Consider the following 548,945-nt stretch of genomic DNA (forward strand, 5'->3'; position numbering starts at 1 on the left):
ACCCTATATGTTTCATTTCTTCCGTACTATTATTTCTTATAGTTTTGATCCACTGAGTACAGTTTATTTAGCACTAAAAGCAATATTCCAGTAAATCAAAGCAAGTGTAACAAGAAATGACTTCATATGAGACAATTCAAGGAGAACAAGTGTTTGCCACTGATACGGCAATGTCCCCCGCTAAAGAATGGAATATTTATAACATATTTACTACTTTTATTATCATATATAAATCAAAGCGGGGGGTTGCAATACCATGTTTCACACTCTGTGAGGAGCCAAACTTGGTTTTCAGTGATATGAGCAGTCCACATACTACCGTTACTTGGCTACCAAGCAACCTCTTCTCTACATACTGGTAGACTATACATAGTGTATATCATCAAGGCTACAGCTAGATAAGGGATTAAGTGATATAAAAGTACACTTTAGTACTGTCGGAAATAGAAAAAAAACTGTATTTTCTCATTTATCTCTACAATTTATGTAGTTGATATGTGAAAGTGTGATATATCTGTTAAACTAAGTTCGGCCTAACTACAGTTTCAGTGGTAGAGAGATAGGAAACGGAGAAAAAGAGCTTTACTGATATTAGTGCAGAAATGAGCAATGCGGTTTCATTCTAAGTCCAAAAAGACCTTTTTGGAACAGACCATGGCTTTATGCAAATTAAATGCCTAATTTTAAATTAGACATAGATGCATTACAAACGATAGCCGACTTAAAAAATAATAACTTTTATGCTGAAACTATTAAGGATGTAGCTACCATGGAGTCTCACTGTCACTATAAAAAGAAACAGATAGGAGGGGTCGTCTCAAAAGTAAAACCTGGGATCGGGCTGGGGATAGAGATTTCAGCTAAGATAAGATAATCCTTTAGGGTAATTATACTGGGGAGGTACACGGCACGTCATAACAATTTACAAATAATATCCAGTCCTGTCGATCTTCGGGTGGTGACCTATATACTATGATGTGTTCGGGTGGTGACCTATATACTATGATGTGTTTCGGGTATCATACTCTTTTACATATCTCAACATAAACTTTATGAAAGAAAAACACGTAGGATGCATGTTTATTACTAGATGAGACATAGTCAACACACATGAAAAAGCACAAAATATCTTTAAGATGACCCCTTGTGCCTGTAGGTAGCACATGCATTTCATGCCAGATGAGTCGACGTTCCGTCATCATACCTGGCTGAGCGACCTAATTGCCATCTATAACTTGATCTATTGTTTTCAGTAGCTATTCATATTTTTTCTAAGTTTTGCCCGATTTTACGAGTAAACATGCTTTTCTGGATATCATATTACGCTTCCCACTGAACGCCCAGTTAGGCCCAAGTGGGTTATTTTGACATATGCTTTTTGCAATTGTGTAAATTTTAGGGATACAGAGTAACAGCCTAAAAACAGTTTTATTCTATTTCCAATAGTACTTTAGCTCCAATTCCAGGATATTATGTATATGAAGTTTTCATTTTATTGTGGTGTCTGTCCACTATTTCAATGAAAATAACTTAGATGTCAATTCAGTATAATTACCTGAAAAGGTATTTGATAAGATTCAATAGTAGAAACTGAAATCTGATATGTATTTTTGATTATACAACTTACCTAAATATACTACCTTGATTCTATTATGATAATATATACCTCGACCCATTCGCGCCAAAGCTTGGTTTCACAGGTGTTATCACCCTCTTAATATTTTATTCAATCTTACCATTTATATTATTAGTAGTAGCACTCATGAGAATGAAATGAACAACAACTTCTAAAAAGTGTTCAGTATAAATTTAAGCGTCAAGATAGAGACTGACTGAGTTTAGTTTTACGCCGCTTTTAGCAATATTCCAGCAATATCACGGCGGGGGACACCAGAAATGGGCTTAACACATTGTGCCCATCTGGGGAGTCGAACCCGGGTCTTAGGCGTGATGAGCCAACGCTTTAACCACTAGGCTACCCCACCACCCCTCAAGATAGAGAAGAAAACTCAAGCGTATTACAAGATGGGCAGTGAAGGAACTAGCCACCAGGTGTCTGCAGTCATAGATGGTGTCAACTATCAAGTACTAATGTCTGCTGTGATCAGTTCCACCTGGAACAAGTATTCCCAACTAGAGGTGAGGTAAAATTGGATTTAGCGTCATGCTTGAGAATATTTCGCTCATACTGACTGACTGACTGACTGACTGACTGAGTTTGGTTTTACGCCGCTTTTAGCAATATTCCAGCATTATTACGGAGGGGGACACCAGAAATGGGCTTCACATATTGTGCCCATGTGGGGAATCGAACCCCGGATCTTCAGTGTGACGAGCCAACGCTTTAACCACTAGGCTACCCCACCGCCCCATTTCCCCTTATGACGACGTACATGCGTGTGTATGTGTATGTGTATGTGTGGCTGCTTGTACTAGCCCAGACTTAAGCTCGTTTTATAGTGCTAGCCCACTGAGATACCATTCCGCAGTGAAGCATGAATACCCCACTCAGACACATTATACTGACTCCGAGCCGACCAGTCCTTGTACACATTAATGCCGGGCGCCAGGCAGGGACCAACAAGTACCATATTTTAGCGTCTTTTGGTATGACACGGTCGGGGATCGAACCCCGCGACCTTCCGCTCTCTGGGCGGATGCTTTAACCACTACACTAGGGAGGCACTCTTTGCAAACTAGATGTGTAACAATACAATTACACATACCCCAATAATACGGGTGAGATACTATTCGTAACCTGATACAGTAACCATTACTAGAGAATACCATGGTTTTTGAAGAGTTTCTGTTAATTTTAACATGTTTTCACACAAGTATTGAAATGTCAGTGAAACATAACATGCAATGTATGATTTTGATAAATTCAAATGCAGTCAAATCCCGATGAGACAAATCGATGGGGACCAAGTAATAAATTCGACTTATTGATGTATTCGAGACATAGGTATGTCTAGGGGCACCCTATCAGTTCCAGTCTGATTAGCACAGACAGTGATTTCCGTAAAATCACTAATCTGGTTTTTGAACTCACCTGTCAATGGCGGAAAGGTGTGAGCCGGGCTTTTTTGTTAACTGGATCAGTTTGCTACACCAATCAACTTCTCATTGACTGACTTCGGCTTATGTATACAAGATTGCTGTTGTTTGAATGTCATGGGACCAAATTTCCTTCTCGAGTCATCGTGTGTATTTATGAGACGAATTTGTGTAACCGGAAATCAAATGATGACAACTATAACAGGGAATGGTCGGGACCAACCAGTACTTCGAGTTATGCATAATATTCAAGACACCGGCATTCGACTCATCGGGATTTGACTGTATTGAAATAGCCATATTTTTGCATCCAACAGGACTTCCTATGAAAATTATTTGCAATACATGCATCAATCTTAAAGAACAAATAAACTTTGTTTTTTGGTACTCTTTTAACTATTACATATGAAAGATTTGTGGTTAAACTTATGCGGAACACCAAATTCATTCTTAAAAAACTTGTGTTTAATTAATACCGAGCGATTAAAAGTTGCCAAAAAGTCGCCTGCTTCACTCTCACCCGCCAACGAAACCACAGACAGGTTACGTAACTCTGTCGCCAGAGCACTGCAGTAACATCATATGAGGAACGATTTTCAGTTAGTTGTATAGAAAGTGTGTAGCACGCTCATCATTTTGATGACTTCTCGACATCAACGACATGCAGAACTGTTGCTGTGTCCTCAACTGCTCCTAGGGGTCGGGCGATGGTGTCACCATGCACAGATTTCCACAGGACCCTGCAGTTTGTGCTAAATGGGTTATGTTTGTGAGTGCTTGGCGAAGCGAGCGTTGTGGAAGCCTGAAACGATATCTTACTTGTGTTCAGATCGCTTCACGGAAGTTAAAGAATGAAAACTACTTACTAGCTGTAGTAAAATATGTATATGATTGATGACCATAAAGATTTTCCATGACACAACTTGTAACATAACAATTTCTTCCTCGGAAGCGAGGTTGTGGTCGAAGTAACAATAATATTGTAAATAGTATTATATTGACACCCACCTCGTTGCCACGAGAGAAATTGTTATGTTATAAGCTATGTCATGCAAAATCCTATTGGCCATCAATCAAATACTTATTTTACTTCCAGTAGAAAGTAGTTTTGATTTTGTAACTCGGTGAAAACAAACCTAAATAGCATTTATCCTCAGACTGGCGGATGTTTGCGACAGAGCGCCGCCATTTTTGAAAATCGTAAAGTGACGGGCTAAAGTCTGTTAGAATTAATGAGATTATGGTTTGTTTTCATCAAGTTAGAAAATCAAAACTACTTTCTACTCATAGTTAAATATGTATTGGAATCATAACCAAAAGGACTTTGCATGACACAACTTGTAACATAACGATTTCTTCCATGGTGGGGGCGAAGTCACAATACTGCACGATACATTTCTTGCTACATTCACGTGGTTAATGTCCACTCACCAGTATGAGATATTAGTCAATGTGCGTCTTTATATTTGGTCTTATAATCCTAATTAGTTTATTATCATACTTGTATGCATTTTGAAACTTTATAACAAGCAGACGATCTGCTGATACTTATAGTGAATTTATAACAAAACTGTAATATCTAGACATTTTATAGTTTTCCAGTGTGAATCATAATTCGCACACACACCCTAGTTGTCTTTCTCATTACACTTCAAGGCGAAAACAATGATTCTGTTGAATGCTACGACAAATGAATAAAAACAAAATGCAAATATTAGAATTAAAACAGATTAAAGTTATAGGAACAATGTCAGGCTATTACCTTGTTCGAGGAATGTATCCATCAATATCCAAAAAATCTGCAGCTTTTCCAAGTGATGTGTCTTTTAACAGTTTCATATACGAAAAAGTGATAAATCTTTTCAGGTATTTCACATTGGTGTATAGTCTCATTGGTCACCCGAGATAAGCACACCTGGCAACTAATTGCATTAGGTCTGCATTTCTATAAAAACAGTAATTTAGTTAACCAATAATGGGCAATCAATCAATGTATTGAATAAATGTAAAGAAGGACGTTGTTTTTACGCAGACACCGACACAACAGAGTGTATTCAGTATAGATTAGTAAATCTACATACATAAACACTATCTTTTGACAAATCCGCTGTGTAAGATAAAAGTAATTAATCAATCAGCGTGTTATCGGTTAATCCTTTGATCGATGTTTATAATGTTCAATATTTACTCCAGACACAAGAAATGCCAAATGGGAACCTTTGTCGGGTAATCTAAGTCTGTTACCACTAATTATCCCTGTCATAAATTCATTAACTGATCATCAAGTGAATGATGACAAATAACGTGTAGGTTTATACCACCTAACACGGGTTACAACAAGGGAGTAGTAATTGCTGTATTGCATGTGAAAACTTATGGGCCGACACTGTTTTGAGAATACAAACAGATTTTTACATGACAGGATTAAATATCGAGGTAAAAAAACACAGAAATGGGATCAATTTGGATCAGTCATTATACAAATAAGGCCAAAGACACCAAGCGATTTGACAGAATCGTCTATGAAAACAAGTTGTAACTCAGAAACTAGGCAAAGCAGGAGACAAAATTAAATGACAATAGATTGTGAGAACATTTAGCTTTTATTTTTCACAACAGTTGTCACGATTTCAGGTTTATACAAACCTGTAAACAAGATAATTTACCCCCTGAAATGTAGATGAATTCTGCATCAGCCCTCATGTCTATTCCTCATATGACGTCACAGAGACGCCCCGTTCTGATTGGTTCAAATTTCGTTCGCAGGTGAGAATTTAGCACTGTTGTCAAAAAGGTCGATTTAAGTTAATTAAACACTGAAGTGAGTAGTTTTAACGACGGGGTTTCATTTATAGCGATGCCAGTTAGAGATTTATGTACCCCCCTAGAGAATATGTGATCTTTAAGCAAATGACTTTACATTGACAAAGCCCTGTTTTGCCCCTTCTTGCCCTGTATTACAGAGGATTTGCATGCTAAAACACAAACAGAACAAGCACCACAATACAACAACTAATACTAGGAACAGTCAAACCATGTGATCATACCGTGAGTACCAGCAGCCTGAAAATGTAATAGGTAATATAGAATAGATGTAATAGAGTCAAACATCATCAACACGCACCATTTTATCTTCCATTGTTGATGCGCTGCAATATTGCCCAGAATTCATCTGTGATTATAGATTTACATTGCTTTTAACAATATTCCAGCAATATCACGGTGGGGGACACCAGAAATGGGTTTCACACATTGTACCAATGTGGGGAATTGAACCTGGATCTTCGGCTTGACAAGAAAAAGCTTTAACCACTCCCCTACCCTACCTCGCCTTTGCTGAAAGAGAAACACTAGTTATGCAATCAGAAGGAAAATAGTGATTGGTTTAATGACTCTTGAACAGTATTCTAGTTATATCACGGCGTGTCAGCATAATGTTGGCGGAATGCCCAAAGTGACGCAGGCCTTAGATGTTTATCACTGTTGTCAGACCCACAAGCAAGGGTATGGTGGTGACAAACGTAGAAACATATCTGAGATGATCAGAAATTTAAACCAATGATTAGATGTTCTCCAGTATGTAGGGCTCTAACAATGCATCAAACTATCGATGGCTTGCAATTGTTGAGTCTTCGATAGCAATTAATCGATGGTAGAAACAAAACTATCGATGCATCGATAGTATGTGTGACTTCATATGAGACAATTCAAGGAGAACAAGTGTTTGCCACTGATACGGCAATGTCCCCCGCTAAAGAATTGAATATTTATAACATATTTACTACTTTTAAGAAATGACTGGTGTCTGCATAATCACCCAATGTAGGCTGTTGACATAATTGATGACATTGGGTGCAATGTTTTATGAGATATCGCCTTTTCATCAGTTTGAAAAGTGGTAAAAGTGTTGTGGTGACTTTCAATATAAGGTCAAGGTCACCCAAATCGACTGGTGTCATAGTCCCTCATTCTGCGTTGCGGCGGTGGACAAAAAGGCTATTGCAATAGCTGGTCGCAACAGTTGTTTCCCCACCAATATTCACCCCTACCGGTATGTCCAGAGGAGGCAACTTTGCATGGTCAATTGTGGCACTTAGGACGACTGGGTCCCCCACAGCAACATTGAAGCAGATACACACTTCATACACATCAAACATTAGGGTAAATAAATGTTTGTTTGTTTGGTTAGTTATCATTTAAAGCTACACTCAGCGATATTCCAGTTATATGGCAGCGGTCTGTAGAAATTGAGTCAGGACCAGACAATCCAGTGACCAACAGTAAGAGCATCAATCTACGCAATTGGGATAAAATGACATGTGTCAATCAAGTCAGTGAGCCTGACCATCGATCCCGTTAGTTGTCTCTAACGACAAGCATGGGTTACAGAAGACCAATTCTAACCTGGATCTCCATGGGTGTATATACATGAAAATGGAGTATAATGTAAATGTTTACAACATGTAAGAAAGTTGTAAATTTTACAATACATTGTATATTTAAGTAGTAGACAGAATGAGAATTCTGGATCAGGGTAATCTAAAGCTTCATTTAATAAATGAAGCCTTAGTTGGACCCTTCCCATTACCATCTACTACCCCTCTACAAAGCTTTATTTCACAAATAAGACTTTAGTTGGGGACCCTTACCATTACCTCTATATCGTGTTGACAGGAGGTAATACTGTGTCATACGGTATCCTCTGCTTTTATTTTCACTTTATCTATGACACTATGTCACGTTGACCTCAACGAAACAGTTTAACGTGAATCGCCTAGGATCTCTTTGGTGTTGGTAATGAAAGCTTGCTGGGCTTTTCGTACCCCCTGTTCTATGTACTTTTTTTTCTTCTCGTCTTCGCTGATAGTAGTACTTTTACGAGACTTGGACCGGGATTTCTTGTTTCATTCTATGATATTTTGCGAGTTCAGAGAGGACTAAACGAAACTCCTCCTCCGAGATTTTGTTATCAGTGAGTGCCGTGGAAATATGATCATCTATTGTGTTAAGCTTTGCTTCAGCCAGAACTCTGATCTCATCATGCTTCAATGCCTTACGTTGCAGTCTGCGAGAAACAAACTTAAATACCAATCCAGCCAACCCTGACACCCCAGCCGTTATTTCGAGTCCCAGCACTATGGGTGCGGCCACGATGGTTGTCAGCAACCCAACACCTGCCACCCCTAGTCCCATGCTAGTTGCCATCAGGGTAGTATCGGCCCCATCCACGATGTTGAAAGCTCTATGGTACTTCTTACACAGTGCTTTCCGCTTATCACGATCTTGTTCTAGTTGGCGTCTTACATCACATAATTGTCTCAAAGCGAAACCGTCTCACGGTTTCAGGGTCTTTGCTACTTCATCTATGCCTGGATACAGTCCCATCCTATAATATATATTACAAAAGATATTTTAATTGGGTTTCATTTAATAGTTGGCCAGCGTACCTGAGGCTTATAAAACTTAGATTCTCATATGTGTAGATACGGGGAAGGGTCAATAGGTAACTTTTGGTCTATCTCAACATCATTGCAGTTTATTATGGGGGTAGTAATCCCTGTTGGGAGTCCCCAATCGTATCACATGAATATGCAAGATAAAAAACCTGATGTTAAGGGGTCGTTACCCCAGCGTATTGTTACACCAGGTAAAAGTTCCAAGTTTGGGGATGGGTCAAGGTCATCCAAATCAAACTTATCCTTGTAACCGACTTCTACGATGAGTGTGGAGTTTGTTTCCATACCCTAACCCCTATTATGGAATGATGGTGGTGGGTGGCTATTAACTGAGACTTCCTGGCTGAAATTAACAGGGTGTCCCTAGGCCAATATTCAGAGTTAGAAACTATCATCCTTTCAGTTGGAATGAAAGGCGTGAGCAAGGTACCGTTGTTCCTAATTTCAGAGACATAACCATCTTTGTCTAGTGAGATATAAGGTGCGGTGGTGGTCACGTTGATCACCCATTTAGGTTCTTTAAAGACTGCCAGGTCCTGCCGTATGTACACACCGTTGTTAAATAATAGGACGTATGAGGTGTTTTATGACCAGGCTTATCAAATCCCTCCGTGTCCCCTAGATCGTTAAAGCGTAGTGTTGGGGTGAAGCCAAGACATTTCTATAATACTATTACGATATAATTTCCAACTAGTGTTCTGGTACTAATTCAGGGATATAGCTCAATCCCATAATATATTTTAATTGGGTTTCATTTAACCTTCGATTAATGTACTTAAAGCCGATAATACTTAGATTAGCGTCGTGTAAAAGCGGGGTCTTAGCTCTCACGTCCATTAAAGAGGCGAACCCCATCAAGGGTTGGTACAGGGTCGTTTCCTGATACCTTAATAATACAACAACGTTGGTTATTACACCTGGCTTCCCAACCTATCACCATATCATCTATAATGCTAATATAACTACTAGTCAAACTTATATCTCGAGATAGGCGTCTATGATGAATGTGAAGTTTTCCGCAACATTTCTAAAACCTCTTGGTAATCGAGTAATTTGATCTCTATCTTTACCCTCCCACTGTCTGAAGCTAACATGTTGCCCGAGTGGTCTGGTATTGGTATGACTTGTACACTAGATTTCGAACGAGCGATCCTATAATCATACCGTTGTTCCTAATCTCGAGGAGATAGTATTCTTTGTTTCAGGGAGATATAAGGTGAGGTGAGGGTTAAGTTGACTAACCATTCAGGCTCTTTAAAATCTGATAGCGACACCCGCCTATACGTTGTCTTTCAAGTGCAGGATGTATAAGGTGTCTTCCTCACCAGGCTGATCGAATCCCTCCGTGTCCCCTAAGTCGTTAATCGTAGTGTTGGGTGAATCAAGACATTGCTATATTATTACGAGATAATTTCCAACTGGTTTTCTGATAATAGTTCAGGGGTGCACTTCACCCCATGAAGTGTATGTTGTCGGGTAGGAATATCTTGGTTAGTGATATAGTGTCTTCCACGACCACGGTGACACCCTGCAGACTGGTTTTGGAGTCGACACCCACCCATGCGTAAGCGTTGCAAGCGTGATACTGTTGTTGTTTCCCCACGGAGTTTGACCCCCTTCACAATCTCTACATCATTCCGCGATGGTTCCCCTAGGTAGACTTGGATGATAAGTGTTGAGTTAAGCCGGTAGACTCTCCAGGATCCTGACCACACCTTCGAATTCAGACACCAACTGTAATACCACGTTTTGCATCCCCGCTTTACTTTCGATAGCATGTGGGCTGCCATACTGGCGAGTGGGCTGATGACTCACGCTTCGTCTCTGAGTTAGGGATGTAAGCCACGAGCAGGGTTCCGTTGTTCACGACTTTGTTTAGGTGGTTGTCTTTATTATCCGTGAACACGAGGGGAGCCGAGCCTAATATTGAGAAACCAGTCGACTTTACCCGGTAATAACACCCACTTGTCATCATCGGTGAAAACGAAGCGTATATGGTTTGTTTCGGTGACGGTAGTGCTCTCAACATCGGTTAAGTCGAACAGTTTGCCCCCGTATGGGTATATCATCCAGTTATCATCCCGGTGGTGACAAGGGTGTACTTAGTGTTGACTGCGGCTCTTGAGGTATCTACTATATCGCTTAGGTTGCTAGTACCACGGAAACTTCAGCGTTTATAAATGCTGTTTTAAGTTGCAAAGTACACTTTACCATCTACTCGAGTCGTCGAATCGGCGTGTGTCCCGAGGTCGGAGATCCCCACATTGGTGCATTTTTTCAACTTCATTCCGGGACCTTGTGCGCTGGTCATTTTATGTGCAGCGTTACGCTGAGGTATCCTATATTCACGAGATTATGATTTATATCTAACACCGATATTATCAATTCAGGGATATTACCCTGGGTTAACCTCTTATATTGCCACGTTGAAAGCGACTTCGGTTCTGCCGTCGTTGTATTTCTCCGTTTTAACCGGCACTGCTCTAAGTATAGTGGAAGGGTGGCCTCCTTGAATATTGTCCGTTATGTGCTAACCTGGTTGAGATGAATGCACAGCTCGATGCGGTACTAAGTCGGGTAACTTCGCACCTGTGACTGTAGTCGTTGGTTTTACCTCGTCAGGCTGCATACCGAGTGTTCTAGCCAATGGCGGCCTAGCATAAAGGAGTTTCTTCCGTTGTTGATTAACACCACTGTGCCGTTTGAGTCGTTCATCTTGAGTTCGGCTCCCAATGGTTTGAATACCTGCATTAAGCTTAGAGAGCACTGCGCTGTAGTAACCATCAATTATCTTGTTGCTAAGCCACCTACGAACAGTTTATTGTTGCTAGCGTTGATGTTAGTCCATCGCGGTAGGTAGGTTATATCGCACAGTGCTATTTCGAGTTGACCCGGCGTGTTATCGATGGCGTCGTCAGCTGAGCGGCCCTCGCCGCTCGTTATTCCTGGAAGTGTTATGTACATGTTATATAAACTCATTATATAATAGTTTTAAAACATGAAGATCGTTAATGGTCGCTGATGGATTGTATTTCGACGCCCAGTTCATAGATGTGTTCGATAAGTATAAGTTTTCGGTGACTAACGTTAAGACAGTGCACGCTTGGTTCAACAACCCGATGCAGTTCTGGCAGAATCAACTCAACCGCGCGTGTGAAGTGCGCTACAGCGGGGTGTGGTGTATCCGACACTTTCGGCGTGGACCGCTGAGTCAATCTGTGTTCACGTTTCCGTGTACTACCAGGTCAGGCGTATCCTCAAAGAGATCAGCCCCGCTCTCACAAGAAAAGCGTGGAATGCAGTAAACAACCAATACGATAGAGCGGGCCTCTGAGCGTATTTGCAGCGAATTCGGAATCGACACTAAAAGCGGATTGGCGTTTGCGGGACGAACCCGGTTGGGTATTCCTATCGTTCACAACATGCCTCGTGGAAGCCAGCGAGAAGTTGAAAGAATGGGGTGGTGAAGCATTATCGCGAATGCTTACGTCACAACCAAGCGAAGTGGGATGACCGTTACATGGCATTCGGCGACAGCAAAGGATTACCGAGTTTGGAGGTTCGAGCAGGGTGGTGATTGGAAAAATTCATGTTGGAATCGAAGGGTATACTTCGTGCGGCACCGAGCGCTTGAATGACTTCGATTGAGCGCATGCGTGTGGGCACTATTGGATTAGCCACGCATAAGCGCGTCCAATATACTAGGTAAGGGGACTGCTACGGCGGCTCAGAAACAGTTAAGTTGTCAATGTTGAGGATGCTATCAATGCTCCAGTTGATCTCCGAGTGCCATCAAAGCGCTACCAAGGCGTGTTGGAATCGCCAGGTCGAAAGTCGACTACGTGTTCGACGTGGGACTGTACATGGCTCCGAGCGATATGCAACTGAGAGTAAAAAAAGTAGTGGGCTACAACAACGAAATAATTGTAGCCACGGCGGGTCAAAAGTTGGGCGTCAACCTCGATGTCAACGTCCCCCACGTCCCACCACCCACGACCGGTGAAACGGGTATAGTGGCGTCACCACCGGAGCCTAGGGTTCAACCAACAGCCCCTGCGGGGGTGGCTCCACACGTTCTGGAGCAGCACATAGATAGTAAAACAGCCCTGGTGGTTGGTGGGGTGGCTTTGGGTCTTATTTGGTTAAAAATTCCTTAGCCGCTACGTACACCAGACCCGCTACTGCGACGATAGCTGCCCACAAGTTTTGACTGAGCCACGTAGCAGTTTTAGCTAAAACACTCAGCAACCACGAGACGATGCTACCCAAGATGCCGGGTAGGGCTTCGCCGGCCTTACCAGCCAGTTTAGCTAGAGTTTCCCCTAGTTTTTTAATCCACTCTTTAACACCACCTGTGCCACCACCGCCACCACTTGGGGGTGTGGGGGTACCCCCACTCAGTGACACCACCAGGGTTGATATGATGAAGCCCAGTGCAGTCAAAATGCTGGCGATGGTGATGCCTTGTTCACGGAACAGGATTCGGATCCTATCAGCTAACGTGGTGTCTTCATTTAGGACTCGATCGATGGTTTCGCACCACGACTGATCTGAGATCGTGAGGGCTTCCCCGGTTCGAGGCGGATTCAACCGAGTCCGTCTCGTCTTCCAAGTTTTTATTCTCTCCTCGATCGACGTTTCATATCATCGTCTTCAGTTTCGGTGAGTTTTATTTTTCATGGCGATCGGCTCGTCGACTTCGTTCAGTTTACCCATGTTGTTAGCGAGTTCTCCGCGTACATGTTTCAAGGCTTCGTCTAAGCCTCGCCAGTTCTCTCAGAGGAAATTGAGACCGGCAAGGGTTTATCATGATCGTAGCCAATATTTTTTCGATACTGTCTGGCGTTTCTTTAAGCGTTCCTAGTATTGACTCTGGCTGCTTGCAGATCTTGGGCGGTCTTAGGAGGAAGTTTAGGTCGTAGCGCCGCCGTAATCTCTGAAGCCTAGTTCATCACGGATAAAGTTACTACCATGGCGACTGGTGAGTGTTGATAAGGCAAGCGGTTCTCTCGATGCGCTTATTCATGAGATCGATCTCGGGTAAGCCTTCAATGCATAGCGTGCCCTTATTATCGACTGTAAACTTGGAATAGTCCCTCCCCAGCGGTTTGATGTCTTCTCTATTTTCAACTGCGTTGTAATAATCGTTGACAGTTGGCTGTACGAGTTCACCACTTAATGAGGATGAAACATCATCCAGGGCACTATTATCCCACATATCCTCCATAGGGATATACTCGGCCATTATTTAGTATTAAAACTTATATATTTCATTTATATAACAATGTACGGTAGAAAACTAGATCCTTTCAGAAGATCGAGAGAGCCACTAGGTGTCAAAGCCGTCGTCAGTCGGTGACCATCACCAACAATCCCAGCAAGATAGACCAGAATCAAAGCGCTGCTGGTTAGATTTCCAAACCTTGGCCTTGAATGACCTCATTGTACCAGGCACTGTTAGACTGGCGTTCAACATCACGTTGACCTCCGACAGCGACAAGCGTGAGCTAGTGCGGAGCGTAGGTCGAGCTATTATCAAGAAAGCGACCATCAAGATCACCGGTAGCGAGGTGCTTAGCATCGGCGACAGCGATGTGTTTCACTGCTACAAGGACCTCTGGAAGCGAGGGAGAACGGCGTCAATGGCGTGTACCAAGGTATCAGTAAATCGACCAGGTCGGCGCGTGGGTATGCCTTCACGGCAGACCAGTTAGACAAGCTATCAGGCGGTGAAAAGGCCATCGGCTCAAAGCGTCACGGGGAACCGGTTCTGCGTGCCGCTTCGACTTGAGTTGCTCACGGAACAGCGCCGTTTTACCAAGCGGCGCTGGGTGATAGGCTTGAATCTGAGCTCACGTTTAATGACTACAGTAAAGTAGTGCGTGCGCCCGAGCGGTGATGAGGCCAGTTACGCCATAGACAACATCTCTCTCGAGTTCGACATGGTCACTAACCGGAGCTGGCAAGGCAGGTTGAAACCAGTACTCGGGTAATGTAGCCATCCTGTACGATCGTATACTGAGGCATAGATCTATCGTGCGGGATAAGAGCGACACTGTGTGGAATATCAACCTGAGCGTGCGGTAGCGATCGATGAAAGGCATCCTGGTAGTTCCTGTGGAGGATTACGAGCCGTTCGGAGGGACAGCGAGAAGTTTTCAACCCAGAGATCGAAAAGGTGGAAGTGACCATCGAGGGCGTGCCCAACCAGCTGTTTAGTCATGGTATGCGTCGCGTACCAGCAGTGGGATGAGATAAAAAGCTGCCGAGCAAACATCCATATATAGCCAAAGACCTGGACCTATCCTCCGTGCAAATCGGTGAATACTTAACTAACAAGTACGCGCTGTGGTTGGACATGCGATCCACGGATGACGATAAACTACACGGTAGCGGCCGTAGAATAGACAATGGCAGCGAAGGAATTACTATCCAGATTACCAAGAAGGCTCAACCCGCTGGCAAGTTGAAATTATATCTGTACGTAATTATGGATGCGCAACTTAATATAGACAATGGGAGATTCGTGCAAGCCATTTATTGATGGCGGCAAGCCATCTACTGATTTGCCCCGCGACCCACACTGCGCCATAGTGTGCGGGCAGACTGGCTGTGGGAAGACCGTTTTCGTGTTGGATATGTTGGAGGGGTACTACAGGGATGTGTTCGATCACATCGTTATCATGTGTCCTACTCTGAGCATGAATAAAAGCATTACGGAAAGACCTTGGGTTATAGCCGGACCCTGGCGTACACAGAGTCGATCCGGGCCACGTCTACAGGACTGGTTGAAAGCTTACCATATGAAATTTAAAAAGTCGGCGTTGTTTATACTGGGCGACTGCAGCTATCGCGAGATAACAAAAAGAGATATGCTATCATTACCTGGCATTTTCAGGCCGACCGCCAAAGCACAGCGTCTGGGTGCTAACGCAGAAGTTCAACTTCGGTGTTGAAAGACCTCAGGGAGCAGGCAGCGATGGGTTGCCTTATTTCACTGCAAGGACAGGGATTCGTTCGAAGAGTGTTTGAGAGAGAACGATGTGATGAGCAAATTAGAGCGGGAGCGGGTGAAGAAACAGCTAGCTGAAACTAAACACGCTAAGCTCGTGCTTAAGACAGACCAACCAGTAGCCTATAGTGTGTTTTAGCTTAGCAATGCTTAGCAATGCTTAGTAAATTTTAACAATGCTTAGCAAAGCTTAGCAATGCTTAGTATAAATACTTAGCATTTAGTTATAGTTATGGTATTTGAAGTGCTCGTCGTGTGCAACTTAACCTTTATTTCTCTGTGTTTCGCTTATATCGTATATTATATTGTTAAAACTAAAACTTACTTATCATATTATAGGATGGAGTGTGAGGAGTTGCTAGAGCAACTGTTGGTACCCCAATCACCACAGGTGGACGATGATAAGCGAGAGAAACTGGTGGCGTTGGCTGTTGGTGGCAAAGCCAAACATTACTTTGGGGAGTACACTCCGGATAAAATTCACAAAATGTCAGCCCGAAGAAATCGATAAACTGTACGCTAAATACGAGACTAGACTAGGTGCAGAAATGACAAAAACAATAGGATCGGCTATGACCCAGATATACACTGGTATTGCGTCATACTTCCTTCCCATCCCCCCGGAGCGCCGACTTTACTTGTGGGAAGACTTAGAGAAAGACCCTTTTATCGAACACGCCTTGAGCTCTATTAGCTGCGAGCTGTACCACAAATACGGTATGTTGTTAGCCCCGGTGACGGCGGCGATTATCACGGCAAAGCATTGTCAATTTGAGAGGAAAAATAATAATAATAGTATAGATGGATGCTGCACAGGAGACCCCCAAGGAGGAGACCCCACCCCAACTGAAGGAGACCCCCTCACAGGTGACTGTGAACCCTCCCACAGTCACCAGGCAGAAGAATCCTAAGAGAGTAGCTGCCGGTAAAAAACGGTGGTGTAACCAACATAAAATTATCAGGGTGACTCACCCGGAGCGACTCTTGTTGGTTGTATGCGCAACTGCTGCGTGGCTATCTCGGTGGTTATATACGGCGCAGTGAGGAACCCCCGGAATTAAAGGTCAACCCGCATATCATGCAATAAAATATATATTTTTATATCATATACATAATGTCTGAGGGGAAAAGCGTTAAGTCAGCGGCGCATACCACGCCACCGTGGTCGCCAGTCTAGCCGTAGGATCATTTCGGTTGACCAAAATGGTGCTTAAACAACCAACTATCAAGCTAGATTTCAACCTTCAGGATATGGGTATGCTAATAATGAACCTTGGTATGGCGATGGCCACAAAAGACATCCTAGTAAAACAAGGAATAATTCCTGAAGATATTATGAAATAAATATAAGGATGGCTACGATTGCTATGATGGTCGGTGGTGCGTTAGTGAATGCCCTGGCATTTTCGGGAGTAATTTCCTCTTTTGAAACTCGAGAGTCAGTCGCGGCTGAAATACAGCGCGAGAGGAAGCGCACGATCTCGCTATTGAGAACTTACAAATAGCACAGGCGAGTATGCTAAACAACGCCTCCAGAGGATCGATTACATTAACGAACAACTCAGGCGTGAAAACCATGCCGTTCAAACATTCCACGATGTCGACGACGCATGGCGAGACAATACTACTTATTAACTGGTAAGCGATTGGAGCCACTACAGAAGCCAACACTCGCTCAGTACTACACACCATCAAGGGACAAATGGACCGTGAACTGACTTTCATAGCTGGGTGTAGCGGCGACTGCTTTGGTTGTGAAGCAATTAGACTAATACACATATAAGTATGCTAAACATGTATAGATGCGAATACATACTTATGGGGAAGACCGAGACCTGTGGTAGGGTATGCGGTACTCATGGGTACTGTTATTTCCACATGGGAAGTCCCAACTACTTCGTGTTCTGTGTGTGGTATAGGAGTCAAAGGACACTATTGTTTATGTAAAGCTCACGGGGCTAACGTAGTCAGACATCACCTCATCTCACGAGAATAAAAGGCCTACATAAAAGAGCGTGGCGATTTCTCAAGATAGACCCCAATTAGAGATTATTACACACTTACATTATAGATATGTTTGTGGAACTTGATCCCAGTGAAGACATAGAATCTCAGGTAAAAACATACTCAAAGATAAACTAAACTTCAGATTTCAGGTAATATTGAAAATGGTATGGATTAAAGATGGTGTTAAGTATACTCGTCCCTTAGGTATGTGTGGGGACCATCGCGACTCAACACCAGATAGATTGTTTTACAAGTATATCGGAATACCTGCTAAACTTCAAGAAATACTATATCAAACAGTGTGAGCACTGGATCGAAACAACCCATCTAAAAATAGTTCATTGGGGTAGCGGAGAGGATATATAATTTTTACATTTCACGGTGCCCAATTAGACATTAATTCCTTAGGTGTGTGCGCAATTATGAATACTATACAGTTAAATGCGCACTGGTAGCTGTAGGTAAGTATTTAAGAGGCTGAAGCATCGGCGTTGATAGGAATATAGATGTCTCAGATATTAAGCCCTGATAGATGATAAAATAAAACAGGAACTAGCCAGTCTTGGAAGTATCAAATTTCAAATCACAATTAAAATGACACTCGAAAAGAGCGTAGGGGATGTTACCGAATGCGTTCAGCCTTACTTCGAGGTGTACAAGAGGTCGTTACCCAGATAGAGACTATAAACACATCGATCGATACTAGTTTTCAGCAGATACAGGAATACCTAGAGCGCTACACACACTTGGGGTCGGGTGGGCTGTAGATAAAATCGATATTGTCTATCTAGACATAGCTAACTTCGTGCCGTTCAGAAGGCGGGTCATACCTAGACTTGCCTCCATACTATAAGAAAAAAAGGCCATAGTCAATGTTAAGAATAGAGGAAGCGATTGCTTGAGATTAGCTATCAGATCAGCCTTGTTTCCAGCTGACACTAATTCGAACAGGCCTTCTAGTTATCCCCAAGGCGATGGACTCAACTGGGATGGTATAGATGAACCAACCACCATATCTCAGATCACTAAAGTAGAAAAACAGAATAATCTAGCTATAAATGTCTTTGGACCGCGAAGGCGACACAACAATAATACACAGGCTCAGCTCGTTGGTGGGAAAGGGGGAACGCGTTATCAATATATTCATGATCCAACGAGGTGAAAAGTATCACTACTGCGTGGATAAAACATTTCAATCGGTTGTTGCACGACCAGTCGAAAACACAATGGGAAAAACACTTTTGTATGCGATGTCTGCGGTTTCAGCCGAGCTGATTTATTAGAATCCCACCAGGAGTATTGTCAAGGTGTGGGACAGACGGCTATCGCATCGACATGCCGAGGAAGGTGACAATATCCTAAAATTCTACAACCACAAGCACCAAATGTCTGTTCCTTATATCATATACGCCGACTTTGAAGCATTGGTCAAACCAATTACCGGCGGGGGGACTCCCACAGGCGGGGTTGTTGGGGATACCCCAACCACATACAAAACACAAGAGCATGAAGCATGTGGATTTGGATACATAGTCGTCCGTTGTGACGGGGAAACGAAATCTCCCGTAGTATACAGGGGTTCCGACGCGGTTGAAAGGTTTCTAAAGTGTTTGAAGGAGGAAGAAGAAATTATTAGGGAAAAGTTGCATAGAATCGGCTCCCATGCGTATGACCCAAGCCGACAGGCTAGCTCACTCCCGTAGCATTAACTGTCCGTGTGTGACTCACCACTGAAGCGGTGATTCGGTGAGAGATCACTGTCACATAACCGGTAAGTATAGCGCCGCTCATAGCGAGTGTAACCTCAAGCTTAGAATCAACCCTAAAACAATAAACATTCCGTTGTCTTTCACAACTTGAGAGGTCACGACTCTCACTTAATCATGCAGGCCATCGCGAAAATCGATGGTAATATAGCGTCATCCCCAACAACATGGAGAAATATCTCTCTTTCAGCTTAGGCGGACTTAGGTTCATTGACTCGTGTCAATTTCTATTGTCGTCATTAGCCAGCCTGATCAAAAGCCAACGATACCTTCCCTATCACCGATCGATACACAGGCGCCGAGACTAGATCTCTGCTTATGAGGAAGGGTGTGTATCCCTATGAGTACATGGATAGTTGGACTAAGTTAGCCGAGACCAGACTACCTCCCATCAGAGAATTTTACAGCAATCTGACAGACTTCGGAAATATCCGAAGACGATTACTAATGCGCTATTAATGTATGGAATAAACTTGGTTGTAAAACCTGGGTGACTATCACGATCTGTACTTGAAGATGGATGTACTACTATTAGCCGGCGTGTTTGAGACATTTAGGAGGACATGTATCAAGCAGTATAAACTAGATCCAGCATGGTATTACACCAGCCCAGGCCTGTAGGTGGGATGCCTTGCTTAAAAGACCGGAGTTAAGTTGGAATTGCTTACAGATTATGACATGCACCTATTCATTGAGAAAGGTTTGCGAGGTGGGATCTCCATGGCAACCAAGCGATACGCTAAAGCAAATAATCAATACGTGAATGGCTACGACCCTAGCAAACCAACCAATCACATTCTCTATCTCGGACGCAAATAATAACCTGTGCGGATGGGCCATGAGTCAGTATCTACCAACAGGGGATTCAAATGGGTATCATCCGATTTCGATATTATGAGCATCGCGCCCGGATTGAACAAAGGTTATATCCTCGAAGTAGACTTGGAGTATCCCAAAGGCATTACACGCCATCACACAACAGCTATCCGCTAGCTCGAGCGTATGAGGGTTAAGCAGACTGGATGTCTGAATACCAACATAACTTATTAGATAGGCGGTGGCGGGTGTTGAAAAACTTCGTACCTAATTTAATGAATAAGACCAAATACATAGTTCACTATCGCAACCTGCAGCTGTACCTGTCGTTGGGTATGAAACTGACCAAAATACACAGAGTGCTGAAGTTCAACCAGAGCCCATGGATGGAGCCTTACATCAGAATGAACCACGGACCTCCAGCTGGCCACCAGTGACTTTGAGAAAAACTTATATAAGCTCATGAACAACTCGGTGTTTGGTAAGACTATGGAGAACCTGAGGAAACGCGTGGACGTGAAGCTGGTTCGGTCGAATGAGGAGGAAAAACTCAGGAAGCTGATCGCTAACCCTGCATTCAACCGTAGTAAGATATTCGATAGCGACCTGGCTGCCATACACATGAAGAAAAGTCACATAATATTAAACCGGCCTGTTTACGTTGGGATGAGCATCCTCGATTTATCCAAACACTTGATGTATGACTTTTACTACAACGAGCTCAAGAAACAGTACGACGACAGGTGTGAAGTTCTGTACACTGACACAGATTCCCTGCTGATGGAGATTGAACTGAGGGCGTAATGCGAGGACATGAAAAAACACCTCGATTTATGCGACACCAGCGACTATCCCAAGGACCATACCATACACAGTACGGTGAATAAAAAGGTCCTAGGTAAGATGAAGGACGAGTGTGCTGGCACACCCATAGCCGAGTACATAGGGTTGAGGCCTAAGATGTACTCCATACTGAAGGCTGACAATGGTGAGATCCGGAAAGCTAAGGGTGTAAAAAAATACGTGGTGAAACAACACATCAAACACGCCAGATTCAAGGAAGCTCTGTTCAAGACCCGTACATTTAAACATAAAATGAACACACTTAGAAGTGATGGGCATAGGATATACGGGCTGACTATAAATAAAACATCATTATCCCTATGGATACCAAAGCGTTGGATAGCTATTGATGGGATAAATACGTGCTGTGTCACGGGCATGAAAAATTGAACCAAGAACATAGGTATAAATAAATAGTGACATGTCACGGAACCAGAAAAAGTTTGAGGCTATTTACTACAGCCCGCGTGGGTACTGGAAAGGAGCTAGCGCTGTAGATAAGCTATCTAAAATAACCCGAATATCCCCGGAGGAAGCCAAAGCGTGGCTTGAAAAACAAGCACTTTGGCAGATATATTTGCCACCACCACGATACGTACCTAGAAGGAGGTTCGGTATTAACATACCTAATAGCGTTCACCAGGCAGACTTACTGTTCCTACCCCACGACAAGAGGTACAAGTATGCCTTAACCGTAGTGGACAGCCAGTCGCTACAAGGAAGCCGAACCATTAACCGCAAAAGATTCTGCCCAGGTAGCCAGAGGATTCGAACGCATATACAAACGCAGCCCGCTGACGTGGCCAACAGAGCTGCAAGTTGATCCCGGACGTGAGTTTATGGGAGTTGTGTCGCAGTTGCTGGCTAAGCACAAAGTACGAGTGAGACGTGGCACGGTTGGAGCCCATCGCAGCCAAGCTATAGTTGAAAGATTTAATAGGACTTTGGCCGAGCGTTTATTTGGGTACCAGTACGCTAGAGAGATGACCACCCCTGGAAAACGATCGACTGAATGGGTTGAACGGCTCCCTAAGGTGGTGTCTGCCATAAACCATGAAGTCACCCGCCTCACTGGTAAGAAGCCGACAGATGCTATCAAATTAAAATCGATAGCAGCAGAGCCGGCCGCTCCTTTGCGTGGGAAGGAGAAACAGATACCAGATAGGGCGCTCGTGAGGTACCTATACCAGCCGGGGGAACACGAAGGGGATAGCCGTAAAGCGAGCCACAGATCCGATATGGTCAATCAAAACTTACAACATAGATAAAGTTGATATGAAAGCAGACGAACCTACCTTGTATTTCTTGAGGGATGGGCCAGGGAGGGGATTTGTAAAAGAAGAATTATTAATCATACCGTATGACACAGTATTACCTCCTGTCAACACGACATAGAGGTAAGATACCACTATAGTAGAGGTAATGGTAAGGGTCCCCAACTAAAGTCTTATTTGTGAAATAAAGCTTTGTAGAGGGGTAGTAGATGGTAATGGGAAGGGTCCAACTAAGGCTTCATTTATTAAATGAAGCTTTAGATTACCCTGATCCAGAATTCTCATTCTGTCTACTACTATTTATATACTTATCCTATCTCACAGTATGCACCTTCTTCCTCTTCTAGGACCATGTGTGTAAACGTGCTGTCAGCTGAATTGAATCAAATCTTCCTGGCCTCTGACCCCCTTCCGACCTCAGCCCCCACCCCAATATCAAGACCTGTCATCATCTCCTTAAGCATGCAGATTGCCCAGATGATCACATGACCACCTCTGCCTGTCATTCTTGTCTTGAAGCTTCCAGTAATCTGTGATGTGGGGCAGGTTGGGTGTGTATCCATCGCCTGAGATAGGATAAGTATATAAATATACAATTTATTGTAAAATTTACAAATTTTAAAACTTATCCTATCTCAGGGTATGCATAATCCCACAGTTGGTAGGCGGGTCGCAGATTACCCCGTTACTACTACAACCGAGAAAACGCATAACCCAAGGAGGCCAGGAGAAAGCACCAACTCCCAATATGCAAATTCCAAACTTGGAATGGGTTGCTTCACAAACCCCTTGGCTTACACAGCACAAAAACTCTAGGGAGTGGGCATTCCCAAATTAATGTGGTTTTCAGCTGCAATTTTTTATAAACAAAAAGACGCAGATTGGCAAGTAGGCAACACCGACCCACGATTTATCAGGTGACTCCAGCCATTAATGTCAAAGACCTTAACCTGGCCAGTCCCTGCTTCGAAACTACCACCCACAGACACATGCTGGAAAGTGGTGAAAGAAGGAATAGCCCGGTTGATCAACTACTTTAACCAGTTCAGTACCAATCTCCCCATACATACCAACACTTCACTGACATAAATTGCTCAAAGAGCAGAGGTCAGTAAGCAGAATGTTGACAATCTCTGCATGTTGCATAAGACTTGCCTCACAGTCTAACTAGTCATGGGTATGACAGTACAAACACGCCCTAGTTCTCTAGGTGAGAAGGGTCTAAGCCCAAGTAAAAAAGTACTAAGATATGGATAACATCGATATCTTTTATTATGTACAGAGCAACACTGACTGAAGAAGGATTGCTTATCTGCGAGCACGGGACGAAGACAGTCGCTGTGCCAGGACCAAAGGACCAAACTGATGTAGGCCTTCTACGTCTGTCACCAAGAGGTCCCGTAGGTAGTGTGAAGCGAACACCGTGTCAGATCTCCAAAAGCAGCTCTCCATAATGGACTGATGCAGGGCCATGGTAGGCGCAAGAGCTCGAGTCTCATGAGGTTTCGCAGTTGATGGTGGAGGCAGGTCAGCAAAAGCATAGGCACGAAGGATCGTAGTTCGCATCCAATATGCCAAGGTAGTATGGGAGACTTCCAAGGTAGAGGCAGTTGCTATTGGAATGAACAGTCTCTTACATATTAGTCTGCGTCGATCCTGCGAGGCAGCTAGATAAATCCTCAATGCTCGCACCGGGCATAAGGAAAGATCTTCAGTGTCTTGTGGGCCCAAGAGAGTAGACAACGGTGGAATCGTGAAAGTGCAATCCGGCTGTCCTGGTAACTGATTCTTGGCAAGAAAATCCCACCGCAAACCAAGGAAAACCTTCGCATGTCTAGACCTTGCAAACCGTACCCGACATCAAGCCATGCAACTCGGAGATACTGGCAGCTGTAGCCAAGGCCAAGAGAAAGAAGGTCTTGAAGGGCACATGCTCGAAATCTTTCTCCTCCAGAGGTTCTTATTCAGCTGGCGTGAGAAGAGCAAGTACATCAGAGAGATCCCAAGCTGGAGGCCGGAACTTCCAGGATTGGTCAGCCAATTTAAAAGACCTTAGGAGAGACTGGAGTTCAGGGACAGTGAAAATCTTCACACCCGAGGCCGTTACAATAACCGTGTTAAGAGCAGCCAGGTAGGTAGACAGTGTAGAACTTTTAAGTTTCCTGGAAGTTTGGAGATGCTGAAGATATTCTGCCACTATCTGTAGGGATGCCGTATGCTTCAAAACTTTTCCACTTGTCATTGTAGAGTGACCTTGTAGAAGTACGATGTGCTGTTGTAATGGCAGCAGCAACCCGCTTCGAATAACCTTTAGCCTTTCGATCGATGTAAATGCGCCAGCGGAGACCAGTGTAGTTGATCAGACTGCGGATGAACCAGTAGATAGAATCGATCAGGAAGCGGCACGGGATCTGGTTTGGCTAGGTCTTAAAGATTTACGAACCAACTCCTGGCTGGCCAGTAGGGCACGATCAAAAGCAGTCTTCCCACGGATTGTGCGCAGTTTCACTAGAATGCGAGGAAGAAGGGCCACTGACAGAAATGCGTAAGAGTTCAGGTCTTCCCACGGGATGGCTAGAGCATCGAGATCCCAAGCCAGAGGGTCCGGAATCGGTGACAAACCGAGGCAGCTGATGGTTCAACCTTGTGGCGAATAGATCAACTGTCAGAGACATCATTGGAAGGCAGAGGGTCTGAAACACTTGAGGATGTAATTTCCATTCCGTTGGAGAGGGACAACTCCAACTGGACAGGGCATGTGCGATGACATTCTTCACCCCCGGAATTTGGTTGGTTCGAACCACGATGTTGAGAGAGTCCACCAGATCGAAGAACTGTTGAATCCACTGTAGAAGCTGTGGAGACCCCATTGATCCCATTCTGTTGATATGCCAAACCACTGCTGCGTTGTCCGATCTTACCATGAGGGAAGTTGCTCGTAGGACATCCTGCCAGTGACTGATTGCCAGAATCACCGCCCTGAACTCCAGAATGTTGATGTGACAGGCGCGATCTACAATAGACCACAGCCCTGCCACTTGTTGCTTGAGAAAATGAACTCCCCGCCTGTGTTGAGATGCATCCACATACAGGTGGTGAGACGGAACAAACGGCTCTAAACAAACTCTGTCGCAAATGTTCACTTCTTCAATCCACCAGCACTATTCCCAAGCCGGGCTCCTACTGGGGAAGTCCGAATGGGCACGACTGGAGGTGGAAGTTCCCAGTCGTCTTCTAATGTCATCAAGTCATTGCTTATTAGGTCTATGCGTGGTCCACCTGCAACCGTTGAAACTTTAATAATTCCACTGAGAATTGTAGATGAGCATCTTGCCCAACTTTGTTGGAGACCTTTCTAATTGCCTCATTGAAAAGAGAATTGCCAGACCATGGTTGACGAAACAGATCCATACGGAATATGTCTTTCCATGAGGATAACTGTAAAGGTCCTCTGACATACGAGAAAAAGTGAGCAAGCTGGTCCAGGATGGCTTGAAATTGTTTTGCAATAAAACCATAGCCACTCGAATGCCGCTTGCTGATGGGACGTAGCTGACATAGCCACCGCTTAAGTGATGTCAGCACCATTTTGAGTGGAGCCATAATCATTCTGATGGCACCATCTAAATGTAGAAGTTCACGATCTTTAACCAGAAAGGGCGAGTAGGCTCTCTGTTTAGATCTTAACAATGTGGTATCATCCACCGGAGGTGGGACGACCACCAATGAAAAGTCGCCCCATCAGTTCTCACCTTCGATACCGTTGTAGAAGGGACAGATGAACCAGTAGTAGACACTGGGGAATGACAAGACACCTCACACAGAGAGGATTAATGTCCAGTCGATAGAGACACGCCCCCATGAGGTAACGCTGAAGACATAGGGTCCCGTGCGTTGAAGCCAAAGTTGAACTGCGTAGACCTAGCGCCATGAGGATAACTGTAAAGGTCCTGGAGGAAGGGCCAAACCGGAAACACCTGGGAGGAACCGCCAAACCAGACGGAAGCACCGAACCGAGAGGAAGCGTCGAACCGGGAGGAAGCGTCGAACCAGGAGTAAACGCCGAACCGGGCGTAAGCTCCGAACCAGGAAGACCGGTAGGAAACGCCGAACCCGTGACAACGAGAGGAGGCGCCAAACCGGTAACACTGAGGGGAAGCGCCGAACCAGGTATAAGTGTTAAACAGGAACCAATCAGAAGCGCCGAACTGGCAGCAAGCGGCGCTCTGAGTAAACATATGGGATCAGTAACAAGCGGTGCTCTGCCCGTTGGTGATTGTCCTGATGTAAGCACCTCTTCAGTAGTAGTACTGGTAGCAAACTGCGCACTGCCAGTAATCGTCGCTTGTAATGTAAGAAAGAGTTGACGCAGATTCTCACTGAGGTAGGAGTCAGACCCCTCATCAAGGAAATCTTCGTTAGGAGACTTGGACTTCGAGCGTCATGTTGCAGATTTTAAAAGCTGGTCTAAATTGGGACGTTTCGATTCCGATGGGCCCTCAGATGGATTTCTACGATCAGACTTCCTTCTGCATGCTACCCGATGATATTCGGAGAAGGCATCGTCATCAAGATTAGCACACAAAGTACAACGTCTGTCGTAGTGTCATAGTCATAGACATTAGCTACCTTGTTGACAGTTTTGCGAGGTTTCAGTCGTGATTTTGTTAAGGGATTCCTTAACCGAAACCTCTACGTCACGTATGTGGTCATGTGGGTCTGCCGCTGAAAAGTTACTTTTGCAGTTGTCACAATATTTGCGTTTCTTATTGGCATAACGATTAGATTTCCCCATTGTGGAAACACAATCAAACTCTCTTATAGACAACACACATCCACACAAGGTAGCAACAAGAAAGAGAATGACAGGCAGAGGTGGTCATGTCATCATATGAGCGAGCTGCAGGCTTAAGGAGATGTTTGACAGGTGTTGATATCGGGGTGGGGGCAGAGGTCGGGAGGGGGTCAAAGGCCAGGAAGATTTGATTCAACTCAGCTGACAGCACGTTTACACACATGGTCCTAGAAGAGGAAGAAGGTGCATACTGTGAGATAGGATAAGTTTAAAAATTTAGTTATTAGGGTTCTGTGAATGTCAAGACATATCACAAATATTTTGAGGCAATACTAGCAATGCACACCACTCAAGGAAAGCTGAACCAAGTTTGCATTTGATGAAGATACGAGTACATCATCAGGCAGTTAATTTTTTAGATTAGATGGGTCATTTCAATTCTATTCTTCATTCCAAACCATTCAGCACTAAAACTATATGAAAAATTGAAATAATTCCAGAGGGGACTTCCAGGTTATAAGAGGCCTCTGCTTGTAAGAGTGCGGTAGTGAGTATGGATTTTCTGTCGCTTTAAGCAATATTCCAGCATTCTGGTGGGGACACCAGAAATGTGCTTCACATATTGTACCCATGTGGAGAATCGAACCTGGGTCTGCAGAGTGATGAGCGGATGCTTAAACCACTAGGCTACCCCACCGTAAGAGACAACTTTTAAGATAGGGCTGACCCAGTGAGTTGGTTGATAGCATAACATTGTAGCCTGCTGACATGTGCTTCTGCTCACAAATCAAAAACTATTAGTCCTGGTCCAGACCAGGGTGCCGTTGTATGGCTGAAATAGTATGGCATTTATAAATACTATGACAAAAAAATTTAAGAACTATCACAATAATAATATAATAGAAAAGCAGATTGGACGTTTAAATGAGTGATATTTATTGATAAATTATATTAGGCATGTTTAAGTGTTTGCATGTCCAGACTGTGACAGTTTACTAATTAGTGTTTAAACTTGCATTTGTGAATACCAAAGAGACGATTATGTAAAACATTAAATTGATAGTACCTTCCTAACACAATTAAAAGCAGATATCTTTGCAATCCATTAAAAGAAAAATATACTTACCAAAAGTGTAAATAATTGCTAAAAGCAGCAGACACAGCTTCATCCTGATTTTTATTCCCGGAGTGGCCCTTCTCACAGTGGCCCCTAAGGTTTCACGCCTTGTTAACGACGACTAATTAAGGAGGTGTGATGCTTTGAAACAGCTCTGATGAAAAAGAAACAACAAACCAAGAGTGTTTTACGATACATTTACATCCTTCATAACTAAGGAACAAAGGAGATCATTATATTAAACATATACACCACTATGCCACGTATGTGGTATATACACGCGTTCAAAATTAGAGTCCAAATCTGTAATTTAGCACAGGCCCTTCCAAACACTGTATAAATGCAAAATGCAAGCAGAGTGCGTTACTAATACTGCTAATACTGACCATTTGTAACAAACAACAAATAAAAGTTATAGATTGAACGATGTCCCTGATGATGACATAAACAATAATTCATCATGATGACAGAGCTGTAAAATTATGATGTCAAAAGTGTACAGATCCAGGTAAATATTCAAAAATGATCATGATGGTGATGAATGGAGTGGAATCCCATCCTATGACAATCAATTCCTTGTCGATAAATCTGTAAGACGATCCATTCTGAGGTGATACATCCTTGACAGCAGGGATGGCAACAGGAAAATAAATTTTCAGCTAAAAACTTAATATTCTGTCATCAAATTGGGGGTTGAGGGGGATTCAACAGATTTAGACAATTCACAGAATTGATCAATTTGAAATAAAATCGGCAGAACTCCGCAGATCCGCAGAAAATTGCCATTTCTGTGAGAGTGTGACAACTAATTCCAAGTTAATATAGGCTTGAAACAGTACATTCCAAGCTGATACAACAATGAGATACATTGTAATCTATTCTGAGGTGATACATACAAGTGACAATCCATTACATTGCCATGTGACACATCCTCAAGACAATTATTCCAGGATGATTCCTGTATAGACAATTTGATTGTCTTGAGGAAAGTTCATTCCTAAACACATTCTGAGTAGATAGATTGATCATCTTGTGGACGGAATGATCATCTTGTCCATGTATACACCACCCATTGTTATATTGAAAACAATTTCAACAATTTCTAACAGAATATTTGACAATAGTTAAAACTGTGCGCAACACCTCTGTGATATTCACTATCGAACTATAGTCCCTTAAGTTCTCGTTTGTATATTTACTGATTACTCAATTTATTTTCTCATCTTTAAGAAAATCCCTGATGCAAGCCTTGATAGTTTCAGAAAATACAAGCATTCCACAGTCATCAAGCAGGACTTCTAAGGAACAGTTGCACTATGTAGACTATAACCTTGCTCCAAGGCTGTACTAAATGCTGAGTCCAAGGATAAATAGTAATGCTATCCTTCTAATAAGACTGATGAGCGAGTCATTCTTCTAAGGCAGACAGTACAGCTAGGACCCCGGTCTGTTATTTATCATTTTTTAAAATTATCATTTAAACTATTCACTTTCACCTTAGAGACTTGCGCAAGTCTAAACCATGTTTTGTTGCTCTAATTTCTAGACTGATTAATATCACAAAAATACAAATTTATGAAAACGAAAATCCTGTTGAATATTCTATATAAATACACAAGGTCTTGTTAGTTCCTAAGTTATTAAAGTTACAAAAACCCATTCAGTGGAGCCTAATATCATCTAGCCGAGAACCGCAATCATCATCATCACCACCATTAAATTCACAATATGTTTGTTGTTTCTCGATATAGTTGGCCTATTTACTCTAGCTATATCCATCCGCAGGAGGTAACTCTTGTCGCCCTAAATCTCGACCTGAAAACTTGTCTCAAAAAACCTCGCAAAACAGTGGGTCATTTCTACGCTTTTTTTGTAACGAAACGAATGATTGGTCAGTTATTTTTAGCTAACCAATAACAAGAAGGAACATAAGGTAAGACGTGCGCAATTTTATATCTGAGAACCTTAAGATGAAAAAGTTGACTTTGAAGCAATACAATGTTCCGATGTGTGTCGTTTATTTACTGCTTGCCGCACCTGCTTGAATTTTTTATAATAATAGCGCATTACTCCCTCTACAAACACGTAGCAAAAAATACACAATAAGTGCACGTGTTGTAGATGAAAAAAATTGTTAAAAAATACCACTCTACCATTCCAGAAGTGAGAATGACATCATCATCTGGGCATTTTCTCTCTGCCATCAACAGCGATTTCGGGAGTAAGCATCGTCAACAAGTCAACAAGCTTGTGAAAACAGCGATTTTACACCAAAATGGTGAGTGACAGCTGATCTTATGAATGGAATAACATTAAGTAAGACACTTTTAGACAGGGGATAATGCATAATAAGCCCTGTCATCTTCTAAAGAAAGAATGCCTGCAGAATCGTTCTCTATTTCATCATTGAATTTTTGCAATTCAGCATTGCTCTGCAGGCGTGACAAAACAGTCATTGAACATAATTAATGATAAAGTTAATTCTTTGTGTGAAATATTTTCAAAATCACTACAGAATGATGACAACGAAATTATTTATATTACATAATGTAGACTATAAGTTCATTAATTCATAATTGCAATTGCAGGCTAGAAAGTCTTGAGTTGAAAATTCATCATGTCTGACTCATCAACAAATGAAGAATATGAAGTCGATATAATTCCAGGAACTGACTTTGATGCTACTCAAGCTCCGGACAATACCTATAGTCAAGTACAAACTTTTGAGGTAATTCTATTTTGATAAATATGTAATTTTCTGAATAAAATTTATAATTTATACTTATCCTGAAGCTCCCTTCAATAAAAACGTGCGTAAAATCACTAATCACTACTCACCAAGAGTTGTCCCTCCTTCCGTTTACGTGGGAAACTGGCACCACTGTTTCCCACATACTTCACTCTCTCCTGAATACGAGCCCGACACTTGAATTTACAGGGAAATCCAAAGTGTCTTGTGGGGAGGTTGGGAGGGCTTACCTCATGAGTCAGGATAAGTATAAAATATCAATTTTATTCAGAAAATTACATATTTTTCCTTATCCTGACTCATGCTTATTTGCTTGTAGAATCCGATGGAACCAGGAGGTGGGAAAAAGGCACTTAGGATTTAATTAGTGAATTTACGTCAAAATAAACCCCCTTACTGGAACTTCATAATGGCACTGTAATTATGCTTAATTCTGCTGCTGTACACAAACGAGTTCTTTCAGCTGCCAATTAATGGGGGGACCACAATAGTTAACTTTTGGTCCTATTTAGGTAAACATTTAAATGTGGATTGAGCGACTCCAAAGTGGAGAAGCGACCCATAGTACTAGTAACTACAAGTACTGGGTTTAACACTTTATGCTAGTTCTGAAATGTGCATAGATACTGAAGCAAACTCTGTAGAGTGTAGGCTTGATCAGTCATGTGAAACACAGCGAGACAACGTCTCACCTTCTGTGGGGAACTGTCAACTGCTGTGCGACAACCAGAGGGCCGAAATGGTGAATGCCTGAGACGTCCTCGGTGACGATATCTCTCAGGTAGTGGTTAGCAAACACCATGTCCGATTTCTAGAAACAGCCCTCCATGATCGTATTCAGCGAGCAATTCCCATGTAGAGCGAGTGTTGATGCCAGTGCTCTAATTTCGTGAGGGTTAGAGGCTCTTGGAGGATCGAGTCCTGCAGCCTTGTAGGCTCGTAGTATGACAGTTCTTATCCAGATTGATATTGTAGTACGGGAGACTTCCGTCTGTGTCGCTGTTGATATCGGGACGAACAGTCGTTTGAATTTTCGTCTCATCAATCTGGATCTTCGTAGATAAATTCTTAGTGCTCTCACTGGACACAAGGATAGGTCAAGCGTATCGTGTGGTCCGAGTATGGAGGATAGTGCAGGGACGTGGAATTGTCTGTCCGGTTGACCTGGCAGTCGATTCTTGGCGATGAAATCCCATCGTAGTCCCATGTGCACTATGTTTTGATTTTCATCAAATCTTGATCTCTCTTATATAGAGCATGAATTTCCAACATCCTGGCTGCTGTTGCTAGGGCTAACAGGAACAGTGTTTTCTGTGTCAGAAATTCAATTGATGTCGTTTCCAGTGGTTCGTAAACGTCACTAGTGAGATGTTTGAGAACAATGTTGAGGTCCTATGCCGGAGCGTGAAATCTCTGTTTCTGATCCTCCAATTTATAAGAGCGTAACAAGGCCAGTAACACTGGTACCTTGGTTAACTTTGCACCCGTCCTCATGGTTATCACTGAACTCAATGCCACTAGGTATGTTGAGAGTGTAGACCCTTTCAGACGTCTGGTTTGTCGTAGGTGACAAAGATAGTCTGCCACTTGAGGATGTGTAGCATTTCTAGCTGTAAATCCTTTTTTAGCAGCGTAGGTCTCAAAACTGCGCCACTTGTCGTCGTACAAGTTGAGTGTCGAATTGCGTAAAGCAAGCGTGACTGCTTTCGCCGCTCTGGCTGAGTAAGTTGGAATGCCTCTGGGTATCTGTGCGTTTGTTTTGTGTGAGGATGTACTAGTAGATTCGATCGCTGTGGTAGTTGCAGATTTGGTGGTCCGAGTTCTTTTATGAGAATGGGAAACCACGTTCTCGCTGGCCAGTAAGGCGCGACCAAAATCAGTTGGAGGTTCTTTGTCTGACTGATTTTCTGTAATACCCTCGGTAGTAGCGCTGGCAGAGGTAACGCGTACGCGTTTAGGCCTTCCCAGGATATGCTGAGAGCGTCCGTTGCCCACACTCGTGGATCTGGGACTGGAGAGACGAATGTTGTTAACTGATTGTTGAAGCGTGTGGCGAATAGGTCTATTAACGGAGCTCCTATTTCCTTGATGATCTGTGTGAATATCTCTGGATGGAGCATCCACTCTGTTTGTGATGGTAGAGCTGGACGGGATAGTGCGTCTGCTAGGACATTCTTGGCTCCTGGAATGTGACATGCTTTTACATGGATGTTCAGATCGTCGATTAGGTCGAACAGTTGAAAGCAGAGATGTAGTAGGTTCAATGATCTTGTTGAGCCTTACTTGTTTATATAAAACGCCACTGTCGAGTTGTCTGAGTGTACCATGAGATGCGCATTCTGTAGAATGGTGCTCCAATGGAGTATGGCGTTGATGGCTGCTTTCATCTCCAGCATGTTGATATGTAGACATTTCTCCTCCTGACTCCATATTCCGGATGCCACATGGTTGTCGAGATGTGCTCCCCAACTTTGGAGTGACGCGTCTACATATAGATGGGTCTTGAATTCCGGTTCTGCTAAATAGGTGCCTTCGCAAACATTCGACCTTCGGGTCCACCATAGTAGATGAGGTCTGAGGTGATTCGGTAGACCGAAGGGTTGTAGGTTGTCAAGATGAGATTGATGAGGACCTGTTATGGGCGTACCTGTAGTCTGCCTCTGGCTGTCAAGTCTTGTGCGGACGTGAGGAGACCCAACAGGCTTTTGTCGTAGTGGCCACGGAGAGAGTAAGGCTTGAAGGATGGTCTGTTGAATCTTGAGCCATCGGTCCTCTGGTACGATGACACGATTCTGCGTCGTGAGAAATCTGATGCCCAGAAACTGTAGGTCCTGCGTAGGTTGTAGGTCCGACTTGAGTAGATTCACTAACCATCCTAGCTGAGTGAGCAGATTGATGGTGAAATTCAGTTGTAGTTTGAGACGGTCTGGATCTTGATCTACTTGAATCCCATCGTCGAGGTAGAATGCATTGCGTAGCCCTCGATATGTAGATATGTGACTACGGGTTTCGTTACTCTTGTAAACAACCAGGGGGCTGATGATATTCCAAATGGCAGGACCCGCCATTGGTAATGTAGACCGTCTAGTGTAAATCTGAGGTATTTTCTCGAGTCGGGATGTATCGGGATATGCAGGTAGGCATCCTGTAGATCTATGCTTGCCATGTAGTCCATCGGACGGACGAGACGGATTAGTTGAGATAGATGTATCATGTGGAACTTGGGAGGTCTGCTTAGATAATCCCTGTTGAACTTGCTCATATTGTAGATGAGTCAGAACTTTTCCTTGGAATTTTTCTTTGGCACTAGGAAAACTGGGGAGTAGAAACCTGGTTCAATGTTGACTTGATCCACTATTTCTATGGCCTGCTTGGTTAGAAGAGATGAGACAGCCTCTCGTAACCTCTCTATCTGTTGTATGTAGCAGTCGAACTTGTGTGGGTTGACTGTCAACGGTGGTTCGGCCTGTAGTTGGATGCGATATCTGTGTCTTAGGATGTTGGATACGTAAGGATCTTGTACTATTTCCCAGTTTTTCCAGTGGCGTTGTAGACGTCCACCCACTTGTGAAGGTAGTACAGGAACGGCTGGGGTGGAAGACTCCAGTCGTTCCGAACCCGTCTTTCAACGTCGATAATTCCGGGAGCCTGTGGGTGCCCTGCCTCGTCCGGATCCTCCCCTGTAGTTGCCGAATGGGAGGCGAAAAGAGTCCTTCCCGCCTCTGGAGCTGGCCACTTTCTTGTCACTTGCCCTCTGTAATCCCGGAAACTTGGATCTTCCCGAGGACCGTTGAGTTATCTGCTTGAATACGCTGGCCAGAGTGTCAATGGACTTTATCATTAAGACTTCCCTTAAATCTTTAGTGACTTCCTTGGCAACTCTGTCGATTTCTCCAGCGAAGATGGAAGGAGTTGACCACGGGGCTGTGTATAGAGGCGCTGTAAATTGTTCACTCCAACTGCAGGAGGCAAGGAGACCTCGATGACGAGCCAAACTTAACGCTGCGGCGATGGATGAAAGGTGATCTGTCATGAACTGTTGGTCCTTCTTTTGCATGAGGAGGGCCGAGTACATCATTCTGTCTTCTTCCGCCGTGGAGTCTTGAAACTTGGCGATGAGCGTTTCGTTGACTGTGCGAGATCTGTTGAGGCCGAAGAACATTCTTCTGGTCATAGATTCTACTTGAGCCAGCTTGCGGTCCTCAGTCTTGTAAGATTTGGCCTTGGCATGGTTGATTACTTTAAAGTTGTCGTCAATATCCTGAGCTTTAAGGAAGGGATCCATATTATGAGTGGAGAACTTCCTGGCGTTGAACTGTGGTAAATGTGGCACCTGGGCTTTAGTAGCTGTCTTGAAAGCTGCGTCCAAGTTCTATGAAACCATTGCGATGGGATCGATCGGAGGTAGAGTGAGCGTGTCAACGTCGTCATCTCTCATAAGATAGGTGTGAGACGGATTATCGTCTTTAGATGTAGAAGCCAAGTCCAACCCGTTAGCCATCCAGTAGCGTATATAGCAGAGTGCTGAGAACGGGATGTTGATATTCCTCCGATGGTGAACGAGGTGGAGTCCTGCGTGCCTGTGGCGATCTACGTGGAGACCTGCGCGGAAGACTTGTAGGGCGAACATCGTGGTGACCTGTGTGGAGACCTGTGTGGAGACCTTCGTGGAGACCTGCGCGAAGACCTGTGTGGGGATCTGCGAGGAGATCGGCGAGGGGAACGGCGTGGTGAGTGGCCCGACGAACTGTGCCTGTAGGGAGACCTGTGGGTTCGCGAAGGACCTGGTGAGTCCCTTGATGATCTATGGGACGAAGATGTCTTGTATACTGTAGTTGATGTCCTGCGCGAAGGCCTTCACGAAGCTTCATCTGAGTCCGCACTTGGGGAGTGATGGCTGGTCCTTCGCGAAGGCTGGTCCGAGTCATATTCCGGGGATGAACAATTCCTCCTCCGTGAACGCTTTTGTGACCGTTTGTGTAGTAGGTGAAGATCGTGTAGCCCTTCGCGAAGGCTGATCGTCTGGGTCCTCCACAGGGGTTGACTGGGTCGATCTTTGAGGAGGCTGGTCCATTGAAGTTCTGACGTCCTTCGCGAAGGTCCTCGTGATGTTGGTAGACGGAAGGAGGGACAACTCTTGGTCAGTAGTGATTAGTGATTTTACGCACGTTTTTATTGAAGGGAGCTTCAATAAGGAGATACAAGTGTTCCACTAAGTTCGTAAGAAGAAGAAGACAAGCAAATAAGCATGAGTCAGGATAAGGAAAAATAATGATATTCATAATGTAAAGAGTTAATATAAATTAATCATGGTCAAATGATATAACTTTCATTAAATCACTTTTGTGAATGCCATTGTCACAAAAATATACAATACTTAGCAAGTACTTAGTTTTCATGCCTTTGCACTTTGTCGATTTTCAGGACTCACAAGTCTTATCTTCCGATTCACCTCCTCGAATCAACATTGAGCAATTAGAATTACAGGCAGTAAGTTATCAATAGTCTATAAAAAAAATTCTGAATCAATTAAGTTACAGAGACATTTTATGATTTATTTCATCAATATTTTATAGTTATTATTTTGTATTTAACTTTATGTATTGATAATGTTTTCAGACATATTGCTTATTTCTCTTTGTAGTTAAAGTTGAACATTTTTGTACACAGTTCTACTCTGAGCAGACATTTGCTGAAGAACAAGAATCAAGTACCAATGTATGTGTTTTTGAAATGCATAAATTCAATCAATCACTTTATTATTCAGTTTACTTTTAAAACTGCTTAAACCACAACTTATTAACAGTCTGATATCTCTGACCGACCACATCAGGGCACTTCGTCTAACAAAATTCAGTTAGGAATTGTGTTTGTCAGTCAAAGTAATCACTATGAACATAATGAACATATGCTATTGTTGCTCTGTAAAATTATTAGCTTCTTATGTGACATCTTTGAAATGTTTGATATACTTCATTAGACAGGCTTATAAGACCGTAACTAAAATCTTTTCAGCTTCAACCTGATGTCAGTCACCAGCCCCCTCAAGGCACTTCAGTATGTAAACTTGTCATGTAGTAATTGATGTAATATTCCAATGTTTTCCTATTGCTGAAATCTTCAGTGGTTTATTGAAATGCCGCACGAGCAAACCTGCTTAGTCACGCTCATTTTAAAAGACATCTAAGGATTTTTACATCTGCAAACATCTGAATTTAACAATTGTGCTTGTCAGTAATTGCAATGGACGTAAAGTGCATATGCTACGTTAGCTATTAAAAATTATCAGCTTCACAACTAACTAACATCACTGAATTGTTGAATTGTTTTTCATAAATAATGATTTTGACAGCATTTGAACTTCAGCTAATTTTTGAAAAATTTGACTTGGAGGGTGGGTGTCGTTTTATCCGCAACTCCATTAACTATCTGTCCGAATTGATTGAGCTTGCACATGTGCATTGTAGAGGCATTGCAGATGATGTGCACCTCATATTTTCGTATTTTAAATTTAACATGAATAATGACTTTGACAGTGTTCGAACTTAGGCTAATGTTTCTAAAGATTTGAATCGGAATGTCGGTGAGCCTTGATGTTTTGTTTGACAGTTGGAGGTTATGGGCATCAGTGTCTCACAGACACAATTTATTTTCTTCTTAGAGTGTGTAGAGTTGAATTGTTGGCCTACCTTTAGAATACAGCACCACAAACTTTAAAAATACGTCATAATACCCTTTTACGTAATGTAATGTGATTTTGTTCGAAAGCACGTTCTCGAAACAATGCCTTATGACGCCTGCATGGCAACATGGTTGTCTGGCTCAGCGAGTGCGTATAAGCTCCGCTCACTGGTGTTTCATCTCTACGAGCTATGTCATTGCATAAGCCCAACGATGTTGAGAGTTTCCAGTAGTTGTATACCGGCGGATGCGTAATATTTTGTAAGCACCAGTTTGAAATATTTTTCTTTTTTCACTAATACCATATTTATTTGTATTATGGGCTGCTGAGGTGTTATGTTTTGTGTATTTTGTATTTTTTAATTTTTAATTTACATATATATATTTGTCATTCAGTAATTTGCACCATTACATAGAAAAGTGTTTTATTAGTATTTTATTTTTCGAGCGGTAATAATGCATTACACTAGACACGTCAGTCGTGTTTATACCGGTTCGGTCAATGCATTCTATTTATTAGGATTAATTCAAGGGATTGGGGTTAGGGCTAGGGCTAGGGCTAGGACTAGGACTAGGACTAGGACTAGGACTAGGACTAGGACTAGGGTTAGGGTTAGGGTTAGGGTTAGGGTTAGGGTTTAGGGTTTAGGGTTAGGGTTGGGGTTGGGGTTGGGGACCTAATGCAATATATAGTAGGTACATGTCCGGTGGTTCGGTCAATGCATTCTATTTATTAGGATTATTTCAAGGGTTAGGGTTAGGTTAGGGCTGAGGGTTTAGGGTTTAGGGTTAGGGTTAGGGTTAGGGTTAGGGACCTAATCCAATATAGCAGGTACATGACCGTGTAATAATGCGAGTACCATTTGTTGTTTTTCCTTTTGCATTTTAATACTTTTATTTCACACATAAAAACGGAAACCAAAACGCCGAAAGTACATTATGAAATGGGTTAATGTAGACATTTTGGGCTAATGGAAATTGGTCTGGAATTTGCACTCAAGCCTCTTTCACACGCAACATAAATTTTGTAAAGTAATGATTCAAGGCTAACTCACCCGAAAGTGCCGCCACTACACATGCTCATGTCTCCCTCGCTCCTTAGTGCGATCCACATTATCCTTACAGTGTTCCCTACATCACTTTTCTGTCACAAAATCACCGATTTATATAAAAGCGCCATTCATGCATGCACCGTGAAATCTACGCCGCCTGACGTCAACAACCCTTTTCAGTTTGAGGCATATCGGCTCATTCCACGCCACACGCTAATTTGTAGATTACGGAATGGGACGAAAGTGTGCCAAATGGCATCGGATCCATTCGGCAATTGTCCGGAGAATAAAATCACGAGACACCAAGTCTACCCGTAGCATTCGTAATTGTCCGTGACCTATTCGACTCTTTCCGTTCATTTCCGTGACGTCACAGGAATGACTCGATAAATTTGCACATTGTGCAACAGTGTGGACGTAGCTCAGTCGGTTAGCTGTCGAGCTAACAATCCGAAGGTCGCGGGTTCGCGTCCGACGGGTTCTCACAAACTGGTTGCTTGTCTTAATGACACGTGACCTACGGCAGAGATCGCTCCTCACGAGAAGTTGTGGTGCTGTATTCTAAAGGTGCTCCGAATTGTTATTTCTCATTGCTTATTTTTGCTTGTAAACATCCAGAGCTTGCAGTTCGCCTCAGATTCCGAATCTCCTAAGAACATAAGAATACCTCATTTCCTGCAAGGCATCGGTACTGAAGATGACCTCCCCGCACCAGTCATCTCAAGGAAGAGGAAATCATGTGAAATGGTAAGTTCTCGTACACCTTAATTCATTCGTTCACAGTCAAGAGTTCTTCGTGTACTTATCAGTATCATTATTCATCAAAAATGGTATTTGTCACGATACATGTACAATCTATTTTTCAGTCAAATGATGATTGAAAATTTGCAAAAGGTATTCATCCAGTGCAAGTAGATGCCTCTACAGAAACAATCAGCAAAGGCAATATTCTAATTCAAAACATTTGGACAGAGTAGAGCAGGTTAACAATGGAACTCTTTGAATCAATTGTAAGAAAAGGTTCCCTCCCCATATTATCAAATTCCTAACAAATAAGAAGATGTTGGACATTTATGATTATTTGAGTAGGTCAGAAGATATTTCTTTGTCTGTGTTGTGCCACTGGCATTCTGTGGAACCTAACTTTTTTAGATTAAGGATGTCAAAACTGTCCGAAGCTGGAAAGAGATTAAGAGGAAAAGATCTTAAGTTGTTTCAGAATGAAACTTTTTCTATTGAAAGGACCAAACCTTTGCTCTGTCATGAAAGGAAGGAAGGAGTTACAGGCAGCGAGCAGGCATCAAGAAGAAACCAAACACCAGCAAATAATATCTTTGAAGAGGAAACATGAAGAACAAGTTAGGATCCTTAAAAATAAAAACAAAGTTTTGGATCAGAAATGCCAACACTTAGAAAAGACACTTGATACATTTGTGGCAGCAGTAGCAGAATTGGAAGATATTCTGAAAAGTGAAACCATCTTGGAAGACAACCAAAACATGGCCAAGGAAATAAATTGGCTGCAAACAATGATTCAGGATGACAAACAACTGACATTGTATGATGGCAATGTTTTGGACTCCATCATTTCAGCTGTGTGCGATGAACCTAATGAGACATGGTGTTGGGATGTCACATATAAACAGTGTTGTCAAAGAAGTCGCCAAGCTGTGCGGGAAAGAAGTCCCATGGGTACCAGGTTACACCAGTCTGAACAGAATAGGTGATCAGAGAGTAGCCGTCAGTCACATTCAGATCGAGAAAGAACTCGCTAGTGAAAAGGAAACAACTTTGATGTCCGACGAGACAAGAAAACATGGTGACTGTTTTGAAGTGTTTGCCGTGCAAGAAAGGAGGCAAACCATGGGTGTTGGGATTACGAGAAATGGAAAATATAGCATCTCAAACCTGACTGAACACTTTGAAAGCAATAAATTGACTCTAGTGCTGCCACAACAGTTGGCAAAAACTTGATTGTAAACATCAAGAATACCATGTCTGACAGGGCAGCCATGGAGAACTGTACACAGGCAGAGTGATATCGTGTGTACCTGGATTTCCGCGCTGGATGAACATTCTCTACGATGGAGACGACTCTGTCTATGTCTACCCTCTTCTTGATGACTTAGAGAATGGAGACTTAGAAATTATTGAGGTTACTTGCAATGGATGGTTTTCTTCTGAGTTCTTTGACGAATCAACATCAAATGAAATGAACAGATGGCATTGAGAGGTTAACAATGCATGGTGAGATGTTTCAAAATCTTGTCTACTCTCATAGTCATGGGGCAGATTTTTATGCGTGTTGAACATATAATATTGAGATATAAACAGTATGTTATATTACCTTATTATTATTTGTTCATTACGTTCTTGCAAACACTGTTCCCCTGTGATTTGCATGAAAATGAAATTTGAATGATGAAAATAATGTTTTGATCAGTTCTGTTATGTTTGACTAGTGTTAGTGATCTGCATGAAAATAAACGTTAAAACAAAATGATTTTTTGACAGTTCTGTTATGTTTCACTAATCAATTATTATTGACATATGAATTCAGTTTCAGTTTGTTTTCATACTACCTTTGTTATTTACTGATACAAAAAAAACTTGATACATTCACATTAACAAGCATGAGACAATTCTCAGTGTTGTACCTGATCCATGGAAATACGGGGACACTTTGACCAATTTGTGATGATTGGGGCCTGGACATTGTTAAGGGGATAGGGACATGCAAAACATTTTGGGTTTTTGACTTGAACACATATGCAGGACCCGTATCCCCTTCTCAGCACAACACTGAGTCTGATTAAAATAATAACTTTCACATACAAGTGACAATGTTGATATGAAAGTGCATGTTTGGTTGTTTTTGTTTGTTTTAACTAACAATCAAATTCATGAATAAGTAATTAATATGGTAAAAATTAACAAAAATAAAATGTGTCTAAGATGTATAGAGTTTAAGTAACAACCTAATAATAACCTATTTGAAATGGATTATGTCATGACGCGTTGTGGCATCCCATGCATAAGGCATATATTTGATTCCTGTTTTTAAAATGAATTCACACCAGACCTTCCACACATTCCTCTGTATACATATACTGGTATATTCCCAAACTTACATGAAACTCTGTGAAGAAATAAATATTTTTCATTATTTTCAGTGACACTCGCACATTGGTGCATTGGGAGCATGAAATTGGCTGTACATATATTTTTTCAATTTTTGACTCATATTCAGGTAAGTTTTCTAGCTCTTTATGATGTCTTATCATATTATAGAGTTTCTAAGCATAGATATATAATTATTTTGACTCCTATATTTTCAAAAATAATGTTAAATGGATATGTTTGAACTAGGCTCGCTATTGAATTAAATACATAAAATGAATTTAAAGGCATTTAATTATTCATTTTTATATGAATTCACACCAGACCTTCCACACATTCCTCTGTATGTATCCCTATATATTCCCAAACTCACATGAAACTCTGAAAAGAGAACAAATATTTTTCATTATTTTCAGTGGCATTTGCAGATTGGTACACTGGGAGCGTGAAGTTGGCTGTACATATTTTTTTTTACATTTTTTACATATTTTCTGGTAATTTTTCTATCTCTTTATGATTTCTTATCATATTTTAGAGTTTATGAAGCATGGATATGGTGTTATTTTGACTCCTATATTTTTAAAACTAATTTTAAATGGATATGTTTGAACTCAGCTCATTATTGAATTAAATACATAAAATGAATTTAAAGGCATTTAATTGATTCATTTTTATATGAATTCACACCAGACCTTCCTAACATTCCTCTGTATCCATATATATATTCCCAAACTAACATGAAACTCTGAAAAAATAACTATTTTTCTTTAGTTTCAGTGTCATGCGTAAATCGGCCTACGGAAGACATCAAGTTGCTGTACATATTTTTTTATTTCTTACTCATTTTCTTGTAATATTTCTTCTTGTTTATGTAGTCCCATCGTATTGGAAAGTATATAAACCATGCATATATTTTTATTTTGTCTCTGTCATTTTTTAACAATGGTTGACCAAAAACGGGTCAACGAAAAAGTAGGTCATTTTTTTTCGAGCCTACGGTAGATGTCTTTGATGTTCAGTTACACAATGATGGTAACTTCCATGATGAAAAGATTTTCATATTTGCATTATAGAGACATTGGAGAATATATCCTGAATTTTTTGTGAAATAATAACAATTTTTAAAAAATGAGTGGATATACCTACATATAGGCTAGTGCCATCACATTACGCTATTTGTTAATTTAGAACACAGTTGTACTTTGTAGGAGTCAATGTCAACGTCACTTGTCAGAATGATCTTGTTTACCCTTTTCAAGAGTTTTTGAAGTGACCATAACTTTTTGACACTTCCTCGCTCTAAGCGTCCAGTTACAAAAATTAACGATCAGATATGAATTAATCTTACATTGTCCTTCGACAAACTGATCATAATCCCTTGACGCTCGTTATTTATCCATCTTTGGTGAATTAGTGATCAGGGCCGAGCTACGTGTTTCAGTGACGCCCGCCATTTTAACTTTTTCACAAAGTTTGTGACAGCCAGTCTATTTCGCAACAGGGTTACCGCTACTTTTGACTCAGAATAGTGTTTTGCATTATAAAGTTTATGTAATCTTGTGAATTACGTACAGAGGAACCCAGAATTGTATTTGGTGATGTATCAGGTCATGTTTCAAAGCCGATGTTAATTCTGACAACGGGAACTATGTGATTCTCACTGTTGTATTCATACGCAATGTTCAGCATCATTATTTATGAACGTGTTTATCATAAATATGACTTCCAGTGTCACTGTCAAATTGTATAAGGGACTGAGTCATGTTTTTAAACATCTTATGTGTCAGACAAACTCCAATTGCCTCCTGACATTTGTAATCTTCCTCTTTGAATTGTCCATCATAAAACCCAGCCGATGTTGCTTGCTGTTATTACGTCCCCTCAGCAGGCAGCAAGGACGTAGCATGACGTAGAGAGACGCAATTGTTGATCTTATGATATTGGAAGGCATTCAATGAATTAATTAGACATAATTAGACACCTACCTGATTACTTCCTGAGATAATTCGCCTTCCTCTTTATTTCAGTGGTTTTATGTTGTGAAAGTAGATCCCTCCAAAGAATAAGGACGTAACGGGACGTTATATCTTGTAATTTGATTGGTCTAGAATTGACATGTGACCATTTTCTCACACCTATAAATACAGTGAGACCCATGTTGGGTCATTCTGACTTTGGCAGTCTGCAGGTCAGTCTCAACCCAAGGGCAGATAATTCAGCCCAAAGTTCCCCTTGTCCTTACATAATTATAATAGCTGATGCTATAGATAGACTGGACTTTTTGAACACAGACACAAATTATCATCGTAGTAACTATCGAGTTATTCAGATTACCCAGGTAATTAAGCCATCACTATATCTATATAACAGTAAAGCCATAGATCATACTTATATTGCCCTAACACTGGTCCATGCACATAAACCTTAGCTTGAGAGGGATCTACTTATCAAAAAGAGCATTGTGCTGACGTACATTTATACCCATGAATAAAAAGCTATTTATTCATTGAAAAGAAGTGTTTGACTCTTCCTGAAAACAAGACTGACAAGGTTTATTAGAAGTTTGAGTCCCGGCTGCCACAATATTCATGGTATGTTTGTTGTTGCTGTCGATATACTTAGCTTTAATTACAAATTTTGCTTTACCCTTTTCTCTCGGCATACTGTAAAACCTGGGGTGGGGTGGGGGTTGGGGTTTGGGCTGGGGTCTTGGGCTAGGGTGTGAACTAGTCTGGGTTCACGGTATATGTTTCTGTCTGAAGCTGCCCAGGAATAAATACAGTTGACTTACATGCGCATGAAAACACAGCTGTGTAGGGCACAGCTAGATATTTATCACAGGCTGCCAGAGCTGTCATTATAAATGTTGAAGCCAAAGACTTTTTAATGATATATTATCATGGCTTGCTATTAACTTTTGGCAACATCATTTACTACATTACAGACATTGGTGTCAAGGATTAACTTTCATAAAAGGCTTGAACTATGTATCTAGGATGGGTATGTCCTTGTGCATTTGTCTTCATGGTTAGACATTTTCATCACCTACCGAATGGGTGCATAATCTAAATTCCAGTGGGTATTTAGTACTTATGTACCTGACAGGTGAAGTCAAAAGCATTTGTGCGCCCATGTATATCTCTGGGGACAAAGTCTTCAGAATGATGGAAGTGCAGAAAAAAGTAATGAATTTGTATCCATATGAACATTACTAAAATGAAAAATAAATTTAGTTCCGACACGATTATTTGCAAGATTTCAAGAATAAAAGTATATTTGGATAACTGAATCATATGATTGCAGCCTGACACCCCTTTTCCACTCAAACCTCAGTCACGATATAGGTGTATAAAAAGAGATTTTTAAACCAGAAAGAGAGCGAGAGCTACAGTTTTTCTTCATGAAATAGAATGCATGATTGATTTCATTGAAAAAAATATTCAAAATCTGCCTTTGTCTATTTTGTACATTTAAATGAAAGCGTTGTCTGCAAAACAAATGTGGCATCTGTGAGCGCTGCCACTCTCCCTAGATTCCAGATTTCGCTGGAGCTGGGTTGATGTATTTGTGGTAGTTTAGGATATTTTGGGTAAAGTTTTAGTTCTATATGGGGTTGGGTTAAAATAACAAGGGTTATTAGTCTGTAATATGCTGGTGTGCATAGCCACAACACACCCGGCATGTTGGTGTGGTCTGCCTGGCATGTGCAGCACGAAGCACTGCCTGCCTGTAGCCCTATAAAAGGAGTAGCTTCACAGCGCTCCTTGTCTTTAGTCCACTGGTTTACCAGAGGTGAGGACATTTGTTTTCATTTGCTTGAACCCTGGTCACGGCACAAAATCTGTAATAGGCTTCTCTACCTAGAGCCTATTTGAAGTTGGCTGCTTTACCATCACCACATAAAAAAAGAGTTCACAACGCAAGGTCCTAAACCCTACTATAGCCAACTTCAACTGTCATTGGGCAGAGAATTTTAAGCCTATTACATATTCATGACTTGTGACAGATCACGCAACAGGGTTTTCTATTTGTTTACAAATTCCATCTGACAGTACATAAGAGTTTATAAGACCCCAGCCCATGACCCCAGCATCCGCCTCACCGCAGGTTTTACAGTAGTCTGTCTCACAGTCCCTGAACCACATTATTTTCCCTACAGCCTAGCCTTCCCTGTAGTGCTAAAGCCCTAAACGAAGCATTAAGTTTAGATTTCCCCCAGGTTCAGGGTTCTGAATCTCTGGTCTCCTTAGGGCTCCTTTTCAATTTAAATGGGCTTGTTTGTTACTATCAAAATTATGTAATTTTCTAAATAAAATTGATATTTTATACTTATCCTGACTCATGCTTATTTGCTTGTCTTCTTCTTTGCGAACACAGTGGAACACTTGTATCTCCCAACTGAAGTTCCCTTCAATGTAAAATCACTAATTAGTACTCCCGAGTTATCTGTCCCCTCAAGCGCGGGAACGAGGGCACCACCTCCTGCCATAGGCCTCACTCTCTTCTCGTATACTGAGCCCAACACTTGAATTTTCAGGGAAATCCAAAGTGTTATGTGGGGAGTATGGGAGGGCTTACCTCATGAGTCAGGATAAGTATAAAAAATCAATTTTATTCAGAAAATTACATATTTTTCCTTATCCTGACTCATGCTTATTTGCTTGTAGAATGGCGACAGACATGGAGGTGGGAATATATAATACTTTGGATTTTGATAATTAGTGATTTGAACTGTAATTATTGTAATAACCCTATGGGAACTTCATAAAGGCACTGAACTGATGAATTCCTGCTGCTAACTTATCAGCTGCCATATATGGGTTATTACAATATACTTATTATGATAAAAGTATATACAACATTAATACAATGCTTAAGACTAATAATAGACTTAAGCTTGTTAATATGATAGCATAAACTCCTTAGAGTTTGTTAGCTAATATACTTTTATGATATAAACATAGTACTGAGCTTAAGATATGAATAAACTTAAGCTACATATATAATAGCAAAAAACTCCGTAGAGTTTGTTAGCTAATATACTTTTATGATAAAACCATAGTACTGAGCTTAAGATATGATTAAACTTAAGCTAAATATATAATAGCAAAAAATCCTTAGAGTTTATTAGCTAATATACTTTTATGAAGTAAACGTAGTACTAAGCTTAAGATATGAATAAAACTTAAGCTATATATATAATAGCAAAACTTCGTAGAGTTTGTTAGCTAATATATTTTATGATATGAGTATAGTACTGTGCTTAACTCTTTCAACACCAGTCAACCAGAGGCATTTACTGCCATGACACCGAGTTCCCAGAGACTCTGATGTCATAGATGCAGCCTATGTTTATGAAGGAAATTATAAGCTTGTAAAACGTTATTGCTACTACATCCCATACACCATTTAAAAGATCTAATCCTTCTGTTGATAAATATGAAGTTTATTTTTATAATATTACTCAAATAATACAACTACAACTTAAATAAATTTATATTTGAATGAAAATGCAAGCTTACATTTATAACGTCCAGATAAACCCACGAAAGAAGCAAAAACTATGGCGATTTTTTTTTCCATTTGTGACATGTCATAAAATGCCCGTGCCTTGTTCTTTATATTTTCATTTTACGTAATCAGAAAATGATTATAAAAGATTTCTTAAACAATATGTATGGTCGCCTATATCCCCGATATCTGTGGCTTTCTCGCCGGTAAAATGACTTAACAACTGAAAATACCTCCGTTTTGAAGCTTCAGATGAATAACATCTTGTGACAAATCGCTTTGATGTCGGGCATCGCTCAAAGCTCTGAACATCAACAATATCACTGTACCCTTGCCAAGAGTATTTTCACAGTTGTAAAGAAGCGATTTTATTGGATAAAGATTGGTTTCTAATGACGCTTTTTTCGCCACAGTCTGCTATAAAGGTCGTGATTGGTCAAAATCAGACACGTGACCTAAGGCAGCCAATCATATTACGGCAATGGATACCGCCCTCGTGAACGCACAAGTTTTAGATTTGGACACAAGTTTTGGGTGAAATAATGCTATTCTGAACATATTAAGCGAGAAATAGCTACCTATACGTAAATTATGGAACTTATTGGACGTATCGTGCTAGGTTATGACCTGTGACAAAAATGCTTCATGTGTGTATTTTCGCATTAAACATCGTGTCCGAGCGTGAAGATTGAGGCGGCGAGAGCTGAGATGTCACTTGTCAGTGACTCGACTTGCATTACACGATCGCACAAAAAGATGGAAATAGTAATTTTATACGTACGTTTGACAATTTTTATGAATGTTGTTGTTGATTTTATTCATTAGTCTATTCAATTTATTTAATAATTTCCTCGAAACATCGTTACTTGGCTCTTTGACAGTGTTATTGTGGACCCGCTGCCGAAGCATGTGTCCCAGAATCGTTGTTTTCAATAACATTGCGAAAAATAGTTTATAATTTTAATTCTGCTGATAATATATGATAAATTGAAATTTAATAAGTGTTTTCAGACATTGTGAATTGTGATAGATTTGATATATGAATCAAAAGTCAGGTAGGTTCCTAAAATTATGTCTCATTTTGACGTGAATCGTTGTTTTCAATAACATTGCTAAAAATAGTTTATAATTTTAATTCTACTGATAATATATGATAAATTGAAATTTAATAAGTGTTTTCAGACATTGTGAATTGTGATAGATTTGATATATGAATCAAAAGTCAGGTAGGTTCCTAAAATTATGTCTCATTTTGACGTGACTACTGCCTGGCCGATTAATCGGCCTCCGGTGTCTGGGGACTCATAACGTTGTGGCCGATTATTCGGCCTGCGGTGTTGAATGGGTTAAGATATAATTAACTTAAGCTACCTAAATAATAGCAAAAAACTCCGTAGAGTTTGTTAGCTAATACATTTTATAATGTAACCATAATGCTTAGGATATGATGAAACTTAAGCTAAATATATAATAGCAAAAAAACTCCTTAGAGTTTGTTAGCTAATATACTTTTATGATATAAACATAGTACTGAGCTTAAGATATGAATAAACTTAAGCTACATATATAATAGCAAAAACTCTGTAGGGTTTGTTAGCTAATACATTTATAATGTAACCATAGTACTGAGCTTAAGATATGATTAACTTAAGCTAAATATATAATAACAAACTCCTTAGAGCTGTTAGCTTATATATTGTATGATATAATTACCATAGTACTGAACTTAAGATAATAAAAGAACTTAAGCAAAATATATATAGCATGTAGCTATTTAGTACTGTTATAAGATAAGTAGAAATCTGTAAGATTGACTTATCTTCTCCGAGGAACTGTCAACTGTTGTGCGAGGACCATGGGACCGTATTGGTGGATACCTGAGACGTCCTCGGTGGTGATATCTCTCAGATAGTTGTTGGCAAACACCATATCGGATCTCCAGAAATAACCCTCCATTATGGTATTTCAAGAGCACTTGCCGTGTAGAGCAAGTGTAGATGTTAGCGCTCTAATATCATGAGGATTAGAAGCTCTTGGAGGTTCGAGTCCTGCAGTCTTGTAGGCACATAGTATGACAGTTCTGATCCAAATGGAGATAGTAGTACGTGAGACTTCAGTCTGCGTAGCTGCTGATAGAGGAAATAAATCTCTTGAATTTTTCCCTCCTCTGTTTGGATCGGTGGAGATATATTTTCAGTGCTCTTACTGGCCATCGTGATAGATTCATCGTATCATGGGGTCCAAGTATATCATCAAAGCGTGTTCATAAACCTCACTTGTGAGGTGTTGGAGCACTATATTCAGATCCCAAGCTGGAACGTGAAACTTCCCGTTTAATCCTCCAATTGGAAAGCTCGTAGCAAGGCGAGTAACTGGGGTTAGGTTAACTTGACGCCCGTTCTCAGTTATGACAGAGCTTATTGCTGCAAGATAGGTGGACAAGTTGAGCCTTTTAAATTCTTAGTCTGACGTAGATAACATAAGTAGTCAGCCATTTGAGGATGAGTAGCATATCTAGCTGTAAATCCTTTCTTTGCAGCATAATTGACAAAACTGTGCCATTTGTTATCGTATAAGTTGCGAGTTGAGTTACGCAGGGCAAGCTTGACTGCTTTGCCGCTCTGGCTGAATAACCTGTTATTCTGACACGCTTTGATACAATCCATACGTGAAGTTGGAATATTTCTGGCTTTCCGTGCGCTTATTTGGTGTGCGGATGTATTAACAGATTCGAGCACTCTGTAAGATGTAGTATTGGTTGTCCGATTTCTTGAATAAGAGTTGGAAACCACGTTCTCGCTGGTCAGTAGGCCGCGACCAAATTCAGATGGAGGCTCTGCGTTTGACTGATTTTGAGTAAGACTTGCGGGATTAACGCTGGTGGCGGAAAAGCGTACGCGTTGAGTCCTTTCCACGTCCGTTGCCCATGCTAGTGGGTCTGGAACTGGCAATACGAATGTTGTCAGTTGTTTGTTGAATCGAGTGGCAAATAGGTCTATTAGTGGAGTTCTTATTTCCTTGATAATTTGAGTGAATATCTCTGTATGGAGCATCCATTCTGTCGGCAATGGTAGGTGTGGCCGAGTGAGAGCGTCTGCTATTACATTCTTTGCTCCTGGAATGTGATATGTTCTGACATGTATGTTGAGATTGTCGATTAAATCGAACAATTGAAACATAGAGTCGATAGGTTCGGGGACCTGGTTGAGCCCTAGTTTATTCACATAAAAACGCCACTGTCGAATTGTCTGTGTGAATCATCAACTGGGCATTCTGTAGTAAGTTGCTCCAGTGCATTAAGGCGTTTATCACTGCTTGCATCTCTAGCAGATTTATGTGTAATTTGTTCTCTTGATTGCTCCATAGCCCTGATGCCGTCCTGTTGGCAAGATAGGCTCCCCAACCTTGTAGTGACACATCTACGTAGAGAAGTGTTATCGATTCCAGCTCTATTAACGAGACGCCTACGCAAACATTTGATCTCTTGGTCCACCATAGTAGATGAGGTTTGACCTGATCTGGTAAATTGAACGGTAGAGATTCGTCTAGATGCGAATTGATGATGACTTGTAACGGATGTAATTGTAGTCTGCCTCTGCCTGTCATGTCTTGAGCTGAAGTGCGTAACCCCAACAGGCTCTGCCACTGTCGTAGTGGTACCGGAGAGAGTAAGGCATGTGGGATTGACTGTTGGATCTTGATCCATGGTCCTCCGGTACAATTATACGATTCTGCGCGCCGTTACAAATCAAAAACCTAGAAATTGCAAATCTTGCGTAGGTTCTAGGTCCAACTTAAGTAGGTTTACTAACCATCCTAGTTGTGTTAGTAGCTTGATGATGAAATTCAACTGCAGTCTGAGACGCTGTGGATTTGGATCCACTTGTATCCCGTCGTCGAGGGAAACTCGCTGCGAAGTCCTTGACGATGTAGGTGCACAACCAGGGGTGACTGCCATCATTGAACTTTATGTAAAAAAACGCCTGACTGCCGTGCCCTCGTCCTTACTTGACAGGGGAGGTCTCTAACCTCACGAAGGCAGCCCAATCATGAAGGTTCAGATTAGCTGGACTGTAAGGAGGCTTTGCTCGTTCACTGATATATTGTTGTCACTTGCAACCTATATCTTGAACTGTGAACTATGATCGACCTCTGCGTAGGGCGTTGTCCATCGCGGTCCAATCAGAACAAGGCATTTTGATTCTGTAGAATACCTGCGCTGTGATGTCACCGGTGTAGCAGGAAAAGGAACCTTGTATAATATAGTGCCGTCGTTGATATTAGAACAATCGTCGGTCTTAACCGTAGCTTCCCGAAGTTACACGAGTGACCACGTGTTTCGAGGGTTAATGGTAAACGCGCGAATCTTCCGGCGCGAATTACCTTGCTCTGTAATATTAATGCTGGGTAGGTTATTTTCCTGGCTGTTGTGAAAGTAACTTCAGTCTTGAAGATAATGCCGACTTCCTTATATAAAGGCTCAATAAAACTTGCAAGTTGTCAGCTTGTAGACTGTATACATCAATGTAGCGTCATAATTGTAGAATTAAAGCTGAACTTGTTGTACATATTTCTTCTCAGGAAATCGTTGACGATTATGTGTTTTACTCGCTGTAACAAGGCTGCTGCTCAATACCGCTATTGAATTGTCTGCAGATCTGCGTAATGGTCACGCATGTAGAAATCGTACCGAAGTCCGGGATGGCATACCTAGCGATCTATACGGAAATGTTGATTCCTGAGAAGATCTACGAAACGTTGTTGATGCCCTTGATGTAGGTAGTCGGCTTGAAGATCCTTAATTAGGCTCTTCATCTGTTGATAAAATAATACAGGGACATTCTGCGTTGTAAATAGCCTGTGCAAATGTCTTCGCGTAGGCTTGTAGACGGCATGTGGCATACAGTTGATAGACAAGTCATGCGATGTCTTGAACGGACTGACGAGTGGCTTATATAGGGAGACCTTCGTGGAGCTTTCTTGGCGAACGATGGTGGCTTCGTGAAGCTCTCGGTGAATCCCTTATTGATCTTCTGAATGAAGATGACTTGGAGCCACTTAACCTTCATGAAGGTCTTCATGAAGGTAGCGAGTCTGAGTAGGAACTCATTAGATAGGAGTTTGCTTTGCGAACGACCTCTGTGTTCTACAGGGTCTGAGCTCGGTGAAGCACTCCTCCTCCGTGAAGCCTTTTGCGAATGGTGAGGATCTAGGTCCTTCGAGTAGGTGGACTGGGACGTCCTTCGCAAAGGCTTTGCTACGGGCTGGGTTGCCCTTCATGGAGGCGTGTTTGTGGGCTCTGGGGCCCTACGCGAAATCAAGGCGGGCTCTGGGGCCCTGTATGACTTATTATGGGTTGGGCTCTGGGGCCCGTGGCTCTGGGGCCTCTGTAAACCATATCGGTCTTCCATCAATCTCATGATTTGGTTAACCAGGTCGTCTGGGACGGTCTGCGCTGGCGTTGGGGGTGTCCTCTCTGTGATAGTGACGGGACCCTCAGTTATAATCTCAGGCGTCAGCGTAGGCATCTCGACGGTAGCCGATACTGGTCGCTTCTTATGACGTACATCTGGAATAATAATCGGAATGTCATCATCATATAAACATAATTCTGAAACACGTAGAATATCAGAAGCATAGTTTTTAGTAGCCTTCATGGATTTCCCTTTTGACGAAGCTGTAGACCTGGGGGTTCGAGAGCGTACGTTGAGACGACGTGGAAGCTCTTCTAGTATTAGACTGTGATGAAGGAACGTCCTGGGATGCAGGTCGCTTCTTGGATATAGTGGACTGCGTCCCACGCTTCTCCCCAGAAAGTACCTCAGGCGCAACACCAGACGGTAGAGGGTCGTCCGCCAACAGTTGACAGGGTATATCTGACTCTGATCTATCAGCCATGACTGAAGATAGTTTCTGAGATCTATCTGCTGCACGTCTCAAGACGTAATATAAATATTTATCAAAGACAGAATTAGACAATTTAATACATAAATTGCAGCGTGAAACAATAGAGCATGGCGTTGTACAACTAGGGCATATTAAATGCGGATCAGCAGCAGAGAAACGTAATTTACAAACAATTTTTTAACGCAATCTGCTGAGCAAACACGGCGAACCGTGAATAAAGCAGCAGAAACACGAATAAATATCAATGCATGTTAAATAAGGATACTAATTACACCTCTATAGATGAATATAAGAGGTAACAAATTAATATAAATAAAGGATTTAGTGTGTAGGGAGACACAGGCGCTCTCACGTCCTGCTCACTGGGCGAAGAAGGAGAGAGTGAGGCCTATGGCAGGAGGTGGTGCCCTCGTTCCCACGCTTGAGGGGACAGATAACTCGGGAGTACTAATTAGTGATTTTACATTGAAGGGAACTTCAATTGGGAGATACAAGTGTTCCACTGTGTTCGCAAAGAAGAAGTCAGGATAAGGAAAAATACATGTAACAGGATATGATGTCAATTGAGACATATCAGATTTTATTGTTCAGGTGAAGGTGTTTTATGTAATTATAAAATTATGCAAATAAAAAGTATAAACTGTTAAACTCCAAAAATATGTTTAAAGCTTTCATTGGTGAAGGGTTATTTAATAAACCTTGTGGTTGTTTAAAATCAGATTTACAAAACTGATAAAAGGTTTGGTGAGGGTTTGTTCATAAAATTCTATGTGGTTGAGGTGCATCTGAATTATGCCCCTTTGTGGAATACTTACATCACTAAGGAAGTGAGGTGGTTCATTCTGGCCTCAATTTCATATTGTGTGTAATGTGACCAGAGATTAAGCCTCTGATTGGGTACAAGTTTTTTTAGGCATATTAAATACACTGAGTGTCCAAGCACATGGCACTTAGTATCCAGCATTGCACAGCACAGCAGCAGCACTGTTACTTGCCACAGAAGGTGCCAAACGGGTAGAATAGTAAACTCCATTCCATTCCATAGATGGGTAAGGTGTATTTTCCTTAGAACATTGTGTGAATGTTTTGAATGTTTGGAACGTGGTGTGCGTGTGTATTTGTGTAACATGACGATTTTAATTTAATTAATGCAACCAATGAAATGTTACCCTATTTGTGATATACAATATTCTTATAGAATGATTGTTTGTTGTCCATTGAATTATTGTTAAATGTTTCAGGGTGATGTTTTGTGGATTTAACTACCTCACGGAGAATAAAATGTCCTCCCCTATACCAGCGACTTTATTGTTTTGAAGACCTGGTCACATTTGGAGCCCCCAGTGAGGATCCCAATCTCCAAGAGTCGTCCACAGAGGGATTTGGGAAGTTGGCCATGTGGTAGGACTGATATCAAGTTGTGCTTCACATTGTTTGTGATATTCAGATGCTGTGTGTGTCTTCAATTTGCATTGGACACTGCTGACTAATTACAACGCAGTGATAGAGACTGGATACTAAGGTTTTATTTTGAAACCTGATTGTGATTATGTTGATTGGTGATATTGGGTGATTTGTGATATCTTGAATGTACTTTAAATGTATTGTGAATCCAATTTGATTTTTATCATGGAATGAATTGTGAGATGTGATATTGCCATCTGTGATTAGGGAGAGGACATAGGTTGCAACATATTCTTAATCATGTTTTGTTGTGTGAAAGGAGTAAAGTAATTGGTTGGATTGTCTGCGTGTTTGGTGGTTGTTAGTGGCAGTGGGTTCTAAGATACCTTAGTAACTAAATATACTGAAGCTCAGCTGAACAATATTAAAATTTATTACTATATAATTCAGCCAATTTAAATTTCATTTGAGCACTACACCCTGCACAACTAAGACCACTTATGTGTCAGTGATTGTTTACTTTTTTATGTTTAGGGGGTCCCATGTGTTTTATTTTGTACTGTGGCAGAATGGTAACCTACCTTCCTAGTGAGGCAAATGGGTTTCTAGGTCATGTCAGATTCTGATTCTGAATTAGGTTTGCATTCTTTGGGCAAGATGTCACTTAATGAACAGGATCCTGAGCAGGTAGAAGTAGACCCAGAGGTTGTTAGTTTGGGTAATACATTGAAACAACTAGGCATATTTCCAACAATCATAGAAAAGCCTGATGATGTAAGCACATGGATGGTAAACAGTCTAAAGGCTGAGGGTAAGTGGCCCGAGGGGAAACTTGAAGATGATGCCCAGAATCAGCCATCAATAGGTAAGCACAGCACCACTGTTAGTCAGATTCCCAGGCTGTCCATTTTCTATGGAGAACCAGGTAAGGGGGAAGCAAGTTATGATCTCTGGCGTTATGAAACAGATTGTTTGATGAAGGAAAATGCTTACCCGCATCATGTTATCTTCCAAGCCATCAGACGTTCACAGCAGGTCGTGTAGCTATGAGGTTAGGTCCTGAAGCTGACATTCAATCCATCTTGTATAAACTACAGAGTGTATATGGCATTTGCGAGGAACGCGAGTCTCTGATAGCTTGTTTCTACAGTGCCAAACAGGAAACTACTGAAACAGTGACTGCATGGGGATGTAGATTGGAAGATCTTTATGCTAAAGCTACTCGCCATTCTGAAACTTCACCTGTTGACACTAATAATGCCCTTAGAAGTGTTTTCTGGCAAGGCTTGTTACCTACACTGAAGGATTTGTCTGCTCACAAATACGATTCCATTAAGGATTTTGATGAGTTGAGGGTTGCTGTCCGGAGAATTGAGTTTGACTTGGATCACAGAAAGGCTAGGTCAGATGTCAGCAAGAAACCAACTCCTGTTAAGGTAACACAGGTTAATGATTCTTCAGATATGCATGAACTTAAGACCATGGTGAAGTGTTTGTCAACTGAAGTAGGATCATTAAAACAACAGGTTACTCAGCATAGTCAATCCTTCCATCCACATGGTGGTAATGCATCAACAGAATCTAAAATACCTATAAGCGGAGCCCTGAGGTGGATAGTCCCAAATATCAGAGTTCATCTGGACAAACCAAGGAACCCGTTATGTTGGAGATGTGGATATCCAGGACATTTGCAAATAGGATGTAGGGTTATTTTGGATCACTGTCGGTCTTTAAACCGAAGAGGCCCTGGGCGGAGGGGAAGCAGGGGCCACTTCAGTACCAACCCCTCGAAGTCATGGTCGTCACAACCAGAAGGATTAGTTGGTGAAGCCAATGAAGTAGATGTCATACTTGCAGGGTTATCTTGTAAGGCATTGTTAGACACTGGATCCACCGTTTCAACAATTAGTGAAGAATTTTATAGAAAGAACTTAGAACATCTTCCTATTCATCAACTTGACAAAGTACTGGACATAGAATGTGCTGATGGGAATCCACTTCCATACTTAGGATTTATCATAGCAGATTTTGAGGCTAAAGGTTTGGCAAGAGGTGATAAGTTACCATGTATGTTGTTGATAGTTCCATCTAGTAGATATAATCATTCAGTTCCAGTTTTGTTTGGGACAAATGTGTTGTCAACACTGTTGGAAAGTTGTCGGGATAGGCATGGATCAAGATTTCTACAAAAAGCAAACTTGCATACACCTTGGTATTTGTCCTTCCGTAGCATGGTTCTGGCTGAGAAGCAATTGGCTAGGCATAGTTACCGTTTAGGACTTGTGAAGAATGCTGAGTCTCGTAACATTGTAATTCCAGCTAACTCCCAGGTAGTGATACAGGGTTATGTTGACAAAGGTTTGTGTTATCCTCAAGTTACAGCCATGACACAATCATGTGAGAATTCAGCTGTGCCAACTGACTTAGATATCTCGCCCACATTAAGCATTTACCGTTATCAGAATCCAGGTCCAGTTCAGGTACACATTTCCAATGTTACAACTCGCACTGTTGTTATACCTCCAAGGGCAGTTGTTTGTGAATTACAGCCTGTTACTATTGAGGATGTGCCCAAGGTAGATGGTAGTTTGGGAGTTGATTCATTGTTAGAAAAGGTTGAAATAGAACCTAGTGACTTGACTAATGAAGAATTGACAAGAGGTATGGAAGTCATTTCTGAATTTAAAGATGTCTTTTCACAAGGTGATTTGGATTTAGGACATTCTTCAGCAGTTCAGCATAGAATAGATCTAACTGATGATATTCCATTCAAACAACGCCATCGCCGCATACCCCCGTCTATGTTTGAAGAGGTTCGAGGACATCTTAAGCAATTACTTGCCTGTGGAGTTATCAAACCCTCACATAGTCCATGGAAGTCCAATGTTGTGCTTTGTCGTCATAAAAATGGAAAGTTGAGGATGTGTACAGATTTTAGAGAATTGAATGCCAAGACGGTGAAAGATTCATATGCTTTACCCAGGATAGAAGAAATTCTTGATCAATTGGCAGGAAAGAAATTCTACTCAAAGTTGGATCTTAAGTCGGGTTATTACCAAGTGGAAGTGTTGGAGGAACATAAAGAGCGTACAGCATTTACTGTTGGGCCTTTAGGGTTTTACGAGTATAACCGGTTACCATTTGGCTTGTGTAATAGTCCAGCTCCCTTTCAATGATTGATGGAAGAATGCCTTGGTGATCTCCATCTGACCATATGTGTGGTATACATAGACGACCTCATCATATTTGCTGACACTTACGAGGAGTATCTCTCAAGACTAAGCAAAGTGTTGGAAAGGCTGCGTGAATGCAATTTGAAGTTACCTCCAGAGAAATGCAGTTTTTTCAAAAGAAAGGTGTCATATGTGGGTCATATCATATCAGAAGATGGAATTGAACCTGATCCTGAAAAACTAGAAGCAGTTCAGAAATGGCCAAGACCAACCAACCCCTCAGAAGTAAGGCAATTTCTTGGGTTTACAGGTTACTATAGACGTTTTGTAAAGAACTTTGCACAGATTACTAAACCCCTGTCTAAGCTAATGCCATCACCGTTGGACAGTAAGAAGGGTAGTACAAGAATACCTGAAAATTGGGTTTGGGGTGAAGAACAAGAAGATGCATTTGTGGCACTGAAGGATCGATTGTCTTCTCCACCAATACTTGGTTTCTGTGATTACTCCCTTCCGTTTGAACTCCATACAGATGCTAGTCAAGCAGGGTTAGGAGCTGTTCTTTACCAGAGTCAGGATGGTAAACTCAAGGTTATTGCATATGCAAGTCGAGGTTTGACCAAGTCGAAAAGAAATTACACTGCCCATAAACTGGAATTTTAGCTCTGAAATGGTCCATAACAGAAAAATTCCATGATTATCTGTATGGTCATGATTTCACTGTGTTTACTGATAATAATCCGTTGACGTATGTTCTGACAACTGCAAAACTAGATGCGACTGGTCACAGGTGGTTAGCCAATCTCTCTTCTTACAACTTTGATGTCAAATACAGAGCAGGAAAGTCCAACAAGGATGCAGATGGCCTATCACGGATACCAGGTTTAAAGGCTGCAGAGCGGGTCCGAGGAGCAGATTCTTAGAGATTCTGTGAAAGCAATTTGCCAATCCACTACAATATCAACTTACATTGAATGTTTGAGTGCGGTCGGTGAAGTGTCGAATGATCTGAATACAGGTAGCGATTTGACTGCAATGACTCCTGCGTGACTGGAGAGAAGAGCAGGCCAAGGATCCTGTTATCGCAGCCATGGTTAGTTTTGTCCGAACAGGGTCAAACCCAAGAGAGATCAGTTCATCAACAATGACTTTACTACTTTACTGAGAAGTTTTCATCATTTGAAGCTCAAGCGTGGCGTCATGTATAGAGTTATCTCACTTGAGAATGTAACTACAGAACAGTTGATTCTTCCAGTTCATGTTCGTCAGAAAGCTTTTGAGTCTCTTCACAACGATATGGGACACATGGGTCGAGATAGGACATTGTCTTTGCTTAGGGAAAGGTTTTACTGGCCCGGAATGGCGAGTGATATTGAGAACTGGATTAGAAATTGTGAACGGTGTTTACGGAGAAAATCTCAGGCAAATACAAGAGCTCCACTTGTAAGCATCAAGACCATGTACCCGTTAGAGTTGATTGCCATGGATTTTTTAACACTAGAACCGTCTAAAGGTCAATATCAGCATATCTTGGTTATTACGGATCACTTCACCAAGTATTCCCACAAAGAATATGTCGGCTCGTACTACAGCAGAAGCTTTCTTCACCAACTTTGTAGTCCATTACGGGTTGCCATCCAGAATACATTCTGATCAGGGAGCAAACTTTGAGAGTCGCCTCGTTGGTGAGTTATGTACCATAACCGGAATCAAAAAGTCTAGGACAACACCATATCACCCTATGGGTAACGGTCAGTGTGAACGTTTCAACAGGACTTTACTTGATATGTTAGGTACATTGCAACCGGATCAGAAAGTTGATTGGAAATCCCATGTAGCTACTTTAGTCCATGCGTACAATTGCACAAAACATGAAACCACCGGATATTCACCGCATTTTCTCATGTTTGGTCGGCACCCCCGCCTTCCCATTGATCTCGCTTTGGGTGTAAATCATGAGAATGGTGAGAAATCTCTACAGTCTTACACACGGAATCTGAAAGATCGTCTTCAGCAATCATATGAGCTTGCTTCAGCGGCTATGAAAAGGTTCAAGGTAAGCAGAAAGGGGATATGATTATAAGGCAAGAGTATCAAGCTTAGAGATTGGTGACAAAGTGTTAGTTAAGCATTTTGGCATGAAGGAAAGCACAAAATAGCTGATCGATGGGAAAATGAAACTTATGAAGTGATAGATCAACCCAATCCGGAAATTCCAGTATTTGTGGTGAATCCAGAATCAGGAATTGGACGAACTAGAACACTGCACAGAAATCATCTTTTGCCTGTTAGTAGCATATCCAGTAAACCTAAAACGTCTAAGCATTATCCAATTCCAAAGCCGAGGAAAAGACTTGTTCCAGCTAAACTGGTGGAAATGAAGTCATCACCTGAACCAAATCAGGATGATAGTGATTCTGAAATCATTGTGTCAGTTTCTGAAACTCCTGCTATGGATGAAGGTCTTTCAGTAAATGGCACCGAATCGAATGCCAAAGAGGATACTGAAGAAGGGAGTACTTCCCAGCAAGACAGTGACGACTGCCAGGGAGCTGGGGAAGTTTTAGCAGGGGGGGAGGGAGCTGATGATGTAGGTGTAACATGTGAGACTGATTCAAAACCAGAATCAAGTGTCTCCAGGGATGTACATGAAGAAATTTCCACAGTAAGTATTGGTCAAGAGTCGGTTGAGGAATCTGGTACACCGGATACAGATGTTCGACGTTCAGGTCGTCACAGAAATAAACCACAATGGATGACGGGTGGTGAGTTTGTGTTATCTCACACTCACGCCATCTCGGAGTGGCTGGAGAAAGCAGAGTTTCTTCAAGCACTCTGGCGTTGTCAGAGCTTTCCATGATTTGCCTGTTGAGGTGAGGAAAGCCATTATAGCACTGGTTCTTGGTACATAGTGAATGACGAGGATGTCAATTTTCAATGGGGGGAAGTGTGTAACAGGATATGATGTCAATTGAGACATATCAGATTTTATTGTTCAGGTGAAGGTGTTTTATGTAATTATAAAATTATGCAAATAAAAAGTATAAACTGTTAAACTCCAAAAATATGTTTAAAGCTTTCATTGGTGAAGGGTTATTTAATAAACCTTGTGGTTGTTTAAAATCAGATTTACAAAACTGATAAAAGGTTTGGTGAGGGTTTGTTCATAAAATTCTATGTGGTTGAGGTGCATCTGAATTATGCCCCTTTGTGGAATATTTACATCACTAAGGAAGTGAGGTGGTTCATTCTGGCCTCAATTTCATATTGTGTGTAATGTGACCAGAGATTAAGCCTCTGATTGGGTACAAGTTTTTTTTGGCATATTAAATACACTGAGTGTCCAAGCACATGGCACTTAGTATCCAGCATTGCACAGCACAGCAGCAGCACTGTTACTTGCCACAGAAGCTTAGTTGAATACTTGTTTTGTTTAACACATTAACTTTAGAGGTTGTCAGTTATATTATGCTAGAGTAAAACTTTTAAAATATTACAAATAAATAATTAGCAAATTATTTCTAGCATAACATGTAATTGTAGTGTGCACTTTTGTATGCCTTGGCAATTTTGTGAACTTAGCAAATGTTGTTTGCAGGTGCCAAACAGGTAGAATAGTAAACTCCATTCCATTCCATAGATGGGTAAGGTGTATTTTCCTTAGTACATTGTGTGAATGTTTTGAATGTTTGGAACGTGGTGTGCGTGTGTATTTGTGTAACATGACGATTTTAATTTAATTAATGCAACCAATGAAATGTTACCCTATTTGTGATATACAATATTCTTATAGAATGATTGTTTGCTGTCCATTGAATTATTGTTAAATGTTTCAGGGTGATGTTTTGTGGATTTAACTACCTCACGGAGAATAAAATGTCCTCCCCTATACCAGCGACTTTATTGTTTTGAAGACCTGGTCACATACATATATTCAGAGACGAAGTCTTAGTCTAGTTTACAGCCGAGATGCTGTCCGATGCTATAAATAGATCTATATCGTACCTTGTCTGGAAAATTCTCGACCGGTGACAATATGAATATCCCTAGGGCTCTTTTTCAATTTAAATGGGCTTGTTTGTTACTATCAAAATTATATATATTCAGAGACGAAGTCTTAGTCTAGTTTACAGCCGAGAGCTGAGATGCTGTCCGATGCTATAAATAGATCTATATCGTACCTCGTCTGGAAAATTCTCGACCGGTGACAATATGAATATCCCTAGGGTTCCTTTTCAATTTAAATGGGCTTGTTTGTTACTATCAAAATTATATATATTCAGAGACGAAGTCTTAGTCTAGTTTACAGCCGAGAGCCGAGATGCTGCCCGATGCTATAAATATAGCACCTTGTCTGGAAAATTCTCGACAGGTGACAATATATCATGAATATCATATATGACCCTTACATAACAAAACCACCTTTCGGGAGTACTGCTGACAATGATTTTAGCCATACCTCAAGTAACTGTACTTAGTCGCTGTGTCGATCGGTCTGCGCTGTCAACGTGAGTTTTCCAAAATACGTATTTCGCGCACTGCGCAGATGAACAGAGCAGACACACACATGACACTATGCTGGTTTGCCGCATGGAACTCTGGGTAGGAGTGTGCAGAGTAAGCTGGTCCCCGGCTCCTTATGCGCGCGCTAACGTTCGCCAAAGCTATATTGCGATATGCGAGACGGGGCCCAGCTTAAGACGGCGCCCAGCTTAAGTGCAGAGTAGAGCGTAGGCAAACATTATCATCAACACTAACTTTAATCTATACTAAAATCAAATGTAATACGCAAACAAATGTTGATGTTTGTGTTGAATCTTCAATGGAGTTAGTATTTCTTAACGTTAGAATCTACATGATTTCAATTTCTGCTTCTAATGTATTTACTTTTGTTGTCTTTACGCTTGCTTTAACAGATAAATATTGTTCTTTAGGTGACTATTACCATGGGGAAACACCGAGCTATAAATAGACTAGTTTGCACCCGGCATCTTTGATGCGCAGTGCTGACTAAACAATTATGTTGTGTTTACGGCTTGGGTGCCAGTACTGGCAGCAGCAATATTTCTGATAAATGTTCAATTAGTAAATTGATAAGAGCAAAAGTAATACTACTGTATAGACAACACTGTAATATCAATTATTTGCATGTTATTAATGCTTTTGTAAAGAATTACAAGAATAAATGAAATAAATGTTTAGTTTTTGTCAACAAGTATGGTTAAATACTTATCAAAACAGTCTTGAGCTTTTGTTGTCAAAAGGCGAGGATAAACACTGGCCATAAAAAACATGTTCACTAATTGACATTCAATGCTGTGTTATTATCATATATTGCCATTTGTACCTCATATGCTGATGATATCGGCCTGAGTGCGATACAATTCTGTTCTGTTTTGTTATTTATATTTTGGGCCATTCCTATTTCACTAAGAGGTAACAAGCAGGAAATTATTGCTGGACGAGGGCTATGAAAATTGAAAATGAAGGTATTTTCTTTGGAAGTAGTGGCCAACATGTGTGGATGGCTATACAGGGGTGCGAAGAAGCAGCGAGAGCAAATTACATAATCACCTCTCCGCTGTGATGTGAGCGAATAAATTCCACCTACTGAGTAGCAGGCTGGAATTTTGATTATCGGGTTTCCGCTGTGAAAGCGGACAACCAGCAGCATTACGATTGAGAGCTTCCCACTCCCAAAACAGGCCAAACACACCATGGCGTTTTAATTCATGTACAATGAAGAATATATATGCTAAAAACCTAAATAAAGAACTGTGCATAAAGAAACTGTGCATTGTCAAAATATTATCCCAGTTGATAAGTACGATAACAAAGTCAAAGGTATATATAAACTTTAATGGAGGGATCATGAGACCATAACAAGGCTGGAGAATTTCAATTGAAAAGTCAATCACAATGACGTCACGAGTCCACAAGCGGGACAGGGGTCAAACGACCATGTCACAAGCTCAATAACGGGTATGTCAACCATCGGCATTGAGAACAGCAGTGAATCGACGACGCATAGAGCCTATCAAACGTGCAAGGAAGGCTTGTGGGATGTCAGGCCAGATTCTCTCAAGTTCTGTTGCAAGGTCAAGGACGTTATCTCGCTGATGAGGAAGACGGCGTAGACGTCGATCCATCTCGTCCCAAACATGCTCTATCGTGGAGAGATCCGATGCACTTGCAGGCCAAGGCAGTAAGTCAACGTTGTGGTTTTGCAAGAAATCAGCAACCCTAGCCGCATGAGGGCGGGCATTGTCCTGTTGGAATGTTAACCCAGGGTCATGACGTTGCAGAAAAGGAATTGCCACATGTCGAAGATTCTGATCCCTGTAGCCCACACCAGTTAAGTTGCCCTGAACAATCACCAAAGGCGTGCTGTTAAATCCACCCCAAATCATCACGGAACCACCACCAAAGCGATTCCTCTCCAAGACACAGGCCTGTGCATTACGTTCTCCCACGCGTCTATAGGCACGTTGACGTCCATCACTATGGGAAATGTTAAACCTGGACTCGTCTGTAAAAACAACATTTCTCCACCAAAACAAGGGTCTTCCGGTGGCCGTGGAAATGTGCAGCCACTTGTCGTTGAGACATTCCCCCACGGACTATCCCAATGGCCTCATGACGTTGTGCAGACGTGAGCCTTGGCATGCTGTGCGTTTCAATAGCCGTTTAATTTTTTTAACGATCGCAAGGGCAGGGGTTGAGCTTTCCAAAGTGACAGTATTGTGTGGCATTCATTTGCTCTGTTTCTCTTTCCCGGAATGCACGTGCAACAACGTATTGCACGTCTTAAGGACGAATCCACTGACATCACGGAACGTGGCACGTGCATGCATGTTGGATACATGTCACTAATCTCTGAGTTTAAATCCTTATGTGTCTACACAGGTTTGATAAATTTAGATTTTAAATTTGTGTATGCACAGTTTCTTTATGTGCCTAGTATTAAATATCCGAGTCTGCGATGTACACACAATGAGATAACAGGACTGGAATATTCTTTTGCTCTTATCAGTTTACTAATAGAACATTTATCAGAAATATTACTATATAATATTATATGAAGAATATAATATCGAAGTTGACAAAAACTATGCATTTATGGTATATATTTAATTATTTAAATAAACTGGATAATTTTGACTACCCACCTTGGGCAATTTGACCAAAACTCCGGTGCGTTTTGACCAAATTTGCTGGGGCGTTTTGTAGCTGGGGCGATTTGCCTGGCACCCGACTGCTTGACAACTTGAGAGTTTGGTGGACAGCTGTCGAGATAAAGCTGGAACTGTCATTAGTACATTCAGTAATTCACATTTAATGCGTCAAGGAATGTCATTTATCAAGGATAAAGTAGGTGTCAATACACTGTCATCCGTAAAACGTTTATTTGGAGTTACTTCCCTTTAGTCGTCCCTCAGTTACAGATTAGTTTTCATAACTTATATTTTCTAAAGTGTTTACGTTACCCGTATAAAGTGTAAATCGAACCAAAACCTGATGATAAAACCTTTAGCCTCAACGTCCTTAGATCCCCGATCATACAACTAGTACGCTGTCAGAGCCACATCACTTTTCTCACCTTACTGCACGACTCTGACGCCTTAAAGAATCTCAAAATCAGCTGATTGATACATGCCACTGTACCCAGCGGATCGATGCTTGGAATGTCGATTGCTGGATTGTCTGGTCAAGACTCGGTTATCTACAAACCGCTGCCACACTGCTGAGTACGGCGTTAAACAAAACAAATATTATTACTTTTGACTCACACCAACACCGCCTACGAGGATCGTTTTCATCTCATGTATGTTTGATCCATGTGCTCTTTTCTTTTAAATGAATTGCATGGTTTTTAATAAAAGAAATAATCCTTGCAATATTTGGGCTGTAACATCTGCGAAATGTGCGCAGTAAACCATATTTTCAGAAACTATTGTTACTAAATGGTTCATATAGTCAAAATTGTATGATAACATATTATTCATATGAGTCATATGGGTTCATACGAGGCAAAATTGTATAATTGTTGTGTCATGGTTGTGTGTCAAAAAGGCGCAGTTAAGAAGTTTGATGAAAGTGTTTACTAGCCTCGTACTACAAGATATGAGCAAGTCCTCGGTCCTTGGAAGCTGACCTTCGCTGTAGATGAGATGTAGGTAAAGACAAACACATGAAAAACGTATTATTTGCCACGAACTCCAGCAGTTCGGGAAAAGTCGCACCATTGAAATCATAGGCTGAACATTACTTTGACATACCAAGTGGACGTTACACGCTACCTTTATCATACACAGAAACCCGACGTGGATGTTAAGTACATACTGAAATCCAACGTGGACGTTAAATGTTACGTATACAATGAAATCCGTCATGGACATTAAAGATACGACGGACGTTAAGCATTACCTATACAATGAAATTTGTCGTGGACGTTAAATATACGACGGACGTTAAGCATTACCTTTACAATGAAATCCGCCGTGGACGTTAAATATACGACGGACGTTAAGCATTACCTATACAATGAAATTTGTCGTGGACGTTAAATATACGACGGACGTTAAGCATTACCTATACAATGAAATCCACCGTGGACGTTAAATATACGACGAACGTTAAGTATTACCTATACAATGAAATCCGCCGTGGATGTTAAATATACGACAGACGTTAAATATTACCCATACAGTGAAATCAGTCGTGGAAGTAAAATATCACCTATACAAAATTCGTCGTGGACGTTAAATATTACCAAAAACAATTAAATCCGTCGTGGGCGTTAAATATACGACGAACGTTAAATATTACCTATACAGTGAAATCCGTCGTGGACGTTAAATATTGCCTGTACAATGAAATCCTTCCAGTACGTTACGCATAGATTTGAATTCAAATCGACATTTCCCTTATATTGCAATCGTTTGTTGACGTTTAAATGGACGCAACGGCCATATAAAAATACAAGTGAACGTACCACCTAAATTGAAATTCCAAGTACACACGACACATACATGAAAAATCCAAATGGACGTTACGACTGAAATTCCATGGGGATGTTAAGTATACATTGAAATCAAAAGTGGAGTTTTTTCATTCATTATTGGTTCTAAAGTCAACCAGTTCGAGTAAGGTTTAGTTTTGAAGCGTGTATCACCAGGGCGTGGCCTCTCCTGTGAATGCATTCGAAGGATACCACTAACTTGTAACAATCCTGAGACAAGTATGTGTGGCTGTTCTGTCATTCGCGCGTACGTGACGAGTTTGAAATCTGTTTGATGAGCGACTTCTCACGCTGACAGGTTCTAGACAATTGTCTGTCAATACCACCTCAACCTTCTGGCTGATGTTTGTAAATCATTACCCAACTTCCTACTGCTTTTTCGTTTGCACGTTCCTGGCACGGGAACTATTCTGACCCTACTTCTGTAGGGACAGTCTCAAAACAATGATCTGACAATTATTCCTATTTCGGTACCGCCCGTGAGTGAGTAAAAGTGTTTGTTTTTTATCTATTCTTTAGCCTCGTTGCAGTATTGGGCACGACAATCCGACATCGAAAAGTGTGCATTAATAGGGGACTATGCTCGGTGAATTCATAAGCCACGGGGATGACATTCATCTTTTTCATGTTATTCATCATTTTCCTGATGGATTTGATGTCAGGCTCTGACTGATTTTTTCGTACCAGATGCAGTTTCAATTTTGAAAGTGCTGAAAATCACAAAGCTTTGGGAACATCGCAACATATATCTATCATTGTAAGAGAAAAATATGACCTTTGCTTTTTAAATAAATATAAACGCCTTTGTACGCACTTTGGTTAAACGTATCATGTTTTAAAGGTACGGTTTGATTATTATTATTATTATTTAAGGGTCGGTTTCATCTGAGAACCATTTCGACAAACAATATAGCCTATCAAAGTGCCATATCTATTGAAATACATGTTACATTAAAAATCACACTTCTTGGATTAAAACAAGAAACCCATTTTGAGACTCTCCCCAACATTAAAGAGTACTTTCCCCTTGTTAGAAGGATGCGCCCGTATTCAGTGCCTTCTGGGGGAGGACTTGAGATCAGGGTGACCTCATTACTTCCTGTAGCATTGTCAGAAGACCTTTACACCTATTTGACACGTTATGCTGTGAATAGTCCAGGTAAAGGTGGTCAATGTAGAATATCGTTTTCAACGTTCCAACTGCCAACGTAAGAGTGTTCATTCTTGCGGTCGTCAGATATATTAAGATACGTCACACTTACATTTAACGATTTGGTATGGAGATGGAGATTGAGATGGATAATATATGCCAAAACACCACCCAGTGCCGACTGGGCCATCATCACGATTCAGCTCGCATTTGGGTAAGCCCGAGCCCCGGAGATACAGAGGATGCACTTTATGCAGTTACTGATCGTATAAGTCGGTCATTGTCGAAGTGTAAAATACATGGCTGAAAGCAGATTCGAACATGGACCTTATGCAGTTGTCCACCGGAATTAAGAGAGAGGGGTCAGATGTTATCACAATGAACTACGTTAACTCGGGCCCGAACCACATCAGTTCTCTCCAGACTGTGTCCCACATCCTTGCATAGTGTGAAGGAATATGAAATAAACTGCGCTTAACTGATTGATGAAGCCTACTTTTATACTAGTTTTTCTAGTCTACAGCTAAAAAGCGACAGTATACATACTCACTTAGAACACATGGTTGTTGTGAAGTGTAATAAATGGTATGATGGCCAAGTTATATAAAACCTTTGAAATGCAAAGACAGCGATCACCCTGTCTGTGGAAAGTCTCCCACCTGCCACTCCTGATGTGAAATGTGTATATACCGTGTTTCTTCTAATAAGCGATTACTTTTTCAAGAAACTTCCAGACCAGGCGCTTATTAGAGGCCGGCGCTTATTGCGCTTACTGGGTGTAATTAATTATTTCTTAACCGCTACTTTACCCCCGGCGCTTAATAGGACCCAGGCGCTTATTGGAGGAAATACGGTATACATGAATGAAAGGATACTGCATGATATATTTAACATAAGGAACGTATGTGCCACCGGTTCACTCCCAAAAGACAGACCTCCCAAAAGACAGACCTCCCAAAAGACAAACCACCCATAAGACAGACTCAGTGAGTACACTAATTAGCTGAGCCATGCTGTCCACCCCTATTTAATTAATGAGCTGACCCAGAGTCACTACATAGTATAGTAACATATTACTAATCCTTTTACGAAACGGAACAGAACATAACCGAAATTGTATTCTCAAAAATCACATATACTGACACAGAGAACACACAGCGTATTGATACACATTAAAACATTGAACAAAGTCCAGTTTTGATAGATTTGGCAACTTTAGAGTTAACTGGTGAATACTCACATTTCATTAGATAAACAATGTTTTCAATAGGAGGATGTTTACAGAAATATTAGGTAAGAAATTGATTTCTGAGGGCATTTAGTGCTTGACAGTAAAATAAAAAGTGAAGTTCATCACTGACAACTAAATTCACAATATGTTTCAATTCTTTACAATACCACGCCAAAGTTATTGCGCTCCTGTGGCACCTGAATGCTGAACCCATGGATATATAGTAATTCTATTCTTCGAAGAGGCAAGTCTAGATAAGCGGACAGTACGCCGGTCTCTTATTCATTATGTTTTTTTAGAAATTATCATTTAAACTATTTATGTTTACCTTAGAGACTTGTGGAAGTCTAGCCCCATTGCTGCTGAGTTATGTTTCTCGCCAAGAAAAGAATGCAATCGTTATAAAATTGAATGGCGTCAGCATATCCCCCTGCAGCACACAACGCGCTTTAAGCACCAAGCACAGCTGCTGTGTATGAATACTAGTATAATCTTAACTCATAAGCCCAAAAGATCTGTATAGTATCATGTGTACTACTGCTGGCGTTGTGTACATATATAAATACTTATATGTTTGCTCTTGATCCCGGAAACATACTTGTTGGTGGTTTCCTAAATTATTGAATCAAACATGGCACATTCATATCATTGTCTTTATCGTAAGCAGAAGTAGGTGTTAGTACCATTCGTTCGGCAGTGAACTACATTACAGAACATAAGGCTAGATTTTGTCTATTCAAGATTTAGTTTGCTTAGAAAAGACGCTTTCTTTTACATCAGAGAGTACTGTTGCCTTATTGCTTGGTAAACATGGTATTCTGACTTAAACATCGAACTGTAAACCTGAAGGCATTCTGACTTTCTTTCTTTCCTTTATTTTTTCTGTCACTCTGCCTACCATTAGTTCTAAGGACATTAAGTCTCAGAAATATTTGTTGTTGTTTTTTGCAGAGGTGATGCGATCTAAACTTGGCCAGTCATTCTAGACTTCAGTTGGACACCTTTTCAATTTATGTATTTAGTAGGGTCTGGAAGAGCAGACAAATGGTCTGGATCGATTCCCCACATTGGTACGTATCTGTCTGCCTGTCTGTCTGTCTGTATACTTTCACCTATCTTCTCGTACCTGTCTCTCTGTCCACCTGTATGTACACCACCACATATCTTCATATATCTGTCGTTCTCTGTATTCTAGAACACATCTACGTGTATCTATCAGTCTTTCTGTGTGTCTGTCCATCTGTAAGCCTCTACATGTTTTCATGAGTCATGTTTTCTTTCACAACGAACATCGCCTGACATATGTTTGTGTTTGTTGGTTTGGGATTTGGATTGCAAATATTCGTGTTTGTAAATCGCTGATTTGCACAATATTCCAGCGATACGAAGTGGACCCCAAGGCGGGCTGTGAAGGAACGTTAGTGGAAGGAGATTAGCATTACACAACAACCGAAGGGCATCAACGTGTTGGCATATCCGCATAAAACCTTCATCCCTTTAACAATATGTTATGAGCATGTTTGCAAGAACATACTTGTCTTTAGCCATTGGGACAATCCCAACTCTGGGGCAGTTTACTGACATGATGGATGTGTTAATAGTAAGGATACATTTAGAATAATGCCAAACAGGCTATATTAAGAGTCACGTTAAACAGCTTTGGAGCATCAACTGAAAGAGTGACATTTTAACTGACTGTATTTTGATTATTACAGGATGCATAAATGTTTCACTTCCTATTCTAACACAAGCAGGAGGACACTCGAGTGATCCCCAATTTGTTTGAGGCCAGGGTTCAGGGCTCGCTCAAAGTGAAATGTATTTGCTCCCAACGTGACGTCAGAGCATGAGTCGCTCATTGTCGTCCCGACAAGAACAGGGCTCTTTTTATTCACGTTCACCCAGAACACGTTGGAGTATGTTGTACCGTGTCTGCGTGAAATTCATGGATTATTTTGTTGAGTGGTAAGTATCTTATCTTTTAACGCTACCGCAGTATGAAATGTACAGAACAGGGATTGTGTATGGGTGTCACGAGGAGGTGGGCATTGTCAGGTTTAATGTTTATATTGTTGAAGAATAATGTGTAGTAACAATGAATGAAAGTTATTATATATACAATGTACTCATAGAAACGAATAAGGGACCACAAGAAAGTACAAGTGTTCCTTTATTCTTTTCCAGGTTTCTTTACAAATATTGAACGACATCAGAATATCCAGGAACTTGAATATTAAATTATACCTCCTGATACTGTCACAAGCCATACAACAGTGTAGTGAATGGTTATCAATAATCTTAACAATCACTGAGAAACAACAACCAATATCCAGTTCAATAGCCTCTCATGGAGTACTGGGTAGGATATATCCACAGCACACAAAGTCGTAAGAACAAAGCATCGCGTGTTTTTGCAATAACATCGTTTCATCAATATTCATATAGCCATGCACATGATATAGTCGGAGTTGTACAATCGACGCTGCTTTTAGTAGATATGTCTTTTGGATGTAGGAAGGGTTTTGTCGCTTTATATACAGTGTGGCGTAGTGTGTAGCACCTTGACAACGGATATTTGCTCATTGAGTCGATCTCTGGTTTACCAGCAAACAGACGTCGGAGGTACATGGCTGAAATATTGCTGACTGCGGCGTAAAGCAAGATTTACCTTGAAGTAAGGTGTTAATATTACGAACATGCACTGTCGTGTGCCAGACCACGAGTGAGTGAGTGAGTTTAGTTTAGCAATATGTCAGCTATATGACGGCGGTCTGTACATAATCGAGTCTGGACCAGATAATCCAGTGGTCAATATCATGAGCATCGATCTACGCAATTTGGATACAATGACGTGTCAACAAAGTCAGCGAGCCTGACCACCCGATCCCGTTAGTCGTCTCTTACGTCAGACTATGAACGATAGGGGTATGGGTGGAAATTAGGGTATTGAAACAGGGTCATCCATACCCCATTGTCGTTCCAAAATGTTATCGTTCTGGGTTCGAATCCCAGCTTCACCCTGGTTAGGATTCTGGGTTTGTCTGCAACATAATCGAGATCATCTGTGTCAGCACATCATTAGACCTGCGGTAATTTCGGGGTTTCCTACCATGTCAAACAGACAAAACCAGCCTCTTTCAATTATGAAATCTGTAACCTTATGAGCCGTAGGGTAGCTAAGTGGTTAAAGTGTTTGCTCGTCGCACTGAAACCTTGGTCCGATTCCACATGTGGTTACACTGTACATTTGTTGTTTCTCCCGCCATGATATTTATTTAATATTGCTAAAAGCGGCGCAAAACCATACTCACGAACTATTAATCTTTTAGTATGAGGAAGGTTTACAGGAAGACACAAATCTTGAGTGAATTTCTTAAACTGTTGATAAACGAGAAGCTAAGCTATGTTGTCCCACAGCCCCACAGCCTGAGACCAGCTTCTGACGCTAGGCACGACCCTGGGGATTAAGATGGTGTGAAAGGTAAACTTGGAGAGGGTATCAAGGCTTTAGTCTGACCCCATGTTTAAACATCACATGTAGCGGACAGATCTGTCCATCCCATGATGGCTGAGTTACTCACTTTGTACGGTGTATCGGGTACTTCACTTTGACAGCGATCACCCACGGCACTTGAGCAAGGTTACATAGCCATATAGTGATACACCTGGAGTGTGTTGGAACCGTTTTGTTTGACGTTCTTGTTTACAATGATTTCTTGATGGTGTTTTGTAGATTTAGTTCACGATGATCAGATGTGTTGACCAATGGAAAATTAATGTTAGGTGTTTTATGGACGCAGAGGTGAGAACCAAACAATTAGTCAAGTGACATCGACTGCAGAGTATAATATTCAGGATGTGTTGCGTGTCTAGAGCAAGCTGGAGAACTTCATTTTTGAGTGAGTGTAAGCGAGTTTGGATTTAGGTAGTTTAGCATCATGGTGTGCTGGGTTGATATTTGGGACAGCCAACAGGTCGAGTTTCATCCTTTAGTGAGGCCTACACACATGTTACCAACCTCTTAACACGGAGAATCAAGAATTCAAATCCATGATCACAGGTTTCTGGTACAACTAGGGGAGACAACTCTCCTGTCGACATTGACTGCAGAGTATAAAATTCAGAATTCAGTGTTGTGTGTGGAGAGCAAGCTAGAGAACTTCAATTTTGAGTAAGTGTAAAGAGTTTGGATTTCGGCAGTTTGTATAATGGGGTGTCGGGTTAATATTGAGGAGTCAGGTCCAGTTTCATCACCGTAGTGTGATCGACAAACATGTTGCCAACCTCAACATAATCACGATAAATCCAAGGTTCGATTCCACGATCACAGGATTCTGGCACGACTAGGGGACAGAACTCTACACTTAGACGACAGTGTCGTCCGTGCCTCCAATTACAAATACAAATGTTTTTACACTGGTCACGCTGATAACTTTTCACCTGTAGTGACAGTCTACGGGCATTAATAACGCGAGTACCAGCTGGAATGTAAGCCGATTTAAGCCATCAGACATATCAAGACGGTAGCTACACCACTGCTACGTTTATTATAGCATACGAATCGTACCAGATGTACACTAGGTGAATGCTCGTATATAACGATAAGACCTGTGTATGGTTAATAAATCTGAATGACAAAGAGTTAGTTTGTAAGTGTAGACGGGCTTGTGGCTCTATGAATAAAATCAGACCTTTCAAAAATCACTCATTTAAGGCGGGGGTTCAAGTATTAATACTTGGTCACACATAGGATTCATCCTTTTTCAGTAGAGATTGCAGAGTAATATTTGGCTATCAAACACTTCAATGATCAGAGAGTGAGTTGATATTGACACGACAATTGTCACTGTTATAGTACTTCTACTCCACGCCTCGATGTACATTTCACAAGGGTGTGGGAGGACAACTGAAATCGACAAGCTTGGCGAACTTATTCAACCACAGCATGGCTTACCAAAGGCGTTGGTTATCTTGTGATGCTGGAGATGCAAGTTTAAATAATATTTAATTAGTTTTGCAGTTTTGTTATCTCTTACCTCTGTCAAAAGATGTTCTTACGCCTTTTCATCATTGACACACGCATATTCTAACAATATATATATTCGGTATCATTGTAATGGTATAGCTGGAATATTGCTGAGTGCGGCGTAAAACTAAACTCACTCTCTCACTCACTCACTCACTCACTGTAATGTCCACATGTCATGAACCTACTTAACTTTTCATAGGGATAATGAAATAGGTAAAGTACATCATATTTAATTTCCTTTTTGTACAAGTATGGATATCTCTAGGTACTGACGTTTTAATAACCAGCAAAAGGGTTTCTGTCTTGCCGATAGTAGTTTTTCACACCGCACAGAGAAGCGACAAATCATTAATATGATTATAAAACACGTCCTCTAAAAGCAGACTCCAATGTGCCATACCGACTATGCCATAGTGATGATAGAAGGTGCTTTCACCACAAATTTTCACTAAATTGAGCATAATTTTGGTCATTGAATGAATCAAATTTAGAGATGACCTCTGTTTCTTTACCAAAAACCTTCTGAAACAAACACTGAGGGTTTGAATGCTGTAGCCTTGGTTAAACATACCCAGGAGTCTAATGGTCCTCATTGAATCCTCATAGAGTGAGTGGGTGAGTTGGGTTTTACGCCGCGTATGGTTATATTCCAGCAATATCACGGCGGGGACACCAGAAATAGGCCTCACATAGTGTCAGCGAATGACATCATTAGTGGATACGATGACATGTGTCAACAAAGTCAGCGAACCTGACCACCCGATCCCGTTAGTCGCCTCTTACGACAAGCATGGGCTGCTGGAGACCGATTCTAACCTTCTAATCTTCACGGGTTCCTCTCTTTCGCAATCCACTCTTGTTGACATATTTTGTCTCTCTGCTTTTTTATGTATGAATGTAAATATGAAACAGAAAGCCGGGTTAACTAGTGTCCTTTATCTCTATTTCAGGTGGGTAAATCAAGAATTCGCAATTTGACTATAATTGAATGATAAACTTCATCTTAAACGTCTTGGGTAAAATCCTCCTGTATTGCACCTTGTAGCAGAAATCCCGATTCTTGTATTTAAAGAAACAAAAAGGGACCACAATCACAACGCATGAAGTTGTTTTGCTTTATCCTACTTTTGCATCTTACATGTCTGTTTTCCGTTCCACACAACGTGTCGTTTGTTCATTTTGGACGAACATATTCTTTCTATTCAGAGATACGTTTGAAGACATACATGTATTTATATTTGAAACATTAGCTGTAGAGTAGCATTTACATTTTTCGTAAATATCGACCCAGTAATATGTGGGACATTTTCAAAAGTGCTAAAATAACTTCAAACCACAGGTTATAATATTATGGTGAAACTGAAATCTAATACAACGTTATTATGTTGAAAAGAACAATCACCACTGTATCACAATACTCCAAACACAGCACAGGGAAACGTGAACTCCTGGCTCCTTTCTATAAACAGCTTTACTAATATTATCTTTTCGGGGATCAATTCTTTAAACACTATAACACTCACGCAGCTGAGATTAAGGTCTCTTAAAGAGCCCTAGTAGCCTCTCGAAGCGCTATATCAAGCACTGTACAACTAACAGACAACCCATGAGTCAGAACACCTAACGATAACGCGTTACATAGATAGATGTGAACAGAATACATCACCTTGCTGTACCCCACTGTGTACAAACTATGCACAAGCACACGGGTCGCTACTAATGGCCTCCAGCACGCTAACTACGATATTCAACACAACTCTCGTGACCGTTACAGGGATAGCCATGTTTATCTTTCCTTTCAACTCGCTGTAACAACAGAGAATACATACAAAATAGCAATTTAAGGGACGTTCATGTGCCGGGTCGATTTTAATGCATGTAAGGTGTCGGGATGTGTCAGTGTGGTGAAGATAAGAGAACACTTATCAAGATAGTAAAACAGTTACTCATCCAACAGCTTATACTGTAATGCTCTGTTTCCTGGCCAAGAAGGACCACATGTAGACTCTTCTTCGTATGTAAGTATACGTTGTTTGTTTAATAACATGTTCTGAAATCGGTTGATTACAAGGTAGTCACAGTCGTTATACGTCAAAGCTATGATTATGTATGTATATAACAGGTACATTGTACTCGGAGGATTAGTTCATTAGGTCAGGTGTCATATATATATTGATGAATTAGGATTAAAATGGGGTTTCAACCAGGATGAACTATATAGTACATGTTAATGGTAAATAGGTTCGGGGTATTTATCATAACAGAGTGAAGATGCATTATCCTGGATAGTCGATGACGGATCTAAGAATGGAAATAGGAACACACTGCATGATCCTTACTTTAGTAGAGAGTCTAGCATCTCACAGATTTCATGACAGCATCAGTTGACATGACTGACACATACGAATATCTATATCCTGACTCAGTCATGTAAAACAAATGTGTCATGACATTTCGATCATGCTCAAGATCCATCCTGGATGTTATCCGGGATATTAGGTCTCCGTTCTATGAAGTAAATTCTTTGGACCTAATCACCTCCAATAAAGCTTCATTTTAGATGTGACATCGCCGTCTCAACGTCTCTAAAGCAGTATGTGACAGCACTCGCTGAAGTGTTGTTTGCAGTTAAAGCCGCACTGTTCAGGTAATCGTGTATCGACTAGGCAATCCAGTGATTGACAAACAGTTGGGATACAATGCCACCGCATCAACCAAGTCAGCTAGCCTGACCACCCGATACTTCCTACGACAAGCATGGTTGCTGAAGACCATTTTTTTCACGGATCTTCATGGACCCTCAAGAATGTAATGCGACTGGGCGTCTGATTGCACCGTCGTGGTATTTCTCAGTGGTGAATGTAGCGATTGGGTGCAGGGTATTTATAGGTTGAGATATAATACCTTGGACAACAGAAGAAGGTACAAACTGTTAATAGTGCCTGTTGAAGCTAATACCTGTTTCATTGTAATGAATGTATTCATTAAATTCTCGAGTGACAACGTAGAATATGAGTTAGCAAAGTCAATTTAAACTTATTTCAATCAAACTCGCTAGGCTTGGCAATAAACCCTTTACAAGGACAGACATAAAAATGTTGATATTGTGAGAAGTTATAGCTGTAAAATTGTAAACGAATGCGTCACAACGTACGTAAGTTCTTTTGTCAACACGAGTTAAACTACGATTAAAACAGCAAGTTCCGTTCCCATGAAAAATAGCATCAGTGAAAATAAATTGCTGCTTGTTTATCATGCATGAGTTATTCCTTCCGTTCAAAGCAATGACTTCATCAATAATAACAAACTCGAACAAATTTAACCTTATTTTCACCTTACTCTGTGATCTGCCATTGACTCTGGGGATATAGATATATCGATAAATATGCGCTGAATAATAGACTTGGGGTCACTAAGGTAATGGTAAATAATTTAAATAATTATTATAATTTGTATAAGATATGAATAAAATTAGAACATTGCTCCTCTAACAGACTGGTGTTCTGTCTGCTTATCTAGATTTCCCCTATAAAGGATAGAATTACAGTACACCCATGGGCTTAGCATACAGTACAGCCTTGGAGCAAGGCTAGCTGAATAACTATAGTTACCTTTTCCTCATGTGAGAAATTACAATCCCTCTATTATATACATACGAACCAGGATATTTTATTACTCACAGAGCTCACTAGGATTATTTTTTATCGTGTGAAATGCAGTGAGCAATGGACGTAGTATGTCATTATCAGTGTTAGCCTTATTTCACGTTTGATTTGCCGAGCGTGTTAAGTAAGGGGTGACGGGGAAGAGATTAAAATGCTTCCACAGTGAAGTGGAAAGGTCGTCAGATGTAACCTTAGAGTTCGGGAATGACAAATAATGAAATTAGGACTTTGCCTTTTTTCGTAAATCGTTTTGTGTCGACTATGAACTGATGCAAATGTCAAGGGCATTGAAAGAGTCTATTGTAGCGTGGTGTGTAGCATGGAAACACTCGTTGATTCAGATGCTCCCAGTTCGTGCAGAGAGCCAATGCCGCAGATTGCATGACATACGAAATTGAAACCTTCATCGGTATTCAACCAGTGTGGGGACTTGAACCCAGGATTTCGGCATAATGAGGGAACACCTTAACCACTGGATATATCGCAACAGAGGATACGTGAGAGGGGAACATTCTTAAATCCATTTTATCGACACCTGATGGCTTAATAAGACCTACTGTTATTGCCACAGTCAGTTTAATCACTCACTATTTCAGTGAGCTATTTACAGCCTTACTGTTTTCAGTACAGTTTCTATGTGATTTGTGTTTGAATGTACAGTAAGCTACGTTTAAAACGAACTGGTTGGTATAACAAGCTGTTGTATTTGGGTCCTAAACTCTTGCTGCATATTTGTATCGGAAAGCGTATAACGAACTACGGTTATAACGAACTATAGTTAATGGTCCTTGAGTTCGTTATATCCGTAGTTTGTTGTAGCTGAAATTGTCGCCAAGGCTCTTGAATGAGGCGATAGATAGCTTGCCTGCAGCGTCTGTAAATTGGAGCGCTAATTGATTATGAAATTAGGAAAACATTTGAATAAAATACATATCGATCGTTGCTGGAAATTAAGCCCACGTGACGAGTTTGTCTAAGGTGAAAAACTAACTCTGGGAGAGGGCGTCATTAAGTTGAATAACTTATGCCCAATCCTTTTCCTCATTGAATAAAATATGTTTAAATAAAAAAACTAACTCTAGTTACGCCACACAGACTTTGAAGGATCCGCTTGTTACGGGTTCAAATATTTGCTGACCGCGTCCGTGGTGTAGTGGTTAGAGCGTCCGCCCGGGGAGCGGAAGGTCGCGGGTTCGATCCCCGACCGCGTCATACCAAAAGACGTTAAAATATGGTACTTGTTGGTCACTGCCTGGCGCTCGGCATTTATGGGTACAACAAGGACTGGTCGGCTCGGAGTCAGTATAATGTGTCTGAGTGGGGTATTCATGCTTCACTGCGGCATGGTATCTCAGTGGGCTAGCACTATAAAACCAGCTTCAGTCTGGGCTAGTACAAGCAGCCGCACATACACACGCATGCACGTCGTCATATGAGCGAAATATTTTCCAGCACGACGTTAAACCCAATTTCAACTCAACTCAACTTTTCAAATCTTTGCTTCTTATCTTTGACCGCTTCATGTATTTGGTAGTATGGTGAACCTGTATGACATATAACGTTTAAATGTCTCCCACATTGAGCTGACTCGCCGTGTATAGGACAGACACTGTTCAAAGCGGCGGTAAGAATGTACTCACTTACTCCAACAAATCTACTTGAAGCTAATGAAAAAAGTCATAATGACATGACTTCAAGCCCCGTGGGACGTTTCAAGGTCAGATCAATGCAGCTTACAACCAGGACGTGAATAACCGTAACCCTTTCACGCGGGGGAGTAAGACAATGAACGCTGTCAATGTCACTATGACGTCACCAGTCACCTGCGGTGTACAAGACGTGACTGGATTCCGCTGAACTGCATTAGCATGTAGTTGACATTAAGTTGCTTTCCAATGTTTAACCTTGGTTGCCTGTCAATATCCGACCTGTAACATACACTTGTCAATAGCGCTGACACTCTCTGTTGTACATTACACCAGGTAGGTGCCTTACTGAATTTAATGATAAGACTGTCGGTGTTACTTACCTTGTTGGTCATTTCGTTTTTCATCAAAGTGTTACGCAGAGGACACATAATGTTGAAAAAGAGGAAACTTTGGGGTGTTAGGGTTCCTTTGTATGTGTCAGTGTGTACTAAATGCGCAAATAATTCCTAAAGAATAAACCGATTGCAGTTATTTCAAAGGATGCGTACAATTGCTTTCCCCTTGATTCTGGAATTATTTCATATTTACTTTCTCATTGATTGTAAATGGCTCCAGTAATGTCATATTTACTTTCCCCTTAATTGTAAGTGGCTCCAATTATCTCATAGTTACTTTACCTTCATTATAAATGCCTCCAATCATTTTAAAATTCCTTTCTCCTTAAGTGTAAGTGGCTCCAATTATCTCATATTTACTTTCCCCATGATTGCATGTGGCTTCAATTATCTCATTTGCTTTTTCCTTGATTGTAAGTGGCTCCAGTTATCTCATTTGCTTTTTCCTTGATTGTAAGTGGCTCCAGTTATCTCATTTGCCTTCTCCTTGATTGTAAGTGGCTCCAGTTATCTCATTTGCTTTTTCCTTGATTGTAAGTGGCTCCAGTTATCTCACTTGCTTTTTCCTTGATTGTAAGTGGCTCCAGTTATCTCATTTGCCTTCTCCTTGATTGTAAGTGGCTCCAGTTATCTCATTTGCCTTCTCCTTGATTGTAAGTGGCTCCAGTTATCTCATTTGCCTTCTCCTTGATTGTAAGTGGCTCCAGTTATCTCATTTGCCTTCTCCTTGATTGTAAGTGGCTCCAGTTATCTCATTTGCTTTTTCCTTGATTGTAAGTGGCTCCAGTTATCTCATTTGCCTTCTCCTTGATTGTAAGTGGCTCCAGTTATCTCATTTGCTTTTTCCTTGATTGTAAGTGGCTCCAGTTATCTCATTTGCTTTTTCCTTGATTGTAAGAGGCTCCAGTTATCTCATTTGCCTTCTCCTTGATTGTAAGTGGCTCCAGTTATCTCATTTGCTTTTTCCTTGATTGTAAGTGGCTCCAGTTATCTCATTTGCTTTCTCCTTGATTGTAAGTGGCTCCAGTTATCTCATTTGCCTTCTCCTTGATTGTAAGTGGCTCCAGTTATCTCATTTGCCTTCTCCTTGATTGTAAGTGGCTCCAGTTATCTCATTTGCCTTCTCCTTGATTGTAAGTGGCTCCAGTTATCTCATTTGCTTTTTCCTTGATTGTAAGTGGCTCCAGTTATCTCATTTGCCTTTTCCTTGATTGTAAGTGGCTCCAGTTATCTCATTTGCCTTCTCCTTGATTGTAAGTGGCTCCAGTTATCTCATTTGCTTTTTCCTTGATTGTAAGTGGCTCCAGTTATCTCATTTGCTTTTTCCTTGATTGTAAGAGGCTCCAGTTATCTCATTTGCCTTCTCCTTGATTGTAAGTGGCTCCAGTTATCTCATTTGCCTTCTCCTTGATTGTAAGTGGCTCCAGTTATCTCATTTGCTTTTTCCTTGATTGTAAGTGGCTCCAGTTATCTCATTTGCTTTTTCCTTGATTGTAAGTGGCTCCAGTTATCTCATTTGCCTTCTCCTTGATTGTAAGTGGCTCCAGTTATCTCATTTGCTTTTTCCTTGATTGTAAGTGGCTCCAGTTATCTCATTTGCCTTCTCCTTGATTGTAAGTGGCTCCAGTTATCTCATTTGCCTTCTCCTTGATTGTAAGTGGCTCCAGTTATCTCATTTGCATTTTCCATGATTGTAAGTGGCTCCAGTTATCTCATTTGCCTTCTCCTTGATTGTAAGTGGCTCCAGTTATCTCATATTTACATTGCCCATGATTGCAAGTGGCTCCAATTATCTCATAGTTACTTTCACTTGATTGTAAGTGGCTCCAGTTATCTCATTTGCTTTTTCCATGATTGTAAGTGGCTCCAGTTATCTCATTTGCCTTCTCCTTGATTGTAAGTGGCTCCAATTATCTCATATTTACATTGCCCGTGATTGCAAGTGGCTCCAATTATCTCATAGTTACTTTCACTTGATTGTAAGTGGCTCCAGTTATCTCATTTGCTTTTTCCATGATTGTAAGAGGCTCCAGTTATCTCATATTTACATTGCCCGTGATTGCATGTGGCTCCAAGTATCTCATATTTACATTGCCCGTGATTGCAAGTGGCTCCAATTATCTCATAGTTACTTTCACTTGATTGTAAGTGGCTCCTGTTATCTCGAAATGGGTACTATGATATGCGTTGTTGTATGTGGGTGCATCTGCAATTTGTGTTATTATATGTGTTCGTTACATTGTTTATTACAATCAATAGTGAATGTATTTTAGTGTGTTTTGTGTGTTATATATGTGTTTCAGAATGTGCTGCATGTATTTAAGGGAGCATTGTGGTGTGTGTTGCAGGTATTGCACGGTATATTGTAGTGTGTGTTGCCGGGTAACAAGACTCGACAGGATGACATCGCAATACAACGGTGATTAATAGCTCACACCTGTGCAGTTTGAACCTATCTTCTTATCAAAGTCTTTGTTTTTTTAAACACGAGGGTCGAAGTCTTTAAACCACCTGAGTAATGCTCACAGCGTTGCTATCTAGCTCCACAATCACAAGGCCTCAAGTGATACAAGCTTAGAACCATATCATTACTCCCAATGTCATGTACCACGGTGGCGACACCACAGTTTTACTCAAAGGTATTTTCTATGACAGCCTTACTTCGAGATACTTGATCAATTCCCTTGATTGGGTATACTTCCCGAGTCCCAGGTATCATCACTGACAATAACGGTTTGGGTTGTCTCTGACCGTGGGGGGGAGCTATCCATACACTTACCCCTTACGTTACAACTTTATGTGCTCACGGAACTTCAAGGCAACAGATAGGTGACTATATCACAGTTGTATTAAAGCCTTTCTGACATTAATCAGAAGTAGCAATTATATGTTCTTTTTAATTTTAGCCTTAACTGTGTTGGTAATTCGCTTTCACCTAATAGAGATATATCTGAGACAAACCTTCTTTCTTCTTGACCTAACATGCATTCTGCATTTGACAGAGAGGTTTGTATGAACGAGTGAGTTTTAGTTTTACGTCGATATTACAGCAATATCAAGGCGTTGGACACCAAAAATGGGCTCCTCATGTTGTACCCATGTGGGGAATAGAACCCGAGTCTTCGGCTAAATGAACGAACGCTTCAACCATTCGGCTACCCAACCGCCTCACTACATGTATGACTCACTCTTGGCAGTTATATGTAAATCAGTTCCAGTTATCGCGGTCTGGGAGTGCCGTACATACTGTTACCATTTTTGGTACTATAGATTAGTGAGAGAGTTTAGTTTTACGCCGCACTCAGCAATATTCCAGCTATATGGCAGCGGTCTGTAAATAATCGAGTCTGGACCAGACAATCCAGTGATCAACAGCATGAGCATCGATCTGCGCAATTGGGATACAATGACATGTGTCAACCAAGTCAGCGAGCCTGACCACCCGATCCCGTTAGTCGCCTCTTACGACAAGCATGGGTTACTGAAGATCAATTCTAACCCGGATCTTCACGGGTACTATAGATTAGTGATCCTATTGGAGTACTGTAGCCCACCAATACCAACATGTGCAATAGTGGACAATTTATAACTCCGGCCCATATACAGATGATAAAACCAGCAGGTTGGAACATGCAAGTTACAAACTTTGACGTCTCAGACGTAGTGCATAGTGAACATAAAGTTGTAGCTTAATAATAACCTTTGTATCATTAGATGCCATTAGGATGATGAAACTAGTTTTTATATTGTAGGATGTACAGACAAAGGGTAGGTATTTAGATCTTAAGCATTCATAAGCTGGACATATCATAACAAAATAAAATTCATCTTCAATCATATCGAACTTACACACTTTACACAGTCGTAGTGTTCTTAGTACGTTATAATATCGCCAAAGTTCAACTTATAATCTGGCCATGTCATCAAGTCGCGACGATATCAGGAACAGTCACCATGCGTTAAATACAATTCCGGTTGTAAATTCAATTTGAATTAAGAATAAGAGTCATATCTGCCACTACATTTCAAGCTAGATTTTCATTCCCGAGTTAAGATATCAGAATTTATAACTGCTGGAAAGGTTACGCAAATATTGACCCTTCAGGTTTTTCACCCCATTGCAAAGTTAATATTGACTCTTATAAAGCATTAATATTTCTAGGCAATACAGTACACATGTCTACCGACGTTGCAGACTTAACGGTACTCGACACATCTACTTGGCATGTCCGATAATAACGACGTGTGGGAAGAAATGCTTAAGGCAATATTCTATTTTTGAAATTTACCTCACTTGTTCATTGCTGTCATTCATTGATACATATCCTGCCAAGACGGAATACCGCGCCAAAACGACACCCTATAGCACAGCCCCCATAGCCCGACGCTACAAGGAAGGTTTCATTCATAAATGACCCGAACTGTGTTAAGCCGTCATAAATTTCTTTCGCCCAGACGTGTCAATATGTGCGTTATTGACGAGAATAGCCCCGGTAGTATATATACAGCTTATCTCCCAACCGTTGTTCATTTCAATGTATCAGTGAGGTGTGACACTACCAGGACATCGAGAGTGTACCAATGAGGATACTTACATCGCCTGGGGAGCTTACCGTGCAGGTTTGTAATGCGTTCATGTACATTTCACTATCCCAGTGCACCTTATTGATATCCCGTCAAGTGTCAGTCAGAGTTGGTGTTGTACATGTCATCTTATTTAATTTCCTGTCACTTATCACGCGGCTTCTGTCCGGCGTTCAACGCATGTGCTTAATATGTGCTTGTATACGTGTGTGTATGTACACTTGTCTGTATATCAATACATGTGTAAACTGCCACGATGTACATTTCAGATGTCGTACAAATATAGTACAAATATGTACGTTACATGTACATGTACATCTGCACGTTTTATCCTAATATTCAACATTAAACATGTAGTCCCCCCAGCTCCACCCCCACCCGTAGCCCAACTATTTAGGGGTGGTATTAGTTGTTGCACTAAACATATATCAAAATGGTTGATTTTAAGATCTAATCTATAACTGGAAGGCTTGTTTCAGTTTGAAAACGAAACTAGGTCATGCTGCAAATTGCAACGCCAGCCTCGACGCTGAGTTCGTATTATTATTGAACTGAGTATAGATTTCACACAATGGTTATATTTCAGGGGCGTCTCGACTATATGCGCTTGATTAATGATTCTGGGCGTACATCTATATTATGCATGTAAACATTTATCACGAGTTCCATGGGCGATAACTCCTGCAACATCGATAACCTGTTGAGATATCCTGCTACTTAAAGTCAATACAAATGAGGCAAGGCTTATCATCATAGATGCATTTCTGATAATATCATGTTCATACTTGGAATTGACTTGAGATTACATCCACCTCTAGTCCAATGTTCAGGTTAACACACCCATACTGCATTACGCGAGAAGCGTATGGTATTATGCATACCAGTGTGTTAACACAATGCGTTAGTCATACTGAAGAATGTATATGGTACTTTACAACACCTTACAGATTAGACTACTGTCAATACTAGATTGGAATTCAACCCGATGACAACATATTATTATTGTGAAGGACATACATGGCGTGATGTTGTTGTTCCCAGAACACAGGAAGTAAGCGCCAGCATTTAGTACAGTTTCACCACAACAGCCTTCTAAGTAGAAGTCGATAACAGGTGTTCGGAACTCAAGCCTTCAGTGTTCCCCTTTATTCAAATTGAAAGGTATGTTCATGTCGACCCAGTGATAGGTAACTGACGACTATCGTAAGTCCAGTTTTACGTATGAGTGAGTGAGTGAGTTGGATTTTACGCCACTTTTAGCAATATTCCAGCAATATCACGGCGGGGGACACCAGAAATGGGCTTCACACAATGTGCCCATGTGGGGAATCGAACCCGGGCCTTCGGCGTGACGAGCGAACGCTTTAACCACTGGGCTACCTCACCGCCCCTTTACGTATGAGGATTAACGTTACGATCAATTTATAGAACGAGTCCAGTCATCAGACCTTTCTCTCTTGATAAGCTCGTTGAAATTCGCGAGGAATTCTTTTGAAACAACATATCAAATTTATTATGAAATATGCTTTATAACGTGCAAAACGGAAAAAGTGTTCACCCAGCACGTTTCAAAATACATCCATGACAATGATAACTTCTGTTTGCTATTTATGTACGTATCACATCCGTGACAGCCTTCATGGTAACGTGACGCGGTACAAGCCCGTTGCGCCCTTTATAACTGTCAAGTCCGCTCCTTTTCATAACGCGACCTTAAATGCATATATTTCTTTTTCAAAACCAACATTAGATCTCTTGATGTGTATTTGTCTAACACTCGTAGCGAAAAACCATAGACATCCTGGCAATGATTTTTGTTCAGCGATCATTACTAACAAAATATTTGCGTAAGAATATTTACCTGGCATAGCCTGCAAACAATATTTTTCATTTGTTGACAGTTTAGGCCTATTTAATATATATTTAACCTTTTTTTATAATAACGGGTCAATTTCCTTTCATTTACTATTTCCTAGAATCACTTGACAACCCACTATATGTCATTGATCTCAGTGGGTGGTCGAGACATACACAGTCAAAGATTTGAACTTCACATTTTGACAAAGGATCCAGGCACTGAAGTACCATTCTAGTAGTTTTTTTTCAAAGGTTATATCTTCAACGCTTGGTTTGAATTTAATGTAAGGAAAACACTTTACAAAAATATACTTGAGTTCTCTTTCAGACCCCCACCAAACAAACAAAAAAACCCAAAACAAAACAACAATAACATTTGCAGTATTTAGATCGAAGCCGTTCTTGATTTCTTAGTGACTTAAACATTCACTAGATTGACAAGTATAGTTGGTTTCAAGGAGTACACTATTAACGTTGTGGGGTTTTGGTTGGACATGGCAAAAGAGATTAAGTTAGTAACGGAATCTCCATCTTTTGGTTAACAGTGATTTTAGTAAACCGTATAGGTATCTTTTTCGGCTGTAGACAACCGGACTGTATAATGTTGAGGAACGCTAGCATCAATGCGAAATACAAAGAGGCATGTTATTCAAATATTTGACCCTGACCTTTAACATATTTTATGTCCGTAACACACAGGGATCGAAAGGGAAAGAACATATAAAGCTTTTATAAATGAACATAGACGATCGTGTATGCTATGTGCATATTGCCACAACCAATTCATTTAGTGCTAAATATTTAACATAAATGACGACTTCATCACATCCACGAAGGAGCTGTGGGGTAGCCTAGTGGTTAAAGCGTTCGCTGCCTTGATATTGCTGGAATATTGCTAAAAGCGGCGTAAAACCCAACTCACTCACTAACTTGAATGTTAACCTGTCATCATCATCTACAAGGTCAGAACCAGAGAATTACCAAACGCAATTGATTCCATTGGGCCTGACAAAATAGTGTTGAGAACTATATGTACGGGGCACTGAAAGTCAGTGATGAACCGATCCTCCTTTAAAACACACCCTTCTTTAAACAGACTGGTCTCCCCGCCTGTCGGCTACCGTGTCACAGATACCTGGGCATATCATATGTTGCTTCACTACAGAACACCTGTAACATACATCGTCTGGGACGTCTCTCGGTGACATAGTACCTGGTGATCAAACATACACTGAAGTCAATATCTCAGTCAAGAGGCCAAGTCACATAGGGTTCATACTAATTCAGACAGCAGGAAACCAAGTCTAGACACAGTCTGTGCTTAGAGTTAAGGCATTGGTAGAACTGGAACCGTCACATAGGGTTCATACTAATTCAGACAGCAGAAAACCAAGTCCAGATGCAATTTCTGCCTATTGTGAAGACAGTGTTAGGATTGTAACTGTCACATAACGCTCACTACATTTCAGTCATTGTCTTAAGAGTGAGTGAGTTAATATTTAACGTCACATCGGCAATATTTCAGCCATATCGTGACCATTGTCTTAAGAAGGTACAGTAGAAATACATCACCGTTCTCCAATAAGCTAACTATGTATTTATTTCTGAGTTGGCAATTAGAATTGACCTCTAGCCTTTGCTGGACAAGATAGATGGTGGTCAGGTTGGTTATTTGGTTGATTGCGTGTCAATGTACCCAGACAGCGTGGGTTGTTGTTCATAATATCAATCACTGGTTTGTCTGGTCCAAACTCGTTCATTTACAGGCTGCCGACATATGAGTGGAATATTGGTGAGTATGGCTTTAACCACCACACAAATGGGATGTCCATGACATGTGCATGTCTGTTTGTTGTACTGGCGTGGGAACATTTCTACGACGTTAAACGTTTGAGCTTCACGAACACCACGTGTGAGAAATATATTTGTAAGAAGAGATTATCCCGGTCTTATCGGATTACGGAATAATATGATTAATGATAACGGCGTGTGATCTCAATACTTAACTTTGACACAGAAGGACAAAGACCGTTTACCCCCGCCAATGGGGAAAACATACTACGTACAGATTATCTCAATAGGATCAGGGGCATAGGGATATTTTGGTTCAGATTCTTCCAAAAGCACCAAATTTGGCACAGAGGTAGCTTAAGACATACTAAGCTTATTTCTGACGGGCGCCAAGATGGCCGCCCCCTGTGGCGGCCATATTGGACAAAAAACAAAATGGCCGCCACCCCGATTTAAGAAAAAAATTTAGTCATAAATTGTCATAAATTGTACATAATCATGTTGTATATCAAATGAAAGACAATAAAAAGAGCTTTACAGTGATATATAAATAAAATTTGTGTGAATGATATTAAAGAAGTTAGATGAAAAATAAGATCTAGAGGGTGGACCAAAAACATCAAAATGTCAATAAACAAACGAAGAAATACAAAATATATCCTCTTTCTTTTTCTAAGAACATGTTTTTTTATAGTTTCTTATCGATTTATGTAGAAAATGCCATTTTAGAAAAAAAATATAATATGGTTCACTACACATGATGTGGATAATCTTGACAGCAAAGCACAAGGAAATTTCTCACAAGATGAATTTCATGGCTATGCACTCAGTGTGACCAATCATCTATCAAATGAGAATATGGGAGTAAAGCATGCTCCGATAAAACAGGATCCAATGGACACAACCCCTCCAAAGTTGCCGGACTTTTATACGATTCAACAACCAGTAGAACTCTCTGAGACAGATGTCTATGCTCCAAAATCTACTACAAACCAAGTCCGACCAAGTCTCCTTGTAGAAGATTCAATGGATAAGGATCAGGCATGGCTTACACTCGTCTCAGAGGTATTGAACAAGGGTCCAGTAGAAGAGGGTGACATCATCACCTGGGCAGGGTACAACTCGTCTCTTGCAAGTGACAGATCTGTGAAACCTCCAGCAGAGATTGGTATATATTCTTTCTTCCCGGATAAAGCAGCATCTGCATCTTCTATGAAACATGCTATGGATTTGTCTGTGCGGGTTCTTAAACCCGGGCCAGACCACAGTACTTGGAGCAGATCAGCCACTATATGCCATTATAAAACTCCTCCAATGGCAGTTCCCAGATGCTTACGGAGAAGACAAGCTTGTTGCTATGATGGGTGCATTGCACATCGAAGACAAGATGCATCTAATGATAGGGAAGCTGCTACGTGACTCAGGGTGGGCAACGGTACTAACTCAAGCAGAGATCCTCACATCTGGTCGAGCTAAGTCAACCCTCCATGAGCATCACATCAAGCGCACAAGATATGCCCACCAGGTTTCCCTCATATCGCTGAATATCCTCAAGCGGAATGCATACTCTGAATATTGCAAGGGTGTCATGGGTCCACCGGAATCTTTCAACATGTGGGATCAACGTTCTCAAAGTTTTGCACAGTTCAAATACTAGAACTGCTCATGGCTCCTTTTGTGAGGTCCTTGAGGGAAGGAGACTTCCAACTTTATGTACAATCATGTGACAAACTTTGTGATTGGTTTCACGCATTGGACCACACAAGCTATGCACGTTGGCTTCCAGTACATGTACGTGACATGGTTGAACTTAGCAGGAATCAACCTGAGATACTTGATGAATTTATGAAGGGCAGTCTTACGGCCAAGGACCAAGCCCACGAACAGTCCCTCCAGGAACACAGTGGAGCAACTGGTCTTTATGACAATCCTGAAGCACTTACCCTTTATATGCTTGCAGGATCAGACTGTATGCAGATTGTAAAGGAGTTTGAATCAACACATGACCTTTCACCCCAGGCAACAGCTCATCATGAGGAAGGACATCATTTACAAGTCAAATTTAAAAAAGACGCTTGTTGCTCTGGATACCCAAACTGTCATGGAGCCGTCCGTCGTGAACAGTCTGTTACAAATCTCTGAAGCTGGCAAAGCCCTGCATGCAGATTATGTCCAAGAGAGACTGGTGAAGATATCTGTGCCTGTAACAGATCCAATCAAAAGAAATAACATGCTGACCTTTGCAAATCGACCTGACCCAAGGAGAAAAGGACCTAAGGATGTTGGTATTCAGAAACAAAACATGATATTGGTGACACAGCTCTTCCTTTCTTTGCAGTCCCGCCCAGATGCAGACTTGGCCGACTTTTTCATGTATGAAAATCAAAAGGAACCACCAAGCCTAGTTGACAGAGGGTCATTGAGATTTGGAACAAAGTCAGACATACTGGACTGTATCAAAGCACCAACTGGCCGTACAACTGCTCCAAAACTAGCAACAGTCGTGGTTTTGGATATGGCAGCAGTCATCCACATGCTGCGCTCAACAGTAGCAAAACCATTCTCTGACTATGTGTCCCTTCAAGTCATTCCATATCTTGAGGCCCAGATGAAGAATGGAGCCCAACGGATTGATGCGGTATGGGATAACTACCCAGAGAGTAATAATTTTAAAGGCCTGGGATTGGTTCAAGAACAAGAGTTGGTGATGGCAGCACCCTGATACCAAAACATGAATGGAACAGTGGTTTCCTCAAGAATGAGGAGAACAAAAGGGAATTCTTCTCATTCATCAGCAGTCAGATCTCCAAAACGGATATGGATGGAAAGCTCCTCCTGAATACCCACTGTGAAAATGTGCTTTCATACCGACAGTGTGACCTGGGTACACTACAGCCATGCAACCATACCGAGGCTGACACAAGAATCATCCTACATCTCCGACATGCTGCAGAGCATGGCCACACATCAGCCTATGTTCGCACTGTTGACAGCGATGTTGTGATTTTGGCAATAAGGGTCTTTGAGACCTTAGGCCTAACAGAGCTCTGGATCGGATTTGGAACTGGTAAAAAGTGCAAAGACATCCCAACCCATGATATGTACTCTCATCTTGGTACATCAAAGTCCTTGGCATTACCCCTCTTCCACAGTCTTACTGGCTGTGACACAACTTCACATATTCTTGGATGTGGAAAGAAGATCTGCATGGACAACCTGGACAAGTCTACCTGACCTGACAGACACACTAGTGGCTCTCACACAGGATCCTGAACACTTCGTGACTGAGTCGAGACACATTCAACAGATTGAAAGATTTGTTGTACTGATGTGCAGCAGAAGTTGTGGAGTAGGGCGCGTGAATGAAGCAAGGCATCGCCTTTTCACTACTGGAAGCAGGTCATTGGAAAAACTCCTGCCTACTCAAGCTGCGTTGTTTCAACATGTGACACGATCTATTCTGCAGACGAGTTTCTTTTGGGAGCAGGCAACCATTGCTTACCAGGAAATCCCTGACTTCAGTGATTGGGGTTAGCAGAAAGACGACAGCCATAACTGGCAACCTCTATGGACCACCCTCAGTGATGCTTCAGCAGCATGTTCTATCCTCCTACACTGTGGTTGCGAAAAGGGCTGTGTGGGAAGGTGTAAATGCAACAGTGCTGGTGTACGATGTACAGTCCTCTGCCAATGCGAAGGAGGATGCACAAATACTGACAGTAACTAGGTAAAATAGTTACTATATCTATCACTGACAGTCATGTGCAAGTACAATATATACATTCTGTGTATACTATTGTTATTTCTGGTGTACTCTGATTCACTACTGACTGGATATTTTTTATAGGTAAAACATCTTAGGATTAAAACATAAATATTATTTCTACATAATTCCATTTTAAGTCACTTACAATATGATACCTCTTAAAACCGAACACTGAATTGACAATTTCCAAAGTGAAAATATCTTCAAATTCCAAGTATTGTATGAATTTTGATGGGTTTTGTATCATATTTTGAAGTTTTCGGTCAGCTCTTTAAATTTTATATTGGTAATAACTTTTGTCACACTGGTTACAATAAATCAATGTATACATCATTACAAAGCTCTTTTCATTATCTTTCATTTGATATGTGACATGACCATATACAACCGTAGGAAAAAAATATTCTTAAATCGGGGTGGCGGCCATTTTGTTTTTTGTCCAATATGGCCGCCACAGGGGCCGCCATCTTGGCGCCCGTCTGGAATCGAATTAGTATGCCTTAAGCTACCTCTGTGCCAAATTTGGTGCTTTTGGAAGAATCTGAACCAAATGCCCTGAAAATAGCCCTAAGCTCCCTGAAGCTGAGGAAATCTAGACTTGCCACATTTTCTAGACTTGCGTGGGCTTTCTTGGATATATTTGCTTCAGGGTCTGTACGAGAGACTATAATATTCCCTAAACACGAGCTTTACATCAATTATAGTTCTTCAGGGCGCCGGCATTATGAAGTCTACCCAGATGAAGTCCATGATGTGTATCATTATTATTATATCGTATAATAATAACAATAATAATAATGATGTGTATCCATCTCGCATATGCCCCCTTTGGTCAGAAGGACTTCTGAAGGGAAGATGGCATTCGCTATTATCTTTTTGTAAATGTATCCCAATAGTTAAATCGAATTCTGAAGATACAAACATGTACATTGAATCGTAATTTATTGATCTGTGACTAAAAGTGGTAACTAAGCATGCGGTAGATATTGAAATGTTGAAAACTGGATGGAAACCAACCGTGGGATATGTTGCTGTTGTTGTTGCTGTTACTGCTGCTGTTTAAGGTCGCCTTCTGCCTCAGCAGTATTAGCTGACCTGAACTTCCTTGGGTATCACGTGTGTGAGTAGGGTACACATATCTACTAGGAGGTTTAGTATTGATACGAATTCGTATCTAAATTAGTTTCATTTCAGAAATCGATATAATATCTTCAGCTTCTCTGTCTATACGTTCGAGTAGCTGACCAACTTTCAGAAATACAGTTTGACCAACGCATAGTCTGTAAATATTGTAATTTTGATGGAAACAAATACTTTCTTGATTTGTTTGAGTGGCATTCTAGAAGTTGCTGGTATAGAGATGACACAACTTTATGGATGATCAGCTTCTTTATTTTAACAATAGCGACGTTTCGGTATAGATTCTTATACCGTTTTCGTATAAGTTGTGTCATCTAAATACTTCCGTTTATACTGCAAAGGAGCCTCAGTCAGATTAAAGATTCCCCTGGGGAAATCAGGACTTGCTTTAGTTAGCATTGGAGTAAGCACTGGGCGGAAGGGGAATTATTGCGGTTCAGGGACTGAGTCTAAGATACAGATAGTTTGGTCTTTAGCATTACTGGGCATTAGGTGATCCAGGTCTCATAACGGATCTTACTACAGTGCTTGTGGTTTGAGAGATCTCGGGGCTATCCTCGCTTTAAACCGCAAACGTCCTTCAAGGGAGGTAAATCTGACAAAAGCCTGACACATGAACAGTTCAGAAAACCCTTGCCTGTTCATATTTAGTTATTTGGGTGAAAAAGGTATAGGTAGAAGAACTTCATACGGATAGCTGGTCTCTGTGATAAGAGTTCTCTATAATCATCATGATTTAACCATCAGTCTAGTGCGATGTCGATTTCAACGATAAATAGTTATCTAATAACCACAACGCTACCTTCGAGCAATAGACAACAGAATACTTGGACAGTTTGATCAGTCGCTACAGTTTTATTCCTTTCAGCACCAACTACTATATTCAGATCGACCTCCTGTACGTCCAATTCTAAGCTGCAATAAGCATGCCTTCGCGCGGAACAACCACAAGTCTTTAACACCTCGTCATTGAGACACACACTAGAATGTACAACGTTAACGTTTTGTGACCGACCCATAGTACACAATCACTGTTAGGCACAATACTTACACTCCGTTCTCTGCCCTCTCTCTAAGGAAGGGCTGGGGTAGTCACACACAATGTGCTTCTAAGCAGCCAGGTGTGTTTCCTCCTAAAGGACCAATGTAGGATACATTTGCAGGATTGGTCAGGAACATTCACTTTAGTCTCGCTGACACAAGACAGGTACGTGTTGTACGCAAAATGAATGCATATAACATTTTTAATACATGCGTCAATATTTCTACGTATTTTATAATTTTACATATTGATATACATAAAAGGTTCATTATCACATTTGCTGTGTGTCTATGTAATTTTCGTTTTCACTTGAATACTTTGATCCATTTGGTTTGTGTATATATTACTAATATGTTTTCTGTCAAGCTGTATCTGCCTTTTGTATCCTGATACTATCCAATCTCTTTTAGTGTAAATACAATGAAGATTATTGGTGTTTTAAATGTAACACTTCTAGGATGGTAATGTAACTTTTTACAAGGCACCTCAATACCTGTCAAAATGATAGACAGATTCACTTTTCACATATTTTAATCACATTTTCATCAAAGTTAAAAGGAACATCAATCATAACTGCCAAATTGCAGATTAATGCTACTTGCATGTCAACGGCCTCTTTTGAACTAGCACAACCTGGAACGACAATTTTAAATTTGTAGTAATTTATTTTCTAAAATAAGATATAGTTATTTTATAGATTAAATGCTAGTGTTTTGCCTTAGTAGTGCTTCGGAACATAAACAGAGTGAATTTGGTATTCGATCACCGGATCCTGACAGGCCCAAGGGGCCTAAATCTTCGTTCGTCATGATATAGACATCTTATAAAAGGACTAGATCTGTGTGTCACCAACGTATATTTCAAAGAGGTTAGTCGTCGTTAACTCCTCATCAAGTTCCCATCATATTCACTGACATTAAGACACATATCTTTTGAAGCTTTTCATGTTCTACAGATCCTTTGAACTTCTGTAATGTATATACATGCACTTACATTGAAGACCATGTGTGTTAAATCTGTATGTATACTATAGGCAAGAGAATAGAGTGACGGGTCCATATTACTGTGTTAAAGGGCCGGTCCTTCGGTGCGAGCTGTAGGATGACTCATAGACTAACGCTTAATCTCGGACTATATATATTATTGATTGTAACAAATAAACCGATTTAAATTGAAAAGGAGCCCCAAGGAGACCAGATTCAAAACATGGGGAAATCTAGACTTGCTTCATTTAGGGTTTTAGCATTGCAGGGAGGACAAGGCAGCAGGGAACATAATATGGTTCAGGGACTGTGAGACGGACTAACTGACTGCCAACACCAGAACTCGTATTTCAGTACGTAATGTCGTAAATAGACTAGTATATAATGTCCGTTTAATGTCAGAATGACACGCAATCTAGTACTTATCCTTAGTACTGAACCTACCTATTCGTTGCATGCAACAGCTGAAATTTGAGCTGCACACATACGAATAATATCGTTGTCAGGTATTCAATAAGTTGACAGGTACATGCGGGACATAACTTGGATAATAAACACCTTATATTGTAGAGTTTATAATAAAATATGGTATCTACATGAATTCAAACCAGCGACCATGCACACATGATGAATATCCCTGAATATATATAAATACAATAGCGATTACGTAATCATATGGAAATGTTTACATCTATGAATAACAACCAATACGTGAGTGAGGTGTACGCCGCTTTTAGCAATATTCCAGCAACATAACGGCGGGGGACACCAGAAATGGGCTTCACACATTGTACCCATGTGGGGAATCGAACCCGGGTCTTCGGCGTGACGAGCCAACGCTTTAACCATTAGGCTACCCCACCGCCCCCACTGATGTTTAAAGTTCATGTAGGCATTTGGAAGGACGAACATGAATTCACGATACGTTTCAAAGATAACATTCACCTGATCAAGGGGCAAAAATTAGCTCTGAAACGTCGTATAAAGAATAAAAGAAGTTGATATCCATAAAACGTGTCACGTGTTCACAGATGTTTACACACACGACTAATCGTGTCTCATGTCTTCCCCTTTTCATGTATGGAAACTGCGTAGCATGACTCGGTAATAGTTTCTGTGTCAACGGACACATAATATTTTAAAATGATATTAATGTCTCAGTCCTTTTTTTTCTTCCTTTTTTTATCACTTTATTTATTTTTTATCTGGGTACAGCATTTCATACACGTTTAACGGGTCAGCATATTTGTTGTATTATGTAGCAAATCAAGTTACAGTCATTGTCTATGTAAATAGATTGTGGCAAGACGACCAAACTATAACAAAAGTGTCGTATCTGCAGTTAGACTAAGAATTAAATTTATGTAATTGGTATTGTAATTCAATTTTGGTTTCAGATCAGCGAGAGAATGTACAATGTTTGCTACTTTTCAAGAACATATGTATTCTTTAGTTGATATGAACATGACATTCAGTACATCATTTCTTAACTCTTTGAATCCGAGAATAATGATGTATGCGTTTAATTTCAAATGGGTGTCTGTTTCATTTTCCACAGCTTTTTGACATATTTGCATTCAAATAGTAGATGAATGATCGATTCTATTTCAACATCACAAACTGTACAAAGTAGTGATTCTATTACTTTGTACTTATATAAATCTTTATTTGCTGTGAGGATCCTATGGAGAATACGGTATTGAAGCCATCTGTGCCTAGCACTATAAGATGCTCGAAATGGTATAAAATTGTGTTTTTCATAGATTAAGTGTGATATCTGTGTTCAATTCTTTTTCCCACTTACTTTGATAAAGCAGTTTTTGGTTTATAACCTGATGTCTCAGTCGTGATGAGCTGAAGCCCCTATTAAAGCAAGTCCAGATTTCCACAGGATCAGAACCTCACTTGGGCGCCTTTCCAATCTAAATGGAGTTTTTGTTTCTGTCAACATTCTATATTTTCAGAGACTAAGCGTTAGTCTAACAATGGCCCTGCACGTACCGACCATCCTACACAATGTCATGTCGGATGCGCACATAAGGTCAACATGACCTGAGCGGACCCGCTAACTTTTGCCCTGAGTCCTTCATTATCGTCTCCGTGAGATAAGCCAGCTGGGTGGCAGTGTAGCGGGTAGGGGATTATATAGATTAGCTTACACAGTTGAGGGTAGGGGCCGGCTTGAAGTGACACTGGGCACGAGCCCGGCTTGTCATTGTTCACTGTAATAGAGTTGTGGTGAAGAGCGTTGTTCGAGCCGACTTGGGGGACACCTTGCCAGTTGGGATTATTCGTGATGTGAGTATTCTTTGAGAAGGATTGTTCTGTAGTGTAATCTTTGTGACATGGTTTCTAACGAAGGTGACAACTCCAAGGTTGTAACACAGCGGCTGCACCAAGAAAGGTAGATACTGCTTAAAGGCACAGGGAACTTAAAGTACCATCATGGTGGCTGTTGTTTTCACAAATCTGTGTTCCACTGTTTGGCTATTTTGCACGAACAGAGTCAGGAACGATGTAAAAGCTATGTTAACTCCCTCACAGCACTATTTAACTAGCTATAGTTTATACGTATGTTGTGTGTTGTACTATCAACAGAAGCTAACAGTACCGCCATGTGTGAAGCCCATTTCTGGTGTCCTCCGCCGTGATACTGCTGGAATATTGCTAAAAGCGGCGTTAACCCATACTCACTCACTACTGTTATGTACATTTACTGGTTCCCTAGGTATACCGTTAGTTACTAAGTCCTTACCTGTATTTCCCATAATCAACTTTCAGTTCATGTCGGACAATATTGCGTCAGATTTTAGTATAGTTCAAACTTTTGGGGTACAATCGAGCTTGTGCTTAAATTGAAGCTTTCACAGAGGGTCATGCGACTGTTCCTCAAATGGTTGCCCAGGGCTACAGCATACAAGGCACTGGTAAAGCTCTTAAAACTGTTCATGTAGACATGTGGAGTTGACAGGTTCGTAAATACATCGCCAAGATACAGTCACAGTTGTGCAATGTACAGTGATTATCGAAATTATGTTGTCCCTTTTAATTACAGCTGTAGGTTTAACGGTGATTTCTGTATTGTGATGAGATGTCTCATCATGTAAGTCCCGTTACATGTCAATGGGTGTTCATACAGTAAGAATATGATACGCTATGTATTATTGATCGCCTCTATACACAAGGCACGTCATTCACTATACACTGACTGACTGACTGAGTTTGGTTTTACGCCGCTTTTTAGCAATGTTCCAGCAACATCACGGCGGGGGACACCAGAAATGGGCTTCACACAATGTACCCATGTGGGGATTCGAACCCGGGTCTTCGGCGTGACGAGCCAACGCTTTAACCACTAGGCTACCCCACCGCCCCCATTCACTATACAGGTGGCGGGGGTAAACGGATATAGCATTCGCTTGCCATGCCGAATTCTCGGTTTCGATGTCCCATATGGGTATAATGTGTGAAGCCCATTTATGGGGTCCCCGCTGTGATATTGATGAAATATTCTAAAAACAGCGTAAAATCTCACTCACTTTCTCTAAGTAAAGTCCCTGATGCACGTGGATCGTCACAATGAGAGGTTCAATTGAATAAGTTCCCTCACAACACTGGCGACCACCATCAAGTACCTTAATGTATAAGAATACTTACGTACTGCATGTCTAAACATCTACATGTCTGGTTAGTATACTAAAGATTCCCCCTTCTAGGGAAGTTGGCATTATAAGTACAACGTTCAAGACGATAAACCACCCTCGACAGCCTCTTAAATCTTCAGGCGTCCCCACGTTGCATACAGCGTTCGGAACCACAAGTAGGTTTAAATACTATTGTTCAAATAATCAGATTAAATCGGGAGATATCGATTATGACTTATTGTGTAAACTCCGCACGTGAAGTGTGTACTGTGGGTATTTACAGATATGTTATCAATTTCGACAACGTTAAATAAATCACGTCATATTACAACGTTCTTGTGACTGACGTAACGTCCTTTCAGCTGCCAGGATCTTCTAGTCGTGGGTTCGAGCCTCAGATTTAACCGATTATGAGCCTTGCCCTATATCAGCACAGTGCTTGAGCTCGTGGATTTCCCAGAAGGTGTAAACATCTATGACGGGTATCGCGTTGGACTGTCAGCGTAAACTGGCTTGGCATTCTAATAAGAGAAGTGCTGTTCGCAGCATTGGTACTCCTAACTCGCGAATAATTGGGAAATCAACTTTAGAACGTAGACATACACTGACGCTTGCAGATATACTACTCAATAGAAGTGAAGAGCATCCAGGTTTTCCATATGACAAAGGATACTATGTCAGGCTATACATGGCCATGACAGATTGCCTGTACTCGTAAGTGTTATGGTGTCTTTAACATATTTTGAGTAGTATAAATAAGCTGCTTCTACAGGGCAATGAAACCTCGTTGGGACGAACCTTTCCATTGTGGATAGGTGGTGGTGGTGGTGGTGGAATTGGGTTTAATGTCGTGCTTGAGAATATGTCGCTCATATGACAACGTGCATGCGTGTGTATGTGTATGTGCGGCTGCTTGTACTAGCCCAGACTGAAGCTTGTTTTATAGTGCTAGCCCACTGAGATACCATGCCGCAGTGAAGCATGAATACCCCACTCAGACACATTATACCGAGCCGACCAGTCCTTGTTGTACCCATTAATGCCGAGCGCCAGGCAGGGTCCAACAAGTATCATATTTTAACGTCTTTTGGTATGACGCGGTCGGGGATCGAACCCGCGACCTTCCGCACTCCGGGCGGACGCTCTAACCACTACACCACGGAGGCGGTCCCATTGTGGATAGGAGCTGAAGACATATATTGAACATATTTCTGTTTTCAATACGGGTCACATTCGTAAACCGAGTCCGGTTTATCGAGGTTATGTTGTTGCTTTTAGTTCGGTTAGGTCACGATAGGTATTCAGTGAAGTCTACAAATGAACAAACAGCAGTCATTATCATGGTCATGCAAAAACGTGATAAGTGGCGCATTTGGAGAAGAAAAACTGCACTGACGTCATTGATAAAGAAAATTCACTTAAATATTCACAGCCTAAAAATCAGTCGTGTCTCTTGAATTGCGATTTCACGACATGTTAAGTAATTTATTGAATACAAGCATCGAGAAATAACGCTACCGACTTGTTGTTTGTCTGTTACGAACCATACGCGACATCTCGGGTGTCTTCGTTCTGACAACTATATCAGTCTGTGTTGAGATTTGCACGAGCTGCACGTTTTACGAGAGGGCTTATCTCCAAAGATCTCGTTCCCGACAAGAACACACATATCAACAATACTTGTGAAGGCTTTTTATGTGAATCAAATTATTCTGAGAGCTCCCGGCTGTTTTTTGTCACCCCAGCTAATGACTCGAGTGAAGTAATGGGGACGAAAAACGTGCTTGTTTCCCTGGGAAACACGTGATCCCCACGCCCCTCCTTCACCTCCCCAGGGTCAGACAAAGCAGAAAGAAGGAAAAACTTCGGATTTATTTTGTTGTGACTTGGTTTTTTTGGGAGGGGTGGCGGTTGGATGGTTGGGATATTGTGCCACTGGTTTTTTTCATCTTCATGATAAACTTTACTGCAGGGTTCAACTACTAGTAACTGAAACATTATGAAAAACAAATATCTTGAATGCAAGGTACTGCTTATTGAGCGGTGGGGTAGCCTCGTGGTTAAAGCGTTCGTTCGTCGCGCTGAAGACCCGGGTTCGATTCCCTTCATGGGTACAATGTGTGAAGCCCATTTCTGGTGTCCCCTGTCGTGATATTGCTGGAATATTGCTAAAAGTAGCGTAAAACCATACTCACTCACTCACTCACAGATTGTGGTGACGGTCGTAATGATAGTTTTGCGAAATTTGACGCAGATCAGAAACGGGGCCAAGGTTACGCACAAAGCTTTCTAAATTTGTCGTTTAACGCCCCATTCAGCTATATTCCTGGGATATATATGACTAATCGAATCTGAACCAGACAATCCAATGACTGGGTTCTTGAACATCGCTATTACGTTTGGATATGATAACATGCATCAATCAAGTCTGACCATACGATCACGTTCATTGCCCCTCATGATTGAATTGCTGAAGACTGATTCGGTGATAACAAGCATACCAAACATTTTATTGGTGATCAGACATAATAAAAATCAACATATACCAACAATATGACATACTGTTCTGATGATGCATTTTCAACAATATTAAACGAATACCAAACGTTCCAAAATAGACAAATCACAAAATCCGATCATTTGCTAAAGGTTTTAACCGCGTTTGATAATTGCTGTTTTAATTAGTATTTAGAAAAAAAATTGTTTTCTTAAATTTGATACATCTTTGTGGACAATTCATTCTGATCCTTGTGTCGTCGGTTGCAATGGTTGTCATGGAAAATGAGAAAATAGCTTGCGCATCTTTAAAATGTTGTATTTCGTGAGCAAGCTGAAATTACCTATTGTTGGTGTCGAAGGGGTCAAATGGTCAAGTGACGTGGTAATTCTTTACGAGACCATTACATTACAATACGACTTGCAGAAACTTTCATATTTTCTTCCACATAACAGTTTATTGTGAAGGCGCTATTCAAGATCTCACTGAGTAGGCGGGCACCTGCTAGACGAAATGTACATGACCTGGGTCACGAGACCTGTCATGGGAACTCTGGACCTGTCAATCAACCGGCACATCAAAGATATAAAGAGCGATTGTTGTCAGTGTCGCTTCTCACTCTTTTCTCGGGTTGATGTTGCGGAAGTCTCACACATTGCAGGGTTGTAAATTTATTTCTGTGAGCAGTGAAATAACTTGTAGCTAAAAAACGATGATATTCATTTCAGTCTTTTTAAGGAGTTATTTAATTTCAGAAATACAGTACAAATATTAACTAGAGATCTCGTATCGGTATTTGGAACTGAATCCGCTTTATTTGCACGCAGTGAGCCATCGCGCTAAGCTGTCCAATCACTCACGTATGCTTGCACTTCTGGCAGGGCTGTTGGTTTTATCTCCCTCTGAAGCGTCTATCCGATATAGAGCGCAATGCGTACCTGTATCAGCGAATGCCTCGTGGAGGGAAAAGGGGTGACTCTTATATGGGCAAGAAATTCACCTCTAAAGAAGAGTTTTTATTTATTTTAATTTGTTTGGGTGTGTGTGGGTGGGGGGTGGGGGTTTTCTTTCTCTCTCTCCCTTTCTTTTTTTCTAGTGCTGACGTATTTTATTTTATGGGAATGGTGCAAATTAATGATAAAATTTTAACTTTAGTGGTTTCTTTGTGAAAAACGAAATTACCATGCATAAGTGGGCATAGTCCTAGTTAAAAATCATTTGGGGAACAGAATTACCCCCGGTATTGTCTACCATGAAAAAAAATTTCCTTACATTTACAAGAAATTGATAAACACAAAACGAGATCCAGATGAGTTAACTTGCCTCCACAAATACACCATACCGAAGCGTTGGTCATTCACAATGCGGAGACCGCCTCCGTGGTGTAGTGGTTAGAGCGTCCGCACGGAGAGCGGAAGGTCGCGGGTCCGATCCCCGACCGCGTCATACCAAGAGACGTTAAAATATGATACTTGTTGGTCCCTGTCTGGCGATTAATGGGTACAACAAGGACTGGTCGGCTCGGAGTCAGTATAATGTGTCTGAGTGGGGTATTCATGCTTCACTGCGGCATGGTATCTCAGTGGGCTAGCACTATAAAACTAGCTTCAGTTTGGGCTAGTACAAGCAGCCGCACATACACATACACACGCATGCACGTCGTCATATGAGCGAAATATTCTCAAGCACGACATTAAACCCAATTTCACCTTAGCTCACCTCACCTCACAATGCGGACATTGTTGAACGCCAAGACCTCACGGGTTATCTCCCTTAGACCGCGTCTTACCCCCTCATAAACTCATCCGCTGGTTCGCCACTTATCATAAAATCTTGTGTAAAATCTTGGAATTTTCAGTATTATCTACCAATCGAATTATGAGAAATATATTTCATAATATCTGAACGGTACAAAGATTTTATCACCAACTGATAATGAGAGTGCGTCACAATATCCACTTTCAATTTGACACGACTGGCTAATCCATGTGATGATATCACTCTTCAGATATCAACTAATACACGCCTCGGGATGCCCGCGCCTTTAGAGTGTAACGCATCGCAATCGGACATGTTCGAGCTAATGATGTGATTTATCAAACACCACGAGATACATATAAACCATATTTGCTAATGATTGTGACTATTAATATCTTGCACCTTTGGACAGACATGGTCAGTATTGGGCGTGTTTCAGTCATTCCATACAGGTATGGATATCAGTTCTGTCACGTAAGTAACGCATGTGTAACGTGATGTGAATGCATGTCAGTTTCAATATTTTACGTCATGTTTGTTTCAACGAAGAAACGTAGTTCACCCAGGCTCTAGATTTAGATAATTAGTTACATACATCATTATTCATCTTAAACGAAAACAGATTGCTAAGAACGGTACACTGTTTTGAAAAAAAAGATGAAAATGAAACGCCGAAGTTATGATTCATTGCATATTTGTGGGCGTGTCCTCCACGTGTAGTGTTTCATCCAGCATAAACATCAGCCGAATTCACCACAGGAAGTGGGAATATAACAACAAGAGCATTAACGGCGGTAACATGTCTATTTCACACTTCAATCTCCTTGTGTAGTACATGTTATTTCCAACGCTATGTGAAATTTGCACATCAGAAATATCGTTAAACTGAATGTGAGCTATAGCCATTAATAAGCTTCAGAAATCGTAAATCATAAATACCTAATAAATATATTATAAAAGAATATGTGATATACCGTTGATAATGTGAGAGGTTGTGAACCTCTCGACTGACCTTGAACTTGGTGTATAACATGTCTATATCGTCTCACGAAATGTACATTTCATTTATCTTGTTATCACGCCGTTCATCACTTATATTTCTCATCGTGTCAGGTGTCAACAAACTGTGATTTATGTTTCATTGAAATTGTTATGTGGACGAGTATGCTACGCCGAAGGCTATCATTAGTCTCGTCACACAACCGACACCAAACAGTTCCAATTTGCCAGGTAGTTGTGAAAATTCAACCAATCGTGCTTACTCACCTCGACGAAACAGTGAGTCACATTTTGACTTGAAAATTTAGAATTTTTTCATACTGGTATACTTTCCAAACAAACTCAGATACACGTTCAATACAAACAACGTGAGCTTATTGTAATGCGAAGCGAAATGTTCAGGTGCGAGTTATATAAATGAACATTTTGAAGAAAAAAAATGTTTGAAAAAAGGGATGATAGCTTACTTTAATTAAACTTCAAATCTGTCAAGATCATATCTTATCCTCTGAACAGATAATCGGTTTACAGTTACCAAAAATGCAACATTTTGATTTTTCTTTCACATGGTTCGGTGGGAGCTAGTTGACCGTAACTATTACTGAGAACCAAAATGACATCAATTGAATCATCAGATTGACACCAGAAGGGAAAAGGTGACGTACACGTTGTCGATTTCAAGAAATTATTAATCATCACTCATTTCAGTATGTTTCGTGAACGATAACTATCGGTTCACATTTGTTAACGGACATGAATCATGGTTTTCCCACAAAAAAAATTACCTGTACCTTCTACACATTGGCGGGTACGACAAAGCGTACTAACGGGTTTAATCATGCGCACAATAAACAACAGCTCGGTCGGTATTGTACCTTTGATCCCACCGGCAGCGCGTGCACCGGTACGTGGTGACATCACTTCACTGGAATTTCATTGGCTGAGTTGCGAAGACACGAGAATTATTGACCAACAAATGCTGTTCCCACATTCGGTACACCTCCCTCCATTGAGTCGACTCATAAACTACCATATTTGGATTTTATCGATACTTGTGATTAAACAGGACACACAGTTTTGCTGGATATATCTTCCATGAATTATTTAGTTATTGTAAGAAATGTATTTAGTCCTTCGAGGCATTTAATTTCTAAAATATTAAAACAAAATATTCAATATTGGGGAGGAGAAGGGATTTGCAGCTGTTCTTCAAAGGGAAGTAACTGTGTTTGCATAGACAGAATCCTTTGGCTACTCGCGGCCATGTTCTTAGAAAAAGGAATGGTTTTCGACTGGAATAATATTATGGGCCGCCTTAAGTGGTAAGAGATTTGCTGATTTAAAAAGCAGACCTGCTTTTCAAAATATGGTTAGTTGCTGGTCAGGTCGGAAGAGGAGTACGTGGCCAAGCCGGTAATAATATCGCTGTCTGCTAGCCATTTTTGTGCATGTCACATGAACTTAGCTGCCAAAATATGCCGAATGTGTAGGAGTTTATTTTATCTTGCAGATGTGGCATGACTACAGCGAGGTAAACTAGACCAGTCCACACCATGAAGGAATACTAATACAAGAAACATGGATCGATCACCGTACCATTGTAAGGATTTTTACCAATTCCAGGAAGACTACGAGTCTCTTCCTCTGTGTGTATTGCAGCTGGACCCGGCAGACAGAGCTGTGATACGAATAGCAGGTAAGTTTAACAAATTATTAATTTCATAAAAAAATCGTTAGAAACCGATCACAAGTCCCTCCATAATTTCCCCAAACACGAGCACGTGGGTGTGTATATAGCGCAAACACACGTGGAGTTGCATGAGGGAAAAAACATAAACAACAGAAATACGACCCCAAGATGCACAGCAGGTATGAGTTCTAAGCCATTCTAGATTGCTGATCAGCTCTGACTCACTTCTACCTCGGTAGAACAAACACCATTTGCCTGAGAGTAAGGCTTCTTTGTGAGATCGACCACAACAATAGAGGAAAACATCGTCTGCTAGTGACGGAAGTGAATGTGCTTCCCCCTATCTCGATGAGCTCGTCCAACCAGGTATACCTCTTCCCACTCCACTGACTCTCAGACAGGCCACTTGCCAAATGAGTGGCGAGCTATTTATACAGCAGGCTTACCCATTGATGCAGTGCGTCAGCCAACCGACTGCCACACTCTAACCCGTGGCTGTGTCCCGTTCATCGGACATTCATATGACATTCCAATAACAAGCGACTAGAACAGCTGAATGTTTGAGCTTCGAGCAACCTATCAGGCATAATACCCTGTGAACCACATGGTAACTTTTGAAAAGCCTTGCAACAAGAAGATTGGCTGAAAGTGAACGTATCCCTTCATACCTGAGAGTGTCCTCTATATCTATGTACCTGGATTTCGGATTTACCCTAATTGGGACACTTGGATCCTACCTGTCCTCGTTAGGGCAGTGAAAACTTGGAGGGGGGAGTTGACATTGGGAGTTTGAAGTTCCCTCCCTAAGCGTGACATTCAAGCTGCGACTATATGTCTCAAGGGAGCTGATCGGATCTGAGGGAAGTGTAAGGACACATGTGGCACAAATTCCGCCACGATGGCGATGTCAAATGGTTTTGGATACATGTCGGAGGAAGGGGAGAGTTTTGTGTCAGAGTTGAACACATCAAAATCTATGGCCTGGTACGAACAAAATCGGCTCAAGGATACAGGTGAGAGACTATTCGAGAAAATATGCGCAGGAATTTGTCACACAGAAAGAGTATTGTTGCTGTATGTTATAGGAAAAGACTGAGCCTTCTACAAACAAATAACATTTCATATATTCCTCTTATTTTTACCTCAGTACTTTTAGGTAAACATTTTTTTACCGTTTACTATACATGCATTTTTACAATTGAGTTAAACAACATGAAGATGCATAATTGCTTCATCTTGAACAGGATGAGATAAAATGCAGTTTGAGGGTTCATAGTAATTTTCAGTATGTTTCATTCCCAGCATATGGTTTAGTATAAGGTGATCCTTCTTGACTAAAGACAGTCTGAAAAGATAGGCTCATGGCTAAAAGCTCAGGGAGGACATGATATTAAAGGGGGATGGCATCGGGTAGCCCCAAAATATTATTTTATAATTAACACACAATAAGCCTGTAAATTTTTTTTAAAACATCCTATAAATTCATAATTAATTATAAAGATGTCCATATCTGATATGTTAACATCAGTGTATTGGTTCTGTGTTTCTGTGCCTCCTTTAAGTCCAGGATTGAAAGTTTTCAGATCTGAAATTAAAGTTGCATTGTCACTATAGTGTTGACAGATAGTATTTCCATACATTGATGTTATCAGGGGCACTATGCTTTGTCAGCAGTCTTATTGGATTTCTTTTATGTGGGTCACTCCTGGACAAGGAATCATTGTTATGATGACCACAAATACTAATGAACTGTCCATCACACTCTCAAAGCAATGGTCAGTTGAAGGTCAGGAGTGATTGAGGATTACCATAATCTAAATGAATCATTAGAGGCACAATTGACAGTGCATTGAATCACTGCAAGATCTAATGGCAGAAATCCTTGAAAAATAAACCAACTTTTGAAAAATTTATAGTTGGTATTTTAATTATTTGCTCAGGCTTTGCGCAGTTTTGTAAATATCTCAGCATGTTATTGACAAGCAGGGATGTCAATGTCACATAGCTGTCAGTTTGAGAGATGTTGTTGGGGTTGATTACATTCCCGACATTGTAGTTCCTCAAGATCCATGTATTTGTCATTAAATTATGTGGTTTGTAGCAGCACAAATAGCATTACAGGCAGAATAATTAGATTACGGGACTAGGAATAGACAATGATTACTGGAGATTTTGGGCTTTTATTTATGACCTGTGACTGTACAATGATGTATTTCCAGTTTAGTTAAATTAGGGGAGCCGTGTTTGTGTGTGGGTTTTCTTTGCTGCGAAAATATGCATTTTGTTGAATTACTTGCAGATATAGGTGACTGATATGCATGAGTAATTGGTGTCTGTCAGTCTCGCCTGAAATTGTCATGTTATGATGGTATAGGAATAATAATGTGTTTGATAATGTTATTCATCAGCAGATAATGACCCCATGAACTTGATTAATGTAGTTCATCTAATTAAACATAACAGCTTATCCACATCTCAGTAGATCACACCATTTACTACATCCCTTGTTCACAGACAGTGATGTCATTGTACACTGTATGGTCAATTTCCTCATAGTGTAATCAGTTCCTGTCAATCACACATAAGCATGCCAGCTGATCCCTACTAATGCACCAGTTGTCAACAGCCCTCCCCCAGGCCAAACCCCTCATCAACAGCCGCTACCCTCAGCTCTACACATGACATCTCCCAACTACAAGCCTCTCCCCCAAGCCCCCAATCCACATGACATAACATCATTTGCTAACCCCCAACTATCATGACAGGTGTGGTGGTATTAGATAATCATTCTATCTCCATTGGCAGGCAGTCTTTATAGCGATGGCAATTTTCCAGTTACAGTACAGTTGCTATCTCGCTGGAATTCCCAAATTCTTTCTCAGTGTTACTGTTATAAGTACATTGGCATCAGGTGGTGGGGCGAACCATCTCCTGCTGGCCTGTTTGAGCAGTTAAACTTGAAGGTGAAGCGTACGTTTATTGTCATCACGGTCATAAACATTCCGTAGATATTGGCAACCTACTGTTGAAGTTGCACTGCAGTAAAACTGAACCCCTGCAGAGACATGCCTTGTTAATAGGGACAGGCCTTCACTGTGTTTTTGTGATGTAATAAAGTCTAGTAAAGTTAAGTTGCTATTTATAGGATTTGTATGGTTGAGCAGTTGCGTATTGTCCACATTGGATCTATTTCACCGGGAGTGTGTTCAACAGTATATCTAATATGAGAGGTTTTGGATTAGTGAGGTTCTTGAATGTATTATTTATTCCAGGTGAGCAGTTGAATATTTCCATGTCACACCTTGTTAATCAGGATTATTAATAACTTGGCTTATTAACCATGGCCCAATATGAAGACTTGCAACGTAACATGGTCTGGGTAAAAGAGGTTCTTGTTTACATGATTAATCCAGACTTCAAGAAAAACATTGCACATGTCATCCAATGAATAGCCCATGCAGTAGTGTTGGGAATTGGTTAAAATCTCATAACTGATGATTGGTTCATTACAACCGATAATTGGTTAGCGTCATTTATGAAATGTGTTAATGCACAAAAAAATAAGGAAAAAAACATGTAGTTCTTTGGGGGTTTTTGGGGCAAAATTTCACATCTTTAAAGGATGACTAGTATGGAGGAACATAAATTTCTTAGAGTCTTTAAAATAAATTCAATCATGACTTGGAACAAGCTTGTAGTGCTTATGAAATGTAACAGACAAAACCAACCTAGTGAAAAATACTGTTAATGAAAACAAGTGATCTAGAATTGTTTGTGTTCGATTATGAGAAAACATGATCGATTGCTTGGACGTTTAGTCACTGCGACCAATCTTCGATTATTTCAATTAATTGGACCACCACTACCATGCAGTGAAATGACAAAAACAAATTCTACTCTGAAACAAATTCACATACTGTAATAAAATTTATAAGACAATCAATGCTACAAAATCATTACTCCATTGGTAATTTTGGTTGTAGCCACACAAATAAACATTGGCATAAAGCTAAACATTGATAACAAATATTTTATGCAGTGAGGTTTCTAGTATTAGTAGTAATGTATCATATATCTGTCGTTTGTTTTAAAGCTTGATAGGACATGTCGTATGAGTGGCATTTCGTTTACTTTGAAGTGGGACAATAAACTGCCAATGTCATTTATGTACTGTGGAATTAGTTGTGTTTTGATTGGGAGGGTCAGTGTAAGGCTAGTGCTAGTCTAGGCATGATGGTATATACAGTCATTGTGGTGCATACATTACAACTGCTGTAGATATATAAGGGGTTGTGGGGTAGCCTAGTGGTTAAGGCGTTTCGCTCGTCATTGAAGACTTGGGTTCAATTTCCCAAATGGGCACAATGCGTAAAGACCATATTAATGGAATGTTGCTAAAAACAGTGTAACATCCAACACTCACTCACTGTAGATATATGCAATAATAAAAGGGGGCACAGGTGGCACACTTGTGAGATGGCCTGTCTCTTGTGCACACCAGAAACTTATGATCGTGGGTTCGAATCCAGGTATTTGGTATGTCAGCACCATACCGGGTGCAGGGTCAGAGACTGTTGTCTCACATTACACTCACATGCACTGATGTAAGTGGAATACTTTTGAAAGCGATTTTTAACGGAACTGAACCACTCACTCAGCCAGTCCAACCACCATTAGCCTTACTAGTATTTTTACCGGTGGATTAGTGTATTTGTCAAGACATGTAAACATATGGGAAGATCCATAAGCGTGTGTGCTTAGATGTTCTAAATATTTTGTTTTGATTAAAAAGTTAATCTTCATCAAATATTCCTAAAACTAAAATATAGTAATCTAAATTTCATACTGCCCATGATGTCAGATATATTGTAGATGGTTAACTTAAATTTCTATTCATGTATTTGAGCTGATGAATGCAATGGTTATATGCTGGAAATCTACCGATATATTGTTACCTTATGAATGTAACAGATGAAAGAAACCTATTATAGAGTTGTGATTAATCCACTGCGTACGGTTGAGTGTGCAGCTTGTTCACACATCACCTGTATGTGACCTGCATATACTACACAATTAGACTTACAGTAGACCTGTATATGCATAAACTGTCCAACCATTTCTCTTGGTGTATGGTAATCATGTGAAAGAGAAAATGGTTTGTAATTGTAGATCAGGTTATGGATGTTAGCAGAAAGCATAAACAATATGTTTGTTGATATTTACAATTGATTGGAGTTTGGTATTAATAAAATGCAAAGTAACTTTGGATTAGATGCAAAAACATGGCATATTTTTGCTAGCATTATTTAAATACCTCATCCAAGCGGAAATGGATATCAAGTAGTTCATTCAGCTGATTTAGGGTAATCTTTTTACAAATACAACTCATTCTATTCTGGTGCAAATTTCTCATACAACATAAACAATCTTATAGAGTAAAAGCAATTTTATTGTCACCAATATTTCAACATTCTGTGATGATCTGTAAGTAATCAGGCAGAGTCAGACAGAATTTGAAAGCAGGATCATGCTGTGAAGATACATTAGCAGCCAAGGCCGTTTCCTCAAAGCGAGCTTAGCACTAAGATGATGCTTGTGCTTTATGCTAAGATGACAGGGACCTTGTCACATCTGATACTCGATTTGGGTAAAACGTGGGTACTATGAGTGAGTGAGTATGGTTTTACGCCGCTTTTAGCCTTATTCCAGCAATATCACGGCAAGGGACAATGGAAATGGGCTTCACTCATTGTACCCATGTGGGGACTAGAACCTGTGTCTTCGGCGTGACGAGCGAACTCTTTAACAACTAGGCTACCCCACCGCCCCCTGAATACTATGAAGCTATTCCGAGTAGTCCCATATTCCCGATGAGCAGCTCATTGTTCTATCTGTCCTTGGTTTACTGTGTGTCTTAACCTTGTTGTCTTGTCTTGATGCTGTGGAAATATGAGCTCAAGTGCCTTCTGGTCCAGGACACACACCATGAGAGTTTACACTGATCGCATATAAAAGCGACACCGGCATTCTCACCCGGAATGAATAATACATTTGGGATCAATAGCGAAATGAAACAACATAAAAATATACACAATTACGCTTGTTGTTTCTCTGATATTTGTCACTTGATATGTTTGAAAAGTATTGTTATGGTTTCGCTGTAACAACTGCAGCTGTATTGAGGCTGCAGTTGAACTGTGGAGACAGCTGATTGTGGGAAGTCACAGTGCTTCGGTGATGTCACAGAGGAAATGCCATGGCAGGGCGGAAGACAAGTATATGTTACCATAATCATGACAAAGTAATTTGAGTCCATGGCCTGACATTCATGTGCCTGTTCGTAAACACTACATTTCTACGCATGTGGATATTCATTCGATTTTTCTAGAATTTGACACAAGTGTCTTTGGCAGGCATATTGGGACAAATTGTCCTTGACGTCAATTTTTTAAACCTTATATTTTCTTAATTTCAGAGGGATTTTAATGTTATGTTTGGTGAAATGTAAAAGTAATCCTCGGTTTATTGTAGGCATGCTGTCAATGAAATACAAGTCATATCGGCAAAGCTATCCCATTGGTTATGACCATATTGACATGAACTAGTACATTTTTTGCCCTATTTAGGAATATTTATGACCTATGCTGCAGACTTAGATCTGAATATTGGCTTCTGGGCAGTTTCAAGGAATCCAGTAAGATTATGCTGTTTTAAGGTTCTGTTTTCTTTACTTCTCGATTGTGTAAAAAGAAATATCATGAAAGTATTGTCCAAACATCGCAAATCAAGTCGTACAAATACTTCCCTGGCACATTTACAGCTTTTTAAAACATTTCAGGTTTAGTAATATGTCACCCGATAAATAATCCTGGTTCTGAAGTTTTCAAGTATTTTTTTATCAGTAGATCATTCCCCAGAAGGAAAAGTAGGCCACACATGGGATACTTATTGTAACAATCAAGCAGTAAGTTTTCACATTGAGAACAAGCCTATCAAAATATTTCACGCAATACGCTTATCGACTATTTCCCTCCAGCATTCCGCACTAACCTAGAACGAACGAGTATTGTACGTTGTATGAGGACTGTTAATTTTTCACAACAAGGAAATCAATAATATTTGTTTAGTGTGAAGAAACATGCATGTTTGTTTGTTTATTTTGTAAGGGCAAGGTCGCAAGTTGACACGGTTACCTCTAGTGAAGTAGTGTGCACTGTGAGCCACCATGATGACCAACACTTGTGTTCGCTGACACTGGAGGAAATGAGTTGTTTTGTTAGAAACTTGATGGGATGTGACGCAAATTGAAAAATTCCCATGAGAAAAAGGGGTCCTGTTGAAAATTTAGGAGAATCTTAGATACTGCTGTTTTTTGTAGAGTGGCTTAGGATATAGGAGGGTGAGTTGACTTTGGAGTACTGTTATTAGGATGGTAACCTAAAGTGCATTCATTATTCCCTAATACTCCATTGTTGTATGAGTGAGTGAATATTGTTATTACACTTTCAGCAATCTAGTGAGTGAGTGAGTTTAGTTTTACGCCACACTTCGGCAATATTCCAGCTATATGGTGGCGGTCTGTAAATAATTGAGTCTGGACCAGACAATCCAGTGATCAACAACATGAGCTTCGATCTGCGCAATTGGGAACCGATGACATGTGTCAACCAAGTCAGCGAGCCTGACCACCCGATCCCGTTGGTCGCCTCTTACGACAAGCATGGGTTACTGAAGATCAATATTCTAACACGGATCTTCACGGGTCTTCAGCAATCTAATGGAAAGGGACACCAAAGTGAATGAATGAGTATGGTTTAATGCCATTTTTAGCAATATTTCAGCAATATCATGGCAGGGGACACCAGATATGGATTTGCATAATGTACCTAAGTGGAAATTGAAACCAGGCCTTTGTCATGACAATTTTATTATAGTTACAAGCACTTTAACCACTGGAAGACATCAGAAATAGACTTTATCTAAAAGACACCAGAAATAGGTTTTTCACATTATTCCCAAATGGGAATCAAACCCAGACACAACATTAGTTATAAATATGTAACATGGAAATTTTTAGTGACGTACGCTGACTTTAGGCTGAAAACCGACCTCTGAGCAGGTGTTGATAAATTGTGGTTGGTATACAAAAGTACAGACATCAGCAGCATGTAACCCCTTGACATGACTAGGCATATTACAGAGGGAAACATGATGCACTGTATTGTGAGCGTTGCGTGTTGCAGTGTGTGCTGTGCATGCTGCAGTCTTTATGATTATTGATCAGCATGCCTTGTTTGTGTCATACGTTTGACATTAGTTTACGTCAGGCAGTGAAATTAGTTTACGCCTATACAGAGAAAACTTTATGCATTCATGTGATATACATATTTCACATTGGATTGACCAATTTATGGTAGAGTGGATAGGGTGTCTGCCCAGAAAGTTGAAGCTGTGTTGTACCAAAGACTGGGGTGGTGGGGTAGCCTAGTGATTAATATAAAGTGTTCACTTGTGACACAGAAGATCTGGGTTTGATTCTCTACATGGGTACAATGTGTGAAGCCCATTTCTGTGTCCCCTGTTGTGATATTGCTGGAATATTACTCACTCACTCACTCACTCACTCACTCACTCACTCACTCACTCACTCACTCACTCACTCACTCACTCACTCTCTCTCTCTCTCTCTCTCTCTCTCTCTCTCTCTCTCTCTCAAAGACGTTAAAAGATGGAACTTGTTGTTTTCCTGCCTGGTGCTTAAAATTAAAGGAATAAGAGGACTTGTCAGCTTGGATGATAGCATGCTGCCTGATATCACAGTGGGTTAAACTATTAAACGGTATTACTCTGGACTGGTATGTACTGCCACACTCACACATGTTCCTGCATGTCATTGTATAAGAACAATATTCCTGAACGTGACATTAAACCCATCTCAACTCATAGTGGAGCAGGGAACTTGCTGAAGGATAGCACATGTTAGCAATGCTTCACTGGACATATTGTAATCTGGATCTGATAAAGGTTGTCAATTTCAGAATTAATCCTATGCCACAGCCACAATTCTCAACGCATGTGATTGTAGTCTTATCAACCTCATGATCTGTGTAGTAATTGTTGGTATATCTCAGAAATCTTGGTTTATATTTCAAATCATTTTTGTATACATGGTGTAGATTATCATTGGTGATTGTTAGAGACAAGGAGGTCACAGTGACCTTGTGTCTCTGTGGGAGAATGTTAATAGAGCTTGCAGTTGTTAAGAGAAATAATGATTTGCAGTTATGAAGAATAATCATGTAAGAATAATTTGAAAGAAAATTTAGTTATGTTAGCATACGTCCTAACCATTGAACAGTGTGCATGTGGATAAGCATGGTAGACCTAATCTTTAAGAAGTTTTCAAATTCCTCGGAAGATAAAGTGAAGAGGTTCTATTGGCTGGTGTTATTTGGACATAATTCAGTGGGATGTGCAGCAGAATCTAAACTATGCAGGGATTCAGAAGATTATCAAGATGCTACTGGTGGAGGTCAGGGTGAACCAGCAACTAGTGCATGCCTTGTATGCTTTCATGGCTGTGTTGACTTAATATTTATTGAAACCAGTTTTAAACAGTATCGGAGTGACATTGACTAACCTATACCCATCCCACCTCCCACTCTCTTCCCACACAATATGTACACTTACAAAACACACAGTGTATTTCGGTCAGTAAATATTTTATGAGATAAAAATTTAAATCCACCAGACTGAGTGATAAAGTTTAATGGCAGTATAAATACTTGTAGTGAGTTATGTAGATAATTGAGAGTTGATACGTCAATGTCATTGAACAACAAATATTTGATTTATACGGCATATTATCACAATATGGCTGAAATATTGCTTATGTGACTTCAAATGTTAACTCACTCACTATATGTGGATGAGGCACTATAAAAGTACTCTTATTATTATTATTATTATTATTATTATTATTATAAGGCATATTCATCAAAAGCACATTTCAGTCTCACATTAATATCCATAAAATATATGACACAAATGTCTAGAGCCATGAAACAGAATTAAGTGATTTATTGGTAACATCAGATTAAGTATTTGCTAAAAGGTAACCCAAATCTGTTACTGTGATCGAATTACAGTTTCCCATTGATGTACTTGAGACTATTTCAAGATGTAGTTGTCTGTGTTTACTGTCAAGGGGGGGCGGTGGGGTAGCCTAATGGTTAAAGCGTTGGCTCGTCACGCCGAAGACCCGGGTTCTAATCACCACATGGGCACAATGTGTGAAGCCCATTTCTGGTGTCCCCCGCCGTGATGTTGCTGGAATATTGCTAAAAGCGGCGTAAAAACCAAACTCAGTCAGTCAGTACTGTCAAGGGACTGCTAGAATATGTCCAGTAAATTGGGACTGTCATGTACACCGTGAAGTATGTCATGTACACCGTGAAGTATGTCATGTAAACAGAAAAGTATGTCATGGAGATATATACTCATACATACTTATTAGGAAGACTGACATGTAGGTCAGTTGTAACTTGTGAAAACCCCACTCAAGGGAGACAAGGTGTACTTCGTCTGACACATCTTGACCAATGTGTAGATTTGATTTAGAGATATATAAGTATCAGGTTTGTAACACAGGACTAAATTAAGAAGTTGGATAAAGTGCTGTCTGGAGATCTTGCATTGGTTCTGTATTACCAGCTTTAGTTTATGACATATGCTTGTTGTCAAAAGTTATGCAACATCTTAGTTTTATTACTTGACGTGTTACCTAAGCATTTTTCAGTGTTGGAGTAAAGTAAGTGAATGACAAGTGAGTTGGACTTAAGCCTCTTTTAGCAATGTTCCAGCAATATCACGCCAGGGGACACCAGAAATGGGCTTCACATATTGTACCCATGTGGGGAATCTGAACTTGTGTCTTCAGTGTGATGAGCGAACACTTGATCCACTAGGCTACCAAATACCTGTGTTGCAGTGAAAGTTGACAGTATTCCATGCTATTTTACATAGATGAGTTTTCTTTAAATTGGGTGGTTACACTGCTGTGCACAAAATAATGGTTTGGTACTTGTAATATCAACCATTGGTTTATCTGTTCAAGGTTATATCTAATTGTCACTGTTCCCGACAACATTTATTGATGCTTGCAGTATCACCCACTAGTTTGTCTTGTGTACCGGTAGGCTGTTGAAGTGAAGTTACAGCCCAATTATTATAAGATCTGACTTCGGCATCAAACCCCATTTACTCACTCACAGACTGCACATATAGAATTATATCAGTACATCACACTACAGGTAGTTGTGATCCAGTGATGCAAGCTTTGCTTAATCCTGTCAATCCCCTCATCATGTCTGTACAGGAGGATGGTGATAGATGGATCTAATTATGCAATGACAACCAGGTTACGTGACTGTTACAGTGACTGACTCACTCACTAGGTCACCTGTCATGCTTGTGTCATGTGCTATAACAGAGAGGGATCTGGGACAGTGACTAATGTCACGCTGACACAACCTGATGGCTGACATGCAGGACACATGGAGTTGTCAGCCATGCTTGTTTCCTGGCAGTCACATTCTTTAATACTTTCAAACTTGACAACGATACAGGAATCTGTATCGAAACGTCGCATGACCTGAATGAAGGTTGAGTGACTTTAGTTTTACGCCACTTTTAGCAATATTCCGGCAATATCATGGCGGGGGACACCAGAAATGGGCTTCACACATTGTGCCCATGTGGGGAATCGAACCTGGATCAACGCCTTAACCACTAGGCTACCCCACCACCTGAATAAAGAAGTTGTTCATCCATAAGAACTCCAACAACCAGGATGAGAAGAGTTTTGCTGTGTAAACCATAAAGTTACTGTTGATAGACAAAGTAGGATGCAATATTGGGTTGAGTGGAGCTGGCACTGTGCAAGTAGACATCTATCATGCATGGTTTTGTCAGCAGCTGAAGTAGCGTGACTATCTCTCACAAGTCTGGTACTTTTGATGAAAGTATTTTGTTATAGAAGTACAATTTCAATTCTAAGCTTTCAAATACAAATGGTGTGATTCTTGGTTATGGGTGAATGTTTTGACTGTGTGCTTCCTGAGCACAAAGAGCTCATGATGTTTCAAGATTGTAAAGGTGAAGGCTGTTTAGTTTGTTCAAAGTTCCCTGCAGAAGCAAAAAATCACTTTCAAAGTTGCAGATACCATCTGTGCTCCATCTTTTGTGTCCATATTCTTTGAAATAACATTAAACATTTATCTCCACAGTGTGTTTGACTATTTGAAATTGTGTATCTCTACCCAGCTGTGGGAGATCAGAATTTTATAATACGCTTTTGCTCAAGTCTCAATTGGTCTGTTGATTTCTGTTTCAGACCAGCGAGATGCTGTTCAGAAGAAGACATTTACAAAATGGGTCAATAAGCACTTATTAAAGGTGAGTATTACCGACAAGCTGTTACTTTAGCTACTGCACGAGTCTGGTGACATTTTGCAGCTCATCCATAGCACAGAAACATACACAGCGCCCCCTGTTAGCAAGCAGACACACCTTGAAATGGGGACGAAAACAGCTCTGGGGAGCCCTCTGCTATTTACATGAAACCGACGTGCAAACATGTCTGACTGGATGACGTTTTCCGTCGTCCTCATCCTCAACTCCTAGTCAGTTGCGAGCAGAATTTGTAATCCTTTCATGGTGGTATTGCGATTTACTCTGACCAAATATGGCTGAAAGGATTGCAGACCATTAGCCTGGATTTTGACGTTGGAATTGACGCTCATGTTGAAGTTGACATCTGACATTGAAGTCCTTTTTAGAGGACTTGAGTCACAGTAGAAACGGAGATGTACAATTTAAGACGACAAGATCTGAGTTTTGCGTATATATGTTTTTTGTGTGTTCAAATGTCAAACAAATAATCGTCCTGGGTTGTTTTAAGTTGTCTCGACAAGCGAATTATTAAAGTCGGGGGTTATGACGAATGCGGTGGGTTGATCTGCAGATTGCTAGCAACAAAGATGTTTTCATCTAAAGTCACCTGTAGCCTATCTCAGGTGGAATGTTCCTGTGGATGTCTATGTTTGTAACTGGTGTTTGTCAAACTGACGAAGGTGTTTTATCTTGATTTGAATTTGGCCTTTACTAAATCCAGCTAAATTAAATTTAATCCGAAATGTCAGTGCTAGCATTCCTTTTCTTGTTGAAGGATTAGTTTGGAGATTTGCATATTGATGATAATTTATTACATCTTAGTTAAAAGTATGTACATAGATACAGTTTAGTAAATATCATACATTTATGGTTGTTATTTTTTGTGTAAAATCCATAATTCATTAATTATCATATTCATTAATCCTTCCATCCCATCTACTTTTAGATCAGAGTATAATTAAACTGTATAAGAGCTCCTTAGAAAGAGTGAAACAAATATATGACAGTCCATATTTTCTCTGTGTACTTCACAGATTTCTTTCCTGATAATGTATATATTACGTTGTAACTGCTATGAAAAAGTATATAAACTGACCGTGTCTTTTTCCATATGCATATGAAAGGCAGAATACACAAATATGCTAACTAGTCAGTATTTCAAGGATCTGATTTTTGTATCGGCAGTTTTATGCAAGATGAACAGTGTACCAAACCTCCGATAATGAGTTGTATGTAAAACAGTCTAACCACTGCAAGAGGTATTCTCTAGAGGATGACTCACTCAGTACTAGGTGAGAGTGAAGCCCAATTATATCTGATCTACGCTAACTAGTTTGAGTCTGTGCGGGTATTAGCGTCAGAGGTCTGGATGTAGGTCATTCATGGGCACAGGTATATTTCACCTATGTGATAAATCTCTGAATCCGTTTTCTGGGCATTTCTGAATGGATGACGGTGGTTCTGCTGTGCTAATATGTTTCAAGCAGGGATTATTGGGAGTTGTTGCTTTCCTGTGAATCACACTTACTTTAGAATCCTCAATGCATCTTTGATGGTACCCACCTAACAACATACCATCAGTTTTAGGGTGGAACAATGAAACCCTCTTTTTTTAGATGTCCTAAATTGTTAACCCTCAGAAAGTTTTTGAAATATGGGATGTTTGTTTATTGTTTACTGCTGCACTCAGCAATTTTCCAACTGCATGAGGGGCGGTGGGGAAGCCTAGTGGTTAAAGCGTTGGCTCGTCACGCTGAAGACCCGGGTTCGATTCCCCGTATGGGTACAATGTGTGAAGCCCATTTCTGGTGTCCCCCACCGTGATGTTGCTGGAATATTGCTAAAAGCGGCATAAATCCAAACTCAGTCAGTCAGTCAGTCCAACTGCATGACAGCAGCCTATAAATAATGGAGTCAATCCAGTGATTGACATCATGAGCATCAATATACGCAGACGGGATACGATGACATGGATCCACCAAGCCTGGCCACCTTGTTAGTTGCATCTTATGACAATCATGGTTCCTGAGGCCTAAAAAAAAGAAGCTTGTGGTTCCGATTTCCCGACCGACCCTAAATATTCCAGCCGAGACTAACAATTTTACTCACCACATAATAAATTAAATTTATTTTCTGACACATAAGTAATGTAAAAATATTTTGCAAAAAAACCCCAAACCCCTACCTACCTACCCTAGTTCTGAAATGTAGGAAATCGGAACCACAACATCTATTTTTTTGGGCCTGAAGACCGATTCTCACCTTGGTTTTTCTAGGTTGAAATACGTGAGGTGCTCCTGTATCATAGATAAAACTGAAAGGTTTGATGCAACCAATTACAGATGTTATCACTGTGGCAGTGAGGTCAGTTAATTCCTATCAGGAAAACATGATCACAGAACCAGTTTCCTTTCATCTCCCCGCATCAGTCGTTTAGCGGTCCATTATGCTTTGGATTTGAGGAAGACATGTAGTCACCAGATGATAACCCTTGATTGTTTCAGTGAACATCATAAATGTGAGGGGCGGTGGGGTAGCCTAGTGGTTAAGGCGTCCGCTTGTCACACCGAAGACCCGGGTTCGATTCCCCACATGGGTACAATGTGTGAAGCCCATTTCTGGTGTCCCCCGCCATGATATTGCTGGAATATTGCTAAAAGTGGTATGAAACCCAACTCACTCACTCACTCACTCAATGTATCAAGTATTATATATTGATGCTCATGCTCTCACCCCTTGGTTCAGTTGGTTGTGATTGAATATCTACAGTCTGAAATATTGCTGACTGCGGCATAAACGCTGTTCAGTTCCTGGCAGCGCCAGGTCGTGCAGTGTTACCTGTACAGGAATGCTGGAGTCATTAACATGATTCATCATCAACCAAAATCAATATACCTCCAGTTATTACGGAGACAGCGATTGACAAGTAGTTTTGATTGCCATAGATTGTAACATGGTTTGACCTGGCAGCACTTGGGAGAACCATTGGCAGTTACCACACAGCTCCTAAGGCTAAGTGGGTGATGGTGGTCAAGTAGGGCTGGATATTTCACTTTTATTTTTGTGGCGACTGTCAATGCTATTTGAGGCGAAAACAGTTCTGTCAACAACATCGGTCTGGCAAGCATGGCCCTGTAATTGGTCGGTTTAATGGTTTGATTGATGTAGGATTAGCTCAGTGTTTGTTCACAGACCTAGGTATTGTCCTCATCATTAGGTCACTAACTGGTCACCTCATTCTTGGATATTTGCCAAAACGTGATCAGAATCGTTGATCTTGATTCCAGCAAAAGGTTCCGAAACTAGAAATGATTTTAATAACTGAATATGGTTATGGTAAAATTGATAAGATTTATTAAAACAGCTTTTATTTATAAATAGTTGAAATGCATTGGCATAATGACAGCTGTATAGTGACTGTTTCTTTATAAAGATATCATTGTTGACATCAATATATTTTGTAAAATCATATGTATCTATATACTAAAAAATAAATAACTTTATTTTATACCAAAAAACATTAACCGGCTGCGAAATGAATTGCTTGTCAACCTTGACTCCTGGATCAGCGATTTTGGCAACTACGAGGCCAGCAAGCCGACCATGAAAGAATCTTGATTCGCCCCGGGCAACACAATGTGTCTCCTTTGGTATGCTATCCAAAGAAGTGCTTACTGACTAATCGGGCATAAATTAACCACTCTAGGGTACATTTAAGTGAAACTTTGTTATTGTATTATGCTAGGAGGAGAAAAGGTGTTACGAGTGTATGCATATGATGTATTGGCAACACAGAGTTTTATTGAAACAAATTTTGCCGAGTTGTCATGTTGCCTTTATATAGTTTGAGCACAGATTTGCCCCTTAGGCATTGTTCTGTTCCCTGAATTAGAAAAAAAATATATCTGTAGATGAAGGTTTGAGTGGCTGTATTCCCTACTGTGCAAAAAGTTGGGTCATTTTTATAATAGAAAGTTTTCAATGTGTCAAGGATTCATTATTTACACTGCAAAGATTATTGTATTGTATTTTACTGTACAGTTTATGGGTGAGTCATTATGAGAGGGTGTGAAACGAAAGTTATCTTCCAAGAAATGTCGTGTTTTATAGTGGTAAACTGTTCTTAGAAAAGGGTTTTCCTGGTATGATCCAAATTTGGGTGTCCGGGTATAAGCGAACCCAGTCATTCATGCATACATCCCTCCTGACACAGTCAAAGTGTGTATATCCCCGAGTTTGTGTGATTTGGAAGGGCTTACCTAGGTGTAAATATTGGCTATATCTGATACGGCTTATCACAAATACATGGCTTGGTTACCAAGATATGGCGACACGTGGGTCAGGCTTTTTTTATCTGAGTAGGGTATGTATTGTACCTTGAGGTAACCCAAGATTGGTGATCTATGAATCATAAATTTTGATGTGGTAGCTGGTTATAAAATCATCCAAGGGTCATAAAGTCCTTTTAGCATGTTTAATGTCTTAATTCTGTTGGTGGTTGGACGGTGGGGTAGCCTAGTGGTTAATGCGTTCGTTCATCATGGCGAAGACCTGGGTTTGATTATATTCTGTTGGTAAAAGGGTGGTGGGGTAGTCTAGTGGTTAAAGCGTTCGCTCATCACGGCCAAGACCTGGGTTTGATTATATTCTGTTGGTAGAGGGATGGTGGGGTAGCCTAGTGGTTATAGCGTTCGCTCATCACGGCCAAGACCTGGGTTTGATTATATTCTGTTGGTAAAAGGGTGGTGGGGTAGCTTAGTGGTTAAAGCGTTCGCTCATCACGGCCAAGACCTGGGTTTGATTATATTCTGTTGGTAGAGGGATGGTGGGGTAGCCTAGTGGTTATAGCGTTCGCTCATCACGGCCAAGACCTGGGTTTGATTATATTCTGTTGGTAAAAGGGTGGTGGGGTAGTCTAGTGGTTAAAGCGTTCGCTCATCAAGTCAAAGACCTGGGTTCGATTCCCCACATGGGTACAATGTGTGAATCCCATTTCTGGTGTCCCCCGCCGTGATATTGCTGGAATATTGCTAAAAGTGGCATAATAGCATACCCACTCACTCATTCACTCACTGTTGGTGGAAAACCTTTTGGATGGTGGTCATTTTTTAAAATAAAGTTGTAGAAATTGCATGGCTGTTCCAGAAAAATTAAAACTGGTTGAAATGTTTTTGAGAATATATATAAATTTAGGTTCAGAACATTTGTATATATTAAGTTGAGAAGCTCCACTCATGTACTATTGGTGTTATTGACATAGGAGACGTGTATTGATGAAGGTGGATCTTTTTGTTAGTTTTATTTCAAAACATAAATTCAGTCTGAAAGTTATACCAGATAAATATCAACACCCAACACTGACGAAGAACATGAACTTTAGACTATAGAGATATTCCTCAAACTTGTTTCGGATTCTCTGTTGTTTTACTTACGTTGTTCAATTTTGAGACAAATTGGAAGTTAGATAACGTGGTGCTTCCCCCCTTTCGCCATCATTATGATGATAACACGGGGCAAAAAGGTGCATGAAGATAGTTACCATGGTTACTGTTATTTTTCATAATGATACCATCTCACCCCATCCGTGGGAGATTGTCAAGACTGTGTCTTAACATGTAAAGTATGGGTGCCAAACTTTCTTCTTGAGTTTCTTTGTGAAGGTAATGAATAGATGTCAGAAAGTATACGTTTTCTTTTTACAGTAGTGCCAATTTGAAGGTATTTCTGAGGGTGGTCTTAGGTTTTCAATAGACGTGAAGTCTTGTAAGTTATCATACATCGTCAAGTCGTGTTGGTATTGCTCTATTATCAGCATGTGCTAGTGCAAGCCATCAGAGGAAATCAGCCTGTTATGCGGTGAATTGTATCAATACAATCTACCAATATAATTCACCAATACAATAATTGTATACATTCTACCATTTCAATTTACCAAAATGATCCCCAAGTCCAATCCACCAATACAATCGTCCAATTCGATCCCCCAATACAATCCCTAATACAATTCCAATAGAATCCACCATGATTATCCCCAATACAATTTATCAATTCTAACCTCCAATACAAATTGTCAATCCTTCGATAATATCCCCAAAGATGATATGCCAATATAATGCCTCAATACAATCCTCCAATACAACTCACCAGAACAACCCCCTAATACCATCTCCCACTATGATACCCCAATTCTGTCCCCAATACAATCCATCAATTGGATTCTCCAATGCAATCCACCAACTGGATCCTCCAATACAATCCACCAACTGGACCAATCCTCCAATACAATACAATCCACCAATTGATCCTCCAATACAATCCACCAATTGGACCCTACAATCCACCAATTGGATCCTCCAATACAATCCACCAATTTGATCCTCCAATACAATCCACCAATTGGACCCTACAATCCACCAATTGGATCCTCCAATACAATCCACCTACAATTTGGATCCTCCAATACAGTCCATCAATGTCTTATTACACATATAAAGGAGGCTTGGTTTAACATAACAGAAAGCATTGATGTCAGAGGATTGGTTCCTCTTTTTTGAGCTGTGTCTGTTCGAGTGACGCCTTCCAAGACTGACCAACCAGACTGCAGACATGCAGCTTTGAAATACCTGACCACTGCCATGCAGACATTGGTGACGGATCACATGTCATCAGCAAAGGTCACTGTGACCTGCAAACAGTTGTTAATCATTTACAATCTGAACATAAGCTTGTTAGCTGAGGGTGGGATTGTGTTTGTTACACAGGGCATACCACACTGAACACCTACCACTTGTATATAGGGATCTTGGTTACATGGTTGGGTTGTAATGGTGTAGAAAAACTTTGAGCGCACAATGCACTTTTTGACATAGACAAACAATTGTGGGTTTTTGTTACCGATGAGTCACAGCCATTGAAATATTATACTGGTAGTTTGAATGGCCTGGTATTGTACTGGTGTATGTCTCGAGCAAACATTGGATCGGATACATCAACAGATCTAGGGGTTGGGAATGTAGAAAGATATATGGTTACTTTCTGTTTCATTCATTGTTTACAGTAGGTTTGTTGGAAATTCAGGTTGTTGAAATTCTAGTGGTACATACTTACCATAAGTGACTGGCCCTTTTTCTGAAGTCTAGTTGAATACAGTTTCTGCCTCATTCCTTTTCCATAGAGTTAAATCTCCATTCTAATATCAACTCAAAACCCAGGACTCATTTTCCACCTCTGAGGAATGAATTTTGTGATTTGACGTCTTAGGGTCATATATGTTGGGCTGAAAATGAAGCTGTTGTGGTAGGTAATAGTGAGTGCGTGAGTGAGTTTAGTTCTATTCCGCACTCAGCAATATTCCAGCTATATGGTGGCAGTCTGTAAATAATTGGGTCTGGACCAGACAATCCAGTGATCAACAGCATGAGCATCGATCTACGCAACTGGGAACATATGACTGGCAGGTTATAGAAACGTAATATAATAGGATGGATACTCCAGTATACAACAGTTTCTGAAGCTTTGAATAAAGATGTAGAAATAGAATGTGAGTCAAAAAGAAAAAAATCATATTTCAATATATAGAACTGTTTTTTAACTAGCAGGACATAGAATAGTGGGTTGAGTCTTTTCATGTCAGTTCTGGGTTTGTTTCCTCGGGTGAGGAGTAATTTGTCATCCCATTCTTTATTGACCAACCATGAAGAATTGCAGTATATCTAGAAGCATAAAACACAATCAGTCATAGACAACACATGTCCTTGTATTTGAAACACTATATTGCAATTAACGATACCCGAGTCGCAATCAGCAACACTGATACCACCTATGTAACACACACCTACAGGACAGACCTGCTACTGACATGATTTACTCAGTTTACCTTACAGTAGCAGGCACCCCCTCAAAAATAATGGCTTGTGAGGCATATGTGCTGTCAATGTATATATACTTACCTTGTCTATGTCCGAGTTGTTTATATCACCTTGCTGGATATATAGCACATGATGAGATCTGCTACTGGGAGGCTTGTAATATTGACACATGCAATACACACCTGTTGGGGAGTATAAGTAGGATGTTAATAGCATTATCTTCCTGATGGTCTTGAGTGATTGTTACAGTGTATAACAGTCGTAACATTATGAATGGTAGCCTGTACCATCTATTAACCATTGTGAGAGGTCATTGGATGGTCAGTGTTGTGTCTAGCTTATTGTTACTCCATAACATTGGACACTGTTCAAGACTCGAATATTTTTGTTTCCACGTGAAATATTTCTCCTTCAAACACGAAATTGTGACCATGATAAGTGATCTGCTGGGTTTATGTATTTGTCATTAAAATTGTCAATGGAATAAGGAAGTGAGTTAAGTGTCGTTGCCGATACAACTTAAAAGAAATTGAAGTACCCCCGGATTCATATTTTTATCATTAATTTGTCATTTCATGAAAGATTAGTTCATATTGCTACATTAATCTGTCATGGCATCACAGAATAAGTTTAGAAGGTGTTCTCTAATTTTTTATGAGCAGTGTATTTCAGCCATTGATAATGCAAAGGTGTTTCAAATTTGAAATCAATCATAATATTGGCTTTGACTTTTGAGCCTTTGTGGAACTAAAAGCACAGATGCTACCAATATAGTGACTGGGTAATCTTACCAACAGCACATAATTCTCTAAATATTCATTTTGTGTGAAAGAAAACTATCAATTTTAATTGATTATGCAAATCTAAGAAATTCTATCTATTGGGTGTTCGCTAATACCCAGCACCTAATGATTATTCAATCAAATGGAGTGCCAACAATTCCCAAGCTGTGCTTGTGTTGATCCATAGGTGTTACTTTTATGTGGAACAGTTCATTTATTCACGTGATGGGGCTACTTCAGGATGGAAAAATCAATTTTGAAATACACCGAAAGAACATCTATGGAGAGACACAACAGGCTATCCATTTAACGTGCATACGTATAAAGGGTTATGGGGTAATTGGTCACACCTGAGGGGCGGTGGGGTAGCCTAGTGGTTAAAGTGTTGGCTCGTCACGCCGAAGACCCGGGTTCGATTCCCCACATGGGCACAATATGTTAAGCCCATTTCTGGTGTCCCCCGCCGTGATATTGCTGGAATATTGCTAAAAGCGGCGTAAAACTAAACTCAGTCAGTCAGTCAGTGGTCACACCTGAAGTGTATTCCCCTAATATATGAAGACAAATCGTTGTTACCACTTGCTGTGATCTTGCTTAAATATTGCTGGAAGCCATTTTCTCACTCACTCACTCTGGGTGTACATTGGCCTCTGAGCTGATCTAAATTAATCTCCACGTAGCTTGCTTGTTCACTCACTCACTCACTTACTTCTGGAGAATATTGGCCTCTGAGCTGATCTAAATTAATCTCCACGTAGCCCACTCGCTCACTCACTCACTCACTTTGGGTGAACATTGGCCTCTGAGCTGATCTAAATTAATCTCCACGTAGCTCACTCGCTCACTCACTCACTCACTCACTCACTTTGGGTGAACATTGGCCTCTGATCTATATTAATCTCTGTGAAGCTTATTCAAAACCAGCTGGTGACATATGGAGGGGAGATTGCATGCTTCTCACCGATTATAAATTAGGCACCAAACTGTAGAGCATTCTCCGCCTTAAATAGTTAACCCAGTGGTCATTCCAGTTTTTCTAAAGTGCTTCTATCAGCTTGACTCATCCAACGATCCAAAAGGTTTCCAGTCCAAGGTTCAAGTGGTTATCTGACCCAACAACTGACCATTGAGTCTGCAGTAGGAACCCTGCTAAAACCATCAACAGGTGCCCTACCCAGTTGAGGCCTTCAGCTGACCACCAGTTGATGTATTGGTCAGTTGTAGGGGAGTAGTATTCATTCTTTGATCTTGGTAGCTGGGCAGCCTCAATAGGCATTAACCGGCCTTGTCAACACCAACAGCTTCATGTATATCTGGAAGGCACACAAACAAACCAGCCTCTCCTTCTCCGACTACTGGGAAAGATATCAAGATTTTTCCATATTCCAGACTACTTATGAAATATGAACTTTTTGAGGAAAATATAATTTGTTTCAAAGGGGATTGCATGAACTGCGGGGAAATAAGATGATGCAGATTGCTGTTACGCACTTTTCGTCTTCGGTAATGATATGTTGCTGAGGAAGCACGTTTCTTTTGCCACATGTTGCGATAACAGAATGACCTGTTTCTAAATTAGTATATTTAAAGATCTTTCAATGTGCTGCTGCTTTAGTATCTGCTAAGGTTGTAAAACCTAAAACATACTTACCTCCGATTGCTTGAACTTTTAATATCCTGGAAACTAAACAGTCTTTATGGTTACAGAAGTAATCATCCTATCAGCGTGTCATCTTGACTAGTCAATCAAATGATGCTGTAAATGTCAAGTTTCTGATACATTTTAATTATTAATGTTACAGGGTAGGTAGGAAGCCTAATGGTTAAAGCATTTTAGTCTGTCTCGGGGCGGTGGGGTAGCCTAGTGGTTTAAGCGTTCGCTCATCACGCCGAAGACCCGGGTTCAATTCCCACATGGGCACATTGTGTGAAGCCCATTTCTGGTGTCCCCGCCGTGATATTACTGGAATATTGCAAAAGGCAGCGTAAAACCAAACTCACTCACTCTAGTCTGTCTCAGTCCCGGAACCACATTATTTTCCCTACTACCTAGCCCTCCCTCCAATACTAAAGCCCTAAATGAAGCAAGTCTAGATTTCCCTAGGTTCTGAATCTCCCATCTCACTGGGGCTCCTTTTCAATTTAAATGGGTTTATTTGTTACCATCAAAATGATATATATTCAGAGACTACATGTCAGTCTGAAGCCTGAAGGTCATTTCTGGTGTCCTCAGCAATGATATTTCTGGAATATTGCTAAATAAGATGTGAAACTCACTCACTCATGAGACTACTGGGTTTTAAACAGGTTGTAGCTGGGTTTGGGGTAGTCTGTCTCACAGTCCATGAACCACATTATTTTCCCTGCTGCCAAGCCCTCTTCAGTGCTCAAGCCCTAAATAAAGCAAGTCTAGATTTCCTCAGGTTCCTCTGAATGTCTGGTCTCCCTAGGGCTTCTTTTCAATTTATATGGGCTTGTTTGTTCCTATCAAAATTATATATATTCAGAGACTAAGCATTAGTCTATGTTTGGGGTTAAACTGGGTCGTATTAAACATGATGTCATGGCATTGAAGACTTCCTTTCCGATATGAGTGAATCCAACCAGCTAAGCTGTTTTCGTGATCAGGCCTCCCTAATGTCTGGGAGTACGTTATTCATATATTCAAGGCCTTGTTATGCTTAGCTCCCAAATACTATGGCCCGTGTGGATCATTTCCCACCGCTGCACTCTAACAATATGGGGGAGGTCCCAGCACGTTTCCAACCATCAATTTGCAAGACTAAGAGCATACTATAGTAACCCTTGCCATGCTTTTATGCTTACTGTTAACAATGGCACATTGGGCCAGTCTGAACAAGGATAGTAGTTTCTTTCATGTCAGGGGGGCGGTGGGGTAGTCAAGTGGTTAAAGCGTTGGCTCGTCACGCCGAAGACCCGGGTTCGATTCCCCACATGGGTACAATGTGTGAAGCCCATTTCTGGTGTCCCCTGCCGTGATATTGCTGGAATATTGCTAAAAGCGGCGTAAAACCAAACTCACTCACTCACTCTTTCATGTCAGGAACAAGATGGTTTCCCCCAACATACCCCATATGGTACTGCTTGTTGATAAAACAGACAATATTATCAAGATTAAAGTCATTGCAACTCTGTTTTTATGTTCACAGTGTTTATTCAGAAGTCTTATGATTATGATCACGCACCATTAGAGTGAGTGAGCGAGTTTAGTTGTATGCTGCACTCAGCATTATTCCAGCTATATGGCGGCAGTCTGTAAGTAATTGTGTCTGGACCAGACAATCCAGTGATCAACAGCATGAGCATCGATCTACGCAATTGGGATACAATGACATGTGTTAACCAAGTCAGCGAGCCTGACCACCCGATCCCGTTAGTCGCCTCTTACGACAAGCATGGGTTACTGACGATCAATATTCTAACCCGGACCTTCACGGGTCCACCATTAGATTGTAGCATATAACTGCATTGTGGGCTTGTGTCTTTCGGACTTTGACATGTTTTGATAGAAAAGGGTTTTTGTTTGAAATAGACCTATTTATGTTCTTGTCATATTTTTTTATTTAGTATTGATAACATTTGAAAGGTGAGGCACATGTTTTTTCAGGATGTAAATTGGGAGTATATCATGGTTGTTACATTTCTTTTCATGAATTCCCATGCAAGAAATGAATGAATCACCAACTTTGTGTAGAAAAATGAAATGTTAACCCATCTCTTCATCGCAAATACACTGAAGAACCCCTGGTACAAAAACATTCCTCCCTAACCATCCCCCTTAAAGAATAACCCCCAGGGCAGTCAACTGCTGTTTTTCACTAGTCCTTCCCTACCCGATATGGAAAGGGTATGTGGACTATGGCAGGCTCTGTGAATAGTCCTGGGCCAAAATAAACATGAAAGTAGGTTAAGATGTCGATTAACACCCAGGTACTGTAATGTATCACCCAGCTGATGTCACACCTGTGACTTACAGACAGATGTTGTACATTGCACAGGTGTGTCAGATGAAATTTGCATTATATTACCTGTTAATATTTGAACATTGGGTAAAGGACATGGAATTTCTAATCTAAAGTTTAATCCTTAGTAAAATTCAAAAGGTGTGTTGTGAAATTAACAACATAGGAACATGAAATGTTTGAACATTCATGGAAGTATGTTTTACCTGGAATATGTTAACAGGTTTGTCTTTATTAAAATTCATGGGAATCTGTTGGTGAAATTAACAAGGGAGGAAGACATAATATTTGTACGTTGAGGAAATATTTACCCCAAATATGTTAAGAGGTTCAGAGCTATGAACAAACTTGGACATAATAATGCACTTCAGGAAAAGGGAATAGAAATTTTTTGCATGTCCTTATTTACTGTTGATAACTGTATTTTAATCCTTAAGGTAGGATCTTTTGCAACTCGTTTGAAGTGATGGCCTTTTCCAACCCAAATTCATCCTCGATATATCAATTGAATTAAAAATATTTAATTCATATGACTTTTAACCTATCCTGATATATATTCACATCAAAAGAGCACCTGTCAATTAATTAAAGTCAACTATTTTCTGGGAGATGTTTAAGGCTTGATGCATGTCTGTATTCAGTGTTACTTAGGGGTTGACTTGGTTCAGGATGAGATTGGCAGTCCCTGGATTTGAAGTCGCTCAGTCTGCAAAGCCAATTTGTCTGATGTATTTATTTATGATTACCTGAAATTCAAAAAGAATATGTCTCAGTTTTTGTCATGGTTTTCATTTCAATGAATAGGGCAGAAAAAGGTTGTCACCATTTGAGCTAGTCTGTCATACAGACCCTGAAGCAAATATATCCAAGAAATCCCACACAAGTCTAGAAAATGTGGCAAGTCTAGATTTCCACAGCTTCTCGGGGCACCTTTTCATAATATTTTATTTTTTTACTATGAGCTTTTGTTCTGTAGAATATGTTCATTTTAGAGACTAGCTGTTAGTCTACATTTGAGCCTCACCCCTCTTAACATAACAGAGGAGAATATGTATACCATTTACCAGAATAGACAATGTAGTCCTGTTGTGTTAATTATAGGGGGGCGGTAGGGTAGCTAAGTGGTTAAAGCGTTGGCTCGTCACGCCGAAGACCCGGGTTCGAATCCCCACATGGGTACAATGTGTGAAGCCCATTTCTGGTGTCCCCTGCCGTGATGTTGCTGGAATATTGCTAAAAGCGGCGTAAAACCAAACTCAGTCAGTCAGTCAGTCAGTTAATTATAGGGGTCTTTGAGGGTTCTTCAAAGATAGATATGATTTCTATTTGTTTGTGTTCCTTGGAGAAAGTAGGACAAATTTTGAAATATATTTCATGATGTTCAAGGCCATTAAGTTCCTATTCAGTTTCATTGCATCGACACAACAGGGTGCATTGCATTCATGAACATGGCCTGTTCATAGCGTGAATATCTTTATTCATACACTTTTGTATTCACTGAAATAACAAACAGGTTTTACAATCCTCTATGAATCATCTTCCTTAGCCTGCCTTATGGCTTAGCAGAAGCATGTGATATTTACTGCATCTTTAGCTTGCACTGTGCTGAAGCAGTATATGAGATTATCTCCATCCTTTGCTATACTTGATGAGGCAGTATATGACATCCTTACTACCCTAGGATAGAGTAATGGTATAGTCACTATCCCACCGCCTTTGATAGATCAGTATGCCATGTAAACACTATCCTACCCACTATCGTCTATAAAGCAATATATAATATGAACATTTTTTTACCTGCCTTAATGAAATGTTATGTAATATGAATATTATTCCACCCCTCCTTGATGAAGCATTGTGTCTTAATCCCACTATCCTAACCACCTTTGATGAAGCATTATGTAACATGATGAAGCATTATATAATATTAGCACTATCCTCCCCATCCTCTCAATAAGCAGTATGTGATATGACTAGTATCTCTACCCATCCCTCCTGTGATGAAGCAGTATGTGATAGAACTCTCTAACCAGTATCTCCACCTTCCCATTAGACGAGGTATATAATAGAAACAATGTATCACTATATCCTCCCATGCCCCCTTCCTCAGTCATCCAGCATACATCAGTGTTGGGCTCCTGTTTAGCAGGTGATTACCAATGTCCTCACGTCCCAAAGTGGCCAAACCTGTTGACTAGCATTCCCGTCATCGGCACTCCTGACACGTTCATGTAGTGTTTACCTGGATCGGCAACGGTTTAATTGCGTACATCACCTTCACCCCCACTCCCTCGCGGCAGGGAGGAGATGCGGGATTGGCTGATGCTTTTTGATTACTTTCAACTCCGTTTCTAGAACATCCCACAAAGCCGCCAACTTTCTGAAAAACGTTTTAAGATTTAGAACATGGTGGCTGTGCGTGACAGCTCCTTTATTGTAAATCACAGGGTATCTGTGCATGTCCCCAGTCTAACATATTCAACATTGTGGGGCCTTGCAGCACATATTTTTTCAGCATATTTTATGCATTTTGTTCTTGTTTAAACAAGTGGCCTCATCCTTGTGTTCATGTCTTCACCAAGACTTCACCACATTCATGCCTTTACATATCTTCATCATTTCTTCACTATGTCTCAACGCGTTTATACTATGGTTTCACCATGTCCTCATGCTTTCACCATTCCTTTAGTATGTCTTCACCATGCATTCATGCATTCATGTTGTCAGTGCCATCGCCGTGCCATCATGCATTCTCCCTTTCTTAACGTTTATACTATGGTTTCACCATGTCCTCATGCTTTCACCATTCCTTCAGTATGTCTTCACCATGCATTCATGCATTCATGTTGTCAGTGCCATCGCCGTGCCTTCATGCATTCTCCCATTTCTTTTCTCTGTGCTTTCACATGTCTTCACATGTTTCACAGTGTCTTGATTTCTCCCAAGTTCTCCTGATTTCTTCATCAGATATGTGTCCAGGTGTAGAAGGGGAATCGTGGTATCATGTGCCCACCCTTGATGTTCCCAGACACAGGATTCCTGCAGTACAGCTCCACAAGGCATACAACCACATGCTCCCACACCTCAACTAGCCCTGTAGCAGTGTTTTGTGTTGCCTAATAGATATGTGGGTCTTGATTTCTGAGGTTGGGAGATATTGATTGATATTCGGTATGACTAGTTCCATCTCCAGACTTGTTCCAAGACAGATAGGAATCTTGTGGTTTCACGATCTACTGTTTTGCTCTCGGGATGTGTTAAATTCCATGTTTAAACGGAAAATCTTTTCCTCTTATAATAGGAGGCTGATTTAGAGTAGTGAAGTCAAATAAGGATGATTACTTTGAAATCTGCTGAGGAGGAGGACTTGAAGGTGTCAGGTTTTTTTGTTTTGAAACATCTGCCTAAGATTTAGAAAGAAATTTGATATTTCACTGACAGAATTTGTTAATTTCAAGGTTGAGAGGTAGGACTATGGTTAATGTGTTCGCTGATCTTGCTTAGGAGTTCAGTTCCCTGGACATGTAGACAACTGTGTCCTAACCATTGTATTAAGCAGTGTGAAGCATTCTAAGAAAAAAGAATTTTGCACTTCACATTTGGAACATTTAGAAAAGTAAAAATGTCATTGAGTACAACCCACATGCAGCATTGAACGCTACACAGATGAAGCCTTCAGCACTACACACATTCAGTGTTATGTGTGAGTGAGTTTTACGCCACACTCAGCAATATTCCAGCTATATGGCGGCGGTCTGTAAATAATCAAGTCTAGACAAGACAATCCAGTGATCAACAGCATGAGCATCAGTCTACGCAATTGGAATACGATGACATGTCAACGAAGTCAGCGAGCCTGACCACCCGATCCCGTTAGTCGCCTTTTACGAAAAGCATGGGCTACTGAAGATCAATTCTAACCCGGGTCTAGTCTTATGCAATACACACATACAGCATTAGACAACACACATCATAAGTGTGCTGAATTAGATATTGAAAATATGCGGCATTAAGGCAATAAACATGCAGCATTAAACGTTAAATACATGCTGCACTGCACATTGACATACAACATTAATCCCAACATGCAGCAACCCACACCATGGCACTGTATACACAATGCAGCTTGAATATGTAGTTGCAAATATGCCTAGTCTATATCTCCACTGCCGATCAAGTTTAAAGCTCATCGAGCATCAGTCCAAGACAATGTTTCCAGTTTTGCAAGAGCAGCAGTGGCCGTTTGTGCCCGCCCCCGATCTGGACACAATTTGATCAAAATATATGGCGTCTGCACTTGGTCTGGTCCCATACTTGTGACTCGACACACTTTTAGTGGCGATGAATGTAGAGAAGATGGTCTTCCCACCACTACCAACTGTTGGTAAGAATTATATTCATTCATATGTACAGCAGAAATTCAGTAAAAGTTTGTCATAAACATCTCTGAATGTAGAGGTGCCCTGTGATGGGTCTGAGTCATGTCAGTTCAGTAGACTATGCAGCTGATGAAATGATATCAGTTAACGTCTTGGGTGTGTCTTTGTTCGGGACTCCATGGTGCTTTCCTAAAGAGAGATGACATGCAGGTTAAAGTGAATATGTTACATAAAACCTTCCGATTAATAGCTGCAAGCATGGACAGACTTTCTCAATAGCTGGATGAGATGCCAGTTGAATCTGATGCAATTGAAGAATGAATCCATTCAGGTATAGTGTTGGGTGTAGTTTATTTACTGAACGAAAAAATGGTATGTGTTTGATCATTCTTTAAAACATGGACTTCACGTGGTTAATGCAAGTTACTACATCTTTACAAATGGTGTATAATCCACACGGGTTGAAAATTTTGTCCTTCATAATTGAGGAAAATGTGCAATGTTCTCACACAACAGTTGTAAATCTGTCATGACGAAGTCTTATTTTGAAACTTCTTTTGAAATCAGATGTTTCTTATATTCTTTTGAGTAGTATATAAATATCCCCTGAATAAATAGTGTAGCATTAAACCTGCCAATGAAGTGAATTCATGCAATAATTTCATATTCCTTTGAATTAAATAGGTTAACAACTGGTGCAATCCAAAATGATCTCTACTTGGCACTTTATTGATGTCCATTTCGGCTGAGTGGTCATTCAGAATAATTTGATCATTTCAACAAATGTTGATGAATTTCATGTTGGTACGCACAAAGTACTATCCCACGGATCAACATTTCCAGCGGATTTCATTGATAACCTGTGTATTAGGCTGTTCAGAGTTCCCTATTGGGCAGCAATGATCACACAGCGTCTTTCATGCGTTTATCGCGGGAGCTGACATGTGTTGTGCTGTCAATATGCAAGGGCATGTTGCCAATGGCTCTTGTATACACTAGCAAAGTTGAAGGACAAACACTGAACCATTGAGCTGATCGATTTTGATCGTCTGAACAAACCGTATTGGATTTCAGGATACATTGCTGGAGAAAAGATGGGGTTTTATAGTTTGTGTTAGGGGAATTCTATTTAAAAATACGGCTGTGAAAATAAACAGGTTTTTTTTCTTTCATGATATGTATTGGCATTGTTTGCATATTTGTTGTAAAGAAAAATCTGATATTAGGGTTAATACAGTTTAGGGAAACTTGTTTAATAATTGAGGTTGTGATGAAATGAGGTCGTCTGGCTGCTATGGTTTATGGTTATGCTCAGCTGCCAGACTCCATGTTAGATTTTTGTACCCAGTAACTTTGCCTAAACAAGGCCTCCTCAGTAAAGGTGACATTTTGCAAATATGATACCTGGTAAACATTATCAAATTTACCATGTTACAGGACATTTGACTATCCTTGAAGGTCCTTTTTTTGGACAGTGTGTGTTCATTGAGGTGATCATGGGTATCTCGAACCCATCACAGCTTGTGTACCAAGATATCTCATACTGGGGCTCCTTTCACAAAGCAACCTTTACTAAGGTTAACCTTAACTCCCATTCTTTAACATTGCACTAAGGTTACCTTAGTGTCTTACGATCACCTTAGTGTTTCGTGAAAGGAGGTTCTGTTGTACAGTTTTTGAGTTCATGTATTCAACAGCAAATAAAAATAATAATAAATAAACAAACAAAAAACAAACAAAAAAACAAAACATGCTGGGCTTGAGATGTGATCAGACTCAGTGACGTGGTTGATAGCATGACTGGCTTCATAATGAATTTAAACCAAGGACTCCCATACATGCCACCAGGGGGACATTACTCTCAGTAGTTTGACCACAGATTTGCCACCAGGGGGCATCACTCTCAGTGGTTTAATCACAGATTTGCCACCAGGGGGCATCACTCTCAGTGTTTTAATCACTAATTTGCCACCAGGGGGCATCACTCTCAGTGTTTTAATCAGTTTTGCCACCATTGGTCATAGCTTTACAGTGTGTTCAAAACAGGTTGATCTTTAATCCTGGATTGCCAGGATGGTATCATCTTCGCTTCTCAGGGACATTGCTCACAGACCAGGATGGCAGACATCCTTTGCATCAACTAACTTTCACCATTACAGGTTGTCCAACATCAGACAAATCGTCTAACCCTTAAGCCATCATAAATATTCCCACGACATCAAACAGTATAGGGCGTATCTCATAAACCTTGTTATACACCTCACATAAGACATCTCTCATCTCCTTTGGTAGTTCATCCACGGAAGTCTCTTAATAGCTGTTACTTATTGTAAACTGTGAGGCATAATGAATTCCTATATACAGGAATTTGAAAAAAAGTTTGTTTGAAGTACAGGAAGGTTATCTTAGAATTTGTTTATTTTGCTGTTATATTAAGGTTCTCATAAAGTAAACATTTTTATCAGCTTCCTGTATAGGGTTGAATGCGAGTAGAGATTCTGAATGAAGGGTTTGAATCTCTTCCTTTCACAGGGTTAAACACATGATGATGATGATGATGATGATGATGATGATGATGACATTGTCTCGACGTTGTGATCTGTGTCTTAGCGATCAGTTGCCCGGTTTGTCTGACCCAGACTAGCTGGATGTTTCGTTGACAGAGAAGTAAAACAACATTCACTCACTTCAGCTGACATTTGCACACACCCCCACTGCAGGTCAGAAAATCGATAAACTAGGCCCCGGTTTAGTATCAACACCCCCTACTATATAATACATCACAAAATCGATAAACTAGGCCCCGGTTTGGTATCAACACCCCTACTATATAATATATAATAAAGGTTCATCACAGAAATACGGTTACATGATCGAAAACCGGACAATTACGCACATGTCAATGAATATATCCTATTTTAAAGGTCTCACAAGTATCAAAAGCTTTTGTCCATATCTCCGATGTATGTATGAGGCATATACATGGGCTTTCCGTGGGGATGCATTTGATGTTTTTTTTATTAAATCGCCAAAGACTGAGTTGCTGTGCCGGCAACATGTTTCTGTAAAGTTCATCGGAACTAAAATTCGGGATGGGCCATTTGTTTGGCAAGAACCTGTTTGTACATTGCTAAGGATGCCAAAGGTACATTTATACCCATGTATGGCCTTAAATGTTAGAGAGTAAATGAGTCATTACATAATTGGGATACTAGGAGGGCTTAACTTGTGTTTTGTCACTGAGAAATGTTTAACCCTACACGATCAATAAATCATTAGTATCTCGAGTAATGCTCCACTGTCGATTTCTCACAAACTGATATTATTAAAGCAAATATTTGAGACCATGACTCATCATGGAATCACTATAGAAACTATGGTCAAACTGGTGTTGCTTTTCAATTATTTATCAAAGTATGAAAAAATATCGTTTCTTTATTAAGCAAGTCTCAAGAAGTTTGATCGTAAAGATAGAACTTGAACGATCTTATAAGACGGAAGCAGATATTAGGGCTGTTTTCTGAGGAAATAATCAATTCATTCATCGTGCTCGAACAGACACATTCGTAGATTAATTTGGGGTTGGGTGTGAGCTGTGTGTGCAGATGGATAGCAACCAAAGTCTGACAGGACAAATTTGTCTGAGGCCATTTCTAATATATATCAATCCATTATACCGGTATTAAGGGTGACTCATGTAGATGATCCTACCTGGAACCATGGTGTAATGATATCGCCTGGGTGGTGTATATTACAGCATATGGTGTATAAAGCATGCAGGGTTGTCTTGGAGTGGTGTTGCTGATTTCACCTGGTGCTGAAATTGGCGTTTAATGTTAATGTTCCTCACTGTGTGCACCATGGTGTATATATGACTCATGTTAAACAGTGAGATTATTAATACGTTGCACGTTTCACAATGTATTGATATCAGTTGTGTTTGTTTCAGTTTATGACATGCAACCAACATATGCTTATTACTCATCCACTCAGAGTTGATTTACATGCTCAGTTATCCTTCATGGTAATGGTTACCTTGATGACAGTGTTACATCTGCTCAGTTATCCATCATGGTATCTATGGTTACCCTTGATCACTCACTCACTCCACTCACTCACTCACTCACTCACTCACCAACCCACCCACCCAATCACCGCACTCACTCACTCACTCACTCACACCCACCCACCCCTACCTGGTGGGGCAATCACCCAGTGGTTAGCCAAGTGGTTCGCTTGTCACACGTCAGAGACCCGGGTTCAATTCCCCATATGGGTACAATGAGTGAAGCCTATTTCTGGTGTCTCCCGCTGTGATATTGCCGGGAGATTCCTAAAAGCAGCGTAAAACTAAACTCATTCACTCACCTCACTCACATCAGTGACTCACTCACTCACTCATACGGATCGTCATGTCCGAGGATCACTGTGTACATTTCATATCCCTGATATCAACATGCATTTGCACCTGTCTCATAAACAACTCGCTACAACTGAGGGTTGTCTTTTAGTGCATAGTACTGTTTGTGCAAGACTTACAGCACAGGAGAGAGGTTGTATATCACCCACTATGTCAGTCCTTCATGGGATATATCAGCCCCAAAGGTTATATACGATATATATTACCCTATCACAGCATGATCTGGGTGTCATGTGTATTATTTCTTATCAATCCCTGTGTTTACTTAGTATTAGATTGTCAAGTAAAAAAGGTTGTGTGATATTCGTCTTTTATATGTGTGTCGTCTATGTGGAGTTTGTCAGACTTTAGGTAAAGACTTTATAGATGTTATCGTGCTTGTCAAACACAACACAACTTGTTTATCCAGGTTAATGAATTCTCGACTGGTAGAACGTGTTTGTGTTTTCTTTACAAATTTTGTTTTCGTCTAATTTGTTTTGAAGGAGACAGATAGCACAGTAGGCAAGTGTCTGCCTTTTTTCACAGTGATTCATGATTTCATGTGTGTCTACTCTATCACTCTGCAGCTCTGATAGTGTACAACATGACTTGGATGTCTAACTGCATGTATCCAGAGTTATGCCCCTTTATAGTTGCAAATATGGCTGCACTGGTTTTTAATATGTGTAGCTTTTATTGATCAGTTCATTGGCTTTTGCTCAAGGTGGTTGAAGGTTGTTAGAAAATCCTGTTGTTCCCATTACTTCAGAGTATCTGCTTTCCTGTCATCTGTATTATGGTACTCATGCAGGACTAATAACATATCTTTATTTCTTTTCGAAGAAGTTTTTAAATAATTATGACCACATGTTAGTATTGATTGAACTGTGTTATGATCTATAAGCCAGAAGATCAAATACTAGACATCTAACAATAAAAGTCATTTGTTTTGTTATTCCAATATTATAACTATATTCCCTAGTAGGAGTATACTATACTATAATCATATCTGCCACTGCTCTTGTAATTCCAGATGATTTTTTTCAAGGTTTGACTAATTTTAGCATTATCTGTTCTGACAAATGTTATGTTGTTGAATGTTTTGCCAGCAAGTCGGTACAGGAGTTGCCGAACACTAAGCAACAGTTGGCATTGCGTTTCTTCTGTAGGTCTACCTGTTCTACACATGGTACAGTCATCAGTATCATTACACTGACGTACATTCTGAAACAGCGCATGCTGCTACAAGGGGTTAACATGCCTGCGGTTGTCACATTGCAGTGTGCATTACGGTTGATATCATCATACCTACATCTGTCACGTCATTGGCTCTAACGTTTTCATCAGGAACCCGAGTTCCTCAGTACCTTTAGAAAATGTTGATGAATTTTTGTATTTGGGATTTTGACCTGCTTGGGCTTCATTAATATCTGCTCTTGTCCATTATTCAGGTGACAGTTGTTGAGGGCCTTAATGTACATTTAAATATCTACATCTGTAGAAGCTATTTTCAGTGTTTGCTTTTTGTTACAAAAAACTTTCTTGGCTAGCAAAATATTGTTCTCGGATGTTGTTTCTCAAACGTGTCAGCCTCTCAACACTGGATTTGAGATCCGGCAGAAAGTCCATGTTTCCTTCCGATATGATGCATGCAACAAGTCTATGAATACTTGGATAAGAATACACAATAATTGTCAAAATCATTCTTTGATGTTGGGCTGCAAGACAAATATGTGCTGAGAGATTAAGACATTGTTGCAGTTTTCCCGAGGGCTTTTGAAACATTTGTGAGATTCCTGCTAATGTTTAAATTTAGTCCAGATTCTGTTGTGCCACAGTTAGGTCACTTTGATCTTTGGGTAAATGTTGCAGACAAAAACCATCTTCCTGTTGATGTTGTTTGTGAATACTGATTGATGAAACTACACAGAAACCCTGTGGCACTGTGATATTTACATTTAGTATCAGCAATTTTTCATATTGGTCAAATTCCCAGGGTATTAAAAAGTTTAGTCAGAACATCATTGAAACATAAGGTATTTTTACACAATGTAAAGGTAATTTTAGACCAGTTTATTCTGTGTATGGTTTGTCTGATTTCCAATTCTGACATTTCTTGTATAAATGGTATTGACTACAGGGGTATATCATTGGTCATATGCGTTTAGTCCACAGCTGATTTTGAACATGAGCTTAAAATACTGACATGTGAAGATAAAACAACTTGTCCTTCCAAATTTGTACTGCTTATGAATTAGTGGCCGTATCAATCTCTGGTCTGTGAGAGTCATTGTTATATGTTTATGAACATTAACAAAAACATTGTCAGTCATATCTTAGAGACAATGAGCTACCTCCTGATTGGACAGGGTGGCCATTTTGGTTTTATTTTGGTTTTGTTTGTTTATTCCAACTATATGGCGACAGTCTGTAAATAATCAAGTCTGGACCAGACAATCCAGTGGTGAACAGCATGAGCATCGATCTACACAGTTGGGATACAATGACTTAAAATCAGTGAGCCTTACCACCTGAACCCATTAATCACCTTTTGTGACAAGCATTGGTTGCTGAAAACTAATTCTAACCCCAATGATCACGGGTTGCTGTTTTGGTACTACCCATTTGACCTTTAAAAGAAACAAACTAACTTGTATACCGACAATTGTGCAGAAACATTGTATTATCTTCCATTTCCACAAAGGTGAAGTAGTGCCATTCAACCTTATCTTCACTGTTTATTCTATTTAAGCTGTCTTGCCCAACTGATTTGTCAGATTTATTCAATTAATTGGAAAAAGAGTGTTATTCAATTATCTCACAAGATCCTTAAGTTTGAAAGGTTGAGTATGTTATCAATCCTGCCTCTCTGAAGCTATTCATCTAGTTGTCTATTCAATATCAATTCAACTCAGAATGAGAAGCCATCAGTTAAATTGTCTGTCATTGATTGCATTGGATGTTTATTGCTCTCGTAACTCTCTGTAATCCCTGCTTGAGTTTTTGAGTTTTTGTTGGATTTGCCAGATTTGGAAGCTGAAGAAATTGACACTCACATGATCTCTATTGTTAATTGTGCAGTGAGAACAATTAATTGTTGGTTATGAGGTTTGGGGGGTTGGGGGTAGGAACTTGGTTTGATTGGTCAATAGCTATCTGAGGCAGGGATTGTGCAATAAAACTGTTTTACCCCTTAACAAATGCAAAGATCAATTTAGTTTTGTAATTTGGACAGGTTTAAGGGCCTGATGTGCAGGAGTAATTATATTTGAAGCATGTCAGATTTCTTGTGAAAGGTTATTTTCATTTGGCATCAAATGTTTATATGTTGATATGAGGTGTTCTGATCTCAGCCTGGTGAATGTTGGCTGTGTTTTTTTCTGTGTTCAGTTTACTGTAGATTTCAATGCTTGCTGCTACTCTTGTAAACTGGAATTGATCAATTTAAGTTTTGTTGCAATTTCCTTAAGACTTCTTTTCCCAAAGTATTTCGGCAGAAATGCAAAGACTTATAAGGGTTGAGATATTGGTAGACATAAAAATACATGTTAATATTTTTAGTATGTGCTAAGCATATGTGTTTTGTGTTAAAGCTGTGTGTAAGTATGTTGCCAAATGTATTGCTGAACATTTGAAGCTGTGAGGTCATGTAAACTGGCTATTTCTTGTAGTTGCTAAGTAACCAATCATTCCGTGTGATCCATACTGTTTTAAATGTTAAAAACATCTTATATAAACATACAAAAAAGCATCCACCCTCAGTCACGACCTTGAAGGAACAATTGCTCCCCTGGGGTCCTTCGACCTCGCTGACCCTGCTACTTAAGTGTTAGGTACAGAAGAATCACAGTTGGCGGCCATAAGCCCCTTGGATCAAGTGGCAATAAGAAGGTTCTGAATTAGTTTCAACAGACCTTATGTAAATCTAACAAGATGTTTATGTTTGGTTCTACAGGTAGATTGGCCCCTGTAGATTAATAGGTGATAATTGGAGGTGTGCTGCCCTTGTTTACTAGGTAGGAGGTCATCACCTGGAAGTTTAAGTGGGTCATGATGACATTTATTATATGGTGATGGGTTTGTGAGAGTTTTGAGGAATTTCAATCAGAAGGTGTTGGTCTTAAAGGGGTTAAGGAGTGACTGAGTGAGCAGGGGTTAATACCCACAGGCAGTTTATATAGAGGGACTTGGATTATAGGGTTTAGCTGTTAGGAATTAGGGAAGGGACTTCTTAACATAAGGAGATCTGTGTCTTTGTGTGCTATATAGTGATGCAATATTTTGATTTCCAGGGTATTAATTTTCCGATTAGCAGTAGGATTGGACTAATATGTTTAACGTTAAAGGATTACGATGGAAAGGGTTTAGTGGTTTAGATTCACGGTATCATGTTATAATTCCCATGGGACAATCTCATGTTATGTTCTAGATGTGTGTAGGAGTGTGGATGTAAATACTTTGGAACATTTTGCACAATACTTACAAGTGTATGGATAACACCTTCTTATATTTGGTGAATACGATGTTTGGATACAAATTCTTGTACCATTGTCAGTGTGTATTGAAACGTTGCACTCACACAACAAAGATACAAGAGGTTGTTATGCATAACTTTGTCAGTATTTAACTTCCAAACTTTTAGAATGCGACTTAAAGAAGTTAACATGTTTCACCAATTCATAGGGATAGTGATGCCTGCAAATGTCATGTGTTATGAATGAATTCCGACATTTACTATGAACCGAAATGACTAAAGATAATTGCTTCATGCATCAGTGACAAAAGCAATATCAGACCCAATTCTCATATATTTAGGAGATAAACATACTGTGTTGGGAAATCAGAGGTATATAACGATATTATGATATATAATAGGTATATAACAAAATCATAATAGCTCTAAATTGTTTGGGTACAATGTGTGAAGCCCATTTCTGGTGTCCCCCGACCTGATGTTGCTGGAATATTGCTAAAAGCGGCGTAAAGCCAAACGCAGTCAGTCAGTCTAAATTTTTTATTTGAAACCTCGCGCTATGTGTTCGGCTTTAAATCAACTTTAGAGCTATTATGATTTTGTTATATACCTCTGATTTTCCAACGCAGTATGTTTATCTCCATGCTACCATAACCGCGTTATTAAGATTATAAAAAAAATACATACTGTGTTGGAAAATCAGAGGTATATAACGTGATTATATACCTCTGAATGACTTTGATTGACCAATCACAATCCAGTATTTACTGAAGTCATGGTAGAATTGTGTATTTTTTCAGTTGAACAATTGACTTGCCTTTGCATGTGTTTGTTGTGGATGCCATTGAGGGGGCACATCTTTTCTTGAACTTCTTGTATCCTAACTATTTGATAGTGCTTCTGGAACACAAGCTTATGATATAGTCAGAATTGTAAAAAGGACTCTGTCAGATAAATCTCAGGATTATGGTTTTGTCACACTTTTCCATATTAAAGTACTTCTGAATATTTCTTTTTGTTTAAGCATCACAATATAAACATATTGTTGTTAGAGGTTTTCTTTCATACATTTCTTCTTGTATATGGGACGGTGGGGTAGCCTAATGATTTAAGCATTTGCTTGTAATGCCGAAGGCCGGGTTCGATTTCCCCACATGGGTACAATATGTGAAGCCCATTTCAGGTCTCCCCTGCCATGATATTGCTGGAATATTGCTAAAAGTGGCGGAAAAATAAACTCACTCGCTCACTTTTTTTTATACTGAATATCAGTCTGGGTTTGATTTTCCACATGTATAAAATGTGTGATTTCCATTCCTGATACTTCCTCCATGGTGTTATTGCTAGAAGCAGCATAAAACCATTCCCACTCACTCATTTGATTGCTGTGAGTAGGTAGTAACTATGGTGTTATTTCCTTCTTCATTAATTGATAAATGTCTTCTGACAAGGGTGTACACAGTTAAGTGTTTAAGCTCAGGTGCATGGAACATAAAAATAATTCCATTAATAAGACCAAGAGCATATTATTTTGGGAACAGTGAGACCACCATACCATAAAGTTTCCAGGCTATGTCATCATGTCTTCAGACAAATGTATCAGTTAAGAAAAAGACGAAGGAATCATTATCTTGCAGATGTTGGGGATGCAATAGACTAACGATGACATCGGAATTGATTCCTGGATAATGTGCAGTTCCTGCTTTTCTAAAAGCAACAGTTCATTACACATTTAATAGCTTGACATTTGTTGGGATGTAAGATGAATTTGATTGAGCTCGACACATGCTCTGTGGCGAGTGAGGGCAACTGAACTTCATGGCTTTCCTCAGTCTTGTGACAACATTGTGTTGTGTTTTCTTAGGGCCGGATACTTGTTCCATGCTTTGCTGCTCCGCACAAATGTTGATTCTTCTCTGAATCAAAAACCGTGGCCAATTTTTTTAGCGGGAGCCTGAGGGTGAATATTTAGTCACAGCTGAGTAGTTTAATGCTCCACTACAATGCTGTGTTGTGGAGTGTGGGGAGTACGGACTGACAGGCAGAAGCAGCCGGGGACCACTTGTCTGATCAGCACACTCAGTTTCTTATGTCTTTCCTGAAGTTATTCTAGTTCAACATATTTTTTTGAAGACATGAATTAATTTGTCAGTCATGCACTGACTATTTGCTTCAAAACCGGTTTCCAGAACATGTGGCTGAAAACTGTGTAAGATTGGTCCTGTCTTGTTGGAGTTTTATAAAGACTTCTTCTGGTCCGATTGTCATGGTTCCTTTCACTTACCCTCCGAGTTTGTAGCTGGCCCTGCTTGGACAAAATAACAAATATTGATGTTGTTTGCATTTTCTGTTTTATTCTTATGTGTAGCAAAATTGAAGCATGGATAAGTGCTTTCAGTCAGTGAAGACGCCATCATTTAAGTTTTACTTTACATTTAAGAACATCTTGCATGAATTATGGAGGTGAATTATGAATTTTAGTCTGGTGTAAAGATTTGACATTTTCATAAGGGAATGAATCAGTGTCTGAAAGAACAGATTGTGTAATGCAAGGTGGCCATTAAGTGGTTCAACTCTTCTCAGTGACCATTTTGAAAACATCACTTGTACTTCCAGTGCATTTGTCCTTGAAACGAGTAACAAGAAGGTTTGGCCTCAATAGCCAGCTTCACCTGTGCCTGAATTGCTTTAGCGCTTCCGTGAAGCAATTTATTATACCCCCCCTCCAAATGTGTTCAAGGGTTGAGGTTTCTAGATGAACAGTTGCCTAATTCTTATTTCTGCCTGTCTGACTCTATTCTGTGGCTCCTGGGGTCCTGAGTGTCGGAAACTTGATGAGGTCATAATGGTAGGTGGGAACACCTGGTTTAGAGTGACATCTTGATTGACTCTTGCTCAGATGAACTCTTGAGTACTGAAGTTTACAGCCAGGGAACACCTGAATAGGAGGAATAGTGGGTCTATGTCATTGATTGCCATGGTTACAGGACACTTTAGAACCAGCAGTTTTCTGAATTCTGATGCCAGATGCTTTTTATTGACAGGATGTTTTGGACAATTGGCAGAATGAGTGAGTGATGATTCTTTTGGAGTAGCAAGTACATTGCAATTACCAAAATTGATGTAATTATTGTCCTGTCTGTACACTCCATTCCAATTTTAGATGGTGGCCCAGTTGACCTATGATATTGTCAAATGCCAAGGTTCTAATGTTATTATCCCCTTGTGTAGACAGTTTATACTATACAGTAGCCCCGTTTGAAGTCATACATGATATGAGTCATTATCTGTTGTCTATTAGATACAGTTATACATAGTATAATCTAGTATATGTTAACACCTTCCTTCAAGGTGGGGCGGTGGGGTAGCCTAGTGGTTAAAGCGTTTGCTCATCATGCCGAAGACCAGGGTTCAATTCCCCACATGGGTACAATGTGTGAAGCCCATTTCTGTAGTCCCCCCGCCGTGATATTGCTGGAATATTGCTAAAAGCGGCCTAAAACTAAACTCACTCACTCACCCATCTTCCTTCAAGGTGGGGCGGTGGAGTAGCCTAGTGGTTAAAGCGTTTGCTCATCACGCTGAAGACCAGGGTTCAATTCCCCACATGGGTACAATGTGTGAATCCCATTTCTGTAGTCCCCCCGCCGTGATATTGCTGGAATATTGCTAAAAGCGGCCTAAAACTAAACTCACTCACTCACTCCTTCAAGCCGTGTATGGTAATAATATTGGCGTCTCTTCATTTATCCCCCAGCAGCCCAGTGTATAATATGATATGAGGGACATTTTTATTTCACTGTTATCTATATGATATCAGCATGATATTAACACCCGAGTTTCTACACACTGGTGAAATCGACAGTGTTTGGTGATAGACATCTGAGACATTAGGGTGTTGTCAGTAGGATATTAACATGATATTAACACCTTCACACTAGTGACATGAACAGTGAGGCTATTGTTGTCTGTACAACCCCCTATAGAGATTGGACATGTGTCCCCACACTGACCCATGTACATAGCTGCTGGGTCAGCGAGGCGTTGTCAACACTGCTACTGACATCGGCTGAACGCCCATGTCATGGGTGAGTCAGCGTCACCTGATGTGACAGCAACAACAACAACCGTGTAACAGCGCTATACCACATGCATAGCCAGTTATAGTGGCCCTCTGGAAAGAGGAAATGCATCCAGAAAACTGCATCAAAATTGCATCAAAAGTGCATAAAGAACTAAAGAACAGGACTATGCAATAGGAAGTCTGATAGGAAATGCCCTTTGTGTTGTAGACCATGCTCTGTTTTCTGACCATCAGGAAAAATGACTTTACATTAAAATTGATTTTAGAAACTAAAACGCAGACTACCAATATATGTTCAACAGTAACTATACCAGTAGACCTGATACGATGCAGATATTTATTCAACCACCACATTTAAATCAATTCACTTATATTAAATTGTCAGAGTTTTGCTGATTCTGTGTAAAATTCTGTGATGTATCAGCATTTTGTAATGTAGGACAAGATTTATTGATTCCTGTGTCTGCCTATTCGACCATCAATTTTACCATCGTGTGTAAAAACATGATATTGTAAAATTTGAAGATGTGGAAATCTTCTCAGAAGATATCAGTCACCAAGATGACATATCAATGTCGTAGCATCACAAGAAGTGGAAGAATACTCCAAATGAAACTATTAGCTACTAAAAAATAACAGATCAATGATATATATCTGGGGAGTTGCTTACATGACACCTGAATGCATGCCATTGTAAGAGAAAGTAGAGGATGTTGTTTATCATAAATAGCTGGTATTATTGCTGTAGCCTGAAATGAACACAGCTAGAAAGAAGACTTGCTGTTGCATTGACTTGTTGAGAAACAATTGTCTGAAAATGTGAAGAATCTTTTAACTAATATGGCCAACTGGTTGTTCTCATTTCATAAAGTGACAGTAGGACTGCGTCTGGCCTAGGCCAGTGTTTGGTGTTTTAGTGCACAGATGAGGGAGTGAGTTTAGTTTTACGCCACTTTTAGCAATATTCCAGCAATATCATAGCGGGAGACATCAGAAATGGGCTTCACACATTGTACCCATGTGGGGAATCAAACCCTGGGTCTTCGGCGTAACGAGCGAACGATTTAACTACTAGGCTACCCCTACACCCTAGTGCAGAGATACCTCTGCCCCTTTGGTTTCTGGTTGGGACTGGTGATTTGACATAGTGATGTTAATTCCATGTCATCGTACTCTAACATCATGGATACCTGTTCCTTATATGAATCATTGGAGTGTGTGATCCACACTAGATCACTTACAAGCCGTCATCACCTGACTTGAATATTGCTGAGTGGGCATTAAACAACAGACATGTCATGATTGTTCTGTGTATGAAGGATGTAGAACCAGAGCTCCAGATAAGATTTAGCTCATGTGGGTACTGTACCCACTGTATTTTTTTGGAGTGGGTATTATGAATGTTGAGTGGGTATTTCATTTTCCGTTACCCACTGCTTTCAAATATGTGCGTATTTCAGTCATTTTACTCACCTAAGTATTATGTGACTGAGTAAGTTTACTAAGCAGGTATGTTCTGCCTTATGTCATACCTAATCAAAACCAACTTAAATATAATGGAAATGATTTCATAAAAAATCACTCATCCTATACTGACAGTACAACACTTGTCCTATACTAACAGTACAACTTGATAGCAATCGATGTCTTTTTCATTACGCAAGCAATTTTATAAATATATTCCGTACACATTTGTTTTAAACTTTTTGCGTATCTAACATTTTAAATGCGTAACTGGTAAGCAACAATTATTTTTCAATGCGTAATTTGGAAATTTTCTATGCATATTTTACCCGGATACGCAGCTTATCTGGGCCTCTGTGTAGAAACTCCCATCTTAATATCTGTAAGTGCCATTTAGTAGGTGGTTGTGATGAAGAGGAATATTTCGTTAGACCTTCTCAACAGGTCATCAGCGTATGGTCCGTTACTGATATAAACACACCATCGAAGCCTGTCGCTCTCTAGGTGGGAGGTCACTTAGTTTACCAACAGACATCTCACCAATGCTGATTATCTTCATTGTTATCTGATTGTGGGATATATTTGTCTGTCTCAGGAAGTGTTATGATGTGGAGATTTGTACCTCACTTGATACGTGGAGCTGATACATCCATGATTTCATGCTGTAGGAATTTGTCAATAGCCCACACCTTGAGGCTACTGTTTTATGGGGATACTAATCTGTATTATAACACGCCCGGAATGTCTTTTATCACAACAATTGTTCGCTGTATGACGTGCCTTGATGTATTAATTGCGTAGATTGAAAATAACAGGCATATCATGAGGTTCCGTTTTGAGCAAATTTGATCTCAGATCGGTGGAGATAAGACTGATTTCATTATAAACAAAGTTTTTTTAACCATGAACAATTTGGCCTGTGGACAAATTAGTCATGTTTTGAAATCCAGAATCTCAAAATGCTTGTATTTAGAGGCGCCTAACATGATTGGGTGGTATCATGGTATTCCAGTTGCATAGATTGATGCTCATGCTGTTGATCACTTGAGTGTCTGGTCCAGACTTGATTATTTGCAGACCACCACCATATAATTAGAATATTGTTGAGTGCAGCATTAAACAAAAAACTAAAAAAAAACCTAAAAAATCAATATCATCTGTAATCCACTTGGTAATTGGAACTGTACTATTTTTTATGAAAACTAGCAGCTTTGAAATCAGCCAGCAATTACCATTCTTGTTAGAGATGTCAGTCTGTCTGGGAAAGTTTTTGTGTGACATCTATCAGGTTATATATAGAACACAATTCAATAACCTGTCACATGATGGTTAGGGCTGATTGGAGCACATGTATGTTCATTGTTAATGCATGGCTGCAGCGTTTGGGAGGTGGTGGTGACCGGAGACATGTTATCTCATCAATTAAGATATTTCTTTAGAACATACAACAAAATATGAGCTGCTGTCATGACTGGAAGCCTTCATGCAGTCATTCTTTTGTTCATGTTTGAAATCATGATTGAAATGGAGCAAAAGCACAGAGCAATGTCAGACATACGTAATGAGTATTGGCACTGGCCCCAGATTTCCAGGAATGCTGGTTCCATGTTTTTTCTTGGAGTTGGACAAGTGTCTAGTCTGGCAGTGTGGGAAGAAGAAATATAATAGTGGTTGCAAAGACCTCAGAGAGTACAGTGTTGGGCTTCCAATATGTGTATTGATTTGTGACCTGGATAGAAAAAGTGGAAGTGTGGATGTAAGGTCAGCGTGACCTGGCAGCGTTTTTGTGAAAGTGCAGCAGATTTAAGTGATGGTAGGGTTATGTGAGATTTCAATTTTGTCACGATAGTGATATATACGAATTTGTTGGTGGGAAATTTGGCAGCCTTGTACTTGATTGTATTTGCTGTGGAGATTATGGAGCTGGGTATATTAGTGGTAGGGGAAGGGAGATGGGGATGTGGGGCAGTGTGAAATGGAGGGGGAAAGTGACAGCTCAAAAGGTTCTTTTGGTGATGAGATGACAAGAGAAGGAAGCTGTCAAAAGAGGGAACAAAAAGAGGTTGTGGTAGAGGGTGGAGAGGGGGAGGTGAGGTCAAAGAGGGGCAAGAAGGGGAAGGAAAGCTTGTATTGAGGGAGTTTGTAGTAGGGAGTTTTGAAAGGTATATAATAAACTAAGGGGTTTCCATGGAAACTTGAATGTTGAGACTTTGGTCTTCAGGAGTTGTCAGAGAGTGCTTGAGAAAACTAAGTAATATTGGATTTACTTGGTGAGAATGAACATTTGGGAAAAGGGACATTATACGAAGCTAACTTAAAAAAAGGGAATTGGTATGAGAAAATGTTGAACATGCTGAAAGAATTCACAGGATCTCAACAATGGAGAGGAATGACTGGAGATGGATACATTCAAATTTGCATTTAGGGGAGATATTTTTGTCGATTCCACCCAATCCCACTGTCTTGATTGACATGTGTCGTGAAGAAAAGAACAAAGCTTGGTCTTTATTGGGCCGAGGAATTTGCTCAACAACAATCAGTAATGTCTCTACTTCATCAAATCCTCTTATATTGATGAACAATATTGATTTGTCTCAGCTGCCATAACGACTCCAATTGTACCTTCATGAGAAATACCATTCCTTGTATGACATGAAAACAGGAACACAGTCGTTTTGTCTGTGTTGTATTGCTGACAGAGAACTGCTTGTCATTGGCAGCTGTCACATCTCCATGTCCATGTTAATCTCTGCTACAGAAAATAATGATGTAGATTTAATCACATGTGTTATTAATTCGCTGTTATTGACATCTGATCAAAGGTTATTGCATATTTCATGTGAAAGATATTATGTCAGGAATAAATTGTCAAAGGCAGTATAACATTGAAATAAATCTGAATATGATCACAATAATCCATTCTGGTAATCAACCTCTGCCTTCCGAGTTCCAGGTCGCGGTGACCTAGACACTGGTTGTTACCATGAAAATATGGACCATATTACATAGGTCAATATGGTGGAATAATGAAATGCAGAACATTGTTTTCATGCATCTGAAGATGGATTATTGAGGTTTATCAGTGGTTTACAGTTACACGTATAGATGATATCGGATGTAATAAATTCCAGCATGCTTTGAATACTTTGACGTTATTCCATGCATGTTGATAATGGCAATTATTGAGTTACTATGAACACATTGTTATCTGTCAAGGATTTATGTCAAGAGGGTTGTGATGGATTTGAGCTTTCTACTTTAGAGTTATTTTGTTTTTTTGCTGGCATGTGCAGGTGTTCGTTCACATGTGCCGTTTAGATCATAAAATTCTGGACAGGCTAAACTTTGTCTTCTTGTTGCTATACAGAATAGACGCCCATGTCAGTATCAGTCAATCAAATTGGGTTTATCTACATATGGCAGATCTAATTATTGAAACCCTGTGTGTTAATGACAATGATTACCATAACCATACTGTGTTAATAATTATTCTTAATATCTTGTTTACAACTTGTGGAAGTAGGAATGGAATCTTTGTTCCAATTTTCGTTTTCCACATTTTATGACCTGTATTCCAAAATGACATAGAGAAATATATTTCTGTTCCTGGTGTACATTTCCGCCACTTTATTAATTGGACTTGCATATCAAGAACTGATTACTTATGTGTCTTTGGCATGAGAGCATCTATTTCCAGGACTGCTGCCTAAGAAAAAGAATTGAAAGACTTATCATATCTGAGGCTTTTATAACAAGTGTAAAGGAAATGGAAGACTTCCGTGGTATTACATCTTGAAATACCTGTTATTTTAAGGTTTTGGAAGTGTAGTAGCTACCCTTTGTATAGCCCACTTCATTCTTATCAAATAAAAATATATTCCTGAATACATAATCTGTTCTTGCAAACCAGGTGAGTTTTATCATTGTGGTAGTGTAGTGATATACATTTCATATCTACCAAGAAGATGGCAATCATTTCATATCTCCCAGGGGATAAGCATGTATATTTCCCCACCTACATTGTTGTACGTATCAAGTGGAGTAAGGCTGTTGCCAATGTAGCTGGAATGCCGCCTACATGTCCCAGATTCCCTAGCCTCATTCTCCCCCTTTGTACTTGTATATTGCAAACCGCCTAGATAAATAGTGTCACTGACATGTCGATTTAACACAGAAGGTTGCTATTGGCGAGGGATACTTTACAGGGATGGTCCAGGGCCTAGATTTTCGAAGCTCTCTTAGCGCTAGGACAGTCGTAAGTTAATGTTAATGTATGGCACTTACGACTATCGTAGCGCTAAGAGAGCTTCGAAAATCTAGGCCCTGGTGGATTGTAATAGGGAGCATCTTGTGTAACGACGATTAGGAGATTATTGCATATGGAGGTGTTGTTAATTGAACAGACCAGTTGTTAATGCACCCATGTTTTGATACGTCAGATTATTTGAGGTTAAGTGTTACGATGTGCATTATGGGATTACAAAATATCTTTAAAAGGGATAAATGTGGAGAGAATGGGCTTTGAAATTTTAAGAACCTGTTAGCAGGTAATCAGTTGTTGGATGGATATAGGAGATTTAGAGTGAAAAGGTTGGACATACTAATCAATTTTGTAGTCAGTTTATGGTAAAATACCCAAAATAGACTTCAGAGATTTTGTAGGATTGGCACCTTGGCCTACAATGTGATTAGTGAAACTCATTATACTCTGCGCTGCAGGAGGAACACAACACAAGGAACAAATAAGATGTTTTCAAAAACTTTGTCCTTTGCAAAATGGCTGTAATTATGTTATGTCATTAAGTTTACAAAAATGTTACAATTGAGTTAAAATGTGGCAGTCTGAATGCCGAAGGAAATCTTATACAGGTTACATTGACCCTCAAAGTTGTTTCAAGGCTTCTGTCCAAAATTGGAAAGCAGATTGCTATGTGAGCTCATTGTGAAGCACAGGGGAAGAAGGATTGTAATTCCACCAGATGTAATTACATCGTTGAATATTGGTGTCCAAGTAGATGAGAGTTTGTTTCTGCACGAGATACATCATATATAGCATGTTCATTACTGTAAGTGCCACGTCAGTGGAATTGACAACAAATAATGATGATATGAGCTGAATCTGGTTGGTCTATATATAATTTATACACTATCTGTAACTGTCACTTTGTTACATATTGTGAAGGTTAGGACTAATGTTATGTTAAGGGGAGATAACTGACACTTCAAGTAAGATAATGTATGAGGGATTCTAGGGTAAATGTAGAGATGACGTTTGAGATAAACATTTGCAAGTAACATGTTTTTTTACAACTATTCTGATTGTGTTACATACTTGCTCTTTTCAGATTCAGATTCAGACTTTTCAAGTAGCTGGCATCTGTTTTCCAGATAAGACCAAATAGTTTACTTTTGATGTCAAATAATTTTATCAATTTTTACAGAATAAAGACGATAGAATGAAGATCAATAGGATAAAGCATATTTTTGTGGGTTGAAAGTAGTTTCGTTTTAATGTAGATTATTGTCATAACAAATGAAAGCCACTTCTATGTGGATATCACTCAAATCTGAAATTAATATAAGCTGTATTTCTACAATGTGCTTTTTAATTGTGGTACACTTGGATAGTTTACAAAGAAAACAGCTGCAAGGATGAGTTGATTTGAGAATTACAAAGAAACCATGGAGTGTAATTGAGATTTTAATGTTTGTATGGCATCATCCCACATATGTTTTTGATAACAGACATTGTTGTGCCTTTAACACATGCCCCAGTGGGCTCTTATTCAGATTAATTCAAGAGAACAGACATTTTTCTCGGTTTCTATATATACATGCAGTATGTGAGGATCAATGAAGCTGGTATGTGTGTTAGGGGTGACCATTGAGGAGGAAACAACTACTGCGATAGCGATAGTCTAATGTGACCAACTATTGCAATAGTTTTTTTCTCCTTGAATTGTCTTTTTTGAGGTCATTTCCCAAATGAATGAATAGTATCTATGAAATTAAAAACAAGCTGAAGTAGTCTCAGTCTCTTTTAATAGCTGACAAGAAACTTGAAACCCAGATCAAGTTTGTTTAAGAGGTAATAGGGGCGGACAAATCAACTTAATGGATCTGGTACTTCCTGTTTTTGCGCTGCACATTTATCAAGGGAGGTCAATTACTAAACTATCGATAGTCACACATACTATTGATGCATCACTAGTTGTTCGCTTCTACCAACAATTGCAATCCATTGATAGTTTGATGCATCGTTACAGCCCTAGTGTCTGTCCTTGCAGCAGGTGCCCTGCCCTGCTCTGCTCTGTACCTGGTATATATCCGAGTTTGTTGCATGTGGTATCTTTGACAAATGGATGAGTGGATCAGTTGCAGTCTCAAGGTCACTGGTAGTACAGTTATACACAGTAATGTTATGGGAAATTTTAATACCAAAGCTCTACATTCCTACACAAATGGTTATGGGCCAATTTTCTGTCTAATATCTGAAGAACCAATATCATTCAAGCAGTTACAGATAATATTAAGAGAAGGAATTGTGTATGTTTATGGTCATGTTTTCCACCTGTGGGTTAATCGCAAGATGTTTATCATTTTTCCATTATGCAGTCCACAAAACCTGTGGTATAAGACTGCCATCTAAATACAGCCAAAAGTCTGATCGATTACTTTAATAGTTTGTCTGTGAATATTTTTAATCAACATTGCGATCAGACCCATTCCTAATTCTTTTTGTGCAGTAATTTCAAACCTGAAGATGATTCTATTATGGTGCAGTTGTCGCTATAACTAATGGTGGCTATAACGTTTTGTTAGAAAAACTGTGGATATATATTTCGTGATAGTATAAAGCTAACACAAATATATCCATTTGAAAAGGCTATTCACAATTTTGTAAAGCGAGTCAGGAATGCAACATAATAATGTTCCATATACCTGCTTCATTACTGATTGATTGTTGTTCAAGCAGGTATGGAGTTAGAAAGTAGTGAGTGAGTGAGTTAAGTTTTACGCCCCTTTTAGCGACATTCCAGTAATATCACAGCGGGGGACATCTGAAATGGGCTTCACACGTTGTACCCAGTTGGGGATTTGAACCCGGGTCTTCAATGATGATGATCGAACGCTTTAACCTCTTGGCTACCCCACCGCCCTGAGTAAGAAAGTAAGTGCTGTAACCAGGTACCGGTATTTCTGATGACACCATTCAGACATGGACTGGCCAGTCTCTCTGCAGAGTCATAATTGCAATTAATCAAACCCTGTCTAGGTGATGAGAAAATGCAAATCTCTCTTGCTTTTTTTGAGGAGTGTTATATTTTTTAGAGGCAGTGAAATTTATTGTTTGAAGGTTTGGCATTAAGGGTATAAAAACAAGGAATGAGGCATCATATCTCAGGATTAGCATTGACTAGTACATTGACGTCCTTCTTCTCCCTACTTTCTTCTGTTACTCACTTGCGTATTCTTTCACTTACTCATTCACTCACTCACTCACTCATTCATCACATGTCACAATATTAGTTGTGAGTTTCAGTTCATGACATTCAACCTTGATTTAAATTCTTAGCTATCAGTCATGGTATATATAGTTACCTTCATGACCTTGATAGTTGACTCACTCTCACCCGATCACTCTCTCACTCACTCACTCACTCACCAACCCACTCACACACTCGTTCCGCCAAACCCACTCACTCACTCACTCACTCACCCACCCACTCACCAACCCACCCACTCACTCACTCACACACTCGTTCTGCCAAACCCACTCACTCACTCACTCGGGGCGGTGGGGTAGCCTAGTGGTTAAAGCGTTGGCTCATCACGCCGAAGTCCCGGGTTTGATTCCCCACTTTGGGTACCATTGTGTATTAAGCCCATTTCTGGTGTCCCCCCGCCGTGATATTGCAGGAATATTGCAAACAGCAGCGTAAAACGAAATTCACTCACTCACTTGTGTACTTCGTAATGTAACGACAGTAACCATGAACACTATGTTTTATACTAGTTCACCTCAACTCAGCTCAGCTCAGAAATTACCTGTGACTGCAGTTGTAGAAATTCCCCCAAAACTTTGTGTTGAAACTTTAAGATAACAAAGATGTTAGATCTCTGCAATTAACACTTCAGAGAGCTGAGGCCCATTCTTCATGCACGGCAGTCTTCACATCTACGATCACTTCAACCCAACTTTCAAGTCCCATGTTCGTGTCGTTTCTTTCTCAGTACTATGATGTAAAGGTTGTGTCAAGGGCTGTTTGATTTTGAATTTATTAGGTATTTGTTCAACATAAAAATTCAGCTTGGGTTTACTTCCAGTGGTAATTAATGTGAGGGGTTACGACCTGTACACACGGCAAGGGTTTGAAGTCAGATGTCTACAGTAGTAGTGAAACCACAGTGTTAGCTTGTGGCTCCTTTCAAGCCTCACTGGGGATTTCTTTCAAATCTGAAGTCTACTGTTCAAATATGATAAGTAGATTGATAAATAAATAATTTACTTTAACCGAATTTGATTTGTCAATTTGGCCGCGGTGGCCTTATGGTCAGAAACTGAGCAGTGACTTGCAAAGTTGTGTCATTTGTGATGTTTTGCTGTGATTTCTTTAAAGTAGTGGAGTACACACGGGTACAATGTGTGAAGCCCATTTCTGGTGTCCTCCAACGTGATATTGCTGAAATATTGCTAAAAGTGGCGTAAAACCCAACTCAATCACTCACTAAAGTAGTTTTTTTAATTTGTCGTTAATCTAAAAATATTTAACACAGACAATTCTCTTTGGATTGATATCCTTGTAGCAGAGCTTTGATTCATAAGGCAAACCTGTCATTTTGTTTAAGGTTTGTGAAGTAATCTTATGTTACTTACAGAGAGAAAAACAGTTGAACGTTAGATGCTTGTGTTGAGATGGTCTCAGGGTTATAACTGACATTGTTCATCTGTTGCCAACATTTGTGGTCGATATTGGAGATGGAATCCTGAAACGGAGACATTTATTGACTCTCTGGATATTAGTAGTGTGGGAGAAAAAAGTCATTTGTAGGTAATGGCATATCAGTTACACAGAGTGCTCGGTGCCTCTGGAAGTGGGTTGTTTGTAGTTACTGGCTGTCTTTAGGGGTGGGGTTACTCTAGAGTGACAGGTGATTTGTTTGACTTAGCTATCCTGTGTCTCTGTGTGGAATACAGGATGGGGAAACTTGTCTTTGGAAGCCAGTAAAACATACGAGATGTTATACAGTTATATGCTAATTGTGGAATAACTGATGAATTTGCTTAGGTCAGTGGTCACTATTGATACTGGTTAATGCAATATGTATTGAGATTTGTTGGGATCTGATTAGTGTTGTGTGATTGACGATGACTGTACATACAGATCCTTCATTCCATATGTACAGGCTTAAGTAAGTTTTACAATGTCATGGATGGTATGGTCAGTTGCTGCCATCTTGTAGTCATGGATACAGGGGAGGTAACAATTTGAGACAAAAATTACTTCCACATTTTCCCATTTTATCAATTATTTTGAAAGGGCTTATCATTTGTGAATACATTTCCATGGACATTTTTGGTTTAAGAATATGAAGAAATGAATTTCCTCTTTTTTAACCTACCATATCAGAACACAGAATAAAGAATTGCAGTAGTATTTGAGTAAGGTGTTCTGCTGCTGAGATATATTGCAGCAATACTATGGTGAGGGACAAGAAGAATGGGTTTAACACATTGTATGCTTATGGGGAATAGATCCCAGGATTTAAGCATCACAAGCGAACACTTTAACCACTAGACTAGCCTAAAGTTCAGATATTGCAATTTACCTGTACAGAAGTAATATGGTGCTGTCCTGGGTGCCGTTGTACAAAACAACCTTATGAGGCTACCTTAAGTCTATGTTAAAGTATGGGAGTTACAGTCACCTTAGCGCTAAGATCACTTTGTACAACTGCACCCTGATCATAATAGGAACAGTGATGTTCACTCCAACTTCATTGACATTTTAGTTTTATGATTAAAAATGACAAGAAATAATAAGCATGTTACATCATCCAGCCCATCACCCCATCCACGTTGTTCAGATACTCATCACCACAAACCAGATTATCAACTGAGCCTATTTGGTCTGTTGTGAAGCAGATGGCGTTCTATGAAATGAAGCTAATAAATGTGTGGGAAACAAACTCGGGGAGGTTCCCTGAGTGGAGAGCCACAGGCTGCAGGGAATGTGATCCCACATTGATTAGACGAGGCATTCTCATGCAGTGCCAGATATTTGGTAATAGTACTCAGGCTCTTGAAGACTCATACCAGTCATAGCCTTTGGTTTTAATGTTTCTCTTTACTGTTATGTTTTTTATTATATTTGTGGAAAAAAATATTCATTTTGTTACGTTATTAAGGAAGTACGCTTTATAAAACTTTTGGTTATCAGATGTCGTTGATGGGTGATTCTTCATTCCTCTTTGTTGTTTTCTTAAGTTCATATTGTCTCAGGGTGTTCTGCTTAAATATTGGCTGTCAGGAAATTGAAATATGCTTTGGAGAACTCACAGGCTACACCTGTATTTGTGTGCTCATGTTTGAATGTGACAAGGAAATAAAGGTTCTGCATGATCTGCAGGTAAATTATTGATTTTTATGACAAATTCTTCTCTTTATCTAGTGTAGGTGAATCTTCTCTACTATACGGGTGGTGGGGTAGCCTAGTGGTTAAAGCATTCGCTCATCACATGGAAGACCTGGGTTCGATCCCCACATGGGTACAATGTGCAGAGCCCATTTCTGGTGTCCCCTGCTGTGATATTGCTGGAATATTGCTAAAAGCGGCATAAAACCAAACTCACTCACTCACTCCTTACTATACATGAGGTATCTCAGTCCAGAGTGGTGGGGCAGTGGGGTAGCCTTGAAGTATTCGCTCATCACGAAAAAGATCTGGGTTTGATTCCCCACATGGGTAAAGTGTGTGAAGCCTATTTCTTATGTCTCCCACCATGATATTGCTGGTATTTTGCTAAAAGTGGCATAAAACCATACTCACTCACTCAGTCCAGTGTGGTAATTTCATTTCACACTTCATGTCCCAAATTTGCATTCAGTACTATCATCAATGCTGAGACATCTACAGTCCGGACATTAAGTGATCAGAGGATATATACTTCTCAAAAGACTTTCTTTAACATATTTTGAGTAGTAGTGAGTGAGCGAGTTTAGTTTTACGCCGCACTCAGCAATATTCCAGCTATATGGAGGTGGTCTGTAAATAATCGAGTCTGGACCAGACAATCCAGGGATCAACAGCATGAACATCGATCTACGCAATTTAGATACGATGACATGTGTCAACCCAGTCAGCGAGCCTGACCACCCGATCCTGTTAGTCGCCTCTTACGACAAGCATGGGTTACTGAAGTAGTATATACACGGGGCTCGAGATAAGGGTCGTATGGGCATATGTACGGAAAATATGCTTGATACGGACAATTATCTGGAGCCCTGTATACATACAAAGTGCCATTACACCATACTGACGAATATTTAACCTGCTAATGTGTATATACTGATACTGATTCTCCAGGAATTCTATATCTGGGTTAACTGTCACTGTATATATATTCTATTTTACTGACTCATTTATGAGGTCGACCTAGGACTATTGCATGTTAAGTGTTCTCAAAACGAGAATTTATCAGCTGGTGTGATACATGAACCCTGATACATTTTCATTGAAGATCTCGCAATATGGTTATAATGGAGAGTCTTTGTAACAGACAGGATTTTGAGTGATCGATTCATGTATATTTCACTCCATGATATACAGTGTAATCAGGCGTGGCAGCTCTATAATCAAACCACATGTGGCCTATTGCTGTCTATTTTATTGCTGTGGTATGTACATAGTGTACACCGAGAGTCGTATTGAAACTGACACTCCTGGGCTATAAGAGCTGGTTTTGTACTGCATTGTAAAGGCATGTAGGTGATTAAAATGACTTAACCCCAGTTGTCAGTTTTTATACCACGGACACATGGTGATATTGACATGCTTCAGTGAGCGGGGAGGTTGCCGTGGCTATGATGAAGTACAAGGTGGGATGACTTGTGATGATATTGTTGGGTGATTAAATGGCTCACATTATTGATGAAAGAAGTATGCTGAGTCAGCGAAACCAGGTCAATTTCATGACTTTATCAGCCTGTATCACACAAGTGAAAGAAAAAACATTTGAAAACCTGCCGAGAAGTCAATGTGCAATATATATTCAAACTATTCTCTCCATTATTACACATAAACATTGTTTTGTTTTGAAATATTTCTTATTGCTAGATTATTGTTGACAATTACAAAATATTCTGCTTATATATGTTGAGAGGGATTTTTTACAATGGAGAATATTTTACTAATATGAAGTTAATTGTCATGAAATTACCATATCAAGAGTAAAAAAAAGTATTTGCATCCCATGAGTTAATCACACCATGGTGATTTTTTTTAATTGCTTGGTTTCTTCACTTTTTTATCATTTACAATAATATAAATCACTGCATTGTCTGGTTCAGAATTGATTGTTTGGAATATTGCCGAGATTAGCGTTTAACAAGAAACGGTCGGTCAACTACTATGACCAGTTGAAAATTACTTGAAACTGTGTCTTAAGTGTGTAGTGAGAGAGTATGAGTTTACACAACTTTCAGCAATTTCACAGCAAGATCATGGCTTGGGGTACCAGAAATGGTCTTCTCACATTTTATCCATCTGGGGGATTGAACCCGGGTCTTTTACATGATGAGTAAACTCTTTAACCACTAGACTACACAACTGCCCTCAATCTTTGTTGTGACATGGATGAACTGTGTCGTGATGATTGCTAACTGACAGACATGTTGTTCACTTCTTCTCTCATTATCATTGGTTACCATATGTTGGCTGGTATATTTAAATTTTATCTCATCAAACCCACTGGAGATGAGCAGATAGCCACTGGAATTCATAAAAGGAAAACAATTTAATTGATAAACTAAAAGATTTGATATCATCTATGTATGGTAGGTGGCCATTCTTGTACTGATGTTTGCTAGGCAAGTTCAAGACAACTTACCTGGGGCAGGCTGGGAAGTCAATCAAGGGGAGGTAATCCTGTAAACTGGTAAACCGACCAGAATGGGCTGATGCTAAATCCACGCATTTCATCATTGATTTTGCCAGCTTGCAGGATTGAAAAACGAACTGAAACTATTACAGATGTGCCATTATGGATAGTAATTTCACTGTCTTCTCTTGAACTCTTGATATCATCAGAACTGAATCTAATTGAGAAAAAAAAGAAGTCTCAACCATGTTTGAAGGAAACCCAGCTTTCAAAGGTCTTGTTGGGAATATAATGTAGACAAAGCTTCACTGCTCCATAATCATGAACCAAAAAGTGCATAAGTGTGATAATTTGTTAATCCTGACATTTCCACTTGGAACTGTATTCAGCTGTTAAAACAGGTTTCACTTTGCAACCGAGTCTACTGAAGGATGAATATTCATGTTTGTGACTTTGTAATCTGCTGATTGTCAACTTCATATGATGTTATAGTTCATTCAAATACAGAGTTTATGATTCCTTAGTCTGTTTAAGATCTGAAACCAGTTTAAAACATTTTGTGCTAAGCCTTAGTGTTGGACGAGGTCTAAGACGTGTTTCTTTTTCTTGTCGCTGATGACTAAGAGAAGCTGAGGTCATCAGATGGAATTAGCTAATGGAGATGGTGACAAGTTTGAGATGTTTTCAGATGTATGTCACTTCAGGTTGTATAGAGGGAAATAAATTACAGGTATCAGCTCCCAGTGACTAGGACAGATTCCAACCATCATTAATCAAATCTGCTTAGCCAGATAGCAATAGGCTGTAGCCTTCGTTCTCACAGCTCTGTAATAATGATATTCCTGCCAAAATGCATTTGCAATTTGAATCTCTGAGACAAAGCCTGTTGGTTTTGATTATCATCACAGCAAGCTATGTATACCTAACACAGATTCAACCCTGACATTGATAGGTATAGTAGGTGTGTGATGAATCTGTTATGGGCGAGGATATGTGAGATAACAGACTAGATGAAGCCTGTGCATGAGTCACAAGGACACGTACACCTCGTACAATGTATGATAACAGTCTCCCTGCACTGGGGCCAGCAACGTGTGCAACCTCCACCTCAGTATTCCTCCTCGAGATAGTGAGCCATTGTACACCTCGAACTTGTCAGTGCCTGAACATTGATGAGACAAGTTTAAAATTAGAATTGGATTATGAATTTTATTTCATTAAAACATCAATCATAACTAAAAATGATTTTGAAATATTACTTAATGTGTATATCTATTTAATAAGTTTTGTGAAATTAAATAATTTCAGTCTCATTGGTTCTGTTACTTTTAATTGTCCCTGCTAGTGTAATTTTTATTGCAGTTTTAAGTTTCATATTGTTGCTGATTTGTTAAAGAACACTTAGACACAGTTTTATGTCATCATTTTAGACGATGCTGAAATTTTTAAGAATATATTATTTTTTTTTCATCAAAAGTTTTTGTTGTAAGTGGAATAGTTGCAAATCTTTTTTTTTCTGTTCTGTTCATGTTTATTTCTACAGTCGGTGGATATGTAAACAAAATCAAACATGTAAGGGGTAATAGTTCCTGCACCATCTCTCAGCACCAGCAGCAGAGCTCAAGCTGTTGTAGACATGGCTAACGTGTGACATATGGTTGCAGCTTTGTGCTTGGGGCTCTCTCTTCGTATCAGTGGGGAAGATGCAGTGTATATCTGTATATACTACAGTGAAGTGTATGATAAGGGATAGAATCAAAAGACAGTAATATATGGACCAAATTTATAATTTATGATGAGAGATATGGATGTCAAAACATACCACAATAATCTGTTGATAACAAAACCATGTTTCTAGCTGAGGCTGAACTTCAGGAACAATCATATGTAATAGTGTTTCAACACATCTGTGATTTAACTGATACAGGAAGTAATGTAAAATGAGTCAGTACTGGGAATAACAGAACGTCCTGACAGAGTTATCTCCCATTACATAGAGAGAAACCACAGTACTGAGTTACCATTGATACTATCATTTTGTCTTGATCTGATCCTGGTCAATACTTGTATGCTTAAAATTCAAATATGACTTTTACATTATGATGTGCTTAATGTCTTGGATATCACACCCTTTGTTGAATTCCAGTTTGGGAGTAAGGTTTACTTTGGTTTTCCAAACAGCTTTTGGTAATGAAATGAAATGAATATGATATGGAAAAGTTGTTCCGAAAATTATGCCAAAGAATAATTATGGCTTGTAGATTAATTTCTTGTGGACATTTGCACTTTTTTTTTTTCAATTTCTGTCCCCAGTAGGTGTCCATACAAATACTGTGTTCATGTAATTATATTTTACATCATTGACAACTGTAACGTTTGTTTCTGACAGTGGTATCCTCTTCCTGTTGATTACATGCAGCATTGGAGGTTTTCACAGGTAACATGCTTGGAGAATGCTGCAGCTGACACTCTCAGCGTTCATGTCTCTAGCTGTAGTCGTACATTTCGTGTGCATGATCGCATGGAGTTTTCAAACTCTAGCAAATGTGATTTTTCTTTTCATACTTATGTGAAGATTAGTTTCAGAGTTATTGTGTGCATTTTATTTATTTCTAAATGTCTTTTTGTGATAATTATGTGTTGATGTTGACGGATATTGTTATGACTATCCATTGGCTTAAGTGTGTCAAATGGTTTCTATACATGTTTGTTTCAACTTTGTGAGTATATGTTTGGCTTAGTGTAGTATTTTCACGTTGTACACAAGTCTGTTAAGTTTATGGCTTTTTAGTAATATAAATGTATGTATGTTTTAAATATATGACAATAAATTATTAATTACAATATATTTGCTTTAACATGTTCTTTGTAAGAGTGATGTTATCTTTCATGGAAATTGGATCTAAGCTGTTAGAAATATTTTCAATTCAGAACAGTTTTAAGATATCTCACCTTTAAAGAGATGATTTGGGTAGGAATAGGTTTAAGTATATTTGTTTTTCTCTAAATCTCACAGTGTATTGTGTAGTGGCACATCACTATAGACACGATCAATGTTTCAGATGCATGGTGTGAGAACATAGTTCTGTTAGTAGACAAGCATGGACAGAAAATAGCTTTCTCAATGGCATGTGTAGTTAAAAATTGCGTGTGTTGCACAGCATAATTTGAATATACATTGTACTTTGGTTGTAAATTAAGAAAAAAATATTTCATGTAAGGTAGTATTAAATACATTCTATAGATGAAGTATCGTGTTAATTTTTGTGTTGTGTTCATACTTGCACTCAAGATATTATTATCATATCCATCACTGAGTGAAAAAAGGCTATGTTAGTACTCTTGTACGTTCTTGCACAGTGATCATGGTGTGTGTACATGACACTGTATGCATAGACTTTAGGCTGCACCTGGGCTGGTGATAGCAATGATATGGGAAGTCAACTTGTCTTAGTCATCGGATGTCTTAAAGAAGTACTGACAGTTTTATGATGCAAATTATGATGGTGGCCTGTTTGCATCATCAAAACAAGGATATTACTGCTGGTCATGGGTTCAGATCTCATAGTCACAATCATTTTGAACGTTGGTTTGCAAGCACCATATCCGTGCTCGGTTTAACCAAAGTGGTAATGGTCTGTGTAACTTGGTTTAAGCCTAGTGGTTAAAGCGTTGGCTCGTCACGCCGAAGACCCAGGTTCGAATCCCCACATGGGTACAATGTGTGAAGCCCATTTCCGGTGTCCCCCGTCGTGATGTTGCTGGAATATTGCTAAAAGTGGCGTAAAACCAAACTCAGTCAGTCAGTCAGTGTAACTTGGGACTTCCCTCCCATAGTAGGCTGACAGGACTGGAATAATGTTCAAAAAAGGGACTTCCCACAGTGTAATGAAATTTTTCAGTATAAACTGTTTTAAAACCTATTTCATACTTTTGAATGAATGAAGTAATGAATTGGAAATTTACAAAATGAAAAAAAAAAAGAATTAGTATAGTGTTAATGAGTTCATTATTGCAATATATAATGTACAATGTATTTAAGCCCAGTGGGGTAGCCTAGTGGTTAAAGTGTTTGCTCATGTCGCCGAAGACCTTGGTTCGATTCCCTACTTCTGTACAATGTATAAAACGCCCATTTATAGTGTTCCCTGCTATGACACTGCAGGAATGTTGTTAAAGGCGGCGTAAAACTAAACTCACTCACATTGTATTTTTTTCTGCTATAACTCTGTAACCCATTGTCTCGTGCTTACATTTGCCAGTGTTATGGTGTGCATATTAACAGACCAAATCTATTCGAAGACCTAGTTTTCGAGTAGATCTCAAGAACAGGGAGATGGACTTAATCAATCTCTTTGGCTTTTAATATCTGATATCTTGTAATAAGAGAGGGTGGACTTTCTTTTTAGGCTTCTAACAGCTGTTTGCTGTAAATTGTATAGCTGTAGTGCCTGGCACTTTTATCTGCCCAGATTTGTTGCGATGATAGGCTCAAGTGAGAGCCCCACTGATGGGTCCCCCCTCATCTCAAAATCAACCAGCTGTGTGCCTGCCTCGTGCCTCCAGCTGATAGCAGTCGTGTGTGGGGAGTTACCTCCCTTATATCATAAATATTGTTACAACTTATCAGAGGAGAAATTTGAGAAAGGTTATTGGCTTATACAACCTGGATTAATTGGATGAGGGTATATCTGAGTTTCGGGAAGAACCTGTTTACTTGTAACCTAATAAGAAAATTTATCGGCCATTTATGTCGTTTCTTCCTTGCTGTTTGAACAAAGATAAATTTATGAAATGTTCTTAAACTCTGAGAAAGACTCCTTTTTTTCCAGTGACATAAGGCAAAGTATCAAGAACTGTTATGATTTAGTTTGTTTGCACAATTTCCAACTGAAATAATCTTGTTCTATGAAATGTCAATTTTGCAACATTGTACACTGAAATGTTTGTTGTATGGAGTGATTGTTCACAGTAAACAAATATCTTTCCTTCAATTTCAAAACATTACATTACATGTGATTGTCCAATGTTCTGATAATTTCTTCCCTCATGTATGTTAAACACTCCACAGTAACAGTTTACCATGGGCGGATCCAGGAATTTTGAAAGGGGGGGGGATCAGGCGATTCGAACCCCCTGAATCCCCTATTGGCTCTGCCAACTCAAAAAAAATCTTCAATGTAGTCTTAAGTCATTTTCGTGGGGTTGGGGGTGTTTCGAACCCCCTGAACCCCCCCTCTGGATCCGCCAATGGTTTACAGTGACACTGTTCAGTCTTTGATGATAGAAATCTTTGATATTGAAATTGAAAGTACATATACTTTGCAGCCCTGAAATGTTGTTAGAAGAATCTGCCCATGAAAAACCGGGTTAGAATTCTTCTTAGTCTTCAGCACCTATGCATGTCATCGAATCCCAATTATGTAGATCGATGGTCAGGATTACAATCATTGGATTGTCTGGTCAAGACTCAGTTATATATTGACTGCAGGAATATTGCTGAGCGCTAGTGTAAGCAAACACAGAAAGGTCAGGGAGTTGTTGTCCATCCAGAAGTTGCTGTCCATGAAAGTCTCACATCTTTAAGTCACCTCGATCAAAAACACTCATGTTGCCTTCTCTTTTGTTTCCAGGCTGGAAGGAGAATAGTGGACTTGTATGAAGATCTCCGTGATGGACATAACTTGATCTCACTTCTAGAGGTGCTGGCACACGAAATATTGGTAAGTGTAATGAAAGTTATAAAGAAATACATCCTCACAATTTTTGGGTTTACTGATCTGGTAAATCTTTGTGAAAATATGAAGTAAGCATTTCTTTGTATATTTTGTCAAAAGCAAACCTTCCTGAAAATCTTTTAATATTGGGATTAATTTAGCTGTAAAATTATAGCAATTTGTTGCACTGAAGAAGGTAATTATGGAAAGAAATGTAATGGTAAAACTTTTATGAAAAATATGGTCCATGTGTCCATACACCATCTGCTTTACAGTATTCCATGTGAGACCCCCCCGCTACTTAAGGTTTTGGTATATTTCAATGTATAATTCATAGGTGTGATTAAATTAGAATTTCTATTTTCTGTTTCAGCCAAGAGAAAAAGGACACATGAGATTCCACAAAATTCAGAATGTACAGATAAGCTTAGAGTTTCTCAAAATGAAGGGGGTAAGTAGTATTGAAACTGGAAAACAATTTCGGTGTTACAGGCTTTGTCGAAGCTGCATTGTTGATAATTAAAGGGAGACAACTTAGTGTTGCCTAGTACATCCTGTAACTGTTAGAGGAACATTTGTGTATTGATATCAAGGCATATGGTATTTCGCATGCTCTTCCATTTGAATCATGATATCAAGTACTAAAATATCATTTATATGAAAAAGAAAGTTCTGTTGTTGATATTCTGATTCCATGTTATTAAGTTATCTTCTGTAATTGGTAATTGTGATGTTTATTGACTGAAGTGTTATAAAATCTGTTACATTGTGGAAAATAAAGATTTCATGAACACAAAAAGGATAAAATATTCATGATCAATTTACTTTGATTTTAGATACGACTGGTCAATATTAGGTCCGATGAAATTGTGGACGGCAACCCCAAACTGACCCTGGGGTTGATATGGACTGTTATCTTACATTTCCAGGTAGGTTTGATATACATGATATATACAGACTGACCATCACATCTCTGAGACAGAAACGGGCTGTGGGGTAGCCTAGTGGTTAAAGCGTTCACTCGTCACACTGAGGACTTGGGTTCAATTCCCTACATGGGTACAGTGTGTGAAGCCCATTTCTGGTGTCCCCCGCCGTGATATTGCTGGAATATTGCTAAAAGCGGCGTAAAACTCACTCACTCACTCACTCACTCACTGAGACAGAAACATACAGTGAAACCTTTACAAACAAGACCATGTTTGTCTGAAACTCCCCCTATGTGGAATAAGTATATTAATGAAACGATAATATTCTAAACTGTCATTCATCAATAGAGACTGTTGATTATGTAGATTATTTCCTTGGAAATGGTAAATCTGGATATGACAGGTTTTCTCTGGAACACTGAAACATGAAATATACATATGATATTGACTGTTGCAATACTCTCTTTGAAAATCAGTACATCACATTACATGACATTGTATTCATGTTGTTGTGCCTTGATATGAACATGATTCACAATCCTAAGTCCTTGATTGAAATGCATGTCATACTTCAACTATAGCTAAAATGTGATCAGAGACACGTTTCATGTGGTGTAAGATAATTACATTTTCATGTTATTGGTAACATATCAGAATATGTCTATCAAATTTGTTACCTCATATCTGAGGGCTTTAGTTAATGACATGCATTAAGTCAAGGATTTATGGTGTATTTATGTCAGTGTGATGGAACATATATATATACACATTCCATGCTTTTCAGAATCTCTGCCATTGAGATTATTCATGTCTTATATGTTTGTTTTCCTATTGTTGAGTGAAAACTGACACTTCTTGTTTTGTACTGAATGTTTCTATCAAATGAGTTTTGTTGTCTATATGGTATCAATCTGTTGTATGGTTAAAAGAAATGTCATATGGAGAAAAAATAATTGCAATAATGGGATAGAGAGAAAGTGTCAGTTTTCACCCCTGGCTTCTGTATTCAGCAGTCACAGATTATATTTTGTGAAGAAAACAGATGGATTATCTTCAGAAGTCTGGCACCACAGCCTATAGAATACAAGCCCTGTCTGAAACAATGTTGATGTCTATATTTCACACTCTCCTTGCTTCCTGAAAGCCATTTCCAAGATTGTAATGTCAGAACAATGTTGGCCACCATTTCACAGGCTGTTCCACTACATTAGGCTTGAGAGGGTAGAACTCACAAAAAATAGATTCTGACTGTTGGATACAGATTTACCTCCCTTACATACTCTTCGTCATTGAGTAGTTACGTCGTTAGTATGTTACTTACAGTTTCATGGCACCATCACTCTTGTTTACTTCCATGCATTCAGCAGGTTCTTGTAGCCTCATTGGGAGTGTCACAATTCTCCAGACGATACCATGTACGACCCCTGTTTTCATTTTGGCCTAAGGACTATATGAGATGGCAATACTTTACCGCCACTCACAGTTTGTGATTTTAACTATTCTGATGCTTGAGTCTTGGACATTTTCTTTCGACCTAGTAAGCTTTGATGGTATAAGTCTGTACATGAACACAAAGTTCCACTGAAAATGAAGATAATGTCAGGGGACAAGTTCAGACTTGTAAAGTCAAACCAGTATTTAGCATGACTGCTAAATACTGCTAAATATTATTACATGATGCAGACCGCCTCCGTGGTGTACTGGTTAGAACTCTGCCCGGAGAGCGGAAGGTTGCAGGTTCAATCCCCGACCGCGTCATACCAAAAGACGTTAAAATATGGTACTTGTTGGTCCCTGCCTGGTGCTAGTACAAGCAGGCGCACATACACATGCACACGCATGCACGTCGTCATATGAGCAAAATATTCTCAAGCACGATGTTAAAACCAATTTCACCTCACCACCTATTACATGATACTTTGAGAATGAGCTTCAGTAAACCAGTCAAGCAAGTTAAGTGCAAACTGGTTATTTGAAACAGTATCTTGTCGATCACATGGAAAATTTCCTGCAAAAACAGTGAAGACTTAGCATCGTGATATGTATCGATACAAGAGGTATTGTATTTGGACTCAAGCATCGTGATATGTATCGATACAAGAGGTATTGTATTTGGACTCAAGCATCGTCACATGTATTGTCTGTTCAAGTATTGTGACACATTCCCATTGGCTCAGTGATACATGCAGCAGGTGCCGCAGCTCCATCCACCATGGATACAGATTGGCTGCAGTTGTCAAGGCTGCTGATGGATGGGCAATAACACTGATATCTACACATCTCACAGACTCGTATACACCAGGGACCATGCAATGGAGAGGAATAAACCCCAGTTGATATACAGTATAACACACGAATATGTGCCACATGTCACAACGTTGATCAATAGATGATCACTTGCTTACTATAGATGATCACTGGAATATCTGATGGGATATATGGAGACACATGTTCAGTTTACTGGCTGTTGAGAGCCATACATGGTATCAACTCTGTCAATGACGAACTTTATTTGTGAAACATACTGACAGCCATCTCAGTTAGGGCTTGACCATTAGGATTGATGGTTTTATATGTTGATTTTGTGTTGCACAATTAAAAATCTCTGTCATGGTTTGCACATACAATTAAAACTTAAAATTATTAAAGAAAAACTTTATTTTAATTTTGCAAATTTGTTATAATGACAGCATGAAGATACTTGACTGTTGTTTGACATTAATAATATTTGATGCATGTTCATCTAGAATTAATTGTTAGTAACAATATTTGGGATTTGGTTTTGATAGTGTTGTACCAAATTATAACAAAGACTGTCTGGCATGTCACGGTGTCCTTCAAGTATGTCTGCAGTTGATGTGCTGGTATATGTGCTTATGATATATCTAAATACATCCATTCATAAATGCAAGATTTCTCACGATGATACGTCACAAGCTATCAAAAAGATAATTTTTCAATTTTTAATGGCTAAAAAAGCAACCTTTGAACTTATTTATGGATATTCATTTCAGTCACCTGTCTTAAAAATATTAAAAGACACAAAATATTTTTTTGTGGTTCATGCAGAACCTTTAGACTGTATCAGTGATTACTCTTGACAGATGCAGAGTGCAATATACGAACTTAATGTAACACAAAGTAGCTGAAACTCTGGGCAATTATGAGGAACAAATGTTTTTGAAAAAATGTGTTTACTTTGCCATGATGCAAATGTTGCTACTATCATCGTAAATTACTATAACAGACAGGGGTTTATCTCTTGCTAGTAAACATTTGGGGCTCCTCTTATCGGAATGAACAGATGGGGAGAAGTTTTGGCAATTTTCACATTCTTGTCTTCCATGTGACAATCTTTCTCATGCTTTTGAATCTGTGTGCTTGATGTATGCTGAAGTTTATGGGTATAGGGTGGGGACGTCTTCATTATAAAAACAGAAGTTTTCAGAAATACAGATAAATGCTCTTCTTGGCAGACGTTTTATTGTGACTGATGAGATTTGTGATTGCCTGTCCATGTTATTTTATTTTGAGTGTTGGAATTCCAGAAAGTGTGTGCATTTGGTTTTGCACCATTTTGCAGGTTGGAACTGATGCTTGTGTCAGTTTACCTATTTTTCAAAATATTTGTTCATTTGTATTTATTTTTGTTATGCAGTTTTTGAAGAGGTTATTGTCATGGTAACTGCGTGTTCCAAAACTGATGCTGTCATGTTATTTATAGTGTGAACTGGTTTGAAATTGACACTAGTCTTGGTTTTGTTATTTTGTTGGTTTGATATTTGATTTCTTTCATGTAAAGTGGTGACTTTATTGTATATAATCTGCTGTGTGTCAACATGATGTTGAAATAATGTTGGTGTTTTGATGGCATGAAACTGTAGGTTATTAATTTGTAGTTTTTATACACTTGTGTCAAAAGGGATCAGTTGTGTTGAAAATAGTCTGTCATACAGACCTGAAACAAATATATCCAAGAAAGCCCATGCAAGTCCAGATTATGTGGCAAGTCTAGATTTCCACAGTTTGAAGAAAGTCTCAGGGCTCCTTTTATTATATTTTTTGTTTTTATTATGAACTGGGTTTTTTTTCTGTAAAATATGTTCATTTCAGAGACTAGTTATTAGTCTATGTTGAAATCGGGAAATGTAGGTCTGTTGTATTGAAATAGATAAGTTTTGTTAATGTGAGTCTGTTTTATCAAAATGGATCAGTTGTGTTATGACAACACAGAAGAACACTTATCCCTTAATTTCCCAGTCACAAACTCCATTCTCCTCTTGTTAAATGGGTTTTAGGGCTCCTTGTGTTGAGGAAAGGTATCTGAAGTCTAGTCTAAGAGATTTTGTTGCAGCTGGTCTTTAGGAAGCCAACGTTACTGCTATATAGATTACAAGGTTTATACTGGTTTTCCTCCGACACTTTGTTCAGACATAGAGTTTATGACCTACATGCTGGCCAGACAGGCACCAAGGTCTCAATAAAGGAACATGGCTGAGTCTCTGTCTACTGAATGCTTCATGGTGTAATTGCAATACCACTCACTCACTCACTCACTCACTCACTCACTCACTCACTCACTCACTCACTCACTCACTCACTCACTCACTCACTCACTCACTCACTCACTCACTCACTCACTGATGATAAGCTACTTTTTTTTGGTACTTTATATTTTCACAGTGATTTGATATTCTTGTTATTCAGGGTTGGGATTGAATACTTGGACTTGTCATAGAATGTTAAGTTTTTCCTTGGAACTTTTATTTCAAAGAAAATAAAAAACATGAAATAAGATCTTTTTATGAAAGCATGTAAGTGATTGTGATTAATGTATGGTCTCACTGTCATTCACAGAGTTAGTGAAGGAGCGATGGTCTGTTGAACATGGAAGTATGGGGATAAACCAAATATGTAACCATATGAGCAGAAAAGACACTTATGAAAGTAGTTTCTTTCTGATGTTTTCATGCAATGTTGCCCCTAAGATCTAGCTTGTGATTTAGCATGTTTAGCTTGTAAGTCACGAAACCATTCAAATGAAAGTCAGTCTCCAACTGTGAAAACAGACTTCAGAGTAACTGATGGGATGTAACATATTGTTAATCTGTTTTTGTTTGGAATATCCAGTACAGATTTAATATCAGGGGCAGTACAGAATGTTAATCTCAAGTCGGAATATCCACTTATTGCTTCTTATGTTGCCTTTGATCCCATGGAGGCGTTGTAGACCCTACAATTACCAAATCCTATTGCTCATTGATACAGAATGGCATCAGGTCCTATTATCAGATTCAAGTGAGAGGCTCCCAGCTATTTCATTATCTGTCATGATGGGTGACATAAGATGCTTGGATGCGCTCATGGGTACACCCAGGAGGCAGCCATTGAGGAACATGCAGTCATTCTGCCAAGGGTTCTTCACGGTACTTGGTCGCGCCTCTCCAGGGGATACACTGGGACAATTAATGTGGCTATGGATAAGGAACTTTATCTTTATCCACTATCTAAAAATGATAAGAATTGGGTTGGATTTCATTCTCATACTTGCCACTGCTTTCTTCATTACATGTCTGTAGAGCTGAGACTTAGGGCCAGGTCAACCTATGGCTTTAGACTTACGCTTAGTCCCTGAATATATATAATTTTGATAGTAACAAATAAATCCATTTAAACTGAATAGGAGCCCCCGTGAGCAATCTGGTAATATCAAGACTTCCTTCATTTAGAGCTTTAGCATTGCAGGGAGGGCTAGGCATTAGGGAAAATAATGTGGTTCAGGGACTGTGAGACAGACTATCGATGGCTATTAATGTATTTGTGAATGTAGTCACTCTCATATTTACATGGTTTACAAAATTGGCTTTGCAACATGATCCATGCAGTTATATGATGACATTTGTAACTCCATGAGGGCTTTGAGGTTGAAGAATTTGGTACAGGGCGAGGAGGAACAAAGATGTCTTCATCCTGCCCTGTCTATTTCATATCTTGTTTGATGATAAACGTAAGATGTTTTCGGTTAGGGATTCGTTTTCAGAATAGGTCCCCAGCACCATCCAGATCAGAATAGGTCTTCAATATTTGCCAAATCAGAATAGATTGCCAGCACCATCCAGATCAGAATAGGTCTTCAATATTTGCCAAATCAGAATAGATTGCCAGCACCATCCAGATCAGAATAGGTCTTCAATATTTGCCAAATCAGAATAGATCGCCAGCACCATCCAGATCAGAATAGGTCTTCAATATTTGCCAAATCAGAATAGATCGCCAGCACCATCCAGATCAGAATAGATCGCCAGCACCATCCAGATCAGGATATGCCCTCAGAGATATTGGGTCTCTGTACCCAGATGACATTACTGTTGCCATAACCTCTGGTTCTCCTTGTCTTATCCATGCTTTTTGACTGGTGTGGTGAAATAACTTGTATAATGCTGGTTCTGGATTCACTCACTCACTTAAGGTGATGATAGAACACACTTGAAGCCTTTAGATCATCTTGTGTGATAATGTGAGTTATGGCATAGATGGTAACCCAGATATCGCCTTGGTGATACAGTTATAGAATAGCGTTGTGACACTGTTAGTTCTAAGATCACTTTGTGTGTAGCACTTTGGGCCTGTTCCAGAAAGTATTGCTGAAGCATTTGGACTATCACCAGTCATCACACGTCTTAGTTGAAAGGACACATTGCTTGAACAATTTAACTTATCTATTCCTTTCTTCACAAAGTGAAAGGTTTGCTCCTGTTTTTAGGAGATGCTCCTTGGTGTATATGAGTCATGGACGATCTGTTTTATGTAAGTGGGATGATGGAGAGGAGATAACAAGAGGAACATTATATACACACATGATGCTGTGATACTGGGCGTGCAGGGATATATAATATATACTACTGGGACGTACAGGGATATATATTATATACTGGTAGACACTCTTGTTTGTATTGATGCTGTGATACTGGACGTGCAGGGATATATAATATATACTACTGGGACGTGCAGGGATATATATTATATACTGGTAGACACTCTTGTTTGTATTGATGCTGTGATACTGGACGTGCAGGGATATATATTATATACTGGTAGACACTCTTGTTTGTATTGATGCTGTGATACTGGACGTGCAGGGATATATATTATATACTGGTAGACACTCTTGTTTGTATTGATGCTGAGATACTGGACGTGCAGGGATATATAATATATACTACTGGGACGTGCAGGGATATATATTATATACTGGTAGACACTCTTGTTTGTATTGATGCTGTGATACTGGACGTGCAGGGATATATAATATATACTACTGGGACGTACAGGGATATATATTATATACTTGTAGACACTCTTGTTTGTATTGATGCTGTGATACTGGACGTGCAGGGATATATAATATATACTACTGGGACGTACAGGGATATATATTATATACTGGTAGACACTCTTGTTGTATTGATGCTGTGATACTGGACGTGCAGGGATATATAATATATACTACTGGGACGTACAGGGATATATATTATATACTGGTAGACCCTCTTGTTTGTATTGATGCTGTGATACTGGACGTGCAGGGATATATATTATATACTGGTAGACGCTCTTGTTTGTATTGATGCTGTGATACTGGACGTGCAGGGATATATAATATATACTACTGGGACGTGCAGGGATATATATTATATACTGGTAGACACTCTTGTTTGTATTGATGCTGTGATACTGGAGAAGTGCAGGGATATATAATATATACTACTGGGACGTACAGGGATATATATTATATACTGGTAGACCCTCTTGTTTGTATTGATGCTGTGATACTGGACGTGCAGGGATATATAATATATACTACTGGGACGTGCAGGGATATATGATATATACTGGTAGACACTCTTGTTTGTATTGATGCTGTGATACTGGACGTGCAGGGATATATATTATATACTGGTAGACGCTCTTGTTTGTATTGATGCTGTGATACTGGACGTGCAGGGATATATAATATATACTACTGGGACGTGCAGGGATATATATTATATACTGGTAGACACTCTTGTTTGTATTGATGCTGTGATACTGGGCGTGCAGGGATATATAATATATACTACTGGGACGTGCAGGGATATATATTATATACTGGTAGACACTCTTGTTTGTATTGATGCTGTGATACTGGACGTGCAGGGATATATATTATATACTGGTAGACACTCTTGTTTGTATTGATGCTGTGATACTGGACGTGCAGGGGTATATATTATATACTGGTAGACACTCTTGTTTGTAGACAACTAGTCTCTGAAATGAACATATTTTACAGAAAAAAAGCTCATAGTAAAAACATTAATATATAATGAAAAGGAGCCCTGAGACATTCTTCATTTCAGGCTGTGGAAATCTAGACTTGCCACATTTTCTAGACTTGTGTGGGCTTTCTTGGATATATTTGCTTCAGGGTCTGTATGACAGACTATCTTGTTTGTGTCCATGCTGTGATAGAGGAATGTGCAGGCTGTTTGATGCTATTATTCCTGAAACATTATTGGAACAGGAAAACAATATCATAACACTTTGAGCTCTGTCATAGTAAATTATGGGAACAGAAATACAAGTTCAGTGATAGTACAAATTGATGTACAAAAACAAGTTGGTTATCAGCGGTAAATACTGTTTGAATGACATTACTGTCATATTGTCTTACAACAAAGAACAGTTTATTGACACAGCTACAGTGTGAGACCAAGTGAAACATTGCTGTGGCTGGGTGAATTTTCTCCCTAAAGGTATCAAACATATGACTGACTCATTGATTTGTCGCGATCCATCTTCACCACATTATGACATTGCAACCTTTATGTTCTGGGAGCAGTGCTTTTATGTCTTTTTGTCTTTGGCAACCAATAAAGAAAGTGAAAAGAAACATGGCCACATACCAGCAGTAGTGACTTATCCAGCCTGTTTGTTGTTGTTGTAAGAGGCGGATGCCCCTCGGGTAATAAAAAAGATGCTGGGGCAGATTGTATCCATTGGGTGAGGAGGTCTGTGCCAGCAGGGTCATTTTTGGCCGATCTGTGGAGATTAATATGACTGCAGAATGTCCTTCTCCCCAAGATCTCTGGCCATATTGCCATATGTTTACTTAAAAAATATGTTCTTCATAATGGTGGTAATGGAAAGCACAGTATCACATACAAAACTTTGAATAGATCATATTTAAGCATTTGTAAATGACATTACCCCAGAAAGCATATGAGTGAACGAAGTTGAATATGAGTTGTTTCTGATCTTGATTTCTTAATCAGATGGGCATGTAAAATATCTTTTTGTAAGTGTAATTTGAATTTCCTTGGTCCATATGTTTGTCATGAGACGTCTTGCTGTCACAGTTTTTAAGCCTGTGTGTTTTTGTGCACCTATAGCAGTCACTGATGCCATCAATATTCATATCAGAGCATTTGCCAGTAAAAACAGTTTGAATTATGTTCCTGATAGGAAGGACATGGATCATTTCAGGGTTCTAATCTTGACAGACAGGTTCAGGTTTCAGGTTAATTTGCGCGTTAAAATATCATGAATGTCAGCTACTTTTTGCTTCACAAATATTATATGTGTAATACTTCAAATTTTACATATGTAAAACCACATTTTTCATATGTAATCCTTCAAATTTAATATATGTAATGCTTCAAATTTTACATGTGTAACACTTTAAAATTTACATACATAATACTTCAAATTTTATATATGTAATGCTTCAAATTTTACATATGTAATACTTGAACACCAGTCTGTTTCTTTCACCTTGCAGAAAACATAAACTTAACTGAAAGTATTCCTCTTTAAAAAGTTTTCAAATTCCTGTAGAAATGTAAGGCATGTTGTTCATCTTTATTATCTTGTACATGTAACCTTATATACACTGATGCTGTTGTTGAACTCGCCACAACACTACCCTCTTGAGCTTGGGTAATTGGAAACTGGAGATAACAAGATATAGGCTGTAAATGTACTGGTTCTGAGTCATCAAAATAAACCGAAAAGAAACGGTCCCAACCTGTGGAGCCTATTCCACTAACAGTTTGAAAATGTTTGCTTTTTACAATTTGACTTTTTGAGTCCACAAGAGCAAACATTAAAACAGGCGTAATTAGTCTCTGGTATGTTGGTGTTTTGATTTATGAGAGAAATACTTTCTGAATGTTTTCATGAAGGTTGCTTGGTTGTACGTGCAAACAGTGTGGTCTCATCCCAAATGGTTTCAAACCTGTCAAGTAATGTTCCATGATCAAAAACCATTTTAGTTGCAGTTCTCCAGGTTCCATGATATTCTCCCCTAGTTCTTCCAGCATGACTTATCCCTATATGGCTCTAATATTGTCGATGTGATGTAAAATTTTAATTCACTCACTCCAGCATGACTTGTTTCTTGTATATGGCTTTGACTAGTGGTCCTCACACATCGCCATTACTTCCTATTCTTTTCTGTCTCACGGTCCCTGAACCACATTATTTTCCCTTGTGTCTCACCCATGGCCCTTGTGTCTCACCCATGGCCCTTGTGTCTCATCCATTACCCTTGTGTCTCACCCATGGCCATTGTGTCTCACCTATGATCCTTGTGTCTCACCCATAACCTTGTGTCTCACCCATGATCCTTGTATCTCACCTATGGCCCTTGTGTCTCACCCATGGCCCTTTTTTCTCACCCATGACCCTTGTATCTCGCTCTTGATCCTTGTGTCTCACCCATGACCCTTGTGTCTCACCCATGACCCTTGTGTCTCACCTATGGCCCTTGTGTCTCACCCATGACCCTTGTGTCTCACCCATGACCCTTGTGTCTCACCTATGACCCTTGTGTCTCACCCATAACCCTTGTATCTTGCCCTTGATCCTTGTGTCTCACCCATGACCCTTGTGTCTCACCCATGATGCTTCTATCTCACCTATGATGCTTGTGTCTCACCCATGGCCCTTGTGTCTCATCCATGACCCTTGTGTCTCACCCATGGCCCTTGTGTCTCACCTATGGCCCTTGTGTCTCACCTATGGCCCTTGTGTCTCACCCATGACCCTTGTGTCTCACCCATAACCCTTGTGTCTCACCCTTGATAATTGTGTCTCACCCATGACCCTTGTGTCTCACCTATGATCCTTGTGTCTCACCCATGGCCCTTGTGTCTCATCCAGGACTCTTTTGTCTTACCCATGATGCATGTATCTCACCCGTGGCCATTGTGTCTCACCCATGGCTCTTGTGTCTCACCCATGGCCCTTGTGTCTCACCCATGGCCCTTGTGTCTTATCCATGATCCTTGTGTCTCATCCATGACCCTTGTGTCTCACCCATAACCCTTGTATCTTGCCCTTGATCCTTGTGTCTCACCCATGACCCTTGTGTCTCACCCATGATGTGTCTCACCCATTCTTTTGTCTCACCCATATGATGCTTGTGTCTCACCCATGGCCCTTGTGTCTCATCAATGACCCATGGCTCTTGTGTCTCACCCATGGCCCTTGTGTCTCACCCATGGCCCTTGTGTCTTATCCATGCCTATGATCCATTTGTGTCTCATCCATGACTCTTGATTGTGTCTCACCCATCCAGGACCCTTGTGCTTCTATCTCACCCATGATGCTTGTATCTCACCCATGGCCCTTGTGCATCAATGACCCTTGTGTCTCACCCATGGCCCTTGTGTCTCTATGATCTTTGTGTCTCATCCATGATCCTTGTGTCTCACCCATGTCCCTTGTGTCTTATCCATGGCTCTTGATCCCTCATGGCCCATGGCCAGTGTGTTCAATGTCCCTTTGTGTCTTTCAGATTTGGCCAGTTTTAAGATTTGTATGCTTAAAATTAAAAAGTATATCTCAGATCTTTAAGAAGTTTCTTGAGGAAGAGATAGCATTGGTTTCTATGGTTATGGTTGTGAGCTACTTGAGTGTAAACTGTTTGAACGGTAGACGTTGAAACTGTGATGTGTTTGATCTCAGTTGTTTGTGTATATGCAGGTGTGCTGTTACCTGGGGTAGGAGAAACTCTCAAACCTTCAAATCAACATGATTAAATCATCAAAGCAACCCTGTTTCTTTGCCAAAAGTTACTGCTACAGAAGTCTTGAAATAGATGCTTGCAAAATATGCACTGACTGGAGATGTTTTAAAAATATTCTTGTAAGTTTTGGGCTGAAGTAAGAAGTTCCTGCTGAAAATTACTATTTGGGCATTTCTATGAGGAAAGGTTGTTGTGAGGTTATTAAACAGTTATTTATTCTAAGATGAAGTCTAACATTTTTTACCAGAATGGAAAGTCTATAGTCTAGGAACATTCCTAGACAGTTAGCAGTGGTACCTATTGCAGGTAAACAAGCCAAAACATAATATGAATCGGTGAAAAGGAGCAGCTCTGATTCCAAGTATAATGTCATGTCCTTCACCAATGGTGAAAATGTCTGCTGTAAAACGAGTACAAACAGCAAAAAAATATTGGGCTTTTAAGACTAGATATCTATGAGATATTTACATGTTTTGTGTTTGGGAGGCGCTGTGATTTTGAGAAGAATTGCGTCCATCAGGGAATAAAGTGCCGAAATATTGTAACCTAAAAATGATCATGTGATAAAATGTAAGAATTCTTGGCATGTCTGCTGTTCTGTGTTCATACCTCAGTCTCGGTACAACGTAAGGGTGAGTGCTCGTGAGTACAGTCTGTGATTCCTTCCTATTCTATGGCACCCCAGATTCCAGAGAGGAGCACCGTTGGTGCTGGCACATTCAGGTGATGCTTACAGCAGGATGTTTTTGCCAGACCCAGACCATCAACCATGTGTATGGAGCTGTCTGCTAGTATATAAACACTGTATTATCCCAGCACAGGAAATATACCTTTGGTAATTTGTGGGGGATAGAAACACCTTTAGAACCCTGATTATGTTGCACCTGGTAGGGTAGGGGGCTTTTGGAAACCTGGTGCTATGGACCTGTTTCTGTTTGTGTTGGTGTTATGGTCCAATAGTAATATATTTCTCAGAAACTTTGAAATTAACATTACTCTTTTATACATAACTGTTGTAATTATTCATTGAGTAATTGTTCAGTGTTTTGAATGAATAGGTAAAAGAAATTATACAGAACATGAAACGAATATCTAAATTGTTCACCTGTGAAGATACTTTGATGTCAGTATGGAAAGCTGCTTGAAATACTTTGTTGATGAATGTGCCATCTTATGTCATCAAATGTCATTTATTGGCAAGTTTGTTTTAGAGATGTAACTGGTGGTGTTCCGACACATATTTTGACACAGTATTGTTTGAGACAGTTCTTTTTTTCTATCTTCGTGTCACTTTTTTATGCAACTTATGAGTCACAAAGACAACCGCCATATAGCTGGAATATTGCTGAGTGCGGTGTAAAACTAAACTCACTCACAAAGACAATATAGGTAAAACAATCATGTTTAGTGTCTTACTTCTTAGATGCGTAGTTGTCGGCTCTCAAAATACAAACATTTAAGTTTCAGGATCTTTAAAATAATTAATGATACTGATTATACGATGCTATAAAATACCACTATTTTTTTGCAGCCATATACATATAGCATACAAGACTGTATCATCTTAATACAGCACTTGTCCAGTCCCAAACAAAACTTTTAGTTTGTTGTTAGGACATGTTTCTATCTGTACAATTCCCCAAGTCACTATAGTAAAGTAGTTCGGATTGACAAGGTTCTATTGTGTGAAGACTAAAGAGTCATCTGTACTGACATATGTTCCCTACCTTCACCTCAAAGAAATAATAACCTAATCTTTGATGGGAAAAGATTACTTTGAAGTAATGCATTCCATAATAAATATTGTCTCTCTCTGGTAAACGTGATAACATAGGTGAACTTAAGAGATGTGAATGATAATCGGTTATTGCCAAGTGTGTGGGTGGTAGGCTGGGCGAAGGAAGGGGAGGTAACCCACATGTGCAGATTGGAGGTAGTTTACATAAGGATTTCTGTGCCATTATCAGGTAAAGATAACAAGTGTTTGGAAAGTTAGACTTGAAAAAACTACTTATCCTGGTTTGTGTGATCTCATTATAATTTTTTGTCTTGGTGTATTTTTACTGTTTATGCTCATGGGTGGTAAATAGGTAAAGTTGTTGGGATTGTGTGTCATGTTTACCTATCTTGTTCAGTAGTATGGCGATCATTAGTGGGGTTCCAAGTAGGTATTTTTGTATTGTGTTCCCATGGAGAGTTCAATATACTCTACATGATTAGGTTCTCAAGCTTCTTGTTGAAAGTTGAAACTTCCACCAAAAATGGCTGTAGATCAGTTTGTAAGAGTCAGTGAGTGGGTTTTCAGCAGATTCGTCTGTTTTAGTCATTTTGCGGTGGGGTAGCCTAGTGGGTAAAGCGCTCCCTTCTCACTCAGAAGGCCCGGGTTCGATTCCCCACATGGGTAAAATGTGTGAAACCCATCTCTGGTGTACCCCGCCATGATATTTCTGTAATATTGCTAAAAGCGGCGTAAAATCAAACTCACTCACTCACTCACTCATTTTTCAGTGTGTCAGCACACTTTTGGTGGAAAGAGAGTAGGAAGACACAGGCTGTATCATTAGGTGAAAGACAAGGGTATATAAATCATTTTAGAGCATATCCTTGCATAACTAAGGGAAGTAACTCCACATAAGCAATTGTGATTCCTTAGACTACTTTACCACCAATGCCCCACTTAAAGACCGTAATTGATGACAAAATATTAAAGTGTGGAAATAATTTATTTTTTTTTCAGAGAGACCATCTATTGAGTAAATATCTTCATAATTGATGGTGATAGGTCACTGGTTAAACAATAACTTCTCATCCGTAACATTTGGGTTTGATTCCCCCGAGGTAAAAATGTAAAGTCAGATTGTTTTTTTAACCCCATATCACTATTGCTGATGCTGCTTGCAGAAGCATAAAACTAAGTCATATTTGTTAATTCAGTGATGGAAATATCAGATACATCATGGTGAGGTAGTAATGATCAGGTTTAGCCCGAAAGTGCTTCAACATCAGTTGAAATTATTTTCCACACATCCCAGAAGAACTTTGTCAGTGCCAGAGCAATTAAAAATACATATATACACGTTGTTATCATTAGTTTCGTGGGGCAGTTGAGAACACTCCTTGTAGATTTGGCATGAAAACATGTTTTCTAATCTAGACAGGCACCAATTACCTGATACAAAATGAGAAAGTATTCAATGGGGAAACATTTTGAATGCTATTCTGAATGATAGCAGACAACTGTAGGTATCAGTGATTGGTTGACAGTTTCTGAATAATTCCAGGTTATACAATACCGGTGTATAACTGGCATAACCACAGCATCCTGGCCACATGATCAGCTGATGTTCTGGAGAACGGAATCAGTTGTACCCATGCAGGAGGTTTATCTGATGGAGACAAGAGCCCTGGCATTTTCAAGACTCCTTATCTTCTCCCACCTTTGCTTTTATTTAAGAGCCTTGAAGCTCTGACAGAACTTCTTTTTAACATGTCTCGAGCACCTTCAAAGTTATTTTCTTTTTGATTTGGCAATTTGGATCCTGTTTTATCTGTTGTGAGATAGGAGTAAGTTTGGGGAGGCAGGTTTGATCTGCTGTACTGTTGTTTGTAGTAGTTTGATTAAATCTTATAGTTTTCAAATTGCATCCTTGGAGAAATTTACCTGGAACTAATGTAAACTGACTTGAAAGTTCTCTTTTCTGTTGCCCCAATCAATAGTTTTTCAATATATATCTGCAATATTGCTGATACGCTGTTATCAATAACTCAATCACTCTCTTTTTAGCCTACATTCATCTTTTTTGTTGTCAAACATTTATATTTTCTTATTATCTCCGATTGCAACCATTCTGGGCTTACACAGATTTTGTTGTGTTTTAAAAACATTACCAGAAACTAATGACAAGAAATATCAGGAAGTTTTTCAGGAATATTCCTTCCCAGATGACATTGAGAATGTAGTACTAGCCTAATTGGGTAATATGTTATAACCGATCATTTACAAACAAGATAATTATGACCGACAAGCATGCAGCATTGACATAATTGTTTCCTCTGCATGTACTGTGCCAAGCGGCCATAATCACAGAATGGAGGATAGTGCACCCTGGGAGGAATTACAACAAAAATCCAAGTATCTTGCCTCCCTCCCATAGCCAATAAAGCGTGACGAGGGGGCAAGGGGGATCCCTTCCCCTCACCTCACTATCACTGGAGCAACAGAGGGCAGAGAATGGGGAAAGTGCTACAGGATATAAACATTAGGCGACACCTGATCGGCAGAGTCGGAGTCAGTGGGGGATGTGTTGGATAGACCACTGTACTCCAAGATAAGCATTTGCTGTTTTGGAATCGGTTCAAAAAGTAGTTCTTTACTACCTGGTTGTCATGGTGACTGACATTTACCGAAAATGCTTTTATTGACTGTTCTTCATGCGATGCTTGAGAGCTTTTGCACCAGCGTTTTGTTTTGAGTGATGTACATGCAGTTGTTGCTGTGTGGTTTCCATATTGAACTTTTTTTGTTTGACACAGATGAATGTTGGTGATGTGTTCACAGCGGCGGTGATACCCGCGCGCCTTTTCTGTAATATCTGACTCGTTAATGATGATGCTGTATATAGGTTTTGTGCATTACTATAGCGACATGGACTGCAGGAAGTGTGATATATGAAACATTACCAACACCGTGAAAATACAATAGCTGATAACTTGTGGAATTATATTGGATATACCCTGGATATATATCATGAACAGGAGACGAAGATTTCCGGAACACCAGTTTTCCGAAGGGTTGACTGCCCTGCGGTTCTCCGCCAGTCGGAGATTCAACATCTCGTCAATGACAGGTGGCAAGGTGGGTAGTTCCTGCTCCAGGTCGGGCATGTCAGTTATACTAGGTGTATTCTTACCACACAATTCCTACAGCAGACTTCAACAACACAGATACCTGCTCAAGACATTAGTCTCGGCAACATGCTGATAGTTCCTCATAGTTATCCATTTTGAGTAGGTCTCAGTTTTTGTGTTGTTTTCCTGAAGACAACTGTTGGATGCTTTAACTGGAATGTCAAAAAGTGTCCAAAGCAATTTCGTAGGTTGAGGTTTATTAGTATTCTGGCGTTTGGTTATGACAACATTTTGGCATTTTGTACAGCTTAAACTCCATCTCAGACTCAAGTTCTGTTTAATGTTTTGTTTTCAAATAAATTCTGACATTTATGGTTAAAAAAATATATCTGAAACTGGATTTTACTGTGGTTGTTGATGAGAAAACATCCTCTTCAGTTTTCATGCTAAGGATGTGTATTGTACACAGTATTCTCAGTGTGTCTGTCTGTCTGTCTGTCTGTCTGTGTCTGTGTGAACATCAGTACTCATTTTAAGGCTAGTTTTAAATTTCCAGTATTATCTAGTAATTACTTAGAAGTTTGTACGCTTTACATAATATTAGAATGTGAAAATTCTTGCATCTTTTCCACAGTGTCAAAGTGCCTGGAGATTTTAAAGATTGTTTGTTATTGGACTAAAGTGCACATCAGCACCTGTTCATGGCATAATTGCTTAAAGTAGCTACATGTTGTAAATGAGTGCAAAAGAGTTGTGTTATCACCAGTTTTCACTGATAAAAGGCGGAAAATTATGATAACTCAAGTTTTTATCGCATAAGAGAAGGGATGGGTGGGAAAGTGTTGGAACTATTACATGTACAAATTTTGTAAAAATTAATAAATAAACGTTTTGAAGACATTAAGATAATTCATGAAACAAACATATCTATGTTTAATATAGATGAAGTATGTTACCCTATAAGATGTCAATGTTACCATGTTCAGAACAAACTGATGTAACAGAATCTGTGATAAATTTATTAAACATTATTGGCTGGACACTAGTTTAAGGATTGTGAATCAAACATTAAATTTGAAAGAAAAGTATCCTTTTTTACTGCATGTTATTTGCTTTGCTAATTTTCTTTGGGTACAGAATTATTTTCATGCCATTCTGTATTTTGTCAGTTGGCGAGAGACCCACTAACGATTGCTGCCCAAATACCACATCACATCTTTTTTTCCAACTTGCAATCCTGAGAAAGGATGTTTCTCATTGCAAGAAATAATTTCTCTTTTTCCTTTGTGTACACAGGCACGTTAGATCCTCTATCTGCATATGTTCATCTCGTGTATACAAGTAAAGGCCAGGGCGATGTTTGAATGTCATCTCTGTTATCATATATAATATACTGGATATATGTATCATATGTCAGACACAGATAAGTTGGAGGGTCAGGGTACTGTGTGGCTTTTAACAAACCACGCTCTTTGAACATGCAGAGAGCAGAAAAACTGCGTGCTTTGATTTTTCTGCATCTGGTTTGGATGTGATATGGCTGTTTGTGATAAACCATCATTTCTGAAGGTACAAAAGATTTGTCTTTTAAGTTCTTTAAGATACTATAGGCCTTGGAATAAAGTTGTATATAAAGTTTGATAAAGTAATTCTAAAAAGGAACCCTAAGTTGGGTTTCAGAGTTGATGAAGGATGATAATCTGATGGGTTTTTCATGAGATCTTTTGATTAAATATATAAAGGTCTATAAAAGAGGCTAAGGTCTGGCATCAAGATTTCATTTCAAAGTAATTCAAATTTGATTATATGAATGTCGTGTACACCATTTGAAGACAGCTTCAGTTGTGATTCAGATGTATGAACAGCTTGGCATGGTTCCTGCTGATGTTCAAAGATTTCCTGGTATTTTGGTGGATATATGGTTTGAATTTGCCTCACTTAGTATTCAGTTTTGGAATCACACATTTCTGATAAATTGTGCCTAAGGTTCATTTGATGGGTCAGGGTAGAGTGCCCTTGAATTTTATTTTGTTATTGAAAGCATGTTCAATGTTAGGCAAATAAACAAGCTGTGCATTAAAGGTTAAGTCAACTATTAGTGTGGGGGAATACATTTGTCTGCCAACTCCACTAGCAGGTGCCCCCTGTTACCTGCACTACCACATAGAACTCACTGTTTTCTCTACTGTCGCTTGTCTGATGGCCCAGTAGATTCACCTGGTAGCAGATGGAGGAGGCCCAGTAGATTTCTCCCTGTAGTCAGATGGAAGAGGAGAATCCCCACAGTAAATTTGAAGCCCATTTCTGGTGTCCCCCGCCCGGGATGTTGCTGGAATATTGCTAAAAGCCCAGTAGAAAACCAAACTTCAGTCAGTCTCCTGGTGTCAGATGGAGGAGGCCCAGTAGATTTCTCCCTGTGTCAGATGGAGGAGGCCCAGTAGATTTCTCTTGGTGTCAGATGGAGGAGGGATTCTGGAATGGGGTAGTGAGAATGGGATGTTGTGGGGAAGGGTGATTATGAAACAACCATTAGAAAAAGGATGAGCATGACACAGTTTCGATGGGTTTGGATTAGTAGATAGAGGCATGTGGGTAGATGGATGGACAGATGGACTTGTGGGTCATCTTGTGTAGATGGACTTGTGGGTAAATGGGCTTGTGTGTAGATGGGCTTTGTGGATGGACTTGTGGGTAGATGGACTTGTGGTGGCTTGTGGGTAGATGGGCTTGTGGGTAGATGGACTTGTGGGTAGATGGACTTGTGGGTAGATGGACTTGTGGGTAGATGGACTTGTGGATAGATAGGCTTGTGTAGATGGGCTTGTGGGTAGATGGACTTGTGGGTAGATGGACTTGTGGTGTAGATGGGCTGGGCTTGTGGGTAGATGGGCTTGTGGGTAGATGGACTTGTGTGTAGATGGGCTTGTGGGTAGATGGGCTTGTGTGTAGATGAGCTTGTGGGTGGGTAGATGGACTTGTGGGTAGATGAGGCTTGTGTGTAGATGGACTTGTGGGTAGATAGGACTTGTGGTAGATGGGCTTGTGGGTAGATGGACTTGTGGGTAGATGGGCTTGTGGGTAGATGGACTTGTGGGTAGATGGACTTGTGGGTAGATGGACTTGTGGGTAGATGGACTTGTGGGTAGATGGGCTTGTGGGTAGATGGGTAAAGGCTGACTGCTATGTAGATGAGATAAGGAATGGGAACACCAAAGGGACTGTAAAGTGATTTGTGTATTTAAATATTGATGTTGTGTTGAATAACTTGAATAGATTTGGAAGAAAATGTGAAGTTGTTGAAAGGTTGTGGTAAAGGTGAGTGTGTTGCATTCAAGGAGTTTGTAGGGAAGCACCACCGGTGATTTGGAAAGGAGTCTGGTAGTATGAATTGGTTTGGAAGGGAGTGGAATTACTGGATTTGAGTGGGGTGAAATTATTGAAGGAAGTTGATGAACAAGGTTGGTGAAGATGGTTGTAGGGTTACAGAAAAGGGTGGAGTGAAGGTAAGGTAGGGGATTAAGGAAAGGAAAATGGAAGGTGTGTGGATTACTTACAAACTGCTAAGGTATTTGTTGCTGAAAGGTATATGTTGGTAAAATCAGATGGATCCCAAGTTTACATGTCTGTATCTTGGAATACCAGTTGTTGATGGGCAGGTGCAGTGTTCTTGAAGCCTCTGATGAAGGAATCTTCTTTGATATATGTTTACAGTATGAGACGGCGGGAGTGGGGTCAACCATGGTAAGGTCAAGTTTGTTACAGATGCTTCTGATGAGGTTAAGGAAAGATGTTGCCACTGCAGGGGGTTGACGCTGGGGTTCGACTTGATTGTCTTTGTGTCTGAATTCTAGGCAGCCTTGCAGGCATTGTTGTGGAAAGAAAATACCTGGCATGGGCCAGGAGGGTGGTCAGAGCTGAGCTGTAAATTTGGGCAGTTTGCTGTATAGAGGCATTGGCTGGAACATTCAAGTATTAGGTATATACCATTCAAAAAAAGTATGGGATATTCCATTTTTCGAGCATACCACTATGAGAAAAAGTAATATATATCCATGCAGATGAAACATTTCCAAAGGAATGGAATAAATTGTCACATTTTTCTCTTAATTTCTCTTCATCATCTGTTTCCTCCTTGGCTTCATCATTTGCATTTTATCAATCTTGTAAATTGAATATCCCCTACTTTTTTTGAATGGTATAGTTGAGAAGCAGATCTTTGGTTATGGTTAGGGTTGTGATTAACATAGGCGTACATTATTAATTATTTCCCTTCTTTGAGCTAAATAGCTTAGGGTTGTCTAAGGAATACTCAGTTGAGAATTACTGATTATTTGTCCAAGAGATTGAAAGAGTATTATTTCATGATAGTTTTTTTGTTGTTGTCGTGGTTGTACACCCAGCAATATTCGAGCAATGTGACAGTGGACAGTAAATAGTATCCTGGACCAGACAATCTGGTGATTGATATTGTGAAAACAATCCACCAGGGCACTTAGTATAATGACAAACATTCACCCAAGTTTTTGATGGAATCAACATAGTCTTTTCATTATTCTAAAGTTCATGTTCTACCTGGTGTGTCCACCCAGCCATTGTAACGTCACTGTCCGGTGAAGTTGTCAAAAGGAAGAGATGTGTGGGCTGTGTACTGAGAGACCAGTCTGCCCTCCATGCTAGTCAGTCTACCTTCCATGATAGCAGTGTAGAACCAACTTGGCATGGCATCAGCCAGGTTTCAGCCAAGTCATATTCACCTACCGGCTGGTAATACATCATACTTAGGTAGTTTGTTTCTCCATTCTTCGTCGTCATTGTAGTCGTTGTCGCCATCGTCGTCATCATCATCATCATCACCATCATCATCATCAGTTTTTCCTGATCATTTTCAGTTACCATTCTTCATGTCGATTTCTTTTTCTCTAGTTTTCAACATTGCAAAACATCAGTACAGTATAGTGATGTATATTCTGTATTGAATTCAGATTATTTCTCCAGCTTGACCTTCTTAAAGTTTATTTATAGTGTCTTCATAAAATTGCATAATGACCATTCATTGTAACAGTTTGGGGGGAATGAGATTTGTCAGTGAATTCCTAACTCATCATAATGGTTCAACATGGAAAAAATGGTAGGAACAATTTCAGAAAAATTCTTAAGAATTGTAAACTTACACTGACAGCAGATATCTGTGAGGGCTCCCAGATAACATATGCCTCCAGAAACCTTTGCTGGTCATAAGAGACTAGTTATTGGATTGAGTGGACAGCATGTTACTGTACCCCGATGGCATATTTTAATGTTCATAATATCAGTACCTGGTTCTCTGGTCCTGCTTAATTATTACAGGCCAACATCATATAGCTGGAACATTTCTGTGTTTGGCATTCGACAAGAAACATTATTACATCAAGGTGTTCCTTAGATGTAATGTCATTATGTTTTAGACTGAATTTGAGGAATTCCGCCAGAAGAATTGGCTGAGACACAGAGTCTGGCAAAACCCATCACGCATATCCTAAGTTGATGCTGATTAAAGAAAATTGCAACATGTCATTTTTAATGATGGGTAAAAAATTGCACCAACTAAAGGGAACGACACGGCAGTAAAGATGCCCCTCAAATCTTAGGTCTTCTCCTGCGCTGATTAGGTGGGGAATTTCGAGATTGTAGTGGCAAATTGCTGTGGGATGGTGTTTGGGGTATTTTCCATCTCGCCATGTCCTCGCCTTGAAGATACCGATCAGGGTAATTCTTGCCGAGTGCAAATCATGAAGGTTTGTTTAGACTTTCAGCGATCCCTGGTGTGGCACAGTCAGGACATGTGGCCAGCAAATGTCCAGTGGGGTAGTGTTGGGGTCAGGGATTATTTGGGTAGACCGACCAAGAACCATGTTATTCTTACAAGCTGTAATTAGATACTGAAGTTTTAATGGATGAAGGAAATCCAGGCAGGACTTGTTGGATATGTTGTCATCTTGCTTTTTTTTGTTGCTTTTTTTTTTTTCAAGTAAAAATTTTAGAAAAGAGCCTTTTCAAAATTCCCCAAATTATTTTTGTGTTTCAGTCTTGTTTATAATGTAGGACAAGATATTATGTCTTTAAACACACAGATTTCGATCTTCACAAAGAAGAATGTCCTTTAAAACCTGAAGAATAATCTAAAATTTAAAAGGGCAGATGTAGTAAATTCATCATTAAAGGGGCTATTTAACTTTACTGGAAAAAAATAAGTTTTGAAAGTTATAATTTTCGACTGAAAATTACTTTCTTTGGTAACGGTTGCTTACCGTCATATATCCTTAGAATGTGATCTGTTTTCAAAGGTACATACTTCTCAACACCATTTCCCCATTGTGCCAGGACAGTCTTACAACATGCACCAAACTGACAGGAAACAGACTTCTTTTACAGTGTCCACCTTGCACAGAGGGTCAGCCCTATGAACATTCCCGTACATCAGTTGTATAGACAGTTGGTAGGCTGGGAGTACCCTTCAACATGGCAGTGGTTTCATTCATTGTTATCTAGCCTACACCAGCCCAGTTCCTCTCTTCCCTTGGTCTGCACTTGGGCCTGCTGCCCATCACACCTGCCTCAACAGATAGGGGGAGACGTTTAATTGTGGGTAATAGATCTGTCTCTGTAGTTTGTAAGTAGTTGTGCCTCTACTGGCAGTAGGGGTGTTGAGTTGTAAACAGGACAATTTCTGGACAAGACAGATGTTTCAAAATGATCTAATGACCTAAATACGCACATCTCTTGAAATGTAAATGCAAGACCCTCCTCTGTGTTTGATCATATCCCAGTTTCTAGGATTTTTGTTTAGTCGTAAGCCATTGGTTTGCATGTGATGCAGCATTACACACAGCTGACTAACACGACACTCACACAGATGCTCCCTTAGGTAGGAGTGTACCCATCAATAACCTTTACATGACTTCATCAGTATTTGGACTACTGTATTTGCGACTTGACCAAATCATAAGATAGCCATGGCCACTGAAATAATGATGTGATGTATCAGGTATGCATCATCCTTCATCAGCCGTTCACCTGTTTCACACCTGGAGCAGGTTTTATTAGCGTTGTATACCTTGATCTTGGCATGATCATTAGGTGAATCAGGTGTATACATAGTCGTTTCAGCTCTGAAGTGGTTCATCAGCCATATGGATACTCTGGCAGAAACTGTTCAGAAGTTAAAGAGATGCTCCAGTAGCTCCATCTGTTGTCAGATTTGGTAGTCACTACGGAGTTTATACACCAGTTATTGATGCCATCAATTGATTATGTCCATCTTTAGGGTAGTTATCTGAAACTCCACAAACAGAGCAATTGCCAAAACAAATTGTGAACGGTAACTGGATAATGTCAGTCTGATGATTCACGTGTTCTGGCTTAGGTGAAATATCCACCATCATTACCTCCAATCTTATATTCTCTCCACATGAGTGGCGACTCCATCATCAAGCCGAGACAGGTAGACTACTTCTACTAGCTGTACAGAGCTATCCCATCTCAGGATACACTCACCCATCTGGAGCTCTCACCACCATCAGGTTCCATCTGAGATTCTCTCCACACGACTGGTGACTCCGTCATCAGGCTTGGACGGGTAGACTGTATCCGCTTACTCACCAGGTGATCCCAGCTCAGGATACACTCTTCCATCTGGGCTGTGCATGCTCTTCAGTAAGATCAGCACCATCGACCACTGCTGTAACAGAGACATGGGTGTCTCCAATGGCTTCATAATCAACTGCTGATCATAGGTTCAAATCCCATGTCAACCTCAGATCCTTGGGATGTTGGCATCGTAGATGTTGCTGTCATTACTGCCCTTCCTGTTTGTCATGGCCAAATGTGTGTTTTTGGCTATGGGGTGACACACTTCTGTTAGGGTCACAAATAGGGTCACAATTTGCTGTCCTGAGTTGCATCCCAGAGATCTTTGATGGTTGGTTTAAATCCGAGTTTATCCTGATTATGATGGTTTGTCTCTATATTTGTCAGTACCATACCCAATAGTGTTAAATGTCTTAAACCTGTATTTCTTTGAGCTATCTCAGAGGCTTAAAAGTCACATTCATTTACCATGTTTCACTCACTCTCACTCACTCACTCACTCACTCACTCACTCACTCACTCACTCACTCACTCACTCACTCAGACCCACCCACTCACTCACTAACTCATTTCTTATAAGACCCGTGAAGGTCCGTGTTAGAGTTGGCCTTCAGTAACCCATGCTCGTCGTAAGAGGCGACTAACAGGATCGGGTGGTCAGGCTCGCTGGCTTGGTTGACACATCTCATGGGTTCCCAATTGTGTAGATCGATGCTCATGCTGTTGATCACTGGATTGTCTGGTCCAGATTACATTATTTACAGACTGCCGCCATATGGCTGGAATATTGCTTAGTGCGGCATAAAACTAAACTTACTCACTCTTTCCTTATAACCTCCAAGATGTGAAAACTGCAAGTTTAGTGTGCGTCTACAGAGCTCCATTACTCATGCGATTGTAGCTCATATACACTTGTAATTCCCTTGCTTGTAGTGCTATAGTCACAGGACATGTTTTATCGGTTGCATCTGATAATATGTCATACACGGTGGTCTCCTCTTCTGACATCTTCTGTGATATATAGTGTGGGTGGAGCTGGTTTTGTGTTCCAGGTGATGATGAAAGGAACTGAATATGTTGTGATATATCTCATATGGATGATTTTTTCCCCAAAAGTAATGCATTATTTTTTTGCTAACAAATAACAGATGATATTCTTCCTTTGCGCTTTGTCCAAAGATTTCAAAATGTGTTATTTGTAAAGTTTGGCATATCACAGATGTGATCCAGGAAATCAAAACGGCAGTTGTTATGAAGAATAATGATTGTCTTGTCTGAGATTTGCTGAAGTTTGAACATAAATGCCAAAGGAATTGTTCGGGATAACTTCATTGATATCCGCAAATCCTGCAATTTTTGTTGCGAAGGAAACAGATGGTTAGCTGCAGCTTTCAGGTGCAAATAGGTAACACATGTGGATTGTATAAACACGACTCCAATCCGCCAGGTACACGGATTACCATGGCATCGAGATATGTTGATGCAGGAGAAATGTATGTGCAGGATTATAGATAGGAGTTATAGCCAGTTTTGGTTTTGTCTGCACAAGGGTGCTGATTGCTCACCTCCTTTGAGGTACAACCTGATAAAGGTGACCTCTGCCTTGGCCTGAATCCTGATCACTATATTATTTAACGCTCGAAAAGTGTGAGGCGGTGGGGTAGCCTAGTGGTTAAAACATTCGCTCGTCATGTCGAAGACCTGAGGTTGATTCCCCACATGGGTACACTGTGGTGTCCCCGCCATGATAATGCTGGAATATTGCTCACAACCTGACGGAACCACAACTGCCTTGGTCTGAGACCAGTGGGCCTAGATTTTCGAAGCTCTCTTAGTGCTAAGATAGTCGTAAGTTAATGTTAATGTATGGCACTTAAGACTATCTTAGGGCTAAGAGAGCTTCGAAAATCTAGGCCCTGATTACTATATAATTCCACACTCTGAGTCTCAAAGTGAAGGATCTGGACTACCAGCTGCCGCAGTCTGATAGTTTATGCTCAAATTCGACGTGGGACTCAGTTTCCAAAAATTACTTTACTAATAAAGTCCAAGCATAAAATTTGTTATTTTAGTCTCATTGCTTTTTTTAGAATCCTGCCTACTGTTTAACTTTAATTGGATAGAGGTATGAATTAAAAATAAAGTTATCTTTCCCCCATAAAAAGAAAATAGAATGTGTCAAGAAAATTTTCAGTACACCATTTTTCTTTTTAAAATGTTGAATCTGAGTACCAAATAGTATTTTACCCGCACCCACATACCGTACTACTGAGTCCTAAATACCCGCCAAATAGACCCCTGAAACCCATGTACCAAACAGGGGTTGGCAGCCCATACTGCTTGGCTACAAAGTAATGATTTTCTTCATGACAAACAATCTCTTCCATAAGTCTGTAAGAATGTAACATCTGATTAAGTTGCTCCACACAAATGTGAATATGTTCCTGCCAGATCAGATGTTATGTCACTGGCAGGATTTATTCAATGAAAACAGACGGTTTCATTACACTTGCCGAGATAACACGCAACAAGCACCTAGGATAAACACTGCTATCTTAATACAGCTTTGCATTCAACCAATTATCCAGCTCTGCTCATCAGAGGAAACAGGTTTTGGGACTGGAGGCTTCATTTACAAGCCTTGAAGCTCGGGAACATATATGTGGTAGTGAACTACTGATCCGGCTGAATGCAGCATGACAGAAACAAGTTAATAACTACATTGAACAGCCACCATCATTACATGCAGACATAAATCATGAGCAGACGGCAACTTGTAGTTCTATTAAATTATATCGTTTGGTGCATTTTGTTTGAAGTTTTAATGAAGGAAATTTGTTAATTACGGCCATTATGAATTAAACGCTATCAGAGATTATTCAGTTGAAACAAGGGAGGCAACTCTGTGAGTCATGTTGACCCATCTTTTTCAAGAGGACATGGTGTTACACCAGAGACCATATATATAATCTATTATATGGTCTCTGGTTACACACACGTAGCGTATAGATGTTTGCCAGAAATTTTCAACTATTTTAATCACTGAAGTATCTGGTCCTGGTTAGGTTTCTTGTCGGTGAAAGTGTTCATATTCATTTATATATTTCAATACTTTGACAAATTGTTGTATGCAGCATTTAGCAACAAAAGCTTGAAAAACTAAACAAATGACCATCACAAGTTGAATAATAGGATTTAGAATCTGGACTACCCATTTCAGATAAGTTATAGTAATCTCAGGCTGTCTTTAAGTTCTTTGAGTAGCAATAAAGATTATTACCCTCTAAGGAAGCCTAGAGTAAGTGGCCTCAATATTGTTGTTGTAAATACCAGGCTGAAGAATTTTTTTATTTTATATGTGCTTTGGAGCTTCAAACATGAGAAACCAACAATAATCCTGACATGTTCATACTGATATCATGAAGCCCTTTTTTGCCGTGCTGGAATATTGCTAATAGCGCCGTAGAACCCAGCTCACTCACTCACTCACTCATACTGATTCATGTTATTGAAGATTCCAGTCTACAGCCATGTTGAAACAATGTCAGGATCCTTTTTCTTGTTTTCTTTGCCATGATATTGCTGGAATATTCCTCAAAGAGGCGTAAAACCATACTCAAAGTGACCCTCATTTCCCATCCATTTTGAGTTAATTTCACCCAAGTCATGCAGAACCATTTCCTTCACCCTGGAAATATTTGTCTACATCTGCAGAAGGCATGATTCAGAACCGGCACCATGAGGTGGAACACATTCTGCCATTTAGACTGTCCCTACCATGTGTGTGTGTTGTAAAACCTGGTACAGGGGCCATTGTAGGTGTTTAATGGTGTTTATGGACCTCCTTAAGTGTTACCCTAAACTTGAACAAGGTGATAATAGCAGGGAAGTGAAACTTAGTGTATAGAAGAGCTTAGCATCTCAGTCCATATCAAGGATAGTAGCCTTGCTCCAAGGATGTACTGAGTGCTAAACCTATGCATGTATAGTAATTCTGTGCTTTAAAGAGGCAAGTCTAGATAAGTGGACAGTACATCTAAGGACCCCCGTCTGTTATTTATGTTTTGTTTTTTAGAAATGATCATTTAAACTATTAATTATTACCTTAGAGACTTGTGCAAGTCTGCAGGGATAGCTGCTGCAAGTGTTGGTTTCATCAGTTGAGAATGATTATCCTGATAGAATGCTGATAAATGGCAACTCTGGCAGTGACAGAGATAGGTGCAGGCCACAATGATTTGTACCTGTTGTTGTATGGCGTGATGTTGGAACATTTGGAGAGTTCTCATATGAATGATGGCCATCATCTTGAAGATGGTTGTATTATACTTGCCATAAGATTAAAGATTTTATGCCAAGTTATTGAAGCCAGGAGAAAGTTTTATCAGTCTTCAGTTTTGGCCCTGGATGGTGCTGATGTTTGATAGGATTTTGAACATTAGTTTGTAAGCATTTAACTATTGTCATGGGGTTCACAGAAGAGGAGCTGTTCAAAGCGTGACATGATTAAAGATTTAAAAGTTGTACAAATACTGTTCAAAGCATGACACATTCAATTCCAGTGTTGATAGTAAAAATACCTTTCCTAGCATGACATGCAATTCCAGCACTGATCGATCTAAAAATGCTGTTCCAAGCATGACACACAAAAATCTTGCTTGGTGAGATAGTAATGTTTTAAGATTATAGAATTCCACTTAAAATCTAATTACTTTTATTTTCAATACGCTGTTACTCCTTTGAATCCTGTATCTGAGTAACTGCAGTAAGAGGTACCTACGGTCTGCTTTGGTGCGGTCCGCTTCGGTTCGGTATGGTATATGAGAACTTCCTTCCAGGAAAATAGCAGCCGTCTAGCAGAGAAATGCATAGATTTTGACAAAATGTTTCGATTTTAAAAAGATTAATAAAATGATGGTATGAAAACCAAAAGTACCAGATTTTTGGATTGCATTACAGTATACCGAACTGAAAGCTAAATACCGCGTCTCTGCTAATACCGCAGAATACCATTTCACCCCAAACTTCAAAGTACAGGTGAGCTCCAGTCACAAAGATAAAATTAATGAGGCCCTATCTGGTTGTATGCATAGCCACAAAGCACTGATTGATCACACCCATCAATTACTGATAAGCAGTCATTCCTATGTTACTTGCAGGGGCTGTTTAGGTTTAAGGAGCAATCATTCATGGTTGAATATCAGCTGTGATGAAATAGGCATGAAATTAATGACAGAAATCTGTGTCTTTAAATAACTCATTGCTAGATAATGGCAATGATATCACGACTATTGATAAGGTTGAATAAGCAAGTGATTTGTGATCAGTTTCATGCCATACACTGTCATTATCGCTAATCTTATGTATGATCTCATTTAACTTTAAAATGATCGGTAAGTTTGCTAATTAGATTATGTTCATGGGTTTGTCTTCACCACACCTGTGCTTTTGGGCTCACCTGTAGTAAATGTCCTGGAATATACCATTCAAAGTGGTGTGAAACACCCACACAGTAATTAAGAAATATAGATTTACTTTCGTTCTTATTTATTGGAAAGTCAGTAATATAAACTTCTGTCCTGCATTCTAAGTACTTCGACAGAGTGACTTCACTAAATTTTTATTTATCTGGTTGATTAAGTTTGGGTATAATGTGTTTTCAAAGGTTTGTTATTTTTAAACATGACATCACTTATTGTAATGACTGACTGAGTTTGGTTTTACGCCGCTTTTAGCAATATTCCAGCAACATCACGGCAGGGGACACCAGAAATGGGCTTCACACATTGTGCCCATGTGGGGATTCGAACCCGGGTCTTCGGCGTGACGAGCCAACGCTTTAACCATTAGGCTACCCCACCCCCCACTTATTGTAATGAATGAAATGACAAGCAGTGGTTTGGTTTGATTATACAAAAAATAGTTATCTTATTTTTTTCCTGTGCCAAACATTTATTTAGGAATCACGCTTATATGATTAAACATAAGTGAAAATAAGTAGGGAATATATAAAACGTGATAAGAAATCATCAAAGTCGACGGTTTAAAAATATTGTTAATGGTAGTGGAGTGTTTATTCGTGTATTGAATTACCGGTTTATAGGTAAGTAGTATCAAGGTTGGTGTTGTTGATTGAGGTCTGATGTATACGTGCATCACGTGTGATGTAGAGCTGACAGTGTGATTACTGCATGCTGGGATGCACTGAGTGCCTGGAAATCTGATTATCCGCATGCAGAGATGGGTTTAATGGTGACATCATTTATATGTCTTAACTGCCGCTGTGAGCACAGTGGTGATTAGAAAGCATAGCCATTAACATGGATTAAATAATTATATCCAGAAGGTAATCTATGTATACGTTATATTAATTTATGATTTTATCTTTCATATGTGACACGAAATGTAAATGTTATATCTATACATGTATAATTTTCAATAAAATGTTAAAATAATTTGTGATTAATTTCAACATTTTTATATTGCAGTGTCGATTTAGCCTGAATATCAATGACATGTTTATGATTCGGGTTGTGCAAATGAATCCAGATACACCAAATTATTGTCATATCAACTGTAAACATATTGAAATGTATAGGTCAATTCCGCCATGTTAAGCTGATTTGCTTGATATGCATGTAAGCCAAGCCCAAGGATAAAGTATGATTAGCTATGTAACACAAGATGCCCCTAGGCCAGAAGGCTCCAATCTGTCAGCAGAGGTGTACTTTCTTGCTTTTATGCTCGTATATTATGTAACCTGGCCAATCATTGTGATCCGTGGTGAAATATGTTCACAATTACTTGACTTCACAGTCAGTCGTACTCAGGAAAAGGTCTGTACCAGGGTGCTAATTTGTGGTCTTCATTTTTCCTATAAATTGTACTTGTTTTTATAATTCTTTTTTTAATGTGATAGTGTTTTAAATGGGAATTATTTTTTTAAGTATTTATGATTTACTATCAAATATTATTGAAAACAATTTTATTACCCATTGAGAAAATCATTTTGGTAAAATATTGTTTGCTGTTTTATATTACTACAAATCTTGAATTTTCAAGAGGAGAACAACTCATTTGATTTTCAAGAAGATGATTTGAAAATGTTTATGGAAAAGAAATGATGTTTGAAGCTCATATTAAATTATTTTTTGAAATTTAAGGGTTAAATGTATATTATTTGGAATGTATATTTTGTAATAACATAAAGAAATTAGTAAGCCAAGTAGTCCTTTGAGGAAACAGTGAATCCATATGAACCCTCTTACATTTCTCCTGCAGGCCTACATACATGTACACAACTGCCTGGCATCTATAGTAGGATATTTTATTTCCTCTTCTGATCTTTGTCACTGGGACTTGCCCACATCTGGTTTCCCACTTGAACTTTCGATGATGAAGCGCTAGCTTTTCTCACCAAACACATGGTAAAAACGTGGAAAGTGCTACTCCAATGATGTCTGTAGATCATATTGGTCATTATTTTTTACCAGTGATGCAACATGTTTACCAGCGCAGCAGCTCGGCTATATGATCCCCCAGCTTGAATCAGGGTGAACGTGATAAGGGCGGACCAACGGAAGTCTTGCCCAATTGTTGGAAGACATACAGAAGGTAGAAGAGGGGAATCTTTCGAATGTGTTGTTCTTTGGTCGGAGTGTTTGATATGAATATTGGCAAGGTAAATACGAAGTGGACACTGGATATCTTTATTTATCTGTGTGTGGATTGTGGAAGACTTGACAACTAACGTGTTTGAAGGGTAACGATAAACACTGCCTCATTTGTGAATGGAGTATAGTTCATATGAAAGAGATATTTGGAATACAGCTGTGGAATAAGTTGGAAAGCTTCCATGTCATTGTGACCTAATATGTGATTGGTTTGGAATGCCGAGAAAACTGAAACCGCGAGGTAACTATAAGAAACTAGATTGCAATATTACGTAGTCTGTTCTACAGGCGTGAGGCGTTGTGTTGTGGATCGTCTATCTCTGAACGTGTCGTTACTAATGGTCCATAATGGAGGACTTGGAGTCAGGCCCGCCTTGACCTGAGATCAAACGACATAAACCTCTCACGTGTGTGATAATTCCGGTCAAGAAGGAAATACAACAGTTTCCTTATAACAAGCAGAGAAGGTGTTCTGTCGACAGTGAACTGTACCTCAAAATGGCCAAGAACGTTTTCACCCCAGTTCTCAAACATGCTCGATCACTGAGTCCACAGTCTGTTCTGGGAGCCCGGTCCAGTGTCAGTCCACCTAAAGATTGTAAATTGGAGAAAAAAGACAATAAAATCTTTCGGTCAGTGTACCACAGATCAAATAACAACACATCCAAACTGATTGAGGTTTGGCCGAGGGTTGTGTCTCCTGCAAATACATGCTTCAGATGTGGCTGCAGTTTTTGTTGTCTCTGTGAAAACAATGGGAAAACAACACAAAAGTTAATGACTAAGCGTTATTGGGGAAGACCTGATCCCGATTTTCGGTTGAATGTTTCCATTGGCTTTAGTCAAAAAGAGGTAAGAAAACATGACTGTCACTTTCGAAACGTTCTACTCTTTTTTTACTGTTATTTTTGTTGTTTGTTTACTTCTGTGATTTTACTGGAATGTTACTGGAAGTGGCATAAAACCACACTCACTCTTTCTACATTTCACATTCAAATATAAATATACACAGTTTAATATACACTTTTCAGGGCTTGAATTTAATACATAACACGTCCAACCATTGGTTTTGTCAATTTTTGTTTTGATAACTTAGAGGTAACAAATATTTGAGTGCAAGTTCTAAGAGGAAGTAAACATGATATTGGATATATTTATTGTCTAATGGCTGAAGCAGTTCTGCATGGAATGAAATTTACAAGCCGTTTCATATTTTGCTTCCTGATTAGTTGTTGGCACTGAATTGCCCCATTCTGGGGTCAGCTGGGGTCAAGTTATGTGTTCACATGTGTTTGTAATACAAGATGAGAAACTAAGTACTTGGATGCAAATGTTTGTATTCAGTTTTAATAGTCAGTTGTATTCAATAAACCAGAGAATGTATTGAAAACACGTTTATATTAATCATACCCTGTAGTTTTAACAGTTTCAATGGCTGAAATATTGTTGATGTGACCTAAAATATTTAACTTTAACAATTTAATATTTTTTCTAATTGTTCTGACACTATTCTTTATTTAATGCCTTAAGGAATTCCATGCATCATATTTACTTTCTATGTCTGTGTATTTGGGGGTTTCAATCTGTGTTTATCTTTCTGCTTAAATTCTGGATGACAGTTGCAAGGTTAATTAACATTCATTACAAAGTGAAGGTAAATTCCTTCCTAGCTGCTAATAGTAAAGGATGACACCACACCCACCCCTACACCCTCTTTCAGCAGTTATAGTTTCAATAAATGTGTCAGCCCCAAGATCTAAGATGGCTGCCAAGTTTGTGATGTGTATCAGTTCTGCGTCTGTCTGTCTGAATGATCAGCTTCATATGTCACTGAGACAACAAGATGTTACTCAACTCTTCCACAGGCTTTGTGTTTATGCCAGCGCCATAATGGAATCTGTTATCTGGTGTTAGTCACATTTCATCTGTCTCCTCCTGGTGCTTGGGCTGCTCACGTCCACAGGAAGTATCGTTATGTATACCTGCCAGATAATATCGGTAATGGAGGCAGTCTGCTGTATTCTGGACTAAATGGTGTACTTGTTTCGAACTATAATAGCTAGTTTTGCAGATGCAACATAGCCATTTAGCTGAACTTTTATAGCTAGTTTTGCAGATGCAACATAGCCATTTAGCTGAATGCTGTTTTCATTTTCAGGTAGAAGGTTCCCAGATAGCATTAGGCGTTATTTAGCGTTGGCAGTCAATGAAGTCCCAATGCTATCTGGGATAACGTAGTTGTCATGACGTTGCTGTCACATTGTAGGTATGGGTTTGATTCCCCTCATGGTAGCTGTGTGTCAAATCATCATTAATGTCCCACAAGAATACATCAGATAGGAAATGCTAAAAGTACTGTTAAACCATATTCCTCACTCACTAACAGGTGCTTAAGTCTATTTCTATTCCCCAATAGCCTTAGCATAATCGTAGCCATAGATGTCCTTAACCATAATCTTAAACAGGATCAGACTTATACCTCGCCGTTATGTGATGGTGTTAGAATCTTGTTAAGTGTGGCATTGAACCATAAACCTTCACAGACTGACATAGGTGCCAAAGGATTTTAACCTATTTGTGTCCACTACCTAACCATAGCGCCAAACACTTATCACAGTTACGTAACTTCCATTATGCAACTACATTTGCATTTAGGGCAGTGGGGTAGCCTAGTGGCTGAAGTGTTTGCTTGTCACTCCGAAGACCCACATGGGGAACCCCACATCTTTCTGCACCTTGGTGTCACCCGATGTGGCATGTGGGGAATGATACCCACACAGATAGTTATCACCCCATGGCAGGGAGGCAGCAGTGTATACATTGTCACGTTGACCTTCTTATCTCCGGCAGACAACAGGAAGCTGCATTGTTCTGGCACCAGATATATGGCTTAGTTACTGTAGAGGTACCAGTAGTATCTGACACCCTGCTGTGGCATTTCACACATTCTATGCAGGATGCATGTCCTTAAAGGAGTTCTTCAGAGACTTAAGGCTGTTCTGTTTTACATTTACAAACTTCTTGATTAACTGAAGGCTGTCAATTTTCCAAACACTTAACCAAAGCCTCTGATATATATGTACCTTATGGTGAAGCTGTTGTAGTGCAGTGGTTGATGTGTTCCCAGTAGGGAGAAGAGTGAGTTTGATTCCCCACATTGGTACAATGGTACAAATTGCATGTTATGGCTAAAGTCTGTTCTGCTGACATCAATACTCACTCATTAAGTTCCAGTGCCGAAAGATTTCTGCCTATTCTTGCTTTTTAATAAATCGTCCAGTATTATTACAAATCCTATTATACCTTTCTGAACTGCATATATACTACTCAAGACCTGTGAAGGTCCAGGTTAGATTATTGATCTTCAGTAACCCATGTTTGTCGTAAGAGGCGACTAACGGGATCGGGTGGTCAGGCTCACTGACTTGGTTGACACATGTCATCGGTTCCCAATTGCGTAGATTGATGCTCATGCTGTTGATCACTGGATTGTCTTGTCCAGACTCGATTATTTACAGACTGCTGCCATATAGCTTGAATATTGCTGAGTGTGGCATAAAACAAAACTCATATACTACTCAAAACAAGTGAAAGAATCTAGCTAACACAGAGACAGCATGTTAAAAATTTGTTCTTTTTTTGTGTGTAGTATATATCAGTGATCATGCTGAAAGGTCACACAATACATTCAATACACACCATCTCCACTGGTAGGGATCCTATAACAGCTCAGTACTGTTTTGGGATTGTCATGCCGTGAGACTGTATGTGTAATGGCCAAAGCTACATCCATCTCCTGCTGGCTCACCTTCATCAGCTGATACCCATCCCGTGCCCACCCTCATTTCCTCCGGGCAACCTCCGTCCATCTGATTGTCTTGTAATGGAGACAGGATGGTGAACATCACTGTGGGCGGACCACTGTTTATCACGCAGACTTTGCCAATAATAACAGAAAAATGCTGCTGCTTTCACCACAGGCACCTATTAATATCAGGTTTATATTATAACATTACATAATGTCTGTACCTCATTGGTGCACTGCCCTGGTGTATATTACAGTTATTGCCCTGACAGTGATATGTTTCCTGGGGGTTGATATGGCTCGGGTTTTTTTATTTGTTTTTATGGACTTTTTCGGTTATGAAATCTTTATTTCAAGTTTTGTTGATATGAGTCATGTAATGTTTTCCTCTGATAGGTAGCCATTATTAGGCTTCTTTCATATTCATACAGATTGGATTGGATCTCACAATTTGTATAAATGCTGCATTAAGATTGGCTCAGATCTTATATTTACTAAGAACATCAGTGAAACTACTCATTACAAATACACAATACATGTCAAATATGTCTGCTTCTTTTGTCACATGTATACAGAATAATTGAATCGAGGCCCTTGATTTATCCAATAGTTGAATCACTACAATTAATGATATCTGTAAAAGTTCGGGAATTCTTTCACACTTTTACAAGCGAGTTGGACACTCATGGACCACGTTATATTATCTTTCCAACTATAATTTCTACCACTGGAATATACTGGCTTGAAGAATTGACTCATTGATCGTTGTCATGACATCAGTTCCGCTTCTGGTCTGAGTCAGGAGTTTTTGAACAACTGGAACATGGTTTTGAAGAACAGCTGATTGGCTCCGGTCTTCAAGGAACCCGAGAAACCTAACAGCCAAATGTGCAAAGAACATTGTTATTTCTTTCCATACTCGTGTGTCATTATGCTTGGCTGTTAAGACCTCTAGCTGATTGGTTCTAACAGCAAGGAGATGAAAGAACTGGGCTGGTAGTCTCCAGCCGTCAGTGCTACTATCTACAAACTAACATGTGTAGCCAGGTTTGCATAAGAAGCTGACAAGCATGTTCTTCTCATCAGGTGAAGCATCTCTGGGTAGAAACCTTGTCACCTTGGCAAGGCGTCTAGTTGTTGATATCTGGACAGCTGACTTGTAAGGGATAGCCATTAGTGATCAGTCAGTGACAAAAGGCAGCAGAGAAAATAAACATAGAGTGAAGGGAAAGGTTAATAGTAATTACTGTAGTTATGTTTTGTTTGGTTTATAACAAGCTGTTGATGTGAATGCTAGGTATTGTAGGGTGTAGATAGTATGCAGATGCTGATGATTATAAGGCTTTTAAATGTTGTGGATAGTTTTCAGATGCTGTTGATAGTATGTAATTGTTATATGCAAAGTTGTGAATAGTATGTAAATGCTATGGATATAGTATGCAAGTTGCGGACAGCATGTAAATTCTATGAGTATGCAGATTTCAGTGTTGTTGACAATGTACTCACCTGCTGATGATATGTGTGTTCTCGACAATGCAATAAATTTCTAATATCAAATGATGGCTGAAAAACATTATTGCTCCTGAAATCCCCTATAAACATTTGGAAAACATGAAGAAATTCAATTTGGTGATCTTTCTTTGTTCTATAGTGAATTAGTTGTAAATCCAATGGTATTAGTTCCGGTTGTGTTTAACACAATGTGTCTGCTACTGATAGTTAAGACTGTTGTCTTTGTGGTAATTGAGACAACTAATGACAATGATGGAGTAGTCTTGTGTTATAACATGCGCTTGTCATGCCAAGGGGTGGTGGGGTAGCCTAGTGGTTAAAGAGTTCGCTCATCACGCTTAAGACCTTGGTTTGATTCCCCTCATGGGCACAATATGTGAAGCCTATTTCTGGTGTCCCCAAAACTTTCAAAGTAAATTTAGGCTTGCCACGTTTTTAATCGTAGAATATGTGTGCTTTTAATTTATGGCTAGATTTCTCTTCTGTCGCCAATGGCTGAGGGGATCGTGTAAATCCAACTAGGGTCCATGCAGGTAGCAAAAGTAATGTAAGTCCCCATGGTCCCTGGTATGGTGATCTACCTTCAGTTATTGGCGATTTATAGGCCATTTTTATACTGTATTGTTTTTCCCCTATAGTTAAAACGTTTTAGATTTAATTACTAGTTTTACAAATATTTCTGTGATATTCTAGTTGTTTTACTGTCCTTCGTCGGCAGTTTTTTTATAATATACATATATTTCATTTCAATATCAAATGTTCTCATCACGATATGGCTGAAATATTGCTGATGTGACGTTAAATATTAACTCACTCACTCACTGCAAAGATTCAAGTTCAATTCCTTAGTTAGGTACAGCTTAATAACCTTTACATGGTGTCATGTGGTTTGTTATAGCTGGCATATATCCAAACCAGGCTGTAAGCTATAACAAGTTCAGGAACACATCAGTGATATTCTGCTTGGAGATTTCGACAGAGCTTGGAGCATGTAGATTCATTCCACGAATGTCTGTCATGCAACTTATGTCATGAACTGATTTGCTTCGTTACTCTGACTTGGAAGTATGGAGATGACGCAGAATATGGCAACTTGAGATGGAGAATATGTTAGTTGAATATTGTTCAGAGATAGAATTACAGCAGAACTTTGCATTAAAAACAAAATTCATGAAGAAAACTTCTGTTAGGAGACAAAGTTTCAACCAGTTAAGGTTTCCTTCAGACAAGATGGTTTTAAAATGTCTACCACCTGGCAGTCTTTACTTGGAACTGAGTGAAGTCCAACCCTGTCTTTGACAACACATAGCCTCAGAACTTTTAAACATGTTAACACTGATTCTTGTAAGCAAACTGGTTCAAAATAGATCATTTGATCTTTTGAAATGTTTTTGTTGATTTACATTGAAAAAATGAATGTGGGTGTGGCACCTTTAGACTGAGTCATTGGTCATGGCTCAGCCATCAAGAAGTATTTGGACCGTGAAATTTAAGTAAAACTAAACTACTCACCTAACAACCAGAACAGTGAGCCAAGTTACTCCAGCATATACAGATGTAAAAACATTTCTTGGAAGCTGTTTTCCTTTACAAATATGGAAGATGAAAACTTTTATTTTCAAAACACATGTGCTAGAATAAGTTTTAACTTTTTCGAGGTTAAAACATTTGTGATGTTTCTTCTGAAATACACACTTGAAGTTCTGTTGTCCAGATGGTAGGTCTGGGCAGAATCGTAACCAGATTCAGATTTGTTCTGGAATTAAGCTTTGAATCAGAAGCTTCATTGCATGTTAGCCCAGTTGTGAGTCTGGAGAGGTTGATGACTCTGATGTTGGATGAAAACTGGGCCATGTGAACCCAAACTGAACTTTTGAACATGAGTGCCCCATGGGCCTTCAGTGCTAGAAGATACTGTGCAGAGGTTATCTCTAATCATGGAGAGAGTTGGTGGGGTAGCCTAGCGGTTGAAGCTCCTCTAGCTGAAGACCAGGGTTTGGTTCCCCACATGGGTACAATGTGTGAAGCCCATTTCTAGTGTCCCCCGCCAAGATATTACTGGAACAGTGCTAAAAACGATGTAAAACTAAACTCACACATTCTAATCTTGGAGAACCCCTCCTCTGGGTTTGATTCCTGGATGTACTTCTTATAGTTGTTTATGAGAGATCTACATGATTTAACTGAAATACCGGTCAACATGTAGTGATGTAGCTGGTTTGTTGCATAACACAAATTCTCTCTCATCAAAGTGAGCGAATTTTTTATTTATGTCACTTTGAACTTTGTGTCAATTCTTTCCCCTTTGGCAGCTTTATGTGTAAAGACAGACCGAGGTGATGCTTGTTTAGAAACGTCAAGGCAAACTGATGATCATAGGTTTGTTTTAAATCTAAGTGATGAACTCTGGACAGCAAATTGTGGCACAGAGCCCATTGGGCAACCCAAACCTCCCAATCCATCTGAGAATAACTTGACATGGAGTAGAGAATGCATCATCTCCAGATGTAAACTAACTTTTAGCCTTGAATATATATAATTTTGAAAGAAACAAAATAAATCCATTAACTGAAAAAGAGCCCCAGTGAGTTGAGAGAATCCTGAACCTGGAGAGATGTAGACTTGCTTCATTTAGGGCTTTAGCATTGCAGGGAGTGCTAGTCAGTAGGGAAAATAATGTGGTTCCAGGGACTGTGAGATAGACTACTCCAGAAGCTGTGGAACCCTGTGTGGACCTGAAGACCTGCAGCGTTTTAAACTAGTTTCTTGTGTGGCTCATAAGTTCTCTCTCAAATATAACAACATACATGTAGGTGAAACTGCTGATGCAGCAAATTTGTGTTTAATATTGGCTTCCACTAGTCTCTGGGATGCCATTGATGACAGCAGGTAGTAGATCAGCCATCTGGGAATCTCTTACTTCCTGAAAATAATGGTAGCAAATTTCTACAACAGACACTTGCTCAACTCAATTTATTGCCAAGTGACAGGACTGCTATTTATATTTCAGTACTTGCTGTGAATCACAGTGTGTTTTTACTATAATCAAATATATCAAATCAAATATATTTATTGTGCGAACGTTCCATACAGGAACAGTGACAATATCTATAAACTACATGAACAAGATATATAATGAATCACATATATATGATGAACAACAAAGCATATAATAATACAAATGGGTATAATAATAATAATGGCCTAGCACAATCAGATCTTCTATATTTGTTTAAAATTGTACATGTGGTAGCAAATAATTTCTATAGTATTTGGATCATTATTTCTAAAAAGAAGGTTAAATTTTTCAGTGGTAGTAAGTCGAAGAAAGTTATTAATTTTAGAGGAAAGGGAGTTAAATAAGGACTTTCTTGCATCTGAGTATTTAGTGCAACACATGAAATGGTGTTGTTCATCCTCAAGGACAGAGCATTTGTCACACAGACGGTCCTCCAAAGGTGTAGGTGGTCTTGTTCTCCTACCCAGTTCAATTTTTAGTCTGTGATCACTCAGTCTTAGTTTTGTGAAGTGGATACGGTGTTTTTTTATTTTGCATTGTTGCAGGTATGGTTCAAAGTTGATTTCAGATTTAAATTTTCTATATGTTCTAAGTTTGTTCCTTGAATTTAATATGTTTGGATTATCTTGAAGAGATGAGTGGAACATGTCTGTAAATTTCAATTGGAGGTCCTTCAGTATAGAGGAGGAAGTAAGATTACTTTCCTTGATGTTAAACTTATCTAAGAGGCAACCGAGTTTATAGTACCATCCAATTTTGTGTTTGGCAATCTTTATTGATTCATTAAAGGCATGTTTTAAGATGGTATTTGGAGATTGTAAAATATGATTGTAGAATTGAACAATTGATTTAATTACTCTGAATAATAGGGGAAACAATTATGTACTATATATGATGTATAATGAGGCAGAATGACGTGTTACATTTGAGACAATACTTTCTTGAATGTAGAGGATGACCATTGTTCACTGGCAAATTTTGGCCAAGCATAATCTGATCTACTTGGCAGAAAGTCCTGATATTATCATAAGTGAGTGGTCAACAGAAAGGAAATGTTCAGATTGATACCAACTTGTCTCAACTTGGCATTTGAACTTGGAGTAATAGTCTGCAGGACAATCAACAGTAGATGAATGGATGGACTTGCACAAGTCTCTAGGCAATAATTGCATGCTTAATTCATGATTTCTAAATGTAAATAATATGTAATTGATGAAAAACTGATATCATTTTAGTATATTTGCCCTGATATCCTTCTTATACGAATAGAATTAATCATCTTTTGACGTATTATTCAGTACAGCCTAGGAGCAAGGCTAATTATTGGTCAGAAACTTTTCTAAATATAAATGATATGTAAATGGCGAAAATATATTTGTAGAGATGTCTAGACTTAGTCATCTTTGGATGTATCATTCAGTATAGCTTTGGAGCAAGGCTTATGATTGGTCAGAAAATCATTCATGTTGAGCAGTCAGTTTGCTGTCTGAGAAAGTATACTCAGTTTGTATGGACAGAAATGGACTAGATGACCAGCAAACATACATCTGTCAATGTCTGCCTGGTTCCTTGTGATAGCAGCGCTGGATCGGCATTGGTTGAAACACAGCTGTGTTGATATCAGCTGTCTTGTAATGTACATCTGGGGAATATAGGCGCTGGGATGTTGGGAAACATTAGGGGTGAAAAAATAAATGTATTGGTGATTTGTCTTATGGCATAAAAATGAATATTACAAGTGAGTCATAGAGAACACCTCTGTAGGCACACTGTGTGCTATCCAGAAATATATTTGTCTTTGATTCAACATATAGGTTAATTGGAATTCTGTTTATAAAGGAGTTCGTCAATTCATGTGATTCTGCAGTCGATTTGTATGAAAGCACATTTACTTATGATTTGCTCCATATAATAGAAATTATCACACTATATAAACATGCTGTGATTTATAAGTTTGCCATTTTGCCATTTTATTTTAACCTGTGCTCTTTAATACAAGGAAATTAATCTTCAACAGTGGCCTTAACTGGATTAGATTTCTTTGAGGACGCTAGCCAAGGTATGGTAGAAACTTTTGGTATTTGTTCACTTTCTCAAAACAGAGCGTCCGCCCGGAGAGCGGAAGGTCGCGGGTTTGATCCCCGACCGCGTCATACCAAAAGACGTTAAAATATGGTACTTGTTGGTCCCTGCATGGCGCTCGGCTTTAATGGGTACACCAAGGACTGGTCGGCTCGGAGTCAGTATAATGTGTCTGAGTGGGGTATTCATGCTTCACTGCGGCATGGTATCTCGGTATTCATGCTTCCCTGCGGCATGGTATCTCAGTGGGCTAGCACTATAAAACCAGCTTAAGTCTGGGCTAGTACAAGCAGCCGCACATACACATACACAAGCATGCACGTCGTCATATGAGCAAAATATTCTCAAGCACGACGTAAAACCAAATTTCACCTCACCTCATCTCAAAACAGTCTTGTTTTTTCCTGAAATGGAAAATGAAGCATCCAAGTGGTTAAAGTGTTGGCTTGTTACTACACAGACCTGGATTCTAGTTTCTACATGAGAATCATGTGTCTGGTGTTAACAACTGCGATAAACTGAATATTGTTAAGGTTTAGCAATAGTCTTACTTTCCCTCTCTTCCATAACTCGCCATTATATTCATTAATATCCTCTGGCGATGTTTGTCGAATTTCTTCCACTGTTTTGTAAGTATACCTTCATACATGTTTGCTCCAAAGACATATGCTTTTCTTCCCTCTCCTTTATCTAGTTACCAAACTAGTTATTTAATGGTATTTCTACATTTTATTTTATTTTAAAAACTCTGTATTTTCCCCATTAATTCCACTCTGGCGTTCTGTTGGTGCTATCAGCATTCTGTTAATTACGTAATCAGACTTGAGTGGGTTGGATTTCAAAGAAACGCCAACATTTTCCAGACAGTACAAAAAGCCATTGTATGAATGGATGTCTTGTTGCGGGAGATAGAGGGCAGATAACTCAAGTATCTCCCCTATGTTTTGTCTCTGTACAAGCAGGCAGACTAGTGTCATTAAAACTGTCTATTATCTCTTCTCTCCTTTTACTTGTAAACATTATGCTGTTTTCAACTGATAGCTGCTGTCTGTGGGATGGAGGAACTCTGGGAGGGGGGGAGTGTTGAGGGGGAGAGAGCTAGAGTTGACCTCTTTGTACGCAGCTTTTGCTGAAATATGATGTTTTCTTCAGTTTGCTCATTCACAGCTAACTCATTTACAACAGACTGACTTTCTTTGTTCAGTGTCATAGAATTGTGTGGAATTTCTTGATGAAAAGTGTATGATTTCTTTTTACTTTAGACCAGTATGCGCAAGAACAGTTTAATGTATGTTTTATTTCGTTTTTTCGTTCCATTAGAATCAGTCACATCCCAACAATGAAAATCAATGAAAAACAATAAAACAAATACTAATATATTGAAATCTATCAAGAAAAATAAAGTTTGATGTTGAGATAATATCTCTATATTTTTTCAAAAATATTATTGCCTTGTTTTTTTTATAGATGAGTTTGTTCAACTTCTTTAACCATATCTTATGATGGGTAAATGCTACAATAATCATTATTGCTGAAAATAAAAGTTTCAATTGCAATAATTCTTTAGGTTTATTTTAATTTTAAAAATATTATAATTTTGAATTTATGAATGTCAAAATATTCATTTTCTTGAACTATACAGTGCACAAGAAGCAAATGTTTAGCCTCTTTGTAACATGACAGATTTTGTTCCTCCATACACTGTCTCTCTACAGTTTACATTGAAGACTTTGCTTGCCTGTCTCCTATGTGTTATTGTGTTGAAGGAAAACACTGCATGTTTATGTTGGCGGCACCTCAGCCACAGTTTGTGATTGGTGGACAAGCCTGGTGTGCATGTCACTGTTTCATCCGTTTCTCGTCTCAGTCAGTGTGGCTTGTTCTTGTCTTCTATACCACTGTTTCATGTGAATTCAAGGTTATTTCTGGCAGAGAGATGGTTTTGATAATGATTTTATTTATGGGATTTCTGTTGCATTGTTCTTCACTAACAGATACTGATAAGAATATCATTGAGGTACTTGTTGAGAGTTGTGCCAAAAGTGGCACCAGGTGAACAAAACAAGCAACTGATCTAAAAGTAATGATTCAAAGATTCAATATCAATTCATGACCATCGGAGTAATAGGGTATTCCAGTCACAGAGAAAGAGAAAGAACTTGAAGCTACCATAAAGTGAGAGGTCAATTCAAAAATAAAGTTAAAAGGGTTTTTAAAATATTTGAAACAGTTTCTTTGAAATTTTTTGAACGGTTTCTTTAATCTTTCATGAATTCCACTTTACACAAGGCTATGATATAGTTTCACCACGAGTCAATGACCCCTCAACATTTGCGCTGTCCCCAAGTGCCCTAGCCAGGGATCACAGCCTGTTTGTACAGGGAGACTGGGTCAACTGGGGTCAGTGTGGCAGGGGGGTACTAAGACCAGGAATTCCAAGGTGTTCTCAAGGATAGGACCAGCCAAGGTTCTGTGGGGTGACAGATCAGTGCAGGTAGGGGAATGGGTGTTGTGAGGGCTGGGGGCTGGGGGCTGGGGAAGGGGTGTTAGGATGATGGGAGGGAGGGGGTGTGTGAGTGAGTGATTTGGTTTTATGCTGCACTCAGTAATATTCCAGCTATATGGCGGCAGTCTGTAAATAATCAAATCTGGACTAGACAATCTAGTGATCAACATCATGAGCATCTATCTACGCTATTGGGATTTATGACATGTGTCAACCAAGTCAGCAAGCCTGACCACCAAATCCCATAAGTCGCCTCTTACAACAAGCATGGGTTGCTGAAGACCAATTCTAACCCGGATCTTCATGGGATGGAGGGGCTGCTGGGATATCAGGGTTATGTGAGGGAGGGGATTGTAGGGTTGCAGATCAATGCAGGGAGAGGCTAGAAGGTGTGTGAGGGGAAAGGTTGTGGAGTGACCTGTCAGGGATTAGGTTGAATCTTAAATTCTTCCATATTTGAAAAGTTCAAGCTCATGTTCATTCCTTGCATATTTACTGAGAATATTTGAAAAATACATATTTACCTGAAGGAATATGTAGAATATATTTTCATAGATACAGAAGCAACTGACAATAAAATGGATCACAGTTGAAAACAGCTATATTTCTGTTTAAAATACTGGTAGTTGCTGTGTGTTCATCCCATTGACAAGCTGCTTAATCATCTTAATGTCTATTCGGCAATACCAGGGAGCTTAGTGTAATGACCCAGACCCAAGAACACAAGAACATCTGCCTTGTTTCCAGACTAAACAGGACTGTGGCGCCCTTTACAATACAGTGACATTTCTTGCTTGAAATGTGAGATCTTTGAGCCTCAGAGAAAATAATCTGTGTTGAGATAAATATTCATCAGGTGAACTTTGAAAGCTAATTTGCCCTGAAGGTTAGCCCGAATCATCAGGAAAAAATAAGATTCTGATAATGTTTAAAGTTTGGAGTAGAACAAAATATACACAAAGGTGAAGAGGAATACTTGAAGGAAAATATTAGGGTGTCTGGAGAGAGCAGAGACAACATGTCAGAGGCTACCAAAGATGTTTTGGCACTGAAGGTTTGGAAGATGATGGCTTGATAATACACAGATACAGGCCAGAAGTACACTGTGTTAATTGATGTATAAGCACCGCATCCAAAGTCTTGGATGCCAGAATAACAGAGCAACGCTGAACCGAAATAGGTGCCTAATTAACCAGATTAAAGAACAAGAGGTGCCTGGTTGATGTAAAATGTGTGAAGATTGGGCTCTTAAGTGTTTTGTTGAACCGCTCATTTCCCAGAGGTAAAATAATAAACCTTTATCAGTTGTGGGGTGAATGGAAGTATGTGTTAAATGATATAGTAGTTTCTTTTATTAGCAAGCACTTTGGTCATAGATTTATTCAGGTGGGAGGCTTGAAAAGCATCATTGTGGCAATAAACCGATGAATTATACTTCATACACAGGACATGAAATAATGGGCCAGTGTTCCCTAACACACAGTGTTTTTGTGCCGGTCTTTTTATACATCCATTAATCTATTTGTAAGAGATGCATATGAAGCCCACAGACTTTGTATTAAGTCAGTTGGGTCACACCTGTCCAAAGTAAACAAGATTCACTTTACAAAATGAGTAATTTGATCCATGATCTATGTAATAAGAAAAGGTTAGAGCTATCCATATGTTAGATGATATACCACACAAAAGAAGTTAGGAACATCTAATTCTCTGTTATTACCATGCAGGATGAACCTTAGTTATTAAAGCTTCTGCTGATCCTTAACTTCATTTGAATAATAAGATAAGGGATAAGATATTTATTGCATAGCATTCCATGAAGGAACAGTGGCAATATTCCATAGTATACAATGGTATTTTCTGTTGTTCTGGACCAAATAGTTTCACTAACCTCAAGGCCTGTGGCCATGTCTTATCCCAGAGTTTAGCTCTTTAGGAACTGGTGCCACTCGAGTTGTCGTAAATTTCAGTGATCTGTCTCTAACATGCCTGCTTATCACTGCACATTGCATGTACATATCACCCCCTGATCTGGCCTCTCCCTGGAGGAGAAGGAATGTGGCCAGATGTTTCACCATCACAGGCTTGCAAGTCAGAGGCTATCTCCACATTCACTAGCCTATACCCCAGCCCTACTCCTGGTCTGATTCATGCCTCACATTCTTGAGTCATTCTCAGATCACCCCTGAGGGCCTTCAGGTTCCCAGTATCTTGTGGAAATGGCTAGAATGGGGACTAGTTGGTCACAATGGCTGATGTGTGTTGATGTTATTAGTTGGAAGGGCGGATGTGAGGGATGAGATTTAGGGGATTAGCTGCACTCAATCTATGTATTGATAGTTCTTTGTAAAGGTGGACATCTTGGATTGTCATCATGGGGAGAGAGTGGCCTAAATGTTGTATGTGTTTTAATGGTTCTTAGAAAGGGTAGACATATTGGATGATAATAATGTGTATTGTATAGTGAAATATTATAATCTGGTTATTGATAGCTTTTTTGAAAGTGGGGACATCTTGGATTGTCATGATGGGGAGAGTGTGGCCATAATTGTGTCTGTGTATTGATAGTTGTCTACAAAGGGTAGACATCTGGGATGGTGTTGATGATGATGATGATGATGATGATGATGATGATGATGTCTTAAATGCTTCTGATCTTAGAGGCAGCAATGGTCAGTGACTTCATTGTTACCTGACTTCAAGGGAAGGAATACTCATGAAACACTGGCTTATCTATTCCAGACTGGATTGAAAGCTTACGAAAAGAGGGATATCTAGTCATTCATTCAGTTAAATATCATTTGTACATTCAGTTGCAGCACATAATTTGCCTTCCCAAGAAGGTTTTTTTTATTTTTTGTGAAGCTGTTGTTCCAACAACATTTATCCCGAGATTTTGGTAGACAGTTACAGTGTCGGTTATTGTGATCATCTTAGAGATATCATCGTTTTACAGCTTTGTTTTTGAATGTTTCATAAAACACTACTAGAACCCGGGCATGCAGCTACAATGGTATGTACACCAATTAGGATGTGTTTGGAAATGCAAAAAAATAAGGTTGTCATAGAAACAGTTTCAAACAGAAATTTGTCCTTGAAGTGATGTTGACTTTAGCCAATGAGAAAATGGTAAACTAGGCATACATTCTGAGCATTTGTTGGGAAACTTGTGCAAGTTTGAGATCTCAACAAATGCCTGCCATAATCTTGAGGTGAAATCTGATCCCAAGTTTCCTTGTCATGTTTCACTTTAATTATTAACGCACATGTTCTGTGTTGGAAAAAAAGGCCCAAGTGATCCCATTGTTGACAGACAGATGCATTATGGGAATGAGGTGGAGTATGGGTCAAAATGACATTCTGAGGTTAAGATCGAGTTCAGAGTTGAGATCTTGACAGGATGTAGGTACCAAATGTCATGATAAATGGATGTTTTGCTGGTGATTGTCGACATTGTATTTCGCACGAAATGTTTCATACTTTTTCACACCAATATATGTCGACACGGTTACAGAGCTCACTTTCTTGTCTCATCAAACAGTTTGTACATTTGTCAAATTATCAATGATAAATGTATATTCTATCAAAGTGCCATGGGTACAATGTGTGAAACCCATTTTGGATGTCTCCCACCGTGATATTGCTGGAATATTGCTAAAAGCGGTGTAAAATCATACTCACTAACTCAATTGTAACTTTAGAACACTTCCACAATACCATATCTTGTATTGTATAAACATTGTGCAACCTGAAATGTATGTATTCTACAGTTGAGCCATTATTTTTTATCTTTCCCTGTATATATTATGTATAATATTTTTGATAGGTTATTCAACATCTCACATCTGGATACATCAGAGAAAACAAACTTTGTATTGAAAGGTTAACAGGTCACTTAAGACGCTCCCAACCCAGTCCAGTGACGTGGCATTTCATCCCTCCCATCCAAAGCTTGGTACCCTGTTTCATCTTACACTTTCTTACAGAGGTGGAGCACATTTTGTTCCGAAATGTCACTGAAATATGATGCCAGACATTTGATTTCCATCTTCTCCGCAGGTGCTTGGAAGCGTTGTGATGTGTTTGGCCATAACCGTCTTTGTCTCCTGCCAACATCCATTAAATGCTGGAAAAGTTCAAAGCACTAATGGAGGGATCATATTTGGTGCCTGTTTGTTTCATCCCTTACAGAACAAATAATGATTTGTCAATAGTCAGCATTCTGTTTGGATTTGTAGGGATTTCGTTGTATGTTTTCAGCAATGAGGAGAATGGGTCGAGATGTGTGTAAATTCTGAAATATGTTGGTGCATTAGATGGTAAAGGTTACCTGTGGGATATCGATGGTCATTATGAGAGCAGTTTTGTGGGCGGCGGTGTTGCTTGGTCAGGGGACGCACTATAAACCCTTGGTTACGTTTTCTTATGGATTAGGGGGCCTTATGATCTGCTATATTTGGTATCTGTGTTTATTTTTCAAACAAATGTTGATATTGGGTCAGAACAAAATTATATCCTTTGGAGACACAATTTTGGAAAAACACCAGGACAATATTTAATGTTCACTTATGTATGATCTGTCCAAAGTCAAAATAAACAAAACACTTCTTTTGAAAACATATAAAACTTTAAATTCTTTCTTTACACTTTATAATGGTGCCTTGTGATGTTTCCTTTGGATAAACAGGGATGATGTTTTGTGAAAATTACTAATTATATTTAGAGCCAAAACGTGATGAAACTGAAAAATGTGTAAAAATGTTTACTTAAGATGAAACTTAAATAATAAATTTTCTTTATGTTAATTAATCATGAATTTACTGCAACCTCAGTATTGGCATTATTTGAAGAAAATGAAAAATGATTACCGGTAGTGAAGATAAAATCTAAATCATACATTTTATTAGATGAATATAGGAGTCTTTATGTCAATTAAACATGACTTTTACTGCTATCGCAATATTGGCATTATGAGATTACATTGTTTGTTCAATCAATAAACAGTGTTTTATGGCTAAGCCGATAAGTGGCCCCCTTATAACTTTGCCTTTACTTCAGTGCCACTGCCTTCGTATCTATATATACTGGCTGGCTATCAGACCAATATATATTGACACCATTCTTCAGAGGTCAGCTGTATGGCTACCTGACTTACCGTCTTGTCCTGGATTGTTGACATGTTGGCTTACCTGGTGTAAACATATGGACAGAGGCCCACATTGTATCAGGGGGACGTTTAGCATATTGGTTGGATACCCAAACCCATGTCAGTTGTATCAGATGTCCCAGGTCGAGTGTGTATACTTCTCCATGAATTACTGAGATCACTGATAGGATATCAGGAGCTTTACAATACCTCGATCAAGTTTCGGGTAAATGGCGGTGAGATGACAGAAAGGTGATGTCCCTTGAGATTTCTCTGTTTCGGCTGGCCTACTCTGAATGTTTAAATTTCAAATAAGAGGGATGCCATCTTTGTCCAGGCCATACAAGGATTTATATCAGGGTCACCAGCTTGCATCTTATCACAGTTTTCTGTGTCAGTGCTTATGAGCAGTGCCAAGTTCAATGCTCGCCTTCGTCACACCTGTACAGCCACTCTCTCGTTATGTAGAGGACCTCACCTGGAAAACTGTTGAAGGTGAATTCCGGCATTTCCCGGGAAACTAATTCTCCCGGGTTCTCCTCGCCAGTTTCCCCATATGAATTCCCCCCCGTGAGTTTCCTATGTGGGGTTCCTGCTCGTATCAACGAGCAACAGGTTAACGGTCAGTGAAGATTTGTCCTCTTCGGTTGCGATACCTGTGAGAGCCTTTCTGCCCATCCAGCGGTCACTTGAAGCCAGTGTGCAGTTGACCTTACCAGTTCACAGCATGTTGATAAATTCCTCTCGTGATATCTGACGGAATTTCTACCTGACCGGATTATGGTATAATGTTTATGGAGGGAGTGAATGTATGACAGCTTCAGATGGGATACATCATAGTGCTCACAATAGGATGGTTCTTGTAAAGTTTCGGAATGACTTGACCATTGAGTGACCAGTTGTGTCAATATTTGTTGTGTATTTAATACCGATTCGCTGGATGTACTAGAGCAGAATGTTTCGGTGCTTTAGAAAGAAGAAAAAGAAGAGGACAAACACTGTTAATGGCAGTCAGAATGGAAATACAGAGGTAATCAGAGTGATATACATATTCATTGCAAATTATGGCAAAAATAGTCATTTGATTAATTCAGTTGTAGTGAGTGTCAGAATTTCTGGAACATATTGACAATAGATATTTGTATGAATTATTACAATGGACATCTATTGAAGCTATTGACAGGCATAAGGTATTCATGGTTCATTGTGACCACCATCAATATAAATATTTGATTTGGACTGTAGTGTGCAACACCTTCCAAGGAGGTTCAAGTTTACTTTCTGATGTGTCAGGGTGTGTGATGAAATATGAATGGCATGAACGACTGTTATGTAGCTGATTTTGAGATGCCCATCATTTGTCTTCTCAGTGGTTTAGACAATAAAAATGGGTTTATTTTGTCATGCTGCAGGTTTAACAAGCACTATTTTATTGACATTGGTATTTTCATGACTTTTGACAGTGTAGACACGCATGAGTGTTTTAAGAGTGATGTAACATTTTGAAAGATAACTCATAAATGTCATTCATTGTATGCAATTGTTGAAGGTGTAGGTCATAAAATATCGTTACTTCCTCTTGCGACACGTTTTCTTTTGAATCAATTTAAAAGAATGCAAGACTTTATTCAGTTGATTATTTTATAGGACATGTTTTTTAATTTGGAAATGTTTTTCTATAAAAATATCACTTATGAAGTGACCTGTTTCTTCGTATCACTTATGACATATCCTTTTGTCAAATATCTTTTACTTAGATACTAATTATGCAATATATAATTATCAAGCAAATTCAGCTGTTATTTTGTTGATTTATCAGAAATATTTCCAATTAAAAAATGTTTCGATATCAATTTTACTTTTATCACTTTAACAACACCTGCAACCATTTCTGTGATATCCTGTGTAGATTCAGCTTATATGTACCATCAAACCAGCTGCAGATATGTACTGACACAGGTGAAGTGTTTCATACCCTCAACCCTCATAAAGGTAAAAGTCAAGGTGTGTCTCAAGAGGATATCACAGCATGGGTTAATGTGTGGAGTATACCTGTCATATCAGGGTGATTTACAACTTGACCGGATTAGGCTCCTCCTTACAAGAGCTGCTGCTTCTAGAGTAGGGTCTTCAGTGAGTAATGGCCAAGTGCTGCTTTGTTACTGTGATTGTGATTGTCAGAAATGGTGCTCGTCTTGCCTTGATATGGCTCTCTGAGATATCACAGACATTGACATGTATTGTTGGGTGAAATATGTCAGATTAATGTTGTGATTAATCCCAATACGTAGGTGCAGAGCTTAGTGTTGAAGTGTACATGAATACATCAAGTTTGTCTGTATTGCACATGGATACATGTTAATCGGGGCTATTTAGTTTTCATGTTAGTGTATAGAAGTTTTTGTCTAAACTTAAGTAACCTTGAGGGCTATGTATCACTCATGTCCATCTTCAGTAATGAAAGGGAAATGTGGTTAAGCTATGTTCTTATGACAGACCCAGGTCAATTCCAGATTTAGTGCAGCTTATTGAGCCCATTGTGAACTGTGATATTATTGGTATAAACTAAACATAGTATAATTAATTCTAACATGAAATCAAATTTTACTAATTAAAGTACATTACATTTATAACGAACATACTTTTAAGGTGCTGACTAAGTTTTAAAACTGTTTTTTGGTCCCTGCCATTTAACCTGTGAAGATCCGTGTTAGAATTGATCTTCAGTAACCCATGCTTGTCATAAGAGGGGACTAACGGGATCGGGTGGTCAGGTTTGCTGACTTTTTGACACGTGTTATTGTATCCCAATTGCGTAGATGAATGCTCATGCTGTAGATCACTGGATTGTCTGGCTCAGACTCGATTATTTACAGACCGTCGCCATATAGCTGGAATATTGCTGAGTGCGGAGTAAGACTAAATTCACTCACTCACTCACTCCCTGCCACTTGCTGTGTAGTAAATATGTGGTGCTATTGAGTTTGTTATAACCATGGTTTACCGTATTTCCACCATGTACAGGTCCTGTCCCAACATTTCAGGGCCCAGATTTTCGAAGCTCTCTTAGCGCTAAGATAGTCGTAAGTTAATGTTAATGTATGGCACTGTCCCAACTATCTTTTCTAGAGAGAGCCTCAAAAAAATCTATGGCCCTGAGAGGAGTACGCTAACAAAACAAATCTGGTCAGATTCATGTACTGATAACATATTTTGAATGTTTGAAAAAAGATTAAACTTTACCAAACACTGACTCATGTATTCAAACTTTTGGCTATGTTTCAAATAATGTCTTGAACTTTGGCTTAAAAAACATGCAATATACATTTACTTAGATTTTGGGTATGTCAATAGGCAGGCTAGCAAATGGATTGATAAATGGTTTTGGCAGGTGACCAAGATTGCAATCCCTCCCTTCATTTAGTTGTCTACCTGTGTTGTAGACAAAACTTCTATTACAGTTGGTTCAGGTAGTAGGTAATCAGAGGAACGGGTCACTATCCTTTCATGGAAGCACAGCCGTCTCATGCTATGTTCTACATGGCGGCTGACCCACAACTCTGTTGTGTCGTAACTTTTAACACCTGTGCTATACCTGACACTGGATGATACCTGTAATTGCATAGGAGTATATGTCATTTGAGATGGAATGAAGGATAATATCAGCCAAAGCAGTTGTCTTTGAAATTTCAGGAATGGTATTGATATCAGTTCTGTACAGTCTTGTTTATGCTGATAGTGTTGAGGTTACTGGAGCAGTGAAATTAGTAGAGCAGTTCAAAGTGATATCTCAGTGAGGAATATTGAGGTCATGTGAGCAGCGGTCATGGTCGCCTGGTGGTTTAATATCAGTACTGTTGCTAAAAGTGGCATAAAACCATACTCACTCACTAATATCGGTATAGACCTACACTGGTGCAGTGTGTGCCCAAATGCATGCATGTGTGCATGTGGTAGTGTGTTCCTGCATGCCTGCAGCTGTTATGCATTTCCTCATCAAGCGGAAAGCCCAGGTTTGATTCCACCAGGCTTATAGTATATTATTGGCCACTGTTGTCATGGAATCTCTCGGTGAGATATTCCTGAAAGGCTCTTCTTCATGGTAGAGACGTTTTCTGCTGATGTTTAAAGAATTCTTGTTACTGACACTGAAATGTACCTCAGAAGGAAATCTTTCCAAATAAAATGGACATACTCTCTGCAAACTGGACCTTTCCCTCTGAGTTAAGAGAAGACAGGAAAGGGCACCTGCTGTTGCTGTGTCTGGCCTATAGTAACTAAGCTGTTCCTGGTGGACATCGATACTGAATGCTGAAGGGGACTGATCTTCTCAGGTGTCAGTGATCTTCATGAGTGCAGCTTTGCAAGGTGTGGCTGTCAGTTTACCTGGGGATGTATGGGGGGGACTGGACAAGGGGTGTGTAGTGATCAGGGTTTCGTTTACCTGGAGGTGCATGTACTAGGGAGACTAGACAAGAGATAGGGGGGGTGGGGGTAGATGATGAGGGTCAGTTCACCTGGAGATATATGGGGACTGGACAGGGGATGGGTAGTGATCAGGGGTCCGTTTACCTGGAGGTGCATGTACTAGGGAGACTAGACAAGAGATAGGGTGAGGGTGGGGGATAGGTGGGGGTAGATGATGAGGGTAAGTTCACCTGGAGATGTATGGGGGGACTGGACAGGGGATGGGTAGTGATCAGGGATCCGTTTACCTGGAGGTGCATGTACTAGGGAGACTAGACAAGATATAGGGTGAGGGTGGGGGGATAGGTGGGGGTAGATGATGAGGGTAAGTTCACCTGGAGATGTATGGGGGGACTGGACAGGGGAGTTGGTGTAATGAGCGTCAGTTTGCCTGGAAACACTCTCTTGTTCTGCCCATGCACCCTGCCTTTGCAGGGTCAAACCTATCATGTTATATGGTTGTGTGATACATTACCATACACCAAGCTTGTCTTACATTTCTTTGGCCAGGCAGAGGTTCTGGCGTAGTCCCATGGTTGAAGTGTTTGCCAAAGACCTGGGTTCCATTACACACAAGAGTTACAATGTGTGAAGCCCATTTCTGGTGTCCCCCGCCGTGATATTGCTGGAATATTGCTAAAAGCGGCGTAAAACTAAACTCAGTCAGTCAGTCTAACAAAGCAGCCTCTCAAAGACAATGTTGCAATGTTATTGATCTATGTGTTCTAGTGACCCAGCCATGATGTGCTCAGTTGTTCCAAGTGACTACTGTTGTATTGCTCTGACATCAAAACACTGTTGACAGGTGTTTAGTAGTTAATTAGGAATTAATTATTCATGAAGACAAATTCCCTAATGACTATAAACGTGGACCCCCTGAGCTTGACTGATCAACACAAACATGTTACACCTTTAAAACAAGCTGTCATTCTGCTGTGTCAATATGTGAAGTAGGCCAAATGATATCTTTTGAGACAACAAAACATGCCCTTTCAGATCAGGAATGTTAAAGTAATAACCTGAAGATGTTACAGTTCCAAACAGCACTCAACTAATAATTAAACAAGGCAATAAGCCTACTGTTAGGTGCTAGCAAATATCTCTGAACTGTCACATGATATTGACAAATCTGGTTTTTTTCTTGTCCAAACCTATGAAAATCCGGGCTAGAATTGATCTTCAGTAATCCATGCTTGTCGTAGGAGGCGACTAACAGGATGGGGTGGTCAGGCTCTCTGACTTGGTTGACACATGTCATCGGTTCCCAATTGCGTAGATCGGTGCTCATGCTGTTGATCACTGGATTGTCGGGTCCAGACTCGATTATTTACAGACCGTCGCCATATAGCTGGAATATTAATGAGTGCAGCGTAAAACTAAACTCACTCACTTTACTATTATGTTTTTTTAGAACTTACTCTGGCACCCATTTGGAAAATAAGGCTATTTCCTATAATTTGATCAGCTGTTGGTTAATGTCTATTTATATTTCACATTTGTATGTGATGTTTATGTTATCACAGTATCAATTTCCACAAAACGGTCAAAACCAGACAAAAGCAACATTTCCATTGATGTATTTTGCTGGACAAGAAGTGAATGATTTATTGCTCGTGCAAAAACATTCCATGTTTGTCAGTGTTGATTATAAACTGAGCTGTTGGTTACAAGCTGTTTTTCTTGTATCTTTCAAGGAGGGCCATCATGTCAGAACTATTTGCTCATTAATCTGTACAAAGTGCCCCCTAGAAGCTGTTGGCTCTAGACGGAGGTGGAATGTTGTAGCTAATATTACAAATGGGTCAATTGCTGTTGACACATCTGTGTTTGAAATGTCAGCACCAATGTCAATATCTGTTCCTGTTCCCCATTGACAAGTTCTACAGGTTATCTTGCAGGTTCTGCAATCAGTAAAGTATTACAATGATAGTCCTGCTTCATACAATTCAGGATTCTGCAGAATTAAGGACCCGTTTCTGTTACGACTTGTTCTGAACATGCCTCGCTGTGTGGAATTATCAGTCATGTTGACCCATCCACTTATTCTAAACACTGTGCTTGTCCAGTTTGCTGAGGTAGATAATAACGTTTGGCAGCTGTTAAATACTTGGTTGTCAATGCTTCACCAGTTTGAAGTTATATATGTACATAAAGAGTTATTGGGATTATATATTCATTATTCTATGAATTCACTCACTCACTCACCACTCACTCACTGGCTATTAGGCTTGGTATCTCAGCACTACTTCAATGCATTCAAAGTGGTATTTGTCTCACTCGCTGTTAGGCTTGGTATCTCAGCACTACTTCAATGCATTCAGAGTGGTATTTGTCCAACATCAGGCATCACATTAATCTTACTAAAGTGTGATATGGCTAAAGTTATGTTAAAAAGGTCCTAAATCTAACTCACTCACTTATTCACTTATACATCATGATTACATGAAACACAAAACATAATTGCATGTAATAAATGATAGGAAACCCTATTTGACAAAATATCTGACAATTTACCTGCATCTTTTATTTTTTTAAACTGATTATTATGGCAGTACCCAGTTCCCATCACAACTGCTAATAATTTCAACAAGATTTATTTCAGATGACTGCATGCTGTGGTGTTATTTCCAAATAGCATAGAAAAACAAACTTTCTGCCCTGTTGATACAAAAATTGCTTTAATGAAGATGACTTGTTTCAGATTTCCGAAGTTGTGGTGCCAGGGCAAACTGAAGACATCACAGCACGTGACGCCTTGTTGCTATGGAGTCGCAGACATGTGGAAGGATACCCTGGCGTCCAGATCAGAGACTTTTCGAGAAGTTGGAGAGACGGAAAAGCATTCCTTGCCATTGCACACAGACACAGGTGAGACATGCTTTGTCATTGGTTGATTCGTGATCACATGGTTAAATAGTTACAGTACCAGATTCTTTATTTAAAACATTGTTACAATTTCATCTGGTCATCACATTGACTAGATCAGTGCTTGTGCCATCAAACACTGGTTTTCTTCCACCTGCTGAAACGGGCAGTGGGCAGCCTAATGGTTAAAGCATCCGCTCGTCACGCTAAACACCCGGGTTCAATTCCCCCAATGGGTAAAATGTGTGAAGCCCATTTCTGGTGTCCCCTGCCACAATACCACGATATTGCTGGAATATTGCTAAAAAAACCAGGAATATTGCTCTCTCAGAGACAAACAGGAATGACTGCTTCAATGGTGGTTAGTTTCAATGACCAAAATAAATCTAACTCTTAAAAGAAAGTAGTCAACTAGATTGAAAAATTGGGAAATGATAATAATGAATGTTTTGAGAATGCATCTCCAACATGACATAGTTGTTTGTGATGCAAGATGATTTGTATAAACGATTTTCATTTTTAAATCGCTAGAAACAAACACTAACAACTGTGTGATGCAAGATGATTGTTAAACTTAATGGTCTGCAGTGATTTATTGACGTTCTTGAAAACAGTCAAAATGAATGACACCCCATGCACGTGTATGGGGCTACTGCGTTAGTGATAGAGATATGTCTGTCTTTGAAAAGTTTGTTAACGCTTATACTTCCTATCCAAATTGAAAGTTCAGGTTCCCCTACTAATTTTTAAGAGTATATAAAGTATGGGGTTATGTTCATGCTATCTTTCACCAGCTAGACACTCACCTTGGTAGTTCAAGGTCATACTAGGACTAGCGCGCCCTCTGCTTGTCGTAAGAGCTGACATTTAGAGGAGCATCAAACTATTTAACTTTTAAACTTTGACAAGGACCCCTCAACTTTCATGTGTGATTTCCTTCACCATTTGTGGTCCTGGTGATTCTGATTGGCTCATGATATGTTCTAATACAAACCTGGTAATCTTCAAAGACCAAAAACTCAATACATGTTCAATGGCCCAAGACCCGTGAAGGTCGGGTTAGAATTGATCTTCAGTAACCCATGCTTGTCGTAAGAGGCGACTAACGGGATTGGGTGGTCAGGCTCGCTGACTTGGTTGACACATGTCATCAGTTCCCAATTACGCTGATTGATGCTCATGCTGTTGATCACTGGATTGTCTGGTCCAGACTCGACTATTTACAGACCGCCGCCGCCATATAGCTGGAATATTGCTGAGTGCAGCGTAAAATAAACTCACCCACTCACTCACTCACTCATGTGTGATTTCATTCACCATTTGTGGTCCTAGTGATTCTGATTGGCTCATGATATATTCTAATACAAACTTGGTTATCTTCTAAGACCAATAACTCAGTACATGTTCAATGGCCTGAAGAGCTTGTCAAAATTTTACAGTACCTGAAATACAAAACACAGATTATCTATAACACTAACCTAAGTGTCAAGACTTTCCTGGGGCGGTGGGTTAGCCTTGTGGTTAAAGCGTTGGCTCGTCACGCCGAAGACCCGGGTTCGAATCCCCACATGGGTACAATGTGTGAAGCCCGTTTCTGGTGTCCCCCGCCGTGATATTACTGGAATATTGCTAAAAGCGGCGTAAAACCAAACTCAGTCAGTCAGTCAAGACTTCCCAGCTTTCACATATAACAGGTGATCCAGTGGCCACCGTAGGCGCAGAGAATACCAGTATCTGATAGTATTTTCCTAGCTGCATATCACAGTCATCCTCATCACATCCTCCCGGGATAGGTGTCTGCTTAGATTTGCATCTCCCCATCTCGGCTCAAAGCCAACCAGATAAAAAACACTTTTTTTAACAAGGCCTCACTGCTGTATCTCTTCCCTGAACATCTTGAATTGTGATTCATGTAAACTGTTTACCTAAAATTACTGATTTGTGAGCCTTTTCTGCTAATTTTGTTAATCATTTTCTTCAGTAATATTGTCAGTTTTGGTGGCATGTTGAAGTTTAATGACTGTTCTAAGTAGATAGTTATCTATATTGCACTGTAATGTCTCACGAGGAATTTAATTTGTTTGCTTTTCACATGTTTTGGGGGTTCTGGGGATGTTAATTTACGTATTTTCTTTTTTTGTTTACATAAAAGCTGTGACTGTTTAGGTTCAGGAGATATTTCAAATCTGATAGAAAGTTTTATGAATAAACAGACTCAGGGGTTTGTTTTTATTTGATAAGCACGTGGTTGTTGAGGTTTGTATAGCTTGTGTTAAAATGAAAATAAACTAAGATGTCCGTTGTGTTTATCTCATGCTTATCATATGATGACTTAATGCAGTGTTTAAAATGAAGTCTAGACATGCAGTTATTCAACAGGAATTGTCAATTTTCTGATTTTTTTATATTCCTGTTCAAGTGTTTTTTATTATCTTTGGGTAAATATTGTGTTTTGTATTTCAAATGTTTGTTATTTTTTTGTACACTTAAGAATACTTTCTGCTAGGGTCTGTAGAAAACTTTGTGAAATGACTTGACCCTAATAACATTATTATTAACATAAGCCATGACTAAGATACATGACTTGGTTTCCAGACCAGATTTGGTGGACTTCCGGAAAGCCAGACATTGCAGCAACAAACAGAACCTTGAGACAGCTTTCCGATTGTATGAGAGGGAATATGGAGTTACCAGACTTCTTGACCCTGAAGGTGAGAACAAAGGGAAACAACTCTGGTATCACAAAAAAAAAGACCTCGAATGCTGTGGGTCCAAACAAATTATGCATTGTGGGGTTGCCTAATGGTTAAAGTGTTTGCTTGTCATGCGTAAGACCCATTTTCAATTCCCCACATCAGTACAATGTATGAAGCCCATTTCGTATATCCCCTAGCTCGACAAAAGTGGCATAAAACAAAACTCGCTTACTCATCCGCATAGTCAAGGTATGTCTCCAAAGGTCATGTATAACATTAGTGTTGGGAATTGGTTAAAATCTCATAATTGATGATTGGTTCATTACAACCGATCAATCATCGAAAATAATTGGTAAGCGTCATTTATGAAATGTGTTAATGCACAAAAAGATAAGGAAAAAAACATGAAGTTCTTTGGGGTTTTTTTTGGGCAAAATTTCACATCTTTAAAGGATGACTAGTATGGAGGAACATAAATTTCTTAGAGTCTTTAAGATAAATTCAATCATGACTTGGAACGAGCTTGTAGTGCTTATGAAATGTAACAGACAAAACCAACCTAGTGAAAAATACTGTTAATGAAAACAAGTGTTCTAGAATTGTTTGTGTTCGATTATGAGAAAACATGATCGATTGCTTGGTCGTTTAGTCACTGCGAACAATCTTCGATTATTTCAATTAATTGGACCACCAATATATAACATCACTATTAAAATGGATATGTTTTCCTGTTATGATCGTGCAGATGAGTTCCATCAGTGTTGCTTTGTAACCTCAACTTCACCCTCAGTGTGTGTACCTTCCAAGGTAAATATGTATACTGGATAGATGTGAAGTAGGTTTGGAAGTGGACTCCAGCAGAGTTAACCGGATACCTTTATCACACAGATCTGTACATGGGACTGTTTTTATTACCTGAATACTTAAGACACCTGACTTGAGACAATCTCGAGTATCTTTGCAGAGTTCATACAATGTACATGATCAGGGCTGATTGTAGTTCATGTCTTGCCCTTCATAGGAATAATGTAGACTGATGTTGCCCCTTTGAAACAAGTGGCTTGAATTATGTGTACAGAATAAGTTGTTGAGCCAATGATGAGAGAGGATTTGGGGAGATTTGGCTTTAAGTTTGATACATTGGGACTTTTGTGCCTTATTTGTCAAGATCTTCAGTTTATTGGAGTTGTGTCCCTTGTCAAGATCTTCTTATTGTTTCAAGGCTGCCTCAAGAGCCAATGCTTTCCTTCTCTTACATTTGGGGACAATGCTGCATTATGTATTGCCAATTTGCCAGTTTTTGACCTGTGTGAAAGTTAGACATTGTATCTGTGTTTTTGAGGTTATAAATTCACTGCAAATTTGGTATATACAATTAGTGGTGGTCCGATTAATTGAAATAATCGAAGATTGGTCTTAAGGACAAAACGACCAAGCAATCGATCATGTTTTCTCATAACTGAACACAAACAATTTTGGAACACCTGTTTGCAATAACAATATTTTTCACAAGGTTGGTTTTGTCTGTTACATTTCATTAGCACTACAATTTCTGGTGTCCCCCGCCGTGATGTTGCTGGAATATTGCTAAAAGCGGCGTAAAACCAAACTCAGTCAGTCAGTCATTAGCACTACAAGCTCTTCCAATTCATGATTGAAATTATTTTAAAGACTCCATGCAATTCATGTTCCTAACATACTAGTCATCCTTTAAAAATGTGAAATTTGCAAATGCATTTTGTGCAGTTTGCAAAAACACACACGAAAGAACAAGTTTTTTCTTTCTTTTTTGTACATTAACAAACATAACCAGGAAAATTTATTAATGACGCTAACCAATTATTTTCGATGATCGATCGGTTGTAATAAACCAATCATCAATTATGAGATTTAAATTCAGCTAAATTCAGTCCACTGACATGGAGCAGGATTTGTCACAATTTCCTTCTGAACTATTAACGATAGCTCCCGACAGCTCATATATAAGGGGTAAATTTAGTCTGTCTCCCAGACCCATATCAGTTTCCCTTCTGTCCTGCTCTTACTGTAACACTATACTGTACACGAAGTCTGATTTGTCCACTGGTCCAGAACATCCCCTCACTGGGGCTCCTTTTCAATATGGGAGTTGTTTGTGGCTGTCAAAATTATATATTTTCAGAAACTATGTGTCAATCTAGCTCAAAAGTGGCTGAGAAATATGCACAAGAATATGTCTGGGGTCAGTCTACTCCAATGGTGATATCAGTATCATTCTGTTGGTGATGATTTTACTTGTGTGAACATCTTAGTTTCTCTGAAGTCTTTCGCGCAATTAAAATCTTCAAACAAATAATCCCTGGAACTTTTTTACCCAGTTACATGTAGACTAATACTTAGAGTAAAAAGATATAGAATTTTGATAAAACAACATAACACAATTTAGATTGAATAGAGCCCCCCTGAGATGGGAGAAGTGGATTCTGATGAAAATCTAGACTTGCTTCATTTATGGCTTTTGTGTTAGAGATGGTGAGGGGAAGAGAAACAAATATTGTTCAGGGCCTATGAGTGAGTTAAACTAGTTTTATGCCGCTTTTAGCAATATTCCAGAAATATCACAGCGGGTGACACCAGAAATGGGCTCCACACATTGTATCCATGTGGGGAATCAAACCCAGGTCTTCAGCGTGACGAGCGAACGCTTTAACCACTAGGCTACCCCACCGCCCCTCAGGGCCTGTGAGGGAGGATAAGTGGCATTATCCTGGACATAATTCTGACTGCCGCAGCATGTGTAATCTCTCCGGTTATTCCTCAAATACGTAATTCCAGCAAGAGATAACAACCTGTTTGCATTGACTTTGAAATTGATGCAAGGGCAAACACAATTACAAAAATAAATCCCCTGGAGCTGTTTGTTTATACACAGTAATGCCGTTATGAGAATCCCCCAGTATTTATGACATTTGATAATGTCGGGTAATGTCATAGCTTGTTTGTTGCAGAAATAGTGCCAGATAGGCAGGCGAGTCTATAGACAGTCTTATAATAGGAGTGATGCTCCACATTGAATCAACCTATGTTATGACTTTTCTGAAATGTTTTGACATTTTGTGACATGTTGCTGGTACCATTTTAGTGTAGTGTCAAGATTATTCGAAGCTGATGTTGAGATTGTTGTCTGTTGCTACCTCTTTATGATTACAGGGGCGGTGGGGTAGACTAGTGGTTAAAGCGTTCGCTCGTCACACCAAAGGCCCGGGTTCGATTCCCCACATGGGTACAACTTGTGAAGCCCATTTCTGGTGTTCCCTGCCGTGATATTGCTCGAATATTGCTAAAAGCGGCATAAAACCACATTCACTATATTGTCGACTCTTAGTTACTCGTGCATACTCACAAACAGTATATTGCTGAGTGCGGCATAAAATTAACTCACTCACTCACTCACTAGACTACCCCACCACCCCTGACAGTAAAGGATCTTGTGAGGAAGATCTGTGTCTTGTCTTCTGTGGATCATATTTCATCCTTCTGTCACTGGATTTGAATACTTGAAATTTATACTTGAATACATGGAATCGCCTTGGCTGTGATGATAAACAACTATCTAGTGTTCCCCCTAGGCACATTTAGGAGGGCGCTGCGCCCTGCCCTTTGATTTTTGCGCCCTGCCCTTTTCGCCTCAATCCCAGTTTTTTTCCCAGCTGTGCTTGATTTTACAACAACCCGTGTGTATTTTCCGGATTTTATTAAGGACGGAGTTCTCTCCCTTTCAAGGGGAGACACCAAATTGTTTTGATAATGATTAGGAAATTGGCATTTAAACCATGGCGAAGTCAAATGTGTTTAATTCGCTTTACAAATCACAATGCCTACCAAGGAAAGAATCAAATGGAAAAGAGAAGAAGCGGTGAAGGTTAAAGCAAGGAAGTGTCGCCGACTAATAGATTTCTTCGCTCCTAACAGGTATGTGCCTCTAAGTTCGTGATTTTTAGGCCGTTGATTTCCCTTTCAATTTCACATGCCTTTCAAATAAGACCTTCATTTATTAAAGACAACGATGTGTGAACTACATGGGATGTATTTTGGTACGTTTGGGGGACCGATATTCATGTGACTGTGCTGTTTAGGTGAAAATCTGAAACTCGAAAATGTCCGCCATTTTGAATCCATCGGCAATTTGAAATTAATTGAAATTGATCTTGAATTATTTTGTTGTTTGTCCTGGGAAATGAAATAGTTAATACAGCTTGCATAACAGCTTCACTTGGTAGCCTTGTTTTTAGTGTTTACTGTCGATTTCATAAAAATGTAAGTCTTGAAGGCGTAAAACTATTTTACCATTTCAAACAATGGGAAGCCACACCCTTGTCGAAGCTCTCCACAGTAGATACTTACGTTCAGGTGTATTATTGTGTGATATTTTTGTTTTAATAATTATGATTGCAAATTTAATATCTAAGAATATTTTGAATATGGTATATGAACTTTGTATTTATTTTTTTTCAGACCGGACGAGTCAGAGGTAGTTTCCTATGAAAATTCAAGGGCACACGAGACAGAGTCAGTTAATCCAACACAGAAGAAAGATGGTGGTCACAAGGCTGCATTTGACACAAAGTGGCAACAAAACCGTCCCTAGTCGAGGTACTCAGAAGATGACAAAAAGAAGGGAATGATGTTTTGTTCATTATGTTCTAAGTGGAACACCAAGGGCAGAAATGGACTTAATGTCGACCAAACACAGATTGAGTGGAGTCAAGTAAAGGAGCTTGACACCAGTTCACCCTCCACCGTTTTGAAGACTCAAGCCTCAACTTGGAAACTTGAATCCAAACATTGTTAAATTACTGTCCATTCATGCAACTGTGATTGTCAACTTCTGAAGTTGAGAGAGTGTTCTCAAAAGTGAACTGATTTTGACAGATCATAGAAACAGACTCAGTGTTCAAAATTGCAACAGACTTCTCATAATTAGCCTGAATGCATCGTCAGTTTCAGACATTGACTTGAAAAAAGTTGTGAACAGATGCTTGGCAAGAAAGAAAAGAAGACTGTAAATTGTTGTTCGCATGTTTTGTGAAATTGTAAACAAATGTGACAACATATTAATGTCTTGAAATGCTTTTTTCTCAAATTTTGATCTTAAAATACAAAATGAGAAGAGTAATAAATGGACTTTAGAAGTAAAATTATAAGAGCATTTGACTTCATATACATTTTGTTATTGTTATTTTTTCAATAATCCTCACCAAAGTGCCCTTTTAGATTATGAAGTGCCCTTTTTGTTTAAGTTACCCTGCCCTTTCTGAATCCTAGGGGGAACACTACTATCACTCACTCTTTCTCACTTGCACACTCATTTATGAATTTGTACTCACTCTTTTACTTACCGACTCACTCTTCAGTAATCTGATCTGATACAGTTATAATACTCATAATCTCCGGCATGATTCATAAATATCCAGTTGTTCGATAGCTGATTCTGTTTCGTGCCATTCCAGTGCTAATGCAGCAGTATCGGTCCAAATGCCATACTGTACCCATAGTGGTAGTCAGTGTAATTGGCAGGGGAACTTTTTATGGAATGTACGAGGAATATATATGTCTGTGGTAATTCTTGCAAGTAATTGATGCACGGAAATTGATGTAATTGGATGAGTTAGTTTTTCATTCCATCTGAGATGTTTATTTGTCAGGTTAATGTATCATGATGTTTATCAGCATCCTGTGGTGAGATGATGCATCTGTTAAGATCAAGTTCGTCTGACATAAGTAAAGATCATTTTTCATCTACACTTTCAGGATTTAAAAGAGATTGATTCATTTTATATAAAAAAATATGATATCTAAAATATTACGTTTAGTGAGGAATATTATTATCGTGAAGAAATCCCACATTCTATACTTTGAATATCAGAAGCTATCTCACTCACTCACTCACTCACTCACTCACTCTTTGCCTGCACCAATATAAACATTGCACTCAGTCACTCACTCACTCACTCACTCACTCACTCACTCACTCACTCACTCACTCACTCACTCACTCACTCACTCACTCACTCACTCACTCACTCACTCACTCATGTTTTTCTGCACCAATATAAACATTGCAGGTATTATCCAAACAGCCATCAAGGCTTCAAAGAGAATGTTTCCAAAGGCAAACTTGTGTTGCATTGCTAACTAACTCACAATACAACAGGATAAACACCCAGCCAGTTGAGAGAAAGCAAATCTACAGATAGTGCCCAGATGTCCTTGTTGGAGATTCTCATATTGGTACCACAGCAATATTGTTCCATCAGTTTCACAACCCAAAATCCCCCATTTCTCAGTCAATAACAATATGATCCCACACAACTGTCTCACTCACTGTTTATTATAATTAGTCCTAAGCAGAATGAGTATACATGCATTTGATTCAGTCATGGGCCTCCAACCAAGTCAATAGGCTCCAAAAAGCATGTCCGTCTAGCTTTGTCAAATTAGTATTCAATTTGAATTCTTTTCCATTCAAGAATTGTTTTTGTTCAGTTTAAGATTTCATTTGAAAGGTCTTAGCATCCATCGCAGTCGCCAAGTGTATATGTACTGCATACTAATATGGAGTTTGTATCTTCAGATGTGGATGTACCTGAACCTGATGACAAGTCTGTGTTGACCTACGTTTCCTCCCTCTACGATGTCTTCCCACAAGTCCCCACAGTCGAGCAGTCTCTCAGAGACAATGTATGTACTTCCTCTGTTCATCCATTATGGACCCGTGAAGATGCGGGTTAGAATTATTCAGTAACCCATGGTTGCCGTACGAAGAGGCGACTAATGGGATTGGGATGTTAGACTCGCTGACTTGGTTGACGCATGTCTTGCATCCCAATTACATAGATTGCTCATGCTGTTGATCACTGGATTGTCTAATCCAGACTAGATTTTTTACAGACTGCTGACATATAGCTGGAGTGCGGCATAAAACTAAACTCATTCACTCATCCATTATGGTTGAGGGAACAGGTTGTCTTAACAAAAATCTAGCTCTATGATTCTGTATTAGTTTAAGAAAAAAATGTATGTATTTTAACAGTTAATTGAATTTCTTTTTTTTATTTAGTACCCACTAAAAGTATGTTTGAAGGAATTAGATCAAACTCGCTAGGACTGCGACTTCAGCTGACTTCACAGTGGTTGCCCTTTAATTGTCTTTCGATGTTGTTGCGTGTTGATGCTGTTGTGTGTTTATGCTGTTGTGTGTTGTTGCTGTGTAGGAGCGTCAGCTGAAGGTGGAGGAGTACCGCGACCTGGCCACCGCCCTGCTGTCCTGGCTGACCCCCACAACCAACATGATGCTCGACCGCTCCTTCCCAGGCACCCTGATGGAGCTCAAGGTACGTTTAATGTCTGCCATTATTGTAAATCTTCACCACAGACAAAATTGATCAAGTAGCAAGTTCTTTCATGAGATCCAGTATGATAAAGTACTGGCAAACATGTAAATTTTCATTCTTAATGAGTGCAAGGGGAGCCTTGTAGACAAGGTATTTGATCACCATACCAAATGCCAGAGTTTGATTCTCTACATGGGTGCAATGGTTGAGGCCGATTTTGTTGATATTGTTCAGAGTTATGTAAAACCATGCTGGCTTATTCATTTTGTCTCGTGTAAAGATCTTTAAGACTAACATCAAATAACTGAAATATTGCAACGTTAAGAAACAATAAACAATAACCAAACACTGTCTTGAACCTGACATTCATAAATATCATAATTCATTGTTATGTTTTAGATTTGCAACACTGTTTATATATATTTGTTTTTTATGCAGAATTTGCTGACCGACTTCAATAGATTCCGTCTAGAAGATTTCCCAGCGAGAATGGAACAAAGAAAGAAGCTCCTAAAACTGTGGGAAGAAATACAGGTAAATACTGGTGCCATGTGTAACTGACCCATCATCATGCATGAACCTTCCTGCATTATGAAATCACTTTGAGAACAATGGCTATTTACGGAGAATTCACTTTGTAATTACTTCTGAAAGTGACATTTTAGGATAAGATAATAGATAAGCCTTTCTGTTGTGTCACATGGTGTCTTATCAGATTATGAAAAATAATCTTTGCAATGTTAATGGATGATGGAAACCATTTTTTCCTTGTGTTGCAGCACCTCTCCACAGACTCTGCCCATCCAGGGATAGAGGAGGAATTTAGCCCAGACAATATCAACCGACTGTGGAGCAGATTCGTCTCTGCCCAGCAAGAGAGAGACATGGCCCTCCAAGCAGAGATACTCAGGTGAGCTATAGGGTTCTATATTCAGGAGTACTCAGATGTAGATTGATACTCAGGTGAGCTATACACTAGGGCTTTCTATTCAGGGGTACTCAGATGTAGATTGATACTCAGGTGAGATATACTTTGATTCTATATTCAAGGCTCTCTGTGAGTTGGGTCTGTTCTCACATGAACCATTTACTCTGGGGTTCTAACTTTGGTGAGTATGGTGAGGTAGAATTTGATACTTAGGGGAGCGAGATAGACTTGGATTCAATGTTCAAGGCTCTCTGCAAGTCTGGTCAGTACCCAGGTGATCCACACACATTTGGGTTCTATATTCGGGGTATGATATGTGATAATGATTGTTATTATGGCAGTGTTGATGATGATAGTGATAATGAAGTTGATGGTGGTGAGTAGAAATATGATTTTGATGATAATCATGATGACCATAACAATGATAGACCTGATTGTGATCAGAATGGGGATATCCTAAAAAAAATGACTGATGATGACTATGATGATGATGCCCATAATGCTGCTGCTGCTGCTGATGATGATGTTGATGATGACAATGATGGTGATGCTACCGACGATGCTGCTGATGTTGATGACGACGACGACGACGATGATGATGATGATACCGATGCTGCTGCTGCTGATGATGATGACGACGACACCGATGATGATACCGACGATGCTGCTGCTGCTGCTGATGTTGATGACGACAATGATGATCATGATGATGACAGCTGTGATCTAAGTAGTGATGTACATAATGACTATAACATTTCTATCAGGTTGGAGCGACTGCAGCGAGTAGCGGAGAAGGTCCACCGGGAGTCCAAGATGAACGAGGACACACTGAGTGAACTGGAGAGGAAGGTGGCAGAGGAGGAGAGGAGGGTGGATGTGATACACCCCTTCGAGGCCAAGCGTAACTGTGATGCAATTGACCGGTCCATCAAGACTATTGAGGACAACATTCGTAACCTGTTCCGAGACATTCACAGTTTACAAGATGGCCGATATCCCCAGGCAGATCAAATCTACAGGAGGTGAGGATCAGATTTGAAACCGAATCTTTCAATGTATGCATGAGACGTGGATAATCGTATAACAGATATATGTCTGTGTTATCTATCATACTTAGCTCATTATGGATAGGTCATGCAGATATTAAGACACAAAAGTCTAAAAAAATCATGCATTTGCAACTTCTAACCCGTAGTCCATTTGTAGTCGTAGAAAGTGCTGCCATTGAAATTGAGATTTTTGAGGTTGTCCATCAGTTTCTCACAGTTATTTCTTGAGTATTTTAACTCCTCGTATCTAAAACATGTTACATATAAAATCTGTTTGTCTACCCTGCAGGGTATCCGACCTACAGACACGTGTGTCGCACCTACGCACACAACTATACAGCAAAGTGGTGCAGCGGCTGCTGTCCAGGTCGTACGTGGAGGAGGGCCGCACCATTACCAAGAGGAAAGAGGTCATCACAGAGGTCCGGATGGTGGACACTAACCCCGCCTTCAAACACTTACAGGACTGTCTAGACTGGATCGAGGAGAAGCAGGTGTGTGATCATGAAGGTCAAGGTCAAGTTTCGGAATATGGCCCGGATATATGTATCTGATTTACTGACCTCGTGTACTATTGCTGTCATGAAATTGTTGTCTACAGTATTCCAGCAATGTGACAACAGTCTGTAATTAACTGATCCTGGACCAGGACAATCCAGGGCCTAGATTTTTTTAGCTCTCTTAGCGCTAAGATAGTCGCAAGTGCCATACATTAACATTAACTAACGACTATCTTAGCGCTAAGAGAGCTTCAAAAATCTAGGTGGGGCGGTGGGGTAGCCTAATGGTTAAAGTGTTGGCTCGTCACGCCGAAGACCTGGGTTCGAATCCCCACATGGGCACAATGTGTGAAGCCCATTTCTGGTGTCCCCCGCCGTGATGTTGCTGGAATATTGCTAAAAGCGGCTTAAAACCAAACTAAGTCAGTCAGTCAGTCAAAAATCTAGGCCCAGCCATTGATGTCATGAGTATTTATCCATGAGATATGTTGACAAGCATGCAACCAAGTGACTTTTAGTCGGTTAAATCCCATTTCTGGTGTCCCCTGAAATGCTATTGTTGTAATATTGCCAAAAGCGGTGTAAAACTACACTCTCCCACTCACATATATATGCCCCTGTTTCAGCAATCCCTCGAGTCAGCCGAGTACCACAATGAACTGTCCCGTATCCAGACCCTCCTCCAGGCCCACCAACGGGTCCACCAGGACATCATGAGCTTCCGGGCCCAGATCGACCAGTGTATAGCAGACCGGGTAGGTTCTCTCAGTTTGGTCATTCTGAAAGACTGTGCTCGTCAGTTTGCAACATGACAGTTATATAGCTGAAACTTGTAACTATGTGAGCCAGGCAGACTAGTGGTTAATATCATGAGCATTGCCATCAGTTTATGACAACATATTTGACCAGGTCACACATAGTGTCCAACCAATCTCCATTTAGTCATGCAAAAGGCATGGAGTAACGAGGAATTACTCTGCCCCGGAATCAATTGGGGAGTTCAGCATTAAAAGTGTATACCAAATCACATTTAGATTGTTAAAAGTGTTCTTGAGGTGCTTCAGTCATATTTTCTTTTCAATATTCTTAATATTGTTTTAATACTGTAGTATCTCTTTAAGAGTAGTTTATTCTTGTTAAGGCTGTTTACTGAATATTACTTGTCCCATTCATAGCAAGGTATTGCTTACTCATGTAAACTGAATATCACTAATGCTAGCCAATTTTGTTTTCAGCGAAGTCTTTCATCTGAAGAACAAAAGCTTTACACCCAGACTCTTTCCAAAGCTGAAGTGGCTTACTCCCTGTTAACGGTGGGTGCCATATTGCCATTCAACAGTTCGTGTATTTTCAGTCACTTTCTGAAATCCCCCTCATCAGTTTTCAGAGAAACATGATATTAACTTTACCAAAAATATGTCAGTATTTAATTTATGTCTTTAGAGCACATCCAAAGTGCCTGGAAAATATATATCAGCATTTGGTTTATGTCTTTAGAACACGTCCGTACGCCGTCAGAAGTGCCTGGAATCACTACACGACTTCATCCAGTTGGCCACGGCAGAGTTGGTGTGGCTCGGACAGAAGGAGGGTGAGGAGACGACCCGAGACTGGGGCAGTCGCAACATCAACATCGGGGAAGTCGACGAACAACACAGGGTAGGTTCAATGTTAGTTCTCCACATTAGATAACAAGGTGAATTAATCTCTACAGTCTGATGTGTGGAGTTACATCCCTTAATGTGTCAGGATCTGCTGATCTTGGGTTCAGACCTTGATAATTATTCATGGTGTGTCAGCACAATAATAATCAGTGTGTCCTCAGTGCTTACAAGGTCTTTAGGGGCGGTGGGGTAGCCTAATGGTTAAAGTGTTGGCTCGTCACGCCGAAGACCCGGGTTCGAATCCCCACATGGGCACAATGTGTGAAGCCCATTTCTGGTGCCCCCTGCCGTGATGTTGCTGGAATATTGCTAAAAGCGGCGTAAAAACAAACTCAGTTAGTACAAGGTCTTTAACTTGAATTGTATTGGAGAAGAAGAATTAACTAATAACACTGATGTCAATCAGCCAACATGATGGACCAATCAAAGTCGGATATGAAACAGAAACATCTAATCAAACAACTTCCAACATCTCAGGCTTTTATCAAAGTGATAATTAGTTTTCAGGTCAACGTTCAGGAAAATGTTTATATATATATTTAAAGTAGCGTGCAATTACTAATTATAACTTATCATAACAAAAGTATGATTAGTGAAAGATAAAATGAAGAATTTTAGAAGATGTATCTAAACCTATGTTTCGTCAGAATACGTTCAACATGGTCATTCATGATGGAAATTCATTGGCATTTTCCGAAATATAACATGCTTGTTTGGACAATATAAATTGGATGACTTTTTTTGCTTACATGTTCAGAGCATGTGTAAGTCTTCTTAGACTATAGTATTTAAGCGGATCATGAAAATCAAGAAACGTGTAGTTTATAATTTGTTTGTGTTTCAGGGCCTGGTGAGACAGCTTGAGTCCCGCGAGTCCCAGTTCAACGCTGTACAGGAGCGAGGTGGCGCTATGATTCTAGACAGACATCCTGCAGCTAAGACTGTTGAGGTGAGAATTTGTTTGCTTGTTTGCCTTCATGTTTCAGCTTCTTGATGTTAACCTGAGAATAGTAAAAGATTCATATATATGTGTTTAGGACATAATTGAGAGCCTGGTGTCAGTGTTTGATATATAAATGTTGCATGCATACATGAAACACCATAATGTTCCTATTACTTGTGGGGGCGGTGGGGTAGCCTAATGGTTAAAGCGTTGACTCGTCACGCCGAAGACCCGGGTTCGAATCCCCACATGGGCACAATGTGTGAAGCCCATTTCTGGTGTCCCCCGCCGTGATGTTGCTGGAATATTGCTAAAAGCGGTGTAAAACCAAACTCAGTCAGTCAGTCAGTCCTATTACTTGTGACAATGTTCCTATTTAGAACCAGGTGACCAAGTTTTATCCGTGTTGCAGGCTTACATGGCCACGTTGCAGTCTCAGTGGTCCTGGCTGTTGGAGTTGACGGCGTGCTTGGAGCAGCACCTCAAGCACGCCACCGTACATCAACAGGTACACTTGTTACTTGTTCACTGTGATGTCATGATGTCCAGACACAAGCTGAACATTGAGCGTAGTCCCCTTTTAAGTGTTTAAAAAAGCTCACAGTTCTCTAGTCTGTTAATACAAAAGATTAAGTTATTTTATAATGGTAGTTAGTAGGACTGTAACGATGCTTCGAACTATCGGTGCATTGCAATGAGTCTCCGATAGCAATTAATTGATGTTAGAAACGAAAAACTATCAATCCATTTATAGTATGTGTGACTATTGATAGTTGAGTAATTGACTTCCGTTGATAAATGGGCAGCTCAAAATACAGGATGTTTGGGTGCAGACTTGCAGCTTCACTGAGTTTATGCTTTAACTTGATTTGGGTTTCAAGTTTCTTGTCACTCATTAAAAGAGACTGAAACTACTTCAACTTGTTTTTATTTCGTATAAACTATACATTCATTTTGGAAATGGCTTCAAATGAGACAATTCAAGGAGAGAAAAAACTATTGCGATAGTATTGCAATAGTGGGTCTTAATAGACTATCGCTATCGCAATAGTTGTTTCCCCCTCAATAGTCACCCCTAGTAGTTAGCACAAGGTTAGCAGCCATGCCTAGTAATTAATCAGGTACATAGACAAAATGCCATGGATGATAACAGAGGAATGAAATTGTTATTAATTCATTCCAGTTTGTTTTGAAAACTCTCAAGGATATTGAGACCCACCAATTGGAAATTCTGACTAAATGATAGAGCAAATATACTTAAACTTATGCACACTAATATCTTTCGGTTGATATTTATTTAGGAATCTTTATCTGTATTAACAGTTGGAATTGAGTTGTGATAGGTTACAGGAATGATTACCAATCCTTGTTTTGGTTTAACAAGGTCTTACTTTTCGTTGTGACAAGTAACCAATTGTGTAGACCGATGTTAATGCCATTGATCACGGATTGTATGGTCCAGATTATTTACAGACCATATAGCAGGAAAAAGTGCTGCATTAAGATAACAAAGAAACAAATATGACAATTAAGTCTGTGACATTCCTTGACCAGAGCGCTATTGACGGGCAAATTTTTCAGGGTAATACTTGAAGATATATATACCAAGTACCTCATCAGTAAATCTTGGTATTTTATCTCCCAGTTTTTCGAGGAGGGGCAAGAGTGTGAGCAGTGGATGATGCGTCAGACGGAACATCTACAGAAGCGATACGCACGGAGCATGCTCCCAGGAGAGGAGGCAGAACATCTGCTTCGAGAGCTGGAGGTATGTACATGACGTGTATTGTGACATGGTATGAAATTCTTCATATTAGAGGGGACCGCCTCCGTGGTGTAGTGGTTAGAGCGTCCGCCCGGAGAGCGGAAGGTCGCGGGTTCGATCCCCGACGCGTCATACCAAAAGACGTTAAAATATGGTACTTGTTGGTCCCTGCCTGGCGCTCAGCAATAATGGGTACAAAAAGGACTGGTCGGCTCGGAGTCAGTATAATTTGTCTGAGTGGGATATTCATGCTTCACTGCGGCATGGTATCTCAGTGGGCTAGCACTATAAAACCAGCTGAAGTCTGGGCTAGTACAAGCAGCCGCACATACACATACACACGCATGCACGTCGTCATATGAGCGAAATATTCTCAAGCACAACTTAAAACCCAATTTCACCTCACCTCACCTCACCTCACCTCACCTCACCTCACCTCACCTCACCTCACCTCATATTAGAGGGAGGTGGATTAGCATAAGCTCATCATGGCAAACTAGCAAAAGCTCCTCAGAATGCAAGTCGTTCATTGATATGGTACTGCAACTTGGAACCTGTGGAAAATGTTACTAAAGTTAGAACTATAGCATTACAGTAAGGGCTGATTTAAAGGAAACTTAATAGAGTTCAGGGACGGCGAGTCAGACCAACTCACTCTCTGAAGCAAGATGTGGAGATGTAGGAGTTAATCACCTGCTTTTCTTTGCAGGAGATGCAGGACCGTCTCCATGACTACGAGCGCCACACCTCATCCCTGATGGTACGCAGTCGGGAAGTTGTCCCCCTTCTTCAGAGGAACCGCCCTGTGTTCAACCCGGTCCGCATCCGATCAATCTGCACATACCACCAAGAAGAGGTGAGCTGATATGATTTGTCAAATAGTTATGGCCAGATCTTTCAAATTATGCACTCACATGCTTTTACGATTTTTCTAAAATCTTGTCTTAATCAAAACAAATGCATCTGTTTTTGTTCTTGTTGACAGTACTTATTCATTCTTCTTATTTGACCTATGATCTCATTTAAGTGCATTATGTTTGCCTTTACGAACAGATTTTAGTCACTTGTGTGAGGTATTTAAGTTTATATCACTCTTCTATTGCAGCTGAGTTTCCAGAAGGGAGAAGAGTGTGTTTTATTGAGCAATTCCGATCCTCTGAAATGGAAGGTAATTGGTCTTGAATTGATCATATTTAACAAAGCAAAAATGTCCATTCTATTGTTACTCTCTTCATGGAAATGAAAATATCAGTGGAAAATTTCTATAATATATAGAGGATATTATATGAGTGCCCATGTCATGCTGTTTACGACACGAGTGCCTAAATGTTGGTATTTCCCGAACGAAAACGAGGGATATACCGATATTTAGGCACGAGTGTCGTAAACTTAGTATGATATGAGCATGAATATGATATTCTATTTATTACCAAAGTCATCAAATTGAGGAAAATAAATCTACTTTCAAACATAGGCTGGCTACCCGCCGTCGCCGCACGTAGAATGCAACGTCATAGAAGAAATGTGACGTCATAGCATTGTTCATGTCAAAGTGATATTTTGCCCTAGGGCATCGTATGAAAAATATGAACCCCGGTATTTTCGCCCTCGTAGGTAATAAATCTATGTAACAGATATAATGAGATTGTAATATATGTCCTCCCCTACCCCAGGTGCGGACGGCTGTGGGTAAAGAATCGACGGTGCCATCGGTGTGCTTCATCATCCCACCACCAAACCAAGAAGCATTGGACTATGCAAACAGGTACAACACGTGACACAGTAGGCTGACATCTAGTCACTGACATCAACAGATTTTACACTGCCATATAGCTGGAATATTGCTGAGTGTGGCGTAAAACTAAACTCACTCACTCAACAGATTTTACAGAAGAAACGGTACCTAAATTATAATAATAAAATATAATGAAAAGGAGTCCAGAGACTTTATTACCGAGTTATTCTAGACTTGCCACATATTCTATGTTATGATGTTATCGTCATTTTATGTAATATAATACAAGGATATCCATAAGTTTCATTGGTCGAGAAATCATTATATTTCAGGTGAATGAAATGGTTGACTCAACATCAATTCTGATAATTTATGACATTGACTAGAGCTACTAAAATTAGGATAGGAAATACCAGGAAGTGTATTCTCAAAATCAGTCAGATGTTTCTTTTTTGTTGGAGCCCTCTTACATAATTGTAGGTGATAGTTATTGGCGCTACTAATGCTTACACCCATGAAGATCCAGGTAAGAATTGATCTTCAGTAACCCATGCTTGTCTTATGAGGAGATTAACGGGATCGGGTGTTCAGGCTCGCTGCCTTTGTTGACACATGTCATCAGTTCTCAATTGCGTAGATCAATGCTCATGCTGTTGATCACTTGATTGTCTGGTCCAGACTAGATTGTTTACAGACCGCCTCATGTAGCTGGAATATTGCTGAGTGCAGTGTAAAACTAAACTCACTCACTACTAATGCTTGCCATGATGTGATTGTTCTCAGGTTGAAGTCGCAGCTGGAGAAGTTGTTGTCTCTGTGTCTCACCCAGCAGCGCAACATGAGGAAGGGAATGGTGCTTGCCACGATAGAGATTGTCAAGGGATGGGACCTCAAACAGGTAACTTAGTGAACAAGCAGAAGCCCCATGGCGAGTCCGGGTTACAATTTGTTTGCCACAGCCTCAGGGGTCGGTAGGGTAGCCAAGTGGTTAAAGCGTTCGCTCATCACGCGAAAACCTGGGTTCAATGCCCACATGGGTACAATGTGTGAAGCCCATTTCTGGTGTCCCCCCGACCGTGATATTGCTGGAATATTGCTAAAAGCGGCATAAAACTACACTCACACGCACACAACAACCTGCTTGTCATATGAGGTGACTGAATGGATCGGGTTGTCAGGTGTGTTGAATTGGGATCCATTTGTACAAGACAGCTTGTGACACTGCTCAAAATACTCAGATTGGTTTGAACCAGACTTGATTATTTATACAATGCTGACACATAAAACTACAAACCAACAAACAAATCATACTGAATCTGCAGACTCCATTCATCTCCAAACCCTATTTTCATCATTAATTGTATGTAGTCATACACAGGTGTTATATTTGGGATTTCATGTTTAAAGGGTTTGTTTTCTTTGTAACTGTTTTGATTGAAAGATTTAGTTTGGAACAAATGGAAATATTAGGATTCTGTACACAGTATAGTTCCTTTACAGTATCACATAAGGCCATCTGTTTATGTCCAAACCAGGGCGGCGGGGTAGCCTAGTGGTTAAAGCGTTCGTTTGTCACGCCGAAGACCTGGGTTCGATTCCCCACATGGGTACAATATGTGAAGCCCATTTCTGGTGTCCCCCGTCGTGATATAGCTGGAATATTGTTAAAAGCGGCTTAAAACTAAACTCACTCACTCACTATGTCCAAACTCGACGTCATCAGGGGTTTGATTATTGTGATTCATCTTGACCCATTCAGCAATGTATTCCTTTATACAGAAAGCAAGAAGAGCACAAGTTTAACATCATATCAGTGAAGACGTAATACTTCTTTTTAATCTTTTTGATGACATGCAGAAGGTAGTATTCCATCAATCAAGACTGTGATTACTCTTACCAATCCCTGATGCTGTTCCAGTTCCGTGCCCTTGACCCCTCCCAGCGTGTAGCCATATGGCAGGCACTGAGACAGGATGCGGAGAAGCTCTTGGCCGAGAGTGGAGATTCTGACCCCCAGATGGTCAAACTCCGACATGATCTTCAGGAGTGTAACCAGATCTTCCTCAACCTCTCATCTCAGGCAGCAGCAGATGGTAAGTTGACAAGTTGTGTAGAGTACTTCACTGACCGATCTTCTGGGATGGTACAGGACTCCCTACGCTTTTTGCTTGTAAGAAGCAAGCAGATGGCCAGTGACTTGCCAGTGATATTAATTGCTGTTTATAACATCAATCACTGGATCGTCTGGTCCTGATTATTTACAGACTATTATAATGCAGCTTGAATATGGCTCAGTGCAGTCTTAAACCAACAAGCAAACAAAGTTAGGGGTTAGCTCAGCGGATGAATGATGGCATGTCTTGCTGGTTGAGGTTCTGTTCCACACAGATCACCTAACCTCTGTGACATATGAACAGCAATGACTGAGGACCTTATCATGCCTCAGCAATAGGTCTGTAGTGTGAAGTGTCATCCTCGGTTCTGCATCAAGCTGTTCTTTGTTACAGAGTCCAAGTTGAGTCAGTCGGCATCACAGAGCTTCCTGCAGCAGCTGGAGCAGGTGAACCGCAACCTGGGTCAGTGTGACCAGCAACTGTCCACCCTCCTCAACAAGCCTATCCACAACAACACTGACGCTGTTCACCGATCTCTTACCGCACATCAGGTAATCAGTACTTGTCATGTTCACAGATCTCTTACCTCACATCAGGTAAACAACACTGATGCTGTTCACAGATCTCTTAGCTCACGGGGCGGTGGGGTAGCCTAGTGGTTAAAGTGTTGGCTCGTCACGCCGAAGACCCAGGTTCGAATCCCTACATGGGTACAATGTGTGAAGCCCATTTCTGGTGTTCCCTGCCGTGATGTTGCTGAATATTGCTAAAAGCGTCATAAAACCAAACTCAGTCAGTCAGTCAGTCAGTCTTACCTCACATCAGGTATTCAATACTTGTCATGTTCACAGATCTCTTACCTCACATCAGGTAAACAACACTTGTCATGTTCACAGATCAATTACATCACATCAAGCTACAACAACATACAACCCTTGTAATGTGTATAAATAGTTTGATAAAAACATGCGAAGATAGTCTGTGCTTATGTTAGTATTTTTGTCTTGTATGGTCTTTCTAACCTACTACACAGCCGTCTGCTTGTCTCTTAATGTTTCCCGAGGTTAATTATAATGATTTTACCACTTGTCCGGCAAGGTGTGCATGTTTTTATCCTCATGCCTGAAAATATTTGCCATTTGTCTTACTCGGAAACGGAATGGTGTCATCAAAAGTGAACAAGGGGAGTTAACTCATATTGGCTCTGTCAGCAATGTATTTTTCCTTCATATAAATGACAGATAAACACAAAACACACTTCATGACTGGGGGCCACTAGGCGAACCAGTGAATAGTGCCTTGTGTGCCACACACCAACACTTGTTTTTGGTGTTGCAGGAATTTGACAGAGAACTACAGAGCCATGAACGGGATGTTGATCGTCTGCAGAAGACGTACCAGAACATCTCGCCAAAAACATCCCAGATTGAATCCCGCCTCAATCTTGTGGTCCAGAAATGTGACCAGCTTAAAGCAATTTCACAGATATATGTAGATAGGTGAGAGAACCAAATAATTCAAGGTTGTGACAAAGATGATACATTCTGTTGATATAATATTTGACTCGGAGTAACAATTTGCATGTAATGTGAACTAAATTGTGCTTACAGTGTTAGGAGATGAAGTCAGAAGTCTTTATACGAATGAGATGATGTGTTATTACCTAAAATGTTACAGTTCTGGGAGTCCAAAGTCCTGATGTCTTGTTAACTTCACTGTTTTCATTTCATGTTCACTTGTCTTCCTCCAGAATGAAGAGTGCCATGCTTGTGGTTTCGAGTCTTGACGAAGTGAAGCAACTAGTGTCGGACTATGAGATTACACTGGCCTCACACGACAACATGACCTCTGACATGCAGGGTCTTCGCAATACAAAAGAGGAACTGGTGGTATGTTGAAAGTTGAAATGTAATATTGCTGGCATTGATGCTATTAAATCAAAGGGGATGCTACAACAGGACCATATTGATTTCAGTAATATTGTTGTTGTAGAATGCAGCTTTAAATGGTGATCACCTGTGAAAATAACAACTGATTATCAGTTGAGCTGGCTTTAGTTAATAATTGACTAGCTAACCTCTTGGTCTGATTCCAAAGAGCGTAATGAAGAATGTAGAAAGCCTTTTTTGCAAATAATTACTCTTTCCATAACTTTACAATGTCCTTGACGTTTGCTGTTGTTGTATTTGTTTCTAAGGACCCCTGAAATATTCAGTTCTATACGTTAGGTTGTCACAAAGATAAAGAATAAAATCGAAGGACCCCTTGAAGATTATGCTTTGTTTCGAACACTGCTTTCGGTTATCTGTGCTGTTATCACATTTTTTTACATTTCCACTCCCCATATTGCACTTCCACATTTCCACATCCATGTTTCCATCTCCAGGATCTACAGTCTTCCATCCAGACCAAGCAGCCCCATGTCGACTCCCTGAAGCGGGAGGTGGTGAAGCTGCGTTCCCTGACCGAACACAGTCGCCCAGGTGTGATGCAGCACCACGACGTGGAGTCCATGGAGAAGGATGTCGATGAGGTCACCGGGCGCTGGGACAATGTCTGCATACAAGTGGTGGAGAGGTGAGATGCTGTAAACTGGCTCATGGTGTATGGGAATATGACTTTGTTTCTGCGTTGTTGTTTACAATATGGTTTGGTAATGGGACCTATGACATTTTATTAAAACATATAAGCTTGTATACATAGTTCTACATGCTCTAGACTATAAATCCTGGTATGATATATCTTGAAATGCCAGTCACATTGGATTTAATGGCCACCAAATAGATTGATCACCTAATCAGACTCGTCTTGGTTGACAGCGTGTGATCTTACCTCAGTGACAGTCAGATGTCTGGATTATTGGAGAGTGAAGTTAACAACTACCAATTCTGAATGTCCAGTAATATTAATAATAGTGTGTCCATTTATATAGCGCGCCAAACTCCACACTAGGTATGCCCATATCGCTAACAATCAGAGAACAGCACATTATTACCTCGGATAACCCAAGCTGCCGTTAGGCGCTAGAAGGTTATAGTCACATGACTTTATCCCACCGGGGTACCCATTTTCTTCTGAAAACAGGCAATTATTTACAAACTCACTTGCCTAAAGTGAGACCACATGTATCACATGTACTTCGTTGTAGGTCAGGACTGAAGTCCTAGAAACTCTCAGGAGTTGAGCTGCCAAACACGCTCACCCATCCAAGAACTCTCCATGCTCGACGTTGCTTAACTTCAACTGATTTGTGACCTGAGCTCTCTGCAAGGAAGTGTTCCACATGATGTTGTATGTTCCAGACTAAGGAGTCTGGACACGTCTTCAGACCTGGCCTCCCTGTACCACAACGGGCTGACTGGAGAGCAGCGATGGGTCGGCCAGATGCAGACCAAGATCGAGGCACAGCCCCTCCTGTCAGACAACGTCGACCATGTCAAGCAACAGCTGGAACCTACCATGGTGAGTCCCCTATCTATAGACTGACTTGTTTAAAAACTCAGGAACTGATTTGAGTGTTTAGAGACAACTGTCATACAGCTGGAATATTGATGAATATGGTATCAACCAACCAATAACACAACTTATCTGGAATTATTTAATGAATCAGAAATAGTTTGTTTGAATCTTTTTTTTCTTTCTCAGTTCACAATCACCATATGCATGTACGTGTAAGAGTAAAATATCGCAACTCTGCATCATTTTTGGTTTCCTCCCACAAGCTAAGATTAAGATAAAACTAAATTACCACTGAAAGCGGTGAGAAATCAGCTCTCTGAGATAAAGAAACGATATCAACATTCTCATCCCTCTACATGTTATATTTCAGTCTATTTACAACTCCCTTGGGGAACGCCGTCACCAGATCGAGGCTGTGAACCGTCATGGCGGACAGTACATCCGAGAGGCAAAGGTACTGTGCCACTCTCTGTCACCACAACTTCTCTCTATAGTTGTGTATGCTGCTTGTTCTTTGCACAGTATGGACGCTATGTGATAACACGTTCAAAATATCTTTAGAACAGATAAGTGTGTTGAAACAATACAAGAGAAAATGCCTTTGGATTTGAGATTCCCTACACACGTCCATACCAGGCATGAACTGACCAGCAGTTGAGTGAGAAAGGCTGCGTGAATGAAGATATGAATGAGAACACTCATCCCATTGTTTCTTTCAGAAGACTTTAATAACTCCCACATTGTTTGGCATGTGTAGCTAGCATGTACATGCACCCTGACTCCCGGCACTGCAGGTTTCTATATAACCCTGCATGGAGCCGTTCGTCTGCCTACAGCATGTGCAGCCCTCTTCGTCCATCGTCCAGCCTGCTGCCGTCATCACCACTGTTTGTTGTGTCTTTCATGCACAATGGAATGTAGTGTTGCCTAGTGTTGTGTAGTGTTGTGTTGTGTAGTGCAGTTCTGTAGCTGCGTATGTTTTGTTTCAGTGCTTGTCATGTCTCATCGTCAAAGAGTTTGTCAAACTATTTTAGCTTAAAAAGTTATAAATCTGCTCAAGAAATATACACACATATTTATCACTGACAAAAACAAATATTAATATTATTATAATTTTTCTGAAGGGTTTCTTTAAATATGGTAACTATGACAACAAATAAAGTCTTGTTGCTATGCTTGCCAATATCATCACAATAAACATCAATTTCAGAAGGATGGTTCTTGTATTTTTTGTCAATTTCATCCATCTTGAAGCTCCATACTTATCGTATATCAACACCATCATGTCCTGCCTGCATCGAACAACCTGTCATCATCCCTCAATGATTAAAGATTTGCACCATGATTCTGTTACAGATTGTTTTTCATTTCCCCCTGTTCCTCCCTCCCTTGGCTCAGTAACACTACTACAGAATATACCCGCCTTCTTTCTATCCTCCCCTTTCGTTTTCAAGTACTTCGGTACTGGGGACTATCTCTAATCACTCAAGTATGAAGAAGCTACGATCACGGACGCTAACATCGGATACCGCGATACATTTAATTCAGGTTGTATTATACGTTGTGTATGTCTGCAACATATGCATATATACAAACTACTTACACCAGAGCTCAAGGGTAGACACCATTGGCCAGTTCAACCAGTCTGCAGGTCTAGTCTTTCGGACTAGTGGTTGTGGGAAATAAATGAATTCAGGATGAAACGAGAATGTTACTGGTCACGGACTAACGAACTAGTGGCCGTGTCTGCCCCTAGAGCCTTTTACTGCTCCTAATCTCTGGAGCTTTGTTATATCCTTAAAAATATACGCGCCAGCAAAGTAATATGTACACATATATAATGCGAACTTATTGCGCTGCAGATTTCCGTCGACTTGAGTGTTTAGGGACAATCCGTCGTTACCCTTTTTGGGATTTTTTACCCTTTTTCCGATACCGTCCGGCTTGTTTTGTTTAGTTCCAGCTCCAGTTTTTTCAGTTCGCTGCTTGCCGACACAGCTTGCAACAATTTGGTTACTATTGTTTGTTGTGACTTACAATGCACTGCCGCTCATGCACATGGCTTGTCCAACCTTTCCGCAATGAATGTCAGCTAGACGTTTGACCTTGAGCCACCAGTAAGTAATATACAAATGGTGACCTTGGCTCCTCAATGGAAAGTTTCTTTGGACGTAATATTTTCCAAAACTTAGACTTCTGGCTGCAGTGTTTTTGTTTGCTTTTATTTTTTAAGAAATTTTTGAAGTAGGTGCTTTATAAAGTAGAATGAGCTAGTAAACGCTTTAAATAACTTTTTTATGGTGTGATCAGACTGGTAAAGATTTTTGTTGGTGTGAATTTGATGTCTGTCTCCAAGTTTGGGGTGAGACATTTTAAGAACTTTCCATTCAGTGAGCTTCTAGCCACTGTCAAAAACATGTAATCTTTAGATTAGACAATATATATAAGATCTGTATCAGTAACGGTAAAATAAATTATCCCTGATTTTATATGTACTGAATATATTGTTTTGAAAATTGTTGCTTTGTAAGTGCAAAGATCTTGGAATGATGCTTGCTTCTCTTCTCTTGTTTTTCATTGTTAGAGCTTGTGCATTTAGATGATTTCAGACGGTGTTGGTTAACCATGCATGTTGATAGAAAAATGCTTCAATTTTACCTGCTCTTTTGATTGACAACAACATGTATAGAATTTAATAATTTGTTCAAAATCCTGGTTGTCAGATGGTGAAATGAAGCATTTGGAATGGTTTACGGATGGTAATTGATTTCAAGAAATGCAATTTTTTAGATGTGCTCAACATTACTCTTTTTTGAAAACATTAATACATCTTAATTTAGATACTATTTTGATATACAGGACATTTATAGCACTTGAAATTTTGAAAATCGAGATTGAATTCATTCATTTTGGTTGGAATTGATTTTATATAGGTGTTTACTGACAAAGTGAAATCTGTTGCCGTAGTTTGCATGTAGATTGCATGTAGATTGCATATAGATTGCATATAGACTATGTAGATTGCATGGCCATGCTGTTGTATAGGGCAAATGACATTAACCAGACTAATCTTATCCCAGCTGACTCGCACAGCTTCAGCTGATGGCTAACATCTGTCATCAACACTTACGTCACATCATTGTTAACTTGCCAGACAGAAGAGTCATCTCTTTTGATACGTCATTTGCATTTCATTCGTGCACTTGTGTGTGAGAGAGGTGTCTGTTATCTGTACGAATTGAATCTTTTGGATGATAATGTTGCACAGCACTTGTCAATGACGCACAAGTTATTCAAATATTACCATTGTGTGGTGTAAAAAATATTATGCTTACATGACAATCCTCCCACATCAAGCTGACAAACAATTCAAGACAGATTCTGTTCAAAGCGATGTTGAAGCTATGTAAGCACAACTATTTTATATGACAACTTATCATTGACATCAGTGACTTGTGTCACAGAGTTATGCCCCTTTGACAAAATGAAGGCCTCCAATGATGGGTTTGAATCCCAATATGCTCTGATCTTCTAGGTTCCTCAGCACCATGCTGATGTGTTTCACTCAAGTAGTAAATGTCGAAAACCAGCGTTACATTCAGCTTTCCTCAAAACAAAGCTGTGTTTGAACGACTTAGTCACGAGCAGCTCATGACTTTAGTGTATGGGGGTCTTGAGGAGGCTGATTCATTGTATGACAGGGAAAGGCACTGCATCAACCTGTATCCTGTTCAATTTTGACAAAATATCTTGAAATTTATATGAAAATTTTCGCATTTCAAACCTTTTACCCGCAGTACCAGTTGTTCGAAGGGTTCAAAGTCATAAAATCTATTCATGAATTCGTAATAAACTACCTTGTCTAATCATAGAAATGTAGCATTTAGTAATTCATTAATTCCAACCTTACATAGTGTAGATGACTCACTGTAGAGCGCATGCTTCTCTGTAGACTCTGAAACTGTCTATCAAAGAGGAACAGTCCCCCGCCCCTCATCGTAATGGAAAACGAGACATGTAGCTGTATGTAGAGCCCACGATTCTGTGGTAACAGTATGTTCCATGACCTTATAGATAACAGTAGGTTCAACAGCCTTGAACCTACCATTGTGGTCAACCATGTCACTAGTGTTGTGGTTTGTGTAGTTGGCCTGAAGATGTTCCCCACAACCATGTAGCAATCACACAATGGCCAGCCACGTTGTAAATGTCATTGTGGCCAACGTCACTAACGTTGTATTCAGTGACCTTGTAGTTAGCCTGAAAATGTTGTCCACAATCTTGTAGATATCACACCATGACCAACGACCTTGTATATGTCATACCTTGTACATCATAATCCTGCATCTCATTGTGGTCGGAGAGCGGAAGGTCGCGGGTTCAATCCCCGACCACGTCATACCCAAAAGACGTTAAAATATGGTACTTGTTAGTCCCTGCCTGGCGTTCGGCATTAATGGGTACAACAAGGACTGGTCGGCTCAGAGTCAGTATAATGTGTCTGAGTGGGGTATTCATGCTTCACTGCGGCATGGTATCTCAGTGGGCTAGCACTATAAAACCAGCTTAAGTCTGGGCTAGTACAAGCAGCCGCACATACACATACACACGCATGCATGTCGTCATATGAGCGAAATATTCTCAAGCACGACGTTAAACCCAATTTCACCTCACCTCACCTCATTGTGGTCAGTTACCTTGCAGCTTATATGAAAACATTATTTACAACCCTGGAGCTACTAGCAATCATTGTGGACAGTGACCTTGTACCTACTGTAGAGACATTGTTCTCAACCTTGAAACTCACTACTGGATCAGTGGGCATGTAGCCATCATCTGAGTCCATGACCATGCAGCTAATGCAACAACATTCTCCACAACTGGGCTGCTACAGAAACATGTAGCTATTGGTGTTGTCCAGGACCATGTAGCTACTGGTGTGATCCAGGAACATGTAGCTACTGATGTGATCCAGGAACATGTAGCTACTGGTGTGATCCAGGAACATGTAGCTACTGGTGTGGTCCAGGAACATGTAGCTATTGGTGTGATCCAGGGACATGTAGCTACTGGTGTGATCCAGGGACATGTAGCTACTGGTGTGGTCCAGAAACATGTAGCTACTGGTGTGGCCCAGGAACATGTAGCTACTGGTGTGGTCCAGGAACATGTACCTACTGGTGTGGTCCAGGAACATGTACCTACTGGTGTGGTCCAGGAACATGTAGCTACTGATGTGATCCAGGAACATGTAGCTACTGGTGTGGTCCAGGAACATGTAGCTACTGGTGTGATCCAGGAACATGTAGCTACTGGTGTGATCCAGGGATATGTAGCTACTGGTGTGATCCAGGAACATGTAGCTACTGGTGTGATCCAGGAACATGTAGCTACTGGTGTGGTCCAGGAACATGTAGCTACTGGTGTGGTCCAGGACCATGTAGCTACTGGTGTGGTCCAGGAACATGTAGCTACTGGTGTGATCCAGGAACATGTAGCTACTGGTGTGATCCAGGAACATGTAGCTACTGGTGTGGTCCAGGAACATGTAGCTACTGATGTGGTCCAGGGACATGTAGCTACTGGTGTGATCCAGGAACATGTAGCTACTGGTGTGATCCAGGAACATGTAGCTACTGATGTGATCCAGGAACATGTAGCTACTGGTGTGATCCAGGAACATGTAGCTACTGGTGTGGTCCAGGAACATGTAGCTACTGGTGTGATCCAGGAACATGTAGCTACTGGTGTGATCCAGGAACATGTAGCTATTGGTGTGGTCCAGGAACATGTAGCTACTGGTGTGATCCAGGAACATGTAGCTATTGGTGTGGTCCAGGAACATGTAGCTACTGGTGTGATCCAGGAACATGTAGCTATTGGTGTGATCCAGGACCATGTAGCTACTGGTGTGATCCAGGGATATGTAGCTACTGGTGTGATCCAGGGACATGTAGCTACTGATGTGATCCAGGAACATGTAGCTACTGGTGTGATCCAGGAACATGTAGCTATTGGTGTGGTCCAGGAACATGTACCTACTGGTGTGATCCAGGAACATGTAGCTACTGATGTGGTCCAGGAACATGTAGCTACTGGTGTGGTCCAGGAACATGTAGCTACTGCTGTGATCCAAGAACATGAACCTACTGGAGTGGTCCAGGAACATGTAGTTACTGGTGTGATCCAGGAACATGTAGCTACTGCTGTGATCCAGGAACATGTAGTTACTAGTGTGATCCAGGAACATGTAGCTACTGATGTGGTCCAGGAACATGTAGTTACTGGTGTGATCCAGGAACATGCAGTTACTGGTGTGATCCAGGAACATGTAGCTACTGGTGTGATCCAGGAACATGTACCTACTGGTGTGGTACAGGAACATGTACCTACTGGTGTGGTCCAGGAACATGTAGCTATTGGTGTGGTCCAGGAACATGTAGCTACTGGTGTGATCCAGGAACATGTAGTTACTGGTGTGATCCAGGAACATGCAGTTACTGGTGTGATCCAGGAACATGTACCTACTGGTGTGGTCCAGGAACATGTACCTACTGGTGTGGTCCAGGAACATGTAGCTATTGGTGTGGTCCAGGAACATGTAGCTACTGGTGTGGTCCAGGAACATGTAGCTACTGGTGTGGTCCAGGACCATGTAGCTATTGGTGTGGTCCAGGAACATGTAGCTACTGGTGTGATCCAGGAACATGTAGCTACTGATGTGGTCCAGGAACATGTAGTTACTGGTGTGATCCAGGGATATGTAGCTACTGGTGTGATCCAGGAACATGTAGCTACTGGTGTGATCCAGGAACATGTAGCTACTGGTGTGATCCAGGAACATGTAGCTACTGGTGTGGTCCAGGAACATGTAGCTACTGTAGTTACTCGGTGTGGTCCAGGAACATGTAGCTACTGGTGTGATCCAGGAACATGTAGCTACTGGTGTGATCCAGGAACATGTAGCTACTGGTGTGATCCAGGAACATGTAGCTACTGGTGTGATCCAGGAACATGTAGCTACTGATGTGATCCAGGAACATGTAGCTACTGGTGTGGTCCAGGAACATGTAGCTACTGGTGTGTGTAGTCTGATGTGATCCAGGAACATGTAGCTACTGGTGTGATCCAGGAACATGTAGCTACTGATGTGATCCAGGAACATGTAGCTACTGGTGTGATCCAGGAACATGTAGCTACTGGTGTGATCCAGGAACATGTAGCTACTGGTGTGATCCAGGAACATGTAGCTACTGGTGTGATCCAGGGACATGTAGCTACTGATGTGATCCAGGAACATGTAGCTACTGGTGTGATCCAGGAACATGTAGCTACTGGTGTGATCCAGGAACATGTAGCTACTGATGTGATCCAGGAACATGTAGCTACTGGTGTGATCCAGGAACATGTAGCTACATGTAGCTACTGGTGTGGTCCAGGAACATGTAGTGACTGGTGTGATCCAGGAACATGTAGCTACTGGTGTGATCCAGGAACATGTAGCTACTGGTGTGATCCAGGGACATGTAGCTACTGGTGTGATCCAGGAACATGTAGCTACTGGTGTGATCCAGGAACATGTAGCTACTACTGGTGTGTGATCCAGGAACATGTAGCTACTGGTGTGATCCAGGAACATGTAGCTACTGGTGTGATCAGGAACATGTAGCTACTGTGTGTGTCCAGGAACATGTAGCTACTGGTGTGGTCCAGGAACATGTAGCTACTGGTGTGGTCCAGGAACATGTAGCTACTGGTGTGTCCAGGATCCAGGAACATGTAGCTACTGGTGTGATCCAGGAACATGTCCAGCTACTGGTGTGGTCCAGGAACATGTAGCTACTGGTGTGATCCAGGAACATGTAGCTACTGGTGTGATCCAGGAACATGTAGCTACTGGTGTGGTCCAGGAACATGTAGCTACTGGTGTGATCCAGGAACATGTAGCTACTCCAGGAACATGTAGCTACTGGTGTGATCCAGGAACATGTAGCTACTGTAGCTACTGGTGATCCAGGAACATGTAGCTACTGGTGTGGTCCAGGAACATGTAGCTACTGGTGTGATCCAGGATCCAGGACATGTAGCTACTGGTGTGATCCAGGAACATGTAGCTACTGGTGTGGATCCAGGAACATGTAGCTACTGATGTGTGGTCCAGGAACATGTAGCTACTACTGTAGCTACTGTGGATCCAGGAACATGTAGCTACTGGTGCTGTGTCCAGGAACATGTAGCTACTGGTGTGATCCAGGAACATCCAGGAACATGTAGCTACTGGTGTGATCCAGGAACATGTAGCTACTGATGTGATCCAGGAACATGTAGCTACTGCTGTGATCCAGGAACATGTAGCTACTGGTGTGATCCAGGGACATGTAGCTACTGCTGTGATCCAGGAACATGTAGCTACTGGTGTGATCCAGGAACATGTAGCTACTGGTGTGATCCAGGGACATGTAGCTACTGGTGTGATCCAGGAACATGTAGCTACTGGTGTGATCCAGGAACATGTAGCTACTGGTGTGATCCAGGAACATGTAGCTACTGGTGTGATCCAGGAACATGTAGCTACTGGTGTGGTCCAGGAACATGTAGCTACTGGTGTGATCCAGGAACATGTAGCTACTGGTGTGATCCAGGACCATGTAGCTACTGGTGTGGTCCAGGACCATGTAGCTACTGGTGTGGTCCAGGAACATGTAGCTACTGGTGTGGTCCAGGAACATGTAGCTACTGGTGTGATCCAGGAACATGTAGCTACTGGTGTGATCCAGGAACATGTAGCTACTGGTGTGGTCCAGGAACATGTAGCTACTGGTGTGATCCAGGAACATGTAGCTACTGGTGTGATCCAGGAACATGTAGCTATCCAGGAACATGTAGGTGTGATCCAGGGACATGTAGCTACTGGTGTGATCCAGGGACATGTAGCTACTGGTGTGGTCCAGGAACATGTAGCTACTGGTGTGGTCCAGGGACATGTAGCTACTGGTGTGATCCAGGAACATGTACCTACTGGTGTGGTCCAGGAACATGTACCTACTGGTGTGATCCAGGAACATGTAGCTACTGGTGTGATCCAGGGACATGTAGCTACTGGTGTGATCCAGGGACATGTAGCTACTGGTGTGGTCCAGGAACATGTAGCTACTGGTGTGGTCCAGGAACATGTACCTACTGGTGTGGTCCAGGAACATGTAGCTACTGGTGTGGTCCAGGAACATGTACCTACTGGTGTGATCCAGGAACATGTAGCTACTGCTGTGATCCAGAGACATGTAGCTACTGGTGTGATCCAGGGACATGTAGCTACTGGTGTGGTCCAGGAACATGTAGTTACTGGTGTGGTCCAGGAACATGTAGCTACTGGTGTGATCCAGGAACATGTAGCTACTGGTGTGGTCCAGGAACATGTACCTACTGGTGTGATCCAGGAACATGTAGCTACTGATGTGATCCAGGAACATGTAGCTACTGGTGTGATCCAGGACCATGTAGCTACTGATGTGATCCAGAGACATGTAGCTACTGGTGTGATCCAGGGACATGTAGCTACTGGTGTGGTCCAGGAACATGTAGTTACTGGAGTGGTCCAGGAACATGTAGTTACTGGTGTGATCCAGGAACTTGTAGGTACATGTTCCTGGATCACTCCAATATCTATACTAGATGGGTAAGAATATAAGTTGTTTACTGGTATGTGCTGATGTACCTTCGATGTTCGTTTATGTTTGAACATAAAGAAACATCAAGGGTACATCTAGCCTTGGGCCCCGAGGGACCAGTGAACAATGTATTTATCTTACCGAACACCTCAATGGTAATTTTGAACTGTTGAAGTAGGGTATGGGATCATATTATGGAGGACAAGACGACAAGAAAAATAAATTTAGACGTATCTCCCTTCCATCGATTTGCATTCGCAAACCATCAGTAAGTTTTGTACATCATATGTGATTCAATGTTAATCAAGATGCATACTTACTACTATGAAGTACCAAATGAGTTCGGAACATAGAAAATGTTACTCGCTTGTAAGCGGAGTACATTGAAAATAATGGAAGAGCGCTCAGCCAATCAGAAAATGACATTTATGTGTGAGGCAAGACGATTACTGATATTTATACTAGATGGGTAACAATTACCGATATCTATACTAGATGGGTAACAATTACGGATATCTATACTAGATGGGTAACAATTACGGATATCTATACTAGATGGGTAACAATTACGGATAGCTATACCTGATTACTGATTGTGGCACTAGAAGGGAAACAATTACAAATAGGTGATCAAGGTGTAAAACAATTACAGATATCTTCACAAGATGGGTTCCATTTACTGATTGTGGCACTAGAAGGGAAACAATTACAAATAGGTGATCAAGGTGTAAAACAATTACAGATATCTTCACATGATGGGTTACAATTACTGATTGTGGCACTAGAAGGGAAACAATTACAAATAGGTGATCAAGGTGTAAAACAATTACAGATATCTTCACAAGATGGGTTACATTTACTGATTGTGGCACTAGAAGGGAAACAATTACAAATAGGTGATCAAGGTGTAAAACAATTACAGATATCTTCACATGATGGGTTACAATTACTGATTGTGGCACTAGAAGGGAAACAATTGCAAATAGGTGATCAAGGTGTAAAACAAGTACAGATATCTTCACATGATGGGTTACAATTACTGATTGTGGCACTACATGGGAAACAATTGATGATTTGGGAAGACACTCCGATTTATAGCAAATAGACTGAAAACTTGAAAATAACCAGGTATTCAGTGAAAACAAAAAACTTCTATTAACAGAACAGGATTGATTGAACTTTGTAAATGGCCAACTAATGGCAAGTAAAATCACTTGCCCTGATAATTTTTCCTCTATACCGGCCGATTTTCTTGTTGATTTTGTTAAATAAACAACATAATTAACATAGGAAAGTCAACTGGACATTGGTACAGCGTGATGTAAAAATTTGCTTGCCCGACTTGAAAAAACACTGGACTCGGATGTCGGACAATGGGTTCTTTCCACCCCTGATTCTACATATCAAAAAGATTCAGAAGGAGGTGTTTTGTAACAATTCTGTAATAAGTATTATAATATATAGATATTGTCATCCTTTAATTGAGTGTCAGAAAAATGCATGTCATCATTCGAAGGCCCAGGTTTAACACACACATTGATTATATATCATATTTCAAATAACGAAATCATTGAATCTTACCAGCTTGAGTATTAGATGGATTGTAATGGCTGTCAATATTGAATGTGTTTCACATCAACAATTTCATATTGACTTTCATAGTCAGTGTGCCAACACTATTTTCATGTCACATCAGGCAAATGTAATTGTGTGTCAGAATGTAAGGCTGTTCTCTTTTTCAAATAGAAATTTTGTTCTGAGTTATAATGATAAAAACAACATCTTATTGACAGAACATATTCTCTTTATGAGAAAGTAAACCTGTAAAAACCCAGTTTAGACAGGCCCAGTGGTTAGAGCATATATTTGTGATGCTTAAGGCCCAAGTTAGATTCTTTAAATGGGGGGGCGGTGGGGTAGCCTAATGGTTAAAGCGTTGGCTCGTCACTCCGAAGACCCGGGTTCGAATCCCCACATGGGCACAATGTGTGAAGCCCATTTCTGGTGTCCCCCGCCGTGATGTTGCTGGAATATTGCTAAAAGAGGCGTAAAACCAAACTCAGTCAGCCATTAGTCTTTAAATGGGTACAATGTGTGAAGTCAGTCTCCAATTTCCCACTACTGGCAAATGTCCTTAATGTGTAAGAAAAGGCTTTGAAACCTGCTGAGGTATGTTCCTTGGTCATATCAGGATCTTGAGTTCGAATACTGATCCTTGGTTTGTCTGTACCATTCCCATGCTCCAGGAGTGAGTGAGTTCAATTTTACATCACACTCAGCAATATTCCAGCTATTGTTAATAATCAAGTCTGGACCAGACAATCCAGTGATCAACATCATGAGCATCGATCTGCGCAGTTGGGAAGTGATGACATGTGTCAACCAAGTCAGCGAGTCCTGATCCTGTTAGTCGCCTCTTACAACAAGCATAGTTGCCTTTTTTGGCAAGCATGGGTTGCTAAAGACCTATTCTAACCCGGATCTTCACAGGTCTCCATGCTCCTGGATTGCACTGAAGTGATCATGTATGATGCCATGATATGAGAGAGATTAAAGTTATAGAAACATGAAAACCCAACACCATACACCTTAAAGTGTGTCCCTGACAACACAATATTGACAGTGTAATGTTAAGTTTTAACTCACTCACTCATTGACAGGACTTTAACTCTATAAGAAATGCTTACATTAATAAAGAAGTAATTTTTATTGCAAAAAAACAACTTTTTGAAAACAAAATTATATGTAATGGCCCTGGATTAACCGATGTGGAGACAGCAAATGATAATGCAAGTTGTGGACTTTTGTCATGAAAACATGACATGATTGACTCATTTGGAAAAAGGTCACTATTTATTAACTTGTTAGCTTTGTTTGATGAATGTTATCAATTGATTTGCCCTTCAGTATAGTCTGTTTGCAGTGAAAACGTACCGATGAATTTCACTGTAAACAAAAAAGTAAATCATGTTAAGTGAAATTAAGATTGTGAATCCTCATAATTTTACCTTGCCAAATGAACATTTAAATCTCAGAATTTTTTTCAATTTAGGATAAAAGTTGTTTAACAAACGATCATAGATTCAAATCGCTATTATTGGTTTGTATTACAAGGGGGTGAACGCAGTAGATGGAACAGTGTAACAAATGCACGTGCGGTACGTGATGAGCGTTAACTTACACCAACCCTACTTGTTCTCGATGTTTCATTTAAAGTGCATACCCCCTTGTAGTAAAAACCAATAATAGTGATTTGAAACTATGATCGTCTTTTAAACAACTTTAATCCTAAGTTGAATAAAATTCTGAGATTTGAATGTTCAATTGGCAAGGTAAAATTATGAGGATTCGCAATCTTAATTTCACTTTATTCGATTTACCTTTTTGTTTAGAGTGAAATTCATCGGTACGTTTTCACTGCAGACTATAGTATGTGTGACATGCATCACTGTTTATAACAGCCATTGCAATCACCATCAAATTCATATCACATGCTTAGCAGTTTAGCTGTGAGATTTGGTTCAGGAAGAACATTGTCTATATCATGTACAGTTCACAGCCATATATCATTTGTATATATCACTGCTCAGTGTTGTTTAACTGCGCATAACACCCCACTGTCATGTAACACATATTTGCTTGAAACACTTATCTTGTCAATACAAAAATTCTAAAAAATCAATGAAGACAAAAACTGAATTCTTTCAATATTTTGTGTGATATGTTAACATTTTGTAATATTTAACAGTGATTTGAAATAGCATCAATCAAGCAGTTCCATTTTCCATTCCGATTAATTAAAAAATATGTATCCTATATGACAGTGGTGTGTAAAGATCTCAGCAATTGACAACAATCATATTTGTATACATATCCATATATTGCATATCAATCACCTGTCACATGTTAATATCGCTTGTGTATTTACCGCTACATGGCAGGGTATGTGATACAGCCTGTAGTTGCCACCAATCAAACGACCTGATTGACAGGTTACTGCATGTCATTTTGTATATCACATGTTAATTTGGTGTATATTGCAAATATGAATGTCAGCTGTTCTGTTTTCCTGATTCAGAGACTGCTTTTTATTCTGAACGATGCCGTTCAAGCCAGCTAAGATAGCTGAGAATTTTAGTCGTAAATTTGGCATTTCTGAAACTGAACATATTAGTGTTTGGGCAACTGAGAATTTTTCATCCAACATTTGATGCTGAATGGAAACACAGTTCATCACTGTGTTTGTAAATTCATATTTCTATAGTGGTGTGATACAACAATTGTATTAAAAACTGGGTCAGTCTTTTCCAAATTATTTTTTCGCAAACAGTTGTCCTTAATTTTGTTTATTCTTTTCATCAATAAATAGTTGTATTCATACACCGATGTATTTATGAAATAGTTGCTATTTGATATGATGTTTACAGCTTTTCATATTTGTTTATACACAAGTTATTCATTGTCAGCCTAATAAAGCATAATGTGATTCAATCATGTATTAATTTGCATGATTTCTAATTTGTAAATTAATTCATCATAGAATAATCAGACGTGACTGAGCTTTGCTTTTTAACTGTCTATCATCCAGACTTTGTATAGACCTGATGAATTGTGATTTTGGTGTCAGAGAGACATGTAAATAATAATGTAAGAAATATTCATTAAATACCAAGAACATTTCACAGGAAATGCTGTAAATTGGACGTTATTTATTTCAGATTTATGACAAGCGACTACGACACTACAGGGAAAGTCTTGAAGAAGTCGATGCCAAGTTGATTGAGACTGTACACAAGAAGATAAAGACCCAATCAGGCGCTAAAGCAGTGCAACAGGAACTAGACACACTGAACAAAGACTACATGGAAATGGTGACGTGGACGAATGCCAGGTTAAAGGACATTACAGCCATACTGTCACAGGCCAATATAGACATAAAGGTAAGTCCAACCAGACCTTGGAGTGGCGCTATCAGGAAATAGCTGCTGGTTAAAGAAGTAGTTTCACTCTCTAACTGTAGGTAGACATTTTTCCACATTGAACATCTCTTCCACTGCAGTTCCAATGCTTAAGAGTTGTATCTTGAATGTTAAGTCCAAAATAAGTCTTGGTTCTCTTTTCGTTTAAGTTTTTGATAAGTAGATGCAGTTGCATTAAGCATTATCCAAATAAGGAGGCATGGAAGCTGTATTTTTATAAAGTTTTTAATCAGTAGTGTATGCAAAACATGTTTAGCAATAGGTGCATTTTATTCTATTTTTTAAAAGATTGGTCTTGTATTGAAGGTGGGGCTATGAATATTTTTATATAAATAATGTAGATATGAAAAACGACCAATCTCACCATACAATCCCCTCCCCTTCTTCTGTCCCTGCCCTCGACTGCCTCCGTGGTGTAGTGGTTAGAGCGTCCGCCTAAGAGCGGAAGGTTGCGGGTTCGATCCCTGACTGCGTAAAACCAAAAGACGTTAAAATATGGTACTTGTTGGTCCCTGCCTGGCGCTCGGCATTAATGGGTACAACAAGTACTGGTCGGCTCGGAGCAGTATAATGTGTCTGAGTGGGGTATTCATGCTTCTCTGCGGCATGGTATCTCAGTGGACTAGCACAATAAAACCAACTTAAGTCTGGGCTAGTACAAGCAGCCGCACGTACACATACACACGCATGCACGTCGTCATTATGAGCGAAATATTCTCGAGCACGACGTAAAATCCAATTTCACCTCCCCACCTTCTCTCCCTGTCCTCCAAATAAACATAAAAGCCAACCAGTCCTTTACCAGGAAGAGATGTTTCTATGTGTTTATCTATCCAGCACCTGTCACTTTGAAAATCAGTACAGTAGAGGAACATAATCACTGTAGTAACTTTAATGTTAAAGCATAATTTGATCATCATGTATCGTATCTAAATATACTGGTAACTGTAATCTTATTCATTCAGGTGTGAGTTAATTTGCATGCCTTCTCTCATAGCTAAATCTTTTTTACTAGTCTTGATACTTCTGGAAATGTTTCTGCTCCATCTCTATAACACTGGCTGAACAGATTGAAAGATAAAATACTTGCAAATATGATATTAAATGGTTCCATCCATGACACTGTGCCACTGATGACATCCTTCTTCAAATTATTCATGGCACCCCCTGGGTTGGGTAGCCTAGTAGTTAAAGCGTTCGCAAGTCATGCCGAAGACCCAGGTTCGATTCCCCACATGGGTACATTAAGTGAAGCCCATTTCTGTTTTCCCCCACTGTGATAATGCTGGAATATTGCAAAAAGTGGCACAAAACTATACTCACTCACGGCACCCCCTGCTTGTTTTCAAACTGACAAAAATTAAAATCCTCAAGCTACATTGTGAAGCATTGCTGATAGTGTCCCATGCTGTGATAGAATTCAAATATTGCTGTCATAAAACTACATTCACCCATCAAATACAAATAGTCAAAAACAGCTCACCATTCTGCACACTATCTTCACCCAACCAGTATTATTTTGATGGAGCATTTTCACTGTAGTACAGAAACTTAATACTTAGTCCAACCTTGTGTCTTTCCTTTCAGTTCCAAATGGTCATAGATGATGAAATTCCCCTACTTCGTACATTCCGTGCTGAGCTGGCTAAACGATCCTCCATGCTGTTTGATGAGGACATGGAGGAGTTCTTCCAGCAGCTCAACGAGTTTGAGGGCTATGGAAACTTACCCACAACCTACTTTGGTGGACACCATACTTACGTCAGTCAAGCAGTTGTCCAGCCATCTGCTACAGTTTCAGCCCAGCTGGAGAACCAGGAGAGGCTGTTACGAGTTTCCAAGGTCGGAACTGTCCAAGAAGTTGTAGCTTCTCCACAAAGTATGAGTGTTTCTGTGAGTCAAGATCGTCAAAGACGTCTGTATGAAAAGGTGGCTGTGATGACGAGTTCGAATGCCATGGCAACCAGTGCCGATGTTCAGACATTGATCACAGTGAGGAACACTGAAGTTGCACCAAGGGGACCATTAGTGCATGTGTCAGCCATCTTGAACCCAACGACCATGGAAAGAGTTAACCTGGTTGAAGCTATACAGTCTGGTTTGATTGATCCCAAGACACAAACCTACTGTGAACCCAAATCAAAACAAAGGCTGTCCTTAATCAATGCCGCCAGACAAGGATTCATTGACGAGAGCCTTGTGAAACAATTGAACTCCAACTCAGGCATCAAGGATAGGACAGGCAAACCTTTAACACTTCTGGAAGCAGTCGGGAAAGATTTGTATGACCCTGTTACCAATACTGTGAAAGACCCAGCCTTCGGTACAGAAATGCCTTTGTCAGTGGCGGTGTCAAGAAACATTATGTCAGAATCTTGTGCTGCTTCTCTGCAAGGAGAACCTGTCAATATCACAGCTATAACGCATTCTCAAGCAGTTGTTCCCAATTCTGCCCTTGCTAAGGCTGATGCTTCAGTTAGTCTCACTCAGGCAATAGAGCAAGGCTTGTTTGATCAATCGACTGGAAAGATTCATGATCCCTTTACTGGGGAGAAGTTGACTTTGATCAATGCTGTAGAAAGAGGGATTGTGAATTCTACTGTGTGTGAAATTCTGAGTCCACAAACAGGACGGTGCATTACTCTCACTGAAGCTGTGAGTAAAGGAATAGTGGACCCTGTGTCAGGGGCATACATCAACACATCTACAAATCAGAGATCGCCCCTAGATACAGCTCATTCAAAAGGACTTGTGAGGAGACCTACTCCTCTCTCGGATGTGATATCTGATGGGTGCTTACTTGAAAATGGATCAATACTCGATAAAGCCTCAGGGCAAGTTGTGACACTTGAAGAATCAGTGAGATCAGGTTTGGTTGATGGTGAAAGTAAATGTCTTGTTGATCCCAGAACTGGTGATGTACTGTCACTGAGTGAAGCCATGAGGCGAGGACTTGTCAATAAAGCTGGTGACTTTGTCCCGTTTGGTAGAGGGTCTCCAAAGTCAATCTTGAGTGCTGTTGGACAGGGAGACTTGAAGCTTGTGAGTGAAAGTGTTACATTCTCCGACTCCTTAGTGAAGGATACCTCAACAAAACAAGGTGTAACCTTGTCTGAAGCAATAAAGCAAGGCTTGATGACTTCCAAGGGAACATTCATTGATAAAAGGACACGGCAAGAACTTTCTCCACAACAAGCTGTGGCTCGGGGCATTGTTGATCAGTCCCTAGTTGATAAACTAAACCAGAAGACAAGTCTCAAAGACAGAACTGGTCAAAATCTGACCATGCTGCAAGGACTGCAGATGGGATACATCTCACCAGAAGATGGTTCAGTGAAAGACCCAAGAACAGGGAAACTCCGAACTTGCCAACAAGCAACCACAGAAGGAATATTATCTCCAGATGAAGCTTCAGATTTGTTGAGTCTCATCAGTCCAGTTGTGACTTCAACAACCATTCTGACGCAGATACAACCTTCCCATCCTGAGGCTGTGATCAGATCTCTGTCGGTGACAGAAGCAACTAGGAGAGGTCTACTGGATGATGGAACTGGCATGTACACTCATCCCCAGACAGGAGAAAAGATGCCAGTTGATGAAGCTTTAAGTAGAGGCTACCTTCGCCTCAGTTCAGAATGGCCCTCCACACCTGATGGAACTCTCCCTAAAAGTTTTGACGAAGTGGATGAAACAAATGGTGCTACATTCAAAGTGTCTGTTGGAACACGTCCAAGAGGCACTGAACCATCCACGTCAAGCGCTCCAGATTCTTCTGTTGAATCTTTCATGTCAAAATCTGGTGCTCAGTATTCCTTCACGACCACAACCACATCTTTACCATCAATAACACCAACAGTCATTAATGAGACACGTCAGTTGACTCTGAAATCTGTTGTTGATCCTAGAACTGGAAGGGACATCAGTGTCACAGATGCCATGAATCGGGGCTTGATTGATCTTGAGAAAGGACTGTACTGTGATTCAGCCAGTGGAACAAAAATGCCCTTGAACATTGCTGTTGAACGAGGCTACATCAAGGCAGATCAAATGAGTGATTCGAGTTCTCAAAATGGTGAACCTATTAAAGAAACAAGAGCATTTTCAATCACTGGTGTTATTCATCCTAAAACTGGTGAGAAAATGACCGTTAGCCAGGCAATAAGAAACGGAATCCTTGATCAAGAAAATGGCCTCTATCATGGTGCTGACAAGTTTGGTAGAAAGCAAACAATGCCCATCAGTGAAGCAATTCAAAAAAGGCTTTGTGATAGCTGAAGATATCAGCACAACTGTGTCTGTACCTGGATCTCTACTTAGAGAAACAAAAACATTCAACTTGAAGAGTGTGAAACACCCTCTCACTGGCAAATACATGACTGTAGCAGATGCTGTAGCCCAGGGCATCATTGACGAGTCAGAAGGTGTTTACATTAATCCCTTCACGGGAGTGAAAATGTCAATCCATGAAGCCATTGAGAAGAAACTGATTGACGCGGAACTTACTTCAGTGACATCAAATGCAGAAGGAGATGTCAACAAAATAACCACAACAAAACTGACAACGCTAGCTGTGACGGCTGTCAAAGATCCAAGAACTGGCAAACTAGTAACTGTTAACAAGGCAATTGAGGATGGTATCCTTGATCACGGGAAGGGTATCTATCACAATCTTGTCACTGGTGAGACGATGCCACTTAATGAAGCAATAGACTGTGGCCTTGTGATGGCAGACACAGCAGATGATGAAGATGAGTTAGAAAGAGCATCGATTACTAGCATTCATATTGCTGATGATCAAGAATCCTTTGAAGCTACCCTGCTTGAGGACATTCACTCCGAAACTATGACTCTAAGCATCAGCAGTGTGATTGATCCCAGAACGATGGAGATGATCTCTTATGATGATGCCGTCCTCAATGACGTTCTGATGGTAAATGATGGCATTTACCGGAATCCCTTAACTGGTGAAAAAATGACAATTACTGTTGCCATGGAAAAAGGCTTAATTCATGGTGAAGTCACAGCAAAGACAAAAGAGGAAGAAATCATGAGATGCTCTGTCAATGCAGAAAAACCAACTTTCACTTCATCTCACCAGATAACATCTGCTATTGATCCAAGAACTGGAAAGCAGATTTCTGTAGCAAGGGCAGTGAAAGAAGGACTCATTAATGTTGAAAAAGGTACTTTCTATGACACCAGATCTAGAGAAGAGATCTCTCTTGAGAGTGCTATGAACCAAGGCTTCTTAAACCCATCCAAACAGACTGGTGCTTCCGAACTTGAGAAATCTATGGATGAAGATGATGATATACCAAAGATTGTTCTTAGAAGAAGCTCTGATAAAGATTCTCCTTGGTCTGTGGTGGACATTGAATTGGAAAAGACAACAGTGGAAGAACCTGGAGAGTCCACACTTGCAACGGAAGTTCTTCATTATTCCACTGAAATAGAAAGTCATAGTCCATTGAACAGATCTACAGACTTCCCTCATACTCCACTTACTCCAGGTGAAGTCTTTACTCAGGAATCAGGGAGACAACCTCTCGGACTTTCTTATGAGTCAGCAGTGAAACTAGGCATAGTAGACACAGAAAGAGGCCGAGTCAAAGATCCTAAAACAGGAGTGACAATGACCTTGTCTGATGCAGTCACATGTGGACTAATTGATTCTGATAAAACAGCCATTTCTGATCCCACCTCAGGAAGGACCGTCAGTCTTAGTGATTGTTTAGCAAAAGGTATCGTTAATCCAGTGTCGTGTAAAGTTGATCCTCTTGTAGCTGAACAATCTGGAGTGAGGCAAACAGAACAACCATACAAAGGGAAACAGCTGAACCTGATAGACACCGTAAAGAATGGATTGTTTGACAACAGATCTGGAAAGATCTTTGAGCCAACCATTGGCAAATCAGTCACATTGCGAGAAGGATTGAATAAGAACTATATTGAAGGCACACTGGTTACTGTGAAAAACACTCAGACTGGAGAAAGGGTGCCCTTGAAACGTGCAATGCAGCAGGGTCTCATTGATGGGACATTGTGTTTAGTTTGGGACAAGTCAACCAACAAGAAAATACCACTTCCTGTTGCAATAGAAAGAAGCTTGGTTGAAAATGTGCTTGATTGTTCATCTGGCCAGGTATTGGATTCTCAGTCTGGTAAACAAATTCCTTTAGAAAAAGCCCTTGCGCAGGGTAAACTCAAGCCAGAAAGTGTTGAGGTATTGGATACAAGGACTGGTGAACATGTCCAGTATCAGGATGCATTGAGACGTGGTCTCATCGACAGGTCAGGCAATGTTGTGGACAAGTCTGATGGAAGCAGGATGTCTGCAGAAGAGGCACTGAAGATGGGTCTGCTTGCTGTTGTTGGTGGGCCTATTCTAGCTGGAAAGATGGTTGTAGATGCAGTGAAGAAGAAGACATCAGAGAGATCAAGCCGTCCATCTGGATTCTCTGAAGGACAGTTGAATGGGGAACCAAATGCAAGGGAGCCCCCAAGAACAGTGGAGACAAGGGAAACAGAACCATTGACAACAATTGTGTATGCTAAACCAGGTGACAACATCCGTCCTGCAAAGCCAACAAAATCCAGGGATGTTAAGGAAGTAGTGATTGAAACAAGTGTGATTCCAAAGGTCAGGAAACCATCTGATGTGTGGGAAGATGGAAAGATTGAAACAAAGTTGCATGAGGTGGGGAAGGTGACAGATGAACTGGATTATTCGGAAACATCCACTAACAGATTTTCTTCGGTAAGTCGTATAGTTGGAGTTGCTCCTGTAGATTCTGCTTCCTCCCTGTTCTCTGCACCCTCTCCATCATCGCCAACAAAACCATCTGTGCATATTTCTCAACAGTCTCAGGTGAAGGGCGTTCCTATGCAACATAGTCCAAGCTCTGTCTCTGCTCCCCAAATGTATACACCCTCTATCTCCAGTTCTGAAACCAAACCAAGTGTGCCCTCTGTTAGTGACTCTGACCTTGATATAGACTGGAATTCTGGACAAGTCCTTGTTAAATCTACTGGTGTTGCAATGACTGTTACTCAGGCTGTGCAGAAAGGGTACATTAATTCTGAGGTTGTTGAAAGGCTTGCTGTGAATTCTGGATTTGAGTCTGGGCACAAGATAACAATAAACTGGGATGATGGGTCAATTACAGAAAAGAACTCGGACAAGACATACACTATCCATCAAGCTCTAGATAAAGGTCTTATTGACAGACCTACATTCAATGCACTGACAGCTGTAACCGGTGATCAGACACAAATACCATCAGGTTATACCCAACAAGGTGTGCAGTTTTCTGAAACATTCAAGTCCACAACAGTGCAAAAGAGTACCATCAGGGAAGGCATTGCTGGTGACAAGATCACTTCCTCTGCAAGACATTCGGAGAAGGTGGAATCTGTGGCTGGAACTAGAATAACTGATACAAAGCCTTTGAGACCGTCCAATGAAGTTCCCACCTTGAATCAACTTGTGAAAGAAGAACAGTACATTCCTTCTACTGGAAAGGTGATTGACCCCAAGACAAGGAGATCAATGACAATAAGTGAAGCTGTTGGAAAAGGACTGGTTGACTCTGAAAACTCTGTTGTCATCGATCCAAAATCTGGCCATGCTGTCCCACTTGTTGATGCAATTGACAGAGGTATCTTGGATCCCAGAACTGGTTACTTAGTTCATGCTGACACAGATGAGAAGATTACCCTGCAGGAAGCTGATCTTGAAGGGCTCATTCCTCACCCTGAACACCTGAATACTTTACGAATCAATGGCAAAGCCATGACTTTGAAAGATGCTGTTGCTAAAGGACTTGTTGACATGGAGAGTGGCACCTTCACTGATCCATTGACAAGTGACATCATGTCTCTGGCTGCTGCAATCAGCTATGGCTATGTTGCTTCTGGAGAAGCACAGACTACAACTTCTGGAAAGTCTGTCACATTCAATGTAAGTGAGGAGCTCAATGAAATCAGAACAACAAAGGAGCATGTTGAGAGGAGGTCCAGAGACCGAGAAGTTACTGATCCTTCAAAACGGATATCGTTTGCTGAAGCCCTTGACCTGGGTTTCATTGATCTTGAAACACAGAAATACACAGACCCAAATACTGGATCGAGAATAGCCATTGTAGATGCCCTGAGAGAACAGATCCTTGACCCTTCAGCTACCCTGGAGCCTGCTGAATCAGATGGTATGAGTCCTTTGACTGCAGTTGAGAGAGGCCTGTATGACAAAACTAAAGGAGGATTTAAGGATCCTGCTTCCCCAAAGAAAAGTCTGACATTCCAAGAAGCTGTATCCACAGGCTTTCTGAGTAGCAAGTTCTCCATTTATGATGTGAAATCTGGTGAAATTTACACACTAGAAGAGGGCATTTCAGAAGGAAAACTAGATGCAACATCTGGAGAGGTGTATGACCCAGACACTAAACGAAGCATTCCGTTGAAAGAAGCTGCAAAGATGGGTCTCATAGCCGTTGTTGGTGCTCCTGTAGCTGCTGCCTTCATGGCAAAGGAGAAAATTGGTTCTGCACTGCGATCAAAGAAAGGAGCTGCACCAGTACAAGGACCAAAAGAAAGTGAAGGGCCATTGATTACTTTCCAAACCGTAACAGTGAAACAACTCTCTCCTAAAGTCATTGAAGTGACCCAGATGGAACAAGGTACAGAACTGGAGAAGGGGAAGGCTGATGTCTTGACCTTAATGGAAGCTGTGTCAACTGGCTACCTGAACACAAAGACAGGTGTACTTAAAGATCCAAACACAAGCAGACAAGTTACTTTGTTTGAGGCTGTCAGACAAGGTGTTGTCAGGGGAGATTCTGCCATTGTTAATGATAAAGGATCAAAGATACCACTAGAGAGAGCATTGCTTGATCGTATTCTTGATCACACAGGTCACATGGAAGTTAAGGGATTGACCAAGAACCTAGAACAGCTAATAAAGGAAGGAATCATTCAGGAAGTGTCAGTCAATCCAATTGAACAGAGCAAAATTCTGGCCAAAACAGTTGAGAAAGTAAGTGTTGACTCCGTATATGATTCAAGAACAAATCAACAAATCAGTCTTGATGAAGCTATTGACAAAAGAATTATTCATCTTGAAGATGGAACATATGTTGACCCTTCTAAAGGAACGACTATGGACATTTCTGATGCTGTTAGAAAGGGGCTTGTCCAGGGTACTCTCATTGATAGTGTAAGAACAAAAGAACACACAACAAGAGCTGGTTTCGCTGCAGAAGTAGCATTTTCAGAAAAGAAGACCCTGAAAGTACAATCTGTAAGAGATCCTGAATCTGGTAGAAATATTCCACTTGCAGAAGCAATATCCAAAGGAGTTATTGACAAAGAAGGAAAAACCTATTTCGAGAAGTCATCCCAGAAACATATTCCCATTGAAATGGCTATGGAACAGCAGTTGGTGACAGCAAGTGAAATTAAGGCAGAGATGAAGACAGGAGAAAAGTACACAAGATCAAGTGAAAACATTGTTACACAGACAAAAACGTTCAATATTCAAGGAGTATTGGATCCTGCAACAAACGTCCAGATGACTGTTGCAGAGGCAATTCAGAATGGTGTTCTTGATACATCTGCAGGTGTCGTAGTCAATAAAAGAACTGGTGAGTCAATGCTAATTGCAGATGCGCTGAAGCAAGGCTTATTGAAAGGGACCACTTCTTCTGGTCAAGGGGCACATGATGTCTCTGGTGTGAAAAGGAGAGATCAACAACAGTCTGTGTATGATGCAGAGAGTGGACATTACTTGTCTTGGAAGGAAGCAGTTCGACAAGATATTATTGACCCAACCACAGGAATGTATAAGATTTCTGACTCAGAAGCCATGTCAGTTGAACAGGGTGTCCGTGAAGGTTTGATCAGAAAAGGGCCTGCACAAAGCACTCTGAAAAAACGAAAGTCGTTCGATGTTACTGCAGTCTACGATTCCAGAAAGGGCAAAGAAGTCTCTGTTGTAGAAGCTATTGACACTGGACTAATCAATTTGCAGACTGGAATGTACAATGACCCAGCCTTCTCAACATCAATATCTATTCAAGACGCCTTTCAAAAGGGACTAATTAGTTCCTCAACCAGAGAAGTAAGACCTGAAACAACATTTGCAAAGTCTTTGGCAGTTTTAGATTCTGGTGACGGAGAAACTATTCCTACCCCAGTCATTGTAGAAAAGCGAGATATTCCAGTTCGCGAGAGAGCAACAGCAGAATATATTGATTCAAGTACAGGAAAAGCTGTCCATGGTGCTGAACGTTTCCAGATCTCTGGAGATGAACAGGAAGGACAGGTACTTACTTCAGTTGTCCAGAAGTCTTTGACAATTCACAGTCTGGTTGACCCTGCCACTGGAAGAGAGATCTCACTGGCTGAAGCTGTAGAAGAAGAAATATTTGATCCTGACAAAGGAGAGCTCATCAACAAGAACACTGGTGAACATATGTCTGTTGATGAAGCTATGGGAAAAGGTATGGTGAGTGCTGATGTCACTCAAGGACAGAAAGCTCAGGAATTCACTCTCATCAAAGGCTTGATCATCACCAGTGTAACTGATGCCAAGACAGGAAAAGAGATGTCAGTTGGGGATGCCATGAAAAATGGCATACTGGATGAAAAGGCAGGAACCTATTACAACACAGTTACAAAGAGGAAGATGCCTATCAAGGCTGCACTGAAGCAGGGGATGATTGAAGGAAAAGATGTGGAAAAATCTGAACAAAAGAAACAGGACTCTAAACAAATAAATGTGACTTCAGTCATGGATTCAAACACAGGAGAGGAACTCAGGCTGGAGGATGCCATGTACAAGGGTATCATTGACGAACATTGTACAATGTATACTGATAGTCTGACTGGAAAGAAATTGACTGTAGAGGAAGCTATGAAAGAGGGACTTGTTGCAGGATCCATTCAGACTATATCTCAAACACAGACAACAGTTATGTCTAAGAAATCATCCTCAAAGTACAACATTGTTGGTGTTATTGACACCAGAAACGGGGCAGAGATCTCTGTTGGTGAGGCAGTTAACAAAGGAATACTCGATCCAACAGGAACATTTGTGGACACCAGAACAGGATCTGTTATGTCTGTGGCAGATGCTATCAAGAAAGGATTAGTCATCACTGAAGAGGTAGGAGATGAAAAGGGGTCAGCTGATGTCAGTATCACTGTGAAACGTCATGGAGAAAAATTTGTAGATGCATTGAGAAATGGTTCTGTGGACCCCAATACCGGACTGTACAGGGACAAAGAAGCTGCGAAAACATACAGTGTTGATGAAGGGATTCGATCTGGTAAACTTCTCAGTGATGATGGGAGACCGTACAGGTTCAAGGTTCAGCCAAGCAAAGGAATTAGGTTCACCTTTCAGAATGCTCTTAAGCTGCGATTCATAGACACTACAACTGGACTATTCCATCATGAACTTTCTGGACAAGAAATGACAATTCAAGAAGCCCTTGACAAAGGTTTTTTTTATCCCCAGTCTCAACAGTTGTTGGTAATCGAGGGGAAAGTGTGGTCATATTGAAATCAGGTGTGGCACCAGTCATTTCTGCTGAGGGAATGAAGGAGCTTATCGACACACAAACAGGGCAGAAAATGACAGTAACTGAAGCTCAGGAAAAGGGTATGGTTAGTCAGCTGTCTCCAACTGAGAAACCAAGTCTTGATGAAGCTTTCACAGCAGGTTCGGTAGACTCAACAGGACTCTACCATGATCCTCTCACTGGTGAAACCATGACAGTTGATGAAGCAGTGATGTGTGGATTCCTCAATCTGCAACCAAATGCACAACCAAATGGAAACGAAGATGTTGTGGATCGAAAACCTCAACACAAGAAAGAAACACTGTCTCTATCCAATGCTGTCAAATTTGAGATGGTGGATCCTTTAACTGGCATATTCACAGATTCTGAGTCTGGAAAGTCCATGCCAGTAGGACAAGCTGTGTTAGAAGGGTATCTGGCACCAACAATGTCAACTTCAAAAGATCATGATAACCACAAGCCACCACAGGACCAATACATCACAATGACAGAGGGCTCTCCCTTCAAACCAAACCAAGACATTGTGGTTGAAAACGGACAGGTTGTGTCCACAACAGCCACAGAAGTGACTGTTACATCTGGCTGTGCAACCTACACAGCTAGACCAGGATTTACAATAGATTCATCTGGTAATGTTGTTAACAACAAAACAGGTGAAAAGATGTCGTTGTCAGAAGCTGAACATGCCGGAATTGTAGACGTTGAGGAGTCTCAAGGTGTGAGTGCTGTGCAGGTGACGAGTCCAGCCCCTCCAGTCATTGAGGTATCTTCCCCAGCATCCTCTGTCACGACGTCTTCAGCAACTACCCCAACCACACCGGTGGTGAGTTTTCAGCATGTTTTCGTTCATTTTCATTTCATTGCACATCTTTATTGTAGACTAGTGTTATTGTAGTTGTCACATTAGGTGTTGATTTCCCTTTGTTCATATCATCATGTTTGTTTCTTATTTAAGTAATTGTGTTTCTGTTGATAGGATAAGGTAAGTAAAACCGTTTCAGAGTCCTAAAAAATAAACGTCAGTTTGGAAATTCAGTTGTGTTCAGATATTCTTGCAGTTTTGTTAAAACATGCAAGTTGATTTTGTTGTGTAAATTAACAGGTATTTTGTTGCAGCTTCTTACTTCCTTTTGTTGAATGTTGAGATCATTAACTCAAATTGTATGATGTGAAAATGTCATTTGGATGTTATTAAATTCATGAACTAATAAAAAGAGTCAATTTCAGGAACGGACAAAGGATTCGTTAGGTAGAACCATCAAAGTTTCACCCATGTCCATATGTGATGAACAAGTTAAAACTTCCACTCCTGATACATCAGCAGACAGTGAATTTACTGAAACATTGACACAAGACAGCAAAGTTACAGCTAGTGTTAACTCTCAACCTGATGGTAGCAATGACATGTCCTCCTGTGGAAGTGATAGTGATAAAGGGAAATCCCCAAAGAAGCAACAGCCAAGTCACCCTGCCGGACAAGGATCACTTATACTCGAAAGATACGTTGAAAATCTATTGTTCAATTTTTGGGAGCCTCAATCAGAGAAGCTTATGCATCCTAAAAAAGGAACCAAGCTAGGCTTTCAAGATGCTATGAAAGTATCTCTTCTGCCTGAAAGCCTTAGAGTGAAACAGTTTCAGGGAGAAGATGATGTGAGTGTGTTAGAAGCATTGTCATCCGGCCAGATGGACAGGAAGTCAGGCCGAGTTGTTGACATGAACTCCGGCTTGGTAACTCCAGTCCTGGAAGCTCTGAAAACAGGAGTCCTGTTGATCCATGAAGATGATGCATGTGATGCAAACACCATAGATATGATATCAAAAGAATTAGGAGAGGGACTTTTCCAGCTTGTTGTGAAAGGAGAGGCAAGAATGTCTTTAAGGATAATGGACAGGAAGAGTGGAAAGAAATACTCAGTTCCAGTGAGCATCCAGCATTCACTGATGTCCGCAAAAGATGCGACTGTGAAGGACACTGTGTCAGGCAAATGGATGAATTGGGAGGATGCAAAAAGAGTGGGTTTAGTTTTGGATGCCAAGCCAGTAACTCTGCAGCAAGCAGTGCTAACATATCTGTCAAAGACAAAGAAAGATCAGTTTTACAAACCTGGTGAATGTGGAACATTGCTTACTCTTGGGCAAATGATTGACCAAGGTTTTATTGATACAAATAAGAAGGAAATTTTGGACAATGAAAACAATGAATGGGTCACTGTTGAAGAAGCTGTATCACGAAATCTACTTGATACACAGACAGGGAAATTGTTTCATTCATCCATTTCGAAGGCATTACCTCTTCTTGATGCCATGGATAGTGGATTAATTATGTCGAGAAAGCTAAATTCAGCCAAGTCTCCAACATCAAATATGGCAAATGGAACAAATGGAAAGAGACTGAACATCCCCAATGGTGAAAGACCTCCTAATGCTATTGGAATCCTGGAAGCTTTAGAAAATGGAAGTTTGGATCCGATGACAGGCGAACTGTTCATTGAAGGAGAAACATATTCATTTGAGGATGCTTATGAAAGTGGGTTGCTCTCCCACAAAGATGTGTATGTAGTAGATCAAGGCACTGGACTGGTGTACACTTTCCATGAAAGCATCAACCTTGGATTTGTGGATATGAAGTCAGGTGGTATATATGACACAATCAGTGGAGAGAAGCTGACTATTTACAAAGCCAAACAGAAGGGTTTGTTGAGAAATACTCCCCAAGCATTCCTGCCTTTGACCATAGCATTCCAGAGTGGGATCTTTAACCCTGAGGAAAAAGCTGTCCAGCATCCTGTGACAAAGCACTTCATTTCTCTGACAGAAGCCATTGCTGAAGGGCTGATAAATCCTGCTTCAAGACTAACACATCCAGTCACCATGGAAAAATTCACTCTGCAGGAAGTTATTTCAAATGGTTCTTTGAATCTTGACACGCTTGACATTGTGATTCCAGGTGGAAGGAAGATTTCATTGTTTGAAACAATTACACCTGGAAGAAGGAGATCTTCTTATGCAGGTGACTTTGGTAGGAAATCCAGCCTAACTCTTGACGAGGCTATTAGCAGAGGCATGTACGATCCTGTGTTGAATTGTGTGACATCGAAAGATAAATCAGTTCCACTGAAAGATGCTTTGAAATCCAACCTTATCCACACAGACTCTCTTGTAAGAGACCCTTTCAGTGGGGATATTCTTTCCTTGGGAGAAGCCCTAGACAAGAGAATAATTGACCCTGAATCAGGCAAAATGATTGATGCTTCAGGACAAGCAATCGCTCTTAACTTTGCCATGGACAAAGGACTGATTCTAAGGTCAAAAGCTCCACTTGGATTATCTCTGTCTGAAACACTTGATGAAGGTTTATTTAATGTCATTTCAAACAAGTTTCTAAATCCAGACACAAATCAAGAAGAAGATCTATCAGCTGCTCTTCAAAATGGTATAATTGACCCAGATCTGATCAAAGTCAGAGACACAAGCACAGGGATGTTACTTAACTTTAACTCAGCAGTAGACAATGGTCTTTTAAATCTTGATCAGGGCACTTGCATGGATACAGCTGAAGGTGAGGACTACAACTTGATAGATGCTATGGACAAAGGAATCATCATAGACACTTGCAACCAGCCAAATATTACCCTCCAAGAAGCAATTGAAGAAAATATTCTGGATCTTGACACCTGTACATTCAGAGATCCTGTCAGTGGTTTTATTGTTCAGTTAGATGATGCTATGGAGTCAGGACTTATAGACAGACTTTCTGTTAGTGTGAGAAATACGTCAAGTAATACTCTTTTAACACTTGATGGAGCCATTGCAGAAGGTCTAGTTGATTCTTCAACTGGAATCTACACAGATCCAGAGTCTGGTGGAAAACTGACTTTCAGAGAAGGTTTTGAAAAAGGTCTCATTTTCTCTGACTCTTGTATTTCGGATGACAGTTTGATGGAAGCTATAAGACAGGGGATATACAGTGAGAAAACTGGAAAGTTTATTGAACCATCTACAGGAAAAGTTAGGGATCTGAGTGAAGTTTTCCGAGAAGGACTCATTGACTCTGACAGACTTAAAATCCTTGATAAAGGAAACAAGAAACTATTGACTTTCAAGGAGGCGGTAGATGCCAAAATAATTGATGTCAAGAATGCTCTGGTTGTGGACTCTGAAACCAGTGAAATGGTGAACCTCAAGGAAGCCCTTGATCGAGGTTTACTCCAAGAGAACATTAGTTCCATGACTCTGTCCTTGAAACAAAGTGTTGATGGGCAACTTCTACAAATGAACCAAGGTACAATCCTCGATCCTTTATCTAAAAAGCCTCTTTCGTTGAAAGAATCTATCGATATTGGGCTTATTGACATATCAGATGTATTATTCAAACAGCCAAACAGTCAGACCTACGAACCTCTCTGTGATGTTTTAGCTAAGTCTGCAGACATTGAAGAAGACCAAATTATCATTGATTCCTTGGGAAACAGAGTTGATATCTCTCAAGCATTCAGTGACCATGTTCTTTTTGAAAAGCCTCCAACTGGTTTACCATTGGCTGATGTTTTGGAAATAGGGTTGTATGACTGTAGAAAACAAAGATTTTGTGACCCAGTCTCCGGGAAAGATCTGACCCTTCAAGATGCAATCTGTAAGAAACTTATCAACCCAGACCTGCCCCAAGTTGTTGTTCCTGAAGTTGGAGATTTTTCATTGAAGCAAGCTTTGGACAAAGGCCTTGTTGATCCTCACACAGGCAGCTACATAGCCTCAGCTAATCCACTGTCTATTAGTGATGCCATGACTGCTGGCAGACTCATCACATCTGACACACCAACTAGTGGAAGAAAGCAAAATGTTGTGCAGATGCAAAACATGGCATTTTCAGAGATGAATGAAAGGAGTCAGTCTGCTCCAAATGTCTACCACCCAGATGTTTCCCCTTCTGGAGATGATAAGCAGGTGTTTGACCAACGTTCAGGCCTTAATGTGACAGTACCTGTTCAGACTGTTTTGAAGGATGGGAATTTAACAGTGAAATCAATTGAAGGAGATGCTTTCAGGGCTACAGATAAGCACAGGCAAATTGAGCCATTGAAAGCCAGGGATTTTATTGTTGGGGATTCCAAGAACTCATCAGACATTCCTCAACAAGGGACCAAAGACTATGGTAAAGATTCAGGGCAAATGGAAGAGATTACAGATCCTGGGATTTCAAAGGAACATCATAGCTTGTCTGTGAACAGAGATAAAGAAATGGGACCAAAGGATGATGTGACAGGAAATAAGGCAAATATAGACGATTCAGGATGTATCATGGTGGACTCTACCGAGGAAAGTGTCCTTATTCCTGCAGTAGAATTCAAGGAATTTGTTCAGACGGACAAAGGTCTGGTTCCCAAGCAAGGAGCAGTAACAGCAGAAGTTAACAGAGACTCACCTTTACTCAACACAGTGAATACTGTGAAGGATACAGAAGCACAGCTTTCAACTGGTTATGAATATGGCCAACAGTCTCCTAAAGATGAATCTAAACTCTTCATTAAAGGAGTTCCAAGAGCAAAATCTGCTGACAGTTTAAGAGATGCAGGCCGTCATATTGAGAACATAGTTCCAGTCCCAAGTTCATTAGATGATGATTCTGTGGCTTCCTTTGGACAAAAAGTTACAGATTCTACTACAGAGCCACACAAAGATGCATCAAAATCAGACTTCTCAAGGTCACTAAGTAGCCCAGCAAAAGTGACAACATCAGAAACCTTCAATAAGGATTTACAACAAGTCAAATGGACACCTCCATCAAGGGAACTGTCAGCTTCCTTAGATTCTTTAATAGAGAATGCTGTAAAGAAACAGAAATATGGTCAGAAGCATTGGACATTATTTGACTTACTTGAGAAGGGATACTATGAAAATGACACAGGTAGAGTTGTAGATCCAACAACAGGGGAGAGATATTCACTTGTGGAAGCTATAGAGTCTGGTCTGATTGATCACAATGCTAAAGTCATCTCTCCCTGCAGTAAGCAGCCTTTAACACTTCAGGATGCCATATCTAGAGGAATAATTGATCCAATCTGTGGAACTTACCATGACCAGAACATGCATAAGGACCTGACACTGCAGCAAGCTAAAGATGTAGGTTACATCTTCAAGGAAAGAGATCCTTCAAAGAGTGCAGTGGAAATATATGTTGAAGAATTCTTATCAGAGACAACTTCTACTGGAAGGAAGAAACTTGAAGAAGCCTTTGAGAGTGGCATCCTTCATAGATCAAACTCACAGGTCATTGATCCAGATACTGTCCAACCAATTACTTTGAGAAGAGCTGCTAGTTTGGGCATGATTGATGTCAAGACTGGTAACTATAAGAACCCTCAAACAGGGGAATGCATGTCACTGGCTGATGCTGTCCAAAGAGGTTTCATTCTGAGCCCCAAAGGGCTCAGTCTTTACAGTGCTGTAATGAAAGGACTATATGATTCAACTTCTGGGCAGTTCGTGGGACCAGTAAGAACTGATTCTTTGAAGGATCTCATTGAAGATCAAGTCATCACTCCCCTCTGTGTTGAAGTAAGGGACTTAAGTCATGACAGTGTGATATCCCTAGGGGAGGCAATAAAAAGAGGATTGATTGATCCTGACAGTGGCTGCTATGTTAACCCCTCCAGTAACCAGTCTTTTGACTTCAATGATGCTATAGCTGCAGGACTTATCCTCAGTAGTAGCTCAAGAGAAGGCTTACAAGAGGCTTCACAGATGAGACAGAAAAGCTCTGCAAGAGGTAAAGCTTTCCCAGAGAAAGATCAGACTCCAGTTGTGAGCGATGAGGGTAAGCCAGAGCTAGATGTTCTGAAAACAGATGAAACGAACAGACCAGAAGGTGCACCAATTGAGTCAGACAAGATGAGCAATAAACAGGAACCTGAAGTTGTTTGTGCAGCTCTTGCAGTACCGAAAAAGGACACAGTTGGTGTAACAAAACCACTTCAACCCACATTTGGTGTTGCATCAATGGGAGAGGTTGATTCAGGTGAAATACAAGCAGGAGGATCATGGACTGAAAGTGTGCAGAAACCTATTAAAGATGTTTATAACATCAGTGAGAGTAACAGAGAAGATGGCTCACAAGTTCATCACAACATCAAGGTTGATGATATTGGAAGAAGTGTTATGTCAGAAGGTGATGATACTCGAGGAAGAACTGATCTGGATATCAGTGGCCATGGTGGAATGGATGCATCACATGTCATTGAGGCTGGCAGGAAGGATGTTTCCGAAAGTCATGAAAATGATCAACATGTATTAAAAATTGTTGGAAAGAATGGAAAAGATGTTCCAAAGGCAAGTGGAAGTGCCAGAAAAGAAGTTTTAGAACTTGGCAGAGATGTATCAAAAATTGCAGGAAATGATGGCGAAAATGTCTCAAGAGTTAGTGAAAGTTCCAAAAAGGATGCTCCAGAACTTGGAAGAGATGTATCAAAGGTTGCAGGAAACATTAATGAAGATACTCCAAATGCTGTTGAAAATACCAGAAAAGATGTTCCAGAAAATGAAAGACATATAGCAAGAGTCGATGAAACTGATGGAAAAGATATTCCTAAAGTTCTTGAACGTTCCAGAAAGGATGCTTCAAGGGAACCTGAATATGGCAGAGAGGATGATATCAAAGTGAAGGCAAATGTGAAAGATGTGTCCAATATTGTTGAAAATCATGAGCAGAGAACAAAATCTGAAAGAGTACTCAAAGATCCATCCCCAGTAGTTAGTTCTTACTCCAAGGACAATGTACCCAACATGGCTGAAAGAGATGGTGTCAAGCAAAGTGTGGATCTTAAACCATCCATTAAGGTTGATTTTAGGAGCTCTAATGGAGATACTGACAGACCCCAAATCAAAACTACTGATGAAGCAGCAGCTGCAGCTGATACAACCAGAACACGAAGCACAAGAAATCAGAAGGCGGGAAAGCAGGCAGAATGGTCAGATTCAAGGACATTGAATCAGAGAGTGATTCCAATGACTCGATTGCATCCACAACACGTGAGAAGATCCATCGGCCATCAACCCTTGGCAGTGACCTGAAACAGAAAGTCGACCGAGCTCGTATCATCAGCTGGGATGAAAGTGATGCCAGCACCCCTGAGAGTGAAGCCAACAGGCTGAATGAGCTCATTTTGAAGATGAACATTAAAGCAGGCAACACAGCCAGGGAAAGGAGAAAGGTACTTGGCATGATCAACATTTCAGTTCGAATGCCATCTGCTTGCTGTTGAATTTTGCCCGCCGTGGAGTTAATCTTATCCATTTGGATAGAAAATGGATGAGAGTAGTGCATTTTGGATTTTGCCTGTGATGAGGTTATTTCTGCATGAAGGTTTTTCATTCAAATTTTGAATAAAATGGATTAAAGTATACTAACTGATGACATGGCCTGTTATGTGGCTGGTTGTCACGACAAGGAGCAACTGATGTTTCACCAAGACAAGACTATCATCTGAGGCATGAGGATCCAGGCTTTTTGATCCTAGATATCCACTAACAGATTTGATCGTATATGCAACATCCGCATGGTGTGAATTAAAGGAATGTTTTACTTTTTGTTCTTTGTGTTTTACATCAGGGACTAACTTAATAGATTCATCAGTTATGCATGGTGTTAATAGTCGATTTACACTTTTGATATTACTGAACAGTCAGCTCACTGATTGTGTATCTTATCTGAAGTATGTCCTTCTATGAAATCTGGGTCTTGTTAAATCCAGAATAAGCGACTCCGAAAGTAGGCATTATGCTTAACTACCATTAAGAGAACACTCATAAAAAAAATTATGTGATTTAGAAATTAATCAAATAATTACTATAAATTTTGTCAAAGAAAAAATATCTCGTTCACGTTTTTCTTAAAATAATAACTACATGGAATGATAAAAATATAACTTTTTTTAAAGGAATACATTGTTACACTGGGCAAATTAGGCAGAGTGCATAAATTTGCCCTTAGTCTTGGTATTTATGGTTTTTTACATGCTAAAAAAAAAAATGTATTAATTTTGACAAATATTTCATGTCACAATATGAATTGTATTTTAAATGATTGCGAAGATTCTGACTGTTGAGTCTTATCATTATTTTAAGTTTAATCAAACATATTTTCGTGTCACCAAATATTGATGTTAGTTGTACATATGTGTCGCACACTGTGAGCATTATATTTTGATTCTCATGTCTATGTTTCCTGGACTGTAGATAGAAAGACTTTGCTTGACAATACCTTATCTAACTCATCAGCTGGTTTCAGTAATCAGTGGTTTAGTTTGACACAGAAATGCTTGTCTATTCTGAAACAATGCGAGATGAGATGAATTTTGTATTGGACAAGAACAGTCTCATAAATGTATTTAACATATAGATTCTAGATGTGTTTAAAATTTATTCATGTCACCAAAGACAGACAACATCACTATGATTAATCTGTCATGTCAAGACAGATTAATGATATACTGCTCAAAAGAAGTTAAGGAATATCATATATTTTCATACTGCTGTATTAACTATCTACATCTTAGGCCAGACCAATTTTATTTCTTGTTTTACGGATTTTTGTCCTCAGAAAACCTAAAGGCGGGAGGTAAAAAAAATAAAAATCACTAGTCAAAGTAATATTTCTTTTGCATACTAAAAGTATTTTATTTTTGGCAGGTTATGAAGTGAAGTTTTGGAGCGGGGAAAATTAATTTTTATTTTTGTTCTTATTCTTGAAAAAATACGACCGGCGGATCCGTAAAACAAGAAATAAAATTGGTCTGGCCTTATCTATACATGAGAGAAAAGATAGTTTTCATTGACTTCTTTTGAGAAGTATACGGGTATATGTATTTCAGTGAAACTTTAAGAGACACTTGCAGGATCAGCTAAGTGTTAATCAATAACCCTTAATATGATTTGCAAGATCTCCCATGATTTTTACTCTTCCTAATCATGTGACAATGGACATGCTATCTGTGGTGACATTCTACTCACCTGCACGCCTTGTAACAGATTGTCAATAACCAGCTGGGAACCAGCAATGTAGACTTTGTATACTTATGCAGCTGTCAACATGGTATTCAAAACTGTTTCACGTACACATCCAGATATTTCATCTCATGTTTGACGGTTCCTACTTTGTCCCCCAGTATGTCTACTGTCACATGATCACTGACGAGCAGAAATCCCATGGATCCTGCACCTGAGAATGGTGTGGATACCATGTGTGACCTTCTGATTGTCATTGGTGATCGCTGCTCATGCTGTCAATCACTGGTTTTGTCTGGCAAGGATATGGAAGACTATGACAGCGCTATGATATTTCTAAACGCATGTACCTCTCAATTATTTATTTACAAACCCTGATACCAATACAACGTGTCTGATCAAATTACCATCATATAGCTAAGATCGAGATGCGTTGGTACTAAGTAAAGAGAATAAACATGGCATTTTAAGACTTGATTTCTATTCGAATGTTTCTTCTTCTCACTGGTCTTGATGTTCGTCAAGGAAAACACTTGATGTGTTGAATGTTTGTCCTATAAAGTATGTTTCTTTCTTTGGTGTTTACTTATTCGTGTGTGTGTTTATGTGATTAATTATGTTTTCTTATCAAGCTACACCGGGAGAATCGTCTGCATCATCAGCCAATTAATAAGCCTCTTTTTCAGACTGAAAATATGTTAAATTCTGCTTGCAAGTGTGTGTGGTCTTGTGTGCATGTGAAATATGTGGTTGGATGTTTTTAGAATTTAGACAGTTGTATTAATCATAAACACTTAGTTATGAGATCCCGATCTTCCCTTTCACCATTCATTATTCATTCTATGTGTATTAAATCCGTATAAAAATGTTGTCTTTGTAAAGAAAATTAAAAAGATTCTTAATGTTAATAATGAATACTATTTTTAAAGGTGTAACTGTCTTAATTTAACTCGTTCATAAAGTGAAATTAATTTCCATTCTTGTAGATTTGTATAAACTGAATTTGATTAAAGTGAAGCAGACAAAACTCTTTTTTAATCTATCTGTAAGTTTTTGTGTGATGCATTAAGACTATAATTCTGACCTGTGTTGTGTGTCCCTGTCACCAGGGGCGTCTGGCGGACTCGTACGAGAAGCTCATGCAGGATCTCAGCGCAATGAACAGAATCGTATCTCAGACTTCGAGCAGCTTCTGAAGGAGGACCAGCAGATGGGAGATGAGGCCTACAAGGTCCAGAGTCAGTTGGAAGCTCACAAGGTAAACGCCTGTTGCATGTCACAGATTGGAACATCATGTGAGAGGCCTGGGTTTGATTCCCCACAGGGCTACAATGTGTGAAACCAGTTTCTGCTGTACTTGCATTGCTGATAATTGTGTAGACCCATCCTCATTCATTGTGGTACAAAATAAAGCCCCTTTTTTAAGAGGGATTGTGGCAACAGTCACATGAGACAGTTGTGTAGAATTTATTTGTTAATTTGGTTACTTAGCCATAGTTACAATATCAGATCGTGGAGCAACATAGTATGAAGATAGTGATACATTGTCTCATTTCAATGAATGCACTATGTTAACCAGTCATGTAAATACATGCACTTGGTGCCTCAAAAGTCACACATACATTGAAATATTCATCAGGATAGTATTACAGTGATTATTATAATCCTATTGCGTCTCCAGTGGAGACTGACTCGTGAAGATCCGGGGTAGAATAGGTCTTCAGCAACCCATGCTTGCCACAAAAGGCGACTATTCTTGTCGTAAGAGGCGACTAACGGGATAGGGTGGTCAGGCTCGCTGACTTGGTTGACACATGTCATCGGTTCCCAATTGCGCAGATCGATGCTCATGCTGTTGATCCCTGGATTGTCTGGTCCAGACTCGATTATTTACAGACCGCCGCCATATAGCTTGAATATTGCTGAGTGTGGCGTAAAAATTAACTCACTCACTCCAGTGGAGACTGCAGAAGTTCCATGCCAGAAACCTGTGATCATGTGTTTGAATTCCAGATTTGATCTGAGTATTTTTCCAGGTTTCCATTTCTGTCTTTCTTCCCATTTTAGGGGCAGTGGGGTAGCCTAGTGGTTAAAAGCGTTGACTCATCATGCCGAAGACCCGGGTTCGAATCCCAACATGGGTACAATGTGTGAAGCCCCCGCCGTGATGTTGCTGGAATATTGCTAAAAGCGGCGTTAAACTAAATTCAGTCAGTCAGTCAGTCCCATTTTAGCTGACATATGACTAAAATACTGTTCTAAGCTGTGTCAAACCAAAGTGCATCTTCTTCCTCCAGGCTATCCATGAAGAGATCACTAGTCACCAACAGAGGATGCTGTCTCTGGTGTACCAAGCGGAACAGCTAACTGAACACTACCAGGAGGAACTGACGCCAGAGCAGGTCGTGGAGATTCAGACCATGGCTGCTCAGCTGAAGAAGAGTCTCAACAAGGTCAGCTATGAACCTGTTCAGGATGTGGTCATATGCTAACTGGTGTCAGTGACATCACGTCCTGTAGTATGAGAGGGCCATGGAGTAGCTTTGGGTTGAAATGTTCTCTCATCACATGGATGAACTGTGTCTTATCCCCCACATGGGTACAATGTGTGAAGCTCTTTTGGGGTAATAGTATGTTGATAAAAACTGCATGAGATTAGACTTTCACTCATTCTGATTGGTGAAAGTTGCTGCACTGACTATATTTAGGACAATATGGAAAACCTTTTGAGAATTGGCATGAAAACCATGCTCAGTCACTCACTTGTTCTTTGGTATCTGTCTTTGGTAGTGTTGATTTCCTTCAGTTCTCAGTTGCAGCCATGTTTTCAGTTACACAGTTGAAATAACTCTCTCTGAAATGAGTACTAACATACTTTGCTTTGTCAGCAAATGTCAGAAAGTTGCAAGTATACAGACACTGACAGCAGTGAATATGGATCATGCATTGACACTACTATAATCCTGTTCAGGTGGTGAAAACGTCCGAGACGCGTCTGAAGCACCTATCTACAGCCCTAGAGGAGTTGACCAAGTACGAGACCGAGCACAACAAGTTCCTGGTGTGGCTGACGACAGCTGAGAAGGAGCTGGACAGACAGGAGGAGTGCATGCAGAGATTTGAGGATCTCAAACCACTGGCAGACAAACAGAAGGTAGGAAGATGCTGCTGTTGCCGGAGGGAGTCAGATGTTTGCGGTTCCTGTGACATGTTACCTTCCCATCTTTCAGTCCTGTACACCCTCCAGTCTGTACCTCAATCAGCTCTCTGTGTATCAGGATAAAAAGGAAAATATTCGAAATAGTGTTCCACAATGCTTCAGTCTGTCTCAGTATTTGGAATACGTATCATTTTGAAATTTGGAATAACCACACCAAGTCGTGAAAATCTGAACTTTATTTCCTGATTCTTTCTACAGATCTCATATCCTTCATTTCAGAACCTGTTGTCTGACATTGTGGCCCATCAAGCTGATCTCAGGTTCATGTCAATGACGTCGCAGAAATTCATGGAGGAAGCCAAGGTATGTGTAGCCTTTATTTATTGTGATCTTAAGGTTTCATTTTGGTGGCACAGTGGCTCAGTTGTCTCAAAGGGGAGGTGGGGTAGCCTAGTGGTTAAAGCGTTGGCTCGTCATGCCAAAGACCCGGGTTCGATTCCCCACATGGGCACAATGTGTTAAGCCCATTTCTGGTGTCCCCCCGCCGTGATATTGCTGGAATATTGCTAAACTCAGTCAGTCAGTCAGTCAGTTGTCTCAAATCCTGAAATTCAGTATTGGCGTCTTGTATAAACCTGTGATCATGGGTTCAGATCCTGGTTTGCCTAATTATCTTTCTAGGTCTTTGAATACCTAATTCTTGCATCATTTCTTGCTTTCCTCCATTGTCATGAATCTGACATACCATAATATGGCTGAAATACCCTAACTGTTCAATCACTCAAGTCACAGTCAATTTCATATAAAGAAAACAAAAAGTTCTTTCTAATACAAGCAGCTTTCACATTAAATAGTCCAGGTGAGTATAATTCTGATGAATATATTGCTTTCCAGCTTCACAAACTGGAGGTTGAAGCTTTCAAAGCAGACCGACAACGCCCAGCTCGCCTCAGTCTTATCAGTATGGAGGGTCTGGCAGCAGAAACTGTCAAGGAGGATTTCAAGGAAACCCAAACACGCTACCAGGATCTGAAGGGCAAGTGCGGCAACTTTGGTGAAAGGTTGAACGATCTGGCCAACAAACAGAGAGACTATAATGACGTGGCGTTCAAACTGCTTCAGTGGCTGACAAAAGCTGAAGACAACCTTATGTCCATCAAGCAAGAAAGTGGATCTCCTGATCCCAACAGACTTCATGATCAGCTGGAAAAGCTGAAGTCACTTAGGACTGATGCCATTGCACAGTCTGGTGTTGTTGATGATTTCCAAAGAAAAGGAAGGAACTTGACCAATGGTCTGAGTGGCATCTCTGCTGACCCACAACAACTTGGTAAGATGCAAGATACTCTGAAGGACATTACCAGCAGGTACGAATCACTCAACAAAGACATTGATGAACAGACAAAGAATCTACAGACTGCCATAACCAAGTCTCAGGGAGTCAAGGAGGCTGTCGGTGGTCTGCTCAACTGGATGAAAGATGCTGAAAAGGTGATGAAGAAACAGAATGCAATCAGTCTCAACCCAGACAATATTCAGGAACAGATGCAAGAGTTCCGTGCTGTTGAGAGTGATATCTTGAATCATAAGTCCAGCATTGACTCCATCAAACAGGGAGCCATTGATCTCATCAAGACCTGTGACCTTGAGATGGCCCGTGCCCTTGAATCACAAGTTGAGGACATAGACAAGCAGTATGCTACCATTCAAAAGAAGGTTGAGGTCAGAGGACGCGACCTTGAGGATGTGTCAGCTAATCTGAAGAAATTCCAGGATGAACTTAAAGACTCAAATCAATGGATAGTAGCAAACATTGATAACATGGAATCAAAGGACTTTAACAAAATGCCAAGTGAAGAGATGAAATCAGAACTGGAAAAAGTAGCTAACCAGAAGAACAGACGAGCTGGATTAGTTTCTGACATCAAGAAACTTGGTGACTCCCTTGTGAAAGATCCAAGAACAGGAGAAGTGACTTCTGTGAAGGACTCCCTTGCCGAGCTAGAGAGGAACTGGGATGACCTGACTGTTCTTCTGGCTGACAAGGAGAGAGAGAGGCAGAACAGAAGGAGAAACAGGACAATGAATTTGAGAATGCCAAGACCTTGATTCTTCTGTGGCTGGCAGCGATAGAGTCTCAGTTGGATTCCTTTGAGCCTGTTGCTGTTGACATTGAGACAGTGGAGCGGCAGATTGCAGAACTACAGGTGAGACGATGCCACAAAATTAAACTTTTGGTTGTAGAAATTATGACAGTATATAATTCACACTGAGTAATCTTAATAAGCTCACTTTTAACTCTCTCAGACAGGACTTAAGTTTGAAGAGGGGAAAAAATGGCTGAATAAAGAATTCAGGCTGGTAATTAATTAAAAAAAAAAAAAAAAAATCTAATTTGGAATCAGTTTGTTTTGGATTTTGTTAAAATGTTAAGTTGCTTCTTTAGGTTTGGGGTTTTTTTTCAATTAAAATTTGGGATGTTTTTTTTCAGCAATCAAATTCAAAATGTTTACGTTACCTGTTATAATGTTATGAACAATGTTGTGTATTTTGGTAGCAACAGGAAAAAGGTTTTGTCTAAATCCTACTTTTGATTTTATTTGTTCTTATTTGTTAGTACAGCCATCAAGTTTAAACAAAAATATTGTTTTACTTCAGCCAATGCTTGAGGAGTTTGAGGGTCATGGTGAGAAGGTGGATGAAATCAATGACCTTGGCAATGCTCTTGAGATGATGCAGTCATCCTCGGAACGACCTCTCAGCCCATTCAGAAGGATCAACAGTAAGTTCCAGCTTACTACTGCTTGCTTAGTGTCTTGGACCAGATGCATGTCAGAACTGCATTTTGGCATTTTCATGATCACCAGTCATTTCATTCAAATTCAAATTTCAGATTTTCTGAACTTTTCAATGTTATGGGTTCTAAGTAGATAGCAAGGTTTCAAACCTTTTTTGGTAGCTGGGAGCTGAGAGCTTTATTATCCAGATGTAAGTTGGCAAGCAATATGGGTTTGATAGATAACCAGTTCTGATATTAAAATCAGCATTGCTTGCATATGTATGCAGTGTCTTTATGTATGTACATGTATCTTCCTCGAGGTTGACCTCATTGCTGCCAACTTGTATCTGGTAGCGGTTTGAGACTGGACACTTGCTCTGACTCTCAACGATTTAAGGATCTGTGTTAGGATTGTCATAAGATTTATTAACCAATGCTGTCAGGAGGACCAACTTGAAGGGTTTGGTGCATTGTATCACAATCTGCTGTTGAACTGATCCACTTTGCAGTGGGAGTTTCAGCACTTTAATTTCCATTATTTCTTCCAAAAGCACCCATATCTTTATTGATGGTTTCATGTTGTAATCTAGTTCACTGTACTTAAATTTGTAATTGCAGTTGACAAATTCTTTTATGCCCAAAAACGTCAGACAAATATTCACATTTATTACTTATGATCATCTTTATCATAAGATAACCTTACCTGAAACATACTGTTTTGGACATAATTCTATATGCGATTATATACAAATAACAATTTGAAACAAACTGTGAACATGAAACCATCTATCTATACATCCTCCTTCACCGTCATGCTCTGTGCATCCACATCTTGCCCGTCTGCCACCAGGTCGGAGACGCCTTGGTCTATATTCTTCGCGACTGCGTACCCCTTCCCCCACATTCCCCACGTCCCCGACCACTCTGGCCACCAGCCCTCTGTCCAGCGAGTCCAGCGGGGTAAGCAGCAGGAAGAGCAGCTCCGACAACTTGCTGCTGGACGGTATGTACATCTCCTCGTCATTCATTCACGTCCATTACCTGGGTTGAGAGGATTTGCTTGTATTGCACCTTGGTTGAAGGGTTCTCTTTACCATAGTTTTTGGTTTGGGAATACATTTATGATCGTTGACCAGGCTGTTATTCCTTAAAGTAATCATAGTGCTACTGCTGTCGTATGTCTATATTAAGTATATGCGACTGTCTTAGCACTAAGATGCTTTTTAGAATATGGTACTTTTTATATTTATTCAGATTGTCTACAGATAACTATTACCAGATTTGATATAGGAATAAACATTCAGGTTTGTTTTTTTCAAAAGAAAATCTATTTTATTAAGTTCAGTGCATGCTTATAAAATTTAAATTACTTTTCTTTAAATTTTGAATGTACTTACATATTTGTTTATTCTTTTTAATTGATTTCTTATATATTCAAAGAAAAGTATTTATCTCCAAATAGAGGAAATCAAACTTATTTAATAGCATGCGCCTTATTTTGTGTGCTGTGAGTGGAGAGTACATATCAAAGCATACATAAATAGAATAACATATATTGGTGGTGTATTGCTGTATTTAAGATAATATTCAGAGATATTTGTTGTGTACCCTGTATCTGTACTGTGGACCCATATATAGATGAACCAGTGTATCATGAACACAACTAACATGGCCGACCTTGCATGTCTAACCCCACCATTAGCAGACCAGGCAGGCCACAGACACGGCACAGTGTGCACTTGCATTGTACGCACATGATTAGAATTATGTGTATTAATTAAAGTAATCATTATTGATCAATAGTGTGTAATCTCTGATCATTGATTTCGTGAAAGTATGTGCCATCATTGTATTTTTTATCCAGTAAAGCAAGTAAATCTAAAACTGAAGAGGTGTTTATAAGGTTTAACGTGTGCCGTTTGTTCCAGAATAGTCAAGATTTAAGTAGTCATGATTACTACTAATCGCTACAGTAGCATAAGATGTTCCATGGAAGACCATGGACTGTCTGTAAAACAGATGTGATATTTTGTCCTATATGGTTGGACACATAATGAAATTATGAATAACACCTTGCTCCCTTGAATACATAAGACCATTTGCATTCTTGATCTGTCACTATGACTTTTGCATCAGAATGGTTTCTGATTTTTTTTTTCGTGTGAAATATATTCAACCATTTCAGGTTTCATCAGTTAACAAATATATTTTTCTTTCAACACCTTCAGTGCATGTCTGCAGATTCAACTGAATCTTTGTTAGTGTTAAGATGACATTAAGTGAGTGACAGATACCCTTGTTCAGATCTGTCTGAACTCGACAACACTTACTAGACATAAAAGAACATCTAAAAATTATGTTCATTGTGGGTTTTATTATTCTTCAATAAACAAATGATTTCTCCAAACGTATAGGTCAGCAGTTATTGTTAAGATGACCTTAATGGCTGACCAATGCTGTTGTTCAGATCTGTCTGAAACTGGCCAATGGCTATTTGACATCAAACACTGTCTGACATATATACTCAGCAGCAAAATAAACATCAGTACGAATTCAACATTAGATAGACACAGTAATCAAATCATTACAGAAATTGACATAATAAGCGGATCAAAAACAATTTTTCTGTACAATATCTTGACACATCAGCGAATAACTGAATAACAATTCCAAGACATTACGTGAACGTTTGCAGTCCTTTCAGACTCTTGACTTCAGTATCTAGTGTGACCACCAGGAGCGTCAATAACTGCAGCACAGCGTCTATGCATGGAGTGCACCAATCGATTGATGAAGGCCATTGGCACCTGGAACCACACTCTGAGAAAGGCCTGGCGCAATAAATCGGATGTGTTCGGCCTTGGTATGACATTATCCAGTCTCCTCTGAATTTCATCCCAAAGATGTTCAACTGGGTTTAAATCAGGACTAAGAGCTGGCCATTGCATAATGTTGACACTGTTGTGCTGTAGGAAGTCCCGTGTAGCTCTGGCAGTATGGGCCCGGGCGTTATCATGCTGGAAAATGTTGTTCCGGTGACGTGCGAAATATGGTATGACGTGGGGTCTGAGAGCTTGGTCGATGTAGCACACCGCTGTGATGCCGCCTCCTCTCCCTGGACCAAGGTTCTGGAACACCACAGGACCCACTCTCTGGTTCAGGCCTATTCCACACCATACCATGATGCTTGCACCTCCCCATGAGTCTCCTTCCAATACACATTGGTCTGAGTATCGCTGGCCATGTCGTCGCCATATTCTTGTTCTGCCATCTGCAGTTGATACGCAGTACCGACTCTCATCTGTGAACAGAACAGTTCCCCACTGCCTGCATTGCCAGTTTTGGTGTTGTAGGGCAAACTGTAGACTTCACGCCCATGACGAGGGGTGAGGATAGGTCCACGGTAAGGTCTACGGCAATGGAGGTTCCCGCTGTTAAGACGTCGGCGTACTGTATCAGTACTGATTGGTTTTCCGTGTGTCCCCACTGTCTGGCGTGCTGTTTCTGATGTCTGCATGAAGGGATTCTGTACATGCTGTTGCACAACATGGCGGTCTTGTCATCTTGTGGTCACCCTTGGTCTGCCAGTACGGGGGCGATCATTTGTGGTGTTGGTGGCCCTCGGAAACATTGCTGCAGCCTGTAGATGGTCCGAACGTTGACCTGGAAGTGATTGGCAACGGCTTGTGCAGTGTGGCCAGCTTCCAGTTTTCCTAGCGCCTGGTTCCTCTGAGCTGTCAGGATTCGCAGCATCCTGCTGACGTTGTAATGTGAATGTTTCAACCAGGTTTGGGGGTGCATTTTATAGGGCTGGTCCTTGTGAACAGCACGTGCAGCATGAGTTGCATGAAAAACATGGAGAACACCATACCATCTCCGAGATCAGATTGCGTTTTTGAGACCATTTGCTGGGTTCCATTCTGTGTTTGGGAAGGAATGCCTTTGCTCAAGTAAAGTTGGAGATGTTGTCAAAAATATACAATCAAACATTAAGTGAGTTTACAGTTATCCGTTTCTACGAAGGAAAATTCCAAACTGACGTTTCCTTTGCTGCTTAGTATATATTACCATATTAGGTTTCATTAATTTCATAAATAATTTTGGTTTCAAATACAGTGACATATTTTGTTTTTTAGTTGATATAGCCTTTAGTGACTGAACCAATGCTGTTGTTCAGATCCATCTGAAAATGGTGAATAGACATAAAATCATCTCATGAAATGTATGCCGGGAATACACGGTTTACCCCAAAAATCTTTCAAGTACAGGACCGAATCTTTATTGTTATGTTGATTAACGTTAATGACTGACCAATGGTGTTGTTCAGATCTGTCTGAAACCCAGCAACAGCTGTTGGACATCAATCAACGGTATGACATCGTGGGCGAACGCATGGCTGACCGGCAGCAGGAGCTGAACACGGTCCTGGCCAGCATCAAGACCTTCCTGCAGGACCTCCAGGACATGCTGACCTGGCTCGACATGAAGGACGGCGACATCAGCAAACAGGTGGCCTCCATCCCCACCAATGAGAAGGAGGCCAAGAGGAAGCTGAAGGACCATGAGGTAACAGATGCAACTTGCCTGAATTTTCAGTTATAAATATTTGTATAAAATAATTACCAAATTCCTGTTCAGTCATTATCAGTTATTGGATGAGGATGTCGACTGGTTTTTCTGTCAGAGTTTTTGAGTTTTTAACTTCTTTGAGGTATTTAATGTTGTTGTGAAAGACTTATGCAAAATGAATGAGAAATAGATCGTTGACAATTTATTTGAATTTTGTTGTGAGGGAGAAGAAAAGTCTAGTTGAATGCCACTTTTTGTGGTTGTTTGCCTGAAGTTGATGCGGGGGGTTTATGTTGGTATGGGTGTAGATACTGATATAGGTGATGTGTTTTAGGCATTCCACCGAGAGCTGTTGGGCAAGGAGGGTCTCGTGGAGGACATCAGGAAGAAGGCTCAGCACCTGCTGAAGACCAAGCCTGGAGTCCCTGGACTAGACACTCTTCAGTCCCAGATCTCACAGCTAGGTCAGTACCTCAGAATCTGTGCAGTATTGGTAGTGAACAATCTCTTCACTAATTGACAGGACTGTCACAAAAGAAATTATACATCTAATTAACCATAATGAATACATGTTCTTCCAATTGTCATAACCCGTGAAGGTCCGGGTTAGAATATTGATGTTCAGTAACCCATGTTTGCGCAGATCGATGCTCATGCTGTTGATCACTGGATTGTCTGGTCCAGACTCGATTCTTTACAGACCGCCGTCATATAGCTGGAATATTGCTGAGTGTGGCGTAAAACTAAACTCACCCCAACTGTCGTAAACTCAGATTGTGCTTGACGAATCTAGTGTGACAGGAAAATGCCGTCACAGAAATTAGTTAAATGACTGTGAGGATTAAGTTCTTCCCTGAAGTGAGATCATATTTTCTGGGCTTGCTAAATCTGACACTCTTTATCTTACTGCTGATATTCCTGAAGACATTTTCTCGCTGTTTGTTTTCACCAGATGACAAATGGCATGGACTCCGCGCGCTACCTCTGAGCAGCGCCGTAAGAGCCTGGAGGACATGGTGTCCCACTTGAAAAGCCTGCGTGAAAATGGGGATCAGCTCAACAAGTGGCTCACCCAAAAGGAGAAGATGCTTGACGTTTTGGGGCCAGTTGCTACGGAGCCTGCACTCATCCAGACCCAACTGGACCAGGTCAAGGTGAGTGACCAGATCAAAGGTCAAGAGCATATTGGGTGTTTTGACCTTGGCAAAGGTCAGCCAGCATTGTGGAGGTAATCTTTTAGCAGTTGTTTGAATTTTTATGGCATTTTATAAAGCCAATATTGGAATTAGGATTTAAGACTAGCGAGAGGTATTATCATTTTAAAGACTAGATTCCAGTTATCATGTATCTAGATCTTGATAGTATTCATATAAGCAAGAAACTGAAAAACTGACCTTCTCATGCCTGCACTCATTACTCACTTTGGAATAGGTTTCAGAAAGAATTCTTATTGAAAATGTATTATATCTGTAGGTCCTTTCTGAGGAGTTCAGCAGCCAGGAGCCCTTGTACGATCAGTTCATCCATGCTGGTCACTCCATACTGGACAAATGTGACCCAGAGTCACGTGACGCTGCTACCATCAGCCGCAAGATGGACACCATCAGCAAGGGCTGGGAGAAACTGCAGAGCCGCCTCAACGAGCGACAGTCCAGTTTGAGTGCCATAGAAGGCATTGGATCTGAGTTTGCACAGAAAACCAGCATGTTACAGAACTGGGGCCACGACTTCCACAACCGACTGGACTCGCTCCCACCCGTCAGCCCATACCCCCGAGAAACAGAGCAGGCAGGCTGATGAGATGATTGTAAGTGGCACCTGGTTCCAAGCTCAGTTAAATTCTATGTGACTGTGTATGCTTCAGAGGAATTGAACATTATAGTCTTGCTGAAGGACAATTTATTTCCCACTTGTGGTTTGTCAGTTGATTAAAATTCATCTCACACTTGCTTACAAGAAGTGAAACAAGGTATTAATATGTTCCTATCTCCCTGTAGGAATTGGCGGAGGAGATGGTCGAACAGACACCTGTGTTTGCTCGCACCAAGGAGTTGTGTAAACAACTCAGTGAGAAGACCAAAGACTCTGCCACCAAAGCAGACCTTCGTGCCAAGCTGGCCAGGGTTGAGAAAACCTTCGCCGATGCCCGAGAAGAAAATGGGTAAGATTATAGTTTAATGATACACTAAGAAATATTCCAGTCTGGAATTATTGTGCCTCTACAGTCGTAAGGTTATTTGACTTGGATCGTTTCATGCTGTTTGGGCTCAAAATGTTACTTAATTATTAAATATTCTTATGAATGGTATGCATAAATTGAGACATATGTTGTCTCTCTGTTTTAGATGCAAGGAATGAAGCTCTGGAGGTGGCTGGCAAGGAGGGGCAGAAGTTCGCTGCTGACTGTAAGGAGAACCTGGCATGGATCACCGATGTATCTCGCAGACTCCGAAACCAGGAGCCTCTCTCTGGGGATCAGAATGTGCTAAAGAAACAGGCAGATGATCACAAGGTATGGAGTGTAGAATTACAGCTGAATTAATTTGTCAGCATGGAAGAGAGATAGAAAAATCATGTTCATGTTGTGTCGTATTCTACATAAAGAAAATTAGTTTGAAATTACTACCTTGACCAAAACATGTCAGGTCAACTCTACTCACTCACCCTGTGTGTTTTAAGGTTTTGCTTCAAGATCTTGCTGCCCAAGAGCCTGATATAAAGGATCTCTTGGACAAGGGACAGAAGATACTTGAAAAAGCTTCTCCAACCATGGACACAAGGAATATCGCAGAAACCCTGGATCAGATCCAGGCAGAGTGGAAGGATCTCCAGGACTCGGCCAAGGACAAGGAGCAGGATCTTGGTGAAGCCAAGGCCCATGCCAAGAAGTACCAGGACTGCCTGGACAAGATGCTCATGTGGATGGACATGTCAGAGGACAAACTGAAGAAGACTTCGCCAGATAAACTGGATAAAGACACTGTTGGCAAGAAGCTGAAGGAGCTTCAGGTGTGTTGGCAATGGATACTGGTGGAGAAAAATTATGATGGTCATGAGAAAAATGACAATGTGTGAAAAATAATGATGATGATGATGATGATGTATTGTGAAAATTTACAAATCAGTTACTAATGTGACAAGAGCCAATTTGAACAGTGTTCTTTTACTTTTTCAATATCTTTGTAATACAACACTCACAGTCCTAAGAATATGTTTGTCATTTCTTACAATTCATACCTCTTGCCCTAGGTTGATGTACTGAGGGTATAGACAAGTCCAAAATTCATGTTTGTTTTGTATGACAGGCCCTGCAGAATGATGTCCTCAAGAAGACCCATGACCACGATCACCTGAACCGGGAAGGAGAGGCCCTGATGGAATGTGTGAAGGATGGCCGACAGAATGTTAGGAACCAGCTTGATGACCTAAACAACCGCTGGGAGCATCTCAACTCAGGCATCACCGAGAGGAGCCAGAGTCTGGAGGACCTCCAGCAGAGGCTGGCTGAGATCCAAGACAACATGTCTGATGCCACCGGCAATCTCCTCAAGTGGGAAAACAAACTGGAATCTCATCTTGCTCTCGGACAAATGTCAAAGGATCCCAAATATCTGGACAAAATCAAGGTAGCCATTAAATTCTGTTAATAGAGATTGTGTGTTAGGGAAGAGCGTTGTCTACATTGCAGCAATTCGCTGAGGAGGGTTGCTTCCTTTGGGCACCCAAGAAAACCCCTGATGATGTGTCCATATCCTGGTTCAATTTCTGTCTGTGTTAAAAAACTGTTAAAAGTCGCGGGTTTTGGTGTTAAACCCAACTCCCTCACTGATACCTTGACAACTCCAGATTACTTCTTTGATGGGCATTTTAAAAGTTGAGTTGATGAAGAATAATGACAATTATTATGGATATACAACTTCTTTTATTCTGTGGAGGCGACGTTTCGACATAGGTTCTAATGTCGTTGTCAAGCAAGTGTCCAACACAGTGACTCACTTGCTTGACAGCGACATTAGAACCTATGTCGAAACGTCGCCTCCACAGAATAAAAGAAGTTGTATATCCGTAATAATTGTCATTATTCTTCAATTACAGATTACCACTGAAGATAACTCAGTTGAAAAAGTGAATGAAGCATGTTACTTATCCACTGCTTACACAGGCTCTGTATATTTGTACTTGGTTCATAATCGTTGCATCCAAGTCCTCTTCGTGAATAAACCTATGAAGGTTCGGGTTAGAATATTGATCTTCAGTAACCCATGCTTGTCGTAAGAGACAACCAGCGGGATCGGGTGGTCAGGCTCACTGACTGGTTGACACATGTCATCTCACTCACTCTTTGTGAAAACAACACAGCGACTGCATGTCCATCAGTTGTCCTACATGTATCTGTCCTGTGTTCCAGAACCTCCAGGAGGATGTTGGAGGCCTCCAGGACCAGCTCGACTACCTGGACGCCCTGGTTGAGGGAATCAGTCTGGAGGCTTCAGAGGACCCAGACACAGCAGAGCTCAAGGCCAACGTGGACAAGGTTCGGGACAGACAGGATGCCCTCCAGGAGAATCTCAACGAGTTGCTGGGTGACATGGAGACTGGCTCTCAAGTTGTTGGACAGTTCCAGGTGAGATGCATTTCCTGGTGTCAGTAAGGTTGCATCCACAAAGTTATTTAATGTACACTGTGGGATTTTTGGGGGGAAATAGTAAGTGCCCTAGTAAGTTCTGACTTAAGATGTTTGGGCGTCGATTTGTGAATGTGGATGATTCTATGTCATGAGCAGTATGTATGTATATTGCTGCAATATTTTATCGCTATTTTATCTCTGTATTTCAAGATCATGTTTGCTTTAAGACTTGAGTGTACTAGCAGTAATACCTGTTTCATTATGTTCCAGGGACAACTAAGGAATGTAGCTGGAGAGATGTCTGATCTGGAGAATGAACTGAAGAAGATGGGCCCAATAGCCCGTGATGAGAACACCCTGGATGCCCAGAAACAGGACCTTCGGGTAGGTCACTACTGAATGTGGATGGTCAGCTACGTTCCTTTGTCTGCTCTTCTGTTCAAATCCCTTCATTGGCAGAATTGAATTCCTGTGTAATAAAAACAGTATCAGACAATTTTCACTCCTATATTCTATATTTGAGTGACCTGTGATTCAGTGTGTGTGTTATCGAGTGCTTGTATTGCAGGAGTACCAGAACCAGCTGGAAAACATGGGCGATGCTCTACATGACCTGGAGAGACAGAGTGACGATCTGCTCAGAGCAGGATACATCTCTGACCCAGACATGCTTCGAACACAGGTAAAACTACAACTTTATTCATTGTCCTCTTTTTCACCCATTTGAACAGACATGTAACCTTGTTGTTGGCATCAACTCGTCATGCTGATGATGTGTGAAGCAGCAGCCCTTCCGTGATGTGTTGAAGTTTGCTAAAAGTGGCGTTAAATCATCACTCTTTATGAAACTACAACCTTAATCTTGACATTCTGTTTCCCTAGTTATCAAGGCATTTGCCAGGTCTGAATGGGTACAGTGGACCCAATTGTCACTACACAGAGTTCTTGTCTATTTGTTTCATTGTTGTCAAAAATATCAACATGGCTGTATTGCTAGGTTTGTCAGCACCATATCTGTGCTTGTGGAGTACACCAAATTGAAAAGCTTTCATGCCATCAAACTGACCTATAGTCTGTTTGCAGTAAAAACGTACCGATGAATTTCACTTTAAACAAAAAAGGAACTTGAACATTCAATTGGCAGGGTAAAGTTATGAGGATTCGCAATCTTAATTTCACTTTATTTCATTTACTCTTTTGTTTAAAGTGCAATTCATCGGTACGTTTTCTTTGCAAACAGACTATAATGTATCATAACTGACACACTGTGCAGGGCATGTCACTCTTTCTCTCATGACTTTGGCATGAGAATGGGAAGATCAGCAGTTGATGAGAGAGATCAAAGCTGCAAGTTTCAAACTACTGATCTAAACATCTGCTGACTTGTCTTTACAGCTCGCCAACCTGAAGAACCAGCACGAGCGCCTGACTGATCAAGCCAGACAACGGTCTGATGATATTGAAGCCACCCAGGACAAGGTGAAGAATGTCAATGACAATCTGAAGAGACTAAGGAAGGATATGGATGAGACTGCAGACAACCTGGAGTCTCTGAAACCTGTTGGTGGAGATGTCGGTCTCATCAAGGAACAGCAGGATGAACTCAAGGTCAGATGGGGCAGATGTAGAATCGGAAGTTTTGAATACCATTCCTTTAGTGATCCAATGTGAAACTTGCTATACTTGGGATTACGCTTTACAGTTGTCAGACTGGTACACAAATTATGTGATCCAGAATACGAGTTGTACTACTTTCAGTTTTGGAGAAGAGTTATTGGCTGAATGGGTTAGATTGCTGACTTCAAGCGTTGGCAGTTTGGTTCCTCACAGAGGGTTGGGATTCGACACCATAATTGGACACAACCCATAAACTCTCAAATTTGAACTTTCCTAAGATTGTGTAATCCAAAATATTACAATCGTCACATTGGAAAAGAAGTTGTGGATTAAACCTGATTGTAACAGAGACACTTTCAGTGATACTGATGAAGATAGATTTACTGTTCGATATTGGCCATGCTTAATACATGTGGAAAAAGCAGTAGGTGAACTCAGTAAATGAATATAATTATGTGCATTCAATATTTAGAGAAGTTGTTTGTGTGATTTGTTGATCTGCAGTTAAAAGCGTTATTTCGAAATGTTATTTGTAAGATGATGGTTTTATTTGAACACTTTGTGATACCTGGTCCGTTGCAAAAAAGTGCAAGTGTATGTAATTCTTTTATTCAGAATGTTGTTCGCAACCACATTGAGCCACTCCAGAAGCAAATCGACGTCGTTACTTCAGAAGGACAAAGCCTGATTCAGTCTGTCCCACCTGGAGTAGACACATCTGAACTGGAAACTGATCTGGAGGTCCTTGCTGACAAATGGTCACAACTTAATGAGAAGGTATGTGACATTCCTGAGGTCTCACATGAAAAAGCCTCACCTCTTTCCTGGTTAGAATAGGTCAAAAGTAAACTAAGCTGTTCATTGAACTGAATTATAACTTACATGATAAAGGGAAAACACTGGACTGCTCAATTCCGGTACAGTGAGTGAGTTTAGTTTTAAGCTGCACTCAGCGATATTCCAGCTATGTGGCGGCGGTCTGTAAATAATCGAGTCTGGACCAGACAATCCAGTGATCAACAGCATGAGCATTGATCTGTGCAATTGGGAACCGGTGACATGTGTCAACCAAGTCAGCAAGCCTGACTACCCGATCCCGTTAGTCGCCCCTTACGACAAGCAGTCGCCTTTTGTGGCAAGCATGGGTTGCTGAAGACCTATTCTACCCTGGATCTTCATGGGTCTCCGGTACAGGCATTGCAGATTGTGCAGTATGGTTCGTCTTAGGATAAGGCACTTTTGTTTGTTAATCCAAAGCCATACTCAGTTTCAGTTTGCAGGCCTACAAATAATATTTTAGCCAATGCGACAATTTAAGTCGTTCTTTCTTGGACTTCTTACAGCCTTGATCATTGTATATATGATCCTGGGTTCGAATCCCTGTTTCACTCTGATTAAGTGTCTAGGTTTATCAGCACCATTCACAAAAAAGTGTAGACATGTATGATTTGCTTAACTTCCACCATGTATCCAGTACACAGTGACATAACCACATGTTTTTTTAGTATTAACTAACCTCACCCACTCACTCACTCCAACAGCCTTGGCAAGGTTTTCGACTATGTTTGCTAACCACAACAGAATTCTGTCCAATCTGGTTGGTTATGATGGCCATTGTTTGTTTCCAGGTGTCTGACCGTGAGAGGAGCCTGGACAGTGCCCTGTTGCAGTCCGGTAAGTTCAACGATGCTCTGGACTCCTTGCTGTCCTGGCTGTCTGAGACAGAGGACATGGTGGCCAACCAGAAAGCTCCATCACCTGAGTTCAGGGTCGTCAAGGCACAGCTCCAGGAACAAAAGGTAAGCAAAGGAGTTACAATCATTGTTGCTCAGATCTTTTTGTGAAAGTGGACCCAGGACAAGAGTTGTTAGTGTAGCCTGATGTGTTCTCATTCCATACTGAAATATCCATCATCCTGTCATATCATCCCCCAATCTGACATCCGTGTTTGTCCTAACAGTTCCTGCAGAAGATGCTGGAGGACAGATGGCCCAGTGTTAACAACCTGAAGGACACTGCAGAAACCCTCCAGTCCACCGTAGACCCTAAGGAGAAGAAGAAGATCCAGAAGCAGATGGGTGACCTTGATGCTCGATGGGGAGCTCTGGCCAAGAAGGCTGATGAAAGGATGGCGATGTTGGAAGATGTGGTAAACCTTGCCAAGGACTTCCAAGGAATCACTGAACCTCTGACCTCATGGTTGACTGATGGAGAGAAGAAGTTTGCCCAGCTTGAGCCCAAGGCTCTTGATGCTGAGGGGATCAAGAAGTTGGTGAAAGAACTCAAGGTTAGTTAAATATGTTCTTTCTTTAACAGAATTTATCTTGAAAAATACTAACCATTTGTTCTTCTGGCCCCAAATTAATTAGTCACCCAGTATTCTCGTTCGTCTTCCTGTTTGAATATTTTATGGGCACACAAAATTGGTGACTTCTCCTTTCAGATAATGTGAAGAGGTTTTGAAGCACTAAATTAGCTAAATATTTTATCTCAAAACAGAATTCCAACATTGTATCAGTTTAAAACATTATGAACACTTGAGTGTTTTCCATTGCAGCAACTCCAAGATGAGATTGATGAAAAGGATGATGATGTTCATAGTCTGGCCTCCAAAGGCAAGAGTCTGCAGGATTACTGCAAAGGTGATGACGTGGTCTTCATTCAGAAGAAGATAGATGATGGTCAGAAGAGATATGGGGACCTCAGGAACAAGGTGGAGGACATCCTGGAGCAGATGGAAGAAGCTCTCCCATTGGCTGAGAAATTCCATAATGCCCATACCAAGCTCCTTGATTGGTTCAACAAGGTGGAACCAGACGCAAGATCAAAGGATGTTGTTGGTCAGGATGCTGAAGAGCATGTACAGGTAAGCATGTTTTAGAGTGGTAGAAAGTCTAAAGAATTACAAAGAATGTCTACTTAATTGAAAGATCAGTATTCTTTGTTTGTTAAAGTTTGAAGTTGAATTATGAAAGCTGATGATGGGGGATATTGGATGCTTGCATTTTGTCCATTGAAAGCTTCAGTGCCTCAGCCTGTCTGAGAAGATCTTTAGTTATATGTAGGTCCATAGATCCATTTATGGCCACAGTGTGACCTGGCACATTCAGTTCTCTGTTTTCTCTCAATGTGCTTGTGAGATTGAGATGATAGGACTACAATATATTTGAAATTTAGTTTTATCACATAAACCTGATGACTGTGATGTTGAAGCTGTTGCCTCCGCTGCTGTTTTCATCAATGAAAATGTCTATTTAGGTTCTCATGGACCAACTTGAGGAGATTGAACCTATCCTTGAAGTTCTCAACTCTGAAGGCAACGACTTGGCGGACTTGGCTCCAGGAGACTCTGGACTCCGTATTGAAGACCTCATCTCCAAGGACAACAAGAGGTTTGAGAATGTCAAAGACCAAATTGCCAAGAAGGCCGAGAAGGTCCAACTGTCCAGACAGAAATCAAATGAGGTGGGTGATGTCAAGTGTCACAGAAGCATATGTGTTACAAGGAATCTGTTCTTAATGGTTTCAGATATTGAGAATTTTGACTTAAATTATCATACTCTCCATACATTTTTCAGTCTCCCCTGATAGCACCTATTATGTTGAGTGTGTTTTACACATGAGTCTTCACTGAACTGTACACTGACCTCTGTAGGTGGTGAATGCTCTGGATGACCTGCTGGAGTGGTTTGAGGAGGAGGAGGGCAAGCTCCTGGAATGTAAGCCCATCGGCTCAGATCCTACAGTCCTACAGCCACAACTTGTGGAGCAGAAGGTATGGATACTGTACAGTAAATATACTGAAAATAGTTCTATAGTACCTTTGATTCTTTGAAATCAAATGTGAACTGTCAAAATCATATGTGAACTACAAAATATGAGTTTTCCCATAAACATCTATCAGAATGCATTATGGGTAGTTTGTCTTATTTTTTTAAAAGCTGAATCAGTGGAAAATAAGCTCAATAGTCAAGTTCACCATCTGCCGTGATTGAGAAGCATAGAATTAAAAGAAAAACCTACTCAGTGCTGAACTGTCATTTACGAACTCCAATTCATCTTTTTTACTTTTATTAATTTAGACCATGAACGACGACATTAACAGCCAGAAATCCAAGGCCAGAGATGCGATTGCTCTGGGGAAGAAGTTGCTAAGAGAGAACTCTGTTGAGGAAGATGGTGCCATCAGGGAAAAGATGGATCTTCTGAAGCAGAGGTCTGATGGTCTGTCTCGGATGAGCAACGACAGACTCACCCAGCTGGAGCAGGCACTGCCATTGTCTAAACACTTCGCTGATACCCACACTGACCTTGTGTCTTGGATGGAGGAGATCGAACCCTCACTTGCCGAGCTGGAGAAACCCTCCATTGACATGGAACAAGTGAAGAAACAGCAGGAGATGATCAAGGTAGGTGGCATTTAACTTGGGTGGGAGGAGGGTGCCAAAACAACAAAATGAAGGAACAAGAAATTGAAATTAGATGATGATGTACTGATTCCAGGGCCCCGTTCCACAAAGCGATCGTAGCGCTAAGATGATCGTAACTCCCATACTTTAACATAGACTTACGACAGTCGTAGCGCTACGATCGCTTTGAGGAACGGGGCCCAGCATCACAGTTGTGGTTTGGACCTGAAGTTTATAGTGATTAGGAAACTGTTCTCTGGCTTGTTTTGATAGCATATGCTGCATAGAAATCCATTATACAAGGGGTACTTATTGATATTTGCTATGCAGAAGACCCAGACTTTCAATTTCCAACAAGGTACTACATTTGTGAAGTTCTTGATGCCTCCATAATGATGGCTGCACTGTCACTCAATTTTCACTTCAGTTGTATGTCTTCTCCTTCTTCCAGGCCCTGAGACAGGATGTGGCAGATCAGAAGCCGATGTGTGACCGTCTGAACAAGACAGGCAACGCACTGCTGCAGATTTGTGGCGCTGGAGATGCTGGGAATGTCCAGGACATTCTGGATGATGACAACCGCCGCATGGACGACATCAGGAACGGTGTCAGGGAGAGGTCGCACTCCATCGATGCTGCCATGCAACAATCTGCTGAGGTACGTTATCAGCCATATAGAGACGTGTGACTTTGGTCCAGTCCCATGGTTGTATTGTGTCAATTGTCAATGTTCTGACTGGGGATTGTATAGTTGAACTCTTCCTAACGTTTGTGCTCTTGTGTTCCAAACAACAGACAGATTAGTAATTTCCCATTAACACCAGTGGTATGATTATATATTAATATGTGTAAATTTACATTCCAGTTCACTGACCAACTTGAGGACATGCTTGAGACAATGACCACCACAAATGAGCAAGTCCAGAATGCTGAGCCCATCTCCGCCTTCCCAGACAAACTCAGAGACCAGATTGCTGAGAACAAGGTAGGCATCGAAGTCAAGTGTAAAATGCCACCATTTCAGACCACCAGCTGAGATTATTTTCAAGAAGTACAGTTTGAAGGTGTATTTCTATTTTCAAATTTTAGAGACATTGGCACACTTTTACTGCTTGACTGGTTTAAAGGACATTGGATATCAGAATCCTCTGACAAATAATAACACTCCAGACTGCCAGTCATGAGAGACATTTGCAGGGATTTCATCAGCACTTGTCTTGTTTCAGGACATCATTGGTGATATGGACATGCGAGAAAAGGCACTGGAGAAGGTCAAGGTCACTGCTGAAGAACTGCTGAAACAGGCTGGAGACACCCAAGATGATGCAGTTAAAGGTGAAGGAATTATTTTTGTTTGCCAGATTTTTTTGATAAATTGTTTGCAAGATTTGGCATGTGTTGAACATAATAGGTAATGGTAATATGAATTACTTGTGTGATTCAAGATTGTGGATAGAACAAAAAGTGATATATACTCAGTTGGGTTTAAAAACCTGAGGACCTGTGTGCCATCATACTCCTATTGCATACGTAGATGTTTGCTTGTTCTGAAGGATGACTGTGTATTACTCGACGTATTGTAAACCTCCATTTGTTCAAACATAACTCAGCTGTGGTGATTCTAGAAACAGTCCCTGGCAGACATACTTGTTGTACCAGGTGATTCAAAGTGTTGAGATGCTGCTTTTTCAGTCTATTATGGTTCCAGACTAAATTATCTGCCGTCATATTTCTAGGTAACGTAAACATTCACAGTTCCTAGAACAATTGTAGTTATTAAGCACCTTTCTACAGATGTAAAAGAGAAGCTGGATGAGCTTATCCAGCTGTTTGATGACATCAAGACCAGCACAAAGGATCGTGGCCAGAACCTGGAGGATACGCTTGATGTGTCGGAGAAGTTCTGGGATGATCTCAACAACCTCATGGGCACTCTCAATGAGTTGCAGTCAAACATCAAGAGCCAGGATCCTCCAGCACTGGAACCAGAAGCCATCCGAGAACAGCAGGAGGAGCTTGAGGTGAGGGGAAAACATCTGAGGAATATAATGCTTTCATGTAAAGGAAAGAAATGAACACAAGATCTTTCTTGAATATTCTTATGCCAGATTACAAGGAAAATCTTATCTCGCATTTATGCAAATTTAAATACAAATTTAATTTTTTTGAATTAAGGTATTGTTACTTTCAAAATCAGCACATCATTCTTAGTAATATCAAGGAACACTCAGTGAATATGTAACAAATCCCAAATGCGAGGGATTTGTACCAGTCATACTTCTGTATGAAATTTAGTGTCATTACTATCTGTTTATTTCTTCAGGCTCTGAAAGAGGACATCCAGGCTACTGCTGCTGATCTTGATGATGTCCGCCAGGCAGGAGACCATCTCCTGTCTATGGTGGGAGATTCAGACAAGCCAGAAGTCCAGAAGAACATCGAGGACGCAGACGCCAACATGGCTTCTATCAGTGATGAGTGTGAGAAGAGGTCCAAGACCCTTGAAGATGCTCTCAAGAAGGCTGTCACCTTCCAGGATGAGCTGATGGTCAGTGATGTCATCTTGATTCTGAAGCTGTTGTAGGAGGCTCTTTGGTCACTTGTGTTGACACAGTAGCTTAAAGCACATGATTAATTTTCTTTAGTCAATTTGCATTGCAAGCTTGATGAAATATTTTAAATAGGAATGTGTGTCAGCAGTCCAAATATATTTTGGTGTTTCTTCCTATAAACACGGCTCATAACTATTGATTGTACTTTTTCCAGAAAATGCTTGTTTGGCTCCAAAGGATGGAAGAAAGGTTCTGTGACCTAGGACCCATTGGATCTGACTTTGAAACAATCAAGAAACAATGGGATGATCTCAAGGTAACCATCAGTATAACTTTCTCCCACCTGCTTCAGTAACGACTGGACAAGTAACCAAACATTGGCAGTTAGTTTCTTACAGCCTTAGGTGTACAGTGAACTTTTATTAACCAGGACTCTAGGAAACTGATTTCCAGACAATTTACTTGAGGATCATTCATTAATGGGATATTTAAATGATTTATGTAGTGTAATGTTAGCAAATTGAACCCATTTAACACATATTATTCTGTTATATCATATATGTAACATGTGTACAAGAAGTCACTATAACTGGAGTACTGTTCAAAGTGGTGTTATCCTGACTCACTCACTCACTCACTCACTCACTCACTCACTCACTCACTCACTCACTCACTCACTCACTCACTCACTCACTCACTCACTCACTCACTCACTCACTTCACTGGGAACTGATTACCTGCATGTCAGTGACATATTTGTAAGCATTTCCACAGAGATTATAATGGCCACTGTACATTTTTCCTCCAGATCTTCAAAGCTGACGTTGACCCCAAACAAATTGACGTCGAGACCCTGACCCAGCAAGTGAATGACATGGTGAAGGACTCTAATGCTGAGCAGGCTGCTGTGGTGAAAGAGCCCCTCCTGGAGGTCAACACCAGGTGGGACACGCTGGTGGCCGGAATCGGAGAGAGACAGAGGCAGCTACAGATGGCCCTGCTCAGTGTCGGTCAGTTTGACCATGCCCTGGACGAGCTGCTGTCTTGGGAGGAGAAGACAGATAAGGCCCTTGATGCCATTACACCAGTTGAAGGCGAGGTCAAGGACATCGAGATGGAGCTGGCTAAACTTAAGGTGAGTGGAGTTGTCTCCCTTGGATGTCAGGTCAGTTATTGTGGGTTAGTGGTGTTGTGTGATGCAATGGAGGACTTCTTGTCTGAACATGTGAAATTTGAGAATTTCCCTTTGCTTTATTTGTAGTCAACATAGATTTTCTTTCCAAAACCATTAATTGATACCAGAACAAATCATACAAGCCCCAAAATCCAAGCAAAAATACCAGCTTAACAGATTTAGGTAGCAAAAACATCCAAACTTCCCTACATCTCAAATCAAAGCCAGTCTTTTACATACATGTACTTTGAAATTTCCAGAAGTAGTTTTTGATTGAGCAATGGCTACAGCATGGAAAGTTTGGAATGAGTGTTGATTCCAAGATTCCTGTGGGCAATGTTGAGACGTTTAACTAAATGCTTGCATCTATTTCTGGTCGCCAGTCCCTCCAGAACGACATCACAGCACACCAGCCTAGCGTGGACTCCCTCAACGAGGAGGCCCTGAAGCTGATGGCCACCGACACTGGAGAGTCAGCCGCTAAGCAGAAGGTGGACAAGATGAACAACAGATGGGATGACCTTCAGGACAAGTGTGGGGACAAGCAGGCCAGGCTGGAGTCTGCCCTCAAGGAGGTGAGTAGAGGCTACTTTGCAGTAAGCTACCCATAAGAAAACTGTGGATTCCAGGTTATCATTGGTCCCCAGCAGACTAAGCTGGTCGCAGTAGGCAACTTGAAGGACCAAGTGTACAGGTTCTTGGACTTGGTTGTCTGTCATTGTACCTTGAACATCGTACAGAGCCAGCCGTCTGTATCTAATATTTTAAATATTGTAATTAAATCTGTTTAAAGTTAATTTCAGAAACTCCCACCCCTACTTCTTTTCTACTTTCTTTATGTTTTGAGAAAATGAAATATGCTTGAATTTTGGACATTTTTGTCATTTTTCACTAACCTGAATTTTTGGTTTTGGGGCAAAAATATGTAATCCAGTAAAGACAAAAAAAAAAGAATGTCTGGACTTCAGTGTTCATTAACCCTATAATGCTCTAACACTGACCCTGTTGTTTTCCAAGGCACGCTCCTCCTTGGGTGGAGATCTTCAGGACATCATGATGAAGCTGGGAGATGTAGAGAACCAACTCATCACTTCCAAGCCAGTCGGAGGACTTCCAGAAACTGCCAAAGAACAACTCGAGAAGTTCATGGTAAAATCTGTTGTTATTATCATGTACAAATAATCTGTCCCTATGATCCATGAATTCAATCTCTTAAAAGTTTCTTCCATTCAATTTATGTTATGATCTAGGTGTAAAGATACTGATTAAGGTGCATAAGTGCCTAGATATGAGAAGCACCGATATTCTTTATTCAGAGCAGCTAACTTATTATCATGGACTAGAATCCTATTTAACCCTGATAATGTTTCTACATACCGTACCTGTGTTCATGTGTATCATCAAAGTGTTCAGTTCTAAGACCTACGTGACCTTAGTCTGTCATAGTACATCAAGTTGACTTGCAGTGATTGTACTGCAGTTTTAAGTGATTTTGAAGTGCAAATGATAGATTCAGAAAAACGAACATGCTGCATCCCCAGGGGCAGACAATAATATTTGATGTAACAAATTCTGACCAGGATATTTTACTGAATTAAGCTTCTTTATTCTTTCAATATATTTTATCCATAAAATATCTTGGTCATCTATAACAACTTCTAAATGACGCTAAAGGACATCATAACAAATTCTGGACAAGAAAAATAATGTGACCATAAATTGATCATTACGGGTCCAATGGCCACCACTTTTGCAAGTCACGGTAAAACCCTTTAACTTTAATAAAGTTCAAAGCAGTGATAGGCCACAGACACTCACTGATGTTGCTATGATTTCTGCTACAGGATGTATACAGTGAGCTTCAAGCCCTTGACCCAATGATCAAGTCTGTCATAGACAAAGGACAAAAACTTGCCAAGAAATCCAAACGACCGGCTCAATCTAACCTGACCCAGAATGTTGGGGCTCTCAAGCAGAGGTGGGACCATGCCAAAAATAGAGCAGAGGACAAGAAGGTCAGTAGTCACCACAAACATTGTCCTTGGTCAGTGATGTCACAGTGCCTTGCGACATCATCAGTGCTTTGTGACATCATCAGTGCTTTGTGACATCATCAGTTACCATGACATGACAATCAGATGATGTCACTAAAATTTCTGCCATCTTTTAGCTGTTCTGTTTACATATAACATACTGCTGATTACTTAAATTACTTTCGGATGATTTATAGAATTTTACCGCAGTATCTTTTGATAGCAAACATTTCAACACTTAGTGATATTCGACAAACATTGTTGTTGATATTCTTTAGATATTATAGTTGTTTAAATAGAGATGTCAAGATTCAGGATTTCAAGCATGTTTACGAAATAAACAATATCAGTTTGTATTTATGAATATTGTTTACAGCTGTCTGTACCTCAGATACCGGACATCAAATTAAATGGTATGCTCTGGGGACAGGTTCATTAAGAATGTTTATTGGTTCAAAAGATGAATTGAATTATTTGTTATTCTTTTAGAAAAAGCTGGAGGAAGCTGTTGGCCTCGCTGGCAACTTCCACTCAGAGCTGAACAAGTTCATCGCATGGCTGACGGACACAGAGAAAACCCTGAACAACCTCAACCCAGTCAGTCGGCTTGTTGACAGAGTGACCAAACAGATCGATGAACACAGGGTAGGCATCTTAGACACATCTTGCAATGGTTTGGATTTGTTTGTTGTATGGAATAAGGGGAATTGAGATGACAGAAAAGTGAGGCATTGTAGCGACATTTTACCATGGGATTAGTGTGGCTCAGTGTCACAGAGAAGGGTAGTCGTCTCTGTTTATTGTCAGTGTTACAGAGAAGGGTAATCGTCTCTGTTTATTGTCAGTGTCATAGAGAAGGGTAATCATCTCTGTTTATTGTCATTGTTACAGAGAAGGGTAATCATCTCTGTTTATTGTCAGTGTTACAGAGAAGGGTAATCATCTCTGTCAGTGTTACAGAGAAGGGTAATCGTCTGTGTTTATTGTCAGTGTTACAGAGAAGGGTAATCATCTCTGTTTATTGTCAGTGTTACAGAGAAGGGTAATCATCTCTGTTTATTGTCAGTGTTACAGAAAAGGGTAATCATCTCTATTTATTGTCAGTGTTACAGAGAAGGGTAATCATCTCTGTTTATTGTCAGTGTTACAGAGAAGGGTAATCGTCTCTGTCAGTGTTACAGAGAAGGGTAATCATCTCTGTTTATTGTCAGTGTCACAGAGAAGCGTAATCATCTCTGTTTATTGTCAGTGTCACAGAGAAGGGTAATCATCTCTGTTTATTGTCAGTGTCACAGAGAAGGGTAATCATCTCTGTTTATTGTCAGTGTTACAGAGAATGGTAATCGTCTCTGTTTATTGTCAGTGTTACAGAGAAGGGTAATCATCTCTGTTTATTGTCAGTGTTTTATTATTACATATCTTGAATATTCTCCAACCTATTTTTCATGATAATATTTAGTTATTCTACAGTCCTTTACAACAGGATAGTTTTACTCTAAAGATACACAAAATATTGAGGTAATAATATTGCAGAATAAAAACCCAACAAATTTTAAGCCAATTGCTTAACAGGGAGTTTGAGATGGTTAAAGCCTTTGCTTATCATGCAAGAGACCCAGGGTTGATCAGTTTAGATTGAATCAGTTCTTTGTGTCTGATTTAGCTGGAATATTGGTGCAAGTGGGATGAAAGTTAAACATGAAGATTCATACAGTGGGGTTAGGTTAGCGTAGTAGTTTGCCATTCCAGTTTGGTACCAGGAATTAGCTCACATCCATTGGTTTGTTACAGTTTCTGCAGAAGGACGTGAGCAAGCACCGAGAGGCGATGGTTGCTCTTGACAAGATGGGTACCCATCTTAAGTACTTCAGCCAGAAGCAGGACGTCATCCTCATCAAGAATCTGCTGTCCAGCGCTCAGCACCGCTGGGAGAAGATTGTTTCCCGCAGTGCAGAGAGGACCAGGCATCTAGAGCGAGGGTACAAGGAGGCCAAACAGGTGAGAGGAAAGAGGATGTTTATGATGGGGATGAAATTGACAAGAACATTGTCATCCTTTATTACCCATATGCTACTATGACTCCATTCTGTTGTTGTAAATACTGAGGAGCCATTCAGTACAAATGATTCATTTGATATGATAGTAAAAAATACTTTCAAATCCGATTACACTCCAGATCAAAAGAAAGTAGGGGTGACATCGCTCCTGAATAAAGCCTCACCACAAATAGCTGCAAATTTGCTGATTCAGCATTCAGCAATACTCATTCTGAAAAAAGCTTTGGTGTAAAATGCTAACAGGATATGTATCATAATAGAATGAGGCAAAACATATGCTGGATCGTTAAGGATGCAGCAGAACTTATAAACAGATACTGATCAAGATAATCATCATATGGGCTGTGAGATTTTATCATTACCTTTGTTTAATCTCTGTTTTATCACAGCATTGTAACAATTGCAGCAACACGATGCCTTTGTTGGGTTCTGGATTTGTTTTGTTTTTTCAAAGAATAATGTACAGTTTAGGATTTGTATGAATGTTTTTCATCATGTTGATCACATGTTTAAAATAATGTACGTCTGCTCCAGTTCCATGAAATGTGGCGAGACCTGATAGACTGGCTGGTTGAGGCACAGGCGGAAGTAGATTCAGACCAGTTCATTGCTAATGAACCTGACAAGATCAAGGCCCAGATTGCCAAACATAAGGTAATGACATCCTTTTCTCTTGTTGTCCACTCTGTGAAGATCCACATTAAAGTTGGCCTACAGCAGCCCATGCTTGTTGTAAAAGTCAACTGACAGGGTCGAATGGTCTGGCTGTCTCACGTGGTTAATGCATGTGGTCCTTTGTGTAGATCAATCATGATCTGTATGACTGCATTGCCTATTCCAAACTCAATTATTTACAGACTACCATCATATAGCTTGACTGTTGATGAATGCAGTGTTAATGCTCCATCAAGCAATGTTGTTGGGGAAGGCTAGTGCCAGTATGTGACCAGTTGTGTGACCAATTGTGTCCCTAACTACAGTACTGCCGGAATATTTATTGTTAAAGTATATCTAAAATCAGCATTCCTTTAAATGCTTATGCAAGATTGAGTGTTAAGCATTGACACAGGACTATAGTATATGAGAAAAATGATTAATGAGTTAAATACTGGGTCATAATTAAAAGCAATTAAGTTCAGTTTGATTGGTCATTTGTATCAAAATAATCCTTAGCACACAAGCATTACAGAGTTGTCTCCCTTTACCAGGAGTTCCAGAGGAAGCTTGGCTCCAAGCAGCCCAAGTTCGACACTGTTAACCGCACTGGCCGTGCTCTCAAAGACAAATGCCCGAAAGAAGATAGTCCTGAAATACAACAGATGTTGAATAATCTCAAGTCCAGATGGAATGCAGTCTGTGGAAAATCTGTTGACAGGTAAGTCCAATCACTGGCTTGGTCATGCAAAAAGATATACAAGATGGTACTTGTTACCCTGCCTTCCCTAGGTAGACTTGTCAGGATATTTGTGCAGTAATCTTGTGTACACACACTGTTAAACCCTATTTCTACTCATCTTTACTTCGTTTGAATGTTATATTTACCTCTTGATGATCACAGACAACGTAAGCTGGAGGAAGCGCTGCTGACCTCCGGTCAGTTCAACGATGCCCTGCAAGCACTGATGGACTGGCTGGCCAAAGTGGAGCCCACCCTCGGGGAGGACCAACTGGTCCATGGAGACATCGAGACGGTCAACAGTCTGGTGGACCAACACAAGGTTTGTACTCCTGCAGAATTGATGGGATACTGGGTTAGAATAGGCCCCAGGAACCTTTGCTTGGCGAAAGAGGCGAAGAAATGTTTTGTGTGGTCAGACTTGTTTAGTGGGGCGGTGGGGTAGCCTAGTGGTTACAGCGTTGGCTCGTCACGCCGAAGACCCGGGTTCGAATCCCCACATGGGTACAATGTGTGAAGCCCATTTCTGGTGTCCCCCGCCGTGATGTTGCTGGAATATTGCTAAAAGCAGCGTAAAACCAAACTCAGTCAGTCAGTCAGTCAGACTTGTTTAGTACATGTTTAGTATATTTTGAAGCACTGCTTAAATTTTGCATTAAAAGCCCCCTGCCCATTGTTTCATGTGAAACACTTTGATAATGACTAGAAGTGCTGACTTTTGATAATATGTTTGATTTGTTTTACAGTCATTCCAGAACGAGCTGAGTGCGAGAACCAACACTGTGGCCTTTGTTCAGAAGTCAGCCAAGGAGCTGATGGAGAAGTCGCAGGAGGACACATCTCAGCTCCAGGCACAGCTCATCGAGCTGTCAACCATGTGGGACCGTACCTGCCGACTCAGCGCAAACAAACAACAGCGCCTTGACCAGGCACACAAACTGGTACATATACACAAACCATTGGATCTATCATTCACATTCTCAGTCATGCCAGTCATGCTTGTCATGCCCCACCGCATGAAATAAAATGGCTGCTAAAATAACTGCTGATCCTGGAATATAATGCATTTTTAGCCCACCTGAGTAAAAGAGGCGGTGTTTTCATCACATGCATTACTTGGTTTATACTGTATTTCTTATCCCTAAATACATTCAGATTTGCCTTTTCAAATTCAGTGAAAAGATTACTGTAAAACTTTTTCAAGGTTTAGAACTCTTTTTTTACTGAAGTTACATAGTTGTGTCCCTAAGTAGTGCCACAATTTTGTGGCTGGGAGTTTGTACAGGTAGGATCTTTGGTCTGTCATCATCATAGCCATGCTCATAGGCTTCTCAAAATGCTTATGTAACTCACCTGTATCTCATTTGACACTGTTCTCACATTAATCTTGTCTATTGAATTGGATCCTGGTCAAAGTGGCATCTCTCAATTCACCCTCTCTTGTCCCTCCAGGCTGACGAGTTCCAGAAGAAGGCCCAGGGTCTCGTGGACTGGCTTGCAGAGGCGGAACAAACCCTCCGCTACCGAGGCCCCATCCCTGATGAGGAGCCTCTCATCCTGCAGCAGATGGACGAACACAAGGTTTGTTGTTTGATTGTTGTTTAACATCACACTCAACAACATTCTAGCTGTGTGTTGGCAGCCTGTAAATAGTCAAGTTTGGATCAGCCAAACCAGTGATTGGTATTATGGAGTGCTTGTAATTAGCAGTCCACAAGGGGGACAGATACAGTATCAACTGTACATGGATCTGTAGCAAAAGGAACATTACAAGTTATCACATCGTGTCTCGGGAAATACGGGGTTTTATCAGTCTGGCTCGGGGAATACAACCTTGCGAGGGACTGATAAAACCCTGTATTTCCCGAGACACGATGTGATAACGCATTTATCTAACCGAATGTTTTTACTAAATGAAAGGAAAACAAAACAAAATTCTCAGTTGTTGTGGCAAAACGTTTCCTTGCTGCCACGTTGACACCAGCTGATCGATTGACCTCAATGCAGCGCACGTTACTAAAGGCTTGGTGATGCACGCTTTGCTCACTTTGCGTGGTCACCGAGGCGTGGCGGGATGATACGACTTCTGTACTCCCTGCTCACGGATCGTGACGGGTGTACATGGTATTTTATCAGAGTCACATGAACCAATCAAAACTCGACATTCTTACATGAGGCTGGATAAAATACCTTGCTGGTTGAAGACCTTAATGAACACTGTTTGGGGGTCTATATACAGATACTTACTTCTTTACTCTGACATTGTTTTATACAGAAATTTGAGGAGGCCTTGATGAGACAGGAGGCCACCCTGAGAGAAACACTGAACATCGGACAGGACATCATGAAGCGGTGTCACCCCGATGCTGTGTCCACCATGAAGTACTGGCTGTCAGCACTCCGGGCTCGCTGGGAAGAGGTGAGATACGCCTTTAATACATCCCTGGAATTCTTATATGTTTTTAAGATAATAGGGGTTTCAATGAATGTATTTATGATTACATTTATTGAAGTAGTACCTGTGTGAAGTTCATTGATGTCATTCACAATGATTTTCTAAATGTGAACCAGAACTTGAAATAATTATGTAGGCAAATATATGGTCTGATGGCCTTATTGAAACTATTAACACTTGTCTTGAATTGTCACCTAGTGGTTAAACAATGACATGCCACACCCCAGTTCAGTTTCCCACATGGGTATATGTGAAGCCTCAAGTGTCCTTGAGATTATTTAGTATTACTAAAAATATGTTTATGGCCTAAATGGTAGCTTTCCTGGAACTGTTTGTGTGATCCACAAGATTGCACTGTATATTGATGCTTCAGCATTGATAGCTCAATTTGAATGTGGTGTCGATAGCCTTTCAGTATTAACTGATGGTGTCTGGGTTTACATTAAGTCGTGTCATTTCCAGCTGACCAGCTGGTCCAAGCAGCGAGGTCATCGCCTGGCCGAGGGGTTGACCCACCTGAGGAAGAACAACGCCCTGCTGGAGGAACTGCTGGCCTGGCTGAACTCAGCTGAGGTGAAGCTGCACAACCAGGACCAGGAACCTCTCCCGGAGGAAATCCCGGCCATCATGGAGCTCATCCGGGAACATCAGGTACGTGGCTTCTCATCATGTTATTGTTAATGTTGCTCACACCTTGCTTTGATGGGGAGGTGGGGTAGCCTGATGGTTAAAGTGTTCGCTTGTCACGCCGAAGACCCGGGTTCGATTCCCCACATGGGTACAATGTGTGAAGCTCATTTCTGGTGTCCCCCGCTGTGATATTGCTGGAATATTGCTAAAAGCGGCGTAAAACCAAACTCACTCACTCACTCACTTGCTTTGATGTCTCGGTAGATTGAAGGACAGGGCCCTGTTTCGGAATGTGATCGTGGTGATATGACTAATTCACATACTTTCACATAGACAGGAGGGGTGGGCTTTCATTACCAAGGACATCAGGTTAGACAGAATCAAAAGGGACAGCCATAGATGAAATTTATGAAAAGAATCATCAAGGAAATGTAATATTCATGTGAGGGTTGTATCTGTGTCGTACTACAATGGAACAATCAAGTATCTTCATCAAACAAGTTATGATTTTTGTAATTTCAGGATTTCCAGAACGAAATGTCTGGCAAGCAACCAGAAGTCGACCGTCTGACCAAGGCTGGAAAGAGGCGGACATCGTCTGTATCTCAAGATGGAGTTTCCTCTTTCATTCCCGTACTCAAAGGAGCTTACAAGACACCAACCAAATCATCGTAAGTTCTACATTGGTACCACTCAAAATAGCATACAAGGCAGTAATAAAGAAGCTAAATGAATTCTCTCTGCGAAAGGCCCAATGTGTGGAAATCTAAATCTAATTCTGGAAATTGTGAACTTGAAAATAATGAATTCTGTTGCAGACGCCTGACACACCTGGAAGAAAAACACCTGACTTTGGAAGAAAGACCCCCGACTTCAGTCGCAGTTACGGAAGAAAAACACCAGATTTTGGACGTAGAACACCTGATTTTGGGCGCCGGACACCGGAACCAGGCCGTAAAACTCCAGAACCTCTATACGCCAATCCAAGAGTGGGCGCTCTGTTCAACAAATGGAGACAGGTTTGGCTTATGGCCATGGACAGACAACGCAAGCTGCAAGACGCCCTTGAGTACCAGAATGAGGTAAGGCAGGGGAGATAACTGAAAATATTCTTTCAACCTCCCAACTTGGGACACTTTCTCAGCACAGCACAAAATTATGATTCATGGTCATTTGGGGTATTTTTTTGAAGCAGTGTGTTCTGTACTGAAAAGTGGAAGTATATGTCATCTCATTTTGTCTGACTATCAGGTGGAGAGGATGAAGAACTTTGACTTTGATGAATGGAGGAAGCGCTACCTGCGATGGATGCATCATAACAAGGCTCGCATCATGGACCTGTTCCGTCGCCAGGATCGCGACCATGATGGGCAGGTCACGAGGAAGGAGTTCATCGAAGGCATCATTTCATCCAGTGAGTACTACCATGTAACACTTCCATAGAGATCCGGGCCGTGGGGTAGCCTAATGGTTAAAGCGTTGGCTCGTCACGCCGAAGACCCGGGTTCGAATCCCCACATGGGTACAATGTGTGAAGCCCATTTCTGGTGTTCCCCCACCGTGATGTAGCTGGAATATTGCTAAAAGCGGCGTAAAACCAAACTCAGTCAGTCAGTCGGGCGGTGGGGTAGCCTAGTCGTTAAAGCGTTTGCTTGTCATGCTAAAAGACCCGGGTTGGATTCCCCACATGGGTACAATATGTGAAACCCATTTCTGGTGTCCCCCGCCGTGATATTGCTGGAATATTGCTCAAAGCGGCGTAAAACCATACTCACTCACTCACTCACTCCATAGAGATCCGGGTTAGAATGTGTCTTCGAGAACCCATGCTTGCTTCCCAGTCAAACTTCGGGTTAGAATTGGTCTTCAGCAACCCATGTTTGTCAGAAAATAGGAGACTAATGCATTGGTTGGTCATTCTTGCTGACTTGGCTGCCACATATTATTGTATCCCAATTGCAAAGATCGATAATAATCAAAAGCGGAGAAAGTCACAGAAGATATATATAGACTGATACAAGTCAAGAAAGTCCAATTATTAGTAGTTGTATATATGAAACTGTTATTTTTCAGAATTCCCAACATCTAAGCTTGAAATGAATGCTGTTGCTGATATTTTCGATCGTAACCGTGATGGCTACATCGACTACAAGGAGTTTGTGTCAGCCCTCAGACCAGACAGAGATGTAAGTAATGACACAACTACACCTATGTACCAGTTCAATAACAGCACTGACAGCTAAACAGTTTAAGCGGAAAACAGCAGAGTGGACCTTTGAAATATTTATGTTACTTACTTATTACAATCTCTTTGATAACTTCTCAGATAAGTATGATTCGAATTGGGAGACTTTTAGGAGATAAACATCATGTGTTGGCCAATTTCCGGGTGTTATTGAGTATTTGAAGCACGGAAATATTCCCGTGCTTCAAATACTCAATAACACCTCAAATTGGCCAACACATGATGTTTATCAACATTGTAAACACAAAAGTAAAGCAAAAGGTCTACACACGTTTTTGTGTCTGCACTCATTGACATCGAGTACGGGTACAGCAGTGAAATGTCATCAGCCAGCCGTTTCGGCTATCTCCCATGGTAGCATCTGGAACTGGCCATTTGTGACGTCATTCGGACTTTACGTCACAATATGATTTTAATGACGTCATCACAGCTGACGACGTAACAATACAATGGTGTGAGCGATGTTTGTACGTATTAATACGCAGCAGTGAATTTCCGGGAATCGAATACCATTTGATCACATTTTTCAACCAATCAGATTAAAGAACACAGTGACTTTTGGTTTGCAATTTGTCATTAGATTATCATTGAAGTTCTGGGTTAGAATATTGATCTTCAGTAAACCATGCTTGTCGTAAGAGGCGACTAACGAGATCAGGTGGCCAGGCTTGCAGACTTGGTTGACACATGTCATCGGTTCCCCATTGCTTAGATCGATGCTCATGCTGTTGATCACTGGGTTGTCTGGTCCAAACTCAATATTCACAAATGGCCGCCATATAGCTGGAATATATCTGAGTGCGGCGTTAAACTAAACTCACTTACTATTAAAGGGCATTGTGAAGCAAGTTATAGCTCAGGGATAGTTCACTGGTATTATTATCAGCACATCATGAAGAGGAATTACTGTAACTTGTATGTATATTTGCAGCCTCCCAAGCCGGAGACAGAAGCCGACAAGATCAACGACGAAGTGAAGCGACAAGTGCACAAATGCACCTGCATGAGGCAGTACAAGATCCACAAGATCGGAGAAGGGAAATACAGGGTGAGCACCTCAAGTCTCTCTTGCATACTTCACGATGCCTCCATACAACACAGCGATTTTACCAAAATTGTTGCAAAGTGTATCTGAAGAGTATCTAAAAGATAATGAATATATATGAAATGGAGAAAAGGGTTAGATCAAATATGGAGTTGTATTTGTGCTTGATTGTGGAGCTTGCATTTCATGTTTTCATAGATCAGATGCTTATCGTGAATCTTGTAGGGCTGAATTTCTTTTGGGCTGTTGGTATTTGTTGCAGTTGTCAGACATTTTGGAAGGAAACTTCTGAAAATGTTGCAGAATAGTGGTAGACTAACAACTAGTCTCTGAAATGAACATATTTTACAGAAAGAAAAGTTCATAGAAAAAAAAATAGAATATAATGGAAAGGAGCCCCGAGAGTGAGACTTTCTGAAGCTGTGGAAATCTAGACTTGACACATTTTCTAGACCTGCGCTTTCTCGGATATTTTTGCTTCAGGGACTGTATGACAGACTAAACAGTGTGGGGTTTACAATGTCTTTATGTTCGAGCAAATCAGGCATTGTCATTAATCAGGATCTGACCATTACAACATATCATATTGCATATCAACTATCTTTCTTTGATATTTACCCAGTAAGCAACAGAAGGGACTTGCTATCTTGTGTAAAATGATGTTTTAATACTTTTAGCCAGATGCGGAGATGTCAGGCTGAAGTTTTAGTGTCCTTATTACTTAATCTTAGAAACTTCCACACTTCTTATGTATGTAAGGTATAAGGTCGGGATTGCCCAAGAACACATGATATCTATCCACTTTTGTTTTACAGAGGAAAACTATAAAACGAATACCCCTCAAAATCTTCAAGGTATTTTGACATAGGACATCAAAGCTTTTAAAGCTTTCTGCATTTTTATTAGAAATTCTTTTTATTTTTATGCCTTGGCATATTCAGAAGAAATAGCTTTTTATCTATTATCTTTTTCAAATTTTCTCCCACTGTTTTATTTGGCTTTAGACCTGTAATAGGCAATTTCAGGATGTGGAAGTACTTACATACGTTAAATGTAAATGAACAAGCAAAGTGATGAGTTAAGTTTCTGTTTTCTCGTGTCTACGCCGGACAGATACACAAGTATCGGAACTGATTTATGTTGTTCATTTTCAAACTTACCAGAATGTTATTTTATTTTAGCATTTTTAATGATTTGTATTTGAAATGTTTAATGACTTTTATGGGATTAACTAAAGCTGCCCATTGAATTTATGTATTACAATATTTTATATATTTATTTAATTTTGTAAGTTTTTGCTTTTAATGTGAAAATTGAAAGTACTTTTGATATAGTTTTTGTGAAATGTATATCAATATTGTGCCTGTTTTTTGTCCTTGCGCCCTTGGCTGGTGGTGTCTGCAGGTGAACATTTTGTTTTTGGCAGAAATCCAAAAATTGATTGGCAATATAAATGGATTTTTTTTTAGGGGGAGAATTGTTCTAAAGCTTTTTTAAAGCCTTCCTTTAGAATACAGCACCACAAACTTTAAAAATACGTCATAATACCCTTTTACGTAATGTAATGTGATTTTGTTCGAAAGCACGTTCTCGAAACAATGCCCTATGACGCCTGCATGACAACATGGTTGTCTGGTTCAGCGAGTGCGTATAAGCTCCGGCTCTGGTGTTTCATCTCTACGAGCTATGTCATTGCATAAGCCCAAAGATGTTAAGAGTTTCCAGTAGTTGTATACCGGCAGATGCGTAATATTTTGCAAGCACCAGTTTGAAATATTTTTCTTTTTTCACTAATACGCTCATATTTATTTGTATTACGGGGTGCTGAGGTGTTATGTTTTGTGTATTTTGTATTTTTTTAATTTACATATATATTTTTGTCATTCAGTAATTTGCACCATTACATAGAAAAGTGTTTTATTAGTATTTTATTTTTCGAAGCGGTAATAATTATGCATTACACTAGACACGTCAGTCAAGTTTGTGCCGGTTCGGTCAATGCATTCTATTTATTACGATTAATTCAAGGGGTTAGGGCTAGGCTTAGGGTTTAGGGTTGGGGTTAGGGTTGGGGTTGGGGTTGGGGTTGGGGACCTAATCCAATATAGTAGGTACATGTCCGGTGGTTCGGTCAATGCATTCTATTTATTAAGATTATTTCAAGGGATTAGGGTTAGGGCTGAGGGTTTAGGGGTTAGGGTTAGGGTTAGGGACCTAATCCAGTGTAGTAGGTACATGTCCGGTGTAATACGTGAGAACCATTTGTCGTTTTTCCTTTTGCATTTTAATACTTTTTTTCACACAAAAACGGGAAACCAAAAACGTCAAAAGTACATTATGAAATGGTTTAATGTAGAAATTTTGGGCTAATGGAAATAGGCCTGGAATTTGCACTGAAGCCTCTTTCACACGCAACATAAATTTTGTTCAGTATTGATTCGAAGGCTAACTCACCCTCGTGCCGTCACTACACATGCTTATGTCTCCCTCGTTCCTTAGTGCGATCCACATTATCCTTACAGTGTTCCCTACGTCACTTTTCTGTCACAAAATCACCGATTTATATAAAAGCGCGTCATTAATGCATGCACCGAGAAATCTACGTCTGACGTCAACAACCCTTTTCAGTTTGAGGCATATCGGCTCATTCCACGCCACACGTTATCTTGTAGATTACGGAATGGGACGAGTGTGCCAAATGGCATCGGATCAATTCGGCGGTTGTCCGTAGATTAAAATCACAAGACACCAAGCCTACCCGTAACCTTCGTAATTGTCCGTGACCTATTCGACTCTTTCCTTTCATTTCCGTGACGTCACAGGAATGACTCGATAAATTTGCACATTGTGCAACAGTGTGGACGTAGCTCAGTCGGTTAACTGTCGAGCTAACAATCCGAAGGTCGCGGGTTCGCGTCCGATGGGTTCTCACAAGCTGGCAAAGATCGTCCTCACGAGAAGTTGTGGTGCTGTATTGTAAAGGTGCTCCCTTTTTAAAATAATTCTTCTGCTTGTCAATCAGCATTTTGGAGCTTGTAGTCATTTGGGTTATTTTGGTAGGTATTCTTATTTCATGGTGTTCCTCAATCTCTTTACATCAGCCATTTATTCATTTGTTCAATCATCATCAATCTGTCAATCACACGTCCTTTCAAGTCTGTTCCAGTTCAAAGTCATATCCTTATTTCCATGGTGCAAACATAAATTGAGGTTTAATTTTGGTCATGAATAAGGTTACCAAGTAGGCTGATCACATGATCTGACTTCACTGATTGCGATGTGTATATAAGTGGTGTAACGATACGATCTGTATTATGTTGTGATACAAGACTTATGACAAAATATTCAATTTACAACCAATAAATTTCTACAATATCCCAGCTTCCATCTCTGAAATTTAATATCATGATTCAGAATTGGGATTTACCTGCAAAAAAAAAGAAGAAAACTGGTGAAAAATATATGTACTGTATCTGATTATAAATCGTATCACACCCATTGAATCTTCACACCTCTAATGGCTAAAATCACAGGGAAAGTACATGTATGTCTCACCTGTTGGTGACTCAGCTGTGTTTAATGCTGGTTTGATGAGATTTCCAGTTATATCACAGTGTTCGATTTGATGTAAAATTTGATGTGAACACAGTTCATGCAAACAGAACTGTTGATTTGGATTCTCAAATATGAACCGAGACTCAAATCCTCTCTCAGTGGGGACCACATGCACAAATCAAGTGTAGCATAACAACAGCAAGTCTGTGTTAAATTGGGCAGTGGGGTAGCCTGATGGTTAAAGCGTCCACTCGTCATGCAGAAGACTCGGGTTCGATTCCCCACATGTGCACTATGTGTAAAGCCCATTTCTGGTGTCCCCCGCTGTGATATTGCTGAAATATTGCTGAAAGCAGCGTAAAACCATACTCACTTGCTCACTGCGTTAAATCGGACTTTAGAACATTTGATTTAGTAAGGAGAACCTTTCAAAACAGCAAAACACAATTGAACAGTTGTATTGATACAAATTTATGAAACAGCTTTTCATGACTTCATAGCATGGGATATAAATAAAATATTACCCTGCTTTCCTGTTGTGTGAGACTATGCCTATATGCTCAATGCCCTTTATTCCAGTTTGGGGACTCACAGAAACTGCGTCTGGTTCGAATCTTACGTAGCACTGTGATGGTGCGAGTTGGAGGAGGTTGGATAGCCTTGGATGAATTCCTCGTCAAGAACGACCCATGCAGAGGTAAATATCCATGTCCGCGCATATTCCTTCTATTTTCAGGGACATGACAATGGACTACAAAGCATTTAGATCCACAAAGAACCCCAAATTTGTGATTTTAGTTACATGACCAAATGCCATGGTCGAATGTAGAATGACATAGTGTTAGAAAGGATTCGCAAAAGAAATATTTTAGTGTAGTGTACATTCTGTACGTGATGCTTACGCCATTTTTACGAAAAAAGTCAATGCTTTGTAGTTGGTCTTTTAAGTATGCTATGTATTGCTGACAAGCCTTGTATACAGATCCGCGGACTGAAGACGATACTCTGTCTCATAGCGTTTAGACTGAATGAACTAGATGTGTGCAAGTAAAAGCTTAACTGTTGCATGTTTTGTTTGATATATATTCCAAATTTTAATTTGTCACTATATCCATAAATGAACAGAAAGTTTTATTGTCAGTTTAAATTTGACCAATTGTTGCTTATTCATAAATGTCATTGATTGTGTGTTAGTCCGAGGGAGGTTCCTCTGAATGGTACTTCATCTGTGGTTTAGTTACACTGACTATTTAGTTAAATTTATGCGTTTAGCATTATTTCACTGTTATTCATTTAATTTTAATTTTCACATCTTAAATTTACATTATTAATTGCAATTTACAGAAAATATTTGGGACTGGGACTTAGAAATTGGTATGATTCTGGAATGAAGACATAACCATATTTCTTGAATGGCTAGCTGTATGATTTGTTTCACTTCTGTAGCATCTTAGGCCTTGAACTAGGAATGAACTGGTAGAAAGTCTATCTAAGTTTATTATTTGATGTAATTTTTAGCAACAATCATTGACTATAATGTTAATTTTGCTTTTTGTAATTTTGTCTGTAGTACTAGTTTTTCGTTCATGTTCATGAAAGTTATGTCTGAAAGATAAGGTAACTATAAAAATAGAAAATCACACAATGAGTATTTGGTTTGTCCTGAGGGTTTAATTTTGCACTACTTCACATCTCAGTCTCTCAACACTGCCTGTGGCCTGTCATCTTCATATTTTCAGGCATCAGCTCACTCAAGACTTCACATTTCTTGGATTTTGTTTCACATTTTCTTCATCCTTGCATCTCAGTGTTTGCTGGGTTTTGTACTTTTTTAGCCAAAAAGATGATCGAAGATACCGTATCATTTCCCACTGATCATGTTTTTTTTCTTCATCTTACGCAATCTCAGATTTTGGTAAACAGACCAAAAAGATCAAAACTTTTTGTGAGTATAGCACTGGAGAGGGAAATTAGTTTTTTCATATTTTTTTCATGGTTTTTTCATGGTATTTTTTTTCAGGGTTGAAGGTTTCACCTCTTGCATTTTTTGTTTATTTTTGTTGTTGGGAGCTTTCTGTTGATTTTGTAGATCATAGCTATTATTTTATGCTTCTGTAAGAAATATATCCCCAGATTGGCGTCAGATAAATGTAGTCGGAATGCATATGTCAATTATATACATGTATGTAGTTGTAGATCACCCCGATGAAACCAATTCGCCACTTTTGTTCTTTTTTTTCTCTCTTCAAAGTTGGCCTGTGGAGGCGAAACCGATTTCGCTTCATGAGACGTTTTCTTCATCACGACCAGTGTATGTTTCAATTTCCTCCACGTAAAGCTCATTCTCTGCGTTGGTTTTTGCTGCCAGTCGCGTGATTGACATAGTAACCTTGACATTTACCACAGCTTAACATGTTTGGTCCCTGTGTTGACAAGTAGCTGTGATTTGATTGGTTGTTGCTGTAGCCGAAACCTATGTTTTGTAGAAATTTACATCTGGGTTATAGATCCCGTGTCGCATGGTGTGGTTTGCAAGTCCTGCATGTTTATTCCTTTTTATTTGCAATGTATGTCACCTTGCCTTTGTGTATGGAATGGTTTTGACCTAGGTGGCAGTAGCATATTGGCGAAATCGATTACCAGTAATGTCGTCAATATCTAGGACCCTGATAGATAGTTGTAGAAATAGCTGCTGTTTGATGTTGTAATTTTTGCGGATATGATTTCCGTAATACATTGTCTTTTTCAGCATGATTTTTTTATGATTTGAGAGACTTGTTGGGTTTTTTTGTGCAAGAGCCTGAACATCAACAATTATCATTGAACAAGTAACATTCATTCATTAATAACAAACTTCTAACAAGTCTAACGACCTTGCTTAATCCAAAAGAAGAGAACTTGAAACAACTGAAGTTGGATTTGATGTAATAATATATAATTGGATTTTTTTGCAGGAAGTGCTACAAACGTTCTATTTCAGTTACTCAGCCTGTAATTCTTTATACCTAATAATACAAATATTATTCATGTTATATATTTATTTTTTATTCATTGAAAATATCTTAACAAAGCGTGTCATTATCACTGTCAATTTGGACACATTGATGTTAAGTTAATGAAAGTACATTTCTGTGCAAAGCGCATCTAAGTATGAAATATCAATATTTGGGGATATTTTACATATATATTATCAGTTTTCAAGAGAATATTGCTAAAACCAGTTGTTATATATCTGAGTCTAATTATGATTTATGATTTAGTTATAGTATGTCAGGTGTGGTTTAGTTTGGTTGACTGTATTTATAGTCAATGTCTGAGACCACTTCACATTCCCACACCCAACTGACTCACCATTGTACAAGTGGCATCCGGAATACTGTTCAAAGTGATGTTAAACACAGGTTCACCAACTATGTACAGGTTGTGCTAGAGCTGCAGTATTGCTGGCTCCCCACCATCAGTAGAGCATCAAACACAACATTCCTCCCCGAATACATGCATTTACTTCTATAGTTACTGTGGTAACCCATCAATCAAACTAAGGCCAGGTGGTACAAAATGAAAACCAACAGAGTCAAGGCTAATGCTCAGAATACAGTTACAGAATAATGTTAATGTTTCTTGCTGGACAACATGCAACTTGTGCTAACCCAATGACCGTCTGCTCTGGTCGTGTCTTCGATACGTCCTCGAACCATCCTTCCATGTACAACAATAAATCCCCTTCCAAGAAGGCATATGTGGCTTTATGGGTAGAGGTGCTGCAGTGTGCTAGCCAGAGTTACGGGCCTTAGCTATCATGAACTACTGATAACAAAATTCCTGATTTGTACTGATTACGATCTTTGGCCTGTCTGGACATTGATTTCTGCCCCGAAACATTAAGGGACTGGTCTGCTGCCAAGATCATGCAGAAGGGACAGAGTTTCTGGGTCTGTCCAGGATTGTCAGACATTTCAAACAAGTCAGGAATAATTCAGTCCTGAAAAAAGCCTGTCTGGACACTAAACATGCATTTTAATAAATAACTACATAGGTCTAACAAGAGTATTAATGTAATGTTAATGCATGCAACATGATTTCATTCACCTCATGCTCATTGGAAATTGTGCTGTAACCAACTAATTGCATAATTCTTTTCAACCGCATGATGCAATGTTTCATGTAGTTGAACAAATTAAAACACTGAATCTGTTATTACATCCGTGCAAACGACAATATATATCAAATAGTTGTTTAAAGTGTGGTCTACCTAAATCACAATAACTGCTTCGAGATTCTTTGCCTTTGAGATTCTTTTGCAAATGTGATTGCAACATTACAGAAATAATGGATATCTTCAAGAAATGGAAATATTTTATACAAGTTGTAATATGTTACATTGGTTTCTGATCTATTCATATGTATCTGAATATATATATCTTAACAAAATTTTAAAAAACTAACACTTTTAACCAAGAAACCAGAAACATCCATATTCTGGAATGTATGTATTTACATTGTGTGTTGCAGCGAAGGGAAGGACAAATATAGAGCTCCGTGAGCAGTTTATCCTAGCAGAGGGGGTGAGTCAGTCCATGACAGGTTTCGTCCCCAAGACTCCCCCTAGCTCCAACTCTGGCAGTTCCACCTACTCTGGCGGCAACAACTCCTGGAGCAGTCGGTCCCCAAGCACCGCAAGCGGGCCAGTCTACAAGGTACAGCATGAGTATAACCAGTCGGTTCCAGAGACATCCAAAGTGTCCCAGTCATTGACTTTAGTTGCAAATTACTTTCCAGATCAACACACCTTCGACTTGCCAGAAACCTAAGATAATGGTTTCACATTCCCGGTGTAACAGGCCAAACTTTCCCCCTGGCCAAACCTTCCCGGGGAAACTTTAGCCTAGCCAAAACTTTCCCTGGGGTAAGAATATCCTAGGACAAAATTCCCTGTGGAAAGTTTGGCCTAGGCCAGATTCTCCACAGGAAAGTTTAGACTGGGGAACACTGGTTTACACCGGTACCCTGATTGTGTTGCTGGGTTTCACCAGAGTAGTAGACCTGCGTCACCTGGCTTTGTTCCCACTTGAAGCTGTTACTAAGTGTTCCTGAGTTATAATTCAAAGGGGCGATAACTCACTCGCTGAGTATTTTCAGTAAACTATGTAGCAAACATGCTTACAACTAAATGGGCAATATAACAAACTGTGTTTTTGTCCCATCACGCACTTTATGTTTCAGTTTAAATGTATATAATGAACTATGGTTATAATGAACAAATATTGGCACTAAACTTATTGGAGTTCATTATAATCATAACTTACTGTAGTTCAAAGATACTAGGGGCTGTGGGGTAGCCTAGTGGTTAAAGCGTTCATTGTCACGCCGAAGACCCGGGTTCAATTCCCCACGTGGGTACAATGTGTTAAGCCCATTTCTGGTGTCCCCCGCCGTGATATTGCTAAAAGCGGCGTAAAACTAAACTCACTCACTCACTCAAAGATACTATTGTAATGATACGACATTTTCTGATTATAGCTTCTCGACTAACGGGATCGGGTGGTCAGGCTTGCTGACTTGGTTGACCCATGTCATCGGTTAACCATTGAGCAGATTGATGCTCATGCTGTTGATCACTGGATTGTCTGGTCCAGACTCGATTATTTTCAGACCGCCTCCATATAGCTGGAATATTGCTGAGTGTGGCGTAAAACTAAACTCATTCACTCCCTTCATAGTTTCTTATGAATTTGTGACTTACATTTAATATAATGTGACTTACATTTAATATAAGGTGACTTACATTTAATATAATGTGACTTACATTTAATATAATGTGTTCAGTGACAGTTCAGTAGAAATCAGCTTTTTCTGTGAGTCTGGCTTCAGTTTGTTTATTATCATTACATATGCTTATAAAAATTCTCCTTCTGACGTAATTCCAAAATTCTTGCTTTTGTTTTAGATTCGGGAAAAGACGCAACACCAATCGCCGTGGAAACGTGGCAAGACAAGTCCTGACAAGGAAGTTACCCAAATTATGTCACGAACAGAGACGCCGAAAGGTCGCTATTCAAAAGATCTTCGTAGTCCTAGAAATATCAATAGTCCAGGTATAACTTCTTTCTTTCCTTCTTGATTAACAGAATTAATAACATTAATCTCAGTGAGAATAGCCTCCATATGTGTGATCAGCAGGTCATGTGACTAGTCACATGATTGGTTGCATTCTATTTTTGGCATCACAAGGTTATGAAGTAGAATAACATTCTGGTAGACATGTATTGAACTCTGAACCTGTATTTGTGGAACTGATAATTGTGTTGCAGTTTGTATAGTTGAATTCGATCATTAATTAATTATTTAAGTAGCTATATTTAATTTCTATGTAAGGTAGAATCAGACAGTGTTGCTCATCACTGAATAGGTGGCAAAAAGGTTAAGCTACATTTTTACAGAAATAGTTTTGAGCTAGTTAGTAGCTACTAATAATCTCAAACTATCTCGAGCAATGTGATTAGATTTATTTATTCAAAATAAATAGTTGCTCTTTGGATCAAAAAGGAACCCAAAATGTACAAACTTTTGTTCGAAATGACTGCAGTGAAGACAAACTACCTGTTACACAAAGCGATCATAGCGCAGTGACAGTCATAAGTCTAAGAGGGCGGTGGGGTAGCCTAGTGGTTAATGTGTTGGCTCGTCACGCCGAAGACCCGGGTTCGAATCCCCACATGGGTACAATGTGTTAAGCCCATTTCTGGTGTGTCCCGCCGTGATGTTGCTGGAATATTGCTAAAAGCGGCGTAAAACCAAACTCACTCAGTCAGTCATAAGTCTAAGTGAAAGCATGGCAGTCATGATCACCTAAGCACAATGATAGCTTTGGTTCCACAAAGTAAGTATGACCCCAAGATGTTAAGATTGCCATACTTAAACATAAACTTATGATTATTGTGGCACCGAAAATGGCATGTGGAATGGAGCAGTGTCTAAATGTTCGTTGTCATACATGGCTGGCTGCTGCTTCCTATCTACCACAGGGTTATCTCGTCTTGGATTTCAGGCTACAGGACAATGAGTACTTCATTGTTGACAATGGTTTAAAACACTCAATTTTCGGTTACAGTAAGTAGAAGTTCAAGTCGGGCTAGCACCGGAACAGGAAGTCGTCCACCGAGCAGGACAGGAAGTGAAGCATCAGAGACAAGTGAACCTGATCTGTATTTGTCTGCCCAGGGTGAGGCCAGAACACCGAGTGGACGCAACTCCTCGACGCTAACGTCTCGGATGCTGCAAACACCCCCGCACACACAATCTCACATACCAACGCCAACCAAAGGATCAAAAATACCCAAATTTTCACCCCGAAAGAAGTGAATGATGACTTTTCAGACACGTGATGGAAATGAACACTCTCAATGTCTTTCAGTTTTTGCGTACATTCGGATTCTGAAAATGTACAGTGTACAGTTTGTTTAGTTTTTGCATCGATGATTGACAGCGAAATATGCTAATTCTGTCGTGGATGCTAATCAATATGGATGTGCAAAGAAAAAAACTTTGTTTTGATTATGTCAATTTCGTTAGAATACGTCATCATCAAGTGCTGCTTTGTGAATCTCAGTTCAAGGAAGAGTGTCAATTTTGTGACGACGTCTGTTGATCAATGGAGGTCTTGTGCTTATTGAGTGCAACGTGATGATGGTACCCCATTAAGTGCTTAATCTAGCTAGATATAATACCCTGGAACTAGTGTCGTCATACGGTTCTCTGCTTATTATTCTCATAAGCAACTGTAAAGTGTTTGTCTCAAGATATATTTTGCCAATAACATGACACCCCTGTGAATGAAGTAGAACCACCTAGACACAATGAAAGAGTCTATTCCATGTTAGATTGCAGGGGTGGTTAGTATGTAGATGCTCATAGTCTAGCATTAACTTATTTAAAGCTTATACATATTGATATTTAACTGATACAGGGTGCCTAAGCGATGTATATTTCAATAAAGGTATACTACTTTTCCTGTATAGATATTCGTAATGATTCGGATAGAATCTTATCAGGTTCAAAAATATTTTTATGCATCCACGCTACAGATTGTTGAATCGAAGTTTATTGTTACGGATGCCAAAGCGAAGGTAATGTTTTGTCCGAGTTGTTGTTTGTGTATAGATATTGTTATTAGTGTGAAAAGGTTAGTTTTTTTCCGTTCAGTGATTCTTTTGTGGCGTTAGCATCAAGGAAATTCTTTCATTCATTTCAGATAACAGGTTGTAGATATTTTAGCAGCCAAATTTGATGTCGTTTCTCAAATGTTTTCTCGATGGTCATTATTGCTGCAAATTTACCATCTTTTCGTGACCAGGTTGAAAATATTTGTCTTACGATGACAATCTAGGTTGGTTTAGCTGTGTGTTCGAGAGAGATAGCGTGTGAGCATGATGTATTATTGTGTATGCAGGTTGTGATTGAGTTTAAGCTTCAAGCAATTATTCATTCATGCCGCTTAATTATATTCAGATGTGTATTATATATGAACAACATTTTCATTAGTTTGAACATTGTATTGAAGGCTAAGCCATACTGACATCAATCCCTAGGTATGAATGGTTTTGTTGGTCTCACTTAAGATTCCTATTACTGTTATTACATACAATGTAGCCAGGTTAATTTTTTATTTCAAAGTAATATAAATATGCGCTGAAAATATTTTGATATCATCTTAAATTATTGTGGTATATATTACTATTATTATGATGTCTCTGGTACTACAATTAATGCCTCTGTAACCATTCCTGAATACCTTATGTGGTTGGTCTACAGGAAGAAGTTACTTAACATATGCCGTATTCCATGACATAATTTGATAACAATCGCTTCTTGTAAGGAGATGTACGTGATATATGAGACGTGCTAACTCTGCATAATATTGAAATGATATTTCGGGTGAATGGGGAAATTATCCTTGCCAGAAAAGCAGAAAATGGTTGATTCAAAATACACTGAATAAATATATGAATCTCATGGTTTTGTTTGTTATGTTTGTTTGTTTGTTTGTTTAAGGGTGGTGGGGTAGCCTAGTGGTTAAGGCATTTACTCATCACACTGAAGACCAGGGTTTGATTCCCCACATGGGTATTTCTGGTGTCCCCTGCTGTGATATTGCTGGAATATTGCTAAAACCGGTGTAAAATCATACTCACTCACTCGGTAGTATCCCATTTTTGACAGCGTCTTGGTCACTGATCCGTTAAGGTGTGATGTTTTGCTGTCAAAAATGGGACAAGCAGAGCGACCACTGGGATAACTAGCTGTACCAATTACTGACTGACTGACTGAGTTTGGTTTTATGCCGCTTTTAGCAATATACCAGCTACATCACAGCGGCCGAGGAACACCAGAAATGGGCTTCACACATTGTACCCATGTGGGGATTCGAACCCGGGTCTTCGGCGTGACGAGCCAACGCTTTAACCACTAGGCTACCCCACCGCCCCCTGTACTAATTAAGGTCAATTATGTGAATGCAATCAACTGAGAACACAATCATTCCAAGAGCTACCGCTCTCAATGGCATAGAATTCAGGATGGGAGAAGTAGCTTTACCAATTACTTGCAAAGTATCCTGATGGGAGAAGAATAGGAGAAGTAGCTTTACCAATTACTTGCAAAGTATATATACCCACATATACCCAACAACTCAAGAGACTGTCAAAGTGGGCCCAGAAGAGCCACCTTAATGTGTATGAATTTATTTTACTTTTCAAACAAGAACAATCCAACAAAGAAGTGTATATTACCAGGGGAGACTATATAAGGTTGTAGAGTATCCCTGATATTATGCAGCTGCAAGGTGGGCAGACATGACATGTGACAGAACCATGGCATCATATCTTTCTGCCTGTGGCTGTGTGATGGCTGGCAATGTTGCTCAGTGATTGGTGGACTTTGAAGTGATTGACATTCAAGAAGACTCTGATTTAGTTTGGGCTTTTTCGTTTTCTTCTTAGTTTTAAGTCGTATCCGAAGCTTCTGTTACAGTAGCTCCCACAATCATCAGCTAATGAGGGATTAATTAACATGGGTGAGCCGAGGAAGGTCAAAATTGGGATGATCGGTAAACTCACCGTCAAAATTGGGACAACTGTCTTGATCAATTACAGAACTGTGAAATTTCACTGTCAAAATCGGCACTAAGCCACTCACTTACTGTATATCGTTTAATGCCTCACTCACCAGTATTCCAGCTATATGGTGGTGGTCTGTTTGTTGTGAATGTAAGGATGTAGAGGGTAATGTCCGAGTAACTCTCCATTCCTTAAAAATAATGGAGCCGAGGCACATTATTTTTAAGGAATGGAGAGTTACAAGGATATTACCCTACTTAAATTACATTCAAAGTATTGGTAATATTTCTGTTATCAAAATTAAATGTCAAAATGACAAAATGAAGTCTGAAATTTGAAACTGGTACACATGGCTCCTGAAAGGTAATGAAGCGAGCAGACAATGGAGTGACGTCACAAATGTAATTTAATTGTGAGTGAAAGAAGACCCTCTACACAACCACAACTTTTTTATGGAGAAATTAATGTTGAAATGGTGTCTGATAATTGAGACAAGTTGTATTGTCCCCCTCTCACTGACGCTGGAAGTGGAATGCACAGACTGGCATAATAACAAGTGTTGCACTTTAACTAGGCTCTAGGTGTAACTGCAGCTGGGGCGTTCTGCACATAGTAGAAGTCCTCATGGTCCCTAGTCTGGTGGCCTAACTGCTGGTGATCTAGCCCAGTTTTATAATATATTGTTTGGGATAGTCATATTGTAATGTTTACAGAATATCTGTAGTTTAAAATCCATATCTGTGGTCCTTGATGAATTTTACTGTCATTTGTTGACCTGTTTGTTTAAAGATGTTTTAGTCATGACATGGCTGAAAAACTACCAATGGGATTATAAATATTAACTCACTAACTTGACCTTTGGAGTATCAGTAATAGACTATTCCTATCACTGCAAGTATTACTATTAAGGCCAAGGGAGGTTAGACTTCATTACATACTAGTATGTGATGCAGCCAGTGTGTGAACATTGCCAGTGGCCTGCTAGCCCGTGGCTAGTTAAAATCCAGTCGGGCCAGTAAATATCTACAGTCACTGGCCCGACTGGCTGGTGAATTTTCATGGGGACACTTTTAAATCATGCAAGATTATGACCTGATAAAAATGTTCATCATATCAGCAGCATAATGATAAAATGCGTGGAATATATAGCTGGAATATTGCTGAGTGCTGCGTAAAACTCAACTCACTCACTCACACTCACACTCATTCAAATTTCAGGCTGGTTAATTATTTTGTGGGCTAGTAACTTTCAGGCATAGCTTCCCGGACTGGCTTGCCATATTTAGAATTTATTTCACACACAGGATGTAGCAGCAGTTTGTTTTTGTTGTTTTTGTTGGTAGATATATACGTTTAAGTAAGATAACTTTATTTCAGGACTACATGGTGAAGAAAATAGGCGTAGTATCGGTCCGTGCTGAGTTGCCTCCCTTTCCTAGAAAGTATTGTAGCTGCGTGGTTTCGAATTGAAGTCCGCCTGACTTTGATTCTTTTGTATACTTAACTTGTTATATATAACTTGAACTGTTAAGTTTCTCGGCAAAGGAGTGTGAGACGGGAATTACTGGGGTTTACTTCACACCTTGAGCTGACACACGGTGATATAACTGAAAACCTGATCAAAGCATTACTCCAGTATGAAGCAGCATTTCAGAATTCTTTTTCGGTTGCGCACCAAGTTCTTCTCCTTCATGTAGAAAGATGAATTACCCGCGTTAAAACAAATCTTTTAGCGCCTTACCCTAAGCTTGGTGTCTTCGTTCTGCATATTTATTGGGATTACACACAGAAAATACACCCTGCCATTTGAAACCGTATCTATCTGAGTTTATACGACTTTTTAACAGATTATATAGAAATTGAATCCAGTGGTCTTTGGGTGAGGCGAAGTGCAGTTTAATTAACGTTGAGGTAGAGATATGGCATACTGGCTCGTGCCAGTGGGGATAAGTGCTGGCCCATAAAAAATACAATGCGGATACAGTGTACATATGGTGGGGTAGCCTAGTGGTAAAAGCGTTCGCTCGTCACACCGAAGACCCAGGTCCGAATTCCCACATGGGTACAATGTGTGAAGCCCATTTCCGGTGTCCCCCGCCGTGATATTGCTGGAATATTGCTAAAAGCGGCGTAAAACTGAACTCACTCACTGTGTTAAATCGGCCAGTCCTTGTGTTATCCCCATAACACCCAGTACGGGTTCACAAGTACGATTTGAAGGTCTTTTTGTTAAGGGGCGATGGGGTAGCCTATTGGTCAAAGCGTTCGCTCGTCACGCCGAAGACCCGTGATCAATTCCCCACATGGGTACAATGTGTGAAGCCTATTTCTAGTGTCCCCCGCTGACAAACTAGAAACAATTGGGTCGAACGAGGTTCGAACCCACAATCACAGGTTTCTGGCGAGTCCAGATACACAACATGCACGGCAGATTGCGGAGGCTTAGAGAGAGAGAGAGATGTTTATTTCTGTAAGGGGGCCACCACCATGTACAAGTACGTACAGACTTATTATTATTATTCCAAGGTTGTTCCATGTTAAGTTTTAGAAATCGAACACGCTTTTTCATGCCAAGAAATACAAATCGTGCAAGACTGTTAATGGCATCGATTTTTTTGGTAGATGATAATAAGTGAATAAACTTCTCAAATGATGGATAGGTAGTGTAATATACTGGTAAAATGGAGTTTCTCAGAGTATCATAAAATGGACAAACCATACAAAAGTGGTATTCGGATTCTACATAAGGAATGATACATAATGGACATAATCTTTCGTGACGAGGAGTGTTAAACCTTCGTCCTTCTTCAAGTAGTAAACTGTGGGTAGAACAGCGAAATTTGGATAGTGCTATACGATATACGGGCACCTAAACAAGGGATAAGTATTCTTCAAGTTAAAAACATAATTTGATGCTAGAATATAATTCAAGTTCAGGATAAAGTCCAACCTGTTCCTGTGCCTGCGGAGGCTTAGAGACAAGGCAATCCGTGCCCCAACAGTACAACACCCGCGAAACCCTTGCAATCATATCTTTACGTTGACACCGATGTGAGCCTTTACTGACCATATCATTGACATTTATTTATATGCGTGGAACCCTTACAAATTTCAGTAGCCTACAGACCCAATTACCCTGGGGAAAACGCCACTGAATGTACATCTAGCAGATTGACCCATAGTGACACGGTGAATTACCGCCGAGAACTCATTACCACCTTATTAATATCATTTCTGTCCGTTTCACCACTGAATTGTATTCCAAGCTTGTTAGTCGTTCAAGTTCACAAAATGATACATTTCAGATAAAAAAGGCCACCTGTTCAAACCAATTCGAAAGGAAAACCCTAGGTTATCAAAGACCACAGGTGAGATCACAAGTCTCTAACAGCACATAGTGAGGGGGGCTATTTATAACCAATGAAATTCTGGCACTCAAAAGATGAACGTCATATATCTTGAACGTTGGGCTTTTTTTGCTTTCCGGATATTAAAGTCCGAGACTTGATTGAGTCTGAATACATCGCAGCAATACACGACATGTGGCGTATTCTGATCCACACCGCTATGACGGAGCAATAACTTCGTTTCCGGGATCTCATTCGGAACGTCTGGCGTCCAAGAATGGCAAAGGGTTATATTCATACCGAATGATTGTTAGATCTGTGTCCTGATAGCTGCGTAAAATGACGTCCTTCGCCCTTATATATTCGATTTGTTTGACAGTTGTAGTTTTGTCAAATCTAACAATCGGCTTTGGTGACGAATACCGACATGTCCTTGCGCAAATGTATGCAAATAGCACTTTCCCATTGTTCGATGACGTCATTTGTCTCTGTGGAATATGGCCAATTTAAAACGTCACTTAGCTGTGCCTATTTTGGAACTGATTTCATATCAACCTTGAGGTGCGGTTATCAACCCAAACCGTGTTGATATTGTTAGTTGCGTCTGTAGATCTGGGGATATAGAATTTCTGTATGGAGGCGGTAATGTGTCCGCCACTTTTAGCCATGTAACACGTAGCTCTGTGATGATTGAAAAGATCTAGACGCCGTGCGGTGGGGTAGCCTAGTGGTTAAAGCGATTGCTCGTCACGCCGAAGAACCGGGTTCGATTCCTCACATGGGTACAATATGTTTAGATGTTGCTGAAATATTGCTAAAAACAAAGACCATCACACAATGACGAATGACGATTGTACAATATCGACACACTTTATGGATTACAACTTCTCTTATTTCGTGAGTGCGGCGTTTCGATACAGATTCTTGTACCGTTGCTGGGAGCCTGCTTGACATTGGAACAATAATCTGTATTGAAACGTCGCATTCACGACATAAAACAAGTTGTCATCCATACAGTTTGTCTATATTGTACTTTCCAACTTCTAAAATGTCACTCGAAGAAGTTCCTTTTCTATAAAAAAATACACCTATTTGAAAACTAAGGTACCTTTCGCAAGATAACAATCGAGAGTAGATAATATACGTTTTTTCAAAGCTGTCTCATTTCTTAAAAAATAATATCGTAGATTATCTGACTTTAGAGTTCAATATGAATTTCTATAGATCATGTGATCACTTTTCGTCCAATGAAATCGGAGGAAAATCATCTGTTTTAGAAAATAACACCGTTTATTTGAGAACACGTAATGCCGCGATAACACTCAAAATATTCTAAATTTAACTTAAAAACCGATGTTCATATCGATGTGAAAGACCCTCTGTCGACAAAACCCTATTCGGAAAATCTTTACGAGCGCTTCTTTAGGTTCATGCCCTTGGAAGAGGAGAAAAAATGCACCCCATTGAAGTGAGTAGATCAAGGGGGGGCTTGGCTTTCTTCATGCTGAGAATAGCTGCAACGAGATCAAGTATTGTTTGTCTTAGACTTCTGGCATTCTATTACACCATAAGCAGGTATTTGGGTTCCAAGCAGACCTGGCGCTTGTTGACTGTGACACAGAGCAACGGCATCCGAGACCTTCTTCATATTGCTTAATTTAGCCCTGAGATGTACCTTTGATGGGGGCTGTGTGGGTTTACATACAATCAGGTGAGGTGTTGGCAGTGCGAGTGTACGTCTAATGTAGGTAAATATCTAATCTGATGTTTCGAATTTGAATGGCGTCTTATGTGAACCTGATTTTGGTGCGTCAGTATTGTTACTCAAACACAGTGCCAGTACTCACTCTAAACAAAACACTCCTTTCTTTATACATTTGTTATTTTTCCGCCCACCCAGGCAAGTATTAGATTATTTCTTTAAGAAAATATAACCAGCAACAAAATGTGAACGTCAGTATTCCTGGACACAAAGGTAAATATTCTCGTAGATTATATTGGGGTTAATCGAGTGTGTTATCCTTCCTAAAAGACAGCAATCGCTTGGTTTTGCATGTTCTTGGCACCACTTTGGCAGGGTCAAGGTCACATACTGAAGCTTGGTTCAAGGCAACACTTGATTGTTCCTTTATAACGACTGTAAAGAAATAAGTAAACACATATTTTCCTGCGATTTTCAGTTCTTCTTCAGTTACCGAATGTATTCAATGTAGACCGTCTATTGTTTCAGTAAGTGATTGAGTGAGTTGGGTTTTAAGCGGATTTTAGCAATATTCCAGCAATATCACGGCGGGGGACGTCAGACGTCTATTATTTCAAAATAGAGGATTAATTTCATATGCTCAAGAAATTTAGAAACTTGACACACACCTTATTGGTAATAGTTGTGACTGGGTAGTTGTGTTCAGTGTCCTGTTGTGTCATGCACGTGGTAATGACATGTAGGCTGTTTGAACATCTTGGCGATCGACGGCCAAGGTTTGGGCATAAAACGTGAAAATGCGTGAAACAAAAGAATCATGAGCAACGAGTCAAGTAATCACCTTAGCGATTGCACATGCATTGGAATGGTAACACAAAGGTATTGCTAAACGCATTAATTTTCAAGTTCAATAAAACATCGACTATGCCGCCGCTCACAAATGATACACGTTAGCGGGCCAAGGATTGGCTTAACGCTGGACACTCCCTTGCTGGACACTCCCTTGCAGCAGCTGCACGAACCATGTGCTGTAGTCGTCAGATAACACGCAGGACCCGTGTGCAACAGACGACCACCGATGCAGACACCAAGGTATGGGCGCCACATTTGACGTCACATCAAGATGGCGTACAAATCAGTGTCCCGATCCACAAAGCGTTCGTAACGTTACGACATGTCGTAACTCTATAGTTTACAAAAGGCTTACGAATGTCGTAGAGCTACGAACGCTTTGTGGATGGGGACCAAGGTTCCGTCATCTCCACCTCAGTTTTATGTCTGTAACCTAAGTTAGTCAGAGCTAGAGCGTCAGCACAGACCATCAGGAATCACAGGTATCCGAGCTAGATAACCCTACACAGGACCTATCCTAACGCAGTTTCATGATACTCCACGTTACGATGGGTTTGGGAAAGGAACAGGGCCTAGATTTTCGAAGCACTCATAGCACTAAGATGATCGTAAGTGCCATACATTAACATTAACTTACAACCATCTTAGCGCTAAGAGAGCTTCGAAAACCTAGGCTCAGGGTTGTCTTCAGTGACGATAGTTTTATCAGTGTGAAGTTCGCGTTGGTGGGCCATCCAACGTCATGAGTCATTTTAAGCGACCCCGTAGCCTGCTCTTTTCATCGCCTGTATTTTTAATTGGTGGATGGCAGAATGATACACACCTAATTTCATAATAGTGCAGACAATGCTTTCATTGTGGGATTCTGTGTAACAAGTTTTAATTTGCTTGTGTATGTGTGGCTGCTATTGATCAGTGACCTAAGACACCGTTCTTGGCCACTATATTAAACCGTAATTAGCACAAACATTCGCCTTAACACATTGTTAATTTTGCATTTTTGCTTTTCACTATTATCCTTATACACCAACTGTAGCAATTAGCTAATGAATACTACATACATACCAATACAGACTTAGCATAAAAAATGTTCAGCTTGTCTGTGTATATAATTCCGGAACATGTATAATACTATTAATGTCTCTTGGATTAGTTTAGCAATAAAACATCATTATGCGACCATATATCTAAATACACAGATGGCCAGATACAGAAAAAGTCCCTCGCCTTATAAGTTCATGTTGTTGAAGCAGGTATTGGCCAAGAACCGTGGCTATTTTCTGGGATTGTTGTCGTGTTTGTGCACTGAGACCAACCAGGAAATCCACACAAGAGACTATTTCCAGCAGGTGATACCATCATTACTCACTGTTTCAAAAACATTCGGCGTCTGTTGAATTCCTCTCTTGATAATGTAAGATGTAATAGCGTAATAAACACTGCGAATTACAATCACATGTCAAGCACGCCATTGATGGCTCCAAGTGTACATATAGCACCGCTATTCCACATTCCAGACTTGCCATACCCAACGATTCCTAAAGTACTACCGGTGCAAAGGAATACAACTGCTAAGCGAACACGAATAAATAGCATTGTGTGCATAGTCCATACGCCGAGGTTATTGGATTTAGTTGTGACAGTACACACAACCTTTGCTGAAAACCAAATGCTTACATATAGTTTAAGAGATGGATAAAAAGTTAAATAACGAAAAGGTTTCATATTGTTTTCAATGACATATATATTGTTAGATAGCTGTGTCCTCTGAATTTATATTCTTTTTTATAGCCGTTATGTTTTGTAAACGTTTTATGTTTTGTAAGAAACGAATGGAATGTGCTGCTTGTGAGTGCTTGTGCGTGTGTGTTTTTCTGTCTGTGTATATGTGGTTGTGAGTGTATGCTCATGTGTGGTTGTTTATATATTGCCTATGTTTGTATGTTTTTATGTATATACATGCGTGTGCGTGCCTGCATGGTTATGTGGTTGTGTGTGTGGATTTTTGGGAGTTCGCGTGTGCGTGCATGCGTGCGCTCGCGCTTAGTTGGGGAAGCAGGGTGTTTCTCCAACACTTCACCAGTACGGCAGTACGGTTAGAGCCAACAGCTTAGCTTGTGAAAGTTTAAGTTTGTGAACAGGTCAAGTGTAGGCGATCTAGCCCCACTGCGTGAACCGACACCCCTGTTACCAGCCATTGGTTTGCTTGGCTAAGTTTCGATTTTTTTGTTTGCACACCAAATATCTGTACTATTCCATACTACGACTTAAAACACCATTCACTTCACATTACACTTGTCTGCCAATCTACTACATAAAAGTCTCCTTATGAGGGGAGACCTTGACGAGGACTATTTAAATTTCATCATAGACAGACGCAACAAACCTCTGAAGTTTCTCACATAGGTCGATCTACTTTTAGCTGTGTTTGTTTCATCCTCATTGAGCTCTCGCGGGACAGAAAGCTGTTGTTTTGATCCCTTTGTGTCACTTGTATATTCTACATTTAAATGTTATTGAATGTTACCTGAACTCTAAATGCAAACCTCTCCCGGAAACACGTCTCCCAGCAGCATTTACGGTACAGACGCTCTACATTCCAGGCCTCCAATAATGTCTAAAATTAGTTCCCATATGAAGGTGGCGAAACAATTCTTCTATGTATAGAAACACATATGCTCCTTCATGGCCGACATTAAAACAACAGTTTATACAATACTAAGCATGGAACCGTCAAGGAAGCAGACAAGCCCGCTCCTGGGAACATGGTTCTGTTCTGACACACTAAAAGACCCGGATGTACCGAGCACTTGCAGACATCGCTCCGCCAAAGTCTGATGGAGGATATCTCAGCAGGTTCGCGCGGAAAATCTTTACATTCCATGCATACAGCTTTCGTCCAGTTGAGGTCGAATGGTGGGAGACCAAGATGTGTGAATCCCCATATAGTATGCTATAAATAAATGAAAATACATTGTTCCATAATCCTAAGATATTTACGACTTCATCATGACGAAGTATTTAATGTGTCACTATCAATAACGGATGAGGCCAGGTGTTTGTAGAAAGGTATGTGTATCCCAAGCATACAAAGGCAAGACGGTTGTTTACGTGAAGACACACGTACACAAAGGTTACAAGTCACCTTTGGGAAGGTGCACAAGTACATGCATGCTGCATTTTCTGTAGTCCTAGAAGTAGTATTAGAGCTGGTCGAATTAGTTCTTGAAATCATACTATGATTATGGATATGAAAATTGTGTCATTGATAAAATCGTACTTAAACTTTTGTGATGATATATAGAGAATATTACACGAGGTCTCATTACATACGAATTATGCGAAACGAGTGTCCTTCCTGTGGTATCTGACCGAGCGAAAGCGAGGTCAGAAACCATAAGAAGGTCACGAGTTTCGTATAATTCGTATGTTATGAGACCGAATGTGGTATTTTATTTATTACCCACGTCTTACACGCTTTAAACTGACAAAATAGCGTATTTGTGTTATTTTTTATGGTTTCAAACCGAAACCGGTTTCATAAAGAGGTTGCGAAAGATTGGTATTACACGGGACATTGTTTAGTATTCTCTATTTATCTCCTAGGAGCTATCTTTTTGACAGTAGATTTTGTACAATGCCTGACAATGCTATGACGTCATGAACTTGATGACGTCACAATGCTATGACATCGCTGCACTGCAAGTCTAATGGCAGTACCGTGTTCAGAGAAAACTAAACAAGAGTGATTTTATATGATAAATAAAATCTCTATTAAATTTTAAACTTAGGTCTTTTTTCAGGACAGAATTGGTTAGTAATCCATTCATAAACAATGTAGCCACTCACCTGTGATGTGAAATATGTTGAGAACTTTCAGATTTAGGCATTTTTGCTCAAAGTTATTTCTCTGATATTTATATCGATAATCGATCGATATTTAGGTAACGATTTTCATTCTGTGTTATTTATACCGATATCCAGCCCTATAGCAGTGAGTAAGTTGGGTTTAACAGTATGTAAGCCACATTACAGCACACCAGCGTGGTGTTGGAGGACAGTGATGTTGGTCTCGCACGTCTACCATATTCGTGAAACAAATTAGCAGGAGTATCGTTCTGACAAGCACAGACTCGAGATTCGAACACACAATCATAAGTGTTTGGTGAGGCCAAGGGACGTAACTCCACACAGCAAAGCGTGGCTCCATAGAAGACTGGGCCACCCACCCGTGCCTACAATTCTGATAAGAAATAGTTTTTCTGGAAGTAATGGTATATTCTCCAAACATTATACCAGATGTTCGGGCGATGTGGTAGCCTAGTGGTTAAAGCGTTCGCTCGTCATGCCGAAGACCCGGATTCGATTCCCCACATAGGTACAATTTGTGAAGCCCATTTTTGGTGTCCCCTGCCGTGATATTGCTGGAGCAATGCTAAAAGCGGCGTAAAACTAAACTCACTCACTGTACCAGATGTTCACGGTGAGGTACCCTGCTCCACCATAGGAACCCTTCACAAAACACATGCACAAGACAAGTCTACACTTTACCGAAAAAACAACCCACTGGACATTGGCCAGAATAGGGAATACGATAGGACCTAGGTTTGATGTCTGATGTGTGAGACATTTGGAAATGTCCCCCGCGTAAGTACTGTGAATAAAACAAATCTTTGGCAGCTTTACTGGGGCCTTCCCAGCTAACAATTTCACGTTCTCACAACGTTGTCACAACGTTGCGCTTTCGTTGTTACAACGTTATTCTGTGGCCTCCCATTTACGTTGTTACAACGTTGTGGCCTGACGTTATGATACGTCATTTTTACGTCGCCACAAGGTTAAGTTATTTGATGCTAACGTATTTTACATTGTATTAACGTTCTATTTAACGTTGAATAGTTGAACACAGTGTGCGAAATAGCCACTGGCCCGCTAACCCGTGGCTAGTGAAAATCCAGTCGGGCCAGAGACTAGTGAATTTTTAAGCCATTTTTGGGTTCATTTTGTAAATATATCACTCTCTCTGAGTGTTAAGTTATAATTGACTTTTAAATCATGCAAGATTATGGCCTGATGAAAATGTTCATGACATTATCAGCTCAATGACGAAACCCGTATCATGCCAACAATATCTTTTTCTCATCTACTTTTGTAATCCTTTGCATAGTTTCTACATTCAAATTTCGGTCTAGTGAATTATTTCGTGGGCTAGTAACATTCAGGCGTAGCTAGCCCGACTTGCTAGCAAAATTTAGAAACTTTTTCGCACACTGGTTGAACAGTTTTCCCAGTAGTGGACAGAAACAAAAACAGAAATTCACTTCAATGTTTATTCGTCAATTTGCATGTTGTTTTGGTCGAGTGTTTTCTTAAGCTGTTGAATGGTGAAGAAAGAACCTCAAAGTGAAAAGTTTTACAGAAAACTCTATTGTGACACCATGTTATATAAGAGGCGTTGTTATAACGCTGTGAGGAGCCCAAAGCTAAACGTTTCCTAAACGTAAATTTGCAACGTTGTCATTACGTTGTGACATAACATTATAAACTGACGTAAAACTAGCGTTGTGACAACGTTGTGTCATGACTTTACCATCTACAAACATCCCACAACGTTGCAAAAATGTTGTATGTTAGTTGGGTTTCGTGTTGCTTGCCCTATTATCAAACAACAGCAGATAGCAAGGGCCTTGAGCAGCTGTAATATTGCTCGACACGAGGGGAAAGATAGCAAGGACCTTGATCAGCTGTAATATTGCTCGACACGAGGGGAAAGATAGCAAAGGCCGTGATCAGCTGTAATATTGCTCGACACAAGGGGAAAGATAGCAAGGGCCTTGAGCAGCTGTAATACTGCTCGACACGAGGGGAAAGATAGCAAGGGCCTTGAGCAGCTGTAATATTGCTCGACACGAGGGGTAAGATAGCAAAGGTCGTGATCAGCTGTAATATTGCTCGACACGAGGGGAAAGATAGCAAGGGCCGTGATCAGCTGTAATATTGCTCGACATGAGGGGAAAGATAGCAAGGACCTTGATCAGCTGTAATATTGCTCGACACGAGGGGAAAGATAGCAAGGGCCTTGAGCAGCTGTAATATTGCTCGACATGAGGGGAAAGATAGCAAGGGCCGTGATCAGCTGTAATATTGCTCGACATGAGGGGAAAGATAGCAAGGGCCTTGAGCAGCTGTAATATTGCTCGACACGAGGGGAAAGATAGCAAGGGCCGTGATCAGCTGTAATATTGCTCGACACGAGGGGTAAGATAGCAAGGACCTTGATCAGCTGTAATATTAAGGACCTTGATCAGCTGTAATATTGCTCGACACGAGGGGAAAGATAGCAAGGGCCGTGATCAGCTGTAATATTGCTCGACACGAGGGGAAAGATAGCAAGGACCTTGAGCAGCAGTAATACTGCTCGACATGAGGGGAAAGATAGCAAGGGCCGTGATCAGCTGTAATATTGCTCGACACGAGGGGAAAGATAGCAAGGACCTTGATCAGCTGTAATATTGCTCGACATGAGGGGAAAGATAGCAAGGGCCTTGAGCAGCTGTAATATTGCTCGACACGAGGGGAAAGATAGCAAGGACCTTGATCAGCTGTAATATTGCTCGACACGAGGGGAAAGATAGCAAGGACCTTGATCAGCTGTAATATTGCTCGACATGAGGGGAAAGATAGCAAGGACCTTGAGCAGCTGTAATATTGCTCGACACGAGGGGAAAGATAGCAAGGGCCTTGACCAGCTGTAATATTGCTCGACACGAGGGGAAAGATAGCAAGGGCCGTGATCAGCTGTAATATTGCTCGACACGAGGGGAAAGATAGCAAGGACCTTGATCAGCTGTAATATTGCTCGACACGAGGGGAAAGATAGCAAGGGCCGTGATCAGCTGTAATATTGCTCGACACGAGGGGAAAGATAGCAAGGACCTTGATCAGCTGTAATATTGCTCGACACGAGGGGAAAGATAGCAAGGACCTTGAGCAGCTGTAATATTGCTCGACACGAGGGGAAAGATAGCAAGGACCTTGAGCAGCTGTAATATTGCTCGACACGAGGGGAAAGATAGCAAGGACCTTGAGCAGCTGTAATATTGCTCGACACAAGGGGAAAGATAGCAAGGACCTTGAGCAGCTGTAATATTGCTCGACACAAGGGGAAAGATAGCAAGGACCTTGAGCAGCTGTAATATTGCTCGACACGAGGGGAAAGATAGCAAGGACCTTGAGCAGCTGTAATATTGCTCGACACGAGGGGAAAGATAGCAAGGACCTTGAGCAGCTGTAATATTGCTCGACACGAGGGGAAAGATAGCAAGGACCTTGATCAGCTGTAATATTGCTCGACACGAGGGGAAAGATAGCAAGGGCCGTGATCAGCTGTAATATTGCTCGACACGAGGGGAAAGATAGCAAGGGCCGTGATCAGCTGTAATATTGCTCGACATGAGGGGAAAGATAGCAAGGACCTTGAGCAGCTGTAATACTGCTCGACACGATGGCAAAGTTGGCATTTGGAAATTTGATGTCTTAAAGCCTTGTGGAGTTTCTTGCCAGTCTCATAGGACAAATTATGAAACAGAAGACGGTTACGTCTCTTCATAACCTAGTCAACCAGATAAAAATGGTAGAAAGCATCTTGTTACGTCTGAGACACGTATCTTGAAAATGATTTTAGGCAATGACGTCTTCGTGCATTAGCACTTGCCATTAAAAACCTTGAAGTTATATTTTCTCTAAAACATGTACGGAAAAGCGCAGGTTGAATGGTACGCAATTTCAACTGAAGGTAAGAAATTATACACCTACACGTACATAAATAACTATTGAATAATTATGTATGTATGTATGTATGTATGTATGTATGTATGTATGTATGTATGTATGTATGTATGTATGTATGTATGTATGTATGTATGTATGTATGTATGTATGTATGTATGTATGTATGTATGTATGTATGTGTGTGTGTATGTATGTAGGTATGTAGCTGGTAGGTAGGTAGGTAGGTAGGTAGGTAGATAGGTAGGTAGGTAGATAGGTAGGTAGATAGGTAGGTAAGTACGTACGTATGTTCTTGTACAAGTCTGGGCTAATACTGGTTGTATAGTGCTAGAGCCCGCAGTTTATGACGTACACCTCACTCAGACCCTGTGTATTTCCTCAGTGTGAGATCTCACACGATGGAATGCGTTTGATTCTATTCATGGACAACCCCTTGTATGATGGTATCATGTTGTATGGATGCGCACATACAAGAAGTATCTCACAAGCAGTTGGGTCAGAGTGAACAAAAAATAGGTCATGGATAATATTGACAAAAACTTTTATTATCAAATCTTCATTCAGTCGTATATTCATAAATACACTATAAATAAATAAATAGATTCACATTCGAATATATACAATGTTGAAATATTGACATATCAACAGATACATGTACAGCATGTCGGATGCACAAAGAATGAATGAGTGAGTTTTGTTTTACGCGGCTTTTAGCAATATTCCAGCAATATCACAGCGGGAGACACCAGAAATAGGCTTCACACATTGTACCCATGTGGGGAATCGAACCCGGGTCTTCGGTGTAACGAGCCAACGCTTTAACCACTAGGCTACCCCACCGCCCCCGGATGCACAAAGAAACATGTCTCCATGATGTATACAATCAAGGTATAAAGACAACGTTATCAGTCACGACAAATAGTTTTCTCTTTCCGAAAATATAGCGCAATATATTTTAAATCAAGGTGGATGCATGCAATGGACATAATGCGATGTTCAACAGTTGATCAAAACACATATTTAAGTTCTGGCATGAATTACTGAAAGCTAACCAACTCTGAAATGTCAGGGGAATATTGACTCTTGTTTCATATGTTATACCTCAACTGTATTAGTTTTAAGAGTTATCTTACATGTATTTTAAAGAAAGAAAATCGATTTCATTAAAAGGATGAGTGTTTACTTATTCTCATTAATCGGATGGATGAACATTGCTTTCTTAATTACCAATCAAATATTACATGATCATCATAAATAGGAGCCGTCAATGCATGTTTGATGTTCACACAGGTGTACACGCAACTTCAGTGTGCGAAATAGCCACTGGCCCGTTAGGCCGTGGCTAGTAAAAATCCAGTCGGGCCAGTGACTGTGGAGATTTTTTATGTAGTAGAGATTTTATAGTGAATTTTCATGGGGACACTTAAATCATGCAAGATTATGACCTGATAAAAATGTTCATCATATCAGCAGCATACTGATGAAATCCGTGTCTACATTCAAATTATGGCCGCCATATAGCTGAAATATTGCTGAGTGCTGCGTAAAACTGAACTCACTCACTCACACTCACTCACACTCATAACACACTTTTAAAGCATGCAAGATTATGGCCTGATCAAAATTCGCATCATCTTAGTAGCTTAATAATGAAATGTCTACATTCAAATTTCGGACTTGTGAATTATTTGGTGGGCTAGTAACGTTTAGGCATAGGTAGCAAAATTTGGAAACTATTTCGCACACTGAGGAAGAGAACTTTTATGGATGTCAACTACTTTATTATAAGGAACACACCTGATGAAGGAGTAAGGATATACTCCGACACGTTGTGTTCCTCATAATAAAGAAGTTGACATCAATAATAACTCTCTTCCTTATGCCAGTCAAAGACCTATTTCGCACACTGCACGCAACCCTTTCTGAATATCCCTTCGCCTCCTAGTTCAAAGCTTCATGAAGAGCCATCATCATGAACGGGTTCATCCTCTGGCCTCTCCGGTTGCCGCGGTTCATGAAGGCCATCATAGGAAGCATATTCTCATAGCCTTGGTTCATCATGTAGAAGGAGAGCATGTTGTTGCCCTGTCTGGAGTTCATCATCATTCCAAGAGTTGCCATCTGCTCGGGTCCATGTTCCACCCCAAACAGTAATGGTAGCATAGCCGAGTTACCTTGGTAGTCATTGTTTCTTGACATGTGGTTCCTTGGTTCGCTTACTTGGATGTTATCATAACCATTTCTGTTACTATAGTAACCGTTTGTATTGCCACGGTAACCATTTCTGTTGTTGTTGCCTTGGTAACCATGTGCGTTGAACATAACGTTAAACTGGGTTTTCGTGACGGGGATGGCTACGGGCTGGTTTCGATGAATCAATAGAGGAACCACGTCCTTGGTGCCACTTGTTTGTCCCTGGACGTAGTATGGTTTGTTAAAATCATTTGCATAAGAGGTGCGGTCTCTTGAATATTGATAGTTACCCGTAGAATATTGACCTGAAGAAAAAGAATATTTATTGAATATTTAAAAAAAATAAACTTAACAATAGTCTAACTGAAAGACATACATTCTTATGGAAAGTATTTGGTTGAAATATACTTAAATACTATATACAATGAAACTTATATCGTCGTCACCATGGTCTGTGTACTCTGCTTGTCTCGAACTACGGGTAACACGTATCTAATGGCTGATGAGGTTTCACTATACAAGAAGACCGCTCTAGCATCAGAGTGTACGAACATGGCTGTTCCTATTCAGTTCCATTACTGGTCAGTCTAAATCGGAATTGTGCAGCTATGTATTAACATAAGAATATGTTACACGCACTTTTTAAACTGTAGTATTCTCGCACACTAGCGAATGGTTTAGTTGAAACTTTTGGGTATAGTCTGGAAGATAGATGAATATATACGTTTTGACAACGGTTGTGGAAAGACTGAAAAGTTATTGCAATTTTACCACATTGGTCTACAGATAGACCCAAACAAACACCAATGAGTTAACTTAGATACGATCACCAGCAACGTACTGTGTGAATATATTAAATGTAAATACTGACACAGATGTGTATGTTTTGTTCTTTATCTATGCGCACGTTCCATGTAATATTCAGATAAGCGGAGGATATACATAGATTAAATTCTATAAAAAGCTTTCGCTGCTGCTGTTTAGATGAGGCGCAAGCTTCCTGCTCATCTTGCTAACACAGTCAACACCAGAAATGGGCTTCACACATTGCACCCATTTGGGGAATCGAACCCGGGTCTTTGGCGTGACGAACCAACGCTTTAACCGCTGGGCTACCCCACCGCCCCTGAAGGACAGACTGGCTCTAAGGTTACTGAACTGTGCCATTCACTGTTGGACAAACTCACTCACCCTGCACTGTTGCAGCTGCAGACACGGCCAAACAGATCATCAAGAATTTCATTTTTATGTGTTTTCTTTTCTTTCTGAAATAGATATATTGTAATTAGAAAATAGACAATGACAGGTAATAAACTTGAGAAATTCTACCTATGAAACTAAATGCAGGATTAACGCTACATTTTCTAAAGTATCTGACATTGTCTCTACACATTGACATCGTTTTGAGCCGTAACCGTAACCGATTTGCTATCAGGTTTAGTTTGGGACATGTATCGGCTACACATGGCCCGGGAAAGCACAGCATTACAAACATGGTAATTGTAACACTAGATTGAACAAAGGGTATTTTAAAACAATTGAACTGATATACAATTTTCTGTAAACACACTGCTGGAAATATATAGTATCAACGCCAGAGATTAACCGGCGTATTGAGAGCTCATCGCCTGTCCAAATACGTTCAACGTCCATATTAGACATATAATGACAAACGAATGACAAAAAACGATAAATACCTGGTTGTAAAAGAATTAAGAACATGTATAGTTAAAATGGTTTAGAAAATCAATAGATAAGGTTAATGCCGTTTTATATTTACAAGAATTTATCATTTTTAATAATATTTATAGAAAATGAACCGTTTGTTTTACAACTGTTTGAAGACTTATGTCTACACAACCTTAGATTTAGGAATGATACTCTTAACATTAGAAACAATTTAATGTCATTGGGAGGAAATAATCTTGGCACACACATGCATGCATATGTATACACACATGTATACTATATTATCAGTAGGTAAACTCACCAATGCTCTACTTTAGCAATGTGGTATTCCGAGCGTCTCTGTCATGTGAAGCAGGCAAAGCGTTGAATATATATATATGCCTGTGTGATAGGGCTGGTCACTCTCGTACATCACGGAAGAAGCCGCAGCTGGTCGCTTGACCATCGTCATTACTTAACCCAAACCGTACCAGTCTGATGTAACATGGCCGCTCATGCTTTCATCTGCTGCACGTATGGTGGAGGGTTAAATCCAGTTACGGCAGCATCCAAACAGTATCGGGTCAAAGTGTTACCCTTCATTTTGTTTTCATAATTTGTTGATTGCTCGACCTTTCACCGTGGTTGCAGGACATATCAAAGTTCGACCCTTGCACGTTGTAACAGGACTTGGTCTGATTTAAAATTGATATGCCTTAAGTGATTTAATGCTGATGTGTCATATATTTTATGCAATTAATAAATGAAATCTACAGAAATGGTTAAATATTTCTCCACGCTCACATTTTTAAAAATAAATTAATTCAGAAAATATATTTTGCACCGGCTAACTATTTTCTGCTGGGTGTACAGAGACTATTGACGAATTCATCCATATCTACTTGTGCATAAGTGATAACAAAATGTAATGTTGGTTTCCAAACCAGTGATGGATACTATGAGCTAGTTCACACGCTAGCCTAGAGTACAATGACGTACAATCAACCAAATCATCAAGGTTGACCATGTTAAATTAGGTCCCCTCCACTTTCGACGAGCATTAAAGTGCTGCGATAGTTTTGTAAAGGTTAATTTTCTAGAATTTGTTATTTACATGTGATATTCATATATTGACTTTGTTACCCGTGAAGATCGGGGTTAGAATGCACCTTCAGTAACCCATGCTTGTCGTGAGAGACGATTAACGGGATCGGGGGGTCAGGCTCGCTGGCTTGGTTGACACATGTCATCGGTTCCCAATTGCGCAGATTGATGCTCATGCTGTTGGTCACTGGATTGTCTGGTCCAGACTCGATTATTAACAGACCGCCGCCATATAGCTTGAATATTGCTGAGTGCGGCGTTAAACTAAACTCCCTGACTATATTGATTTTGTTGATGTTATACATTTTGTGATAGCTATATAGGTTGGCGAGGACCAACTTCAATCTGCATGTTGCTTTCAATGAAAGCATGGACGGAACCATATCTGGCGTATATAGGGTTTTGCTGTACTTTGAGTAGTAATTCCAATATTGTGTCAGTGTAATGTTGTAGGAATACCGGTAGTCGGCGAGTTACTTTTAAAAAATCGGATGGTAACAATAAAGAATTACAATCGTTAGCAAGATCGTTACTAAACTGAAAACAGTCGCCGTAACACTGCTAGCTCAAGTTCCAAAACACAACTATTATACCCGAATAAAAAATAAATCACAATCGAATAATCATTTCTTCATTGTTTCATATTAAACCACCCTAATACATGGATGGGTTTGTCCAGTTGTTTGTACGGAAGTTTATGTGAATACGAATATCCCGCAGTTTATTTACATGAGAATATGAGATGTCACATTAGTAAATATGATGATAACGGTGCTCACAGACCGTCGGGTCGGGATTAGAACAATGACCAGCGGATCCGGGTGGGCAGTCACGAATACATGGACAAAAGTATTGTGTTATACTGAGACGCGTGTTATAACCGGGGTTAGCTGTGGACAAATATAAAAAACATGCAAACTATTTAAACAAGATTAAACTGTAGCACAAGAAAATTAGGTTTTCATATTTCACTAAAAATTAATATAGGGTCGTTGGTTGATTGTTTCTGTGAGAGCAAAATATAATAAGCATATATGTTTGCCGGAAACACATCACAACTCAAGTCACGCGGATCTTCAGGGACATTGTTATTTCTTACAAACTTCGTTACATATCGACAGTTTTCATAATATATAATGAAACCTGAGAGTGAGCGAGTTTGGTCATCACTGATTTGAACAATGTTTCACTTTCTGCTTGAGTACAAAGATCAGACATCCTCGTGTTACATCTGCTTATACTGATTCATAAACATTTCCTGATGAAAGAGTGTGAATCGTAAATGTGTCTTTTTCCAGACATTTCGTAAACGTATTAAAACTGTTTGTCATTTGTATTTACAAAAAAACAACCTAAACACTTATATATACAGGTAAATATTGAAGTGCTTTTAACTCGTCTCAGAGTTAATCTAAATAAATCAATCAGTTGTACTTCTCTCGTGTGACCTCGTTGGTCTGTCCTCTTACTAGGAATGATCTAATGCATTACACTGTGAAGCCAAGCGTCCATAAGGTCAGGCCTCACTTAGATCATTACAGTAAAGGCGGGCTGATTTACTCCACGTATCAGTCAATGTGTTAATGTAATAATGAGGGAAAGAGCATTCTTCTGTTCATATACATGTAGTCCGTTTGGCTCAAAATCGGACCGATGAATTGCAGCTAACTCGAAAACTACTAAACATAGAATACTCAATGAAACACTGATCATCATCAAAACATCAGACCAACTCTGTGATTTTTTGCAGAATTTATGTCCTAAAATTACGACGTCTGTGTATAAGTACAGATGCATTCCAATAGTTATAAGTTAACAAAATCAATCGTTAGGGAAATAGATATTTTACAACAATTGGGGGTGGTGCTGTCACTTTTAATGTCTCGGACCTAACATTTTTGGTTAACATCTCAGACATCATGTAAATGGCTAAGGAAGCTGTCAACTTTAAGCATATCTTGTTTGCATACTGCAAAGTATGCGTTTATGTCCTTTTTGTAATCCAGGGAGAGAATATACATGTCATTTCTCTCAATATGTGATTCATGTAAGAACATAGGACACATTTATCTGCCTGAAATGTATTCCAAATATGTATACATTCACAACGATTCTGTCGAAGAATGTAACATTACTAAGAAACTTGTACTTCTTAATCATGGTCTAAATTACAGTCACAAACAAACTGCGGTGCAGAATAACGAGCACAGTATATTTGGCCGAACGATAATAACCAGATTGGACATGATCCGCTTTTTTGCAAGCATTCCTGGAACGCAAATATATACTCTCCCAAAAAAGAAACGCATCATGAAAATAGCAATTTCATGTAGCAATGAATTAAAACGTGATTCATTTTACAAAAGGTTTTGCTCTGTTTATGAGTCCTATGGTGTTTATGTTTTGAAACATCACAACAAAACGCACCATCCGTAAAATACCCGTATTTAACAGCATGATTTTCAATTTCGGCGTGCAGTGTCACAGAATACACAATTCACATGCAATGCACGTGAAAGTTGGGGATCAGATAGCCTCAATGATGGGTATAAAAGGTTGATCGCTGTCTGTCGATTATTCGCTGTATTTGGAATATTGTTGACGAACGCAAAATGCCACGTCTAAGTGAAGCCAACCGTCATATCGCCATTGGTTTGCTTGAAGCTGGCCGGTCTCAACGTGCAGTTGCCCGACGCATGAATGTTCACCAAAGCACCATTTCACGGCTCTGGGAGAGATATCGCCGGCAGAATGCGGTAGCAGATGCCCCTCGTAGTGGGCGACCTCGAACAACCACTGCGGCGCAGGATCGCTACATCCGGGTACATCAACTGCGTCATCGAACAGCTACGGCGACCAGTACCGCTCGACAAATACCCGGATTGAGGGGGCTTTCTGCACAGACCGTCAGGAACAGGTTGAGAGAGGCTGGTTTACGTGCCAGAACACCTTATTTTGGCCCTGTGCTTCGACAACAACATCGTCGACATCGAGTTCAATGGTGCACCAACGTTCAGGCCTGGAACCTACCAAATTGGCGTAGAATCTGGTTAAGTGATGAATCACGATTTCTATTTGAACGACGCGATGGAAGAATGCGGGTGTACAGACGTCGACGTGAACGTTTCGCCGACGCTTGCGTTCCCCAGGTGGACAGATTCTGCCGGGGCGGTGTTATGATGTGGGGAGCGATCACCTGCCGTAGGACAAGTGATTTGGTGATGATCCAGGGCAACCTGACAGCTCAACGGTACTGCGACGAAATCCTACGCCCACACCTCCTTCCAATCATTGATCGCCAGAGGGAGATGTTTCAACAGGACAATGCCAGGCCCCACACAGCACGTCACACTAGAGACTTTCTCCAGAACCACAACATCAATGTGCTCCCCTGGCCCTCAAGATCACCGGACTTAAACCCGATGGAACATCTGTGGGATGCCGTGAACAGACGGGTGCGACGCCGTAACCCTCAGCCCCAGACACTTCAGCAACTCGCACAGGCACTACAGGCAGAGTGGGCTGCGATTGGGCAACACGAGATTCTGAGACTTATTCGTTCGATGCCGAGGCGATGCCGTGCAGTTCTGGATGCCCACGGTGGTCACACGAGGTATTGACTTCAGCGCCACCACACGTCTCCATGTGACACTCAAACTGACTTTCCTCGAGTTGGTGCCAAAGACGGATAAGTTTGCATTCCATTGTGCAATTTCGCTATATTTCATTGACTCATAAAGCCTACACGATGTTTCAAAATGAACATAAAAATACAGTTGAAATTCCTATATGCGTATAGAATTAATCAATAATCTGTAAAAAAATGATGGTACATTCTTGACTTTACAGAGGAATAACGTTTTAAGTCTTTTTTATATAGAATATGCAGAATTTATATGAACATATATGGAATATAAATCTGGATCATTTGATAGGAAATTTGAAGAACCATTTATTCCGTGTAATTTTAGATCTTTCTATAAAGAGGAAAAGGTTGCAAACTAATCTATGTTACTTGTCAAACATATATGCATTAAAAGAAAAAAATACGGAGTCAATAAAAATGGGAAAATGATGACATTAAATACAGAAATATCGGATGATTAACTATTAACCATTTATACATAGAAAAAACGCGAAACTAAGATGGTTCCAATACCGTTATGTTCATAGATCTCTGACAACAATAAAGACTTCTTCAATTACAAAACTGTAACTTCTTCACTATGGTCTTTCTGCAATGCTAAAACTGAAATTGTTATGTGAATGTACTCATGTGAACTTGTTGTGGCACAACCTGATGGAACGAATGAATAACAAAACTGGTACTTAACCGAATGCCCTGAAACATCCTCCTCAATACAACAGAACTAAAATTAATACCTCTTAAATCTGTCTTATACGCAAAAATAAATCTCACATACGAAATGTGAATCCGACCTTCTGGTTATCATGGCACAGTCTTTTTACATGATCATACTATATTGCACAGTATGCCTATCCCGCATGTGTTCACGATGTATCACAATAGATTAATTTCAAATATCCATGCTGTAGAACGAAATATGTTATATAATTGCAATAAAATATGTCCTATCAGCACCCAAAAATGAAAGAACAATAGTGATAAAAAATAAAAGAAAAGAAGTAAATATATACTCATGGAAACAAATAAGGGAACACATGAAAGTACAAGTGTTCCTTTATTTATTTCCAAAGTTTCACCCACAGTTCAAGACATAACCTGTGAAGAAACCTTGAAAAGAATAAAGGAACACTTGTACTTTCATGTGTTCCCTTATTTGTTTCCATGAGTAAATATATATATTGTACACCTGAAGAGACGTTGAACGGCGAAAGATCTTGTGCAGATATAAAGGGGATTTGACAAGAAGAAATATCTGGACTCATATTTTATATATTTATTGCTTATACACCTGCAGAAATCACTTGTTTATATATATAACCGTTCTTAATATATATGTTTAAGTTGAGACGAGATTGCCTGTTTTGTTTACCGTTAAGAGTAGCTCTGGGCTGTAAATACCTATATTTCAAGTCAAATTGTGTGAATGGCGGTACCACCGGGCATGCTCACCCTTTCCCGAAAACCTGATGTCATTGCTGATTATCGGTTGCCCATTCCTATGTTATTCACAGCTGTTTTGACCATGGCACCAAATGGAATGTTATTCTGAGGATAGTCAAGACTGGGTATTCTAGTGCAGTGATGCTTTATACATATTATCTATGAATTCATGTATAATTTTGATATGCATAAACTTTACATATATAAGAGCCAATATCCTTCATGGGAATAACGGCTTCACTTCAGTTTGAAGACGGTATTTACATTTATTCATGGCTGGTAGATCACAGCCTCAGTCAGAGGAATGCTGTTACCTTTACTTTCTGTGTGAAGGCTACAAAATTATAATCATGTTTCGTATATGTACATACAACTTCAATAAGTGCTGTCGTGAATACAGTACATGATATAGTATGTCGAACATCTTTGAGCGATCGAGTGAGTGAATGAGAATGATGGAGGAGAAAGAGAGAAAGAACTGCAGGTATAAAAGCCATGAGTAACCATTTGTGAGAGCTAATCTACCAACAGGTCCTCCAGAGATATCGTCCATGCCTACCTACAGCCCTACAGCTATCACCAAACCAAGATTGCATTCCAGAGGCCTCCTAAACATTCATGTATGCTTTTGCAGTCACCCCAATGACAAAATCGGCGTAATGTCCTATTCCTATTAAAACAACCCATCGTTCTTCAGCACCTATACCAATCTGGTAAAGCACCCCTTAGACACCAAAATGCCCTGTGCTTAACGCAAGGACCTTGTGCATCTCCGTTAAACCGTTCTCCAAGTTCTCCAAGAATTATTGATCATCATATGCATTTACATATTTGCTATTCATACAAAGGCATGAAATATCTGTCATACTAATCTGTGCATAATGTAAAAACATACTGTGTTTTGTGCAGACTTCAGTGGGCTTGCTAAGCATGTTCCGATATGGTATCCTTGGTGAACATCTCATGCTGTTAGAGTTAGTGAGTTTTAGTTTTACGCTTTTAGCAATATTCCAGCAGTATCAAGGTGGGGGACACCAGAAATGGGCTTCACACATTGTACCCATGTGGGGAATTCATGCTGTAGAGTAACACAAAATCAACAGAACATGTTATCAAGAAACTTGACAGGCTTGTGTAGTAAATACAAATTTAAGTTTTAATTAGTTGAGTGCGTGAGTTTAGTTTTACTCCGATATTCCAACACTATCAATGCGGGGGACACCAGAAATGGGCTTCACACTTTGTACCCATGTGGGGAATCGAACCTGGGTCTTCTTCGTGACGAGCGGAAGCTTTAACCACAAAGCTACTCCACCGCCCCCAAATGACCAGGAATGGGTCATGCTCCTACGTCTGAGAAATATTCGTTTACACAGCTAGCATAGTCCGAATCAATCTCCCAGTGCCGATTTGATTGGGACTTATCCACTCCTTTCCCAACATAGAGTTCTTTGACCACGACGAACGGACGTGCTCTGTGAAAAGGTCAGACCGGTCATTGCATTCTGGTCATGTTTGGCTGCTGGGCGTAGTCAGTTCCGAAACAAGAGTTGAATTTTGTTTCATGATACTCCTAAGTATACACTCATTCATTTACAACCTCCAAAACATTGGAAAATATGTATTTTGAGTAAAAGTAAATATTATCGCACTTGGGCCAAAATGTTTTTCTCCCATGGGCGAGATTATTTAATATCGCTCTAAATTAACCGAATTGAGTCAAAATGAGTTGAAATTTGTGTCATGATGCTTTTCAGCATACACACTCATTCATTTCCAACCTTCAAAACATGAATTCTGGGCGAAATTAAACATTCTCGCCATTTTGTTTGAGTTTTCGAACAAAATGTTTTTCATTTTTTCATCCTTAGCATATATTCATAACAACTGCATGTCTAATTTTGTCGAATCCCTTGTCAGAAAGTGTCCACAGTGCGGAGAGTGTCTGGACTTTTGTGAGTCCAGAATTAAATTGTCACGTGTTGCTAGTATTTGATGACGAAACGTTGACCAGGATAACGCGCAAACGGCACATCTTTTGGCGCCATGTGTTCCTTGCCCAGGTCTTGTCGTCCCTCCATGGACAATATGTCATGGCGTCCTGGCACTCATAGTCATCCCAAACCAAATTACAGACCCACCCACAAATCTGTTACGCTTGCTTGGAGGCCCCCAGACACTTCCTCACCTACCCAGACAGTCGAAAGGGCACCTGAGAGCATCGGCTATCGCCCTGGTTTCTACACTCTAAACGCCATTGGCGTTTGACTACAATGTGTTCATCCGTTAACGGTGGTTCAACACGAGGTTGTCGACAATGCAGATGGGGTACATGCCGACAATTTCTGGTCAGCTGAATTATGCAGATCAAAATTATCCGCATGATACCTTGACCTTTCAATCGCCGTGACAAATAAGCGATCCCATTTGCAATTTTTATAAAGGAAACGTTCCAAGAGTGATCCCCAAGAACGCGACGCCAACCCACAAACCGTTAAATGCGTCCCCGATGCCTTCGTATGCAGTTGGGAAACACGTTTTCTAAATATCAAAGACTTAGTGGCACTTAATGTTGCTGTAATCAGATAAAACAGTACAAAGCGGGCTGCCTCAGTCCTCAAATTAAGGTATATACCTAAAATAGTACCAGAATTTCTGTTTTCTAAACCGCTTGTCAGATGAATGGAATTATATTCGGTGGGGCCTAGCCATAGCTGGTTTACAGTGAGGTAATTTAATATTGCCACTCCATTGCTTTACGAATGCTACGTAGAAAGAGTACTGCTCCCTCTGGCCTCGAGTGACATGTCGAGTGGACTCTTGTTGTAATGCAGAAATGATGCAGAAACTATACTGAACCACAAAATAAATGTCGCACCGATAGTGGTTTCTTAAAGCACACACTTTAACTCACTCTAAGTAACAATCAAAACGGAGGCTTGAGTTCAAACGTGACAATTATGGTTAACACATTTTCGGGAATCACATTTAGAGTTCACACAAGCAAAATCACCAAAAATGATACCATTAAGATATCTCAAAGTCAGTATTGTGTGTCGTCTCTATGGGCATCGATGAAAGCGTTGCATCGTCTGTACATGGAATGAATTAGCCGGTTGATGAAGGCCACAGGCACTCTGTGAAATGCCTGATCGAGTCCAGCAGCAGTTGTCGGCCTTGGGTGGAGGTCATTCAGCCTTCTTTGAATATCGTCCCAAAAGTGTTCTATTGGACTCAAATCAAGACTGAGTGCAGGCTATTGGTCGGGTTTGGATGCCATGTTATCTTAGGAAGTCCAATCTTACTCTGGCAGTGTGGGCACGAGCGTTGTCATGCTGGAAGATTTCTGTAACGTCCAAAATGTGTTACAACGGGATCTTATGACTTGGTCAATATAGCGAGCATGTCATTTCCTCACCCTGGACCGAGATTCTGGAACACCACGGTGCTAACTATCTGGTTCAGACCGATTGCATCCCACATCATGATGCTTGGACCACCCCATGAGTCTCTTTCAACAATACTCTATTGGAAAACAGTTCCCCACGCCTTCACCATACTCTCACTCTGCCATCGACTGTCAAAACACAATATCGGATTTCATGAGAAAAAAAAGCACAGTTCCCCATTGTCGATAACGCCAATTTCGATGCTGAGTTGCCCATTGAAGTCGGTTTTGGTTATTACGAGCGGTGAGGACAGGACTACGACATGGTCTGTGGCAGCAGAGGTTTCTCCCGCGCAAACGTCGACGCACTGTATCGGCACTGATGGGTCTGTTGAGAGTCCCGGACCGCCTCCGTGGTGTAGTGGTTAGAGCGTCCGCCCGGAGAGCGGAAGGTCGCGGGTTCGATCCCCGACCGCGTCATACCAAAAGACGTTAAAATATGGTACTTGTTGGTCCCTGCCTGGCGCTCGGGTACAACATGGGTACAACCAGGACAGGTCGGCTCGGAGTCAGTATAATGTGTCTGAGTGGGGTATTCATGCTTCACTGCGGCATGGTATCTGAGTGGGCTAGTACTATAAAACCAGCTTCAGTCTGGGCTAGTACAAGCAGCCGCACACACACATACACACGCATGCACGTCGCCATATGAGCGAAATATTCTCAAGCACGACGTTAAACCCAATTTCACCTCACCTCACCTGTTGTGAGTCCCAATGGCCTGGCGTGCTGTTTCCGTCTCTCCGGGGAAGCGATCCTGCAGATGGTGTCGGTCTTGGCGTTGTGATGTTACTGAAGGTCGTCCACTGCGTGGACGGTCTTGGATGCTGTTAGTGACCTGATACCACTCCTGCAGTCCGTTAGACCGTCCTAAAATGAACATTAAAATGATTGGCTACCCTCCGTGCAGTCTGGACAACTTGCAATCGTCCCAAGACTTGGTTCCTCTGGTAGGGGTGTCACGATATGCACGTGCATTTTCATTTTCACGAATGTCATACGGAACTTTTTACCACGTCTGCCATTTTAGGTGCGTTTGGTCGATGTGCTTTTTTCATCAGAAAACACACTAATGTTGGTAATAACTGTCTTTTGTGGTTCAGTATATTACTGAAGAATATATTCCTCTGTTTAACCTAGACATGAAATAGCTTCTATATATTAAGAGTTGAATCTGTTAACACATATAAACATGCAAATATGATAATTATACTGAACAAACGTCACACTTGGAGAAATGAATTATATTGAAAATGGTTAGTATAACTTATTTAACATGGGCGAATACCATAATTCCATGTGCCTAACCAGCAACGCGTGTGCAGAATTGGCTAGCGATTAGAAAGAACATGTTAACAATCCTTCAGATATAAACCATTCTCATTCAGGCACCCGTGAAGGTCCGGGTTAGAATTGATCTTCAGTAACCTATGCTTGTCGTAAGATGCGACTAACGGGATCGGGTGGTCAGGCTCGCTGACTTGTTTGACACATGTCATTGTATCCCAATTGCGTAGATCGATGCTGTTAGTCACTGGATTGTTTGGTTGACTCGATTATTCACAGACCGCCGCCATGTAGCTGGAATATTGCTGAGTATGGCGTTAAACAACAAACCATGCGGCAACCAATGGCTACCAGAGAGGATATGGTATTGATGTGATATATACTCAGAGGCAAACGTTATAGTGACGTTATATATAGACGCCTGTCATTGGTAATTGCTATTGATTACTGGATTGTCTGGTGCAGACTCGGTTCTTTACAGACCGCCGCCATATAGCTGGAACATTGCTAGTGCGGCGTAAAACTAAACTCACTCACTCACTCACTCATGCCACGCCTTAGAAATCTTGAACGTAAACGCATGCTCCAGACTGGCCACTCTACTGTGACTGTTGCACGTGCCACGAGATGCAGAAGACAGACGATTCACAGCCTGAGGACAAGTGTGCAACAAACGTGTCCGACATTCGATCGCCCAAGGTCAGGACGGTCTGGTGTGACGTTACATGCCCAGGACGAGCAACTTCGGCTACGCCACAACGTCAACCAGTAACGTTAGGGGTGGCGTAACTACCCCTGGTCATATTAAATTGCTTGCGTGTTGCCCATCTTCGTGCCCAACGTCCTTATGTAGGGCCGATGGCTAAATGTCCTAAAAAATGCAGGAGTTGACATCATGGGGTGACCATCGAGATCATCTGAAGAAATCTTCGTACCTCGAGACGTCAACCCCTGAATGCTCAAGATCTGGGCGCCATGTTGTCTAATTCTGTATTCACGGGTGGTGCCATGTTGTCTAATTCTGTATTCACGGGTGGCGCCATGTTGTCTAATGCTGTATTCACGGGTGGCGATATGTTGTCTAATGCTGTATTCACGGGTGGCGCCATGTTGTCTAATGCTGTATTCACGGGTGGCGCCATTTTGTCTAATGCTGTATTCGCGGGTGGCGCCATGCTGTCTAATGCTGTATTCACGGGTGGCGCCATGTTGTCTAATGCTGTATTCACGGGTGGCGCCATGTTGTCTAATGCTGTATTCACGGGTGGCGCCATGTTGTCTAATGCTGTATTCACAGGTGTTTGGCAGTGAGGTTGCCATGCTGTTGTGAATGCTAGGCGGTGGCATACTGAACAAGCTCCGATACAGATGACTCGTCCCGTGATCCCATTGTCTTACTGTGTTGTTTGAGGAGAGTGCAACATGCGCATCGTAGTGCCTAATCTAGTGAACACTCAGTAGGTCCATGAACCAGATTTATCCACTAGCACCACGCTTTGTTCTACATGGGTATATGTAGCTGGTGTAAAGCCCATGGGACATAAAGTGACACATGTGAAGTTTCTTTTTCTGCTTAGTATATATATATATGCATGAATGAAGTCTTGGCCAACAGGAGCAGCTGATATTGTACATGGTGTCAACACTTCAGTGAACCTGGTATCTTGGTTTAAAACAACAATCCCAATAGCATGAATAACTGAAGATATTTTATTCAATAAATAATATTTGATGCATAAATTAATCAATAAATAGTCATGACACAAAGCTTTTGGGAGTGCATCATGACATACTATCAAATAAATACAATGATCAACCCTTGTACTCCCACAAATATTACACCAGTTCAGTCAATGTAACTTAGTTCAAGATGTCATGAAGAGTCATCATCATGAAGGGGTTCATCCTCTGGCCTCTCTGGTTTCCGTGGTTCATGAAGGCCATCATGGGCAGCATGTCCTCATAGCCTTGGTTCATCATGTAGAAGGGAAGCATGTTGTTGCCCTGTCTGGAGTTCGTCATCATTCCCATGTGAGTTACCGTGTGACGCCCTTGGTCCATACCCAACATCATCGGAAGCATGTACGAGTTAAGGTTGTTAGTGTTGCCTTGGTATCCGTTGTTGTTGGAGACGGTATTGCCTTGATAACCATTAGTAGACATGCCGTTGCCGACGGTCAGTGGATATGCCAGGTCATTCGTCATTTGATATCCTTGGTTGTTTGCCATTGGGTATCCTTGGGTGTTTGTCATGGGGTATCCTTGGGTGTTTGCCATAGGGTATCCTTGGGTGTTTGTTATGGGGATTCCAGGGGCGTAGGTGTTTGTTGAAGGGTATCCCAGAGTATTCGCCATTGGGTATCCTTGGGAGCTGGCCATAGGGTATCTTTGGTTGTTCATTTGAAAGCTTTGGGCGTTTAATGATGGGTATACCCGTGGGTTGTGGGTGTTTGTTGATGGGTATACCTGTGGGTTGTGGGTGTTTGTTGACGGGTGGACTTGTGGGGCTGTCGTGGTCGTCACGGCATCCACAGCTGTGGCTGTATTTGCAGGAATCTGTGCTGTTAAACAGAAATCATACGCCACTAATCATAATCTCTCTAACAAACTGGATATTTTGCTAAATAATGTTTAACTATATCTCAAAAGAAAATGCAACAATTTAATTTTCCATTTAATCCGTAATACCTCTCAGCAAAATAATAGTTGTAATAACATAATCATCTGTAACAGTTCTGTAGCATCCCGGATTTGTCCAGATTATGTCTCAAAGTCTGTCAGCATTATACCCGAGCTCGTGGGAACCACCCAAGTAACAGTATATCTCAATATCATTGACAATTTCTTTCTGCAGAAATAACAGTAATTGCATGTGAAAGCGACACAGAACCGTGTGCAACAATAAGACATCACTGATAAATGTCCGTTGCATGCATATGTGCATGAATCACTTTCAAATAAGCTAGCGTAAAAAAACATCGCATTATGAAAAGATGAACCCACCTCTTGCAACGACGCCAATGATGACAGCCACAACACATATAAACACTTTCATGTTGGATCTAATTCGTCTGCAAGTAAAGAGAAAATACACTTACGTAAATATTGCAATATTTAGGAATACACAAAATACAAATGGCATTACATTAATAACACAGGCACACATATACAACTACACATGCTCGCAAGCACATACACACATGCACACACACGAGCGCGCGCAAAGTCGTATGGTCAAGGTTCGTTATTAATGATGATGTCGTTAAGGTTCAAATATTTCGATTTTAAACACAGATACAGCATACTTGCCAATAATGTAAACTGCAGTAAATATTTAACTCCAAGTGTCTGTCAAACGTAACATAATCACAAAAGCATACAGGTGAAAAGATTCAGAGACACGCTCACCTTAGTATAACGCGAATGGACACGAGATGGACACCGAATGCAAACTTGGACGGATTATACAGTATATATACCACTTCAAACCTCATCACTCTTCATTCATTTTCTGATTCTTCTTGCTCGAGGTGATGTAACACATCTTGAAGGCCTTTATTACCTAATACACACTAATACAGCAACGTATTACATTAGTATGAACATATAGATTGTCCCCTTGGGCGGTTTGTGACAGAAAGTTTCGACATGTTAAAAGGACGGGTCTTGTATGTGCGCCTTGTCCTACATCATTGTTACCCAGATGGATGTGTAAGTGACAAGGCCATGGACATTTCATCACCGGCATTGTAATTAATGATAACTGCACCAGAATGGGATACAGGGTAACAATGATGTTATAAAAATAATTAAAACTGTTCTTAAATACAAGGTATTGTACAATGATGTTATAAAAATAATTAAAACTGTTCTTAAATACAGGGTATTGTACAATGATGTTATAAGAATAATTTAAACTGTTCTTAAATACAGGGTATTGTACAATGGTGTTATAAAAATAATTAAAACTGTTCTTAAATACAGGGTATTGTACAATGATGTTATAAAAATAATTAAAACTGTTCTTAAATACAGGGTATTGTACAATGATGTTATAAAAATAATTAAAACTGTTCTTAAATACAGGGTATTGTACAATGATGTTATAAAAATAATTAAAACTGTTCTTAAATACAGGGTATTGTACAATGATGTTATAAAAATAATTAAAACTGTTCTTAAATACAGGGTATTGTACAATGATGTTATAAATATAATTAAAACTGTTCTTAAATACGGGACGTTTGGCTTTTCATGTCGAACAATATGCATAGTTTATCGTGAACTGATTCAGTTGATGTGTTCATAGGCTTGAAGTCACAATTTAAAATCTGGACACAAGCAGAATACAAGAATGAAACAACAAAATTGGTTGAGTACATTGTAATGTGTCATACGCAGTTCAAGAGTGTCACATAGTCACCACACATGACTATACCTTTGGTGGACATTACTTTATCATTACATAGATTTGTTTCGATCGCCTCTATTTAAGTTTAGTGTTATTGATATATTATGCCATTCAATTTGCATAAACATTTTAATTTGGAAAATCCCTTTAAATGCTACAAGAACATGTACTCACTTACTTAAGTGTGTGTTATATTACAACATTACCAATAACGGATGTTATGCTAACAATGGAACAGTGCATGAAGATGTGCAAATGCAATTATAGTTTGGCATGAAATGCATGTGGACCCGGTTTTTTGTAAATATCTCTTCATCCAATGACCCAATCGATCTCAAACTGTGCAAGTGGATGTTTTGTCAGACAACCTAATCACATTGTAAATCACCGATTTTATGCATTTGTATTAAAGAATCTGTCTATGTAACTGTCAGCAAAATCAACAGCAGAACGCAGAATGCTTGCAGAGGGAGGGAAACAATGACCTGTAACAGCGGCAGTGTTGGGTCATAAAGGTCAACGTTCGTCAATGTAGGTCAGCTATGCACGTGACAGGTATGAAGAGGTGTTCATTTCTAGCAAATAGCCGGCGAATGACATCTCTGATGACCCTGATGTCAAAAGAATCTAACTTTGGATGCCTACCTTTTTGTAAAAGGTTTTGTTTATTGGTTGTTGGTTTATTTTTCACAATTTTTAGCACGATGTTCTTTTTCATGCCAAGAGCAAAAGTTGTACGTTTCATGTAATCCGACACCTTATAAATCTGTCTGTAGGGACCAATGCTAGTAACATTATCATCAATTCAGCGAAACTACACATGTAGTATCAAGGCGTACAAATACAAATTTAATGGCATGTATAAGTGTATTGATTTTATTAAATAAATAATTCTGGTTTCATACATTAATCAATAAACAGTCATCATGAAAATGGTTTTCGAGTGTATGTTGCATGACTCGTGATATTTAGAACAGATATACACTCCATATGTATTGACATCACAATAGTCAATGTTGCTTAATTCAAAGCATCATGAAGAGTCATCATCATGAAGGGGTTCATCCTCTGGCCTCTCCGGTTACCGCGGTTCATGAAGGCCATCATTGGCAGCATGTCCTCATAGCCTTGGTTCATCATGTAGAAGGGGAGCATGTTGTTGCCCCGTCTGGAGTTTATCATCATTCCCAGAGTTGCCATGTTACTTCCTTCATCCATACCCATCATCATAGGAAGCATGTAAGAGTTAAGGTTGTTGGTGTTGCTTTGGTAACCAGTTTTGGTGGACGCGGCGTTGGTTCGGTAACCACTATAAGATGACATGACATTGCCCTTGTTCGCTGAGTAGGCGTAATTGTTAGACGTTGGGAAAGCTGGTGCAGGACCTTGAGCTGAAAGCAAAAAAATCCATGAGAGTTGTCGCTCCTACTACAACTACTACTACTACTACTACTACTATTACTACTACTACTATTACTACTACTACTACTACTACTACTACTGCTGCTGCTGCTTCTACTACTACTCTACTACTACTACTACGACGACGACGGCGTTAATGCTTTGTTATTACCAGTAGTAGTAGTAGTAGTAGTAGTAGTAGTAGTAGTAGTAGTAGTTGTAGTAGTAGTAGTAATAGTAGTACACATACTTCTTTGTGTACAGTGTCTTATCTTTCTACATATGAACCCTCTTCGCAACACAAACTATAAGATTATATGATCATGCAATTAATTAATTTGCACGGATAACATAATGCAGGGAATATTTATAATATGTGCATATGGATATCAAAGCATTTACTTACCACAGACTGCACCACAAAAGAGAGCTATACAGAGGCAGGTCACCTTCATTTTGTCTGAAAAACATACATTGTAACTTTGAGAAATCTGATTACCGGTCTGTAAGTTACATTTGTCTTGGCACTGCTTAAAGGTAAGCAAATATTGATTGATATTCCAGTTTCATCACACATTCCCAAAGAATAGTAATTGCTATAGTTTTAGGCTAATGAATACAACACAGCAATAGTATTTCATACTCAAATGTCAGTAAAACCACCAACGTATCAATACGTATACATCATCATGGCTGATAAAACTAAAGAAGTTACCTGGTTTGGATTTTCCCTGTACCGAACTAGAGAGTTCTGGAAAGTAATGAAACCAATGATACTGCCACTATCCCAGCTGCAGTTTATAAAGCAAACGTTATGAGAACAGCAATAACGTGTAATACACGCATTATCTATGACCATATTACATATACGTCAAAGGACCGCGTCTATTACAATGTAAGGTGTCAGTAAGCCCATCAAGGTGTTTTGTAATACTATAAGAATGACATGAGTGTTACGAGTGATGATTGATATGTTACTCTGGTCGCAGTTACCTCTAATGGACGGAGAGGAAAGTCAGATATTTTGTTCATACTCGTTTCCAGGGACACGACTTGCTGTAACTCCACACACTACACGTAGAACGCCAGTGCTAAAGAATACCCATCCCAGACTATCCTCAGAAACAAATTCCGTTTGGTTCAAAAGGAAAAAAGTAGCTGTGAAAATTATATGAATAGATTCCTGAAAATCAGTGATGACACCAGGTGTTCCCAAAGGAAAATGACATAGTTCGTTCATATTATTGTAATAAACTACTGTCGGAAATAGAAAAAACCCCTGTTTTTAGGCTGTTACTCTGTATCCCGAAAATTTACACAATTGCAAATAGCATATGTCGAAATAACCCACATCGGCCTAACTTGGCATTCAGAGTGATGCGTAATAAGATATCCAGAAAAGCATGTTTACTCGTAATATCGGGCAATAAAAATTGCGAATAGCTGCTGAAAACAATGGATCGGAATATAGATGGTAATTAGGTCGCTCAGCCAGGTATGACGACGGACCGTCGACTCACCTGGCATATAATACATATGCTGCATACAAGCACAAGGGGTCATCTCAATGATATTTTATGCTTTTTCATGTGTGTTGAATATGTCTCATCTATTTATTAACATCTTACGTGTCTTTCTTTCATAAAGTTTATGTTGAGATGTGTAAAATAGGGTGATACCCATACCCATAGAAAAGCTTAAATCAGCCATCGTATTAAATGTCTCAAAATATATAGGTGGCATGACCACCCGAAGATCGACAGGACTGAATAATATTTGTAAATTGTTATGACATGCCGTTTTCTTCCACAGTTTAATTCCCCTAAAGGATTATCTTCTCTCTATCCCCCAGCCCAACCCTAACCACCGTCTTCGACACCCGTCCTGGTTTTGCTTTTGAGACGACCCCTCTTACCTGTTTCTTTTTATTGTGATAGTGAGACTCCGTAGTAGCTACATCCTTAACAGTTTCAGTATTCAAGTTATTATTTTGTACGTCAGCTATCATTGATAGTGAAGCTAAGTTTAAATTCAAAATGGGAATTTAAAAAGTGTCCTTTGTAATACAATATCATCGCATACTAATTTGCATAAAGCCATGGTCTGTTCCAAATAAGTCACTTTTGGACTTGGAAAAACCCCGCATTGCTCATTTCTGCACTAATCTTTCCTCAGTAAAGTCCTTTTTCTACATTTTCTATCTCCTTACCATTGAGACTGTAGTTAGGCCGAACTTAGTTTAGCAGATATTTCATACTTTCACATGTTAACTACTAGTACTTAAACTGTAGATATAAATGTCGAAAAAACAGTTTTTTTTCTATTTCCGACAGTACTTTAGGATGGAAATTGTTTATTTCTGGCTTGTTTGCAGCGATATAATTCCAGTGAACATCTGTATAATTTCCACAATAGCATAATATATGAGTTATCTTTGATGGTACGTGACAAAGAACATTTTCGCATTCATGGGTACATTCACTTAAGTATGCAAACACTTGGTGTCTTTACTGATTTTCAGAAATCAATTCATATACTTTCACTACCAGTTAGCCCTTCACGTAAAAAAACAATCTGCTAAAAAGATGGATTAAGAAAGGCTTTCTAATATTTGAGAAAAAGGTAAAATGAGACAATTGAAAATAGGAGTACAATATATACTTCTGAAATGCGATTAGAATCCTGGTCGACAACGCATCTTTCAGTATTTTCATGGAACCATTCAGATCTACTACAACTTGCTTCATATTGTTGTTGAAATCTTGAAACAACTCATAAACTAAATGAATATAAAGCTTTATTGTAAACTTTTCAGATCCGCTGTAATGAATGAATGAATGAATGAATGAATGAATGACTGTCATTATTTCCCCCAGAGTTGAATCCGAGATCACACAAAAGCAAATAGATTATGTACAATGCATGACTTGCATTACTTCAGTATATAAAGTGATAAGCTTTACTTCTTTTTTATAAATTAGTTACAATGTACAATTTGTGAGCAGTACGACTGTGTTTAGTAGATGTACATGAGATGTTTCTTCAGAATCCATAAGATGTGACAACTTGACAGTTTGAAATAGACGAATCTGTCTGATGTCTTTACTTTGCTTGCCATACCCAGGCCTTGTATATGGCGAGTAAAGTAACGCTGTGACCGTTCATTCATTTCGAGTTCATAACCATATATGGCTGGTAACAATTCACATCCATAAAAGCTTGTAAATAGATTCAATCGTTTCCATTTATTAACACAAGTGGCAGGCTGGAAGTCAGAGTTGTTCAGGACAAGCGATTGAGTTAACACGTTGGCTTGCTTTTGAGCAGCAAGACGTGACTCTTTACGGAATACATTACTGTTTATTATTATTCCTCCACATTTTAAAGAGTCAGGATTGTCGATTGTAGCATCACCAAACATGCGTTTTACTTTTGTATGGAGCTGGCGTGATTTACAGAAAACAAGTGACTTACTCTTAGAGGCATAGTAGGTGAGTCTCCATTTGAACTGAATCAAGAGAAGTCTGTAGACCACTCGGGGTTGAAGATAGGGGTGTTGTATCTTCTGCTAAAAATACACAGTGTGTATATGTTCCATGAATAGACTAAACTAAATTAATTTTAATTTTTATTGTTAACATCCCAAATTCGCTGTAATATTTCTTGGATAACAAATGCTTCAAATCATTACTTCTATCCACAAAATGTTTATATTATAATCAATGGAAATCGGACATACGATTTGAAGACTATTTAGCAAACAATCGACGTAAAGAAGTTTCGTATAGCTCTCTCTCTCGTTTTCGTTGCTCTTCCCATGCATTATTTATTTAAACTGGCAGGTATGCAAGTATACAAAGAGAAAACAGAATATGTCAATTATGTTATATGAATACCATTGAGGATGAACTACATTTCCTCCTACTCTGTCCTGTTTATACGACTCTACGAACGAACTACCTGAAGCCATACTATTATAAGCATCCGAGTGTAAGAACATTAATTTTACTATTAACAGATACTACCACATCAATATTACAGAATCTGGCAATGTACATCTATTTCACGATGAGTTAAAGAAAAAGTATTGTTACAGAAAAGAATATATAAATGACTTCTATCTACTCATGTAGACTCTAAATGTACTACAGGCCTGTGGCCTTTTAAAGTACTGAAATAAAGACTGATTGATAACAAATTAAATGCGTCGTAATGCAATAAGTCAGAAGAATATTTTCGAATTATGGATCCTATGAAACTATAAAACACTTGAATAATAAGTGTAAATGACTGAGGTGCAATAAAAACTCAGTCTACATATTTGTATTTGTAAACCTCAATGTTGATGTTTTTCAAACTATTCGAAGGTCATTTTAACGAAATTAATGCCGTTTTAAAGAGATTACAAGCAAGACGTTCTGTGCTGTCTCGCATGTAATATGGATATATTGTAATAACTTTACGGGAACGACGGATTTCCGGATACAATGTGTTGACTATGAAATGGGGGCGCGGTGGGCGAGCTGTCTAAGGCGCCAGGCTTGGAGGTGTCGGGATCGAGCCCACCAGTGACCGGGTGTAAAAAAACTTGGAGTCAACTTTGTGGGCAGAGTCTTTCAGTGTTGTCACAACCCCTAGTGTACAGTACACAACCCTGTGCACTTAAAAGAACCCACGAATCCGTTGGTATATGACCAGATGGTGGCCACATGAATACGTGCAAACACCTAGTTGTTGGTACAACAACGTGCAGTAAACTTGGACAAAGTACTGTGACTATGTGTCCCAGTCCACCCAGCTGTGAATGGGTACCTCGTAAGGATGGGAAAGCCACATTAGCTCGGTGCGCCTAGTAGGCAGCAAGAGTTGTATGATCCCCAGGGAGTTGAGATTGAAAATACGATGTGCCGTTGTGATGGACATCCAATGATCGAGGGAAAACAAAGCGCCTTTGAGCAGTTGTACTGGATATCGGCGCTATACAAATGTTTGTTTGTATGTATGTATGTATGTAGGTATTTATGTATGTATGTAAAAGAATGTAAGTCTTCTGTAACCTGTCACTTATAGATCAAGGTATTCGTGTCATGGTGTATTGTATTACAAAGCGACAAGACGGAGTGATGGGCACGTTGATACTCTGTGACATGCGGCCTCTTTGTTGTGTGATCCAGGTGTGATGGGGTGTATGATAGTATAATATAGGATACAATGTGTTGTCCGCAATATATGAAGCGAATGCGTACCTATGGTATACATTTTGCAGCCTTCATCGCAGAAATATCATCTTATTCAGTGAAATTAATGGAGCAATAAATTGTCAGGAAGCCTATAGTAATTTAGTTTACAAGCTCATATACATGATGGCAGTATACCATTAAGCTTCCAGATAGTGTTACGGTGATGATTCCTGCAGAAATGGTACATACACCACGGTATAATTTTTATAATACTTAAGTTATTTTGCACGACATTGTGACAGGTACCACCGGCGGAGCAAGCTACGCCCACCTTGACATGAACTCTCAGCATGGATTCTGTATTTGATGATGATTCAATCACACATAGTCACGACAAATCACTACGCCTTTGATAGATACATACATAAATGAACCCACTTTACCTTTCAATTGGAATATAAGGGAAAATAGGTCAATAATTAATCCTTATATGTATTTTCTTTTGTTCTTGGACGTCGCAGTATCCACTTAGTCTTTACAATGAGTACTGACTTTGAATGAACGCAGAACGTAACTGATTTAGACAAGGGTCGACTCATTAAGTATTTAATAGAAGAAGGGTATAAAATATAACTAGCATGTACATCCGTTATCAGCGTCAAATATCTATTTGTCTTATGAAACAGGGGATTGATATTCCATATATTTTGTCGAGTTAACACACTTTACCATTTTACCAGATATACATGCAGATTTATGCCGCCGATCCTTAGCCTAAAATATCTCATTATTCGTTTAAAATATTATATTGAAAACAGACTTTAGGATAGCATCTTTACGTTTATTGGCTCGTTTGACGAGATTGTGAAAATAATATTCATTCTCTTTCTCCCACACGTAAAGTCGATTAAGTCCGTAGCGGTTTTTTTGTGTGTATATTATATCCTTAAGAGAGTGAATGAGTGAGTGAATATATTTTACTCCCTTTAACGACATCCCAGCAAAAACATGGCCAGGGACACCAGAAGAGACTTTCCCACTTTAAAGATAATGGATGATAATGATGTGTTTATAATGCCCATCAATCACACTGTCAGTCTTTTTGTTCTCTATGCGCTAGCAATTGAGCACTCTGGGCACTTTGTATCCATGTGGTGAATCGAACCCGGAACTCTCGGAATTTCACTGGAATACCCGTTCATCCCTATTTTCTAGAAGTGTAATGTTGATGATTATGACGATGCGCCCCTCCAAATATATATTTCCGTGACCAATTGATCAAAACTATGTCATGAAACCTGTATCTCTATAGTGTCAACCCAAGATCCCTTCTCAAATGGCACAAAAATCCAGCTTCTTACTTACAGCCTGTCCAGCTACTTACGTATGTTTAGCATAACCACTCCAAACTTGCAGCGCTCTGCCCTGGGCTGTATGTGGGGAACTGGACGTACAAGACAAACTAGTACATGGCATGAAGTGCAAGGCCCAACGCCGGCATCGCAAATCAAGTCACGTTCAATTTAGTCTCCATTTTCTACTGCAATAATAGAGTACAGCATCGTTGTTGTAAATGTTTATGCAATATTCTTACAAACCTTGCTTTTCGATTTGTAGAATATGTTATATGAATGCGAAAGAAAATTCTTTTGTCCTTTCCTTTTGTTATTTTTGTTCTTTCATTTTTACGCCCCAGTTGAGAATATGAATGGCTAAAATCTGCGCATCCTTCGAAAAGAGCCTGGAGCCTGGAGCCTGGAGCCTGGAGCCTGGAGCCTGGAGCCTGGAGCCTGGAGCCTGGAGCCTGGAAACTTGCGTTTGATAGGATGATGAATGTCATCGGGATACGAGTTACTGAATAAGTGTCAGTTTTAAGTCGCATCTTGCACAAATTCAAGACCTCTTACAAATGTGTCTACGAGAAAATGAACTCATGAAAAAGTGAGTATATCCTGACCCAATGATGTCAGGCGTCGAAAACACGCAAAGGCAAGTCAAACATTCACCCGATTAGGAACTAGCATGAATACACTGATTGGTCATGTTTTAACCACATGTATAGTATAAACTTTTTAAAGCTTCACTAAAGCCTTGTTATAAAGTATAAGTCAGGAATTTCAGGATACATTCAAATCAAACGTCAGCATATATGACACAATCCTGCCGATGGCTCAGAAGGTAGAGTATCTATATCTTGAATTTTGCTTTACCAATGAGGAAACTAATAATGCCGATTATCTGATTAAATACCGTAAATCACCAATGTGTGGATGTGTGATTAAATACTCTTCACATTAAGAAATATTCACCAGGAATGGCCGTAATGAACAGTAAGATCAGTTCGGCGACAGTGTAAATATGCTATGACGTTAAAGCTGTAGCCTCTTTGTTAGCTGCTTTTCGTAATCTTTATCAAATGTATGGGACTGTAGGAACAAATGTCGTATAACATTTTCATCGATTCTGCGAAACTGCTCATGTAGTATCCAGCTGCACAAACACAACCATAATAGCATGTGTAGGTATTGGGATTTTATTGAATAAATAGTTATTGTTTCATACATTAATCAATAAATAGTCATCATGAAAATGGTTTCCAGTGCATCATGTGGCATACCTTCTGAAAGAAAGAACAGATAACACCCCTCATAAATATTCACATCACAGTTCAGTAAATGTTCCTCAGTTCAGTGCATCATGAATAGTCATCATCATGAAGGGGTTCATCCTCTGGCCCCTCCGGTTGCCGCGGTTCATGAAGGCCATCATGGGCAGCATGTCCTCATAGCCTTGGTTCATCATGTAGAAGGGGAGCATGTTGTTGCCCTGTCTGGAGATCATCATCATTCCCAGAGTTGCCATGTTACTTCCTTCATCCATACCCATCATCATCGGAAGCATGTAAGAGTTAAGGTTGTTGGTGTTGCTTTGGTAACCATTCTTGGTGGATGCGGCGTTGCTTTGGTAACCATTGTACGACGACATGGCAGTTCCTTTGTTCGCTGGGTAGGCGTAGTTGCTAGACGTTGGAAAAGCGTGGGTCTTCAACGTTGGGTAAGCTTGTGCAGGTCCTTGAGCTGGAAGCAAAAATGTTCCATGTGAGTTGACTTCAATATTCTTTGCAATAGATCTGTGTTTAGTGTCTTATCTTTAAGGATATATGTATAAGACCGCTTTTACAACTCTTAAGGTTATATAATGATGCAATTGATTGCTTTGCACGGATAACGCACTATAGTAAATATTTATAATATGTGTATATGGATATCAAAGCATTTACTTGCCACAGACTGCACCACAAAAGAGAGCTATACACAGGCATGTCACCTTCAGTTTGTCTGAAAAATATACATCGTAATTTGAGAAATCTGATTACCTGTCGTAAAACGGTCTATTTGTCTTGGCACTGCTTGAAGGTAGGCAAATATTGATTGATATTCCCATTTCATCACAGATTCCCAAAGAATAGTAATTGCTATAGTTTTAGGCTAATGAATACAACACAGCAATAGTATTCATTCTCAGATGTCAGTAAAACCAACCAAAAAGTAAAGTTCTGAAATCTAATTAGCATTCTTAAGACTGTCGGTAAGTTACCTCTAAGTTGGCACTACATTGCTCGAAGGTCTGCATAACGTTCGACCGAAAAACGAATATTTACTGATATTCCAAGTTTAACACTCATTCCCAAACGTATTAAGAGCTATAGTTTCATGTTAATAGTCTTGCATTTATAAATTTTAGTAAAACCAGCCAATGTGCAGATATGTATGCATCATAATGACTGCTAAAACCAAAGAATTACCCAGCTTGAATTGTCCTTGTACCGAACTAGAGAGCTGAAACCAATGGTACTGTCACCATCTCAGCTACAGTTTATAAACCATACGTTACGGAATCAACAATAACGTGTATTGTCTAACACGCATGGTCTATGACCATTTTACCTGTCCGTCAAAGGACCGCGTGTAATAACGTATAAGTGTCTCGGTTAGCCTGTTAAGAGGTGCATAGTACTATAAGAATGACATGAATGTTACGTTGAATGACTGATATGTCATTCTGGAAGCAGTTACCTCAAGCTGACGGAGAGGAAAATCAGATACTTTGTTCATAATAGTTTCCAGGAATGAGACTTGCTATAACTCCACATTTCTACACGTAGAATGTCATCGCAAACGAATACCCAGTCTGGACTATCCCCAGAAACAAATTCCGTTCGATTCAAAATAAAACAACAACATAGCTTTGAAAATTATTTGAATAGATGTCTGAAAATAAGTGATGACAGCAGGTGTTCCCGAAGTATTGTTTGAGCTTTTTATAGTTTTAGCTAGTGGACAATATGTGAGTTATCTGGTATCTTCGGGGATTTTCAGATACCCATTCAAATACTTTCACTACTAGTTAGACTTTCACACAAAAAAGAACAAACCCATGAATATTGATCTTCAATAACCCATGCTTGCCGTAAGAGGGGACTAACGGGATCGGGTGGTCAGGCTCGCTGACTTGGTTGACATATGTCATCGGTTCCCCATTGTGCAGATCGATTCTTATGCTGTTGATCACCGGATTGTCTGGTCCAGACTCGATTATTTACCGACCGCCGCCATATAGCTGGAATATTGCTGAGTGTGGTGTAAAACTAAACTCACTCATTCACTCAAAAAAGGAACCTTGATAAAAATTGACAAACATAGGCTTTCTTAAGTTAAGCAAAAACTTCCATGGAATAATAATACACCTCTGAGCAAATGGATTCCTGGTTGACAACACAGTTCGGTTTTTTATGCAATCATTCAGGTCTATTACAACTTGCTTCATAATGTTGTTGACAATTCAAAAACTAAAACAACTTTTACATGCATTACACACTTTCCAAATCTCTGATATTGCCTGGATGTTGCCAAAAGCGTCGTAATGTAATAAGTTAGGATTATTTAGCACTATGAATCCTATATTCTATGAGACACAATCAACCACAATTAATTATTAAGTGTAAATAAAGAATAGGTACAATAATAACCCAGTTTACATATAAATGTATATATATGTAAACCTCAATGTTGATGTTCTTCAAATATTCGTAAATCATTCGAACGAAATGATGTCATTTGCAAGAGATTACGAGCAAGGCCAAGAACTGTGTTGTCACAAGGGTCAGATGGTCATATTGCAACAGCTCTGTCCTGGACTTCCGGATATATTATATTGACTATGAAATAAAAGAATGTAAGGCCTAGGTAACTTGCCACTCATAGATCAAGATATTCGTGCCATGGTGTATTGTATTGCAAGGCTACAATAAGGAGTAATGGACACGTTGATAGTCTGTGACATGAGGTCTCTTTGTTGTGTGATGCAAGTTGTTATGTGTTTAATATATTATAGAACGTATTGTCCCTCATATGTTAGAGGAACTCATAGCAATGGTATATATTCTGCAGCATTTCACTTAGGATTATCATCGTATTCAGTGAAATTAATGGAGAAATAGTCAAGAAACCTATTATTTAAGGCAACCAGTTCATATACATGATATCAATATACCATTACAAATCCGCTTAATGTCGCTGTAGGCGTCCTACAGACATATCATAGATACAAAAGAAAGATCTGTGGAAAGGAATTGGCTACTTGACCTTATTCAACTACAGTGGAATCTGTCAAATCCGGACTCTTTGTAAGCCGCTTTTCTCCACAATCAAGGCTACTCTCTGAGTCTCGGCAATTTTTTTCTTAATTTAGCATTAAAGCTTGCTTTATAATCCGAACTTTCTCAATTTCAGATTACGGTTTTGTATACCCGATCTAACATCTTGGGATTTTATGCATAATGAAACAGATGAGCAAGGCGAGGAAAGCCCTCTTCTTTCTTATCTTTTTAGATGTGTTCATGAATTTAACAAAAATATGTGTTTTAAGGAAATGTGTGCGTGGCCGGTGCTTCCGATAGAGCATGACATGCTTACCCTTTTGACGAGCACCTGGGGGCATGGCTGATTGTGCAGTAAAGAGGAAGTCTTGTATTTCCCCTTTCTTAGTAAACCTCAGAAGACATTAATTTTGCTTTCATTTTTGTTGTTGTGAACATACGTCTTTCTTCTAATGTCATGAAATGGTGGTATACACATGTTGTGATCTAATCGGACAAGTATAGAAAATTGGTAAATATTTGCATTTCAAACTCGAAAGTGACACACCTGACCGCGACCAACTCTCGGGGAAGACACCGGAGTACGTAAGAATGACATGACATATTTTCTGATATTTTCGACAATTCTAACAAATCACATATCAACTCTTGCTCCTTCGCCGTGTTAATCAGAAGCATGGCTTAGTAAACGTTGACATGGTAGATAGGTGGAAGTCATCTCCAAATTTGACACATCAATGACAAAAAAATATGATGCAATTGCCAGTATGACCAGACGTTTCCATGTTTTTAAATGAAAAATTAGCAAGCCTTTGCATGTGTTTATGACGGGTGTGGCAGGGGTGGGTTAGAATCCCAGATGGGAGTCAGCCCAAGTACTAGAATCTGTACTTTAGTAAGAAAGTGTAATCCCAAATATAACATATGTTACATCTCGAGCACACTTTTGTCGCCCTCAGTTGATATCCCAAATATTTGGCGATGTTCATAAACATATGGCAACATTATTGCCGAAATCGTAAAGTTGACTGTGTTTTTAGAATTAGTTTCTTGTGGATGTGGAAAGAGTTTTGTGGCTCTTAAATTATATAATAATTTCCGTATGAGAAACGATCTACCTAATCAAGCTAAGATGGGCGGGCACTGCCAATCGTCATTACTGGCACTGACGTTTCACTTGAATATTTCCTGGACATCTTATGCTATGAATCTTGACTTATGGATAACAGCATAGAAACTATTTCAATATTTTAGTGGTGGATATGTTGAAGATATTTCCAAATTAGACGCATCAGTGGCAAAAATTCTGTCAGGTTCAGTAACTGATTTGACTTTGTACACAATGTTCCCATGTTTGATCCTATAGAATTGACATGCGTTTTTGTTTGTGACTGGTACCACCGTTTAAGTAGGATGCACTAACCTTTTCCTGAACATTCTGTGTCAGCACTATTTGTAAACGGTTCGTAAATATATGGATAGGATGTCGGAATCGTAAACTGGAATCTGCTTTCAGCAGACATATCTGATGACTAATCTGGAAAGGGTTTGCCACTTATATTCAATGAATGTAGCCTGAAATCTTGACACTGTTTAATGTGACTTCAATACCAGAAGGAGCAGGTTTTAGAATCCTTCTACTGACCTGATGTATTTTCCGAAGAAGCACTGAGTTCATAGCTTAACTTTGTCAAAGGCCATCGTCGGTTATGAGCCACATCGGTTTTATAGGTGTTAAACGTCGGTTATGGAACGTAAAAATACTTTTCACATGTATACCCCAAATGCTGCTTACCTTCTTACCCTTAAATTGTCTTTAGAAATAAAGCACTCGTCTCTAAGCAATGTATTATATTGTTGGTACAGATCGATCCATAGCATACGAATATGCCGCTATTCTTGGCATGCCGGGTGTACTCTGATAGGACTGACTACTGCACTTCTAAAGACTGCATTGCGTAGAAATGTTGTTGTCTATCTTTTTAAGGGGAACAATGCTGCCCATCATTCTCGAATATGACATACCTATTGCAACTATCGTGCAATACGAACAATGTCTCTGAGAATATATCCTTCGCCCAATTTAACAAATTCTTTCTCTGGTTTAAATCCAGTACTTCATTCACAAGATTACCAATGACATGAGTCTATATATAACGTCACTTAACGTTTGCCTCGAAGTATATATATCACATCAATACCATATCCCTTCCAGTTGCCGCATGGTTTGTTGTTTAACGCCATACTCAGCAATATTCCAGATACATGGCGGAGGTCTGTGAATAATCGAGTCAACCAAACAATCCAGTGACTAACAGCATCGATAAACGCAGTTGTGATACGATGACGTGTGTCAACCAAGTCAACGAGCCTGACCACTCAATTCCGTTAGTCGCCATTTACGACAAGCATGAGTTACAGAAGACCAAATCTTTAGTCATGATCAGTTATTAAATGAATATAGGAACGGAAGTACAATAGCAGTATCGTCGATTCAGCGTAACAGCATATGTAGTATTTAGGTGTGAAATACTAACTCCACAGCATGTATGATTGAAATTATTTTTATTAATAAACGGTTATTGGTTTATACAAATACCAATAAACAGTCATCAGATAAATGGAAGTACACACAAAATAATACCCCTATCTTCCCTTCGTAAATATTGACACCAAGGTCCAGTCAATGTTCTTCAGTTCAGTGCATCATGAAGAGCCATCATCATGAAGGGGTTCATCCTCTGGCCTCTCCGGTTGCCGCGGTTCATGAAGGCCATCATGGGCAGCATGTCCTCATACTCCTGGTTCATCATGTAGAAGGGAAGCAAGTTTTTCCCCTGTCTGGAGTTCATCATCATACCGAGAGTTGCCAGGTTACTTCCTTCATCCATACCCATCATCATCTGAAGCATGTAAGAGTTAAGTCTGTTGGTGTTGCTTTGGTAACCAGTTTTGGTGGACGCGGCCCCTACTTTGGAAACCACTATAAGATGACATGATATTGCCCTTGTTCGCTGGGTTGGCGTAGTTGTTAGACGTTGGGAAAGCGTGGGTCTTCAACGTTGGGTGAGCTGGTGCAGGACCTTGAGCTGAAAGCATGAGCATGAAACGTTTCATGTGAGTTGTCTACTGCTAATACTCCTCCTCCTCCTCCTCCTCCTCCTCCTCCTCCTCCTACTACTACTACTACTACTACTACTACTACTTCTGTTGCTGTTTCTTCTACTACTACTTCTACTACTTCTGCTGTTGCTGCTGTTACTACTACTATTGCAAATAATGATATATCACTACTACAACATAATGGAATCATGAACAGTCTTTGGGATTATTCCTAAACCATCTATACGTGTATAAAACCAAGTAGTTCATTAGTGCTTACAGATGAAGATATTTGGTAAATATGTATACTATGTGCATAATGTGCATCAAAGTAGATACGTACCATAGGCTGCAGCGCAAAAGAGAGTTATACACAGGCATGTGACCTTCATGTTGTCTGAAAAATATGCATTGTATACTTCAGAATTCTGATTTTCTATCATAGAAACGTTTGTAAATTACATTTCCGTTGTTACCAAACTGCCGAAAGGTGCGAATGAACGTTTGAATTAATTAGACAGCACTGAGCAAACGATGTGTATTTACAGTAACATTCGTATTCACATTCACACTGTCTCAATAATAGCAAATATTGATTGCAATGGTTTATTGCTCATGAATACAACACAGAAATATCAATAGAAGAAGGCATGCATTCCTAATTGTCAGTAAAACTATCTAATTTTTGGAGAGGTATACGTATTTCTTCACCATGGCTTTTAAACCATAGAACTTACCTGGCTTGGATTGTCTCTGTACCGAACTAGAGGGCTCTGAAGTACTGAAACCAATGATACTGCCACTATCTCACCGCAGTTTATAAAGCATACGTTATGGAATCAACAATAACGTCGGCATTCTCACACAACTGGTTTATAGCCCCATCACCTATGTGTCAGAGACATGCTATGTAATACATCATTAGGGTGTCAGTAAGATGTCAAGTTGTTTTGTAAGACCATAAGATGACACGGGTGTTATGATGAATGATTGATTCGAGTCAAAACTACCTTTAATTCATAAAGAAGAAAATCAGATGGTCTTTGAAAATCAGAGTGTCTTTGATATTATTAATGCTTTCGTTTGCAGTGCAGTTGTAGTAATTTGGGGGAATAGAACATCATGAAAAGTTTCCCATAATTTTGTTGACGGTTGATTGCAAGTCTGGTGTCATCAGACCTTAGTAAAGGATCTGCTTATAAATTTACATACATTATAAGGTTTAATAAAGCTTTACGACAGACAATCGATGCAAAGGGTATATATTTCTAAACTTAAGCTTAGTCGAAAACACACCTTTTAGTATTTAAGTGCTTTACAATGATCGTGATATCTATGAACAATTCATACACCAAAACAGTGTTTTAAAGAAGTCAGTAGTGACCTTTAAAACTGCTTAAACCATACTCATTGACCTTCACCTCTGTACATGGTATAACGTATGGAAGGACAAGTCACAAAGCCATTGCCATATCCATAAGAAATCTCTTCCAGAAGCACAGTTGACTGTGCAATTCTGATATATCACATGAATGTGTTTGTAAAGGAACACTGTTCAGAAATGTTCATGCTTACATTGTTTTATACATGAAATATCCATCCATTTAAACCTGGATGCGCTACAGAGATCATTATCCAATGGATTGTGTGTGCTTAGAGGGACAATCATCTGTGACGTTGTATCCCTTTTCCTTATACGAGTATATTTAGACACAAACTGGCCAGGATATACTGATTTCCTTCCACACTTAATTACCAAATTAATGAATAATAAGTGGGTGCAATCCATACAGTTAACATATTTTATCTATATTCGTAAACGTTTTTATCGTTTTATCTATATTTCTTAAAAAGTATTCGCATTTTTTTCTTACGAAATCCATGCTGTTTAACAAGCACTTCAAACAAACATGTTTTCAGTGTTCCGTCGGAGGTGAATGTCACGTCTGTGTTGACTGGTAGAGTGAGTGAGTTCAGTTTTACGCCGCTTTTAACATTATTCCATCAATATCACGGCGGGGGACACCAGAAATGGACTTAACACATTGTGCCCATGTGGGGAATGGAACCCGGGTTTTCGGCGTGACGAGCGAACGCCTAAACCACTAGGCTACCCAACCGCCCCGTTGACTGGTAGAACCTTGGTATGGTGTGAAGACGAGGATGGGGATTGGGATGGGGATGGGTATGGGTATGGGGATGGGGATGGTTTGGATTTGGCAACTGGATCTTTTTTGCTGGGATGCTGGATTGTTGGGATATCAACTGAGGGCGACAAAACATGTAACAAATGTTATATTTGGGATTACACTTTCTTAGTAAAGTAGAGATTCTAGTACTTGGGCTGATTCCCATCCGGGATTCGAACCCACACCCTCAGAGTCAGGCTCCTAAGCGCTAGCACACAAAGTCAGCCGCCTAACCCGCTCAGCCACCGCGACTTCCACAAATATGGAAGACGGACAACTGGTAGTCTGCGGACTTTGTGTACCCCTCTGATAAGTATAAATTGGCACGGCTCCCACGCCCGAAAGCTATGATTACACAATGCCATTTAAAAAGTGGTCAAATATAACATATGTTATATTTGGGATTACTCTTTCTTTGTAAAGTACAGATTCTAGTACTTTGTTGGGCTGAGTCCCATCCGGGATTCGAACCCACAGTCAGGCACCTAATTGCAAGCACACAAAGTCAGCAGCCTAACCCCTGGTGGTTGTGAGTGGATGTTGTCATGACTGTTGTCGAGCTGTACCTTGAGGAATCGGTTTGAAGGGGTGGGATGTTAAGGGGACTTCTTCAAAGCTGGTTATAAAGGTTTCTGTTGGGTGGGGACAAGGGGGGAACTCATAGGGAGGTCATGTCTTTCCTGATAGATCTTGCCATTTCATGTGAAGTGAAAGGTGTTGAAACCAAGTGATACTGTCTGTGGAGAGGCATATGTCAATCCTGATCTGCAAGCTTTTGTGAAGGATGTGGAAGGTTTCTTGCAGAGATGACAAAACTTTATGGATGATCAACTTCTTTAGTTTCACAATAGCGACGTTTCAGTATAGCTTCCTATGCCGTATAAGAAAGTGATTGAAAACGGTATAAGAAGCTATACCGCAACGTCGCTAATATGAAAATGAAGAAGTTGATTATCCATAAAGCTTTGGCATCTCTATACCACCAACTTCTAGAATGCCACTCAAACAAATATCAGGTATCAGCGGTATTTTGGTGAAAATACATGCCTATTACATTTTACCCTGACCATGCGACCTATGACCATGCCAGCGGTAATAGTCCCATCCAGTCAACCCACAACCCTAAGGAATGTGTGTATAAGATAGCATGCAACTGTTGCCAGCAATACACGTGAGGGACTTCAGGCCCTAAGCCACCAGAATGACACAAAAGATGATAGTCTGACATGAAATCTGACCTTTCAAACTATCTCGTCAAAAATACCAATCACCATATTTCTTGGCCACAAACAAAGATTCCCCATACCAACAACAAGCATTTGAAAAACAGGAAACTTCAAGGCATGTACCTTGCCGGTGTGTACTCCCCGGTCAGTGATCACATCACCTACCACTAAGGGTTTGCTGATTGTCTAAATGATTGTGTCACAATAGCCAGTTTCTTGTCATCACTACACACTCAGCATATCTAATTGAACTCAATTGACCTCCCTCCGGAGAATCTCTTTTGTTCATCATAATAATAATCCCACCTTGTGTTGTGTAAATATACAATGTTATCCGCACTGATCAAGTAGTAGCTCTGTTACAAAGATTAAAACAAGTTGTTATTCGTATAAAGTATCATGTATCCTTGTTCTTCCAACTTCTTAACGATTTCCCAAAATTTCAGGACGTTCTGTGTTCTCGCATTGGGTATACTGTTACAGCTCAAGGGGAAACAACATATTTCCAGATAAATTGTAGTTAAGGAGACTATGAAGTCTAAAGACCATAAGGCATAATTAACTTGCCACTGTGGATCAAGGTATTTGTGTCATGGTGTGTGGTATTACAGCAGACGGAATGCTGCGCCCGTTGATGGCCTGTGACATGCGGCCTCTTTCTTATGTTATACAGATTAAGGTGTTCAGTATATTATACAACGTGGACCACTGGTGTCCATAATTCGTCGAGGAACTCACATTTATTATATATAGTTTAAAGCATTTTTTGCTGGGGTATAATCTTATTGAGTAAAAATAATGAAGAAATGGTGAAAAGGCCTATATTATATACGATGTTAAGTAACATTATGTTTCCGCCTAATATTTCCCTGCTATTTCTGACAGATGCAACAGTTAGGCAGTGTAACGTTTCTCTTTTATGTCCAGTTCAGGCTAAGTAAGTAAATATTCCTTTTGACCCTTACTCAACGATACCAGATGAAATATCTTGCATATATTTGGCATGCATAAGGAAACAGATCAGCAAGGAGCTGGTGCTCATGGAGATGCCCACTTCTTGAGCAGGACATGATTACCCTTTTCACGAACACCTGGTGTCATCAACGATTTTGGAGTAAGAAGGAATTCCAGCATTCACATGTTTTATTAAACGCCAGATGACGTTTATTTTCATGTTTGACAAATTGGCCTGAACATTTATATACAGAGATGTAACTATATGCATGGCAAGTCAAACATTTAGACTTATTGAACACCGGTAGATATTTGCATATTAAACTCAAGAGTAACATACCTCCACAGCTGTCAGGGTTGATCTGATCTGAACACTTTTCTAGTCTTTGTGTGTGTTTATGATTGGTGCCACTGGTGGTTGCAGGTTAAGATCATCTTAACACCTGGTATCATTACGATTGGATAGTAATTCATTAACACAGCCTCATCATCAAAATAGCACAATTGACTGTTCTCTTACCAGAGATTTCTTGTGGGGCAGAAAGGGTTTTGTCGTTCTTGATTACTAATTTCCAAGAACTGAACGACCTTTCTCTTCAAGATGCGAACCCCAAACACATGCACCATCAGTTCAACGAGGGAACACATCATTCGAAAGTACACATATATAACAATATAACATATTATTATAATAACAAAATCATGCATGATTCATGGGATTTATTCAATAAATAGGTTATGTTAAATAAATAGTAATCATATAAAGGTTTTGTGAGTACATCATGGGGCACCATCCAACAAGAATTCCCTGATTCCCTTAATTCAAAGCATCATGAAGAGTCATCATCATGAAGGGATTCATCCTCTGGCCCCTCCGGTTGCCGCGGTTCATGAAGGCCATCATGGGCAGCATGTCCTCATACTCCTGGTTCATCATGTAGAAGGGGAGCATGTTGTTGCCCTGTCTGGAGTTCATCATCATTCCCAGAGTTGCCATGTTACTTCCTTCATCCATACCCATCATCATCGGAAGCATGTAAGAGTTAAGGTTGATGGTGTTGCTTTGGTAACCAGTTTTGGTGGACGCGGCGTTGGTTCCGTAACCACTATAAGATGACATGATATTGCCTTGGTTCGCTGGGTATGCGTAGTTGTTCGACATGGGGAAAGTGCGGGTCTTCAAGGTGGTGTAAGCTTGTGCCGGGCCTTGAGCTGGAAGCATAAATGTTCCATGTGAGTTGTCGCTTACTACTACTACTACTACTACTTCTGCTGCTGCTGCTGCTACTACTACTACTACTACTACTATTACTACTACAACTGCTACTACTACTACTACTACTTCTGCTGCTGCTGCTCCTACTACTATTACTACTACTTCTGCTGCTGCTACTACTATTACTACTACTACTACTACTATTACTATTACTGCTACTACTACTACTTCTGCTGCTGCTACTACTATTATTACTACTACTACTACTACTACTATTACTACTACTGCTACGACTACCACCACCACTATCAATACTAATACCTCTACTTCTTCTTTTTTAACTACTGCTGCTGCTACAACTACAACCATTACTAGTGTTACCAATTCCACTACTACTACTACTATTACTACTTCTGCCACTACTGCTACTGCTACCACTGCTACTACTATTACTACTACTTCTACTAGTACCATTACCATTATTAATACTACTTCTTCCGCCACAATTTCTACCACTACTACTACAGACCGCCTCCGTGGTGTAGTGGTTAGAGCGTCCGCCCGGAGAGCGGAAGATTGCGGGATCGATCCCCGACCGCGTCATACCAAAAGACGTTAAAATATGGTACTTTGGTCCCTGCCTGGCGCTCTGCATTAATGGGTACAACAAGGACTGGTCGGCTCGGAGTCAGTATAATGTGTCTGAGTGGGGTATTCATGCTTCACTGCAGCATAGTATCTCAGTGGGCTAGCACTATAAAACCAGCTTAAGTATGGGCTAGTACAAGCAGCCGGACATACACATACATACGCATGCACGTCGTCATATGAGCGAAATATTCTCAAGCACGACGTTAAACCCAATTTCATCTCACTACTACTACCTAAGCTACTACTACTACTACTACTACTACTGCTATTACTTCACCTGCTGATGCTGTAGATAGTATCACTACTACAACATTATGAAATCATGAACAGCCTTGGATACTAATCCTGAACAGTCTTGAAAATTTATGCAGTTCATTAATGAGTACAGACAAAAATATTTGGTAAATATGTATACTATGTGCACATGCATATCAAAGTAGTTACTTACCATAGGCGGCAGCGCACAAGAGAGCTATACACAGGCATATGACCTTCATGTTGTCTGAAACATATGCATTGTATAGTTCAGAATTCCGATGTTCTGTAATAGAAACGTTTGGATGTTACATTTCGCTTGGTAATAAACTGCTGAAAGATGTGAATTAATGTTCCAGTTGACAGTTGACAGTATTAAGCAAGCAATGTGTATTGACATTAACGTTTGCATTCACATATAATGTCATTTCTCACACAATATTAATCGCATTTGTTTAATGTAAATGAATACAACACAGCTATATCAGTAGCAATAGTCATGCATTCCCAATTGTCAGTAAAACTAACTAATATATAGATATGTATACGTATTTCATCATCATTGCTTGGAACAAGAACCACAGAACTTACCTGGTTTGGATTGTCTCTGCACCGAACCTGGGATCTCCTGTAAGTACTGAAACCAATGATACTGCCACTTTCTCACCGCAGTTTATAAAGCATACGTTATGGAATCAACAATAACGTCGACATTCTCACACAACTGGTTTATAGCTCCATCAACTATTTGTCATAGACATGTCATGTAATACATTATAAGGGTGTCAGTAACATGTCAAGCTGTTTTGTAATACCATAAGATGACACGGGTGTTATGATGAATGATTGATTCGGTACATGAGTCAAAACTACCTTTAATTCATAAACAATAATATCAGACGTTCGTATATTATCTTTCCGTTTGTACGACTTGGTTCAGATGTAGGAATTTGGGGTATTAAATCATCATGAAAAGTTTTCCCTATATTTTGTTGACAGTTGATTGCATATCTTCAGACCTTAGTAAAGAACCTGGATGCAAAATTGGCATACATAGACTTTCTAAGGTTTAATAATGCTTTAAAACGGACAATTGATGGAAAGGGTATACATTTCCAACGTATTATTTAAATACTGGTCGAAAACACACCTTTCAGTATTTTAAGTGCTAATGCAATGGTGTAGGTCGAAAACAAAATGCTTCACAATGATATTGATATGTATGAACAATTCATAAACCAAACTAGTGTTCTGAATAACTCTAAAGTCGGTTGTGAGTTCTTAAATTTGCATAAAGCGTACTCATTCACCTGTACATATTTTAACGTTTTGAAATACAAGCCACAAACCCGTTGCCAATCCATAAGAAATCTATACCCAAACACAGTCGACTGTACGATTCTGACGTGTTTATATAAAAAAACCTAGGCTAAGAACCTTTCCTTGATTAGATTGTGTTATGCATCAAATATTCCTGCCTTGAAACCTGAATGCGGTTCTTTAGATCGTTATCAAATGAATTATTTGGGCTTCATCTGTGACATTAAATCCCATTGCAGTACACTACTATGTTTAGATGCAAAATAGGCCATCATATGGAAACAATGTAATAAGTGGGCTGCTGAAAACTACGAGGAATGTTCAACTGCTTTAGAACAATAAATGCAAATAATATGTTTGTCGAATACAAAGTGTTTACAAATTTGATTCATATTCGTGAAACTCAACGTTGGTGTCCATCAAAATATTCGTAAAGTTTTCCAACGAAATCGATGTCGTTCAAACATATATTTTTCAGTGTTCCGTCGTAAGTGGATGCCACGTCTTTGTGGGTTTTTTTTCACCATATGTTTGGGAGGGCCACAAAATGTGCTCGAGATGCTGTATTTCTTTGCTGAGACTGTCCAGGCCTCGTCGGGTGAGGGTGGCAATGATGGCGTGTTTGGTCTGAGGATAGGTATTTTGACATGTAGTGAATGTACGTGAGTAAGTTTTTTTCGGTATGTCTTTCAGAACATGTCATGACAAATCCCAACAACAGTATTCTCTGGTCAGAAACCAGGGTTCTCCATACGATCACCAATCATTGGAAAAAGAGGAAACTTCAAGCCAAACATCATCGTAATCCAAAGAAAGAAGCCAGCCACTAACAGAGATCAAGGCATCTACGTTGCCAGTGTGTACTTCTCTGTGCTCTGCACTTGCTGCTTGTCGTGCTACTTCTGTCACAATAAGTTAAGTATATTTGATTGAACTTTATTGAACCCCTACCTGTACATATCTTTGGCTTCATCATTATAATGTTATCTTTGTACATTAGTCCCACCTTGAGTTTTGTATATATATCATTATATCTTCATCTATTCAGAATTCGCCTGATGAAGGAGCAAGAAATATCTCTGAAGAATAAATAAGCTGTTATCCGTATATAGTGTATGTATCGTTGTTCTTCAAACTTCAAAATGATTTTCAAAGACGTTAAGCGTGTTCTCGTGTTGGATATACTGTTTCAGCTGTAGGGGAACGATATATTTCTGGATAGATTGTGCTGACAGGAAATACAGGAACATATGGGCTTAGGTAACAGAGACCAAGACATCTACTTTGCCAGTGTGTACTCCTCTGTGCTCTGCACTTGCTGCTTGTCTTGTTGCTTGTGTCACAATAGCCATCTTCTTGTTATCACAAAATTAGTATATTTGGCTGAACTTTAATGAACCCATACCTGTAAATATATGTGGCTTCATCATTAAAATATTGTCTTTGTACATTAATCCCACCCTTGGTAGTGTAAATATATCATTATATCTTCACTTATTCAGATTTCGCCTGATGAAGGAGCAAGAAGTATCTCTGAAGCGTCGTGATACAGAATAAGACCACTAAGCGCTTGCTGATTGTCTAAATTATTGTGTCACAATAGCTAGATTCTTGTCATCACTGCACATTCAGCATATTTAAGTGAACTTAATTGAACGCCCTTCTGAGAATCTCTTTGGTTCATCATAATAAAGTTATCTTTGTACATTAATCCCAGCTTGTGTTGTGTAAACATACAATGATATCTGCACTGAACAAGTCGTATTTCTGTTGCAAAGATTAAAACAAGGTGTTATCCGTATAAAGTATCATGTATCGTTGTTGTTCAAACTTCTAAATGATTTTCAAGGACGTCAAAGCGTTCTGTGTTCTCGTGTTAGACATACTGTTTCAGCTGTAGGTGAACTATAGATTTCCGGACAGTTTGAAATATGGAAACATATAAAGCTTAATGAACTTGCCACTGATGGGTCAAGGTGTTGGTGTCATTGTGTATTACTGCAACAAAAGAGGGAGTGATTGACCCCGGTTGATAGCTTGTGACATGTGGCCTCTTTCGTATGTGCATTTCGATACAGATTTAAGTGTCTATATTATACAACGTGTTGTCCATCATTTATGGACCCGTGAAGATCCGGGTTAGAATATTGATCTTCAGTAACCCATGCTTGTCGTAAGAGGCTACTAACGGGATCGGGTGGTCAGGCTCGCTGACTTGGTTGACACCTGTCATCGACTCCCAATTGCGCACACCGATGCTCCTGCTATTGATCACTGGATTGTCTGGTCCAGACTCGATTATTTCCAGACTGCCGCCATATAGCTGGAATATTGCTGAGTGCGGCGTAAAACTACACTCACTCACCTTAATTTATGGAGGAACTCAGATTTATGGTATATATTCATTTATATTGCATTTATCGCAGGAGAATAATCTTCACGAACACCCGGTGTCACCGCTGATGTAGAGTGTGGAGGAAGTTTCATGTTCAAGAACTGAATGATCTTGCTCTTCAAGATACTATTCCAAAGCACATGTACCATCAATTCAACGAAGGTACACATCATTCGAAATTAGTTTTACAATAACAAAATGATGCATGATTCATGTGATTTATTCAATAAATAGGTTTTGTTTCATAAATTTATAAATAAACAGTAATCATATAAACTATGATAGCATCCAGCAATAATTCTCTTCAAATACAACGCCATAGTCCAGTCAATGTTCCTTAGTTCAAGACATCATTTATTCAATAAATAGATTTTGGTTCAAAAATTAATCAATAAATAGTCAAGGTACAAGGAGTTTGGAAGTGCATCATGGCATACCATCAAATAAATATAACAGTCAACCCTTGTACTCCCTCAAATATTACTTCAGTCAATGTTCCTTAGTTCAAAAGATCATGAATAGTCATCATCATGAAGGGGTTCATCCTCTGGCCTCTCCGGTTGCCGCGGTTCATGAAGGCCATCATGGGCAGCATGTCCTCATAGCCTTGATTCATCATGTAGAAGGGGAGCATGTTGTTGCTCTGTCTGGAGTTCATCATCATTCCCAGAGTTGCCATGTTACTTCCTTCATCCATACCCATCATCATCGGAAGCATGTAAGTGTTAAAGTTGTTAGTGTTGCTTTGGTAACCAGTTTTGGTGGACGCGGCGTTACTTTGGTAACCCCTATAAGATGACATGATATTACCCTTGTTCGCTGGGTAGGCGTAATTGTTAGACGTTGGGAAAGCGTGGGTCTTCAACGTTGGGTAAGCTTGTGCAGGTCCTTGAGCTGAAAGGAAAAATGTTTCGTATTAGTTGTCGTTTACTACTACTCCCCTAATACTACTACCACTACCACGACGACGACGACTCAACAATACCAATACCACATTTTCGTGCCAACGATTTGTGCAGTGTCTTATCTTTGAGAATATTCATGAACTCGACTCACAACACATGCGGGGCGGTGGGGTAGCCTAGTGGTTAAAGCGTTGGCTCGTCACGCCGAAGACCCGGGTTCCATTCCCCACATGGGTACAATGTGTGAAGCCCATTTCTAGTGTCCCCCGCCGTGATATTGCTGGAATATTTCTAAAAGCGGCGTAAAACTAAACTCAGTCAGTCAGTCAGTCAGTCAGTCAGTCACTACACATGCTATACGGACGTGTTATCATACAGTTGTTTAAGAAGCATATATGCCTATGTATATCAAGATAGTGACTTACCATATGCTGCAGCACAAAAGAGAGCTATACAAATGCATGTGACTTTCATTTTGTCTGAAAAATATAAATTGTATAGTTCAGAAATATGATTTCCTATATCATGTAAAAGGTTCAAATACGCTGAGAAACTTCTCGAGAGCTGTTACAGAGTGATATTTGCAGTTAACATGCATTCTTAAACATAATACTTGCGATAGTTTCATCTTCATAATGTAGCACAGCTACATCAGTAGCGATAGCCATGCACACCCATTTACCATTTAAACTAACTGATATATAGATAGGTATTTCATCCTCATGGCTAATGCAAAGAACTTACTTTTGGATTTTCCCTGTACCGAACTAGAGAGTTCCTGAAAGTAATGAAACCAATGATACTTCCACTATCCCAGCTGCAGTTTATAAAGCAAACATTATGGAAACAGCGATAACGTGTATATTCTCACACGAATTATCTATGACCATATTATCTGTACATCAAAGGACGGCGAGTAATAATCTATAAGAGCGTCAGTCAGCACTTCAAGTCGTTTTGTAATAATATAAGGTTGACACGAGTGTTGTGATTCATGACTCATATACTATTATGGTCGCATGCATTGTACTGTGAAGCATTTCGAGTCGGGGGTCATCTCAAATTTATATATATATATTTTAAATCTTTAATTCTCGCAAGGACACGAGGGCTTGTGCATTAGACTATGGATTGTGTGTGCTTTTATCTTGATCACGACATTAAATTGTACCATTTCACCTCACAACAGCTTGACTAATGGGAGTTTTTAGGAATTCTGTCCTGCTCGACAACGAAAAGTCCAAATGTGGTAAGTAACCTTAGGCAAATGAGTTTGTTCAAAATTGCCCATGTTCACCCTGCAGAAAATGGGTACCCGGTGGGATAAGTCATTTATCAACCTTCTAGCGCCTCACAAGCAGCTTAGGTTATCCAGGATAATAATGTCCAGCATGTTGTATGCACTTAGAGCATGTCCCTGAGTTCAGCACTATATAAGTGGCCTCTTTCATTAATAAATAAGTTTAGATTCAAATTTCATTACCATGTAATATATGAGACTTTTAAAGTTTTTGTATTTCAAATACTGTGAAACACTCCATACCTCACGTGGATAGTAAATGTAAGTATATAGTAAGTTGTATATAAACAGTTCATAATTGTAAACCTTCATGTCGGTGTTCTCCAAAATATTCGTAAATCGTTCGCAATAAAAACAATCCACAAGTGGTGTAGCCGGAAATAATACCCTAAAATAATGTCAGCCGATGTAATCTTTGAGGCTTTCTCAACCAAACCCGTGAATATCCTTGTTAGAATATTGATCTTCAGTAACCCATACTTCTCGTAAGAGGCGACTAACGGGATCGGGTGGTCGGGCTCGCTGACTTTGTTGACACATGTCATCGGTTCCCAATTGCGCTGATCGATGCTCATGCTGTTGATCACTGGATTGTCTGGTCCAGACTCGATTATTTACACACCGCCGCCATATAGCTGGAATATTGCTGAGTGTGGCGTAAAACTCACTCACTCACTCACTCACTTTCTCAACCAAAACATTACAATTCTCCACACAGATGCACGTAACTCGGTCATGTTATACATATATGATACGCCAGACGTTATAATGTGTTAATCGTACATACTATGAGAAACTACGTACCACATAAACAAACACAAACGTAAACGATAAGTGAGTAAGTAGGGTCACGGCGTGGGACACCAGAAATGGGCTTCACACATTGTACCCATGTGGGGAATCGAGCCCGGGACTTCGAACGCTACAACCACTAGGTAACCCATGGCAACAAATGCCAAGTAAATAATAAACAATATGAAAGGTTTACAAATTCACGTTGGTAAACCTCAATGTTGGTGTTCTTGACACTATTCGCAAAGTTTTCTGACGAAAGCAATGGGAAAGCACGCTACTCAGAAAATCATAACAGCATGTCGGGTTGTGTATAACATACAATTATTATATCCTCTTCGTGTCTTTCAGTGTTATTTGTAATATATATTATGTGTATTTGTAAAACCCAGTAATGTTCATAAATCGTTCAAGCTAAGGAATTACCTTTTCGACAGACTACGAGCAAAGCTTTCTGTGTTATCTGACTGATGAGTTGGATACTATAACCGCTTTATTATACTATTCACACTTTGCTAAGGATCAAATCATTGATTCAACAGAAAACTATGATGTGGGGTCTAATATGGTTTAAGTATCTAAGCTTATTGTAAACATTGACCCTAGGTTTCAGTATGTCATTGCATCTTGTAGATCCCATACCTGCTACTGACATGTGTTGTGTACTTGTCAGTGACTGGTTCCATGATTTGCAAAATGGTTGAATGGTGCCATGAAAACCATTTTTATTGTTACTCATGTATCAGGTGCATAAGGTTAGATTAAAGTGGCTGTTTGCCTAAAGAGGTGTTACCATATCATTATCTTTCTAATTTTAAATGGATACAATTTCAAATTACAAATTTATGTTTAAGTAAAATTATGAATTTTTGTGATCCTTAGCAAAGTGTGAGTAGTATATATAACGACGGATCTCTCGATAGATTGTAGTGAGTATGAATCAAAAGAATGTAAGGCTGAGGTAACATGCCATGTATGGATCAACGTATTCGTGTCAGGGAACACCGTATTACATCAATACAAGAGGGAGTGGCAGGCCCGTTGATGGCTTGTGACATGCGGCCTGTCCGTCATGTAATACAGCTAATGAGGTGTTCATTGTAACACACAATGTGTTGTACCTACATTATCAACTGAACTTACCTATGTGGTATATATTGTGCAACATGTATGGAGGGATTATCATCATAATATTCATGAAGAACGAATCCAGAAGCATATGGTATTCTATCCCATATACATGAGGTTAAAACATACACATCAGCAATAATAAAGCACCACCTGAATCCAAGGGCAGTTGTTGAAGTTTTAGTTCAAACAGGCGATCATACGCTATTACATGAAATGCACGTGTTTCACACAATATCTCCAATACTGCGTGTCGCATGTTTAAATGCATGTTCGCCGATCACATTGAGGTGAATAATTGCTGTATCTACACCAGTTTCAGTTTTCTGAACTGGTTTAAAAGACGACAATGCTAAAAAGTATTTATCCTAACATGGCAAGAGGCAGACTTTCAGAAAATACACGACGACAAGTTGCTGGCATGCATAAGGCAGAGATGTCCTGTCGCAACATCGGTGCTAACATGAGCATTAACCATGCAGTTATTGGTCGATTTGTGAGGAAGCACGTGGCCACTTGTGAAGTAAAGGATCGTCCAAGACCGAGGAAGATGACTGACGATAACGACTGAATCAAGACGCTCTCCTGTGACACATGCCGAAAAGCTCCCACTCTTCAGCATTATCAGGAACGCCTGGCGTGGTACAACCTTCGAGAACTGTGAACTTGAGGGCATGGCGTAGGGTTCATTTGTCTGATGAAAGTAGTTATCTCCTACACGTTACCGGCGGCTGATGGTTGTCGATGGAGACGTCAACACGAGGTGTCTCACCAGGAGATTATTCATGCTGCTGAATGCTTTGGTGGGGGCTCAGTGATTGTCAAGGGTTGCGTTTCGTATATCATTACAGTACCTGGACACTCAGTGGCCAACGGTATCAACAGGAAGTTCTGGATATCGCCGCCGCGCCACATTTTGATAAGCATCAATGTGCCAGTCGTTTGATAATCATGGGTGACAACGCTAGACCTCATCGTTATCGCCCATATACAGAACAACGCAATCAACGCCCCGATATGAACCCTATGAATGTCTTTGGGACTATCACCTGGGACTATCAAGTTCAGGGTAGACACCCGCTTGTTAAAAATCAGCAGACATTGACCAGGCTATCCATGAGGAATGGCAGAGGATTCCGATGCTTCATTGACAGTATGAGGAGGACACTGGCAAATGGTATCCGTGCGAGCGGTGACTGCACCAGGTATTGATGTCGCCAGTGGTGGTTTGTATAATCACAACAATTATGTTTTAGAACTGTATGACAACTAGATTTGTGGCGTAGTCACGGTGTCCACCACGGTGGACACCATGGTGGCATGGCTTCCGGCATTATTGATATTCCGCCCTGTAACTTGTTACCAAATTTCAGTTTTGCTTTTATCAGACTAAACTATGTTACAGGTACTATTTTCATACGCCGAACTGAATTTCAAAAGCGTATAAACAATATGGACAATATATGGTGTTTAATTAATGCTCATATGTATATAATTTTGAAACAGATATCGATGTCAAAAGAGTATCTGTAAATACTTCATATTTTACTCTGGGTCGTTTAAACGTGTTATGACGTGAATGCAGTGTCCTCTCTGGTTGCCACTGTTCATGATCAACATTTAGTGATTGCGTCTGCAGGAAAACAAATGGAATGCTACGGTACCAAGCTTTCAGCAAAGGTATATACACGTATGTAGAATCTAGTTTTAAAACAACAAACTCAGTAGCATTACTATCCAAGATATTTATTCAATAAATAATTTTTGTTTCATAAATCAATCAATAAATTAACATCATATAAAGGTTTTAGGAGTACATCGAGGGATACCTTCTAACATGGGGTACATTTTCTAACATAAAAAATCAACCATTGTATCCTCTCAAATATATAATCGCAAGTCATTTCTTTAGTTCAGTGCATCATGAAGAGCCATCATCATGAAGGGGTTCATCCTCTGGCCTCCCCGGTTGCCGCGGTTCATGAAGGCCATCATGGGCAGCATGTCATCATAGCCTTGGTTCATCATGTAGAAGGGGAGCATGTTGTTGCCCTGTCTGGAGTTCATCATCATTCCCAGAGTTGCCATGTTGCTTCCTTCATCCATACCCATCATCATCGGAAGCATGTAAGAGTTAAGGTTGTTAGTGTTGCTTTGGTAACCATTTTTGGTGGATGCGGCGTTACTTTGGTAACCACTATAAGATGACCTGATATTACCCTTGTTCGCTGGGTAGGCGTAGTTGTTAGATGTTGGGAAAGCGTGGGTCTTCAACGTTGGGTAAGCTTGTGCCGGGCCTTGAGCTGGAAGAATATCACTTTTCGGTCATTTATCATTCACTACTACTACTACTACTACCACTACTACTACTACAACTACTACTACTACTACCACTACTACCATTACTACTACTAATACTACTACTACCACCACTACTACCGCTACTACTACCACTCGCGTATGCATATAAAAGTATTTACTTACCATAGGCTGTAGCGCAAAAGAGAGTTAAACAGAGGCATGTGACCTTCATGTTGTCTGAAAAATATAAATTGTATGGTTCAGAATTCTGATTTTCCGTCACATAAATGTCTGTTCAATTTATTTTGGCACTGTTGTTCTGGAAAGTCCAAATGGACGTCACATTGAAGCACACACCAATTCTTGCACACACACTTTGATCAATATTCACAGTTAATACGCATTCTCAAGCTATACTAATTGTAATGGTTTCAATCTTATCAATACAATACAGCAATATCAGTAGCAATAGTCCTCCACTCCCAAATGTCAGAAAAATATCCAATGTATAAATTGTGTGTTCAAAAGCTTACCTGGCTTTTATTGTCCCTGTACAGAGATAGAGAACTCCTGTAAGAGCTGAAACCAATGATACTGCCACTATCTCAGCTGCGGTTTATAAACCACAGGTTGTTCAGCTTGACCTGATCAAGTGAATACTAATGCATTGCGTGACCGTGTCACAACTGGTTGGGTCTATTATTGTGAAGGGGTGCGCCTTTGTCAGCTGATTGTCAACATGTCCGAACAGCCGAGACAAGGTCGCCGTTTGACATCTCAGTGTCGAGAAATCGCCAGCAATGTCCTTACTTTCTTTACACGGTCACACAGGAATCAGGCTACCTCCATACCACGCAGATCTGAACCCAATCGAACTTATATGGGCCAATGTGAAAATTTTGTAGCTGCCAAAAATGTGAAGTGTACTATTACCGATGCTAGGAAATTCGCTGAGGCGAGGTTTCTTGAAATTGGTGTAAACGAGTGGACTGATTGCTGTGCCCATGTTGAAAAATTGGAAAGCGACTACTGGGACAGAAATATTGCAGTTGAACATGAAATAGAAAAAGTGATAATTGAACTGGGTGGAGAGAGTGATAGCGAGAGTGAATCGGATTCTGAAAGTAACTGACTTTACATTGTAAAGTTAGTAAACCAAACTAGATAGCATATGACTGTAAAAACAATTCAATTAAAACATGAAATGATTGTTTTTTCAGAAGTGTTGTTTTCCGGGACAAGTTCTGTAACGAAGCCATGTATGCATGTTTCGCACGAACGCAACAATAACAACATTCTCTGCTCCCCTATTTAATGAAGTTAACTCGACCAGCCGTTTGTGCCATTTGACCTCCCGGGTCATGCATATGTAGAGTAGCTCAGGTCAAGCTGAACAACCTACATCGTTCTGGAACAATGACAGATGGAATAATGGAAGATGGATAGCTATCATCGACGTTCAGTTGCCTCAGTGAGGCGAAAGGTCCAGGCCTGAATCAATACACAAGGTGGACCTACTAGCTACTGACAATGTAAAATTGCTTGTGAACCCCCTCTTGTGTTGTGGCTCTTTTGTCCATGTCGGGACAGCTATTCTTGTGGACTGTTGATACCTTGAAACATGTGTCTTTCCATGTAAAAACACTTCATTCGGTGACAGTTTAACACTGATTCTGTTTGTTGTTTGTGCGTTAGAATAACTTTTGCCTTTGAGTAAATTTGTAAATTTGTTTGTTCGGGGCTGCCAGTCAAGTCATGATAAGATCATTTAACGACGATGTCGTATTGGCCACAGTTGATTTACGCATAACTACATGCTTAAAGCAGATAGAGATGAACCTCCTAAGTGCATATGTTGCGATGAAGCACTCACCATGAAGCATATTCTGCTTGACTGTGACTTTTCAAATGCAAGGGATTCGCAATATCAAGCAATACATCTAAAAGATATCCTTACCCGCGTTAGCGGGCATCTCATTGTGAACTACTTAAGTGAAATTTGTCTCTTTCATAAATTGTAGCTATGTATGTGTATGACCATTGCCTGTTTTTTTAAATTTGGTGTTATGACATTTTTTTTGTAAATAGTACTGTAAGGAAGAAGTGTGTATTTTAAGAAACTTCTTTGAACTTTGTACCCGAAAAGGACGTGTACATATGTGCCGACTCGTCGCTATATGGCTGAAATAAGGCTGATGAGACATAAAAATTTAACTCACTGTAAATATGTTAGTGTTCTCCAAAATATTCGGAAATTGTTCGTAATCCACAATTGGTGGACACGGAAATATAACTCACAACAGATGACATAGTTGGGTGTGTCAGCGTTTCTTGGTCTATGAACCGTTTGTGTAACCTGTATTGTTAAAATCTGCATTTTTAATCGTTACGAACAACACGTATGCTAAGTTCGATTTGAATAAAAAGATCTTTTTTACATGCTCCCCATTAAAATACCTGCATTTTACGTATTCATTGAAGAAGCTTCAGAAAAATACAAATCAAACAGCCAGTTCAGTTGTTAACGATCAGTGCCAAAGATCATTTCAAAGTTCATGTCGCAATGGCATTGTGTAGTTCATGTCTCATTCTAATATTGTTGTGTTCCCCTAAATATGTCAAGTTTTTATATAGTGTCAGAAATCCTAGTCAAGTTGCTATTTCTTCTGCCGTTTTAGGCATTCAAGGATCAATATGTTCTGTGTATCTCTCTGGTAAGTTGGATATACTGCAACAAAGGAAGCACGGTTTGTATTGAAGATGAAACAAATGAAAATTTAGATGCCGCTTATGGATCCAGGTATTCGTGCCATGCTGTAGTGTATTTCAACACGAAAAGAAGTGATAAGCCGTTTGATAGCCTGTGACCTGCGGCCTATGTGTTGTGTGATACAGTGTATGAGGTGTTTAATATATTGTACAACGTGATGTCCCTAATTTATCAAATGTACTTAAATGCATGGTATAGTCTACATTCTGCAGTATTTATCGCAGAAGTATCATTGTATTTTGTAAAATAGGAACAATCATATTCAGGTAGGCTCATATAATTATTGGGCGGTGGGGTAGCCCAGTGGTTAAGCGTTCGCTCGTCACGCCGAAGTCCCGGGTTCGATTCCTCAAATTGGTACAATGTGTGAAGCCCATTTCTGGCGTCCCACCCGTGATATTGCTGGAACATTGCTTAAGGAGACGTAAAACTAACCTCACGCACTCATATAATTACTTTTTGTATGTATGGTTTCACAGATGCACGGGCATTGTGGTTACAGCGTTCACTCGTGACGCTGAAGACCCGGGTTCAATTCCCCACATGGGTACAATGTGTGAAGCCCATTTCTGGTGTCCCCCGCCGTGATATTGCTGGAATATTGCTAAAAGCGGTGTAAAACTAAACTCACTCACTCACTCACTCACAAATGCAAACCTTTATTGTCGAATAAACTATCACTGACAGATAAATGATTTACATTATGAAACATCCCAATTAAAGATTTAGTGATTAATGGAGGCCATGCGGGAACCATCAAGTAGATGGTCTGGTAGTAATTTCGGTAAATGCAATCGTTATTTAGATATAGTAATTCAAGGAGTAACAAAAGATGGAGTTTAAATTGTCTATGGACCTACAATCAGTGCTAAAGCTAGTGATAATGTAAACATACTCGTTATATCAGGACACTACGGGTATTTCGAGAAGAAAATTATTATTTTATTACTTAAAATAAAGAACGTCAGGGAAAAAGAATACCCTGTCTTGACTATCCTCAGAAACAAATTATGTTGGTGTAATGGAAAACATAGCAATGACATTGATATGAACGGATTTCTGAAACTCAGTCATGACACCAGGTGTTAACAAAAATGGTAAGCATGTCATCTACCTCCTGTAGTCCCAACCATTCATAAAATGCCTACAAATGGAAGGGCTTTTGAGAGAGAAAAAATAATCACTGTATCAGTGATATACAAAAAAAACATTTTTACCAAAGAGTGAGTGAGTTAAATTTAACGTCACATCGGCAATATTGCAGCTATATCGTGACTCTTTACCAAAGAGCGTGGTCAACATACGATATTGTATCTATTTTAATATATGACAAAATCAATAGAATTTCATTCGAGATATTCTATTCAATGACTATACAAGTATTACGTAACTAACCAATAAATTACTATGTGGGCAATGAGTGCAGCAATGGTGTTAATTCGAAAAATAAATAAATAGATAACTGAAATAACCTGCCACTTGCATATCCTCAAATATAACACCGTAGTTCAGTCAGTGATCCTCAGTTCAGTACATCATGAAGAGCCATCATCATGAACGGGTTCATCCTCTGGCCTCTCCGGTTGCCGCGGTTCATGAAGGCCATCATGGGCAGCATGTCATCATAGCCTTGGTTCATCATGTAGAAGGGGAGCATGTTGTTGCCCTGTCTGGAGTTCATCATCATTCCCCGAGTTGCCATGTTACTTCCTTGTTCCGTACCCACCACCATAGGAAGCATATAAGAGTTAAGGTTGTTTGTGTTGCTTTGGTAACCATTTCTGTTGGATGCAGCGTTGCTTTGGTAACCATTGTACGACGACATGATATTGCCGTTGTTCGCTGGGTAGGCGTAGTTGTTAGACGTTGGGAAAGCGTTGGGAAAGCGTTGTATGTTCAAGGTTGGATGTACCGGTGCAGGGGCTTGAGCTGGTTGTAAAAATGTTTCATCTCATCTCAATAACAGTATGTACTACTACTACTACTACCACTACTACTACTACTACTACTACTGCTACTACTACTTACTACTACTACCACTACCACTACCACTACCACTACTACTACTACTACTACTACTACTACTACTACTACTACTACTACTACTACTACTACTACTACTTACAACTACTACTTCTACTACCACTACTACTACTACTACTACTACTACTACTACTACTACTACTACTACTACTACTACTACTACTACTACTACTACTACTACCACTACCACTACCACTACCACTACCACTACCACTACCACCACCACCATCACCACTACCACAACAACAACAACTGCTATAGCTTTAACTATTGTTTCTTTTCGTTATTCTCTTTGTTTTGTAGCCTATCGACTATGTCATTAATAATTCATAAACATAACATTTTATAACCCTTGGCGTTTCACATTGTGATTGATACATTCTGATAACATGGCAGGTTACGGTTTCTAACATACATCCCATGTTTACAACAACCTTTGTGGGGTTGGGGGTTATTTGAGGGAAGGTAGAACATTAACTGTACAAGAAATACATTTACTTACCGTAAGCTGCAACACCAAACAAAGCTATATAGATGATGAATACGTTCATGTCAATGTTTTCGGTCTAAAAAGAGAAAGTGGTAACATTCATTATATACCATTCAAAAAAAGTAAAGGATATTGGATTTACAAGATTGATAAAATGCAAATGATGAAGCCAAAGAGGCATAGATGGTGAAGAGAAATTAAGGGAAAATGTGACAATTTATTCCATTCCTTTGTAAAAATTTCATCTGTATGAATATATATTACCTTTTCTCATATGCATTGGCATTGGCTAATGAGTGGTATTCTAAAAAAATGTTTTAATGGTATATATTCAATACAAAACTCCTCTATCTGTCGTATTTTAGGTACATTACGGCGTGGCGTCGTCATGAAGGACTGTTACACTTTCTCAGGAAAGTTCAGACCCTATTAATTCTGTTAGGTTGAGGTTCACCAAGGACAGTCACCTAATCGCCAGCACAAATAGCTGCCAATCTTTGACTCTTACCATCTTGATGAAACCCCTGTGCAAGAGTATGAAGCTGACAAGACGAAGCCAGGATTTGAACTTCGAAACATCAGTACATAGACAGTATATATAGTTTTGTAAGTAGTTTTTGAGGAGAGGATAATTTATGCAGTGGTGATGTTGAAGAAAAATTGGTATTTCACAACTATAAAACGAAACATTTACCTGGCATCATCAAATAATTTAAAAACTGGAAAACTCAACACACCATAATTAAACCCACTGCATTGAAAACTTCATTTCATATCAAGAATTGAACTCACCTTATTCTGGTTCTGTTGGGTGGGTGGGAGAAAATGTGTCTTAATACGACTGAAACGGTTGTCATATATACAACACGATGTACGTAAATTGCATAAGGACACATCAAACACGTTGATACATATTCATCAAATGTGTCCATATTACATAACATGAATTAATGGTATTACAGTTCCCTCTACCGCCATTGTCCCTGGAGGCGGAAGGACACAGCAAGGCAAGCCGCAACAATGATGAAGAATGTACACATACATCTGTCGTGTCATCATGTACACATACATCTTTTGTGTCATCAGGTACCACATTTACTTCTACAGCAACATTAGGGATGAGGTAATACCCCAACAGGGATATGTAAGTGCTTGTCCTAAATAAATTAAGCATTTGCTATTGAAGGCTGTAACTTATTATCTGGACATCCTTTCTTCAGTTCTTGATGTGTGTGATCTTAAGTATGAATTACTGAGTTTCATTGTTTGGCTTATTTGATTATTTAATATCGTTAATTGTCAATAAAGAAAACTGAACTATCACAAAAGCACCTTATCGGATATTGGAATTCGTGCAATTGTTTTCAAAGATGTTTTTTCACAGGTGCATATAAGCACATACTGCCTTTATAATTACATCATAGAACGATAACCAGTTTCATTTTTCCCAAAAGTGATCTTCGGATAATCTAAATTCTACATTGAAAACATTGTATGTGGGTACAAATTTCAGTTCAGATACTCAATTTCATTACCTTGATTTATGGATTTGAAAATACTTTTGAATTCTTGCATTTATGCAGACTTTTATGGAGAAAAGGAAATTTATCAATGTCTGAAACAGATTCAGTGGGAAGAAAATGGTGAAATAGGAATGAAAATTCCATGACAGGTTCACTGAAAATCAGCGATGACAGCAGGTGTTTACGTAAAAGGTAAGCAGATTCTTTCTTACCGGTTTGATTGTTGTCTCATGCCCCCCTCTTGCAGCATGCACCCTTCGGACTGCGGCCTATAAAAGAAGAAGAAGAAGAAGAAAATCATTTTATAATAGTGTCATATGTTACAATGAAGATATTTGCAAATATAAAAGCGTGGTAATAGTAACACCCGACCTATAGGCTTACGAGACACTTTGTACATTAAAATATCGAGACTGGTCTGATCATGGTCAGTGACCCAAGCTTTCGGGGTACGACTTTACCGATCCTGACTACCGGATTCAACACCCAAGTGGTACCGAGAAATGAAGTGACTAAACCTCCCATAAAGGTCATAGCAAAGAATGGAAGATGACTTTTATACATTAACGGCTGTTTAGAAGAATGTGTTCTATGTCTCTTGCAGACTTTTTAAGAAGCAATATTAGTTATAAACAATTATCTCGGTAATGATCTGTTCCCGCCTGCATACAGCCATCTTTTAACCCCCAGACAACTTAGTGCTTAGACCCGATAATGATTCATAAACAGCTGCTTATGATGCAGTAGGAACATGTCCTTGGGTAATGTTTACAGCTGATATTTTTTTATGTTTGTCTTAAATGTTTTGTAACATTTAATATTTGCAGTTTAAGAATATGCGCTGAGACATCTGATAATGTGTATCAATCTTAGTCACTACAATTGCCTTGTTAATGTCAACAGTCGGATATATGAGAAGGAAGGTTTATGACAAAAGACAAGCGAAACCCATTCCACGTAAATGATCATCATATTGAGTTAATATGATAGTGGCAAGTCATCATTTTTGCAACGGTTTCACAATATAATAGAGGTACACATTAGGAATATACGTGACTCACCAATATCTACGTGTTTTGACGTAAACATGTGGACAACTATACCACACAACTATGCCCAAAAACGAGAAGTGGAGATCATAGCTCATATATCATTAGAATCTCCTGAACAGGAGATCTCAGGAAATCATAAACTTTGTGTGTATATTTATGCCAAAGAATTCCAGTTTGTTATGGTTTTCGTGTGCGTCGATCATCTGTGGAACTTAAACTCGAACCAAAATGTTCTCTTTGCAGGTTCAATCTTGTATTACAAAAGATTACATTAGACAAATATAAACACAATTCATACATTTTGTCTTTCATGTGGAGCTCCTGGTGTATTACATGTATTATATGTCTTGTGGGTTTCATACGAGTATCCAATGAATTAGATATCTGTGATGATCCAGTGATCAACAACATGAGCATCGATCTGCGCAATTGGGAACCGATGACATGTGTCAACCAAGTCAGCGAGCCTGACCACCCGATCCCGTTAGTCGCCTCTTACGGCAAGCTTTTTTTACTGAAGATCAATATTCTAACCCGGACCTTCACGGGTCAATTATAATGACCAAGCAATCGTAACTATGACTATGAATTAATATAAATTCAGATGTGCACATAAAAACCTTTGATGTACCGTTGAAATAGTTAATATCGCCAATAATATGGCAAACATATCGAAGCTATTTCCAGTTGTCGGTTATCAATTGCGAACGAGTGAAACTGCTTTCTATAAAATATTTTTTACGAACAGATGTTTTAAAGAATTGCAACTTTATTGATTAGTGTATAGAAACAGTATGGTGACGTTGGTCGTAAGAAGTGACTAGTTGGTTCATACATCGATAAATAGATGACATGAAATGGATAAATAAATATTGTCAGATGGTGTCTACATCTCGTTTCCAAGGAACATCATCGTCATGGGGTCGAAGCCTCTTCCACCTCTTCGGTTGTTGCGGTTGCCCATGAGAGCCATCATGGGCCACATGTTGTCGACGCCACTCATCATGGCATAGGGCATTATCATATTGTTGGTCTGTCCTGGGTTCATCATCATGCTGTACATAGCCATCCTTTGTCCTTTGTCACCCCCCATCATCAGGAATGGGAGATAGTTCATGGGGGACTGACGAGCATTGTTGGCACGGTGATGGTTGTTGGCAGCAGCCGTCGGGTGGTTGTTATTGAAGACGTTACTGGCTTGGGCCAAGAGAGCGCCGGTCATCGGGCTCGGGTTCTGTGCAGGCGGGAGAGGGACACCGTTGACGGTGTTGCCGAGGGGGTTGTTGGGTGCTGTCATTCCTGGGGCGACGCTATTCTGAGCTGAAGCGATTGTTTTGAAAAAGAAGAAGAATTAGTCTCATGTCATTGACAAAATAATGATCAAAGGAACATTTAGCATTGCAGAAGTATGAATTTTTTTCTATGCTGCGTTCTTGTGTTTTCGGGGACACCACAGCATGCAAATGATTAAATGTAAGACCTTGTCATCACCTACCATGAATGGTCACTGCCACGAAGGCGAAAATGGCACAAACTGCAGTCTTCATGATACGTCTATCCTGAAAGAAAAAGCAACGTTAATAAGAAATTGGAAGCCATAGACGAACATAACATATGTTCTTCCCTTAAAATTCTCTGCATTTGCACATGTATTGAATTACACAAAATTGTTAATTTCTTCCATTCTTTTCTGTTTTATGAACAAGTACAGTTAAGCATTACCAGAGCACACACAAAATCAAGTCGTTTATGCTCATTTTAAGATTTGAAGAACATGCATGACTTAACATGACTTATGTGAAATGTTTGACGTTCTCATCTGTGAGAACGCCTATGTAAATTAGTTGGGGGACGTAGAGGCAAGGCTTATTTATCCCCATGGGCAATAAACGTTCTTCTCGGTCTTCCCGGACTTTCAGAAAACAAAACAATAAAATTTCTCCAAGAAGTTTAACTTCAGTCTCATGTATGTCGATGAACTGATATCATTCAGTAATTGTCAAACATCCTTTTCTCTTCCTCTGTTTCACCTACCTGAACCTGACATAGCAGAAGCAAGTGAAACAACCTCATCTATTTCATATTTAGATATATGCATAAAGAGCGACAATAGTGTAAACAAGAACAAAAAGAGGGTTGACTTCGAATCCCGAGCAAAATTCCCGGTGCTCCAGCCTTAGCTGTCCACATTTCACAACTTCTGAGGTACAGCCGAGCAGCCCCTTTTACGAAAATGTTACCAAGCGTGGAGTTGGACAAGCTTACTTTGTTGAGAACACCTAGTGCAATCTTGGGATTAAACACAAGCTTAACATAAGAAGTACTACACATCACTAAATCTCAATGTATATATGATACAAAACTATACGATTCTTACCTTGTTCTGCTCCTGAACCAGAACTCAAGCCAGGGATGATGTGTGGGACATCCAATACCGGGCTCTTATATTCCCTGGTGTAGCAGTGGGTCGTGATATCCCGTCAGCCATACATTACCCACCCGCATGATAAACATGATGTAAGCTGTCATCTGGTCATGTCCTCACGACTGGGTTATCACATATCTATGTATTATGTCGGTATGTACATGCCGCTAAGATCAACTGAAGCCGCACGTAGTGTATATTGAATAACATCTCTCTCTGAATTAAGGCTATACCAGTTGACAGCAGAGCTTCCAGGCATTGTAACTGTGGACTGGTGAATGAATTTATGTGTCATTGTGTCGTTTGTTCCAAGTCCATCATATCTAAATTCTTGACATAGATTAGATTTATCATCATATCTACTTGTACTTTTAAATTCTCTTGTGATAATTCAAATGTATCATAAAAATAATTCTAAACCAAGTTTGAATGGTATTTTGAACATGTCTATGAGGCTACAGAGTCTGGCCCAGTGAACACACTGGAGTTTTACAAATAGTGATTTACAAAAACACATTACATACATGTAGTTTGTATACATTCTTGGAAATCGTTCTCGGCATACATATCACGTGTTCAGCTGTGTTACTGTTATGTAATTATCCGCTCAAACAGTGTTATTATCAGTGAGTGAGTGAGGTTAGTTTTACGCAGCAATATTCCAGCTATATGGTGGCGGTCTGTAAATAATCGAGTCTGAGCCAGACAATCCAATCATCAACTGCATGAGCATCGATCTATTGGGAACCAATGACATGTGTCAACCAAGTCATCGAGCCTGACCACCCGATCCCGTTAGTCACCTCTTACGATGAGCATGGGTTACTGAAGCCCCATGATCAATATTCTAACCAGTGTTATCATCAGATGACGTCGGGTGCATATTGACATCCCCAGCAAGCATAACAAACAACATCATCTGGTTGTCTGATCAAGGTTGTGATCAACATGAAAGGATCACCCAGACAACTTTTGCTTAGTTTTGTCCAATATTTTGGTTTCAATGTTCAGGAAGAAGACATTTACGGGAAATATGTATCTGATTGTGATACACATGGTCATTCTACATGACCAGGGTCTGCTAATCGTAGGTTTCTATATTTTTAGACAAGTGAAATAAGGTATTCCCCTCAAATATATATCAGGCACAAACAGTGTAATTTTAGTTTATAATTTCTTTCTTCTTTCTAATATTTATGATATATAATACACCTGTTGTGAATTTATTGTGAAAAATATTAAAAATTTCTACAAGATGATCTAATTGTTAACACCGTCATCATTAACTGTTAACGTAGCATCAATATACATTGTGTAATCACCATGATTTTACAGTGATCCGTGAATTAAGACTGATGACCATGTCGCTTACAAATAGAAGATACAAGTTTTTACATTAAACCCATGACGTCTTTTATTCACATTTACCTTTGACCCGCAAAGGTCCGGGTTAGAATATTGGCCTTCAGTAACCCTTGCTTGTCGTAAGAGGCGACTACCGAGATCGAGTGGTCAGGCTCGCTGACTTGGTTGATACATGTGATCACTTTCCAGTTGCGCAGATCGATGCTCATGCTGTAGATTACTGGATTGTCTGGTCCAGACTCGATTATTTACAGACCGCCACCATATAGCTGGAAAATTGTGCGGCGTAAAACTCAACTCACTCACTCATTCACAATTACCTTCAAGAAAATATACAAATATATAATAGGAAGAGGAAGCCTAGTTGTATAATGTTCGCCTTTCATGCCGAGGACCGAAGTTGTTAATCTAGTTAATGAAGGTGAGATCCGTAAAACCCCTTGCTTATGCCCCATCGTTATTGTGAAAAATCCCATTCAGTAATTATAAAAAAAAACTCTACTAAAAGAAGAGTCCTTTGTATGATTCCTGTTGTATAGTAAGTGAAGATGGTGATGCCATGTTTTCGCGGATACTGCTGGACCGATGACACCTGTGACAAACACATGCAAAGGCAAGTTTAAAGTTCACCTGAGAAAACAGGAGAAAGTATGGTGTATGTCCCCCACATGCCTATTACATCCTTTTGAAAATACAGCAAAACGTCGATATAAAAAAGTACTAGCCTTGACTAAATCAAGAGAAGATCACATTTTCGGTAAAAGGCAATATAGCTGTATATGATTTGACCACAGAAAATCAGTGTTGACACCAGGTGTTCTTGCTTACGGTAGGACACGTCATTAACACAAGCTTTACTGATGCATTACATGTTTTAACCTGATATATGAACTTTCCAGTGAGAGTGGCATGACATTGTGTGAAATCTTCGTCCATATAAAAACAAATTCTCTCGATATACATATCGACGACCCTCGTTACATGAATCAGGATCAAGTTTCCTTCTTCTTTGAACACATAAAAGGGTTGGTCGTTGGTTTTAGTCTGGTAGAAAATAATTATTTATTTCTTTACTCGGGCCATATATCTACAGTATGACTACATGTGCTTTGATTCATGTTCTTCAGATTATTCACATGATTGGGCCCAGTTCCGCAATCAGTAGGCTAAAATCGTCTAAGCGACCACAGCACTACGTTTAGTCTGCCTCACAGTCCCTGAACCACATTATTTTCCTTACTGCCAAGCCCTCCCTGTAGTCTGCCTCACAGTCCCTGAACCACATTATTTTCCTTACTGCCAAGCCCTCCCTGTAGTCTGTCTCACAGTCCCTGGAACCACACTATTTTCCCTACTGCCTAGCCCTCCCTGCAATGCTGAAGCCCTCAATGAAGCAAGTCTAGATTTCCTAAGCTTGTGAATTTCCCACCTCACTGGGGTTCCTTTTCAATTTAAATCGGTGTATTTGTTACTATCAAAATTGTATATATTCAGTGTTAGTCTGCACTACGTCCGTCATCATTCATGATGGGATTATTGTATGCTCAACAGATATCATGCTTATACCTTGATTTAAAGAGAGAAACAAACGTAAACAATTTAAATAGTTTGTAAGACTTACGAATGTCGTGGTTATGGAGTGTCATGTGATTAATCATGAGCATGAAATTCAAAAAGAATTCATTCGAGTATTGCTGGACGAGGTCCTGTTGTTAAGGAGTCGGGTTCGTATCTGCCGTTTGAACTATTGGCGTTACGACGACACTCGTAGGGAGCATCATGTTTGGGACCTTGGCGTAAAAAAGTCTATGGTCTTGTCATACTCTACATCAGATATGCTAAAGAAACAATCCGTCTTATCGTCCATTGGATAAAGTACAGCTATTTTCCTTACATAAATGACTTTTAAGGGGTTTTCATTATTTCAACGGATTGAATTGCCTCATTTATTAGTAGACCATTAATTTCTTTGAGAGGAAATTTAGAAGTTTTGAAGTACAATAATGACAAATTTTATGGATAACAACTTTTATTTCGTGAATGCGACGATTCCTTGCAGATTCTTGTATCGTTGTCAACGTTTTAAAAACCTGTATCGAAATGTTGTACTCACAAAATATAAGACGTTGTTATCCAAAAGAATTGTCATTATTAAGGAGAACGTGGCCGTATGTCGGTAAGTTATAACGGTTCTTGTATCACATCAAATTGAAATTATACTACAGACAAAGGGTCCTGTAGGCACCAACGTCTTCCATACACATTTTCTTTCTTCAAAACAAAATATACAAAAAGATAGTTTACAGTGTAAATGGATCTTTATTGCTGTATCAAAACCATTGTATAGTGTCAGAGGTTGGTAATAATAAGGTAGTTCAATAAATACATCATCAGATCACATACAATTTTCTAATTGATCGAATCAGAAAGTGGTTACATCATCTCGTTTCCAAGGAACATCATCGTCATGGGGTCGAAGCCTCTTCCACCTCTTCGGTTGTTGCGGTTGCCCATGAGAGCCATCATGGGCCACATGTTGTCGACGCCGTTCATCATGGCGTAAGGCATTATCATATTGTTGGCCTGTCCTGGGTTCATCATCATGCTGTACATGGCCATCCTTTGTCCTTTGTCACCACCCATCATCAGGAATGGGAGATAGTTCATGGGGGACTGACGAGCGTTGTTGGCACGGTGATGGTTGTTGGCAGCAGCTGTCGGGTGGTTGTTATTGAAGACGTTACTGGCTTGGGCCAAGAGAGCGCCGGTCATCGGACTCGGGTTCTGTGCAGGTGGGAGAGGAACACCGTTGGCGGTGTTGCCGAGGGGGTTGTTGGGTGCTGTCATTCCTGGGGCGAAACTATTCTGAGCTGAAAAAGAGGATATTTCCTGTCATAACAAAATTTAGAATACGTGAAAAGAAGCAGTGAATACATTTAAATACTGACTTGGAACATACATAACATTCGTGAAATCTCCATCAACAGAGACGTTCTTCTCCAACTCCCCTCGCCCGTCCTTCAGAGGCTCTTCCCATATACAGTATACCAAACATAATAGATACGCTTGGTTGGATTAACGTGGGGCCTCATGACAATTTTATTGTTCAGTTTTGCTCCCATTAGTTGCTGATGATCCTTTTGTGAATCATGTCAAAGCCAATGGTCAACGTAAGGCATTCAAGGGTTTTCTGAAACGAGCTGAGGATGTTGGACAAAATCTTATTGTCAGTGTTCATGTTGTTGGATGGACAGGAATGGTAGATACAGGAGTGATTATCAACTGAGCAAAGTGCCATACCAAATCTTCACAGACTTGGTTTTCAGGGAATGTTCTCTGATCAACTACTCAATCGAGATTATGAGCAGTGTGTTGAGAAGAACAACAATCCTGCAGAGTTCTACACTTCGATGAAATTGACTGGCCTGTAAAGTGAAACACAAGGCTTCCCTTTTTTACTTTCCTACTTTCAACTCGAAACCGTCATTTTGCATTAAAATGTAAATATGAAATGTACTGAATTAAATGAGATGTCAAACACATTTTCAGTTGATGCCCAGAACTGGAACATATCATAAACGTATCATAAGCGACATGATGGCGTTGCTCAAACCTTCTATTACCGTGTTCGCCATACTGAAGCTTTTTACCCTGAGTCCCACCCGTCTATCTTCTATAGTTTCGTCTCAATAACAATAAATTACTTACCATGAATAGCGACTGCCACGAAGGCAACAATTACACAAACCACTGCTTTCATTATTCGTTTTTTCCTGCAAAGGAAACAAATAGGAATAGGGAATTATATATAGATCAGTAAGAGCTTGTTTACATCAACTCCATTGCCGTTACAAATGTTAGTAATCGTGATCCTACCGACTGTGAGGTGACACGAAAATTGAAATACTGTTCACAGCTGTGCTAAACAAACCCACCCTATCTATAAAATTATTACTGTTGTTTACTTTTGAGAGTGAGTGAGTTAAAATTTAAAGTCACACCGGCAGTATTTCAGCCATTTTGTGTCTGTCCTTTTGAGAACGTATTCCAAACACTAAAAGATGCTTTATGTTTGGTTAGGGATTAATTTCATAGATAATATACTTACTTTATTCTAATGAGTGAGTTAATATTTAACATAAGTTTAGTTCAGCCATACAGTGACTCGATTATGCTAACGCTTCATAGGATCCTTATCTTGTGCTGCTTCTGAACCAGAACTCAGTAATAGCTTGTGTACTTCAGATCAGTACCGTTACAAAGACAGGTAATCATAACGTATGCATTATGTTTGGGTTAGGATAAATTTGTTAAACAATGTACTTTCTTTATTCTAAAGCAACATAGAATACCAATATTAACGTTTCCTTACCTCGTGCTGCTTCTGAACCAGACCTCAAGCCAGGGACGATGTGTGGAACGTCCAATACTGACCCTTTATATTTGCTGGTGTAGCAGTGAGTCGTGATATCCCGTCAGTCATCCATTACACTTCTACATGGTGAACATGATGTAAGTTGTCAGGTGATCATGCTCATGACTGTAACGTATTGCTTGTGATATATTCATCAGTTTAAACTTATACGGAACATTTATTGAATAACAGCTTCCTGTTCGTGTAACAATAGTTCGCTCCACGTCCAGACTGTCAGTTGTAATTTGTTTAATGATTTAGTTGACATTGGTGAATAGTTATTGCGTTCACTAATAAGTAATATTAACAGATTGTTAATTGGTGCCTTAGAAATGGTACATCTAGTTATGTAGTCTTGCCTACAATGCGCCAACGTTAGTAATATTGTTTAATGAACCATTGACGTTGTCTTCACAAGACAGGTTATAATATTTTTATAATTCTCTATTTTGTATTTGTACCTTTGTTAACGTGTTTGTATAGGTGAACGCTTGACACGCACTTGCACGTAGGGTGAGATAAGGTACACCTCATTTTCATTAAATGAAACATATAATATAGTTATATATCAAATGTATAATCGACAGTGAGCATAAAATTCTTACATTTTTCTATGCTTATGTCGCTTTTATTTATAAGTATTGTTATAGAACCAAGTTGTAGACAAATGATTGCATATAATAATCATACTCAGCCACTCATTAAATGTAAACATGTATCTTGTATGTAACATCAGTGCTTTAGAGGTAGCTGTATGATATCTGAGCATCGAATCCCACTTCACGTAGTTGAGAATGATATTTAGTTTATGTAACAGTGTTGCGTCATGCCTACACTAACCACTTGTACAGCCATTATTCGCGACTGGTGAGTTTGATGACGAAGCACCACTAGTTTGTCGCATACAAGACTGAAAGTCATCACTGGCAAGACATGAATGGACTTGACACATGCCATGACAATTAAGCAACAAGAAAACTAAAGAAATAATCATTGATTTCGACATAGGTCAATAAGGTGGTAAAACATATATTTATGGCCTACTGTACAGAGTGATGACACCAGGTGATCGCGGAGAGGATAAGCTTGTCCTATTCTACCCGTAACAATACACAGTTAGTGCATGGTTTTTAGCTGCTTAACGTCACGCAGCCGAACACCATCAGTAAACCATCAGTTAAATGGAAATGTCAGAACTGATACTATCTATCAAAACATAAATGTCAACAGAGATAATTTTTTGTGCCCTGAGTAGGTCATTTTAATGTTAAAAGTATATTTTTCTTTTCTGTCTTTTTTGTTTACCGTTCACTATGTCTTACTTCACTCTGTTCAAAATAGATCATGCTTGGGCAAAACTGTTTTTAGTTAGAAAAATAGCTGAGGTAACTTTTGACACCTCAGACATTTAATATAAACCCCACGTTTTAGAACAATTACTGAACATATCAGCTAACCGCGATCCATTTATATTTAAAGGGTATGCTCAACACTCGAAAGGCAACTATATAAAAGGAATTCCCATCCAGGAAATACGGTATTGTAAGTAAGGTTTTGTGCATCTGAAAAGTAATCCATCGATAAAGTATAGTGAGATATGTTTTCCTTTACAATGTTATAGAAGTCTCAAACTTGTACATTTAATAGCGTCTTCGTTTTTCTTTTGCTGTATTTCTTTCTGGTTTACTGTCCAGAAAACATCATTAAAACAGTATATTCCAAAGAACTGACACGGAATGCAGTAACTATATTTAGGATGAAGAATTCTGTTTGACCGAGTACAGAAGGTAGACATTAGCTTGCCCTCGTTAGATATAGAAGGTAGAAATGATAACTGATGTTTCTGAATATACAGAGGATTTGTAGGCTACCCTAGCTATATAGAAAACATAGAATTGTAGGCTGTCTTAACTATACATTGAAGATAGAATTATAGGCTGACCTCTCTAGCCACTGAAGATAGAACTGTAGGATCCCCTAGCTAGTCACTGAAGATAGAACACTAGGCTACCCTGGTCTGATTTCGATGGTTGAAATGTAGGCTAGTCTAACTAACTAATTCATTACATGAATTTGAATTGTAGACTGTCCTAATAAGACTAACTGTTTGAGAGGCATTCTTGAAATTGTAAATATGACAAGTGTTTATGGATGATCAACTTCTTTATTTTTTACAATAACGATGTTTCGGTATAGATACTTATAGCATTTTCAAGCATTCTTATTACTTACAACTTCCAGAATGCTTCCCACATGCTTGAAACCTCTTTAAGTATCTATACCGAAACGTTGCTATGGTACAACAAAGAAGTTGATCATCCATAAAGACGTTTCATTCTTATCAAATAAAGACGATACAAAGATAAACGGTGTCAACAAGACATAAAAGGTACAACTGTAACGGCACTAAACTAGATGTACGATTTGAAATGTAGGCTGACCATACGAGACGTAGAACATGTAAGTGTAAGTCCTCTTAAAAATACGTTTTAAGTAGAATTACAGGCTGCTTTCTAGATTTATAAGGTGGAAATATCGGCTTTTCTCACTTTTTTTCTGAGAAATAGAATACGCTAAAATTGGTCTGTGTATTTGCAGTGACATGCCTTCCTTTCAATTGCCACTGTGGAGGTATACAGCGGTATAAATATGTATCTGTTTTACAGGTACACATATATACCTGCCATAGAGGTATTCAGATATACCCGTCTAGTACAGGTACATTGATACAGGGGTACACAGACATATCCGCCATAGATGAACATAGATATACCCGTCACAGATGTTCGAAGTCAGAGAGGTACACAGATATACCCGCCATAGAGGTAGTCAGATATACCCGCCATAGAGGTACACAGATATACCCGCCATAGAGGTACACAGATATACCCGCCATAGAGGTTTTCAGATATACCCGTCTCAAAGGTATTCAAATATACCCGTCTCAAAGGTACACAGACAGGAATACGCTCCATAGATATACACAGATAAAGATAGAGAGGAGGTACACAAGGGTATAAAGATATACCCGTAATAGAGTTACACAGATATACTTAACGCCAAAAGAAACCTTACCCTCCTACCTTTATGAATTACTGAAAAACTATCAAAGATATGTTAGAAGGTATTAGTTTACAAGAAAGCTTAACAGCTTTATGCAAATCACAAAAATAAATTCTCAAATGCATTCATATTTAGGTGTACTGCATCCCATTCAGAAGAATTAAAGGGATATTTTCTTTGCGTTAACTGACAGGCTTTCGGTGTCAAATATTTGGAACTCCGGCCAAAGGTGATGTTATGCTGTCTGGAAATATGACCTTTATGTAATGCTTTTGTTGCACTTAATGATAAGTGATTGTTAAATGTACATATGATGTTTTTGAAGGATAATCTCAGCTGACTCAGATGCTTTGCACGTGTTTTCCCCCACTCTTTCCATACCCGTAAAAATCAGTTTTCTATATATGTCTGTAAGATTATACTGTAAAGAAATACTGTAGCCCCAATATAGATGTTTTTAGTCTATGAATCTTCCAAATTACTTGGTCTTTTTTCCATTGAAATTAATTTATTTGCCTTTTATCAAAATAATATATTTTCAAGACACTAAGCCTCAGTCTTAATGTGCCTATGTCGGGAATCAAACACGGCTTTTGACTTGACAAGCGAACGCTTTAACCACGAGCGCACCCCAACATTCCTTGATACTGTTAAAGAATATACACTGGTACATTTATTTGAATTCAAGATTGAACCCAGTTTTGTCACTATATATCTTTCAGCTTTTATGTTAGTGACATGATCTGCACACTGATAATTTAAAATAGGTATATAAATAATAATTGTTTGCAATCTTTACCCTATTTAGTTTTCCATTTATTTAACAATGTTCAGTTTCTCTTTCCTGGAAATTCTGTACGAAGGTACATTTAACAGTTCCACCCAATAACAGTAAATCATACAGATAATACGTTTCGGTACTTTGATAGATTAATAAGTACGCATTATATTCCATCATATTGGGATGCCAAAATGATTAACATAATTGTATAATGTATAACAAATCAGACTGCAAAAAGCAAAAGCAAAAATGAAAACGCATGAGCAACATAAATGCTGTCAGGTAGTAAGCTTTCAATAATTATCGAGACTGCTTAGTCATCTAAGTTTATAAACTATAGTACTGTTGGAAATAGAAAAAAACCCTTTTTTTCACATTTATGTCTACAATGCATGTAGTTGATATGTGAAAGTGTGAAATATCTGTTAAACTAAGTTCGGTCTAACTACAGTCTCAGTGGTAGCCTGTCACAGAAGCAATCAGTTGACATTCTAATTGTATTGTCCTGGCGTCTGGTGGTGGCGTGTGCACAGAGCTCAGGTCACGAATCAGTTGAAGTTAAGAACCGTCGTACTCGGGCAGTCCTTGGATTGGTGACCGTGTTTGGCACCTTGACTCCTGAGAGTGTCTAGGACTTCAGTCCTGTCCCACAACGAAACATATGTGATACATGTGGTCTCACCTGAGGCAAGTGGGTTTGTTCAAAATTGCCTCTGTTCACCCAGCAGAAAATGGGTACCCGGTTGGATAAAGTCATGTGACTATAACCTTCTAGCGCCTAACAGGCAGCTTGGGTTATCCGGGGTAATAATAATCGGATTCTGAGCAATCACTTGGTGTTTGGAGATTGTGCGCTATAGAAGATGACTTATTATTATTATTCTCTGATGTTTGGCGGATCCGACCAAGCAAACAAAGTGTATTAGAACCCTATGACATTCTACATCACGCATGGTGCAGATTGTTTTTTGGCTATAACAGGATGAACTCAATATTATTTTCATTAAAAAACATATTTAAAGAGATTTTCATTTTTCAGTGCATTTTATTGCCTCATTTATCGGCGGATATGTTGTTTTGTGTCGGAAATCTAATGGGTCAAATGAAATTGATATTCTACTATTGTCAAAGTGTCGTGTTCACATCATCTCGCCTCCAAATAAATCAACTTCACCCAACAATTCACATTAACAAAGAGATATATTTCAGTGTAAATGCATCTTTATTTCTTAATCAAAAGACACATATGTTGTCAAAGGTCAGTAATATTTTTGTGGTTATATAATAAATAAATATATCATCAGGCAATATGAGCTTCGTCATCGGGTTTTAGATTTAATCGAATCAGAAAGTGGTTACATCATCTCGCTTCCAAGGAACATCATCGTCATGGGGTCGAAGCCTTGTCCACCTCTTCGGTTGTTGCGGTTGCCCATGAGAGCCATCATGGGCCACATGTTGTCGACGCCGTTCATCATGGCGTAAGGCATTATCATATTGTTGGTCTGTCCTGGGTTCATCATCATGCTGTACATGGCCATCCTTTGTCCATTGTCACCACCCATCATCAGGAATGGGAGATAGTTCATGGGGGACTGACGAGCGTTGTTGGCACGGTGATGGTTGTTGGCAGCAGCCGTCGGGTGGTTGTTATTAAAGACGTTACTGGCTTGGGCCAAGAGAGCGCCGGTCATCGGACTCGGGTTCTGTGCAGGCGGGAGAGGAACACCGTTGGCGGTGTTGTCCAGAGGAACGTTGGGTGCTGTTATGCCAGGGGCGACATTATTTTGAGCTGAAGCACAAGTTCCGAAAAACAGGACAATTAGTCTCATGTCTAAATATAATATAAATAAGGGGGAATTTTGAATATATGAAATATTACGGAAACAGCATAAGGAAATGTATAAAAATGTCAAACAAAATATTTAACATAATGCCTTCTTGATGAGTGAAAGTTTGGATGCTGCCAGTACGGTAGTGGCACTGTGAGAGCTGTGAAAGACTTTATTCAAGTCATACTATATCTAGAATACCTCAAAAGAAAGCATTGAAAGCTATATAAAATATATGCGATTGGAACATTGTTTGGACACACACACACAAAATGTGATATGTGTTTGGCTGGATGCTTTTATTACCGTATTTCCGAATGTTTGAGTTTGTTATCAGATGTCACCCCCAGAATATGTACTGGAGATTAAAATGATACAATTGTTTTGAATAAACTCGTATACACAGCCTCAGGCTTATCCAGGCCAATAAACCTGACATTGCCGTTTCAGGTATAGCATGACCAGAAATTATTGAGAATTTTAGGAATATGTTTAATTGCATATCTAGTATAAACAACCTTGACCAGCTATCAAGTGCTTGGTTTCATTCAAGAGAGACAACTCCGTTAATCCTTTTTCATTAGTTTGTGAAGAGTTATCCCCCTTTGTTTACTTGCTAGCAGACGACATTTTCAGTGATCCTCAGTATGGATGATTTAGAGAAGAGGAAGATGATTTTAGAGTATTATAAGAAGGACATCAGATCAGCTAAAGTGATTTCAAGTAGAACAGGTACCCCTTTGTCCACTGTTTAGCGTGTTTTGAAAAATACTGCAAATGGATATGGCATTAAGCACCAGGGAGGCGCAGGTAGGCCAAGAAAATGACTGTCGGTGATAGGAGGCGGCTTGGTATTCTTGTTTCTAAAAACAAACGAAGGAGTTTTGAAAACTTAAGGCTGGATATGATTGAAAGAGGAACTGTGGCGGTCTGTAAGGAGACAATTAGAACTGAGCTGCATGCAATGGGTTGGCAGAAAAGTCGAGGAATTCTATCACCGATCATGAAACCTGAACAAAAGGAGCGAAGGTTGAACTGGTGCTTACATCATATAAATTTTAACTGGGACATTGTGATTTTCTCAGATGAAAGTTCTGTGTGGCTGTTTCCTAATACACTGAAATTCTGGACCAAACAAACTGAAAAACCTTTGTATCAGCGCCCAAAGTACAGTCTGAAATTTAACGTGTGGGGTGGCATATCTGTGTTAGGGGCAACGCCCCTCTGTGTATTTGAAGGGAATATGAACAGTGAGCGGTACACAGATATTCTCGAGGGACATTTACTTCCATCTGCTCACATGTTCTATGGAAATTTTGGGATTTTCCAGCAGGACAACGACCCAAAACACCGTTCAAAGCATTCACAGGCCTGGTTTGGACCCAAAATATGACATTATTAGATTGGCCAAGCTATAGCCCTGACCTAAATCCAATAGAAAATGTTTGGGGACTTATGAAGGAAAGTGTCAATAAGAAAAATCTGACAAATATAGCTGAAATGAAAAAAGAGGTGGTCCGATATTGGGACAGCATGGACCACGACTTTCTAACTTCTTTGATCAGTGGTATGGCCCGCTGCATTGAAGCCTGCATTGCTGCCCATGGTGACTTACAATCTCTACAATCTTTAAATTCTCAATAATTTCAGGTTGTACTGTATAAATCAAATGAAACCCTTTATATCGTTGATTGTGTAGGCCCATTTGACACTAATGCCTCCCTTACGAATTCTTAAGTACCACGTTTTCCCACATCCCGTTGTGCTCGGTGCTTTACGTTTGGTACCTCAAAATCAATTGACTGATATTAGAAGAGTAGCTGGGTTTGCTGCAAGGAATACATCCCCTCTGGACACTTTGAATAATGCAGAAGGCTGCAGTATTGGAGAGTTTCACATTCTCCGAAAAAGTTTAACGCTTTCTGGGAGAATTTTCTGTATGGGCTCCGAGTTCATGATGAGCCTCACCAACGAGACTCACCAGAACCCTCTTTGCTACACATGTAATGTGTCTATTAACCTGTAAAATGATAACAATGTTGATTATAATGTAATGGTGAACAATATGTAAACATGAAAATACGAATATGATAAAATACATTACTTACCACGAATCTTGACTGCCACAAGGGCGAAAATCACGCATGCTACTGCTTTCATTATTCGTCTTTTCTGTGGAAGAAAAATTCATATGAATAGGAAAATAGAACACATAGAACAGGAATAGCTTGTGTACTTCAGATTAGTACCGTTACAAAGACAGGTAATCATGACGTATGCATTATGTTTTGGTTAGGATAAATTTGTTAGACAATATCCTTTCTTTATTCTAAAGCAACATAGAATACCAATATTAACGTTTCCTTACCTTGTGCTGCTTCTGAACCAGAACTCAAGCCAGGGACGATGTGTGGAACGTCCAATACTGACCCTTTATATTTGCTGGTGTAGCAGTGGGTCGTGATATCCCGTCAGTCATCCATTACACTTCTACATGGTGAACATGATGTAAGTTGTCAGGTGATCATGCTCATGACTGTAACGTATTGCTTGTGATATACGCTAGTGTATAAACTCATACCGAACACTTATTGAATAACAGCTTCCTGTTCTTGTAACAATGGTCGCTCCACGCCCGGGCTGACAGCTCTAATTGATGATTCAATTAATATTGTACAGCTGCGTTAGAAATTACCTGCAACTTGACTTCAGTTTAAGAGACAATTTAATGAGTTAACTGATGCATTGGCAGAGGAATATCTTTTCGTTTCACTTGCCTAAAAATCGCTAACGTTAGCTTGTTATATTGTTTTATGAACTTCATGCTGATGTTGATTTACAAAAAGAAAGGGTTTTATTTGCACTTTGTGCAGTGTGTTTGTTCAGGCAACACTTGACACGCCTTTGCATGTGTCTGTGCCAACTGTGGGCAGGAAACTTTCAACGAACACCTGGTATCATCCCTAATTGATAACGATTCATAAAAATGCTTATGATATAGAGAGAAATGTACAATGGAGAGCAGGCATTTCGTATGCTGATAGAAAGTGTTTTTCTCTCGTATTTACATAGATTGTTATAAATATTCTGAGACAACTGGTAATGTATATCAATCTGACCCACTCACGCGCTGAAAATAGTTTATTTATCTTGTATGTAATATGAACAATATTTCTTACACTTCAGAAACTAAGGGTATGACATGAACAACGAAACAGATTTCGCGTAGTTGAGCAAGGTCTCGTTGACATCATACTTCGTTAATGGGTTGCGTCATTACTACACTAACAATTTAGCCATTAGTCGGAAATTTCTGGATGATATGTTTTAGGAAGACGCAGCTCTGGTTGGTTTCATACGAAACAATGAAACTCATTACAGAGTGACTTTACAAAGTTGTGTATGGCAATTAAGTGAGAAGAAACTAAGGAAATATCTTTTTTGTCATTTGAAACACAAAAGACATTACATAATCTGATACCATCAGTCATAAGCATGAGGAGGTTGTTCTGAACAGAAACATGAGCACATTTGTAAAAGTGTCAACGTCAAAGAGCAATAAACCGCCGATGACCCTCCGAACGGATTCCACTTGGCATATGGGGCAAAACAGTACCATACAAAGACTATACATCATTGGATACTGAACATCAGTGATGCCACAAGGTGTTTACAAAGAGGATATGGATGTCCTTCTCCACTGGTAGCGAGCGCCGCTCACACAAACAGCATGAAGGTTATTCAATTTCTTCACAATGTTTTCAGGAATAGTAACATGCAAAATTAAGATATTTTGAAGTTAATGCAAGTATGTTGTTTATATTTTGGGCTGTTTTGTTTTACAAAAGTAATTATTTAACTTTTTCCATTCAAGCCTGGTAGTGGATTCATTCAGTAATGACGTACGGACAGAATTCTCTTATGGGCTATAGTCCGTTTGATTTCATTTGAGACCGATGAATTGCTCACTAACACAAAATATAATAATTGCAACAAAACCAAATTTTGCACAATCACATGAAATCGACAGACCAACTCTGATGATTTGTCTCATAGTTTTTGGCACCCAAATAAAAACGTTGTTTAACAAATGATCACTATTTTGTTCTCACTTACCACTATTTTTTACGAGGGGGTACCACTTGCTGGTAAAACAGCCAGGTGTTCAACACGCGTGTGCAGTGAAATTTCAATTTCAAACGTGCAACTCGCACAGCTGTCTGTCCTACCAGCAAGTGGTACCACCTCATACAAAATAATGAAAAGTGACAACAAAATAATGATCGTTTGTTAAACAACTTTTTTATTCGTGTGTCCAAAATTATGAGACAAATCATCTCAAATCATCAGTGTTGGTCTGTCGATTTAATGTGACTGTGCAACATTTGGTTTTGTTGCAATTATTAGATTTTGTGTTAGTGAACAATTCATCGGTCTCAAATGAAATCAAACGGACTGTAGTGAAAACAACTGAGGTATTGTTTGACAGTTTAGCCATTAAATTCATAAACAATCACTGGACATTTTAGTCAGCTCCTTTTGCAAACAAAGAGTATGCACAACTTCCATATGGCCAGTCATCTCTAATACCTGAATAATTATAGATCATGTTGAAAGAATCTGACGTGTCCATTTCGGAACGTCTCATTAAAACACTAACTTAATACTGAGCATCAACTCGATGAAAGGACAAGCGATAGCCTTGAAACATCTATATAAAGAGTTATCAAACTTGTTATCCCAGTGCATTTACCCGTGAAGATCCGGGTTAGAATATTGATCTTCAGTAACCCATGCTTGTCGTAAGAGGCGACTAACGGGATCGGATGGTAAGGCTCCCTGACTTGGATGACACGTGTCCTCGGTTCCCAATTGCGTAGATCGATGCCCTTGCTGTTGATCACTGGATTGTCTGGTCCAGACTCGACTATTTACAGACCGCCGCCATATAACTGGAATATTGCGGCGTAAAACTACACTCACTCACTCACTCACTAGTGTCATGCATTGAAATACAGCTCTTGGTTATTTGTGTCTTTTCATAAGTAAAGGTCTTTGTACGTTAATTTCATTCACCTACTCGGAAACTGTAAGCGCATTAGTACATAAATAGAATTCCCTTTCGGGTAACCAGTATTGCCACTGCCATATTTTAAGCGATAACAAGTTATCAGTCAGTGAAGTGTTGTGAGGTTTTGTGTTTTCATTTAAATGATAAAGATAGTGTATACGATATTTATCAGCGTTCAATAGCGTATAATAATATTGTTGAATTTCCATTCCACTATTCCAAGTGTAAACAGAGAAAACCGCGATTGGTGTACACAGGTTCTCAACATTATTTCTTAGTGTTCATTGTACAATCAGAAAGATCATGTTTAAAGTTATTCAAGATGTGTGTGCTTGTTATTCTGTGGTTACACTATCTGTTCTTTTAAACGGCATTGCAGATCTGACAAATCTTAAAAATGATTAAAAAATGTTAAAAAATATTCCTCAGTATATAAGCAATTCTAAACGATTCCATTAGTCTTCTTTTTATACACCTTTTGTATTTTAATATTTCCCCTAAACTGTCAATCGTCCTCTGTGTCAGTTTCCTATAATTGCTTGTGCAGAAATTTGTTCTTGTAAATCAAAAATTAAATAGGTATAGGTACAATAGCGGCTGGGGTTATAGTCACATGCAAGTGTAGTAGAAATCATCCTTATCTTCCTACTGGTTTACAAACACAACACACGGATGTCTATATTGGCCTTTTTTTTACAACCTTAAGATATTATACTTATTAAAAGCCACAACTTAGATTGATACCAACGGCTACTGGCTGAGTATGGTTTTACGCCGTTTTTAGCAATATTCCAGCAATATCACGGCGGGGGACACCAGAAATGGGCTTCACAAGTTGTACCCATGTGGGGAATCGAACCCGGGCCTTCGGCGTGACGAGCGAACGCTTTAACCACTAGGCTACCCCACCGCCCCCTGATACCAACGGAGAGGTGGAGGTGGGGGTGGCATTACACTAATGCGGTGACACATAACCGTAGACGATATATAGGTTAAAAGGAATTCAGATTAAACAAAATCTCATATCACAAACCGTCGCTCCTTCATCTCGTCAGATTTGAAATCATGCACCCCAAACTATCTTAACGAATAATTTCGCTTCAGATCCAGGGCTCTTTTCAATCAGTGATCTCAAGCCTACAACTCTCTTGAGGTATGACGTCAATTTGTTGACCGAATCCCTGTTTCTTTGTACTTTGTACCAAAAGCTTAATAAGACATAGTCAGCATTTTGCGTAATATATCAATCCTGTGCTTAATTACTATCATAGTATTAGGATGTTAAAGTGCGGTAACAGGTTTTGCCGCGATACATTCAGATTGAAGCCCATCATTTATTGCTGGATTATGCTACGTGCGGCTTGAAACCACTCCGTCACTTACTACTACTATGAAAACACAATGCCATGTAGAAAGTGGTCAAATGTAACACATGTTATATTTGAGATTTACTTTCTCAATAAAGTAAACAACCGTTGTTGTGGAAGCCGTGGTTGCTGAGCGGGTTAGACAGCAGACTTTCTGTACTGGCGATTAGGTGCCTGACTCTGAAGGTGTGAGTTCGAATCCCGGGTGTACTTTACTGAGAAAGTGTAAACCCAAATATAACATTTGTTACTACTACTACTACTACTACTACTACTACTACTACTACTACTACTACTACTACTACTACTACTACTACTACTACTACTACTACCACTACTACTACTACTACTGCTGCTGCTAATATTCCAGCTACCACGTCGACGACGACAAATAGCACCACCACTGCTACTACTACAACGACTACTGTTACAACTACGACTACGACCACGACTTCGTCTACTGCTCCAGTATCTAGCCAAATATATATTTGATAGCTAAGTCAGAGGACCACTCAGCATCAGCGCACATTAAGTAGAACATATGGACATCGTTAACCTAACCGCTGCTTCACTGACGTGTCCTTCTTCATTCGACCCGTGAAGACCCGTGCTAGAATTGGTCTTCAGCAACCCATATTTGTCGTAAAAGGCGACTAACGGGATCGGGCGGTAAGGCTCGCTGACTTGGTTGACACATGTCATCGTAGATCGATGTTCATGTTCTCGATCACTGGATTGTCTGATCCAGACTCGATTATTTACATACCACCGCCATGTAGCTTGAATATTGCTGAGTGCGGCCTAAAACTAAACTCACTCACTCACCATTCACATAACACAATGAAGTTCATCTTGATTCCAAAAAAAGCTTTATTTCACTTAGGATGAGGATACAGCTGCTTGACACAGGAGTACATTTTATAAACAGAAAGTGACAGTCGCACATCTTGCAGGGACAATAACTTATGAGATGAACTAACACTGAATCAGTACTACTCTTTAAATACATCGATTACTTGAAATTGACAATCTGAAAATATTTGTTTTTAAATGGTAAAATGGTCAGGCATTTCAGGGTTATGTCCGAAGGAGACAATTGTTTGAGGTTGGTAAAAATTACCGACCCAGTTAAACAGAATTGCCTGATAAGTATATCTTGATAATATTGTTTATTGATAACCACTTCTGTATTGTACCGCAATAGTGACATTGTCAGTCATTGATTGACAACGGTATTGATCTATACCGAAATTCGCTTTCACGAACTGATAAAGAAATTGTATATAATTATTTTACTGAGTAAAACTGCCTCCTGTGAAGCATAGAGAGGTAGTTTAGCATATCAAAGCAATTTTCGTTTTTGCTTAAACTATTTAAACAGTATATTAGCAGGGGTTTGTAAAAGTGGGTTCATGCATCAATAAATAGGTGACGTGAAGTAGATAAATTAATAGTCGCGTTTACATCATCTCGCTTCCAAGGAACATCATCGTCATGGGGTCGAAGCCTTGTCCACCTCTTCGGTTGTTGCGGTTGCCCATGAGAGCCATCATGGGCCACATGTTGTCGACGCCGTTCATCATGGCGTAAGGCATTATCATATTGTTGGCCTGTCCTGGGTTCATCATCATGCTGTACATGGCCATCCTGCGTCCTTTGTCACCCCCCATCATCAGGAATGGGAGATAGTTCATGGGGGACTGACGAGCGTTGTTGGCACGGCGATGGTTGTTGACAGCAGCCGTCGGGTGGTTGTTATTGAAGACGTTACTGGCTTGGGCCAAGAGAGCGCCGGTCATCGGACTCGGGTTCTGTGCAAGTGGGAGAGGAACACCGTTGGCGGTGTTGCCGAGGGGGTCGTTAGGTGTTGTTATGCCAGGGGCGACGCTAACCGGAGGCGATAAAGGCATCGTTTGGGCTGTTTAAGATTAATAAGAGAAAACATTTTATGTCAAGAGATTGATATGTAACATAAACCTTTATAGTAAACACTGAACTAATCTATTGTTTTACGTACATCACTTAATGCAAGGATTCTAAATATAATTTATACAGTCTTACTCAAATAGTTACACAAATAGTTTAATAATGATATCATTCTGAGTTTGTTCATACGTACCATCGATGGTGATTGCCGCAAGGGTAAAAAATGACACACACAGCCGTCCTCATGATTCGACAAGGCAGGACAAAGATATACTATAAACATAATATTTCAACAATTAATATGGGATTTTGTTATTGATCATAGCGACTTCAGATGTCCCATCGGGAGTGTACTTGCAACATAGGGATCATGAATACTTTATAAAAAATTCAATGTCAAATTCCCTCTCAAGGTGAGGGATGCTGTGGTAGTCTAATTGTTAAAGCGTCCGCTCATCACGCGGAAGACCCGGGTTTGATTCCCTACAATGTGTGAAGCCCATTGTTGGTGTCCCCCGCCGTGATATTGGTGAAATATTGCTACAAGCGGCGTAAAACTAAACTCACTCACTCAAAGCAGCGTTAAACCAACGTCACTCACTTTTTAATATCCTAACTGCTATTCTTGTTATTACTCTTTCGCTCAGGCTTTCAAAGATTTTTCTAGAACATATTTTTATCCAACTAATGTAATCTCAGATTTCAAAAGTATAAAATATATTAATCTGGTGTAAATTAAGGATATCAAATTTGAATTTATGAAACCATGACACTGACTGTAAACATATCAAATAGTAATGTTCCAATGCCAAACTCTCCAGTGGTTTATGTTTCACTGACAACCGTTACAGTGAGGGTGGTGGTGTTAATTTCATCTTCGTGTTGGAGCACAATTTTTAAAAATATTTTAATAGAAATGCAGTTCCGCTAATTCATATATGACTAATAGGGATTAGGCCATAGTTGTGGAGAGAAAATGACCGCGAATAGAACATGACATGGATTTTATAGCTGGGTTGGTTGGACCAGATAATCAGTGATCAAAGGCATGAGCATCGATCTACACAACTGGGATACGATGACATGTGTCCACCAAGTCAGTGATCCTGACCACCCGGGCGGTGGGGTAGCCTTGTGGTTAAAGCGTTGGCTCGTCACGCCGAAGACCCGGGTTCGATTCCCCACATGGGTACAATGTGTGAAGCCCATTTCTGGTGTCCCCCGCCGTGATAATGCTGGAATATTGCTAAAAGCGGCGTAAAACTGAACTCACTCACTCCTGACCACCCGATCCCGTTAGTCGCCTTTTACGACAAGCATAGTTTTCAAAGGAAATGTATACGTTTCATTATATCATGCATAACAATGATTCAAATAATATCAACAATATATTAACAGACCATATGAGTCGACACAAACGTTTCTTACCGTATGGTACAACTGAACCAAAGCTCGAACAGGAGTCGATGTGCCGAATGCCCAAGTCTGGAGAGTTCTTATACCTGTTATTCGACGTCCTCCCCGCTAGTCATTCGTTACTGAAAATGGCGGTCGAGTTGTAAACTGTCTCAGTGACATAGCATCATGACTTCGTGATAAGATAATGCTTGTTATTACGTAATGGTCAGTACACAAATGACCGCCATCACTCATGTGCCCGAATTATGTACATTTCTACACATGTTTTGTCACTGTGACCTATCAATCAGCGTGACAGCTGTTTCCTCAGTGTCCAGCATTGGAATTTATCTCACCGACGTTTGTTCACGTTGGATATACCTTGTCCTTTCGTACATTGATAAACTGCCGGACAAAATAAAGTATGGATTGAAAATTGCATTTAGCCAAAGTATTACAATATTATAATCCTACAAGACTTAAAGTGTCGCCACAACAATGCATAATGAGTCATTAGTTTCTAAGTCATTATCAAATATGAACACTTTCTTTTGATCACCAGAATAGTTTACGTTAATGTTTCTGGCGCGTTATATTTAACATTAAGTAATTGATTCCAGATTAATTTAATTCCCTTCATTAATTAATTTAATTTGTTTCCCTTTTCAAACACTGAAAGTTTCAAGGGTCTATCTGAGTAAATCTTCAAAAACAGGACAATTCAAAATAATGTTGTTGTTTTTTTCAGAAATTTACTTACAAAGCATATTTTTAGTGAAACAGTTCCTCTTTTGCTTTATCTTGTCGAAGTTGTTGTAGGCCTATAAGTAATTTTGTAGGTTGAAAATTAGTGCTGACATAGATAATACAAAGAAATATAGTATCAATGAGAATCTCCGCATACAGACTGTCTGATACATTTAAAGTCATAAAGCTAACGTAAGAGACGATGCATTAATACATGCTGAATCAGTGAAATAGACATTTCTGGAGGTCATCTTAGCTAAATATACTACCCATCAAAAGTTTAGACTCACTTCTATAAATGTAGCCAGTTACTTCAGTCAACTGTTCTAAACTAGATTTTACAAAATATTCCATACTGATTAAAGGTACTGTTTTACATGAACTGATGTATCGTAAAACAAATTCGTAATGTTAAAAGTATTATTGTCATGAGTTCAATAAATGATGAAACCCAGTGAAAATTGGTGAATTCTTAACAAAACACTACACCAAAACGCAGCTCTTCACATTCACGATATTTGCACATGCTTTTCGGCAATTTCATGCATAATCCTCGTGCTATTCATCTGCATAAGGTTTGCAGTTGGTTCCCCCAAGTTAGTGGAGAAATTCATCTTCGATATAACCATATATATACATAACATATACTGACTGCTTAAAGTGAGTCTAAATTTTTTATGGGTAGTATATTTAAATTTCATTCCCTCTTAATATGTGGACAGGGGCGGTGGGGTAGATTAGTGGTTAAAGCGTTCGCTCGTCACGCCGAAGACCCGGGTTCGATTCCCCACATGTGTATAATGTGTGAAGCCCATTTCTGGTGTCCCACGCCGTGATAGTGTAGGAATATTGCTAAAAGTGGCGTAAACCTAAACTCACTCATTCACTAATATGTGGACAGGTCTTGTCTCAAGCAGTGTGTCATTTCTAGCCATAAGTCAGTTTGAGATAAGCAGAATACCGATATATAATCACACTTGTGGTTAAGATTCTGTCGAGACAATAAGTCAGTTTGAGATAAGCAGAATGCCGATATATAATGATACTTGAGATTAAGATTCTGTCGAGACTATAAGTCAGTTTGAGATAAGCAGAATGCCGATATATACCCATTTTTGAGATTAGGATTCTGTCACTTCAAGATGCATAACCGATATATAACTATATATATATTACTATTTCGGGATGGTAACGTTTAACTGGTTTAACAAACATGGAGAGTTAACACCGCCCGTGTGAAGGGAGCTACTGCTAATATGTAGCATAAAGTCTACTGCTAACATGTAGCCCAAGTCTACTGCTAATATGTAACACAAAGTCTACTGCTAATATGTAACACAAAGTCAACTGCTAATATGCAACACAAAGTCTTCTGCTAATATGCAACACAAAGTCTACTGCTAATGTGTAACACGAAGTCTGCTGCTTATATGTAACAAGGTCTTCTGCTAATATGCAACACAAAGTCTACTGCTAACATTTAACATAAAGTCTACTGCTAACAAAGTCTACTGCTAATATGTAACACAAAGTATACTGCTAATATGTAACACAAGGTCCACTGCTAATATGTAACACAAGGTCCACTGCTAATATGCAACACAAAGTCTACGGCTAATATGTAACATAAAGCCTACAGCTAATATGTAACACAAAGTATACTGCTAATATGTAACACAAAGTATACTGCTAATATGTAACATAAAGCCTACTGCTAATATGTAACACAAAGTCTACTGCTAATATGTATGTAACACAAAGTATACTAATATAAAGTACTGCTGCTAATATGTAACATAAAGCCTACGGCTAATATGTAACACAAAGTATACTGCTAATATGTAACACAAAGTATACTGCTAATATGTAACATAAAGCCTACTGCTAATATGTAACACAAAGTCTACGGCTAATATGTAACATAAAGCCTACGGCTAATATGTAACACAAAGTATACTGCTAATATGTAACACAAGGTCCACTGCTAATATGTAACATAAAGCCTACTGCTGATATGTAACACGAAGTCTGCTGCTAATATGCAACACAAAATCTCCTGCTTATATGTAACACGAAGTCTGCTGCTAATATGTAACATAAAGTCTACTCCTCATATGTAACACGAAGTCTGCTGCTAATATGTAACATAAAGTCAACTGCTAATATGTAACATAAAGTCTACTGCTAATATGTAACAAGGTCTACGGCTAATCCTAGTATGTAGCATAAAGTCTACTGCTAATATGTAAAACGAAGTCTGCTGCTAATATGTAACACAAAGTCTACTGCTAATATGTAACATAAAGTCTACTGCTAATATGTAACAAGGTCTACTGCTAATATGTAACAAAGTCTACTGCTAATATGTAACAAGGTCTACAGCTAATATGTAACATAAAGTCTACTGCTAATATGTAGCATAAAGTCTACTGCTAATATGTAACACGAAGTATACTGCTAATATGTAACACAAAGTGTACTGCTAATATGTAACATAAAGTCTACTGCTAATATGTAACAACGTCTACGGCTAATATGTAACGCGAAGTATACTGCTAATATGTAACACGAAGTCTGCTGCTTATATGTAACACGAAGCCTACTGCTAATATGTAACATAAAGTCTACTGCTAATATGTAACATAAAGGCTACTGCTAATATGTAACATAAAGTCTACAGCTAATATGTAACAAGGTCTACGGCTAATATGTAGCATAAAGTCTACTGCTAATATGTAACACGAAGTCTGCTGCTAATATGTAACACAAAATCTACTGCTAATATGTAACAAAGTCTACTGCTAATATGTAAAACAAAGTATACTGCTAATATGTCACACAAGGTCCACTGCTAATATGTAACATAAAGTCTACTGCTAATATGTAACATAAAGTCTACTGCTAATATGTAACACGAAGTCTGCTGCTAATATGTAACACAAAGTCTACTGCTAATATGTAACACAAAGTCTACTGCTAATATGTAACATAAAGTCCACTGCTAATATGTAGCATAAAGTCCACTGCTAATATGTAACACGAAGTCTGCTGCTAATATGTAACACAAAGTCTACTGCTAATATGTAACATAAAGTCTACTGCTAATATGTAACACAAAGTCAACTGCTAATATGTAACAAGGTCTACGGCTAATATGTAGCATAAAGTTTACTGCTAATATGTAACACGAAGCCTACTGCTAATATGCAACACGAAGCCTACTGCTAATATGTAACATAAAGTCTACTGCTAATATGTTACATAAAGGCTACTGCTAATATGTAACATAAAGTCTACAGCTAAAATGTAAGAAGGTCTACTGCTAATATGTAGCATACAGTCTACTGCTAATATGTAACACGAAGTCTGCTGCTAATATGTAACACAAAATCTACTGCTAATATGTAACAAAGTCTACTGCTAATATGTAACACAAAGTATACTGCTAATATGTCACACAAGGTCCACTGCTAATATGTAACATAAAGTCTACTGCTAATATGTAACACGAAGTCTGCTGCTAATATGTAACACAAAGTCTACTGCTAATATGTAACATAAAGTCTTCTGCTAGTATGTAACAAGATCTACGGCTAATGTGTAGCATAAAGTTTACTGCTAATATGTAAGAAGGTCTACGGCTATTATGTAGCATAAAGTCTACTGCTCTATGTAACAATATCTACTGCTAATATCTACTGCTAATATGTAACATAAAGTCTACTGCTAATATGTAACATAAAGTCTACTGCTAATATGCAACATAAAGTCTACTGCTAATATGTAACATAAAGTCTACTGCTAATATGTAACATAAAACCTAATCAGAAGGACGGATACCTTTTAACGGGAAACGAATAATATAAAAAACAATTACATAGTTTTTCTAAGAATATCGCGTATGTAGATCATACCGCTCGTGTAAATGTCAACGACTTATATCAATTGCAATATAGGAACACTTAGATAACGCCGCTAAGCATAAATCAAGAGCATAGTATCTGGCATTTTGCTCAAAACATGGCTGTTTCAAATATCTGTCTGTTCTTATCATGTTCCACCAATGGGAACAACGCCAGTCAGGTAACTTTTGATTAGTTAAACCCTTTGTAATCACAGTCAGTATCAAATTGTATCTCCTGAAATACTTCGGAAGAAATAATTTCTTTTATTTAATGTGATGTCTCTTTAGATAATGGTTACTCTTTTTCTACCTTTGTTTTGCCACCATTTGACGGAAAATGCCTGCTACCATCACTATTTAATAGTGATTCATAAAGACTATTTAAGATGGATTTTGTCTTCAGTGATTCATAAACATTGCTCCAGAGCATAAAATACGTATAGACAAAATACCTGGCGTGTAGCGTGCATGCCTGACATGTCCATCTATACATGCCTGGCGTGTAGTGTCCCTCTATGTATGGCATGCCTGGCGTGTAGAGTGGCTTTATGTATAGCATGCCTGCCGTGAAGTGTCTCTCTATGTATGCCTGACGTGTAGTGTCCCTCTACGTATGACAAGTCTGACGTTTAGTGGTCTCTATGTTATGCCCGACGTGTTGTGTCGTTCTATGTATGACAAGTCTGACGTGTCGTGTCCCTCTATGCATGCCTGACGTGTAGTGTCCCCCTATGTTTGGCATGCCTGACGTGTAGTGTCCATCTATGTTATGCCTGACGTGTCGTGCCCCTCTATGACGTGTAGTGTCATGCCTCTATGTATGGCATGCCTGACGTGTCGTGTCCCTCTATGTTATGCTCTATGTTTGACGTGTTCTGTCCCTGTATGTATGACAAGTCTGACGTGTCGTGTCCCTCTATGTATGCCTGACGTGTAGTGTCCCTTTATGTTGTGCCCGACGTGTTCTGTCCCTGTATGTATTACAAGTCTGACGTGTAGTGTCCCTCTATGTATGACATGTCTGACGTGTAGTGTCCCTCTATGTCATGCCTGTCGTGTAGTGTCCCTCTATGTATGACAAGTCTGACGTGTAGTGCCTGACATGTCCATCTATGCATGCCTGGCGTGTAGCGTCCCCCTAGGTATGGTTGGTGTGTAGTTTCCCTGTATGTATGGCATGCCTGGCGTGTAGAGTCGCCCTATGTATAGCATGCCTGCCGTGAAGTGTCCCTCTATGTATGCCTGACGTGTTTTGTCCCTCTATGTATGGCAAGTCTGACGTGTAGTGTCTCTCTATGTATGACAAACCTGGCGTGTTCTGTCCCTCTATGTATGGCAAGTCTGACGTGTAGTGTCTCTCTATGTATGGCAAGTCTGACGTGTAGTGTCTCTCTATGTTATGACCGACGTGTTGTGTCTTTTTATGTATGACAAGCCTGACGTGTAGTGCCCCTCTATGTATGCTTGACGTGTAGTGTCCCTCTATGTATGCTTGACGTGTAGTGCCCCTCTATGTATGCTTGACGTGTAGTGCCCCTCTATGTATGCTTTGACGTGTAGTGCCCCTCTATGTATGCTTGACGTGTAGTGTCCCTCTATGTATGCTTGACGTGTAGTGCCCTCTATGTATGCTTGACGTGTAGTGCCCCTCTATGTATGCTTGACGTGTAGTGTCCCTCTATGTATGCTTGACGTGTAGTGCCCCTCTATGTATGCTTGACGTGTAGTGCCCCTCTATTAATGCTTGACGTGTAGTGCCCCTCTATGTATGCTTGACGTGTAGTGCCCCTCTATGTATGCTTGACGTGTAGTGCCCCTCTATGTATGCTTGACGTGTATTGCCCCTCTATGTATGCTTTGACGTGTAGTGCCCCTCTATGTATGCTTGACGTGTAGTGTCCCTCTATGTATGCTTTGACATGTAGTGTCCCTCTATGTATGCTTGACGTGTAGTGCCCCTCTATGTATGCTTGACGTGTAGTGCCCCTCTATGTATGCTTGACGTGTAGTGCCCCTCTATGTATGCTTGACATGTAGTGCCCCTCTATGTATGCTTGATGTGTAGTGCCCCTCTATGTATGCTTGACGTTGAGTGCCCCTCTATGTATGCTTGACATGTAGTGCCCCTCTATGTATGCTTGATGTGTATTGCCCCTCTATGTATGCTTGACGTGTAGTGCCCCTCTATGTATGCTTGACGTTGAGTGCCCCCTATGTATGCTTGACATGTAGTGCCCCTCTATGTATGCTTGATGTGTATTGCCCCTCTATGTATGCTTGACGTGTTGTGTCCCTCTATGTATGCTTGACGTGTAGTACCCCTCTATGTTGTGCCCGACGTGTTGTGGCCCTCTATGTTATGCCTGACGTGTTGTGTCCCTCTATGTTTGACAAGCCTGACGTGTAGTGTCCCTCTATGTTTGACAAACGTGACGTGTAGTGTCCCTCTATGTATGCCTGACGTGTTGTGTCCCTCTGACGAGACCACGTGAGATGCCAAGCATCAGCTAATTTACATAAAGGTAAGGTGTGCTATAAGGCAATCTCAGCGGATGTGTGGGGCTGGTTTCACTAGCGTTGACGTTATACATTGACTTTACCTGGGTCAATGTTTCTACTGGTTCACCGAAGTCGCGAGTTCATATAGCTTGGTAGCTATCAGTTATACTGATTCAACTACAGAAGAAATGTATCTACAGAGAGATTAAACATGCCTTGTGTTGCAAAACTAAAATATTTCTTCAACGCTTTTCGTTAATTATAAGCAACAGAATCATTTTACCTGTACACAACAGACGTAATTTAGAGATATATCGGTTTTATCGTAAACAAAGTCATCGCTTAATAGAATGGGGTTTTTTACCGGCGCTATAACAAGGCAGGAATACGGTTGTGCGCTGTCAAGCATAGAGAAACATACATTTATGTGAGGGGATAAGAGGTGACTAACGGGATCGGGTGGTCAGGTTTACCCAATTACGTAGATCGATGCTCGTGCTGTTGATCACTGGATTGTCCCGTCCAGACTCGATTATTTACAGACCGCCGCCATATAGCTGGAATATTGCTGAGTGCGGCGTAAAACTAAACTCACTCGCATATATGAGGGGCGGGTGTTTCCGAAAGACAGGACATGCTTACCCTTTTCGCATGGCCTCTCGTCATCACTGGTTTCCAATGATCTATTTATGCTATTATCAACATCGTTCTGTGACTTACATCCAATGGAATCGGTTCAATAATCGAGAGTGGTTACTCCCTGGCGTTGACATTTTGTGTTGGCACCATAACATGAGGATCTTTGAAGGACAAAATACATTTCTTTCCTCGCGACGGGGTGTTATTAGTTCACTCACCCTAACTAAACTGTACAAAATAACTTATGCCCGCATTCACGCCCACAGCAAACGTTTATCGATCGGGGCACCGTTCTCAGGAAGCCTCCCACACTTCAACATCGACATTTGAAGTATTGAGATAACTTTGTTGTACAAACATGATGGATGGAAATCGACTACACGGTAGAAGGTCTTGCATGTGCCCGTTTTCCGAGATTGCCGTCAAGAGACAAATGTTTCGTTTGTATCTGAATTCCTACCTATATAAATTAAGTGTATGAAATAACAACACAACATGAGTTATTATCGTGTCTTGAAATACGTTTAATAAAACTGAGGTGCTCATCGAAATGAATATGATTTAAAAATTGTACTTTAAATTATTTTTTTTAACAGTATGACATAATTTCAAACGGCCAATCTGGTATTTGATTACGCCGCCATTCCCAATACACATCACACCGCCCGTACCAACCATCAACAATAACAAAGGTTAGAGAATATGCCAAAGTATGTATCCTATGTCACTGTATTTTCAACACAATCCCACAGTAATTGCACACCATAATCCTCCACAAAAATTGTGTGCACTCAATTTTTCAACTTTTCTTTTTTAAATCTCACACAAGATATACTTGTTGTTTTCAGAGTAGAAATAACTAAATAAGGTCTGTATTCTATCCGGGGCAAAATGCCAGGTTGTGCGCATGCACGCACGCACACACACCACCACAACACACTCATCCCCAATCCACCGCGAATATCGTTTGCTCCGTCCCTCATCGGATACAACCATTCAACCTAATTTTCAGTAAACAGAAGATGAAACACAGTATTAAGTCAACATCCCGTTTTTATTTTTTTATAAAACTGCTATATGTGTTAGAGGTGGATACGTTGTTTAGAACATCCTGCTCAGCATGAACATGTCCATAAGCTGGGAGTTACCTCCCTCTGCGGAGGCTGAAGAAGCACCAGAGCTACCTCCATTGTTCTGGGTACCTGACAGCATGGGGAACAAAGACTTGCCCTCTTGGTTTCCAGACAGTGCCATTGCCATCAATAAGGACTCCATACCTTGGCCATTTCCTCCCTGCTGATTTCGGTTTAAGGTGTTCATGATGGCCATGGTGCGCAGCATTTCGTTGTTGTTGCCACCACCGTTGTTGTTGAACATCATCAGTGGAATTAAGGTGTCTGCCTTTGGGGAGTTCATCAACATGTTAACCATGGCCATCTTCGCACCTTTGTCGGAACCCATTGCCAGCTGGTACAGAGACATTGCAGATGGACCAGCAGTGGCGGGACTGTTACCAGTGGCTGTCGGTACCGTTCTCTGGGTGTTCATGATGGTTCCTTGGAAATTGTTCATGGGGTTGCCTCCGGCCATTGCCTGGTTGAGAGCGATCAGATGGGCTGGAATAAATAGAATCATTTTGAGTATGGTGAGTGAGTGGGATTAAGCATGCTTTCATATATATCACGGTGTCTCAGTCTAAAGTGAAAGTCAAGCCTGTAGACCAGGTCCCAGTTCTACAAATCGATCTTTTAGCGTTAGGACTATTGTAAGCCAATGTTAAAGAACGAGTCACCTTTGCGCTTAGAACGCGTACAAGTAGGGCAGGTCTTAGGCTTTTACCATTCAGTCCAACATTTAAACATGGGTACAAGGCTAACAAACCAAGATATAATTTCGGGGCACAGCGGATTGCAAAATTGCATTCAATATACAATTTACTGAACGAAATAAATGTTTTCTACTATGCTATTTAATTAATTGATTAATATATAAAATATCCTATATCTTACTTCAAGACAGTATACAGTACCTGGAACAATGACTGCCAAGGCAACCAGGACAGAAAGCGCCGTCTTCATGATTGTTCACTGAAAGAAAATGAGCCTTTGTATAAACGTCTGCGGCAGAAAATAGTCATTTTACAATGGGCGTAAATGTCAAAACAGTGATGAAAATAACATAAATGGGTCACTGAAAAGAGTGAGTGAGTGAGTAATTGAGTTTAGCTTTACGCCGTTTTTAGCAATATTCCAGCAATATCACGGCGGGGGACACCAGAAATGGATTTCTCACATTGTACTCATGTGGGGAATCGAACCTGGGTCCTCGACGTGTCACTGAACATCGGGTAAGAGTGTTTTGCTGTACCGGTAGGACCTGACACTCACACAATGTGTATAAAGTAAGTGTTGGCTACATTAAATACAACAAGTTAATGTACTTCAAGAAACCCGGAGTGCTAGTTTCCGACCATTACCCAACCACAAACCAACATCGCCATTAATAATTTACCAAGTAAATGCTTCGAGTCAGTAAATTAAAGTTTCACAATACATTTAATTACAGTACGTCTGCATAACTAAATACAAAGTAAACTCTAGTACTGGACATGATAAAACCAAATATGTAAAAATAGACCATATAACATATGTTGTATTTGGGATTACACTTTCTTAGTAAACATATTTTACATCTGACGACTTTGTAAATGGCATTTGTGCATTTATAAAAAGACCACTTGTGTCTTGAAAAGGTACATAGAAAAGAATTGTAACTTGATACCAACTTACCAGGTGAGGTTCTGCACACTGAGGTTGTGAATGGAGGTAGATGGAGGACACACTGCAGCATGGAAAGAGACGGGGGTATATATCCACCCTGTCTGACTCAAACATGACACCCTTGTCGCTCATTAATTACAGTGATGCATCGCTTGACAACTCTTACAACAATGCATGCCTATGAGGTAATCTTCTCGAAACATTGTTTGTTCAATAACCGCTGACGCGTGCGACCCAAATGCCTGCCATTCAGTGTCTCTCTTTGTCTGACCGTACAGACCCTGAAGTAAATATATCCAAGAAAGCCCACGCAATTTTAAAAAATGTGGCAAGTCTTGATTTCCTCAGTTTCTGAAAATAAGAAAGTCTCAGGGCTCCTTTTCATTATATATATATTTTTTTTACTATGAACTTTTTTTCAGTAAAATATGTTCATTTCAGAGACTACTTGTTAGTCTATGTCCCTTTATGTATGTCTGCCGTGTAGTGTCCCTCTATGCATGCCTGTCATGTTTGTGTCCATTTATGCATGCATACCGTAAAGTGTCCATCTATTCATGTCTGTCGTGTACTGTCAATCTATGCATGCTTCCCATTTAGTGTCCTTCTATGCATGCTTGACGTGTAGTGTCCCTCTATATTTCGCATGTCTGACGTGTGGTGTCTCTCTATGCATGTCTGACGTGTATTGTCCATCTATGCATCCCTGCCGTGTAGTGTCCGTCTGTGCATGCCTACCGTGTATTGTCATCTATGCAAGCATATCGTGTATTGTCCCTCTATGCATGCCTGACGTATAGTGTCCTTCTATATATAACATGCCTGCTGTGCATTATCCCTCTATGCTTGGCACGCCAGGCGCGTAGTGTCCCTCTATTAACGCCTGTCGTGTAGTGTCCCTCTATGTATAACATGCCTGACGTGTAGTGTCCCTCTATGTATAACATGCCTGACGTCCAGTGTCCCTCTATTCATGCATGTCGTGTCCCTCTGACAAGACCACGTGAGCTGCCAAGCATCAGCTAATTTACATAAGGGTAAGATATGCCATAAGGTAATCTCAGCGGAAGTGTGGGGCTGGTTTCACTAGCGTTGACGTTATACATTGGCATTTTCTTTGTCGATGTTTCTACTGGTTTCAGCAGCAGCTTGGTAGCTATTAGTTATGCTGAGTCAAGTACTAAAGAAATGTTTCTGTGGAGACATTAAAAATACCCCTGTTGCGAAATGAATATATTTATTCAGTGTTTGTCTTTGCTTATTTATAAGCAACCGAATCTTTTCACCTGTACACAGATGTAATTCAGTGATATAATAGCATTAACAACGTCATCACTTGAAAGACTGGTTTGTTTATCGGCGCCGTCACAAAGCAGGGGTACTATTGTGGGGCGTCAAGCAGAGAGAAACACACATTTATGTAAGGGTCGGGTGTTTCCGAAAGACTTGACTTTCTTACCGTTTTCGCCTGACTTGTCATCACTGGTTCACTAATTGGTTCAAGCAATTTTTAACGTCGTTTTGTGGTTAACGTCCAATGAGTGAGTGAGTTTGGTTTTATGCCGCACTCAGCAATATTCCAGCTATATGGTGGTCGTCTGTAAATAATCGAGTCTGGACCAGACATTCAAGTGATTAACAGCATGAGCATCGAGTCTATGCAATTGTGATACGATGACATGTGTCAACCAAGTCAGCGAGCTTGACCATCCGATCCCGTTAGTCGCCTCTTACGATAAGCATGAGTTACTGAAGATGAATTTTAACGCAGATCTTCACGGGTGCTTTACGTCCAATGGAATCTGTTTCGTCGGTTAATAGAGACTAGTTACTCTTTGGAGTTGACATTTTATGTGTTATATACTTAGTGAAATGAAATACTTAGGCCACGTATAGAAACCGTAAGTTCCTCATGGTGCGAATTACGTCATGATTGAATATCTATGCAGTTTTGGCACCATAACATGAGGATCTTTGAAGGTCAAAATACATTTTTTTCCTCGCGACGGGGCGTTATTAGTTCACTCACCCTAACTAAACTGTACAAAATAACTTATGCCCTCATTCACGTCCACAGCAAACGTTTATCGATCGGGGCACCGTTCTCAGGAAACCTCCCACACTTCAACATCGACATTTGAAGTATTGAGATAACTTTGTTGTACAAACATGATGGATGGAAATCGACTACACGGTTGAAGGTCTTGCATGTGCCCGTTTTCCGAGATTGCCGTCAAGAGACAAATGTTTCGTTTGTATCTGAATTCCTACCTATAGAAATTAAGTGTAAGAAATACCAACACAACAGTTATTATCGTGTCTTGAAATATAATTAATAAAACTGAGTTGCTCATCGAAATGAATATGTTTAAAAAATTGTACTTTAAAATGTTTTTTAATAGTATGACATAATTTCAAACGCCCAATCTGGTATTTGATTATACCGCCATTCCCAATACACATCACACCGCCCGTACCAACCATCAACAATAACACAAAGGTTAGAGAATATGCGAGACCTGGGGATCCTATGTCACTGTCTTTTCCACACAATTCCACAGTAATTGCACAACATAATCCTCAACAAAAATAGTGTGCACTCAATTTTTCAACCTTTTTTCTTAAAATCTCACACAAGATATACTGGTTGTTTTCAGAGTAGAAATAACTAAATAACATCTGTATTCTATCCCGGGGTAAACTTACTGGTTGTGCGCATGCACGCACGCACACACACCATCACAACACACTCACCCCCAATCCACCGCGAATATTGTTTGCTCCCTCCCTCATCGGATACAACAATTCAACCTAATTTTCAGTAATCAGAAGATGAAACACAGTGTTAAGTCAACATCCCGTTTTTTATTTTGTTATAAAACATTTATATACGTGTTAGAGGTGGATACGTTGTTTAGAACATCCTGCTCAGCATGAACATGTCCATAAGCTGGGAGTTACCTCCCTCTGCGGAGGCTGAAGAAGCACTAGAGCTACCTCCATTGTTCTGGGTACCTGACAGCATGGGGAACAAAGACTTGCCCTCTTGGTTTCCAGACAGTGCCATTGCCATCAACAAGGACTCCATACCTTGGCCATTTCCTCCCTGCTGATTTCGGTTCAAGGTGTTCATGATGGCCATGGTTCGCAGCATTTCGTTGTTGTTGTTGTTGTTGCCACCGCCATTGTTGTTGCTGAACATCATCAGTGGAATCAAGTTGTCTGCATTTGGGGAGTTCATCAACATGTTAACCATGGCCATCTTCGAAGCTTTGTCGGAACCCATTGCCAGCTGGTACAGAGACATTGCAGATGGACCAGCAGTGGCGGGACTGTTACCAGTGGCTGTCGGTACCGTTCTCTGGGTGTTCATCATGGTTCCTTGGAAATTGTTCATGGGGTTGCCTCCGGTCATTGCCTGGCTGAGAGCCATCAGATGGGCTGGAATAAATAGAATTATTTTGAGTATGGTGAGTGAGTGGGTTTAAGCATGCTTTCAGATATATCTCGGTGTCTCAGACTAAAGTGAAAGAGAAGCCTGTAGACCAGGTCCCAAGTTATACATATGAATCTTAGCGTTGCGACTATTGTAAGCCAATGTTAAAGAACGCGAGTCACCTTTGCGCTTAGAACGGGTACAAGTAGGGGAGGTCTTAAGCTTTTACCATTCAGTCCAACATTTAAGCATGGGTATAAGGCTAACAAACCAAGACATAATTTCGGGGCACAGCGGATTGCAAAATTGCATTCAATATACAATTTACTGAATGAAATAAATGTTTTCTACTATGCTATTTAATTAATTGATTAATAAATAGAATATCCTATATCCTACTTCAAGACAGTATACAGTACCTGGAACAATGACTGCCATGGCAACCAGGACAGAAAGCGCCGTCTTCATGATTTCTCACAGAAAGAAAATGAGCCTTTGTATAAACGTCTGCGGCAGAAAATAGTCATTTTACATTTTAACAGGGTCACTGAAAAGAGTAAGTGAGCAAGTAAATGAGTTTAGTTTTATGTCGTTTTTAGCAATATTCCAGCAATATCACGGCGGGGGACACCCGAAATGGATTTCTCACACTGTACCCATGTGGGGAATCGAACCCTGGTTCTCGGCATGTCACTGAACATCGGGTAAGAGTGTTCTGCTGTACCGGTAGAACCTGCCACTCACACAATTTGCATAAAGTAAATGTTGGCTACATTAAATACAACAAGTTAATGTAGTTCCAGAAACCCGGAGTGCTAGTTCCCGACCATTACCCAACCACAAACCAACATCGCCATTAATGATTTACCAAGTAAATGCTTCGAGTCAGTAAACTAAAGTTTACAGTAAGTCTGCATGACTAAATACAAAGTAAACTCTAGTACTGGACATAAAAAAACCCCAAATATGTATAAATAGACCATATAATATATGTTGTATTTGGGATGACACTTTCTTAGAAAACATATGTTACATTTGGCAACTTTGTAAATGGCATTTGTGCATTCATAAAAAGACCACTTGTGTCTTGAAAAGGCACATAGAAAGGGAATTGTAACTTGATATCCACTTACCTAGTGAGGTTCTTCACACTGAGGTTGTAAATGGAGGTAGATGGAGGACACACTGCAGCATGGAAAGAGACGGGGGTATATATCCACCCTGTCTGACTCAAACATGACACCCTTGTCGCTCATTAATTACAGTGATGCATCGCTTGACAACTCTTACAACAATGCATGCCTATGAGGTAATCTTCTCGAAACATTGTTTGTTCAATAACCGCTGACGCGTGCGACCCAAATGCCTGCCATTCAGTGTCCCTCTATGCATGTCTGCCGTGTAGTGTCCCTCTATGCATGCCTGACGTGAAGTATCCGTCTATGTATGTCTGCCATTCAGTGTCCATCTATGCATGTTTGCCATTTTGTGTCCATTTATGCATGCATACCGTGTAGTGTCCATCTATTCATGTCTGTCGTGTAGTGTCCCTCTATATTTCGCATGTCTGACGTGTGGTGTCTCCCTATGCATGCCTGACGTGTATTGTCCATCTATGCATGCATGCTGTGTAGTGTCAATTTATGCATGCCTTCCGTGTAGTGTCCCTCTGTTCATGCCTACCGTGTATTGTCATCTATGCATGCATGCCGTGTAGTGTCCATCTATGCATGCCTTCCGTGTACTGTCCGTCTATGTATGCGTGCCGTGTAGTGTTCCTCTATATATGACATGCCTTCCGTGTATTGTCCCTCTATGCATGCCTGACTTATAGTGTCCTTCTATATATAACATGCCTGCTGTGTAGTGTCCCACTATGCTTGCCACGCCAGGCGCGTAGTGTCCGTCTATTAACGACTGTTGTGTAGTGTCCCTCTATGTATAACATGCCTAACGTGTAGTGTCCCTCTATGTATGACCTTCCGTGTAGTGTCCCTCTATGCATATGCCTTCCGTGTAGTGTCCCTCTATGCATGCCTGACGTATAGTGTCCCTCTATGCTTGGCACGCCAGGCGCGTAGTGTCCCTCTATTCACGCCTGTCGTGTATTGTCCCTCTATGTATAACATGCCTGACGTGTAGTGTCCCTCTATGTATAACATGCCTGACGTGTAGTGTCCCTCTATGTATAACATGCCTGACGTGTAGTGTGCCTCTATTCATGCATGTCGTGTCCCTCTGACAAGACCACGTGAGCTGCCAAGCATCAGCTAATTTACATAAGGGTAAGATATGCCATAAGGTAATCCCAGCGGATGTGTGGGGCTGGTTTCACTAGCGTTGACGTTTATCATTGGCATTTTCTTTGTCGATGTTTCTACTGGTTTCATCAACGGCTTGGTAGCTATTAGTTATGCTGAGTCAAGTACTAAAGAAATGTTTCTGCGGAGACATTATAAATACCCCTGTTGCGAAATGAATATATTTATTCACTGTTTTTGTCTTTGCTTATTTATAAACAACCGAATCTTTTCACCTTTACAAAGACGTAATTCAGTGATATAATAGCATTAACAACGTCATCACTTGATAGACTGGTTTGTTTATCGGCGCCGTCACAAAGCAGGGGTACTGTTGTTGGGTGTCAAGCAGAGAGAAACACACATTTATGTAAGGGTCGGGTGTTTCCGAAAGACTTGACTTTCTTACCGTTTTCGCCTGACTTGTCATCACTGGTTCACTAATTGGTTCAAGCAATTTTCAACGTCGTTTTGTGCTTTACGCCCAATGAGTGAGTGAGTTTGGTTTTATGCCGCACTCAGCAATATTCCAGCTATATGGCTGCGGTCTGTAAATAATCGAGTCTGGACCAGACAATCAAGTGATTAACGGCATGAGCATTGAGTCTACGCAATTGGGATACGATGACATGTGTCAACCAAGTCAGCGAGCTTGACCATCCGATCCCGTTAGTCGCCTCTTACGATAAGCATGAGTTACTGAAGATGAATTTTAACGCAGATCTTCACGGGTGCTTTACGTCCAATGGAATCTCTTTCGTCGGTTAATAGAGACTAGTTACTCTCTGGAGTTGACATTTTATGTGTTATATACTTAGTGAAATGAAATACTTAGGCCAAGTATAGAAACCGTAAGTTACTCATGGTGCGAATTACGCCATGATTGAATATCTATGCAGTTTTGGCACCATAACATGAGGATCTTTGAAGGACAAAATACATTTCTTTCCTCGCGACGGGGTGTTATTAGTTCACTCACCCTAACTAAACTGTACAAAATAACTTATGCCCTCATTCACGTCCACAGCAAACGTTTATCGATCGGGGCACCGTTCTCAGGAAGCCTCCCACACTTCAACATCGACATTTGAAGTATTGAGATAACTTTGTTGTACAAACATGATGGATGGAAATCGACTACACGGTAGAAGGTCTTTCATGTGCCCGTTTTCCGAGATTGCCGTCAAGAGACAAATGTTTCGTTTGTATCTGAATTCCTACCTATAGAAATTAAGTGTATGAAATAACAACACAACAGTTATTATCGTGTCTTGAAATAGGTTTAATAAAACTGAGGTGCTCATCGAAATGAATATGATTTAAAATTGTACTTAAAAATGTTTTTTTAATAGTATGACATAATTTCAAACGACCAATCTGGTATTTGATTATGCCGCAATTCCCAATACACATCACACCGCCCGTACCAACCATCAACAATAACACAAAGTGAGTGAAAGGATATCCTTATCAAATAAATGCATGTATTATCCATTGTTTAAAAATGCCATAGTTCTTGAGTCATATCTCATCCTGTGTTAATGTTAAAAAGTTTAGAATAGCACTGGCACGATTCAGATGCTCTTCTCATGATTTGTTGATTGAAAGAGGCAGATATATGAATGTAAAAAGAGAAAATAGAATATGTACACTTTGTAATTTTAACGAAATAGAAGATGAATTACATTTTCTCCTAATATGTCCATTTTATGACCGGTTGCGAACAAAATATATTAAAAGATACTACTATGTCCATCCAAATGTGATAAAATTCTCCTCATTGTTAAGTAGTAAAAATCCAGTTCATCTACTAAATATTTCAATGTTCATTTACTATGCTATGATTACCCGATCTAAATTCCTCTCAAATGTAACATAACTTTATGTACTATAGGCCTGTGGCCTTCTCAGTGCAAATAAAGATTATTATAATAACACAAAGGTTAGAGAATATGCCAAAGTATGTATCCTATGTAACTGTCTTTTCCACACAATTCCACAGTAATTGCACACCATGATCCTCCACAAAAATAGTGTGCACTCAATATTTCAACCTTTTTTTAAAAAATCTCACACAAGATATACTGGTTGTTTTCAGAGTAGAAATAACTAAATAACGTCTGTATTCTATCCTGGAGAAAATTCCAGGTTCTGCGCATGCACGCACACACCATCACAACACACTCACCCCCAATCCACCGCGAATATTGTTTGCTCCCTCCCTCATCGGATACAACAATTCAACCTAATTTTCAGTAATCAGAAGATGAAACACAGTGTTAAGTCAACATCCCGTTTTATTTTGTTATAAAACTGCTATATGTGTTAGAGGTGGATACGTTGTTTAGAACATCCTGCTCAGCATGAACATGTCCATAAGCTGGGAGTTACCTCCCTCTGCGGAGGCTGAAGAAGCACCAGAGCTACCTCCATTGTTCTGGGTACCTGACAGCATGGGGAACAAAGACTTGCCCTCTTGGTTTCCAGACAGTGCCATTGCCATCAACAAGGACTCCATACCTTGGCCATTTCCTCCCTGCTGATTTCGGTTCAAGGTGTTCATGATGGCCATGGTTCGCAGCATTTCGTTGTTGTTGTTGCCACCACCGTTGTTGTTGCTGAACATCATCAGTGGAATCAAGGTGTCTGCCTTTGGGGAGTTCATCAACATGTTAACCATGGCCATCTTCGAAGCTTTGTCGGAACCCATTGCCAGCTGGTACAGAGACATTGCAGATGGACCAGCAGTGGCGGGACTGTTACCAGTGGCTGTCGGTACTGTTCTTTGGTGGTTCATCATGGTTCCTTGGAAATTGTTCATGGGGTTGCCTCCGGCCATTGCCTGGTTGAGAGCCATCAGATGGGCTGGAATAAATAGAATCATTTTGAGTATGGTGAGTGAGTGGGTTTAAGCATGCTTTCAGATATATCTAGGTGTCTCAGACTAAAGTGAAAGAGAAGCCTGTAGACCAGGTCCCAAGTTATACATATGAATCTTAGCGTTGCGACTATTGTAAGCCAATGTTAAAGAACGCGAGTCACCTTTGCGCTTAGAACGCGTACAAGTAGGGGAGGTCTTAGGCTTTTACCATTCAGTCCAACATTTAAGCATGGGTATAAGGCTAACAAACCAAGACATAATTTCGGGGCACAGCGGATTGCAAAATTGCATTAAATATACAATTTACTGAATGAAATAAATGTTTTCTACTATGCTATTTAATTAATTGATTAATAAATAGAATATCCTATATCCCACTTCAAGACAGTATACAGTACCTGGAACAATGACTGCCAAGGCAACCAGGACAGAAAGCGCCGTCTTCATGATTGTTCACTGAAAGAAAATGAGCCTTTGTATAAACGTCTGCGGCAGAAAATAGTCATTTTACAATGGGCGTAAATGTCAAAACAGTGATGAAAATAATGTGGGTCACTGAAAAGAGGGAGTGAGTGAGTAAGTGAGTTTAGTTTTATGCAGTTTTTAGAAAAATTTCAGCAATATCACGGCGGGGGACACCAGAAATGGATTTCTCACATTGTACCACTCACACAATTTGCATAAAGTAAATGTTGGCTACATTAAATACAACAAGTTAATGTAGTTCCAGAAACCCGGAGTGCTAGTTTCCGACCATTACCCAACCACAAACCAACATCAACATTAATGATTTACCAAGTAAATGCTTCGAGTCAGTACATTAAATTTTCACAATACATTTAATTACAGTAAGTCTGCATGACTAAATACAAAGTAAACTCTAGTACTGGACATGATAAAACCAAATATGTCAAAATAGACCATATAACATATGTTGTATTTGGGATGACACTTTCTTAGAAAACATATGTTACATTTGACCACTTTGTAAATGGCATTTGTGCATTCTTAAAAAGAACACATATGTCTTGAAAAGGCACATAGAAAAGAATTGTAGCTTGATACCCACTTACCAGGTGAGGTTCTGCACACTGAGGTTGTAAATGGAGGTAGATGGAGGACACACTGCAGCATGGAAAAAGACGGGGGTATATATCCACCCTGTCTGACTCAAACATGACACCCTTGTCGCTCATTAATTACAGTGATGCATCGCTTGACATCTCTTACAACAATGCATGCCTATGAGGTAATCTTTTCGAAACATTGTTTGTTCAATAACCGCTGACGTGTGCGACCCAATTGCCTGCCATTCAGTGTCCTTCTTAGTGTCCCGTACAGACCCTGAAGTAAATATATCCAAGAAAGCCCACGCAAGTCTAGAAAATGTGGCAAGTCTAGATTTCCTCAGCTTCTGAAAATGAAAAAAGTCTCAGGGCTCCTTTTCATTATATATATTTTTTTTACTGTGAACTTTTTTTCAGTAAAATAAGTTCATTTCAGAGACTAGTTGTTAGTCTATGTCCCTCTATTCATGTCTGCCGTTTAGTGTCCCTCTGTGCATGCCTGACGTGAAGTATCCCTCTATGTATGTCTGCCATTCAGTGTCCATCTATGCATGCCTGCCATTTTGTGTCCATTTATGCATGCATACCGTGTAGTGTCCATCTATTCATGTCTGTCGTGTAGTGTCCCTCTATATTTCGCATGTCTGACGTGTGGTGTCTCTCTATGCATGCCTGACGTGTATTGTCCATCTATGCATGTATGCTGTGTAGTGTCCATCTATGCATGCCTTCCGTGTAGTGTCCCTCTGTTCATGCCTACCGTGTAGTGTCCATTTATGCATGCATGTTGTGTATTCTCCATCTATGTATGCCTGCCGTGTAGTGTCCCTCTATATTACGCATGTCTGACGTGTGGTGTCTCTCTATGCATGCCTGACGTGTATTGTCCGTCTATGCATGCATGCCGTGTAGTGTCCCTCTATGCATGCCTGCCGTGTATTGTTCCTCTATATTTCGCATGTCTGACGTGTGGTGTCTCTCTATGCATGTCTGACGTGTATTGTCCATCTATGCATGCCTTCCGTGTATTGACCATCTATGTATGCCTGTCGTGTAGTGTCCCTCTATGTATAACATGCCTGACGTGTAGTGTCCCTCTATTCATGCATGACGTGTCCCTCTGACAAGACCACGTGAGCTACCAAGCATGAGCTAATTTACATAAGGGTAAGATATGCCATAAGGTAATCCCAGCGGATGTGTGGGGCTGGTTTCACTAGCATTGACGTTATTCATTGGCATTTTCTTTGTGTATGTTTCTACTGGTTTCATCAACAGCTTGGTAGCTATTAGTTATGCTGAGTCAAGTACTAATTAGAAATGTTTCTGCGGAGACATTAAAAATACCCCTGTTGCGAAATGAATATATTTATTCAGTGTTTGTCTTTGCTTATTTATAAGCAACCGAATCTTTCACCTGTATACAGACATAATTCAGTGATATAATAGCATTAACAACGTCATCACTTGATAGACTGGTTTGTTTATCGGTGTCGTCACAAAGCAGGGGTACTGTTGTGGGGTGTCAAGCAGAGAGAAACACACATTTATGTAAGGGTCGGGTGTTTCCGAAAGACTTGACTTTCTTACCGTTTTCGCCTGACTTGTCATCACTGGTTCACTAATTGGTTCAAGCAATTTTCAACGTCGTTTTGTGCTTTACGCCCAATGAGTGAGTGAGTTTGGTTTTATGCCGCATTCAGCAATATTCCAGCTATATAGGGGCGGTCTGTAAATAATCGAGTCTCAACCAGACAATCAACTGATCAACAGCATGAGCATTGAGTCTACGCAATTGGGATACGATGACATGTGTCAACCAAGTCAGCGAGCTTGACCATCCGATCCCGTTAGTCGCCTCTTACGATAAGCATGAGTTACTGAAGATGAATTTGAACCCGGATCTTCACGGGTGCTTTACGTCCAATGGAATATGTTTTGTCGGTTAATAGAGACTAGTTACTCTTTGGAGTTGACATTTTATGTGTTATATACTTAGTGAAATGAAATACTTAGGCCAAATATAGAAACCGTAAGTTACTCATGGTGCGAATTACGCCATGATTGAATATCTATGCAGTTTTGGCACCATAACATGAGGATCTTTGAAGGACAAAATACATTTCTTTCCTCGCGACGGGGCGTTATTAGTTCACTCACCCTAACTAAACTGTACAAAATAACTTATGCCCTCATTCACGTCCACAGCAAACGTTTATCGATCGGGGCACCGTTCTGAGGAAGCCTCCCACACTTCAACATCGACATTTGAAGTATTGAGATAACTTTGTTGTACAAACATGATGGATGGAAATCGACTACACGGTTGAAGGTCTTGCATGTGCCCGTTTTCCGAGATTGCCGTCAAGAGACAAATGTTTCGTTTGTATCTGAATTCCTACCTATAGAAATTAGGTGTATGAAATAACAACACAACAGTTATTATCGTGTCTTGAAATATGTTTAATAAAACTGAGGTGCTCATCGAAATGAATATGATTTAAAAATTGTACTTTAAAATGTCTTTTTTAATAGTATGACATAATTTCAAACGGCCAATCTGGTATTTGATTACGCCGCCATTCCCAATACACATCACACCGCCCGTACCAACCATTAACAATAACACAAAGGTTAGAGAATATGCGAGACCTGGGGATCCTATGTCACTGTCTTTTCCACACAATTCCACAGTAATTGCACACCATAATCCTCAACAAAAATAGTGTGCACTCAATTTTACAACCCTTTTTTTTTAAATCTCATACAAGATATACTGGTTGTTTTCAGAGTAGAAATAACTAAATAACGTCTGTATTCTATCCCGGGGAGAATTCAAGGTTCTGCGCATGCACGCACGCACACACACCATCACAACACACTCACCCCCAATCCACCGCGAATATTGTTTGCTCCCTCCCTCATCGGATACAACAATTCAACCCAATTTTCAGTAAACAGAAGATGAAACACAGTGTTAAGTCAACATCCCGTTTTTAATTTTTTTATAAAACTGCTATATGTGTTATAGTTGGATACGTTGTTTAGAACATCCTGCTCAGCATGAACATGTCCATAAGCTGGGAGTTACCTCCCTCTGCGGAGGCTGAAGAAGCACCAGAGCTACCTCCATTGTTCTGGGTACCTGACAGCATGGGGAACAAAGACTTGCCCTCTTGGTTTCCAGACAGTGCCATTGCCATCAACAAGGACTCCATACCTTGGCCATTTCCTCCCTGCTGATTTCGGTTCAAGGAGTTCATGATGGCCATGGTTCGCAGCATTTCGTTGTTGTTGTTGTTGTTGCCACCGCCATTGTTGTTGCTGAACATCATCAGTGGAATTAAGGTGTCTGCCTTTGGGGAGTTCATCAACATGTTAACCATGGCCATCTTCGAAGCTTTGTCGGAACCCATTGCCAGCTGGTACAGAGACATTGCAGATGGACCAGCAGTGGCGGGACTGTTACCAGTGGCTGTCGGTACCGTTCTCTGAGTGTTCATCATGGTTCCTTGGAAATTGTTCATGGGGTTGCCTCTGGTCATTGCCTGGTTGAGAGCCATCAGATGGGCTGGAATAAATAGAATCATTTTGAGTATGGTGAGTGAGTGGGTTTAAGCATGCTTTCAGATATATCTCGGTGTCTCAGACTAAAGTGAAAAAAGAGAAACCTGTAGACCAGTTCCCAAGTTCTACATATAAATCTTAGCGTTGCGACTATTGTAAGCCAATGTTTAAGAACGGGAGTCCCCTTTGCGCTTAGATCGCGTACAAGTAGGGGAGGTCTTAGGCTTTTACCATTCAGTCCAACATTTAAGCATGGGTATAAGGCTAACAAACCAAGACATAATTTCGGGGCACAGCGGATTGCAAAATTGCATTAAATATACAACTTACTGAATGGAATAAATGTTTTCTACTATGCTATTTAATTAATTGAATAATAAATGGAATATCCTATATCCTACTTCAAGACAGTATACAGTACCTGGAACAATGACTGCCATGGCAACCAGGACAGAAAGCGCCGTCTTCATGATTGTTCACTAAAAGAAAATGAGCCTTTGTATAAACGACAGCGGCAGAAAATAGTCATTGTACAATGGGCGTAAATGTCAAAACAGTGATGAAAATAACATAAATGGGTCACTGAAAAGAGTGAGTGAGTGAGTAAGTGAGTTTAGCTTTATGACGTTTTTAGCAATATTCCAGCAATATCACGGCGTGGGACACCATAAATGGATTTCTCACATTGTACCCATGTGGGGAATCGAACCCGGATCCTCCGTGTGTAACTGAACATCGGGTAAGAGTGTTCTGCTGTACCGGTAGAACCTGCCACTCACACAATTTGCATAAAGTAAATGTTGGCTACATTAAATACAACAAGTTAATGTAGTTCCAGAAACCCGGAGTGCTAGTTTCCGACCATTACCCAACCACAAACCAACATCGACATTAATGATTTACCAACTAAATGCTTCGAGTCAGTAAATTAAAGTTTCACAATATATTTAATTACAGTAAGTCTGCATGACTAAATACAAAGTAAACTCTAGTACTGGACATGATAAAACCAAATATGTAAAAATAGACCATATAACATATGTTGTATTTGGGATGACACTTTCTTAGTAAACATATGTTACATTTGACCACTTTGTAAATGGCATTTGTGCATTCATAAAAAGACCACTTGTGTCTTGAAAAGGCACATAGAAAGGAATTGTAACTTGATACCCACTTACCAGGTGAGGTTCTGCACACTGAGGTTGTAAATAGAGGTAGATGGAGGACACACTGCAGCATGGAAAGAGACGGGGGTATATATCCACCCTGTCTGACTCAAACATGACACCCTTGTCGCTCATTAATTACAGTGATGCATCGCTTGACAACTCTTACAACAATGCATGCCTATGAGGTAACCTTCTCGAAACATTGTTTGTTCAATAACCGCTGACGTGTGCGACCCAAATGCCTGCCATTCAGTGTCCATCTATGCATGTCTGCCGTGTAGTATCCCTCTATGCATGTCTGCCGTGAAGTATCCCTCTATGTATGCCTGCCATTTTGTGTCCATTTATGCATGCATACCCTGTAGTGTCCATCTATTCATGTCTGTTGTGTAGTGTCCATCTATGCATGCTTGCCATTTAATGTCCTTCTATGTATGCCTGACGTGTAGTGTCCCTCTATATTTCGCATGTCTGACGTGTGGTGTCTCTCTATGCATGCCTGAAGTGTATTGTCCATCTATGCATGCCTGACGTGTAGTGTCCCTCTATGTATGCCTGACGTGTAGTGTCCCTCTATATTTCGCATGTCTGACGTGTGGTGTCTCTCTATGCATGCCTGAAGTGTAGTGTCCATCTATGCATGCCTACCGTGTATTGTAATCTATGCATGCATGCCGTGTATTGTCCATCTATACATGCTTTCCGTGTAGTGTCCGTCTATGTATGCCTGCCGTGTAGTGTTCCTCTATATATGACATGCCTTCCGTGTATTGTCCATCTATGTATGCCTGCCATGTAGTGTCCCTCTATGCATGCCTGACGTATAGTGTCCTTCTATATATAACATGTCTGCTGTGTAGCGTCCCTTTATGCTTGGCACGCCAGGCGCGTAGTGTCCCTCTATTAACGCCTGTCGTGTAGTGTCCCTCTATGTATAGCATGCCTAACGTGCAGTGTCCCTCTATGTATAACATGCCTGATGTGTAGTGTCCCTCTATTCATGCATGATGTGTCCCTCTGACAAGACCACGTGAGCTGCCAAGCATCAGCTAATTCACATAAGGGTAAGATATGCCATAAGGTAATTTCAGCGGATGTGTGGGGCTGGTTTCACTAGCGTTGACGTTATTCATTGGCATTTTCTTTGTCGATGTTTCTACTGGTTTCATCAACAGCTTGGTAGCTATTAGTTATGCTGAGTCAAGTACTAAAGAAATGTTTCTGCGGAAACATTAAAAATACCCCTGTTGCGAAATGAATTTATTTAGTGTTTGTCTTTTGTTATTTATAAGCAACCGAATCTTTTCACCTGTACAAAGACGTAATTCAGTGATATAATAGCATTAACAACGTCATCACTTGATTGACTGGTTTGTGTATCGGCGCCGTCACAAAGCAGGGGTACTGTTGTGGGTGTCAAGGAGAGAGAAACACACATTTATGTAAGGGTCGGGTGTTTCCGAAAGACTTGACTTTCTTACCGTTTTCGCCTGACTTGTCATCACTGGTTCACTAATTGGTTCAAGCAATTTTCAACGTCGTTTTGTGCTTTACGCCCAATGAATGAGTGAATTTGGTTTTATGCCGCACTCAGCAATATTCCAGCTATATGGCTGCGGTCTGTAAATAATCGAGTCTGGACCAGACAATCAAGTGATTAACAGCATGAGGATTGAGTCTACGCAATTGGGATACGATGACATGTGTCAACCAAGTCAGCGGGCCTGACCACCCGATCCCGTTAGTCGCCTCTTACGACATGCATGGGTTACTGAAGATCAATATTAACCCGGATCTTCACGGGTGCTTTACGTCCAATGGAATATGTTTCGTCGGTTAATAGAGACTAGTTACTCTTTGGAGTTGACATTTTATGTGTTATATACTTAGTGAAATGAAATACTTAGGCCAAATATAGAAACCGTAAGTTACTTATGGTGCGAATTACGTCATGATTGAATATCTATGCAGTTTTGGCACCATAACATGAGGATCTTTGAAGGACAAAATACATTTCTTTCCTCGCGACGGGGTGTTATTAGTTTACTCACTCTATCTAAACTGTACAAAATAACTTATGAAACAACAACACAACAGTTATTATCGTGTCTTGAAATATGTTTAATAAAACTGAGGTGCTCATCGAAATGAATATGATTTAAAAATTGTTCTTTAAAATGTCTTTTTTAATAGTATGACATAATTTCAAACGGCCAATCTGGTATTTGATTACGCCGCCATTCCCAATACACATCACACCGCCCGTACCAACCATTAACAATAACACAAAGGTTAGAGAATATGCGAGACCTGGGGATCCTATGTCACTGTCTTTTCCACACAATTCCATAGTAATTGCACACCATAATCCTCCACAAAAATAGTCTGCGCTCAATTTTTCAACCTTTTTTTTTAAATCTCACACAAGAAATACTGGTTGTTTTCAGAGTAGAAATAACCAAACAGCGTCTGTATTCTATCCCGGGGAAAATTCCAGGTTCTGCGCATGCACGCACGCACGCACGCACACACACCATCACAACACACTCACCCCAAATCCACCTCGAATATTGTTTGCTCCGTCCCTCATCGGATACAACAATTCAACCTAATTGTTCATGGGGTGCCTCCGGTCATTGCCTGGTTGAGAGCCATCAGATGGGCTGGAATAAATAGAATCATTTTGCGATGATGAGTGAGTGGGTTTAAGCATGCTTTCAGATACATCACGGTGTCTCAGACTCAAGTGAAAGAGAAGCCTGTAGACCAGGTCCCAGTTCTACAAATCAATCTTAGCGTTACGACTTTTGTAAGCCAATGTTAAAGAACGGGAGTCACCTTTGCGCTTAGATCGCGTACAAGTAGGACAGGTCTTAGGTTTTTACCATTTCAGTGCAACATTTAAGCATGGGTAACATATGGGCAAACATATGGGCTAAGTACTCAAGACATAATTTTTGCGGATTGCACAATTGCCTCAAATAGACAATTTAGTAAATGAAATAAACCTTTTCTGCTAAACCTTCTGTTATTTGATTAATTGATTAATATATAGTTTATATACTACTTCAAGACAGTATACATTACCTGGAACAACGACTTCCAAGGCAACCAGGAGAGAAAGAGTCGTCTTCATGATCGTTCACTGAAAGAAAATGAGACTCTGTATAAGACGTCATTTTACAATGGGCGTAAATGTTAAAACAGTGATGAAAATGATATGAATTGGTCACGGAAAAGAGTGAGTGAGTTTAGTTTTACGGTGGTCTTAGCAAGCTAATGTCTATCATCTGTATTCGGTCAAACAGAGTTCTTCATCCTAAATATAGTTTGCGCATTCGGTGTCAATTCTTTGGAATATACTGTTTTAATGATGTTTTCTGGACAGTAAACCAGAAAGAAATACAGCAAAAGAAAAACGAAGACGCTATTAAATGTACAAGTTTGAGACTTCTATAACATTGTAAAGGAAAACATATCTCACAATACTTTATCGATGGATTACTTTTCAGATGTACAAAACCTTACTTACAATACCGTATTTCCTGGATGGGAATTCCTTATATATAGTTAAGTACTGGTAGTTAGAAATTGTATGCATAAAAGTAAACATGATTTATGAAGAAAGGAAGTAGTGGATGGTATGTAATAGCTCCATTTGTCTCAAAACGTGACAACCCGTGAAGATCCGGGCTAGAATTGCTCTTCAGTAATCCATGCCTGTCGTAAGAGGCGACTAAACGGGATCAGGTGGTCAGACTCGCTGACTTGGTTATATTGGCTGGAAGAGCCACATTGTCTGATTCATTCACTCGCAGTATGATAATCCAGTTGCAGTATCATGCAACTGGGATACAACGCAGTGACTTATAACCAAAGCCCATCAACAAAGCCAATGACAACCCATCAGATCATAAAGCTGGAATTATATATAGCAGTGAACGACCCGTGAATTGGTCTTCAGCAACCCATGCTTGTCGTAAGAGGTGGCTAACGGGATCGGGTGGTCGGACTCGCTGACTTGGTTGACACATGGATCCCAACTGCGTAGATCGATGCTCATGCTGTTGATGACTGGATTGCCTGGTCCAGATTATATACAGACCGCCGCCATATAGCAGGACTATTGCTGAGTGCGGCGTAAAACTTAACTCACTCACTCGCTCACTCACTCAAAACTTGACTTTTCATGCCGCCTGCCTTTCGAGTGTTGAGCATAGTCTACTCTTTAAATATAAATGGATCGCGGTTAGCTGAAATGTTCAATAATTGTTCTAAATCGTTGGGTTTATATTAAATGTCTGAGCTATCAAAAGTTACCTCAGCTATTTTTCTACCTATAAACAGTTTTGCCCAAGCATGATCTATTTTGAACAGAGTAAAGTAAGACATAGTGAACGGTAAACAAAAAAGACCGAAAAGAAAATATACTTTTAACATTAAAATGACCTACTCAGGACACAAAAAGTTAACTCTGTTGACATTTGTTGTTTTGATAGATAGTATCAGTTCTGGCATTTCCATTTAACTGATGGTTCACTGATGGTGTTCGGCTGCGTGACGTTAAGCAGCTAAAAACCATGCACTAACTGTGTATTGTTACGGGTAGAATAGGACAAGCTGATCCTCTCCGCGAACACCTGATGTCATCACTCTGTACAGTAGGCAATAAATATGTGTTTTACAACCTTATTGACCTATGTCGAAATCAATGATTATTTCTTTAGTTTTCTTGTTGCTTAATTGTCATGGCACCTGTCAAATCCACTGATGTCTTACCAGTGATGACTTTCAGTCTTGTATGCGACCAACTAGTGGTGCCTCGTCATCAAACTCACCAGTCGCGAATAATGGTTTTACAAGTGGTTAGTGTAGGCATGACGCAACACTGTTACATAAACTAAATATCATTCTCAACTACGTGAAGTGGGATTCGATGTTCAGATATCATACAGCTACCTCTAAAGCACTGATGTTACATACAAGATACATGTTTACATTTAATGAGTGGCTGAGTATGATTATTATATGTAATCATTTATCTAAAACTTGGTTCTATAACAATACATATGAATGAAAGAGACATAAGTATAGAAAAAATATAAGAACTTTATGCTATAAGCACTATCCATTGTACATTTAATATATGACTATATCATACCTTTCCATAGATCACTATCATTTAATGAAAATGAGGTGTACCTTATCTCACCCTACGTGCAAGTGCATGTCAAGCATTCACCTATACAAACACGTTAACAATGGTACAAATACAAAATAGAGAATTAAAAGAATATTAAAACCTGTGTTTTGTGAAGACAACGTAAAAGGTTAATTTAACAATACCACTCACGTCGGCGCATTGTAGGCAAGTAGACATGAATAGGTGTGCCATTTCTAATGCATCAATCAACAATCTGTTAATATTACTTATTAGTGAACGCAATAACTATTCACCAATGTCAACTGAATCATTAAACAAATTACAACTGACAGTCTGGACGTGCAGCGAACTATTGTTACAAGAACAGGAAGCTGTTATTCAATAAGTGTTCGGTATGAGTTTATACACTGGCGTATATCACAAGCAATACGTTACAGTCATGAGCATGATCACCTGACAACTTACATCATGTTCACCATGTAGAAGTGTAATGGATGACTGACAGGATATCACGACCCACTGCTACACCAGCAAATATAAAGGGTCAGTATTGGACGTTCCACACATTGTCCCTGGCTTGAGGTCTGGTTCAGAAGCAGCACGAGGTAAGGAAACCCAAACATAATGCATACGTCATGATTACCTGTCTTTATAACGGTACTGATCTGAATTACACAAGCTATTACTGAGTTCTGGTTCAGAAGCAGCACATGGTAAGGATCCTATGTTGCGTTAGCATAATCGAGTCACTGTATGGCTGAACTAAACGGTTAGGTCTACTAATGCCTACAGTGAATAATGCCTACAGGGGAATAATAGCTACAACGTTTGCAGTGACAGCGATACGCTTACCTGCACACAAGTAGATTGTTCCACTTAGTGTGCACTATTGCCTACAAAGGGATTAGGGGAGGCCAGCAAGGAGAGTAAAGAGTAAGATCAAGAGTATTAAATCGTTAGCTAGCTTATGTTTTGATAATTCCATACGCATTTAGTTCTCACACGAGAAGGAAATTGAAGAGTAAAGTAATTAATAGAGAGATTATTAAAGGGAGAAGGAAATGTATTGCTTTAAAATGCTTGTGATACAAATCTTCATTGCAAATCATGGCAAATCCCAAGAAAGTCGAATACTTCACATCACAGAAAGGAGGACAGCAGGTACTCTTGGAGGGATACCGCTACAGACTTAACAACAGGCGACAGACGTGTGTACACTGGAAGTGTGTTCAAGGTGGCTGCTTTGGCAAGTGTACGACAGTCGGACAGTTTGTTCGGAATCAGACCCCACACAACCACCCACAAGAAGACCAGGTAGCCCTGAAGATTGCCAGTTCCCTGAGGCAGCGGGTACAGACTGAGACGACGCCAGTTCAGGTGATCTACGATGAGGAGATTTCCCGACTTGACCGAGGTGAAGCAGTAACAGTCAAGTCGTTCCATTCTATGAAGAGTGGACTCTACAAGCAGAGACGGAAGATGATGCCGCCACTTCCCCAGACGCTCAGCAAGGTGAATCTACCCGACTTCTTCAAGGAGACTACAGATGGACTGCCCTTCCTCTGCATTGATGACGGTGATTATGACAAGATTCTCTGCTTCGCCACAAGTGACCGCCTGACCCTCCTGCAAGAAGTGGACACCCTCTACATGGACGGCACCTTCTACTCCTGTCCTCCTCTCTGGGATCAGCTGTACGTCATCCATGGCCTAGTCGGAGGGAAGATGACCCAGTTGGTCTTCTGTCTACTGCCGAATCGTCAACGCCGCACCTATGAACGCCTGCTACGTCTCCTGAACGACAAGATCCAGCAGACAACGGGATCGCCCCTTCAGCCTGATGTCATCCAGACGGATTTCGAAATCGCTGCCATCAACGCTGTTGAGACCGTCTTCCCCAACTGCGACGTCCGTGGATGCTATTTCCACTACAGCCAGGCTCTCTGGAGGAAAGTACAGAACCTCGGCTTCAGCGAAGCCTACCAGCAGGATCCTGAGGTCCACAGATGGGTCCGACGAGCTGCAGCACTCCAACTCCTCCCAGTGGCCATGGTACAAAATGCCTGGATAGAGGTCATGGACGACGCCCCTGCCATTGGACAGAAGGATGAGTTCCAGGACTACATCACCAGCACCTGGGTAGACGACCATGCACGGTTCCGAGCCGGAATATGGAATCACCACGACACCAGCGGCCCAAGGACGAACAATCATCTCGAGGGTTGGCATTCGCATCTCAACAAGACCGTCCAGAGAGCCCACCCGAACTTTTTACGCTCTTGTGAAGGTTCTGCAGAAGCTGGAGAAAGTGGAGAGAAATAAGCTGGTGCAGATGGCTCATGGCGCCCGTCCCCCACCACGCAAGAGGACGTACACAGAAATTGACCAGAGACTCACTCGTCTGAAGGCCCAGCTCACATCTGGTATCAAGACACCCCTGGAATTCCTGACTGCTGCAGGATATTTGATCAAGCTAGCTTGAAAACCAAATGACTATGTTGATGAATGTGTGAAACTGTGTGCATACATGTAAATTACTTTTGGTTACCACAATGACTTTATTAATGAATGTGGTAGTTGACTGTGTGAAAGATGTATATATGTATATATAATCATGAATCAAATTAAGTTTTAATTACATTTTAATCCAAATAAATGATTATGTTTATTTATGTAAATTTATTTATCTCAAAACAAACTACTATGTGAAAGATATGAATAAAGTTTAAGAAAATTAAGAAAAATATGACAACAATGTGAAAGATATGTATATGAATGTACATATGTATATGAATGACCAAATAAAATGTCTCTCAACATAGAAAGTTACTGTTTTCTATATACTGTAGGCATTAGTGCACTTTGAAATAGGACCATGCCACTTTATTGAAAGGTTGAAGGCAGGTGCAATCAGCAGCACTGGTGCGTAAAGTTGTTTATTTAACACTGTAGGCATTATTCACTGTAGGCATTAGTAGACTCCACCAACTAAACTGATGTTAAATATTAACTAACTCATTAGAATAAAGTAAGTATATTATCTATGAAATTAATCCCTAACCAAACATAAAGCATCTTTCAGTGTTTGGAGTACGTTCTCAAAAGGACAGACACAAAGTGGCTGAAATACTGCCGGTGTGACTTTAAATTTTAACTCATTCACTCTCAAACGGAATCAACAGTAATAATTTTATATATTGGGTGGGTTTGTTTAGCACAGGTGTGAACAGTATTTCAATTTTCGTGTCACCTCACAGTCGGTAGGATCACGATTACTAACATTTGTAACGGCAATGGAATTGAAGTAAACAAGCTCTTACGGATCTATATATAATTCCCTATTCCTATTTGTTTCCTTTGCAGGAAACAACGAATAATGAAAGCAGTGGTTTGTGTAATTGTCGCCTTCGTGGCAGTCACTATTCATGGTAAGTAATTTATTGTTATCAAGCCGAAATTAATAGAAGATGGACGGGTCGGACTCATGGTAAAAAGCTTCAGTATGGCGAACACGGTAATAGAAGGTTTGAACAATGCTATCATGTCGCTTATGATACGTTTATGATATGTTCCAATTCTGGGCATCTACTGAAAATGTGTTTGATATCTCATTTAATTCAGTACATTTCATATTTACATTTTAATGCAAAATGACAGCTTCGAGTTGAAAGTAGGAAAGTAAAAAAGGGAAGCCTTGTGTTTCACTTTACAGGCCAGTCAACTTCATCGAGGTGTAGAACTCTGCAGGATTGTTGTTCTTCTCAACATACTGCTCATAAGCTCGATTGAGTAGTTGGTCAGAGAACATTCCCTGAAAACCAAGTCTGTGAAGATTTGGTGTGGCACTTTGCTCAGTTGATAATCACTCCTGTATCTACCATTCCTGTCCATCCAACAACATGAACACTGACAATAAGATTTGGTCCAACATCCTCAGCTCGTTTCAGAAAACCCTTGAATGCCTTACGTTGACCATTGGCTTTGACATGATTCACAAAAGGATCATCAGCAACTAATGGGAGCAAAACTGCACAATAAAATTGTCACGAGGCCCCACGTTAATCCAACCACGCCCATCTTTTACGTTTGGTATATTTTGGAAGAGCCCTTGAAGGACGGGCGAGGGTAGTTGGAGAAGGTCTCTGTTTACGGAGATTTCACGAATATTATGCATGTTCCAGGTACACTTATTAAATGTATTCACTGCTTCTTTTCACGTATTCTAAATATGTTATGACAGGAACTATCTTCTTTTTCAGCTCAGAATAGTTTCGCTCCAGGAATGACAGCACCCAACGACCCCCTCGGCAACACCGCCAACGGTGTTCCTCTCCCACCTGCACAGAACCCGAGCCCGATGACCGGCGCTCTCTTGGCCCAAGCCAGCAACGTCTTCAATAACAACCACCCGACGGCTGCTGTCAACAACCATCACCGTGCCAACAACGCTCGTCAGTCCCCCATGAACTATCTCCCATTCCTGATGATGGGTGGTGACAAAGGACAAAGGATGGCCATGTACAGCATGATGATGAACCCAGGACAGGCCAACAATATGATAATGCCCTATGCCATGATGAACGGCGTCGACAACATGTGGCCCATGATGGCTCTCATGGGCAACCGCAACAACCGAAGAGGTGGGCGAGGCTTCGACCCCATGACGATGATGTTCCTTGGAAGCGAGATGATCTAACCACTTTCTGATTCTATTAATCTAAAACACTATGACCTGATGATATATTTATTTATTATATAACTGCAAAAATATTACCGACCTTTGACAATATATGTGTCTTTTGATTAAGCAATAAAGATGCATTTACACTGAAATATATATATTTGTTAATGTTAATTGTTGGTTGAAGTTGCTTATTTGGAGGCGAGATGATGTGAACACGACAATCTGACAATAGTAGAATATCAATTTCATTTGACCTATTAGATTTCCGACACAAAACAACATATCCGCCGATAAACGAGGCAATAAAATGCACTGAAAAATGAAAATCTCTTTAAAAATGTTTTTTAATGAAAATAATATTGACTTCATCGTGTAATAGCCAAAAAACATTCTGCACCATGCGTGATGTAGAATGTCATAGGGTTTTGATACACTTTGTTTGCTTGGTTGGATCCGCCAAACATCAGAGAATAATAATAAGTCATCTTCGATAGCTCACAGTCTCCAAACACCAAGTGATTGCTCAGAATCTGATTAGTATTACCCCGGATAACCCAAGCTGCCTGTTAGGCGCTAGAAGGTTATAGTCACATGACTTTATCCAACCAGGTACCCATTTTCTGCTGGGTGAACAGAGGCAATTTTGAACAAACTCACTTGCCTCAGGTGAGATCACATGTATCACATGTGTTTCGTTGTGGGACAGGACTGAAGTCGTAGAGACTCTCAGGAATCAAGGTGCCAAACACGGTCACCCATCCAAGGACTGTCCGAGCACGACGTTGCTTAACTTCAACTGATTTGTGACCTGAGCTCTGTGCACAGGACCACACGCCACCAACACACGCCAAAACAAATATTATACAATTAGAATGTCAACTGATTGCTTCTGAGACAGGTACATGCATACCTGTGCTTGTCTGTGTTACATTTGAGTGTACCTCGATGACTTTTGATTTATTGCCATCTTTATGTCTGAAATCAATGATTATTTCTTTAGTTTTCTTCACGTTCACAAACTCACCAGTTACGAAATAATTACTTACACAGTCCATAGTGTACCAGGTATGACGCAACCCTGTTACATTAACCAAATATCATACCCAACTATGTGACTATGTCTGACTTAAACATGACACCCTTGTCGCTCATTAATTACAGTGATGTATCGCTTGACAACTCTTACAACAATGCATGCATATGAGGTAACCTTCTCGAAATATTGTCTGTTCAATAACCGCTGACGTGTGCGACCACTGTGACGTAACAATGGCTGTATGACACATTTGATTGATGGGATATATGGACGTTCAATAGCTTAGAGCTTATACATGCACCTTGTCAATCATCAAGAAGAATAGTTACTTCTGATTCGGTAACAATGTGCCTGACAGTGTGCATGAATGAATATCGTGCTGAATAGACAACCAAGAATATTCTATGTGTTCGTTGTTGGATACGGATACGTGTATAGTAAATTAGTTTCAGTAGTGACTACCATCGTTGAGCGTGATACTTATTTTCTTATTTAACAAATGAATGAAACAAAATGTAACTGATAATGACTTTGCTTTTCCAGTCTTGAAATACATATGCTGAAAGCTAAATTATACATTGTAAGAATTCCGATGTTATTATAAGAAATCCTTCTATATTTCATATTACGGCTGGAAGCCTGGGAGGGGATCGGAGTTTTTGTACGTGGAATATATATTTCTTATCTACAGGTGCAACGCCAAATAATTTATCAAGTAAAACTATTTTAGGAAAAGCACCTTGTGAAAATATATTTCATATTTCTTTTTAACAATCGTAAGCAAAATATGTGTTCATTTTTGTGCCTTTTCTATGAAAAGTATTGTTTGAGCATGCTCCCTCTACGGAAATGTTAAAGAGGGTCACTTTTTTTGTTTGTTCTTTGCTCAGGGTTATAAAATTCAAATCATCAATATACATTTTGTCCGATGTATGTTGACTTTCACGAATGATCTGACTTCGTACGTGTTTACTTTATGAGGGCGGTGGGGTAGCCTAGTGGTTAAAGCGTTCGCTCGTCACGCAGAAGTTCGATTCCCACATGGGTACATGGGTTCAAACTCCTCTCACTCACGTATCAATGTGTTAACAACACAGCACCAGATTATCAGTCCGAGCTGATACATAGGTTTAAACCACCTAGACGCCTTCGCTCAGCCGACCAGCACCTGCTCCAGGTTCCTACATGGAAGCTGAAAACATTGGCTCAAAGACATTTTGCCAGTTTGGCTGCCTTCTGCTGGAACAACCTTCCAATCTCTGCAAAGAGAGCACCCACATTGAGCTCCTTGAAATCACGCCTGAAAACCCACCTATTCAAACGATACACTGTCTAATCTTGCCGGATATCATAGTGATATATATATCATCTGCTTTCCCGTCTTCTTTTAAGCGCCTTGAGCATACTTAATTGTGTGGATTGTTGCGCTATACAAGTTGCCTTATTATTATTATTATTATTAATGTCTGAAGCCCATTTCTGGTGTCCCCCGCCGTGATATTGCTGGAATATTGCTAAAAGCGGCGTGAACCTCAACTCGCTCATTATTTGTGTTTATGACCGATCACTACTACCATATCAATAAACAAGTTTCCAATACAGATGAAATCTGAACTCTGCTTGAAGTAGAAATATCTTATGCTTATGGAAAAGACAATTGTCGCTTGTTTTGCCTACAAAAACGAATAATCTAAATAGAGTTATATACGAGCCATGTGTTGGCAATAGACGAATATAGTGACAATGCTGTAGGATACGACCATGTTTACTGGTAACTGTGTCACGTGACACATGACCGGACGATGACGTCCCTAGTAGCACATAATTATTAGGTGCATATGCACCGGGCGGAATACTGCGCAAATGTGCATATTTAAGCCATTTATACTTTTAGACTCACAGAATAAAACGGTTTGTTCTTTAAAGTTAAAAACAGGGTGAAGTTTGTATTTGAGATATTTTTTTATCAGAGAATTGTTTTCAATATTGATATTGAACTTAGCATTGTTCATTTTCTGTACACAATAAATGCTAACATTCTGGTTATTGTCAGTTTAAAACGGATTATTTGGGGAGGCGTATTTCTCAGTACATGAATTATTGTCCTGAGGGTTACTCGTACTCACATTATATTGAGATGTGAAATCAATGCAGTACCGTTATAAACTGTTTCAGTTCAGACAACTACACACTTTGAATAGTAAGATTTGATTTCCATGTAGGGAAACGATAGATACCCCGCTATATATTGAGAGTTCAGGGGCTAAATGTTTGTAACAGTAGGCCAGGATTCTATGATAGTGGGTTGGAACTTTACATTTGTCCTGATTATGACCATTGGTCTTTAAGCACCATGTACTGGGGTGGTGGGGTAGCCTAGTGGTTAAAGTGTTCGCTCGTCACGTCGAAGACCCGAGTTCGATTCCCCTATGGGTACAATGTGTGATGTCCATTTCTGGCATCGCCCGCCGTGATGCTGCTGGAATATTGCTAAAAGTGGCGTAAAACCCAACTCACTCACTCAAAGTTTTTCTCTTTACCGATGTTGACTGGATTACCGCTTTCTCTCCAACCTACATCCTTGTTGTGTTGACATCAAGACTGATGTGTTGACTGGAATACCGGATTTCTCCAACCTACATCCTTGTTGTGTTGACATCAAGACTGATGTGTTGACTGGAATACCGGATTTCTCCAACCTACATCCTTGTTGTGTTGACGTCAAGACTGATGTGTTGACTGGAATACCGGATTTCTCCAACCTGCATCCTTGTTGTGTTGACGTCAAGACTGATGTGTTGACTGGAATACCGGATTTCTCCAACCTGCATCCTTGTTGTGTTGACGTCAAGACTGATGTGTTGACTGGAATACCGGATTTCTCCAACCTGCATCCTTGTTGTGTTGACGTCAAGACTGATGTGTTGACTGGAATACCGGATTTCTCCAACCTGCATCCTTGTTGTGTTGACGTCAAGACTGATGTGTTGACTGGAATACCGGATTTCTCCAACCTGCATCCTTGTTGTGTTGACGTCAAGACTGATGTGTTGACTCAAGGATGTGTTGACCGGAATACCTCCAACCTGCATCCTTGTTGTGTTGACGTCAAGACTGATGTGTTGACTGGAATACCGGATTTCTCCAACCTGCATCCTTGTTGTGTTGACTGGAATACGGATTTCTCACCTGCAGACTGATGTGTTGACTGGAATACCGGATTTCTCCAAATCCGTTTGCATCAAGACCTTGTTGACTGGAATACCGGATTTCTCCAACCTACCATCCTGTTGTGTTGACGTCAAGACTGATGTGTTGACTGGAATACCGGATTTCTCCAACCTGCATCCTTGTTGTGTTGACGTCAAGACTGATGTGTTGACTGGAATACCGGATTTCTCCAACCTGCATCCTTGTTGTGTTGACCAAGACTGATGTGTTGACTGGAATACCGGATTTCTCCAACCTGCATCCTTGTTGTGTTGACGTCAAGACTGATGTGTTGACTGGAATACGGATTTCTCAACCTGATGACTGATGTGTTGACTGGAATACCGGATTTCTCAACCGGATTTCTGCATCCTTGTTGTGTTGACGTCAAGACTGATGTGTTGACTGGAATACCGGATTTCTCCAACCTGCATCCTTGTTGTGTTGACGTCAAGACTGATGTGTTGACTGGAATACCGGATTTCTCCAACCTGCATCCTTGTTGTGTTGACGTCAAGACTGATGTGTTGACTGGAATACCGGATTTCTCCAACCTGCATCCTTGTTGTTCAAGTTGACGTCAAGACTGATTTCTCAACCTGCATCCTTGACTGAAGACTGATGTGTTGACTCCAAATGTTGTGTTGACGTCAAGACTGATGTGTTGACTGGAATACCGGATTTCTCCAACCTGCATCCTTGTTGTGTTGACGTCAAGACTGATGTGTTGACTGGAATACCGGATTTCTCCAACCTGCATCCTTGTTGTGTTGACGTCAAGACTGATGTGTTGACTGAACTGAATGAATGTTGACGTCGGATTTCTCAACCTGCATCCTTGTTGTGTTGACGTCAAGACTGATGTGTTGACTGGAATACCGGATTTCTCCAACCTGCATCCTTGTTGTGTTGACGTCAAGACTGATGTGTTGACTGGAATACCGGATTTCTCCAACCTGCATCCTTGTTGTGTTGACGTCAAGACTGATGTGTTGACTGGAATACCGGATTTCTCCAACCTGCATCCTTGTTGTGTTGACGTCAAGACTGATGTGTTGACTGGAATACCGGATTTCTCCAACCTGCATCCTTGTTGTGTTGACGTCAAGACTGATGTTGACTGGAATACCGGATTTCTCCAACCTGCATCCTTGTTGTGTTGACGTCAAGACTGATGTGTTGACTGGAATACCGGATTTCTCCAACCCATCCTTGTTGTGTTGACATCCAAGACTGATTGTTGTTGACGTCAAGATCCTTGATGTGACTTGACTGGAATACCGGATTTCTCCAACCTGCATCCTTGTTGTGTTGACGTCAAGACTGATGTGTTGACTGGAATACCGGATTTCTCCAACCTACATCCTTGTTGTGTTGACGTCAAGACTGATGTGTTGACTGGAATACCGGATTTCTCCAACCTACATCCTTGTTGTGTTGACGTCAAGACTGATGTGTTGACTGGAATACCGGATTTCTCCAACCTGCATCCTTGTTGTGTTGACGTCAAGACTGATGTGTTGACTGGAATACCGGATTTCTCCAACCTGCATCCTTGTTGTGTTGACGTCAAGACTGATGTGTTGACTGGAATACCGGATTTCTGCAACCTGCATCCTTGTTGTGTTGACATCAAGACTGATGTGTCAACGAGGGCTCGTCCACAACACAAAAGAAACATCAGACGTGGTCATTCAGTTCTACTCAGCTGGAAACCATATTGGAAATGGAACAAGTTTCGTACACGTGACTGTCACGTGGCATACCGCAATTGGGTGGCTAGTCTTGAACCATTAAGGGACCGTTCATAATTTATGGCGTGTGTGTGTGTGTGTGTGTGTGTGTGTGTGTGTGTGTGTGTGTGTGTGTGTGTGTGTGTGTGTGTGTGTGTGTGTGTGTGTGTGTGTGTGTGTGTGTGTGTGTGTGTGTGTGAGATATGATGCTTTTTATGGAGATGCATGTACAATGTAAAAGACCCCCCTTTAAATTTATGTACAAAATAAGTGACCCCCCTGCATGTCATGTCGCTCACAAAATGTCCACGCCAGCAGGCTTCTCCAAAGTGGTAAACGACCTGCAAGCCCAGATGATTTCCTCCAAACTAACACACCGTGAAGTAACTGATATATGTTAAAACGACATTAAACCAAGCATCTTCACATATGAAATACATAGTGTGTAGGAATCAGCTCGTCACCTTATGCAGAGATGAAATATATAGAACATCTGTGCAAACGATCCTCAGAAACAAATTCCATTTTATGTGAAGAGCAAAACAGCTGTGAAAATTATATGAATGGGTCACTGAAAATCAGTGATGACACCAGGTGTTCGCTAAAAGGGTATGCAGGTCCGGCCAAACCCGTAACACCTGCCATTCATTTTGCCCAAACATGAAAGAAAGCCACGGCAATACTCCTGTCATGCTACGATGGCCTGCAAACAAACCAGACAATCAAGTGATGATTGGCCGGAAAAGTAAATGAAATCATTTTGAAATACCACTGCTGAGTAAAAGTACAGAGATTCCGAGTAAAGAAAATAACGGCATAGGTGTAACTTGCGTCCTTATCTCACAGCGGGCAGGTCCACAATTATTAATGTTAGTAAACCGGGTCCCTGTGTGATGATAAACATCAGTTATCCATTAATAACATATCATATCTAGTAATTTATCGTCAGATTTTGAAAAGGAACATTCCATACAGAACATGTTTTGCATGGAAGACTGTAGACTTCACGCACTTGTTTCAGGAATATACGTTGTCAGTTATCAATTGTAGAACAACGGAAGTGTGGCATGGCTAATACTATGTGATTTCGGAACCTTAATAACAAAGTTTTTTCTGTGGTCCTCGAGGGTATCCTAGGCGAGAACAGAACCCAAGTAGATCATGCCTATCAAAATGGGATTTGGGTGGTCAGGCTGCTGTTGATTGCATGTCATTGTAGCAGGGACCTTAACCACGAGGGTCCCTTAATCACGAGGGCCCCTTTACTACCCTGAGACAACTGAAGACATGAACGTTGTCAGACCATACGCCAGTCGCTGGACAATCGCTGACGATCTACAAGCTGCTGGCGAAGTGAAGGTAACATGTACTTTGTATTAGTCTATGTAGTTGAATTTCCTTCTGTTTCAACCAGTGAAGTTCCGGGGGTTAGAATATTGGCCTTCAGTAACCCATGCTTGTCGTAAGAGGCGACTAACGGGATCGGGTGGCCAGGCTCGCTGACTTGGTTGACACATGTCATCGGTTCCCAGTTGTGCAGATAGATACTCATGCTGTTGATCACTGGATTGTCTGGTGTAGACTCGATTATTTACAGACCGCCGCCATATAGCTGGAATATTGTTGAGTGCGGCGTAAAACAACCCAACTCACTCACTCACTCCTTCTGTTTCATAGTCATGATGGTTATCGTTTTAAGCTTCGTGTTTTATTGTGGCAGTGGATAATCAGAAGTGGAACATCAATTCCACACAGGCAGTTACACTGATCACACTTGATTGGTCTGTCTGGGGCGGTGGGGTAGCCTAGTGGTTAAAGCGTTGGCTCGTCACGCCGAAGACCCGGGTTCGAATCCCCACATGGGTACAATGTGTGAAGCCCATTTCTGGTGTTCCCCGCCGTGCTGTTGCTGGAATATTGCTAAAAGCGGCGTAAAACCAAACTCAGTCAGTCAGTGATTGGTCTGTCTGATAATTGGGCCGTCTGACAAATGGGAGTGAACCTTCCATAGTACGAGAACACAGCATCAGCTGTTTTGTCTTTGTTTTGACGTGAAGTTGCCATCACGATGGTGGTGTGTGTTAAGTTCACTGTTCCCGTATCAACATTCGCTGTACTCTACAACGAAGAGCCGAAGAAACAACGATGGTGGTGTGTGTTAAGTTCACTGTTCCCGTATCAACATTCGCTGTACTCTACAACGAAGAGCCGAAGAAACAACGATGGTGGTGTGTGTTAAGTTCACTGTTCTCGTATCAACATTTCCTGTACTCTACAACGAAGAGCCGAAGAAACAACGATGGTGGTGTGTGTTAAGTTCACTGTTCTCGTATCAACATTTCCTGTACTCTACAACGAAGAGCCGAAGAAACAACACCTCTCCGTCGATATTTTTATATAACTGATTTTCAGTTGAAAAAATCTAAGTCAATATCTAAAACATTAACTGTGCCGATGCTTAGTAAACATTCAAATAATATTTCTAGGATTTTCTTAGTTTCTAAATATAATTTGATCTAATTTGAACAAAATCGCAAAATGTACAACTGCTAGTGGGTATGCTGGACATCTTATCTTAGCAATAAATTTCCTTTTCCTGCATAGATTTACATTTCAAACGATGTACGGGTCATATAGAAGCTAATTTTTTCATCACAGGTTTTATTGAACCAACCCATTTTCACATATACAGTCACAGATTAATTCTGAGTGATAGTTAGATGGGCATTATCAAATTTTAAAATGGTTCTCCATTATTTCAAAAGCATACACAAAATACAGTATACTCAGTACTTTTGCCCTCAGTCAATCTGAATCACATTGTTGGTATTATCACTTATAAATTTTTAAGTATTTTCATTCATAAAATTTAAAATAGAATCATGTAGGTGTTTGCTAATTTGATAAAATCCGTGTGTTCTATATTTACAGCTATTACAGCAAGAATAATTATCGGGGATTCAATAAAACTTATCAAAATTGCCGATAACAAATGTTTATCGACACAGAATACGTCGCCTTAGAACGAAAGTGGCATTATATTTTATTTAAGTATCACCAACGTGATCGAAAACGCTTTGTACAATGTATATCAACAAAGTATATCAGCAAATGTGCACTGACATCGCATGAATTCACCGTGAAACGCGCGGTCCCAGACCCCATCGCTGAAGTTCGTATGCCACCATTGAAGGTTATATTGTGCCTTGGGGAGGTGGGGTAGTGTTGTGGTTAAAGCTTTCGCTCGTCATGCCGAAGACCCGGGTTTGATTCCCCACACGTGTGGAGCATATTTCTGGTGTCCCCTGCCGTGATATTGCTGAAATATTGCTGAAATATTGCTAAATGCGTCGTAAAACTAAACTCATTCACTCACTATGTTGTGCTAAAAAGATATCACACACTCACTGTACAAATAATTACCATTTACACTGAAACAAGGGCGCCATCAACCGAAAATTTCAGATCCGAGCGTCCCTGTTTCCGCATACTGCCGTCGTCAAAGGCAATTGATCTTTTTGTTTCACCAAAACACACATAAAACCTTATGACGTCTTTAAACTGTCTTCTGTTTTATCACAGAAACCAGCACACGGGGAAATATTACAACCGAACGCCATTTTGTTTTCTTTGTAGACGAGTCATGTGACAAGACAGTGATCGAGGTCAATGTCAGACACGTTATTTGGGGGCAGCACTGACCGCTGGGATCAACAGTGCCTCGTTAAGTGGATCAGATTAACAAAATGTCCTGGATTCTTAACCGAATTAGGTCAATATAAGTTTAAGATAAATGCAAAGAGAATCAGTTAGGGACCGTTCATAATTTATTATGTGTGTGCGTGCGTGCGTGCGTGCGTGCGTGCGTGTGTGTGTGAGAGAAAGAGAGAGATGATTTTAAGGGGGTGTCACCCATTTTGTTCTGGGGGCTGGGGTGTCATCAATTATGTACACACGTCCTGGGGGGTCAGCAATTTTGTACATAAAAAGATGTATAAAATTATGCTAAGGAATTATGGGAAGGGGAGGTGGGTCATCGATTTTGTACATGACATGCAGGGGTCACTCATTTTGTACATTAATCTTTGGGGGAGGGGGACCATTCACATTGTAGATGCATCTCATAAAAATCATCATCAACCCCCCCCCCCCATAAAGTATGAACGATCCCTTAATGGTTCAAGACTAACCACCCAATTCCGTCATGCCACGTGACAGTCACGTGTACGAAACTTGTTCCATTTCCAATATGGATTCCAGTTGAGTAGAACTGAATGACCACGTCTGATGTTTCTTTTGTGTTGTGGACGAGCCCTCGTTGACACATCAGTCTTGACGTCAGCACAACAAGGATGCAGGTTGGAGAAATCCGGTATTCCAGTCAGTAAAGAGAAACACCTTTGCACAGCATCTTGTGTCCGAAGTTCCTAAGCTTAACTTTGCATCTCTTTTAGCAGGAGTATGCCCACCATGTTACCCTCTGCTACTCTGATACATACAGTTATACGTAGTGAGTGAGTGAGATGGGTTTTACGCCAATTTTTGCAATATTCCAGCAATATCACGGCGGCGGACACCAGAAATTACCTTCACACATTGTACCCATGTGGAGAATCGAACCCAGGCCTTCGGTGTGAAGAGCGAACACTTTAACCACTAGGCTACCCCACCGCCCCAGTACATGGTGCTTAAAGACCAATGGTCATAATCAGGACAAATGTAACGTTCCAAACCACTATCATAGAATCCTGGCCTACAGTTACATAAAATTAGCCCCTCAACTCTCAATTAATAGCGGGGTATCTATCGTTTCCCTACATGGAAATCAAATCTTGCGTATTTATCTTAACTGAAAACGTTTTATTATGTTATTGCATTGATCTCACAGCTTAATATAATACCCCACCGCCCCCAATTATAAGTAAAGGAATACTTAGTTAATATAACAGGATCAGTGTTTCTGGGGTCATAGAATCATAATAGAAGATGTGATGTATTGGACAAAACAGGAAGTGTAACTTAATAACGACAAACGCCGGTGATGAAAGTGAGCTGAAGAATGGGTGGGTATGGATTTACGCCGTTTTTAGCAATATTCCAGCAGTAAAACGGCGTTGGACACCAGAAATGGATTTCACTCGTTGTAGCCAGCTAGGGTATGGAGCCCGGGTCATCGGCACGAACACTTTAAAGACTAGGCTATCCCAGCGATTCCTAAGTTGAAACAATGAGAAACAATGCCAAACATATACTCATGCCAATAATGGTTGTCACCCCCTTCAATTTTTTTAATTGGAGAGGGATGTGGGGGTGGGGTGTGAGGTGTGTGTGTGGGGGTGGGTGGGGGTGACAACCATTATTGGCATGAGTATATATAAATCCACAAATTCAAACCGAAACAGATATCAGGAGGTAAATATTTTATTCCCATTCATGTAAATCAAAGAAGCGTTGTTGAGAGCCTCAATACCATCATGTTGTAAAACAACGACATTTACATAATGTTGTTCATCATCATAAGGTTGAGATATCCGTTATTACCACCCTGGGGTTGGGTCGCAGTCGACGTCGCTCCAGATACGGCTGTAGTGGGGGAGGCTGCTCCCTGCAGGCCGTCCTGGTTCATCATCATCATCATTGGGAACAGCTTCTGCATCATGTCATTTCCGGTGAGAGCGAGCATCGTGAAGGGGTTGAATCCCTGACCTTGACCTCCCTTGCGTTGGTTCATGACGTTCCCGAGCATCATGAGACGGAACATGTTTTCGTTACCTCCTGCCAGGGCGAAATATGGCAACATGTTACCGGTGGTGGAGGGGTTCGACATCATGGACAGCATCGCCATCTGGTTCATTCTGTCGTTACCAAGCATGAATGGTAGGAAGTTAAAAGGTGACTGAGAAACCTGGCCTTTTCCCTGATTTGGGAGGACGTTGTTGTTTTGGGGAAAAGCCAAAGCTGTCATCGGGTTGTTCTGAATGTTGTTGTTGTTCATGTTTCTGAACATTGGGTTCTGGAATTGAGCCATTAGGCCGTTAGGATTAGCTTTGTTGAGGCCGTTGTTCAGGTTGTTGAGGCCATTGTTCATCATGTTGTTCAGACCGTTGTTCATCATGTTACGGCCGTTGTTCATCATGTTACGGCCGTTATTCATCATGTTGTTATGGCCGTTGTTCATCATGTTGTTATGGCCGTTGTTCATCATGTTGTTATGGCCGTTGTTCATCCCGTTGTTCATCATGTTGTTATGGCCGTTATTCATCCCGTTGTTCATATTATTGTTCATCATGTTGGTATCCGCAGGAGTGTTCATGGTGTTGGTGTTCATATTGTTGCTGATTTTGTTGTTATTGTTGTTGCTAGATCCAGACGGAGTTTGGGTCACTGGGCTTGGAGCTGTTGGGGTCTGGGCTAAAGGCAGAAAGTAACGCTTATCACAACAGTCCATACACAATGGCATAGAACATATTTGTAACCCTCTGGTAGTAAGACAATTACAGTGATATAAAGGGGCAAAGTTATTAAACGTTTGATTTTCAGTTGGATATGTCGTAAGTTAGTATTATGTTTAAAGAATACCTGCGTTTTGTCAGCACTGTAAGAATCCTTCCGCATGACTATAATTTTCAAAGTATATAAGTATATACACATAATGCCCAATAGCTAGTATTGACCATTTAATTATACACATTCAATTGCATACGTTTCTCTATACTTAGAGTGAGTGAGTTGGGTTTAACGCTGTTTATGGCGTATTTCAGTAAAAACACGGCTTGTCCTCATAATAATAGATGACAGAGAACCAGGTAGATGCCGCTAGCACCGATGCTGACAGACTAACAATCACGATGAAAGAGTCGAGATTTCCACTGACCAGTGGCCCGTTAGATAACACTAAATGTACTTACCATACACAGCCGCGGCAAACACCGCTAACACTACAGCGATAGTCCTCATGTTGGTGCTGTTGGTTTGTCGATACTGTGAAACAATAATGATAGTATATGTTATTATTAAGTAAACTACAAAGTACATGTGTATTGACTAAACTATGTTTATAGCGAACACGCTTACAACGAACTCACGGATATAACGAACTGGGCCTAGATTTTCGAAGCTCTCTTAGCGCTAAGATAGTCGTAAGTGCCATACATTAACATTAACTTACGACTATCTTAGCGCTAAGAGAGCTTCGAAAATCTAGGCCCTGGCTAGCTATTCTCGAAACGTCCGTAGCCCTAAGAACTTCTTAAGCCCATCCTTAACATATTAGCTACGATCAAAAATAAGAATTCTTAGGGCTACGAACGTTTCGAGCATAAGGGCCCTGTTAATGAATGACACTTACGACTATCTTAACTTAAGAGAGCTTCGAAAATCTAGGCTCTGGTTTTTATCCACTACTTCTTGCGGTATATTTTAGTCGAAACGCATGTAACGAACTACGGTTTTTACGAACTAAAATAAATCATTCCTTTGTTTTCGTTATATATTTGTAGGTTGCTGAATATGGTTAACCAAATATTTCATTGTCAAAAAGTTTAATCTTAAATTTTCTTGTTCTAGAAAATATAAAACGTCAACAGTAGAGAATAACCATCATTACAGATTCATTTGAAGGATATATGCAAAATAGTGGTGATCATTATATAAACGGATCCCTGGAAATCATTAATAGTGCCAGGATCTCGGCGTAAACATGTCCTGTCCTATAACATCCACCACAAACCCATCCTTCTCTGCCGTTCCCTAATTACAACCATCAGTATATACAGAAGAAAAACCTTAACAACGTCATTCGCAATCAGGCTAAGGATTCATTTACCGGTTTTGGAAACTATCAGCCCATTGGGCGTATTATACTTGCAATATGGTGCAAATAAAAGCGCCAAGCAAATACTTACCACGTCCGTTTGTACGACCACGCAAACCGTGGGAGAGGATGTGGGGACTTGGGGGAAGGTTGTATATATGCAGCTGACCAACGTCAAATATGCAACCGATCCGTCATGTCAATGACACAAGTATTGTTCAAGGACAGTGTTACGTAGCGGAGACAATGACCACTGTGACGTCATGTCACTTATGCATCATATGTGACTCTGAAGCATGTATACATGAGTTATCTAAGATTTGAGACACACCATTGATCTATTTCATCAACGAAATGACCCTGTGTTTACTGCTTGTATGACTTACTTTGGTTTGGTTTCATTGAAATTTAGTTTTGGCAAATCTGGTTTCGGAATGCTTAGATTTGCTGAATTTACGTTTGGCTGTATAGTAAGGGTTGAGCGGAAGAGAAAAGTATGGTTTAGGGACTAAAAACAGTCTTTGGGTAACAATTCCAAAGTATTTGCCCGGAGAATACTTTTAAAAATGCATAAACTCATTTACTGATTTTGTCTTAAAGAAAATAGATATATCAAAACACTGGCAGAGAACCTAGATTTTTGGTTGATGCGTCCTTACATAAGGTTAAAGTAGCCTAAAACATTGTCACCCGGGCAGGGTATGTGACACCATTATTCAAAGCAGTTGTAATTCAAACCCTGTTTTAATCGTGAAAAGACTCAAGGTGCCCTCCGATGCTGATACTATCTGCCACAATGCAATTCCTCTCTTACTGACATAAAGCGGTTTGGTAGCCTAGTGGTTAAAGCGTTCGCTCGTCACGCCGAACACTAATAATAATAATAATGTGTCCATTTATATAGCGCCAAACTCCACACTAGGTATGCTCATAGCGCTAACAATCAAGGCACAGCACATTATATATCGAACACTCGGGTTCGATTCCCCACAAGGATACACTGTGTGAAACCCGTTTGTTGTGTCCCCCGCCGTGATATTGCTGGAATATTGCTAAAAGCGGCGTAAACCTAAACTCACTCATTCACTCACTCACTCACTCACTCCTACTGATATTCCTTTATTTTAACCATCAGTTAATTACATACAGCGAAATAACTACATCTATCGACCTAATGGATTTCAATAGATCAAATGTTTTAAAAATTCCAGTTATTCCAGATTTGAAAATACCATTTTACATGGAATCATCATCAATAATATATAATTACAGGAAGCAGTTAACATATTTTGGATGTATCGTCATTGAATGGGAAAATATCGATGTTGCTTTGGAAACAAAGCTTGCAAAAATACATCTAACTAAATAATACTTTAACCTTTAAGAATTATATCCATTAATATAAACTACAAAAGAAGGTTCAATGAGCATTGCAGATCAAACGCTCCAGCAGTTTAACATGCACATGTCGATTGAAATGTGTTAGAAATAAATCTCGGCGTCATGAATGTCGTATGTAGAACTAAACATATTCGGTGCTTCACAATCTTTGTAGATAGTTCACATTTAATGTCTGACACGTTGATAATTCATTCCCCTCGGGTTAAAACCACCATTATTTGACACATTTTGAAACAAACGCCCAAGGAATTGTTGTGGGAGCGACAATAATAAATACACAAGATAAGGCCAAACTACATGTTTAACTCCTATGTCTGTTATCACAATCTAAGGAGAGTGGGTGGAACATTTTGTAATGGTGCCATGTGCTAAAACCATTATGTTTATGATAAGAATATAATGACGCCTCTACACTGACAATGCTATTTTCCACTGACAATAACACAGATATTTTGATATACTGATTGCTTCGGTTTCAAAGAAATCCGAACATCACTAAGCCTATTGTGGAATATCACTAGCCTTGCACTGTATGTGAGCGTTAATAAACATGTATTATGTTATTCTTCTATATCAGATTGATAGATAATATGCTATATTAGTGTGCTATCAAATACCACGGAGATCAAAGCAGATTAGCACATAGTATAACTGTATTCTGTCATTGCATGCCACGGGGCTGGCAGTGTGTGGGGTGCTCACATGTACTCGGGTGCTGGAGGAAACAGAAGCTCCCTAGATTGACCAGTTAGGTGTAATGAGGCACAGTGTGGTGAGAGCGAGAGAGAGAGAGAGAAATAGAGAGCGAGCGAGAGAGAGAGTACGAGAGAGAGAAAGAGAGCGAGAGAGAGAGAGTGAGAGAGTACGAGAGAGGGAGAGAAAGAGAAAGCGAGAAAGAGAGAACGAGAGAGAGTGAGAGAGTACGAGGGAGAGAGAGAGAAGGGGGGGTGGGCATGCTTTCAAGATTAATGAATCAATGTGGCGGTGAAATGACTACCATCGCTTGTTGGATTAAAACTTTAAGATTAAAACTTCCAAAGACTTAAAGCAAGACCCTACAGGTATGGAGTGAAGCATGTGCCACAAACGTTTTCTAAGAAGCAGCTGTAATAGAAAAAGGCGTTCGATCTATATACTAAAATACCGTTTCGATTCCTAACGTTGCATCCATCCTCTTGCCATGAACTCTTGATGAAATATTTATTGTCTCCGTTACGTCTGTTACTTTGTCATTACTTGTCAACACAGACGTTCCACATGTACCTATCGTTCACTCTATTCATTTTTTGTACAGTTTGTCATCGTCTTCTACTCTTAGTCATCGTAGCTTTCCTTGCACGAGAGTAAACACATTCCCAACATTCTTCAGTCTGATTGGGTATGTAGAATGTTCACAGATCTGATGCTTACTATTGATACTTTAACTGATCATCAACAATTACGATGCGTCAATGGTTCTGTCGGGGCGGTGGGGTAGCCTAGTGGTTAAAGCGTTGGCTCGTCACGCCGAAGACCCGGGTTCGATTCCCCACATGGGTACAATGTGTGAAGCCCATTTCTGGTGTCCCCCGCCGTGATATTGCTGGAATATTGCTAAAAAGCGGCGTAAAACCATACTCACTCACTCACTCACTCAATGGTTCTGTCAAGCCTCCTCAACGGTGAAGAAGAGGCTTTATGTCTAATGCTCTTTCAAGGTATGCCCAATATAAAATATTCAAAGTTTTTAAAGTTTCCGTGTTTTAATACCCTTCCTTTTTCTTACTGGGATCCGTACGGTCTTACCTACTTGTACACAGTGTCCCTCGTTTAGGCAAGGTGAACGGGGAACATTAGCAAAACATGCCAAGATTAATAAAGACAGGTTGGTTTTAGTGATTGCCATCAGCCATGAGACATCACATGATACATAAAAAGATATTAATTGCTTATGTATGTTCGTGAAAACATTTACAACTGCAGGTGCAGAGCAAGCACACACGAACATATTCACGCATTCATTGAAATCCTCAGTACAATTGGTGTCGATGGTCGGATTTGTCAAATTTTCAACTTTCTAGAATGGGGAAAACCTTTTTCTGTTTTTTGGTCTGGATTTCGTTTTTACAGTCTGCATGTCTGGTTTTCCCCGTTGTTAAATAGACCCCGGAAGATCCGGGTTTTGAATTGGTCTTCAGTAACCCATGCTTGAGGTAAGAAGCGACAAAGGGGTTAGGGTAGTCAGGCTCGCTGACTTGGTTGACACATGTCATCTTATCCCAATTGCGTAGATTGATACTCACGATGTTGATCACTGGATTGTCTGATCCAGACTTGATTATTTACAGATCGCCGCCATATAGCTGGAATATTGCTGAGTGCGACGTAAAACTAAACTCACTCACTGATGTTTTATACATATACCTAACTTAGAGGCAGTATACGGACTCCACTCCTCTATTATTCCACTACAGTCGACTGCCAGGCAAGGAAACAACAAGTATCTGTTAACTTCTCTTGTTATTGCAAAGTCTGTCTCACAGTCCCTGAGCCGCATTACTTTCGTCTCTGCCAATCCGTTGATGCAATGTTTAGGTGAGGTGAAATTGGGTTTAACGTCGTATTTGAGAATATTTCGCTCATATGACGACATGCATGCGTGTTAATGTGTATGTGCGGCTGCTTGTACTAGCCCAGACTTAAGCTGGTTTTATAGTGCTAGCCCACTGAGATACCATGCCGCAGTGAAGCATGAATATACCCCACTCAGACACATTATTCTGACTCCGAGCCGACCAGTCCTTGTTGTACCCATTAATGCCGAGCGCCAGGCAGGGACCAACAAGTACCATATTTTAACGTCCTTTGGTATGACGCGGTCGGGGATCGAACCCGCGACCTTCCGCTCTCCGGGCGGACGCTCTAACCACTACACCACGGAGGCGGATCTGAATCTCCCTTCTAAATGAGGCTCCTTTTCAATTTAAAAGGAATTTTTGTTTCTATCAGAACCATATTCAGAGAATAAGCTTAAGTCTAGGTATTGCGCGGCTTGGAATAGAACCACCGGCCTTCCTCTTTCCGTGCTGACACTCTAACCACTAGACCATGGTGCCTTTCGAAGGTCACCCTCATCTCATACACAACAGATGATGCCTGGTCACATTTCATTTCTTAAATGATGTATTTATCCAGCGTTATGGAAGCACGGTCCAGCAACAGACCACACACTCGCACGGCCACTGACACTCACGCATGCATTTGCTGACGCAGCGTTTAACGCCTTCGTGATGAACCATTCCTGGCATCAAGATTACTGCAATAGAAACACAGGATGGTTCAATATCCTCCCTCACATCACCGTCGTCTCTAGCACCGTAACTGAAGACGTTGTCATCTCACCCATGTAATTTACAAGAGTCGTTACATATTTACGAATGCCAAAAAGTCTGGCAACATAGCACTGATCAGTCGATACGTATTTAACTGAAGCTAATGGAGTATCGGTTCACGTCGAATCAACACTTTATTGTGACGACCTGGGCCTTGAGAAAATGACCTTGAGGAGCATATGTATACGTAATTATTTCAGTTAAAATATAATTTATAAACTTGATTTCTTAATTGTGTAAACATGGCAGCATGATTGCTTTTCTGTCAAGATGCTAGATTCCTTGAACATATTTGTGTGATATTTTCCCCAATGAAATATAATAGTTTGTAACTTTAATCATTCATAATTGGGCGGTGGGGTAGCCTAGTGGTTAAAGCGTTCGCCCGTCACGTGGAATACCCGGGTTCGATTCCCCGCGGGTACAATGTGTTAAGCCCATTCCTGGTGTCCCCCTTCCCCTCCCCGTGATATTGGTGGAATAATGCTAAAAGCGACGTAACACCATACTCTCTCACTCATTCATTATTATTTACTATATGCATGACTTATTCCAAAGACGAACTTCCTTAAAGATCTCCGTGTGCACAAGCAAGCGAACTGTTGAACCTATAGTTTAAAGAGACAATAAATTAAGCAATTATTGTTAATTATAAGAGACAGTTCAACCTGGTTGGTTCCAACTGTGTCAAAATCTGTCTTGAACTCACTTTCCTGCACGGTGAGATTATTCTATATTTATCATCATTTATAATCGAATCTGTTGAGCTGGATGTGTCACATTTGGCAGTTCCAACTATCCAAATTAAAATTACCATTTTCCTGATGACTGGAACACGGCATGGGTTAAGACTGTGTTATCGAAACTATTATTCGACTTTATTATTTACTGTAAACATAGTACGGAACCAAGACTGGTGTAAACAGAAGTTGATGTTAGGATTTCAGACGTTCTCATTGTTGGTTTTCTTGCACCCCGGATAACTCGAACTTTTTTCCACGTCCGAGGATTTCGACACAACAGAGGTCGATTGTATATAACTGCAGACTAGTACACATTTGCTCACTAAAGCATCTTTCAGGATTTGTTATTGGGTGATTCGCTCTGAACAGCATCTTTTGGGGATCAGCATTAAGTCATGCTTTTCTCCAAACTAGGGACCGCCATATAGCTGGAATATTGCTGAGTGCGGCGTAAAACTAAATTCACTCACTCCAAACTAGGGATCATAGGGGATCTGTTTAAGGTCGCTCTACTCTCCCATACATGAACGCTGAACGATAGAACTAAAGAGCTCTTTAAACAGGCATTAGAATAAGCCAACTCACTCACCATAATTTCCTAACACCCTCGGCCACACGTCCTCGTATTTGTCTGTGTGGGATGAAATGTTATTTCCTTTCAATGCAGAAAGTCCATTTTCTCAATTAAACAGTTAATACAATTAGTAAGTGGTAATAAATGTTTACATGGTTAATTGTTTATTCATATTCCATATTAGTGTATGCACATACAATGTATGCCTTTTGTTTATTCACATCATACCATTCTGTATGTCCATACAGCGTACAGTCCCCGCTTTGCCGCCCAGTAACGTGACGTCACAATGCATCCTTCACTTTCGGCATTACGACAGTTAAATACATTTATTACAGCAATTGCCATAAATCGTCGAATGTTGCATGTCCTTCCATCAAACGCGCCAGACAGTCGCGCTAAACCTTCATTCCCTCCGGCAGCGGGTTAGAGCCAGGGTGAATTGTGTGGGCGGCAATCCATAAGTGCTTGTCTGTCATTTTGCAAAAACGCGGGAACGTCGTTACCGCCTAAAATGATCCCTAGGGGATTCCAGGAAACACGTGGCATATAGGAACCGACAAGGCGGAGAAAGGTCCACTGACATTCATTATAAACCGGCCGCAATCACCAATTACTTGTATAAAACAGATATATTCAAGTGCGTAGTCCGCTGCCCCGAGCAACAATTAAATATGGACACAGCGTCTGCCTGAAATTCAACATGGCTAATTCTAATAAGTACCCGTTATGTCCTGTGCTTTGAAAGTGTTCATGTGGGTTGGTCCACATGCATGACGCCTATAATACTGGCTTGAGATGCTGTTAATTGCTCTGACCTTCCTCGTCGGTCCCCTTCGTTTATTGAGAAGAACTAACGCTTCTTTGAAAATTGTTACTTGGTTGTTTCAGCGTTAAACGGATTAAATAAGGATTGAAAAATAAGACACAAAGAGCTTTGGTAATATTTCACTGAAATTTGAATATGTGATTTCGTCAAAAGAAATTGAACACCATTAATAATTATAAGTTATTTTGTTGCTATTATGAGTTGTGTTTCATGATGACAATGTTGTTTTATAACAGGAATACTGTTACGTATAATTAGGTAACCAGCAAGTTGTTGGAATGGCACATGCTACCAGTAGAGCAGGAATTGCTTTCGTTTTCCCCGAACACCTGGTGTCATGATATTTTTCAGTGATCAGTTCATATTGATTTTGCCTGTCATAATGTGGATTTTGTTTCGCAAATAATACAGACAGGTGAATCCCTTGCGTTGCAACCTAATATTTTATCAATTACTGACTGACTGACTGAGTTTAGTTTTACGACGCTTTTAGCAATATTCCAGCAATATCACGGCGGGTGACATCAGAAATGGGCTTAACACATTGTGCCCATGTGGGGAATCGACTTCGGCGTGACGAGCCAACGCTTTAACCACTAGGCTACCCCACCGCCCCTTCTATCAATTAAATTCCCAGGGCTTAGTTTCACCTAGATACCCGAAACTAGCTTTTTACACATGCTATTTAACAAAAAAACAAGGGTCGTTGAGTAAATTGATTTCCGCACAGCTGATATTTCTTTCTGATTTCTGTTCCGTTAGGGGCGATGGACTAGCATAGTGGTTTAAAGCGTTCGCTCGTCACTCAATCGTCCCGGGTTCGATTCTACATGGGTATAATGTTTGAATCCCATTTCAGGTGTACCGCGCTGTGATATTGCTCGAATGTTGCTGGAAGCGACGTAAAATATTTCTCACTCACTCTGTTTCGATAAATCCAACAGTACTTTATCATAGTGGATCGTTGTAAAATTGTTGTGCTCAGTTCCACCATAATGTGCTCACAGTGAGTGAGTTAGTGTGCAGGGTCTAGTTCCGCTTCCAAGTTCTAACCGTATCTCAGTCATATCAAGCTTGAACATCTCACTGAGGCAGGTGCGTAGAAGTGATGCAGGTCCCAGACCATCATCACCTGGGATAAACCTGCAAACACCTGCAAACACCTGCAAGTCACGGTGCTGATGTTTGAAAAACTGTAATGGGCAAGCGTTAAAATCGTACAAGGGACACAACTCTGTACAACGAATTGCGGCGCCCTTGAGCGACTTGCCTCTCCCCTAAATTAGTTTCATCGTGTTTGGCATTTTGGCTTTCGTTGTAGTCATGGTGATGTGACCATCTTAGTCATGGTGATGTGAGTACTTTATCATTGCTAGTCATTTCACAATATACACATTATTTGTATGTGTGTAGGATGATTATCGACACATGTCACAATATATAAACACATTATTTGTGTACGATAATTATCGACACATGCCACGAATGATAAACAGCTTCATCAGGGCATTGCTACGAATTTAATGATTTTTGGCGGGATGAAAACGAAAGCAAGCCAATTATATCCCAATAGTATCGGCTGGTTATTATAAATCACATTTGTGCCTGCTGTGATCTGTCACTCATATTAACTTACACAACGGTGATTTGAATATACTCCCCACACACTCGTAAACAACACTGTGATACATGGGTTTTTCTTTACTCAAAACAGATAAACAATTTTCTTTCTCATCACAAGTCTGGCAAAGACATTTGAAAGCAATCAAAGTTGGAGACTGTTCGTGAAGGCGATTCTTCAGACAAGTTTCTTATATTTTGATCCTTTATGAAACGTTTTGGCCTTGTGTTAATTATTTATATTTATTTCCTATATGTAATTAAATTTAGTGTTACTGGGAAACATGATGGAATGCTTTTTCAACTTGCATAGTTAATTAAAATAAGGTATTCATAACAGGTGTTATTAACTGTGCTATGTCCAGACAGTGTGCCTGAGACTACCATTACGAACGCATTGTGATACGAGAAGTTTTATATGCATTGGAACTCGTGATATATGACTTTGAACACAATAGTAATAATTCATGCTCTCTATATCACTATACTTTACACATTTCATTATTATAAATTCAAGGGGCGGTGGGGTAGCCAAGTGAGTAGAGCATTTGCTCGTCACTCTAAAAGGCTCGAGCTTGATTCCCTGCATTGGTTCAATGAGTGAAGCCCATTTCTGGTGTGATCCCGCCGTGATGTTGCTGGAATACTGCTAAAAGCGGCGTAAAATCCGACTTACGCACTAACAAATATCATAATCCCATTATCTACACAGCTTCTACTCCTCTTACACAATTAGTATAAGCATTTTCTCCCACAAAGTATAAAACACTAGGAAAACACATTTCTCTACTCCGCTTACACAATTAGTATAAGCATTTTCTCCCACAAATTATATAACACTAGGAAAACACATTTCTCTACTCCGCTTACACAATTAGTATAAGCATTTTCTCCCACAAAGTATATAACACTAAGAAAACACATTTCTCTACTAAGAAACCCGCTTACACATATAACGTTTTCTCCAACAAACTATATAACACCAAGGAAAACACATTTTCTACTCCGCTTACACAATTAGTATAAGCATTTTCTCCCACAAAGTATAACAGTAAGGAAAACATATTTTCTACTCCGCTTACATAAATTAGTATAAGCGTTTTCTCCCCTAAAAGTATAACACAAAGTAAAACACATTTTCTGCTCCACTTACACAATTAGTATAGCAGTTTTCTCCCACAAAGTATAACAGTAAGGAAAACATATTTCTCTACTCCGCTTACACAATTAGTATAAGCGTTTTCTCCCACAAAGTATATAACACTAGGAAACCACATAAGCGTTTTCTCCCACAAAGTATAACACAAAGTAAAACACATTTTTCTGCTCCACTTACACAATTAGTATAGCGTTTTCTCCCACAAAGTATAACAGTAAGGAACACATATTTCTCTACTCCGCTTACACAATTAGTATAAGCGTTTTCTCCCACAAAGTATATAACACTAGGAAAACACATAAGCGTTTTCTCCCACAAAGTATAACACAAAGTAAAACACATTTTTCTGCTCCACTTACACAATTAGTATAGCGTTTTCTCCCACAAAGTATAACAGTAAGGAACACATATTTCTCTACTCCGCTTACACAATTAGTATAAGCATTTTTTCCCACAAAGTATATAACACTAGGAAAACACATAAGCGTTTTTCTCCCTTACACAAAGTATAACACTCTCCCAGTATATTAGTAAAAGTAGGAGAAACATATTTTTCTGCTCCACTTACACAATTAGTATAAGCATTTTCTCCCACAAAGTATATTTAACACTAGGAAAACATATTTCTCTACTCCCGCTTTACACAATTAGTATAAGCGTTTTTCTCCCACAAAGTATAACACATAGTAAAACACATTTCTCTACTCCGCTTACACAATTAGTATAGGCTTTTTCTCCCACAAAGTATTTAACACTAGGAAAACATATTTCTCTACTCCTCTTACACAATTAGTATAAGCATTTTCTCCCACAAAGTATAACACTAGGAAAACACATTTTTCTGCTCCACTTACACAATTAGTATAAGCATTTTCTCCCACAAGTATTTAACACTAGGAAAACATATTTCTCTACTCCTCTTACACAATTAGTATAAGCATTTTCTCCAACAAAGTATAACACTAGGAAAACACATTTTTCTGCTCCTCTTACACAATTAGTATAAGCTTTTTCTCCCACAAGTATTTAACACTAGGAAAACATATTTCTCTACTCCTCTTACACAATTAGTATAAGCATTTTTCTCTCCAACAAAAAGTATAACACTAGGAAAACACATTTTTCTGCTCCTCTTACACAATTAGTATAAGCTTTTTCTCCCACAAGTATTTAACACTAGGAAAACATATTTCTCTACTCCTCTTACACAATTAGTATAAGCATTTTCTCCCACAAAGTATAACACTAGGAAAACACATTTTTCTGCTCCACTTACACAATTAGTATAAGCGTTTTCTCCCACAAAGTATCACACTAGGAAAACACATTTTTCTGCTCCTCTTACACAATTAGTATAAGCGTTTTCTCCCACAAAGTATAACACTAGGAAAACACATTTTTCTGCTCCTCTTACACAATTAGTATAACAAGCTTTTTTCTCTCCCACAAAGTATAACACTAGGAAAACACATTTTTCTGCTCCTCTTACACAATTAGTATAAGCATTTTCTCCCACAAAGTATAACACTAGGAAAACACATTTTTCTGCTCCTCTTACACAATTAGTATAAGCTTTTTCTCCCACAAAGTATAACACTAGGAAAACACATTTTCTGCTCCTCTTACACAATTAGTATAAGCTTTTTCTCCCACAAAGTATAACACTAGGAAAACACATTTTTCTGCTCCTCTTACACAATTAGTATAAGCTTTTTCTCCCACAAAGTATAACACTAGGAAAACACATTTTTCTGCTCCTCTTACACAATTAGTATAAGCTTTTTCTCCCACAAAGTATAACACTAGGAAAACACATTTTTCTGCTCCTCTTACACAATTAGTATAAGCGTTTTCTCCCACAAAGTACAACACTGAGGAAAACATATTTTACATTTACTTGGCCTAAATGATTTATATATCAATCAAGGAAGATATTCATCTATTATAAAATCACAAAGGTTCTGTCCATTTTGTAATACTGTAGAGAATGAATTACACTTTCTATTTCTTTGTCCTGCATATAATGATTTAAGGCAACTGTATTTTCCACAATGGCTGCAATCAAATATTAATGCTACAAAACTGTATTCAATACTTTCATGTAAAGCATCCCTATTACAATATAAGGTAGCTCGTCACGCCAAAGACCCGGGTTCGAATCCCCACATGGGTACAATGTGTGAAGCCCATTTCTGGTATCCCCCGCCGTGATGTTGCTGGAATATTGCTGAAAGCGGCGTAAAACCAAACTCAGTCAGTCAGTCAGTATAGGGTAGCTCTATTTATTTATCACGCGCTTATATTGAGAAGATATTCAATGTAACGTGTGTGTCGCTGTTGTATATGTTGTACATATCATACATATTTATTCTGTATATGGGCCTCTGGCCTTCATGCAATAAACAGATAAACTAAACTATTTTACATTTAAGGGTTAAGTTCAGTTTATACCAATCCACTAATTCGTTATAAACGCCTTATCTTTGAATGCGTTCGAATTTGAAAAAGTATAATGGCGCAATTTTAAGTGTTTTGATGATTTAATAAGGGAGGCGAGTTGGGTGGAAAAAAGATGGCCTTATTGACGACACTTTATGTGTTAACGAATGGGTGTAGAATATTTATCATAATGAATATACAACACTGGATAATACGAAAACTGGCAAAATACAGACATGCATGTACGCATCTGTGACTAAATATGTGTTTGGTGATGTTATAAGTAAGTATGATTGGTTTGGGGAGGACATAGGGGCCAGGTTGTCTTATTCGCTGAAACAGGCCGTGGAAATGTGTTTGATTGGCATTTTAGAAGTTGGTGAGCAAACACGAACGGTAAGATGCTTGATGGATGAACGTTTTGGTTTTATTATGATGCGACCATTCAGCATAGATTTTTATACCGTTGTCAAGAAACATACATAAGTTTGTGTGGCCACCCTACTGAAGATGCACGTCATTATTTCTTTGTATGTCCCAGAGTGGATGCTGTAAGAATAAATAAATTTTATTATACAATTGGCTTTTCATTAGAAACAATCTTATACGGAACGTCTTCCATGGACCCACAAATTCAATCACATATCTTAAAATCAGTCCATCCATTTATAATTGAAACTGGGCGCTTTAACTGAGCAAGTCATACACTAAAACCTATAATTCTCAAAGCTATACTACTATGGATCCCGACTGCAGATGCCATGAATGTATACAACCATAATGATTTTAATTTTCCGGATACATGTCATACCATCTACTTTCATTTTAGATATCATCTTTTCTTGTCATGATACTGTTTCATATATCTATGTATATTGGAGCGGTCTTCATATAAGTTCTTTTGAGCTTGTTGACCAATCCAGTTCATGAAAATTCTGTCTTTGCTTTTTCATAAAATATATATGTTTAAACCACATACATAAGCCTCTTACATTTTTAGACTAGGGAAAGGTGTGTCCCCTGTCTGTGTCATGATGCACCAGTCCATGGTTCAATAACATGAGATTTGTTCCTTCAATGCTCCATCATCACCATTTCTCTTTCACTAGGGATTCAGTCACGTGGTGGTGCTCTGCGTCCCGACGGTTGTTCTTCCCACACTGGGCCTGTGAAGAACTATCTCCAACATATCGAAAGTTGCTGGAACAGAAACCAATAATTGAAGGTTTTTATATTGTTTGTAATTTTCGATACTTCCCCATCTGTAAGAAGTTTCTGCATAAAGCCTAATTGACTATAGCCTAATTGTGTGTTTGTTTGACCAGTCTGAACCAGACAATCCAGTGATTTTGCCAGTAAGAACTAACTGCCAAAAGCAGAGTCGATTGTAGAATTCAGATGGTGAAGATATCACTTTTTTTTCTTGTGATCAATTTTCTTCCAAGTATACAAAACGTTGAATGATGCATATTAGATTCATATGTGTGTTTTTATTTGCTACTTTATTTCAAACAAATAATATAGCTATTCCGAATGTAAAATCTTTCTGAACTGAAACAAAGTTAATTGTGTGCAATGTTACCTTTCTTGGTATGACGACGGCGAGAGAGCACTAATCAATGTGGATTTACATGGATATCTTAGAATTGTATAAGGTCGGACAAGGTGACATTTTTCTGAGTATGATGCACAAGCATGGCGTTCCCCTGTGCCATAAACAGTGAGCATATTTAGGAGGTCAAACATCCTGGCCTCGTCATATTCTGCCCAGAATAAATGTTCATCATACATATTTACTCTCATCAAAGCTGGTGTACATTTGGTAGCCAGTATGAATGTGGGAGTACGGCAGATGATTGTGTTTCAGCAACCCCGCTTGAAATGAGTGCTACAATGGAATAACTAGCGAAATGGATATTGACATTTGTATGTGAAACTAACTTTAAAGTCACTTTGATTTTAATAGCATCAGCGACATGATTGGATCAAACAAGGACCGTAAGTCAACGATTTCTACAATTTCCCATATTCTACTGATATTGTTTCGATACAATATGCCGTCATTTAGATTGAATATTGCGCTAGTGAACAACCAACAAAAACTAGAATTTAAAGAAGTCCTTGTGTGATTAAGACAGTATGGACAAGACGCTGGTTACAACTGGTTAAAACAATGTTACAATGGAATAACAAGCGAACTGGGGTTTTTAAAATTTGATTGCAAAACTGACTTTTCAGCTATTTTGATTTTAGTAACCTCTGGGACATCAAGGGATCAAATATTGACGTCAACGATTTCTGCAATTGTATATATATTCTACTGGGGTCGTTTCGATGTTTACGATTTCAGTAACTGGATTGTCTGGTCCAGGCTCGATTATTTACAGATCGCAGTCATTTAGATGGAATACTGCTGCATTAAACAAACAAACAAATACTAGGGTTTAACACAATGTGGTTTAGACAATGGTCACAACTGGTGAAAACGACATATAACTAAAACCTTGTTTGCAATAAGAATTTATTAAGCCAGTATATGTGATAAATGGAATGGACTGAAGACGCACAGTTTGGATGACAATATCAGTAACAGGGTCTGTGTACATCGGAACTCAATCAATACCCTGCTCATCTGTTGACTCGGGAAAGACAAAATGTGATTAGAGACCTGTTCTGAAAACATAACCATCGATCAGATGTCATTTAATGAGTGAGAAAGGTCGTTATAGTTTTTCTTACACTTCAAGTTTTCGATTTCTCTATCCGTTCGTACATTCATTGTATGAGCGATATTAGAGCCTCTGTCCTTTGCAAGATCACGCTGTATGTAAAAATGTGACACTGATACAATTTGAGATGTCATTTTGTGATCACGCCGTGGGAAATGTTCCAATCATCTCAGTAACAACATTAATACCATCACCTCCTTGTCGCAGAGCACTAAGGGATGGCTACTCTGGCCCATGTCTTTATACAATAAGCTTGGATGACCATGGTGAACTTTGTCCAACCAGGCAGTCTCAAGTATATCGACTATATAGGTCCGTGTTTAATGTGTCAATATCCGATAGAGATTTTAAACACAATTCTGGTTATCTACACAACGAATCATCTTCCGTCATACATATTACTTCCAACAGATATTGAATATTTTGTATGTATGTATACATGTAGGAACAGTCGATTTATATTTTAGTGAGTCAGTGAAGTCTAGTCTGAAGGCAATCTGTACATATATAGAATAAATACACCTGACAATCCAGTTACTGGCATCACGACCATCGCTCTTAAACATGTGTCTATAAACAACTACTAGTATCAAATAGCTAGGGTGTTCGCAAAATATGCTTCCCATCAAAAGTACAGACTCAATAGTGTAAATATAGCCACTGGCAACTGTTCTGAACTAAATTTTGCAAAATATCCCACACTGTTTAAAGGTACTCGGGAAAGACAAGGTTTACACATGAACTGATGTATTGTAAAACAAATTCGTGAATTTGAAAAGACTGTTGTCATGAGTTCAATGAATGATAAAAATCAGTGAAAATTTGCGAATTCTTAACAAAACTTTACATCAAAACGCAGATGTTCACATGCACGGTATTTGCACATGATTTTCAGCAATTTGATGCATGTTCCTCGTGGAATTCATCTGCATAAGGTTTGCAGAAATCAATCTTCGATGTAACCATATATACTAGTATACATAACATATAGTGAGTGTTTTAAGTGAGTCTTAAGTTTTGATGGGAAGTATAGCAACCACACATGTAAAGGCCAATCATTTATTCACCTGAACATGGCACCAATCAAAAAAAGAAAATATATTTCGTCAAATAAGAAACGTCTTCCACAAGGCTGCTATAAAACCATTTGAAACTGGCAACTACTTGCTGTATATAACTGGACCATAAGGGCAACCATTACAAATAACATATGGAACGTGCCGGATGTTCCACGGATAATTCTAGAACAACCAATGCATAATGATTCAACAATGTGATACTCTACATAGACTATAAGTAAAATGTATATAAATACTCTGTAAACACAAAGACCTTTCCATTTCAAATTTCTATCTTGAACAAATATACCTTTAGTATATTCAGTGTAATTCTCTGTCCCAATGCATAATGAGTGTGAGTGCTATATTATGTATCGTGGCCCCACGGGGAGCACCCCATCTAGTGATGTTGTGCGAGGGTGGCTTTGCATAAAGCTATTGATATTTGACATTTCCTGAAGATCTAAAAACTATATTCTGTTTCCTTGGTTCTGATCTGCATGTAAACAAAACGAAATGAGTTATATTTTATTCTGTTCCATTTAGGTATTATTTTCTACTGCAGCCTGTTATATTGAGATCTTCGACTGAAGCAAACATGACATCGAACTAAAATCTAGGGACATCAACACATGTTACATGAAGCCACAAAATTTTTCCATTTATATATATTCATTTTACGAGTGTTCTGTTCCACACAGAACAATGCTACTTCAAATAGGATTAATTGCTAAAGGTATAGATTGAAAACACAGCGCAGATGATACCAGGAACCGGTCTATAGAGGGAGATTCATTGCAATTCATGGATACATTGAACAAATCAGTGTGTACATGACAACAACATTCTAAATTGAATGATACTGCTAGTTGTCGGCAGAAACTTAAGTTGATGTCGTTAGAATGAGTAAATAAAATATAGAAACTATGTTGGACATTTTCAGCGTTTTGGGAAAGTAAAATGATATATAATGTGAGCGCTTTTCAAATCTATGCACACCTGGTATACACTGGTAGCGTCTCTTCATTTTTGCCAAGATTTCCAAGAACATCATATGACTCTTGCTAAGATCAATGTTACAGAGTTCAAATGTCAAGAAAAAATTCAAAACGTTTTATGGTAGACATGAGGAGGAATTTTATATTTGTATATATACACAGGATATTATTACTAAGGCTAATTAGCATAGACAATATCAGGTTAATATATATCGTGTGTAAAGTCAGGCACAAAACTTGGTGCAATAAACATGAGGTGGCTGGGTGGAGCCCGGGAGTATATACACATATCTATTTTGAAATTCATCTGGGCAAAATGTCGCTCTGGGTTACTTACAGTGATTGGATGATATTCACGAGATAATATCGCAATATCTAGCTTTCGTGCACTGCCGAGGGAATTAAAAATATCTCGTAGTTTAGCCAAATCGGTAACCATGTGCCATGCCATTCTACCCTCTGGGGTTTAGCGTTATCAAAACTATTTCTGTTATATCGGTTGTGAGCGTAATGTTGGAAGACAATATAATGAGATTTAAGGCAAAGACGTGTAGCTATTGTATGGAGCTGAAAAATCCAAGAAGGGAATGTGGGATTCAAACCCAGGACACCCCGACATGATTGGGACGCTACTATTACGGCTGAGTTGAGTATAGTTTTATGCCTTTTTTAGTAATATTCCAGCAATAACACGACGGTGGACACCAGAAATGGGCTTCACACATTGTAGGGAATCGAACACGGGTCTTCAGCGTGACAATCGAACACTTTAACCACTAGGCTACCCCAGCGCCCCGCTACTATTACGGTGACTTGCCGTGCCTTGATTAAAGGGTAGCACCTGCCACCCTGAAAACAGTAGAAAGATGCAATAATTCTTACAAACCTTATATAAGGTCATTCAGGTCTCTTCAGTCACACCCGTGAAGATCCGGGTTAGAATTGATCTTCAGTAACCCATGCTTGTCGTAAGAGGCGACTAAAGGGATCGGGTGGTCAGGCTCGCTGACTTGGTTGACACATGTCATCGTATCTCAATTGCGTAGATCGATGCTCATGCTGTTGATCACAGGATTGTCTGGCCCAGACTTGATTATTTACAGACCGTCACCATATAGCTGGAATATTGCTGAGTGCGGTGTTAAACTAAACTCACTCACTCTTCAGCCACCATTTGTGTCCTGTGTTTTGTATTTGAGGTATTGGTAAATGTAAACGAAAAATGTTCACTTGTGGTTGTAAAAGATGACCATGGGTGAACGACACGAGTTACTTGATATTTACTCTGGCGACCGACCGACGCTAGAAATACAATTATGATACAAGTTCGGGAGTAGCCATATGCCAACAACATCGGAACTGTGATAACCATGAATTCAAATGCACATGTTTTTTGTTACCACCTCGGGACCCGAACCCGTACTCCGAGGTAATGAACGGTTCACACCCAGTGAAAGTGTCGAGTGGCCGAGTATAGGTTTAACCAACACTGAAGCAATATCGCGATAATGGACATCAGGAACCGCTTCACACTATTATCCATGTGTGAAGGGACGCTTCAACCACTGGACTACCCATCGCCTATTGTTCAGATGAACACGCGATACCAGAAAATTATACTCTCACTTATCTACCCGACAAGGTAGGAAGTGTCCGTTGTCAATTATAAATCTTATCTGTGTCATGGTGGGAGTGACCGTCTCAATTACCACGGAAGGGAGTGACCACCCCAATTCTTCTCAATAATGCCACTCACTTCCTGTGACCAGCTTGTTATCATGTATGGAATGTCAAATATGGCCGTGAAGTGCGGAGTATTTATAGTTTTGTTTCGTTAGTTACCTGGTGATTGATTGATCGGGTGGACATTTCCTGACCAGTAATGTTGAGAATGTTACCCCGATGTCTCGATGAGAAAACATGGCCAATTAGATCACGAGAAAAACGTACGTTTCTTGAGGTATTTAGTTCTCGCAGTAACTGAACGATTTGTTGGAGAAGCATGGAAGTTTCAAAATAATAACTGATCCAACTCTATCAAGGATATATATTGAAATCGATAATGCTGCTGCTTCCCACAATTTACCTGTCATTTAGATCAAAGCTCCGGACCCGTGAAGGTCCGGGTTAGAATATTGATCTTCAGTAACCCATGCTTGTCGTAAGAGGCGACCAACGGGATCCGGCGGTCAGGCTCGCTGACTTGGTTGACACATGTCATCGTTTTCCAACTGCATAGTTAGATGCTCATGCTGTTGATCACTGGATTGTCTGATGCTGATTCGATTACTGAGACGCAATTAACGGTATCGGGTGGTCAGACTCGCTGACTTAGCTAATGCATGTCATCATGTCATTTTTCACATGCGTATATAGATGTTCGTGATGTCAATCACTGGATCGTCTGGGTCAGATTATTTACATTATACTGTCATATACCTGGAATATTTCTGAGTGCAGAGTAAAACCACATACAAACCAATCAAAGTTCGGATCAGATCCACCGGTCGACCACGCGGACCGAGAGTCGCTAAAGGCTGTTATGGTGTATATTGGGGCGGTGGGGGTAGTCAAGTGGTTAAAGCGTTCGCTCGTCACGCTCAAGGCCCGGGTTCGATTCTCCACATGGGTACAATGTGTGAAGCCCATTTCTGGTGTCCCCCACCGTGATATTGCTGGAATATTGCTAAAAGCGACGTAAAACCCAATTCACTCACTCATTATGGTGTACATTAAATGTACTCATGCAATGACGATATGATAAGCGTGTCTTGCTCCACCGTTATCACCAGCAACAAACACACGCAAAGGCAAACCATGACTCACAGTCTCCTTTACAGATCCCACAGCACATCCTGTTTAATCACAACCATTAAATCCTCACCCGTTCTAAGCTACAAAATATTACAGTGTTCTTTTATTGAATAAGTCTTGTTTAACTTTAAACATAAAATAACTTCAGGAACACTGTGTCAGTTCACCGGCAAGACTTCTATAGAAACTTGGTCTGGAGCATAACTCTCTTGTCCATGAAAGGAGTTCGTTGGCCCCCAATCCCCTCCTTCCGCAATGTCCGGTGTAATTGGCGATCTTGGTTCATATACAAGCGCTACTAAGTACGCGGAGAACGCTGTTGGGGTAATTATTCGGTTCAGGGGGAAGCAAGATATGTGTAACAACTGGAATGTGTGTAATGCTGTACCTACTGACGTGTGGCGGCCACATTATCCTAGTGCTTGTATTGACTTACATTGAATTTACCTTTGAACCGCTTTTTCACCCAAACAGGAGGAATGCTGCTGTCCCCTTGTACTGTCATTTATTCAATGACTTTAGAATAAATAAATATATCTTTACTGATTGAGGGGCACTTGCCGACCTGGAGATTTCTTTCTTTCTTTGTTTAACACCACACTTTGCAATATTTGACAGCGCTCTGTTAATTACTAACTCTGGACAAGACAATCCAGTGATTCACACCTTAAGTCTGTCTACACTATTTGAACACGATGACATGCATCAACCAAGTCACCGAACCTGGAACCCCTATCCATTTATTTGCCTCTTACAACATCGGGCTGAGGATGTAGTGTGTGAACTTTTGCTCTTATACCTTAATTTTGTCCTCTTATATCTTAAAACCTAGTGGGTGTTGGTCCCTGCCTGGCGCTCGGCATTAATGGGTACAACAAGGACTGGTCGGCTCGGAGTCAGTATAATGTGTCTGAGTGGGGTATTCATGCTTCACTGCGGCATGGTATCTCAGTGGGCTAGCACTATAAAACCAGCTTAAGTCTGGGCTAGTACAAGCAGCCGCACATACCCATACACACGCATGCACGTCGTCATATGAGCGAAATATTCTCAAGCACGACGTTAAACCCAATTTCACCTCACCTCACCTAATACCTAGTGGGCGGTTGGGTATGGTAACAGAGTGGTTAAAGCATTCACTCTTCACGCCAAAGACCCGGGTTCGATTCCCCATATGGACACAACGTGTGTAGCCAAGCGTCCCCCCGTCATGATATTGCTTGAATATTGCTTAAAACAATATTCACTCACACACCTTTACAAATAAGATTGAGTGAGTGAGTTTGGTTTTTCTCAATGTTCCAGCAATAACACAGCAAGGAACACCAGAAATTGGCTCCACATAAACTGGAAATTAAACCTCGGCGTGATGGGCAAAAGTGATGGGCGAACGCTTTGAAATGGAAGTTGTAACGCCTTTGGAACCATCTTTGATACATTCTATGTAAACTAACTACAGAGAACCCCGGAATACAGTAATACATCTATGTGTATCGATCGACAACGACCAAACATGCTCACAAGTAGACTCGCCAGTCACAATGACCAAAGTATCATCGACCACAAGACCTGTTCACAAGCACTTCCCTTTGATAAAGTATTTAAAAAGATCTTTCCCCAGCAATAAAAGAACACTTTCTTCATCAAGGCACCGTGGTCTTTTATGAGGGCGTGGGTGTCTCCATTTCACGGCAGTTGATAACACGACATCAATAAATCGGTTATTGATTTCCAAAATCTCCTGTTCGTCGGCAAAGATAGGCATTGATTACAGTACAAAGTGGGAGTTAGGAAACATTTAATACCTGAACTAACTCTGTATAGATTTACATATCGACTCCTGTAAAGTTCACAGCACTTTCTCACAGCCTATCGCATGCTGCCTAAAATTAGTTTAATTTCTCTGCAAACATATTGGTGTAGTGTCGACCTGGGAGCACGTCATTATCTTCTTTGATGTTCTATAAACTCATTATTGATCGAAATTACTCGGAATTACATATTTCTAGACTGTCGTTTCGAACTATATTAAAGACACGCTTCCTTCTCATATATGACGATCCGAGGTTTAAAGAGTGCATGTCACTGGGCTATGAATATACAGGACAAATATGGTATGGTTTGCTTCTTTAGATAGCGGGAATTTAACTTTGTATTGCATTGGTTAAATAAACAGTAACTGATATCTTGTATGAACCCGGGATCCTGGCGATTATACAGTGTCCGCAGTAACCGGTAATATTATCTTGTACAATGAAGCCCTGTATTTTTATATACCTTTTAATAATCAGTAACTGATATCTTGTATGAACCCGGGATCCTGGCGATTATACAGTGTCCGCAGTAACCGGTAATATTATCTTGTACAATGAAGCCCTGTATTATTATATACCTTTTAATAATCAGTAACTGATATCTTGTATGAACCCGGGATCCTGGCGATTATACAGTGTCCGCAGTAACCGGTAATATTATCTTGTACAATGAAGCCCTGTATTATTATATACCTTTTAATAATTAGAATGTCACTTCGTAAATGCGAAAATTGCACAATCCGGGCGATTTCAAGATAACGGTTCGTTTAACTAATTAAGGTTGTTCGTTTTTTCTAAACAACCGCCTCATAAGTTGACATTGATCGGGATGTGTGTGTATATATGTGTGTCTGCGTGCGTGTGTAAACTCTATTTGATGATAGATATCTCAAACAGTTGGTGTTTTTTAATATTCAATCACTTATAAACTCACTCACCCACTCACTCACTCACTCACTCATTCACTCGTTCACTCACTCACTCACTCAAGGCCTAGTGACAATCGATTTGTTGATTACATTATTGTTCATGTCAGAGAACATGTATGATTTTCTACACTGGTTGAACATGAACGTGTAATGTCTTCTAGTGTGTTTTGACATATCTAACATTCGATAAACACTTTTCACAGGTTCTTCACAATATGAAATTCTGAACCCGATTCCACGTTGTATGGTTTAAACTGGGATACCTCCTATTTTCCTAATACGTGAAAATCTGGGTTAGAATTGATCTTCAGTAACCCATGCTTGTCGTAAGAGGCGACTAACTGGATCGGGTGGTCAGGCTGGTCAGGCTCGCTGTCTTGGTTCACACATGTCATCGTATCCATTTGCATAGATAGATGCTCCTGCTGTTGATCACTGGATTGTCTGGTCCAGATTCGATTATATACAGACCGCCGCCATATAGCTGGAATATTGCTGAGTGTGGCGTTAAACAACGACCAACCAAACAACCTGAAACAAACACTTGAGAACACATGGCATCACTACTGAGTTAGAAAGTAATTTGGGGTGGAGTTATGGTAAACCATTCGCTTATCACCGAACCGTGGGTTCGATTCTCCACATGCGAACAAAGTGTGAATTCCGCCTACTGGGTGAGTGAGTGGGCTAGGTTTTACGCCGCTTTTTGCAATATTCCAGCAATATCATGGCGGGGGACACCAGAAATGGGCTTCACACATTTTGCCCATGTGGGGAATGGAACCCGGGTCTTCGGCGTGACGAGCGAACGCTTTAACCACTAGGCTACCCCAGCACCCCTTCCGCCTACTGGAGTAGGCTATTGTCGTAACCAGAGTAAAACGCATTACTCACTAACCCACTCACTCACTTACAAACCATTCCGCAAACCCCTGATTCATAACACTTTTTCAGATATAATCGGAATCTTATAATTACGGAAAAGGAACTTGTCGCTTAAGGAAATTAATTTTTGATGTCTCCAATTTCAACTACTGGTAAAAAAAAAATATCAGTTTCATACTTCAAATATTTCTCCGTTTTAACAATTAATGTGAATTCGTTTCAAATATTTTGAGAAAGTGGAAACAAGTGCAGACTTCAACGTAATTTACAGAGCCAATTGTGCACGGAGAGACCCAAGGTGAAAAGATAAGACCAATTGTTTTGATGCGCCGGTTTACAGGAAGCACGTGACAGGCAACATGTTGCTTCACATTCACAACCCTTCGCAATAGTTTCCAGATAACATAGAATTCCGCATCACGCCATACTATCAACACATCATGTACACCTAGCATTGCATGATCTGATATAGTTCAGCGTTCATTAAAGAAATCGTCCCTATTTTGGGGTTTCCATTATTCTGGAGCGCCTTTGGGAAATTCCAATACAGAAGCACAGTGTGATTTCTTATCAACGATATGCTATCTCTGCATCTGTGTATTCTGTACACCTTCTGGAGTTGTAGCATCTTAGGAATTCCAGGATACAAATTCCAGACACAAGGTAAAGCATTCCCAGATGATACTGAGATCATTAGGAAATATTATTTATACATACAAGAGAAGAAACAGACTATACTGTTCAACAACTAATTTGGTGCCGCTTTATGCAGGAGTTGGTTTAAATAAAATCTAAGGAAAGCTGTTTATAAGTACACCCACAAATAGTCTGATATGTTACATGGAATGTTTCATTATCCAAACCTGAAAAAGATTCTTGTATGAAACCGTTTCCAAAAGCGCATCAAAATGTAGAACTTGATGTCTAAATTTTATGATAAAAATTAACATATTGAATGAGATATCGATTTATTAGACATATATTCTTCATGTATGTGCTTGTATGTATGTGACAGACAGACAGATAGACAGACAAACAGACACAGACAGACAGATAGACAAACAGACAGACAGACAGACATGGTCTGTTTGATTGGCATTTAAGAAGTTTTTGAATGACAAGAAAGGTATAATACATTATGGATTGACTCTTGGTTGACAACGCTGATGATAAAGTGATTCAACCAACACAATCTATTTGAAATTCATACATAGCTATTACATGAAGAAATCCTGTCTTCCACTTCTCAGAGTAGCTAAACTTGCCCCCATTTCCTGATATCTGAATTTCATTTTGTTTTTTCGACATAACCTCTAAACGCCATAATTGTTACGTAATTTTTACAAAACATTAGAAACTTAGATTACACGTAGGCCGTGGAGCACAGACCACATTTAAATAAAAATGAAACCAGATATTTTCAACCTAGGTCTACCGGACCCTGAAATTGTAGTTAAGGCCTTGTTCTAAATTGAGATATGTCCCTTTGTAAATACCTAAGTGTAATCAATAGTACCAGATAGATTGACATCTTAGCATTTGAGCTGGCAGACAATTAATGTTGCGTTTGACAGGCTTGAATTAAACACGGGAGGGACGGCACGAACCGTGTCCTCCTTCATCAATACAATATCTCGCCACAACAGCGTTCAAATGGACTGGCGATACAGGATGTGGAAGGACCCAGCGTTCGCTTGTCTCAATTAATTCACCATATAGTCTACGTTCGTTTAAGTATCTGTGAAAAAAAACACTATTTTGTCACATATTCCGGGAAATGATAGCTGTAAAAACAACATTTGTACGACAGATGTTTTATATGTGACGTCTCTAGAAGACGACCAATAAAAATGTAAAGACCAACAAGGAAACGCATAAAGTACTTATATATTATAGCTTCAGGCACAAATGGCTTTGGGTACTTAAAATGTTAGAAAGTATGTACCCGCTGGCGTTTTAAGTACATGAACCTATATCTGTACTTTGCATCACGCTACTTCCGGCGCGCATGCGCTGTGACGAAGACAACGTCATTCATTATAAAGTAACGGCATATGGCAGCGTTTGTCAGCAGAGGTCACGTGCTCGCCCATTTTGCGACCACCAGGTGTTACTCCTACTGTAACGTTTGCACTTGGTTCTAATTTATCAATGTATTTTCGTTCAGTTATGTAACATGCATTAATGTTGTTAATTTGGGCAGGGCACCCATGCCTAATTTCGCCACTACTTCTCCACAAACGTTTCTGTGTGGTAGCAGTGTCTCAACGCCTCACTTAATTCCATGTGGTAGAGATACGATCTGCGGATATTTTAGGCTGGGCAGTATTTCACATATTAGACCAAACTACGGACTCTTTCGTTTCTCGCGATTGATTTTAAACAATATCGGTACAATGACACGACTTGTTTTCAACAGGATGAACATGTATGTGGTGACAAGACAGAATTACACAACACAGTATACGTAAGCGTTAATCACCCGTACAGAATGTTAAAAGCCGGAAAATGTAAGTACGACATGAATAAACCCGGACGAAGCCAGACAGAAGTGGTTCAATTGGCCTCGGACAGCTGCAAGTGTGTGGATCTTGAGGCGTTGCTCCCCAGTACCACGCAGTACATGTTTTACACACATGTGGAGATTCCTAGGCAAGTGCCGCCTCTGTTTTAAATCAGATGCAATGTGCTGACCAGAAAAATCACTGTTTCTTACATTGGCCATTGCATAAAGTACTTCTTGAATTAAAATTAATTATATCTTAAGATGAAAAGAAAGGACATAATGCGAAAAGAACTCTTTTTGAACCCTTTCTTATTTCAGAAATGTGCACCTGTTTAAATCTAAATAACGTCAAAGTTACTAGATATGTTCATATCAGTAGGAGTGTACTTTGTTCGTTTCAACACATGCATATTTTTCACTGATTCCAAAATCATAGTTCTGTCTGAAATGATTGAAGTTATGGTCAAAAATTGAATTATTACATGAATAAAAGGTATCACCACGTGGACAAACGTTTACGTTTCCTGAAACATGCTCTGCTAATACATACGTTCTGTTACGCAATATACCTGTGACGTGTATGGTTGTAATTTGACTCCTGAGTTGGTAATAATCAAAACGCGGGATTAAATCTAAATGGACATTTTCCATTGAAAGGGCAGGTGTGTATGTTCTTTTACAGCAAACGAACAGATATCACATAACCAGATCTATGTTGAGACATATTCCCACATGTAACTCCCACTTAAATTATTCACATAAGAAACTTATAGGCCATTGGAGAAGCGCTGAACATGAGACGCACACCGGCCATCATTTGGCACATCGGTCATCATTCCGGACACCTCGCGTTCTGAAAAGAAGCGCTGCACATGAGAAGCGCATTGGCCATCATTGGGAACTTGTACTGAAATCATGCCCTGCACACCCAAATAGTGAGTGAGTTTAGTTTCTTTTAGAATTATATCAGCAATATCACGGCGGGGGACACCAGAAATGGGCTTCACACATTGTACCCATGCGGGGAATAAAACCAATATCTTCGGCTAACGAGCGAACACTTTATCCACAAGGCTACCCTACCGCCCTGATCTCATCAAAATTCGAATCCATCGCGGTTCCTATTTACACCTAGCAGATTTAAGTATTTACCGATTAATGAGTCATTGTTACTAATGTCCTTTGAGTGTAAGTATATGTTTTGAACAGTAACAGGGACAAGAGTACCAACTATTAAATGATAGATGACTGAAAATCAGTGAATACACCAGCTGTTCAAGGGTTAACGTATCCTGAGCTACCGAAGCACTTACGACTCACAGGAAGGTAAGTGACTAAGGTTAACATATTCCCCGTACAAGTCATAGCATGGGATAGCACCGTGCATCATTCTTACCACGGTATGTCATAGAGCATAGGTAGCACAGGGTACAGGTGATATGTGTTCTTGAATAGCATGAGCTTTACCAGTGTATATGTCGGGAGAGTTTACAATACACCTCTATACAGTGACACCTCAAAGTCCGGACATCCATTTGTATGGAAAAATGTAATCGTTAAATCATCGCAATCATAGACCGATTTAATATTGAAATATGAACGATGTAATTCTAATGTAATAATATCCCTTCTTGCAACTGATATGTTTATTGAGATAATTGCTTGGGGGAGGAGGGGGAAGGGGAGGGCGCAGTATCAGAGTAATACAGAGTGATAGCTTGCGTGACATACCCTTCAGGTGAGTGAGTGAGTTTAGTGAGTTATGGGGCGGCGGTATGTAAATAATCGAGTCTGGACCAGACAATCCAGTGATCAACTGCATGAGCATCGATCTCCGCAATTGGGAACCGATGACATGTGTCAACCCAGTCGGCGAGCCTGACCATCCGATCCCGTTAGTCGCCTCTTACGACAAGCATGGTTTACTGAAGATCAATATTCTAACCCGGACCTTCACGGGTATCCATTTCTATGGAACTATAGAGTGCTGGAGAATAATCAGTCTCGATTCACACCAAAACAGATTCCATTGAGCTTTAAGGAAAACAATTAGCGCAAAGACTATGTATGGATTAATCAGTGATGTGCACACAATGATAAGCCTGTTTTACTGTATCGGTACCTGCCACTGCATATGATGGTAACTATTTGATTGACTTTGACTTTTAATGAGTGAGTGAGTTTAGTTTTACGCCACACTCAGCAATATTCCAGCTATATGGCGGCGGTCTGAAAATAATCGAGTCTGGACCAGACAATCCAGTGATCAACAGCATGAGTATCGATCTGCGCAATTGAGAACCGATGACATGTGTCAACCAAGTCAGCCAGCCTGACCATCCGATCCCGTTAGTCGCCTCTTACGACAAGCATGGGTTGCTGAAGGCTCATTCTAACCCGGTGACATTTAATGGGGAAGTAACGATAATATAAATAATAATCAATGGAACATTACTCAGTAATAGTCACGATATGGCTGAAATATTGCCAAAGTGACTTTAAATTTTAACTCACTCACTACTCAGTAATACCTGGCCATGATCCCTTGACTCGGAAGTAGGCAAATCCGAACGATTTTACCGGGAACAGCTTGAATTTTACTAGACTAACGCTTAGTCTCTGAATACATATAATTTTGCTGGAAACAAACAATTCTTTTTAAATTTAAAAGGAGTCCCAGCGGGAAGGGAGATTCAGACCTGAGGAAATCTAGACTGGGTTCATTAAGGGCTTTAGTATTGCAGAAAGAGCTGGGCGGAAGAGAATAAAATGCGGTTCCGGGACTGTGAGACAGACTAGCATTGTTCCCACCACACCTCAATGTGTTCTTACATAACTTTCTAGCGTGGGTGTCAGTAACAGAAACGCTTTCTGGGAAATGAACCCACCCTGGAGGTAGGCTGTAGTGTCTAGGGTTCCTTGTCTTGAACCCTCGAGCTGGTTCAAACAATAATTGAGTGAGTTTCGCTTTTAGCAATATTCCAGCAATATCACGGCGGGGGACACCAGAAATGGGCTTCACACATTGTACCCATGTGGGGAATCGAACCCGAGTGAACGCTTTAACCACTAGGCTACCCTACTAACCCATTCAGACAATGAGCGATGTATTTGTTTCGCATCCCAGCCCCTTAAATATATACGTCAAGGCCAACAAATAACCAGCCTCGATCATCCGCTGAAACAGACTGCATTAGGCGTATGCCCATGTGGGGACGAATATATGAATGGATAACTGAATTCTGTGACGGCACCAGGTGTCTAGGAAAAGGGTAAAATTGTCCTACCCTATTATTCGCAACCGCTACTCACACAGTCTGCATACAAACGTAGACTCCACTTCGCAGTACTCCGGCCATACGATGGCAGCGTGTATCGTCAACGTTGTGGACTGACTAAGCACGCATCACGATAGTGTGCTACACCTGCGACAGGCGTATTTCAACGACGATAATAATTTTACCTGATATTTCCGCACATATGAAATATTGGATATGGACAGATCGCTTATGAAAATCAGTGTATGGACTAACATCTAGTCTCTGAAATGACCATCTATGACATATGAGTGAGTGAGTTTAGTTTTACGACGCACTCAGCAATATTCCAGCTATATGGCGGCGGTCTGTAAATAATCGAGTCTGGACCAGAAAATCCAGTGATCAACTGCATGAGCATCGATCTACGCAATTGGGAACCGATGACATGTGTCAACCAAGTCAGCGAGCCTGACCACCCGATCCCGTTAGTCGCCTCTTACGACAAGCATGGGTTACTGAACATGAATATTCTAACCCGGACCTTCACGGGTCATATATTACATAAAAACGGTTCCTAAAATAATATTCATAAAATATAATGAAAAGGGGTCCAGAGACCTTTTCATTTTCAGACATTTACTGAAAATGCCGTAATCTAGACTTGCCACATATTATCACAGTCTTGCATGGCCGGTGGCATTGGGGTGAGGGGAGTTGTGTACGAACTTAAGAAACAAAGCTCTTAGTACATATTCCACTGGTTTAATAGGTGTTATTGTCACCATTTCATTAAATGACTCAAAAGACACTCAACGTGTTTTCATCTATGGTGTCGGTACGTTCCCTAGCCATAGCCCCAAGGTAAAGCAATTGAGGCTTAACACACACATGGAAATATTTATTCACGTTTCTCGCAACGATATTTAGTCCCCTGTCGACAGGAAAAGGGGCCTGGGGATGTCCATCGGGATGATTCCTGAAGAGGTATATTTCTAGCAATCTAATTTCAGCTGATAACCACCGTGGGAATTCCCTTGTGTTTCATGTTTCCTTCTTACGCATCTACTAACATGTAGCGGATTAAGTATACAGTATAGGGAGGCGGTCTGACAATTACCCAGTTAGGACATGGCGTTCCCTTCTTATTACTTTGGTATAACTAAAATTAAAAATAAGTGAAAGAAAATGTGGTTTTACTGACTGACTGAGTTTGGTTTTACGCCGCTTTTAGCAATATTCCAGTAACATCACAGCGGGGGGACACCAGAAATGGGCTTCACACATTGTGCCAATGTGGGGATTCGAACCCGGGTCTTCCGCGTGACGAGCCAACGCTTTAACCATTAGGCTACCCCACCGCCCCAAATGTGGTTTTAAGCCACCATATCTGTACTACGTGCCAGTGCGGTTAGTAAATAATCGAAAAGAAAAAAACAGAAGTTAAAAGTCCCAAACATCGATTCACGTGACTGGGGCTGGCGTTGCTCCGACACAAATAAACCATACCCGCCATACTGATTGTATGATCTCATTGTTGTCAGAGGGCGGTGAGGTAGCCAAGTGGGTAACGCGTTTGGAGTGGAGTTCGATTCCCCATATGGGTGCAATGTGTGAAGCCCATTTCTGGTGTCCCCTGTCGTCATATTGCTGAAAGCGGTGTAAAACTATACTTACTTACTCACTCACTCACTCAGTGCTCTTTAAACATGGAGATCTATTTCGACCCAGAATCCCACTATACGCACGACACTGATACGGTCATTTTAAGAAACGGGGCACTGGATGCCGTTCCAGGTGTGTGTGTGTGTGTACACTAAGCGATCTTAATGCTACGACGATCGTAACTCCAATCCTCTAACATAGGCTTACGATAGTTGTAGCTCTAAGATCGCTTTGATCAACGGCTTTGAGCCCCACTTCACAAAACGATCGTAACTCTTAATTGAAAGACAGACAGTTTATTTGCGTAATATCGGCCTAGTGGCATATAATACAGTTATACAGTTGTATAAATCGATGTACAGTGGTCAAATGGATCCAGCTCTTGTTTGGAATACATTATGCAGAAATAAAGCAGTGAAATATATTACCTGACTGTTTCTTGATTTGAAAATAGATTCTAAAGTTAGTGGACCTTTGTACACTTTTCGAAGTTGTACCAAATATTTTTCTCGCCAACATTCGTAATATTTACATTAAAAAAAGACATGATTCTCGTCTTCAACTTCCAATGCAATACATACAGTGCATAAATATCCTGTTATGGGGATATCGTTTTTACATCTAAATTTGTTTATCTTCAGATTGTTATGGGAAATTCGAAATTTGCACTACGCACGTATTAAGTATTTGTTTTTCTATTCAGTGATGTACGGTTCCAAGTGAAGGTCATACTTAAATTGTGAATGGTGGCTGAGAAACGTTGAGCTGCAAATATCATTATGTAGACGTAGACTTACGACAGTCGTAGCGCTACGACCACGCTACGGCCGCTTTGTGAAATGGGCCCCAGGTTTTTAAACAGTAAACTTAAACCGCTGCTTTCAAGATTTGCAATTAATACGTTCAAGGTGAATGTCAACCTTGACAGTGACAAGATATGTGACGACGTATGTGTAGCTGGCCGCCTATCAAAAGTATCATGTGAGTCCAGGTACGTTACGGTGACATTGCGGTGACACGGTAGCGGTCGTAACGTGAGGGCGTGAGGTTCGTCTCCGCCGGACAACGTGACTAGATGCGTGACGTGTTCACAGGTCGTTCATATGACGTGAGAGGCGAAGGACACACACCTGTGGCCCATTTTCTATGTGACATACCGCATGCGTATCTCCTCACGTTACGCGGGACACCCAGACACTTGAAGGTTGCGGCCGTGACGTAAGTACAGGCACAGCTGTTACACAATAAATGTGTAAATTCTTCAATTCATACTTCCTTTGTTTACGAATGACGTCCAACTATAATTACACGATGGTTTGATAACAGCAGGTTGTGATTATAGTAAGTGTGTAGAATGAATGCTATTTGAAGTTGTGCTCTTAAGGATACGGATACGGAGGTTGTTACGGATGCAGATGGCAAACGTTCAGGATGTGTACACACGAGGGAATCAAATATGGAAGAAATGATATTGAATGAAGTTTACAATCATGCAGCATTAATAATTAAATCGTTAAATCATCGCAATCATAGACCAATTTTATATTGAAATATGAACGATGTAATTCTAATGTAATAATATCCCTTCTTGCAACTGATATGTTGATTGAGATAATTGCTTGGGGGAGGAGGGGGAGGGGGCAGTATCAGAGTGATACAGAGTGATAGCTTGAGTGACATACCCTTCAGGTGAGTGGGTGACTTTAGTTTTACGCCGCAATCAGCAATACTCCAGTTATATGGCGGCGGTCTGAAAATAATCGAGTCTGGACCAGACAATCCAGTGATCAACAGCATGAGCATCGATCTGCGCAATTGGGAACCGATGACATGTGTCAACCAAGTCATCGAGCCTGACCACCCGATCCCGTTAGTCGCCTCTTACGACAAGCATGGGTTACTGAAGATCAATTATACGCCGGATCTTTACGGGTTCATACCCCTCAGGTTCGAGTCTATTCCGGAATGGGTCCTCTATTCCGGATTGGGTCCTAAACATCCAACGTTTGTCACAAAAGCTGGTTAGAGGAAATTTTATCGAGTACTATCATGGGATTGTTCCACAAACCATTATGCGCAAAGACAATTGTAATCTAACGCTATTAATCAACATTGGCTTACGACGGTTCGTTTAGTGGACTGTGTACCATCGGCACATTTATAATCGCTACATATCATTGCGTTGTCTTGGTCCAAAATCCATAACTTACAAAATGAGATATAACTGTATATAAACATTAACAAAACCATCTCCATATTCATTATTGATATCGAATACGATTCCGACCATATCATCACCATGTGTTTGTGAATCATTATCAAATAGGCGTTTATGAACAGGAGAGCGTGGCCTACCTCCCCAGATAACAAGATCTGAATAGTGCGGTTAGATAGTGTTGTGTTATGACCCTGTCTTCGATTTGGTGGTTTGGGCGGTTGGGTAACCTAGTTGCTAAAGGGGCCGTTTGTCACGACGAACACCCGGGTTCGATTCCACACCTGGGCACAATGCGTGAAGCCCATTTGTGGTGTCCCCCGCCGTTATGTTGCTGGAATGTTGCTAAAAGCGGCGTAAAATTTTACCCAGTCAATCGTTTTCGTGGTAGTGGTGCAGATTCTTCGTCTGTCGCGTACTCGAGATTTAACCACATAAAGAAGATCGGCGATAGATGAACAGCTGCTTTTGTATATTCAGTGATGAAATGTATGAGAGAGAGAAAAGGAGTGAGTGAGTGAGTGAGTAAGTTTAGTTTTACGCCGCACTCAGCAATATCCCAGCTATATGGCGGCGGTCTGTAAATAATCGAGTCTGGACCAGACAATCCAGTGATCAATAGCATGAGCATCGATCTGCGCAAGAGAGAAAAGGAAATAAGGAAAGGAAGAGGGAACATATACGTGGAAAAAATACCACAGACAACAAATTCTAAACGACACAATACGTCTGTTATCATCTCTGGAATAGTTAAACCAATGGTCGACAGCGAGAGCACCGAATCAATCGTCGAAGTATACTTTCCAACTGCCTAGTCACGCATCCAGCGTATTCACACAGGGAAGCTCGTTAAAACACGGTTATCTCAAAATATCTGTTCAGAAGATGTCTCTTTATTGTTCTGTTACGATCGGTAACCTCGATAAATCAAACACTGTTATCTCAAAATACAATTTGAGACGATGTATCTTTATTGCTGTTACGATCGGTAACCTCGATAAATCAAACACTGTTATCTCAAAATACACTTTACGATGTCTCTTTATTGTTCTGTTACGATCGGTAACCTTGTTAAATCAAACACTGTTATCTCAAAATACACTTTACGATGTCTCTTTATTGTTCTGTTACGATCGGTAACCTTGTTAAATCAAACACTGTTATCTCAAAATACACTTTGAGTCGATGTCTCTTTATTGTTCTGTTACGATCGGTAACCTCGATAAATCAAACACTGTTATCTCAAAATACACTTTGAGTCGATGTCTCTTTATTGTTCTGTTACAATCGGTAACCTTGTTAAATCAAACACTCTTATCTCAAAATACACTTTACGATGTCTCTTTATTGTTCTGTTACGATCGGTAACCTTGTTAAATCAAACACTGTTATCTCGAAATACACTTTGACTCGATGTCTCTTTATTGTTCTGTTACGATCGGTAACCTCGATAAATCAAACACTGTTATATCTTTTGAGATGATGTTTCTTTATTTTTCTGATATAACCGGTGCTCCACTTATCTCCAATTAACGATAAATGTGCTAAATGGGGGTTTACTGAGAGACCTAATCCCGATTAAATGGTCTGATGTTAGACACAAAAGAAATAGGAAGGCGCGTTACAAGTCGTCACCACAGAGATGCTTCATTTCATAGGCCTTATATCTATACTGACCTCTGCTGTCATCAGTTTTAATCCATTTCCTTATCATAAAAGCGTGCTCAATTTCCCTTACATGTACGATGTCGTTATATTTCATTTGACCATCCCAATACTGACGACATTTGCACCGTTTTCCTCATCAAATACATGTCATTTGTGACAAGAGCATTTTTCAAAAGCATATCGCTTGTACCTCATGTCAGCTGTTTTCTCGCCAATGTCTTTTTCAGCCAATGCAATAACTCCGCTAAATTATCGCCGTCAAACATTTCCACTGCCAAGCTTTGAAACGTCACTACTGATCGTAGTATTAAGAATAACTGAGATAGATCTTTACCAGCAACCAGTGTACCTGTCACCCTCTCAGTTCAAGCCGGTTCACACGGGCGGAACGTGTAGATAGCACACGTATAACATGTACATAACTGCCACTCACACCAGGCTGTCGGGGAGGGGAGAGCAAGGGATTCCTTGTTCCGCTACTGCCTACGTCAGAAACAGCTGATATAGGTAACGACTGGGCAAGGTTGATAAAAGGGTTTTGTTCTAAAAGGAAGTCAGATGATGAATACATGCTGCTGGCAATGTGCGCACTGTGACGTATTAATCCACATACTGATGAAATACGCTTCATGTAATAGTTTCATAATCATCTATGAAACTGTTGCATCAAACTTTACGTTTATTTATGTTTTCAAGAATGAAAAGCATTCCATTGAACATATTTACTCTGAATCACAAGCATGAAATATTATCCTAACGGTACTAAATCCGACCTAGTTGTCTCGACAATAGTAAACAGTTAAAGATAACGGTAAATATTTTGCTTAGTGACACAGTAATGCAGTTCGGGGCACAAGTGCTTTAAATTCGTTTAATGGTTACGTTTAATGATAGAGAGACTTGACATTTAACCCTCTCGCACGTTGTAATTCTCCGCCTAGTACACGCCCAACTGTATACATCAAGAACGCGATCGTGTACCACCACCTCCTCCCCCGCGTTTAAACCCCGCTGTTGTATCGCCGGCTTAACGCGCTGCCGTGAGAATCGCCTTCCTCAGTAGCGATATTTACTTCCTCATCAGATGGATAAGGCCACATAGTTCCCTACGGCGTTTCCACCGATCTCACAATACACCGCGTGCTCCCGACAATTTGTATGTTAGTAAACACCGAGATTTTCATTCGTACGAGAACTGGAAGATTGTTAAAATGGGCGGAGTACCTCTCAACAGACCTTGCAGAGGTATTTAAGATATGTAGAATATTAGCCTATAAACATATCAAGCTATCATTGCCCCGCTATTACGCCCACTAAGGAATATATGATATCGACAAATAATTTATTGTAATATACAAACGCTTGGTTTTCTTTGCTGATCAGTAAGAAAAATGCACCCTCGCGAAAATCATAATCCCAACATGTTTTTTTAAAGAAAAAATGGTGTTATTGGTGCTATCACTGGCGCTGGTAGACTGTTGTCCATTTCACATTTGTCAGCAAGGCGTGCGGGGCAATGTACAACCTTTCTCATTGGTTGGTGATTTAGCTGTCACCCCAGTAAACTATAATAGTGAAATCTGACGTCACTATAGGGAGAGGAGTCCCCAGCATGATACGCCAAGTTTATATTACAAATGTCTGTCGCTTTCGACAGTGCAATCTTGCGCGTACACCAAACCAGCTGATTTTTTTTTTCATGTAAATTTCATCACATTTCCGTTCATCGGTTTCCATCAATTACAAGTCAAGCCTAAATCTTCCGTCTTAAATGGGAGTATCAGTTAACGGAACTTGGTTCACATTATTTAAAAGGACGGGAATACACTTCAACGGTCAGTTAACCATCCACAGAGACAAGTGACGGATTGAAATTGACAACTGCTATTGACAACACGCTATGAAAGATACCACATTGGCACTGCCGCTGGTAGCACTAACTTTTGTCATTTGTTGGACTCCGGGACATCTCAAATGTCTACCCGCTTCGGAATCTTCGGAATACAAAGAAGTTCTTATTAACCAGTTTAAAAAGAAAATCCTCAAGAGACTTGGGTATTCTTCTCCTCCAAATGTCACCGCTTTGCCAAATGATCAACTCAAAAACGACATGGCTCGTCAGTTTATGATTCAGCGAGGAGTACTTCCGATCGATACACAACAGGAGGCTGAAAAACCACATACTTACAGAGCACTGAGTAAGTCTTCATTCCTTTAATTCCTAGTTTATTCTCTGCTTGGCTTCCAGTGTTAAATGTACCCAGAGACACATGCGTTATACGTGCACAGATATATAAACACTTATGACAGTTAACAATGCAGACACCTCCAGGCATATCGCAGGTGTGACTTGTTTCGGTTCGTTTGAATTGTATATATATATATACTCTGCATTTTTCATCTTACATCTTAAACATTGAAGTAATTGTATTAAATAACGAAATATGTGTTGTCACTTTACAGTTCAGAAAAAGGTACATGTACTTTCAAATTAATGGAAATCTAATGTTATAATGTTTTATTTCGAAGCCATATTCACTCTTATCGCGAACACAGTCTTCCATCACAGAGTTTCCATTCATATAGTTTTCACAGCTATTTTGCTTTTTAAACCAAAGAGAATTTCTTTCTCTAGCTCTGACGTTTCATCTTATGTTAAATGTCACTCGAGCAATTAGCAATTGATGATGACCTTTCGATAGTCAACTGAAATCCTATAAAAGAACATAAAAAGATTTTCTTTTTAAAACGTATGTTCAACTTTTAATAATATAAACTGTTGAACGTCATGGGCGGTGGGGTAGCCTAGTGGTTAAAGCGTTTGCTCGTCACGCCGAAGACCCGGGTTCGAATCCCCACATGGGTACATTGTGTGAAGCCCATTTCTGGTGTTCCCCGCCGTGATGTTGCTGGAATATTGCTAAAAGCGGCGTAAAACCAAACTCAGTCAGTCAGTTGAACGTCATATGAACTAGCTCATCTTCTCCCATTATATATCGACTAAAAGAGACCTAGCTATAGAAATATGCCTTTCTTATACCCAGATACCACACCATTTTCGTATGTATTATGATTCGGGTCTTTCTCCACATTACACAGGCCAATATGGAATGTGATTTGATTTTGTTAGATAAGGCACCGCAGGTATAGTCCTTGTATAGACTGATAACTGCATTCCAGGCCGCATTGCCTTGGTGTCGATGCACGAGGTGTTACGGTTTAAAACAGCTGACAGTCGCGCTGACATGACACTCAAACACCTTCAGCACGAGACTAGGAAGCGTGCATGTTTGATAATAATACTTGGTATTTGTCGTAATTTTTGTGACATGTGACACGGGAAGTGTGTATGTTAGATTATAATACTTGGTATTTGTCGTAACGTTTGTGACATGTGACACGGGCAGTGTGTATGTAAGATTATAATACTTGGTATTTATCGTAACTTTAGTGACGTGTGACTCGGGAAGTGTGTATGTAAGATTATAATACTTGGTATTTGTCGTAACTTTTGTGACACGGGAAGTGTGTATGTTAGATTATACTACTATATATTAGTCGTTTGGGCTTGTTTGATAATGATACTTGGTACTAGAGGTAATTTTTGTAACACGTACTTGACGAATGTGATTATTAGTTCATCTTAGCTTTAGTACGACTTATCGATTGTATGTATCTATTATTGTAGAGACGGTACTATCATCAGATTCCATCGGCTTACTTGAAGTGTTATTTCCTTATAAAGCCTCTAGCTATGAGGGGTGGTAGGGTAGCCTAATGGTTAACGCATTCGCTCGTCACGCCGAAAACCCTGGTTCTATTCCTCACATGAGAACAATATGTGAAGCCCATTACTGGTGATGTTGCTGGAACATTGCAAAACACGGCGTAAAACTAAACTCATTCACTCATTCTTGCTATGATATCTGATTAAGTAATTTACCCAATCATTTCAAGTTCCCCTGTCCTCGTGTCTGGCATTGTTCTTTTTGGGAACAAAGTCGTCCATTATCTCGAAGGTTAATGTGCAGAGTTGCGTCCCCCAGTCGCGCCAGGATCCGCTGCTTGTTGATTCAAATTCCACATTGCTTTGCGTATGATCCGTTTATTTACAGCTTTATTGCCGTGCTCATGGGTTTTATTGAAGTGGTTAATGTTTACGACTCGCATCACGATGACATTTGAGGTTTTATTGTCCTTTAAAACTACATTACATACTTGAAGAAAAGTTAACCCATGTTCTTGAAGAAACAACGTTCAGCTTACAGAATCAGTTCATGATGCAACTGTCTTTGCTCATCACATAATGTGATGAGCATTTTCGTGACCCTTTGTCGATACATTAGAGGAGGCTAACAAAGATATTGGTCTGTCGCTGTGTAGTAATCTTTACTGACACGTTGGAACCTGAGTCGTTTAACGCGTTGACATCAAGGACATGGACCGATGGTTCCATCAATGAAAAACGGTTTCGGTATCGGGAAAGAATATCATAAGATAAATCAGCGGCTTATCAGTGAGCGTCAGAATCCAAGATGACATACACTTGAGTTTGCATGGCTTAGTGTGCAATCACCACCCACACCGTCCCGTGAGGGGGATGCTCAAACATGATTCACAGTATCTTGTCTGGGGCGCGCTGGTCAGGGGGTAGCTGTTAAAGCGATTGCTTGGTACACCAAAGGCTACGGGTTTGATTCCCCACATGGTACAATTTGTCTTGTTTATTCAACCGATAAATGCCTGGAATATTAACAATACAACCTTAACTCATACTGACTCTTTGGAACAGAGTCACCAAGCTGTGTAAGGCGCAACTATACGTTATGCATGGGTGTGCCCTTTGTTTGTGGCAGATTTTATGATCGTGGGTTCGATTCCAAGGCATTAAGTTGAAATATTAATGATGTTGCATATATAGGGGAATGGCTTGGAAACAAAGAATCTGAAATGATTTGAATCCTCTGCGATGGGGTTTTAGGTAGATGGGTTGGGTTATCGCATGTTGCACATACTCCTTAGGTTTGATTCTAAGGAAGGGTAGGTCTGTCATATCCAGTCCCAGACCCAGATTCGCTTCCAACATGGGTACAATGTGTGAAGCCCATTTCCGGTGACCCCCGCCGTGATATTGCTGGAATAGTGCTTAAAGCGGCGTAAAATCATACTCACTCGCTCACTCACCGTTTATAACGCAGCATGTCAGGTTAATGTCTGAAGGGAACCCGAGGTGATGCAGCCCTCAGACATTTGTGTGAACCACACCGAGATTCGAACCCTTGGCGCTTTAGACGACTGGGCCACTCTTACTTCCTTCTGATGATAGAGTTCAGAGCTGTAACAGTGAAGACTGCAGATTACACGCACACCCACCGAACCCCAGCTCTTACATACGACCGCCTATCTAACGCGACCCAAATATATCATGCTAATGATAATGGTTTATTTTTGTCACAAAAATGTTCGTAGAAATATAGAACGATCAATTTGGCTTTGCCTCCGTTATAGTCTATATTTATTTTATTATTAAATAACGTATTTATTACTGTATATAAATAGAAATATCAACGTTTATTAGTATCACTCGAATATTAAATATAAGTAGCGATCAAAGATCTTTTCAGTATATCTCATGAATATGAATCAATGCATGCATGCAAATAGCACAAAAATGAAAGTCATGGTTTACATTATAAATGTGGTTAATTTGTCACTTGCCCAAAGGATTTATCAAATTTGTAGCATCTCTGGACCGATTAGGCGGATTATAGGTGCGCGTTCCAAAGATTCGTACGCGTGGTCTTCCTGAAAGGGACTCATTGCAGCATGTACGTGGGCTATATATAGACCGTCGATCGATACCCATGCTAAAAATTATCCCAATTTATCACACAGAGATCTAAGAGTAAAAGTAAAATGTCAAGTGTTCATTTATTTGCACAGCGCACGTCTGCCATTGAAGCCCATCACATATTGGGGCAAAACGGGCCGCTGTGGCATGGCAGATGCTAATCGTTTACGATTACTCCAATAATACACTTGTCGTCGAGCAACAGAACGATAGCCTCTTTCGTCTTGATCAATAGATACTTATTAGGCTGAATTCGGAATAAATGTCAGTAGCGTTACTGTCAGATCTGCAAAGTTGGACCGAGGGGGTCTGAGAACAGCTTTAAAGGGAGACTCCGATCTACGTTACTGTTAGATCTGCAAGGTTGGGCAGTGGAGACTGAGAACAGTTTTAAAGGGAGACTCCGATCTACGTTACTGTTAGATCTGCAAGGTTGGGCAGTGGAGACTGAGAACAGTTTTAAAGGGAGACTCTGATCTACGTTACTGTTAGATCTGCAAGTTTGGACAGAAGGGGCTCCGATACATTGCCAAATTGTGGCCTTGGATGTAATTATTGCCTTGTGTCAAACCGAGACAGGGTCTGTGTGCATTTGGGTTTTTTAACAAACCACAAAAACTAATTACAAACTAAATGTGTCTTGAATCAAATTTTCTGGGACTCCCATAAAAATTAAGCTTACACATGGTACCTACAATTATTCCTGTTTGGAATCAGGTATACAACCCGAACCTACCGGGTATACTGTTCATAACAGAGGACACTAAAGGGACCGGGTGGACAGGCAGGGAACTTGGTCGATAGCATGTTCTCATACACCGATCGTTTCCCACAATATCGAAATCTAGATAGCCTGATCGAAACTCGATTCTTTGCAGACTGGAGCTGATATATTGCTGAGTTTGCGTTTTAACAACTAACAAACCGCTTATGAATTAGCTATTCCACACCGCACCCGGACGTTCGACAACGGGCATTGTTAACCCGGACTTAAATACTAAGGCTAAAAGTAACTAAATTCCCATTTATACTGATATCAAATAAGCTTGATGAATGGCATGTTGCGCTTAAATTTCTGATACAAATCCAAAGATCAATGGAGTCAATATTTAGACATAATTAAGTTCCCAGCAAGTTGTCTTACAGATCACAAGCATATTTATACAGGATTAAAGCTTAAAAGGTGAAGTTATGTGGTATTTAGAACCCTATGACTTGACCGAGATCCTAAATATATCTATTTCTGTAATCTTTAACCGTCGGCTTACGGCAAGCTAATGATCTTATTAATCAGCGTTTAGTTTTATAGAGGAAATTGGACAATCTTGGATGGGATTGAAGTCTTGCTAGATGAAAACTCTCGTTCTAGGTTGAGTTATTATTAATGCTTTTTATTATGAGGTTTGTCCAAAAATTGGTCTTATTTAAACCACTCTGACTGTCTTGAGGACGTGGCACGACACGAAGTAATCTTTGAAGTAATGTTTGCTTCGGGATTATGTTATTACGTTTAATAAGTAAAATTGGTATTTACAATGGTATTAAAACATTAAAGGCTGTGTTTATTTCGAAGTGTATCAGGTGTAAATGCCGCGTGTGGGAAACACAGAAGCTGGCATCGTTGATATACAATAAACGATATACCTCCGTGGGTCACACTCTCCTCTTGTCAAATCTCACTACACCGGGTACCTTGACATCTTGGGGACAGTCATTATGGGATTATGTAGTTTTAACTTATCTCGAGACCACAAGCTCAGTTTGACACCCAAATATTCATTTTATTACTTTTGCCCTTTTTACATTGGTTCATTTTCTGAACACCAAATTGCAAAGCACAAGTCAGGCGTGGAAGTTTTAATAATTCCAAGTAACCATCATGTCTTCACGCTTATGGTGTAAGTCACCTGCTTATTTTTTTAAAACAGTTCCTTTTACTTCGGTTAACATTTATGCAAACACGATCATAAAGTCGGATGTGGGCGTTTTGAAATAGTACACGTATCCCAGCAGTAATTAGATTGTGTGGGCATATTAGACTCAAACTTGAGTATTTTCACTTTTAAAACAACGTTTTCAAACTGGAATGTTATTAGATATCGCGATAAAAATGTTATTTGGAAGCTTGCTAATTCAGCATTTATGGACTCTTTCTTAGCTTTTGTGTCTGCACTCAGCAACATTAGCAGCGAGATGTTAAACATGTTTAAATGGAGATTACTGTACCTTCTTCCTTTCAGAAAACGTGCATAACACGTTTCATATTAATTATATCCTTATTGTGTGAGAGTAAACAAAATGCATCCGAATTATCTTTCATGCATGCTCTTGGGGCGGTAGGGTAGCCTAGTGGTTTAACTTTCTCTCGTCTTGCTGAAGACCAGGGGTCGATTCCCACAGGGGTAAAATATATGAAACCCATTCCTGGAGTCCCCCGCCGTGATATTGCTCGAATATTGCTAAAAGCGGCGTAAAACTAAACTCATTTACTTGGTGCACCCACGTGATATCCATTGCATACGCAATGTATAAAATCGCTCCAATCCCAAACCATGCTACAGTTTCGACAGAATGGACCAAGAAATAGAGTAGTAAAGGAATAAAAAGACCTGCCACCTTACATTTGTAAATTCTACATGTTGAAAGTGTTATTAGTTCCAGGTTTTGCGCAGCGTGAAATAAATACTGTTACTGATATTTATGCCCCGTGCAAATTAAACATCGCGAGAATTCCACATGGAAACAGTTTTAAGACTTTATGCCAAACTGTAGTCAAATATAGGCAAAGTATGCTTCGATAATACCCACCCACGTGTCTATGAATAATGCATCACCAGGACCACGTTAACGTTAAGCGAGAAGATGCGAAGGAAGCAAATCGACAGGGATAAAGAGATGTTTTGTTCCTCATCTTCTACAAAGCAATATCTGCAGGGGCAGTTCTGCTATTGATTATTATTAATCTGTACCTAAAGATGAGCATCAGTTCATGAGGAGTTGGGATGACAGAACATGCAATCTTATTGACCTTAGCTCTGTTATCAGGCATTGTGGGATTTCAAGCATAATTGAACACTTTTCTCAAAAGAATATGTACATGCCTTAAACATTAGTTAATTTTATGGGATGTCGGAAACCTCGTAAGAAGAGCTTTGAGCCGCCGCCCACAGGTTCGATATGATGGGTATTGTTCTAATATGACAGCTTCATTCATGGGCGGTGGGTTTTGATTCAGAAATCAGGAGGTCGAACCAAGACCGATATGTTAGAGCGTCGATTGCATAGTGATGTGTATGCGGTTAGGTGACCCAGGCGCTATCCAACAGAGGTCCTTCACGCACTAGATGCTATCGGTGGATGTTGCTGTCGGCAGCGATGTAGCAGTTATCTCAGTCATCTTAGAAAAACTATCTATAGTTTTTTTTTCTATTTAACACATCCTTATACAGAGATATAATTGAAATTATTGACTTTTATTTCTGCATTTGTACACGAGTGTGAGTTAATGGCCACTTTGAAAGGTATTCGAGCACTGTAACGGTGACCGATGAAGGTCCGGGTTAGAATTGATCTTCAGTAACCCATGTTTGTCGTAAGAGGCGACTAACGGGATCGGGTGGTCAGGCTCGCTGACTTGGTTGACACATGCCATTGGTTCCCAATTGCGCAGATCGATGCTCATGGTGTTGATCACTGGATTGTCTGGTCCAGACTTGATTATTTACAGACAGCCGCCATATAGCTGGAACATTGTTGAGTGCGGCGTAACACTAAACTCAGTCCCTCACTCACTCAAGTAACGGTGGCAGGAAGTCCGAAGTGATGCAGGTCTCAGAAGTTGACCTAAATGACCACTTAGGTGTATCCTACTAGTATGGGTATGGAGCTGACAAACCTAAAAATGTAATGAGCAAACAGGGATTCGAACCCGCAATCATAGCTTCGTGGCGTGCCCAAGAGACGTAACTGTACACAGCGAATTCCAGTGCTTTAGACGACTTGGCCAACTCGTCCCACTCTCTTTGCACACATGACAACGATCTCGATTGACGTCATTCGTTTACACTGAAATAACCTCTTAATCAACGTAACACTTTTAAGCTTAATTTACACCAGACCACAATCTACCTAATCTTAAATCTCACATCAAACCGCAACTTGGCTAAACAAAACACGCGTCGCAACTGAACACGATAAACAGAGACGTAACATTATACTTAGCGCCGTACCACAGCACAGTGCACGGTTACAAAACAAAACAACAGAATGAATAGCCCCACGCCATCATTTGATACTCAGAATGCAAAGGACCATGCCCCACCACGCCAGACCACGCCACGAAGAAACTGCGCAATCATGCAACACGGTAGTGCACACAGCAACACGATACGTAAATGAGCCCCACTTTATAGGCAACGAAGGTGGCACAACACTCTATGGAGAGGCAAGGTCACGCGACGGGGTATCACAGCACGAGACACACAGCCACGCCACAACACGAGACACACAGCCACGCCACAACACGAGACACACAGCCACGCCACAACACGAGACACACAGCCACGCCACAACACGAGACACAGCGCATCTCAACGCTGCAACATACGATAGACAGCGCCTTGTTCCACGATACACGAGCGAGAGCGCTTTGTAAATGTGCGCATGCTATCTCAGTTCACAAGCGCTATACAACAGGCATTAGTCCCGGTTAGTAAAGACTAAACGCACACGCACGCACACACACATGCACACGCAACACACATATATGCATGTAGAGCAACGTCATTGAACGCGACGTTTCACCTGACCACGCCACAACATACAACACAACACTCTCTCCTCAGATATGTCGTTGACGTTCTGTGATAATCCATATATACACCAGTGCATTAATTAAGCACCACCCTGTATTTTTTACCAATTAATTTTGTCTGAAATGATATTCTAAACTCTTTCCAAAAAATAACCTTTATAAGTGGATAAAGCTTCTTTAACTACAGGTTGATTAAATTGATGGCTATACCCTAACGTTTCTGTAGCATCACATCTTATTTTCAAAATAGGGTGGTGCTTAATTAATACACGGGTGTATATATTGAGACGTTAGAAGTGTTATTGTTGGCATTGCCTATGACTGATGCACTGTACTAAACGTATTCTGACCAATATGAAATGTCACAAAAACATCCCAACAGAGACATTGCATTCGGTTAGGAAAGTCTACAATTCAATGTGACTTGTATTCCATTAAATGTAAGAATACATATTCACCTTTCAGTAATTGCAAGGTATTCCACAAATCTAATGTCTCGATATATAGCATATTGTTACTACTTCGGGCGTCTTCAATGTGTGTAGTATGAACGTCTCGAGCTGAAAGGAATAATTAGTTACTTTTATTCATGGCTGATAAGTTGTTCAAACGTTGCTCTTAATAAGCACAAGGTATAGACTTTAAACCTTCATCTATGATAAAGGACATCAGTAAATGCGACAATATGGAATCCTGATAAAAAAAGCAACCTAGGCATATTTCTAAATCTCCACTACATGCATTAGTGCATCTGCACCAGTATATATCCTTATTTGTGTATAAAAGAAAATCCATTCCCGACAGACAAGTCATTTAAATCAGGCGCCAACATATCGAATCACTTTCATAGTTATATAAAAGATAAACTTCAAACTGAAATCGCTACTCCAAATCTCCAAAAGAAATAATACATACACTTCTATGAACAGGCGCCATTTTGAGCCAGATTCAGTAAGTCATTTAAAAAAAATAAATTTAGTTTGCTTTTTTTTAAGGTTGACATGTGTAAAAGTATACAGTTCAATACATACGTGTAAGGTTGACAATACTTCAGTATAATTGTACAGAGTCAATCACATGGTTACATGTACAACGAGATAATTTACTTACTCAACGGTTCTAAATAGCATGTGTAAACTGGACCATAGTTTTAGGAAGTAGGGTTCCTGGTCAAAGTTAATGTCCATGTATACATATTTTGTGGCATTATAATATTGTATGATTTGTCTCTTGATGTATGAAATATTTGGCATGAAACCTTTCTTACTACAATTGTATATAATATTCTTGACTAAAATATTTATCGCATTTACTGAGATTCAGTAAGTCCTGTTACTGCTGCCTGATTTGACACAACCAGCATTATTTAATTTGATTGTTTCTGTTATAGATGGTGTCCCTTTGGACGTGAGCTCTCATTTCCCTGACGTGACTCCGCTCCATGCGACAACGTTTCACATAGGGGAACATTCGCCTCGACATCATCTTGTAGAAAAAGCATGGCTTAGTTTTTGTCAGAAGATATCCAATGGAAGGAGACCTTCCCAAACCCTGAACAGAAAAGGGAGACTTCTAATTTACCAACTTGAGCACGACAGTGGCTCGCACAGGACCGGGCGCCATCTTGTCGTAAGTCGTCCAGTAAAGTCCCTGTCGTCTGCTTGCATGAATATCGATGTTTCAGAAACTCTGAGAAAGAATTTCACTGGGGATGTGACATTTGTTCTGGTTTTCATAAAAGGACGAAGATCCAATGAGCAGGACAAGACTGATCGTAAATCCCTAATGTCCAGTATTCGATCTACCCTTTTAGTGAACTTAGGTGAGAGAGGTAAAGTTTTTCCCCGAGAGAAACGGGAGGTCGGAAGGACAGACTGTAAAGCAACGGACGGCGAGAAGAGGTGTTGCCGGTACCACACTTACATATCCTTCAAAGAAATAGGCTGGGATGACTGGGTTATCGCCCCTCCCGGATATGACGCTTATTACTGCGCCGGAGAGTGCCCACATCGATACAAGATGGCGCACACATTCGCAGGGATTAAGTCTCTTCTACATCACATGGACCCAACTCGTGTTCCTCAGCCCACGTGTACGGCGACGCGACTACGTCCTCTGACGTTGCTAAGCCTCGACGAGTTTGGGAAGATGACATATTCGGACCACCCTGACATGATTGTCGACGAGTGCAAGTGTTCCTGACAACGGAGCGTTTCAGTTAGGACAGACGTTTGCAATGAGCTACGGGATTGACTGAATGACGTACATGTGTTAATACACGTACAAAGTATATATGACATACAGCAAAGAGGGCTTAAGTTATATTAGAACCGAGGAACAAAAGAAACTATACCTGTCAGATGTTTTCCTCAAATGTTTGATTTTACTTTGAAAATTACTTTAGATGGCAATATATCTAAACAATTAACTGTGCTGGCGCTTAGTCAGCAATGAATCTGCTTGGTTACATTGGTTCCAAATAAAATTTAATTTAGTACATTTAAGTTTAAAATTAAATCGCAAAATACACAACAATTGAAGGGTATGTTACCTTAAAAACAGTTATGTAAGTAAATTTGCTTTTCATCGGCACAATGTGAAATTTCGAACATGGTAGGAGTGGGTGATTGTTAAATGGACAAAAATTCATCAACGGTGAATTTTCATTACATAAATACAGGCTCGGTACCCTTTGTTTTGCCCTCCGTTTATGTGTAATTCAAAAGAAGGCCACAACGTATTCGTTCCTGCTTCTTCACGTTGAAGAGCTGAGCCCGGCTCCACACATGACCCTTAGCACTACGACTCTCGTAAGTCTGTATTAGAGCATGAGAGTTTGGCTCAAAAAGACTTTGTGGAACAAGACACCGAATTAATTTATATGGCATGTTTCTGAAACTTCAGTTTTTAGAAGTTATTGCCTTTTTCGTTTGATATATGTGCATCAAATACTGCATCAGATTTTAGTTCTTACCCATGCATTATTAATTAGGGCAAAGGGGACCACTGGTGTCTTTGTTATGTAAATTTTGTCAAGGGATCATCGTCCTATAAATCACAGAATATGTAGGGTTGTTTTTAGAAACAAAAATTCACAATATTTTGGATTATTCTGAGGAACTTATAATCAGTATGGTATGGTCTTCAGATGCAGTTTCTGACGACAAGCTGCCTGCTCCAATGTCTGCCTGGATGTTTTATGTTTTCAAACGAATGAAATAGACATCTCTATGTTCTATATTTGCATAAATGCAAGTGATGCATGTCTATTTCAACATATGAGATACAATCTCAGTTATTTTGGATGGAAAACTTAAACCTTTACTCTGAATCTGATACTTCATGTAAGATACTATATTTATGTATATATAGATGGAATCTTTGTAAATATAAAATATTTATTTATTTATTTGTGTGCATGTGCTTTATGTATGATATACTTTGTTGGAATATATATGTCTTTTAAAGCAACGGTATGATACGTTATCAAACTCGAAACTCTGTACGGTGGTCGTTTGTTTGTTTTGTAGAGGTAACATGTTTGAATATCCATCTATTTTTAAACCAGTTTGGGAAAGTAAGCAGTCAGTTGTGTTACGGGAGCTGAGAATGGGCGGGTCCGACTACGGCAGAACCAAAGCACGTTTTCACATTCTGCTTGGCTCGAAATGGATTTCTTATCAATCACTGGTTTAGCAAAACACACAATCATCTACATAAATCTCGTTTGTATGTTTTCACAATTAATTATCATATTTTTCCCTTGTACCTTGACTAGGCTAATCGTCATTCATTGTGAGACAATAATTCAAATGGCATATCGAGATGTGTTTACTCATTGTTTATGTATGTGTTTGTCACGTTTTATCATTTTGAGGTGGTGAGGCAATTTTTATGTTTTATTATCACAACTTGATTCCTATTTCGATTATCGATACCGACTGTTATTCGATTGTTGTTTTTAAATCTCGGTGTTTCACCACTGTGAACATCTGTACGCCATGAAAACCAGGTTTAATAGCTACATTTGCCCACTACAGAAGGAACGAACTGTTCGACAATGCGTTTGACCAGTGACAAGTCAAGGTTGACGAGAACTTGTGTTCTTACAGGTTTGATTGACCATACGAGGAACTAATATATATTATTTACAATCTTCCTTAGTCTTGTAAATATACGACCTCTGCAAATCCACTTCCGTCCGTTAATACAAATCAAATTTTATTTATTTATTTACTTGGACTACAAATCAAATTTTATTTATTTACTATTTATTTTGTGTGGCTAACATTTGCGCTAGTCAGTTATACGGCACTGTCATGTTGTTTATCTTCATTATGTAAATGTGAGCTTCAGTGTGATTTGAGTTCGCTATGTTAACTATGTACCTGAAACCTCGGGTATCTGGAGCCCTTCATTCCGGACGCTGACTATTGTGATGTCGAACTGTAGACAAGGGACCTTTATCCACGATTCATCCGAAAGTGAGTCAGTCACAACGGTTGGAAATCGTGTCCCGATGAAAGAGGTTTAGCTGTATATTTTTATAACGGTGTGTCTGTAAATTTCATTGAACATCTTAGTCACAATATGGCTGAAGTACTCCCGATGTGACTATAAACTTAAACTCACTCACTCACTCATTGTACATCACCCCACCGAAGCAACTGAGAACGCTAACTCACAACACGTGTACAGATAATACCTCGACGTTTGAATTATGTGAATCCGTTGCTGTATCTTGAGATGTATCCGTGTTCCTGTACCATTCCAATGGTGTCAGCTTTCCTTGTAGGTCTGTTTACAGGGGCGGATCCAGAGGGTGTGTGCGGGGGTGCTCCCTGAGGATCATTTCCCCCTAACCTTTAGACTTCATGATTTATGTGCACCCCCTCTTCTCAAAAATCCTGGTTCCGCCCCTGGTATATTTATCCGCATATTTAGCTTAGCTAGTCTCAGAACCGATACCGGGTTGGGATCGAACCCCAGCAACCTATTATGGCGCCTAAATGGGTGATCGATGCTAATAATATCAATCACTGGATTATCTGGTCCAGACTCCATTATTGTTGAGTGTAGCGCCAGTCACTAAACATAACAAAACCTTATTTTAGGAATAGTCTCTATGCTTTTAGGGACATATTATGAGCACAAATTAGGTGGCATGTGTCCATCTAGCAAACTATTTGGTTGAGGTCATTTAATTGTGAACGAATAGACCCATTTCCCTTAATAGCTATATCACGTAGTTTCTAAATAGAATTCATTAGATAAAGTGCTTGTTTTGATATGTTTGGGTCCTTGGTTTTAGCAAACTTAAAGGTCATCATTAGAAAAACTCAAAGCTATGTGTACTTTAGTATTGCTCAAGGTTCAACAACGTCAGCTGTATATATCAGCATTGTATACACTTTTAAATATTCTCTCCTCAAGAAAGAGTATCTTAAATTATATTTGTACATATACAATTTGCGTTTTATTATTTACATGCGTATATCTCAAATTGTTTACTTTGATGTGTTTCAACACAACCAATCAGGTGCTTGTGTGATTGTCGACAACAGATAAACTCCAAATGGACGGATGATGATTCTTGCCAAAATATGATAAATTTGTTATCTCCACTGCTTCTGACGCTGTGATATCATGAAGGCCCCCCTTGGGGTCATTTGAATAAACTATTGTTGTCGATATTTGTGTTTTAGTTTATATGATTCATAATGGGACAGCGTGGCCTGGCGGTTGTGAACGCTGACATTGTCTGTGAAGTGCGTGAGTGAGTGACTTTGGTTTTACGCTGCATTTAGCAATATTCCAGCAATATCACGTCGGGGGCACCAGAAATGGGCTTCACATATTGTACCCATGTGGGGAATCGAACCTGGATCTTCGGCGTGACGAGCGAACGCTTTAACCACTAGGCTACCCAACTGACCCTGTCTGTGAACAGTTGCATCTCTGATAATGACAGGAATTGATTATTGTGGGTTTGGATCTGAGGATATTTATCCTTGGTGTGTTTGCATCATACACATGCTCTTAGATTGGGCTTCATACAAGGCAAACACCGTTCATCAGCCCTCGGCACTTGACAGCGTGGCCCGCCAGCTTTTGCAGTATTACAGCGGGTTTGCAAGAAAAGGGCTTCACGCATATATGTAGACTCGAACCCGGATCTTAATCGTTACGGGTCTACGGGTGGATAGCCTAGTGGTTAAAGAGTTCGCTCGTCACGAAGATCTACATTGGCGGTGGATAACCTAGGGGTTATGGCGTTCACTCGTCATACCGAAGACCCGGGTTCATTTTCCACACTGGCATAATGTGTGAAGCCCATTTCTGGTGTTTCCCGCCGCGTTTTGGCTTGAATGGTGCTTAATGCGGCGTAAAATTAAACTCACTCACAAGTCAAGACAACCACATCTGCCTTCAAGAACAAGGTCTTATAACCACGGAATCCGGCGGTCCGACATACCCGACAACGTTGGTAGGAACGCCAATATATATCCAAAGGAATGTTACTCTGTATCAACTGCTCAGTCAGCAAATTGAACACTATTGATCACAGAACATATCATTGATGCTACATATAAGGCCTATAATTCAACTGGGGAATACATCTGCCCAAAGCACACATCATTGTTATCCTATTAACGTGAATATTTAAACTTGAAAATGGACATCATTTTAGTACTGCACTCATCTAAATCCCAGAAGCCCAAATATACAAACAGATATCATGGAAGGACTTTCTGAATAATCACAAACGGTGTCTTCTGAGACAAGAGAATTGATACCATAAGGATTGTCAAACAGTCTGGGTCTAGATTTTCGAATGTGTCTTAGCGCTAAGATAGTCATAAGTAAATGATAATGCATGGCACTTACGACTGTCTTAGCGCTAAGAGAGCTTCGAAAATCTGGGCCCTGGATTCTAAATCTCAGATAAGAACAAGTTGCATTCATGCATCAACATTGTACACCTATCCCTCACCAGGAACCCATTACCACACCAACAACTCAAGGAACATCTATAGGACATTTTCAGTAAACGTGGTGACCAGAGATACAGTTACAGCTCTAACTTCAAGGTTCGGGACAATGTGTCAAACATGAAGGGTAATTTCACCAAAGGTTTACTGACGAAAGAACTGGAACCTCTGGGTTCCACCAGACAACATCCATGTGAAATGTAGAATAGGACATTGAGCAACAAGCAATCGTTTCCAAGGAAACCAACTGCAGATCTACTCTTGCATATCTGTTTCCATGAGCACAACAACAGGAATTTCGAAGTGGATCGTCAAATAAATTTAATCTTAAATTTGATTTTAATTTTAAATAAGTCCAAGTTTAACTTTAGCTTGGAATATATCATGACTTGATATCGTTCAGTTACAGCATAAAAAAGTTGATGTCGTTCAGTTACAGCATAAAAAAGTTGATATCGTTCAGTTACAGAATATAAAAGTTTATATCGTTCAGTTACAGAATAAAAATGTTGATATCGTTCAGTTACAGAATAAAAAGTTGGTATCGTTCAGTTACAGAATAAAAAAGTTGGTATCGTTCAGTTACAGAATATAAAAGTTTATATCGCTCAGTTACAGAATAAAAATGTTGATATCGTTCAGTTACAGAATAAAAGAGTTGATATCGTTCAGTTACAGAATAAAGAAGTTGAAGAACAGACAGGTAATCTACAAGCGTGTGTAGTGAAATTTCAATCATCTAGCACACCTGGCTGTTCTACCAGCAAGTTCCCCTTGTAAAAAATAACGAAAAGCGACAACCAAATAATGGTCGTTTGTTAAAAAACGTTTTTATTTGGGTGACCAAAATAATGAGACAAAACATCAGAGTTGGTCTGTCGATTTCATGTGACTGTGCAAAATTTGTTTGTTTATTTTTGTTTTTTTTGTTTTTTTGGCATTTATTAGATTTAATGTTTGTGAGCAATTCATCGGTCTCAAATGAAATCAAACGGACTGTAAGTCCGTACAGACATGTATGAGACCAGCTTCCATGTGTGTTAATAACGCTCAGTCGTACTGATTAGATAATGTGCTCAGTGGTAGTGATTAAAGAAGTTGTCTTGCGGTGTGTCACGAGTGTAATCTCACTAAGTACAAGTGGCATTCCTTCGGAAGGTGTTGCCATCTCACAGTGCAAGTTATCTGGGCAGGAACTTCATAGAACAAGATATTCAAGTATGAAGTATCACATACAAACAGACTTCATAACGAGGTAGGTAGGCAAACGTGTCGTCTTTGAGTAGTTGTGTAAAAATAACACTTGTACATTAACACTGCCATCACATCTGTCACCTCGTACCGCTGCAGGTAATCCCCAGGAGAACAGAGGGCACTCTTTCACAGGTGTACAAAGGTTGAGTACTACGAGGGTAGACGATGTTAAGACAAGGTGTTGTTTGATTTGTGTCAACTCTACGTAGAATTAGAACATTTTTTTCTGATGAAATCTGTTTAGATGTATTGCAAGTCATTTAAGCTAACAGCAGTGATTACAACACTGGCATGGGCAATACCGTGGGCTGAAAGTCCCAGAATGCATCTTGTGATGGTTAACAGAGCCAAATATATTTCTAAGTTAAAACACGTCACAGTTCTTTTCGAGCCTGATATGTTTGCAATAATTACATAATATATACTGCATATCACTCAAGCTCCGCTCCACTCAGTCTACTTTGTTCAGTCTACCCACGCCTCTTTGCCGATTCTCAGGATAACTCACTCCACGCCTCTTTGTCGATTCTCAGGATAACTCAGTCCACGTCGAGCCACACCACTCCACTCCTCTTTGTCCATTCTCAGGATAACTCACTCCACGTCGAGCCACACCAATCCACTCCTCTTTGTCCATTCTCAGGATAACTCATTCCACGTCGAGCCACACCTCTCCGCTCCTCTTTGTCGATTCTCAGGATAACTCACTCCACGTCGAGCCACACCAATCCACTCCTCTTTGTCCATTCTCAGGATAACTCACTCCACGTCGAGCCACACCTCTCCGCTCCTCTTTGTCGATTCTCAGGATAACTCACTCCACGTCGAGCCACACCACTCCACTCCTCTTTGTCGATTTTCAGGATAACTCAGTCCACGTCGAGCCACACCTCTCCATGCCTCTTTGTTGATTCTCAGGATAACTCACTCCACGTCGAGCCACACCACTCCACTCCTCTTTGTCCATTCTCAGGATAACTCACTCCACGTCGAGCCACACCGCTCCACTCCTCTTTGTTGATTCTCCGGATAACTCACTCCACGTCGAGCCACACCACTCCCTCCGCTTTGTCGATTTTCAGGATGACTCACTCCACGTCGAGCCACACCACTCTTCTTTGTCGATTCTTAGGATAACACACTCCACATAGAGCCATACTACTCCACTCCTCTGTGTCGATTCTCAGGATAGCCCACTCCACATAGAGCCATACCACTCCACACCGCTTTATCGTTTCTTAAGATAACTCACTCCATCTCGAACCACCTCGCTCCGCTCCACTCCGCTTTGTCGATATTTTCAGCATAACTCACTTCACGTAGGGCCACAGCTTACCACTACGCTTTATCAATTCTAGGAATAACTAGCTCCACGTCGAGCCATTCCACTCCGTTTCCAATCCTATCAACTCACACAATCTCCACGTATCGTTTTTCTGTTTCTTTCTTTACCTGCATTCTTTATTATCATTCTAGTTCATACTCATTCCACGAAGATATAACATGGTATACCACAAATAGTTTTGACAAAAGAGAATGATATGTTTTGTGGTTTATTATAATTGTGAACGAAATTCAGTTGGTGCATATTGTCTCCATCGTATAATCCACATACTGTGCTGGTTTCATCAATCAACGTTAAAAAGCCAGGACTGAATACCCTGGGCTCATTAAATATTCCAGATAGGTTTTTGTTGATGGATATCACAATTGTAAAGCGGAGATGAAAATGGTGAAGTTATTTTTATGCAGTTTAGAATTTGTGGGGTGTCAAAACAAATGCTTCCTATGTGAATAAACCTGTCTGCCATCAGGAGATTAGGAAGCAATCAATACAAGATCATGGCACTTCCCTCCCGGAAGTCGGGGAAGCAACAGGAAGATTGGAGTAAACAAATAGTTTAATATTTGCAAATTAATTGCTGAAAATGAAATGAAAACATCAAAGAATAACACGTTTTGGTCCATAGGCAATAATGCGTTATATATCCTGTAGATCGGAGGATATTTTACTGATGAGTACGTTTTCGCGAACCCTTTCGCGAACAACTGGAATCATCATTATTTGATTGCGATTCGTAAAGCGTGTAACCACATCTAAGCTAACTGACGATTTGTTGAATACAAGATCAGTTAGTTCAATGAAGAATCTTTTGTTTAGTTAATGGTATTTGCTCTACTCTGAGAAACGCGTGTTGATAATACTTAGGCACACAAGGAGCGGTGTGGTAGCCTGGTGGTTAAAGCGTTTGCTCGTCACGCCGAAGACCCGGATCGATTCCCAACATGGGTACAACGTGTGAAGCCTGTTTCTGGTGGCCCTCCGCCGTGATATTGCTGGAATATTGCTAAAAACACGTAAAACCCAACTCACTCACTCACTCACTTAGGCATACGCATTGACAGGATAAACATAAGCAGGTAGAAGGTATTTTTAGAATAAAACAATAGGACTGCTTTCAGATTGCTTTGTGCCGTGTGATAGCCGCACGAAAAGAATTATCAGGTTCCCTGGGTCTGCTGCGCTTGCGCTACACTGGCCTATGTACCATAATCACGGAAGAAGGATAAAAGAAGATATAGACAATTAACTGACTGTCTATTCTGGCCTCTAGCTACAGACAATGACATTTTCATTATCAATCGACAAGAATTAGATTTCGCAATTTTCATAGTTTTAAAGTGGGTGTATATACGATGAGAAAATAGTCATTGATCAGTTTTAGTAGCTCTTCCAGCAACGTTCCATATGATCCGGGCACAGAGTTATTAATGATTTTTGTTTTATACCCTTCATCATATTTTCATTTAAGGTGAGGTGAGGTGAAATTGGGTTTAACGTCGTGCTTGAGAATATTCCGCTCATATGACGACGTGCATGCGTGTGTATGTGTTGGTGCGGCTGCTTGTACTAGCCCAGACTTAAGCTGGTTTTATAGTGCTAGCCCACTGAGATACCATGCCGCAGGGAAGCATGAATACCCCACTCAGACACATTATACTGACTCCGAGCCGACCAGTCATTATTGTACCCAGTAATGCCGAGCGCCAGACAGGGACCAACAAGTACCATATTTTAACGTCTTTTGGTATGACGCGGTCGGGGATCGAACCCGCGACCTTCCACTCTCCGGGCGGACGCTCTAACCACTACACCACGGAGGCGGTATTTTCACTTGAATTACAATAATCAGAAAGTGATGCCAGTATGGTCCTATATCCTAAAAGAACAACCAAATATCCTGGAAATATATCCAGGAGGCGTATAGTACTGTTATCACACGCATTTTCAATACTGTGCGGAAGAACGTGTTATCACCCAGCTTGAAATTCATACTTTGCGAAATCGCTTTTACTTTGAAATGTTACCGCCAACAAAGCTGCACTGAGCGATGTATTTCTACATTATCCACTTAACTTAATTTAACTCTTTAAATAAACTGAAAACAGCAGAATTACTGCATTTGTATAGAAAATACATAACATATCGTTTCTATTTCCAACACAACCAGTAACCACAGGTGCAGCGGGGTAGCCTGCTGGTGAAAGTGTTCGCTCGTCACGCCAAAGATCCGGGTTCGATTCCCAAGATGGGTACAATGTGTGAAGCCCATTTCTGGTGTCCCCCGCCGCGATATTGCTGGAATATTTCTAAAAGCGGCGTAAAAACTAAACTGACTCACTCGCTCAAAAAGGGTCCAAAGTCCATGTAAGTGAAACATTTAATAATGTTCCTGTCGCCAAAACCAGAAACAGAGACGGGGCGTATGTCATGGGACAAGTTATAAGGAAAGGTATGTAAACATATATCAACTCCTGCATCTATTTGGATAATTCATTGCTCCTGGTCATTTCGGACAATATGAACAAAGCGATAATGTTTTAATCTCCGATATAGAAACTCGACAAGGAACACAGTTCCCGATTGACATTTACTGACGTTGTATGATAAAAAATGACCCTTTGTATAATGTTTTGTATGAGTGGGCTATCCATCATATTGATTTCTAAAAGCGTCGATATTATTTATTAATTCACCTCAGTCATTATTTCGCTGTTTTTATTTGAAAACACTGAAAGATTGTGTTCGAGCGATAACGTAGATACACATGTAAATTAGGTTACAAGTCAGCCATCTTTAAGAGTTGTCAATGACCAAGGTGAAGGTCATTGTGGTGACAACGCTAGTCTCAAGTAGCAAACACATCGTCCCCGACCACTACATCGTCCCCGACCACTACATCGTCCCCGACCACTACATCGCCTCCTTGTGGTTAACGTACCGTCTGATTCGCGTTCAGTATATATACAGTATATATCCGCTATAGACTATAGTATCATAGCTTGGACCGATGGGGAGGGCATGGTTAAAGACGGTTTGCTTGCTTACTAAATGGAATTTACTGCTAAAGTAAAATCCCAAAAATAACATGTTACACACTTTAACAAATCCCGAACAGCCTGGAGAAAAGTGTAAGAATCGGTCCCCAAATGTCTAATTGTTCATGGTAAAGGCCTCATAAAGATGATATCGGCGGCATAAAGTGAGTGAGTGAGTGAGTTTAGTTTTAGGCCGCTTTTGGCAATATTCCAGCAATATCACGGCGGGGGACACCAGAAATGGGTTTCACGTATTGTACCCATGTGGGGAATCGAACCCGGGTCTTCATCGTGATTAAGAATGACTCTGGGTATCACTATTAGTTTGTGCGATTTCTGTGAGTGAGTTGGGACTTTATTGGTGATATTAGCAGTATTCCGTTTATAACGGCAGTTGGGTAGCCTAGTGGTTAATTATTGCTGGAATAGTGCTTAAAGTGGCGTAAAATCATACTCACTCACTCACCACTAGGCTACCCCACCGCCCCTCGGCGGTCCGTACTGGCGATCAGGGGTTTTTCTGGTCCAGAATAGATTAATTATAGCCTGAGTGTAAAATAACGCACAAACTAAACAAATGTCAGACATGTATCTCCTCGATGCTGTTTTCTGACAAAATTATCAAACAACATGTACACATATAAAGTGTTACTTAAACAACGACTAAACAATAGTGTCGACCGAACATATAAACAGCCTTTTGGACCCCGTTAAGTGAAGAAAGGTTGTAGCAGTCGCAGCCGTAGCAGCTGCAGCAGCAGCGGCAGTAGTAGTAGTAGTAGTAGTGGTAGTAGTAGTGGTAGTGGTAGTAGTAGTAGTAGAAGTAGAAGCAGCAGTAGTAGTAGTAGTAGCAGTAGTAGTAGCAGCCGTAGCAGCCGTAGCAGCGGCAGTAGTAGTAGTAGTAGTGGTAGTAGTAGTGGTAGTAGTGGTAGTAGTGGTAGTAGAAGTAGCAGTAGTAGTAGTAGTAGCAGTAGTAGTAGCAGTGGCAGTAGCAGCCGTAGCAGCGGCAGTAGTAGTAATAGTAGTAGTAGCAGCAGCAGCAGCAGCAGTAGTAGTAATAGTAGTAGTAGTAGTAGCAGTAGTAGTAATAGTAGTAGTAGTAGTAATAGTAGTAGTAGTTGTAGCAGTAGTAGTAATAGTAGTAGTAGTAGTAATAGTAGTAGTAGTTGTAGTAGCAGCAGTAGTAGTAGTAGTAATAGTAGCAGTATTAGTAGTAGTAATAGTAGTAGTAGTAGTAGCAGCAGTAGTAGTAGCAGTAGTAATGGCAGTAGTAGTAATAGTAGTAGTAGTAGGGGTAGTAGTAGTAGTAGTAGTAGTAGTAGTAGTAGTAGTAGTAGTAGTAGTAACAGTAGCAGTAGTAGAAAAAGTAGTAGTAAGCTGTTTAAGCTAGCTAGAGTACATAATGCTCCCCGGAGAACTAACCAGATTTGGTGCAACGCGTTTGTAAGGTATCAAATAAAAGAAATATTTGTTTAAGCTTAAACGAAGCTTAACGTGACACAATCCCTAACACCCTACCCATTTCCATGTAGACTCTTCTGCAACAATACACGGGTTTTTCTCCGACTCCCCTGAATTAGGGCCCTTTGTACAAGCAGGCGGTGTGACATTTACATATCGTAACGTTAGTCGAAACACGTCCCATTAATGCATAGAAATGTTTTTGTCACACGAAGTGCAAAAATAAAAAAAAAACACACTCTGTCCGCATAAACGTTATGTGAACGTTTTCAACGGCTCAAAGCTTCGCCTGTTAGATGTACAACAAACAGCTTTTGTAAGAATGAATTAATTACGTTTTAAGTGAATTAACAAGCCAACAGACTGTTCCCACTCAAGAACTTGTATGGGAACCCTCCTATGCCAAAAATAGCAGCAGGACTTGTCGCTCGTGGTTGCCAATGGCTGTGGTTCGAAGCAGCACACAATAACGCGCATAGTCCCAACTTAGGAAAATACCTTGTTAGTGCTAATTGCCTAAAATACCTACCAGCAAACATACGACGCCCATCGTTGTACATTGATGCACGTATTTAGGCGTTGTGAAGTACGTTTCATAAATTTGTCAAAATTTTCCTTGATTTACTTTGAAAGGGTTTATTTTGGGGTTGTTTGAGAGTGAGCAAAAAGACTGAATGTAACAAAGGGGCTGGTTTATCTCCTATACCGCATTTACTGAAATAATATGTGTACTTTGTACGTAATTTAACGATCAAGGATGCCAAGAGTGTTGTCGTGGTGGTGTACCGAACCTGGTAATATCGCCATGGTGATGTATGTTCCCTGTAATAAGCTTGAGACAATGGTCATTACCCTATGCCTGATAGTCTATAGATAGATCAACACAAACACGGGAACTCGAGTTAGTTCAGTCGCTGGACCAGGGTATAAAATGAATATATTTCCAACAACACCAGAAAACTCTCGAATCCCCATTAGCCATTATAAACATCCTCAATCACCTCATCTCACACCCTTTCCATATTACAAACCACCCTATGTTCTATCCAAATCACAGACCACCTCACACCCTTTCCATATTACAAACCACCCTATGTTCTATCCAAATCACAGACCACCTCACACCCTTTCCATATTACAAACAACCCTATGTTCTATTCAAATCACAGACCACCTCACACCCTCACCGCACCACAACCACCTCACAACCTCACCCCACCACAACCACCTCTAAACTTCCACAGACCACCTCACAACCTCACCCCACAACAAACCACCTCACAACCTATCCCACTCGCAAACCACCTGATCATGACACCCTTACCCCACCACAAACGACCTAACACCTTCAGTCCACCGCAAACCACCTCACATCCTCCCCCAAACACAAACAACCTCTGAACTAAAAGTCACCTCACGCCCTCACTCCCACCACAAACATCCTCACTTCCTGTTCCGACCACAAACCCCATACACACACTCCACACACCAGGTCCACCAACACACCAGGCCCACCAACACCTCAGTCCACCAACACGAGCCACCTTATATCACCTCTGAATCCTTCCTAGGGTAATCACTGCACCTGACTGCGCGACTTCAATTATCTCCGTGACGCTGGCGTGAACCCGGCATTTCTGAAGTGACTGAGATACAAGACACTAACCACTTTACACTAAACGCAGAAATCCATCATTAGGTTGCCAGGTAACAGTGTGGTGCAACATGTAACACCTACAAGACTTACTACGGTAGTGGATGTACTTGAGATGTGTGGGCGGCAGCAAGTTCACGGCAACTCGCTCTTCCACAGACACACCTGGTCCATCGAGTTCACATAAATTTCACCTGTGTTTTACATAGCTTCGATAGCCAAATCTCTTCCCAATTTGTCAACTTTCTCTTCATAGGGGTGATCTCGTACCCGATTCACCCCTCCGCAGAAAACCCGAAAACTCGTGTTCAAAGTTCACTTTGTTGACGTACAAGACACTTTATATGACATTACGCCTTCAGTTAAATCAGATTTGTGTTCATAGGTATATGTGGGCGTACCGAAATATGAAGTATGCAAACGTAAAATGTCTTTTTCGTAATGTAGAAAAATTAACAAAAAATAACAACATCAATATGCATCAGTTTTCATACGCATCAATATAGATGGGTATTTTCCTTTTTTGACCTATGTAGATGAAATATTTTTTCAGACGCTGAATTTAATTTGTTTGATATCGTTCTATTTTACTTTTGTCTCAGCACATAAGAGTAATGGCTTGAGGGAAGATCGAAGTTAAATGAATCGAACATGAGTCCAGTAACACGAAGGTTCTGGAAATGAAATGCTGACGTCTCCGATTTATCGCTTTTCATCTGCCCTGTGGTCATGCTAAATGTGGAAACATTTCTGATAAATCTAAATAACAAGTTATTAGATAGTTTTAATGATTTACCGCCTAATTAACAACATTTCTAAGTTCTTGCGTTCTATGTCTATGCTGTCTTTTAACTCTATAATCTGTTGTATGTATGTGATAAACCCACCTGTAGTACTATAGAAACATTTAGGATGTGATCTACCTACCTGCAGTGATATATCTACATACCTGTTGTCATCTACCTACCTGTTGTGCTATATCGACATACCTGTTGTGCTATATCGACATACCTGTAGTGCTATATCTACCTACCTGTTGTGCTATATCTACATACCTGTTGTGCTATATCTACCTACCTGTTGTGCTATATCTACATACCTGTTGTCATCTACCTACCTGTATTGTCATATCTATATACCTGTTGTGATCTACCTACCTGTTGTGCTATATCTACCTACCTGTTGTGCTATATTAGCCTACCTGTTGTGCTATATCTACATACCTGTTGTGCTATATCTACATACCTGTTGTAATCTACCTACCTACCTGTTGTAATCTACCTACTTGTATTGTCATATCTACATACCTGTAGTGCTATATCTACATACCTGTTGTGCCATATTTACATACATGTTGTGATCTACCTACCTACCTGTTGTAATCTACCTACTTGTATTGTCATATCTACATACCTGTAGTGCTATATCTACATACCTGTTGTGCTATATCTACATGCCTGTTGTGCTATATCTACATACCTGTAGTGCTATATCTGCATACCTGTTGTGATCTACATACTTGTATTGTCATATCAACATACCTGTTGTGCTATATCTACATACCTGTATTGTCATATCTATTTACCTGTTGTGATCTACCTACCTGTTGTGCTATATCTACTTACCTGTTGTGATCTACCTACTTGCATTGTCATATCTACATACCTGTTGTGCTATATCTACCTACCTCTTGTGCTATATCTACCTACCCGTTGTGCTATATCTACCTACCTGTTGTGCTATATCTACATACCTGTTGTCATCTATCTACCTGTATTGTCATATCTATATACCTGTTGTGATCTACCTACCTGTCGTGCTATATCTACCTACCTGTTGTGCTATATTAGCCTGCCTCTTGTGCTATATCTACATACCTGTTGTGCTATATCTACATACCTGTTGTGATCTACCTACCTACCTGTTGTAATCTACCTACTTGTATTGTCATATCTACATACCTGTAGTGCTATATCTACATACCTGTTGTGCCATATTTACATACCTGTTGTGATCTACCTACCTACCTGTTGTAATCTACCTACTTGTATTGTCATATCTACATACCTGTAGTGCTATATCTACATAGCTGTTGTGCTATATCTACATGCCTGTTGTGCTATATCTACATACCTGTAGTGCTATATCTGCATACCTGTTGTGATCTACCTACTTGTATTATCATATCAACATACCTGTTGTGCTATATCTACATACCTGTATTGTCATATCTATATACCTGTTGTGATCTACCTACCTGTTGTGCTATATCTACATACCTGTTGTGATCTACCTACTTGCATTGTCATATCTACATACCTGTTGTGCTATATCTACCTACCTGTTGTGCTATATCTACCTACCTGTTGTGCTATATCTACCTACCTGTTGTGCTATATCTACATACCTGTTGTGATCTACCTACCTACCTGTTGTGGTCTACCTACTTGCATTGTCATATCTACATACCTGTAGTGCTATATCTACATACCTGTTGTGCTATATCTACATACCTGTTGTGCTATATCTACATACCTGTTGTGCTATATCCACATGCCTGTTGTGCCATATCTACATACCTGTAGTGCTATGTCTACATACCTGTTGTGATCTACCTACCTACCTGTTGTGGTCTACCTACTTGCATTGTCATATCTACATACCTGTAGTGCTATATCTACATACCTGTTGTGCCATATCTACATACCTGTTGTGCTATATCTACATACCTGTTGTGCTATATCCACATACCTGTTGTGCTATATCCACATACCTGTTGTGCCATATCTACATACCTGTAGTGCTATGTCTACATACCTGTTGTGCTATATCTACAAACCTGTTGTGCTATATCTAAATACCTGTTGTGCCATATCTACATACCTGTTGTGCTATATCTACATACCTGTTGTGATCTACTTACCTGAAGTGCTATATCTACCTACCTGTTGTGCCATATCTACATACCTGTTGTGCTATATCCACATACCTGTTGTGCCATATCTACATACCTGTTGTGCTATATCTACAAACCTGCTGTGATCTACCTACTTGTATTGTCATATCAACATACCTGTAGTGCTATATGTACCTACCTGCTGTGCTATATGTACCTACCTGTTGTGCTATATCTACATACCTGTTGTGCTATATCCACATACCTGTAGTGCTATTTCTACGTACCTGTAGTGCTATATCTGCATACCTGCAGTGCTATATCTACATACCTGTTGTGATCTACCTACCTGTTGTGTTATATCTACCTACCTGTAGTGCTATATCTACATACCTGTTGTGCTATATCTACATACCTATTGTGCTATATCTACATACCTGTTGTGCTATATCTACCTACCTGCTGTGCTATATCTACCTACCTGTTGTGCTATATCTACATACCTGTAGTGCTATATCTACTTACCTGTAGTGCTATATCTACCTACCTGTTGTCATCTACCTACCTGTAGTGCTATATCTACATACCACTGTATCTATCTTTCACTGTGGAAGCCGCGGTTGCTGAGCGGTCTAGGCGTCTGACTCTGTGTGGTGGCGATTAGGTGCCTGACTCTGAGAGTGTGGGTTCGAATCCCGGATCGGATTCACACAATGTAGGTAAAACGCTGTTGAGTATATCTGTCACGTTTTACCTACATTGTGTGTATGACCCTTCTATGTTGAATATACCTGTAACGTTTTACCTACATTGTGTGTATGACCTTTCTGTGTTGAGTATACCTGTAGCGTTTTACCTACATTGTGTGTATGACCTTTCTGTGTTGAGTATACCTGTAACGTTTTACCTACATTGTGTGTATGACCCTTCTATGTTGAACATACCTGTAACGTTTTACCTACATTGTGTGTATGACCTTTCTGTGTTGAGTATACCTGTAGCGTTTTACCTACATTGTGTGTATGACCTTTCTGTGTTGAGTATACCTGTAGCGTTTTACCTACATTGTGTGTATGACCTTTCTGTGTTGAGTATACCTGTAACGATTTACCTTCATTGTGTGTATTACCTTTCTGTGTTGAGTATACCTGTAACGTTTTACACACATACTGTGGGTTTAAACTGCCATCAGTGTTTTGTTACCTAGAATGACGTGAACACGGAAAAAGCAAAACACTTTTCAGAATGTGTCAGTGCACTGACAACCTCACGTTTTACTTCGCTCTGAATGTCTAACAGCAAATGATGTATTCATTCAAAATTGTTTTATGGGCGTTTAATCTTTTTTAAGTCGGTATAAATTAGATGACCGATCGTTGACTCTTGAGAGATCATATGATGTATTCATTCAAAATTGTTTTATGGGCGTTTAATCTTTTTTAAGTCGGTGTAAATTAGATGACCGATCGGTGACTCTTGAGAGATCATATGATGTATTCATTCAAAATTGTTTTATGGGCGTTTAATCTTTTTTAAGTCGGTATAAATTAGATGACCGATCGGTGACTCTTGAGAGATCATATGATGTATTCATTCAAAATTGTTTTATGGGCGTTTAATCTTTTTTAAGTCGGTGTAAATTAGATGACCGATCGGTGACTCTTGAGAGATCATATGATGTATTCATTCAAAATTGTTTTATGGGCGTTTAATCTTTTTTAAGTCGGTATAAATTAGATGACCGATCGGTGACTCTTGAGAGATCATATGATGTATTCATTCAAAATTGTTTTATGGGCGTTTAATCTTTTTAAGTCGGTGTAAATTAGATGACCGATCGGTGACTCTTGAGAGATCATATGATGTATTCATTCAAAATTGTTTTATGGGCGTTTAATCTTTTTTAAGTCGGTATAAATTAGATGACCGATCGGTGACTCTTGAGAGATCATATGATGTATTCATTCAAAATTGTTTTATGGGCGTTTAATCTTTTTTAAGTCGGTATAAATTAGATGACCGATCGGTGACTCTTGAGAGATCATATGATGTATTCATTCAAAATTGTTTATGGGCGTTTAATCTTTTTCAAAAGTCGTTTGTAAAGTCGGTGTAAATTAGATGACCGATCGGTGACTCTTGAGAGATCATATGATGTATTCATTCAAAATTGTTTTATGGGCGTTTAATCTT

The 548,945-nt window shown here is 40.1% G+C and overlaps 3 protein-coding genes and 1 long non-coding RNA gene across 4 annotated transcripts; 3 read left to right on the top strand and 1 right to left on the bottom strand.

Moving 5' to 3' along the window:
- Positions 1 to 84,360: 84,360 nt before the first annotated feature.
- LOC124275279 (microtubule-actin cross-linking factor 1-like) lies at positions 84,361 to 336,656 on the top strand. The gene is given in 98 exon segments (XM_046710761.1): positions 84,361 to 84,501; positions 105,453 to 105,638; positions 118,027 to 118,088; positions 165,012 to 165,059; positions 168,256 to 168,345; positions 168,713 to 168,790; positions 169,176 to 169,268; positions 226,724 to 226,890; positions 229,483 to 229,598; positions 236,197 to 236,303; positions 236,837 to 236,956; positions 237,395 to 237,490; positions 237,736 to 237,866; positions 238,649 to 238,906; positions 239,223 to 239,427; positions 240,060 to 240,188; positions 240,669 to 240,746; positions 240,931 to 241,092; positions 241,942 to 242,046; positions 242,453 to 242,548; positions 243,686 to 243,808; positions 244,515 to 244,661; positions 244,911 to 244,973; positions 245,479 to 245,570; positions 246,324 to 246,438; positions 247,459 to 247,633; positions 248,048 to 248,205; positions 248,993 to 249,153; positions 249,405 to 249,543; positions 250,041 to 250,231; positions 250,957 to 251,116; positions 251,484 to 251,567; positions 265,500 to 265,721; positions 267,348 to 270,014; positions 270,016 to 277,251; positions 277,254 to 278,162; positions 278,316 to 278,321; positions 278,567 to 285,306; positions 285,402 to 285,549; positions 288,451 to 288,495; positions 288,498 to 288,599; positions 289,639 to 289,794; positions 290,313 to 290,495; positions 290,781 to 290,864; positions 291,396 to 292,547; positions 292,550 to 292,708; positions 293,160 to 293,283; positions 294,131 to 294,283; positions 297,608 to 297,846; positions 298,184 to 298,313; positions 298,802 to 298,821; positions 298,824 to 299,003; positions 299,323 to 299,643; positions 299,847 to 300,010; positions 300,051 to 300,076; positions 300,195 to 300,361; positions 300,529 to 300,858; positions 301,155 to 301,475; positions 302,258 to 302,473; positions 302,747 to 302,860; positions 303,045 to 303,158; positions 303,872 to 304,084; positions 304,709 to 304,870; positions 305,722 to 305,892; positions 306,054 to 306,380; positions 306,651 to 306,959; positions 307,352 to 307,558; positions 307,749 to 307,868; positions 308,176 to 308,502; positions 308,954 to 309,160; positions 309,368 to 309,487; positions 309,729 to 309,837; positions 310,297 to 310,523; positions 310,826 to 311,050; positions 311,269 to 311,370; positions 311,863 to 312,189; positions 312,612 to 312,803; positions 313,246 to 313,377; positions 314,073 to 314,243; positions 314,751 to 314,906; positions 316,053 to 316,259; positions 316,853 to 316,972; positions 317,527 to 317,693; positions 317,877 to 318,036; positions 318,461 to 318,655; positions 319,167 to 319,295; positions 319,990 to 320,133; positions 320,632 to 320,820; positions 321,322 to 321,470; positions 321,716 to 321,881; positions 322,051 to 322,213; positions 322,873 to 322,985; positions 323,976 to 324,092; positions 328,224 to 328,341; positions 329,896 to 329,955; positions 332,157 to 332,341; positions 333,592 to 333,739; positions 334,756 to 336,656. Coding segments are annotated over 97 exon segments (32,880 nt in total). The 5' UTR covers positions 84,361 to 84,501; positions 105,453 to 105,520; the 3' UTR covers positions 335,007 to 336,656.
- On the top strand, positions 233,396 to 234,163 carry LOC124275420. The gene is made up of 2 exons (XR_006898276.1): positions 233,396 to 233,534; positions 234,078 to 234,163. It is a non-coding gene; the product is annotated as an uncharacterized LOC124275420 (long non-coding RNA).
- Positions 336,657 to 480,458: 143,802 nt separating the features above from the next.
- Positions 480,459 to 481,921, bottom strand: LOC124275280 (putative uncharacterized protein DDB_G0286901). The gene is made up of 2 exons (XM_046710762.1): positions 481,873 to 481,921; positions 480,459 to 481,375 (listed from the first exon to the last, which is right to left on the bottom strand). The coding sequence occupies exons 1-2, from the start codon at positions 481,919 to 481,921 to the stop codon at positions 480,459 to 480,461; spliced, it is 966 nt and encodes a 321-aa protein (XP_046566718.1).
- Positions 481,922 to 519,092: 37,171 nt separating this feature from the next.
- On the top strand, positions 519,093 to 533,808 carry LOC124275421 (protein dbl-1-like). The gene is made up of 2 exons (XM_046710979.1): positions 519,093 to 519,649; positions 529,506 to 533,808. The coding sequence occupies exons 1-2, from the start codon at positions 519,352 to 519,354 to the stop codon at positions 530,315 to 530,317; spliced, it is 1,110 nt and encodes a 369-aa protein (XP_046566935.1). The 5' UTR covers positions 519,093 to 519,351; the 3' UTR covers positions 530,318 to 533,808.
- Positions 533,809 to 548,945: the final 15,137 nt, after the last annotated feature.

This window comes from Haliotis rubra, unplaced genomic scaffold (genome assembly GCF_003918875.1).
Source record: "Haliotis rubra isolate DU_JTF1 unplaced genomic scaffold, ASM391887v1 Scf2, whole genome shotgun sequence".
Classification (NCBI taxonomy): Eukaryota; Metazoa; Mollusca; class Gastropoda; order Lepetellida; family Haliotidae; genus Haliotis; species Haliotis rubra.

Bases quoted from the DNA above. Each gene is read 5' to 3' on its own strand.
- LOC124275280 (XM_046710762.1), bottom strand. From the start codon at position 481,921: ATGAGGACTATCGCTGTAGTGTTAGCGGTGTTTGCCGCGGCTGTGTAT. The intron at 481,376-481,872 runs GTAAGTACATTT...TTCTGCCTTTAG, and splicing joins GTTTGCCGCGGCTGTGTATG to CCCAGACCCCAACAGCTCCA.
- LOC124275421 (XM_046710979.1), top strand. From the start codon at position 519,352: ATGAAAGATACCACATTGGCACTGCCGCTGGTAGCACTAACTTTTGTC. The intron at 519,650-529,505 runs GTAAGTCTTCAT...TTTCTGTTATAG, and splicing joins ACATACTTACAGAGCACTGA to ATGGTGTCCCTTTGGACGTG.